We start from the raw sequence: 576716 nt of genomic DNA, 5'->3' as shown, positions 1-576716 counted from the left end.
TAAAATCCGAGCGAATATAAGTAAAGCTAACAAAATTATCCAAAGAACAAAATATAACATCGTTTAGGACTCCTAAAGGAGAACAAACGATTATAGCCCAAAATGTCTTGGAACTTGTACAAGTCTGTTCGGGCGTGACGAGAAAACTGATTTTATTGTATCCAAGTAATTACTCGGTTATTGAAAGTTTTCTAAGTCTGTATTGTTTATTGATAAAGTGTTTGGTAAAGGTCAAACAGAAACTAGATCAAGGGGTGGATTTATTTTGTTTTCATCTTCGGAAGTCGAAACAGTAGTACTGGTTCAACACCAATATGTAAGGTACATTAAGTCGATCCTTATAAGCTGATTCAAACATTGATTGTTGAATTTATAGGATCCTCTATTGTTTTTGGATCGAAATGGAAATTGTCTACGTAACTTCAGGGTAAGTCAGTAACGATATAACTTGATCCCACTCCGATCCCCAAAGACCGTCTGAGACGTTTTGTCGGTTTCATAAGAAAATCGTGTTACAAACAGTTGATGTCATAATCATAAGAATTGGTAAACAAAATATAAACCTACATAATTTACAGCGTTGTATGGCGCGAAATATATATTTTTTTTCTCTCGTAAACTTATTACGGGCAATAACTCGATTTGCACTAACATTCCGAGTGAAAAAGTAAACAAGGCTATTATATCGAGTCGCACAACATTCTATCCAAAACAAATTCGTATAAATCTGAAGCTAGCTTTGTTTTTCCGCCAGTTTTATGGATGTTCCGAAACGAAAATATGATTTATATTGCAAAGAAAAATATTCAAAATACACGAAACGTTTTAGCTTTTTGTATATCGTTGACCTAACTTTGAACATTTTTTTCGGTTAATATTTTATTGTTCACGGAATGTCTTTTGGGTGTTAGAAAAGAAAAATTATTGTCTTCTAAACATTTTCGTCATGGATAGTACGCTGAACATTTTCTTGTAACTTTTATTCATCAAGAAGCCATAAAAAACAACAAAAATGTCTGACAAAAAATCTAGACAATTTACTAGCAAAATTATTTCTCCACGTATAGCAAATATGCAAAGAATTTAAATTTCATTTCAAATCTATCAAAAAGCCATCGGCAAACAGGAAAATACTGTTCAGTAAAAACATTCACAATCAAACCAATTAGAAGAAAATAAACCGGATCCTTTGCATGTAAAATTACGGGAACTAAAGAAGAATAAAGAACGCTATTTAACTTTTAACTTGAATAGCGTTTTGTAAACAGAGTAGAAGCAAAAATCCGTAATGCATTGCAAATACTTTATTTGAATAAAAATTGTTGCAGTTAATGCAGCGCTCAAGAAACTTTATTAAGACTCCTGCTAGTCTTTTTACTTCCATTAAATATGAAAAGCAAGTCTTTGTCAAAGCTTTTGCTTATAAAAGATCGGGATTAAACGTCACTTTGACTACTTTGTGAAGCAGATATTAGATACAAAACTCTTATCTATGCACGCATATTTAAGAGTATTTATATTCACAGACACGCCAAAGAAGGTAGTATGTTAAATATTCAATAACACAATTTTTCTCGTTGTAAGCATTATACGCTAAGAGAGTACGCTGTGTTTCATGGTCTGATATTTTGTTTATGCAGGTAAAAAGTTTATTGACATTCAATATTATGCAGGCAACTAAAGATTGAGATAACGACAGCATATAACAGTGGCATTGAAGTAGTCATCCAGAAACGTTCATATTTTTTGATTTCATTTAGGCAGGGACAAAAACTTATACATACTTCATGATAAACTTCTGAACTTCTTAAACGAGAAATGGCGTATATAATATGATATCTTTAGCATCCTGACATCACAGCAATTGACTTTAGTTATATTTAAAAACCTTCTTCATTTTGAAGTCGATTGAAAATGTCTGGTAATCGTGTTTGTAATTTTCCATTTATCTCCTTGTTACTTTCAATTCTTATCTTCTATTGATCCTTTTTCCAACTAGTGTAGTTACAAAACAATTATATCACCTCCACTCTCTGATGTTTCTTATCCAACGCCTTCAGGTATACGCATCAATTCTTTTAAATCTTCATCTTCATCCATAGTCTCCGCTTCTTATTCCGTTTCATTCCCAGTTCAACGAAAAGGTTGCTTCATCTAATTAACTGTTTCTAAGTACAACGTAGATATCTCAATCAACTTCACAAACCGTAGGTACATTTAAACCGAAACTCCACGTTTTTGCCACTCAATATTCGCTTACTAATACTAAGGCAACTCAATTAACGATATTGGAGAATGGCAGAACAACTTTGTACGTTCGCAATTCGTCTGTTCGTTCACTACTAACTCTCAAACTAGTTAGCTAATAGCAGAGATAAATGGCTACTGTGGCGCGAATGTATTTGTATCCGAATGTTGTGTAAAGTTGTTTGAAATTTTGTACTCCGAAGTGGAAATTGGAATATCCGAGTGAAGTCATATTACTGAGATTTTTGATGTGTATTATTTATTAGAGTTTGAAAGGAAGTCTATGAGTCATAAACGTCTTTCATTATTTTGCTGCGTTTATGTATTTTATTATTTATTGTACATGAATGGAGTCATGTTCACAATCTGTTCATTTTAGGAAAGGTTATATTTTTTTGCCGTATGTTTCTGCAAGGCAAAGGATCCCAAACCAAACGTTTCCATGGTTTCTTATACTGGGTCACATTAAAATGTTTTTTTTTGTTAAGACAAACTTTTTTTGGATCAATCTATTTTTTTGACTTGCAACAAATTAAGGATCTAACAAATTCATGAAAAAAATTAGGTCGTCGTCGTGGTTCATCAAAAATAATGTTAAATATTTAGGTAAAAAAATTCATACAAATCCCTAGTGCCAGTTTCACATTTACCTAGCAAAGGCTTTTCAACTTTAACTTTACATATTTCGTTAAAAAATGTAAAAATCTCACAAAAACACTCTAAACTTAAATTACGAACACATGTTTCATCCTCGGAGCCGTTTACATTAATTTCGCTTATTTCTGTGACACTTCCATGTAAATTGTAGGCAAATTGTACGGAAACAAGCAGGTATTCAACTCGCGTTAGCACGTTAACTACACTTGCGAATAACCTGCTAAGAATGTTTAACTCTTAGTGCAAACGTTGCCTCGATTAGGAAAGCAAGGCGTTTTGTTTTGATGACTTTGCTCGAACATTTTCTTAAGAAACTGGTATTTTGCTTCCGGCAAATTAGCTCCGCGTTCGTCGCAAAATAAATGAAAGTTTATGTCTCGTTAATGTTTTTAGCAGAAACATAAATTGAAATGTTTTCAACTACCCAACTGACATGTTGTAAATTTCAATTTGAATTCACTGTTCCTAGAAATATTTCATTTAGTTAACTCTATCAACGTCACATTTGAGATTCCTTTGACAAATTTTAGGTGAATACGTTTTAAAAACACTTTAACTCGTCCGTACAACATGACCTTAAATTAGATTCAACTAGACATAATTTGAAGGATAATAATGATGATCTTCGAATACCTGAGAATAACCGTTCTCAAATAGAATCCTTAAAATAAAGATCCAAAAAAAGGTCTTATAATAAATACCATCCACTTTTCATTCGTACCGGCCTATCCCTAAACCCTAATAAATTGTGCAGATGAAAAAGCCAGCAAGATGATTTTGAGGCAATGAAAACACAAGGAACCCGGACCTTATATTTACATCCGTAGGCCTGTAAGTCAGCAACAAAATGAAGCAATTCAAATTTAACGACATACATTTTGAGTTTCATCCTTTAATTACGGCCAGGAATATCTTAGCTGGTGCGAATTTGTCCCGCTTCTTAGCATGAAGAGGCAGTTGTCTTAATCTTAACTCGTACAATTCGTCAACTGGAAGGGGTTAAGGGTAAGCACTCGACAGCTGTATAAGTCTAACTGGAAACGTTGAGTAATTCTCGAAACTTCGGGTTTTTGTTTTTATGACGCTCTGTGTACCGGGCATTTCAATTATATTTAAAGTTTCGCCGGAAATTTGTATTTAATGTGGTGGGTTTACTTCAGCCTTTGATGAAATTAAAACTGTTTATTTTCATGTTCTCAGTGTACCGTAACCTTATAACTTTATTTTTAATTAAAGGAAATTAAATTACGAATGAGTCCAATAACAATTCTCACACCCAAATTCAGCCAACAAAAACTTTTTACGTGAACAATGCAAAAAGAGAACTGACATAAATCCACAGACAAATACAGGTTATAATTCAAACCCCGTTGCTGCCTATTAGATAGAAGAACCACGGTGGATAGATAAGCCGTTAGAACTACGCGGACTAACTAAAACTTCCCTTAGCGCACTGGGACAACTTTGAACAATCGGGGACTGAACAATACCGCCGTCGAGTCGCACCGATGCTTCTCGATTGCACATGATTGTGAGAACAAATTGATCGTCCAGAACTTTGTTGTCTGTATTTATATCAGGATGTCTGTAATCACCTGAATTGCTCAGTTTTTGGTGCTCGGTTCCTCTATAACTATTTCTATAATTGATAGTGTTTTAGAGATTATTTTTACTGTTGGGTACTAATATAGTAAATATGTATAGTACCGCTGAGTCAACACTGTTTGTTCGTTTGTCCAATGCCCTTCCGTCACCGGACTGTATTATACGAATTTTTACAAATGATGTATGATGCCGCTACAACAAAACCAAAGATTAGGTTAAACAACGATTGTCAAGGTTATACATTCGTTGGGTAACTAACAAGTTTTTAGTTACCCTATTAACAGCCCTCATTTATTTGTCACCCAACTGATTTAATTTTTTCATCCTTTTTATACGGAACCCTCGATGTTTCGAGTCCGACTCGTACTTGACCAGGATTTTTTCTGCCATTCAAGAAATTTGCAAATCAAATGCTTACATTTCACCACGTCATTGGTATTATCGTAAGGGTATTTTATTATGCCCTTAGTATGCATTTCTATGTGGTTATTGTCCGTAACTTGGGGAATGTTAAGAAGTCCAGGAGAGGATTATAAAGTACTGAATTGATTGATTTACATAAATATATTGATAAATGCATGACCATCATGAAGCAAGGTTTTTTGTGTTTTTTTTGCCGATACTGTGATCATTGACAGTCGTTGCAAGTAGTCAGAAGCTGGAAAGTCTGACAACCAGTCTAACTAAGGGCTATCGTGTTGCCCGGGTAACTGGGTTGAGGAGGTCAGTTAGGCAGTCGCTCCTTGTAAAATACTGGTACTTAGCTAAATCCCGTTAGGCTGGAAGCCGACTCCAACATAGTTTGAAAAGGCTAAGACGATGATGACTGTGATTTCTTGTTTTTTGCCTTACTAAAATATTTTTTATAGTTTGACATAAAACGTGAGGACTTTAGAACCATCATCCATATATTTTCATCATTGCGGAATTTATCATAATAAATATTATTTCAATGTTAGAATGGGTTTTTGTGTACGCTAGCTAAATGTTAAACAATATTTTTATGACCAAACAATTCATATATTCCAGTCACACAATTTCAGTCAAATTTATTGGAATACAAGTCGTAAATCGTCATAACCAGACCTTTTAAAAAAGAATAAATAAATGACATAAATAATAAAAGCAGACAACGCTTTATAGAAGTAGAAAACAATAACCTGAGAAAAGTTGGGGCTAAAGAGATTCTGAACACCACTTGATATTATTGGACAATTGGACATTCTGCTTCTAAATTGAGTTGCAAGAATTTACCTTAATGAATTAAATTTACATAAAAGCAAAAGTTAAGTCACGTTTGATTCTCAAAATATCAGGTTGATTAGAGAAAAAAATCGCAAAAACAATCAAATCCTTAATTTTAAATCCAGCTGCCCCTTAACTAACAATCCGTCTAGAGGTTTTTAACCGTTCACGCCGAAACTGGCTAATCGGGTAAAATCGGCGAAACTTCGGCGATGTCGAGACCGTCGCTTTGTCCCGTGATTGATTGATCCCGAGATCTTGGCAACAAATTAGTTTTGTGGTTCCATTTACAGATGAGGGCGGATGAGCTGCTTTGTTTATTTTTTTTTTGGTTGAATTGAAGAGATTTAGTGGGATTAGGAAGGTCTGTTACTTGCTTAAAATGTTTGTAACTTTTATACGTTCACACGTAAAGTAGGTTTTAAATACGTGACAATAGACACATCTGTTACCATTTTTATTTAACTTGACTCAACTCCAGATTTTTTATTATCATTTTCGTATGCAGTGAGAAATAATGGTTCATCATAGATAAGAAAAAAAATCGAAATGCATTTTCCGTTTAAATAGTGTTCTTTTATCTTAATACACTTGGAGTAATCAATATAAAAGAAAGAAATTAAACGAGAGAGCGATCTTCATGAAAACCCTTAGCAACATCTTATATGCACGATTTTTTTGCCAACAGGTAGACATAAGACTATATTCCATAACATTTAAACCAAACCCCAAAAAAATACATTTCACAATACCGCTAATGTAAACAAGTTACCGAAGAAATTGAAAGTAACTTAAAACACACCAATAAAATTTCATCAGTTCCCCTTTTCCCTTTGATTTATTAGCGTTGACATTTGTGACCTTGTTTGTTCAATGTTATAAACAAAGGAGGTTATAAAACAATAATAGCTTCCGAGAGCTTCCGGGATGTTGATGAATTTCATCGTTATATTAAAACTGTTGCTATCGAGTATGTTAATATAAATCCAATTCGGGGAATATTGTAGCTGGAATGGCTGTGATATATAGGTATTAATAATATTATTATGTTTACTGAAAGCTGTTTAAGTAATTCACGGGTATGTTATTATAATTTGTTAAAATATTTTTGGATATTCTGTGTATGAATTTGTGTATACGAGGTGCAGATTCAATCCCAACGCAGGCAAGTTATATAGTAATTAATATTTCTCAAAATAGTTCTAGTTTATATCTAAAACTAACATGTTTTGTATTTAAGGACCTATTTTCGTCCGTATGATTTAAATCTCTATGTTATAAAAATATTACAAATAAATAATGTTAATATTTTAGGAATATTTTCGAATTCTGGGAATGTCTATCAATCAGACGTCTATTTTAAGATAAATACATAGAAATCGTAAAGTTTCACAATTGGAGAGCTATTATTTTATTGCTATATTCGTACGTGCCCATACGACGTATGACGGCATTTTTTTTATAGACTCCCGCAGTAAGGCATTCGATCGGGAAACACTCAAGTTACCCAGACTCAGAACAAGCATTCGTAGATCACATTAATGCTTGTTCTTCCCAGGGATGGAACCATTATAGGGCCACAGTGGGTTGGATATGTTGTACCACATTTAACGTGGTACATATGTAGTGGCGATATAAAAAAAAAGTTATCTTCTTAGGCTAATGATTGGCGACCAATTTTTATGTTCATTTGATTATCTTAAGCCTGTAATTGTGCACGGAACCCTCAAGGTATTAAGTCCAATTCGCATAAGACCAGATTTTTTATAGTTTTATGTTCCGCTTGGTTAAGATTTACCTCAGTTTGTTAGGTAATGCTTGTTGACGGCAGCTGAAATGCTGTCAGGTGCAAGTTGCTTTACTGAGCGTACATGAAGTTTCGTGAAGGATGAAATGAGAATCTTACAACATTTTATATTACCTTTGGTGAAACAATAAATAATGTGCTACGGAAAATAAATGGATATTCACTAGATGTGGTTTTGTAAACAAATTTATGTTTTTTTACTACTTTTGCACATTATTTAATCATTTTTAAATAAAACCCGTCAAATGCAAGTCAATATTTCGATACGTACAAATATGACAAAGAAAATCAAATTTTACTATTAAAGCTGTTCACCCATCAAAAGTATAACCGTAACAACCTTGACAATACAAAATACATATTTGAATTAAGACTTTACGTAATTCAAGAAGGTTTGTTTATAGTCTAAACAGTAATAAAGGACTAGACTTCGTGTGAGATTACAAACACTAATTTTAAGTGTCATTCCACTTTTTTATAATAACTATCGTGAGACTGATTCATTATTAAATGATGTAACGGTTTACTCACGCGTATTTATCGGGGTAGCCCGACTAGTTTCGGACCCAACCGGAGTCCTTAATCATGAGCAGACGCGGCGGGATCGCGAGTCGATCGCGAGTCGACTCGCGATCCCGCCGCGTCTGCTCATGATTAAGGACTCCGGTTGGGTCCGAAACTAGTCGGGCTACCCCGATAAATACGCGTGAGTAAACCGTTACATCATTTAATAAGTCATTCCACTTGTTACCAAGAGATAAATGTAAACGTATGGAAATCGTAAACGATGAAAGCCAAAGCGTCACCATGTCTGAAGGTTAATTAACACGTTCATTTTATTAATTTAAATACGCAAGTTTATTACGACGTCGTAGCCAGAAAAAAAGGCTTAGTAAAATTCACTTTATCAAATAAAACTCGAAATAAAATAAAGATTTAAGGGAACGGGATAAAAAATCTTTAATCATTGGTCTTTCCAAATGACTAGCGTACTACAATACCGTTTATTAATTTCATTTATAACTCGTAAATCAGAACAATTACCGCAATTACATCAACAAGACCATCCCTTAATTAAGACAACATTAAAATCCTTTAGTAATTGGCCTCTCTTTGTTTTACTTCAATTAGAGAATGCGAAGCTTATGTAAAGAACCAAACAACGAAAATCAAAATTGTCTGTCATTATAAAGGACGTAGGTCAATACCATATTCCCAATACTTAATACTTCAACTAACTGTTGCCCCCGACTTCGTCCGCGTCGTTAGAAGATATAAGTTGAACGGAAGCCCTCAAAGATGAATATTTTTCCCCGTGTTTGCCACATTTTCCATTGTATCTTCGCTCCTATTAGTTGCACTTAAATACCTTTATCGATGAATGGTCTATTGAAAAAAAAAATACAATTTGTTCCTGATATTAGCGCGTTCAAACAAACAAACTCTTCAGCTTTATATATTAAGTAAACAGTATAGATTTTAACATTACATCTGACTTCACGAACCAAATAGCAAAATGAGATAGAATTTAATGAAGAACTAGAAAGGGCTTGGCTATCGTTAACTAAAATTATTATAACGACGAACCCTCGAATGTTTGACTTTTGGAATATTAAGAAAGTTCCAGTCAGGCAGAATTTCATTATATTAGCATAAAAGGAAACTTAACAGTCAAATGATTGGACTTGAAAGATAGTTTGCAGGCGACAGTTTTCCGAATGAATGCCAGTATGGTTCTTTAAATGCCCATCTGATAATGCCGTTGAGATAGATGGGTGAGATAAAAGTGTAATGTCCCACAGATAGGGCGCCATTTGATAATGTCAACGATGTAATTATAGTGAGATTGAGGAATCTAGGTTAAGTGGAGATAAAAGAGAGGCCACGGATTAAAATAGGACTCCATTTGAGTATGTGGTGATTAGTTTATGAGCATAGATGAATACCTTGTTTGTTGACGATCCACAGTAACTTTGGCACTCACTTTGTTGGAGTAAAAGCCTACTTAAAACATAGATGCATACTGTACCTTACTTTGGGGTGCACTGCAACTGATGATGTTAATGTTAAATATTATTGTAACAGATATATAGAAATTTATAAATAGCGAATTTCTGAAGATATTATTATTTTCCCGAATCATTTCAAATATACTCCGAACTATCAAATTATTTAAGCCCATTGACGGAGTTTAAGAGCACATCTCTGATCCTAATACCTACAAAGCCGCCAAAACAATTGAAATATTACTGATATTATCATTACTGTATAGTTTAAAATGTATAATAATATCTACCTAAATTCTTCCCACTATTGAATGCAAGCCTTTACATAACTGCTATGTGGCGATTGCTGCTATTGTTTTCCTTTACCATTTACCATAATATCATTAGAATAATTTAGGAAGTACATAAAACTATGGACAATTTACCATGAAATCTTGTAAAAAATCGCAAGCCCCGCCACACTATGGATATATATTCTGAAAATGTTATCATCTTAACTGCAACTTTTGGTACATCATAAAGAATGATTAAAACAAGAACCAAAACATCTGTGAACAATTAAACAGCGATTTAGTGGACAATGTAAATGAATCATTAACAGGATAAACTTCTTAATAGACAGTCAAAATTAATGTTAAGTTGTCTTAAGGACATTAAAAGTTCACTAATCTTTAACGTCCAATTTGAGATTAAGTGTTTGTATAATGGTAGGATTGTTTTGGTATTTACTGTTTATTCTTTTAATTTTAAGACACAAAAAGGCTTGTTCTTAAATTAGATCTTACTGGCGACACGTCGTGCTCAGTGGGTTCGGCATGGTGACCTATACAAAAGTTTGATAATATATCGGAGCATTTTTTTTGATTTTGACTTAACACAATCCAGATGAATTACAGATATTTACCAAAGGATGATAAAATATCCTTTGTTTCAAAATACCCTTTACCCTCGTTCTGGAAACATATGTTACAAGTTATACTTACTAATGAAACAGGTCCTTTGTACAGGAAACAAACACCTGAAACAAGAAAGAGACTCATAAAAAAAAACATCCTTCTTATTATCCAACACCGCACTATTTTCATTTGTTTCAAGCATAAGTGTCTCATATGAAAAATCAATAAATCTAGCATCGAATTGTTAAAAAAGACACAAACAGAAAAAAATAAAATTCGTTGATATTGCATTTGGTCAGAAACAATATAAACACAAGCTCTTACTCGTGTCTCCCATTGACTGAAGATAGGACAGAATCTGACATTATCACAGGGAATCAGGCGGACTGCCCGCGGCCTACACGTTCTGTGACATAGCCAAGCAGTACTAGAACAAGATAACTCTGGGCCATTTCTGAGAACGTCGCTGTATGCTCCAAGTTTACCCTTTGGCTATTCTAATTTAAAGTTGTCATATTTTTTCTGAGTTCGGTCAAAGTCGTGAGATGACAAAGACTTATACTATCCAAACGGTAAATTGTACTTTTCGCTTTTTAGTCGTTTTTAATACAAGTAAAATTACCAGTTAAGTTAGTTTGAGTTCCAAATTATCCATTAAGTTTTTTCACTCATACCCATTACATAAATAGTGAATCAGAAGAACATAATAACACTAGCTGTTGCCCGCGACTTCGTCCCCGTGGGTAGAAGTTATAAGTTATGATTTGTACCTGCCCTGTCTTTTTCACATTTTCCATTGTATCTTCGCTTCTATTAGTCGCAGCGTGATGGTTTATAGCCTAAAGCCTTCCTCGATGAATGGTCTATTCAACTCAATAAGATATTTTCAATTTGAACCAGTAGTTCCTGAGATTAGCGCGTTCAAATAAACAAACAAACTCTTCAGCTTTATATATTAGTATAGATAAACGAAATGTAAAGTTTTATTTTCTACTTCACGTACTACTGATCTCTGGACGTACTACTTTATGTTTACTGACACACAATAAAGCATTGACTATTTACTTAAAACATCTACATCATCCACATAAAAAGCTTCCACAAATTAATTCATCTTCTACACGTTACAATTGTTAATAATGTTATGAATGAATCGATCATCCATCATAGCCTGGTTCTGACGTGAAGGGAGGCTTGGAAATCTCTGCATCATATTCCATTAGTTTACTATACTTTGATTTGGGATTTTTACGCGAAGTAACAATCGGATTGACCCGGATGGGCTTACTCAAAATGTCAGTATTGAGGATGGTTGGGGAAACTCAAGTAAACATACTACGGTTTGCGGAGCAAGTCTACATCCAAATTACTATCAACGGGGTAAAAGAACATCAATTAATTTAAAAGGATTAAAGTAATATGTAGTGGTAAAATTGCGTTTCTATGCATGGATTTATACGCTTGAGTTGCAGGTTTTTAGGAGCATTTCAATACATTACCTCTTACTTGCTTGCTTGTCGCCACGTGAGTTGTGGAAAGCTTGGTGTGATAATTAACTAAAATACAGTTTTATCTTTCTGTAAGGATCGCGCTCTTATCCACACTGGCCGTTCGTTGAGTTTTAAATGGCAATGTTTAAAAAGTTTTAGTGCGTCACACTAATCGCGATCTTTCTCGTTTCTATGAACAGTTTCCTCAATAGCAGACCATATTCATACAATATATCGGAAACGATAAAGTTATAAATAATCTAAAACCATTTGATCGTTATACCTACGCTCCGAAAAGTCGTTTGCTTAAGAAAAACTTAGTTATGAATCCACTTACCCCAAACAATAAGGGCTTAGCACAAAAGACGATCGCCGCTTAATATCCAATACCTTTACAAATTAAAGCATGAAAGGTCTGTTCCCAATGATTCTTGAACAAAATTCATTAATGGGCCATAAACAAAATCCTTTTGGGTCGAACGAGACCTTAAATGGGTGTTATTAAAATGAAGGGCTTCGAGAAATTCGAGATACCTTTAATATTCATTGCGCTTTCACCATCAGCGTTTTTGTATTTTATAGGGGAAATGAGGCAATGTATTGTATTCGAGAATATAAATTGTTTTGTTTCAATGAGTGTTTAGATTTCTGTATAGGCGTAATTTCGTTTTAGGTACGGTGAATGGATGTTAAGGATGTGATATTAATTTGTAGAACGCTTTCATTATCTTTTCTTTAGCAACGTTTCATGTAAATTCAATTTCTACAACAACTTTTTTGTTTATTTTTATTCACACATCCATAACGTTACTTAAATATAAAACATTACTACTGGCGATAGTTACAGTATTAACAAAGACTGAAAATTAACTCGGTGTTCTCAACGTAAAAAAAAACATTCCATACCCAATTGTAACATTGAATCATTAAATTCCAAAACTATAGAATAGACTGAAACAAAAAGTCACATTGAATGGGAAACCGGTTTTACAGCAATGAATTTTAAACAAGAACTTATAGCACATCATATAAATAATTCAGACCTATATACCAACGATGACAAACATAACGTTTGACGCCAACAATCACCGCGATACTAGTTAAATTTAGTTGTTAACTTGCAACTGACATTGACAAACTGTTAGCGAACTAATCCTAACAGATCGCCCAGACCACCCAGAAGGTAATTAATTATACATATTGAGTGTTTCACTGATGATATATTCAGTGATAACGAGAATTTCAATGATACTGAATGTTGTAAATTTGTTGATGATAAATACAATGGAATCTATAATTCCAATGGTATTGAATCGACACATAATCTAGGTGCTGAATACAGACTAGTGTTGACAGATTCCTGAAGTAATGAAAAAGAGATCTAACAAGAAGTAGCATTTGAAAAACTGTTTTTAGCAAAAACATGTAAAAAATTTAATACATTTTTTTTTAATAATTCCTATAAACATTTCATTAGGGTCATTCAATAGTAGTCGGTTTTTTTGTTAAATATCCAAAAAATGTGTCACTTGTATATCGTCCATGGATAAAAGTGACACCTTATCTATAACATAAACAAGGTCTATTAACTTAACTACTTCAATCCGGGACATCCAAATAAAATTTCCTATTAAACGAAGTCTCCGAAAGCTAATTCTCACAACCCTTTTACTGAAGTTTCCGCATCTTCAAAACACTTCGTTTCATGTTTACCACGATACACTCCCGACACAATTTATCGGGCGTTGTAAACAAACACCGCTGTCTCCATTGTTTGTTTTTTTTTGTCAACTGATGTTAGCTGACAGTTTGTTTTTCGTCTGAAGCATCATAAAGTTTCTAACTCAATACCTTGAGTTTTTAAGAAGATTTTCCTTTTATTAACTTAGGTCGGAGGGTGTTTTGAAAATTTATTAAAATTTGAAGCTAATATTATCATCAATCGAATTTGATGTAGACATTTTAGAAGATAATTAAACTAAAACATCTTAATTAAGTTGAATAAAAATTGACTTTTTCAACAACCAGACTTAGTGTTTCTTTTTTCATGTCCAAGCTAAAATAAGATTTTCTTCGAGTCTAAAATTTTAAGAAGAAAATGTTACCTCATTTGTGTATAACTGCTAACACTTGAAAAAGAAAATTTTAGATTAGAGAATAATAGACGAACTTGGAAAATATTTTACTACATCCACTTTGTCATGAAACTGCTCTTCGAACAAGACTAAAACAAATTATAAACTTTTGCTTCAAACAATGTGTGGTTTATGAAGTACCACACGAACCTACAAGGTGTCGCAACATTTAAAATAAATCTAGGTAGCTTAACGAACTTCGCCGATTCTGGTATTACTAACTCCAACCATTTTCGTAGGTTCTCCAAACTTGGTACCCGATTAATCATTCTGTGAAATTAGGACGCTTGTAGAGTCTGTAACAGATACTTAACCCTTCCAAACTCAGGCTAACAGAAATTACAAGGGTTCCTTCGCCTCAAGCATTTTGTTGGCATCTTGTGGCTGTATAAAAATGGTGTTAATTTCATCATTAATATTCAAATCCGCTTTTAATAAAATTACCATTTTTATTTATTAAAAGGCTTTTTTTGGATAAAAAATTACTACCGAAATAGAATAGCTTCCTAAATGGAAGTCGTATTTATCTGGTGGTTTATATAACATGGTAGAAAATCTTTGGACCTCGTGCCATACACATGGTGCAGATATTTTATATCCTTGTACCGGGTGCCGAGTACCGCTATTTATCACGTTCCTTAACACCTTAAAATTTCGCGGTTCTTTGCTTTACAAATGGTAAACTTCGGGAGAATCGTAATTAGAATTTCAATGTGAGGTTGAATTTAATAATCGCCTTTACTGAAATAAATGCATTGTTCCGGATTTGGTCTGAATTGCGGATCCTACAGAAAATACCTGCCCATCCAACGTTAATACAATATTCAGGTATATTAAATCAGTAATTCGAAATTCTGATTGACGTAACAGATGATCAAAAGCCTGATATCTTCCCTATTATTATATTAGTTCCGAGATACAGCATTTACAATTATTGATTCACAATGATCATAATCCAGTACCTAAAATCAGAATAAAATTAATTATCTTGAGTTGTTTTCTACGAAAAGCGCTTTAAACAAAATAATTTATTAGATTCCCTTTATAAGGATAATCGAAAATTTGACCTCTTTCCCAAAGAGTCCAGACACATTTTGAGGAGCTCGAAAAACATTCGCCTTCATAAATTCAGCGATTCCTTTGTTCGAACAAAAATCATCCTGCCGAAAATAATTATAAGACAAAAAAATCCCCATTTTTCTTGCAATTGTCTCTTGCTCTTTCATCTTTCTTGACCTTGACCTCTTATTATCGTCTCGTTATGTATAATTTGTCTCGACTTCAGACCGATGTTCAGTTCCACTGGTGTGTAACTTGATGTAATTTATTACTGTCATAACAACTAGTTGTATTACGAGAAAATATTTTGCCATGATAACGAAATTAACCTTTGTATTGTTGGGGTGTTTCCAAGTGAATAAGAATGGGAACAAATCTTTGATGGATACGATCTATCCGTTGTTTTCATGCTGTTATTTATATTGCTTTGTTTTTTTACTACGTCGTTAAAATTGGACGTAGTACCCTTCCATTCCTCCTTATTGCCATTAGAATAATTTGAAATAAAAATTTTCTTTGTCTTGGAGATCGCGGCCTAAAAACCCAATTTTGCTTACTACAAGACCCAAATCATACGAAGTCGTAAAATAAACTTGATTAAAAACCGGAAGCCTCAGACCAATAAAAGCATTTTTTGGCACCAATTCTATAATTGTCCTATAGAAACGAGAATTACAATTTCAAAAACTGCTAACCTAAGCCAAAATCTCAAGTAAACTGAATATTGCGACATGAAAACTCGTTTCGTTTTCAAAATGTATAAACGAGGCCTCAAAGGCAGGCCAAATTTCCATACTGTTTGGTTCGTTAGTCCTGACTTAGTACTGTCTGAAAACCTCGCCTCTGTTGTCCTTTGATTGGCAGAATACATTGCGTACGTGAAAACGACTGGTTTCCACTTCCTAATGTTTTGTAGGACTTTAATGTAAGCCGATTTGGCACGCTTTTATGTTTGTACATATAAATGAGGATGGTAATGTGAGCGAAATTAGAAATTAAATTGCTGACAAAATAATAATGATCAAAGAGTGTTTATTTTGGGTACTGAATTATTTCTATTTGTTGTTGGGTAAATTTTACTCCATTAAAACCATTTGGGTATTGTCAAAAGTTTTGAGTAATCATACCTTATTTTTATTTTTTCCTCTTACCTGATAGTAGTCTTCTTCGATTTCAGAATGAGTTCAAATTCCTTAGTCTTGTTTAACATTGGCTTTGATTTCAACGTACAGTAAAGCAACAGCAATAGGATCTCTGTGCTCAATAATTCTTGCGCACCACAAGCACACATACATACATAAATTAAACCACCTCAAGTACCAAGATTAGTGTAGTATTAGAGTAGTTGCTACCAAACAGATTCGAACCACATAAATGAAAAGCTTTTCCTTGGTTTACAATTTTAAGTAGGGGTTTTGAAATAAAAATGAAAAATGTAATACTAACATTTCGTGATTTTCAATTACGTGAATGTCCCTTTTCTAAGAAAGGAACATTCACGTATTTTTAATTTTGTGACAATTTTCAATTAAATAACTTGATAAAAAGAGGTTTTTTTTTAAGATAACATACATTTTTCGAAATATATATGGATTTAATAAATGTTACTTGTTTTGCCACGATACAGTAATTTTCGTAAAAAATTGAACAACCATTGGAATGATATACTAACATGTAAAGGCGGCTATAGGTTAATGTGTTCCTTTAAAATATTAATTCAGTTTAATAAATATACAAGTTGAAAACTGTTGCCAGACATCGAATCCTGAGTTTTGTCAAGTTATTAAATTTTTCATTTTTTATACAATTAACTGTAAGCAATGAGTTGACTTTAGGCCAAACCCAATATTGTTGAAAGAAAATAACGTAGAACAAACCGTCAAGTTCAATTTCTACAACAAAAATATTAATAATTTCGTGTACCAATAATTTAGGCTTATCTCAATAAGGAAAACGTATTATGGTAATTTACTTAGAAAATATTATTCGTTCCTTCCTGTAGGTTTAATAAAGTGATTATTACTTATATCAGTCGAATAAATAGCAACAAACTGTATCCATATTTATGAACCCAAAATAGTATTAACGGTGACGGATCCAAAGAGATATTGGTCCCAAGATTTTTGTTCCTGAAATCTTCGGATATATCAGAGATTTTGCTTCAATAAAGAATCTTATGTTTACGTTGCATGAGTAATATGTTCAGAGCCTTATCTCTATCACCTCTGAAACATAATTATTTCCTAAGATCGAGTCATTGGTTTGTCGTTATTCTAGTGCCGTTTCGTTACTTTTCATCCTTAATTCCATCAAATATTCCTTAAAATGATGTATTTTTAAATGATCGTTTTAAAAACAAAATTCTCTCTCGTATTGTCAAGTTGATTTTAAAATATACGCTTGGAAAAGGTCTTGAAAAAATGCAAAGGTTTTTGAATAATTCTGCATTCTATTCAGCCAGTGAGTTTAAAATACCTAAGAATCTTTTTAGTGAAATAAAATTGTTCAATGAAGTGTAATCATAGCCCTTTTCAAGCATATTTTGAAGAGAGCGCGAGATTTAAGAAGAAGATGCATTCGAGCAAGCGTCTGCACAATTTATTTTTTATTGAAATTCATGAGATACGTGTTGCAGACGCATTTGAGCTACTAAACTAACTACCCTTCTTTTTATATCAACGTTGAAGGTGGTTTGAAAATATCTTTTTAAGTTAAAGTTTATTGTTTTAAGTGAATTGGATGAATAACAATAAAAAGAGTAAAATTTGAACCTTGTAACTAAGAATCCGCTTTCTATCCGCCTTTATTCAGATTGTATCTCATGGACTGTGATAGCTTGACTTTCAATTTTCATAAATGTATTTCTATTGATTATCGTGTCCACAGGAATATGTACATATACGAAAACTTTAAGTGTCCAGCAAAAAATAATAAAAAAATACCAAGGTTAAGAAACGATTGGTTCAGTTATTTCTGCTTCTTTAGCCTTCTTCTACGGAACCCTTAGTACGGCGAGTACGACTTACAGTTGACTATTTTTTTAACGATTAAAAACTAACCCTGACAAAGCAGACAAAGAAACTAAAATTAAATGGGATGTTACTCTGTCTACCATTCAATTAACACGAGCCTATATCCCAGGCTGTAATTCAGCATCGCCCAAAACCGAAACCTCTACACAGAATTTCTTTGACTAGGCTAGGAGCTTACTCAAAATGTAGAGTCCAAATAGTACAAAAGCTATGTACCTTCCCATTTCACTGCACTAACTATTGGAGAGAGTGACGGTAATAACATTTGACAAAAAAGATCTCTTTGATACGTCACACAGATTTCCAAAAATATTGGATACCAATTTTTTTCTTTTATCTCGATTAAACAATGTAGAGGATACAGTGATTTAAAATCTCGTGTGACGTCACATACCAGTACGCTTTTTACTAGCAGGTGATGGTAATAACCCCCACTACCATACACTTCTCAATCTTAAGTGCTTGTTATCTTCCTTACCTTATAATGATATGATAAAATGTAAAATACGTATTCATTTTTTTTAATCAGTCTTTCGGGCTTATTAGATTTAGTCAAATACCCCCTTGACCGTTTAATATAGAAAATAGTATGCCTAATATATTTTGATTTGAATTCCAAACTTCCAATGAAACATGAACCCTACATAACCACAGAATGGAAGAATCGCTGCGCCATTTGTCCCTTGACAGCTCGGACGTGAATTATCGTCCCAACGCGGACCGACTATCAAAATGCAAGAAAATGATTGATGATTGACGCACGAAGGTTTTACTTGATAAGTGGATAGATAAAATATGTTGTACACCAAAAACGTGGGAGGTACTGCTAAGTTACAATATTGGAACTTACATTTAGTTTCAATATGGAGTTTCTTGTCGTTTCTTCTCCATCAGATTTCATATCTCCGTTTTAGAACGGCCTAAATAAGGTCATTAGATATGTATTTATTAAAAATTCTTAATGCAATTTTATTGTCAGACAATAGCATGTTTATTTTCAATTTTGAATATAAATCTGTAAAAGTCAGACTAAATTTTGTACAATACAACAGGACTGTGTTGTATAGCGAACATGAATAAAAAAATACGATGTGCCTTAACTAATAGCATAATAGTAAAAAAAAAATGGTATAATTATTACTGTTTTACCATGAAACTTTAAAGTCAGTACAAGAATATCACGATTCCAAAAAAGGTTTTCTAATATCTGCTTATACAAATCCATCAATTCCGTTTTCTTGTGGATATCAATGCGAACTACTAAAAGAAAATATGGTGACAAGTTAGAGTGAAACATATTAATCTCTTGAGATCAAACTGTTTTGAATCAACTTCCTTTAATGTCTTCGGAATTTCTGGAAAATTCCAAGCTCATCTCACAGTGGCAGCACAATACAGTTCATAAACTCGGTTAAAGCCGCGATATGAAGCCTCAACATGATTTATGTTAATGAGCAAAGCGCCACCTTGCGGAACAGATTGGGTATTAATAATGGATCAGTTGGCAGATTGGCTGAATATGGTAGGAGAAAGTGTGCAAAGAGAATTATTTGTCTGTTTGATTTCCATATTTGATGGCGTATTTTAATTTATTGTAATTATTGTTGGGTTTTCCATTAAAATGGGTCGCCATTAAACTAGGAGTATATTGTGATATGACAGAAAGAACTATGTGAAAAAACAATCTCTTCAAATATTTCTGTGTAGTTTTAATCGCTATTTTTTCTTAATTTTACTTTCTTTGTCATTGACTTAAAGCAATTATTTCTTAAAACAATATATTCAGTTTCTAAATGCTTACGACTAAATTTGAAATATAGACTACCCAATCTGAGATACTAATGGCTGGTAAGTAATATTCATTATCACCCACCTGCGTCCAGTCCAAAGACCAATTTATTTTGACTAACGGGAACATGAGTATCCATTGTCGGATTCCCATCAAGTATTCCATTAACTACTAACAGATAACGTTCAAATGTCATCATTATTAGTGTTCTTGGCACCAGATATCTATATGGGGACTATAGTTTATCTTCTATGAGTTGGTTGCCAAGTGAGTACTTGTAGTGGTTCGTATGTTATATTGGTATTTATGCGTAACGGGCCAGCTGGTCTTTATAGTTGTTTAAAGACAGTAACTGTTTCAGTTCAAAATTTGTGGGGTTCCTCTAGGCACATAATTGTTATAGATGCGTTTGGTCTTTTGAATTGTCGTCGATTAATGTTCTTGCTTGCTGCATCATTGAAATGTTACTGCCTGTTATTTGGCTGTTTATCTTTATTGTTCCGGTTAAGTTGAAAATATTATTTATTTATTTATTTATTAACCAACTTAAAACTATCCTTACAGGCACTACCTAATGCGACAGTTAAGCACTCACAACTTATATCTATAACACATTACAAAAAACAGTATGCTTAATTCTATTTAAATAATTATTTATACGTTAATTCTTTGTTTCTTAACTAAACTTATACCTACCCATGAACACAATATTATTTTTATTTATGTATGTATTACTTAATATGTTTTTTTTTCTTTTATACTCGTAAGACGACTCCTGCACTAAGGATTTTAATCCTTGTATCGGTGGTTTCACAAACACACAATTCACATGAACAAAGACACCCAGACTCAGAACAAGCATTGGGTCACCCAAACGCTTGTCCTAAGCGGCGAATCGAACCCGCGACACTTCGTGCACAGTGAGTTTGGCGTGATGACCTCAACCTAGTGGTTGGTTGGTGGTTGTAGATATCCTAGTGGATATCTGTGCAGTCACGTTGAAAGTATACTTCTCCAGTCAATTGTATAGGAAATCATATCAGGAAGAAGCAAAATTAGATTATTAGCTACACTCCACTTGGTATAGGTATTTAGTGATTGAAAGGGTTCTGGTAGCTAAAGGATGAAGTAAGTAATACTAATTCTTACTTTGTATAAGGAGTTCACTATTGTACCAACAAACCCGTGTAATATCAAATTAATATTATTGGACCAAATCTAATTTTCCTGATTGTATCAAATGTTCACATTTGCATTGTTGCAGGTTATTACATTAATAAATATATTGTGATCACACAATTGGCAACTGTTCCATGTGGTTCGGTAAATGTTTAATATTTATTCGTTTAATACACAAAACCAATTCCGTGTGTATCTAAAATGGAAACGATTGATGATATCAGGGATGAAAGAAATATAATATGTATGGCATTTATTGGTATTCGTTTATTTTTATAGAGGTACTGTAGGAGGGGTAGGGCAGGAAAATAATGATGTCACAATCTAATAATAGCTGAAGTATGAAAATGTGTTAACAAAACGATAGCATGTTTAACGACTCCAGAAATAGGTTGTGTATAATAATAATCCAGAACGCCATCTAGTCTCAGGTAGTAGTCTCTGAGCAGAGCTTGTATAATGACCACTAGATAACCGATAAACATACTTATATATTTCTAAATAGGTATTATAAATAAATTACACCCAGATACAGAACAAATAATTATAGTGCTCATCACATAAACCTGGGTGGGGATCGAACCCACGACCTCCGGTATAGCAGACAGGGCCACTATCCAGTAGACCAACAGCCAGTCATAAAACTTCTTTTGAACGAAATCTAAATTCAAGTTACAGAAAAGGCTCTCGAAAACCACACTATTACATTCGCCAATACATTACTCAATCGCCTTAAGCAAACTGTTCTTAATAAAACAGCATAGAAAATTCAAATAACGTTACTAACTCGGTATGATTGCTTCCAATTCGATAGAAATATTACTTTATTGGAAATTGAAAAATAATATTGCTAAAAGTTTTTGCTGAAGAAACAACGGAAAGACGTATATTACCATGGAATCACCTAACGTAATAAGAGTAATAAATGGCAAATGAAATAAATTCATAGTAAGAGGAAATAGAATTGGTTTTTGCTAAGCTAGGCTTCATTTAGAGCAGAGCGTAATGGAATGTAGTCTGATCCCACACCTATGTACGTGTTAAGCCGAAAATATTTTCGTTTACGTATTTTTATTACTTTTTTCTTTAATTTCGTCCTAACTTACACGTTGGTTACCTACAGCTATATTCTATTTGAAAAATAGGACGCTTTTTGTAAACGAAAATGATTGCGTTTAAAGGTAGGAAACTGCCTGATTATGTTTAGGAGTCAATTTTTTTTTAGAACACACTTTGACTTTTTCTAGTTATATTTTCATACATTGACTACCGAAACATTAGTCTTCTGACTTTCGAAGCATATATCGGGATAAATTGGATATTCCGAATTCCTTAATCTTGTTGTATCATTTAGGTATGACTCGTCCGAGCACGAAAGTTATTTAAATAAAATCAATTTCCTATTTATCAACATTTTGTACGGGTATTTTGCATACCCAATGAAGCATTTAACTAATAAACATTTTACGAAGAAATGCTTGTGTAAGTGGGAATCATGTTTATTATTCCTTATGAGATATCAAGATTCATTTCATTTCGCATTATTTAATTCTCGGAGAAATTAATATAAATATTATGAGAATTCAAAGTAATGGATTTAATTAATTCAATGGAAAATTAAATCAGAAGCCAATTATCAATAATTGTTCATTATTGAAGTCGACTTAAATTTGACTTAAATTAAATTCATATGACTTCTTAACATAGATTTCTTCATAATGAACATATTGAGATTCGCATTTTGTGGCGCCCTTTAGTGGAATCCTATACCCAGCATTGGACCGCAGTAGGCTGAAAATATTGATTGATTTACTGAAATATTGTTTTTGAAAAAATACACATGTCAATTAAACACGTATCTCAAAAAAAGTTTATACAGGTCAATCTAAATTGGAAACAGCAAGCAATTGTTGTCTCACTAAAAACAAATGTTTGTTTTATAAAAAAAAAAACTTTGTTCGGAACAAGGTTTCCCAGAGCGAATGATATTGCTCTGCGTGCGGTCACTGTTTGCCGATAGGTGTCCAAATATTGGTCTTGAGGGCACTTAAACTTTATATGTCATTAATAAAAAGGTTTAATAGAAAAAGATCACATAATTTAATAAAGCAAACTTTAACTCATGTTTATTTATCGGGATTGCCCGACTAGTTTCGACCCAAACGCGAGTCGGTCACAATCTTTTAAGGATACTTACTACCTTTCGTTTCGAACTACGAAGATATCAGAAACTGAAATTATTTGCCTTCTGTTCGGGAATCGTGAATTGTGAGTGTATAGCGGATATAATGTTGACGGATGGAAATTAATAATTGATTGATAAGTTATCGGGTTCCGTAACCAAATGATTGAAAAAAAACTGTTAGTGTGCCTTCTGCTTTTCTAGTCCTTCGTTCCCTAATGTTCAGACATTGGATTTCACAAACACAAGCTATACCCAAACTTGATAAATATTTTCAATCCTATGCAAAACAATCTTCGAATATACCATAGGCAAGTATATCAAAATATAATAAGAAAACCGACAGCAAATACATCTAAAAGTCACGAAGAACCTCAACATATTAAAAGTTAGGAACGAGAATGCAAAAACAGAAAATAACCAAGCATTATACAGCGTGATGTGTTTTGTGGAACTTTTGCGATATATCATTTTCCCTTACGTATACAGGGTGTGTCTTAGAGTTCGTGAGTCACAACGAGATTATGTTAATCATATTACGTTATGTTGATGTTTTTATATCAGCTTTTGAATAACACTGCGTTTTTTTGTTAGCTGGTTTTGTTATTTGTTGCAGTTTCTCTGTTTTGTATGCTGTTTGTCATGTTTTCGTTAACGAGATGAAGTTGTATGTTTGAATAAAATTTTGTCTTTTTTGAAGTCTTTGTGGTTGAAATGTAATTCATTTTTCTGTTATTTCATCAAGCCCACAATATAGCGGGAAAGCAAAACGCAATTAATTTTTGACCAGATGTGATAGTCATTCTATTGATGTCTATATCCATAAAATAATTACTAAATGCAAGATCTTTTTCAAAGATCAAATTTAACCGCATAAACAACAAAAAGTCAAAATAAATCTACACAAATAATGTTACAGTGTCACAAAGCACTAGTAAAATACTTGAACAAAATCACAAATTAAGTATATTTGGTAAATTATATCAAAAGTCATTGATAGCTTAATTGAATAATTAAATAACACTGAAATAATTGACCCGTTCAAAACTCAACACTTGTAATAAATTACGTCATTTACACCAACAAACGATTATTCACGTCTATTTCCTCAAAATACCGTCAATAAATCACTCGATAAAACAAATTGTAATCCAGATATTAAAATCATTTTATTCCATAAATGAATAAAACGAAATTTCCAATTCGCATAAAATGCACTCAATTTTAAGCAAAAATCATTTTTGATTAATAAAAAATACCGCGACTCTGGATTCAGACATCACAATTGTTCAGAACAGCGGTAATCTGTGAAACAGCACAGCTTTGGTACGGCAACTCATCTTGTGTGGTCCAAGGTAAGAAAATAGCGGGTATTGTTGCTGACGTAAGCGTTTCTCCGATAATATCAAAATTATGAATGTGTTTAGAGTTCTATAGCAAAAGGGTAAAAACCGAACTCCATTGCCTATCTTTTTATCTGTTACCTGGCTTCTTAACTATTTTTTTTACAGAGTTAATATAAAGGCTAGAAAACAATGCGGTCATTTGATGAATAACAATCAGTGTAGAGAAGCAAAATGCAGAAAATCAGTCTTTAAAATTGAATTTCACTCAAGCGTGGTTTGTGTGAAAAAGGAAAATTTGGCCTAACGGTATAAATATTCAGATCATAATTATTTAAATTGTATTAAACCTAGTCAGATTATTTGTAGTACGGAAAATGCTGTCTCGCGTCCACAAGGTCAAAAAAGTCCTTTAAGTTGACAGCTGTTAATAATTATTACAGGAAGTCTCGTCAGAAGTCTAGACAGACAAATTTTAATTTTAATTACGGAAACTGATTTTCGAATAGAACATGTTAACCATAATAGAAACATTTAAAATATTCCTACCCTAATTCATAACTCCATAAAACAAAGGCAAGAATCCAGAATTAAAAAAACACATAATACTAACATTGTAAAAAACTGAGTAAGTTTATATACCTAGTAAAAACATTGACCTAGTGAACGAATGAGAGCCAATGTCCGTATAGTGGAGGCTGCAACTTGGCAACTAAACAAAAACTGTTTTTGTTCCAAAGTTACAGCCATCCGTAGTATTGTTTTAATTGTAAAAGTGTTACGTTCAAAATTGTTTGGACAGAAGACGATATACTTCACTATATTAAAAATACAAATAAGTTTGATTTTTTGTTATGCTATGCTATTTTGCTGTATTATTTAATACAGCAAAATAATCACGCTTACAATGATTAGCAAATAATGACAAGAGTTCAAAACAGACAATATTCATAAGCAAAGTCACATAAATTGTAAAACAAAATACAGTCGATACACTGTATGTACACTGCAGTTGAATAACGACTAAACAAAGTGTTCGTTAAAAAAAACAGTACAAACAGTTCCTAGTACGAGCCACAATACACACTCAACTCAAAATAAATAAAAAAACTCCAATGGTTTCGAATATAGTAATTGGAAGCATATAAAATAACAAAACCTCCCGAAACTTGCGCCAACATGGAATTTAATCCGTAACCTCTCGCCGAAGCAAAATAGCACAAGGCATTTCATAACTACGAATCTAACGTGTACAAGCAAAGCTTTTATCTTTACAGACATAAAGGCTACATTCCTGCGGCACGGAGGCTTCTCAAGCACTCATATAGCAAGGATTACTCGGCTCAACGGTTCTGTTGGAATGATTTAACGTTTTGGTTGTTAAGCCAGTGCAATATGTAGGCATTGCTAGTAAAAAAACTGGAACTGTTTTGAGTTAATTTCTCAGTTCCAAACTTTGGTCATAGAGTTAAAAGTACGAAAATTAAAAAGAAACTGATTATTTTTCGATGATTGCTGGGAAAGTGTTTATTTTTATTAGAAAGAGAGGAGACAACGGTAAGGTGATTAAAAGTGTAGACGAAAAAAAATGAAATACCTATTGCGATAGGTGATTGGAAACGGTTTAAAGATAGTTCCATTTTCACAATTAAAACGAATCCCTGAAAATGAAAGAAGAGTGAGGTGTTGTCAAGGTCCGGAACATACAACAATTGTTGAACAAATAAATAGTTTTCATTTTCTAGAAAATGTATATAATCGACTTTTTAAATGACTAATAATCTTAGAGAAAAATCTTTTTATTTAAAAACAAACTCAAATATGCACATCGTTTCCCGTAATCTTTTAAGATATTAAATTTTGTTTACAACATAACATAACGCAAGAGCGCCGTGTCATACGTCTGAGTAAATTAGTTCAAAGCAAGTACTTACTCACAAATTAGGATGTTAAGCTCAGGCTTTCTTATGAGGCTTTCTTTGGAGACCTAGATTAAGGGATAATGGAGAACATTATTTTACGCAACATTTGAACATTCAGCTTTATGCAAAATATGTATAAATATTTTTTTTTGTTAATTTGGTTGTGGTCTTAAATAAAACTACACTTGTAGTAAAAAAAACACATGCATTATTAGTAATTTATTTTTGACACAACAAGGAAGTATGCCCAGCAAAGCATCAGTGAATTGAAGGTAGAATAAGGCAATGCTTAAAAGCACAATAAACGGACATAAATATTAATAAGGATAGTAAATATTAAGACGAACAAACGTCGTAAGGCGTTTACGTCGTAAGGAGAATAAAACAAAAATAAAAGGGAAGTGCAAACTTATATCACAGCATCACCAAATATTTTCCAGCAAAATTTATTTTTCGGTTCAAATTAAGTGTTGATTTATACATAAAAATGTTTTTAGCAGTTAATTATTATTTTATGTATTTAGTGAAAAGCAATTAAAGTTAAACTATAATAGAGTTTGTGCGTTGTAAAATTGAGGAAAACAAGCATAATTATAAATTGAACATCATTTTAAATTTTTAAACATAGTGAGAATATTTCAAACCCCTAAAATATAATTCAAAGAGTTTTAACAACTACTTGCATTATTAAAAAAGCTGGCTGCAATAGAACGTTTCTTTTTTTGAAGTCACAAGTGTTAAATTTATGTAAAACGAATACATAATTACAATGATTCATAACAGCTTTCATTTCAAGAAATCATTGAAAATAACAATCTTAAATCAAACGTAAATATAAAAGAATCAGATGCAAATTGAAAACTTCCTCAACCACATAACGACAAAATACAATTTTTACCAAGTACTTTTTAAAAGCGCACAAATGCCGACTGAAATTTTTATGAATGCTTCAAGTTTGCTCTTATTGGTTATATTTTTTTGAATTTAGCCTTAAACTGCGCCGACTAGACTGTCCCAAGGCGCGCGTTTCCTGAGAAAATAATCCGTGGGTTTCCTATTACACCGGAGTGCAAAGCAGATAAGAATATTGTCGTTATTAAAAGAAACGGTTTTATTTAGAATTGAGACTTTTCTTTTAATAAGCAGGATAAGACAATAGGCTTTATGTTCTTCAAATGTAAGAATCGTTGTTAAGTTTTTATGTTTGCAAGGTACCTGTTTTGATTAAACTTTCGTTTTTGCCAAGTAAAAACAGTACGCGTATTTTGTGTAAAGAAAACAGAAAATTACGGATTTTTATACTATCAGTTTCCATTACTTCTTCTAAGATCAAAAAGTTATTTTTTCAAAATGGTGTATTTTTGTTACTCTTGTATTGCTATTTGACAAGTGATTAAATTGAATGAGCGATACGTACTTGATTAAAGCCTTTTCCAAGTGAATGATTTTGAATAATACCGTTTCCCATTAAAATTGATTGATTCTTAAGTCGCACAAAACATTGCTCATTACTAAAATGCGATGTTACGCTACGGTGTAACAGCTAGACTCAAAGACGGTATTCAAAATGAAGGTATGCAGCATACATAATCTCTTTATGCGAAATAATTTTCATAATTCTGAGATGCCAACATAAAGGATACAAACAATATTTTCAGCGTCTTAAGGGATATCATATTTGAGTGGAAACTTGGGCTTAAATATAAGAAATTTCTTACGATATTTTAGCTAAATTTTCCGCACTCCAATAGACATTGGTCTATTATAAAAAAAAATGTTACGTTTATACGGTTTTTTTCATAATTTTCAAAATTAATTATTCAAGTAACTTAGCCGATTATTGTCTAATGCCGAAAACCTCATCGAAAGTATATCGCAACATCCCAAAATGTTCTCACTAAACCCCAAGTCTAATTGAGTCGTCATATTTTCAATTAGTACTGAAAATTCCACTCAAAGCTAGGTCACCGAAAGGTTCAAGTAACTGTAATTACCAGCTAATGTTTCTCATTCCCAAGAGTATCACAGTAACCTATTTACTTGAATCAGTTTTTACGGTCGCACTAAGATACGCTCTGTTATTGCAACAACTCGTAATGTAACTTAAAGTACTGTCCTTATTACTTTTTATTACACCACTATAAAGAACAAACAAAAAAATCCGTTTAAAATTTCTCTTGCAATATCAGTGACATAAATATTCGTTGTCTCTGTCGCACGTACTGCGGTAGACGGTGACGGCATAAGGCATCGTGGACGCAGGTGTAGTAAGTGGAAGTGTTCCGGTTTTTTGGCGAAATTCATCAACGTTGCGTAATACAGAAGCTGAATTTAACAAAAGTTTGGTGCAACGTTTAATTTTGAGTTCTGGTTTTACAAAATATGCTCTGCATTTCGCTTCGGAATGCACCTTTAACTTTTAATGATTACTGAGTATATGTGACACAGGTCACTCTTTATGAGGATGGGCGGAGATGTCAGGTATGTAGATTGCAAATTGTGTAGGTAAAACTGTTTGACATAATAAGTAAAATTATTTGTTAGAATGTGGTTGGACTTTCATAAATGTAACTTTGAAATAAATTCTATATATGTATATGTACATTATTTATATTTAACAACAGCAATTGGTAACTTTTTATCATTTATCGTTAAAACTACATATTTTCATCGCTACAAAAATAATAATCGACAGCTGATTAATTCCTAGGGGAACTCACAGCTTAGCATAACTTAAAACAAATCCATCTGTAGTTTTTCTCTAATTAACTTCCAAGGAGTTGGGAAACAATTTAGTATTCTTCAAAACACTCTAGAGCTTGCTTTGTTGGCGATTGTAGTATTTAGTTTACTGGAATCCCTTGTGGGAATACTAAGCGATCTGGTTTTAACCCATGGGATCCATTCGTTTTCCCGGATAAAATGTTGCCCGTTTTTCCGCGGTCGCAAATAACAGTGTCGTGTTTGTTAACCCGCTTTCGCTTGTATTGACTTAATTTTTTGGTGTTACTCGAAGAAGATTCGAAAAGTTTTTTTTTAATTAAGTCCCCTTTTCATTATGTTATCAAATGTACATTTCCCAAGCTATAAAAAGCATTGGTAGATTTTAAATTCCATGGATTTGAAGTTTCCGAAAATATCTTTTAACCAATAAATACTGGTAATTCATTGGTTAAAAGATGTTATTAAAAAAACTTTAAAGTGTCCGGGATCTCTTGTCTCTTTTTACTTACTCATACTATCAATATGCGATCTTCTTTATAGGTATTTTGATGGTACTTGTTTCAACATCTGTTAGAATAAACGGTAATAATTCTCCAATTCCATTATGACATTCCACCTCCTGCAGATCGCACCTTATCCTACTTTATCTCACTTTGCAGATACAAACGGTATGTAAACACATACAATAGTACACTACGCTTTAAACTAAGCACAAGAAGCTTGGGAATTAAATTTCACTACTGCCAAGCAATGTCGGCACGCTGCGCAAAATATGGGCTAGATTTCAAGAATGATCCAGAATTTACTGGATACAACCGCTTTTAACCGGTACGAAGTTTTTCGCCTGCGGGTAACAATAGATTTTTTTTCGTAGTTCTTGATAGATATTGGTGGTGAATTCTTTAAACCGTGACCTACTTGAGAATGAGGCTTGAAATTTTAAGTGGAATTTGAGTGCAAAATGCATTCCAAAGCAACTGAAATATTTGTCTGCCAAGCTATATGAAATACAATTAATGCGGTGTATTGCGGTATCCCAGTTTTTCGAGTCTAAAAGCAATGACTATAAATAATTGATAACATTTACACGTAATGTTAACATTGTTGTTTTAACACCAAAAACATACAACCGACTTTAACTAAAAATCTAATTAGCCAAAGTTGGTGATTTTTATTGGACCAAATGACAATTATTTCGCTGTAAATGATAAAAGAATCAGCAAAGTCAATTTCTGACCTCACAAACATAAAAAAGAAATACCCACAGTCGAATAGACCAAGAGAGACCTAGAGTCGGTGACTAGGAATAATCAACGAAAATGCATAGAAGTCAAACAACATTTTCAATTTAATTGTATGTAGGTACATTGTATGTACCTTTAATCTAGATAGACGACAGAAGAGCAATAATTTGAGTTTCACACAAATCTGTTTCTCTTACGTGAGATTCGAATCCGCAGCACGTCACGAATTGGTTGTTACAGTGAAATACCACTCGGCTATACATTCTACAAGCCTCAGGTTGCGGTGTAGGAGTTTGTATACCTCTGTAATATATCGTGTTTATAAACACCCACAACACAGAAGACAATTTTACTGTAGTGTGGGACGCAGAAAATGTGTATGAAAACAAAAGAAAATCACTCTCATTAAGAGTCATTCAGATTAATATTAAAAAACAACCGGTCAAGTGCGAGTCAGAGTTGCGACACTGAGGTTTGCCTATTAAATACTGTAAAAAATCATGAAAAGAAAATTGGTTAAAAATCATATAGTAGTATGGCAGTATGTATCAACCTTTGCTATCCTCGATTTTTATTGTAACAGAAGTATTTCTAGCAGCAACCATTTAACCGACAGATAGACTGACAGACTTTCAGATAGCAAAGCCTTAGTTGTTGGCCGGAACCCTCATGAAGAACGTCCAAATTACAAAGGTTCACTACCGTTTCAAGGTAAATTAAATGAAACACATTACTCAAAGCTCCACAATCAATCATGTTCTTTTCAGAAGGCCTACAATGTTTCACAAAACGGTAAAATGTTAGATAATTACGTTACAGGCTAGCACAGGTGTTTTTGAAATTGAATAGACACTTTGTTCTACTTTTGGGATAAATGTAGTTTATTAAAATTTCGTTTGACCATTTTTAGGATTCAGTATCGGACGGGTAAAAACGTCTGTCCGTCTGTCTGTCACAAAGCTTTATCTCGTGAACCGTGACAGCTAGAAATTTGAATTTTCAAAGGCAATCTTTTTTCTCTTGCTGCTAAAATAACAAAATAATGAAAATAAGCATCGTCGTGAAACAAAGCATGGTGGGGTAATATATTTGATGAAGGAAAAAAAAATGTTGCAAATATTTTCCTAACTTCTTTGTATAAAACCCCCACTTCCATTAGTCCAATCGCACTTGACTGGGTTTCCAACAAAATGTCAGACACAAAGTTTTATTAAAAATATTTGAAAACTGAATTTCACTCGTTCGTTGCCCATAATTTAATTTTGTCATCGTATTTTAGGTAACAGCTACCAACCTACGCTGTTACAATTGCGTGGAATACATCGGTATTTCAGTGTGTAAAAATAACCCGGTTCCCTGTCCATAGACCAGGATTCCTGCATATCTGTAGAAACTATTAAATGATTTGTCGCCTGCGATTTTTCCGAACCAATACGACTTTCAAATTTTCAAAAAAAACAGCATATTCTTTTTTGGAAAGGCTTGCAACGCACTCGTGTCCCCTCTGGTGGTGCTGGTGTCCATGGGCGGCGGTAATCGCTCAACATGATCCGTCTGCTCGTTTGCCCATCATCATGATCATCATCGGCTTAGCCTCTTCCCAAAAACTATCCGGATTCAGCTAAGTACCAGTGTTTCACAAGGAAGCCCGAATCTCATTAAAAATACCTGTCTTTATATCATCAATACAATAACAAAACCGATTTTCTAACTTCTTCACAACTTACTCAAAACGTCTCTATTAAATAAATTTGATATTAATCAAGTTTAAATTAATCCATTATGAATTAATTCTGTATTATCATGAAGTATATCATGAATTAATAATGTTTGAACGAAGTTGTTTAACATTGAACTCTATTGTTTCACAACAGTTGTAAATTGAAATTCTTGTTACATTTTTGCTACTCCTGTAGCCACTCGTGATAACCGTAATTTATCGATAACTTCATTACCTATAGTTAAAAGCATACTTATATCTCATGTTTCGTAAATCCACATGTAAATTATATTCACGTAATATATATATCGTGGTTCATTTTTGATTGGACTACATTTGTAGCTGAATGGTAAACGTCACGACACCAAACCCACTGACAAAACCTTGCGGGTTCAATTCCCATGTAAGACAAGCATTGGTGTGATCCACGATTGCATGTTCTGGGTGTCTTTGTGCTTGTGACTTGAACGTTAATGAAATTACATTCTCATTGCCCTTAGAGATAAATTTAATAAAGAGCTATACTATTAATTCAGAGCTGAAACAGATTATGAAATAACCTCTTAATATTTGGGTCAGCCCTCGCCCTTGGAAGAACAAAAAGCGATAAGTTCGAAGCAACATTCAGTCCTTATAATACAGCTGGGACATCCTTATTATAAAACTTTACTTTGCCAGTAAAATTAACAAAGTTCTATAACGCTTTTAGGCGTTGCCAGTTTCATATTATTATTTTCGTCATATTATAAATGTTGGGATTAAATTGTTTAAGACTTATAGTGGTTACTGGTAAAATGAGTTTATATTGAAGTGTAGTCTACATGTTGTACTACTAACAAATTAGAAAAAAAACTTTTGACATTATAAAATAGGGAAAACGGTAAATTAATTAAATATTATAAATCTCAAATATCGTTTCAACGAGATCAATTCTTTTGATTTTAAACAATCAGACGTATAAGAATTGAAGGTAAAAATAGAAAGCCACATAATTACGAAGGCGGACTTAAATAAAAGTTGAATGAATAAACCTTTAATTGCTTAAGGAAAAAGGTCCGGTTTTACCGCAAAACCGAGGAGTGTTAACGTAATGAATATAATACGAAGGTTTGAAATTTTCAAGGCTTTGTTGCAATCGATTAAATGTAAAATGACGATTTTTTAAATCGCTGATAGCTTAAGCGTATCCTTTGATTCTATCATCTTCAATTGTTCATTTGTGCATAAGTTTGATGCATATTACGAAAAGAAAATAATTCGGGACGTGGACTCTCTTTCAATTCTTCTTCCTCTGATCCCGCAAAAATATCACTTTAAGACGTAACAGTAGACCCCGTGAACAAAGAAATTGTCCATAACTTGGGCTTAAGATCCTAGTTTCCAGTTGCTTCTTTGAAAGTTTGACTCAATTAACTGCGCCAAATAAGACGTCTATACAATTCTTTCCCTTTACCAACAGACCGCAACCAGATGTATCTTAACAAAATTAAGACACAATAGCCAGTGGGATTGTAATCGATCCGTTCCTTTTGTATCGAAACCTCCATTCAGGAGTAATTGACGTTGTTCGGCTCTACAAAGGAAACAAACCTTATATCACTGGGCTAAACTGTCACACATCCGAACCAGAATAACTATTACTCAACAGCGGTAATCGCACAATTTATGCTAAACCGACTAAACCAATTCCTAACAAAATTAAAATCAACTTTAAGTAAATAAAATAGAGTTCAAATTGAAAGTACAACTACAAAGGTAAATTCCACCAAGAGAATTTGCATAGACCAATTCAAATAGGTTTTTTATCTTTTTTTTTTCAGTTGAGTCCATTGCCAACATCGTTAAAGTTTCGTTAATTATGAAGTGTGCCGTTATTCAGTTATTATTTGAACTGGCAGGCAAACACCCGACCGTATTGAATTTAGTATTTTTAACAAAAAAATGCAACTTTATTTGATTTGGTCACATTTTTGGTTGAACATGTTTAAAAGCTGAACATTTACAAATGCATAGTTTGTTTTAAGCATTCTTTTATATTTCGGTATAGAAACATTTGGTTTATTTTTATTCAGTAAATAAAGTTTGTGTAAAATAATAGGTGGGTATTTTTACGCAGCCAACAAGTCCGTACCGATTCAAAAACTATTTTATACCGAGTCCCTGGTTGGGCTCCAAATGCATTGAGATACAAATTTTGGGAAGTGCATTTGGGCACTAGAGGTTGGAATAAGCGCACCGAAATATTGGGTTACCCTTACTTTGGGATTTGGACCCACGAGAACCGATATTGTTAAGTTTCTACTGCGAATAATATGTATATCTATTATTTAAAGAGCATAGCAGTTTTAGAGAATTGAGAACCAATATGGAGATAGGTCCTGTAGATTCTACACAATACTCACAAAAGTTCTGACTTAACAGAAGTACTTAAGAACTTAAGTTCTTGTTGAAACTTATTGTTCCGAAAAAAAATGGCTAAAGATAAATACATCGGTTGGGTGACTAATACTTTTGTGGGTATCATTCTTTTCTTTTATCATCAAAAAAATTATGACGCTAACCGTGGCTTAGGATTGATTTCTATTTATTGTATTGTCTGTTGTTATGCCGGTAGCAGAAAATCATAATCTGTGAAAATTCCAACTGCTTCACTATCGCAGTAGATAAGATAAAACTGATGACGGATGGAAGGATAGTCTACCGGACAGTATGGCCTTCGTAATAGTAAAAAATATAAAATTATGGACCATTCACAACATTTGTAAGAACTTAAGGTTTTATGTCAAAGAAATATGTATTCCCAAAACGCGATTTAATTTTACAAATAAAAATAATAAACGCTCTAAAGGTAGGTTATGAATACCCGTCGAAAATATCAAAATTATGCTCAATATCGTTGGTAAAAAGATTATGATAGATAACGATCTTAATAAACAGTAAAATATTTTAAATCCAGCTGACGCAAAACTTCATAATGCAGTTAGCGATCTAGCCAGTAATATTCTGGATAATTCTGTTGATATTACTTCAGACTAAGGGCCTGCACATAAAAAGGAATTATCTCAGCATGCGGTTTCATGCCCCAGGTTCGTGCAATCCAGTCTTAAGGTATCAGCTGGTACAGTCATAAATGTCGACTCTAATGGTTATGTACTAACAGCAAATGTTCATGAAGGTGGAGATGAGAAATACAGCGCTGGATGAGATCCAAGAATAGAATACATAGCTGAAGACAGTAATACATTTAAACGATTTACCATGTATAAGCCAGTTACAACTTCCCAAGACTGAACGAACTAAATGGTAGTCCTATTGCTGGGGACTGGCCTCTTTCCATATGGATAAGGTTTGAGCATTGATCACCACGCTCGAAAATATCTTTTAGGTATCAATGTTTTACTAAAATTTCCAAAATATTGCTTTACCTTTTCTAGCTAACTTATTCGATATTAAGCCCTTAATTGATCACTTCAATAGAACAAATTTATCTCGTTGAAGAACGGAATAATAACAAGGGAACAATAAATATAAATTTTACTTTTGGACAGCCACTTTATTATCTCATTCGTTCAAGGCACAGTAATAAAGTATCATACGTATTCAGGCATTCTCATTTTAGAAACACAATTTATAGTCACGCGAAATAACATAACGTGTTACGTAAAAAATAAATAAGAAAACACTCAAGCCTCTGAAACCATATTTAATTTACTTTCAAATTCAGAATAAACCAAAGTAATTTCACTAATCAAAACAAATATATAACCTTAAACCACCGACAAGAATCTCACGAGAACTGTACGAATTAAAATTATACTCCGAGTTCCAAACTTGCGGGAAAATTTAGCCAGACCATATTTATTTAGCCAACACTTGGAAGCTGTGATTTAGTATTATTTTAGCCAAGTTTCAAATGTCAAAATAATGTCACACTGACATCTAGAACGTAGATAATTGGTAAATGTTTATTTTAGAATGAAATCCATTTCGAGAACTTCGCAGCTGAATTTTGTTTTCTATTTCAGATGTAATTTAGAAATTAGGGATTCTAAATAAGAACGAATATACAAAGTTGTTAAATTTAAATTGTATTTATCTTATGCTATGTGAGGGAAAGTCCACAGACAACTGCGGGAGAAGAAACTTGTGAGTTGCAAACAATTGAGAGAATTGTGCGCGGAATTTTAATTATAAATGGATGTGATCAACAAACTAATTTAGATGGCAGCGTTTCTTAAAAATTAATTGGTGCTTTGCATTTTAAGCAGAAGATATTTTTTTTATATATTGCTCGTTGGTTACTTCCTGTGGCAAAGGATAGAGAATCGTTGAAGGATTTGGGAGAGGCCTTTGCCCAGCAGTGGGATACAGAGGGCGTAAAATAATATTAATACAAGCAATTTCAGTGAGGTTTGATTTAAGTAAACACATACTACAAAACAATTGCGAATGAAAGATACTCTTCACGCACTTTCAAGGACAAACCACCCTTCCGATTTTCATTACGTATTGTATTGAAACTACCTCCGTTTGAGTTTCAGATAACATAAATATAGTGAGACATCAACGGGAGGAACCAAGCAAATAGTTTATTAGAAAAGTGTTTCCTTTTTCATTAGGGGATCTAAGAATCTTATGAAAAACTATTCTACAAAGCAAAATTATAATAAAAGGTATTAATAGAATTGTGCTATTAATACAAGATTTTTTTATCATTATACATCCAAGTCAGATTTATAGCAAAACGGTCAAGAGCGAGTCGGACTCACTATAGAGCAAGTTCCGTAGTATAACTGAAGAAAAAAATCGGTCGCCCATCAAATTACGAAATTGAAGTTCTTGTTGTTATAAGAGTAACAGAAATACATCATAGCTGTCAAGGTTAATGACATACAACCGGGTGACAGGCACACAGACAGCTATCCTTAGTTTTTAGTTACAGTACTCAAAAACAAGATGCACATCATAAATTACTGTAATAATTAAGATACCACACGATTATCTGCGTAACATTATTTAAATGCATAAATTATGCTGGCAAAATTCGAGGGTTCAAACTAAAATGGTTATGAATGCGTTTGAATTAATGTCAGAACGCAGAATTGCCTTGTTTAGACACGGCAACAAAATTTATGTGAACTGGTACGTCAGTTCTTGAAATTACCAAATTGCGTCGGTATATTATTGTTTAAGTGTGGGTTACGGGATATAAGTTCCTAGCGTTTTGGCTAACTGGTTATTAGTATGGTCGTAAATCAACATTTTAGTCGAATAGACTGTGTTTTGTATAATGGTTTAATTTTAGCTCTCTTTTTTTCTGTGAGACAGCTAGACATGTAATACTAGGGTTTTAATAAAGACTGTTTTTTTATTAATTGCTACCCTTTAATTTGACTATTGCAATGATATTTTTTTACCGTCATTTTGTTAGTTCACTCAAATTTACATTTAAAAAAATCAAAGATCAGAAATCATCAAAGAATGTTGGTTGAAAATGTCTTGTAATTATGTATTATATGTGACTTACGAAATGCAAAACCAAATACATGTGACCTCCAAACAATAGAAGATTTTTACACATCTAAAGCTGGATAAAGTTCGAACCAATTGAAAATCATTACACAAACTCCAAGCAAACTGAGATAATATCAATGTAAACTGAAAGAAAACTTAACCACAGTGCACTAACAAATTTGCAAACCGGAATCCACTCATGGTCTGTTAGAACACGGCTTTATACGGATTACGAAGCGACCCGGGGGCTGGAGCGAATCTAATTTAGCCATAACGCAATTTGTTGGGACTGGCGTAATGTCTTCGGTTCAAGCGAGAAGCGAAATAAGCAAAGAATCTTAAAGGCCGCAGTGCCACAGGTGAACAATTACAGACTTTAGTCTATAACACTCCTTGACAATGAAAGGGATAGTAGGGTGTAGGGTGATTCACGTAAATGGGTTGAAGAAATTGTTTCGTTTTAGGCTAAAAAACTGAAGTTGCAGAATCACGCTGCAAATTGTTTGACCCAATTGTACGACCTCGAGTTTTTGTTGATGTTATTTGAGTGGTATTGTTTTGTTTTTTTTAGTCAATCCAAAATGGAACGTGATTGTTTATTATTTAAGCACAATATCAAATGAGGACACAACACGTCAGATCTGTTTTTAATTGAACTAAAAATTTAAAATGTACATGTTATTCCATTATAATGAAATAAAAAATAAATCAATTACACCATAATACAATCGTACTCAGCGATATAATCGAGTATTCATAACTGGCATAAAAACAAAAGAATAGCATCGATTTATTCATCCTGATTGTCAAATAATTCTCGTATGTAGGCTTAACACGCATCAGACAAAAATATTATGCGGATTAGTAGGAAAGTAATTATTTATCCAACACATAACATAGATATACATTTTATGAGAAAGCGAATAACAATAATGTGTGTTTGATTACATCCAAATATGAAATCCGGGTGCGAATTGGTCTCGCAACAATGAGGGTTCGATACAAATGGGCTGAAGAAAAGTTGAGTTTTAAATGGGTAATGGTAACTCGTTGCATTTGTGACCGGAACAACGTTCGCTTAACCTCGACCTTTACTTTTACCCAAAGTTAACGGCAGCCACAACAAGTGAATTAGGAGAAATTGTCCAATATAGCGAATGGCTAAATGAAGAAGTCTTGTACATCTAATATTTGGAGGTGACCTATTTTCAGCCGTGGACCACAAAAGGCGTAAACTTCACATGATCTTAAACAAAAATAGGGATGTAAGTAGGTATCTTAAAGATAATTTGTAACAAAACATTGTTCATTAGAAAGAAAAATAAGTTACTTTATTTTGTCAATTTGTACGAGAACGCTCCTTCAACGCCTGTAAGCGCTGTTTAAGAATGAATAAAACCGAATTACAAAGGCGTTAGCAGTATAGCACGTGCTTGGTAACTGGTCATAGAAATGCTAAGAATCTAAGACGGATATTACTGCTGTGAAACGACAGAGTGTACAACACGAAGTAGCCCACTGAGTAGAGCACTGAGCCCAACGTGTCGTGGGATGGACCATCGCGCATTTTTGTGATTCACAAATGCTTGTTCTGATCCTGTGTGTTTTGAATGTTTAGGCAGAAATCGATAAAAAGAATCGGCGTCTCTTCTCCAAAACGACTAAAATCGTGATTTAGGACGATTCAGAGCATGACGTTAACCTGCTTTTATATATTAGATAAAGTAGCTAAGTATCGGATCCTCTTCAAGAATTAACGGTACAGATAATAGTGGCACCCAGATCAAATAGTACAAAGGTGGAAGAAATCTACAAATTACGAGTAAAACAGACCAAAGAAAAATTAACAACGGTACAATGACCAAAGATTAGATGAAAAAGAATCTGTCTCGCTATTTCCCAACACTCGCTATTTGTCCACAGAGCATACCTAATTGTCTAAAGGAATAGCGCCGGCAACGGATTTGTATAAGTCCTTCCGATCCTGAGAATTAAGGCTTCAATGTAATACGTTCGAGGACAATTTGATCGAGGTAGTTGGGACGAAATATGTGACTGTTTTCAGGGATTCCGTTTGACGATTTGTTGTGATTTAAATTTATTTTGTTTCAAGGATGTAAGGGTTTTTGGCTACTGTATTAAGTGTAGTTATGTTGTGAAATGATCTGTTTAGACATAAATACACAATCTATTCCTAATAGCTTGAATTAAAAGATTTGAAAATGAAAATTATATCAAATCGAAACAAAGACTAGTCCACAATTGCATCTGAGGTGTTTTTGGAGTAGTGGTTACTATAAAAAAAAACGTGCTTTTAAGCAGGACCAATTTGTATCATATCTTTATTAAACAATAGACGAGAAAAAAACTGGTCTAAATAGGAATACTTACTTAAAAGACATTCTTAAGAAACAGTGAAACTTAGTCACGTATCTCTTCAGTTCAAGGGAAGTTAAAACGGGCGTCAGATATAATTTTTCAAGTAAATTATTCACTAGAAGCTAGTCATATTAATGAGGGCAGACTGTTTAGGTCACACGTTTTAGAAATCTTAAATTACTTAAAAATACAATCCGGTACAATGACGGCAAAACGATGTGTGGATGTTTTTGGGATCATAACCTGTTCTAAGCCCTTCTTATTATTATATTTGTGGTAGGAAAATAGGATATTGAAATCCGATGGTCAAGTGAGCGTATCAATTACTACATCCCAGTCTCTGCAATTCTGCTAAAAATGTCTAAATATTTGTCATATTGTGGGTTCATCACTTTAAAAACCACAACATAAGAACTTTTAGATCAACAACTCATCATTATCATCATCATCATCATCAGCTTTTAGTAGTCCACTGCTGAACATACATAGGCTCATCTTTCTGAGCAACAAATATTCGCTGCTATGAGTAGTCAAAGTCAGCAATTACCTTGTAACACTAAAACTTCAGCGCGTAATAGAGCATTTTCCTGAAGCGTACCTGGAAAAGTACAAAATTTTATTTTTATTAAGTAAAATAAAATCATGTATAATTGTATATTGTTATAAGGCATCTTCGTATTCTTATACGAGGAAATAAAAATAACCAAAGTTTTGAAAAACGACAAAAAATAACCGTTTTTTCGTTCAAATCTTATTGAAAAACAAGTTCACAAATTATTCGCATTAAAAATTACGCAAACATTGCTTTACTTTTTATTCTTTTAAATTGTTACTACATTATCTATTAAAAATAAATACACATATAAAAAAAAAACAGTTTTTTTCATAAACTGCCAGGAATATACAGATTTTGAAGTCATTTGCATAAGAAATCAACTTTAACTGTTTGATTCATTAAACATCAATTTAATGAACATCTCTCAATAAAAAAGCTTTTAAAAATAAACTTTTCATTTACTTGCAAATTCAAATTTATTTTACTCGACTCAGATAGAAAGGAGATTGTGATGTATTTTTCGTCTTGAACAAAATTATATTAAGTAAAATCAAGATCTTAGATATTCAAATTGTTTATTAAAATAAATAAGAAACAGAAATCAAAGCGTGAAATATGTTGACGCTTTAAAACATTTTGTGAATTTATTCTGTTTACACAAAGACTCGTTTTAATTAACATTAATCAGGGGTACTTATTTCGTTTCTGTGTTTGCTTGACTTTAATAGAGCTTTAAAAATATGGCAATGTAGTGTTGTATTTAGAATTAAACCAGTCACGTGCAAGCCAAACTCGACCCTAAGGGGTCTGCATGGGTCTGTATGTTTATAGCGATCAAAGTTATGATCATTTATTTTTATTCACTTATTATTTATTTATTTAAATCATATTCTATAATCTTATTTCTTTTCTGAATTCCTATAACAAAATGAGGCTAAAAATTTCAAACTAAATTGAATGAATTCATCTCTTGTTAAAGCCGCACTAACATATCCAAAAGCATTTGGGTTTAAAGACTGCCGGCCATTAAAGACACGTCACTTACAAGCCGAAAACCCTCTTCATTCAAGCTACGACAGTATTTTCTTTCATCCTCGAATCAGCCAAAAGGCTAGTATTTTCAATGTGGACGATGTACTTAGGAATCTTATTTTACGAATCGGACATCCGTTTTAAGCTGACCTGCGAATATTTTATGTTTTCAATGTTCATGCAAATTTTCGTATTGGTTTCTTTTTTGTTCATGATTTTCGAATTTTTGGAGAGAATATTTATGATGTCCAAAATTTGTTCAAAGTAAATAACTAACTTAAAAATTCCAAGCTAATCTTCACGATACACGATAACTGTTTCACCAAAAACCGTTTCACCTACCTTATAATCTGCTGTGAAAATATGATATAATATCATGCACACTTTAAATACAAATCAAACCAAAACATGTACGGTTGGTTTCACAAATGTATTCGGGATCAGAAAATCGATTCGACCTTCAACTTCGATACGAACCGAAATTGCCCCAAAAATGTGCTAATAAATTTGATTAGAAAACTCCAAAGGATGGTCTAGGAACTTTCCCTCCGAACAAACTTTCCAAGTGTCATCGGTTTTCCCGTAACAACTGTGTTTCAGTAATATTAAATGGGAACGCACGATTGGTGTACCCATTGAGTAGTAATCCTGGAAGCTTTTTGATAAATACATTTGGTCTATTTCTAGCTAAAATTGAGTTTGGAAGGTTTTTGCTTTAGAAACTTACGTTATAAAAGAAGATAATAAACATAAATGATAATAAATACTAATTTAGATCTTTGTCTTGTAATTCAGCAATCTATCAACGAGTACTTAAAGCACGACACATAAACAATATCAAATGAATTCGCATCGACGATTCTATTCCATACAACTTATTCTCGAACAACATCTATAACATTCACAAGATCCGATTCCCGGAACAAGGAACTCGATAAGATCTAGACAGCACTTAGAATTTGATACATGAATGCCCCACAGTAAGATAACTGTCCGACGTCCAACATTCTTCCTTACCCCAAATGCCTGTATGCACCCAAATTCCCACCTTTGCAGCTTTGTGATACGGTACACCACACATTCGGGAATTTTACGTGAAAGCCAATGGTTATTTTAACCCACGGTCTTTGTCATTTCTGGCTCGCTCATGTTGGCTTTGTCTTGCATTAATTGGCGGTTCCCGACTTTAGTTTTTTTCTGTGGAGAGTTGAGTGTCTAACAGTAAATGGTTTTTAATGTGTTTCGTGATATTTTTAGTTAAGTAAAATTGAATCTTTCATCATCGTATGTTGAATACATAAGGTTTTATTTGATAGATAATTCATAGCGGTAATAAAATATATCAAGGTTTTATATAGATCTACTTGTAAGTTTTTTCGTTTCTTGGAAATTCTATCTTTGTAGATTAGAAATATATCTACTTCATCTTGTCATCAAACGAAATAAAAAGATAATCCATAAACATTACAGAACGAAAATGCTTTCAATAAAATAACCCAAAATAGAATATTTATTTATTTTTTCAGTTAAAAATAGCATATTATCAAAACACATTAATAACATTATTATTGCAAGATTCAAAAAACCTCCCTTAACCAATTCTAAGTACCCTTCAACCTCATTACGAAATATTCATTAAAGACACAAAATAATAATTCAAACAAATCTAACTTTGATTACCTTTCTTAATTCAAAACACGCTACAAACACGTCAAAGGGAATTAGATTAAAGTCAATATCCTCTTAAGTTCTGTTCATGTCAATGCACAAATAGAGCATAGGGATTAGCAGCACTATCGTATTGGTTCAATGCACATTAACGATAAACTATTGACTAAGTCAGATACCTTACGTAACCCTCATCGTAGATCAGCCTTTCAAGCCAGTTCAATCCCCTCTTGCGTGAGAAAAGAACCCATAAATATTCATTTCTTCAAAATAAACATTTTTACGTTGAAAAAGCAACCGTAAAATTGTTTGTCCTTGCATAACATAACAGTTCCGATGGTAAAACAAAACCGCCCATTCCAAATTCAAAGACAATATTTTTTCAAATAACAGACTTTATTTTACTTCTAGAACCACTCAAACTAACACCGTAAGGAAGTTGGGGATCAATTTTCAACCTTATAACTGAAGCATTTAGATGCAAATTTCGATGGCGGCAGGAGATAAGTATGTAGTAGGGACAATAGGAAAATGGCAATATCCTAGTATCAGAACAATAACAGTTGGATACGGAATTGTAAAGAAACAAGTACACCTCTGAGTGTGTAGGTGTTATAAAAATTAATGGCGGACTTGATCCGGATTCAAATTCGATTTCTCTAAGCTGAAATTATTCTCAAACATATTCGAAGAATGCGAAATCAGATCGAAGTTAAATTTTATCGTCTTTATGTTTTGCCAAATTTCTGATGACATAACGTTATCAGATTGGAATTCTATTACACTTCTATTCTCTAGTTTAGTTAGGAATACATTATTTTTATAAACGTCGATGACAATACAATTTTGTGGTGGTAATTTTTCCATTTACATACCATAAGTTTCTCTACCTCCGCCAAATAAGGTACTCGAATACTCCAAGCCTTAAACTATGCGGAAGGGCCCAAAATAACACACGTAGAACATCCATAACCATGAATGCTAATCAAGGTAAATATGTAACTTTATACAAATTTGGACAGGTTGGCTGGTCAACGCTTTTAGATATGAATAATAGTTCTATTTTATCCTTCAAAGGTAGTCAATTTCACTCAATTTGCTATTTGTACATTCCTTTATTCTAGTGTTCATTTTTTTGTATCAACATCCTTATTAGTTCGAGAATTTTCATTTTGGAAATGAATGGCTTATACCACTTCTTTACAATCTGATACATTGAATTCATTTGAACCTTTTCCACCATCATCAATATTAATAAATTCAACTCCCGTTTTTGTATCATTAAATATGAAAGCGTAATCCGCCCTTTCAAGTATGTCATTATCGCTGCTACTGGCTTTCATTGCTGTTTTCAAATTCCCGTCAAAGATTTTAATTTAAGTTAGAACATTTTAATTTTAGTTGACTTTGTGTTTCGAACTGTGGGCTTCGAGCAAGCAGAACTTGAAGCGGTGTCAACAAGAACTTTGTTGGTATATCGTAAAGCTTCGTGAGCCGTTGTATCAAGATTGCAGCAGGAAGTAGTGACAGCTTATCAGTTTGTAATCTGTCGGAAAACCGGTAATAAGTTACTTACTTTGGGAACTCTGGCTGAAAATATTCGTTGGTAAGGCTGGGATTCACGAATTTAATATTTTTAGCCTCAATTTTTTTTTCTGTTTTGTATATTTTGAATTACTGATGAAGGAAATCTTATATCAATTTGACCCTAGCATAAAAACAAAAGAAAATTGATGTTTTAAAGAAATGATTTTAGTTCGTTTTGTATCCTTATTTGAAATCTAAAGTTGCTTCTGTGCATCTATAGCAATTTTCCTAAAATTGAACACCTGCTACACTGTGTCTTGGCTCACAAATCATTAAACTAGTAAGGCACAGTAATTATTGTAATCTTAGAGCCATTAACTAACCACAAATAATATATTACCGAACAAAACATTCAAATTCTTACCTAAGCCCCGTATAAATAAGTATTGTTATTCAGTGCGCGTGTGTACAATCTACGATATGAGATATATTAAATTTTATATCAACGCCATCTGTTACTGTAACAATAAATTAAAATGAGTTACAAGGAAATTACTTCGGTATAACTTTTTCGTGAAATATCGTATAATCCTATTTGTATTAAAAAAGTTCCGTTCCCCTTGATTTCTTATGTTAGAATAATAATGTTTACGTGAAGGAATACAGCTTTTTTGTCGTTTTGTATGAAATACACGCTGATTTTATTGAAAGCTTATTTTTTTTTTAAGAGGTCTTGTTTGCTCTTTTGATCAATATTAATAAGATTGTGTTAAAAAATCTCAGTCCTCTTTTCTCGTAACTATATCGTTTTCAAATAACTTTTAATAATGTTACATTATAATTTTAATCGAAATAAAGAAACCGTTCTAGCATTAGGTTCCAGTTTAAATCTTCAGCCCATTTTGCTGCATTAGCATACTTATCATACCTAAGAATCGGAACTATAGAAGTAACAATATACATATTCACTGCTTTCTCAACAGCGCATGCAAAACGAGTAACCCACATTCTGCAAGCAAGCTAAAGGCAACAAAAATAAACGTACTTTTTTATTTAAAAACTGAGCAAATGCTCGTCGCTTCGAGTGCACATAATTACCGTATTTTTTGGTGAAACAGAAACATTTCCCGTTTATTCGAGTGCTTGCAGGTACCAAGAAACACGGTGCTATGTAATTCGTTGAAAGAATACAATTTTAATATTCAACACTTGAAATATTTTATTACGAGTTTTATTAAACTCGTTTCCCACAGAACACTACCGGGAGATATAAGTTGGCATTTCCTTGTTGCTTAAAGTAGACAATTTGAAAATATTTATGAATACTTAAAACTGAATTGAAAAAGTCTAGTCTGGAGACTGTTTTTAAAAACTCTTATAAATTATACAGTCATATTCGAATCCAAAATTATGCTCATATATACTAAGAAACACTTATAACACGAATAAAAGAATACCGTCATGTTCGGATTCCTTATGTCCATGGATACTAGGATCTACCTGCAAATAGCATTTTTTTTTAAAACATTACCATATAAATCATCATCAGTTGGTTAAAATTTCCTTTGCGGCAGGTTATTGCGTTTTTGTAAATAATTGCAAAATGTATCTGGCGTCGTGATTACTACTACTTGGCTGACCTTTCAGTGAGTCGGACTACTTCTTCATTTATACTTCTATACTAATATATAAAGCTGAAGAGTTTGTTTGTTTGTTTGAACGCCCTAATCTCATTAACTACTGGTCCAAATTGAAAAAAATATTTTTGTATTGAATAAACCATTTATCGAGGAAGGTTTTAGGCTATATACCAACACGCTGCGACTAATAGGAGCGAAGATACAATTGAAAATGTGGAAAAAACAGGGATGGTATAAATCATGACTTATATCTTCTAACCACGCGGACGAAGTCGCGGGAAACAGCTAGTAGTTAAATATGTAGCTTTCTAGTAAAACGCCTTTTATTCCTATCAGGATAACATCTGTCTCTTCAAATACATACATACAAATTTTAATTTCAAAACCGAGTTTAAATGATTGTACAACAGTAACACAATGCTCAAAATTGTACGTAACATGTAAAATAAACTTTTGCTTTTAGGAGACGAAATAACACATTGTACCAAAAACAATTCGTTGTTAAAACTTTACCCATTAAGCATTCTCAATCTGATAACTCAGAATGCACAGTAGCAACATATTTCCATGCGATTTTGCATACATGTAGCCTGAGATAAGTTTCGTTCCGTTTTGTTCCCTAGAGAGATACAAACACAAGCCTGGCGGTTAAGTCTGGACAAAAACATTCATGAGACAGGATACACGAGACAAGCTACCCAGTAAGATTACAATGACTTAAAATAGTTGGGTGAAAAAAGGTTTTATTTTGACTGTGGAAGATAAAACATGTGTATTTTTAGGCCAGGCTGGCATACGTTTGGTAATTGGCTCGTTAAGGTTCGATGCTCACATTGCTACTTAAAATTTTCATGAAAAAGAAAATTTGCTAGCTCGGTTTGGTCATACTTTTTTTTAATTTTGGTTATATTTTTAATTTACATCGATGGATTTTTTTTCTCTGGAATTGTTGAACTGAAACTGGAAACTGAATCAAAATATTCATCTCTGTCTTTATATTTTTGCACCTAATTCTTGTCATATCTGTAACTTCCTGTGGTTGTTTGGTAGAGAAGCCTCAGGCAATTATTTTGTTGTACATTGTTCATGAATAATAAATAAATATTTAATTCAAGGTAACCGCATAAAACAGCAAATTTTCCTCTTAGACATAAAGAAACCTTTAAAATTAAAGTAGAAAAAAAAACTTAACATTTCTACATACATTCTCAAGACATCTCCAAAAATCCTGAAAAGCAACGCAAACCCCGAAGCGGTTTTAAAAGAAGTTCCGTTGCTGACATAAAATATTTTAATGGTACGGGACCCTCCAATAGAGTAGTTTAATGCTGCAAAGCTTTTCATACGGCGAGCACTTTGGAAAATATAAAAACTTCACATTAAAACCATTAAATGTCAAGTTTTACGTGCACGTATTAATTTGTAGAGCCGTATTCCTACATACGTGTGTTGTGTTTGTGGTTAAGAGAAATTATGTATCTTTTAGTTCGAATGCTGTGGTGACGGTTATGGTCTGGTTTTAATAGTTTTAATGGATATTGTTTAAGGTTATTTTATTTCTCTTAATGTGGTTTATTAATAAAACAGTAAACAGCTTGTGAAAGCTGTATTCAACGAGAATTAAGTTTTGGGTAGATTGAAAACTTATGATGAATGAAATCACGATTAAGTACTTGATCAATACTTATATAAAATTAAGGAACAATTTTAAAAAATACAAGCTTTATCTATTCGATTGCATAATATGAAAGGATGAATCAGTACTAAACTGTAAATGATAGAGCCAGATAAAATAAAAGAAACGGCCACCATTCAAATGAAACCAATATAAATAGAATTAAAATATCGAACGAAAAATGTATATCGAGAACAGACCCGAGCTAACTCCAAAACTTTAATGTGAATTGACACGAACAGTTTTGCATAAACTTTAGCTGAATACAAACAAGGTTTTTTATGTTTTCTTTTATCGGTACTATGAAATACAGAAAGATCTATCTGCATCAAGAAAACACGTGTTTTATGAAGACATAAACTCTTGATGCCGACGTTTCCTGTTTTATAGCAATTTTAAACCATATACTTGTTGAAATTCTCTATAATAATATGTGCGTCACTGATTTTATAGTAGACGATGAGCATAACCATCTATAAATTCAACGTCATGAGGCTATTGTGTTTAAAAGCAAAGAGTTTGAAGTGTTTGACATGATCATATAAATTTGAGTTTTATTAAGGTATGCGTAAGCCATAAATTAGAAGATCTAAAGAATACTTGAAAACTGGACGCAGAAAAAGAATTGGTAAATGAACATCGGGGAGTGGACTGGGAAAGCTAGCGATGCACAGCTGTTCCACCGAGCTACCGATAACGAGGACTATTCCATCTGATCGCGAACCTTCACTAGATGGAAAGGCACTGCAAGGAGAATAAGAAGCAGGAATTCTAAAAATAATTCACCCAAAGCCTACCTAACATCACTCATTTTTTCTTAAGCAAAATATGTTGGGTGGTCTGATAGGCAGTTTCCGTAAGAATAATGCGTTTTGAGCTTAATCCTATAGTGCGAATATTTAGGAGTGGGATTTTGAAAAAGGTAAACAAAACATCAGTAATTCACTGTTATCAGGGTCGTTTAAGTCTCATGCCAATGCATTAGAAGTACTACATAGGAAATAGTATTGGATTAAAAGTCATAATTTTTTTATTGTCTGACATTAAAAACAAAAGAAGTCACAAGCCTGGTTCACTGCTTTGCAGGCGTAACACGACATAATTATATAAAAAGCTGCAAATTCCACTTTCAATAAAAGAAACCTTAAATCTAAAACAATTGATATTTAAGCTTCAATTAAATACCATTGAATAACTAGACACAGCTCAGACGAAGCTCCTATTAAAAAAAGAACTTCTAAGATTAAATTTACTGCAAGTTGCTGCGCTCAAGATCCCTTGGGGCACTAAGCTTCAATGCTGGCCGTAAGCAGACAAGATTGCCGTGATGTTAAAATGATACGCTAGATAGAATACTTGATTAAATTACATTTAAATATTGCCTGCTTGCTTCGTGGTAAAATACAGGCTTTTTACATTTTCGAGAATAATACTCATATTTTACACGACGCGGATCGATAAATGAAAATTGATAACGGTAACCCAAATTGGGACCACTTAATAACAACAATTTTAACTTCTAGTTATTATGTTTTTCATTCGATATGTTTTTAAAATTATTCTGTTTTCAGACATCAGGTGATTTATTAATCCAAATGCTGATATATGTCGAATCTTTATCAGTAAACTAATAACAATTCCCAAATTTAACATCTCTTTAGTATTCCCACGCAATTGAAGAATAGGTTTTTGTCCAAAAGCCCGGACCACCATTCATTACCCAAAGTACCTAAACCGATTACAGTTCAATCTTTCAAGACTTCAAAAACGTCTACCCTAATAGACTGTCACAAAGACCTAAATGTGAAACTCAGAATGGTCACAAAACAGATCTTATTTACTCATAGAATCAAAATCAAAGAATCTTAAAAGGGATTCGATTGAAATTGCAAATAGATTGGAAGGGCTCAAATACAGTTGATCCGGAATAACACGCGTATATCAAATAGTGCATGAAATTTTACCCAAAATGTAATCAAGAAGGATCCCTAATCTGTAGACATGTATAAATTGAGCCTTTATTATGTTTGAGCACGAACTAGAAAACTTGCAATTCATTTACATGAACTTTTGTGTTTTGTTCATGGATCTCTTACTGTAGTATTGAATATGCTTTGCAGTTTTTTTTCGTGTATCACATCTTGTATTACCTACCATGTTTCTATCGCAACGTCAGAAAACTTTATGAAAAATAGTTATGATGGTATTTTGTTTAAATAAGTTGCTCTATAATAAAGTTATATTGACTCTTTATAAATGTAAAAATTTCGACGGGCTCATATTCGCTCAGATATCCACATCAAATAATACTAAATTTATTAATTATATTATCATAATTTCCGTTATAAAATCCGAGCGGTTTTATAATATGGTGTTCGATTTTAACGATGGAACTTTAAACATGAAATATTTTATTCATGTCGCATAAAATCGTATGGTTTTACATACAGATATTGTCAATAGAAATTAAGTACGCATATAACTATTTACTCTGCCTTCCTGCAAAACCTATTCTTTATTTAAAATTATGTCTTTCATATGGCTGATCAAGATGGTGAGGCCATTATTTTAATAATAGGGAATGGTCTTTAAATGAAATTTATTTACACCTTTAATGTTCAAATAATAAAAACAGACGAAGTAGTTAGTAGGTGCTCACTCCAAAACTTACCCATATTTGATAAACCGGCAAACTGACTATCGCGGATTGTCGTAAGTATTGTCAATGCGGGCTAATTCAACTTCACTTTATAAGTTACTCCTTTCCCAGTTATCTTATCCTGCTATCATGGAAACGTCAAAAAATATTCGAGTTTCAGTGTTTTGGCACCCCTAAAAAATAAGGCCGTAGAGCATAGATGTCCAAAACAAAATGTTATTTAAAAGTGCTAATTAATTCATGTGGCACTTTTCCAGGGAAATAACATGTTCTTGAAGTGACCGCTATAGAATGTGGTAAACAACATGCACCTTATAATCACAATAAGCTTCAAATTGACGTCCTACGTGCCGATAATAACGTCATTACAAAAGAAGGCTTGTAATTTAAAAAATGCACGGCTTTTCATATAAAATTGATTTATGGCTGCTTTTATTAGAGTAATTTGATTTTTTGCCGTAAGTATGGGCTCGCGTGAAGCTATTTGTGAGCTCAGAATCTTGAGTTATATGGTAATTGTTTTTTATTGGCTTCGTCAAAAGCTATTCGATTTGGGAGACATTTGCGACAGTCCTTTGTTAACTTAATGGAATAATCGATTTTTATGCAAAGTAGTTTCTAATTTTAAATATACACTATTCGTGAATGATGTAACGCCTTATCAGATTTGGCGAGTGACGTTGAAAAATTGCGTAGAAAAACTCTCGTCCTTTTTCCGATCGGCCATTTGTTTTCGGGAACACCTAATAAAGCACGTTTCTGAACTAGCCATGAATTCATCGACCAGAAAACTAACCAATACCCAATCTCGTGCACAAACTTTGACACAAAAAAAAAACAATTTAAACAAGAATTATTTAATAATACAGTTTTCTCTCGGGACGAAGTTTGCAGCTAATAAAAAAAATCGTTTTCCACGTAACAGTTCAAAATTTCATCGGGAACCCTTTTAAATAAGTCACGCGACGGGACAAGCAGGGTTTTATCTCAGGATAAAAGTAAAGTTGGGTTAGTACATAATTAAGTAGGCGTAACCACTGATATGGGCCTAAAGAGGCTGGAAGAGTTCGGGCTTATTAGATCTTGATTTGTAGAGTGAAGGGGGAAAGTGACGGTTGTAAAGAGAGTTGGAATTTAAACATTGTCGGTGGATGTGAGTGAACTAAAGTGAGTGAGCTGAAATGTATGGAAGCATAATATTTTAAGGCTAAAACAAAACTCTATATTTTGTACAATTCATTTTCAATCAAGTAAGATATAGATAGAATTATTTCTTTATTCAACAATAGTGTTTCAGTGCTATTAAACTGTTTGGAAATGTGAAAATTGAAATTTGTGTCTAAATGTTTAAAAATATAACTGCCAAAAAGTTTTTAATCCAATTTAAATAATAATATCACATAAAACTCAAAGTAATCCTACAATTTTAAAAATACCCTCATAAAAAAGTGCACTAAAATATTACTATGCATCACAACGGCCTATATTGAGGCTTAAATATGTAAGCTTTGAAATCGGTTACCATTCGAACATTATTACAGTGGTCTTTAAACAATGAGCTGATTGTGTTAGCTCTCATAATGAAGCGTAACTCTCTTCAGCTATTTGTAAAGGACAAACGAAATGTAGCATTACAAATAAATATCTGTCTCTAGTATTTAGAGGTATAAATAATTAGAATTGATATTCGTACCAATAAATCAATAAAACAAAATGGGACGGATTCATGTTTATTATTTGTATTTTTTGATAAGTCATGCGTATTTAATGGGTTTAAAAAATCATCGGAATGAAATGACGTGACTAACTTTTTTTACAGTGATGTAAATGGTTTTACAAGGCAAATCCAAAAATAAATCCAAATAGAGCTAAATATCAATTTTGATGAATGATAAATAACTAAATAAATAAAAATAATAAGTTAATAATTTTAATTAAATTGGTCGAAGTGACCGTTAAAAAGTTCATAGGCACCTAGAAGCGAAAAGCACACACATTTTGATGCTGAAAATACCTTCATATTCATTACTCTAAATGTCGGACTTTAAAACCTAAAAACTCCAAAAACCAAATGAAATCTACTCTCAACTTTAAATGTGTCATGAAGAAATAAAAATTCTCTATGAAAAGGCAAAGCCGCTTTAAGTTTTTCTGGTATCCATGTCGGTCTTGACCCTTCATAACTCAGCCACTATCTAAAGTCCTGGCCACATCCAGTTGGCCTTATCTCAAGTCAGGCGGGTACTTAAACTGTCAAAGTTTGCACCATCCCTTGCCTTCTTTTCTTTTCAACACTCAGAAACTTTTTTTCTGGACGGGAACAGAGTATTTTTGATAAAGGATTGACAGTGTTTTGTTAAGCTGTTTACTGTCTTTTTATTAAAGTTAACTTGTGGATTACTAATCTAGTTTCGTTTTGTGTTTTTTATTTCGTGGTTTTGACATGGTGTTTTGTGTTTTATTAAAGGTTTCGTGGGAGTTTTGTTTGTATTTAAAAAAAAAATGAGGTAGAATAAGTTTTGCTAAAATTGATGGTAGTCGCATTTTCGATAAAACATGGGGCGTTATTGGTTTTTTAATACGTTTTTTTCATTAAATCATAAATCTTTAAGATATCTTAAACACGACTATAGTTTATTTTATTCTGAACAGATAGATATTTTTAATACTAAACTTAAAAGTCAGATGAAATCCTTTTGTTACTTTCTTCGCAAATTGCAGAAGTCCGTTGAGATATTGGTTACTGCGGAATCTTAGTACTGGCTATTCGTAAAGCTTTCTTCATGTAGGTACATTATAAGTTTTAAGCTGAAAATACTTTCGGGATACGTTCGAATACGTCTGCTGACCTAGTTAGACTGAGTCTCGGAGATAAAATCTTTATGCTAGTTTCAGGAAGTCGACTAAACAAATTCTAATACCATTTGCATTGGCACTTTTAAAGCCATTTATTTTTATGGTGGTTTTTAAAGTTAAGTAAAATAGCGTTGTAGTAATTCTCATTTGTTTTTTTTTATTAAAATATAATAAGGTTTGTAATTTGACTTTTTGTTGGTTTTTAATAAACTTTTTATGAAACTCTGATTTCTATACCCTTTCTTTTAATTGTGTTTCGACTGAAGCTTTTGAAATCTAATACTCCTCGGATAATTTTAATTAATTCAATCAATAGAAGAAGGACCATTCGACTGGTTTTGGACAAAACGTGAGTTTTTAATTATGAGGTAGCGTGGTTATGGCCCAGCGTGAAAAAATAAAAAGGTTGATTCTTTAAAAACAACTTTTAATTCTGCTCTTATCTATTTATTTGTGTTCGAAAAAAACTATTTTAGAAATATTTATCACATGCACGCAGATACCCATACATAGGACAAGCATTAGTGCAACATAAAACCTTGACCGGTTCGAACCTGCGACACGTCGTGCACGGCAAATTGGACCGGCGACCTCAGCCACTCGGTTTTCTTTGCAGTCTATCTATATACATTTAACAGACTAAGCAAAACGTCTTACAAATGGCATCAGAGGCATAATTATTCCTTGCAAGAAACACACGCAATACACTCCTTATTAACAAGCAAATTAATTATACGTGATTGATCTATTACTTAGTTGGCATTAGCGTCTGTGGTATTGAAGGATGTTGAATACCCGTTGTTGGCATTGAATGATGTTCGTATGTGGTTCAATTGACTTATACTAATACACATTCATGGTTATGCCCGATAATAACGTCTTAAGACCGTATTAGGACGTGTTAAAGCTAGTTTTGGTTTGGAAGATTTATTGTAATTGGTATAGGCTTTATTACAAGAATAATTAGGTTCAGACAGCGTTAGAATTAATATAATTATATTTTGGCATGTCGAATTCATGAAGTTGCAAGTTGGAACAGAGTTCTGGCTTTTTTTCGTTGTGACGTAATGTTTTCTGTTTAAAATTTTCTTTCAAAATAAACTTTCTAGGACATTTTTTGTGACTGGCATTGGTAAGTACCTTAAACATATGATAGCAACAAGTATACGAAAACTCTAGGTTTTAGAATTCAAGTATACGAACACTCATTGCACATGATAACACATTTAAAAAATAACCAATTTCAGAAACAAATTAGACGTTGACTGATAAACCTCAATCATTTTCAGAACTTACTCCGCTACGAAAAAACAGTACTTATGTACTTAGTACGTCAGACAACCACGCATATAATATATAGCTTGTACATACTTATACACATACTATAAGGCTATAAACATTCCAAAATCACTATATACCTATTCTTTAAGCATTGAATCGGGTAATATCCGTCTGTGTGGCCAAAGGGTCGGTGTTAATGAGGTAAATGTTCGAGATGCCCGCATTCATCGCATTCCTAGAACTCAAGGTTAGGTCTTTGTCATTACGTGATAGGAATTAGGAGGAAAGCCTTCGACGTTTGCTCAAAGGAAGCTCAAATTAGAATTTTGACTATTTGGCTATTTAAAGTTGAAGCTTTACTGAGATTCTTAGAGATTTATTGATCAAGTTTTTTGTATGTTTCTTGCTAATTCCTGATATGGTAGTAGATAGTCTTCTTGATTTGGAATAAGAGCGTTTAAAAGAAGTTCTGAGAAGACAACTAAAATGATTTTTTCCGGTAACCTTTTGCGCGCTGTATTCATAAGCTATATAGAGTTCGAGAGATTTTAAAGTAAAGTAAGTCATTTTCAAATTAAATAGCTTAGATGAATTTACTATAAAATATTGCAAAAAAAACTTTCATTAAACGGCGAACAAATAAAGAAAAAAGTTTCCCCTCAGTGACAGGAGTGAAAAGTGGAATCGCGAATGAGTTCCTAAAATATCAGAGGAACTTAACACTGAGGGACAGTGTCGAGCAAAAACTAGGTTCGGCTTCAGCAAAGTCTTGACATATTGCCACGTCCAACTTTGCTGTGTTATTTTCAGGTTATAAATAGTATTTTTTGCGATAAATAAGAGGGCATTCTGCTCACCAGCGGACAGCGGTCCACCGGACAGTGAAGATACATAACGCGAAAAAATCGTAAAACATTGAACTTTTTCAACGGTTATGTTGCAGCTATACGATTAAACACTAACATAATACTCCAATGCAAAAAGATACCATGTACAATAACATTTAAATAACCCAAATCTACATAGAAGACAGAAAAGAACAGAAGTACACATAATAATTAAAGCAAACCAGAGGGAACGTGGGAACATAGAATGCCACACGGTCAGACTGTGCCACTAAGCCGCGAATCCCCTTTGTTACCGGCGGAGCTTACGAGATTACGTTTTAAAAGCATTTTAGTGTGTAGGTTTTGGCGGATCAAGGATTTTTCTTTATTAAGAAAATTGGAAGGTGTTAGCGGGATATTGACTGTATGTTCCGGAGTTTAGTTGAAGTAGATTTATGAATATTATTTAAAAAGAGAGGTACGATTCTTCTTGATAAGTTACATATATTTCAGGAGTCGTCACTTTTTATTCCCGTCTTAGATATTGTCTATTTATTAATGCCGGTTAAGAGTTAGTTTGAGTACCAATTAAAAACAAAATCTTATTGGTTAAGCAACGACAAAATACGTGACCGTAACTACCGTTTTTCATCAATCTATTTTGAATATTTGTAAATGCGGCAACAAAGAAAAACATTATCTGTGTCAAAAAGATATAACAAAAATGCATGGAAGTGACGTAAGTGATGTCTGAACATTATAAGGAGAGAATTTATAGCATTACAAAAATTACACTAGTACCTTGCCGTAAGGTCTTGGTAGAAAACCGTAAGGTCAGTACATTAATCAATTACGCTTGGAAAAACATCATCAGTCAGTACCGTCAGTTAAGACTAAAAATCAAGGACGGAAAATAAAAATTAGTTGTACAAGTCGACCGATACATTTGCTGTTTTCCGTTCAAGTACTAAGTACCCTTTCAACAGTTGAAAATGGAATGTAGAGCTTATTGGATTCCAACCTTTGTTCAGACTTACCTTCAATTTGTGTTGTTGAACTCAAACAAATTAACGTATTCAATCTGTGTAGAAACTAGTTCAAACAATTTGGGTGGACTAGTATTCTATAAACACAAAAACAAAACAGTATCTAGTAAGAGGACCAAGATAATGTTAAATTGTATTTGAATACAAAAAATTAAAATTTTAAATAAATAAATATGGATCTTTAGAGCTGTTTATTTAGCTTTAGCACTGGAAGAAATATACTGATCCAGGATTAATTTGATGTGTTTGTTTTAAACGCTACTAAAAACCAGTTAGATACTGAGAGGCATACTACTTATCATATGACTAACAAATTGAAAAAAGCCATCACAGAATCTCGTCCAATTCATGACAGTTCCAATCGTTGCTTGATCTCGATTTTGATATATTGAATTATCGAATTATTTGTTGCTATTTAACTGTCTAGATATAAAGCTACATAGCATGCAGTCTTGTTATACATGGACAGACAAATGGATAGAGGAAAAATAATAGCTATCTTTGGCTACGGAATCCCTCACATAATTATCCATATTTAACACAGTTTTCCGTGTAATAATCGTTACGATGTCATTACAGTAGTTATTTTATTTTTCCTATTGCGTCTAGAGGCGGGCGAAGTAAGAAACCTTGGGAACGTTTCCTTGGGCGTCTGCCAGGACCTATCCCGTGATTTATTTTTACCTATATAAATATAAAACCTTTTTTGGTCTCTTGAGTTATAGGAGCATCTTAATTATGTTGGGTCTCGACGCTAGTTACTGTTGTAACTATGTTCCATGTTAGTTTGCCAATATCAATTGACAGGGTACCATTTTAACCTAAGCAACCTAATTTTCAGTTGTCAATTGCCACTTTAATATATATTATAATACTTTTTTTAATGTAATCTGGAATCGCCGATTGGCAGTTGTTTGGAATCTGGAATTGAATATTTGGAATCTACTTTTCCTTACGATATTTTTCCTTCACCATTTGTATACCACCGCAAAAATATTGTCAATGATAAAAAAACTCGATAGTAATACCTGAATAATCGAATTTTGTCAATATAAGCATAAAAATGTGATAAGTTCCTCCAATACGATATGTGGCCCATCCCGATTCGATAATGGAGCGTCGTTAAGAGTCGTATTTATACTTAACGCTCCATTGCGCTTTTTATGCCCGATTTATGTGAAGATTGCGCTGTGTAGACAGCTTTGGACATCAAAACATTGAGATATGATCGTTCTGATTTATTTTAGTGGTAGAGTGTTAATGTAACTATGTTTGTTAGCAATTAATGTTAGTATTCCCTGAAGATACAGGTATGTTCTGCTTAGTTCTCGGGCTTAATGGCATAGATTAATCAGACCACGTTTCTTAGCGATTACAAAGCTATGAATGTGCCTTAAACGAATAGTTTCAAATGAGATCTTGAAGGCGGTCTGTAGCTGTGTATGAAAGAGACGCCACTAGGTACAAGTAATGTAGAGTGCTATCTTGCTTTCGCACTGACAACAGTCTTAGCCTTACCTTTGCTGTATTAGATCTCGTACTTAATAGGTTTTTTGAATTTGGCGTTTTTTATAAAAAAAAAAACTTAAAATAATATATTTATTTATCTGAATGATTTGTCGTCATCAAAATTAAGAACCTACTTGTGATTCATATGTTTTAACATGAGTGAACCTCTCAATTAAATGGTTTTAGATATTTGCCTTTTGGGCCCGCACAAAGACCCTTTTCTGCCTTGACGAACATTTATCGGTAACTACACTGAATATAATTCTTCAATTTGAGTATATAAAAGATTTGAACATGACCAGGTTGAATTGAACCAAAAGAAAAGTAAAAAGGTAAGTTTATATTGAAAATAAATAAACAGCTACAAAAGAAATCATTAGGCTGAAAGCATATGGGAGTTTTCTATTAAAATCTATATTGCTTCTATAACTTCAAAAGAAGCTAAAAAAATGCCTTGGATGATAAATTATTTTGATTTCGTAGATGGAATTATTTTTTTCCAATTTCTGTTACTTTTTTAAAACTATGTCTACTAAAAAAGCGGTGATTCCTCCGCATAACATGTTGATAACATACCATGACAGCCGGTTGCTAACTAATGTTGAAATGTAGTAATATGGTAGTGTTGAAATACAAATAAGTATTGATATTCCAATGACAATAAACACCTAGCTTAGCACAATTATACTGAATCTTCACCTAAACAGAAATAGTTAACTTAACGGTCCATGTACTTAATTTTAATCTACACACCCGTAGTTCACTAACCACTCACATCATAATATCCTTTCCGAGCTCTCCAACTTGCCCGAGCGATCCTCAAAGCGAACTGAATCTGAAAACTATTCATATTATTACTAATTCGAGGCACACACGCGGGATGTCGTTTATTTAAATGTACTACGAGCAAGTCGGGCGTGTGACTTAATTCCGAAATTCTATATCGTACATGTAGTTACCATGAGCGTAGTCGAATCTTCAGAGAAATTACATTAAGTAGGTTCGGTACACACATTTCTAATTGTTCCGAGAACTAAGTCTCGTGGGTTCCCCAAACCCACTGCAGGGTAACTCGAAGTTAATGAGAGATTTAAATAAAATTTCGGGATTTTGTGATGATAAAGGTTCAGTCTTAAAAAGGGATTTGTGACGTAACGAACAAAGAACTCGTAAAGAAATGAGGATTTATTAAATGAGTGGATTTGGAGTGTTTTGTTTTTTTGGAATTACGCGTATTTTGACGGAATCCAAAGAGGACGAGATTCTTAATTCAGTTAGTATGTATTTTTATCTGTAAATGGAATCAAACAATGATAAGATCATACATGCGTATATATATAGTAGAGTTTTCTCAATGCTGCGTAACAGGTTTCCTGTAAAATTTACAAATTCTACTGAAATCCATACGTAACAAAGCCCAATACAGCCAAAGCTAAGCAGATTTTTCCATGAAATCTATCCTTTATCCTGCCTTATCCCGTACATCATTTAATACCCACAAACAACATAAACACACGTACACCAAAACCAACACCAAACCCACATTTCAGAAGGAAATTCTTTTGTCCATGCATTCCATATGACCTGAATTTTTCGCTCACGTCTGCTTTTTGAAACACTAGGTATGCATAGGGAACACAAAGTAAACTGCGCACAAAGCGATTGCAGTCCAGTCAGTGTTGATCTATTCATGTCAGTAGATATGTGAGGGGCTTAAAGATTGTGGTGTACGTTGTAAAGTTGGAAAATATCAACAATTTTACGTAACTACGCTTTTAGAGAAATGCTTTTACGGTCCGCGATGCATACTCTTTTCTACGTACAGGTATTTCTGTATAGTGATATTTAGGTACATTTCTTGGAAGTCGTGATTTTGTAAATATGTATAGACTTCGGTAGATAAAGAAGTAAGCAGTGGTGTGAGCAATAATTCCATCACTTTCCGCTGGAACAAATCAAGTAGGTACTGATATCTGATAAGTTCTCATATTAAATTTATCTTAGAAACTAGTTATATCTGATGTTCCTTAAGCGCCCACTTGGAAGTGACATACGCTTTCATCGGGCTCTGCCGTCTGTCACTCCGTATACCACAAAGCTGTATATCATGAATCGTTAGAGCTGTACCGTTTTTTTACAACTGATATTTTTCTGCTGTGTCAACATAAATGCAAAAAAATAAAATAAAAATCAGAGTTGGATACACTTTGCGCAGCCTCAAACTTGATGAATGACCATTTAGTCTCCGTATTTTTTTTCTGTAGCCTATTTTTTCGAAACCTACCGTACTTGACCGGTTTTCAGAAAAGATTAGAAATACCTTTTTCTTAGTAGTAACAGTACGGTAAATTAAGAGAACAGTTAATTAATTTAACTTAAATGGGATGAAGATTATTTTTACTAAAATTACATAATAACATTTTAACATTGGCTTGTAAAGTAACAAGTTTGCCATTCCTAGAGGTTTGTGTGTTCCTTTCATTCAGATAACTGAGAGGCTAGAATACCTATACATACGCTCATGTTTGCGATGCCCGCACTTCGCACAAAGCGTTATTCAGAAGACCGGAACACAGGAATGAGGCTAGGTCATCGTTCGTATGTCTGAGACCTTGTCGAAATATTTATCTCAATAACAACAAAAACATAGTAACAAATTCCACTATAAATACAGTTTCTACAAAAAGTAACTGGTCCAATAATAATCATTTAATTAATCTTTTGACCCATTGAGTGTGTGGATCAGCTTTAACAATTGTGGAAATGTTCCATGTTCGAGAGATCCAAAAAGGGGCAAGAGCCAAGTCTGGTTACAGACTAAAACAGTCGTGAAAATAGGCGGTTACTTATTTGAATATCTCGATATTCACCTAAATATTTCACATATCAAAATATTCTTTGCGTCCGTTAACTATTAGCCTGAACTTTGTTTTTAAAGTTTGTTTCTTTGTCTATTTTTAATGCTGTTCGACATGACACTCTGGAACTGCGCCCTTAGAATTACTAAATATGTAATCTAATGTTTTTTAAGCTCCCGTTCAGGCCTACTAGAAATAAGATATTTTATTTATGTCCAAATCAACGCACTGTCACCAGTTATCAAATTAGCATACAAAAGGTAGATCTCATTTGAGGGTATAAAGATCAGTCTTCATCCACTTCCAACTATTTTTTACTAGCTTTTCGCCCGCGGCTTCGCCCACGTCGAGGTCGGTTATATCGCGTTTCCAAGAGAACTTTTTAAAAGTCCGGGATAAAAACTATCCTATGTTATTTCTCAAGGTCAGCTCTAAATCTGTACCAAATTTCATTAAAATCAGTTCAGTGGTTTAGACGTGAAAGCGTAACAGACAGACAGAGTTACTTTCGCATTTATAATATTAGTAGGGATGGTATGTCTACTCTAAAACACAGTCGTGATAAACCACAGAGAGTAGGAGGTCAGTACATAGCTAGGCATGCGGAAGTTTATGTTTGCGTTGTCCGCAGCTACAAAGAGGGTGGAGGGTACATGGAACTAGGCTACGTCACCTTTGAGGTGATCGTTTTGCGGTATACGTTTTACACTTAGGTAGTGATAGAGTTATTGATACAATAGAGCGGTCTGTGGTTTGAGGTGTAAAGCCCTGATAAATGATACTTTTGCTACCTTAAATGGATATAAGGGGATATAAGGGGCTCAACTGTTCGAAAATTAAAATCTATTTCAGCTCACGTTGTGACTTGGTGGTGATTGTAAGAAATTATTTATTTGTCTAAAGAAATGAAAAGAATGGAGTTTAGTTCGGGTTTGATTGTAAAAGTATTTAAATTTATGAAGTGTCAAGTTCTCGTTTAAGTTCGCGTTTTAGTAAATTGCTCATGTTAGTGTATTGTTGTTTTTATGAGAAATAAAGATTGATTTACTTCTGTTTTATACATGCGTGTAGAGCAAGAAATCTGTGTCAACACTTTCACTTAAGTCATCGAACAGTCATTTCTAGACAAATATCTTTTAACGAACAAGAAGACAAATCAAACTCTAACCTTAATTTAATGATTAGTGACTTCACTAAACCAGCTTTACGATATTAGTAAATCTGGTTATCATCGTAAAACATGTCGTATCTCTTTTATTTGTTCAGTAAGAGCAAAGTCCCTTATAAGACGCAGTACCAGGTGCTTTCCCCAGACGCTACTTTAATTAAATAAACATTCGGCTCAAATTAATTCTGTATATTATGATATTAAAATGGCGAAGACTTGGAGATAGATTAAATTTCGATTGTAGGTAAATTGTGCTTGTTATAAATAAACTAGCTGCTGCCCGCGACTTCGTCCCCGTGGGTAGTAGATATAAGTTATGATTTATACCTGCCCTGCTTTTTTCACATTTTCCATTGTATCCTCGCTCCTATTAGTCGCAGCGTGATGGTTTATAACCTAAAGCCTTTCTCGATGAATGGTCTATTCAACACAAAAATAAATTTTCAATTTGGACCAGTAGTTCCTGAGATTAGCGCGTTCAAACAAACAAACAAACTCTTCAGCTTTATATATTAGTATAGATTTATCTTGCTAACCGATTATTGTTTTTTTTCTGTTTTACACGATGAAAACTTATAATGAAGATTGATATAGTTCTCGGACCAATCAAACCAAAAACAGGACTTTTGTTAGCCGTCGATCGAACCTGCGGCACCTTGTGCTCAGTTGGTTGGCTATCTTAATTTAAAATCCAGTGTTTTATGTCCAATATCTGATCTAATACCTGAGTAATATCTTGGATTTACCTAGGAAAATAGTTATAGCGACATATGTACTCTGAAGAATATCTCTTGTGACTTAATACAAATTTGAGAATATAAGAGAAATATTGTAGATGAAGAAAAATCCCTGAATAGGGAAAAAATACATCAGAAACCGTAGATGTTGAGGTATTAAGGTATCCACCACATATAATGTTACTATACCCAAAATTTGGTGTTTTCAGTATCCGATAACGGATTCACCTTAATCTCACCGCCCCTAGAGAAATATGTGGCCGGATCAAAATCCTACATCCGTACGCTTATTATCTTGATATAAATATTTAATAATACGTAAATGGAATTTCTCTATTAATGTCTTCGTATTAACGATTGTCATTCAATTTTTAATAGAATTTCTTTAGATTTTCATTAAGTTTGTCCAAATTAAGTATTATTAATGTTTATCTAAAACTATTAAGCTTTTCAGTCTTGTAAAGAAAGGTATCTTTTTTTACTGCTAACGAAGTACACGCTATTATTTATACTACACTTTTTTTCAACTGTTTCATACAGAAAAGTGAGTGGGTTTTGAATCTCTTAACAAAAACAAACAATAATAATATGGTAATAATATGAAAGTAAAAATAAAAACCTATCTTAATATATAACCACTCCAGTAAGGAATAAGTACGTATAAGAATCCCTTCATTTTGTAAAAGAAACTCATATTTGTACCCCGGATATCAAGAAAAAGAGATCTTTTACATTAAACATCGAATAGAATCTAAAGACGGAACGTATACCCCGAATTATGTAATAACCAAAAAGTATCCATTTAAGCGTACGAAAGATCACAAAAGTCTTTGTGCCTCTTCATAAGTGACCTATACAATTTGAAGTAAGTACATTGTGGACTAGGGTACGTCACCAACCATGAGTAATTTATTAGCTTTGTGTTGCCAAAACATGTTTACGTTTCCTATGAACTAAGTAAATAGGGAATCAGTCGGTTCACTTTTATGTTTCCATAAGATGTTTCTTATAATTGACATTATTTATCTATTTGTTTAGGTTAATGGAATTAATTCTGCGAGAACATCATGAAATATTATCATTGTTGTAATCTGTGAATATGTCATTGTCACAGATAATATATTAGCGATCAGATTGTGGTAAGCTGTTTGACAAACGATGATACATTGTCTTATAAATATGTTTCTTGCATTTTTAGGGGTTCCGTACCGCAAGGGTAAAAGTAGAGTACCCTATTATTAAAGCTGCCGTCTGTCCATCCGCATTCACCAGGTGACATCGAAGACAGTTGAAATTTTCACGTATGATGTATTAAAAAATTAATATCTAGTCAAAAAACAATTTTGGTTAAACTACGATGAGTATAGCTGAAAACATGACTAAATTTTGATTTTCTAAACCCATTTGTGTGAAACTTGCTTTTACTGGTTCGTGAAACAGAACTGTTTAAGTGCGAGTTCTAATTTTGACAATCGCTTAGTAAGACTTTATAATTTCAAATGATACATTTTGAATGATGCTTCCTCTGCCTCCTACTCATCGTAGTTCAATAAAGGGAGAAAGCAACAACATAATATAACTTTCATATTTTATATTCCACTCTTCGATAAACAAACTAGAATGTTTACCATCAATATTAAGACCTTGATCGTAGCTAGAACTCAATTTAATATAACTGTAATTAAATACGGCTGTAGTAATTTAGAGTTTGTATGAGAATCCTTTTGATCATGTAATCATGTTATTTTATTCGCAGCTATGATTACCCTTTAAATTTTCCCTACATATTATGAGCTAAAATTACTTTGGCCTCATTTGGTTTAGAAGGTTAAGAGGCTATAATTATAAAATAATGTCTAAATATACGTCACAGTGGCTTTATGGTTTGAGCCAGATAAAGGCAAAACTGACAATCTGTAACAAAAATATCGCATCAGATTGGTCATGAATAGAATACTTCAAATCAATAGAAATGATCTTTTCGGTAAGTGACTTCAGCTTGTCAATTTATCATACATTTGAGCTTTTTGATCAGACCTCTTTTTACGGATAGGAAATCAACAAATGACTCCTCTCGCGTTGGGTTGAGCGAAAGAGTGTCAGACGGTTACTGGGTTATGGTACCCGTATTTCATTATTTTCCTTCATATCGGGACTCCCGTAATCGTCCTTAACCCAACAGCAGAGAAAAGTAAAAAAATGCTTGAAGCTTTCCTTACAATAATAACAATTCTTATCCAAACTATTATTTGATTTTTAAAACAAATATGCTACCATAAATACATAGAACTAAGATCGTCCTTTACTTATTCTAGTTTGAAGTATGCCCCAAGGGAAGCATTACAGAGTAACGCAATTAAATCATCTTAATTAATTTAATTACGCCTATTCGTATGTAATTCATACCAATATCTAACGAGCTTGGTACAGAGGAGTTAAGGTAGTGATACACTTGAACACTTTCTCGAGAATACATGTTTTTGAAAAAAATAAGTACATTACAAATTGTAATACATATTCTAGCAACACCAGCGAGGGGCGACTCAAACTAAATAGGTATTGTATTATGAATACTAGGCAACTTAAAACTATGCTTATATTTATCTACGTACATACGTTATATAAATATTTTACACCCATGCTCGGAACAAAAGACCGCACTCATCGTACAAACATATGTCCTGGGTGAGAATCGATGCCAAAACCGCCGGTATAGCAGTCAATGCTACTAACCACTAGACCAACAGGCATAATATGTTTGACGCTAAGTAAGTAGGGTTTCTCACACTGAATAAGCATTTTACAAAGTATCTTCGTCCCTTGGTTCATAAAAGTGTTACTAGAGAATTTCAACAAGCTTTTGTTCTGGTACAAATAAATCGTGTTGTGTATCATCATCATTATATATCCATCGTATAAGTATGTATACATACAGCATGTACTAAGCAATTGTGTCGTGAACGATAATTAAATTCCAAGGATAATATATCAACTGTATTGTTGCGATAAGATTTGCATTAGTAATTGAACGGGAGCCTACTATTTAGGTTAATATAGGACTAAGGAACCATATTCCTGAGGGAGTAAATGAGATACGAATGGAAATCACTGTTTTTAACATAGGTATAGAGGCTGCAAATAATTTAATACCGGTGGAATGAAAGATGTTAATCTATATTACTAATATATAAAGCTGAAGAATTTGTTTGTATGTTTGAACGCGCTAATAAAAGGAACTACTGGTTCAAATTGAAATTTTTTTTTGTTCAATTAACCATTCATCGATTAAGGTTTCAAGCTATATAACATCACGCTGCAACTGATAGAAGCGAAGATATAATGGAAAATGTGGCAGGAACGGGGAAAAATATTCATCTTTGAGGGCTTCCGTTCAATAATTCCTAACTTATATCTTCTAACCACGCGGACGAAGTCGCGGGCAACAGCAACAGTTCTGGTCGAATTGGCAAAACTATAACACCCGGATCCTGTCGTGCAAGAAAATGAACTTCGGCCAATAAAACAAGATGTCAAAAGCATCCTTCTTAAGGCTTTATTTACGAACTTTGTAAAAGCATCCTATCCAATTTTGATCAGCTATAAGTGCTTTAGTTTCGTGATGTTTTTTTTTAGTATTGCTGGATTTCACAAAAGATTCGAAACAAACGTGTATTTTGTCAACTAACATCTTTTGATAAGTGTTCTCTGTGCAAAAAAAATATATAGGCAAAAAGGACTTGCGATAATTTCAAAATTAGGCCTACAAACAGACACCGAACATTTTCCCAAATATCGATGGGTATAAATAAGGTATCTAATTAAGTAAACAAACAAACAGTAGCGATACAACAGTTGATTTAAAGTGTAAACGTTCCTTCCTACGTAAAGTCGAGTTATATGATCACAGTTCCAAACACGGATATATCGTGGGAATAACCCAATTACAATTCGCTTAGTAGAATAATTAACAGAATATTAATGATACTTTGTAAGTTTGAAGCTTGCAGTTAATATAATTATAAATTTGCTATTTTATTTTATGATAATGTAAGCTAAAATTAGAAACTACATATGGAATTGTAGATGGTTTATTTTTTCACGCAAAAAAAGTTTCCATGAAATACCTCTTTATTGAATTAATATAAATAAATTCAAGTCCTAACAAACTGAAAATTAATTCACAAAACACGCATCATGCAAATATAACTATTCGCTGAATTATCACTTTCGTTCTTTGTTCTAAAACTCAATTATAAACTAACTGCTTTAAAAGTCATAAAACTCAACCATTATAGTACATGAGGTCCCATTTTACACCGATTTCCAATGAAATTCGTAACTACAAAAACTTTTGAACTGACTCTATTAATTCGAGCGGTGCATAAAACACGCGGAGAGGGAATTTCATTTCAGTTTATAATGGAAAAAATTTCAACGCTAATATATTTTTGGGAGTGTATAATAAAATCAATGAAATCGGTTATTGCGTGGTAGCCGGATGGGAGTGAATCCCTGTTGAATTATTATACCATTCGTTGTTTGAGTGTGAAGAAGACTTGCGGGTGTCTTTTGTTTTTGATGTAAGAATTAAAGTTATGAAGAAGTTGTCCCAGCAAATGTTGTTTTGGCTTATAAATTATTTCTAGGGAATAAATGGTGATAAATAATACATACGAATAAAAATAAGTCCACCCTTACAATTTAGGGAGTATAAAAGTAAAGGCGGTCGAAATGCAACAAAATTTCACGAAAAACAGTCAAGCCGTTTCGGAAGAACTGAAGTACAAACACCGCAACAAGAGACTCTGTACCTATATATTAGTCGTAAATAAACATTCTTATCTTTGTTCTATTTGGTTTCCTAATAAAATGAGTTATGAAGGTCAAAAGGCTAGTTGCTGCGCTCCGTGTAAAGTAACGTTTGCAGTGAAATCTTATAATAAATCTTGGCAAAAGATGTTAAAAACATGGCATATATGCAATGAGATCACATGCAGTCCAAAAGTAATAAATGGAAAACATAAAGATCTTGAAACTAAATCTCAAATCTAGACTAAAACGAATTTAAAAACTCTCATTCGTAAAATCACGTTAAATCCGTCGCGACTTCAACCCATATTTAAAGAATCCTTTTCAAAATAAGATTAAATCTACTGTAGATTCAACAAAGGATGAATTAAAAAAAAATGTTTTTAGCCAGCACGAATAACGACTTAACACAAACGGTCCACAGCTCAAGATATATTTTTTTCTTTTAGAGAAAATTCCTCAGGAACTCTTATTGAATGAAAATCCTCGTGAAGAATCTTCAGATGTTTTTCCTGGGATCCCGTCGTATTGTGAGCGAGACTCTTAAATCTCATGCTATATGTATTACATTAATGCTTTACGCCATCCATAATGGACGTTCAGTATTTTGAGGATCGGAATGGTCTTTTTATTTCTATGAAAATAACCAAGAGGCTTTTCAAGACTCAGCTTACCGGATGAATTTTATTTTATTGTTTGTCAGCGTTAGGAAAGATTACACCTGGTATATGTTTGCTGGTCCGTACCTATGAAAAAAAGATGAACTGAATTGTCAATGTGAACTTGCCAAAGAAGTGTTAAGCCACGTCAATGGCGTTTGGGTGGTTTAAACTCTGATATCAGATTGTACGTTAAACATACGAAAAAGAAAAATGATTGTTTACGATTTTCCTTTTACGCCTTAATTTATATTTACTGTAACCTCTTAAACTTTAATGCCTTTTCAAGATAAGACCGCGGAACAGAAGTCAGAAACGAGGAGGTCTCGTAGCTCTGGAAACATTTTTTCTACTGTTTTGATTAATGACTCTCTTTAAACGCCTTTTATACTTCGGAACTCCCCACGGTAGTATTTAAGGTCACGAGTATTTGCCTCTTGAACCTTTTCTTTGCTCCTTAATTAAGCGTTAGCTTGAAGCGTGAAACTTTTAATTGAAGGTCATTTTGCTTCCTTCTCTCAAAAATGTATGTTTGTTCTTTTATTCGAACGATTATGAGAAGCTTAGAACGGGTGATGATGGACTTATGTTGTGAGGAAATGGCTACAACTTTTTTTTTTTATTATAACAATACAATTTTAAAAGGATTTTCTGTAAATCGCTATCATCCCCAAGTGTGAAGTGTTAATTTTTTTTTTAAATTCGTATAACTTTGAATTTTTATCATAAATAGTTAGGTTGAATTGCAATATTCACTATGGAATGGGGATGTATGGGATTGTCCGCATTCCTGGCGCAGCGACGCGCCAATAAAGTAGTGAAAGGAATGAACTCGGCTGACTAATGGACGATCGTCATATAACAGAGATAATAACACATTTCGAAAGGATTAAACGTCCAATAAATGATGAAGAAGAATCATTTAATAATCAGAACAAATTTACATTTCCAGATAAACACAATCGTATAAATCGAACAGCTTTTCATAAACCAAATATTTTGATTGAAGCTCAAGTAAATACTGACGATGGAACAAAAGCAATTAAAGAATCACCTAAAATAAACACTGTCAATTCAATATCAAATCATAAAGGACTTGAAATTTATACTGTTAGTTTATTTACTAAAGTCAATGCGTTTATTGAAAACTCTGCGAGGTAAGACTTAGCCGATAATTGCTTTTCCATTCTCCATCGGCTTTTTGTTCGTCGCGACATTGCCCAGACGTCGAATCAATTCTTGCTGAGGTTAATTTATTTATTAGCATATAGAGAGAATTTTCAAACAGCTCCTGTGAAGAATCGGCCCGTTTTATAGGAAAAATGAGGCTCTTTTTTTCGTGTTTAATTTGTGACTCAATTTGTGATTTTCATAAAATATTTTCTTTACTTTTCGAGCTGATGTGGTGTAGAGGTTTTATTATATTAACGGTGTGAAAACTCAATCAATCTTGATGGCACACTCGATTTACGCTTATAATCTGGATTAATATATTAACTTACTTTTCAGAAACAACAGTTTTTATTTGTACAATAATCGTGCTTGCCCTTGCAAAATGCCCGATTTTTAAATGTCAACACACTTATTAATTGTTTCATGAAAATATCATTTTTATTTTTTTCCATTAAAAACTGCCGAAGATACGCTGGTTACATAAAAGCTTTTCACAAACATGGGTTTTTAATTTCCACCAGCGCGATTTTATTTATTACATCAAAAAGTTCAAAGATCAAAGCCGTTTTTAACTCGACAGACCCTTCAGCTTTTAAAACAATATTCTATAAAAAATATGACCTTATAAAGCGTTTTTAAATATAATGAAGCCGGCTAAAGAGAAGGTATATATGGGAATCCTTTAACATGAGCGTTCGAGCGAAATATGAAATATTCCATAATTTATTTGGATCCTGTGTTACTTTAATGGTTTAACTTTAATGAAAATGTACACCGTTTGCAATATTTGAAATTAAAAAAATAAAGCATATTTTCTTATTTAAACAACTTTTTTCATCAATCCAGACCAACAAAAACATAATCAAAAGAGAATCCAAAGCAAACACACTCAAATACGACGTCAACTTTGACGTTTGGAAAACAATACGAAACGCAACGACTAGCACAAAGATATTCCCAGCACCGTCTGCCCCACCTTCCGTTTCCCGTAGGAAATGGCCGTATTGTTACAAGCGATCCACGGAAAGGAGCCCAAAACCCTCGCCTTTTTCTGAATACAATTTATTAAGTTATAATTTTTGTTACGCCTGTTTTGGGGGAAATTAAATTTAGGGCCTGTGATATATGAAAACTGAATCGAATTTCTGTAAAGGTCTATATTTCGGGGGAAATGTCGAACATAATTTCGGGGATCTCGTGATGGAAGGTTCTTGATAAATTTCGGGTTCAAAGAGGCTTCGGTTAGGGCTCTGTTAATCCTAATAGCGTAAGTTAGTGAGGTAGGCTGACTGATGTAAACTTTAGTGCGGTCTGTGGTAGTTAAACCTTTAATTAATTGGCTAGATTACTATATTAGCATGTGATTTGTACCGTATTCTGTAATCGGGTAACTGTTGAATATCAATTACGTATTGCTTTGAGTAAATCTTCAAACTGTGCTGTATATCATTATAGAATATCTTGGAACTAAGCGCTTACTAGTGTCAAAGGTAAGGTTATGTTAATGTAAAATATCGTTATTTTTTTATTTAGTTATCAAATCCGTACTTTAGGACAGTGTGAAAATGAGAAACAGTGTCAAATATTTTCGCGAAATAATATCTCTGTTCCATTAATACATAATTAGGACTGCAGCAAAAGTATCAACTGAATTCCGTAAAAAAAACGAAGTCAAAAGAAACTCCAACAATATCACCCATAACACAATAAAAAATAACGCATAGTATCCAACTAAACTTATTTTCTTCGAAACGCCTATTACTAAACAAATATTTGTTTAAAAAGAAGAGTAAACCCGAGAACGGTGAACAAAGTTTTTTATTCAACTGAGTATGTATGCATTGGAACGTGAAACTTCTGCACTATGTTTAAAGTAAATTTAAAGTTCGGAATGCGTCTTGTATACTGTGCTGTATCGGGAAAAATACGTTGCTTATATACGAGATGTATTGGACGAAGTTTTGCGGGTGGTTTAGATATCTTAAGACTTTCTCTTAAAGTTCCAACATTAGTTTTTTAACAAGCAAGTTTGTAGTTTCTAGTTCAGTGTTTGTTGCACTGTTAAAATGCAGGACGTGGTTAACGAGACCTTGGTCGTGTTATGAATAGTGTTTATTGAAGAGTATTGTTAAAATTCACATATAGTACATAGTATTTTTTTCTTTTGAAATTTTATTTTTTTCATATTGAATGGAACTTACTCGTGACACTTCTGTGGAAATTTTGTAAAATCGTTACGACACAAGTTTTTCTCCGAAACTTTCAGGTTTAAATTTGACATTTTTATTGTTCACATAAAAAACACGTGTATATATATTTTTTCATATAGTCTGTCGAGCTCACAATTTTTTTACATTTTAAACCCACTCGTCATCCCTATTATTATCATAAGCTTATTACCACCAGTAAGTATAAAACTGTATTTTTTTGGTCACAAGACTTTATTTCCTGTAAAATTTGTTAATTCAGACAAAATCAATTTTTATGAAATAAACGGATTCTATATACGTTTCTATATGACGTGTTATGTTAAGAAGTTATATTCGGATCGTCACAGCGCTACTTGTAAATGTGATTTAGTAAGCAATTGATTGATTCCAAAATCGTGTACTATTAAATTTATCGGCTCATATGCTTCTCAAATAGCAAAATCATGAACAGTTTGAGTGTCATATCGTTCTTCATATACTCGGTATTTTATTATGATAATCTATACTAATACTAGCTGACCCGGCAATAGTTGTTTTGCCGATTTTTTTTTCTAGTTTTATGTATATTTAGTGCCACATTATAAAAAAAATAAAAACAAAGAATTCCGTCCAAAAAATAAAATATTTTTTTTTAGTGTGAGCAACCCTTATCACTTAGGGGTATGAAAAATAGATGTTGTTCTATTCTCAGACCTACAGAATACGCATATAAAATTTGGTAAAAATCGGTTAAGCCGTTTCGGAGGAGTACGGTAACTAACATCGTGACACGGGAATTTTTTATATTAGATATGAACTGAAGAGTTTGTTTGTTTGTTTGAACGCGCTTATCTCAAGAACTACTGGTTTAAATAGAAAAAAAACTTTTTGTGTTGAATAGACCATTAATCGAGGCAGGTTTTAGGCTATAGACCATCACGCTGCGTTTAATAGGAGCGAAGATATAGAGGAAAATGTGGAAAATTTTCTAACCACGCGGACTTAGTCGTGGGCAACAGCTAGTATTTTATATACAGAAAATACGTAACAATTCATAACATATAATCTTTGATTGAGACACAATTCGCCGAAATCTACATAACGATTTCATATTAACAATTTGATACTAGCAAATAAATTGCTTACAACCTTTAGGAGTATATTAAAAAACTCACCCTGTATTTACACAGTCGATAACATCTTTCGACTCATCTTTTAAATCTACAATAAAATATGTAGATGAAGCAACTCTCGTTTATTCCTTAGAATAATTCTTTGGTCGCGGAAAATCTTTTGATTCTGGTTAACAAGAGAGGGACGTCTGAATCTCGTTATCTTCATGTCCAATCAATTATGGACGGTTGCAGAAAAAGTTAATTGCGTATTTATTGATGTAGCATTCATATAACTTAAGTGTTTCGGTCGCTTCGAATAAAGAAAGAAATTTGACTGCGTTATAGGTATTTTTGTCTTTTAAACTTTTACACAGTCCTAATTTGGATTTCTTAGTACTTTTTTTATGTAGCATTTGATCAACCGTTTTTTTATGAAAATCCTTATATGGTTTCAATTATATAAAATGTATTCAACTGTTTTATTTACGAAATATTTTGGACGTTAGAAACGATGATCATTTAATTCATTCAATACTCAAACAAAACACCAATCTATACGAATAAAAAAACTGAAACAAACGTACAATTTTTGCAGGACTGAATTCCAGTCAAATCCAGCAAGGACAAGTGAGATAAGTTTAAAATTCTATAAAAATCATTTGTACGAGTGTGCACAAATCCGGATCCCGGCATCCGGAATCTAAGAATGAATGGAAATCGAGAGGAAAACAACGCGCGTTCTACCGAAAAGGATTTTTCTGAATCGTATAGAAACTTCGCGTGTTAGGTACAGGTGTACGAGCGATTTTAGAATGCCCAATTTGGTTTTATTTTTAGTTTTCAGCTAAAATAAAGTGTGTTTAAAATTTTACGCTGTTGGTTGAAAGTTAGAGAAAATCTGATGAAAATTCTGGTTTAGAAATAATACGCTAATTTTGGTAAGTACGTAAGAATTAATTTTTTTTTCCGTATACGTGATGAATTCCTCCTAAATTTTAAAGTAGTTTATTTTTGTCCAATTTATTGTTCAGATAAAGGCAAGGGCACTTTACATGTTTTTTTCTATATATCTATTTGCGTATTTACGTTCTTTAAAACTAGCGATATTGTTGGTATAAGTACTTCAAAAACAACACCCATGACGTCAGGAGTTGTCAACCCAAAACCGTCGATGACCTCATACGACTAAACCAAAGACTTTCTAGGGAAAATGTTGATTTCATTCGATTCCAACGAAACAAAATGAGTTTGGAAGCTCTTTCTTCTTGTGAAGTAATTGGATTAATTACTCGCACTTGATAATCCTGTTGGGATCGAGTTCGCCTTCTCTGTAACTTGGAGTTCGGAATTGAATCTTTCAGGAAATCGTATGTGGTGTGTGCAAGTACAACTCAAAGTATATAGTGTAGTTGTTGGATGCACTATTAAGATATCTAAAAAAGATTGTACCTTTTTAGATATCTTAATTTTTCGGCAATAATAATATAACAAAATTCCCCTTTGAAATAAGGTACTTACAAGTTTTGTGGTGAACTTAAAAAGACTCAGTAGTACTTTGATATTTTTAAAAGTAAAGAAATTAAGTCAGTACCTATTTAACGTTAAAAAAAATATCCGAAAAAAATAGATTTCTTCGGTTACGCATAAGCAAATCAAACGTGTTTGATGAGTGAACTCCTTATATACACATTACGTCACCACTTATTTTCTTATAATGAAAAAACATTTCTAAACACCAGATCGGTGTAAGTGCAAACAATATACCAACAACCAAACTTTTCAATGAAGAAAAAGGAACGGAATTGTTTCGGTAAGTTCATTGAATCCTTAAGCCTAACCACCCCACGTGTTTTCTCCCCATCTTCTCTTGTTCTGCACTCGGCAATTTAATGCATTGAAATTTTATTTTCTACTCCCGTATATTACAAGAGATATCCGAGTAGGGGAAATTGTAGGGAAAGTTTAGGAAATAAATGTAAAAGCAATCGTTTTATTTGATTTCAATTTTTATTTGTATTTTCGTGTGCATATGAAAGGACTTGGTCACTTGTTAGTGAAAGAAAGAAACTAAGTCTGTGTAATTTATTGAAAGGCCACCAATAATGAGGTACTATTTACTTTCAAAAGTAACGTGTCCTGTGCAGGTTGTTGCTACCCTTCTTACAAACTAAGAATTTTAGCTTAACACTGAGTGTGGTAAACCTTGTAAGCAAATTTTTCATCAATGTAACAAATACTCAACTAAACGAACACTAACATTTAAAACACTACAAAGGAAGTCCAATTACAATGACGAGAAAACAACATCGAAACAAATGAGTCACGAGAAAAAGGAGACGAAAAAAACAAAGCTATATCTCGAAGACCAACAAGTTGTTAATACCGAACTCTGTAAATACTAATAGTTGTAGACAAACAAACCTGCGAACATAGTTCGACACATTCTCCTACTGCTGAAAGGAAGTCGAAGACGACAATGGGACCAAGTCGCTTGGAAACTTTAATTTTGTCCTTACCGTACATTTTTACTTTTACTTTATTTTCTTCACGTTTATTCTCTTTTTTAGGGTACCGTACACTAATGGTTTATACGGTACTTACTCAGACTCTGCTGGCTGTTGTGGTGGGAATCAAACTCACATCCTCAAGCATATATCATTTTCAACGATACCTATTTATCTTAGGATATGTACATGTACAATAACACATCAACATTATCTTATTGACCTAAGTATAATATTACATGGATATCACTAATAGCTGGTTTACCGCAAGCATTCAACGGATTTCAATTAACTCGTGATCGAGATCGATACCTGACGCCCTCGCTGCTATTCCAAAGTTCTTCTTGGCGAATTCCTTTTCTATTATGAAAACCAGCTGGTATATTTACAATCAATTTAATTAAGTTTAGTTTTAATGTACCCAGGGATAATAGCTTAGGAAGTTGTTTCATAAAACCTTTATGAGTTGAATTTTCTGAGATCTTAGGTAACTTTTAAATACGTGGCATTTCTTCAAGTAATAAAAGGTCTTTAAACTGAAATTATGGTTTTATCCTAATATTATCCTTATTAAATGTTACAGAAGTTTAATAGCCTTCTTTAATTTCTATAACAAAGTACTCACTCAACTACACTTATAGCGTTTTTAAATAAATAGTACATGTTTCGACAAAAGAGCTCTTTGAAAAAATAAAGCAGTTTCTGTTAAAAGTAGCTGTTGCTACGCACAGGTATACTGGTGGCGGCAAAAGACCACGGAGCCCAAGTCAGAAAAACCGTTCATGCAGCAGAAGATAAGGACATCGTCTTTGCAATAGTGAGGCCTTGAGGTCACGATCTACGGTACTACGGTGGAGGAAACCAACCAAACTGCGCAGACAAAGCTGCTTTATTTTTCCATCTAAAAGATCAAGATGTTCAAAATCTTTAAAGCGTTTTGGAGCCATGTGTAACTTATTGGCTGATAAAGATTTTGTGACAGCTAGCTACCTCGTCGTCTGGAAGCGTACTAGCAATCCATTTACCTCACGATTCTTACAACCTGCGCGGAAAATGAACAGCCAATAAAATTGAGCGCCTTCTCTCGTTTTATTTCCTTTTGAAGTAGCCGAGTTGAATAAATTTGTCTATTTAGAGGATGTCATTATTATTTAGTCTAGTTTTTTGATGAATGTCAATTTCATAAAGAGTTTCCACAGACATTTGGAAGTAGAAAATAGTTTTACCTGATTAATGATTTTTGGCCTTTATAAAATAGTGGTTAAACTTAGCAAATAGTTATGATTGATGAAACGGATTACTGGAAGAAAAATGTTTAGGTATTAACTGGAATTATACTGAATTGTAGTTTTCTGCCTTCCGTGACAAGAAAAATAGGATAAAAGGTTTCGGCCCGTCCAAACTTTATTATTCGCGCGACACGGAAACTTCGCCACTAGCCGAGGCTTGTTAGATAATCATTTTAACATTATACGTATATATACCACAAGTATAATCTTAGTTTAAAACAGAACTGAACTTAGCGTTAAAAGTGTCAAAAACATGAATTCTTAAAACTAGATTTTCTACCCTCGATACGATTTCTCTAAGTATGCATGGAGATTGAATTGCTCAAAGGTATGGCGGTAAAAAGTCTTGGTAACGTGACCACCTTCTTCCTCTTATCATTTGTTTATGGAGTAACACGACTCTCTTTACTCGCATGCTTGATGCAGCAAAGCCAGCAGGTTCGGTATTCCCTTCTCTGGAGAGCGTGAGGATATACAGTTGTTTCGGACTTGGTCAGATCATCGTTTTGAACATCTGCCTTGCCTCTTCCTTTGTCAATGATCACAAGTGACTCAAAATTATCTGAGTTGTTGCATTTCAATTGTTTAGCTATCACAGTTTATGGGCTACAGCTGTGTGACGAGCGGACGGACGGACAGCAGAGCTCCAGTAATGGGCAACCTAAAAACCCAATTCAAAACTTCGTATCATTCCCAAAACCATTACATAAAACGTTTGCCATACTACCCTACAATCACTTACACTTCCGCAAACGATGCTTATTATTTTCTCCTAATCAACAACAGATACAGTACAATAAACTTCTGCTTCATTCCCTGACAATACAAATATGAAGTTGCCGCAATCCCCAGCGCGCACATTCGCACGCTTATTTTAGTTCCAATCAGGAGCGTATACGTAGTAAGCACGATTTCACAGCTACACTTGTCAATATATAACACAAGTTACGGCGCTTGCTAGTTTTGTTGTAGGGCCATAAAACAAACGAGTTATATGATTAATAAAGTTGCAATGCTATTTGCTATACGGTTGCCGCAAAGGCCTGTATTGCAATTGTAGAGGATATTACAAGCAATTAAGGTAGGTTTCGACTTACATGGCCGTATTTTGCAACAGCTTATGGGTTAGCGTTAGATTAGATTTTAAATAACTGATGTTAGATATGAGAAGCTTAAACTTGTTGCTTCAGTTCAGGAGAACAAAGTTTAATTTTCGAAAACACAAATAAAAATATATATGTGCTCTACACATAGATGAACATTTTCATTTAAAGATAGATTTAATCATACTTCAATTAAACTAACCAATAACCAACACGGAACGCGTAACGTTATTGTTTTATCAACATGTTGAAGAAAATTCACTATACGATTTTTAATAGTTGAATAAAGCACCTCATGAGGTCACAAATCAAGATCACTGTACAAGCACGTTTTAAGTTTGATCTCCAAGTAGGCCAAGCACGCTATGACGCTTGTTTTGAATCTGGTTGTTAGTTCATGTGACTTGAATGTTTTTGAAACCCTCCGCGACCCAAGGATTAACTTTCTTACTGCGGCAGTCGTTTTGTTAAACATAAAAACGAAAACGAATTAAAAATGCAATCTCAGTAAAACCCGAATATTTTATAGATTCATTTCGCTATTTTTTATGTCTCTAATCGCTGTTTTAGTAGCCACAACTCACCCTGTTTTATTTAATACATTGTGGAAATGTGATTTGTTAGTTTCCACACTGTTTTGGGGCGTGACGTAGTCGCTCTTGGGAGAGCTTACTTGCTTGCTTCTGTATCTCGAATTGAGATTATTGCATGTAACGTTACGACGATAGACGCATGACCAAGACCCATTGGAGCGACTGTATGCAGAAATTGTGTACTTAGTTTCCCGCTAAGGGATTCTTGGATTGAAATGGTTGAGCAATTGAGTAATGGTTGCGAATTGTTTGAAGTGTTGCTCGATTCTGGTTTAAGATACAGATCTATTTGGTATCGGTGAATTCTGAACAGTTGTGGATCACGGTATTGAAATGCTAGAACTTTTATTCCAATGGTGCGTTATTTTTATTGCTTTTATTGTGAGTAGGTAATTTTAAAGGTACAGTTTGAAACCCTATTTGATTAAGTAAAATTTTGCGTTTTATTTTTAAGTAAGACAGCTTACTTATAAAAGATTGAACAAAAAAATTGGCTAAAGAGAAACAATACTGGAGCTAAGTATTTTCATGGCCTTGCCGATGTCTGATTAGCCTCGACGATAGTTATTATTTCAGTCTTTCTTTCAGAAGTGAGATTTAATTCTTCAGTTTAAATTTTTTTAACGTATTTAAAACTAATATCAACAATGTGGTCTAACAAAGTAAGAACAAAAAGTCTTGTTAAAAGTTTCTATCTTCACCTTGATTTATAATCCTCTCCATAAATTCCCACAGAACAAGAAATAGGTTAAGAAAGGTACAATGGACGGTCGACTCGGAGATTTAACATTGCACTCAAGAAACGAATAGATGATTGCACTGCGTTTTTGTAATATTTTTTACCTCAATAAAATAAGACTGCTAGGTACAGTTTTAATGGTTTTAAATTAGCATTTTTAAGCTTGCAAATAGAAATGTAGAGTCAACTTAAAATAGGTATAAGTACAAAATAGATTTGCAAAACCAATGGACATATTAAGTTAATAGAAATGCAGTGAGACGGGCAGATGATGATGATGATGATGTACCAGAATTCACAATCATTACAATAAATATCTAAACGCCTGTCAGTTTCGTAATCAGAGATTTACAGAAAAGAGGTTTAAATAAAGAACATAAAACAATAAAAGAAAATGAAGGAAAAATAAACATCATAAAAATCGTGGAGCACTTTAAATTTTTAAGTACCGTTTTCATTTCACGACATGGACTCCGAAACTTATCAGATTTTTCCTCGGTTGACATTCCAAGCGTGTGTCCCAGTAATGAAAAATGTTTTACGTTTATACGCCAATAAAAATAATACAGAAACTCTAACGTTATATGGGATCAAGTTTATTATATCCTCTACGTGTGAGAAAATATTATATTTACGGTCGTTATTTTCGATGTTTTTAAAATACGTGGTACTGTTCGAGATTTAGACTGTCTCTGTCATATGGTAATTCAAATGTTTTGTTTGCTTTTATAGCTTGTGTAGAAGGAAAAGATTTAGGAATTGTATTGATTATAAAGGCTAAAACTTCAGAGGGCAAGATTGAACATTAAGAGCCTTTAGAACAACTCACATTGGTACTTGAATTTATCCATTGGAATGGATTCTGCATCGTCGTGTATTTATAACTGGTCGTAAAAATACAAGCTAACCACGATTTTCGTGTTTGTTATTCTGCTTTTTTTAAGTAATTTCTAGGTACCAAAAAATGCGAAAATTAGAAAAAAGTGAAGTGGGAGTTGGACTCGGAATTACAACTGTCTGACTCTTACTCTTTATGAGAGACGGACAAAACATCATCGTGATTGTAATGAGTTACAAAATTTCATTGACATTACATAGTAGCCATAAAAATCTTCTAAATACTTCTGTCTCAATCTATTCTAGTATTAAGCTTCACAGTCACTACTGACCTAGTAATGTAACCCATTAAGGTGCAATAACTTTGTAATGGACAGGTTAACAACTTCGATGTAACCAAATAATTAATGGGAAGGTTTCGTCACACAAATCGATCTGTTGGCAATACTGACCTGGCAAACCGTATTGCATTGTACTATGTTACGTAAATTGACATGTTGGCTAGACTAAATTGAGATATAACATATTATTGCGGAACTATGGACAGTAATCGAGTTTATTGACGAGTGAGGTCATAAAGAAGCAAGAATTAATTAATATGATTATGGAGCTCACTCTCGTTTAGGGAAACTCCATTCCGCTGTTTTTTATCATCGCGACCACGAATTTGTTCGACTTGCTGACGTACGTAATTGCTAAATTTATATAATATATTACAGCTTCAGATATCGCCCGTTCTCCGTCGCGTCAGCTCATGGTTAAAGACAACAGTTGAGGGCCAAAATTAGTCGTGCAGCCCCAGTAAATACTCTTAGTTATACATTATTGAATAAGTAATGGTATCTTGTTGTAAGGCAACTCGTACTGCTCCGGAACAAGTCATCATCAGTCGTGAAGGGTAGATAGAAGCTAAAAAGTCTGACAAACAGTCTTATTAAGAGCTATCGTGTTGACCAGGCAACTGGGCTAAGGAGGTTCAGCTGCATCGGGTTAGACTAGAAGCCGACTCTAACATAGCAGGAAAAAGCTTTAAGGAGATAGCGAATGAGGATTAATCAACATCATCATCACCAGCTTTAAAATAACCCACTGCTAGGTATATGCCTCCCTTTGTATACGCTAATCTGCCTCTTGCCCTTCGCTTCCATATAAATAATTATTTAGGAGTTGCAAAAATGCCGAAGCATCTAACTAAAATGCAAAGGTTATTTTGACCTTGGTTTTGTATTTTCATAAGTGACACATGTCTTAAAACAAAAAATATTTTACAATTTTTTTATAGCTATATCTACAAATATTTTGAGTTCAAATAATATGAACGTGTATCTCACATAAGGTAAGCCAAACTACTATGTATGCTAAAGGCGTGCGTCTTTTATGCTACAACATATTTGTGAGTTGTCTATCTTTTTACACAAGCCATAAACCGAAGATAGAGGTGACACGTTACTTGTCTGAGATGTTGATGTAATATTAAAATATTCTGTATAGGTAACATTCAAAATTCATATCGTGTGTGCAGTTGTAAGGAAAATGTTATGTTTACACAACACTAAGAACCATTTGTAACATGTCATGTAGTAGTAAACAATCGGGTAAGAATCTAAATAACAAAATAATAAAAAATATTTCAAAGAGAATGTTCTTTATTTTGTTTTAATAAAAAAATGATTATTCAGCGTTTTCGTTCAAAAAAATAACTAATAATATAAAATTTAAGTAGAGCCACTTCAAAACAACGTTAAATTTAAGTAAAGCTACTTTCAGTCAACATGAAACTTTAAAAGGAACCTTCGAATAAAAAACGCAATCCAATCTCGAACTCGGGCCGCCCTTAAAAATTCACCGTGTGACGAATTCCCTTCTAAATGCGACATTAAATTACTTACACGCATAAACCAAGAGTGCCATACAAAATAGGTTTTTCACGAAGATAAGCTGAAGAACCAATTTCCCCGACGAAAAAGGCAAATGTGTTTGGAGTGCGTTTAATAGAATGTCGAGACAGACTAAGGAAGATGGGACCGGATCGAATTTGTATTTGCTCTACGAATAATAATGTGAGGTGGGATTTTTGGAGTGTCGTATTAAGTGATTTATTTAGTACAGAGATTTTTAAAGGTGTATTTTGAGACGGTATTTATTTGTGATTGATTTTTTAAGGATTTTATTTTGGTTCATGTAGCTGAGACGAGGTGAGGCGATGATTAGATGAGACAGAAATAGTTGATATAAACAGATAATGTGGTATGAGTCTTAAGAGTATTATTCTACCCTTTTTCATTTAACAGTAAAAGTAATGCTCACACTTGGGAGTTTTACCCTTTTGTCGCGGGAGTTTCAGACAAATTTTATTCATAGGCAGAAGTTGCAGTCGGAAGACTCAGGACAACAAGTCGTGAATTGCAGTATTGATAAGCCTAAGTTTTTTGTCTAGTTTTTCAAGTGTTAAAAACAATTAATATTAAAAGTAAGTAGGAAAATTAATGTACTGAATTAATGAGCTTCAAATAATCACTGATATCGAGTAAATAACTTTAATTGATTTGTGTAGAAGGCACACTTCATAAATTACATTCAAATTCAATTACATTAACATTAAATTTGATAAACAAGAGTCAAATACTGATAATTAACACTGACCTGTGCAAAATAAATTAATTATATTTACAAAGTATTTCATTGACACGGCATTGAGATTGTAATCGCTAATTAATTAAACATTTTCGTTTATCAAATATTACTTTCAACTTTTCTTTTTATGACGAATTACGAATGGTTTAATTGTAAATATAAGTTACTTCACAAACTTGAGTGATATTATTCTGTTGTCTAGTTTTAGCTGCAGGGATCCCGTGTTATGTAAATTTGTTTAAAGGCAACGCTTTAAAATTTTGTCTTTGATTTAGAATTTGGAAATGCCCAATAAATAGGGGTGTTAAGTTTGGGTAAAATTATAGGTAATGTTGGCTAGTGTTTAAACGTTTGTTATTTTGGCGGACTCACTATGTACCATGTGTTGCGCGTTAGATCACAAACAGTTGTATGTTGATCCTTGACTTGAACGTACGTGCAACCCTCTTGATTCAAGGATTAAATTCTTCAGTACAAAAACCGATTATAAAGAAAAAAGGACACGACTTTCTGTTTTTATTTTACATGTCTACATCATCACCACCCTTAGTGTATAAACCAAAATTACCTACAGCAACAAGCCGTACAATTATAAGATCACTTACTGCTCAAAACCAAGCATCTCAGCCAAAGCTATTAAAGCACACCCTCTATTGTCTGCCCATTGCCTTATATCACGCCTTGAGTGTCCCGCCAAAACCACATCCGAAGCATTAAGAGCTTAGTCCAAGTCAGCATCGCTCCTTAAATTGATAATATCACGACAGCCCCAGCTAAGACAGTTTCCATTAAATTAATTAAAGACTGCTTAAATGTTGACGTTTATTTATTTGTTTATGTATAATTAAATTTCAGTTTTGAAATGACGTGTATACGACTAAATGTCACGTCTGTCAAATTTTGTGACTGATGACGTAGTTTTGCGACGACGTATGCGACTTGCATGCTGACTTTACATGAGTGAAAACGAAATACTTGCAGAGTAGAAGTAAGAATATAATTTTCAAAAAAAAAATGAAAAAATAATGCATCGAGTATTACGTAGAGCTTAGACTACGCTGCGAGTTCTTAAAGCAGGGCTGCCACTATCAAAGAAACTGTCTAGCGCACTTCATGACTTTTGTCTCCTTCTTGAATACGAAACTGTTAGTAGCAGATTTACCAAACAGTTAATTGATAATCACCTGTCAAAGTTCGTGTCAAACGTTGTGATTGGTTGTTAGATACTGTTTTGCTAATCCAATCACAAACTCGATCTGGAGCTAATACGACAACCCTTTCAGATACCGACCGTTAATTATCAGACTATTATAATTATTGATTATAAATAGATCTACAAGATAGGTATATAATATTACTAAGTTCAAGTATAGGTATTACACGTAATACAATATGCAAGCAATAATGTCTTCACTTCATCGACCATCAACCATTAACAACTCAACGAAGATTAATAATTAATTCCAATACATCAGGCAAGATAATGGCAGCTTCCACAAGTCCCATGTGGTCAGCTACTTTACCTGGGGCCATACCACTACGTCTTAAAGTAATTTGATTGTATTCGTCGAAGCGTGATAGCACTCTACATTATGTAGAGATCCGTCTCTCTTCCACACCTGAAATAAGATTAATTTAAGTCTTCGTGGTAGAACCCCTGAACCAAATAACAGGGATAGTAAATTGGAGAAGGATTCAAGGGTCCGGCCTAATGATATTGTACAGTGTGACATCTTAAGCTTGACCCACGGATGGGTCAGGGTGGGTCAACTAGAAGTACTTAAAGAGGTCGATCGGGAATTTGTTGAACTGAGTTACAGAAATAATTAGCTGGGAGATTCCGTGAAATGACTTTGATGACTTTATTGTGATTCTTAAGTAATATTTTAGAGAATATTCTAGCAATGAGAACAGTAGTTATTTGAGCTGGTGAAACTGCAAGGCAACGATTGTTAATGATGATTAAAATATGATATTATTTCGTTTTCGGCTAAACGAATTGCATGAAACGGCAGATTATTTTAATCCAGAAGTTGTTAAAAATATGTACAATAAAACTCTAACCGAATTATGAATGTTATTACAAAATTGGAACATAAATCATGTAAAAACATTTTGTCTTTCTCGAGTATCTGTGTCATCAAATTCTTATAAAGAATATCGTAAAATTTCGTAACAAAAAATTTCAATTCTTATCTTAATCTTTTTGGAGAATATCATTATCTTAAACTCTGAACATTAATATCCTTTAGTCTTTTAATATATTCACTTCCTTAAATATATTAACAGCGTAAATAAGAGTTCAGAAACAGTCATAAAGGCCGGCGGGTCTGTACCAAAGTTTTGGGTATTTAGACACTTTTTCTAACTTTGAACGTGTAATTTAGGGGTTAGATGAAACGTGAAATTTAATCATTTTCTTCTGACCTCAAAATGAAGAATTTTATTATTTCGGGAAAAAAAGTATTTAATGAGATAGAAGCCCCATTATTGCCAAATGGTTTAATTTTAAAAGGTGAACGCGGATGTTTATAATCTGTGAGGAGTTATTCTGTAAAAGTTTTAGTTATTTATAATATAAGTTGTCCATTAAGTTATAGGGATCACTGGCGTTTATTATTATTTTCTTAACAAAGTCGAGATCTTCATTATTGTGACGTCTACCCGAAAAACGGTCAAAACACTTTATTGACTAAGTTGACAAAACCGGAGCAGAAAATAATAATTGGTCATTGATTTTTGATGCGAAATTAAAGAAATATACAATTTTTTTTATTTAGTGTTTCAATTATTAAGGTATTATTTTTTATTTAAGGTCCATCAGATGTTTTTGTGTATTTGAGATTTATGCAAAAAGTGTAAATTAACAACAAGGCTACGCAATGATTCCTCCGTTTATACCAATTTTGAAACACAAAATTTGATTATGTTTTATTTGGGCTGAACTAATAGAATCACATGTCCGAGACTTGATCGGTTTTTCGGTAAATATTAGGAAACATATAAATAAAAATAACCACAAAAATGCATGACTTGGAAAAATATATTATACCTACATTTTCTTCTGAAAATCTTTTGATATATTACTGCTGTCGAACGAAATAAGTTACTTTTCCCAAAATTATTGTCTACATTCGTGATTCTTGAAACACTTTACAAAGGCCTCAAGTTTCACCCTATTAGGTTTGTACTGTTATTGAGAAAACCCTTCTAATGTTATTGAGTCGACGCTTTTAATATGAAATTTCCTTCAAAAAGAGGAAAAGGGTAGATTTTTTGCTAAGATTAAGTACTGAGAACAGTTTTGTAGTAACTTTAGAGAAAGAACTTCGTCTTAAAACTTAATCTGATTTCGTGTAAGTTCCTTTTAAGAGTACTCATCTCTCTATTATTGATTTTAAAACGGGAGTTCTCAAGAACCGTGTCAAGAAAAAGACGTTTTTCTTCAAAATTGTTTCTTTAATGTTCAATGACGAAATATTTACTTTAGTAGATTGAAGGACCAGACTAAATAAAATGTATAAAAAAATCAAAATTCCTAGAACCTTAAAAACATTACTCACGTTTAGGTCTTCAAAATGTCAATATATTTCATCTACAAATTTAGTCTCTATGACCTTTTGTGAAAGTCGAATTTATAGACAAAGAGCTCTCAAAAACATTTGGGTCTGGTAATACTCAGTATTCACGTATGCCAAAATCATACTCACAAGTCCAAGTTTATTGGGGTCTGCACTTAGAACTCCGTATAATTTTGTATTTGATAGCTGCCATTACTCACATAACCGCTATACTAGACCAAAGAAGGGTAGGTCGAAGCTAGATACTTGTTTTTTTTTCAAGCGACGAAGTATGGTTCTGGTACTACGTGAAACAAAAACCGCTGGGCAAGAATCAGAGGTCAGTAAATAAAGGATATGTTTCAGTAGTATATTTGATTTGTTAATCTTTATTGTTGTTGGATACATGTCTCAAAAACTAAGTTCTTAAATAAAAAGATTATTCACCTTTGAACCTCCATGATTATTTACCTAAAAAAATGAAGTATATATATTTTATGCACTGGAAAAAACGACTCTCCTTTTAGGGCAGTCAAAGAAAACCGGTAAAAAAAGACATTTTAAATCTATTTAAAAATATTAATATAACTATCGATGGAAAACTTTAATCGAATGAAAAATACATACAATTTTAGACTGAAAGCGAATACCTGTTAATAAAAATCCGTTAATGGCTTCTCTGAAGTATTACTGAAAATAATATTTTTTTCATGCCTGGTAATGGAAACGATTAAAAAAAAAAAGATATTGAGATGTTTTCTATTTCACACTAAATGTAAACTTCTAAAACTACTTTTTTACCCAAAATAATACTTTAATAAATATGTTAGAATTTTTATTTCTTTGATAAGGTCACATTGACCCAATACAACCCCTTTCAAATTCCTAACTTCAAAACAACATGAAATCGCTTTGCTCAAACTCCCGGACATAACTCTCAGGTATCTTTCACTAAAACTTTTTCACTTAGAACTTCAGTCTAACCGATACAACTAAGTTGAGAGGTTGGTTTAATTAAAAATCTGTTTTAATCAGAATCTAGTGTAGTGCCGGTCTCTAAGTCAACGCAGCGAACAAAAAGATAAAAACTAAGAATCTTACTCGCTGAGTTTAAAAAAAAATATAAATCTGAAGATGAAGTTAGAGGTAATTGTGTTGAAGGGTATCTTCAAGACGAAGATTAAAGGAGGTAGGTTGAGTTGAGGATCAACTTTTATGAAGGTCTTATAGGTTTACTAGTGCCATTATTATTTAAAAAATCTTTGACCCAGTTTTGTATTTTCTGTAGTAATTTGGAAATTTTATCGTTTCGATATCAGTTTATCGTTTAACTTGGTAGTTTTGAGACAAAACCAGACCAAAACTGGGACAAAACATTTACGAAAATATCGTCACTGAATACGAACAAAAACAACAAGTTCAACAAACTAGTAGAACCCTGGTTAAAAACTAAAAAAAATAAACGAACGGAAATAAATTTAAATGTATTCTTATATTTTGCTTTACCATACGGTTTTAAAAAATGACTCCAATGACTGTAACAAAAATTAATCAACAATTTACCTTAATATAAAATGTTTCATATTCATAATATTTCATATTCATATTCATATTCATATTCATAAAAGTTTATATCCATAGTTACATAAAATGTCTCATTCATTTCTCTTGCAAATAAAACGAAATGTCTCTTTACAAAATAGGTTAAAACGCTGTTGTGAACATAAACTATGTTTGTAACGAAATAGTTGTAAAACTGTACTTTACTTGGCTTTCACAATACTGCTTATTTGCATCTATATAACTCAAATCATAATATGAAAAACGGTATTTGATATTCTTATATAAAAAATAGCGAAATACGAGTTTACTATTTGTATAAATTTTCAAAAAAAAATTGGTCACCAATATTCATTATTTTTTTCACCTCACCAAGGGTTGCTTAACTTCGATTCTTCGGATTTTTATTCTTTCGATAATCCTTTTGTTCACAATTCAGTCTACAATCAAAACCATTAGCAAAATATATTCTTAAGTAGCCAAAAATCATCTTTTAGATAAATATAAAATACGAAAATCGCTTTGGTAGAAGCAACGGCACTAAATATTAATTATCTCAGTGAAAGTGTACTTAGGGAATAAAAAGACAAAAAAATGAAGCCGGTAGCGATAAATTATCGCGGTGATCCGAGAATTAAAAAGAATAGACCAAAAAACCTTCCTTCTGTTAATTTAAAACATTAACTGAGAGGCAATAAGTTGTTTTATGACTGTAATGAAGGTGACCTGAAAGCTGTTTTTCATGGGGCCCATGAAAACGCATGGTTTGTATAAATAGCAGTAGTTCCTTTTAATTTTTTCATGAAAATATGTTTATTTGTGAGTTACGAGTGATGACATACAATTGTACAAGTACGGATACAATTTTTGTTTTGGTCCTTTTGACTCATGAGCATTTAATTGTTTACTTCGCATCATTCTCTAGAAAATTGATATGCATTTTCTATTATTATTACCGTTACGTTATTCCATTGGTTAATAATATGACGAAGCATCGATACACACAAACTCCGTTACATAAAGCATGATTAACTAACTGCAGAGCATGGCTGACGACTCTACAATTTATTTTATCTCCCATCCAATCTGAACTCCGTCTACCAATAAGCTCACAACCACTCACAAATTCCAACAAGATTAATTTAATTTCAAACGAGAGTCCGAAAAAAAAGCATTTACGATGGCAAACAGCTCTTCTGTCAGCACTAAATTTAGCGATGCAATGTCACCTCAGTAAATTTAAAAACAAAGCAAACAAACAAATTTATCCGACCGTAGTAATAAATTAATTGGCCAGTTAACTGACTTTATAGTCAGGCGTTCAAACATCAATCTAAATTGAAATCATTCGAGCAGTTAAATCAATTATATTTTTTAGTAAAATGCAAACTCGACGGGCAGGAGTGTATGCAAATTGAAAATAGGTAGCTACGTATATTTTTTATCTAAATTTGAATCGTAAATAACTCGAGGATAATTGACTTGGTTTAAACGATCCATTTGGCTCGTTGCTAAGCGCGGGCTTTGACCAATTTTGAAACAAAGGGTGCTATATTTTTTTGGTAAGCGACTGTTAATATTTATGTGTGTACAGTTTGTTTAGAGTTTTTGATTTAAAATTTGACGCTTACGAATGGACAAAAAAATACTAGCTGTTGTTCGCGGCTTTGCCCTTCTGTATAACATAGCTGTTAAACGGTACCCTTCATTGAAAAAGTCAGATAAAATTAGCTTTTAGGTTACACTAATTACTGCAACCTTTACCTGGTAATTAGTATGAATATAATTTTAATTCTAGAGAATTTACAATTCTCTTTGTTTTGTTATCTTTCACGTAGCTTCAGGATACTCTAATTTTTATCAAATCACCTGAACTGGTAACAGCCACTCACACAAGCACATCTGGAGTACATATACAGGAAATACAAGACTTCAAAGTTACTAATTAAAGCACAAATCAAAGCACTCTATTCGTTAAAACAGATCAACAACAACAAACTGTCGGAGCTAAGTGCAACAAGTAAATTTGCTAGCTTTTTAGTCCAAACCAACGATATCCATACATTTTGTACTATCACACATAACTGTGAGCTACACTGAGAATTTGTACAAAGAGAAATAATTAAATAAAATACAAGGTAAAACGTTACCTGAAAACACTAAAAATAATTAACAGTCCGCGTTAAGGACGCAAATACCGCAGCTTAACCCTCTAAATACCGAAGCGTAATACAATTTTTCCAAGAATGCAACTTATCCCAATTTCGTTGGCTATTACTGTGGATTGCTGAACGACCCTATCTAAATGACCTTGGATTGCGTCGTTATCTGGCAATAAAGCTGCGGAGGTCAGTATATTTGGATTTTTTAATATCGTGGAGAGTGTGAAGCGTTGTGCTGTGGGATAATAGTATACCTTAATAATGAATAGTGTAGATAATGAGTGTAATGTACAAGCCAGTTATTTGCCAAAAATAATAAATACAATATACCCACAAACAAACCAGGAGAAATTAATTTACTGTATTTCATCATTACTGTGTCAGATATCAAAAGCAATCTAGTTTGGGATCAAACGGATACCTATCCATCAGCTCATTACGAGATGCAGCGATATTCTCAATGATGAACTATTCGGCATATCACATACCACTAAAATTGATAAACTAATTCTAAAGCTTATCTCCCGAAAATAAATCTCAAAATAGGATACACGGTAAATTCTCAGACAAAGAACTTCATGGAACAAAGACTTTCAGCGTTAGGAATAGTGTCAGTGTAATACCAGTTAATATCTAATAGCTAGCTTATTAGATCGATCGATGTGAGCGTTCCCGATCTCAATTACACCCTCATACATCGCTTATAGCGGTGATTTACGATTGAGGTCGTAAGTTTACATTTTACTACGTGATATATTGTTCAAGAATGAGAACGTACTAAGTACATGTAGTTACATAAAAACTTTGTAGTGGGTTGCAATTAGGTTTGCGTTTGGAATTACAGTTGCATGTATGTGTGATATTTTGTTAGAGGGATATATGTCTAGATGTTTGGAAATGTTCTCTCTATATTTCATTGTTTGTGACAAAGACAGGATGACACCTGAGCCAGCGAGATCTTCCGAAGAGGTTACCTCGGCTCCGGTACTCAAAAGGCAAAGGTAGGAATATGGGTGGGTTCTGGTCAGTAATTGTCTGGCATTTCCTTCCGCTCAAACCAAGGCATAGGAGTCATTTGATGATTTCCCATCCGAAAAAGCTGAGAGCGATGTTTTTCTGAGCGTTCTTCTTGCTGTTAGACTAGTTCACGACTAACGAAAAACTAGTTAGTGTCATGTGAACGAAAATCCACGTTATCTACATAGTCCAAAATCTCACTTGAGGGAATTAGTAGTCATCGAGTCTCTGGGTCCTGATACATTTAGCTTTTGTCCAGCCAACAGGTAGTCGAAAAGTCAATAACAATTAGATCGAATTACTTCCGAGGGTTAAACAAAGTAATAAGCAGCTAATGTATTCCGCCTCGGAATGGTCGCTCAAACATAATAAAGTATAAGCCTCCATCAAAATAACAGGTTATATCACACCTGATTTTGGAGGGCTCTCGCGTAGCATCTATCTTAAGACCCATAAACTTTAATGCCGACCATAATACAAAGCTGGGTCACATCTTTACACCCCAATCTTATACCTCAGCGTTTAAGATTAACATAAACGAATAAACGATGAATTAGCACTCCAAGTGGCCTAATTAAGATCAACGCGTTCCACTGCTTTGAAATGAAAAACACATTTTTTTTCTCAAGTTTGAGAATTAGGCTTTAATTTCGCGCCATTTGCCATCCCCCGTCTCAGGGCATTTGTCACTTCCTCGAATGAAGAATGGAAAAGATTTCTGTTGTTTTTTCCCCCTCGTCAGCCTGCCGTTTTTGTTCGAATGGACAAATTAGCTCTTTTGTTTTTTGGCCTGTTCGGAATTTCAAAAGAGTTCGGCGCCGAAATGTTTTTGCGGTCGCGGCCAACGGGTTAAGTTGAAAACGTATTGCGTTTTTGATTGGCCCTGTTTGTCGGATTGTTTAATTTGATTTTTTTTCCAGTGAGAATTTACCTTGTTATCCAATTCAAAGGGAAAGGTAATCAGATCTGAATGGTGGTGTCCGTAGGACTTGAGTGCCTCAATATACCGTTTCCGCAAATTGTTTTTGCTTTTTATTTTAAATGGAGTTGGAACGATGCTTGTTGTTATGGAGTAATTGGCTATGACATTCCATTTTAGGCACAAGTTTTTTATTTATCATTTAATTTTCAATACTTGATCCCAAGATAAACCTAAACAAAGGCCGAAATCCCTTTCGTAAACATTTACTGTTTTGTTGTCATATACAGACCGTTTGTCGAAAGGGAATAATTATTGACATATTCTCTGTACCTCGTGTCCAAACAACCGCAATATAATTTTGATGTCACAAAAGTATTTTAATTATCAATTGTTTAATTGTAAAGCCACAACCAAAAAACAGATTCCTCTTAAATTTAATGATATGCAGATGATATCAATGTGTCTTTCAATTGTTTTTTATAACAAGGTTTTCTTTTTCTGAACCTCTTGTCATATTTTTTTTAATTCTTGATGAATCTTTGTGAAAGAACATACACTCCTATATCATAACTCGAAATTATATTTTATTCCAAGAGAAGTAAGAGTGATTTTCATTTGTAATGCAGTTTATGTACTCAATATACAATTATGTTATTAATTTCACGGTTAGTAGTGTCACTCAACGCGATCCGTTTTTGCTTACTCATGTATCAGCGTCAAGTGAAATTAATTGCATTAATTGATTAATTAATGAGATGTAATTAAGTTGTTGGTGACAGTGTTACGGTTTTCATGCTACATTTTAAAATTGATATTTATTTTATTCACGTACTTTGAAAACAATGAACAAATCCTTTTGAATGAACGTGTTTTTGATAACAATGATTTGGTTAATAATATGTATAATGGCAATAGAGTTACGTTGTTTAATATTATTTGTGAATTTGGGTATTTATAATTTGTTGTTTTAACAGTTATTGGTTTATTTTTGGGCATTTAATTTTATTGCACAAGGGAGAAACATGTGATACTCTATCTTGTCTCACACTAATGAAAGCTTGCACTATGAGCACTCAACTTAAAAAGAACATACTTATATATTACCAAAAATACTTGTGCATAAATATGTTATTATTATGGTAAGATTACACCCAGAAACAGATCAAATGATCGTGTTCATCACTCTAAAAATGCCCTAGGGTCACTAACCACTACATCAATAGTCCAATTAGAGATTATAAAAACGTCTCTTGACTAGAGTGGCCCTGCCTTATAGACCCTGAAATCTAGGCAATATTGTGTTCTTCATCTTGTAACATTTAATTTTTATTATGATTTTGTATTCGTTAATTTTTAGCTTTCACATTCAATTTTCTTTGCTTATAATCAAATTTCACTTATCACAAGTCTAAATCCTGACATGCAAACTAAACATTTACCTCCAACCGAGACGTGACGTCACAAGATTTATCGGTTTTAATTTCATTTTTTTATCAGTAAAAACTTTTCTCGCTGAGATAAGGGTGACAGAATTAAATTTATTGCGCAAATTAGTTTTCGCGGTGAGTGTACATGTTTTTAACGAAGTAAGTATTTCGTGATGATGTTTTTAGTAACTTTTTTATCAGATCTGAAATATGGAAAATGTATTAGTATTTTGCCTGTTACGGTTATTTAAATTTGATACCGTATTTTCCATTTATGAATAAAAAAATGTGTTATGATATTCATGATGGAAGTTTACAACAACACAGTATGGACTAAATTTAAAATAACTATTTACATAATCAAATTACAAAGTAAAATATTATTAGTATAATAACAAAGGTTATGGGGTAAATAGTGAGAATTCGACACGTTAGACACTAATGACAGTTTGGCTTCAATTAACTATTTGAATTTGATTTTTTTTGTCTGTATGCACGTAACAGTACATTAAGCCTCAAAAATGAAAAAAATACGTGCAGTAAAGACTCGAACCCAAAATAGAGGGGTCACTAATAGTTATTACGTCCTTATAATCAAATCCACGACCCACACTGGAGTCCAGTTACACCCCCGCTGCGCTAAGGGTACTTAAATTAATTTAAAATCCAGTGACATTCCAGACACGTTCATGAATGTTGATGATATAAAATTTGTAACGAAACTGGACAATGTTTATTAAAATAACGCCTTCGTTCCCGAAAGAGTGGCTGAGGTTTTTGAGCTAAATTATTTGCATCTATTTTGTGAAATTTGTTAATTATAGTGTGTGTGAGAGAATAGAGGGGATAAAGTTTAGAATAAAGGGCAATTTTACGGCGCTTGCTTGAAAAGAATATAATGTAATATGCTGTTAGGAAACAACAAAACACGATTCTGTTCGAGGAAATGAATGACTATTAAGCATGTTGACCAGTGTATAAAAAAATGGTCATGTGTGTGTTTTTTACAAATAGGCTAAAAACTCATCTTTTCTTAAAATATGGACTTCCATCAAATTCATGACCGTACGAAAACTTCGTTGCGAATATCATTACTATTATTTTTGTTTTGGTTATTGAAATATATCTAGGGAGAAAATTTCAATAATTTATCTCTCATATTTTCTGGAGTATATCCTAGTGACAGTCAGACTGACAGAGAAAGGTTTAATAATTAAAATTGGCTTTAGTTGCGAACATTCAGGTAGATACGGGACCCAAATGGGCAAGGGACAACATGACAACGTTGAAAAAAGTTCATCGCTGTGAAAAAAAGCCTTGAAACTACATATAACTAGACTACACCAAAACACGTTGTTTAGTAGGCATACTAAGGGACCTTCGGCACCTACTTCATGACTTTGCATTGTATTTAATAGTTTAGGGTTCATCCTTAAGGTCCTCAATAAAACACACGGGTGTAACTGGCCAGTAAAAGTGAAAGACAAGGGCCTTTTGGTGCAATTAAAAAGGCCTGCCCTGTGTTGTTTATACTGAATTTTATTTATTGCTGTTGAAAAAGATACCATTGGATCATTAAATTGAGATAAAAACAATCATATGTGTTAATCCTGATTTCAACCTATCTGTCTAAAAAATTACATCTAAATACGTTCAATGGTTTTAGCGTGACAGCGGAACAAATATTCATACACCCATACATCATTATTTGGTTGATTATAATTATAATTATTATGATATTCCCTTAAATAAATATAGTTTATATTTTTCCGTATAGGAAGAATTAAAATATTCTACACGTTAATAATAACCTATCTAGTTTATTAAAAATTGTCTTGAGACCTGCTCTTTTCTTTCTCTATCTGGGCCATTTTTTCTTCCTTACCCCTCTTCTATCTTACCGTAATACAGTGAAAATCAAAAATATATTTCCAAAACACACATACAATAAAACGTCTACAATAACATATATTTGTTCCGATCCCATTGGCACCGTACTTTGATTAACGTATGTACGTGAACAGGAAAACAGTGAACGTAAGTGTCACGTGCATGTTACGGTAAAGGGGAAAATATTACATATTTTTTACCTTTGATGTAAAGTCTATACGGTAAAAACGTTCAAAGAAAAATTGTGGTATACGTTGTAAGCACTGCGAGAATTTTTTTTCGTATATCGTTTGGTTTTTTTTCAGTTGTTTTAACATATTGTTTTTTTTTTTGGTGTATACATATTACGAAAGCTAACATCAGGGATCTTACAGGACCTATCGCTTTAATGTTGTTTCTTTCTATAATTAAAAAAACATTATAATCATATTCTTTTTTAATTTATGATAGTGTATAAAACTTCTTATTATAGTACGGATATCGTTAAAAAGTTTTAACAAAAAATAGGTACGATTACTACAGCCGTAGATTTTACTATTGTGTTATTTTGTTGTCCCTGCAAATTTAAGAAAATATAAAATTATGGGACATAAAAAGACCTACACCCTTAAAAGGATCAACAAAGCCGTTATTATGATAAAGTTGAAGTCGCAAGGTTCAAAACAAAACGTCCAAAAAAATAATAAAATAAAACCTACGCCATTTTTTCCTTTACCAAGTTAATCAAGTGAAAGTTAGCATTTACTCTTAGCGTACTTAATAATTGAAACTACAATTTCCATTCTTTATAACCGAGTATAAAAAAGCTTTGTTTACAAAAATATGAAGTTTATCATTTAATATAATCTTTTTACCGCGGTGTGGATTAAATAAGAACATTCAGTGAATTTTAATGAAGTATGGTATTATGGTGATAAGCATTCGTTAATGATGTAATAGGTGCTTTGTTTTTGAATATTTTGGTTGGACTATTAACGGTTTATCAAGATTACAATGTCGGTGCAAATGGGCAGTAATGTTTAATTTTATATTAAAGGAAGGGTTACATCAAAGTCAATGTTATGAATGCTTTGAATTAAAATAAAGTGTTGGATACAGGAAATTCATTTTAGCTCTGGTTTTTAGTAGTAACGCTTACCTTTTTAAATTGTTTAAATCAAGATTTGAACATTATACTCTTACGGTCGTGGGTCCTTCGTAGAAAATGACAAGTATTTACCATATAGAAACGTAAAGTATATTTCATTGCTATAAACAAAGCCTTATGCAACTTATATATGTAAAAAATAAACTGGTCAGCTACTGAAGGGCCCGTATACTAAGGTAAAGATAACCAAATTTAAATTAAAAGTCATGTAACATTAATGACCACACTAACCTTTGCTTAACTTCGATTTTTATTTATATTAATAGCGAAAATAAAAGTACATCATCTCATCTTAAGTTCATCATCTCATCTAAGTTCCTGAGATAAATCCTGGTGACAGACGGACAGACCGACAGTAATCACCTTAGAAATTGGGTGATTCTTACTTTGGTTTTAGAGTTCCGTTCCGTTCTCTAAAACCAACAGAATCATAAAGCTTAAAAGGTAATCTCGTATAAAATCCGGCAGCTATCGATACACACTTTCAAATAGTATTTTTTCCAAACCCACACACAATGTGAAGAGTGTAATCGGGTATGTTTGGACACAAGGATGGACACGGTTCTGTTCATTTTGCCCACGAACGCAACGGACTGCACTTGGTCGCTTGTAATTATTACATTGAATTTTACACTTAGATGTGTTTTTGTGGAAGTTGTATTTTGAGGGGATAATTAGAAAACACAATCGCAATTTGTAAACTTGAAAAAGGGTCGCGGGTCCTATTATTATGAATTTAGACGCTGATCATAAAAATGCTAATAACTAAAAATACATTATTGTTGTTTTTCTATTATTGCGTAACGGTTTCATATCACCCTAATTGTTATGTATAAAAGTAATAAATTATTATTTTTTACCAGTCTCGAAAATGTTCAAAACAGAAATAATCAAAATTAAAAGTACTTGATATCAATTAATGTCTTAATTTTATTATCTTTACAACATCAATCAGGTGTTTTTCAGCTTTTTAGCAAAAGTTATACTTTTTAGATCAATCACGATTAAGCTTACCTGCCACGTGATCATAATTTTAAAACTTCGCCCAAACAATTTACTTGATTAATCTCTATTAATATAGACTTTAATGTTCTAAATAAGGTTATAAATAAAATGAAATTTCTTTTTTCGGAGGAAAAATTTATGACTGGGGCAAGAAGATTTTTTGTAAAATTAAATTTGAAAGTACAAACTATCAGTTTTTGTGATGTATAAGAATTTATAAATTATAATTATAAGAAGTTTAAATGAGATGAAAAAAATATTTATTTCATCTAAATTACAAAATAGTTTTAGACATAATATAAACTAAATAACTTTGGTATATAAATAACACTACCCGTGTGGTGCCGGGCTAGAATTGCACCACCCCATTTCTTCTCGTGGGTGTCGTAGGAGGCGACTAAGGGACAAAACAACACCGGGGGCGGGCAGCAGCGCCCCACGGAGAATAACTATACCACAGAACTGCGGTCACCAACCCGCATGCCAAGCGTGGTGACTACGGCAAATCCCCCCCTTATGCAGCACAATTTAAATTCACGGCCCCCAGTTCCCGGTAGCTGCACTATTCCTGGCCATGGTACCGGCCACGGTAACGGTGCAGTGGGGGGTGCTAAGAATCCCCGGGTGACGGCAGGGTACCTACGCAAATTGACTTTGGCGACGTATAACGGACGTACACTACGGCTGAACGAGCACGTTGCCGAATTGGAAGTAGAGTTAAGTCGTATTAACTGGCATATCGTAGGGTTATCAGAACTTCGAAGACAGGGGGAGGAGACGATAACTCTCGAGGCTGGTCACTTACTCTATTTCCGAGAAGGACACCAACCATCTCAAGGTGGCGTCGGTTTTATGATCCACAAGTCACTCAAGGGCAGCATTGTGGAAGTTGGCAGTGTGTCGGCAAGGGTGGCATACCTTGTTCTTAAAATAACGGAGCGTTACACTTTGAAGGTCATTCAAGTGTATGCCCCAACGTCTTCGCACCCAGACGACGAAGTCGAGGCCATGTACGAAGACATAGTGAAAGCTATGTCTCGTACCAAAACATTCTACACTGTTGTCATGGGTGACTTCAACGCCAAAGTAGGAGTACAAGAGAATGGCGAGTCGAGAGTGGGTCCCTTCGGCTTTGGGCGCAGAAATCACAGGGGGCAAATGCTGGTAAACTTCCTCGAGGCTCAGGGGCTCTTCCTGATGAACTCATTCTTTCAGAAGAAGCCCCAAAGGAAGTGGACCTGGCGGAGCCCCGATAACGTGACGAGGAACGAGATAGACTTCATTATGTCAAACAAGCGCCAGATATTCAGAGATGTCTCTGTGATTAACAGGGTCAATACCGGTAGTGATCACCGACTGGTAAGAGGCACTCTGAGTATAAATCTCAAAATCGAGCGAGCGCGATTGATGAAGTCAACTCTCAGACCAACCCTGCCCCAGGTCGAGGCTGGCTGCGAAAGCTTCCAGTTGGAGCTACGAAATCGATTCGCTATGTTGGAAACTACTCAGGATATTAACGACGCCACCGATTGTCTGGTACGGGTTGTCCGTGAGGTGGGCTATAAGTATTTTCGACCGATGAGTAATGGACGCAAGTCGGCACTCACCAGCGAGACCCTGGAATTGATGAGGAAACGGCGAGAAAACATAAACGCAACACCGTCTGAGCGTCAGGTACTTAACAGGGAGATAAAAAAGCTGATAAGACGCGATACTCGGCGTGCGAATACCCGATCCATTGAGCAAGCTATAGAGCGGAACCAAGGCTCAAAAGTATTTTCCAAGGCTCATATCTCCCGTTGTCACCTGACAAAACTCAGTACGTCACAGGGCACTACCGTTACCTCGAAGCCAGAGATACTCGCTGAAGTCGAAAAGTATTATGGGGACTTATACTCACCAAAATCGAGCCCGCCCCAAGCACACAGCGCGGATGACCCACGAGCCAGACTTACACGCCACCTACACAACAACAAAGCTCCGGGAGATGACGGAATAACCACTGAGCTGCTCAAGGCAGGTGGAACACCTGTCTTGACAGAGCTTGTTAAGCTCTTCAATTCCGTCATCCATACTGGCATAACACCGGAGGCATGGAGCAGAAGCGTGGTGGTATTATTTTTCAAAAAAGGCGATAATACGCGGCTTGAAAATTACCGCCCCATTTCACTTCTGAGCCATGTGTATAAGCTGTTCTCGAGGGTTATCTCGAATCGTCTCGCCCAAAAGTTCGATGACTTCCAGCCACCGGAGCAGGCCGGGTTTCGAAAAGGCTACAGCACCGTGGACCACATACATACGCTAAGGCAAATTATACAGAAGACAGAGGAGTATAATCAACCTCTATGCCTAGCGTATGTGGACTACGAAAAAGCCTTCGACACCGTCGAGACCTGGGCTGTGATGGAATCCATGCAGAGATGTCTCGTGGACTGCCGATATGTCGAGGTGCTGAGGTGTTTGTACAAGGCCGCGACAATGACCGTTCAAGTACAAGAACAGAGCACAAAACCAATCCAATTGCGTCGAGGAGTAAGACAGGGAGACGTAATCTCTCCGAAACTGTTTACAAACGCATTGGAGGACGTTTTTAAAACGCTTGATTGGAAAGGACGGGGATTGAACATCAACGGTCAGTACATCTCACACCTGCGATTTGCAGATGACATAGTCATCATGGCGGAATCTCTGCAGGAGTTGGAGCTGATGCTTAACGGCCTAAGCGATTCTTCGCGACGTGTGGGTCTCGGAATGAACCTAAATAAAACTAAAGTCATGTACAATGGCCTTGTTCTTCCGAGACCCGTGGTCGTAAATGGCGCTGCTCTCGAGGTTGTGCAAGAATACATATATCTTGGCCAAACCATCCAACTGGGGCGACACAACTTCGAGAAGGAAGCGAGCAGAAGAATACGTTTGGGCTGGGCAGCATTCGGGAAGCTACGTCATATCTTTGAATCGTCGATACCACAATCCCTTAAGACCAGGGTCTTTAACCAGTGCGTCCTACCCGTAATGACGTATGGAGCTGAAACGTGGACACTCACCGTGGGCCTGGTCCATAAATTCAAGGTTGCTCAGCGTGCGATGGAGAGAGCGATGCTCGGGGTATCTCTGGTGGATAAAATTCGTAACGAAGTCATCCGCCAGAGAACCAAAGTTACCGATATTGCTCGCAGAATCAGCACGCTGAAGTGGAAACGGGCCGGCCATGTCTGCAGACGGACAGACGGTCGATGGAGCAGACACGTGTTAGAGTGGAGACCACGTTTAGGCAAACGTAGTGTAGGACGTCCTGCGGCACGATGGACCGATGATTTGAAGAAGGTGGCTGGCAGCGGATGGATGCGGGCTGCCCAGGACCGGGATGGTTGGCGCTCTTTGGGGGAGGCCTACGTTCAGCAGTGGACGGCGATAGGCTGAGATGAGATGATGAAATAACTTTGGATTTCATTAAAAAGAAAATAGGATTACACTAGTCCGAAATGAGATTCTACCGACAATGGTCCTAAAAATCTAAATCAAATAAATACAGTGTCCTTAGATCCCCTTCTTCCTCGTTAATGAAATATAGAGGATTTTAGGGTAAACTTCCCTTCAAGATTCTTTTATAAGGGCAGATTAGTGCGCGTGAATTGTTGACGTCTTGTGTGAGAATGACTTATATGGGGTATTTTTTCTAAAGGTCCATTTAGACTAGGCGAATAATATTGCAACTGTTGCAATATTTCTCGTCTAGTCTAGATGGGCCTATTTGAATGGCTCTAACGCATAGATAAGTCAAATTCACGTCACTTATGGAATAGGTATCTCATTTATATAGATTTTGAGTTTAAATACCAATCTAGACCCGCTATTATCAAATCTGATGTACCATCGATCGGTTTTTGATGATACGGATGACGACACAAATTTTTTTCTGTTTTCATCTTGTACTTGAATATATAATTATTGAATATATTTTTTCATTTATTTCGCAAAATGAATTTAAATGAAATTTACGTGTACCGTAACATTGTGTTTATATAATTTACGATACCGTTACGTCACAATCTATGTCAATTTTCGTTTTTCAGAAAAATGTATAAATACGTGTCAATTATTTTTGATTTATCTAACTGAGGGACTAAATTGTTTTTTTCTTCTTGTACCCAATCGTCATGCCTAGTATAAATGAGTCACTCGAACGCTTCTAAATCAGCCTTAAGCATGGGGTGTATTTTTTCTAAAGCACGCACTCGTTGGGCGGAGCATTCCCAATTGATCTGACAAATGCAGTTTGCGATATTTAATTGACTTCGTTTCGACTTTTGTAGTGTTGGGTTTGCCTTGAAGTATATTAATATGGAAGTACAATTGACTATTTTTGGGTTCGACGCGTGTCGACAATTCGATTGAAAAGTCGATTCAATTGATATTTTATTATTTTGAAATAATAACATGTCATTATGAATATAAATAATGTTATTTAATATCCTTGGAAAAATATATTCCACATTTCTCTCATATCTTAATTAATATGTTAGTTTTCTTTTATAAATGTCCTTATTAAAAATCTAATAACTAGGTATCTTTAATAAAACGTATTCTGAAATGCGCTTGTATGTCTCCAGGCAGTGTTTCCTTTCAAAGGATAAAACTAGAAATTATTTTATTTAAGGGAAAATATTATAGTTGATATTCTTACAAAGCTTTAAGGGTATATTATTATATTCTTATCCTCTCTATGAGAGAGAAACATGTTAAATACGTTTCAAAGCTTACCGTTTGTCAATATGTTATTTTGTAAAAATGTATTTTTCCTTCAGACGTAGGTATACGTACTTAATTTTTAACTTTGTAATTTTAGATTTAGATAAGAATAAAAAACATTTAAGAAGCAAATGTGTATTCTCATATAGTTTGGTTTAGTAATTTTTATTGAAGTGGTTTGTATTTTTGTCGTTAAAAAATACCATACAGTTTGATACTTTGTAGAGATTTTAATTGAAACATATTAAGTGCTTTTAAAATAACTATCGTGAGACTGATTCATTATTAAATGATGTGACGGTAACTGACCGAGTCAGTTCGACTCGCGATCCCGCCGCGTCTGCTCATGATTAAGGACTCCGGTTGGGTCGGAAACTAGTCGGGCTACCCCGATAAATACCGGTGAGTAAACCGTTACATCATTTAATATTAAGTGCTATTATGTTTACTAACAAATATTTCTTAAAGAAAAAAATATACAGGGTGTCCTAAAACTCAACGATAATCTGAGACCGGATGAAAGGCCAAGTGATAACAGATCAGGGAAAAATATAAAAAAAAAACCATATCACTCAGTTCAGCGATAAGAGACATTTAAAAAAGTCCTGTGATCACCAATGTGTCAATTTCGCTGTGAGTATTTTAATTCCGGGATCTTCATTAACGATTCTATTATTCTAAACTATAAATTAATGCAATGAAAAACATTTTTTTTTTTTCAAAAAATAGAAACAGATTTTTTTTCCCTGATCTGTTATCACTTGGCCTTTCATCCGGTCTCAGATTATCGTTGAGTTTTGGGACACCCTGTATATCCGTGATTTACCACGTTTTGAAGATTAATGAACCTGGGTTTCCCTACGAAAACATTTAATATCAGCTATAGTATATACCTAGTATATAAGTAAATATACCTTAAATAATTATAATATGCTATAAATGACTTAATTGATTGTAATTTAGTTCTTCATAACTTAAAACATACAGTGAACAAAATTACTGCAATTTAAATACCGCTGTTGATATACAGTATCAAAGTTGGAAACATTTCATGATACATTCCATTTTATGCATATTCGATTAATACATTTTAGTTTCACAAATGGTGTACAAAATCAGAACAATGCGAACTGGAATACATTTATTTACTGAACATTCAGAATTCAACCTGTTTCAAGCAGTGTTTTGTATATTAATAGTGTCCTGACCTACCCCAAGACACAAAACAGATGCGCAGGACATAATCATATTAGACAAGTGCGTGGATGCTCCCAACACAGGTGCACTTTCTATTCCTTGAAAGAGATCAAGCTAAAGACCCATACTTTTACGTGCCTCGTGAAACACCGAAGCTATGATGTTCATTTCTTAAAACACACTCAATTCAGAGAGATTTTTTCCGCATTTGGATCAAATTAAATGTAAAAAAAAACTTAATCCACCGACAGAGACGGAAAAATCTAGAATAATCATCTCGCATATTAGTAATGTAGCCTTTATATTATTTTTATGATTGCCACTTACACACTACATCCTAATCCTTACCGTGTACAACGAAGATTATACCACCTAAAAATATGCTTACCTGACGTAAAGTTTCAAACGGGTAAAACCATGAAAAAATCCATCTAAGATGTAGCGACGATAAACTTACAAGCAATATATCGCCCCTTACCTCATTAACTTACGATCGACCTACCAATTAGCAGCTTAATTGAATGAAAATTAAAATGTCTAGAGTAAAACTTAGTCTAACGTAGCTGGCGTTACTTTAAATTAAGGTCGGGCTAAAATAACATTGACTCTACTTTGTATTGTAGCGTCTCAGTTGTTAAACATGGCCTTTCCAGGCTTACAGTGTTGCGGACCTAATTAAGGTGCATTGACACCTTTTGATGGCTTTTACGAAGATGACAAATCGTTGGGTGTAAACTCTGTGAAAGGCCAGTTCGGAAAAACAAACCTCTTTACGTTTTTCGAATAGATACTTAGAAAAGATGCTCGTATCAATGTAGTATAAGGAAAGCTGTATCAATATCAATATACAGGCATCCACAATTCGTAGGTTTTCGTACTCAAAAATAAAAACAGTGCAGGTATTATAACAATGTCTGTCCGCCCGTCTGTCACTAGGCTGTATCGCATGAATCGAGACTGACGGATGAAAAGACAGTTGAATATTTTATAAAAAATTGAAATGAAAAAAAAATTCGAAGTCAAAAATCGTTTGGTACGGTCATCAAAATAATATGATTTTTTAACTAATTACTAAAGAAACTCTCAGTGTCGCGAGTGCTTCTCGCACTTGTCTAGCTTTTTTAACGACTGCCACAATAATGTAGAGACACCTGAAACATTAAACTGCTTATCTTAAGCGCGTTCAGTGGACATTATCCTGGTATTGTACAACATTTGTTTACCCCTACAGTCAAATACGATAATATATCACAAATAATTTCACTTGTCTCGTAACGTCAATTGCTATAAATATGCTTTTCCAATATACGAGTTTAATACCGTTATCTTACGAGGATTTATAAGATCGTGAAGGGTAAAGCTAATACTGATAACACGAAGGCGTGAATACTCTGACGTCACTAACCATCACGTTGATTATATTATCATTTATTCGTGGAAAAGCTTCTGCATTAATTTTGTTGAGAGCAATTTTCTTAATTCTTTGAAATATGATTTTCATAGAATAAGAAAATTTGAACTGAAAGAATTGATGCGATTATTCAGTTATTTTGCGGGCCTTTTTAAAACATGATTGTCTGATAAGTGATTATGATTGAATTTGTAACTAATGCCCGAATTTCCAAAAAAATATTGGCTGATAAACTGATTATAATCGTATAAATATAACTCTTTGTTTTTTCCTTGCAAAGATCGGCCTTTTTTAACGTAAATGAAACCTGTTTTCGAACGTCCTTTTACATCATTTCGTTTCAACAGTCTTTGTATTCATAAACTCTTGTAAATGTTATTAACATATCATATTAAGTAAATAAGTCGGTGAATAAATGCATAGTGAACAAGCAAAACTTTCATACAAAATATGTTAATAAAGAAAATTTGCGTTCATGTTGAAATTTCCTCATCGTTAAACTGAGTTTCGTACATTTAAAATTACATCTTTATACGAATTGCAAGTCTTTATCTTAATCTCTTACATTTTCGCATCTGTTAGGAAAATGACAATTCATTTCGATTTAAATTGGTACTTTTAGTAAAAGAAATAAGCTGCTCTATATAAGCTTACGAGTCAACGTAAGTAAACTCACTAGACCTACTGAATGTTCTGTACAAAAGAATAATTGTAATTTAAGTATTTATTTTATTTTAATATAAAAAATCCATAAAACCTTTCCAATAGAAAACGTATAAAAGATGGTGAAACATATGAAAGTTGGTGCTAAGAATGTCACATGACGGTGAAAAGGTACATTCATGCGATTTTGAAATTAATGCAATTTTTTTGCTAACGCGATTATAGGAAAAAACATTTTATCTGATGTATTTTAGTCAAATACCCAATTACCTTAATTATTGTAGGTCACAAAAAAGTTTCATACTGTAGGTACTCACTCAACCGAAAGCGATAAACGTTTACATTAATACAATTTATTTATATTCCTACTTATATAATTTTCTCATCATCTTATGAAGCATATTCCACCCACAAGCGGTATACTTGTTGAAGTATCTATTAATAGTTAATTCTTTATTTATTTTACAGGCCAAAGAACAAAGTACCTGCAAAGCCATTCGAAAACAAATTTATTTAAAATAATTCATTATTTGTTCATCAGTAATTGCTAGTATTGAAATTATTATACATGAAAATAATATGCAACATTTTCTCCACCCAATAAAATGTATCAGCCAACTATCATATTAATTACCCTCAACACTCAAACTGAAGGCAAAATACCTGTTTATAAAAATAATTGGTTACAAAGGAAGGTAATTAACAATCAGAGATTCAAAATAAAATTAATTGCGCATTAATTAATATTATGAATCCGTATCTGTAATCATAATAAATGAGATACAAATAGGATTTACTTTGAGTTGAAATTAAAACATAATTCGCTTTCTGTTCATCGTCTCAGGTTGATAAAGCCCAATATAAATTAATGAATAATCCGTATTTTAGTAGAGATATTTCCTTAGAGACATCTAAAAATTAAGGGTCACTTCACTTAAGAGAATCAAAATACTTTTCAGGAAATTTTCCCCTCAATGGTTAGGTGAAATGTTTTTCTTACTATTAATAAAACTGCGTCACGAAAACATTGATTGTTTACCTTTATTTAATTGTCGACGACCGATACGCTTTGTCGTAAAACTATAAAATTTGAAGACGAAAACTTTTCAAAAAACTTCATTCCCATGATATTATATACATAGGATTAATTTTGAAATGATCTTACCTTATCAAACTTCATCCAACACTATCCATCAGCACTCACACACAAAAACATTTTCAAAAAACCGACAAAATAAACTGAACTCACGAAGATCGTATCGTTCGCAACCAACGTACGTCCACCCTCGACCGTGTCTATTGTGGAACTGGCAAGTCGTGCAAAATATGCTACATTTTTGGTATGTATCGACATCGTACAACTGTGCTGCCATCTGCCGGTACAAAACTTATGCATTAACTATGCTTTAAGAGTTAAAAAGTTTTGATAGGAAACCAGTAACGCCGTATTAAATTTTTTAATGGCTTAATTGCGGAGTTTTTGAAAGATTTTTAAGTGGTTCCCATTTCGGGGTTGTTTTATGTTTTTTTTGTTTATTTATAATGGTTCATTAGCTTTTGTTGTACATTTTTATAAGTTATGAATTGTGTAGCAAGTATAAAAGTTCTTTGTGTTTTTTAATTTACTTGTTCATTAAACTTTGCTCGAAGCTAATTTGTGGTGCTGTATTTTCACTTTGAACCTTGATAATTTTATGTAAAGACTTAAATTAAAACAGTTAATAAAACATTTTTTTTTAATTCAATAACAGATGAATTTTATATTTCAAGATATTTTTCCGTTTGTCATATTCTTTAAGAAAATTAAAAACTTTCTCTTGATTAAAAAATATATTAAATTGGATAATTTTACGAAAAGATTATACTTATAAAAACCCTTTTAGGTCGAAACTCTATCTCAGAGGCCAAAGAGTACTAAATAAATTATTATTCAGTTCCCCTAATACTAAACCTCCTGACACCTTGTCACTTTTAAAAAATAAATTAGCGTCTGATACACTTACGACTGATTTAAATCTTAAATATTTCGATGCATATTAAAATCCTTGTTGCCAATAGAAATGTACATGAAATGCGTATTTTCGATTTAAAATTAATTCCACTAGCAGAAGCAGCAAACGAATTTGTACACACGTTCATACCAGCCAAAGTGTTCATTTCAGTCTAAATGAAGAACTGTTCTGCGGTATCTATAAGTACCAGGAATTCATGAATAGCAACGATATAAATTAAATTTCGTTAGTTCAACACATGCATAGGAAAGTTTGTAACTTTGCGCTGCTCTACAAAACTATGTTAATGTTTTAGTTGAACATTTTGTAATTATATTTGACCTTCGTAGCCGTGTTGGAAAAGCATAATGAAATTATGTTCATAAAGATTTATGCAATAATACTTATAAGCTTTGTCGACTTTGAGGATAGCTTAACAAGTGATTCAGACATATTTCTCCGTTTCGTCTGTGATCGACGCAAATTCTTTGGATTTTTCTCCGTATCATCATCAGTCTAGCCTTTTCACACTCCGTATAGTGAAAAAAAAACACTTTGCAACGAAACTTTGTTCTTCTATTCAAGAATTAAAACCACACTGCCTTACCACTAATAGTATAATGGATTTTTATAGCAGCAACTTCTTTCAAATAATATTTTTAGCGTAACTCGCAGTGATATACCTAATTCTAATCCTAGAAATCGGAAATCAACATTTTACTTACAATCCTTTCTTCAGTCATTCAAAAAGAGCCGATTGAAATTCTAACAAAGTTTTCAATAACCAAAAGTGTCATAAAATTAAATTTAAAATATTATAAGAGCCACATCGATCTGGATCCATCTGAAATATTATTCTGTTACCTGACAAAGCGTTCGCAGCGCCACGAGTATAACGTAGGAAACGTAGGAATTGCACTTACAACTGTATTACACGTGGAATTTAAAGCAGTGAATAATGGAAGTTATTTTCAGTGTAGATGGCTGGTTGGTATGATTCGAGACTATCGAAAAAGTATTCGAATTGTAGAGCTGTCTTTTAAAAATGGACTCTATAATAATTGTAGAGTTTAAGTTACGAGTATTTTTCCGGTAGTTGGCGTTGTTGTTCTATGTCACTAAGTTCACTATGAACTCTTGATAGGACTATGACGGTTATGAAAGTCGGTCGCTACTAGCAGTGTAATGCGACGCTTTGTTTCGAAAATTGTGCTAAGTAGGTAAAATGATTAAAACATAATCTTAGTCAATATTAATTTCTGAGTTTGTGCGGTTTAAAGAATAACTATTAGGTTCAATTGGGAATAAGGTTAATACTTGATTGAGGGTCCCTATCAAAATTATTAACTCTAAAAAACTATTTTACGGTTAAGCCAAGTTTTTTTTTCCGTTTCTTGATAAATATCTAATGTGTATGTCATTTTCATTTCTATTGGAATAAAAGCATATTTTACTTAAAGCAAACGATAATTTCATTGAAAATAATTATGTCAAGTAATTTCAAGAAAAAATAACGACCGTGCCCTCGAAAGTAAACATAAAAATCGTTCTGCAGGTACTGAGATAGTATTGAATTTTACATCACTTTGTATTCCGCGGATAGTCTTTATTTCCATTACAAAACTGTTTCAGAAACCTTAGTACTTGTATTGCTACTGCTGTTAGGGTGTTACGACCTTTTTGTTAAAACTAGGTTAATGTTTCGGTACTTTTTCATTGAGTTTCATAATTGGATTAACACTTACGTAACGTAATTACGTTTTTTTTTTTTGTTTAAGAATATTATTTTTTGCTGGATCTTTGAAAATAATAATTAAAATTCATTTTAAGGGTGGGTCTCAACAGAATGTATAGATTTTGATAAAAAAATCACTTTCAAAAATATTTTTGATTTAAGTATGCCAATTTACAAAAGATTTGACAATAAAAGCTTTTTATTTATGTTAAGCCCACATTGTTACGTTAATATACGTAACAATTCTTATTGTTACAAGAATCGCGTCGTTCAATAGTCAATTACTTTTAAACCACTCGTAAAGAAGGTATATCTCTTTTATAGCACTCTTGGGTGGAATTTTTATACGACCAAAGGGCTAAAGGGAGGTACGTGCTCCCCTAACGACCTTTGTAGATGTCTCATTAATTAATTCCTCGGCCAATACTGATAAATATAAAGATTCTAAAAGGGATAGCTACTAAGGTAGCTAAAATCATGCTTTTGCAGAACCTCACTTTATGGAATCATCTTATGTCCCACTTTTGGGCAAAAATTTGACTTGACACCAAAGAGAAGAGACAATCCCACCGCCGCATTGTCTTCTCGGTCTGCTTGTTTTGCGAATTTAGACTTTAAGAACCAATTTAATACGATATTTTGTTTTACCTGTCTCTGTATACGGTTTTATAATGAACCTTTATCGCTAATATGACACTATTAATAGTTAAAGAATAATATTACCCTGACACTGTTCTATTGCCTGAAAAAGTCGGTTTAAAAAAAAAAGATTTTTACCCGCTCAGTGAAAAATAAACGATTCATCATTTTTGGACAGATCATTTTTATGACATTGTAATTACAAGTTACGTCCAGCAATTAATTTTTTGACAGTTGATATTTACGGTTTATTAATCGTGATTCTAGAGATAGCTGATGTAGGGCAAACGGCAGCAGAGCAAAATGCGACTGGCAAACACTGTGTAGTTGCCCTGCAGTTGGACACTAATGATTCATAATAATATTTTTATTCACGGCAACTCGATATAACTTAGGAAGGCACCAGGCCAAACCGAGCGCGATTGGTCGCTGATTCGATACCCACGTAGGACAAGCATTTATGCGATCCATGAATGCTTGTCCTAAGTCTGGATGTGCATGTGAAATATTTGTGAAATCCTCCGCGACACAAGGATAAAATTCCTAAATGCGAGTTTTTAAAAAAAGAGTAAAACCGATTCAAGTCAGATCAAAATTCATATTATAATTCTGCGAAAATACCACATTATGCCTTCGAATGTAAAATATTTCTTTGTTGTATACCAGATGTTTATCTGGTCGAAATATTTGATGAATTAGAAATGTAAGAGAATCGTCTCTGGAGATTGTGTCGGAGTAGGGAGATGAAAGAGCAATATACTTACGTGTATTTATTACGATGTTTAGTCTCTCCGACATGACACATTAAATCGTCCGAAGACGGAAAGGCCAATGAATTTATGTTGTCAAGAAAAGAGTGTATCTGTAAAAACAAAACACGACGGTTAATGCTGTGTTTCACTCTTTGTAGCTATGACAAACAAAAAAATACTTTATTTCAAAACCTCATAATTATGATTATTTAAAAAAATATCTCCCTCAATAAAGATTGTAGTCCTTATGTCGCTAGGGGTTCCACAAGCATTCGTGTGTGGTGATCTCAACCACACCTACAAATATTCACAAATTGCAATTTTTACGAATTAAGTAATAATATGTCAACAATAATGAAAAATTGTATCATGACTCTGTTGCGGTTTGTAATATGAAGATTTGTTTTGTTTCTTCAATGAACATAAGTTAAATCCTTCGTTATTGAAAATAACGTAAATCAAAAACTTACAAGAAATGTGACCTTTAAGTCTGTTTGTATAAACTTCTAATCAACGTCCTCTCTAGTGTATATTTGAAATGTAAGGGGGATAAAACCACACATATCGGACACTCAGACATTCTCAAGAGCTTGTCATTAAGCCGCACTAATGTACACCAGACATATGTAACTGTCAGTCTCAGTACTTGGTAAATATATATTTGAAGATATCAGCTAGACTATGTAAATATACTTTAAGTAAATATCAGGATTTGTTGAAGAAGTACTGGACGAAAATACGTCTAGAAACTTTTTGAAATCAAGTAATTAGATCATTTAATGAATTTTTTTTAATGAACAATTACAAATCATTATTATGTATAAAGAAAAAAAATCGGTAGAAAAATATTGATAAAAAATATAGCATTCAAATAACATGATACTAAAAAATCCTATAAACAAGATATCCCAAAGGGATGATGATACATCAATTTTCAATAGCAAAGTAATCTCAAGCTTAATTACTCAGCCTTCGTATTAAGCATTCAGAGTAAATGAAAGGCCAAAAACTTCGAAATAAAATTCAACGTAACGTACATTTCCTGTAGGCAGTCTTTCATTATCTGTCTTTAGAAGCATACCGAAGGTTCTTTATCCACGCCACATCATTTTCAGCACGAATAAATTTTATTTTATTTTCGCAGAATCAGCAATCACTAATCAAGTATTCGTTCAATCATAATCTCAGCCTCCAATACGCTTTTTTTTTAATATTCATGAAATTTTGCGTAATCTTCGTGTACAAAAAACGCGGTTTCGTAAACCTTTGGTAACTTGCTGTTTTCTGAGATTATTGTTGTGTAAATAATCGTTTTTCTATTTTATTTTTGAGTTATAAGAAAGTTTTAATATTTTTCCAGTAACAATTTCAATGTGAAGAGTACAAAACGCTTAATATGAGATCCAAGTAATTATTGTTTATAAGGAAATTAGTGTTTAGCTTCAAGTTTTCCATACGTTATTAAATAAATAAATAAGGAATTAACTAATCTGATAAAAAGAAACGACTTGTTCGTTTGATACCCAATGGCGGACAGACTTTATTCAAAAAAAATCATAAGACAGGTTATAAACACCACAGACAAAAGATAGGTACTTATTTCTTACAACAGGTGGCGCAGAATGTTTATTTGATGTTACCATTATAAAATAATACTTTCTAACACCCCAACTACAGCAAATAAACAAATATTTTAAACTTACAATTCCAAATTTTATTTTAACTTTCCATCAGACTAACCCCTAACCCTTCTATACATTTATAATGCTTCACAGGATTCAGAGCTTTAGTTAAAACATCAGCAGGCATAGCAGTTGTTGGCAAATATTCTAAACTAATAATTTTATTCCTTACAGCATCTCTAATAAAATGATAACGGATATCAATGTGTTTACTTTTTCTATGACACCCATAATTTGCCACCAACTTCTGTGCACTTTGACTATCATTACATAAACGCACAATACATAAATTACCAGTCAGTTCAAATAGCAAAGATCTTAAATAAATAGCCTCTTTACAAGCCTCAGCAATAGACATGTACTCGGCTTCCATACTTGATAGAGCTACAGTTCTCTGCTTTTTACTCTCCCAGGAAATAGCTGAGCCTGACATTACAAAACAATAACCAGTATATGATTTACGGTCTAATAGATTACTTGCCCAGTCGGCATCAACATAACCCACAAGTTCAGCTTTTTCTTTTACATATTTTAAACGAAAGTTCTTGGTTTTCTTTAAGTACCTGAGTATTCTTTTTGCATAATTCCAATGTACACTTGTGTGACATTTATTAAATTGACTGAGAAAGCTTACACAGAAAGAAATATCAGGTCTAGTTAGGACCGACAAATACATCAAACTTCCAATCAATTGTTGATATGGAATTTCCTTATCACTAGTTTCAGATTTTTCTATATCTAATTTACATTCCATTGGGGTACTTGCAATTTTACAATTTATCATATTAAATTTTTCAAGTAACTGATCCACATATTGCTCTTGATCTAGAGTTATGGCATTAGAGTTTTTATCTATTTTTACTCTCATGCCCAAACATTGTTGCACTTGTCCTAAATTTTTAATTTTAAACTTAGAACTCAATACAGAAATTAAATTCTCAGTCTCTACTTTATTGTTAGTACTAGAGAACACAAAAAAATCATCGACGTACAATGCAATCACAATCTTAACATTATCATTCATTTTTGTGAAAACACATGGCTCTAAGCGACTCTTTTTGAATTCTAATTCACTTAAACATTGCTCTACTCTTTCATACCAAGAGCGAGAAGACTGCTTCAACCCATAAATTGCCTTTTTTAATTTTACAATAATCTTTTTCTTATTAGGATCACAATGTATGTCTGGCTGAACCATATAAATGTCTTCTTTTAATAAGCCATTCAAAAAAGCTGTTTTTACATCTAAATGAGTTATATCAAAATTTAATTGAGCTGACAATGCAAATAATAACTTTAGGGTGGAATGCCTGACGACAGGCGAAAAAGTTTCATCATAGTCAATACCTGGTCTCTGCGTGAAACCTTTGGCCACTAAACGCGCTCTATATCGCACACTTTTATCACTATTGACTTTCTTTTTGAACACCCACTTGCACTGCACTAATGTTTTATCTGAGGGTAACGCATCCACCGGACTCCAAGCTTCGTTGTCTTCAAAAGCTTGCATCTCATCCTGCATGGCCTCGATCCACTTGTCTCTATCCTGACTCGCTAGAGCCTCCTGGATAGTTACAGGATCACTGCTGCTGATTTCTGAATCTGATGCGCTCGTTGTGGTACATAGGTTTGAGAACCCAAAACGCTCCGGCTGCTTCCTGACCCTCTTCTCTCGTGGTGCTGGTTCCTCTGGTGCTGGCACTGCTGGCTGCTGTAGTCCTGTCTTCTGATCCTGTACTAATTCTTCATCTTCTTGGGATTGCTGTAACATAGAATCCAAGTCAGTCAAGGCGTTAAGAAATTCAGACTCTGAAGAAGTATCGAGATCTGTAACAGGTTCCTCTTTCAACTCTTCCTTTGTACTCTCAACATCACTGCCTGACTCATCAGCTTGGATAATATCCCCAACTGAAACTGTTACATTTTTATCTTCTGAACAGTTACTATCAGTTTTCTCTTGGATAATGACATCTCTACTTGTTGTTACACATCTCTTTACAGGATCATAGACTCTATAGCCTTTCACATCCTCTGCAAAACCAACAAGAATGTGCTTCTTCGCCTTACTATCCCATTTAAGGCGTTTTTCTTTAGGGACGTGCACCATCACTTGACTGCCAAATATACGGACATGACTTAAATCTGGTTTCTTATTTGTCCATAGCTCATAAGGAGTTTTATTATTTAGTCCAGACGCGATAGACCTATTCTTAAGATAGACGGCAGTATTAGTTGCCTCCGCCCAAAACTTCTTATCTAGTCCCGCATCAAATAATAAACATCGAGCTCGCTCAACAATGGTTCGATTCATACGCTCACTCAAACCATTTTGCTCCGGAGTGTATGCATTAGTCTTCTGGTGAATAATGCCTGCTTCCTTCAAATAATTCTCAAACTCATTACTACAAAATTCTAAGCCATTATCAGTCCTGAATATTTTAATCTTTCTGCTCTGTTGGTTTTCAACTAATGATTTAAATTCCTTGAAATATTTGAATACTTCACATTTTGTCTTAAGGAAGTAGACAAACACCATACGTGTACAGTCGTCAACAAAAATAAGGAAATACCTTGCACCTCCAATTGAAGCCGTCTCCATTGGTCCACAAACATCACTGTGAATCACATCTAGAGGCTCACTGCTTCTTGCTCCTCCTTGACCAAATGGTAAACGAAACTGCTTTCCTTCACAACACACTGTGCATGTATTTTTGTTGATTACAGACTTGTCTGTGTATGATATCCCAGTGACAGCTCCATCTTTCATCTTGGTCTGGTCATTTATATTCAAGTGACCCAATCTTCTGTGCCACACTTCACTAGTAGCTGCTGAAGAAGATGGTGTAAACAAACAAGTCACTTCACTCCATACATCCAGTTTATAAACACCGTCGATCTCGTGTGCCACTGCCACTAAACAGTTATCTCTATTGTAAATATAGGCATAGTTTACACCAAACTGCACTCTATTTCCAGTCTTGTGAAGTTGACTGACCGAAATCAAGTTAGTGGTGAGGTTAGGTACACACAATGTATTCTCCAATGTAACCTCAAACTTGCATTGTGGAGTAACAGTCAGTATATCCACATCACCTGAGCACAATACCGGCATAGCACTTGAATTTGCTGCCGTTATCTCCGGAATACTCGGCGTATAGCACACGTTTTTCATCTTGTTTACGTCGGTTATCATATGACGACTCGCACCACTATCCAAGTAAAAGTCATCTTTACTATAATTTCCGTTCAGGAAAATAGCCGAAAACGCATGTGTCTTCTTTATTTGCGAATTATTCTGTTTGCATTGTGATTTGTAGTGCCCAAATAGCTTGCATCGGTAACATTTAATATTTTTCTCAGATTTGTTTACATTTGAGCCGGCCATAGACACTGGCTGAACTGACACTGCGCCGCCATGACTAAATCCGCCATGATGATTCTTCGCATGTCTGCCAACATGACCGCTGCTAGCACGACTGTGCTGCCCTCTGCTCAAAAATGCATTACCGGTTTCTGCATTGTCACCCGCCATATCGAAAAGCTTTGTCTTCACGACGTCTGCCGTAATGGCGATTCCCGAATGTTCTATGGCCATTATCATTGGGTAGTATTTTTCAGGTAGACCCGCCAACATCAAACAGCCGATCCACTCGTCATCCACTTTAAAGCCCGTTCCTGATAATTTTTGAGCGGTTTCAATTAATTGCGTGACGTAGGTAGTCATCGAATCGCACGTATCAAGTCGAATCGAGATCAAGTTACGCAATAAACTGATTCTTCTCGCAAAACCGGAATCATCGAACATAGCTTGCAATTTCTGCCACAAATCCTTTGTGCATCTAGCTTCTTTAATGTGGACATACAGCGACGGATCGATAGTTAAAATTAACTTGGCTTTGGCTTTTGCATCTTCTGTTAGCGTTGATTCTTGCTTTATATATTTCTCCATGTTTTCCAACACCAACATATTCTCCGCTGCAAACACCCATTCGTGATAGTTCTCACGACCTCTCAATTTAGGCACGTTGGTCAAAAAAGAGTTCGAAGCCATTTTTAATTTTATCACTTATAATGTTTATCTGGCGATTATCACTGCCGCACCTACTCCTATGCTAGCTAACCTAAAACAAAACTTTTTAGAATTAACCTATAGGGCGCGACTGGGCCCATAACCTAATCTGATAAAAAGAAACGACTTGTTCGTTTGATACCCAATGGCGGACAGACTTTATTCAAAAAAAATCATAAGACAGGTTATAAACACCACAGACAAAAGATAGGTACTTATTTCTTACAACAGGTGGCGCAGAATGTTTATTTGATGTTACCATTATAAAATAATACTTTCTAACATTAACAATACTTAAAATCCCCAGGTTATCACCTATACCACCATGATACTCAAATTAAAAAAAACAATTCCCAGAAATAAACAAAAATAGAATTTTAATTAAAAAAAAACTGTTTGATCTCCAAACCGTGGCTTTAGTGGTTAAACTAGGGCTCCAAAATACGGCCAATTGTAAAGTCCAATCCCCATTCAAAATTCCTTAACCAACATAAAGGGAACCAAGGGATTGCGTCTTTTAAACGAAACGCAATGATTTACGAAGCAAGGCTAACGAACGGCGATTTAAGGCAAATAAGCGGGAAAGAGAGAGCAAGAAAAACAGAATGTAGAGAAAAGAGATAGATTTAACTTAAAACTGATGAACAAAAGGAATTCAATGTGTTTTGGTATTTCATATAGTCCTATAACTTTAATTGTACGGATGGTCGAGTGGTCAGGACACCTCGAGCCTCGGGTTCCTTTCCTGGGTAGAACCAGTACACAAATGCTTATTCAAAGTTTGAGTGCTATGTGCGTGGGACTCAAAAGATTGCGAACACTCTGTGAAACAAGAATTAAAGTTGGCCGAGGCAGTCGTTTCTTTATAAAAAACACAGTCGTTAGATATGTAGAGCAGACATTTGGTAATCGATCAAAAACGATATTTGATCAATTTTGACTTTACAGTTGTTGTACTACGTAATAATATTATAATAAACCTATTTTTATTAAATAATCTATCAAAATCTATTTAAAGTGTCACAATGATGGATTGAACTTATGATTATTACTGATTCATAAAACTGACTGAACATACCTCATTTCGACCTATGTATATTGCAATAAAAAACAACGACGAGTCTGAATCGTGGCACTAAATAGAAAGAAGAAAGAATAAAATTACAAAACAACTTGCCAATAGTTTAATAACCTCAATTTTTATTTATAGTAGAGGCAATTAATACTAACACAACGGCCACATGTCTGATATAAATTATTTAAAATTTGAAAATTTTGAATTTGAAATAGAATACCTATACCATCTGTACAAATGTTGGCTGTCTCGCTTCAACATTTTCTTAAGACTGGTGACTTTCGTACGAAAGGAGAGCAAAAACTTCGGAATAGAGTAAACAATAGTAATTTTTTGCAAAAAAATACGATTGGTTTTACGAAAAAATATATTTCGTCATCCAACTGACTTCTTTGTTTACATTCACGAGGTTGGATTGAACGGTATTACGCTATTCACAAATAGTCAGTTTGAACTAAATCCGTTTTTATGATGGTATATGGCCGATTCGTATGACGTGTGTATCGTTCTAAACGTTATTCATGACGAGGTAAACAAATATTTTTGCGCTAAAAATAACAACAAAATGCAAAAGTAGTATTTCATTGCTTCAGATTTTTTCAGACACAAGTAATTTAAAATACTTATTCTTTATGTACTGAATACATACATATTAATATGCCACTTCAATTATTAGTAAATTAATAATGACAGATGTCATTTTTACTGGAAATTTGATGAACATGATGATTTGATGAAATAACAAAATGGCTTCTTTAAATCATTAACAGAACTGTCTACTAGGCTAGTGCTATCAATATATTGACACAAGCAACTCTACATACTTTACTATTTCCTATTACTATCATTATTATTTAATTATGTGTTAATCCTGGTTATCGTTCAGTAATTTTTGCATGCGAGAAGAACAAACATCCATACATCCACATATGTATACACACTTTCGCTAATATAATATTAGGATAATACCTAATCTATCAACGGCAATTAATTTACTACGGGTTTTGCTAACTCTACATCTCACTGTACAATAGCTAAATTCTTTCCTAACCTTATTCCATTGAAATGGCTCGACTATAAATAAAAACTTACAAAATACCTGATACTACCCACAAAATATCAATTATTTCTAATTTGAACTTGGCTAACCTATCAAATATTAAGAAATAACTTTTATTTCTCGTGTGAGACTGAATTCCATCATTAACTTTGACATATTTCTACGTTCGACTTATTACGAATAGACTCAAGTTACCAACAACTTTTAATAGGGATCGGCAAATGTCAGTTGGAAAAAATATAACTGTCGCCATCAGTTCAGCTGTGGACAGTTTGTGAAGATTTACTCGGTTTACAGTCTTGGGGGTTTGTTGAATTATAGCTGTTGTGTTGATGGGAAAATTTTAAGTCTCTGTTTTTTTTTAATTCAGTGGAATAAGTTTTTCCGAATTTGTTATGACATTTTCTTCAATACAACCATCTTTTTAATCGAAAAAAAATGTGTATACTTTTTTTAATCGCCCAGACGAAATCACTATGAAGCGATAAAAGATTTAATTATTGTCAATCACCTCTTTTTACTACTACGTTAGCTTTAGCTAATTTATTTTATATATTCAGTTCCAATTATATATGACTAAATAATGGAATAAAAATTGCATGATGGTTTGCATACCTAAACGCATAAAGTACACTTATCTATACATACACATGTGTAGTCTAAATATATAGATAATAAATTAATGATTCACGATTAATATTCTCATACAAAATATCAATCGTGCTATTAACAATTGAGTAATACTAATTTTTATTTGTATCTACTTGTCATTGTTAAAAAATATTTATTAATAACCACCTGTCAATGGTTCGTACGATATATCATAGTTGTGGTTTCGACACTATTATTAGTGATTCTATGTAACGTCTATCGAATGTTCAGAAATAGATGATGTTATTTTCCAATCAAGTTATAAAATTATTTCTACTGACACAACACATCTATTTCAGTTACCTTATAAGTCAATCTATTTCTTTTTCTGTTGGTTATTCCATTTGAACAGCTTTTATTAACTTTTTACAGTAATTTTCCAGAGGATAATTCATAGTTACGTGTCATAGTTGATTAGATTAAGGTTCGATTCGCATGCCCTCCACCGCATCTGCTTATGCTTAAAGACTCCGGTTGGATCCGAAACTAGTCGGACAATCCCGAGAATCACGCGTGAGTAAATCATTATGTATTATTATGGACCTGTTTTACCACCGCCGCATAAGTTCCCGTTAAATTACTTGAGAATTACTAAAGAATGACAATTCTTTGCAATTTATCAGCCAGAAAGCTGGTCAATGATTATGAAACGGAGGCTAAATATGATTAACTTTATTAACTTAAATTAAGATACATTTCATCTTACTACATACTTTTATAAGTAACTCTGACTGTCTACTGTCCAAGAAGATTCTCCTGTCTTTAAAAAAAAAGTAACATCAAACAACTTACTATTGAATTTAATACCTGGAAATACGAAGTTCAAATTTTCCAAGAACGTCTTCTTAGAAAACCAATCCCTGTACTACGAACTCTTAGACCTAAACTCTTATTACTATTGCCACTGTGGGAGTAAAATAGCGTACTATATCGAGTATAACGCCTTCTTGCTTTAATAACAAGAGTCCTACTTCAGGGTTTTTGTAGGGTTCTGTACCTAAAGGATAAAAACGGAACCCGCGTGCTGTCTCTCCGACCTAGACCGTTGAAATTTTGTTGAAACCCGACAAAGAATCGTCAAGCCGCGGTCTAAGTAGCCAGAAGTTGATGCATACGTATGCAGCTTACACCTACTGGGTGTGGAGCTTAGTGCCTTTGTTGACGCTACCATGAAACTTACAAGCTACAAGTCTCTATTGGCTGGTAAAACGAACATATGTTATTGCATACATTTTGTGAAGTAAAAAAAATATATTTGTATATTAAATTAATTGCTGAGGTAAAATGTGGTACATTAAATAATAACGATAAAACTGTTGTATCGAAAATGCCTATCAATTGTCACTGTGGTTTTCATGCTTTCAAGAACCAATCTCAATTAAAAGTTTTGCGAATTTCATATTTCAATTAAAATTTTACAAACTATAAAGCACGAAATTAAATTAAATAAACCTACCTTCAATATAGCATAATTCATGTATTGACCCCCTACAACGTCGTAGGTAACACGATGCACTTGCATTTATTCGCTGAGACCCGAGTAACAAACGTTGCACCGAAACTGAAACGTAACGGATACGCCCGACAGCTGTCTGGCTATTGTGTAGACGGAACACGGCAATTGAATGGAAACGTATTACCTTAGAACTTCTGAAATGGCTTAAATCTAAGAACGAAGACTGCTGAACTGAAATTAGGTTGAAATAACTCAGGTGTATCACCAAATTGATGTTTTTAAACTAGGAAATAACTATTCATCAGCTTTAACTACAATTTCTAGGAAGTATTCCTATTTATATGAGAAACAGGCAAAAATAAATTTTATATTTTTCTGTCTTCTTTTGTAGTGCTACGTCGTAGCAAATGCTACGGTGTAGACAATAACCGTAGCCGTCTACAAAGGCGTAGCGAGTTATTAATATACTACGCTGTAGCACAAACTACATTATAAAGTAAAATATACATTTAGAAAGTTTGAATAATAAACTGGCTAAGTGCGAGTTGCGTGAAACAAGACTTTCTTTAGACGTTAGGACTTTATGGACGCTGTAGCTGGACTGCCTGAAAGGGTAATGCTATAAAAGTTGGTAAATATTAAAAGTATTTTTTCACTTATGATAAACACGAAAAGGTGAAATGATAACACCTAATATAACTCTTTATATTGCAATCAAAATTTAATGCATTAAAACAAAGAAGTTTGTAATACATATTCTAAAATTCAAAAATCATTACAAGTGACACAAATCTTTCACTTTATTACTACCTCGTTAGTAAAATGCAATCAGAATGTTAAACAAACTGTCCGCTTGTATCGTAGAATCTGACGTGATGATAAACTGCAGTACATATGCATAGTCTGTCGGAACAAGACGACTTAGATGCTAATTAGTTCCTTACCTCGGGCTGTAAGCCTCAAACACAACTGCCAAGCTTTAAATATGAATGTGTTTATCAACATTCAAGATCCCAAGATACACTTACTATGGTTTAATTAGAACCACAGGTAGTACTTATTAGTTAATTAAAATATTAATCTTTTTAGTATAGTAGTGGCAAAAATACTCTCATAATTGCCAAACTGATAAAAATACCCGCTATCTCATGTTTCGATTTTTTTAGATCCGACAGTCAATTTCTTAGCACGCAGGTGCCAAACGTCTGACGTTCTTTTCATCTAAATGTTTAATTGTGCACAGTCAATAAGAATTCAAAATCACCTAAAAATTTAAGACGTTTTGAAACAGTTACAAATAAAAAGAAATCCAATTTTAATTAACTTACTTTACAACATTATTAAAAAATATATTTCAACGAACAGTACGAAAACAACTGGATTCTATATCACTATTCCCACGACATTTTTATGAGTAATATCTTTTTCAGGGCCTGAAGAAAAAGTCTAAATCCATGATTATATTCCATCCAAAGTATGTGGGTGAGGTCGAGAATAAAACCTTGCTCTACAAATGGCTTAAGGCCGGCCCTGAACCTGAAATAAATCTTTTTTTCTTTTCCTACTTATCTTCCAGTATGTTTTGTCTTTAGGTAGGTATAACTTAATACTAAAAAGGGCTTATTCTATTTATTTTGAATTGACTAATATCTGTAAAGGTAAACCTAACTATAATTCGAATATTTTCAAAATTATATCTTTAAAAATTTCAATAGACATCTTGAAACACCATAAGGTAAAAAAATATCAAAGTACAGGTGTAGGACATGAAATTGTAATTTTTTTTTTCAAACATAATAGTCACGTTACTCCAACATACATAAAAAACTATGTGCTCAATATCCATCGAATAGTCAGTCTTTAGCAACAACACTGCGGTTTGATCAATTAATCTTAATTTTATAACCCAAAAATAACTATCAAATATCCGTAATAAATATTCGTATCTACTCTAATCTCACAGTAAATTCCACAATAATTATAGTTAATTAGGTTGCCCTAATATTAAATTCCTATCTAATACGAAGATAATCAAATTTATTAATAAATTAAACTTCAAAAGTTTTCGATATTTAATAATACTTAAGTGAACACCAAAATGTCTTTGATAGAATCACAAATAGATTGATTTAATTCCTGATAACATTAAAAGGGGCATGAGACATTATGCCAAAGCATTTCAAGTCCAAAATTGATTCTTCAATGGGTCCTACAGTGTGTAGGCGAATACCGTATCAAACGCTCTATCCTTTTGAACAGGGATTCCCGAATATATCCTGATACCGAAAGGTTTCTAGTTTCTATTAGAATTTATTTAACATATTTGAGGAGGTATAAATATTGTATGCCTTGTAAGGGATAAGGGAAAATGTGGAAACAACGTGCTTAATGCTGTTTTAAAAGAAACAGATACAGAACTTAAAAAACTGAACGAAATAATCGGTTTAAAATTGCGTTTTTTTTCTAGTATTACAGGAAACCTATTAGAGGTTAGGATCCTTTTGTATTGAATATTTAGCCTTGTGGAAATTGTAAAAATTAATTTTTACAAAATTGATATTCTGTTACTATTTGATCGTTAAATAGTTTACTAGGTTATGAGTAACTGTCAATATCTCAATAACTGAAAACATAGAAAATAAAAGCAGCTTGAGTAGATGTCCTTGTAAATAAAGGGAATGGTTTTAAAAGTCCTCTTCATACATTACAAGCAAGGAAAGAAATACTAAAGGTTACCTACCTTTCGCTAAATATAGAGCAACTCTACAAACACCAACTGTTATACGACAGCGTCACAAAATCCGTGGCATGACAAGTTTGGACAAGACAAGCCCTCCATATTTGAATTGCAAATAACCGACGGGGCAAAGAAAACACGACAATTAATTCAGAAACACTTCAATGTTGATGTTTAATCAGTTAAGTAGAGACGTTCCGGTTGTTTTGCTATGGATTCCTAGTTTATACGAGGTGGCGTCGTTGTGGCGATAGTTGGTAGCTGTATGTGGGTTTTAATAAGGGCTTATGGGGAGTTGGTTTGGTACTAACAGATTTCATTTTTGCCAACTTTACATATAATTTGAAATGGTTATCTATTATTTTTTGTCGATTCAGTATGTAAATAACTTAAACGCACACTTTTTTTTTGTAGATATGTATCTTAATGCGATAACGAAAGTAAGATTTTAAATGCAAATAATCTAGCACACGATATTTATACGATAATAATTGAAAGTAAAACACTTTTTGATCAGGCCATTATTTTTGCTTCAAAGAAATAATAAATACAAAGCATGTTTTTTCTAAGTCTGATCTCCTCGATATCACATCAAATAACACACATGATATTATTATTATATCGACAAAAACTATCTAATAAAACCTCAAACTGTCAGTATTACAATCACAATTTTTGCTGACGTCCGCCGACTTACATAAAGGTCTAATCAAAGGCTCGGTTCAAAGGCTACCCATCTCAACCTCACAACACGAAGACAGCTCTCAGAATAAATCATCATTTACAATAGAAACAAAATTCATTGCGTATTAATATTGTAAACTCGTAAAACAATGAATAAAGATAGGAAATTCGCTGAATAGACAATGGTGGGCCCTAAATAAACCAATCTTCGAAGCAGGCTATGTAAAATAACTGATCTCAAACCTGCCGTGTGCTGGAGAGCCTTATTCTGAAACATTTTTCAGCTCGACCAAAAATTACTCCAAAAAAGGAAACTACAATAGTAAAATTTGTTTTAAGACGGCAAACAGGCCAGAAGATCAATGAAAATCTGTAAACACAGTATTTGACTTAAAAATGAGACGAATTAACACCTAATCCTAAACTACCAACTTCTACCTACGTAACTAACCACCTCATAATTGTTACTACAAAATATAATAACCTCAAAACACGTTCTCCTAGAATACATGTATCTTGTTTTCGTTTACATAGCGGGTTTCCAAGCAGCTAAGTTTGTAGACAGTGCCTTGGGCTACTTGCGGTGGCAGTATGTCGCCAGAATTTGATTAAGATGCAAGACCTTTGCTAACACCCTTTATCTCGTTGACGTTCAGACCGGTGGCGAATAATTTGACTTGATTTTAACGTGAATTGAAATGGATTTAGTGTCAGTTTCTCTTATGAAGCTTCAGTATTTTTTTTGGTGGTGATGTTTTTTTTAAATTGCAATTATTAAAAAATCCTATCTTGAAATGTCGGATTTAAAAAAAAAAGGTTCCTGTGTCCGTTAAGGATATTTAGGTGTTGGAGAACTTATTATTAAAAAAACTTTCATATACTTGATTCAAAATAAATGGTTTCATTTTACTTTTTGTAGCATCTGTCAAGCAAAGACCTTCAATCAATAAAAATAAGAATAAACGACTGCATTTAAATCTCAGAAACCCATACAACAACAACCATTGAACTAAAGTCAATCGCTTATCATTTGTATTAAACTTTTATACAACAACATTACTTACTTGTAACACAATAAAACTCATTGTTCGCGTCATTGCATACGAATATCGTACAAAATAAAGTTACGTTTAAAAATTTCGGCCATCGATAATCATAGGAAAATTAATTGTCGGGAACACAGATCGTGGAAATGCAGGGGATATGTCGAATGTGGAAAAGTATCACTTCAATAAAATGCCAAATATTTTCTGTTGCACCAAAAATGTTGGTTTTTATATAATTGTTGTTAAAATTCACAGAGAAATGAGTTAAATTTCTTCGGTCACCTAAGAAAACAGTAAATCTAATTACTCCTGGATAAATTTTCTTTGTGCGACAAAAAACATTATTCTTTGAATTTTAGGATCACACAGGAGAATATACCTATCCAAACTGCAGCTTAAGTTCGGCAGTAGGTTAAACAAGGTTGATAACGGCGATGACCAAAAAGTTTTTATTCGGTTTAAAAAGAAAACCTGAAAATATTCTACAAAAAAGTACGGTAAACGTTTCTCAGTTTGTCACATACGCGACATAAAAAAAATCATATCGCCGAAAATTGCTTCCGCGATCCAGGCGATACGATAACAAAGTTAACGTTTCACGTTTCGAATGACGACCAAACCGAATTGGTACATCATTCTCGAACATTTGCAATGCAGATATAACCATTTTCATTTCACAATCAACAGAACAAAATTAATTCAATAGCTTCCGCTGAAGAATGTACCGGGCTCTAGGAGTTTTATGGTCGGTCTCAATGAATTTTTAATTTTATTTATAGTTATTTGTCAAGTACTGTTATAATCCGTCTTTGTGGGTGTTTTAATGATGAATGAGGTTGATAGATGGATGAATTTGGAAAGTAGGTCGTCTTGAAAAAATCCTATAAAGGCTTTATGAAAAATGGTATAAGAAAAAAAAGTTACATTGTCTTGGAGATGAATGAAAATCTTCTTGGATAGCAATTAGGCGTTTAATCAGTTTTATTACACTGTTATTTTTATGTCGATTTTATGCACACCATAGTGCGCGTGTGTCGAGCGAAAAAAGGTGAATGAAGCGCGGCGCGCGGTGGCGTTTGAAAACTACGCTGGTGACGTCGTCTAGAGGTAGTGGGCTCGCAAGAGACGCAGGTACATGCTCAGCTGATGACGACGCGTTGACATGCCGCCCGCCTTGGAGTGACAACCTCCAACGTAGAAGTAGCAGTTAGGAGAAGTTAGGGTTCCTCCTCCTGTAGCAGCGGACACAATCTTGGATATGCTCTTCGTATTACTCCGTTAGCTGTTTTGATGTCAGCTACACGTGCTAGTCCATCCCTCCCAGGTGAAGTGCTTAGGACTCGTCCAAGACGCCATTTTAAGGGTGGCAGATTGTCTTCCTTTATGAGCACCAAGGTATTGGGTTCTATCGTGCTGGCGTTGGACTGCCATTTACTCCTTGTCTGCAGCTCCGAAACGTACTCCTGCGACCAGCGTTTCCAAAAGTTTTGCTTCATCTGTTCTATGCGCTCGTAGCGGACTAGGCGTGATGTGCTCGCAGTTGTGAGGTCATCATAGGCAGGTGCAACGAGCGGTCGGCCAATCAGAAAATGGGCTGGTGTAAGAGGAAGTAGGTCGTTTGGATCTGAAGACATGGGATACATAGGTCTGGAGTTAAGGAGGGCTTCAATTTGTGTCAATAATGTTGAAAATTCCTCATACGTGAGATTAACGTTTCCTACACGACGGAGATGATATTTAAAAGATTTGACCCCTGCCTCCCACAAACCCCCAAAATGTGGTGAGTACGGAGGTATAACGCTAAATTTAATATTTTCGCTTGATGCGAAATTTACAATATCATTTGCATTGCTATTTAAAAAATTTGAAAATTCCTTGAGTGCGCCTACGAACGTTTTTCCGTTATCGGAAAATATTTGAGCGGGTTTTCCACGACGAGATAGGAATCTTTTCAAAGCCAATAAGTACGCCTCTGAAGTTAAGCTTGTGACTAATTCTAAGTGTATCGCTCGAGTGGTAAAACATATGAATAGGCAGACATAACATTTTTCAAGTTTTGAACCCCTTCCCTTCCGATTCAATATGAACATAGGTCCCGCATAATCTACACCGCAGCGCAAGAAAGGATACCCCGGCTCTAGTCTCTCAGAAGGTAAGTTACCCATTTTTACTGACAGTGCCTTCCCTTTCTGGCGTGTACATGTAATGCACTTATGTACCGTCTGCTTAGCTAAATCACGACCCTTGAGTGGCCACCAACTTTCTCTGATAGTGGCCAAGAGCAGTTGTGGACCAGCATGGAGTAGACGTTTGTGTTCAAATTGAAAAAGTAATCGCGTGAAGATATGTTTTGAGCATAATAATATAGGGTGTTTTTTGGAGTATGAAAAGGCATGTGAATTTACTAATCTACCTCCCACTCTTATAATGCAATCAGAATCTAAGAAAACATCAAGACTAGAGATGTTTCTCATCGACTTAATAGGTAAGTTATTTGTTAATGCATTAAAAATGTCTGCAAATGATGTATGTTGTGCTAAGCGTACTAAAACTAAAGTTGATTTCTTTAATTCATCAGCCGTGAACGGACCAATGTTACGTTCAGTTTTAACTTTAAGTCGAGCATTATTAATGAATCGTAACACGTAAGCGGCTGCACGTCTCATGCGATTAAAATTTGAAAAACGTTCAAAAATAAAAATACTAGTAAAAGTTGATTGTGTAAATAAAGACCTTGATTTCATTTCTGGTAAATCGTTAAAATCAATAATTTCATTGGGGTTATCACGTACAAAATTGATATGTATTTCTCTTAAGAATGCTGGCCCATACCACCAGATATCTGAACTTTGAAGCGCGTCGAGCGTAAGCCCGCGAGATAGCAGATCAGCCGGGTTGTCTTTACCAGCGATATGAAACCATGGCAACTCACCAGTCAATTCATTGATTTGCACTACTCTGTTCTGTACGAATGTTTTAAGCAGGTTAGGTGACATTTTAATCCAATTTATGATAATCATGGAGTCCGACCAAAAATATATGTTATCAAATTTTAGTCTCCACGACTGAACAATTTTCTGATATAACTTGGCACCAATTAAAGCTCCGCACAGCTCAAGACGTGGTATTGTAACTGGTTTAATTGGCGCGACTTTCGTCTTAGCACAAAGTATCCTAACTGTGGCTGGTGAGGTTTTGTTGTATGTACTTATAAAGGCACATGCACCATATGCATCCTGTGACGCATCTGAAAATATGTGTAAATCTGTATAAGTTGTATTTATTTCCCTAACATGACGAGGAATTTTTATGTTTTGTAAGTGTTGAAGAGTGGCAATAAAGGTTTTCCACATTAACAGAATATCATTAGGTACTGGATCGTCCCAACTTAACTTACAAAGCCATAGTTTTTGCAAAAGTATTTTCGCAATTATAATTGAGGGCGACAACAAGCCTAATGGGTCATACACTTGTGAAACAACGGACAAGATAACGCGCTTAGTCACAAGAGTAAAACTTTGATCAAATTTTGTCGTAAAATATAAAATATCTAAATGACTTAACCAACCGAGACCGAGAGTTTTAGTTAAACAATTTTCGCCTAAAGATAATTCTTTTGGTTTATCTGTTGTAGATGGTTCCGAATTAAACAACCATTTACGTAAATGGAAGCAACCAGATTTTAAAACATTATTTACTTTGGTACAAATGTCTAATAAACATTGTTTATTATCATGACCAGTAATTAAGTCATCTACAAACAGATCTTCGTCGATAACTTGTTTAATGACGTCATCCTTACATTCCGAAGCCAGCTGTTTGATGCAACGAATGCTTAGATAAGGAGCGGACGCGGTACCGTATGTCACCGTGTTAAGCTGGTACACACCGAGTTCGTCCGACTTATTTTCTCGCCAAAGAATTAATTGAAGATTTCTTTGATCCGGTTGAATATTAATTTGTCGATACATTTTTTCGACGTCAGCGCATGCAACGAATCTAAATTGTCGAAATCTTAACAAAATTGAAAAAACGTCATTATGTAAACTAGGGCCAATATGCTGGATATCGTTAAGCGATTTGCCCGAAGTTGACTTTGCACTTCCATCAAAAACCACCCTTAGTTTAGTAGTGCTACTGTGAATTCTTAAAACACCGTGATGCGGTAGAAAATAATTTGGTGATGGATAGTGACTGACTCGACTCATGTGACCTAAATCCAAATATTCATTCATGAAATCACAATATAATTTTTTATATTCAGGTGTTGATTTATCTAATTTTCGTTCAAGTGCATGAAACCTGTTTAGCGCGAGCGTGTACGTATCTCCCAGTGTGTCACTAGACTCGGCTAATGGAATGCGCACAAAAAACCGACCCGTCTTATCATCGCGGTACGTAGTTTGCAAAAACAAGTTTTCACAGAAGGACTCGTCATTAGTTAATTTATTTTGCGGAGTTAATTCCTCTAACTCCCAGAATTGCCTAAGTTGAGCGTCTAATGATTGTGAGTAATTGCATTGAACTCGATTGTTGCGCGAAGTTTTATTATTCAACAATGAGCCAGATATCACCCATCCCAACTTAGTATTTTGGAGATATGGACCACTACTTAAGCGAATTAGTCCGTCATTCAATAGCTCCCAAAATTTATCTGCCCCAATTAATAATTCGATTCCTGATGGCGAATAAAATTCGGGATCAGCTAACTGTACATGATCAGGGATATTTATGCATGATGTTGTACCTAAAGATGGCAGCTGAGCTGTTATTTGATTTAAAACTAAACATTTCATGCGTGTATTGTATTGTGTAGTTTTAGACCTCAAATTAATTTCGCAAGATTGCGTTGAATTAGTCACCGAGTTACCTACTCCGGAGACTTGCACAGTGGACTGTACCAAATTAAGTTTGAGTCGTTTACATAACGATTCTGCTACAAAACAATGCTGACTACCGTTATCTAGTAAAGCGCGGGTAGTGTGATAATTATCGCGTTTATCTGCAACTTCAACTAAAGCTGTAGACAGCAGTACAGTATCTAATAATGAATGAGTACTTTGATGTGTCGTGTGAGATGCAGAATGTAATGTGGCAGTATTTAAAGACTTACCACTAGTTGTATCCTGTGACGATGCCTGAGAATTATGCGCAACTGTTGGCAATGTGGATACACTCGCACTTTCGTCACATTTATCATGAATTAGACTGTTGTGTTTTTTGTTGCACTGCTTACACGGACCGAGCCAACACTCTTCTACCGAGTGATTAGCGCGTAAACAATTAAAACATAATTTCTTTTCATTAATGAATTTAATTCTATCGTTAATAGTTAATTTTAAGAATGATTCGCATAAATAAAGCGGATGATTAGCTTGACACATCGCGCAAATACGAGAACGTTTCGGATTTCTATTATAATGTTGTTTATTTTGTGTTGATGTGTAACTATGTGATTTGTTTGATTGTTGTGAATGTGATGGTTTCTTTGTGTTATTGTCTGTGTAAGATTTACTATGTGCTAAGTTAATGGTTTCTAACACGTCAGCCCTATTTTTAAGAAAGGTAATTAAATCATCAACAGTTATACGTGAACTTGACTGATTATGACTATTCGAAATAGAACTTTTATGAGTCTCCCATTCTCGTTCGGTAACAGAGTCTAGTTTAGATGTAATTAAATAAATAATCAACGTGTCCCAAGACTCAGTTGGTTCGCCGAGATTTTTGAGGGAACGTAGATTTTTGAGAACGGTATCAATAAGTTTACGAATAAGACTGGATGATTCCTTATGAAGTGACGTCATAGAAAATAAAGCTTTGACGTGGTTTTGCACAAGTAAACGTTTACTATTGAATCTGTTTTCTAATAACTCCCATGCTACGCTGTAATTCTCAGAGGAGAATTCTAATGATTTTATAACCAATAATGCACTGCCAGAAAGAGAAGACCGTAAGTAATGGAATTTTTGCACATTATCAATTTCTTTAGAGTTATGGACGAGAGATAGGTAAGTATCGCGGTATTCTAGCCAATGATCATACGATCCGTCAAAGGTAGGAAGTGAAATTGTAGGTAATTTAACTTTACAAAAAACTTTGGAACTGTTCTGAACATCATCTACGTTAATAACACACTTAGCTTTAGTCACATAAGCATAATAATTGGCTTCAAAAGACTCCCTTTCAGATAATTCCTTTTCTACTTGACTATCAGGTATTTTTAAGTCTATTTCGTCCTGAATTTCTGTAAACTGCTGTAGTAATACATCTCCGTTTTGTAAACGTGTTTGTAATTCCATTTTCATGGTCTCAGTAATAGTTATTTTTTCTATCGAATCCACAAACTTCATGAATAGTCTAAATTTACCACGAACAACACCTCTTCTTTTTTTTAAATCTTTTAGTAAATCCTCACCACTGCTACGACTTTCTTTAGATGGAGTTCCAGTCATTTTGGAGTTTGTGAAAGGCAGTCCAAACAGTTATGTTAAGATATTTGCAAAATATATTTTATATTTTTAAATTGAGGGTAGCGGACAAACGAAAACTTATACGCGTTTCTAATTATTAAACGAGAATAAAGCAAGTCACACAATATCAACACAAATGAAGCACAAATAAAGAAAAGGACTAAAGATTAAGAAGGATGATAGCCTGACCGTTTTATGCTGGTGCCGTGACGTGGGTCCGTAGATGACTTCGCTGGTGGCCTCGTGCGTCCGATTTATGCTGGTCGCAACGATTTCTTCTCCCGTATCCGGCTTCGGAGGTCCAAATTATGTCTTGGAGATGAATGAAAATCTTCTTGGATAGCAATTAGGCGTTTAATCAGTTTTATTACACTGTTATTTTTATGTCGATTTTATGCACACCATAGTGCGCGTGTGTCGAGCGAAAAAAGGTGAATGAAGCGCGGCGCGCGGTGGCGTTTGAAAACTACGCTGGTGACGTCGTCTAGAGGTAGTGGGCTCGCAAGAGACGCAGGTACATGCTCAGCTGATGACGACGCGTTGACATACATAGATATTATTATTATCTTAATCCGTTGAGAGGATATTAAACGTAAGTTCTTTATAAAGTATAAATGACTGGAACACATTTTAAACATTAAAAATTCGATAATTTGTATATGTGACTTGAATGTTTATGCAAATCCCTGCGGCACAATACAATAATATTTCATCAATACAAAAAATGCATAAAACAGTATTTGTTCTTTTTTAAATTACTGTTTACATACTTTACATACAAAACCAATCCAACATGCACCGAAGCAAATTAAGAACACGATCCTTTACATTTTTTTTTTACATACAATTTAACTTTACAACAACAAATATTTTCAAAAAATCTCACAATACCCACGAAATACGATTCCACTTATAGGATAAAATCTCATAAAATCGCTATAAAACATTGTTCATTCAGACACTATTGCCCCCGGCAGTCGGCAGTCACAGCTAGGGATGCGACGCAACTACGTCATAAATCGATTAATCGCTCGATTCCAATGCATTACCGATTATTACTGGTATATGATAATTATGCGTTATTTAACGACCAGAATTAGCGCTGTTGTGCTGTTTGACTTATGTGTTTAGGTTATTTGTGTGCTAGAGAGGACGGTGTTATGCAATAAGTTCAAATAATTATGTGTCGATAAAATTTCACTTTTTTTATCTATTACTGTCTCACTGCAGGGCAAACCCTTAGGTTTATCAACTCGGTCCGGTCTATTGCTTCTTCTTTCCAAAATTTCACTTAAATCTGTTTTAAGACTTTCAAGAAGTGGAACAAAGGTCATCTAAGAAACTGGGAGTACATGATTTCTAAACGTAAAATTTTCTAAAATTTCGTGAAATATCAATTACATAAAATACGATGAATATATCCATAATATATATAATATATCCAGAGACAACTCACACACGGTTATCTGATCCCAAGCTAAGCAGAACTTGTGTTATGGTAACCAGATAACTGATAAACTTACTTATATATTTCTAAATGCATACATATTATAGATAAATTACACCCAGACACAGAACAAATGATCGTGCTCATCACACAAACATTTGTTCTGGGTGGGAATCGAACCCACGACCTCCGGTATAGCAGTCAGGGTCACTCACCACTAGACCAACAGGCCAGTCAAGATGAAGAAATCAGTCAAAGCACAATGTACAAAATGTCAAAGATTCAAAATCTATTTCGCGAACATATAACGAACAAGGTCTTGTGTGGGCTATAACTGAAGAAATTATCAAGACAATTATATAAAAAACACCATTCAATCCAACTAATAACAAAATGCTTTTATATTTTTTCTACTCCATCTTATAAATAATCAATCAATTTAAATTGTCAACGATTTCTTCCAAAAACAAAAGGCCAAATTTAAAGTATTCAATTACGATATCGATTTCAAACTTGATTATTGGCTACGTTTTAAATAATGGGGTAATTCATCAAACAAAATTGAAGTTTCGAAGTGATAATGAGAGCCGATATCAAAGTCTTTTCAACTTTTATATCATTTTCAAGAAATAACCTGAAAACAATTTTTTTTCACAGTTTTTCTAAAGATTCGAATATTGAGTGATTGAATTCGGGTTTTTAAGAAATAAAGGTGTCTTGCTGACTCAAAATTCCCTTGGCACTTTTAGTGATATTTTAGATACCTAACTTTGGTTTTCCGATGTGATTCAAATACTACGGTCGATTGCCAATAAAATAATGAAACGATTTATACTGGTACTGAGGCTTTGTTTTTATTTTAAATTAAAAGTATATATTATAATAAGTCATGTCGTATTATCGATAAAATAACTTCAGGAATTGCAACCAAAAATCGATTCTCACCCCTCACTAACTACACGCGTGTGAAACGATTCGGAAAAATAATTTCCTTTCAATGTGCGATGTGTACCTTACGTAACAAATGTCATATCCACAAAGCAATTTATACTTTATAATGAAAACAGTAGGATATATAATTAGATGCGCTGCTAGATTGGTATTACAGAATTTGGTAATGAAATAGCTTTGGAGTTTGTTAATTGTGTCAGATGATGACGTCACGTGTGGCTTGAATGTTTGTAAGACGTTTCGTGGTAGAGACGTACGTGCTTATGCACGCTTACTGTAAACTCTTAAGGAAAGACTGTCGCTATTGTGGAAGTGAGATGCCGATACTTCATATGTATAGCACCGTCCCACTTCGCGTTGCCAGCTGCCTTGCGTTTAGTGTTCATAATACAGGTTCTGGAATCGAATTTCAAGTCTTCTCTGATTAGTTCAATTACTTTTTGAAACAGGATCAAATGTGTTCTTTAATTTAAGAGTAGCGTCGGATTATTCTGGGGCCTGTACAAACGGGTGGATGATAATTTATTCATTTATAATAATAACATTTATTCAAGCTTTGTTGTGGAAAGTTTGGAATAGTAGTTGTTATGTTGAGTTTGTATATTATTACACCTAAATTCTCAGAGTAGACAGGCAAAGGTATGTAAACCCAAAACTCGGTGAGATTTAAGTAAATAACACTTTGTTTTAATTTACATTTTAAGCAAATCTGCTGAGTCCTTATGGATCAATAGTCGGGATTTGTATTGATTAGGTTGTGGGATTGAAATTGAGCTAATAAAAATAAAAACTTTTCAGACTACTTGAGGTTTTTTTCAAACCCTCAGTTATACAGTCTACTCTGCTTGCAATTAAATCGATAACATTCGAATATCCAGTTATAACACTCAAACCTTTAAATATTCACTGAAAAAAGCTATCCTTTTCACATCAAAGTAATATTCAACTAAAAAGAAATTTTATACAACTTTGTCTAATATGTGATAGAAATCAAGCCAATGCTATTTCCAATATTAGAATAGGACCTACTTAGTAAATTAGTTATTGAAATAACCGGTTAAGTGCACGCCGGATTAGCAATATTAAGGATAACACAAATGAGCGAAAGAAAAACAATTAGTTTGTGTAAAAAATCAATTTGAGGGCTTTATTTTTTAAAACATCGATCAAGGTTTTTTTCAGAAGCTTTTGAAGTTGTGTTTGTTTTTCATGTGAGAGCTCAAGTATTTCATATTACATATTAGTGAATCAATAATTTGGATCTATCAGAGTACATAAATAACTGTTGTACCTATTATTGAATGAACCCTTTCTAAAAAAGTGAAATTGTATTGTAAACATACCTCAGAAATGTATTTCGTAACTTATTCAGTGTCACAAGGAAACTTAGAACATAAAATTCAAATTGCCACCAAAATGTCACATTTTCGCTCCCCAAAAATAGTCACAGAAAATAAATTCCGAGTTTCTATTGACTTTAGTTCACAGTGGCAACTTCGATGATTTTAACGTTGAGATTACGGCTTTTTCTCCGCAAGTCGTTTTGACGACTTTAATAAAAATTGACTTTGAAGGTTCGCTCTGTCGACGCTATTTCCTTCTCGCGTCTATATTGGGTACCTTATTAAATTAATATCCTGAATTTTACTTTTATTAGTTCTGGTTTTAATATGATGGTTGCCATGGCAACTTAGTCACATTGGAGCCAGTAGGCGTTTTCATTTGTCATTTATTTTACTCGATTTGAAAAAAAGTATTTCTTTGTGTGACATGAAATTGATTCAATCGTTGATAATAACCTAGTAAATGGTTCATAGAATATAATGTTTTTTTTTGCATAGCTATGTATCACGAAATATTATTTTTTGGGAATTAAAAACCAAACTGGCATTCATTTACAAAACTATATCTGATAATTTGCTCTCACGAAATCATTGAAACGACACGAAATTAAAATGAAAACTAATTTCCGCAGACTGGAAAAGAGAAAATTTTAAAAAACTTAATGTTCTACAGAATTGAACTTAATATACCTATATATGAATTACATACACCAATCAGTTGAATCAAAAAACCTGCACCAGATGGTAGACACCAAAAAATTCTACAAAACTAATTCGAAGTAGATCAAACACGGAACGAATTTTCGATTGTATTCCGATATGAAGAGAACCCAAAAAAACTCTACCAAAACAGCGCGTACTGATTTTAGAACAATCAACGTTGAGATGGAAACATACAGCATCTTATTGCAGGCTTTTTTTTATTTAGCCATTACTGTCCCACTGCAGGGCAAAGGCATCCCTTAGGTTTTTCTACTCTGTCTATTGCATGCTTGCACGTTAGTAAATTAATTATATGTTTTGCAAAGCGTTCTTCTAATACATATAAGTAGTCTACCTAAACCGTCCTGATTGTTATATGTTTGTACACAGAGTTGAAATAAATTTAATTGATAAATAGTACCTCTTGATCTACCACGGTTTATAAATTTCGTCGTTGTGGCAGATAAACGAAGGCATGGTCAAAACGCCTTAGCTATAGAATCCCGATTTTACACTTTCGATACGAAACTTTAAACACGATGTTTTCTAAATTACGCTTTTGAATAGCAAACATTACGTTGCAAAGAACATGATTTTATCGACCATTTTACAGTTTACAGTTCTCAATAACTATCATTTTAATGTCCTCATATTCACCAAAACATATCTAGATTTACTAAAATATTTTTTCTTTAAAATCAATCTCTTAACTCTTTAGAAATGTAACCGTATCGTTTATTTACGTGTTACTCTCCCGTATATTTGAAAGGTACGAGAGCAACGCACAGTCCTCTTTCATGTGCCATCGACTGGAAAAATGAATTATTCTTCCAATTTATCGAATAGCCCCCGTCTCCGTACCTATTTAGTTTATTTCAATACGGAGACTAAATGTCTCCAAATTGCTAACGACGATCGTCCAAAGAGATCGCTCTGTATGTTTTTTCGTACGGAAAATGCGAACAAATGATCCGCATTTTAGTGTAATTTACGATTGAAGATTTAAATGAATGTTTTATAGTGAAACTAGGTAATGTTTTCAGGTAGAAGTTGAAACGTATTTTTTATTGATTTCTTTTAGTATTTAAGGTCGAAAATTTTTGAGGACACTTATTTCAAAAAAATATCATATTTTAATAATTTTAAAAATGTAGGCTTGGTGGACCAGAAAAGGCCCAACCTTTGCCTTGCAGTAGAAAACATCGATTTTGATATTTTGTATCTTATTTTATAAGTTGTACAAACAAATATGTATTGTCTCGATCTGTATCAATAGGGATGATGACTGGGTTTAAAATGAAAAAACCTCATTAGTCCCTCAGTTAAATATTTAAAAAGTAATGAGACACGTATTTTTTCCTTTTTTGGAAAAACTAGAATTGACAAAGATTACCTGCATTAAAGTTTAGGAGAGGGGGCTTGTGACGTAAATGTAATTTGGTCAATTTATGTTTGCGGGACAAATTAAAAAATACGTATCCATTATTATACAAAAAACTACAAGACGGACACTGCAAAAAAAAATTGTCATCATCCCTATTCTCATAGTTTATGTATTTTTTTCGAATAAACCTCCTAAATTCCTACATTTCCCAACAGGTATTTCAACAAAACAACTTCAGTAACTCTGTTAAAAAAATTCACAACGAAAAACTTGTAGTTCATAGTGTTGCAAGCAGAAATGTAGCTACAACCAAAACGTTAGTACATCATTAAAACTTGGATGCTCATAGGGCCGGAAAAATAAATTGGTCCACAACTTTTAATAGCGCGCTTAAGAATTTTGGGGGTAAGCACGTTATTGCACGTGCGCCTAATGTGAAAAGCGATGCGTGAAAGAAAATTGTGACTTTGATTTTTAAACTTGATTTCCCCTAATCCTTGGGGTCGGTTTGAAGAGTATTGTGACATTTATCAAAAGACATAAATTATGATGGAAATTGAAACGATATTAAATTGTTTTTTCGTTCAATTTATTGTGTATTATTGTAAATTTTTAAGGGTCCTTGTTGAAATGTGTGTAATGTATACCTATGACCAATTGGGTATAAAGGGTTTAAGGTTTCGGCTATAAATATGTACCGTAAGAAACATATTATACTTAAGTGTATGCTAAAAAATCTTAAAAATAAAAAACATGATAGCCTATTTTCATTTTAGTTACCATTAAAACCAATTTCAGCATTTAATAAGTAAATACTAATGTACAAAGAAGTATTCTCAGTCATCCCGCTAATGTCATCTTTGTATACAATCTGCCAAAATGAGGAATCCCAAACGAGTGATGAGATTAGTTCATTAACTTCTCGTATATCTTGGTATTATCTTGCTTTTAGCTCCATTGCATCGTAAGTCACAGACGTATACAAACAAATAAAGTCTAAAATAAAAGCACAATCAGCTTGTACAGGCGTCCACAAAAGTTTTAGACAGTTAGTTTAAATTTTTAATTTGGATTTGGAGTGGAAGGCTTGTGCTCTGTAGTACGACCGGCTGAATATTATATTTTTCGTTTCGTTTTTGCATTATTGTTGTTTCGATAAGTGTATACGAAATGGATTATTTGAAATTGCGTTAACAATAAGTATTTTTTTAGATTCATTCTAAAATGTGTATAAGTTAGTTTGCACAGGTACTTCAGTTGCGTACATATAATTATTGATTTGTAAATAGACACTTAAATAATCCAAACATGATTTTGATGAATAATATACGTGACATGTATATATTTATATTATTATACACGCCGTTGATATCGATTTTCAGCGTCTTCGGCGTTTGCTGCATACTAGTACATAAAAAATCTGTCTATTGAATGCATTAAACAGTGTTTTGTTTAAGACTGTACACGGCTTTATTTGCGGTTACCCACGTCCTAAACAAACTAGGGACACCAGTGTCGCCCTCTATTGGTACTGAGAAAACAACAACAAAGCTTTTTTGAATAACTTCTGACTTATGTATTTTTGGTTGTGATTTCGCTGCATTTTTTCTTCTGCTTTTAGATATTTTTAATTAATATTTTAGTTTGGGTTAATAGAATTTGCATACTAAACTTTAAAATTTACTGAAAATGACAAAAAAAATATTATTAAATTAAGAAATTGAAACTAAATGTTGATAATTGGAGTGTATAGATGGTGAGTATGATTTTTACCTACATTTTCGTATAATATAATTTCATTTATTCAATATCTCACATTTTATTTAACTATATTTCATAACCCGCAAACATAGGTACTATTTTTCATCAAACTTTAAAACCATTAACATTAACTTTCGCATAAAACACCAAAACTTCAAACTATTAATAACTCTCTACAGATATCGTACTAAAACACAATTTTCTCATTAAAATCTCGTTTCTATATTCACAAATAAGCTTTGAATAGATGCTTGGAACATAATAATATCGTTTTAACCAATCAAGGTCTATCAAAATTCAATTCAATTAACGTTACGGCCCTCATTGATTAATAAAGCATTAACAAAGTCGAGATATAATTGGGCCTCTCACCAGCTATGAATAGACCTATTATAGAGCTCTATTTTCGCACATTATTATATGCCTATCGTGGCTAATCTACAACTGCACAAATTGATCGATCAGAGGTTAAGCTACGCTTACTACGGTCGGTCCTTAGATGGGTGACCATCTTTGTCATAACGAGTTCCTCCGTGTTTTGAAAGGCACGTTGAATTGTTGGTACCGGCTTCTTTGACAGTCGCTACAGGTAGTTAGAAGCTAGAAAGTCTGACAACCAATCTGACTGGGTGGTATTGTGGTTGAGACTGGGCTGGCAACCGTAGTCGCTCCTTATAAATCATTGGTACTTAGCTGCATTCATTTTGACTGGAAGCTTATACCAACGTAGTTGGGAAAGGCTAGGCTGACGATGATGGTGATGATGATTGTATCTTTATAAACGTTATTAATTAGTAATCTTTAGTGGCCGCTGCAGACAGGTTCAATGGCGCATTAGTGCACAGTGGAGAAACTTATTGCTAGGAATTAATTGATTTATACTTTGCTTAGTTGTGATTTATGTCTTTTAAGTGACTTCATATATTACAGAGACTTTGCTGTCTATCCGTCTAAAGTAGTCTGCATCTCATGACGTGATGGCTAGAAATGATCATTAATGATGTATTGTTATTGCCGTTTTAACAGCAAATATTAAAAATAAAGATCAACTTTATTCAATGATTGTTACGGTCTTAAATTTTATAGGCTACAAATTTATTTGCCAATTTGTTTTTTTGTGCACTACATTTGAAGAGGCCCAGGCCCAACAGTGGGACTATAAACAGGCTAAATCGATTACATTCACACATAAATAAATTAACTGCATAATTCATTCTCCTACGAGAATTCAACAAAAGATCAACCATATCCATGAAATCTAGTTCATAAACCACTAACCCCTGAAAGCAAGTTTGCCACAAATATAAATAAACTTGTGGACCGTCGGTCCGTCTTTCATAACTTCCCTAACAAATAAACAATGTTGAATGTTATTATGTATACCACGTTTATTAAAACGAGAGCTGCATACAAGTTATTCCTTTGCATCAAAGGATGAAATACAAATATGACGGACGACGCCGCGGGGCAAACACTTGCGTCAATAGAATATCGCTTATTCAATGTGGGGTGACACCTACACTGTATGAGAAATCTTATGAAGGGACGGTTAAGAGAGCTTATGAGGAAATTGTTGCATGGAATTATATGAACATCGATAACATTTTATTAAATTAATTTAGTTTTAGGGTTCCGAACCAAATTGTAAGAACGGATTTTGACTGCACGGATAATAGAGTGGATTAGGTCATCAAGCCAAACTCATTGAGCACGGCTCACTGTGTGATTCACAAATGCTTGTCCTGAGTTTGGGTGTCTTTGTTGACTTGAATGTTCGTAAAAATCCGGCGACACAATTACAACAGCACAGCGCTACAGAAGTAGATAAACTTTACAGATTATGTATTTTTAGATGAGTGACTATTTGTTTTTTTTAAGCCTTTTTATAGCAACGCCTCGGTGTCACGATTCCGACTTGCCCTTGGGTAGCTATATTTTTTAATTTTATATGTCACCAACATAATTATATCAGTTCGTTTCTCGGCTCTTAATTATACCGTTCTTGTGACGTCATACCAATATCATTAAATTTAATTGTGTCAGACAGACACATTAAAATTCTAGTAAATCAATGGGAATGTCTAGCCTTTGTCGTGAAATGAGACATTGATGACTTAACAAAATTAATATACACGATAATTTAACATTATGTAATTATCATTCTTTAGTTTTCTCGGAGTGAGTAAAAAAAGGGTGGGAAAGGGGAAATACCTTTTCCTCTGTAAGAAAATACCTTTGTATTTGTTGTTCTTGCTGAAATGCTGACTAACGGTACAGGGAAACAGGATGGGACTCGGATTAATTATTCTGAAATCGTCAATCTGCAGTGAGTGCGAGGGGAATCGATGCTCGTTTGTTTTATGTATGAGAAAGCCTTTTATACCTTTGTAGGTAGGTAGCATAATATGATGAAAATCAACGTCCAAGATTTTATAATATTTAAAATGTTAGTATCAAAACGGCATTACTAACGCCCACTCGTATCGTTTTGATAAAAACAAATAAATGAGTCAAAGTATGGCAAACGGCGTGTATGATAATGTGTAGTGAACGAGTGATGAACAGCGCAAGACGGTTGGCAGGAGCTGGATGCGAGCAACCAAATCTTAATCTCGATGGTGTGCTTTTGGATAAGGCCCATGAGTAACAGTGGACGAATAGAGGCTCATAGTAATGTTGATGATGAAATAAATGAGTATTAATTTTGGATAATTACAGATTCTTCCACTTAGAAAACAACCAAACCCAACCCAAATTACACTAATTAATAGTTATGCTGAAACCTGTTTTCATTTATTTTGTTTCCTTGGTTTGCTACGAATTAAGATATACGCATTAGAAATGATTACTGAATAGGGTCTTGATCCTTCCAAATTCATCCAAATAAGCAATATTCATATAATTCTAAGAAATATCTAAATCACTTGGAACCCTTCAAGTGCTAAGGTCGCAGTCAAACTAAAGGTTAAAATGAACACAATAATTAAGAACGGTACGAATATCCCAAAACTAATAGGTTAATGACTATTAACATATAGCATCAAAGGCAAACCTAATTATATCCAAACCAATAGTTTCCGAGATCAAAATCTCCATACAAACGCACATCTTTACAAGTGATTTAATTATTAACTTTGATCTTTGCCAGGGGCAAATTACAACGCACTGGTTTAAACATGCCATTGAATTACGAGCCATATGTCTAGTGAAGTAGAGTTGGAATTAGAAGAGCTTTGGTTATATTGACTGTTCCTTTGAAAGCTGTCATTGCGCAAATGTTAAACAGAAGGGGAAACAGGATTAATTCTTGAATGATGACCCTTCGTAAGGCTATACAAGTTTCCGATACTCAATGTATTATCAAACAACAACCGTCATATCAATTCACGTCGTGAATAGGCACGGGTTGAATAGGGATGACGACAATTTTCTTTTGCAGTGTCCGTCTTGTAGTTTTTTGTATAATAATGGATACGTATTTTTTAATTTGTCCCGCAAACATAAATTGACCAAATTACAGTGAATGAAACTTACGCGTGACGTCACGATTGTGTAAATTTTACCATATCGTTACGTCATAAGCCCCCTCTCCTAAACTTTAAAGCAGTTAATCTTTGTCAATTCCAGTTTTTCTGAAAAAGGAAAAAAAACGCATCTCATACTTTTCAATTATTTAACTGAGGGACTAATGAGATTTTTTCTTTTAATACCCAGTCGTCATCCCTATACTAAAATCGACAAATACCTATTGATGAATTGTAGTAAGAACGTGAATATCGTAGTTTTCATAATGATTAATTTCTCTTCCGTAAATTCTATTCTTCCGTTTTTCGACAAAAAGTCTTTGCGATTTTCCAATTGACATGAAAAATTGCTTTCTATGATTTTTACAGATTTATGCGATTACCAAAAAAAAAACTGATAGTTAAAAATTTCGTATTTTCCAAACGTGGTCAAAATGATCAAAGCAATAAGAATTTGTCAATGTCTTAAAATATTGAGGTAAGATTATAAGAAATACTCATTTATGATTTTCATATATATAACTTAAAGATTAAATAAGAATTACTTTAATTTACAGATTTATTTCTCAATTCCTTTGTCCTTACAATTCAAATAAACTAAAATACAGAACTACTACATTTGACTACATTATACAAAACAGACGCACTCCTAAACAGCATCTATAATGAACACAAACAAGCGAAAACAATATGCGATACTCAAATAGTGGCACTCGAAACAAATATTTGTAATGAAAAACAAACGTTTGTCGACGTTTGATGTCCTAAGTAAATAGAGTGGCCAGGATTGGCCGAACATTGGACCCAATGTTGGCTGTATTTTTAGAAGGTCGTAGGTTGAATTTTAAATACTGGCCAAATTAAGCTGTTTTTTATTGAAGAAACGAGGAGTAAAAAGAAAAGATAGCCTTTTTAGTACTAATAAAACTGTGGTTTTTTTTAACGTCAATTTAAGATATTTTTGCGAAGTGCAAAAAGTCTACTGTTTTTTTTTCTAATGAGTTTCTTTTAGATTGAAAGAATATTCTTTATTGCACACCACATTATTACAGGTACAAGTAAATAGTTACATTGTGCCACAATGGGCGTTTTTATCGCTAAAAGCGAAAGTCATAAAAAGCCATATCCATACTCACATCTCAAAAAACATTTTTTGTTCATGTCAGATGCCTAACCAAACTGTTTGGCATTGTTTTTAAAAATTTGTTTATATAAGAACTGTATTAAATTTATTTGTAACCAAACCTTACAGTGTGTTCAATAACTCCTATACTAAAGTTAATCTGAACCGACTTCGATGAATTTACATGCAAATTGGGTTTCAAAACGGATCTCACTGAACGCCCATAGTTAATGCTTTGACAAACTTATTCTTCCAATCATACAACGCTACTTGACTCTTATCTCAAAGACGTAAAGTCTAAAGTTGAATGATCATTGGCGATCGAAACGGCAGAACCAAGTTTGGTCATGAATTAGTCAGACAAATTCAATAAAGCATTTGAATTTGGTATGATTTGGCCTAAACATGTTGGTAATAGAGTTTAGAATTGCTTGGCAAGTCGTTTTGAGATTGCATTATAGGCCTGGCGTCGTAAGTTTTAACTTTTGAAGCTTTAGTAAGGACTTCCAAACCACTAATATGTGAGAAAGTGGTGTGACAAAATAGTTTTTAGTTATTGTAAATAGTTTGTTTATGTAAAACAAAAGTTTAATCAGAATAGCCTAACGGCTTTGGATCCACAAAATCTAGTTACAAAAGTTTAGTGACGTAAAATGAGAGTGAGCTTTGTAAACAAATTTTATCCTATATGGAGATTACTTAATTTTTTGACAACGCTAAAAATAGTACGTTTAGTTTAAGAGCTCCCAATGTTTTTGGGAGAGGATTTTTTATGCATTAATTTTGTGAATTTTGAATCTGAAATAACATTATTCGTAGATATTTTTATGTCTGGATTACCTTTGTAATTGGTGGCTAACTCCGTTTAAACTTCATTGAGTGAAAACTTCTTTAGCGGCGTTGTATACTTTTTTTTAATGAGTAAACACTGTTAATCTCGCGTCAGGATACGTGACCTGATGGAAAAATCTGTTTTTCACCCGTACAGGTAAAATTGCATTTATGTACACAGCCAGCCAGATAGACCTTGCAACTTCCTCGTAAGTAGGAGAAATAGCACATCTCAAACCTAATCTACCTGGAATTTCCTTTTCAAATCGTTGCTAGTTCATAAACTACTACATTCGTAAACATTTCCCCGAAAGGTGTATTTACCGAAAATAGGTAAAACAAAATGATTTTTTCTGGAATTTATCATTTAACTTTTTTATTTATTCCCCTTTGAATTACATTAATAACCGGTTAAGTGCGAATCGTACTGACAACAGTGATGCTTCCGTACAAATATGACAAATAAAAATTAATCGGTAGGTTGACAAAATGTTAAGGTATATTTTGTCCCCAATCAAATTTATGAACAAAAAAAGTAGCCTAATCGTGATTTCAATTTTATGTATTTGTTGATACAGTGACAACAGAATTATATATTTTAAATAGTCTAGATATACAGTTCATGAGATACAGCCTGGTGGCAGATGAATAGACTACGGTGTCTCAGTACATGGGTTCTATGTTTACCCTTTGGGTGAAGAAACAAAATAAAAAATGGATGTTTTCATATTTAAAACTAATATTATATACTATATTTAAACCTAAACTAAAACTCTAACTCATTCCAATATTTCAGTTTTACTCAATTTTTTGACTATGCAAGTATCAAAAACAATTCCATACGGTAAAAGCAAAGGAATAAAATCATTCGTATAATACATGATTATGCTACGTCGGCTGTTATTAATAAACTGATTCATATACGACTTCCTGATAGTAATTGCAAGCAGCATACTGTCAGTACTGATTGGTTCCAAGGGAGGGAGACATAAGGGTGTTATTTTGGATGAAAATATATCCATCGAAATATATGTATAAGATACGCCATGCAAGCAGCCGAAGATAGATCTCGATGGCATGCTATTGGGGAGGCCATTGTTAAATAGTGGACGAATATGGGCTGATGGTGATGATGATGATGATGAAGACCCATATTACTGTTAGTTTTGTTTGAGACCGTTTTTACTATAGGGATCCACTTAAAAAGTGCTAGGTTTTATTCGACTTAAAAATAGCACGTTCTTATATCGAGCGGTTTGTTTTTTTAATATTATTAAAATGTTCAAAAGGACGAGGTTTCTTATTCGACAGGTGTGTAAATTTTATTTTATAAAGATGTTATGTCTTGTTAAAACTCTTAGACTCTGCTAAAGACAACAACGTAGCTAGGTTATTAAGAAAAACGAGAGGTCTCAAATATTGAGTCATTAATTAAATTGTCACACAAAAACCCTAGCTCTTCCAAACACTATTCAATACCCCACCCTTAACAATCACTAAAAACGAATAAAGATGATTGTGGAAGCGTGACAACGCAACACACGGCATAAAGCGGCATCTCTTTTCCACACTGCAATAACATTAAGAAGTAGTGGTAGGCTCCCAGGTGTCTGAAGAAATATTCAATTACACACACAATCCTATTAATCATTCTAACAAAACAAATAATGATCTTACATTGAATTGAAACATTCAATAAATATTGATAGCATAGCTTACCATTTGGAAGATAACCCTCAATCGATATAATGCGACAACGAAAATGCTCAACTTAGCAAATAAGGAGGGATGATCGTACCCCGGTCTCTTATATTGGTTTACCATGATCCAATGAGGAAAGACTTTTAAGGCATACGATACGATTGTTTTGTTGGTTTTCTTCGAGCTTGAATTTTTTGTGTGGTTATCGTAGGTCTGAATAATGCTCCGATTTCTTTTTGTGTGTAAAGCATGTAAGAGCTTCATTATAACAGTTTATTGCAAAATCAAATCTGAAAGGCTTAAGAGAACTATGGAAAAGTTTTTTTTTCATAATATTAAAATATATGATACTTAAGGAACTATTGACACAATTTTGTTATATTTGTGTACCGGTAACTGCAATTTATTTTATGAATTTTCCGATCTTACAGTAGATTTTGAAAACATTTAACATCAAAATTACTTTTATGAAGTTTATATGCAAAGTTAAAAAGTGAAAAAAAAAACGACATTGCCAATAATTCTTCTTTGTTAATGGAATGATACGAGTATATGACCTCAATTTTAGAATTTGGATGAAAACCTTTTTCGTCCATCCTTATTCACGATCGGTATATGTAAATAGTTTCTGCATCCTGGGAATCAATGCGGTTTAAATTTCGTGGCATATTATTCAGATAGACGTTTTAGAAGGCTATCAATTTCGCTGTGTCTGCATATTCACTATTGGATTTAAAGCTCTATTGCATGTTTGTGATGCAATTATAATGTGTTTTCGAAATAAATATTGTATTTCTTCTATTCGTTACTTTTTGGAAACATTTTTAAGTTTATATATAATAATGTCCTTTGAGTTATACCCGTTTTATTTAATTTAATGGGCTAGTTCTTTTTCTTGGCCTTTAAATAATAAAATAATAATTGTCCTCATTTATTTATTATTATTTAATTTAATGGGCTAGTTCTTTTTCTTGGCCTTTAAATAATATATAATAGGTAGACTTGACATCATTTCGTTATTTATGAACGATCTTTGTATTTAATTAATATTTGTAAAAAAAAACATTCCAAAATAACCCATATTAAGCACAATCAAAAAGTCAAGAAGATTTAACTTTTTAATCAACATCATTAATTACAAAACTCAATAAAATACGCTTTAGGCAGCATATTAATCACACTACAATAACTGGTCCAATGTGAATGCCTCATTTCTCTTCAATATTTATTTTATTCAAGTTAATTAAATATTTACCTACAACACACAAATGAGAAATTAATAGCCCAATTGATACTGTCCAAACAAAACAGATTCACCATCATTAATATTGTTTACTTCCATACATTTTGATAAAATCGCGCCCAAAACAGTCACTTCACAAGTCCCGAAAACTTCTGTTTCCAAACGATTACTCTACACGGCCAATACTTTGGTCCTTGTTCTTCGTATAACTTTGTCTCTCTCAAACAGATGACTTGAGTCAAAGCTTTCATTTACCTAAATCGAGTTGAGGGACCAAGGAAACAAGAAAGAGCTTCGCATTGTCGTCATCTGTCCGCAAACAGCTACTTACAACTATGAGACTTATTTATGGGAAAATACAAACAAAATTCAACCCTATAATCTTCAAAATAAAGATCAACGCGATGCTTTGTGCAGAAATTCTTAAAACCAATGGGCAGATTGTTGCGGTGACTTGAATGAATTTAAGCCGTATGTCATCCGCGTAAGGCAGGTTATTGCATAAAAAACAAAGGAAAATTGATATAGCATCATGTGCTGAAAAAAAGTTCAGACTTAAAGTAAGACAATTTTTTCTTCATGTTTCTCAACATCACTATGAATAACTGAATTCAAAGAACGTGTGACATTTTTATCAAATGCACTTGTTTTTTGTGCCATATTTCGACGATGAGTCTGTCTTTTACATCATCCTACAAATTATTTAAACCAAACTTGTCCTAATTATTATAAACATTTTTCAAAGTCTCATTTATTGAATAACGATACTCATTATTCAGTTACATCTGATCCTGATTCATTTCTCCGTCTCCGCCTAGTAACATTAGTGTTAGTATTAGTATCTGCTACTTCATAAAAACTACACTTATCATGGTTACAGCAACATCCAAGTTCTTTACCGCATCGGATTCCTCAGTGTTGTGTAGTAAATCCTTTTTATTTGTTTCTGAGATGGCTTGTACGGCTTCTCTAACTAGATTTGTAATTAAAGACATACGCGTAAGAGCTCTGGAAACTTCCCCGGGGTACTGTTTGTAGTGAGTACAAGGTTACGACAGAAAGCTCCAACATTATTTTTTCTGGTGTTAATGTTATAAAATTTTGCACTGTTCGTTTCTAAAAAAACTATTTTTGTAGTTTCACTGATATAAATTGGTATGGTATGATCATCAAGATTCTGAATTTCATTATCATAGCCGTATTTTGAATTAAGGATTAAAAGCCAGATCGGTGATAAGGAGATTTTGTCAATTAGCATCTAATAGCACAGTCATGCACTTTCAAATTACACTTCGTTATTGACATTACTTTGTGTTTAATATCATACGGATGCATACCAATATAATACATGTAGTTACTTATATTAAAAAGTATAAAATATATAAGTCCAATATCAGACCTCATAAAACCGTTTAAAAATTCACGAGACGTGTAAATTTTATCATCACACTTCTTAAAGCTAGAAATATCTACGTCAAATTTCATATGCAGTTCGTTTACAAGCTGGAGGCGATATTAAATCTAATTCGAATATCCTCGCCCAAACCTAGTACGCAAATAAAATTTAAATCCGAACTCTATAAGAATATATTGCGTTAAAGTTTTGTAAACATTGACAGGTGTTGGCCCAAGGCTAGGCGAGTAGTTTATATGAAGGGTCGAAAATTTCAAGGGGTCGGTCGGTGTAATTGTATTAAATTAGTTGACAGTGTGAAAATGACCATTTTATCCAATCTCCGGGAGTACAAAGTGCTTTTGATGTCTGTCTTTTGCTATTGTGGAAGAGAGATGGCACTACGTTCGGATAATTTTCCATCTCTCTTTAACACTAGCATCTTAGTTTTTTAAGCCCTCATAGTTAAGGCAATGGGCCATTCGAGGCTAAGTTGTAACACTTCATTCAATATTTTATGTTTACTTTTATGACGCTGCTTCGCCTCGTTGAGTTTTAATGCTTGAGCTCTTTTGGGCATAGCATAGTGTCTGAAGGGGTTCGCAAAGTTAATTTATGATAGCTAGAAGTATTTATGACGGTTAATTATTTTTATAGAGCTTTCGTAAGCATTGTTGACATTTAAATGATGCAACAGTTTACGCCACTTTATCGCCGCATCAGGTCAGGAAAAACTCCAGTTGGATCCAAAACTAGTTGAGAAATTCCAGTATGCTTGAGTAAACCTTTGCATCATTGAAGATATATTTTACTATTGAACTAATGTAATGAAAAATACTTCATTTTATAGAATAGATAATTTACATGAAGTGGTAGTCACTTCCTAATTTCCTTAAAATCGTATACGGAGATAAATTTTATACAAGCAATTTAATAAAAAAAATAAAGATTGTAGAACTGTTTAACTGAGGAACTTTAAAGACTGAATGAAGAAATTTTCTACTGAATTAGAAGCTGAGTATAAACTTTTCTTCTTATTTTTTTCCTTTTTCTCTGTATTTCCCCAGTCATGCGTGTTCCATACGTTTTAACTAGTCCCTTATTTTCTCCAACACTTTTTACCTCAAATAAAACTACTGCTACAGAATTGTAAAGAACGTAGTTTTTACTTTAGAACCTGTTTGTTCACACAGCATCAATATAACTAATTCATTTGGGAGTTAACTCTTACGTCAGACATCTTTGACGTGGGTCCAAGCTTCGTGACTGTACTCATGTATAAGTTACCACAAACATTTTTACTGGTCAGCGATATTTCGTATCATTATATTTCATCTTTATTTATTTTGTTCTAGAAAAGCTTTTTTAGTAGTGCAGTATAAAATGTTTCAATTTAGAATTCAATAAAAAGTAACGCGTAGCGCCATATTACTCTTGCTGAGGCATACTCAAAACAGCTTCAGAATTTAATAATTACTTGCCAGCGATTGTAACAGTGTTATTTAAATTCAAATTCTCTCGTTTTCCTATCAAAACATGTCATCTTTATTTCTAACGACATCGAACGACATGGAGAGATACAAACTGAGGATTAAATATTTAAATAAAAGAATTTCTTCCATAAATCTTACCTACACCACATTACACCATACACGTCTCAAATCAAATCTTCCACTACAATTAATTGACTTCTGGAAACAAAAATCAAGACAGAAATCTAGCCCTTCAGAGAAATGTAGCAATACTTCATACTCCCCTTCGCAGACACAAAACATCGTGCGATATCATAAGACGGATACCCCACATTTGTCTTGACGATTACTGAAATAGCAAAGTTAGTGGACCTATTACGTTGTATCCGTGGATAGAGCAGGCGTCGACTTTTATGTAATGTCGAATTGTTTGTTGTTATTGTATTATGCGGATCTATCATAGAATTATTTTGCTTCTGTTTTTTTACAGTAGGAAATTGGTTGTGTCTAGCCATACACAACAGGTACTTGTGGTGTTAATTTGTTTTTGATGCCGTGGTAAAGAACTTTTGACTGCAATACACGCCAAGGGCCCAATATTGGTTTTGTCGCAGCTACACGGATGGCCGAATGATTGAGATCTGGTGATCTGGTGACCAGGCTAGAAGGCGAGGTGTCGCGGATTCAATCCCCGAATCAGACAAGCAGTTGTATGACCCACGAATGCTTGTCTTGGGTGTCTTTGTGCATGTGACTTATATGCTTGTGAACCCTCCGCGACACAAAGATTATATTTCTTAATGTATGAGCATTTATCTTGCTGAAGCTGAGGCCTCGCTTTCTCCCTTGCTCTTCGGGATTCATTAGAACCTGTTTTTGATCTGAGCGAATTGAATAGAATTGCGGTAAATTAAATATACCCGTTTTAAAATTATGAATATCATTCAAAGGTTCGTTTTTAGTACCTGCAAACATTTAGTGTACTTGTTGATCACCAACAATTACTTCAATTAAAATAAATTAATTTAGTTAACATAAATCTATACTAAAATGGTCTGAATATCATCAACTGAGTAAGTACTTCACACAAAATATTTTAACAACGTTTAAAGCCAATATTAATATGCTCTATAGAAGTACCATTGACAGTACCACACAACCAAACCAGTTTAATATCGAACATCGTGAGGTTAAATTTTCAAACATAATGTACGTAATTTTAAACATTGTTTGAGGTCTTAATAAACTGGTCCTTTTTGGAAAAGTGCTAGATTAATTTTCATTGAGCAGACATATTGTTTGTTGCGTGACGCTGTTGTAGTCATAATTTTGAAACTGTTGCTATAATGAAAATTTGTTTTTGTACATGTATTTTTAGGGCTCCGTACCTAAATGGGCAGAAATGAAAGCCTATTTTTAAGGTTTCGCTGTCTCTGCGGCTGGCCATCTTTCCGCCCGTCTGTCTGCCACTAGGATGTTTCATCTTTATCTCAGCCTATAGCTGTCCGCTGCAGCTGGACATAGGCCTCTCCATTCGTTCTCCAGCGCGACCGGTTCATTGCCACCTGCATCCAACGAAACCCAGCGGCTTTCACCAAGTCATCGGTCCTTCTGGCAGATGGCTGTCATACACATTGTCACTTGGTCTTTTTTTAAAATACGATAGCAACTCATTAGTTTTGAAACTTCGAATAGTCTTGCCTTTTTAATTCAGTAAGGGAAAATGTAGCACTAATATAAGTCAAAAGTTAAAAATGTGAAAGTATAGCTGGCAGAAAAAAATAAATAAAACTAGTTTGTCTCAGGGCGTAAGTTCAGATTTAATTATATAGTGACCTTGCTCTGGTTTTCTTGTGAAAGTTTTATATCACTTTGTGAAAGACGTGACTCTTGAAGTTTTTCTGGAAAAATGAGCAACACTGTTCCTAAAAATAAAATAACAACGCTATTCAGAGAAGACAGCATTTCTTATTTTAATGGCTAGACTAAGGAATCTTACCAAATATCTAAAACTCATTCGTACGCATATAATTTCACAACATATTTTGTTCTTCTCGTACAATCGAACGACGAGTCATCGATAAAACCTATCGATTCCAGTTCCAGTTCTTAGTATCAGAATTCAAATAACTATTCGAAAATCGTATCTGTACCGTATCGTACTATAAATATCCGCTACTATAAAATATATCCAAAATTTTTCCATCGAGCCCAAATTCGAAAAATTCAATAAAAATTGTCGAGAGGTGTGGCCGCCAGTACTGGATGCAAACACGTTATTTTTTTACTTTTTTACACCAGCCTGACGTGAGTTAGGAGGGACAGAAAAAGTTAAAAAATACCGTGTCATCAGAATGTCGGAACCCATTTTTAGAAGCCGTATGTGTCGAATGTCGTCATAAAAGCTGAAGACTTCAAAAGTCTTGTTTTTTAGGCGACGTGGGTTGTCATGTTATTTGTTTAGTCAGCGTTTGTCCGCCGAATCTGTCGCCTAATGAGAGCTGACGTCATAGGACACTGTCGGAAAATATTTGGAACCTAAATGTAACAATTAGTATGGAAATTTTGGATTTACAACGCTGTTTCCCATATTGCTTGTCGAAGGCCTTCTAATATGCCAAGTCTTTTCTTAATCGACTACTAATAATTAGGTACTGTTAGAATATAACTTACTAGCATACAGTCACTATACAATTGACTAAAGTGCTTTTGTCACGAAAACTGCACATAGCATATAATGTATACGAAGTGTAGATTGACCAGTCAACTAGCACAGGATCGAGATTGACAGGCCAGTAAGCCAGACGAATAGGTTCGTCACTCAGAAAGTCGCAATGAATCTACATAGATTTAGGGCATATCTGTCTACATTCATAATTGCAAATAAAAATGTCAAATTGTTTAATAAAAAAGTCATTCTAGAGATTGATTGCGCAAAAACATTTAAAACCAGTCACCAACGAGGTGATAAAAAAATAATTCGTCCCTTAACGGACAAAGACCCTAAAGTTAATGACATAAATGAAAATGAAGCACCTACGTAACGAGAATCTGTGTTTAAAATATCACTTAAAGTCATTACCTAAAAGCTGTAATGAGTACCTCTCAATAAATTTACATTTCGACCCCAAACGGCCAAGGTTCCGTATGTTACACGAATAAAACCAGCTCTGACCGGGTCCCGCATAATTTTCGTGTATTCTTTGTGAATTTACTCTCACATTTGCAATTCTGATCGGAACATCCCGACTGTGACGTTTTAGCTCCCAAATTGGTGACATTTGCTATTCGAAGCCAAGTTTTATATGGAGGGTAGTTTTAAATATTGCTTACGCTGTCTATCGAGTACATTTGGATAACTGGGATTTCCATCGGTATTACGCTATATAGATGATTTACTATTCTGAATCGACAATTCGCTTTGACGTCTATGTGTTCGCAGTTGCTTTCAGTGGATTGACGAGTAGATTTAGAGATTGCTTTATGTAAATCGCTTTTGTCACTTTGATTTATTTCGTAAATCTGTTTTCTGTCTCTGATCTCTTTTAGGACTACATTTTATTTCTAAGAATTTAATATTAAAAGTTATAAAATAATCTCTTTGTGAAGACCTATTTACGAAATCAAAACTCCGTAAACAGCGTCCATCAGTTGGGATTAATAATTGCTTCGAACAGACCAATAGCCAGATAGCCGATCCCAAAAAAAAAATACGGAAATTACTTTTCCCGTTCTTCCCTTTTTATATTAAATCTTTACTCAATTATGAGACAGTTTCCCTTTCAGAAATCTTATCGGTTTTCAAACCATTGGGACCCGAGAACGCGTTAAAAGAAATAAAGCAATGTAATTGACTGTCCAGTGTTCAGTTAAGGAAAAATGTGGGTAAAATTAGAAGGGCGTCTCTTTGTCTCGTTGCTGGCCAATCAAACCTTTGTATTCGATAAAATCGTAATAAGGACCTGTGAAAGCCGAGGTTTAAGTGGATATACTTGCGGAAACATTTTTCTTTTCCCTTGATAAGAGTGCTACTGTAGATGATAGTATTAGCTCCCTTGATAAATTCTGTTCGAGTTAACCAACTTTTGAACTTATTGGATTTCAGATCTTTTCTTAGTCCTTTTTTTTAGATTTTTTTTATTTTCAACGCAAACTTTCATTCAAGTTGTCAATTTTGGTTAATGTTTGTCTTTTGAAATAGGACCCAAAATCGACTAATAATAAAATTACTATTAATCGCATATGACTAACACCTTTATTTGTTTTGTCTTTGTTCCTTCTTTTTAAAAAGTGTCAGTGTAACAAGAAAACAAAACATTACACCATAATCACGGAACATAACTAAGATATTGAAAATCCTACAAAAACATATTGAACCTGTACCATAGAAACCTTCTAAAGGATCAAGTATCGAAGTGAAAAATAATTTTCTATCGCTTAGCGTGACACGAAGAGCGATTATATGATCAAAGGGTCAGGTATGTAAATATATAGTTGCGGATATTAAAAGTACCCTCGTACGAGAATAGTGTGGAGGATAAAATCATGGCTGAGAAAAGTTCCATTGTAAAATGTGTTTATAATGGGATATTGTAAAGTGATACTGAAATTGAGGTGCACGGGATATTGAACCTTATGATAAAGCGGAAGAACGCGAAGATAAATATTGTCTAAGCAAGCAGGTTAAGGACAATTACTTATTGGGGTTAAACGAGGAATAGATGATCGTACCACATGGTCTCTTAAGATACCAGAAAGATGGAAAGTTCTGTTGTGTTAGATTTTTATACAACGTCTTCAAAATTGTGGCCATCCGAAAAAGTGGCTTGAAAATCTAAATAATTGTATTACTTTTTAAAACTGTGCAATGGAAAACACCCAGATTTTAACTGCTTTTAAATGGCAATGTGGCTTCAATGCAAAAATTATCCAGATAATAATTTTTATAATTACAAAATGTTGAACAAACTTACCTCACATCAAATTTAGGTATTCGCGCTCGCTAATTGGCCTATTTCATAGTGCCTATTTCCCACTAAAAGGAAATTCACGTACTTAGAATTATAAATTGGTTGAGCTTCTAATATTACCTATTAAGATTACTTTGTAACCCTTAATTACTCGTTACAGCTTTGGTTAATGTGCGGGGTGAAAAGGCTTCATAAAATACTAAATAAATGTTTTTGGGATTTTATGGTTACCAATAAAATTATTTTAATTATTATTTTAAGTTCTATAAAAAAAATACATTGGTATATTCTGATGCTGGTAATTTATAAAACAGTAGGAAAGAAGATAATCCCAAAGGGTAAGTCACAGTAAGAGGAAAAAGAAGAAAATCGCTACCCAGGGCAGCTTAAGAAGAGTTATTGTCTAATGTAGTTGTACGGAAAGATCTGGAAAAGGATCTGTTCAGGTTCACGGTATAAACTTCAAGAAAGAAGCAAAATATAATTCACACTATTTGGCTAAATAAAACTGCTAAGGATGGTACCTTCCACAGAACTGTGATGTCAAATCCCTAAATTCAGCTAAAGCAAGAATTAACCCATGTCGTAAAGTTATAACAGCGACAATTGCCTTGTGTATACACATATTAATTAGTCACTCCAATTAATATTAGCAAACATCCTGATACATCATAAATTCGCTCAAATATTTAACAATAATCTTAATATTAGTTGATTTCTAACGTACATAGTGTAATCCTTACTTATATTTTAAGCTTGTTAAGTTCCGCAGTTACACTCAAGTTTTTTATTTTCCCCGAGTCCTAGACCTCTTCGTTATCACCAAAAAATTTATCCGTTTTTCAGTTATAGATACCTACTTGTAGCAAGTTTAACAAATGTATCACCAGTAATCCTGCACCTTCACAAAATTAATATAATATAATGCTTTTCCTGAATATAGGTAGGAGGTGGCCCAAAACGCAAAAAATAACTGCCTAGCTATCACGTTTTATGAGATAGCCCAACAAACGGATGGATTGAGGGACAATCAAATGGACAGACATTGTTTCCACCCTTTGCAAGCAACCGATTTTAAAACATATCTTACCACATTAGGCAGTATGAAAAAGACTATCTGCGCGGATAAAACCGCGATTAAAATCTAGTAAATTATTTCAGACAAATGACCTAATTGGCACAATAACTTAGCTTCTTAACTGAGATTTCAGAACAAATACTAGCGTGACCTAGATACTTAATGGTCGAAACTATTGTTATATTTAGTGGTTTTTAATGGTAGCCGTGATTTATGGAAAGGAAGTATCTTTTATCTTTGCCATTCTTAAAGTTGGTTTTGAAACACGTACATGAGTGCTAATCTATACGCAGACTGGTTACAAATGGGAGAGTCTTTCTTGTTCTTTATACTGTAGAAAACTTCAAGACATTTTGTGTCTCTTCTGCTTGCCGATAAGGAACTAGAAACAGCATCGTTAAGTCGCGGGCTGTACAAAAATATTAAATCTCTATTTTTGCCGTCACTTAGAATAGAATGTTAGTTTATTCATTCTTTCTTATCACCATTAGCGATAAGTTCTTCAAGTTTTGGATGCACAAAAACATATCCTTCACTTTATTATTATGTCAAAAACCTCCTAAGATAAGGCCAAAATTAAATATAGAATCTAGAAAATCTACCAGCGAAATATTTTTTGTTATTTTACCAGCTGATCATTTAAAACCACTTTATTATATAGCATAGCCTCAATGTTTAGCATTGAGTCTATGCTTTGTAAAGCCTATTTTAGCCATACCTACTTTTCATTCTAGTTTTTTACCCCAGTGAGTAAACACAAAAAAAAACTGATTTCTAAGAAAACAATCTTTCATCGTAAAATGAACAATTTTTATTAAACCACTGAGCATATTTTTCGTAAATACATTTCCCCGTTTCCTATTACCCTTTGTCTTAGCCGGGATAATCAGAGATAAATAAAAATAACAAATTACTTCGCGTTTGTTTACCATAACGTCTACCTTTATTACTTTCGTGGATATTAACAAAGAGATATTACTATAAAGATTCACGTCATTTGAATGTAAGTTTTTGGCTACATAGGTATGTTTGAAAAATCTTACAAGAATAAGTTGCTAGTTAGATATCAGCTCACTGAAAAGTTTACAAGAACAAATCTGTCTTTACGCACATTCAATGACGTATACAAAAACTGAAAATTTGTAATACGAATACATAAGAACTTTGCATTACAAGACAATACAAGATTTGGTATTATTTTTAATACTCTGCACAATCAAACTTAGACAGTTTACGGTATTAAAAACTAAACAAAATGTCAAATAACCGACCAAGGGATACATGTTAAAACTGAAAAATAAAATGAATGTTCGGAAAAACCAACATTTTTGTGTATTCAAGTAGCATTATAAACGAATCCAATCAACAAACTACCCTTTCACGACACCATCAGAATATAACTAACAAGAATTACACTAATACTATAAATACGAAGGTATAAGAAAGCATTTGTATGCATTTGTGTATGTTTGTTACCTCTTTGATCCCAAACGGCTTGACCGATTTTTATGAAATTTGGTATGAAGGTAGCTGAAATATTGGTTTAACACGAAGGCTTTTTATCCGATTTCGTTAAAATAGAGTAATATTTTTGCAGCTACAATCAAATAGCTAGTTCTACGTAAAATAATTCATCAGTGCCCTTAATTCCCCCAACAATCACATTACGCAGTGTTGCGACAAATGTTCTGTATGCAGCTGTTGCTTGCTGCCGAGAGCTGTCGTAACTTATGAGAACTAACTTACACTCACATTAACAGCATGTGTGTTTATCAAGATTACGGAGACTCTTCCCAAGCGTGTCTTGGTAGAGCCGAATGGGATTGGAGTTGGCTGTAACGTTTTAAAGCGAAACGGAAATTAAAGTTTTCATTTAATTGGGGTTACCAGTGATAAACAAACAAATTTTTTTTGTTGGTAATTAATTCAATTTTTACCAAAACCACTTGCAACTGAAACTAAAAACAAACATTCATCACCATAAAGCGGTGATGCCAGTTGTGTGATAATTCTTCAAGGTGCCCCGTTTTTGGGATGCAAAAATACAATGGATAGGTTTCTGATGCTAAGTAATAACAAATTTTTGAGGAAAAAAGATGGTCAAATAAACTTCACAACTACCTTTGTTTAAACTAAAGAGAAAATGCTGAAAGTCTTTTCCACTCTCTCCCGCTTTCTTTTAATGTTAACGGAAAGTAGAAGAGGTCACGCAAAGCAAGTAACAAGCAAAAATATCAAACTTAACTTGTGGTGTTTTTAGCGTTGCGTTCCTAAAAACGTCAATAAGAAGCCTGTCACCAAGGCTGTCTATAGTGTCTATCCGTACCTCTGTCAACAGACTGTATTTCCTAAAGCGTGACAGTTGAATATTTCACTCATTATAATATTTATTTTGCCGTTAATAAATAACAAATAGAAAAAGCCAAGGTTAAGCGATAGTTAGTGTGGTCATTTATTTGACGAATTCCCTTTTTGTCTATCATATTTTATGAAACCCTTACTGTCATGAGTCCAACTCACAATTAACCGGTTTTTTTTATATTAATGTTTAAAGTGAGCTACATGTATTTTTTAGCTCAAAATAACGGTAAATAAATAAAACAGTTTTGTTATTTATTTAACGTTTCATTACCCGTTCCTTACGCCTCTTCGTTATAAGCTACCACGTGTTGACTTCTAAACACGTGGCATGTTAAGAGTGGAACGGAACAGACAAAGTTCTGACTAAATTTACATAAAGCTATTTTCATTCAGTCAAAATAATAGTGCCCGAAGTTTGCCTGGAATGAAATACATGGAATTTATCTCCATAAATATAATGATAATTCAGAAACATTCCAAATTCGAGTTTCATATTTGCTCCGTCTAAAACAACTACTCTAACCAAATATTTAAAAAACAATTTAATAAATGCTTCGTTTATATTCCATACGAGATTACTAATACTTGTGTTAAGAGCATTTGTGTACGCCCAAGGAAAATACAAAAGCAATTTTTGCCAATTTAATTCAGGTGGATTCCCCAACGATATCATTCTTAGGCCGAGGGCACACTTGAAATTTTGCAACTGTATTTTCATCGTTGTTAACTAAGATCATTATCATACCTTACTTCAGAACGGTTAATGTTGCCAACATAATTGTGCTTAACTAGGTACCTAACGTACCAACTCACATTACGTATTCCCTGGCGTTTTGCTAAATAACATCAAATGGGGGATTGTACAGAATTGCTTCTGTTATTGCTACCATTGTGGCTACGTCATATTAAAATTTTGAATAAATTATTTTATGCTCAACTGAACGGAATTATAATTTGAATGGAGATAATGAGAGTCCTTTTTGTTTGTTAAATGACCACTAAAATGTGAATGAGGAACCATATACTAATAAAGTAGGGGAAATCGTTCCAATTGGCATTACTGCGAAGCTTTTTGTTATTTAAATGAACTTCAATTATACGTATTTTATTTGATAGTTAAATTAATGATATAAACAAAGGAACTTTTTATCCCAGTTCGAGTAATTTGAGAATAAACATCAGGTTTAATTCAGTGGATAACTAACAGTTAGTAACTAATGGTATAAAAGAACGTTAGATCGACCTTATTCCTTGAATTCTATTTTTAAATCAAGACTTTATAAAATCAGTCAAAATAAAAAACAAACAAACGATGCTCGAATTTCGTATTAAACATAATTCCTAAAACAAAAAAAGAACACTGGAAACAATCGAAAGAGCGAACGAAATTACAAATATTTACTCGGCAAGAGATCGATTTCGTTGAAGCTTTAAAGGTTCTTAATTTGTAATAGGGCTAGGATAAATCTTCGTTTCTTTTGTCGCTTTTTTCCCCTTGAAACTCACTCGCAGCGAGTGTCACGCTAGCGTCACAATATCTGAGAATAATCAGTTGAATCCGACGTCAAATAGCTACTCGTAAAACGAAGGAAGAATACTAATCTTTTGTCTGTCAATTTTGATAGCCCATCGATGATTCGAGCACGGTTTCTGAATACGAATTCTACACGGTTTTTCGTGTACAAGTGATTTAGGAGAGCTCTTCTTTGCTGCGTTTATTTATGTCAGTCTTAATAGATGTGGGTACCTGTGGAGGTTGTATCAGCTTTAAAAGGACGGTGGTTGTTGACGAAGCAACATGTTACTAAGTTAAATGTAGAGCCGTGTTTTTCATCTACCATAGCATCAAGCCTGTCATTACCCCTTAAATTATTAAGTATAGCTGTTGCCCGCGACTTCGTCCCCGTGGGTAGAAGATATAAGTTATGATTCATGCCTGCCCTGCTTTTTTCACATTTTCCATATTATCTTCGCTCCTATTAGTCGCAGCGTGATGGTTTATAGCCTAAAGCCTTCCTCGATGAATGGTTTGTTCACCACAAAAAGAATTTTTCAATTTGGACCAGTAGTTCCTGAGATTAGCGCGTTCAAACAAACAAACAAACTTTTCAGCTTTATATATTAGTATAGATTACTTTAATTTTGTAAGACTCCGCTCTAGAGTTGCTTTCTTTGCAACTTCCTGCTTCTATAACGCCTTCTGTTTTAAGGCTAGTTAACGCATTAAGGCTCTTCGCCTTGACCTTTTTTGTTTAATTAATGACAAGTATCATTCAGTGTCTTCATCTGTTAAACAGATTTCAACTATTGAGTTTTGAAAAAATAAAGTAATTTTGAAATTAGTGTCATAATGTACAATCGACTTTATTTCCGCGCACTTAAGTTGATTTTCTTTATCCATTTTTATCTACAATACAATTAACCCGTCTGACATACCTTAAAATTATCGGCATCATAACATACATTTCATAGACGCAATGTCAAAGAGCTTTTGCCTCATAGCCTAAAAGAGTCATTAAATCTCTCGGTAGAAATATCCAGACTAAGACCAGCAAAATGCTAATTTTAATTGACGTAGATAAAATTCTGAGTCACCAATAATAACTTCTATAATTCGGTTGCCAAAACACGTCAGTTATAGTAGAATTTGTCCAAGCTTGCAATATGTTTTATTTAACAGTATTGAAAAATGTCTATTACTTTTTATGATTATTTTATTCGCATCTCTTGATCTTTGCAATATTCAGCACGTCATATATACCTACCTTCATGGTATTAAAAATCTTTTATGTTCCTTAATATGACATAATATATAAAACATTAAAAAGCCGTAAAGTTATTGAGTTTCGAAAAAAATGTCATGAACCAAGAAATATGAGATTTTATTTATAATATAGCATTATTTTTTTAGCAGGCTGAATATTTTTGGGTGGCTTCAACCCCGATGACAATGCAATTTACAACTATAAAAACTACTGGACCGATTTTGAAAAATAAATAAATTTAGTGACATGTAAAAACGCGTCTTTAGATTTTTTAATTTATTACGTTTTAAGTATTGGTAATTCACACAAAATTTTAAACTACAAACCATGTTTAATTTAGTAGTCTTTAGAGTATCAAAAAAGTAAAAGAAAAAGTATTACTAAATTAACGTTTATATTTTTAGTTACAACAATTATTGCTACCCCATTGACTTCATTAGGATATTTTCTATCCAAGGTTTCGCTTTGTTGTTAATAAATAATTATTATTTATACTGTATTCATTAAATTTGTTCATGTTGATGAAATTTCAGTAGAATATTTTGCGGCGGGGTAAAAGTTGGCTCGACTCAAGTTAAGCCATGCGTACTGAGGTCAGTCTGTACCTGGATGATCAGTTATTTACATAATAATATTTCATTTTAGTAAAATAAAATATTATATTAAAATATATTATATTTCCACAAATCGCAATAGTTTTGTGGCTACCGTGGTTTATGACAGTTCTTTTATAGAACACGGGTGGATGGGCCTTGGTAGGCCTCATCACATTTTAGATTAAAGTATTCAACAACGCCTCTGCATGTTGGGCCTGTGCCCCCACGTACGCCTTTAAAAAGGACTGGGTGTCTTCTCATGAAGTTACCCCGTGAAAATAAAGAAATAAAATACACATTAACCAACCACTTAAATATTATTATTTTATTTAATGCATTGCATGCATTCACTTATGATGTAGGCTTGTATATGTGTATAATAATATACTATGTCAGTACTGTATTTCGGATATTATTCTAACACATTGGCAAGATAAAAAAATCCTTTAACAATGTCATAAGAAAGGATGACAATAATCTAGGTTCAAGTAAGTCTTTTGTAAAGATGTAACAAAATTGTATTTGGCTGAATCCGTTGGGACTGAAATGTGACCTTAATATCGGTCCTGAAACTGGGATAAAACCTGGCCTAAACTAGAAATATTATTTATTTATTTATGTTTGTTTGCGTCGCCAAAGGACCAACTAATAAGCACAATTTCAAAGCTGTTTAGCTTGACATCAAAACACGTGATCGGTCAAGTCCCAAAAGGGCAATTTAAGGGCCTACTTACAGACATGTCACCCAAGATAAGGGTTCGCTTGCTTTGGACGGATCGATTTAACTGTGCAAACTCGATTCTAACTCGATAAGAATTTATCGCTTTATCTGATTATGATCACCTAAGGCGTTGATTAAAAATCATGATGGCGCGGGTGTAAGTACGTGCGAGTGTGATTTTTACGACTTAGACAAAAGTTTTTTTTTTATCAGTCCAGATTTCCGCTTGAACTAAAATTTTTCATGCATATTATTATGTTTGTTTTTGTTTTTGTAAATCTCCTCAGGATTGTTATTGTGACCACGCTGAAGTTCTGCGTATTCTTCTCTTCCATCATTTTATAATGCAATATTATGATGATAGATGCCATTGAAGACTCATTCAAGAGTTGCTCATCTAGATCAGTCTTTAAGGATTTATGTGTCTTTTTCTTCTTTGTTGTTTTGTTGAGTCCTGAATACACAAAAACAAGAGATACACACATAAGACTTACGGAGATTCCCGACTGATGCTTCTAAACAGCGCATGAATGACAAAGAAAAAAATCAGTCAAGAACGAATCGCAATCGCTGAGTTTTCTGTACCACTTGGCAAAAGAAAACCAAACTAACAAAAAATGGATACCCATCAAATTTTTGACCGTATCAACCGTTTCTTAATCCGAGCTTATATTTTAGTTTTTGTAGCGCAAACAAAACACAATCTGTGAAAATTTCAAACGTCACAGTTTATAAAATACAGCTTGGTGGTAGACGGACGGATAGACAGCGGATCCATAATAACAGGGTTCTGTTTGTACCTTTTGAATGCGGAACCCTAAAAAATAGCACAGATTTATTTAGCGAGGTAGCGTCACTCGAAAGGCTCTCTTACATCCTACTCACAGTTATCTGTTTCAAGTGCACAATTTATAGAAAAAGACACAAAAGTTCAGCGAACCGTGAACAAATAAGCTGATAATTAAAATTGGCTTCTTACAGTATGTAGGAAAGCATTGAAGCGGTAAAGCGGTTTAGAAAAGCGCTTTTGACCGTGATTTTTGGGTGATTAAACGGGAATATATTTTTACTTGTTCACACGTTTCTTTATTCTGTTGTGTCAAATAAATGCCGCATTCTAAATGTTTTTGGTAAGTTACTGTTACCGTAAATGCAAGGAAATACAAGTTTATGAATAGAAATATCGTTCGAGGATACTTGTCCACTATTGACTGTACATTACTACCGCTAAACTAATTCGAACGTCGGACTACGCTATATTATTGTATACGTTATATTGTTGTTACTATTGGAGAGAGACGCTGCAAAGAGTTAACGACAATAAATTTTAATATTGTTCAAATGTTTGAAAATTACCTACGTTTTGTTTTTGTAAGTCACGTGACTTCATCCTGTCATTTTCTTATATTCGAATTCGAATTTGTACAGTCGTTTAAGATTTCAAAAATGTCACTTGGGTAGAGTGGCAGGTAATGGAGATTTGCTTTGCTTCGTATAAAAAAAAACATTCTTGAATGTACTTAGCGTTAAGTTTTGTGTTGAAGTGTAAACTAAGCATTGTTTAAACTTGGTATAGTTTTACGGTAGTTTTTGCTGGCAGCGCTGTCTGCTGCTTTGTAGCTCTTGCTTCAAAGCTTTATGTTAGGAGACGACCCATTTCTTTTTGTACACACTGAATGGATTGCGAAGCGTACGACCTCGTGTAGAAACGGAAATTATAAAACTGTGAGATTATTAGCTCAGAAAATAAATTCTTTGCTACAAAAAAATAAAATCGTTTGGGTTTTAATTAATTGTAGTTAGCAACAAAAAATGCGGTAGAGCCACTATTTTATAATTATCTCAGTCGAGATGGACATGTTGCGTGCATTATTTTGTCTCTAATTTATGGTCAATAATAAATTTTAATTTCATTTCAAATAGACTTCAGACTAAAGGTTTTTCAGGCTTTAAGGCCTTCCAAATTGTTGACCTTCTTTTTCAACTACTTACTATCCCATTTTACACCTATTTACATCAATATAAAAAAAAACCATCATATTTTTCATTTCCGAAAAACATTAATACGAACTAAACCAGTACCGGTGGTAATTCACAAGTAAGTTCCGTCTGACGGAGTCGCGTCCCGATTGCCGAGTGTTGTCCGACTCTCGTGCCCGTGAACACAACTATTTGCGAGACATTCCACTGATTTACTCGAATAGAAAACCTTTTTCAGAGTTTAAGTACTAGTTATAGTTGTGTTATATAATTATGTTTGTTTATATACTTCAAAGGGATTTTCTTGTGTATGTGAGTCGATTTTAAATTGTTTGAAATAGGATTATATAGTAACGACTTTTGTGAATGCTTTTTTACTTTATTGAACTAATACCTAATAAAGCATGTAGGTTATATATTATGATGCGCGCGAGCAACCCTGTGGTTTTGTCTTTGGCAGTTGCGGGGTAGTTTTTCGGCGACGAGAGTTCCGATATATTCATGCTGAATCCTCGGCATGAGTTGAGGCCGTTGACATTTTAAACAACCAAAAAAAGGAAAACTGTAAAATATGATATTGGTCCTTTCAATAAAAGCCAGACAATACCATAGCAATATTATCGGTATAGGAGTTAGAGCCTACACAAAGGTAACTTCTCTGTCTCTGTTACAATAACAGGATGCTTGATATACATTTAATTATTTTTTTTTATTAGGTGAGTTTATTTTTTCACCAAAAAATACAAAAAGGGTCAATGGTTCAAAACGCTACAACAATAAAGCCAAATTCCTGCTCGATCGGATTTCCATCTAAAATTCTGGGGCACAAATCTTTAAATACGACCCACCATCTCAACTAACGCCATTATTCTTGAACTTCAAGCAAGTGTCAAAGAACCTAGACACAAACTAGGTCGAGACCTAGAGCCCAGAGTTAATATGTTAAAATTCTCACGTCTTGTCGCCGCTATGACAAATTGTTTGATACGCGATCCGTCACAATCCATCGTACTTCTAAGTGAAAGTAGGCATTTTGTATACAGAAAGTCTCAACGTTTTTGTAACTTGCATATTGTGATATATGGAGTACATAGGTCTGCACTCAAGGGAGCGCGAATTGTAGCCACAGACTTAGGGATTCTTATTCTTAAGTGCTTGGTGAGCGTTTTGTTAAATTATCAAGCAAATAGTGGGTATGGTTTGGTAATTAGCTATAGGTTAATAATGAGTATTTGTGTACACCTCCAAATTGATTTAACTTAACACCATTCTACATTCATGCCATTGTCTTGTTCCCTAAATTTTACACACAGAATTTTGGCTACGATATCTCCACCTTTTCTTCATGTCGAAAATATGGACTAGTTTCATGAAAAATCCGAAAAATAGCGCTCAATATTTTCAAACCCCAACATGACTTTCCGAGCTTATATAAAAACATAATCATGCCAAGCCAACTCTATTAATAACGAAGAAAAAAAATATAAAAGTAAATATTTTCCTCATACCGTATTGTCGCCATAAATTGCACAGCAGACGGGATTTTAACAAAAAAAAACTCTAATCCTCCGCCGTGCAAAACCCTTTTGTTCATAAAATAGGTAAAAAATAGGTTTTTCATAAAGGTTCCGTATTTTTTCGGCAGAATGTAAGGTAATCTCTGTAACTGTCATTGGGCGTTGTACTGTTATTAAAATGAAACGTCGGCACAGGTATTATGTCCTTTAAAAGATATAAGGCGGGTAAAAATATTTAATTTAAATCCGCGATGAAAAAGTATGAAAACGTCTATTGAAATGTCCCAGTTTGGGTTTCTTGTGTTCATTTTTTACAATACAATTGTATTTTAAAATAAGTGGTAAAGATGAATAAGAAGACAGCTGTATTGTATGACCGAAATAATCAAGGATCATGATAGACATATTTTACCACATTTTGCAGTTTTCAAGCCTAAAAACACACAAAAACCTTTTAAGAAGGTTTTTATTAAATTCCATGAAATATGTAAAAAAATAACTCCACAAGTTGTCACAGACACTAACATAAATACAACCTGCAATAAGCAGCCATCGCAAACTGTAATGAACAATTTCATACATTTACGCAAGCATTCCACATTGTCATAAAAATGCGCGTTGCATATTCAAGCGTTCTTTTAAGTTAGTTTGTTTCTTTGCGTTATTATTACGTCAAGGACCTTCCTACCAACTCCAAAAGTAAAACAATTGAAATGGAGGAAGCAAGACAGCGCTATACAAAAGATATATCGGTGTCTCTCTCGCAAGTACAAATATTGTTCTAAGGGATGTTGGTAGGTGGTCGGGACGTTTTATTGTGAAACCTACAAGACATGTAGCGTACAATGTGCGATGTTCTGAGATGCCAGAGGCACGGAAGAAACCTGCCTCGTTATAAATAGATGCTACTTCCATAGTTTTCAAGGATTGTAAATGTTTCTGTGGCTCTTTAAGCTGCGACTGTTGTTGTGGCTTTTAATTCTTGTTTTGTTCGTTAATTAGAGATTAGAGGAAAGGTGTATTTTTATAAATATTTTATGATGTTAGCGAAATACTGGTCGTCCTAAAATATATTGTTGGCTCCGTAAAAAACTACGAGAGCAAAGTTTATAAAATGTTGCCTTTGATAAACTTTATCATGTCAAAATTGATACATTCTATTTGTTAACGCTTTTTTTTTTAGAAATGTAACTGTTTGCTTTTTGACAAATACTACTGAATACTCGTATGTATGTATGTTGAATATAATAAAAACAAGCTGTTATAAAACCAACTCTCAAACAAAGAACACAACCACGATTCAATAACACGAACACATTCCCATTTCAATTCAATTACCGCGAACATAAATCAAGCAAAACAGATCCCAAGTACTATTGCAAAGAAATTAATAGTGTCTGGTACATTAGATCACGGCTCATAACTCTCATTGTAAAACTATAGTAGGGGATGCAAGGACTACGCGATGACGTCACGAGTGCGATACGGGGTCGACGTGACCGCGGACTGTCAACGAGATGTATCGATGAGCAGATTTATGTGTGTGACAGTTTTTGGTGGTTAGGATAAGGAGATGTATGGAGTGGACGGAGTATTTTTTTTATTGGTAATGATTTTAATTTTGTTGGTTGGTGGTTTTGTTAATTTATTGACAAAAATTAGAATCATATAAAATGTAGCAGCGATGTAAGCAATAATGAAGTAAAAACCAGATTATTTTTGTAGAGATATTATTTTATATTATAATGTGGATGTCAGCACTTTTCAACCCGATTATTTTATTCTAGAAAAACGACGCGCATCTGTCAAAGAAATATAATTATTGTGATAATTAGTAAGTTCGTTGTTTAAAGATAATCATTCTGCTAGTTCAGTGTTTATATCCACTACTTATTGAAATTGGAAATATGTAATAGATTATATACATATGTACAATATTACAACTCTCTATTATAAATAAATACCAACTGATTTATATTTCTAAGGCACATATCTTTAGCCTAATACTACGGCAACTTTCAGTTACAATTAGGCCAAGAAATTGTTACATTGTCGTCCTCACTTATAGCAAGGTCGATCATATATCATAGCTTTACTACACATTGCGTCTCCATACCACGAGTACTCTAACCCTCCTCACGGCACATTACACACAGCGGGTACGATTCGATAATATTCCCATTTTATTTTATTTAGCTCCCGTTCCTTTCTGATTGAAATCTTGTGTAGCATTTTTCAAAGAATTTTTAACACATAATTTGTTGATTTAATGAAGTATGGCAGCGAAAGTGGGTCACATTGTGCATTCAAAAGGATGTGGGTCATTATAGGTGACGGTACATTGAATGGAGTGTCAATATATTTGGAACAACTCATATTTTCGGGACGTCGGGATTTGTGTGACATTTTATGCTGATATTCTAAGGTGAGTGCCCTACTTTATAAGCGGAAGAAGAAAAAAGAGTCAGTATATCAATTATCTATGATATAAATAGGAATACTTAATCTATTAGGAAAACAAAACAGTGATCACGATAAAAAATAACTTAGCTATTTTTGGTATGATATTTTTTCGCTGTTTTAGGTTTAAGTATGAACTGTTAAACCTTAACATTATTCCACTGTCTACATACGAAAGAATAAAACTTGCAATTAATATTTAATAAAAAAATGTAGGTATAAACAATGACAACCACAATTTGTAAACGTAAATATAATAGCAATGCAATTAGAAAAGAATCATTCAAATAAAAAGAAAAAAAAAACAATAAATTAAAAAAAAATACATAACACATTTAAATACAATAGAGTCGATGTGACCATAATTTCTAACAAATAATTTTATTCGCACACGGCTCAGTGCTTTTCCCTAGCTTTTGTGTTGGTCACACTACATTAACCCTCGGCGGCCGATTTTAATTAATAACACAATAAAATATAGATTACGCAACACAATTATATTTGTGCGTGAATGGTAACAATTTAATTATGTGTTATTGGGTTTATTAACAATTTTGTTGTTGTTTACATCTGTGTTCTATTTACTAATTGAATTTGAGTGACGCTGTCGTGTATTTTGTATTCCATGAAATTGGTTTGTTTTTGATGCTATTATAAAATGTACTGGCCGATACGGCCAAGCTTATTCCTGGTAATTGTTTTATCTATAATGGAATTGCTGTTACAGCACAAGTGTCTAACAAATGTAAAATATTCAACCCCCCAAATTCTGCTAGGAATCGTTCAAAATTACATTATCGTAGGTTTGCCTTAAAAACCCACTGTTGGGCATCGTCTATCATTGCTTATGCCATTCTCCTCTGTATCTTGCCGTTGCATTCATTTGTTTTATTTGTTTTTCATATCTTGTTGAATCGTCCATCTCATCCTCAGTCTATCAGGATTTTGTGTGCAAATTTCTCGTTATTATTTAAACCATTATTAAAGTCAAAACTTATGTTTTTGAGTTCAATACATGTGAACATTTGTTTTCTGTTTAGCCGTTACTATCCCACTGCAGGGTAAAGGCCTCCTTCCGATTTTTCCACTCTGACCGGTCTTTTGCGTCGTCCATCTATTTTTGTAGTAAACATCCAGATAGTCGTGACTTTCTTGGTTGTTTAGAATTTGTATCAGAAAAATACCCTTTTATTCTAGCCTTAGCGAAGGTTGAACTCAACTTTGACCTTCATTTTTACCTATTACTAAACCCATAGAATTTCAAAGATACGTCGCTCGCATTTAAATTAGGGTTTTGCTCATCTCTCGAATGAAACGCAGATGTTTCCTGAGTGTACTGGCGTAATCAAAGGACCTAACAGCTACAACGAAGCACAAGTATTACTGGATCAACGAAATAATGGGTATAGTAAAGTCATAAGTAATTTGAAGGCTATTATTAACTGGGTTTTAGGTTCAATTCAGATACTCTAAAGGTAATTTTGTTGAATGAGTGAAATAAATCCTTTGAATCTCAAACATTTATTTGCTTAGTATGACAGTGAATCACACGTAATCCCAAAAACAAACAGCGTCCCTAAATTTTACTCCATTCAATATCAAACAAATAATCACAGAACAAATAACAAGGGCCCTCTAGACGTCCCATAAACTATCGTTTCTAAACCCTTTCATACTTATCAAATTTCCGTACTTAAAACCGCAACGTCGCACCCACGCCATTTCGGGAACAAAATTGTATACGAAATTAACCCAACGGAATAAATTAAGGGGTATTGTTCAAAGTACAACTACAGAATGATTTGTCCTCGATTTAAATTCGTTCGTGATGAACAAAGGAACTCTTTATCCGTAACACTGGAAACTTTGTAACGAACGGACTGATTTGGTAGATGATGCGAAAGCTACTGTTTAGTCAGGTTATATTTAGATTTAATCAGCCTTTGAGAATGGATACAAGTACTGGACAAAGCCTCTCGTTGAAATTGAAGAGGTCTTAAAGAACTAAGATCTGTATCTTGATTGTTAAAGCTTATTAGTTTCTTTTGATAGCTTGTATTGTTAAATAGTTGTATTTTAAACAAGGAAGTTGATTGTATGATAGCTTGGTAAAAGATAAAAATGAATAAAATATGAACTAACACATTATTTTTATTAATTAGTTCTGAAAAAAATTATGGTGCTGACACGTGTTGCTCATGTACCATACCGAATACAATGTCATCTCCATGCGTTTAGACATCTTCTATAATTGCTTTCTTTTGTAAAATTCACTTGTCTAAAAACTATACAAGAAAAATATAGTTATAAAAACAATTACGAGGATTTTCAGTGGCTTTCAGTGGATATTACTGGTTATTATACACTAGAAGAAGACCTACGAATAAAATGAAGAAATATGACCATTTGTAATATTCTAACCAGGAAAACCGACCGAGAAAATAAAACAAAACTGCGATTACGGTTCTGGCTACTTTAAAAAATAAGAGCTTATGAAAATTAACTATATATAGCTATCCTAATTACAAAACTACGAACCATCCTTTGTAGACATTATGCCACATAAGAATGCGATTTGGGGCTTCGCAAAAGTCACGCTTCGAGCATAATGTCCGCACGCCGCACTGAACGTGTTAATCTGACCCAAAGGGTACCATTAATATAGCTTAGGACATCTCTCACTACCCAAGGAGTTCAATTCTAAATGAAATATTTTTCTTTTTTCCTGCTCTTCACCACTAGACTTGGTTTGCCTTTTACCTACTTGTACCAAAAGCGCCAAGATTTTTTTTTTACTTCTGCGCGTTTGTTCATTCTTCTTGAGGGGGACTCCAAATCGGGAATTACAGAAAAACTATTACATTATATGAATATTTTTTGTGTCCTTTAAAAATAAAACTCATGTAATGCCTCAGCTTCCAAAGTTGGAGAATGACTTTTTTTATTTCCTTATTTTTTGCTTTAAAAGTCTTCAAATCTTTGTGAATTGTAATTTACAAATAATCTAGATCATATTACAAACTACAAAAACTTCGATACTTTAGTCGATGTCGATGTCACAAATATACGAAATGATTAACAGCTTATTTACTTTCTCGGGACGAGAATACATAATTTGGTATCATGACTTATTAAGCACACAATTTTCTAATAAAATCAGTTCCCATAAAACCTTCAAACAATGTCATAATGTTAAACGTTTTACCCTTTTAGTTAACCGGCCAGTGACCGCAGGGTTAAGGTTTATTATTTAACTGTTAAGTTGGGGTAACTTTATTGCTGCTGGGGTAACAGTTTTCGCTAAGTTTATTATCAATTCGTTTAAGGGGATACCATAATGCCTTATATTGTGTCCCCATTACTTTTCTTTTAGTAGTTGTTTCACTTTTTTTTTGTATTAATAGTTTACTTGTAAGTACAAAACTTGATTTTGATCTAAACATTTAGCTTATAATTTAATTGATTCACATATTGTAACGAATATTTAAAATTCTAAAAGCTCGTCAGTCATGGTATTTTTTTTTAATCTTCCACGTAAAATAGTCTATAAAGTATTTTCCCTCTAAAAATGACTCCATTGCCACTTAAAAAAATAAAGCTTAAAACTTCTGACAGCGCCATCTATGTATTATCTGTAGTACCAATGTTTGTAGAGCTTAGTTGTAATACAACCTCTCTAAGTGTATTAGTAATCCGAAAGATGCCGTTGTAACAACACCGCATCAAAAGACTTAACCACCACCGAACTACGAATATTATTTTCTCTATTTTTTATTTTATTTTTATTTATCTATCTAGAATTTACCTATCTAGAATAATTAATAACATTTCATCTTTCCTGACCCTATTGAGTACTTTCGTATTTCTTTTACCAGTGCAATTTAGGGTTGTTATGAAATAATACAAAAAAAAAACAAATATTGCTAAAAAGTCTTTATTTCAATATTTACACGAAAATATTTACGTATAAAAAGTGATTATAAGCGATTAAGTACATAAAATAGTATGCTATGCATATATGTATTACTTTTTGTGGACGGTTTATGTATAACATGTCTTTTATAATATTTTACATTGACAAGTAATATCTCGAATTTAATTTTCGTAACGAAATAGTTCTAACTTGAGCAAAGTACTTCAAGGACGGACTTCCGATTGAAACAAGCAAAATAAAACACGACGTATATATTTAATTTCTAATAGAATACTTATATGTTTTTATCACAATATAAATTCAGTAGGCTTCCCTCAGTAATTTGCCGAGGACAACATTCTGAAATTATAAATTTTCTCGATTATAAAATAGATATAACGTTCCCTGTACTTACATATAGTTATCTTAATACCAACTAATCTTAAACATTAAAAGAATTTGATACTGATTGAAATACAGTCATTATATAAATGCAAATCTAAATAAGTATAACTAACAATTTCTACTTGAATTGTCTTTATAAATTCTCAAGATATTTCAGTCTACATTACAAGTACGACAGCAAAATGATTAAAATAAATTGAGAAACTTAGTCACTAATATTTGAATCTAAGACCTACTAATTCAAATGTGCTGAAATACTTCGATTTTAATCAACATCAAAGATTTAAAACAGTTGCTCATATTATCGGTGAGTATTTTCATTAATGAGAATTTTTAAATCAACCCTTTTGTGGGTTCGATGCACTTGCTACTCTCTCCATAGTATCATTTCTTAACCTATTCAAAGCATCGACTGTTGTTTGCAAGATGCCTAATCCAAGCCTAAACTTAAAATCGACAAGCCTTTGTAAAAATGAGAAAAAACTTCCTTGTTGGTTGTCAGGGGGGTACGTAATAACCTCTGGTTCATCAGACGGTCTTGAAGTAGGACTTGGTTTTACCGTTGAGATGGGAACGGACGTCGGCATTATTGATGTGGTTTCAGACTTTCCTTCCGTTGTGGTCTCAGTCATCATACTTTTGAAAGTAGTTGTTGGCGAGTACAAAGGACTGTTGCGTTCAGTTACAGATCCATCGCTCGATGGAAATACTTCGTAAACTTTGAAAGTTTTCGTTGTCGTCTCTGTTTCATTTTCTCCGTCCGTACTTTTCTCATCTTTGTTGTTTATTGGTAAAGTGGACACGCTTTCAACAATTTCAATTTTGGCGGTCGTAGGTGGTTCGTTAGTTTGAGATTCTTTGTTAGGTTCAGAAATAGCGAAAACCGTGCTTACATCTTTTGGTAATACTGTTACGTCATCCGGACCATTAGGAGCCAGGTTTCTGATAGGGGTGTTCATATTATAAACATCGTCAATTTCGTTGCTGATAAATATGTCCTTATTGAATTTCTCTGCTAAAAGTTCTTCTAATGAACCAGAAATGCTGCGCTTCTTTCTTAACTTTCTTGGTCCATGTTCGGGCACAACCGCTGGCGTTGCAGAATCTGAAAGTTCCTTGGGAACATTTCCTACAACAAACTTATTGTCAGCAGAGTCGGAACCACCACTTGTTTCTTCATCGAATTTACTGTCATTTTGATTTTCAGCCTCGTCATTCGAACCTAGATACATTGAAGTCGGTGGATATGTAACGGAACTGCTGGTGGTTTCACTATAAAACTGACCTTCGAATGGGTAGACCGGCTTAAAATCTGTTTCTGAAGATGGCTTGACACCGTACACTACGGAGTTTGAATTATCATTTCCATACGATGAGATTCCAGATGGTCCAGTTTGTGGAGCAGCATATATCGGTTCAACTGCAGGGAATGATGGAGTATAGTTAGGTTGATGTGGTTGTTGTGGCTTCTCATAATTATATTTACCTTCTGTGGTGTAAACGTGTCTTGTCTCATAGTGAGGACTGTAGTTAATAGGCTTTGAATAAACAGCGGCATGAGCTATACCAGTTTTTTGTTGCGCATAATGTACCTTACCATAATTTGGGTTTGGACTGTAAGCTGTTGCGACATGTCTGTACCTGATATCTTGGTCTTTCTTAACTGGATACCTGTTTATGTGGGCAGTTTGAGCCGCGTAAGGGTTTAACTTTTGTTTGGCATGAGCAGGCATACCAGCTAGCACAGTACCCAACATTTCTTCCTCAGCTTGCCCATTGCCGTCGTTCGCATACTCTTCAGCATTATTTCTGTATAAGTCATCACTCTTGTCAACTTCAAAGGTTCTACGAACAGGAGTAGCGAACGGGTATAAAAAGTATCCAGCAATGCCCACTAAACTAGCTAACCCAATCATACCGACTCCAACGGAAGGCATTACTTCTCTTGACAAATAGTTGTAAATCTGTGTAGTTATCGCCCCCGTTTCAGCTACTGGCTTCTTAGCATTCTTGTTGGATTTAGTTTTATTTGGGGCTGCAACATCTTCAGTTAAAGCTACATCAGTGATAGGCTTAGCAGTAGAAGTCTTGCGTTTCTTTGTCTTATTCTTCTTTCTTGTTGAGTTTCTTTTGGGCTTTTTAGTAGTAGTTGCAGGTGTACTTACTTCAAGTTCAATTTCCTGTTCTTTTGCTTCTGTTGGCAGTAAAGCAGAGTCGTCAATAACGGGTGGGGCTAAAGTTGTACTAATCTTTTGTTTGTTCTTATTCTTCTTCTTTGGTTTTGACGTAACTGTGATTACTGGAACGATAGCGGGTGCTTTTGTTTCTTTCTTTGTTGTGGGTTCTTCAGTTGTGGTTGTAGTAGTTGTAGTGGTGGTAGTCGTAGAAGATGGACGAGCGGAAGTGTTTTTATTCTTCTGTACATTTGACAATACTGTGTCTTTGATTTTGTTGTAAACATTTTCATTGATAGCTGATCCACTCGCAACTAAGTCAGCTTTATTGGTACTTCCAATAATGGGACGTTTAGAGATTTTATTGTTTTGAGGTCTCTTTGGCTTGTTTTTAGAGGATGCTGGTTTAGGTTTCTTAGTAATTTCTTCTACTTTAGATGATTCTGTTGTGGAATTTTCCTTCACGTTATGACTCAGTGAAATCCAAGTAGAGATACCTTCATTTGACGTGGATGATTCGCTCGGTGTTTCATTAATTTTATTTTCTGTATCTAACTCTTCAATTGTTACTGGTACTGCTACTCCAGGATGTGCGTTTTCAAGTTCTTCGCCATTTTCATTTCGTCTGATCTTGTGTTTAAATTGAACTTTTAGTTTCGGTGGTATTCTTGTATCGGCGACCACTGGAGCTTCAGACGTAGCATTAGGTTTGTCGAGCAGTTGTATTGCCACCATTTCGATGGATTCTCGTATCGGTGCCTTTGATTTGACATCACGTGAAGAGTTATCAGATGGTAAAGTAGTAGACTGGGCTGATTGATCTGCTGCTGCTTTCTCAGCTTCCCTGTAAAGAGATAGTATAAATAATTATTTTAACTGGGCTAATTTATTACATAATATTTAATAGAAGTACATTTAATTCGATTTAGTAGACTATGGATCTGTTTTTCCAAATTGTATAGTGAAATATATTTAACATTTAAAATGACTGATGAGTTTCAAAAAATGCTAACATTGTGTGACAGAAAATAATTAATTTTACTACACAAAAAGATCGGTAATAGTCCTTAAAAAACGTTTTAAAGAATTTCCCAACATTAGATCATTACGAGAAAAGTGTATGAGTATTGAGTATTCCAGATGATGAAGTCCAAATCCGAATGGTTTTTGTAACATACGATCGTCGACAGCTCTTTTTGCTTCGCTTGGCACGATTGCGTGCCTCCATTAGACAGTATTCGGTCAATTCACTAATTAATTAGTAACAATACCTACATAACATACTGGTATTTTTACTATTAAACATCAATTTAACTTAATTTGGCAAATCACAATATTACAGTAAATTATGAATTATTATAAAAAAAAACAACCAACAAGTTATTAGCTCTGATTTATTATTAAAAATCCAAACAAGAATAAATACTGTACATAAAACATTTTTATACAGAACTTAAATTACGAATTTAATTAATATATTACACTTACGTAAAACTTAGTTTAAAAACTATTTAAATCTAAAGCATGCGCTATAAGTCTAAAAATAAATTTATTAAAATAATATTAGTATTTAAATAATATCTTAATACAATAATAAATACCTATCTAATAATACTGTTAGTTGACAAAACATGAAGATATGTTTTTCTAACTGGTGATATTTATTCGTAAATGGAAGTAATTTGGGATCGGGTGCAAAAAGACTTATTTGGTTTGTTAAGCACAAACTCATGTACAAAAAAGAAAGAAAAACGAAAGAAGAAAAACTACTACTACTTAATAACCAAACAAATAAAATATGAAGAATTCAAAAATATAAAAAGGAAATGTGAATGACATGGATGTATAAAATAAGGAAAGAAAATAAGAAGACAGCTCAGAATAAGCAAATGATAAAGATGTTTGAAAAAATCTATTGATAGTATGACAAATAGAAAGGAAGAAAATAAAATTTTGTTAAAAATAATTTAAACGGAAGACACTTAAGATTAAATATTTACAGGTACAAATAAGATTATAGCTAATAAACGGTAGGTACGATGTTACTAATAATATTTATTCAATTTTACAATTAGATCCTAAAGTCATTAGTTTAGGTATGCTTATTGCACTGATAACCGCTCTCCTCTCCTTTGAAATTTAAAAGACGACCTCATTTTTCATGAACTTTTATGAAATCTTGAATCAATTGTGCAATATTAAAAGTGTAGGTCAAGTGACTACATTCAGAACAAAAATATATCGGAGGTATCGTCTCACAACAACAAAAAACTGATTATTTAATTAAGATTTTATTACAAATAGTGTTTTTGAGCAAATATGTATGTTACATTTCGAGATATAAGAATATATTAAAGATGTTTGTAATTCAAGTTATTTTTAAACGTTTCTTCCAAACTTCTCGTCTTTTCCTTTTTAATCTACGGACGTTTGGATCTACGTACTTAATCTGCCTGTCCTTTAGCTTGTTTGTTAAAGTTATCATCCAATCCTTTAGTTTCGAAAAGAGCGTTAGTTTAACATCAGTTTCATTAATTTCCCTATTTGCTCTTCCTAAATCAGATATTATTCTCCTACTATTAGGGAATGAATTCAGTTGCCATGTTTTTAAATCTTCGTCCCATCGCCATTCAGGCCTATACACATGGATCACTTTGGGAGCTTCTCTACCGTAGGGGAAAAACCAAGGTGCAAATAATGCCGCAAAACCAGATCCTGCAAATAGAAGTCCTAAAGGAGCAAGTAATAATGGAAAGAGACCGATACTTAATGGATTGATGGTTGCCAACCAACCTAAAGCGTTTAAAGCCGGGCGGAAAAAGTCTACTAAAGACGAAAAACTAAATATGTCGTCATCAGAGCTTGCGGGACGACTTGGAGAACTAATAGCTGAAATCGGAGAAGCTGCAGCACCATACCCTCCAGCCTCAGAAGATTCAGACTGAACAACACTATTTGCTGCATGATAACTAGCTAACTCTGTTCCTTCAACTGATGCACTTTCCTCCTCCTGACCTAGAGTCTCTTCAGAATATTCTTCATCTTTTGATGTATCTGCACCGGAGTCTTCTCCTATACCTAATCCAAAACCACCGGGAAATAAACTATCACTTTCTTCTTCTGATTCTATAACGACATTTTTATTAACAACATTTGTATTGACTGCAATATTTAAATCAGGGCACGCCTCTTTTCCTTGACCTTGAAATGTGTTATTCAGAGTTAGGTATATTGTAGGACAATCTTCATCGTAAGGACTATACTCTTGTGGTCTTATAACTATTCTATCTGTATATGAATTGGTTGGTTCGAAAGTTGATACTTCGTAATTGGTCCCATCAAAATTTTGGACATTATGGTAATTGAAATTAACTGGTTTATTATTGTGTATTGGCCTTGGTGTCGTAGTTTTTCGGGTAATTTGAGTCCACGGTTTAGGATAGCCTACATTGGTAATAATTGGTGTAGGGGTTGGTATACTTGTATAAAAGTAAGGAGGTCTGGTTGGGCGTGAATGCATATCTATCAGATGGATATTAGATGAATAAACATGTGATTCCTCAGGATGTTGTGGTTCAGGATTGTAATTAACATAATGCACATTATTCTGGGGTCTTGTATGCCTTTTAGAATTAATCTCTTTTGAATTTTCTGCACTTGAATCATCACGATGACCAGTTAGTTTAGTTGTACTTTTTTCGTTTTCGCGTGACGTTGTCGATTCATACGAAAAATTTAAATCGTCTAACTTTGTCTTATCTCTCCATTTTGTTATAACTTTCCTGATTGCTGGTTTTTTGACTTCCTGAGATGTTTCTTCTTTTCTTTTGTTTTTTGTTGGTTTTGGTTTGAATTTCTTTTTTGCCACATACGCATTTGCTCTGATTAAACGACTTGTTCGACTTCTAGTAAAATTACTTACACGTTTATTACTGGTATCATTGTGGTTTTCAAAATTCACGCCTAAGTTTTTAGGCTTAATATTGTTTACATTGGTATTATTTACAATACTACTGACTTTAGGTTCTAACTTAAAACTATTAAACCTAAAATTATTAAATCTATACCTTATTGGAGCTTGCGTAGATTTCTCATTCTGTACACCTATCGTTGTAGCGACTGGAGAATTTTCTTGAGGTCGCGTATAAACGGAAGGACAAACTAAAACTACTAATAAAACTAATGTCCACTTTAAACACACACTTTTTCGCCTCGTCATGATGTTTACCGAAAACTGTACCTGTAAACAAAGAAAACTTTCGTTAGATATTGAGTCACACTTTTATTATAATTACAACTACAATTATATTGCGTTTTTGATAGTCAGTTTAAAGGCATTCAAACGAAAAGAAAAAGACATATTATAAATGAACAAAAAAGGTACAAAGAAAAATAATACGCAACCAATTGAAATGATAAACAAATACTAATCATATGACAAAAAATCCTGTGGTTTGTCAACAAACAAAAATAAATGCTCATAAAGAAAATTCCAACGCCTTGTGGTTAGCATACATTGTTAAAAATATTTTAGTGCTCACACACAGCTTTTTGTTTGATGACACACACACACTCGTTAATATTTAAGACGTAACACATGATATTCTAAGAATACTACTTTCACACGATTAGTTCTTAAGTACTGACCTCAAAAATAACAAAAACTAGTTTTCGAATGCTATAACTGACATTTAAGTGAATAATATTTTTGCTGCAACCGTACTTGAAAGTATAAGTGATGATGTTGTTGACACAAACATGACAGCGATGATAAAAGAAGTAAAATTGACAACGTTTTGAAATGGATAAATGATTTCTTCAACACATTTGTATGGAATTATGAATTTGGTATCTTCCTTGAATACAGTTATGAATTTGACTCTACTTAAGGGTAATGACATTATGGTAAAAACTTGTGTCAATATATTCAACTAATCAACACATATGTACTACCGTAAGCACGGCTAAAAACATCCTTCACAGGTTCAACGGGCTCCAAAAGAGTTTCGTTATTCGAACAAAATTGATATGGCTACTAACAATAACAATAACTTGAGTTTTTTTAGTACAATATTGATTATTTTGCTTTCTTAGAAAATTTAAAATAATGCCATGATGCTGTAATGTGGTATTAAATTTTTATTTATTTTACTTTCTAACAGTATATGGTATATAAATTTCATTTTCATTTCAAGTCTAAGTAAATAATTATAATTGTAACGAAAATTATAAATCTGATTATGAATTTCAACCCCGAAAATAATACAAAAAAAAAAAACATAATATTTTCTCTCTCTCTCTCTTTTATATAATATACCTCATCCATAACAAAGCCTATTTTTTTTCAGATCCATGGTAATACCAAAAACCTCATCATTGACATCGTTCGGTTAGAAAGAGACAACAAGAGGTCATTGCCCGCACGGCCATGACCGACAAGTTTTGACTCCATGCCCAACACATTAGTGACCCAGTTGCACACTTTAAAGGTCCCGTTTTCCCGTTACCTTTAAAATTTTTGATTATGCGACATTAATAGATTTTATATGATGTAGCGTTATTAATAGAAAAGGAAAAAATTAAAAGCCTACTAGAAATATTTAAAGTTTCACTTAAATTGTGTTGTCCGCTATGTTAGCTGTAATAAAGTGTTACTGCTTTGACTGTATCGTAAAGATTCCAGGGCAACAGAGATTTTTTCAAGGGTGCGTGAAGCTACGTCAGACGCCCACGTGATGTTTAAACTGTGACACTTTATACATTATCCAAAAGAAGAAATATGAATTATTTATCTGGAATTTACAGATCTCATTATAAATAACAATCAATTCTTATGTAAAGAGAAAAAAATCGATCACATTGTCCAAGCACTTGCATTTTAAACAGTAGATCATTTCTCATTAATCCAATAGTTAATTTTTGGGATAAAATTAATACAAGTCTTATTAACATCTTTAAAGCTTGGTGAACTTTTCAATTAACCTAGTATTAAAGGATCTTATGCGTCACTGTAATACTGACACAGTTCAAAACTCGTGCTTTAAGTATTAATAAAAACATACTCGGAACTGCGGGTTAATGACTCATCATTAATTTCCATAACTTTCTACAGACTAAATGAGAAATCTTCCTGGTATCCATATATAAGTTTGTTTACGTTTTCTCATCAAAACCCGTGTCTCCAGCCAAGTTCATGAAATCCGTTAAAGCTTTTATAAACGGACGTCTAAATAATTGTAAAATACTTAATAGTTGTGTATTGACGTAATCTGCTTATACAAAATAAATAGCCCAGGTAAAAATGGCTTTACCATTGCTTGAAAAAGATAAAGTCGAAGTATCTAGAAATATGTAAAAGAAATCTATTAAGAATAGCAATCGTCATAGGTTTTTGACATCAAGATGTTGAAAGCATAACCATCGTATGACGTTATTATTAAGCGCGCAAGTCAATCCCATCTTCCTAGTTACATAATGCTCATCATCATCAGAATCCATTAACTGATGGTATCTGACTACCCCATAAGGAAGTAAGAGCGTGAAGATGAAATTAAAATAAAGTATTTCTCCCTGTTTATATTTTGCATCCAAAGACTCCCACTTCCCGCAAGAGACCATGTTTATCGCGCTTGACCGTAACATTCAACTACTTAATTACAAGTTGTAGTACGTTGACATTAAAGAACAAGTTATAAGAATCAGCGAATTCCATTAAATCGTTTAAAAGAATTAAATCAAGCGGGAAAATGTTAACATAGGAGAAAACTCTCAAACCACTCATTTGAAAATTATGAGAATCATCATCAAGAATTTTTGCAAAACGTTCTACGGTAAGTTCAATTTTAATTCTAATAGTTTATCATACCACATCAGTTTAACTTTAAACAAGTTCCATCTTATCATTAAGATCTTGAGTATGTTCTAAGAACTTGACATGTTTAGGTACAGCTAATGCAAATCTAGATTTAGATTCTAGGTCAGGCTCAACATAAACTGTGGGGCATGCCATTCATGCTCGCTGTTTTCTGTTTGACGGGTACTAAAACTGGTAACAGCATGACCACAAGCGTAATAATGTTAAAGAAATAAACAATAATGCTAGTCTAGTGGAAGTTTGGCTAAAATCTTCGGATTATTTGAAAGATGCAGATTTTGTTATCCTTTTTTTTAACTGTATTTTATTGATAAGAATGAACTAGCTATAACTGACTATAGCGAAGTATCACAGGCAAACGATACTGACAAAGATGAATTTGATGAATGTCATGATAAAGATAAATTATCAGTAATCTAGAATGTTCTAGAAACGCCTGATCGATTTACTTAGACCACAACCGGCCGTGTTGCGCACGATTATTATGTTAATGATATAACTGACGCACTGGCACGCGTTCCCATTTCTTTTTCTACCTGTTCTTAGGAGAGATTGCAGGTTGCTTTGGAAGGGTAAAGTATACTTGACTTTGAGAGATAAATACAATTTCGTACATATTCAATTGCGGAGTGGTTTCTACTGGCAATTCTATTGAAATATATTTGGTTGTATGTATCATAGTTTGATCAGAGAATGACGATTCTATAGGATTTATCATTGAAAAACTCAAAAAAATCATCATCATACAATTTCAATAGTATGCAAAGATTTCATTTCATTAAAAATTTTGCACAATTGAGTTTACGTACAATTCTTCAAACATCACTGACCTATAGATTACTCTTCGAGAGTATTGGAGAATGTTTAGTTGCATAAGTTTAATCAACGATAATTGAATGTACCAGTTTCTTACATTCACCAACTGGACTCGAAAGAAGATGAATAATTTGATGGAACCTTTAATTTATTCCAATGGCCTGAGAATGACAATTACTCCACTTTCTTCCAAATAAATGTTCACGAAAACCTTTGTAACCAATTTTAATCAATGCAAAACTGACGTTGATGTGGAAGACAATGGTGAAATTGAATAAACATTTTTGTATGAAGGTCAGTCATTTGAGTTAAAATATGAATCTTATGCAGAATATGATAAAGAACAATTTGAGATTAGTCATGCTCTGTTTCTCATGAATGTGGAAAAAGAAATGGAAATCAAGTTAAATACCAAAATAAATAAGATAGTATAAGGCATTAATATTATGTTGTGTGTGCAATTTACAAGGTTTCAATGAATGTGAGAAATAGATGTCATTTGTAAAGAATGGCTTCCGTTACACTTTTTACTCTTAAATCGAGTTCTATAGCATGATTAGTATCATTATAATTTCTATAATTGCTTTCAGATTGCCATCTAATTAAAAAGTGTTTAAGGTCAATATCAATGCGATTCAAGATTTGAATTCGTGTTCTAGATTCTATTCGTGACTGAGCGCTATTGCAGCATTCTAGTCATTTAAAAGAAAGGAATGATCGTTGATAATATCTGTGTCTAAATTTAGTAATGTTTTACTTTCTTCCTCTTCGAACTTATGTGTGAAAATATTTACTAAATACTTGAATGGCATGCTAATTGTTAAACGTGTTTAACAAAATTATCGTGTCACATTCTGCTTCCTTAATCCATCTACGAGTATATACGTGAAAGAATCCAGCAATTAACTTGAAATTTTTAGCAATAATCATATAGTCCTAATTAGTCAGATAGCATTTATTTTTATGAATGAAGTATGGGTAAAAACTGATAATATAAGCACTTGTACAAATTACATGATGATGATGATGAGGAATTTTGAGGAAGAGACTGTAACAATCTTTTTAAGAGGATTATTAAAATTATTGTTTTCTTTTAACTTTTGTCATAAAGCCCATATAATATGAGTTCCTTTTTGTTCCTCTCAAAGAAGAACCCAGGATAAATGTTCTTAAAGCAAAAAAAAGCTAAGACAAGGCAAGTGCTACAGTGCGTTAACCTACCAGGGTAGCGTATCAACCATAATAAACAGTTTGTATCAATACACGATAATTTGTGTGCAATATGGCATGATTGGTCCATCATAGGCGGAAACACTTTCCAATTTATGTCACTTTACGCATCACAACACACGAAAAGCAAACAAACAATTTGATACTCTATTTCTTACTGATAAGGTTACTTTTTCAAAAGACATGTGAGTAGTATGGGGACAGTGTTATGTGTCGTGTGTTATTTTTGCAAATATGACGTTTTAGTTTTGTTTAATAGATTGTGACATTATTGGTTTGGGTGTTTCCTACAACGCCCTGTATTGCGATTTAGGGTAATGATATATAGATGTGAGAAATAAATTGTCCAATTTGGTTTTCTTCAATTGTTTCCATTCTGACGCAAATGATAAGGACCTCTATCATGCGATAGAACTGGCGTGGTGAAATTAGGAAATCATTGCCAAAAGCTACTTATTACTTTAGGACACATCATTTATGTTTTTTGCCTTATTAAAATGCGCTATTTGTGTACAATAACAGGTGTTGGTTCCGGCGGTAATCCTCAATTAATAATAAAAATAATTACTGAACCTGTAATAAACAAATTAAAAATTAAAATTAGCTTTCCAAACTAACTGCATACATTTTCGTCATCCTAATAACGTTAAAATTAAAATCCATTTTGCTTAATAAACAAGTGATTTCTTTAATTCATGGCCTATGTAAGCAAGCAGTTTGTAACTCTTTTAAAATGGCCTTACTACCCAATAGTGAATATATGCTAGACAGTTATGAAGCAAAACTTGTGTCAACAAAACTGAAAGGACAAAAACACTTGGAACCATTTCCCTTTCTCAAACAAAGCGATGAAAGCCATCCTTCGCTTGTTATGGTACGAAAACCATTCATTTATGGCAAAGTGTGCCAACATTGCTCACGAATACAACGGGACTTTAATGGTCACAATGACTGGCACACATTTCTTTTATGTTTTACAATTGATAAATCGAATTAGTTTGATTCTTGATTTAAATGTCTTGTTCTATGCCAATCTTGATCATGAGTTACATGAAGAGAGTATTTGGTATCAAACCTTGGGTTGTATAACATTTTTTAATCAATTTCATTCTGCATGTCAATGACGGCAAGTGGTCTTCATGACCGTTGTTTTACTACGGATTATTCAATTGTAGTATATCACAGTTTTCAGTTACATCAAAATTGTAATTCTGCTAATTACCCTTTTTAAATTCATAGAATAAATTTACCCCACAAAGTCTTAATGGGAACTAAGTGAAGCATTTGAATTTGGGTCTCTATGAAAACCCGTTACATATCATTTGACATCTCAATGGGTTAGAGAGACAAACGATGACAGACAATTAATCAAAAGTGACCTTTCCCAAGAAACTCGTGTCACTATTCTAACCTCAAAGGTGATGGGAGTGACGTAATTGTTGGGCCTTTAGTATGGTGACTGGAGATTTCAACGTCTTACCATTCAGGTCATATCGCACACATGTCATATAAATCAATTGCAGTATCCATACAGTTACATAATCATAGTAGTGTAACGTGTTTACATAGCTGTTTGTTAAAAACACGCTCTCAGGCATAATTGTTGCTCATTGAACTTTGACTTGACAAGTAATTATATTTGACTTTCAATTAATTTTAGAGATATGACAAGAAATGTAAAAACACAAGAGACAAGTGTCAAAAGACGATTATAAAACTGCAAGCAAGATATCGCAGGTTTGATACCTGCATAAGACAAACATTAGTGTAATCCACGAATGCTTGTTCTGAATCTGGGTGTTTTCATACATGGACTAAATAAAATACACTTTTTTGGAGTCAATTCACAGTGGAAACACCAGAAGAATGCAGTTAATTAAATCGACGTGGTGTTAAAAGGAATGAAGATACATTACAATAAATACTGGTCAAAGTAATACAGATATTCTCTCCCGGATCAATGGAGAAAGCGTTATGCTCGTAATGAAACAAGGATAACTTGTACCAAATGAAAGTGCCCTTAAAACGCAATAATCTTTGAGCGAAAGTAGCCTTGATTCAATATAGGGAAATACTACACCAGCTGACTTATCAATGTTAAGACCGGTGCACAATCTTAGAAATATAAATTCATGCATGGAAGCGCATCAACCAGTTTATTAGTTTAATTTCTTTTTGAGTTACACAGCGTGAAAATCTATTAACTCATGATATAAGTCACGATATTAAGAAAACTCTAGATGATCATAAGTCACGCTAATGATTATGGGATAGTAGAAATTCAAATGAAAAAGTTTAAGCTACCAATGTCAGAGACGAAGATGGTTTTATAGCTTTCATTGATAAGCATACTTTACTAACTATAGTCAATTGTATCATGATTAATCGTAAAATTTTAATTTTAAATTGTCAACCAATTTAATAAAGGCGTATGTTTTCACTTTATGTGAAATTTGTTTTTGTTTATTTGATACCTCAGAATTTCGGTCTGGATGAACCTATTTCGTTGATTCTTTTTTCATTTAACGTGAAATAACTGTCATTTTGTCCCGTAAAATTTCCTCAAGCTTGTATTGGTAGTTTTTTTTTTTCAATTGCATGTTTTTGTTGTTTAAACAAAATCTTTTGCTGACACTGTCAGTATAAAACTTTTGCACTTTAAAATAAAGATTATTTTGGATTGGCGTTTGAAAGAAGAAAAAAGGCTTGTAATATCACGAGCATGTCAAAATGTTCATCTCTTTTTGTCTTTGCATTAGAACCAATGGTGTCTGATTTATAGTTCAAATCTTTAACAACATGTTTCACAGTTTGATTTTAAATGTGGCCACACTTTCGTTCCACACTTTCACCTGAAGTTGTTTGTTTGTATTGTTAGTTAGTGGTCGAGATGTCATCACTGATGGTTTGTAAGTGGGTTGGAGAAATGGCTAATGGATGTGTTTCTATTAACACCTCAACACTATTGATTGGACATTGAACCATGTGTTTTATAGTTGTTTTTGATTTGATTGAAGATTAAGTAAGTATGAATTTTCTCCAGCAAAGACTATAGAAGCATCGTTAGATTTAAACCTCTGGATTTTGGTCATTTAACGTAAACTACAGAAATTGTACCTAATTATACCAAAGGTCAAGTTGTGTATATTATGTGTTTTTCTAGTTGTGTATTTACTAGTATTTCAATTAACATCAAAACTTAGGATCTAGTAAGTGAAGGGCTTTATTTTTAGCTGTGTGTTATGAGACTACAATTCTTATTGTTATTGACTATTAAACATCGATGGCTCTATTTTGTAACTAGTTTTCACTTAAAATTACTTAGCACCCAAATAATTTAGAGGTATTACTCAAGTGCATACGTGGGGTCCCATACAAAATTAATAAAATTCAGAAGAACCTCAGTAACTTTCTGTATTAAAGATCACGACACTAAATATATGTATTTTAAAGACAATCATATATTGTATTGAATGAAAAACATCCGAAGGTTTTTTTTTAAACAAATTTCATGAAAATCATTGTTCCAATGAAAAATGAGTTCGATATAATAAAGAGAGAAAAAATAATAAAGTGTCATAATTTGACTTTTATCTTTGTAAATAGATACGTGGTAATTATTATAATCTAATTAAATAATTACATCATCGAATATAACGTAAGTATAATGGTGTTACCGCTTATGAAGGAGGCTTAGAGCGAGGTTCGTATTGTACGTTACAGGGAGTTCACACCTATAATACCTAGTAAAAACCAAAAAACATGTTTCCCTTGAAATGAAATCAAGATTAAATGCGATAATATTTCATATTATTGATGACTGTTTGAAAGTTATGGATCACAACTGTTCTATATTCCCAAGAAAAACTAACTGAAAAATCCTTCTTGCAAAATTACTTGTGATATTTAATTTTCAACCGACGTCAAAAAGAGGATGTTGGTCTATATTGTTTTTTTTATGTTTCTTACCCCTAAACTTCGAACTGAATGAATTTTTCTTATTCTTTCTTTTATTTGAAGTCCGATGAACGGTTTTTCTTGTTAAAACAATATAATAAATACAAATATTTAATTCAAACCTTCTATTGACAAATGAGGACTAATAAATAGTATCGTATTAATTCGTATCTATAAATTGCATAATTCGATTCGTTCTCTCCAGTGCAATGTCGAGAATTCAGCAAGATCATGCACAGTGTACCAGTAAGAAAATATTAGACTATACTCACGCACGGCTAACGCATTGTTTAGCGGCTTTTGGTAGAATTAATTCCACTTCGATACTTGCAATATTAATTGTCATTTCGTCAATTACAAGTAGAATTACCGCTTCTGGTTTAGTATTTAGATCGACAAACATATTGTTATAAGGATGGTGATTTTTTGTGCTATTGAGATCAAAATCTATCTGAACTATTATTTCATTTATTATGATAGTAACAGCATGATCCAAAATATCGAAAAAGCAAGAGATGATTGCGAATGACTTTGGGCTGTTAAACATCTATACATTGATATGTTCAATGGACAGAAGGTAAAGTAATATAAGTTTCAGAAGATTTTTGAAGTGAAGTGATTTAATCTATCTAAAATTCCAAACGTTCTTCAGATGTTCTAAATTGATGACATGATCCCAATTATCACAGTGATAATATTTTTCACGCAAATCGTGTACGCATCAATATTATTTACCGCTACGTTATTTCCACCTAGAAAACGAACCTAGGGCTAGTTACATATAAAGTGTTACCATATAATAGTAAGGTAGATACCGCAGTTGGCCGCAAGAATGCACTAACGCTTAAGCGACAGGTTGCCAGCTCTTCCTTAAGAGAATCATAACAACCTATTTCCCTCATTCCATGCCTACAAAAACATGAAGACGAAAGAAAGCTAGAACCAATTTTTCTAATACCTCTTATCAGAGACTAGCTAGAATCTGCTCGGATTATTTTTATGTATTGGAGATTAGGATGATACAAAAAAATATTGATATTTCAAATACAAGAAAAATAAATCCAGAAAAATCCATGACTTCAAATCCAGATTACCATGAAACGAAACAGCTAATCGGAGAGCATCGGATCAAACCACAAAAAAAGAGTTAACTTACCGTTAATGAATACTTCAATCGAACTTAACGTTAACTCGCGATTACCCGTTGCGACACGCGCGGGTAGCACCGTGTATACCGACAGACTGGCGTCCGAAGATGCATAACGGTATGTCGTGCTACTTCCCCTACTGGGACACACAAGACACAGTGCATTCCAACAACAACCGTGCCGACACAGCCAAACTAGATTCGATTGGGCCTTCGGAAGAAATTAGAAGCCCAAAAATGCGGCCTCGACAAGGTTATGTAAATGATACTACGGTTTTCCTAAACGTAAACAATGTCGATGGATCTTTGAATTCCGAAGACGCTGGTTATGTGACACGATTTGAAAATATTGTGGGTTGTGGACAACTTCTACAATACTCAAAAATCAAAGCGATCTGATATCGAAACTTAATAAGATTATCCTTCTGTTACTGACTTAACAGTCGATAATCTCACTGCCTCATAGAAAAGAACTACACAGTTTTACTATCGATGATCGGAAACTTAGTATTTTTTTGCTTTAGCCTAATCTTTTATTACCATAACAGATCCACAAGATATTCTGTTCACATTTATCTTGTAGGTACCACCTAGAAAGGCAGACACTTAAGCAGACATCCACTTCATCATATGGATGCAGCATGGAGTCTCTTAAAGGTTCTTCTCCAAGAATGACATTTTGGAACCGTGCATATAGTCATTAGCAGTACTATATTTTTAAGGTGCCTGGAAAACGGCCTATTGGAAATAAAAACTTTCAGATTTTTATGTCATATTTTTCCTTTGCCTATTATTTATTAACTGTGCATGCAAAAGATCAGTGTGGACGTTATAATTCCAAACGTGGTGAAATGACTTCTGGAAATCAAAAGGAGAATTTTGAATAAGTACTAAGTAATTTATTCTATGGCAAGTACAAAATAATTGAAATTTTAATCATAGTAATATCTTCCTTTATAAATTACCTGAAGCCAATATTAATATACCAAAAATATTCCAAACACAAATACAAAGTAATATCATTGAACTCAAAACAGAAAACTTAAAACGAAATTTTCTGTTCTAAGTAATGGGTATTATGAAGAGACACGTCAAAATATTAATAACCCGAAAAAACTTATAGCAGAACTAAGAACTGTAAATAGAATCGTTTGAGAAAGCAAGCGAGGGTATTTACGATGCGGCCTACTTGGACTCATTACTCATTAGAACTTAGGCATCTAGGAAATTAATTAACACTCAAATAATTATAAAAACAAATTACACACGCCTATATGTTGAAATTGAGGAATGGACGGTGACTTATTTGAATTTCGGTCTTTTGTATATTTACCGACGTCCGTTATTAATATTCGAGGAGTAGGTATATTAAATTACTTAAAATAACTAATATCAGAAGTGCATCCCCAGTAGTTAAGTCAATCGATCGAAAGAATATCTAAAATAAATCAGATTTATGCATAAAACCGTAAGACTCAAAACTTAAACAGTCGAAGATAAAGTTAGAAGTGTTCAATTTGGACACAAAATTAAGACATTTACTAGTTTTATTACTAACACAGATTGTACAGTATTCAAAAATACAGTGGTAAATAATCTCGTCTATGTAGATCTTTGCCGTAATAATTTCCTTGAAATAAGCATCTTAAATTACATCATGAATTTTCACAAAAAAATGTTTCATTAAAAATGATTTATATCAAACTCTACATTAACTCACTTTTAATACTGTTAACACCATTGTGAACAAACCCTTACTGAAATGTTTAGTTTAGTGCCATCTAGCGGCGTAACATAAAACTTCGTAGTACTGTTGGCGACCTTTTGCGGTAGCGCCACCTATGTTGAATATAAAGTAAGTTCACTGATACTCGTGTTTCCGTCTCAAACTGCTAGATGGCGCTGATACTGATGTGATTAATTTCATCCACGATTTTTTAGATAACCTACCAGAATCTATATAAAAGATCAAATTGATATAATAATAAAACCAAATAGGTACTTTCCTGCCGCTAATGCCGACACTAACTGACAAAAGTCACTTTGAACACCTAAAAATACCTAACTGATTACTTATGAAACCGGTTCACATAACTATATTACTTAATTAGACAGCTGCAAACAATCAATTTTGAAGACTTCATATTGTGTAACCGTAATGATGCGCACACGTAATAGTAACCTTCACTTATAACTAATTTATTACTTGTATCAAAAGTTGAATTGAGTGAAGTTTTTCGGTTCTATTCTATGGGAATGAGAATATTCTCTATTCAGGAACCGCACACTTAGAGACACTATAATCTGCAATCTAACAATTCTAAGTACAAATAAAAGTAGTTGATGTTATTTTTAAACAATTAAAATCATTTTAAAAATCTAAAATCAACGAGTAGAGGATAGAATAATGAAATAAATGTCCGGAATCGCTAAGTAATTGCAAAATGATTTTTAAATAAACCAATATAATTGTAAGCGCAGAGGCTATAAATTATTTCAATTTAGCCACTCATAAAGCAGCCTTAGGTCATATTCAGGTTGTCTGAATCAATTAAAAAAATAAGTAGATAAATTTGTAAGTTCAATGGCTTAGGAAAGCTTACACAAAACTAAAAATAATTTTTAAGCTTTCCTCACATCACGGCGAGATAATCTCGAAATTACAGCGACAGTTAGCTGATGTGTCCGCGAATCGTGACTGATAACATCTGTTGAACCAACTCTAAACTAAAAGAGGTTGACGACCAACACTTCTCAAACATTTTGCCTTACATTAATAATAAGATTTTTTCTCAATGGAGAATCAATAAAAACAATATCGGGTCCCTACAAATTTGGCATGAAATATGCGCAAAGTGCTTTTGACACACCAGTGCCGAAAAATATGTTTTTTTTTTTGTTTTACTTTACTTTTGAGTGCAAATCTTTTTTTATGTAGAATTTAGATGTGTAGTTCAAATCTTTATACTTTTCGAGTAACATAGACTAGGAGACTAGGAAAAAAAACTTCGGCAATATTAAGGATTTGAATTAAATTTTTGTATTATATTTTTATTTTGATCTTTTTTCCTATTCTGGTGCTTACCTGATGCCTAAATTATATTGATACAGAAGGTATTATTTTTTCCATTCTAGGATTTTTGAAATGATTGAGCAACACTGGCCCAGATCGAACCGATAAATTTGTTCGAGAAACGTGAGGTAGAAAATGAATTCTCATAGGCCAAAGACGACTGAATCACGCCCTTGTGTTGCAAAAATGGTGCCATTTGAGTCACATCTAGAATGCTTAAATTTAATTTAGCTCTCATTTTTATCTTTTTGTATTAAAAAAATAAGGGATTCTATCTTTTTTCCCACCTTGTAAGTTTTATTTAAGGTGATTATTAAAATAATGAGGATTATTTTTGGTGCTATTGGAATTCTAACTACAGAATATAAGTACTAGTTTTCTTCTACATCAAACCAGAAGAAGCTTTTCTCCTTACTACTAGCATATATTAAGAAACATTACCAAACAAAACTAGGACGGCCAAATTCACATCATTTTGCCCATAATTATGTTTTACGGCAACTGATCTAAAAAATCTTTTAAGGTTACTCCAACGACCTTCACGTGTATGATCTTTGATCCTCGCGTTATATAAAGCAGTTTGTAAGCACGTGCTTCTTAGTGATGTTACACGACTTGAATATGGAGAAGTTATTGTGTGCTTTCTCTTGCAGCAACAAAGGCATACAAAGGCTAGGCGTGTTGGTATGGCTGCAGAGCTACTTGTTCAAATTGGAGTTCTTCATTGATCATTACTACGTCTTTGTTACTTATATGTGCGATTATTTTACATATTAGGGCTGTATTTGATGGTCGATGGATCATTTTAGTTGTGACGATACTGGCGTTGCTATTATTATTAACAGCTTTTTTTGGGTTAAGTACCTAAAGGGTAAAAACTGAAATACTGAGATCCATCCGTATGGCACCAAGTTAAATCTCAAGAACCATGACAACTAGTAGCTAGACAGTTGAAAGTTTCTCAAATAGTGTAATTCTATTGCCGCTAAGACAACACATAAAATAACGATAAATAACAGTTAGAACCGTATACATTTCCTTTGAAAATGTATAGGGTATCCTCGCCTTTGATTGGTTATTTTAATAACCTGCAGCACTTGCAATATTTTAACTCTCAATCGAACCGCTCCTAACTCATGTGATAAAAATATTTTTTAAGCCCTTTAAATGTATTATTTAACACTTAACTAGGTCTGTTTTCTTTGTTCCCCTTATCCACAACCTCTACCTATCATTTTTTTAGGAATGCAAGCATGGAACGTCAAAGGGTTATCATACGAACGCGCACAGAATTTATACCAGAGTCTATATAGAGGTAGACATGTGCAATTTGAATACATATGAGGAAGTTTTCGTTGAAAGTATGCAAAAGTTACATTTTTAAGAGTTGCAAGTATAAATCTTTGAGATGTTATCGCGACTAAGATGTATGAGCAAACTGCCTGAGGACGGCAACCTAAGATACGATCTAATTAAATTATTCTTAGTTTTAACAGGTAATTAAACGTTCAAGCTAAAATTTACTTCTTTAAATATACGTAGTTCCCAGCAATTTTTATGAGAAATAAAAAATCCATACCTTTTATTTAGGAATTAAAAATAAATACGTTATTTTACTATATACTACTTACAGAGATATTTTTGCTATAATATTAAAGAAACATGAGAACGTCATAATTAAATAACAATAGAACTTAATTACACAACATTTCCATTTCCGTCTCCAGCTTTTACACCGCTTAAACCAGACACCAATGAAAAGAAAGTAATTAAATTGATTATATCGTCAACTGTCAATTATGAAACTTGAGTCACAGCAGCCATGACCGAGTTCTTTATGGCAGATCAATAGATCACGATCAAGCCTTAGACTTTTTAGACATTAAACTTGCACTTTCTAACGCTGTCAACGTACTAGTTTTTGTTATTCTAAAGGTACACAGTAAAAACATGGATAACAAAAACTTATTACACGTAATCCGTAGGTTTTCTACTAAACTTGCTTTTGTTTTAGAAAAAGGTAAATCGCGATCAACTATCGCTTTTGATGGATGATATTAGAGAAATTGAGCAAAAACAGCTGGTGGAGAGAGATTATGGTGTAGATCAGATGATCTAAAGTGGTACTGTCATTAGTCCTATAATCGTATTCTGGAGTATTCATGATCTGAATACTAATAGAGGTTTATGTGCAACAGAATAATCAGATGCATAGAAAAGCATTAGAGCTATGATTAGATGCAGACATAGAAACTGACGATCTCTTTTATGAAAAAAACGGTCACATAATTTTTTGATGAAAGCTTCCAACGGGGTTTATGAATACTTTGTAATTAGATCGATCTTGACTATATGCCTAACTTAAGTTATTTTTTTTCTGTTGTAATTGTAAATACGTACTTCTTTTCACAATCAAGGCTTTTGTGTAGCCCCTATACCTAGTTTGATAATGAAAGTCAACATAGTACCTATAATTCAAAATTTTCTTCAACACGAGCCTCTCCAAAAATAGACCTTGCTCGATCTCACGGCTACGACGACAATTTAATTCCAGATATTGTCACGGTCCGGTTAGGAGCTAACCAAACCACTATCCAGTAAGGAAATGAGTAAATTGTAGCCGCAGGAATATAATAGCGACTTATTAAATTTTCTTTGAACCCAATCGAGTGAGAATTTCTACCTAAATTAGCAAAATCTCTTTGCGGTTGTCTTTAGATTTCTGCAAATAAGTAAATTTTCTATAAGGCACCGTAAGCTATTACAATCAAGGTTTTGTGAAATTTCTATGACTCATTCTTTAAATTAGATATTACTGCAAATTGTGTGCAGTTTGTAATTTAGTATCTTGCCCTATTGCTCCAAATTACATTTATTATGAGTACAAATGATTTATTAAACAACTGTTTACTCAGGCATTAATTTTGATCTAACGCGGTAAATTCTGCTCGCGACCGGGGAGCTCAGCTCATGGTTAAGGACTCTAGTGGACAAAACTAAGCGAGGTGACTAAAAATAAAGTAATAATAATAAAATGAATCATAATATTTCAAAAAGAATAAATTAAAGACTCATTATTCAAACGTTATCTCATAGCATTAATCTAAGTACTAAATATCGCGATTTCTCTCAACTGATTGCAATTGATCTCACATCCATATTAAGTGATCGTTTACCAGTTACCATAGCAACAGTAATTACTATCTAACACAACTTTACAATTTCTATACTCGTAAACTAATGACGAGATTGTTTTGTTATTGCAAATTTTCACAAAACACGTTTTCTATTACCTTGTTCATGACGAATTACAATCAAGTTATTATTTAACTTTTGAGTCCTAGTCACGTAAAAAACTAGTTTCTTTTAATAACGTTACGTCTTCCTCTTGTTTTGAAATCAACTCGGAATGATGCAATATATCTTCCTAATGAATTCCTACCCAATACTGGAGAATTTTGGCGGTCTTTGAGAGAGGCCTACGTTCAGCAGTGGACGGCGATAGGCTGTGATGATGATGATGATGACTGGAGAATTTTCGAAAATTATGACTATAGCATAACAATTTTAAAAGGAAATGAATTTAAATCTCACCTGATAAACACATCTGTCCAATGCAGTTCCTACCTGCACCCGTTCACTCCATTTCTTCAATCATCTGAAGCACTTTCCTTCTCGCCATAATATTCTTCTTTCTCGGCACCAGTAAAAGTGTATCTTCATAACGATTCATAATATCAACGGCATTTCACATAACCTTTACAGAGGTTACGCCGTGCAATATTATATTTACCGTTTCAAATCTAATTGTCTCGTCTACATCTTCTAAATTTTCACCCGAAACAAAAAGCGATCAGTGCTACTCGACCGCAGATTGTAATTTTGTCAGTAATCACAGGTTGCTTAGAATGGACCTATCAATTACTTCATAACTATCTTATTGAAATGATGATGATACTCAATTACTTAACAAGCTGGCACTTGCTATTGACGACTTAATAATCTTGAGAATATTGTTGAAATCTTCAGATGCAATTCTATAGGTAATATTTGCTTTCTCTAATAAATCTCGAAAGCTTATATTTTCATCGTGTGTTTGTGGACAATAAGTGATGACAATAACGAAGCAATTTTCCTTTCTCAGATCGATTCGATCAAATAAGCTTGGAGCGTTGCGGATTGACGGAAGTCTTCACTGCATTTAGTTTGCTTTCTGCTTTCCATGCATATTTTCAACGTCAGCGAATCGAAGAAAATCTTTTCGTTTCAAACTGATCGAGGATCACAAAATTAGGTCCATTAGTTTGGATGCTTCTTCTGTTCTATAAATATTAATATTTCCTGCATAAGCTTTTCTCAGGTGTTCCGTCCGACGCATTTTCTCATGGACATAATCTTGTTTCACATCCCTTCATACCAGTTTGTGTCAATCTTCATACAGTTTATGTGCCATCATTAGTTTCTAGTTTAATTTAGTTTTTACCTCATTAACAGCTTCTGCAATAAAATGATTTGATATTAGTTGATGTTACAAGACAGTTTTCACTTTCTTTGATTTATTTTACGTCATTTGCATAAATTGCGTCAGTCAGTCGAGATAGGATTAAGTCGGATTTAGATTTCTATAGTAAAGTGATTTTATTTAAATCCGTATATTACTTGAATGTATGGCCTCGTGTATCTTTATATGAATTCGTACGCATGAAGTGCGAGTTCAATCCAAATACAGACAAAGTACAGTTCTGACTTTTCAAGAGTGAAGACTTCGACTTTGACACCACTGACGAACGAAGAAGAAAAGACTAGCTCGAATATTGGGATATAATCGCAAAGCAAACAATATATCATTTATTACCCTTCTCATTAGCTGATGCGAACAATTCATAGCATCAGATTACATTCAATACTCTAATGTCACAGTACATTGTAATAATATGCAACTGCTTCACCCATTCCATTGCTTTCTCACTGAGAAAGTGCATAAAATAAATAGCACCATCCATTGTAAAATAGCTCTATGACTTGTGACTATGACTAATTTGTTATTTATTCTCGGTTGCACTAATGTGTTACCGTGTAACTGAGATTTTCTTGTTCATTTACTACAACTTGTTACTCATAAGTATTCAAATTAAGAGTATTTCCGATAATAGCTCTTCATACTTTACTTTATTTATCACCAATAAAAAAAGAAAGACGGGCAAATTGTTACAGCAAATTATCATAATAGACAGGACTTTGCCAAGAGATTATCAAAGAATGAAAAAGGGGCCCCATGTTGTATGGAATCTCTAAAAGAAAAATATTTATTTTTGTTATAACACTTCATACCAAAGAAGGGTACTAGATGTTTTGCTTCAAATATTTGGAAACAAAAAACAGTTGTATACAATTATGCCCATAAATTGCGTACTATAAGTAAAAATGGAATTGTAATCAAGCTTCGTCTTCTCATTCCCATTCAAAAATCAACATACAAACAATAGTTTGCATGTTTGTAGATTTAAATAAGCACTTTCCGTTACTACCTCTCGTTTATAAGACAAATGTGGGAACCATAATTACTTAGAACATTATAAAGAACTTGTTTGATATCCAACGATCTTGAGAGAGAACATAGTTTATTGCCATGCCAAATGAAAGTAACGGTTCAGCCAGATAGGGTTGAAATTTAAATGACAATTAACAGGATAACAAGAAAATGGTTTGGAGCGTGTCTTGAATTTGTACCTCATTAAGAAGTAAGTACTAAGTTGTGATGAGCTGGACTAGTAAAGAACAATGTAGAAATTCAAAGGAAACTCATTTCTGTCAATATGAGTTAGATTAACCAATCATTTGACCCACATGTCTTTTTTTTTGTCACCTACCAACAAATTTTCGACAGTAACTATGGTTCCACGGTATTACAATTCACTTGCGGATGGACAGCCAGTGGAGCCTCAGTAATGGGGTTTGGACTGTAACAACGATAAGATCTATTTTTTTTGAGACTATCATTCGGTGATGATAATGGTCCACTACTCTAAAAATAAGTTAAAACATTTACATGCTTGGGAGACTCCGAAAAAGTATCAGAAACTCGTATACCCATTCAAATCTAGTTTATTTTTCTTATGTATCCAAATTTTTGTGAAATGCACGAGTAACTAGAAATTTGGGTCAAATGTAATCATGTGCTTACTATGTTTTGTTTTAAGTCACGAATTTTGATAATCTGTAACGAGATTTTCTGTGTGACCTTATTTTGAGACAAGGCATTTAAAGGCATCTGGATATTAATTTCCGCCTCCAAAAGGTTTACTCCTAACCCCTATTTGATCAAATGTTAGTTTTTGTCGATTCTTTTGTTCATTTTTTTTGACGAATGTCATAAATAAATTTTATACATGAAACGTTCGATATTAAAGTTACACTATTCGCATCTAAAACCGTTGACGCCTTAAGCCTTATTACCTATTTTGGACTATATAATCTCAAACACATGCTCATTAATCCAAACGTTAATGGATTCTTCTATTGCATGAAATTGGTCCTCATAATTGCAAGGTTAGAATCAGTAGACGTTTAAATGATTATGATTCTTCTAGCAAACCTAACGAGGCTTGTCGCTTTATGGTGAGCAAACTCTTAAACAGCTACAATTGTCTTGGTTGAGAGATTTCGATGGAACATTATTAGCTCACTTTGATTTTTACTGACAGTTACTATTTTAAAGAAATTTGCAATGTGTTGATAACATACTTTTGAGTTTAGTCGGCAAATTTATGCTTTTTGATTTTTGGTGCCATATTTTTGTTAGACCATGGGACTGTTTCGCTTATTTGTTTTCAATGGTTTCATTGTTTTTTCTTTTGTGTGGTCGATTGTTGTCTATTACATTCTTTAGTTTCTTTTTTCATCAGTCCTTGCTATTTATTATTATGCTTCCTACCTCTGCTTGGCTCAAGTGGAACGTTTTTTTTTTCCTTACAAAATTGCACATACGGCCTTTTAGTCTAGAAATATTTTTTTACCACAATTATTTAGAGACAATGTGTTCTGTACGGAACGTTTAATCGTTTCTTAGAACATAAACACAACGAATGGTCTAAATTAATTCTGAAATGCTAATACTCGTACGGTGACTATAGTCCGATTTTTAAATCGAGGCAGTAAAATGACAATTGCAACTGTCATTTATACAAAAAAGGGTGACCCGCTACAATAGTGATGTTTGGAAATCTTACTACGACGATGACATTTAGTCATGCTTTATTTTATTATGTATCAAAAATTTACTATTTCTATTAATTGAGCTTTTATAATTGTAAGTTGATATTAAATTTGTTTTTCATCCAACCACTGCATAATGTCAGAATTCATTCAGTTTGGAGTTGGATGCGCTCGACTTTTCTTGCATGGTAAGGTGCTTCATCTTATACCAGCACCGCATTTGGCTTTAATTTTATAAATTTAAATTAATATTTTTTTTTTTACATTTATAAACAGTCACCGTGCATGTCTTTTGATTAATTGTCGTAAATATATTTTTTTTATACAGAGCTAATTTGATATCTGAATAAAAAAATGTACCTAAGCTCGACTAACTTTTGATTGTAATAAGTCGATTCTAACACATCACTATTTATTTGGAATTAAAAACCTGCCACACTGGAAATGTCATTTTACTGCCTGGAATTAAAAATCGGACTATACAATGAATGAAGGCTTATTTTCACATGACCTCAGGTGACATTTGTTTATGCAGAATTCAAGATTTGTGTCTCAGATATGAGTATTTAGGCTTTCACGAGGCAAGAGAAGTTTCTAGTTAGCAACATTGTTCCAGATTATCAATTGTAAAAGAAATAAAAAAATATAGCATTGATTGAGAATTAGTGTGTAATTTACTTTGTCATTTGATTCCATATAATATGATTCAAGTAGAAAGAATAGAACGTAGTAGTAGTAAATATGATGAGCAACATTAATACAATGTGACTTAAAATCCATTAACCATACATTTCATCTCAGTACAAAGTGCAGCTTTATGGGAAGAACCCATATTCCCAAGCAAGGTTATCGATTATATAGACTCCAAGGCCCATTGTTTCTGTGTGAAAATCTTCAGTAACAGCTTTTTGTTAAGCCTGCACTGTATGCGGATCATCGTTATTTCTTTCTATAAAGATAAAAAGATTGCCAGTAATTTGATGGGCGTATCTTTTTTATTATTTACTTTCACTTACAGAGTTTTCAATCTTTAATGATTAAGATGATTTGAGTATGCTCGCTTTGATTTCATTGTGTAATAGTTATACATTGTCTTCGGTTATCTGTGTTTCGCTTTTGTGTTCTGATTTATTAATTAGCAGTTAATTAATTTGTTATTGTTTGTGATATGTGAGTCGCGGATTAATAAATTCATTTTTAATTAAGATGTTGTTAATCCAGGTATAATAAACCCATATTGTGAATAGTGTTATGACGTATTTTCTTACTTAGAAATTTACAACCAACTCTTACGCACAAAATATTGTAATGCAAGTTAAAACAGTTCCGCGATTTTCAGTCTATAAAAGGCCTAATTTTTCGCGTGTTAAAAATACGAACTATGATTTTTTAAGCAATGAATTATGTAAGAAATGTGCTGTAGATGTTAATTTTTAATTAAAAAGAATATAAAATGTGACTTCTGTGTATTCACACTATTCACACATTGCAATATGCAAATGAATAAAAAGCTACTTATTATTCCGTTCGCACTGCAGTTGACAATATATTGTATTGGTATTGATTCAAAGAAATTGAGTCTAGATATCGATAGTTGCCGTTAAGATTGTTGATACAATAAAAACTAAGAATATTAAGTTTAAGTTATTCATAACTGGGTATACACAGTTGAGTAGTTGCAGTTTTGGTTTAGCGTCTAAAAGTTAAAAAGATAAAATTCAAAACCCCTGACAGTAAACTCTTTCACCCCAACGACTTTTTAATGGTTCAACCGATTATTATCAAGCATTTCTATGAACACTTACACATAATTCGCATTGAAATCGCTCAATTCTTTTAGGATCTATGATGATGATGATTATGATGTCCTCCTAGACGTTTCCGTCGACAGCGACACCCTGGCATATACTGGCAGCTTGGTTTCGATCATGTGCTCGTATATGACTTGGGATCTATGATGCCGTAGGCAGACGGACAGACGTCAAACTTCTAGGAAACCTCATTTTGGGTCGAGGGTTAAAAAAAAATTTCAACAGACCACAAATCTACATTAAAGAGATGGAAAGTACCTACTTTGTAAGGCCTAATTTCACCATTACTTCAAATTCGATCCAATCGTGGGTGCAAAGCCCAACCTACACTATATGTCATGAATATAATTATTACAACTATGAGTAATGATCACGAGAGTTCTCGAGGCACTAAACACCTTTACATCGAGTATAATGATAAACGTCCGAATGCCTCGGGCTCCTGGCTTGGATTCTGCTATAAACATAATTTATGCAAGTAAAGTGTACCGTCCCAGTTGCCAGCTTTCTAAGGACAATGCTGGTAATACTGTAGACAATTTAATTGTGTACTGTTTTACGATTAATTGGACTCTCACGTTCATTAATTGTCCTTTTGGTAGAATTGTGTTGAAAACTTTAGTTAATGTTAAATTTCTACGTTAATTAATGCGATTTAGTACTTGTGTACTTTATGTTCTATTAACAAATAGAAACATTGCTGATACACATACGACTGCTAATAAAAACTACTGAGCAAAACTTTTTTTTTTTGACCAAATGCTATCGATTCGTCCTGGCCGAAGTTTCGAGGAAACAAACAAAAAAAAACAAATATAGTCTAATTTACCTCGATCTCCTTGAATTAAAACGGTGCGTATTTCCATCAGGTTTATAGATTTTAATACAAAATATTTTCATTGTATTTTACTCTTTTAGTATCGCATTTATGTCATTCTGAGAATTGCTTCTATCAAGCCAGCCTTATATGTAGCAATTCGGAAGTCGAACGTTTTTCTCTTAACTAAAGCCTTCCTGCTACTCACAAGTGTTTGCTTTCGCCTGATTTAAATAAAGCCGGGACTCTCACTCACGGTTCGCGGCAGTCAGGTGCTGTGTAGTCACGTTTAAATGTTGATTTCAAAGCAAGTGTTGTAGATCTATTCGTACGAAATAACGACAGCAAAAGTTACATTATAGGAGGAAAGAAAATGTTGAAGACTTTTATAATTCAATATCGGGGATGATTTGAAATGACCTGAGTGAGCATATGCGAGCTTGCTGGTGCATGGCAGCACCAGCAAGCTCGCATATGCTCGCAGCATAACATGTGCGGGACATATTATGCACAAGCGTACGTCAACTGTACTCATATGTCATACTCATATGTCAACGTAACTCATAGCCCGGTAGGAAGGCAATCTGACATGACAGAGGGATCAGGCGCAAGTCCCACATCCTTACGTACTTTCCCAAAACACGGAAGCTTCAACATTTATATCTTGTAAAACGTGCACAACATGCAAAAAGTCGGTGCGGGCATTAAGATCGAACTCGACACCTTTGACCTGGTAGTAATACGGTCTTACCATTAAGCTATCACAACTTCAGTAAGTGATTAGAATTAACCGTTACAACAGCAAAAATAAATAATGTTAAGTGGAATTAACATTCTAAAAATTACAAGACTATAACATATTTACTTAGTGCATGTTCACAGAAATTTTGGGCTATGTAAATACATGTCGAAACTTTTAATGAATGTGTTAGAAAGTATTCAAAATCTGTCGAACTAGATTAAACACATCAACGTCATTCTAAGTAAGTTTCGTTTAACCGTCTAGTAGTTTTTTCAATGGTTTTCTAAAATCTATTGCGACCGTTGCTACTAACAAACAGTCGATTTAATTCCTTAGCAGGCTATTTATTTCATCGGTACCCACAGTCCTGTTTAATTTGTGTACTATGATCATTTACGAGAATTGTGGCCAACGTAGCCGTCTGGTGTAAGCGTGACGCTAATAGGCACCGTTAATAACACCGTCTTGCTCAAATGAGCAACCTCTTGAATTTTGAATTTAATAAACAATCCTAAATCTACAAATGCATTTTTTTTTATTCAATCTTAGTCCATTCATCGGAATGCTTATTCATCGGTAACATTTATGTTGCCCTTATTTAGTTCTTATACCTTAAAATTAAAACCAGCCTAAATACGTCGCCCTGCTGGGCATAGGCCGCTTCCCGCAAAGTTAAGGTTTTAAGTGCGAATTACCATCATCACGATGTTTTCCTTTAACGTTTTTACTGTCTCTTATTTTAGTCCAATTTAATTTTGTATTCATGAAATTTATCTGACCATTGATATAATAATTATGCTTACCACCATCATCGTCTTCATTACAACATACATAATGTATAATACATACATTAAAACAGCCTACACAATTATCTTTCTACAAATAAAATGCTCTCACTTATAATGATAGCTTTTCCAATAATTAATTCTATACGAAATCTGCATATCACTCCAACTTGCAGTCTTCCAACATCAGATATTACACATTTCTCATTAAATGCTGAGATTGGACTGAATGCACGCATTTCTTAGTTGCTAAGCCGCGATTGATTGAATTGATATTGTAATTGCTTGTGTAAGTAATTGCGTCGTTTGAAGTACGTGTGATGTTAAATATACGTAGGTATTATAATGATCTTGTTGGATGAGATAGTTTATTTTAAGGCGTTTTTCTTACACAAAAACGAAGATTTTTTGTTAGGATAAAAACTGATATTGAAATCAGTTTCCAATTTAGATAGAAGAATTAAGCGACTGATAAACATCGAAGAATGTAGTAAATTGGTTGTGTAGATGATAGTATTGCAAAAGTGGTATCTGATAATATATTTTTCAAACTCTTTGAAATTATGGGACCAAATAAAATAAAGACAAATTTCTGAGAAACTCTTCTATTTTAAGTCGGTTAAAAATACAAGAAAAAGTAAGTTGTATAGCGTATGTTAATATTATTAAGTGTAGTAGTTATAAATCAATTGTTTTAAAAGCTTATAGACAAATTGTGTTTGAAAAAATACTGTTACACGTATAAAGTAAAAATCAATCAATCTTACGCCGGAAAACATGCACGGTTGGAATTTTCATGTTGATTTAGTATGGGGAAGTGCGATAATGGACATTAAATTAGTGTTTACGGAAAGCACGCATAATGTGGTAAAAATATTATGAATTTGGGAATTAGTGCGGCTATACAGAAATTTAAAGAGGTATCCTACAAAAAATCACATGAGGTTGATCAATTTTGAAGTTTCGCGCGGGAACTTTGGATTTAAGAAGACATAAATAGAAAACAGCTCAAGAAAATTTACAAAATAATTTCGAAAAGATATTCATCTCCAAGGGCTTACATAAAAAAAACATTGTAAACAGTGACTACAAGAAAAGTATTCCTAAAATATATCACCCCCAATTTTTTTCCATAAATTTTTTTTTTTGATCATAGACTTTATTGCCAACAACAGATTCTAAACTTTCGCAACGTCTCAAAATATTAACTGTTTTAAAAGAAACTGATTATAATTGTGTTCTTGATCTGGGTAAACGTTTATTACACCTTTTTGTTCGTTTGCGAGACCTTGATTTTCATATGCAATTACAAAGTCTGTCTCCACATTTTTAATTGGTCTCCAACGAAAGTGATACACGCATTTTCCGCCAAAATCATTCGGCAGTTTTCAGTGCGGAAATTTTCGATCAAAATTCTAAGTTCAAAACAAGACCAATGTATCTAGAACTCTCTTGTTTGGTGTATTTTGATGCACATTTGAGTTTGGTCTTGTTTGTGGACGGTAGGGGGGGAAGGGGGAGATCTTTGTCTGTTGGCCGTGTTTTATTCTGTGGCGGTGACGCTTGTTTCATACGACCGCACAGCTGATCTTATCAAGTAATGACTGCAATTGAGATTGTAATTGTTGTGACAGTTTGCCGACACGGTTTACATATATTCCTGTTTTTTGTATGTTTTTCTTAATATATTTTTTACAAAAAGAGCAAAAAACTAAAAAAATATGTATAAGGCAGAAAATATTTGACAATGTTTTTGAATCCTATAAAATACAAAATCTTTCACTCTCTAGTCAATAGTCATTAAATCACAGTAGTCCTCGACGGAATTGAAAATGGTTATATTAATTTAATAGTTTTTTTTCGCTCAATCGATAATATAATTAATTAGTTCTAGGAAATGTAAAGATTTGTCACCGCCAATTGGTGGAACTTTATCCGTCTCAGCAATACTGTCGATTTAAGATAATTAATAAAATCAGACGTTACTAATCCATGACTTAAATATCGAATTTAATTATTTAGTCAAAATTTATATAAACTAATATTTTGAGCTTGAAATGCATTTTCACCTTCATAAAATACGTAATAACAATTCTGTGAAGAATTACTGAAAGCATTTAGAGAAAATGTCTATTCAGGATGTTCGATCAATCGTACAGCGGCGGCCCAAAGTTCATTCCCAAAAATCATCACATTACAAATAAAAGGTCTCAACAATGCGAGTACCTCGTCATTTTCGACTACTCGGATAGCCGAGTGGTGACACCACGCCAAATTCACTAATGACACACTGACGTGTCGTAGGTCCGATCTCCACGTAGGACAAGCATTTGTCTGATCCACGAATGCTTGTCATGCATCTATGTAGGTGTCTTTGGGCGAGTGACTTGAATGTGTGTGCAACCCTCCGCGACACAAGGACTGGATTCCTAAATGCAGGAGTCGTTTTTATAAATAAATAAAAAATGAATCTGACTTTGATTGTTACCTTGAAATTATTTGGTAACTTAATAGAAATCATAATTAGGCAGGCTTCTCCTTGTAGCAGGGTTTTTTTTTAATATTGTATATTATATTTTATATATCATATTTAAATCATAAAAATCTGACATTCAGTCGGACTTTGGTGTAAAAGGCAATAAGGATCGTGGAACTCAGACAGACAGTTAAGAACTGTTAAATACAATGTTCAGGTGAATTTAATAAAAAGCGAAATCAAAGTTCTATGTAGAATATAAGTGGTTACTAGTAATTTTGAATGTATTGAAACTTAAGAAAAAAAATATACCGAGAATTAACTAACATTAAAAAATGCATGCATTTGCAAAAAACTAACATTAGTTTAAAGATTTGATGTTTCTTTATTCAAATTTGTAAAATTGATAATTAACATATTCAATTACTTGCAAAACTCCTCAAAATACGGAATATTTTACGGCACAAGTTTCGGCGAGTCCCAATCAAATAATTCCGCGCCTCCTTTCTTGGAACCACTTTCATCGCGAAAGCAATGCCAGGAAAAAATTGTACTTGCATACCAATTTTGACCACGGTGTCAATTACTTTTAAGAATTTCCGGGGATTTAAAAACGTGGTCAATTTTGATTCGCCAAATATTGTATCTACTTAAAATTATGGTCGGGTCAAGTTATAATGTATCTAAATATGGTTTAAAATAGGATTTTAGTAATTTTAAACTTCGTAATATTACATATTTTTTTTACGTTGATGATTTTATTTTTGTATTTTTTTATTTGCTAGTTTTTTAAGTTATTGATTATTAATTATCGTTTTCAATTGTTATTATGGTTCTAAATAATTTTACTAAATATTTCAATCAAACCATTTCTTCAAAAAAAAATTCCCTTAAGTAGATACATTTCCTGCTCAAAAAACCATAATTACGAAAAATAAAATAAAATTCACTTACATTCGAAATAGGCTTCAAAATCCACAAAAAATATTTGAATAATAAAACTCCAGTTATTTAATCACACACTTGAATTTGAAATACAAAGCCCACGTCGTCACATCACTACAGGCAATAGCGCAATGATTCTTTGCACAGTCAACAAACCACATCTTGTATTTATATAAGGTTACACTCTAAATCCGACATTAGACTGTAAGAAATAAAGTTCACTTTTTAAAACTCTGTACAGGAAACTGCACCTTATGGTTCGATAAACTAGCCAAGGGAAAGAATACTTTCAAGATAAAGTAATTAAATTGATTTTTGAGTGTTATAAACAGATATTAAAGGTAAAAGTAAAAACTTTGTTTATTGTTGTTCCGTACTTATATTTTACGTTAGTTATTATTGAGTGTTACAATTTAAAAAGTAAACAATTTCTTGACAGTATTTGATTAAGAGATCGGCGTTTCTATGGTAACCAAAGCAAACAATGGTTAGTGATGAAATGTAAATATCTTGGGGAAAAGTTTTCAAGGGTCAAGTGAAGAAAATCTGTAATTGTGATGATGACAGATTGAAGTCCGTAATCGTATCGGATACGGGTTCAAGTAAATAATAGTTAAGATACTATATTTATAGTTTTGACTGCACCGATAGCCGAGTGGTAAAGGTCACGCCGAACCTCTATGCGTGTCGTGTCGCGTGTTCGATCCCCGTTACAGACAAACTATAAATTACTATTTATTTTGAAAACCTTTTAATTGAGAAGCACCTTTCGCTATATAAAACGCTGACATATAAACTATGTTATTTTTTATCTATTCTCTCTTTATTTTTAATATTATATCAAATTGCACTTTATAACTTACAAAGCGGTTTTGTTAACCTTCTTCCGATCTTATTTTATAGGAAGAAAAAGCCATAACGATAATTTTCCAAACATATATTATGCCAATATTATACACCAAATATTCAATTTCCTAAGTCATAGCCTCGTTTGGTGACACTCAGACCCTTTCTCCAGATATAACAGCATAAATGAGCAGGAATTCAGACCATTTCCTCCATACTGCATTCGACCTAGAATCTTACGCCTTTGTATGTTAAAAGCTAGACTTAAAAGGTCTGGCTTTCTATATAAGATCACTTATTAGTTATTAGATAAACTGGACACCAGACAGAAGTAATACGTAATGGTGTTTACTGAGATAATACAAATGTCAATTTGTTATCAATAGAGGATGGAAATACGAGAAATGATAGAGACATTAGTTTCCACTGTTATCAAATAAAAATAAATTAAAATCCCACAACTTTCAGACAACGCCATCTAGTCTCAAATCTCAAACCAAGTAAAGCGTGTATTATGAGTACCTAGACAACTTACTGATGAATATACTTATTATTCTATTCGCTGCCCAGCAAACGTGTTTTGCCATAAAAAAATAGTGATTAAAATAAAAACAAGACTATGAAAAATATATCTAATGTTATCTGATTCTCAGATCTACACTATATGCACACAAACATGAGAATCGGTGGAGTCGTTTCAGATGAGTTCAACTTATACGTCAAAAAGCCATTCTTAGAACGGACAAAGTACAGAAAATAAAGGTTATGAAATTGAATGACAATAATTAGGCACACCAAAATAAAGTTTGATTTCGCCATAGCTTGGAATCACACAGAGCAAACACAAGCGATTCATCGAATCTCTACAACGGTAATTGATAAAAATCCAATATATTTATTTATATTCTTAACAAGATACCTCAAAGAATATAGAATTTTCTTTAGTATGTGAAACACGTGTGCAGTTTTTACTTTCTTTTTTTACGTGATTCGAGTAAGTAGTATCCTGGTGTCAATGTTGTTGCACTCTGTAATAAAAAGCTTATTTACCGCCAATATGGTTCCGCATGAGATAACGATATTATTAATAAGTAGATAATATATCTTGCTTTGATGTATGTATAAGTGTATAAGCAAAGTGGTGCGGAAATGTTATATTTTAAACAACACCATTTTTGCACAAGGAAATGGATAACTTTCTTTGAGGAAGCCAAGAAAGTTTTCATTTGTCTTATTACTATCTGATCAAAATGATAAATATATTCAGAGATTTTTAGGGAATGTAACCTTAATACTTAACCTCCGAGGTCTGTCAGGCCGTTCGTCTGTCACCAGGTACTATTCTCATGAACCGTGATAGCTAAAAAGTTGACATTTTATCAAATGGTATAATTTCCTAGCGGCCAATTCCTTTTCTTTCTAACCTTCGTAATTAACCAGTTTTTTGCAATACGTAAGTAATTAATACAAAAATGTAACGTTCTAAATAAATCTCAAATAATTGTCAAATAAAAAAAAATATTAGGTACTTAGAAAAAACTTTTTTAAAGCCAGTCTTTCTTTAAATGTAATGTCACTAATTACTAAGTGCTTACACTACACCTATCTCTTTTTAATATCATTAAAAACGGTTTTTTAATGTAACGGCTGCAAACATTTTTTTAAAGTAGGTATCCAGTAATACCTCAGGTACATTATCAACTGCCGTTGGCAACATGCAGCTCGTGTGTGTGAGCTCTTACTTTTTAAAGTAATTAGTATTGTTGCAGTTGAGTAATATTTATGTAAACCCATAGTAAATTAAAAAAAAGTTTAATTGATGTAGTACAGACCAATAATTCGCAAGCAAGGAATTTCAATTCGAAATGTTTTGAGACCGTTCTATAATATCGTCTTCATTCCAACTATAGATTATTATATTATTTTAATATTAAGAAGAATTGGCGATATGCGCATCGATAACAGCTTAATTTAAATTTTACAAGAAGCAGCAAAAATTTTTAAAGAAACAAATAAAAGGTTTTATAAAATACTATGATACAAAATGGCGACACTGCACTGCCATCTATCGTTGGACTGTAAAACGATTTGATAGAAACTGAAACGTTGTCACAAAAGAGAAAGCTTTCTCCACTCACCGTGTTAGTTACAGTAACGTCTCCGAGATGGCGCTGTTTGAAGTTATCAGAAAAAATATAAGAGAATGTTTATTCTAATTTTCAACAGCATTTTATTTTAAAATATCGTCAATAAACCGAGGCCAAAATTTATTAAAGAGTTTCCATATGACCCTTAATACATTAACAAATAAAGTAATTGGATTTGCAACGAAATAATATTATCTAGCTGCTGCTAATGTAGCTTATGTAACTTGAACTCCCGTTTCATGAATAACCCAAAAATATTTTCCAAAGGCTTTTCCTCTTGAAAGGTCTTATAACATTGGTCTTCAAAAATGTCTGTAGGTGCCTACCTACCCGTCCTGTTTATAGCAGCCCCTTTCACATTAAGCCTAATTATAAAACTTGAGGGAATATAATTAAATTATTAGTAACATAATCATATTTTTATGCGCTAATGAACTTCAAACATTTTTGCTTTGAGTAGCTAATATTAGGGAAACATAACTTACGGTAATTATGATTAAGCCTGTTAATGAATTTAGATGTTTTTACATTTTTAATGTTAAGTAAAGTTGAGAATACCTTTTGCTACCATAAATGTTAAAATAGTTTTTGTAGACCTGATTCTATGAGTACACAATATAGAGCTGAAACATATGAGGCTCTAAAGTTGAGGCGACTAAAAGCAGAGATAAAATTAGGCAATAGGTAAAAAGCCTAAAACTCATCGCTATTGCTCATTCTCTTAGCTCAAACAACAAAGATTTGAAATATGCAGGAACTAGAACCGAAAATAAAGTTCAAAATAAGCTATTTTTTAACTGATCAAGTACAATTTGGACTCGTGAAGCTGAGAGTTCGGTACAAATAGATTGTTAAAAACGAAACTGCTAAGAAGTTGATCAGGTGCTACATTAATGACGGTAACAACCATTGTCTAAGCTTTGTTTTGTATTAGGCAATAGAAATAAATCTGACAACCTACATACTTATTACGGTTCATGAAATACAGCAGGACAGACAGCAGAACTTTAGTAATTTACTTTTTGGTTACGAAACTTTAAAAACTTTAACGACGCAAACATTTTTCCTTATTGTATTAAATTGGACTTTATAACTTACAAAGTGGTTTTGTTAACCTTCTTCCGATCTTATCTTATACGAACAAAAAGCCATAACGATAATTTTCCAAATATATATTATGCCAATATTATACACCAAATATTCAATTTCCTAAGTCATAGCCTCGTTTGGTGACACTCAGACCCTTTCTCCAGATATAACAGCATAAATGAGCAGGAATTCAGACCATTTCCTCCATACTGCATTCGACCTAGAATCTTACGCCTTTGTATGTTAAAAGCTAGACTTAAAAGGTCTGGCTTTCTATATAAGATCACTTATTAGTTATTAGATAAACTGGACACCAGACAGAAGTAATACGTAATGGTGTTTACTGAGATAATACAAATGTCAATTTGTTATCAATAGAGGATGGAAATACGAGAAATGATAGAGACATTAGTTTCCACTGTTATCAAATAAAAATAAATTAAAATCCCACAACTTTCAGACAACGCCATCTAGTCTCAAATCTCAAACCAAGTAAAGCGTGTATTATGAGTACCTAGACAACTTACTGATGAATATACTTATTATTCTATTCGCTGCCCAGCAAACGTGTTTTGCCATAAAAAAATAGTGATTAAAATAAAAACAAGACTATGAAAAATAAATCTAATGTTATCTGATTCTCAGATCTACACTATATGCACACAAACATGAGAATCGGTAGAGTCGTTTCAGATGAGTTCAACTTATACGTCAAAAAGCCATTCTTAGAACGGACAAAGTACAGAAAATAAAGGTTATGAAATTGAATGACAATAATTAGGCACACCAAAATAAAGTTTGATTTCGCCATAGCTTGGAATCACACAGAGCAAACACAAGCGATTCATCGAATCTCTACAACGGTAATTGATAAAAATCCAAAATATCCATTTATATTCTTAACAAGATACCTTGAAGAATATAGAATTTTCTTTAGTATGTGAAACACGTCTGCCGATTTTACTTTCTTTTTTTACGTGATTCGAGTAAGTAGTATCCTGGTGTCAATGTTGTTGCACTCTGTAATAAAAAGCTTATTTACCGCCAATATGGTTCCGCATGAGATAACGATGATATTATTAATAAGTAGATAATGTATCTTGCTTTGATGTATGTATAAGTGTATAAGCAAAGTGGTGCGGAAATGTTATATTTTAAACACCGCTATTTTTGCACAAGGAAATGGGCAACTTTCTTTGAGGAAGCCAAGAAAGTATTTTTTCATTTGTCTTATTACTATCTGATCAAAATGATAAATATATTCAGAGATTTTTAGGGAATGTAACCTTAATACTTAACCTCCGAGGTCTGTCAGGCCGTTCGTCTGTCACCAGGTACCAATCGCATGAACCGTGATAGCTAAAAAGTTGACATTTTATCAAATGGTATAATTTCCTAGCGGCCAATTCCTTTTCTTTCTAACCTTCGTAATTAACCAGTTTTTTGCAATACGTAAGTAATTAATACAAAAATTGTAACGCTACTAAATAAATCTAATATAATTGTCAAATAAAAAAAAATATTAGGTACTTTGAAAAAACTTTTTTAAGCCAGTCTTTCTTTAAATGTAATGTTACTAATTACTAAGTGCTTATACTACACCTATCTCTTTTTAATATCATTAAAAACGGTTTTTTAATGTAACGGCTGCAAACATTTTTTTAAAGTAGGTTTCCAGTAAAACCTCAGGTACATTATCAACTGCCGTTGGTAACATGCAGCTCGTGTGTGTGAGCTCTTACTTTTTAAAGTAATTAGTATTGTTGCAGTTGTGTAATATTCATGTAAACCCATAGCAAATTAAACAAAAAGTTTAATTTATGTACATATCCATTATTGGCAAGGAAGGAATTTCAATTCGAAATGTTTTGACACCGTTCTATAATATCGTCTTCATTCCAACTATAGATTATTATATTATTTTAATATTAAGAAGAATTGGCGATATGCGCATCGATAACAGCTTAATTTAAATTTTACAAGAAGCAGCAAAAATTTTTAAAGAAAGAAACAAATAAAAGGTTTTATAAAATACTATGATACAATATGGCGACACTGCACTGCCATCTATCGTTGGACTGTAAAACGATTTGATAGAAACTGAAACGTTGTCACAAAAGAGAAAGCTTTCTCCACTCACCGTGTTAGTTACAGTAACGTCTCCGAGATGGCGCTGTTTGAAGTTATCAGAAAAAATATAAGAGAATGTTTATTCTAATTTTCAACAGCATTTTATTTTAAAATATCGTCAATAAACCGAGGCCAAAATTTATTAAAGAGTTTCCATATGACCCTTAATACATTAACAAATAAAGTAATTGGATTTGCAACGAAATAATATTATCTAGCTGCTGCTAATGTAGCTTATGTAACTTGAACTCCCGTTTCATGAATAACCCAAAAATATTTTCCGAAGGCTTTTCTTCTTGAAGGTTCTTCTAACATTGGTCTTCAAAAATGTCTGTAGGTACCTACCTACCCGTCCTGTTTATAGCAGCCCCTTTCACATTAAGCCTAATTATAAAACTTGAGGGAATATAATTAAATTATTAGTAACATAATCATATTTTTATGCGCTAATGAACTTCAAACATTTTTGCTTTGAGTAGCTAATATTAGGGAAACTTAACTTACGGTAATTATGATTAGGCCTGTTAATGAATTTAGATGTTTTTACATTTTTAATGTTAAGTTAAGTTGAGAATACCTTTTGCTACCATTAATGTTAAAAGAGTTTTTGTAGATCAGACTCTATGAATACACAATATAGAGCTGAAACGGCTCTAAAGTCGTTATTGCTCATTCTCTTAGCTCAAACAATAAAGATTTGAAATATGCAGGAATTAAAACCGAAAAAAAAGTTCAAAATAAGCTATTTTTTAACTGATCAAGTACAATTTGGACTCGCGAAGCTGAGAGTTCGGTACAAATAGATTGTTAAAAGCGAAACTGCTAAAAAGTTGATCAGGTGCTACATTAATGACGGTAACAATCATTGTCTAAGCTTTGTTTTGTATTATTATAGAACCTTTCTATTACAAACGTCACCAAATGAAACTCGAATCAATTCATAACCGTTTTTATTAATCAGTATCTCCCATTTCAATTACTCTTATCCCTTCTCATAATTCCCTGATTGACATGAATGGCTCTCAAAGGCGGTGATACCGACGTTAAATTTAATAGTTTGCAAGTGGCAACGGCGATTTCACGCTCGACGACATTTCAATTAATAAAATTGGTATCGAACCATCAATCTACTGAATTGATTAAGTTTGCGCTCAAACAATATTTCGGACGGTGTTTATTAATTTTTCAGTTGCTATACATATATTTTCGTGCAATTCATTTAGGAGAAAAGGATTGTTCAATATAACTTTTACTGATTGTATTGGTAGTTGATTTGATTATGTTTTATAAGATAGAATCAGTTGAAAAGTAACGTTTTACGTATGGGCTGTAGAGAGAAAACTTTTTGAGAATGCATTCAAAGTATGCTTGTGAGATCTACTAGTTCTCCTCAAAGTAAAGGATTCAATATTAAACAGCTTAGAGGAAGCCTTATAAAAAAAAATACACCCGTCGGGAGCTTTCACCAATAAATTTCGCAAGTCTTCTTAAATACACAATTTTTTATAGTATTTCTAGGATCTCAATCTAGATTTTGGTATACAAGTAACTGCCGAAACGTCGGAACTCAAAACCGTTCATACAGATTCACGCAAGAGTCATTAAAGGCTGAAGATTGACGCTATATGTTTTAGGATTTGTTTGTTTATTTGAAAAAAAAACGACTCCCGCTTTAAGGCATTTAACCCTTGTATCGCAAGGGGTACAAATATTCAAGTAACATGCGCAAAAATGCCTAGACTTAGGACAAATATTTATGTATCACACAAATGCTTGTCTTCGGGGTTTGGCGTGGTGACCGCGACCAATCTGTGCAATATTGGTATTGAAGAATTCGACTGTGTGACACGGCTTGGTCTTCAAGACTTATTATCTACAGTCCAAAGGCTTGGAAAAACTACAAATTTCTGCAGGAACATAGCTAAAAACTTCTAACAACCTTTGGAACTTGGTTTTCGAACCTAAGTTACGTTGGCCATTAGTAAACGTTGACCAGGGTAAACAGCCAGTACTTCGGTACTTTATCAATAGTTCTAGTTGAGTGAACAACCAACTCTCAGTGACCGACCCGTTTCAACTTTGACGTTATCAATTCACTGCTCTTGTTTTTAAGGTGAATAAAAAAGATTCTTCATAAAGGTCTGTTCTTACGTAAAAGTATGAGATAAAAGTGTGACTATATTTCTTTTTGGAAAACACTAACTGTACTATTTTTAATTTAAATTATAAGCTCTATGGGGATAAAGCTGGTATCCACAAAAGGATCCTCATCAATTTTTTTTTTCATTAATTGCATGCACATTTTTAATACAGAATTAAGTAACTGGCACGCAAATTCAATAAATTAATTTCAATGTCATTTTACTCAACTGCCTTTATGGTTACACTGTTCTCTTTTTTAGAAACCTAAATCCTATGTCCTTCAAATCCTACGTCAATCAGATACCTATTGATTACTTAATAATAATCAAATATGCTTTTATAAATATACATAGGTACTGTAAAAGGTTAATAAGCTCTCTTTAAAAAAAATAACGTGTCGAGTCTGATGTGTTTCATTGTCTTTATAAATAAAAGCTATTTTTAACACCGGTTTTTACGAACATAAGCAATAATAAAAAAATTGTTGACTTTGACACTGTACTATAGGCAAGAGACAGATTTTTAAATAAACACTAGCTGTTGCCCGCGCCTTCGTCCGCGTGGTTAGAAGAAATTGCTATAACTTGAGATTTAAACTATCCTATCTCTCAAGTTGGATCGAATTGCACATGGTGTGCAAATTTTATTATAATCGGTTAAGTGGTTTAGGAGTCCATTGAGGACAAACATTGTGACACGAGATTTATATATATTAAGATTGATTTTCTTATTTTTTTCCTTGTAGTTTAAATATTCCTATGTTTAAATGTAATTTTCTTGAATCTACGTTTTATGATCCTAAGTTTACCGTAAATGTCTGAAGAGTGAAGTGACTTAATTGTAACTTTTGTACCATTTTTACAAAAGTCTACACAAACAAACATAAAGTCTACACAGCAAAACTCCAACAATGGCTACACCTAAAATATTAAACATGATAGCCTAAAATAACTTCAACGCTGTGGAGTATAACGTCAAAATCTAAAATTCTTTCATGTAAAAGGAAAACACATTTACAGCTTACAATTTAATTGTTTACAAATAATCATATTCAAATTTGGCCGAGGCACCTCCATTAAATTGCTAACGAAGGAACTAAAACAAAGCGAACCCCACGAACGTAATAAAACATTTCAACCCAACAATACTCATCCTCGCATTCCTATTTCAAGACTCCAAACATACGTTCATTATCATACAAAAATCTCATCCAACCTTAATTCCGGAGCAAACCATAATATTACATGGAATCGTACTTTGAAAAATTTTCATAAACGTAAATTGATTCCGTAATACGAAGCGACGTGACTTGCCATATAAAAATCGACCTTGCAACGTCAATTTTAAGTTCTAATTTGACAGATTGAAGCGTCATTATGGACACATGGATGAGCACGAGTGATTTATGATTGTTGTCGAGGGGAATTGAACCTTATATCTGTGGTGTAAGGTGTATAACATGTATTGTGATGTTTGTAAAGGAAATGCTCCCGGGTCCCGAACAAGTTCTCTGTATTCACTCTCGAATAATCGATAGCTGACGTCTGGCCTCCCCCCGCACAGGTGGTCACCCCTCTCTCATCTTTAGTTAAGGGTGCGTTTTACTGATGCGGATTTTGTTTTGAGTTGCGGTCTTGTACAGAACTAGCCAATTTATGGGTGCCACGAGTGGACACTACAGACCATTGCAATAATAATACTTATCCTAAAATAAGAGTCCAAATTTATGAAATGATAGACTGAAGAATGCTGTAAAAAAATACATCAATAAGTCAGGGAAAACATGATGAATAAAACCTAAATAAACAGACTCATGAGAGAAGAAGTAAGAACCATATTTAACTTGAAATGAACGTGGTAAAATTGCTTAACCCAAGAACCAAATCTCATGTCCAAAACGGATTAATACCTAAAACTTTATAAAATCCTTAAGTATAAAACAAAGATCAGGATATATAGATATCAGGCCGGATATCCAGTTCAGTGCATGATGTTGCACGTCGGTTCAGCTTTACTCAGTAAGAGTCTGACTCTACCAACTCCCTGCCCCGAGGAAGCATACCGATATTTTTTTTATTCCTATTATTCATCAAACTACAGGTAGCTTCGAATAGTCTTTCAAAAGACGCAAAATCGCCTCAACCAAACCATCCCTTAAGCTAGATACAGACGAGCGTCTAACAAGCTCTCACATGAATGAACTGTGCCGTTTCTGCGTACTGCGTTCAGTAATTGGGCATTGTGTCGCGTCTACATTGTTCTATGACGAAGTTTGTTCAGATGTAGTTATTGAATCGTTTCGATAGTTTGTTACTGTTTGATTACAGTTGGCTTGTTTAAACGGAGCTTGGTTAGGTGGTTGTTGGTTTAGTAGTTCGTCTTGAAATGGATTGTTCAATTAGCTCAATTATCAGAAGCATATTCGAAGTTTGACTGTCGTACAAGGGTATATGTTCGAATATTATCAAGGTTTAAAGACTCTATTACTTTTTTAAATAAGCAAGAAAAAACACAGACATCCTCAAAGTTACCATTTTAGCTTAAACCATTCACTCCGCCTCGTTCCCTTATCGGGAAATCCAATTTTGTGACTCTCACTAGGGAAAGATGTGATTCATTATTCTTTACCTTATGTGGCAAGTTACCGGCAAACTGCGATTTTGCACGTCGAACGCGGTAAAGGGAGGTCGTGCGCGGTTTTGCACTCAATCGAGACGGATATATTCGTTATACCATCTACATCAAACGGCATTTAAATCCCCATCTGACATTTCCAAACACTAAAATCATCATAAATTTTCGTAAACAATAAAAACGTACATAAAGACAAACAAAACAAATTTTCGCGCCCAATAAAGAGGTTCATAAACAAAAATATTTCATAAACACGTTATGTCCTTAATGTGACGTCACGTGCAGATGGCGTTACACCAGGTGATATAAAAATGCTGGAATAAGGATACAGGGTGGTTGTAAAACTCCTTCATTGCAAATAGGCCGTAAAGAGTACCGGATGCGACGTGCCACTGTCGATTAGTTAGGCGACACGTGCCTTTATAGATATTACTTTGTAGCCTCTGGGAGGAAATTGTCCGGTAATAATTTTACTTCAGTTTAAAATACAATACGAAGGTTATGCTTAAAAGAAGTGGAAAAAAAATAAAGTCATCGGAATACTTTATTAGCGATGCAGCATTTCAGGGATATTGCAAACCGTCGTTTAACAGGCCGCATATAAAAAAATGACGATGATTCATATTTACTTTGCAAATGCATGCAGTATCACCGACGTCGTTGGTGACAATTTCCATCCTTTAAAATCAATTTCGACGTGTTATATCTACATACTATTCTGATATTCTAAAAGACACCAACATAATTAGTCTTAAATATTTCTTTTGTCACCTGTGCCGCTCTACATAAACATCCCTTCAGAAAAAAAAAACACTTTTCATCGAACAAAAGAATCCTAAAATCATAGAGTACCTTAAATAATCTATGACAGACTTCCCCTAGGCTCTAGGCTATATCCCCAGGCAGTGCTCGAATAAGAAAGGGTAGTTTTACAACTCACGAGGGATAACTTTACGTGTAAGGGTGTAGAATTTCCACCCCTTTATTTTGGGGTTCTTTGCTATCATTGCTACTGAAAGTCTCAAGTTTTAATACGAAATATACCTTTGCCATTTCAATACGTATAAATAGGTCCGTTAAGCAGACATTTAAATTCAGGAGGTACTTTAGTTGATTTTGTAAATTGAGGGTACCTGCGTTTTATTAAAAGTAAAATGTTTACTATTTGAGGCCTTAAAATGGTTAGTGCTCATTATTATATTTAGTACTATTTCAAAGTATTTGGTAGCTATTGTACTGTTATTATACAAAGATATACTTCTGGCGAAAACCATCGCCCATATCACGGCCTGTGGACTTATCAATACATGTATCATCAGCTCCTAATAATATCTCCTAATAATGGAATAGGCATAAAAAGCCACTGAATACTTGCACCATAAATAAAAACGAAATCTTAAATATTTCAAGCGTCTTTCAATTGACATTTGAGTTCATAGAGAGCTCACTTAATTTACTTAGCGTTTCAGTTTTCAATCATCCAACAAATAGATCATAATTAGAACAAATGATGACTGGCTCACATACAGTAGAGATAGAGAATGACCCTAAAAAAGAAATGACAACACTTTATACTTAAGAAGATGAAGATAAGAAGTTCCAAGATATAAAGCAGTACAGTAGGGCTCGGTAATCGCCAGGATTGATGTCAGCAATTTAACAAGTCAGTGCTGAGATTAAATGAAGTATCTCAAGGAAAAGTGCTACATTCAGCTCCTGCCTTTTTTATACGTTTTAAAATTGTGATTCACGATGTGAAGCAGTCTGGAGTTAATCTTAGAAGATTAAGCGTAGTTTGTGTTATTTTAGGACTTGTGTCAGGATTTAGGAGTTCTTAAGTTACGTCTAGGGCTTTTAGGTATTCTTTTAGAATTTTATTTGTATCATGATCCAATTTTAATTTATCAAAAAAATCACTGAGTAAGATTCGTGAATGAAGGTAGTAGTCATCATACTAATATCTGCTTTTTTTATTCTCCTTATTTTTTTCTGGTAAATCGAGAATTTGACGAACTCTGACTTACGCCACTACTTTTAGTATTATTTATGTTTGCACGCCTGAATCCATGGATCACATTATTTATTGAATGTTAAGTAATGCAACGGTTTACTCTCGCGTATTTATCGTTTATTGAATGATTACAAAAGGCTGATGCTACAATTTCGTATAATCAATATTAATTTGCGTTGATTGTAGAATCAACTTACCTCAAACCAGCTAAACTCTCATTATAGATAACCTCAATAGTACCTATTACGTATGTACAAACACCCAAAATTCTGAAAGGGGTGTAATTTAATTTGAATCCATCGTACAAAGTTTAACAACCCACAAAATTAGATTTTAATTGCATTATAATTGAAATAACTTTGTCCCCGATTTGATTCTAGATGTTTTTTTACTGGATGGACCATGACAAGTGAACGAATACATAGATAATATGCGACCACACCGAACCCGAAGGAACTTGAAATATGTCAATTTTTAATGTATTTAAATATATGACTACAAATTATGCCAAAAGTATTGATATGAAGTAAACATTTTGTGCAAACTGTGTGATATTTATTTTAAATAATGGAACATAAATGTATTTTGAACTACGAAGAACTCTTAATAACTGGAACAAGCGAACCCACGCAAATATAAGCTTGTTTTAAAGAGTTACTTAAAATTGAACTTTAGTGTGTAAGTCACAAAATTCTATATTTACCGACATATCGGCCAATGAATGAAGGGAATTGATTGGCATTCAATGGAATACGATTGAAGTGAAGAAAACTCTTTTAAACAGTAATACTTTTATTATAAGCATCACGTCTATGTTAAGAAATGAAACATTTTCTTATTTTCAAGAATTATAATTCTGAAAAGAAAGTTTTGCCTCCACTGTCTGTATGTCTGTCTGTACCTCATTAACTGTAACATCTGTTGCCCCTGTAACAAAAATCTAAGTCGAGGTTGAGTTAACTATGGTACGGACAAAAATTTGATGGGTGACCATTTTATTTGGTAACCTTTCCTAATCTAACCGAAAGGAGTGTATTACGTCTCGAGTTTTACTCGTAATTAACCGCTTTTTTCAGTACAATTGTTCAATTGATGAATTCAGATACGTCTAATCTTTCCGAAATATCTTGTCATTTCCGTACAATCTAATATCGATGTCCCGACACAGGTAATAGTCGGGCACGGACGGGTTTACCTAAACTTGTGACCAAACTCTGATCGACGAATTAATGGCCGAGATCTATATATTTATAGATACGAATTTCGATAGATGTTACATTCTAATTGGTCTGGATTTTAGACTACGTTACGTTATGGTTTCTTCAGTTTAGATATAGAAACAAAATACAGTATAAAAGCGTGAATCGATACTTGATGTTAATTTTTGCAGTTCTATGACGAATTGATGTGGACAAGGTTAAGGTAGGTTACACTGTGACTTCTAAAATATAGATCTTTTTCATCCTTCATGTCTCCGCTGTAAAACCGTTAAGATTTTATTTCATTAAAGATTAGATTAGATATCTCGCTTTCAGTTGGGCGGAAGTGAGTAAGTATCAGTTTAATGGCAAAAACCCACCAATGTTCCTCAGCTTGACCTCTTGTGTCACTTTGGTCGGTAACCGTTTTGGACATCTCTCTGGCAGAAAAAATATGCGTGGAGTGCCTCCTCGGAACTTTGTCTCTTTACATTCCAGTCTAAAGGATCGTTGGACGTTTAACGCAATCGTGACTTGTTTTCAGTTGCATTAGAAGTTCTATTTCAACAAATATAATATCAACTCCCAATCCTTCTAGATAGGTACCGAAAGAGGCATAAAAAGAGGTTTTTACCCACTTTCAACATTACTACCATGTAATGCCTGCTCCATTCTCAATTTACCATTCACATCCCGCTACCGAGTTATTAAAAACAAATACAAACCTATTTTCGCTGTTGTTAAGTGTTATGATAGGCATCACCCATTTTGACAAGAGTGACGGTCGGCCGTTTTGCATAAAAACCTGTAGTTTTTAATGGAAAACCGGTGTTTTGTCCATTAACGTTTTTTGATGGAACCGTTTTATTATGAAGCTTTTATTTTTATGTTTATCTACTCGTAAATATTTGTATTACGTAAAAACTAGATCGTTAATGAGGGAAGTCTAGTATTATGTATTGAACCTTACGGTCAAGGAATAAAGGCTTGATGAGCTTAATGTTATTAAATTGATCTCATTTTTTAAATCCACATAAAACTAGCTAAATATTAACAAGCTAATGTAAGAAACATAATAAGCTTTAAATATTACCCATCGTTCATCGGCCTAGCCTTTTCCCAACTATGTTGGGGTCGGCTACCAGTCCAACCGGTTTCAGCTAAGTACCAGTGTTTTACAAGGAGCGACTGCCTATCTGACCTCCTCAACCCAGTTACCTGGGCAACACGATACCCCTTGGTTAGACTGGCTGTCAGACTTTTTCAAGCTTCTGACTACCTAACCTACCGGAGGAGCTCGTGGCTAACCTATAACCGCATAAGTGATTCGATCACAGGTTAAGCTATGCTTGACGCGGTTGGTCTGTAGATGGGTGACCATCTTTGTCATAACGAGTTCCTCCGTGTTTCGGAAGGCACGTAAAATTGTGGGTCCCGGCTGTTATTCCTACATCTTTGACAGTCGTTACAGGCAGTCAGAAGCTTGAAAAAGTCTGACAGCCAGTCTAACCAAGGGGTATCGTGTTGCCCAGGTAACTGGGTTGAGGAGGTCAGATAGGCAGTCGCTCCTTGTAAAACACTGGTACTTAGCTGAAACCGGTTGGACTGGTAGCCGACCCCAACATAGTTGGGAAAAGGCTAGGCCAATGATGAAAATGAATGACTACCTGTAACGACTGTCAAAGATGTAGGAATAACAGCCGGGACCCACAATTTTACGTGCCTTCCGAAACACTTAAATATTACCCATATGTGGTATAAATTAAGAAAATTTTACTAGAAAAAGAGAAAACTGTTATGGAGATATTTCCAAACATAAGAATAGAAAAAAAAATATACTCCAATATAATAACAGTAATCTGAAAAAGATTCACTACATTTAAAAGAACTCTATCCATAGGAACATAACTGTTTCCAATCCATTCATATTCAAGACGTATTAAACGATTTTAAACTTAAACGGCATATTCTTTGAGTCTATTACATAATGTAAATATATAAAAATCTTCCCGACACGTTCCTTCCCATCCCCGACAATAAAACCGGTATTTCAAACATGTCAGGTAATAAACTTGAAAGTCGCGCTCCATACTTTGCACTTTGACTTTAAAATTAATAGAGGTGCCTTTCGATTAATAATTATTTCGTTTTTTTTTAGATGGCATTTAATATTTTAACATCCGCTTGACTGCATTACTATTATTTTTTTATTTCTTAAATGTATTTATTTCAACTAACTATATTTTTATTTCATTTGATACTTAATTTTAATAAATAATGTGATTTGGATACTAAATACCGTATGACCGAAGTCAGTCGACAATAGAAAAAAAAAGACTGAGAACCTTTAAAGTAGGATTTAGATGAGAGCATTTTATTTTTAATATGGGTATATACCTAAATAGTCAATCAAAACTTCTGAAAAAGAAGCAATACTCTTAATACACACTTTAAGACCTAATGAACACCTAAGAATTATTTCATTTAGAAATCAACCCGCTTCAAATTTTTATAACGGTGACAGTAAATTAAAAAAGAAACTGAACAATTTTATTTTCTATGCTACAAAAAAATGCCAACACCATGCTTAGCCGCCTCTATCGTGACGTAATTCTGCAACCGTTCGCATAACTTCTACCAGGAATGTGGCAATATTTCTACGGCGAGCGAAATGTAATTAATCAAAAAGTTTTCAGAATCCCGCGCCGTCAGGCATGAGGTGACGCTCGCGTCGTGCCCGAATACTTTTTCGATTGTTCAAGTTATGTTTATTATAATACACTTAGTGTGTTTAGTTGAGTAGGAATTCTGAAAATTGCAGTGAAAATTTGTGATGATTTAGTTTTAGAATTACAATGGTCCTAAATAATTGAGTTTTATTAGCGGTTGTTTCTATTTTTGGGTCTTGTATTTCACACATAAGGAGATCACGTTTGTCCTTTTTTATGAAATAATATTTATATTAAGGGTTCAGTAATGTCGTTAAAAAGAATCGATCAACATTGGCACAAATATTTGACGAAAAATTATTTAAATAAACAATATCTGCCATATAACGTGAAGTTAAAATAACAAATACAAAACTCAGTATAAGCTGATTCCTCTTTTCTGATTATCCATCACCATCATAATTTCCACTATCGACCATCATCAGTTTACCTAACCCCGGTAAAGCACCTTCGAGATCTCTATCTTTCCTCACATCTGTATTAAAAGCAGTCAATCACAAATAATGACAACAACATAAAATGAAGTCCTTTGTTCAACAAACAATACTTAACACCACAACGATTGATCAATGTTGACACGAATATATTTTACCTTAAAAATAAAGACGTCAAATCCCCGAAAAACGGTCCATAGAGAAAATAACAATAATACACCAAGCGGTCAATTGTTTACCCACCCTACGGAACCCTAAATTAATATCACTTCCGTCAACACGACGTGTAGGGTAAAAACGACAATTAGGTCCGAACGGACGGGAATAGGAGCCTTTACCCTAAGCCGGGAAGAAAAATATTTTCTCGAATAACCCTTTTTGTTGTAAGGAGCATGTCGGGTTTTATAGGGAAGATATAATGCAAAAATAAATATGCTGGGGCCGAAATAAGCTGGCCATTCCTGCCTTACGGGAACGCAATAAAAGGGAGAGTTTGGACTAATTGCAATTTATTGGTTTTCATTAAAGTTTTGCAGCTGAAACCGGTAATTGGTCGAATCTTCTTATTTGTTATTTTACTCGAGATGCATTTATTTCGTAAATTTTGTTTCGCTTTAGTACTCATAGATTTTGAAATAATTTAGATACAAAATAATAACTCTACTTTAAGGGTACAAAACTTATTTTAGATATTTTTCTTTTGACTTTTAGAATCCGATGATTTCAACACAAAAAGGTCGTGTTGATAAAATTTATAATAGTGCAACTATTTTTCTCCTCATCTTATTCTCATATTCCTCCACAACTGACTTACCTAGAAACACTTACACAAAACATTTTAAAAGCTCAGTACACAAGTGAAACACACCTTCAAAATATTCAAAACAGAATACAAAATCTTTGAGATTGTGTTACAGTATCCTTCTCCAGGCATTTGTCTCTGGAGGCCTGTAGAGACTGGTGTGTGAATTCAAATGTCTTTGTTATCCCATGAGGTACCCTGATGTGTACTCTTACATTTTGAACGGTTTTTATTTATATTCTTTTGAAGATAGAGTTTCGAATATGTGTAATGTATATGACAAAGAAAAGATATCAAGGAGGCTAGTTCAGAAAGGAGGTTTATAAATAACATATTTTGAGAATATTAGACTCGACATAGTACAAAAGCAAAAAAAATGCGAAAACATGGAACAATCTTCGTAATGCAAACAGTCCGTAATTGTTTCACCTAATATTCAGGAAAAAGATGCGTAATATGGTGTACAAACTAAACACCCCGCTAGATTTCCTTTCTATAACTTGACTAAACTAGACAAAATTATACAAATTTACCTTATCAAATAATAACAAAGAAGATTCAACGAAAAAATATAACATAAAAAAATCCTATCTTTTGCTATTTTGTCGATGGGTCACGTATCCGTAATTTAGAAAGACGTAATTCCAACATGACGCAAAAATCTGCCAATTGTGCTAGACAATAACAATTCTGTTTATTCCCAATGTTATTTAGCAAGTCACTTTAGTTTTGGAAATGCAAACAATATTTAATTCGAACTTCCCCTAACAGCATCATCTAATTCACGTGGAGTTTCTAAGAATGACAGCCGGGGAAGGTGGAAGAGGGGAAGAGGTTGAGAGGGGGGAGAAATGGGGGGATTTTAAACTTGTCAAAATTACACAAGTTGGCACAGGCTGCGGCGACAAGATATTCTGGGGTGACGAGGAAATGTATTTACGAAGTCGTTTGGGTGAATAGAGAATTTTGTGAATTGTCTTAGTGTTTTGAGGTGATTCGGGTACGTGAAAGGTCAAATGTATGAAGGTTGCTTGGAGATTTGAAGTGATAGTGGTTGAGGTAAAAGAGAATCATTTTGCTATAAGACTGGCAAAGGAAAGAAGATGTTATGTTAGAAACTAAAAACAAGTATTGGGTCGTTCTACTACATCTATTGCGTAATTTTTTTGCTGCCATATCTATTTGAACTATGAGACCATTTATTGCAACAATATAGTTTTCAGAGACTTTCCAAATACTTCGAATCATTTCAATATTTCATTTTACTATGGTATTTTTTTCCAAATGCTCTGAAAATGTTACCTAATATTCTTCACCTAAATAATCTCCAGAATATGGCGAAAAGTATCGTCAACATCTAACAGGGATCACGAACTCCGAGGTAACTTTTCACACGACACCTGCGGATGAATTTTAATTTCTTCGCCATGTTTTTGGGCCCTCCTTATTCGGGGTAAACCAAAACTTTGCGTAATATTGGGTATTCAAAATAAATAATGCTTTCTTGTAATTTTCAACGATGTAAAATCGAAAGAGGTTTGAAAAAAGTGGTAGCAGTATCGTTTGTATGGAACAATAAAAAAATTAAAGTCCTTAAAGACTTGAAATCAGAATGTAGTTAGCTGATAAAGATTTTTTGTACATTATGGATTACATTAGACAATTTGATTTAGGAAATATCAATTGAACATAAGAAATTTGAAAATAGCTATTTGTCCAGAAAAACATGTACATACATCTCTAGCTTTAAGCAGCTTAGATTTGTCGAGATTACTTTTTTAGTTAACAATTTCAGTGGACGCTAATAAGCATACAGAGAATGACGCCAAGATAACATAGTTGGCTTCTTTCCAAGATACAATGCTAAGGAATGGTACCTTACTTTCATTCGGCATTTCATTTCAAGCGACTTAATAGTAGAATTTAAAGAAATTTAATAAAACTCTTATAATAACTTCATATTTGGTCAGTTTATAAATTTTGTCTTAAACTACGTTGTATTCGATCCCAAATTTATTGCGAGACCTTTCCAAACATTCTAAGTACACCATTTAGTGACTCAAAAATTCTAAATTTTGGTTTAGATCGTTATAGCCGGGCATAAAACACTTAGCTCTGACTACAAAACAGTATTTACACTATTTCATAATACAAGTTAACATTCTATATAAAATTGAGATATACTGTGTAACCCAGTATGAAATCCTGAAAAGAGATTTCGTACAATTTTGACCAAATATTCACGAAAATAGCTCTCTTACTAAACTTATATCAATACTAATATAATATATTTAACGTTACGATATTTAATATCATACTTGAGTTCAGAAAGAAAATACACAAATATTTTCTTCGAAAACAAATTCATGAGGGGATTTATATTAAGCGACGTTTAAATTAGGAGGGCAGAAAATATAGAAGTTTGTGTTAGAAATGTTATAGACGCGGCAGGCAGGACGGGTATGTTCATAAAGTAAAATCAATAATGGTTGCAAATTGTTGAGGGTTAAAGAAGAAATTATATTTTCAAGAATCTAAACACTATACTGAGCTTATTTTAAAAAAGTGAATTCAAAAGCGATTAGGTTCTGTTTTTTATACTTTTCTATTCTGTCTTTATTCATTCTATCTTTCTTATCTATTTCTTACCTCAGAACCTTCGGACAGGATGAACCGAGGATGTTCATTTAACAAGGAATACTTGTCATTTGATCCCATAAAATTTTCATGCTCAGTAGTTTTCATTTGAATGTTTTTGTTGTTAATTTTCTTTTTTTCAAATTTGTGTCGCAAAGTTCAATGAAAGCCGTATTGTACAAGATCTAGAACCGTTTAGTGTAATTGCATAATGGCACGTCTCAGAAATATAATTCCACCTGTTTACAGTTGGAAATTCACATATCAATAAAAAGCGCGCAAAAAAAATTAGACAGATCGTCATGTCCAGGTTTTCATGGAACATAATGTTCAGTATTCATTTTGCCACTTCTAAATCTTCTCAAGTCTATAGTAGGATGTAATAAATCGGTGTCTTGGTTTCGTAAATTTTTAAGGAGGCCTAATATAAATCATTCGTTTTTCATAACATTTTTTACGTCTATTTTTTGTGAGGCTTACTTAAGTTTCGTATGCTTAAAGAACTTTTTGCTAAAAAAATTCTTTTCTTACATATTTTTCCTAAAGTTCCCTTTGTTTGGGATGAGAAAGGACATATTGTGTTTCAGTCTAGATTTAATATTGTTGTATAAAGAGGTCTTTGAAATCTCGGATAAAGGATAAAGGCTTTCTGTATGAAAGAATACGATTTAAGGGTATTTGTCCTGTTTCAGGTACGAAATTTGAAATGTCTTTTACTGCCATGGGTGTTTTGTCAGATTTAGACTTGTCTAGAGTTATATTGAATTCGTTTTGAACTCAACATTTTTGTTGAGCTATTCAGATGTTAAAATAAAATTGTATCTGTATTTTGCCATTTCTTTTATTGCCAATCGAATTCATAATAATATGCTTCTGAAAAAGATAAGGATTCCCAAATAAGTACCCAAGTTAAACATAACACCCCAATTTCCCAATTGGGACTGTAAAATAAACACTATTATCACAAGGTCATGCCCTCAACCCAGTTCCCCACCAAAAATATTAGTTCTATCGCGATTGCAATAAATTAGGGCTGGATGCGTCAGATTGATGGCGTTCTGAACAATTTATGAAGATAGAGCACTTGATACCGGTGACTACGATCTATCTACCTTGAATAAATTTACTTGTAGACTGATTTATAGTATGTGCTAAGGTGTCGCCGTAGATTCTATGGGTGTATTAATAACATTCGTTGTTGTTTGTCGCAAATTGTGAACACGAGAAGATCCTAAAAATATTTCAGGAGTTTTTGGGATTAACTTGAAATGGACAATGATTTTGCCTTTTGAGATAGATAGGCGAGTTACATATGAAAAGTGAGAATGAAATACTGGTTTCTAATTTTTTAAATTAATATGATGTGATAATAAATTTAAACGAACTTATTAGTTTTATTATAGCTATAATTTCCTCATAAATCAAGAAAGAGCTGCCAAAGAAACATTAGGTTTTATACAATTACTAGCTGTTGCCCGCGACTTCGTTCACGTGGTTAGAAGATATATGATTTATACCTGCTCTGTTTTTTCCACATTTTCCATTGTATCTTCGCTCCTATTAATCGTAGCGTGATGGTATACAACCTAAAACCTTTTTCGATAAATGGTCTATTCAATAAAAAAAGTTTTTTTTTTTAATTTGAACCAGTATTTCCTGAGATTAGCTCGTTCAAACGAACAAACAAACAAACTCTTCAGCCACATATATTAGTATAGATTTTAAATTTACATCATCTTATTAAAAGTTTTGTTATGTTGTCTATTTTACAATTTTAACTTTTTATATAAAAAAAACGTTGACAAATACTATTCCTAAACTACCTGGTTTCCTGTCAATCAGATTTAATGCAACGCCAGTGCGCAGGCTTCCCCGCGGGCATTGGAGAGGTGGTGAGGCGAGACGCATGCTTGACTTGAATCCACGCCGTGAACTGCTGGAGTATGGATGAACACGTCTGCTATTGGTTTATTTAGAAGTTTAGTACATCATAATGATTGAAAAGATATATAGAAACAATTAGACATGATGCTGGATAAAAGATACCAGACATGACAAAAGACTTTCTGCTCCAGAGAGGACATTATTAGGCAGCTTAAGAAGTGTTTATCATCCTAGTTGTCCAATTTTTTTATTATAATAATTATGCAGAATATAAAGTAGCAAAACATTCCACGATAGATCAAATTAATGTCTTCAAAGAAAAGGACCAACGTATCATAAATGAAGTAGATATAAGGATAAACGATCATTTATTGTCCCAGTATCCTTACATTCCAGATTCTTCTCCAAAGCCAGATAACGCGAGTCTAGTTTTATTACAAAGTCGCGTCGTACGTACTGGCGATCCGTTATTGGATCCCCATACAATGGTAGGCTTGCTCGAGTTTTGTACTTATTTCTACTAAGAGACTTTCGTAGGAAGTCCGCTGAAGGTTATTATGACAAACGATAGACGATAAATGATACGTAACTGTATAAAATCAGACCATGAATAAATATAAAAAATGAGATGTTGCTTGAAATATAACCAAATTCTTAATTGCTTGTATTTTTAGTCTAAAAAAATATATTTTATCTCACTCTAAATTGAGACCAAAAACCAAGTCTTTTAAGGTTGCAATATAAGTCACTTTTAAAACCAGAATCGTGAAAATATCGTAATATTATCGTCAGAACCTTAACATTTGCAGCTTCTTTAATAGGATTTTGATATTGTGGCGGTGGACGGCAAGGGTCGCATTGAATTAGGTGCCGCCTTTCACAAGGGCTTTGCCAGAGGTAACTATATTTCGTGTGCATTGTCGATTGAAGATTTGAACGAGAGTTCGTCGTAGATACGAAAATGGACGGGAATCAGACGGGCTATTGTGCGGTATGCATTAGTATGGCTTTTGTGCTGTAATGCTGTACATGTGACTGGATGTGTTTAGTTAGGTGTTATTAGTGCTTTATATTGATCTAGTAGTTTTCGACGGGACGAATGTTTATTTTCGACCTTGTCTTGGTCTTGGTTTTTATAGTTTTCCGTCGTTAGATTAGTAGTTTACCTGTTTTTACTGATTTCCTAATAACAAAAAAAGAGTTTCAAAATTAAGTCAACAATAGAGTAAAAAAAAAAATTTTTTTCATTAACAGGTAATCTACTAATCTAACGACGAAAACGTACTCATCTTTTGCCTTCAGAATTTAAAAAATATGACCCTACCATATGAGCTATTTCAAAACATGATTAGATAAAAAACCAATGTTGCACCAATTTCAGTATTCCTATAGTTTAAACTTGATGCAAATAAATATGCAAACTGGTTTAGGAAGCCCTCGTAAAATATTAAACCATCTCCATTAAACAATAAAGAAACTATTTATCTTTAATACCTCAGTAGACAACGCCCTCGTAAAGTAATCCTGTCTAAAAACTTATAATCTAATTTTAATACCATATCTTTGGGTAACAAAGGGCTTCTATCAAAATTTATCTTTTAGTACAAACAATCGTGGCGTAGATCCTGTAATATATTTTGTAGGCGCTCGCCAAGTAAGGCTTAGGTGAAGCGACGAATGAGCGAGGGGAAGGATTAATTGAAACTTAGTCGCGTGTAGGGCGGCCATGATTTTAAATACATGAACGGACTATTCTTGAATGGCAATTAATTGTCGATTTGGCTCTCGGACTTTACATAAAATCTTACTGAGATTAGTCTTAACAGATTCTTTGTTTTTTTTTTCAATGGTGTCGAAATCGTATAATTTTACTAAAATATAGGAACTTGACTAGTATTTACGTCAACTAAATAACTTTGGTCTCGTCCTTACACTGTACCGGTATGTATAATTTCAAACTTTGTACATTCTAGTTCTCACTCAACAACTAAAATATAGTTCTACAGGTACCAGTAAAAAGTCTCAAATAATTACGAACTATGGTCACCCTACCGCACAGGGAGTGGTTGTGTCGACAAGTTATTTCGGGAATTAACGTACTTGTACACCCCTGTGTAACGTGCTGCTCCGGGTTTTTAAGGACCCCAAACTGAGCACTTAACTCTAATTTTGCTACTAATAACATTTTCTTAATCGATTTATGAGGACTTGAAAGCTATCCCAGTATTGTGTTGAAATGTGTTACAGGAATTACCGTTCCAAAAAAAAACCAAGTAACAACTAACTAACATACCAAAATAAAAGTAATATTTGATATTTACTTTTTTATTCATACTAAAACGCATTTAAATTTGCCCTCTAAAAAATAAAGTTAATAATATTCTCTTTCTTTTAAACTGTCATTATCCACTTCAGTTTAAGAAAACTACAAAACGTACAAAGAATACTATTATTATTTCATCTAAAAAGTTGCCTTTGTTTTTTTTACTAGCCGATCATTCATCAATTAATCATTATTTTCATCAATCGTTAAAGCTAAATAAGATCTCGAATCTACATTCCATATCAGCGTCTCTTTTTATCCTTCATAGACTAACAAACGTCAAGCTAATAAAAGGTAGGTACTCTACACAGGTAAAGCCAATTAAAGTCCCTAGCTCATAGACAGCCATCCAATAAAACCTCATACACACATATAAACAGAAAACCACATCGGCCGCCATGTTTTCCACCACCCAACCAGACGATTCGATAACTCAATATTATCCTTGTCTATCACGACCAACTCAACGCATCGATCAACCAGTTGTGCAACTAGTTGGACAACCAATCTTTGGAACACGCTTCCGAATTCAGTCAACAAATACCTATTTGCTGACGCTTTGGGAAGTTTGTCATTTTGTACATGAGGGCTGGTGTGTTCTGCTTTGCTCTTTTGTTTTGATGCAGAGTATTATTCGTAGATAAACGACGAAGCTGGGTCAGTTTTCTAAACACGGATGTTTTTTCGACCAACTTAAAAAAGTGGGAGTTTCTCAGTTCTATAGTATTTTGTTTTTTTTTTACGCTTGTTACCACAAAACTTCGGACTGGATGATCACAATCCTGGCTAAGTAGTATTTATTTAAAGTGGTAAACAATTTATTGAAATACTAAGAGAGTGAATTCAATTATTACTACAATAAATTAAACTAAACTAATATTTACATTTTGAAAACTATATCAATATAAAAAGAAAAATATACAAAGTGGTTGTATTTTTGTGTAAGTCACGTAAATAATTTTTGTTTTGCACATGCCGAGTGCCGAGCCTCTCTTACTAATTTACCACAGAGATTTTGCTTTGCATCCAAACGTTCTAAAGAAATTAATGACAATAACAAAACTGGCAAAAAAGCTTTTCCTCCAAAACCACTGTATCTAAAAAACATTTTCTTTCAGAAACCCACTTAAAACACGAGGTCCGCTTATCGCACTGTTATCAGGCAATCTAAAAAGCCAGTGACACAATAAACTATGGTAATCACCGTACATCTCTATCGGTAGGTATCCGAGCAGTTATCGGCCATCGTAATGGCATCGTTAGCACAAATCACCTAATTTTGGGCGTCAACTTATTGTTATTACTTGTGGGACCAATGACGTCAATTAGCACAGACAAAAATTGGACTTTAGGGCAATGAGGATAGAATGTAATCAAGGATTGTAAAATTAGCATAAAAATAATAGATTGTGTAGAGTGAGACTCCTATAAATTCATTAAGAAGCTGGATATTATACTCAATGTACTAGCGATTGGCCTTTTTATGAACTTTTACAATTGATCATTTTTACTTTATTTTCTGATAGATTTTTTGGTTAACTATCCGTACGGAACATAAGCTTTTTTGCGACGATTGAGTGTAGTACTTCAAGCCCAATTCCACAACACATATCAATAAAAATACAGACCAAACCCTAACTGAAAATAATATTATTGTTTTGCCCTTTGTATTCCGGGGAACGTGGTAGCCCTGGCGCATCAACTCTGGGTTGGAAATTGAATACCACGAAAATTGAACCACAGTGTATATTCAAAGTCCCAATAAGAGCCCACCAGTGGGTGTGCTCGGAGGCAAACGGGAGCATTGCGAAGGCGCGCACAAACTCACTATTAATTATATTACGCGCTGTCACAGACACGGAGTTTGTCTAACTCTAAGTACGTATGCGTCGCGACTACCGCGAGGCCAGCGTATTGGTTTAAGAACTTTAATATAACTGAGGTACTCCTCGTTTTGTGGATGGACGAAGTTCTGTTTGACTATTTCGGTTGGTGTTTTCTTCTCAAACACGACGGATTAAGAGAAGTTGAAAATAGCTTGAAATGTTTTGATAGGAACAACAATTTTAATTATTGTATTTATCGTACGTTTGTAATATTGCACTAATGTTATACATTCGAATGTATGTGAGTGTTTGTCACGTCGTCACACCTGAACAGCTTGACTGATTTTCATAAAATTCAATGTGGAGGTTGCTGATACATAGGATTTACACTTAATTTGACTTTGTTAAACGATGGAAATGTTGTTGCAGCTGTGATAGACGTCCAGACGGGCAAAGATGTGAACAGCAATTTATAGATTTAGTAAATTATGGTCTTTAGTTAGACCCTGACTTAGGATTTACGATATATGTACAGGTATTTTTTCAGATACTTTTTGTGCACATAAAGTCGTAAGTACCACTGAACACAGATCATCACATCGTTCAAATACATCCCACAGAAAAGTTTAACAATAGATTTCCGCCAAAGGGACGATTCAATAAATTATTAGCCCCATTTATTCAAACCCTTTCTATTCGAAACCAAACCCAATATTATGACGATGAAATATCCACAGCTTAAGAAACAATTTAGTCATTTTGACAATAAAAGATTAAGGGTATGTTTCATTGGCTTAAAATGGTCAGTGATATTAAGGAATTGTCTGGTAATAAGTAGTATCCCTTCTTAATAAAATATTCATAATTAGATATAACATGTCGAGGTGGCCTTGCGGTTGTATGCATGCGGTGCAGGTTCAATTCCAAAGCAGGCAAAATTAATATTTGACTTCTTAAAGTTTTATGTACTTTTTTCAGAATTCTAAGATTCAACCGATAAACGGTGAAGGAAAAAATTTCAACTCACCAACCCGCATTAAGCTGGCGTGGTAATCAATGCTCTGCCCGTCCCTATACGGGAAGAGGCCTGCCGACAGTGGGACGAATATAAACTGGTATCAATATTATAAGACACAACACAAGTATTTTATCTTTAAGCAATATAATAGAATAAATAAAGAAAAGAGAATAAAAGATTCTTTTGAAATGCTGAACGATGACACTGAACTTGACTGCCTGAAAATCATTTCTGAAAATTGACAAAATCTGAATGTTTTAATGACCAATACTGGTGAACAATAAATGAACGTCAATGTAGATTCTTGCATTAATCTTATTATAAGCATTAAAAAGGTACTATAAATTAAAAACAATACAACGGTGATACAACAAAACAAGACTTTAACCTAAATATTTCAAATCAATTTTAAAAGCGAACGGTTCAAGATACGCCAATACTTATTTAATTAAAAGCTTGTTCATTGTTTCGCCCCCTAAATTGATAGGAAACTTCTTGTTTAATTAGCAAACGTTTTAAATAACTCAAAGTCATCTAGCAGAGTTGGTAAATGTTTCAAATTGAACATTCTTAACTTTTCTTATATCTTTTTAGGTTGAAACTTTAATTTCGTGCTATTAAAGTTCATTTTCTTTGAAATAAAGGGAGGCTTGCTATATATTTATCGTATGCTTATTTATATTTACTTCAATAACAAATTATTACAGACAAATTTTAAATTATTTTACGACTAAAAAGATTTTATTTTCATTTTTTCATAACGTTTTCGTTTTTTTTTTAGATTGATCACATCAATATTTTTTATCATTGTTATTTAATGTAAATAGATCTCACATGCCGTCAGATAATCTAAATTATAATTGTTTTATAGGTACCCACCGTGACAAGCCAATAATATTTCTTTTCTTCTAATGAATCTGTAAAAATACAGAAAAAATCGCTTGTTGAGTTAATACAAAATTAAACAGTAATCACTTATCGTCAATATCTTAGACGACGCATCGCTTAACTCAAAATCCTAAGAAACAAGTAAAAAATCATAATCCTGCAACCCATTTAAAGTCGTGGCTAGGTAGGTGACAGAGGAGGGTGTATCGTGAGACACTCAAGACACAAATGTCGACCAAGTGATTTCCGATCCAACCCACAAGGAAAGACATCGATATAGAAGAAATGGAAAAGATAGATCAAAAAGACTGTATGGATAGTATCTTGTTGCTCTATGAATGTACCAGAGGAACGGTAGGTATTTGTGTGAGCCCCAAAATAAATATCCTCTGGGAGTTATGTGTATAACCAATAAACCTTAACTATTCTTAATACAGACCCCTAATCGACTAAGAAACATTACCTACAGAGTTAGGTTTTAAATTAAAAGTAAGCACCTTGGTTTATTCTATTAATTCGAAAATCAACACGAAGTACCTAGCATTTTCAAAAATTTTGCACAAACTGCAAAACAGTTTATTGACACTGAAATGTTAGTTGTAATTTCAATATTACCTTGTAAGGAGTCCAAGATTGTGTTAGCTGATTACCATAATAATATTGCGATTATTCTAATAAGTACTTTTAATTCCACGTCACTTTCTTCCATATACCTTAAAACTATGGGTTTAAGGTTACTCATTGCATCCAAGGCAATCTTCTCCTCTAAAATCCGTCTCATCCAGTATCTTTACATCTGCAGAGCACTTTTGTCTTCAGCCGTAGTTCTCCGCTCACTTCGCTCGATCGAGCGCTTATTCGCGATTACGCTCGTTTCACCGCTCAGCAGGTGATCGTTCGAAAAAATACACGTCGATAAGCCTCGTTTACAATCTCTAGTGGTGTGCTGCTGGTGAGGTTTTAGAAGTTAGAGGTGCTTTAAGGACTCATCCTGTAATATATAAGACTAAAGAAATCATTTTTACCAGAATTGACAAGGTCGTAATTATTTGAAATTTAATCTTACCAAATTCTTTCGACATTTTACTTGTCAATTAATAAATCGTTTTTCTATCGATGCAGGTAGCTTAGCCCATTTTGCTATTTCATATCAAAGATACGTATTTCCATAGTCCCAAAATAACAAACTGAAAATATTACTTTCTAAGAAAAATATTTTACGTACAGCATTACAAGATTCAGTGAATCTGAATCATGAAACTCTGAAATTCCAAAAAACCCTTTCTACTGTTGATTTTTTCTCTAAATAAGAACCTTTACTGACGTGAATTCAGATCAAACACATTTGTCCGGAATCTTCAGCTGAACATTGAAACAAAATATTAAAGGGATGGGCCGGTTAAATTAACCGTAACAGTAGGAATTTATCCGAATTAGACGCACTTCGGATACGCCAACTGGGCTCGTGCACTTGACTACTGAATACGATTTGGCTTAAGAATTTTACAGACATGTCGTGTTTTTTATTTTGCTTTCCTTTCAATTTTAAATTGGGGAGGGCCCAATGGAAAATTGAAAAAAAAAAGCCAACGGAGTTGTGGATTATTTTTTTGATGCATTGTTTTTATTCTTGTTTTTAAGTATGTGATTCTAAGTGAATACCTAATTCGTGGTGATACATTTTAATTCCCTAAAGATTGTCTCCGCTTTTAAGTAACTATACTCAAGTCAAGTCGATGTGCACATCCCTCTTGTATTGTTTGTGACTAAATATCTTAGTCAGTTCTCTTTTATAAATACTATTCAATAAGTTCATTTAAAGATGATATTTTAATGTACTTACATCAATTCATTAAAATTCAAGAAAAGTCAAAAATAATTTTTTGTTTTAATATTTTACGGGCGTAATTTACAAAAACATTTTACATGATAAAAATACAACGTTACAAAATGGACGCTGGTTTTACAGCCGACCTTAAGATAAAAAATCCGTTTTATCCGCTGGAAACCGATTCGGAAAGCGGTGCGGTTCATAAAAAGGACTATATCCAATTTGTAGGATCCGAATAAGCATGGCCGGACACTGTGGTACATTTAAATTAGGAACGGAGATTTGCTTACAAAATACTGGACATAATAAGGGTCCTTTTTTGAAATTTGGTTCGGATTAATTCAAAAAGGTTTTACTGCACATCTCTATTACGCTTCGAATATTGCGTAATTTTTTATTTTGCTTCCTCATTTGTTATTTACATGTCTCATAATTAATCTGATCAACGTTTAACATATTCAAAACTCATTTTTGAATTTGTAATCATAGTTGTCAAATGACGTTATTAATTTATGAATAGACAAACAGTTGTTGAATTTTGATTTTAATTAATCTTGCTTAAATATGGTTTAATACATGAAATGGTTTATTATTGTTGTGTATAATTAATGGTAATGTTTCCAATTTTGTTATGGATCATAATTATTGATTTGAAGTAATACGTGCTAAACAAACAATAGAGTTTTCATGATTAAATATTTGCATAAACAAATCGGTTTGGATGTAATTTTTGTAAACTTATATTAAAAGTAGAGGTATATTAGGCTAGCTTTTGTAATTAATACAAACAGTTCACTTCAAAATTTGATTAAGCAAGTAAGGACAAAATTCTCCCAAGATGCGTCCCCGAAAATCCCAAAAACTCAATCAGGGAGCAAACACCTACTTATTATCAGACAATTTTAATTAAAGGATCTGGAAAGCAAACCTAACAGTCGGTAACACTTGACCGAATTCCATTAACATGGGACCGACCCCTGATTACATTCCTTTATTAAGAAATCCCGTACGCAAATAGGTGAAAGCAGATGCAAATGACGCGACAATGCAATAATCTATCGTTACGGGTGCTCAGAAAGTTGGGGCTCGCACTTGGTTGCGTAACAGCTGGTGTTACTTGGCGTTTAACAGAATGCCATTAGAAGTTATCTGGAGCGCGAGTAGATTTGAAATGTGAGAAGATAAAGATGGATTTTGGATGGAAGTCGACCTTTTTAATTGGGGTGCTGCAAAGAGTTTGTTTATTATCAGAGCTGAGGTAACATAGCTAGGAGTTATTAAGAAAAGTGATTTGAGGTTTCTGAAGTTTTATTTAATCTGTATACTGTACACCTTTAAATTATGTGTGATGATACCGCGAAGGCAAGTTCAATCAATGGAAGAATTAGGTAAGGTGGATGTCCAGTAGTGGGTACCTTAAACCTAGTTTAGGATAAAAACTAGCGCCTAAAAAAAACAAAAAAATTTACTTCAACCGCCAAGTTCTGCCAAAAACGATACGATAACTTTACATGACGTTTACCGGTTCAGATATCTTTAACACTGATTTCTACAACTGAATTATGGAGAATATTCCTTTCCCAAAAACGTAGCGTTTTCTCAAGATATTGCGTACAAAATAAGTCATTTCTAATTGGATGGAACGCATATTTGCATATAGATTGCATCGGGTCTCAGCGGCGACACTTGAGTATTCTATTTCTTTAGAAATAAGTGCCGTGGTTAACCCATCGCATTCTTATACTTTAGCTAACAACTTTTAGTACTTCAACTGATTAGATTTGTCTTGTTAACTGTAAAAAATATGATGTATTTGAAGGTGCATAGACTGGGGCAGAATAATAGTTTTCTCTTAAGATTTTTTTTTATATAAAGCTTTGAATTTGTTTTATTTTTTCAATTTTTAATTACGAGTTGGTACTTCTTCATAAAAATACTATTTTCAGTCGTCAAATCAAGTTCTGTTATGTTTACTTTTTTTCACCCATATTAAAATAACATATTTTATTCAGATGAAAATTAAATGAGAAAACAATCTTAAAAATCTTGAAACTGAATCGAAAATAGAACAACCATAATTAATTTAGGTTGCAGCTCTGGTTTATAACTGATAGTAACGTATAATACTTTTTTATATCTATAATAAATTGTATGGCATCATTCTCGTAATATCATATTAATATAATAGCCTCATGTATTAAAGTAAACCACCTCAACATCAAAAAAAATGTTTTCCTACAAATTTTCTTTTACTCGTAACATGATGAGATCATCTCCTGAAAGCGGCATCGAATACTATCAAAAACTTTCAGCAAATTAAAAAAGTTCGACTTCCGATTAGACCTATTCATTATGAAGCGAAAACTGGCTAATGTGAAAAAAATCTCGTTACCGAGTCGATTTACCGAAACTTTCCGAAAGTTGCCGAAGTTAGCCGAAGTTCCGCCCCTTTGATAGGCCGCAACTATTGGCGGATAAGTTTTGCTGTGAAAAGGATGTTGGGTGTAAGCGAATTGGTTTTTTTAACTTATTTGAAGATTTTAATTAGGTTATTAAGATATTGGTAGAGAAAAAAATTGCAACTAAAGCCTTGAGAAATTTTGTGGTTTTGTAGCAAATTAGTATAAATGAATTGGAAGATATTTGACTAAGAAATTCTTATAAATCCGTCAAAGAGTTTGGTAAAAATATAATTTATAGCCTTTTTTATTGTATTTAGTCAATTTAAAAATACGAAATAACTCGTTAAAAAGTAATATCGTAACTTCTCGTCTTAAGTTCTGAAATAATAATTATTCATAGTATAGAGAAATAACTACAATTTGTACTGACTGAGTTAGAAATACTTTTGTTCTTACTATTTATTGCTACAATATTTGATCGTTTTTTATTAAAAAAAACTTTTTACATTGTATCCTCTTTTCCCCTACACCACACCCCACAGAAGAGATCAAAGCGAACCGTTCACGACATCATTAAACGACTACCATATAACCATCAAATTAAATTTGCTGTCAGTCACAACCTTAACTTAAGCACATATGAACTAGTTTCCCATAATTCACTACATTGTAACTTTGTCGAAGCCCATGCGTGATTTCCTATAAGCACTATGAAATGATTATACTATTGAAGTCGTTTATGGAATTATAGCCTTTATGTCAATGTGACTAAAAGGTGATATTGGCGTGGAATTGTCATTATTAATTATTGCTTTAAGCTTACCTCAGCTTTGATGTTGAACAAAGAAAGGTATTAGTGTTGAAGATTTGTAGCGAACATGTTTGTTAATCAATTAGTATTAATTATAATTAAATTATGGGGGTATTATACTTCAATACCATAGGTTCATAGTAATTATTCTATGAAAATATGCCTTGGTGATTTGGAAACAAGACTTTAAAGGTGAAAATATGTATAAAATATGAATGATGTCATGAAGTTAATTTCTGAATTAACGTTATTATAGTAGAAGTGGCATCGGGCAGGAATTTACTTGTAGCAGTATTGAAAATTCAGAACACTCTCAGTTAGATTTTTAAGGAAAAGTTATGTTTAAGTTCCTAATTGGCAGTTTTAAGTTTTGTCTCTGTACGGATAGACAACTTGCGTAGGTCACCAGACTAAACTAAACTATGCGCGACGTGTTGCAGTTTCGATCCCCGTCTGTGTGATTGACGAATGCTTGTCTTGAGTGTCTTCGCATGTGACTTGATGTTTTTGTAACCCTCGATCATTTGCTTCGTGTCTAAATATAATTTTTCATTTTAATTATTCAAAGAGCATATACGTTTTCACTTAGCTGAAGGGTGGATAGCTTTTTAATCCTTCGTTCCTCTGAAACTATTTTAGTTATAAGTACCGTTATATTGAATAACCTTGTAACGTACAATATAATATTGTTAGCAACACATGTCTAACGTCTGGACCCTACTCAGGCCTCTAACGTATTTATGTTTAAAGGTGCTGGCTAACTGGAGTGGCGATTGGACGCGATAGGCAATCGGATCGTGATTACGTTAATAGGAGAAACTAGTTTAAGATCATGCGTATTTCTTATAAATAGTAATAACCTATAACTGTCCCACTGCTTGTCACAGGCCTTTTCCCGTATAGTGAAGTTTTGAGCATTGATCACCATGTTAGCTCACTGCAGCGGTTTAGCGATTTCAGGCTTACTATGTTTTTTTTCAGCCTCTATAAATGGTAATTTAGAATAATTGATAAGGTAAAAAGCGAAAAGTCACTTAGTTTGCCTGCGTTGGTGATCGCTCGATAATCCTCAAACACTTCACATTACGTATAAGTAACTATAACCTACCCACTAATTGTACCCACAAGAAACTTGAAGATCAAAGTCATTCGTTAACAAGAAACGTTTAACTTTCCAAAAAGTTATAGACGCGAGCAAATCGCGTCACAAACGAATCGCGACATGCTTGAATGCCACAGTGTGCACACGCCCTTACAACTAATTACATGGCAACCTTGCTTCTGTAATATTTAGTTTGTAATAAGATCATTATTAATAACTGCGCATCTATGTAGACTTTGCTAATATTGTTGTTACAGTGTCTTAGTACTAGACAAAAATCAAACAAAAAAAAAATGAAAAATATACAGAACTTTGGAAGATCGCTTTGGACAATTTTCCTTTTTAGCGTTGGTAAAAAAAAAGAATATTCCGTTTACTGCATACTGGGTAAAATACTTACCAAAATTAAATTGATTATTCTGTAAGTAGGATATATCATAACTTTCAGAAGGCTTTTTGTGCTCGCTAGGGTGGAAATGTTTCTATGACTATCCTGAAAGAAGTGTTGAAACAAATCCAGCTCGGCTTAAATTTTTGGTCTTAAATCTCTTGGTACTGGTACCTTCAAATGAAAAACAAACTTGAATCGAATATGATTCCCAATCAGATACCCATCGAAGTTATATCAGCAGAACTCTTCATAACTACCCAAAGAGTTTATCAAGTTATTCCCTATAAGATCAGGCGTTAATGACGCTCAAACAAGTGCTAACAAGAGCCTTCGTATTCACGTCACGTGCCTGTCCGGCTACATAAACAGGTTCGGGCGTGTTGCAAAAATTGTTAGACAGGTGTAACGAGCAAACTTTGGGTTTGGGGATGACATGATATTTGGAAGTTTGTGCAATCCACTTAAAATGTCTTCATAAATTTGACGGAATTTTGTTGCAGCAGTTGGACTGTGAGATATATTTTTCACCTGGGCAACATGACAGTCCAAAGTCAGACCTCTTGTCAGACTTTCTAGCTTGTGACTTCCCGAAACGACTGTCAAAGATTTATAAATAACAGCCGGGACCCACAATTTAAGTTGCCTTCCCAAGCACGGAGGAACACGTGACATACATACATGGTTACCGATCCACGGACCATCACGATCGACAGTACAAATACTAGTTCAGCCAAAGGGTTCTCAAGCATTTACGCAGGTATATTTATCAATATTTATCCGTAATATCCCCGAATCTCTCAAGCCAACGTATACCAATAGTTCCAATGACGCATCACTCACTGCCAATACCAGACCAACCAAGATATCTAACCACCTACTCCACCGGAAAGCTATTACCAACTTTACAAAGCCTGTAATCTCGGCCAATACTGCCTATCCAGTGTATAGCTGTGAAGTGAAGCTTTGTGAAGACCCAATCTGATGGACCTGTCCGAAAATAGATGATGTTACGTTTAGATACTTAGTTATGTTTGACATGTTGAAATGGACGAAATTGTGTGGGAGATGTGTAAAGGTTTTGATTGGGGTTGTAGCAATTTGTACCGGTACGTTTTCGATTAAAAAAAAACGAAATTAAATAATAATGAAATTTGGAACTCGTATTTTTAGTAACATAAACATAAAGTAACTTAGCGTATAAAATTTGAATTTAGTACTTTGTTTTTTTGTAGTTTTGTGTGCCTAAGATTTAGACTGTAACATTGTAATACTTGACCGAATTGTATGAGAAAGGTAAACGTTGAGACAAATTCGTACTATTTATTTTTAATAGTAACACTAAGCTTCTGCTTTATTGTAATTTCTTTGAATAATGAAAACCAGTCATGTGCATTTCAGACTCGTGTCATTTAGAGTTCCATGCAGAGATATAGCTTGGTGACAAACGGATGGACAGACAGCGGAGCTTTAGCCCTAGGGTTGAAAACATCCTCAATAAGTGACCGCTTTCAATATCTAAAGATAAGAATATGCTCACTAAATCGTACTGCAAATACCTATAATTTAAATTAAACTATTTTAAGCATACGCAAATCTTTAGCCCAAACATGACGAACCAATTAAGTCACCACAAAGATAAACCCCAATTGTAGGGGATTGACAAACTGTACAGAATAAGTCCAACTAGGACTGTTGTTACGATCGCAATCAGTGCTATCCCAGGATCAATGATCCCGCTTGCAAGTTATGAACTAAATAGTAAAGAGAATTTAGATTATGTTATTTATAATTCAAAGTAATCTCGTTAATAGCAAGAGCGAATAGAAATAGTTTAACCTTAAACAATAATAGGGCAATATTATTGTGATAAGTTTAAATCGATGAATTAAAACAGAGTCGAACAAATGAGTATTCGATTTCGGGAGCGGTCTGTGCTCAGCAGTAGAACGTATACAAACTATATAGGCACAATTATTGTTAATAAAACAATCTTATTCTGAGACCGCAACTATCATATCACTTAAGAACAAAAAAACAGTTCGATGAATTCCGCTCTCAGAGATCCCGGTGGTTTCCCATCCCTATCTAAGCCAACCTAACGATTTGCCTGATTCTCTGTTTGTTTAGGACTTAATTTAATTGATAGGTACCCCGTGATTGGGTGATTTTGGGTTCCAAGGCTTGAGTGGACTTACCTGGCTCTGTATACGTATATCGTACCGTTTAAATTACAATGTAAACCTTTACACATAGTTATAGATCATTTTTAATTTTAGGTACTGAAATGATCAAAGAGAAATGTCATCTGAAATTTGAAGTCGTATTGTGTTCTTGTTAAATGTTTCTAAACATCATAATATACGAGTGTTATCAATTTGACCTTGTACAACAATTTTTTGCACAATTTTCATGTGTACCACCGCGTTTATGATGTAGGAGTATTTCAACATTATTGCTTGGTGTAAAAATTAAGGCACCAAACCAAATCAACGCAGTCTTTATTTTAGCACCATTATTTAAGTCACAATCAACATAAGTGTTGATTGTGACTTAAATAATGGTGCTTGCGATTCTTTTAACATATCATAAATTTCCACACAAAAACGACCGCAGCCACTTTATAATGTATTCAATAAAACGCATATACACATCAGTGACGATGCACCCTTGTTTAGGGTTCCACATAGCGCCCGTGGCTAATTGAATGTCGATGACGTGGACCGTGATGAGGCGTGACGTGCTAAAAGGGTTCCGCACTGAAATACGTCAATTTTTATTCCTTTTTTCCGTTTTTGAATAAAAGAAAAGTGAAAAAATGTGAAAAAGTGTTTTGGTTAAAACGGGGTACTTTTGAACGGAAGTGTCTTTTGCTTATGGATAGAGTACAGCTTATAGTAAGCGCTTGGAAAATATTGTGGACTAGTAAATGTTAAAACTACCTATCACGCGCGATAGTTATTCAGCCTCCAAGAAGGAAATGAAAAATGTCAAATTGCACATCAGAAAAAGAAAATATTTACAGAAACTTCGACGAGTAATGGCAAATATCGAATAATAATATTGATTCCTTAGTTGCTTTATATTTTATATTTTTAAGAACATTTGACAGTCAGCAAGAACTATCTTACTTGATCATCCGCAAAATGGAATAATCCAATTGATAGCCTGGTAAGAGAGGAGGCCAGCATAACTTGACTTCACTCTAACATTTAGAAATTCTAGCAGATTAAAAAAGAAGCTTTGTCATGTTAAAGACCTAATTATAATTATTTACTTTAGACGACAGATCACTCGAACTCCGTACGGAAAATACTAAGAATAAAAATTAAATATTCAAGAAAAACATAATAATGGCTATTGTTTCTGTAATGTGCCTTTACGATGGTATCCTCAGGGGGTCTGCAGAACCATCTTTCTAAACGCCTTAATAAAGATTGAGTGCGGTGCGGAAAGACATTTTTGCGATGTATTCAGTGTGAGTGTGTTATTTTGGTGCTTAAGAAATAAACATTTTTTGTACTTATAAAAATATGTAAAGATTTGACTGCAAGCAAGCTTTAATCATTGCATCCATACATATTTATCATATCCCTCTACAAATAAAAAGTATTTTTTCTATATCCTGGGAACAAAAGCAAACTATTTTAATTAGGTACTAGTATTGCGAAATCTACCTCATTATGATGCCTCTCAATTTAGCTTTTTTAAGTAGTTATGCCATGCCACGGTTTTGCAAAAACCTAACCCGAAAATTCTCAAATCTATCTCAATATTTTCGATTAGCCTACGGAACCACCATTAACAAGCTCCACATGGGTATAAGCCCATTCAAATCCACATTATCCATTTATTATTTTTCAACGTCGCATGGTAAACACGATTATGGCCGGCATGTCCATATGTCTCCTCTAGCCGCTGGGGGTGGTCACCCTAACCCCATCAGTGTTATCGTACTATTTCCAATGCATTGAGCAATATCAATGGCTTTTATAATAAAAAGCATGGGCTTTGAAATGTCAACCTCCTTTTTTAAAGTTTCAGTGAACTGTATTCGTTTTGTGTTTCTTTTTTTATATTTTTTTTCGGGATTGAATTTGTATTGGATTTAGGCAGGTAGGTTCACAAATGTTTTGAGGTGTTTTAGTGTATTTTGACAAAATTTTGTTTATACAAACCACTGGTCTATTTAGATTTAAAATCCTTCAAAAACAGCAGAAGAAGCAAGAGCCTTTGTACTCAAACAAAAAAAAAAAACACCAATTTAAAAAGCACGTGAAGGAAAATTCAGGTTGTAGAGGAAGACAAACAGACATTCATTTCCGGCGCCACCTAGCGGCAGGGGCGTCAACCACACAAAGTACGCTACTTCCGCTTAATCTTCTGAAAGTCTCTCTTTTAGATTTTCTTTTTTGTCAAACAACGTGTTTTTGACTTGAATTAAAGGATGTTTCTATTCATACTTGGACGATTTTTGGTTTGATCTCTTTTGACGAAAATAGTTAAAGATTTTAAGAATCAAAAGAATATTTTGATGTTTTCATATTATTATGTTAAAAACAAAAATGACGTCGCCATACAATTAAAAAATGGGCTGAAGTACGGTATGGCAACAATATAGATAATTCAATTTATCTACACAAACTTTATTAATATGTCCTTAGTGCAATTTTTTAAAACTTATACATAAAATATCAAATTTCAGGTAGGAAACATTGTTTTAATATTTTTTACTCATATTATTGGTTAACTTTTATTTAACTTAAAAAACCTTCTAAGTACTTACTACCAAGAATTTTAAAAATATTATTCATGCATAAAATTAATTTGATAACATGTCTGGCTGTCAACCGAGACAAGTACCCAGTATAAGACTTTAAGCTTGGATGGTCTCAAATATCCAAGCGTCTGGGTCTACAATAAACTAGTCTGGATTCAAGGGCCCTACACCCATATTATGTACTAAGTCAGAACATATTGGCTGTTAACTACACCTGTAGTCTTTATTGCCACTCAAGTTTTGAATAAACAGAACGGTTAGGACGAAAAATATGAAGCGTCTAGTCTGCCGAATTCATTTGGGTATATTTGAATAGATTAAAGTTTTAATAAGGGAATTTTGTTTTGTTTATTTTGGAGTTGTTTGGGTGTTTTTTTTATAGGTAGGAAATTTGTTTAAGAATAAAATAGAGAGCATATTCAAATACTTTGCGAGGTTCGTTTCAAATCGTCTGTAGTTTTTTTTAATTACTACCTTAATTATTGTTTAAATTACCCAATGTGAATGCTGACTTAAATGATTGTGAAACACAATGATTGTGTTTCACAAACATTTAAGTCAGCATTCACAAAAACACCCAGACTGAGGACAAGCATTCGTGGATCACACAAATGCTAGTCCTACGCGGGAATCGAACGAGGTTTTCGTGGGTCACCACGAAAGACTGAACCACTCGTTCGTACAGTCAAATATAAGATTTAGGTATGTGTGTAAGTACCTTGTGTAAGTACCTAACTAAAGCATATTAAATTTATAAGTAAAACCCATCAATTAACTAAGGAGAACTCTCCTAACAATAATCTTCAATTATATTCCTCAATTATGTTTAGTGGTTTTATTTATATTTTACTTACCATCACGTAATAATGTTTTCTTTAATACTCCCTTATGCAATAGTTTATACCCTTAGAGTCTGTAAAAGTAGCAGTTTGCGGGCTCTTAAAACATAAATGGTGTTTTCTTTTTATCAATACAGACCCGACAGTCGTTGCAGACAGTCTCGTAAAATGGGCGTTTGACAAAGATGTAAGAAGACGAGTGAGAATTGATATGCCTGAGAAATGGACTGGAACTTTACAAGTATTTTTGGTTATTTTTAATTACTAATGGACTAATTGGGTGTCTTAATGGTCAATAAATTATAAATGAATTTGTAGTACCTTTTAAAAAGTTAATTTTATTTTCTTTCATCGCATAGGTCCAGGTAATTTTACAGAATTTTCTTGTCAATATCTTGATATGAAGTATCAGTATCTTGATTTTAAGTCATTGGTTATGTGTACCAATGACTTACTTACTACTACTCTAATAGTTCAAAATAAAACTAATTCATAGCACAAACAATTTGCAACCGATATGTCGAAAAACTAAGAAAAAAACCGTGTTTCGACCACGCTACCACTTTCCCCATAAGACTAACAAAAAAAAACAGCATCTACTTTATTCATTTCACAATTTACTCTAGCTTCACCTACGTCTCTACATCAACGTCGCGGAACCCATATGACGACACGTGTTCAGACGAGCGACGTCTATTTTACAGGGCAACCCTAAAAATGTTATTTACGAAGGAAAGAGCGATTTCCAGCTTCCTCCTCCCTCCTTCACAACACGGGAAGTACTTTAGCATTCGATTATATTGGCGACGTTATTATTTAGATGTTTATTTTTCTCTCGTTTAAGGGAACGCTTTTAGGACTGTCTGGTAATAAAGTGATGAAAGACTTTTGATTAAAGGTGAGAGGTGAAAGGTTATGGCTGTGCGTGTGAAAAGTATAAACATATCTAAGTGACAGTAAAAGATGTATAGGTAACGTCAAATGGGATTATGTGTGATGTAGAGGAACATTATTAAAGAGTTATTTGTTGTGTGTCGTTTAGACTAATATTATTTTGCTTAAGGTCGATTATCTCGATTGATATCGAAGTATTGGTTTTTTTAATGGTAAATCTCGAGAAAGCTTGATTTTGATATTCAAGGAGTTTCAAGAGAATACTTTGATGATTTCCCATCCGACAATATTTAGTTAGTCATACAGTACCGGAAGCATAAAAGTAACTTGTTCTTACATCGATTAGTTATTTCATTTGGCGAGTAGGTAATAAAATAGAGTAAGGTCCAATTCATTCAACGTTTGTCTCATTTCGAAAGAATTCACATCAATTCTCTAAAGAGAGAAGTTCGTTGATCTGTGTTTATTTTTATTCCAAAATATAAACAAGCTTCAATATTTCTTCAAAGAACTGGATGTCTTAAGACGTTTAACGAGCTCCCACAAAGACTTTATTAAGAAAATCTTTACCTTCAAAATGTAAACAGAATTTTACTTTTTTGCTAAGAAAATTTTGAGACTAACATTAGAGCTGTCTTAATCACAAGCACAACGAAACATGCCTCTGAAATTCAACTTAATCCACTCTTGCTTGACAAGGGTGGCTGAGTAACCAGTTTCTCTTGGCCTCCCTATCCCCCAAACTTGGAAAGAATTACTAGGAAAATAAGTATCTTGGAACATTGTGAGGGTTCAACGTATTTTGGTGGAAGATAATGTAAATGGTCATGAATGATAATAGTCTTTCGCTGTTATATTTCACACCTTATAATGTTGGATGTAAGCAGTATTGTTTCGTAAAGTTATTATTGCGTGGTTTTGTTTGTCATTGTGCCTGAAAGAATTATATTTTACTTTATTTTCCTTAAAAGGGTGAAAATTATTGTTGGAATAAAATTAAGGGTTTACTCTTTCTTGTTTAATATTATTTCTGGAACGTTTCGGAAAATAAGTGAAAAAACCCTTGGTAAACATTGGGAAAATAACAGGCTTGCTTTCATGCATGTTTATTACTTGAGTAAGAATTAAACATTCTGATTGTAATTTGAGCCCTATTTCTGTGAATGGAAAAATGTCAGGAGACTTTTTTTTTATTGGCTCAGGTTTTGCAAAGGCCTCTTAACACAGACAAGCAAATTATATTATTCACCATCTTGGTTCAGCTTAGCGTTTCAAGATCCTATTTTATAGGTTTCATAATGAGCTTTATGTGTAAGGGTATAAGGTTGAAAATAAAACACTAGTAATGGAGTGCCACAAACGTGTTTACTGACAAACCGTGGACATTGTCCGTAAGTATATTATATACAGCGAGCGAAGCATTCAGCTCATTTCGTGGCAATTGTCGATAACATCGAGATCACTAACGAATGTTTATTTAGTTTTTGCTTTACGTACTGAATCATGGTAAACGAATAAAATAATGACGGTATGTTATACATCATGTATCAAAAATACCTAGTCCTACTTCATACGGATTTTGACTAAAGGAAAGATCAATTTTCTTTGTGGGAACTAGTGTCAAACCGTACAAAGAAAGAACCACCAACCAAAGAGGCACCTGTATTTTTTCAATGGTAGTGACGTGTAGTATGGATTATTGGTCACATTTTAGCAATGATAAAAGTATACAATTAATAATTGTTTCGTAATTTTAAGGTTCTATGTAAAATCAGTACGATTATCACATTCGTTTATTGCTTTCAAATATATAGACAGGGCGTGACCGCTAGTTAAAATATAGCTCGCAGCAAATGTTTGTAGTTTATTCAGAAACTAGAATTAATAAACGTTCAAATTATGTTAAGAAATAAAAGATTTAAATCCACAATCTCGATACTATAACAATAGCCACTGACAGTTAGTTTAATGACATTTATGCAAAACACATAGATAAGACCAATAGATATAGATATAATTCGGTACATTTAGATTTCATTACTCTGATTTACTTTTGACAAAAGGAAGATACGAAAATGTACACCAAAATTTCCTGTTAGAAAAACGTCGACTTTGGAAAATAGTTGGGGTTTGCTACGACTATGGAAATCAGAACCAAAGTCGACTTTTCCGACGGGAAATTATAAGTTTTTATGTAAAATTTTGCTTTTGAAAATGATCGCTGATACAATTTCGTATACGTCAAACATAAAATATCATGCCTTTACAAGCCGAAGTTAGGCAGATACATTAAAAATACCCACAGTTAAGACAGTACAGTGCCCCGTATATTGCCCGGAGACAAGTCTATCCCATCGGGCTAATAGTATACAAAACCCAGTAACACTTCCCGTTTACGAAAGATTAACACCAAAAACCAGGTGAAATCGAATTCGTAAATATTTCAAGATAACTCCATACTCTACCCTATCTCACTCATGTTATGGACTGTGGTCATTCTCACCATCTTTATCTACTATGAAAAAAAAAATGTTTTAAGTATAAACAAAACGAAAGTAAACAAAATCATTTAAAAAGAAAGCAAATCATAACACGAAAAGCATCACAAAATTTTGTTACTTGCCTATATTACTTAGCATTAAAAAAAACAAACTTAACTCATTAAAAAAAAAAGAAACAACAACATGTATCTTAAAAGTAATGACATTGACCCAAGTATCCCAAACTAACTAGAAAACACCCAATTTCGAAATCGAATTAAATCACAATTTCTAAAAAATAAAACTAAAATTAAAATTGGCAAAAGAATTTAGAATTTTTATAATTAACCTTACGTTTACTCGTTTGAATCTCGCTTTGGAAACAACAATTATACATCCCTGTTATATTCCAATTATGTGATTTCCCATGCTTATCGATAAAGCTTCGGTTTATGTGAAATTCATCGAATCATAACGACATATTGGTTTTCGAACATTCGATTTTCGTTTTCCTCAACGTATCATGTAGGTATCAATATTGATCGTGAACTTCCTCCATTAAAATTAAATAAGAGTCGATATATCTACTACTGAATTATGAAGTGTGAAAATGGTCCCGTATGTTTCATTCAATAGAGAACATTGAATATATTTCTACAGTTTTTAGTATTTCTACAAATGTGTAAAGAAAATATTTGTTATTACACTGATCCGTATCGAAAAGCATGAGAAATATAAAGACACATTAATTAAAAATTTAGTGCAGTGATGTTAATTACTTATGACATAAAAATAACCGTCAAATTATTACATGTTTCAGCTCAACCGGTATTAATAATCCGACATGTGCCAACAGTTGACGATAATCACTAATTAAACTTAAAATAAAACATATTTAAGATTTAATCGTTTTACAAAGCAATTTTCACATTATGATCGATTCAAAATCGAATAGGACTACAGATTGTAAAGTAAATTTAGAATTGTCATTAAACAGTTACAGCAAATAAAAAAGTATTATCATCGACAGTCGACTAGTTTTCAAACATCACTTCGTTAAAGAAAAGCTTTAATTTCAAGAATTAGTTACAATAATAGTTAATTAGTTCATTAAAATAATTCAAGTTCTACGGAATAATTGTCTTCTGTAGTACCGTTGTAGGGTTATAAAAGGTGCCTTTAAACTGTCCTGGTATGTACGAGATCTGCGTCTGAATACCGCATCCTAATACTGGCCTGTCTGATATCACATACCATTTTTTTAAACGACATGTACTCACACTTCTATAGATGTTTTTCATTGCATTTAGTTCAATTTCGACTGTAGTATCATACAAATCATGTCTTATTATATTTTCAGCAGAGAAAATATATGGATATACTTCTAGAAGCTTTCGCCAGCTCTTGAAGTAAGTCGTTATTGAAGCAAGATGGCGTACTATACGGTAGAGAGCGGTGTCACTTTGACAACTGCTACTAAGCTTAGCGAAGGTCGTCATTAGGGCTTAGCTCATGTCACCCCGCGCAGTTTAAAAGCACCTTGAACATCACACAGACATAATATTGATAGTTAAATGCAGTAAATACGTAACAAATTGAACATAATACTTGAAAAATGCGCTTATTTACTTCTGCTTTGGACGCGTGAGGATATGTTTAAACTGTAGTGCGCAATTATAAAAATTAAATAAGTTTTTGGTTTTTTTTTACGTGAATTTTCTTCAATTCATTTTGATTTTAATATTTTGTGACTTTATTCATTATTTATCACAAATTTAGATTATGACAATGGTCAATCGAAAGAAGAATGGATTTCAAGAAAATACGCGTAACTCCCAAAAAACCTATTTTTATTTAATAAAGTGTTTGTGTTTATCAGAAAAGATTGAATGTGCGATTTCAGTGTGTTTATTTGTAGAATATAATATTATTATGCAGTTTAGAATTATAAAACTTTGCTGATACTTCAGCATAAGGTAGCAATCACAATTATTTATTCATTCTAAGAAATAAAATCACATGTTGATATGGTCACAATACTTACTTAATTGGTTTAAAAATACTTTAAAAATTATGAAAAAAATAAAGGAATTTCACCGCTATTGCCATTGATTGAACTTATATATAATCTTGGATTTTTAAATGAAATTTGGCTCATTGAAAAGGCACAATTTTGGACTTGATAAAAGGAACTTGGTTAGATATGGTTTATTCCTGTCGATCTTAATTTCAACCATTCGAAAAATATATTATATTCGACAAAAATATAACATGCAAAATTTGTGAATAAATCCAAAAAAGTTTGACACAAAACCATTCAGTAATTTGCTCATTCTGCATAACACAATCATTGTGAATTTAAAAAACAAAGACCGATCTATTTCTAGCAGTACAATGTTGTGTGACATAAGATTATGTACATTTGTTTAATATTTTTTACAATGATAAACTACACCAATACATACCTAGGCACTTACGGCAAATATGTTTTGGCATATTCAATAATTCATATAATTTTACCACAAAACGCATACTCCCACTTACAGATTACATTTTGAATAAACCTGTACAATAGCTATTAACTAAAAGGAACGATGGCCACATTTCAGTTAGAACAAAAACGTGATTCTTACAATTATGCTATTGTTATTCAAACTACATCGACTTATTACTAATTTAGACATTGACAAGTTCTCTTATCGTAGCTCGTCGTTCGGCGTTTGAAAAATAAAATATAAATTTTTTTAAACCAAAATTTCACGTAATTATCCGAAGAGAAAAACCTCCCTGATTTCCATAGTCGTACATTAGACAGAAAGTTATCGGTAATAATTTTAGGTTTTTCCAATTCGGTTTTTTTACTTTCTCCAAACACCAAACGGGAACATCGTTCGCTATTTCAAAAATTATTTAGAATTCTCAACACGAATTGACTTGAGAATTCTTCGTATAAAATTAGATTTTTTAAATTCAAACTTTGAAGCGAGAGGATCTGATTAAGTTGAACGTGAAACGTGATAAAAGTGAGGGATAAAAACTCGTCTATTTTTCTTTTTTTATTGTCACAAGGGATTGAATTTTGGTTCATTGCGAAGCACAATACTATGCTAGATTTTTACTTACATATTGACTTGTATGTCACAGCACGCTTTGATTAACACATATACGTGTCACGTACGATCGTTGCTACGTTTAAATCAATTGCGAATTCGTTTTTCGTTTTCCAATAGATTTAAAGTACTGAGCGTACGTTTATCACTTTAAGAAAGTGCTTATTGGTCTTAATTAGATGTGCCCTGGGCACGAGACAATCGAGGCCTGACGCGGCAGGTCAAACTCGAGGTAACCTCAAACGCACGTGTTAAAACTAAAAAAAACTTAATATATTCTAAAGTACAAGTAAATTAAAATAAAAAATGTACTTCCCCTTGCGCCTTCTTACAATAAGGGCAAGTTAGATTTTGGATATTGACTGCTGATGATGAAGACCGAAAATTGATAGAAATTAAACCTTTGTAGACACGGAACACCATCAGTTCCTAAAGCAGGGTGGTTGCTTGAGGAAGTGAGACGGCGCGAGTTGTTTTGTTAAATATTACAATAGAGAGTCTAAATCTTGGTGATTCCTTTTATATAAAAAATACATTAACTGATTTATTTCAGTAGAATATTTGGTAATATTTATGGTTGTTTTTCATTTGTGTAGTCGCATATCATTTTTTTACTATTTTTTAGACAAAAAGACACACCAAGATTGTTTACTATAGCATAAGAAGTATAGTGACATCTCGTTTTAAAAACAGCAATAACCCAATAATTAAAAACTTGTCGCGATGATACAATTGTTTTACTATATTGTTTTCATTTACTTTAACTTGGTTGTTAGCGATAAGTACAATGAACTAGTTTCCTTAGAAAATTTCTTCCAAAACCTATTTACATGAATTCTGGTAACTTCACTTTTGAGTCTGCATAAGCGCCCATGTAAAAGACACTGCACTAATACATATATCTATCACAAAAACTGGTACTATCATTGACATTGTACAGCCATGTCGCTGAAACAAAGATGGCTTAAATGATCATAGGTTATAGGACACTTAGTATATCTGCTGATATTATTTTATCAAAAACTGAAAGAAATCGGCAGTCAACATCCAAAGGTATCGTTCACTGAACATCATTAGACCAGACGTGAAAAATGAACTACTAATATTAAGGTATTCCAACGTAACATAGGTAATGGCTTCAGACCTGATATCGGTAGATAAAATTAGCCTATTTCATATTATTACATAATTGTGTGTTCAGAATTCCATTCACTCTGTAAAAGTCGGACTTCATGCGTACAACCGTGTGAACCCGGGCAAAGAATTATCGAAAAACTAACTTATTTTACACTCTTCTATTGAAACCTATGATTATACAACTTAAATCTTCAGTTAAGTTGCACGCCAGTAAAACCTAGATGAGAAAGAATCTGTAAACGTTTTTACAGAATAAACAAAACGCAGCTCTATGAACTAAAATGTAAACACATATGTTGGTGTTGGTGGACACGTCTGATCGCCTGGTATTCCGTTACCACATGTAGCTGAAGATGGCTCGCCAGACAGTGTACTGTAGGTAAGTAGACGTGATGAAGAAAAGGTGGAGGATCAGGTATCTGAGGTTGTCCTGTCTCACTACTCTAGCTAGGTGGGGACCGCTGCCTTTGGTGGGGAATTTGCCTGTGCGGTAGAACTCTTCTAACAATTTGTCCTTTTCGATGAACCTGTCGTAGAGCCATTGGGTCATGCCTTCCGTGTCTGATGGGACCTGTCACAAAAAATCCCATTATTGATATTTATGAATATTCAGGAACCAGAAATCGTTACATTCAATTTGTCTGTGACCAATTTCAGTGATCATACAGTAAAGTTACATCCTATAACTGATTTCTACAATGAATTTGGTGATATGGATATAAATTTCGAGAAAAAAAAATACCTTAAATTAAATACTCCAAATGAGATCTAGTAAAAGACAAAGCCTTTGACCACATACCTCACTACTAGGATATAGCCTATAATGCAGATGGGTGGTACACGACGGCCGGATCCCGCAGACCACGTCCTGGAGGTGCAGAGGAATCCTGTCAGGGTAGGCGATGGTCACATCCAGAATCCATTCGATGCTGTCACCAACTTTAGTCTCGACGATCAATTTGGAATTGGCGTTGCTTTGGTTGAAGTTGTCGTCTGGAAATTAAAAGGTTATGAGTGAATAGAATGAGTACATACATACATAGATACTATGTAAGAATTTAATGCGAGCTATTTTTCTTGACACTTAGAAGTGGTCCAAGTATAGGTTTGTCGTAGATTATGCCATCTGATAAAGCATCTATGAGCTAATCAAAAGTTGTCAATGTTAACCAACATTGCCAAAAGAATAGAATACTGTACCGGACTGTCAATGTTTTCACTGTGACCTGACTAACTTGTCAGTTTAATAAGATTGAGCGTTTTTTTTTAATTTAGACCTTTAATTGTAAAAATTCTCCTTCCTAATTTCTCTACCAATTACCAGATATACATTAATTGTATGTCTTCAGTTTAATGTAACTTTAGTACTGACAGAGTGTTGACTAACCTTTTTTGGTAGAGTCCTCTTTCGAAGGTCCAGCATCCTGATCCCTGTGGGGGCCGACCTCCTCCATGATCACCTTCATAGCACCAGCACGAGGTAGTGATACATATTCTAATTTGGGCAGGTTATTTTTCTCTGCGAACCTGGTGATAAAGAAAGGGTATGATATAAGTCTTGCCCATTTTTTGCGTTATCGTAAAATATAGTAAAGTATGTTTGGGATTGAAAACACATCATTACAGGTTTTTTTTTTAATATAAGCAAGTTTTAGTTCCTTTCATGATTATACTACGTATGTTTTCCATTGCAAAATAAAGAAACGATAGTACCAAAATCAAGCATCCATCTTTCCTAAAGAAAAAGAAGAAAAATAGTTCTTATATACTGTTGAAGCATTTTTTTTTGTTTTCGTATCCTTTAGGATCTAGTCAGCTGCAAATGGTCTTACCTTTGACTGACTTCTCTCCTCTTGTGCAAGAAACCACCTTCGGGGAACAGGACCATGAACTGCCTCGCGAGCGGGATGTAGTACTTGTGGATGTGCTGTCTCAAGTCTTCTAGGGACTGGTCGCGTTTCGCCTTGCCCTGTGTACAAGAAAAATATTCATAAGAAACAGCAGAAACATGAGGAAGTGAAGGCACTGATGAACATACAACATTTAAAAAGTCATTAGACCTTTTCGATATATAAACGAAAATAAGGCCGAACGAAATTCTGCTAAGCCATAGTGTACTATGGCCCTGTAGGGCCTGATAATATTCATTCGTTTTAGTGTTATCACTATAACTTATATCACCCCCTAAAACGCAACCTTCAACTCTCCCTTACATTACAAGCGAGATTACGTGTCATTTTCATTGATACCCTCACAGCTCACGCCGAAATATTACTCTCATCATGGTCTATACCGTATAAAATCAGAGATAAATGATTTCCCGCATACTTTAATATAAATTCCTATTACAATGTAAAACTACTATAGATCTCGACTCAAGCCTTGTACAGTCGCCCGCACAATGCGTTTACTATTAACGTGCATTTCATACGTCATTATTGCTGGTGGGAATAGGGTTGACACTTGAAACTTATTTTATTATAATATTTTATTAATATCATGTTATTTAACTATGACAATTCGAAACTATTTAGTGTGTGTTTATTATGTATCATGTTTTGTAATTCAATTATCTGTCACATTATGAAACATATCGAGCATAAGTCTTGCATTTCTAAGGTTGTTTATAATAGCGTACGTTGTCAGACGTTCAAAAATTTATGAAAGTTGAAGTATTAAATGGTGACAAAAATAACCATAAAACGTCTCGGTAAAAAACACTATCACTTGTCTTACAGAGTTCAACAAAAATAACCTAAAATGATATAAATTTTATACAAAACTTTTGAAAACAGCTCAGTTTTAAAACATAAACACATCATAACATATGGAGTGACAGCCCTACACTTAGGGGTACGTCTAATGGATATTGTCGATATTGGCCCGTCGATGAGTGGGCAACTTTTCGACCACCCCTGATTGGACGCAAGGGTCGGCTAACGCGATGTTTTAATTAAACCTCTGTTGTGTTTGCGCCGAACATGGCCGACCCACGATTTCTGCTCGATAGAAATATATTGTTTTTTGTTAAGGCTTTTGTTGATTAATGTACCTCCTAGTTAGGATTTATTGGACGGCGGTGTTTTAATGTTTTCGTAATACATTTTAACAAGCATCAATCTATGAAATAAATACAAATTCGAAACATACTAATATGAATAAATTATGTTTTCATAGGTACAAAAAAGTTAATTTTTATAAGCCATAATTACAATTCAAATTACCGTACCTACTTACTTAGAATATCTTAATCCTGCCTATAGCTACAGAGTTCACAGCTTAGTAAACGTATTAAGTACAGATAATAATTTCGTATCCATCTAAGCGTTACGTAATCACGTGATTCGTATTATCACAGCGGTGTTGACCTAACACGGTTTGAGCTAGCGATCAATAAACAACGTTAACGGGTAGGATTACGTCAATTTAACCTATTAATACCTTCTAAGGATTCTTGGATAATGTTTACAATCCTCTATCCTTGTGAGGAACAAGTTACTTCACTTTATTAAATAAGTACCTACGTAGGTACTTATATAGAAATAAAATAATAAGTTAAAACTCCTTTAGAAGACAAATGTGGAGTGGTCATAGACGAAACTAGGTGCTAAAATGCAATTTTTTTTAGCGACTCTCTCACGAAAATTTTTAACCCTTGTGTCGCAGAAGCTTCACAAATATTCTAGCAACAAAAACACCCAGACTCAAGACAAACATTCGTGGATCACACCACCTTTTCAACGATTAGCAGACGTTTCTGCAAAAAAATTAAAAAATACTTAAATTAACCTTTAACCTAACATCAACCAAACAAGTAACTAAACGTGGAAATTTGCTAAGAGTTAGTCTTCGAACAGAGAAACACCGGATAGTTGGTTCCCGTGGGAATTTGTACAAGGCGAACGAAGTCGTTACATAATTGTGTATTAAGGATTAACAATGGCAAGGTTTATTTAATAATCAAAGAGAGTTGTGTTACATTTTCAAATTATTGAAAATTGAATTATTATTTGGTTACGTGTCAAAAATTTCTGGAAAGACATAATTGAAAGTAAGTAAAGTCAGTATTTATAAAGTCGCGAATAAATAAATATTCGTTGCAGAAAATATACAATCGAAAAGAAAAAGAGAAATTTGTAAAAAAATCGACCATTTCAATTCTCACTTCATTTGCATCAAAGTTAAGTCCTGATTTAAGTCCAACCTAAGTCCGGCGAACTTTCATATTTCAAGGAACGTGTTAGCCCGATTCCCTGGCCAACGATATCTACGGACTTAGTCCAACTATAGCAAAGTAGAAGTCCAGTAAGAACGCAAATAGCTCGCTTCCCACGGGTGCAATGAACTGTACAACCGGGAACTATCCACAAGATCCAATCGGACCATCGGCAGGACTTTTGAAAACGCTAACGACCGTCCGATTGGGTTGCGGTTGTCCACTGCTGTCGACACGAAGTGTAAGTTTAATATTTGATAAAGCCTTATTTTATTCAGCAAAATAATAGTCAAATGTTTTACCAAAAGCCAGCTACAGATTAAGTCTGTTGGAATAACAAAAGAAATATTTATGCGTTAAAGCTGTATATATCTATCAAGATTTTTAATCCTATGAAAATACGGGCATCATAATAATTTTCATTATTATTGCTTTCGATAGCGAAAACAAATTGAATGCAAATAAGGTTGTGAAAATATTTTTTCTTTATGTCGTACTTTCCAAAACACTCGATATGATAAAACAAGCTACATCGACACCAGTGGACAACGCACCCGTCGTGAGCAACAGACGGAACGTGCGTCACAGTAAGCAACGCTATCCAATACTTAACGTTTTTACTATTATTCCCATTCCACTTAGTTTTTATCGTGTCCTGTTTACAGTTTGTGTTGAGATACATTTTACAATTCATTGAGAAGGAGAACAGTTATTTCAGAGTATACGGTGGTTTATCCTTTTAACAAGACTTACTTATAGGTTAAACAAAATAAATTGAGAAAAAAATTCAAGTTTGCAAGATATAACCGAGACCGCCTTGATCCTTGATAACAAATAGTTTGCTACCGACAAAACAAGAAACACTTACTTCTCTAACGCGTTTTAAAATTAAGCAAGCAACGTCTTTTAGTAATTAGCTTATGGTGGTCCTTAGTCAATTTTGTTGATTCTAATAAGAAGACTAAACATCCATAACAGTGCATTACGAGAGACGTGGCTGTTGGTTTACACTCTTGAGAAACTTGACAAAGTAAGGACTTATAATTTCCAAATAGAAGATTCATGCTCTGAGTAAACTACAGTTGCCGATCAATTTATCAAATACGGTGATTAAACTATTATAACGGATCATTACCTACATTACTGGCAATACTATTTCTGTAGAAATCTATATAATTTATCTTAATAGTAATGGTTAAAGAAAGAATAATTTATACTCTATACTAATATATAAAGCTGAAGAGTTTGTATGTTTGAACGCGCTAATCTCAGGAACTACTGGTCCAAATTGAAAAAATCCTTTTGTGTTGAATAGAACATTCATCGAGGAAGGCTTTAGGCTATAAACCATCACGCTGCAAGTAATACGAGCGAAGATACAATGGAAAATGTGGCAAAAACGGGGAAAAATATTCATCTTCGAGGGCTTCCGTTCAAATATTCCTAACTTATATCTTCTAACCACGCGGACAAAGTCGGGGGCAACAGCTAGTGTATAAAATAAAACAAAATATACAAGTTCACATAACATAGTTACTTTGATAAGTACGTTTAATTCAGCACCACGTGTCTCTGACTTAGGGTTCGCTAATTAGTGAGCGCTACGAGATACTCCATGTGTGAGTGAGATATGTATGTATACTAAGTATGATGATTATGTGTGTCCCATGCTTGACTTCGCTAGGGCGCGTAGAGGTGTGTTATTGCATACTCATCTGACATGTACTGTTCAGTGTAATAAGAAGCGATAACATTATAATTAGTATACCTCTTGGGGATTAAGCTGATAAATTTCGGTTTGGTTAAAATAACTGTCTGTCTACATGTGTGTTGGAAGAGTGTTTTGAATGGCAGCGGACTGTAATGGGCAAGAGAATAACATAAAAAAATACAGCTTATGAAGTATAAGTTTTTGATACTACTTACGTAAAATAATTTGATATCCAATGAAAGTTTTAAAGTTCATGAAACTTTTGTATTACATATTATGTAATATTTATAAGGCTAGGTGAACCAAAAAACTATCAGATAGGTCAAGCATCTAAGAGCCTATTTCCCGGTTTCGCAGCCAAATCGTGACAGTCGTGTTTCATCAACACAGGATCCAGGTTTAAAAAACGCAGCAATCGAGAAACAAAAAACGGTCAAGAAAACGTGTTTGACTCCAAACTTAGTTTTTGTTACTTGAATATTTGTGCAACACAAGGATTAAAGACCTTTTTACGGGAGTCCTTTTCTAAAAACAGAAGAGAAAAAGATAGGATCTGGTAAAATCGCTCCTGTTTAAAACAAACTCATCACACCTATGTTTAACGGTAGTACAATTAATATCGGATAAGTTGGCGCGTCCGGTGAAGCTGAGCACCTTTTGTGTAAGTTTAAATTGAACATGACGTGATGATATGCTAATACGACGTCGTGTTTGAGGGTTGAAAACATGTTTATAAGTTTATTTTGATGAAATAACATTTTGAATGAATTGAGTTTTTTTTTGAGAGGATTTAAAAAAGAAGTAGGACTTTATTTTCATATCAGTTTAATAACAAGTTGCGCAAGGTTAAACTAAACAGGTTTTATGTTAAAATTTTACATTGAACTAATTGATTTATTTTTCATTTGATTTATAGAATAAAAAGAAGAAACGTATTAATAATATAATAACGGTTAACTCACGCGTATTTATAGGGATTGCCCGATTAGTTTTAGACCCAATTGGAGTCCTAATTCATGAGCTGACGAGTGACAAAACTATTTTTTATAATAAAAACTATTTATAACCACCACAGTAAAGTATTTTTAGAAATAAATCATATATAAACTCCAAACACCCACGAAATCATAAGCCAACATAATAATACGATTAAGCAGAAATCATATTACACACACGGCCAAAATTACTTGGACACGTTTATAGATAATCCTCTTTGAGTAAACCGTCACAAGTTGAGCTTGTTAATCGTTCAAACTATTACAAGTCGGGCCAAAAGAAAGTATACACAAAACTGCGTCCAGGGAAATTCGTTAAAAGAAAAAAGTCTCGTTACAAACGTCCACGGAGTAGTAACGAGGGTATCTAGTTGAAAACTTTCGCATCGTTACCGCTACTGGGAGATAAGAGAAAAATCTCACTGTGACGCTTACACTGACGAGCGTGCTGAGCGGCAAAAAATATTAGAATATTTCTTTCTTATTAATATTTTTTCTTTTAAGTAATAAATATACCTGTTTTTCATCGTATAGTGACAGGTATTATAAATATAGCAATATTCAAATATACATGTGTCAATTACTATGATAACCTAGTTTTGACTAGTTAAGTTACGCTGTCTGGATTTTCAAAGTTTCGACATTTCTTCACAGGGTAGTCAGCAAATATTTCTAACTTTTAGGTCGTATAATTTTTTTTCTTTTAAATATTGTTTTGGATAACAACAGCTTACTTTCCATCATCATTAAGAAACCAATAAATAAAATTCACATAAAATTTATAAAAAAACTAGCTAACTCAGCAAACGTTGTTTTGCCGTTTTTTTTTCCTGTTGCATTTATTTTTAATGCTACATTATAAAAAAAAAAACAAACAATTCCGTCCAAAAAATAAAATATATTTTTTAGTGTGAGCAACCCTTATCACTTAGGGGTATGAAAAATAGATGTTGTTCTATTCTCAGACCTACCCAATATGTATACAAAATTTCATAAAAATCGCTCGAGCGGTTTCGGAGGAGTACGGTAACTAACATCGTGACACGGAATTTTTATATATTAGATAATAACTTAACAAAACAACAAGCACCGTATAACGCACATAATTGATACTTCAACAAGCACCATAAACTCTTTAACGCAGAAAATGAATTCATTATTTTCTGCTACACTATACTCGGCCACAAGTGTACCACTAAACTTGCTACGTGTGCCGTTCTCATAGAAAAGCAAGCCTAATTACCTGCGGCCAACTTTTCTCTCTTTCTATTTTTGCTTTAATTGCGTCCATATTTTTTCTGCAAGAATACTCGACCCTGTTTTAGGCACGCGATATTGAGGTTAATATTCTAGATTATTGTTGAAATTATGTGAGTTTTATTTGTGTTTATTATACAGGATTTCGGTTTACTTAGAGTATTGTAGGTAGCAACTGCAATGGTTTTAGTTGAAAGGGTTAAATATTTTGATTCAGTATTTTATTTGAAATGGATATGAATATGCACATGTTTTTAAGATCAGTACTAGTTACAATAAGCAACGTCAAGAAAGGAGGTTAAATAATAAATTTTGTAGCCATCATTTCAAGCCCAGTGTGCACGATCCCCGCGTAACACAAGCCTTAGTGTTATCCACAGATGTCTTTTCTGAATCTGGGATTATTTGTGCATGATACTTCAATCGGATTTCAAACAAATTAAAAATTGTAGACATGTAGAGAAATCGGCATAAGTATTTAAAAGTTGCTTCAGATAAATGAATCAAACATTTTTCTTTTTTTCTAACATTGTATCCTAACAAAGAAAAGCAAACAATGATGTTATTAGTACACGTAATCAAAAGGGTGTTAACCTACACGCATTGATGTGCAAATGAAGTGGCGGTCATGGCCGATGCGCACGCGCCACCGTAATGTTAACTTTAAAACAGAAAATCAACTCTGAACAACGAACGGAATTACGGATACGGATTAGCGAACAAAAAAACAAATTAAGAGATTAGAATATTATATTCTTTATCTATTGTTATCCATAGAGTTATATATCATGACTGAAAAGTGAGATTCATTATGTTATGGAATATTTTACCATCACCATCAAAATCTTTATTTTAACCTTTACGAAGCTTTGCCTAGTAACATAATAATAGATTTTTTGAAATTAAAAACCATTAATGCTTTTAATTCTGATAAATGGTCACTGAAAAGACAATACTTTAGAAAATAATAATTTCGCTAAATAAAACGCCATTGCGTTGTACCTTCTGTAAGTATTTTTGTAGTGGCAGCAGCGCGCACGCCGCGGAAGCGCCGACATCTGAATAAGGCGCGTGCCTGAATAATTATATTAAATTTATTCATAGATACTAATTATTGTTACCAACTAATAGGGATTACAAATGAACACAGTTTTTTTTCAAAGAGATTATTTGCTGTGATGAGTATGTGAATGAGGGTTACACGTGTAGACCAAAATTGACAATGTACAAAAAAGTTGTAATGAATTAGTACATTACTTCCACTCGTATTTTTTCTCAATCTCTTTCCCAATGAAAAGGATGGTACCCAACACAACAGTACACATTGGAACGAATAAAAACTTGCATATTTTTTGCACTGGTCTCCTTGCGAGAAACCCAGCACATAATTTCGAAAAAATAAATCGATATGATATCCAACAACTACATAAAAAAGTCCCAATGACCATAACGTTAGACTTCCCTACCTGCACCCATATAACCACATATGACACGAGCCATCAAGAAGCCCACATGAATATTTCCTATATGGCAACTGTTACAGGAACTACGCATCGCTGGAGAGCACGTGCGTGCGCACGCGCCGGTGCTGCGCCCATTGTTACAGGCGTATTTCACGTTATAGAGGCTATGCGATGCGAGAAAGTGTAATAAAAAAAACTTTTTATTCTAAGGTATTATTTATCTAAAATATTTTTTGAATTATTTATGAAGATATTAATATTACTTCTAGCACTTAACACTTATTTTAAGTTATTTTGTGAATGCTGGTTAACCACTAACTAGTGACTGTGTAAGTCCTAGACATAGTTATTAATATACATAAGCATTACTGTACACAGAAGCTGTTGGTAAACCTAAAAAAATAATAAATTAAAATAAATTTAGAAATGCTTTATATTTTTTTACTTAATAAAGTTGCTAATTAAGTAAGTAGGTACAAAATAACGTAAAATGTTCATGAACTTCATTCACCTGATGTAGGAACGCTACATCAAAAAAGAATCATGGATTTTGTTTTAGCTGGGAACAAACTTAAAAGGTTCTCTTTTCATTGATGCAATGGAAACAAACCCGTATCTTGTAAAGCATAAAGTTCTTTATAAAGTGGATGTAAACCTAAGCTTGCCGATAGTTAGTCAAGCTCGTATCAAGCCACTAGCTCTAATCAAAAACAAAGGCAGCTGTATTCTCCCAGCGCGGATCTAAACCCACTAACGTAGCTTGCACCGTCGCTTGTTTTAACATAGTTTTAAGCCAGTAAGCATTTAAGGCTTGGTTGAAAGGTTGTTGCAGAACACTATGTTGAACCAAATTTAGGAGATTAGGTTTTAAATTTTGCCGTGGTAAACTGTAAGTTAAGTATTACATAGACGAGGTGTAGAAATTGAGATAGAGTGGTTTGGCTGAAAGCAACAGGAAAATATTTGTTACTTTTTATTAAGTTTTATAAATTACATGCATTCAGCCTTAAATATGTGGTACCTACTAAAATATAAACGTTTATTTCTCTACCCTAGTCTAAACTCTCACCAAAAATATGTATCACAAAATACTCTTAATATTCATACGGAATCACCAAAACATTTTGAACCCAACATTAGATTAATTCAAAACCCCTTTTACATGACTTTTAAGCGTATAAACGCTCACGAATTTCCAATAAATAATGCAGCTTGATATATTTCATCGCGTTACACTCATGTAGGACATTCGGTAAAAAAATATACGCTTCGTTGGACTGTGTTGATCGTACGAAGACATATTGCTTTCATTAATATGGTTGTTGAAAAATGTAAGTGAATTTGCGTCTTATCGTCACGCGTGGTTGGTACGGGTTAGGGTCGAGGGGGTGAGATTAATTAGGTGAAGGTTTTTAGGAGTGTGCGGGATTATTTATCATTTATTTGTTTATAGTTAAACTAATATTTACATTTTAAAACTATATCAATATAAAATAGTTTTGTTTATTAAGTTTACGAGTAGCGAAGAACTTCCGAGGCGTTCTTACATGATTGTCAATGTTTGAAGACATGTGACGATGTGACAACTTCTGCTTTTCACAAATGACGCAGGAAGTAAAAACAAATACCATATCTTATTAAAATGTTATAAATAAATTAGCTTATGGATACAATAGTAAAGGAAGCATTAGATTGCGAATTGAAATTATAATCCATATAACCCAAATTATCGTCCACAGTAGTTACAAAACTTTTGCCTTTACTTATACTCGTAAAGAAACAGACACAATTCTACAGCAGTCGAGTAATAAGGTCAATACATACATCAACCCTTATAATCCACTTAGCCCGCCCTTACATAATCAAGATATCATTGTCTCTAAGTCAAAATAACACACGGCCTACACATGGCAAAGAAATAAAGACAGGCCACGAAAATATTCCGGCCTTCGGTTAATTTCCTCCAAGGGTAGAACTTTGGACTGCCGGCAGTGAGCCTTTACTAGTGATGTGTCTACCCGGGATATTTGTGACATGAATTAATTCAGTGGTTTTTTTTTGGTTTTACAAACTTCAACAATAAGGTTTACAAGAAAACTATAGGGCTTAAAAAATAAGTTGACTGTGGTATATTTTCAGTGAAGTAAAATGTCGTCGTATTAACTTTCTCTTTTCGGGAGATCTATTGTAATATAATCTGATATTTGCAAGCGTCGTTCGAAATTGCTAAATAATAGTACAGGCATATCAAACAGATTGGCCTAGTTCATAACAATGTGACTGTTACAGCCTATTTCCTCAATTGATGAGCACGATACAATGAAACAGTCTAAAAGTGACACAGTAACGTTATTTCATATTTTGGGTTTCATTAGGTATTATTATTAGGTGTCTTTGTTGTCAAAATACATTATTGTAACACATTGCCACAAACATTTTATATTGTAAATGGATTGTCAGTCATCATCCTAGCCTTTTTACTAACTATGTTGGGGTCGGCTTTCTAACAGAAAATAAAACTCAAATATGACCAGGTAAAAAATTTGAAAGCTTGCGCACAGAATAGCTAGCATAACACATAAAACCCAACCAAAATTCCGAACATAAAAACGGGATTAAAAAAAGGGGAAAAAATTCTAAAATATATTCCCGTATTTCAAGTCGAGTATTTTACGTCACTATTCCCATCCGTACAACAAATTGGGGCAAAGTTTGCGGTCTTCATTTCCTGCCGCGACCATTGCAGTGGCGGCCAGATGAAAGGATTTTCATTAGTTTTTTCGGCCATTTTTTTGTAGACGGAATTGATAGCGGCTGCCTATCTAGTTTTCTGTTACAGCCGCTCCGTATCTACATATTTGTGGTCCGAAATTGGAGAGTTCGTTTTTACGATTTTCTGGTTGAAATGTTTTAGGAGTTATATTGGCGGAGTTACTTTTGTGGCATAACTTTTTAATTAAAAGGGAAATATGAATATTCATGCTTTTTCGTACTTTCTAGAGTAACAGATGTGGAAAAAGTAAGAGGTAAGTATAAACGTATTAATTGCTCGGATATAGTCAGTAACAACATAGGCACAAATATAAAAAAGTAAGTGTGTATAGTTTTAATTCGATAACTGAGATAAATAATACAGTTTTTTTTAATAATGTTTTAATAGTAGTAATACTTTGGTACCATAAAGTACGAAAACGAAATTGGCATTTCCCAATTCAAATCTAACGATCGCTGAATATGACAAGTAAAGAACCCTATAGAAAAATACCTGTCCAAACCTGTTCCTGTTAGAAACCACATAAAAAACCAATGCTTATACCTCAAAAGGGTAACTTTACCTACCACTTAGTCATATCTCCAGTTCACCCACTCACTCATCCCCACAATACGTCAAATAACATCACAGAATATGCAACATATTTCTGCCTACCCTCTGTAACTCTACACTGGGGTCGGAATTAACAGCATTAGCACAGAAACGCGGCAAACGGTGCGTGAACTAGATAATTGGGTACACTCATACGGCATCAGCATCGAATGTCCTGTCTGTTTGATAATGGTCACTGACATGCATGGTCCGGTTTGGATACAATGCGGTATTGCGTTTATTATGTAAATTATTTCTCAGTGCCCAAAAGGTTGGAAAGACTGCGAGTACTGCGTAAAAGAGGATTGGTCTAAGCAAGGCTTACCCAAATGTATAAGATTAGACTAGATCATTCGAGACAATATAACGCCGAAAGAAGAACCTTATTTTGTTCCAGTCGTTTTGGTACCAGTGTGGGCTATGGTTTAGTCATTATTTTTATCTGTCTATAAAGGACATAGAAAATTACCAAGCTAAAAATATTCACCCTTACTATTTTATGCATAATAGGATTTGTAACCTAATAGTCTAAGCTGAATTTTCAGCAAAATGCCTACAATTAGTGACTAAAACTAAACGTATATTAATTTAAGCGATGCACATTAGCGCTTAAAACTATGCAGTAAGCTTCGCGGTACCTGCACACACACACACATATATACACACAATTAGGGCTAAACATTAACGATGCAATCGCTATGCGACGTTATCGACAGAGTACTGTCGACAGGAAAAATGTTTGAGAGCTAGATTTACTTTTAAAATAATTTAATATCATAATCACAATTTCTTACTTATATATTATTCGAAAAAAACCCCATAAGAATTAACAATAAAAAAGCTAGTTTTGTGAAAGCAGTAATGGATAATGCAATATACATGTCCTAAATCATATATCTAATGCATGAACAGACTTCCTGCCGTATTCAAGAACGTCATTGACGTCATCTCTGTCATTATCAAGCGGAATATAGAGACAGAAAAACGTTTCACAACCTTTCTTTAAACCCCAGCTTTTTAAATGACTGTTTTATATAATTATGCCAACCATACAGTGTCTGTCCATCCGAAATCCAGCTCCGGCCGCGCACTCATATTGAAATTACCGACGTAATCCTACACGCGTTGCGGTCACATTTCACTGCTAACACTACAAGATATATGCAACGCACACTAATATGCGAAAACAGGATACATTTATAAATAGGGTAGGTATTTATTTATTTGAATAGACGGTACAACACCGGTATTAGGGTTATTTATATAATTTTTAAGTGTTAAATTACTTGACCTTTTAAATGGTAGAAATTAAGAATTAAAAGTCGTTTTTTTTTGTATTGTATGGTGTTTAAAATTCGAGGATTCATATAGCATATTCTGTATAAAAAATGTTGATAGAAAATTACTAAAACTACGTGAAAAAAATGTCCAATATATGTAAAACTTTTTAAAATAAAAGTTGTTTGTCATAATGTCATCTCAATATTTTATAGAATAATCCAAATACCACTTTTACATTACCTCTATATTAATTGTAGTAAAACAGCCATTTGTCTGAGTAAATTGCCGAGAAAACATACGAGTCACAACATTTTCTAAATCGCTTACATCCCGAGTATATTAAAAAGCACCCTTTCAAAATCGCAATTAGTTATACAAAACTGTCAGGGCCCTGCTAACGAATGTTTAGAATCAGGAATACAGAACATAAGAAAGTAGCTGGAAGTGCCACATATTCAACCCTTTTGCTGGAATTACTTTCGCCAAAATTAGAAAGAAAATGTTTTTATTTGTCACAGTGACATCAGACAGAGGTCTAAATGAATTATTAAGTCGGTTTCTAGTTCTCGGCGTTTTATAGTCTACGTGCGAAAATGGCAAAAGAAAATGCACAACGTCAAAAATGTTATATACCAAGCTTGATCGACATCTCCTAATTTTGCCATGCTCGTAGCCTGACTGGCACTTCCATCAAGTTTCCTGTTCCGTGGCCGGGAATGACCGAGCGCTGACTTGCACGTACTGCTTACTAAATGAATGTTACGCCGAGTTTAATTCCAGTAATGAATGGTACCTTTAGGTGTTTAAGTCGAATTTCAGGGATAATTGTAGGGTGTGGAAAACATTTTAAGTTATTGTAATTATGGGCGTCCACACTGTGGGATAGGCCTTGGTATGTGTGGTTAGCAAAAAGATTTATTTCCGGATTTTTTGCTTATGAAAAAAATAAAACTGTTTTGACAAAGTTAATGAAAATTTTAATTTTTAATTTGTGTCTGGTCGAAAGCAATGGTATGTTCTTAAAAATCGATCAATCCAGACTCACTATGTTATAAAAATACAAAACTAAGAACATACTAGGTCCTATGACTGCGTAACACATTGTATATACCTAGAGTACGATGGTAATTGTTTGGATAAAATCTACAAACGCTAGAACATAACTTTTTCCGGATCGTTGCGTACACGTGCCGCGGATACTAAACACAGCTGTCGTGCGAAATAAACACTAAGGTACGCTAAATGCTATTTAGAATTTTACTAGACATTATTTTTTTAGAATTTGATACTTTTAAGGGTGCTTTTGCTTTGGCAAAATAGGAATGTATTAGAAAATATGTTTGAAAAGATTCTCTATTCCGAGTATTTTAATAATTGAGTTATTGCCCGGTTATGTATTTGGCGCTCTAAATATTTTGGTGCGTTATTTATCGAAAATTCATGTTACGTTGCAACGGTAGCTACAAATAGTTTTTACCCAAAATTCACGTCAAAAACTCAAACCTAACACAATCCAATGAACCAGTCGAAATTACGCCGGCGGAATATGTTGACTCGACAAAAAAATCTCCGTAGACTAACCAGGATAAACAGACCTGCCGTCTAAAAGAAGGCTTGGGAAACGCAGGGTCAAGTCAATGTGGTCATGGGACAGGGAGGCATTTGGTAACAATATCGCAATTTATCAAACGAGGCACATTGTTGCGCCCCTCACGGAACAGCGCAACCTGTCTACCTAACAAAACAACACGTGTACACTACAGAAGGTTAACAATTTATGTTTATTGGTGTTGGCCTTTATAAAAGATAAAAAAATATTTTTTTGAATTTTTCTCTCATACTTTGGTCGTCCTGATTTAAACCGTAACTCCATACAATTTTTTACTACCTAACACACACGATTTTTTTATTATGATTTTTAATCTGACCTTAAACAATACATCGAGGCACATGAAAATATTCCTACTATGTGCAATAATGTTGTACGCTACTTCATCATACTATAATAGAGCTATAACTGTCAAAAGTTATTTAAAAACTTGTTTAGAACTTTTACCAGTATTTAAGTAATGTAATACAGTAGTCCTACTTATTTTTCTCTTGCCATGGCATACATCTACATACATGCATTTGTACAGGGTCGGGTATTTGCAAGATTTTTTTGCATGTAATATTTTTTCTTGTACAGATTTATCTGAGATGTTTTTATGCGTTATAAATTCATGGTAAAGCGGTGCAGGGTTCTGTTTAATTTTATTACTGGCTGAGATTTTCTTCAGGAAATGAAGGCAGTAAATAAGTTACGCAATAAATATTTTTTCTGTGGACCTATTTTTGATAGGTCGTTTTCTTTAAGTATTATCGACGTATAAATATGTTTTTCAACCAATCATTTAAAATAATATTAAAAATATAAATACCTTGTATCTTCATACACTCTTGTCAAGATCATTGAACTTAAATGTTTTCGCATTTTTTTTAGGAAAGATATACATCATCTTGTTAGGTAAACATTAATCCCATTTGCAGGGGGGAAATTAAACATCCCAAAATTCGTCTTTCACACTTCGCCCCATTTCGTCCCTGTGTTTACTAAATGCCGCGCAGGTGATGTTTTTATTAAAAATTTTCGTCAGCCCCGCTCGAATCGAAATTAACTTTGGCTTGTTTGTGCTGCAAACTACTTGTTTTTTTTATAAAGGATCTACTGACAGGAGTAATTTGGAGTTTAATTAAATGTTTTATAAAAGGTTTAATTAAAATACTGAGGTGCAACGGTCTGTTTCAGTCTGGGCACTTAGTTAACAGACAGACGGATTTGTTGGTGTTTGTGCTGAGACAATTGTAGATTTGAAGTTGACTGGACTTAAGACGATTCAAATAGATACTTTATTTTTTCACTCAATGTAGGAACTAAAACTGTGAAATAATGATTAAATATGAAGTATCCCACATAAACATAAAACAGCTTCCAACACATGATGAAACCCATTTCTGATTACCAATAAATAAGACTCAATATTCTGTACTCCAGAAATAACAAGTAATTTCAGTGTACATAATAGAAAATAATAATATACATTAACCAAACAATACTAAGTATTTGTCCTTTTTTCGTAACACCAAACAGCCATATACCTAAATGACATTGAACCAATTTCTGCTTCGGTCCTTTTATCCTTCAATATTAGACGCTGTTATAATAATAGTGGGTATTAAGACACGTAATATTTGTCCGTCTGGCTCGCTGCCATCGTCTAGTTTTCCCAATTTCTGTGTCACCCCTAAAATGCGTAGATACCTAAATCCTTAGGCCGTCTGAAAAAGATACGAGAAAATACAATTTTCACAATCGGAGAGAAAACATCTTATTGTGTATTTTTAGGTTTTGTAGGACATAAATAACTGAACCTATGCTGGACATTATCAATGGGCACACAACCACTAAATGGTGTATGTATATAATGGTATTGTATGGAATGTTAAAGAGACCTAAATACTTCTTTGCGGTCTCAAAGATAACAATAATATATTTTGTTTAAGAAAGCCTCAGATAATAAGAAAGGCCGGCCTTGGAACTGACTGGAACTCTGTTCACTCGACTCATCAAACTTTCCCATTACTAATACAAACTTGGAAAAAATCCCTATTCCCTTGCGGCAAGGGACGCCGCAAAGGGTTCGTAGCGACGAAGGACAGAATGTTTATTGCACGTAAATAGTGCAAGTTCAAGCTATTTTTTGTTTAGGGTATAAATTATGCAATGTATATAAAAGAAGTTGAAATTCATTTTGTATATACACACAATAAATCATTTAACACAATTTCTTAAAAGGCAAAAGAATCGTAATATCATCAAAATCGTTTAAAAACAAAATTGTTAAGTAAAACAAATCCCTGGCGTACTTATACCAAGTAAAATTTGCAAAAAAAGATCTTATGATTATAATTCCCCATCCAATTACAAGTCGATTGAACATTGATTTGGCCGCCGACTTCCAACACACTTCATTAGATACAGCACAAAAGCGATGCCGATCATAAAAAAAATAACAAACAAATTAGTACCACGGAACAAATAAGGAACGAGAGACAATATTACAAAAGAAAAGAATGGAGACGAGGTTTCAATAATAAATTATCAAAGGGAGGTGGGGGCGCCCAGGGACGACACCTCCCGGCGTCTTCCTTATTGTCTGTACTCGACTTTACGTGGGCGCACAAGGCACTTGCGGCGAGAGGGACACGCATTATGATATATCAGAAATATGGATCTGAAAAAAGTTGGTCATATCCCATTTGAAACCGTGTAACCCCAAGGCTAAACAATTTGCAAGTCACTTGATAAATGTTGCATATTAATTTGAGGCCGAAGATAGAAGATGTGAATAAAACAAATAGTTGCGGCGTTGTACAGTAATTCTCATGCTGAAACTGAAATCAGCCTAACATATATTTCAAAAGCTGATTTGCTCTCCGAACCAAGTATGATCATGAATCGCTTCTACTCCATACTTAGGCCAACCATACCTAAGTACGCGTTCACGTAGAACTTTTGTGATACAAAATTAGCGTTAGGAATAAAACAAAGAAATCGCCGAAGGGGATTCAAACAGGGTCGTTTTAATCAGCATCATGTGCGTCACTGGCTGGAAATGATTTTAAATTTTGAATACAAGAAGTCCTAACTCATATAATTCAAGAACAAATGGCAGACTTGGAAAGTAATTTCAACTTTGTGATGTTTTCGACATTTTTACCAAGGCAAAGTCGCTGAAGATTAGTCAGACCGAATAAAAGATAAGAGAAAAGCAGACCGTTTGTTGTGGTAACATTGAAAAAGGTTTAAATAAATACTGATATTAATAATATTCAATTGTGGTTTTTCTTTTTCCAAAAAATCATCACAGCATCACAATAAAACCAACTTCAAAACAAAAAGATTAATGTTAAAACAAAACAAGAATTTCCACACTTTTTATGGTAATGATCGTCTGAAACAAACGAACTAAAGTTTCCGATGTCCCTGGTATCGACAGCAACCTCGAAGTTGACACAAGTTTATGATGAATAGACTTCCATTACTTGAGTAACTGTTGCAAATAGTTGCTTTGTTCGGAATTGATTACCGTTAAATATAGTTGTGCATGAGAAGGAAACTGTTGCCAAGTTTTTGTTTGAGATCATTTCACTTTCAGGACACAAACTTTAGACATTGGTCTTATTATGAAATAGAGATAATTTGGACATACTAATGGATTAATGTTCAAGAGGTTTGATACAAAATATTGTACTTTCTTTTTCTCCAATTTTGTTGTAAATTGTTAAAATATTTTATCGAAATTCGGAGGAGGCTGAGCGAAAAATTTTTATTCGGGAAACTTACATTTTCCGCGTAGTCAAGAGTCGATGATAATAAAAATTTCTCTCTAAAACAAAAACAAATAATTTCAATATTCGCCGGGCATTCTCTATCATCGTTATTATATTTATTTGAAAATTTTCCGCGCCTGAACGTCCGGTATTTCTGTTATTTAGCGCGAGCGTCTTCGCTCCCATTCGAAGGGGAAATATTTAATAAAAACCCGATTTTCTTTGAAACGCCCCGCGATTTTAACGTTCCTCGCACAAGTTATTGTTCATAATAGATGATGGATAAATTTGAATTATTTTTAGACGCGCCTCAAATGTCTATTGTCGTCGCGAATTAGACATTTCAAGTATTCTTTAAAAATTAAGGTGTTTTATTTTTATATCAGCCTGTTAGGTATTTCATAATTACAGACAAGGAATTCAAGAGACATTCGTTGAAGCGAGTGATGAGACACTTTTACTTCAATTTGAGAGGTGTTTTAGGCCCACGATATTCTTAAAATATAATATCTTAAGTAATTTCACAGCTGCCGCATATTTCAAAGTTCAATTCCCAAAATAACCTTCACGAAAATATTTGAGTTTAATTTTGTACAAAGACAAAATGTTCCTTATTAGCACGTAAGATAATTTTCACCCCGGAAATCTAATTACTGTTTACAAGAACGGAGCCGCGGGCCCAACTATTATATATCGTTTAATTAAAGAGAACAAGAAATAAAGCCCCCTGCGAGGCTGTTAGCGACTCCTCCGCCGGATAACTAGCTAAATAACATTAATTTAATATTTTTTGGCTGCTGTACACATAATTAACAAGGAATTTCATTCGTTCATTTAACGCCTAAATTTTGGTCCCATGTTATAGATTTGGATAAAACATACCCACTATTTTCTTTACCTGAATTTTTGTACAAAACCGATTTCGACAAACTACACAGAACAAAGAAAGTACTTTATTTCTATGACTACACATAAATCCCCTGAAACAGCATGATAGTATAGGTAAGTATATGACCATTTCATCTCAATATGCCTGGATGAAATGACGCAGAACCTAAGTGGAGCCGGGGTAAAAGTGATCAATAAAATACTGTCGTTGCCTTGAAATAATGTAGCTACATGTAAGAGGTCTATCGCAGGGGTCATGGTCGGCAGACACTGGTGAACAGCGGCAGGGGGCTAAAGTACCGATGCTAGGGCTGCCAAAAACTAAAAGAACAATGGTTTTAGTTGAACTTTTTTTAGACAGCGTTGAAATTAATTAAAGGCAGTAAAAACCAAAATGCAGAGCTAACACTGACACTTTAAAAAAACCGTTCTACAATTTAACTTTTTACTTCAAACGCCACAATGGTAAATATAAAAAAAATGTGATTTTTTATGAATGTGAGAATTATATACGTTTTTTGTAAGTTGTGGAAGTCAAGGATATTTCCAATTTGAAAGTAATTCCGGGGTTACGATGTTACTGCTACTGAAATAGGAATTCTGAAGTAATTTATGAAGCAATATAGCACTATCAATGATACTCGTAATTTGCCGAGTTAAGTACAAAATTACGTAACGGGTCTCAAGGGTATAATGTAAACGGTTTTTCTTTGTTAATGGGACACTTGAGTCATATTTAGTAGCCTTAATTGTAATAGGCAGACGAGAAAACAACGATGACGCCATAGCTATGGTTAAAATTGTATCTGCGTATAAACGCACAACTGAAAACAAAGATCAGAAAAATAAAGCATTTTTCATTTAAAAGAATCAGATCTATTCCTTATTAATTTCGAACTTTAGGGTACCTACACCTACACCTCCACCCACATTTGAGTAATATTTTGCGTGGCAAAACGCACATTTCAAACTAATAACAAGACAACTTATTAAATGTCCAGGGAAAGGGAAAAAAGCAAGAAAAATAATACATATAATCCTTTTCAGCGCTCCATCCGGGTAAAAACTAATCATGAACATTAGGGTTTAACTATAACAAGGGTAGGCATATAATTGTGTGGTCAAGGCTCGCATCCTATCACTCGAGAGACCACAGACCGCAGCAAACCACTTCAACCTATATTACAGCCACCTGTCCAAACGTTCAGACACAGGTAAAACCCAAATTACTTTGACCAACCCTAAAGTCATCCGTTAAGAAAGGGACAATTGAAATCTACGGAACGCTAGTACCTTTTATCTGTAATGGGGAAGACAGGACGGTCTAATGTCTGGACATGCGAGTTTAACTTAATGATTGGTTTAGTAGCCCTCGCAATGGACATTCGATGAGGGTGCTTCGATATTTTCCCTTGTTTTTACTTTCCTTTGGGCAGGAGTCCATATTATTTTAAGCTAGCATTTTGTTATCACTTAATTATTTTGTACTTATTATTTGGTTATTTTTTAACGTTTTAAGAACATTATTAGAACATCTATATATATGTATTCCGAATTTTCTTTTCGATTGTATTATTACTATATCTTAAGGAAAAAATGAAAACATAAAATGTTAACACGGAATGTCTCCAATGATGTCACTTTCCACAGAATCACTTTCGTTATCTCTAAAATCTGCATTACTCGTATATTCATTCTATTTATTTTAAAAGAAATTACAAAACTAAGAATCATGTATAATCGTCTCGTTTTAAGATTTTACAGACAAGGCAACGATACAAGACGTAATGATCAAAATTATATTTAAGATAATTAGTTCGGGAATAGGGTCACTGATAATAAACAGCCTTAATATTCTGAGCAGTACATCTCTAACAAAGTTTGACTTCCCTTCCTGTTTAATTATTAAAACAATCCTTTTAGGCTTAAAATCTTCATTACAACTGGACCGAAGTATGAAGTAGAAGAACAATGTTTTAAAACATTTAAACATAATGCTGCATTTAAATGTTAACAGGAGATTTTGAGGCTTGTCTATATTAACCAGATTTTCGTCTTCAACAGGTTTATAAATATCGTTTTTGTGATAGAACATCTAATCTCTGGTAGCTGGATAGAAGATCAAATTTTAGTATTGGTTCTAAATTGTATTGCTAATCTAACCGAATAGGGCTTAGATAATCCTACTACTATTATAAAGGCGAAAGTTTGTAAGTATGGATGTATGGATGTTTGTTACTCTTTCACGTAAAAACTACTGAATGGATTTGAATGAAACTTTACCACAATATAGCTTATACATCAGAATAACACATAGGCTACAATTTTTGAGGTTTTAAATGTGTCCTGAAGTCCACGCGAACGAAGTCGCGGGCAAAAGCTAGTCATTCATATTAGTTGCCTTAATGTTAGGAATTCTGGACTGACAGCAGTGAGGGTTAGGATTTTACCTTAAATAGAGGCAAGTATTTTTTTTTTGCAAATAGGCTTTTATACAGACTGCTAGAACTTTATTGTACAATGTTGACATTCAAAGAGAGGCATATGTATGCGACGATATTGGCGGTTCGACTAGTTTTGGAATCAAATGCATCTATCCTACTTAGGATATATACACCGCATATGGGTACTAAAACAAAACAATACTATGTAAGACCATTTTAAGGCGCGTTAAAAGCTTCGCTAGTCAGTTGCAGTGGCGACAAGAAAACTATTTTGTATCACAAAATAAATTCTTATCTACAGGATTACTATGTAAGTGCAGTTTCCTCTTATCGGGACCATTGTTATGTAAGTACGGCGCAGTTATGGTCAGAACTACATTGTCATAACTGTTACGACTTACTGCAAAGATGGCGATCTATTTTGAACGGGAAAGGATTTTTCGTCCAATAATAAACACTACAGTTCTTTCGTCAATGCAACGTCTTTAGTATTTTTTATAACTATTGTGTTATAAAGTTAGCTATATGTAACTCCCACGTACAGTCACTACAAAGAAAGATAGAGTTCATATCAAATTGTGAGTATCAAGTTTAAAAAAAAAAAAGTTTGGCCATTTCAAATATTCCTCGATCCCAATAGCTGGTGTGAGTGGGCGCTTAAACCGGAATTCATTACACAAACGGAATTGACCCCTGACAGGTAAATTACAATCTTAATCGACTTAATAAAACAATCCAATTTGACCCTAATATCTAAAGCCGTAAAGACTATAAGGATGATAAAACAAAACGTTGTTTAGACGTAAATAGGGTACGGAATAAATAATCTTAAACTCATCTTGTAAGTCGGCGAATTTAATTTCGGCGCTTTTAATAGATCGTCTTTGAATTCGGGGAAATCAGCTTTTGAAAAATTTAGCGAATTTAGTTAGAATTGTTGTTTCATCCAGTTCGTTAATACAATTTTTTTTAGTAGGTTCCTACGTTACATTCTTGTTTCGGCGTTCAGAAAATGTTTCTCCTTCAAAACATTTTTATTAAATACTTGACATTTTCAGCAAAGTTAACGCGTTTTTTGTGCTCATCAAATTTCGAACAATATTTTGTTGAAAATGAATATAAAAATCAGTGTAAATAAGCGAGGCACAAAAGAAAACATGTTTTTATAGCTTTTAAATTATTCAAACATTTTGACTCTTCTTCCTGTATCTATGGCAAACTATAAGAGAAACAATGTTAAAGCCATTAACGAAAATTTACTGACACCCGAGTAGGTACTAGTTGTTACCCCTGAATTCACTAAATCACCAGTTTTCATTACTCTCCCCTACGATTTGGGGACTTAAACGATTTATATATTTTCATAATATTCCATGTATTGTTGGAATAAATGATACCCTCAGGAGAAAAAAGTGATAAAAACCCTCATGTCATGAATTTCATATTATTTTAATTTTTGGCCTCAAAAAATAAGATCTTACTTAACATGAAGAAACTATAAAATAATTATACCTAAACGATCCACTTATTTCATAGCAAAGACTTAATAATTGGTTCTGAAAATAAAATGCCCGTTGGCATTTTCAGCAAGCCCTCAACTACAGTACCCAGATGAAAAAACGGTACATTAGACCAAAAGCTCCTAAATCCAACATCCAATGTTTAGCAACAGTAAAGTAATAATAAGGATTTAACATTTTAATGAGAAAACGAAAGGTGTTTAAAAATACAGACACTTCTAAAAACCCCAAACTTTCCAAGTGACCTCAAAACAACAGCTTTATAAAATCAGAACACTTGAGGACGGTGCCTCTTGTGCCGCAGACACGGTCCCTTCATTCAAATGGTAGAGCTAGATAAAAGGTGTCCTTATATTAAGACACTGGTCACGTAAAACTCGTTGCGAGTGGCTCGCTCCGCACGATATTAGGGAAAGGGGCGCTTTTTTAACTTATATTACCCCCAAAAACCCATTTTGTCTTCACCAGTAATAAAATAAAGCCCCTTTATGGACAAATTATGTGACGTTTATTAGACCGTTTGAGTTTAGTTAAAGACTTGCATCCGATTATTGTAATAAAGTGGACTTTGTTGCTACACTAATAAGAAATCCCGACCCCTAACATTGTTATTAATATAAAGATCTTAACTGTAACAAAAAATAATACCAGCAAACAAGAATAAACGAATAGCAAATTTAATTATTTTTGCTTGAAAACCAAACCTAAACTATTTTATGAGTAAAATAACATTTTCAATTTGTATAGACTAGAACAAATTTTAGGATGAACGTTCAATGGTGTTCAGAAATGCTGTGTTAATATTTGTTGGTAAAATGGTAATAAAATTTTGAAACGTGAGTTTGTCCTGCATATAGTTGTGAGGCAGGCACCCACTCAATCGAGTCAGACTTCGTTCAGGTACTAAGTTCCATTGCGAGGACATTTGTAAAGGAGAGATGGCAACTTGACAAGATAATAGATGTAGAATGAAATCAATATGTGACACAAAAGATAACAATATGAAGTTATTTGCTACAACTTGTACGCTACAGAAAATGTAGTTTTCGTAGCTAATCTCACGGCCTACAAAATTTCGTATTATTTACAAAACGCATTTATAGAACCTTGTATGTTTACCAACGGAAAACCGTTCGTTAATAAACAAGGAAGAGAAAATTCTTCCGTCTCTACATCTAAGCTTCATTTACAATAATTTTGCGCTAACATACTTCGAACATTCGAGACACAAAATGCGCCATCAAAAAACATCGCAGGGTAGGTGCGTGGATCTCGTTACCTCCCCGGAAATTAATGTTTCCTACCGATAGCTCCGCGAAATATTCACATAAATTATCTTCTCAGGTAGTAGAAGTACTGCACGGAGAATGATAAATGATTAGAACCAGTTTTTGTCTCTCACATTTCATACATGGAATGGACTGTTTGGTGCTAAGTTTGAGAGAGCAGCAATTGTAATATTCGTTAAGGTTTTTATTATAACAGTTTGATATTAAGCACGAATATTTATATTTTAGAGTTTTTATCAAATAATTTTTTGTACTTTAAATGAAAGTAAAAAAAAAATGAAAATAAACAAATGATTTTAAAGTGAATGCGAGTTGGTGCCAAAATCTGCTCTATTATTATCTAAGCATCAAAAGCTACACCTGAACAAATAAATCGTCTTATAGAACCATCAACCATAATCCGCTTTCAAAGAAAACCTTTTAGTCTTTATCGTTCCAAATTTACATGTCAATGTAGCTACACGTCATTGCAGCGGGAACCGAATCTCAGTCACTAAAGTAGTCGTCCAATGATAAAATTTAACATTTCGCCTCTACTTTATGACACGAGCGTTGGAAAACTCATTTTGTCATAATAAAGTCAAGTATTCGAATTCCCGTCGGAATTTGTGTATTTATTTTATTGCTATGAAACAATTCGTAATTTCAGTTCTGGTGATACGATATGATCTTAATGTAACAAAGGCCTTTTTATATTATTTTTTCCTTTTGATAGCTAGGTTGGAATAATTTAGTAATCATTTTCTACTTTTCGACATCTGTATTTTACAAGACAATATTTGTAAATAAGCCTTGGATTCTTAACAAGACTTGCCTATCCACCCGTTTTACCCAATTTACCGTTTTAGAGTACAAACCATTCCATTTAGTTTCCTTACATTCTGCACATTGTCAACAATGTAATTAGACTATTCGGTTTGATACAGCTCTAACCACGCGAAACCTCGCTGAAAGCTCTAATACCCAGCCATATAACGACAAAGACCTCCAACAATTCTAAGCGCAGGCAATATAAGCGGAACTAAACCCGTACTCTGGAAATTAGACAATCAGCGGGAAACACAAAGGCTTCACAGAAAATAATACAATTTTCTTCTCCAGAACGAATTGATTTATTGATACATAAAATACAAAGAAAGAATGACAGCAGTCGGAATAAGAAATAATCATTGGAAAGCGAAGTTGTGAGGTCTCCGATGAAATAAGGCTCTTTACAGATATTACCGAACGAAAAGCGAAGAAAAAAATATCGCATCGACAAATAAGCGAGACGGTATAAAATGAATAATCGGGCATTACGAGAGCTTTCGTACATTTATTCGTCTGTTTATTCAGTTTGGCGCTGGGGCTGCCAAGTTGCCAATAAAAACATTTTCATAGCTCGCATTAAAACACTGGCGAAAGTGAACGCCCTCAAATAATCAATACAGAAACCCTCCATGGCGGGAGTCGCCGGGCGCAGGTACGCGCCGCACCCCGCGCCGCGGACGCCGCCGCCCCGCCAGCACCCCGCCGCCGCCCCGCCGCCGCCCGCCGGTTCCGCGGTCATAGAATAGACAGACAGACGACTGTGCACTAGTTCGGACGTCAATATTTTATGGCGGGCGATGGCGTGGGCATTACCGCACAGGTGCTAAAACGGCAACTTCGTTAATATGTTCCTACTAGAATTGAGAATGACGGCGGCCCGCAACTGACTGTAAGTTACTCCTGGTGTTACGTTCAGTATTCAGTTTTATATCCTGTAGCATGCGCTAAGATATACAACTAATAACTGGGGTTAGAGACTCCCTGAGGACTGACGTAGAACGTACCATGTTTTTGGATGAAACTAGTTAGTATGTAGATGTTTTAGAACTCTGCATAATGTATGGAAGCATCTTAGATCTTATCGGAATAGATTCTAGACTTGTTCGTGGTTTGAGAAAAACACCTGAATCATTCGCTTGCCTTCTGAGCGCAGCCTTTCATTTTCCTCAATGGATGCAACAGTTGTTAGTATACTACCCGACAAGTGTACTGACGATGTTAACGCTTATAACTACTATCAAAAAATATATTTGAATACATTCCTTCACGATCTTCACAAGGATGGGACGACAATAAAACGAATAAAATATCAGGAAACATTCCACGTTTGACCTTACCATGGCAATTTGGGAGTATGCATGATTTGGTAGAAATATAAGGGTAGTTTGAACTTTATGTATAACTAGCCAAGTAGGATAGTCCAATTGAATAAGTTTCGACGTAAATAATGTGAAAAAATGGAATTTCGCTATTTCCGATCAAAAGTTACGTCATAATTAAGTTTAACATCTGCCGAAACATTTTATATTCTATGAGCAGCATCCAGCCGCCATGCTGTCTAAACCGATTGATGCGCCTGAATTTTGTCCGTGAAACAAATTTCGTTTCGTTTCCAATGCGCTTAAGAGCTTTGCCGAGGTGGATGACCTTTTTATTTACTTAAAAAAGTACTTCCAGGTGGAAAGCCCCTTTTTCAGTTAAGTCTCATGGGGACTTAAAATTTTCAGACTGAATTTTTTTTTGCTGAAATAAAGTAAACCATGTTTAATTTAATATCTGAATTTAAATCTCACTAGCTTGAAACCGGTATTTTTGTTGTTTATTTTTTTACTCGCTTCTCCTACAGTTCAAGAATTTCATTAACATAGGACTCTACAAAATGCATAAAATTACAATATCAATTACAACAAGTACAGTGATCACGTAGATAACACATAAATCAAAACAGGTATTCCATACCTTAATTTCAGCGTCCGTAAATAAATCTCGTCAATAATATTTAACTAGGGCGGCTATTCGGTAACATCAGTGTCGGCCGTGCGCTTGAAGTGTATGGTTGTGTCAGAAAGTGCATTGAGGGAGAGTGCAACGTGTCATCTGCGAGATCACTACGTATGTATTTTTAACCAATCAATTATGTATTTATGCAAATTTAGTGTTGATTTATTTTTTGGTAATTTTTTAGCTATTTTTATGGCGGTTATTGAACGTGATAGGTGATCGAGACGGCGTGGTCCGACGCTTGGGGTTGTTGCGCATCCCCACCACGAGGTAGTAACAGGTCGTTTCGAGGCAGTTGTGATCGTGTTTTCGCGCACTCGAGAAGCTTCCAAGCATTTGTTTTGTTTTCTTTTGTTTCTCTTTTGTGCTAGCGGGTGACACTGGAAGATAAAATCTAGGTAATATTATAATTTTAGGAGATTTATGCACTCACATTATATACCCTAGTCAGCGTGTTTAGGAAGGCTTCGTTTCGGCGTTCGGGTACAATTTGGGTTTCCTCGCCATCTTTGTTTGTGCGAACGTAAATTGGATCCGTCCTGATTTATTTCACGTAATCGAGATTGTCAACTTTTAATAAAAGTGATTTCGATTTGTGTGGCTTACGTTTCGACAGCGGGGTTTCAAGATTACAAATTTGAAGTTTTCTTTTGAGATACTTGAATTTCCCTGATTTTGTTTTTCATTTTATTGACAAAGAATGGATGTTGGGAAGTTTGTCATCTCGTGTTTTTGGTACAGTTTTGTGGCAAGCTCCGCGGTTGCCATGCGCTCTCCATAGATGCTGTTATTGAGAGTTCGCGTTATACGCCCTTATGCGTTAGGGTCGCGAGACAACGGACTCGGCTCCGCCACGGGTACACATAGACTTATTGATTGCGATTGATTGTACTTGCATTGCGTTATGAAATTTTAATGACTATTGGACGTCCAGTACTAGTTTCGTAGTTCTAGTTGTTTTTATGTGAGGTTTCGGTCATGAAATAGTTTTGATTTGACTAACCGTAGGCTTGTAAATATATTATGGTTAATGAAGGTTATGATTAAATAAAGTTGTTGACTTTTATAATACAAAAATGATATGGAACAGTTTCTCAGTCAAGTTACGTCGTGATTATATTAGTGAACATTGTTTTTTGTATAAGAAGTTTGAAAAAGACAAAAAGGTAATAAAGAAAATAATTTTGTTAAAGGTACAAGATGGCACAAAGGTCAGACGTCCACATTGCGCGTTGGCTTGAGGAGGATCGTGAGGAAGACTTTATCGACGGACCAGCCGGTTCTGATGATGGTACGGACTATGTTGAAGAGGTTCTAGACAGTTCTGGAAGTGAATACAGCAGCGCATCAGAAGAACCTGCTGACGTCGATGATCTTGACTGGGAGACAATCTTCAATGTAATAGAAGGACCCAGCTCTCAATACTATCTAGGTCTTGAAGGCACAAAATGGATGAAAGAGCCGATAGAAGCAAGGCTAATCCTTCAAAGTGACTATAACGTATTCATTCAAGCTGGACCCCGAGACTACGCTAGGACCAGGAGAACTCCCTCAGAATGCTTCGATCTATTCTTCGATGAAGACGTTATCTACATGATTACCAAATTCACCAATGAACGTATCATTAAAGAACAAAAGAAGTTCGCCAGGGAGAGAGATGCGAAGCTCACCGATGAGGTGGAAATATATGCACTTTTAGGAATTTTGTACTTAAGTGGAAGTACAAAATCAGGGCGAGAAAATTTCTTGCAATTATTCGATTCCAAGAGAGGAACTGGAATGGAAGCAATATATCTTACAATGAGTGCTCAAAGATACAGGTTTCTAATGAAGAATCTTCGTTTTAGCGATTGCTCAAATGAGCGTACTTCGGACGATAAGTTGTCACCAATCAGGATTTTGCTGCAAGTATTGATAAACAATTTTCAAAAACATTATACTCCAGGTCATGAAATGGCGTTGAGCCACACAATGATACCTTTCAAAGGAAGATGTGGATTCCGTCACCACGTGCCGAAGAAACCATTTAAGTATGCACTAAAAATGTTTAATTTAGTGGATTGCTATTATCCGTATACTTACAATTTGGAACTTTATTTGGGTGAAAATCCAGGGCCTTATGACATAGGTTATAGCAAATTAGACACTATGGTTCGAATAACTGATCCTATTCAAGGAGAATATCGGAATTTGACTTTAACTAACTATTTCACATCACTGGAGTCTGTTGAAATGCTGTTTGATAAAAAAATTACAGCGGTGGGCTCAATCAAACCAACTAAAAAAGAAGTTCCTAGAATATTTAGAACGGTTAACGACAAGATGTTGTACAACTCGCTTTTTGGTTTCGGCCATGCCGCTACCTTGGTTCAATACATTTGCAAGCCCGATAAGGCCGTTCTCTTGCTGTCATCTAAGCACAGTGATTGCTCCATTGATATGAATTCTGGCCTTACTTTTAGGCCTGATATAATGACTTATTACAAACGCACTAAAAGTTCTGTGGAGGTTTTGGAGAAGCTTTGTGCTAGAGGCGATGTCACAAGGAATTCCCGTAGATGGGCACTGACAGTGTTTTTCCGCCTGATGAATATAGCTGCTGTAAATGCGCTATGCGTATATACTATCAATAAGAGGCAGGAGCGAGTTGTGCGCCGTGAGTTCCAGATAGAGATGGCTCTCAGTATGATTAGGCCGATGATACAGAGGAGGATGCACTCTGATAACATACCGAAGATTGTGAAGCAGAAAATGTGTGAGTTTCTAAATGTTCCGATACCGATAGATGTTGAGCTGCAAATTGATCTAACTGATCACGCGACCTGCACCAGAACTGGGCCAAGAGGAAGATGCCATGTTTGCCGACGCGCACGTAGCAACAAAACAACTCGTGAAGTTTGCGCCTCTTGCAATAGATTCACTTGCTTCGCACATAGCAAATATGTCTGCAATAATTGCTATGGCAAGTAAATCTTTTTTATTTATGTCCAGCCTCGGTCAGATCCGACCGCTGGGCAAAACCCTCCCCATAATAATATCGAACTTAATACTTTTAATTATTAACTTTATCAATTAACATGATATACTACGAATTGATGTAATTGTGATTTAACGGGCCAACGTGATTTAAGGCTTTGGCCTAAACTTTAATATTAGAAATATGATAATCGTATAAAATACTAGTTAACCACTACAGCGTTGTGCGCGTTTTAAGACTTTATGATACTCATATAATCTAGTTTAGATTTTCCGGAAAGTAGTGACTTCCCTTCAGTGAAGTTTATTAAATAACTCACTGTTTTTAGCGATATCTTGAGTAAACTCACATTTTGACTTATTATATTAGAGTAGATTAGCGTGTATGTTAACGTGATTTACTAATAAATACAGTTCGAAACTATTTGTTATTTCAATAACCCTAACCACCCTAACGACTAACCTGTTCTCTGGCAGAATTTGGATCACTACATAATAACTAAACCATACAAAAACCAGATCAATACCATACAGAATGAAAAAGCATAATTTCAAAGATACGACAGCAAAGAAACACCTGCAAAATTACCCTATGCAACAAGTAAACGAAAAATACACAATAATATGAGAAAATACGAGGCATCGTTTTCCCAACACATAATAAAGACACTTAGTTCAAAATTAGGTTCATGCAAAAACACAGCTTACGCTAAAGGAATAAAGTTGAATATAGCGCTAACTAAAACTGTTAGAGTTCGAACTTGTTTAATTAATCATCTACGTTAGCGGAAAATCGAGCCGTTTGCAAACAAAATCGTCAAAAAAGTTTGATGGCTGACAGAAATTTTGACAGCGGCTGTCTATCTGCGTTATTCGCTATTATTACCTCATTATACTGAATGTCAACATTGTTCTCGAAGCTTACGTGCAAAATGGTAGCTTTATCTAGGAATTTAGTACCTTAAACGCAAATCAGCTTTGTGATTTGTGAGCCTTAAACTTATAGGTAAACTATTGTAAGATTTAGCTTCTACATATACCATATGAGGATTGAAGATCGCAGTCATCGATTGTTTAAGAGAATTTCTTAGATGACTTTTCGGAACCATAATCTTAAAACTAGTAGTATATAACCAATGTTAAAGTTTTACATTTTCATATAGCCTAAACCTAGAATTACTTAGAGTTCTCTATCTTTAGTGATATCTGGCCATGTGTCCGTGTCTGATTAGATCATCATACCAACTGGAGTGCGTACGATCACGGAGGAAACACCGTCGTAGAACTTTAATAAAATTATTAAAGCCTGCAAATACTACATAGATAAAATTACATCAACTAGTAAAAAAAACTGTATTAAAAAATAAGACTGCGTAAAAAACGACAATCAAAAACTAAAACGCAAATTATTCAGCCAATTAAGTTGAAGCTAAAGTATTAAAGTAAAGTTAGCGAAACCAATTTAAACGGTTCCAAACTGAAATTTCTTCGACTTAAAGTAAATAGTAGGCCATCGTTGCGATAAATTTCATCAAATTACCCAATTTAATTAATAGGAGAAACCGCGAATACCTTTGTTCAGTAATTTACGCCGAACCAATAAATTCATCAGATAACTATAAGTTTAAACCACATTGTTTCTCGAACAATCGAGAACTGATCAAGTTTGGTAAAAGATAAACTTAAGATATCGGTAACATCTGTTTACTGATTAGCAATACTGTCAAACATGTCTAACTGTTGTTAGATTAACTAACTACAATAGAAAATCTATGTTTAATTCTTAAAAACGTAGTTTGTTGTGTAATGTCTCGCTTTTTTAAATTGAAAAATAAAACATATACGTTCTTGATAATGATGTAGATTTGTTAACACGAAAGAGTTTTTAATCAAGGCAACAAATTAAGTACTAACTAACATGTATTTTTGCCATTAACATTATAGTCATAAGCAATCAAGACTGACAAACATCAAAATAAAGCTATGAATGTAAAAAAAATAGGCAGCTTTATATGACCATTTTACTATGTAAACACTAAAATGGTCCAGTAAAATAAATAATCAGTACGATCCAATGATTAATATCTGCAATATCTAGTTTGGGCATGAAGCTTGCTATAATTAATGAGTTTCGGATGATAATATCTGCATTTCATCAATTGACAATCACAACAATTTTATGGTTATAGATTTTCAATATTTGCTACCTACATTTGTCTCTATTCAAATTTATAACTACAAGGTAGATTTTTTTTGTATGAATGACCTTTCAATGGCGTTCTCAAATAGCAACCCAAAAATCGCCAATAATCTGACTGGATACGGAAACTTATTTAAGCACACTTTAAAATAGTGCATGAGCGTACTGAAACATACAAAAAATATGTATAAAAAACATAAGTTGAAGAACAGCCTCGTTGACCAAGCAAACAAAGACAATTCGTATTTATCTCTTCATCTCGCTACGCAGTCACCTTCTTATTCAGACACACCATTATATCCTCGCTATCAGCACTAACTAACGTTTATGCGAGGCCCAAACTGCCTTACTCTAATTAAGATTAAAACACACTAAATTACCGGGTCATTTTTAAGCCTATGCTATAAATTAATAAAAGCCGGGTCCATAAAGTGGCCCACGTGCGAAGGCTTTAGCTTCGGTCATTCATTAAAACTTACAACAATAGACTCAGATAGGATATAATTCAATAAGCATCTCGAACCGGCCTGCAACTTGCGCTATATTTTACATCAATGAATAGAGATGTGTTGGCCCCTACCACGAGTGATGGGGGCTTAGGGTATTACGAATATACTTGTCTTTTAGTACTTTACGAGATGCACTTACAGGAAAACTTTGTATTTGAAGACATGGTAAGAGGTATCTATTTTTCCTTTATGAGATGTACAACAATATGTGCTGGGGACAGGTTTCTTCCTATGTAGGGAAGGTTTAAAAAGCGATCACCACGCTAGCTCAACGCGGGTTGGCGATTACATGCCGAACTTAATGGAAAGGTGCCTTAGAGCTTCATCACTAAAAGTACCAAAATGTAAGACACTAAAGTAACATAGACCAGCACTTGAGTGTAAAACACGTTGCTACCAAAGATTTGGTTTAGGCAGACAAGGTTTACCACATGTTACCACGTTCACGAATGTTTTAGTCATGGGCTACATTGTGGAACAGATATCTGAATCTACTGGAAAAGCGGTCGTAGATCTAAATTTTATTCATGTAACTCAAAACTGAAAGAAATAAAAATGGTTCTATTTTAAAGAATAAAATAGTTTTCGCTTAAACAATGGTACTGGCGAACATGTTACACGTTATTACTATGTTAGGTATGATCCCGTTTGTGCGCTAAAAGTTCAGAAACTGCTACAGCATACGGCTCGCCAATTTAGTGAATTTCATTTCAGCGCGTTAGAACTTAGCTTTTGTTCGTGTACGCGATGTAAAACGCATTATTCAGGTGGTCTCCCTAATCAAATTTAAAGTTGGCATTGTGGGAGCAGTTCCTGGACAGCCATGTTGAACTGCCTTCATATGCTTTGTTTTACGTAATATTTGAAGCCTGTGAGTCGTTTACAGTCATAACTTTGATGATAAAACATTTAACAGTGAGCCGCCGATTCAACCATCACATACTGAACTATTTCATTGCAATGTTTACGTTACTTATGTTACTGACATTTACTGTAACTACCTTTCAGCTCCTTTTGTACTTGCTTAACCCACATTATCTATAGTGACCCCTAAAGTAGACCGTCCATGAACATTTGGACAAGTAAAGGCATTTTAAACCAAATAGATTTGGCAACATAAACACATATTCTGCTAACAAGGTCTGCGGTAACCTCACGTACTTGCTTAATCCCGCACGCCGGCATTATAAATACTATTAGGTACCCCACCTCAAAATCCCCAGGGATCCGTACCCCGCTTGCAATTTCCCCCGAAACTATCCCGCATTAATCCCCAACTCCGTAAAGGTTTTTATTATGAGGCTATGACGAAACAATTGGAATGAAAGGATCCCTTTTGGCCTTTATATGTGATGGTTACGGGACCTAAAAAATAATAATAGGAAATATGAAGTTGCAATGAAATTTTGTGACGCCGTGTGTTAGTGTCAAACAGTTTATTTTTATGACAACGAACGCAGGCGCGTCACGTGCCGGGCTTACTAAATGATTGTTAGAACATGTGTTGTAAACGAGAAAATTCGTTGGTAAATTTCAGAGGACTATTTTCCAACAATTTCGGGCCTGATTTTTGTATAATGAGATAAGGCTGACATTTTTAATTTCATTGATATCGAGTAAAAAGGTATAATTCTTTTTTAAATCTGAAAAAAGCTCTCAATCTTACGGTGCTAAAAATTTCATACACGAATTTGAAGCTTTCAAGCTAGTGTGTAGTTTCTAGTCATCATAATATTTTTGCCTATATTTACAGTATAATTGCTTTCAGAAACGATCGGCAACAATAATGTGTAAGATTTTATTATTCCTTTTCCGGCTCATTGCTAAGGCCCGGATTAAACGAACCGATGGTATATGGACTATCAAACGCACAACATGTTCCGTTACCCATGACAAAGTTACTACGATTTTTACTAGCCATCTCTATACACAGTAATCTCTGTAACGTTCGAAACAAAGGCAGGGTCGGAATAATATTTTTATTGATATCAAGAGCACCGTTAAGCCATTTTAAATAATGTATGATCTTTTTAGTATTCCCCCAATGGGGAGTTTTTTTCTGTATTATTTCCGTTGGTTAATCCTAAGAGATATATGGGATTCTTACCCAACTTATGGGGGATATCAATGTTATACAAAAATTGCTTCTTCGAGTTTTAAAATAACCTGTTTTTTATTTATTTACCGTCAAGGTAAATAAAGGAGGTTTGCATCTCAATACAATTTTCTCTGAATAAAAACAAAGGGGAACGTCTTTCACTTTTCATTATATCGTCCAACAAAAGCGTCGATCTAGATCAAAAAAAGGAGCAAATTAAGTGTAAACAAAGATGATCACGGTTCATTTCGGTGAGTGCTTTACAAATAAAACATTCATGCAGTACAGTTAACTGGATCAGCCGGCTCCTTCACTTAAACACCGTATTATTTGGCTCACGTTCCTATTTTACTCAACTGACTACAGGTGGAGCCACGGCACACCTCGGCAATATTTTTCCGTCAACTCCGCATTTATATGATAATGCGTACCTTAGCACGAGGTTCGGTACTGATCCGGCAAGTTCCGAAAATTCCCGAACTCGTAAATCTAATTTCAGTGCCCACCTAAGTTGGAGCTCATATTTGCCGGCAATTCAGAGTCGCCTTTTGTTTGAGATTCGACCTTAACTTCAAGTTATGAGTAGTGATGTTGTGTTTGTTGATGTGTAATTCGATAAATTCACGATAATAGTTCGACTATCGATATTTATCGACGTCGATAGCGGGCCAATAAAATTTTATTGTAGCGATAGTGGCGCAGACGATAGCGAAAGGAAATTGACAGTTTCAAAGTCCCAATACAGTGAAACTGTGTTAATAACTTTGCTCGGTTGGAATGTTCCATCTAGTTTTATACGCTTTTATTTTAGAAATGCGCTGAATGTTTGGACACAAACAATTCAAATTTATATAATAATGCCCATTTGGATCCATTATCACAGGCTCAGTGACCAACGTGATAACGATGCCGTTTATTATGTCAGTAAAACTATTAAACCTAAATATCTTTTGTGCAATGTTTGTATTGTTATAATTTAGTTGAGCAGATTCTAAGTAAAGCGAATTTCAACCACAAATATAACCCGATGAAGATTAAAATTAAGCCCCACCAAAGATCAGCATAATAAAATTAAATAATATAGGCGTATTTTTTTTACATCTCTGTAAAATAAATTATATAACCTATCTATTCCTTCTAAGTATGTCGATCTAAAGACGTGCAACACTGACGTTTTTGATTGCGCGATATTCTGGTTTAAATGTGTATACTTTGTGCATTCAGAATGCATTCCTTACGGAGATTTTTCGATACACAATGTCTCTATAAGTTATAACAGAGTAAGACAAAAAACAACTGATTAGGTATTTTCAAATACTTGAAAAACATAACACTAAAATTGTTAAGACATTTCTTTTAACTTTTTCAAATGTTATTCAAAAAGATGGAACACACTTTTTTATGAGTTATTTTAAAATATTATTTTAAAACCACAAGGTGAAAACAAAAATATTTATACATTTTCTTTTAAAACCTAAAGGAAGGTAGACACTGGTTGATACTAAGCAGCCTGCACTTCCCTTCACTAAAAAGAAACATAAAGCAAAAAATCTAGTCGTGAATACTCTCAAAGAGATGTTGTCAGTTCAGCGAGCCGTTTACGAAGCACGTATAACAGATAAAGCATTATAAAACTAAGGAGAAGCGAATAAAGAAGTTTTCTTATTAGTTAGCTGACTGAGTAAGCACCTGCCTACCGTTGAGCCGGTTTATTGAAACCTTTTAGTAACGCTCAACACTTGTATCAAAATATTGGTCTTAAATAGATCAATAGGAAATAAATTTATAGTTTTATGTACTTGTTTCTTTTATAATTTTACTATAAAATTTTGTGTTGTTACTCATGCTCGATTATCATACATCAGTAGAGATACATCTGATTTATTAAAGTTAATTAAAAAGTTCCGTGTTAAATATTAACAAAGAATAACAAAGTATTCAATTATAGTATTTACAAAGGACTTATCAAGTCGCATCATGGGGGGGGAACTAAAAACAACTGAACAAACACATTCACATCTTAATTTGAGAGGGTCGTGCACACCCACACATGCAAATATTATGTCAAGACATTCATCATCGTAATTAAAACAGAAACAGATGCACGAGATGCAATTAAAGCAATCATCAACGCAGCGCTCCCTCTCAAAACGAACCTGATTTGTTTGCTCGAAGTAAACAGCGAAAACGTCAATATTACACACTTTTAGAGGTCCTTAAAAAGGGTTCTTTAAAAAAGAACTCCCTTCCACGCAAAATAGGAGTCTATAAGGGTTCGCGATAAATTACATTAAAGGCTAAATTAATTAAATACGGGAGAGACGCTACTGAACACTTGACAGAAGAAAAATCTAATCAAAATTCATAACTTAATAGAAGTGGGTCTAATTAGGGTGCGTTACTTAATGAGATAATGTTACTTTTTGCTTCCGACTCTCCTCTTCAAAGTGTGCAGTCTTTGTTAATTTTAGTAATTTATTTTTGAATTACTTATGCGGATGTACTTATGTTGCTTTTTGTCTGCTTTGCCTTCGGGCAGTTGTTTGCGGAGTGTGTTTTATGGATTGTAGAATCCATCAAGTACCTTTTGATGTTATGTAAGCTTACAGAAGATTTTTTCTGCTTGTTTTTTTCTTATGATATCGTCGAGGTTCTGTAAGTGATACGAATTGGCAATAACAACGTTGTTTCTATTTAAAGAATTATTTTGCAAAATGCGACACGAAAAAACCTTATTGTGATGATTTGTTGGAGGAAGTTCTTAGTGCAGATACTAAAAGATAAATGATCGTTATATAAACTTTACATCTTAAACTACACCTGGACACAGTAGAACAATGATTAAGTGCCAAAAACTGGTGTATTACAAAAATAATAAATGACAGACACAAAATACATTTCTCTTCGTCAGTTCAGTTAATCTAAGGGCCATTATTTCAAAGGTTCGATGTTTTTGACAGGCCCTTTGTGAACATTTTGGCCTATAGTTATTCCTCTCCCCCCGGAGTGATAAGATTTTTTTTCATTTACGTGTTACTGTGTTTATATTGAGTGACATTCAAAGGATTGTCAGAGACAGGTCTGCTTGATTTTCTGTTTGATAGATATGTCATTACATTTCATATATGCTGTCAAAGTGTAAGATTTGCTGAGATTATTTTGAAAACACATCATCATGGTTGTACAGTTTTGCTTGCATTTATATTAATCAAATGTGGTTTTACTAGTTTGTTGTTCCTGAACGTCATAGAGAGATAAGATTCAAAATTTATAACAGAAAATCTCGAATGAAATCATAGTCCCATCGTATTTGTACCTTTCCACGTTAAAACGGGTTTTACAGAGTTGTAATTGCAGCTTCAGTTTCAGTTTAGGAACAAAAAGTTCGTAGATTTTTTTCGGAACGACATGTCGGAATTTTCGCAGCAATTTTAATTTTCGGTTCACGAAATTAACGAAATCCCTAGTTTAGTCGGGACGTGTCCTCGGATTTTTCTACAGCATTTTTGGATGTCATCACTGTGCGGAGTTTTGTTAACTACGTGCTATGTTTCACAGTTTTATTTCCGTTCTGATTTTGGGTGAATTGAAATGAAGCAAGGTGTGACTGGGATGTGGAATTCAAATTAAATTTGTGGTCTCTACCCACGACAAATTCAAATTAACTCTTCCTTATTTGTTGATGCCGTATTTCAAATAACACAATATGAATTTAACTAGAATTTACTGCTCAACTGCTGGCATACACATAACATCATAAATCCACTTATGATACGAGTTTATCGCGGACCTCTGCTCTACCATACACTAAACCATCGGAAGCAATTACCATCAGGTGGGCCATAAACGAAACTGACTTGATCCTTCCAGAAAAATCCATAAAATCGGGCCTAACGACCGGTTATATCAATCACCAAACGACTTCAGCATCGAGTAATCTTGGGCTCATCAATAATGTGGAATCAGGGCCACCGGGCCAATGTTCTGAGCCTCAATCTATATTTTTGATATGTACTTTAAATGTTAAGATGTTGGAAATATCATTACTGTAGAAGAAGATGTAAGATGGGGGTATAGCTGAAATCAAAAGTCGAACTAACAGGCATTTTATATTTATTCTTCGCAATTTGTGCATATGATGTATCAATGTTTTTGGAACTTATTTTCTTTCTTAAGATGAAAAGTGCACATACTACAAGTACTAGCCTATACTGTAGTTACAGAGCGTTTCTAAGCGAATCTAGGTCCTGCGTGGAATGATACATTACCGGCTAAGGCGGGTCAACCATAAAATTTGACAAATGAGACATTTATAGCCAGCGCCCGAGCCGCCTGCTAATCGAATTCCGATCAGCTCTGTTTATATCTAAAAGACTTTTCATTTTACTTTGATTAACAAGGAAATATTGGTAGCAAGTAGTTTGTGAGACAATCAGTTATATCTTTTAGAATAATTGTAGTTATTAGTAGACATTAAATTTTGAAACAACATTTAACTTTTTTTTTTTGAAGATCAGGTTTTCTGTTAAATTTGTGCAAAAATGTTTGCAAAAGAATTATGTCCGTTTTGCAACTGCTGCTACGAAAACAAACTAGTATTTTATTAATAAATAGCCGTTCTCAATAGCGTACACCGTATATCAATGAAACAAGTATTCATATTGAAATATAAAGCAGTTAAAAATAATGCTCTTATGGAAAATAATTCAACGTAGCAACTGACGCTGGCGTAGCATCGAGCTACGAAGCTACGGCATAGCAGACAAAGCGGCTTAACAGAAACTCATATTACTTACATCGTATGAGACAAAACGATTACAGCCAGACTACGGTTGTTTTTATCATAAACACAAACATCGTCAACTAAAGATTTAAATCGATTTGCAGTTCAACGACGACAAGCGTATACAATACGTAAAAAAGAACAAAAACATATATATGTTTTTGTAAAATAATTCAAATTTTAATTGTTATTAACCAATTTAAATATTATTAAACATCAAGTCATGAACTCCTCTTAAATAAAATCGACTTAAGACTCTAATTTTATTTTTACAGTTAATGAAATCGTTCTAATTTGTTCAGTTTACTGGAAGTACTTGATTAAAAATAAATCTTGTTAGGCTCAAGTTATGAAAGATGATAAAAATGTTGGTTAAAGAGTACTTTTTCTAATAAATTAAGTAGGTAGTAAAAAAAATTTAGACTTAAAAACTTTAAGTTATAAAAATGTGCTAAGTAGCTAGTTAGTATATTATAGTATACTAGTGTACTAGTATATTTTTGTACCTACATACATACGTCTACATACATCAAGTTCTACGCAATAATAAAGATGGTATCTACGCGCGTAGCAGATCTACGATGTTCGTAGCTTGCGTGCTACGGCGTGCATGTGCTACTGAAAGCGGATGCAAAGTTAAATAAAGGAATATATGAAACAAGAACAACGTATATGTTAATAAGTTATTTGCTTTGCTTGTAATTGTTTTTAATTAACTGGGAACGGAATGAAATATTATTGAAAATCTATTAGTTTTAAAAATAGTAAATTTTTCATTGCAATAATAATTATTTTAAAGAGTACCTATTTAAAATAAACTCCCTAAGTAAAAGATTCTTTAAAAAAGTATCCTACATAATAATATAATTTGCTAAAGCCTTTTAATTATTAAAATATGTTGTGTAGCTATAAGAACATTCTACACAAAAACATTTTTTTATATGAATTATAAATAATATATAAAAAAGTCTTTACTATCTGCTGAATTAAATTGCCAAAGCAACATTAAGGTGCATACTTCAAAATAACCTGACAAAAAATGTAAAGCGATGTATTGAAATATTCACGTACAACGGCTCTACAAAGCTCTACTTTTCAGAAGCTTTGACAAACATTCCACATGAAATTTAAAATGAGTCACAGTATAAACGTTCAGCAAACTATATTGAATCTGTGTATAACATATATGTATGTCCGAGCAAATAGCTACAGAACCTTTGACCGTACTGTGACCTGACAACGTTGATTGCGTCAACAAACCTTTCCTATCTAGTCATTTTACGAACAAATATTATAAACCTTACTACAGTGAAAATAGAGCTCAATTTTGATTGACATCACCACAATGTCCAAGTAGCTTTTTCTTAAAATTTGTTTCGAAATTTGAATCCTATGTCATAGGCTTAAGGTTGTTTATTGAGTGCCATGTAAATGTATCTGTTGAATACGTAACTGCCCCGAAGGCAATGGATATTGCCATGGCCGTTTTTTATACGATTCTAGTATTGGAAACTGTGAATGATGAATTTCTATTGGTATATGTTTTTTTTTCGCAAAGTTTTGATCGAAAATATATTGGTTCATACATATAGATTAGAGGGGTCGTGGAGTTGATGCTCTATTAAAGTGAAAAAGAGTATTATGAACGGGTTTATTACTCGCAAAAATATTTTTACAAACTATTAATACATCGATAAATAACACAGAAGCTTATTTTGTTACTCAGTTTCAAACAAAGGAGGTAGAAATTTGAAAAAGATGACATAGATTAAAATGTCGTAGTAACTTATAATATATTTTAATTTTTTCAATTGTTCGACCCATTTCTCGATATAAAAATCGTTAAGAGACGACTAACCTCTTTAAACTGGTCTTTGTAAGGCTTTGTGAAAAGCTTATCATAAAACACCTTTCGAACAACACGCTAGCCTAAACATAACACGTTAAGAACATTAAGAAAACATGTCTGAATATAGTTCATTTATAAACCTAAAAATATCAAAAGGCTGTAGGTAAAACGTAACAAAAATAAACCAATGCTCAGGCAGTGTAACAGGAAGCGTTTTCAGTAACAACTTCCGGTTCAGCTATTTTAGGCGGGCGCCACCACTATGAAAGAAAGCCAAAAGGTTAAAATTAAAGTAAGGCTAGTAAGTCGAACTAAATATCAAACTGTTTTTATTGTTAAATTCTTGTCAAATCGTGGTTTAAACTGCGTCAGCAAATGTTTGTACGAAAAATTTGAATATTAATTGAATAATCAATATAAAACCACGCTGTTTAACTACACGCTGTTTAAAAAACAATCTTCGAGCATAAGAGTGATATATTTGCAGTACCAATACAAAACATAAAGCGACGTTACTTATATTAAGTCGATAGAGTACTTCGATAGAAAATCCCGAAACAAAATGTTTATGCTTCTGTCATCTCTCTTTGTAGAGTCCCGTAAAAAGCGGCTGTGAAGCACAGAGCGATAACGCTCAAAGGCATATTAATTTTAACGGTCGCTCCTAGACGCGGAGCCGACACTCATAAATATAAAAACATCATCGTTTCTGACAAATGTCCTTTTGTTGGTTTGTTTGTCAATGTTTTGGTGTCATTCGGTATCACGATATATTGATGTCCGGCTTTGTTGATCGTCAGAGAGTTATTCATGAAAATTGAAGGAAAAACAAAAGTAGAACGATGATACTTCATGAACCACTTGGAAAATGCACCATTTGGTAGTTAAAGTTATACTTATGGTTTCATTAGTAAACATTTAACTTAATTAAGAACATAACCAAATATTTTTTTAATTGAAATTAATGGCAACAATCGAGAAATTTCAAAGGTAATACTTTCATATTGTAAATATCTACAACAATTTTAAATTGTAACGAAAAGTAAAATCATTTTCCTTGAATACCATAACACAAAACCGATATAGGTAAAAATCCATACAGAAGCTCACTAGCACTCCACTGCCGGTACTAAACACTCACGCCGATTGGGTTTTCCAAGCAATTAATACAGTGGACGCACACCCGCTATTCCTTTTATTAAAATTAACTGACTTTCACAACGATTACCATCGAAGATGTTTAACAGTAAAAAATGTAGGGTAGGTCCGAAATAACATGTTCCAATAGAGGGGCACATCGATTTTGATCTTGTTTGATTATAACGTGCCAGTTAGTAATTGTAGTCGTTATGGTAAAAATCACCAATGCAGTTGTTAGAAATATTTTATTGGAACACATTTACGAGACGTTGACATTGATGTTTAATAATTGGTCATCGTAAAATCGTACTCATATTCTATGATAGAAATTTTCTGAGTTATGTACCTACTAATCGTAAAATTATCCCAAAAATATAACCGAATAAAATACAGGATTTTTCCTAGTAAAACAAAATCCAATCATCCTTTGCAAAAATAAAAGGAGTTGATTCATATTTTTCCATCCACAGATCAGCGCAAAACCTTACAAATTCGTGATAAATAAAATAAAGGAAACCCATGTCAATCTCTAAATATATTTTTGGGTTGACAACTGAACGAAACCAAATAGGACCAAACAGAGTAATATTTTTACACGAAACTATGGAACGAGTGAGGCTTCGTCTTTTGTTTTATTTTTTGAACGAAAACGAAAACATGCTTGTTTTTTTTTTCATTAAATCCTCTTTTTTTATTTCTAACGTGAATTCACTTTTTTCATTGGTTTGGTAAATCTTGCGAATAATAGCTAGGTTAAATTCGAGAACTAATTATCTTCCAGAATGTAAATCAATTTCAGAATCTAGATCAACAAGTTCAGTTCGATCAATTCACGTTTGAAATTCAATGAGAGAGGCTTGAATGCTCAATTCCACATAAATTAAGCCAACAGAGTTCCATCGCGCAAATCGAAACTGGGGCCAAGTAAATTTCATGTCAAAAGGGACGTAATAACATTTAAAGATTATTAAAATGTATGATACCTTGTCTCTAAAATTAAGAACTTAAGGTATTTCTAATCTTTTTTGAAAGGATCGCTAAAAATTACAGAATGTCATAAAATATTACCATATTACTAGCTGAACCAGCAAACGTCTTTTTGCCTAGTAAATTATTGCTAGTTTTATGTATTTTTAATGCCACAATTAAAAAAAAAAGGTATGAAAAATAGATGTTAATCGATTCTCAGACCTACTGAATACGCATATAAAATTTGGTAAAAATCGGTAAAGCCGTTTCGGAGGAGTACGGTAACTAACATCGTGACACGGGAATTTTATATATTAGAAGAGAAGATTTAATTGGTTTAAAGAAATTGGGGTATTTTTTATAATATTTAAACAAAAAAGATACAACGTAAATAGAAGGTTCATTGTTAGTATAGATAAGTACGTAATCATGTAATTACTTGTTCTCATAATTAATTCTTGTAGAAAATTGGGTGCCATTATAAAATATAAAACGAAAAATATTTTCAGACGTTTTACAAAAGGAAATTACAAAGCGAATGGGGTCAATAGAGGCAAATAGCTAACTATATGAAGTAATAAAGGCGGTAGGCAATATGTTTTGTAGTGAATGGAGTCGGAATCAATTAGCGGAACGCGCGGTCAAAGCGGATATTGCACTTGGCGCCCAACTAGAGACCATCGCGATACAGAGTACGAACAGTAAAGCAATAATTACAAACGAAAATACAAACATACATACGTTCTTATTGGTCTGTAGCGTTTGGGTATCCTTTACAGATGACACAACTTGTTTTATTAATATATTATGTGTCAGTAATATCTTCATGATCAACCCTGATCGAAGGTCTAGAGGAAGCCCCAAAACGAGATGAAAGGATGTAGTATTGAAGGACATGAAAGAGTGCCAGTTGTCCAAGAACGACGTCAATGATAGAGCGAAGTGGAGAAGAAAAAATAGGAAAGCTTGCCCCACCACCATGTGGGATACATAGCCGGAAAGAGAGAGAGGGAATATCTTTATGACCATAATAATTGCGTTAATAAATGGAGCATATATTTTCATCCTTTTATAGAGTGCGAATGGGTATAAAATGAATTACAAAAATTCTTGGGACTTTTCCAATTTAGAATATGGCTTATTATAAAGAAAACCACGACAGTTGCTCGAATTACTCACATAGGTACTAGAGGCTCATGTTATCACACAGTTACCTAGTACATATACATTATTAAATAAAAATGCAATGCCCCTACTGTTCCCAACACCCTGTGTCATTACCGGCGAGCGCCTGACGACTGGTCGCCGCCGATAACGCGCGCACACACATTTGTTAATGGAACGCATCGCAATATTGACTTTTCAGAATAGCGCATTTGAATGCAACATAGCGTCACGATATATTTATTTTGATTGCTTTTCTATTGAGAACAAATTGCGTGTGTTTTGGTGTGTAATAAAGGTTATTTCTTTTATATATAAATTTTGGAGAATTTTCGGTAATTGTGGATATTTTTAGGCATATCGTTTGATAAAATTGTTGAATTGTTTTAGACCAATTATTTACTTTACATTCCTTTGCAGCTTTGTTGCGTTTAAAGAAACGTATTCATAAAAAGCAATTATGTTTACAGTGTTTTTCGTCCAGAAAGACACCAATATTATACAATAGCCGTAGTCGTGATAATGAATGTACTCACAGTGCAAAGAATAGGGTACGATTTAATTCCAAATATGTGTATGTGTATTTTTGCATAATCTGAACCTAAGCCCAGGTTAAAACCCAGGAAATAAGACTGTCAAATGCACTCGATTGAAATCCAATTACGAGTTCCTAAACATTTCAGCTTTACAAGAGAAAACAACAATGACGTCACAACACACGGCAATAATAAAAGCAAGAAGCGAAACACTCACAAAAGGCCGCGGTAACCCTGCTGCAGCCGACGTGAAAAAACGAAGATAGCCCTCACAAAACGTACAGCCGAAGTGGAAATCGCCCGTTAATACCAAACAATTCAATACCACGAACACAAACAACCAAACGAAACGAATAAACGCAGTTCATTGGTCCGCAAACAGCACATTCTAATAGCTTCCTCCCAACGGGTTGGGGTAGCTTCCTAAATAATTACCCGGGCACAGTTTGCGTAATAAATAATACTTATACAGCGATTTTGCTCATATTACTTCGGAAGCATTAAAGTCCCGCTTCGCTTAGTGACTCCTATTCTGGTAAGTTAAGAATATAATTTTCTTTAAGTGCCTACTGTACACCTTGCGTAGTATCCTGTTCGTGATGGTGTAAGTAACTCGCTGTGATTTAATTATAACGACTTTCCTTTGACATTATTGTACATACTTTCGGGTATATTTGTAATAACATTACCATTGATTGTCACGCTTTTATAATAATTTATTAAATAGATGACATAATAAGCTAATATCGAAATGTGACTCATTATAAATAAAAGTACGACTTGTAATTATGGTCCAGTGACTTTTTTAGTATATTTTTTCTCATACTTAAAACGTACGTGAAGAGAATAGTATAATACTGATAAACCACAAATTATTGTATTTCTTTCGCCGCATTTGCAACAAAGATTGTATACTCTATACTCTATTGAGTATATTTTATTTTTAATCCGTTCTTCAAATGAAGTTCTCAGCTGAAAAGGAGAAGAGAAAGGTTCTGTATGTTTAATAAGGACTTGTAACTGTGAAGTCTCCGAACCTCGGGAACTATCGGGAACGGGAATAAAGCAAAAGACGTTGTGGATATTACGACATTTATTGAGAGACAAGACAACCGCGGTTGCTCCGCAACCTGTAAACACGGACGACTTGTCTACAGATAATTATAATCTATCCACTTACATCACACCTCCACGCTAAAACTATAAGTATACACATTGATAACATAACATAACAAAAAGTAAAACTGCTTCCTTCTAATCAAACTCGAACCCATATCTGATTGGTTTCCTGCGAACGCGGGTGGGACGACTCACGGAGCTCGCAACATTGCTATCAGTTGCCAGCGGCGGCGTATCACGGCCCGGCGAGGTCTTACTAGCTGTTTCCTCCGGTACGTCACTCACTACTAAGTCCTCGCTTCCTGCTTCACCACTCCCCGCCCCCTCGCCAACCTTTGCGTTCGATATCCTCGGGGATAGCTGTTGCTGCTGCTGCTCAACGACACCCCCACCTACCCGTTCTTCGGATATTAATTCTGGGTACACTAAACTTGAACGTCGAGTTCTGAGCCTGATTTGATCACTATGCCGTGTAAGAAGTCGACCATCATCACCCTTTACCACATACCTCCGCGAACCCTGTTGGTTGACTAACGTTCCTTTCATCCATTTGTCTGAGCTACCGTAGTTCCTAGCCCATATGGTCTCACCAGCAGCGTACTGTTGCGTGGGTTCAGCACCTGAACTCAACATCTGCTGGCGCTGCACCCTATCAACCCGCTCCTGGCGTGCACGGTCTGCGCGCAAAAGATCCAACCGAGAACGCAACGGTCTACGCTGCAATAACATGGCGGGGCTTTCCCCTGTAGTGCTTTGAATACTATTCCTATAAGCTAATAGGTAAGTTTGTAAAGCTGTGTCGATGTCTACTGAATCTCGGATTGCTTTTTTTATGGTTCGCTTACATAGCTTCACAGCATTTTCTGCTGCCCCATTCGATGCTGGATGATATACTGGCGAAAATGACTGCTTGATGCCGTTCAATCTTAAGAACTCCCCTAACTCTTCACTAGTAAATGGCGGCCCTTGGTCTGAAACTATTTCCAACGGCAAACCGAATCGAGCAAATAACGACCTCATAACCTTAACGACCGCCGTGGCGTTTGTTTTATTCATCTCAAAAACTTCAATCCACTTTGTGCTGGAATCGATGATTACGAAAAATGTTTTTCCCCGATATGGTCCTAGGAAATCTATATGTAATCTACTCCACGGCTGGGTTATATATGGCCAACTACGTGGAGCAGCCTGCGGCGGCGCAGTTGCTTCCATCGCACATGTTTCGCATGAGCGGCACGTTGATTCGATGTCTGTGTCTATATTGGGCCACCATACAAAACTTCGAGCCATCGACTTGGTCTTAACTATGCCCATATGACTAACATGAAGCTCCTTCAGAATTGTGTTCCTAAGAGTGGGCGGAATTACCACTCTGTAACCCCACATAATACAACCGCGTTCAACATATAATTCGTGTCGCCTATTAAAGTACGGTTTAATATGCAAACTGGAAAAATGTTTTTTATACAGTTGGTAATTAATGCAAGAGATTGCACTACCGGTATCACACTCCATTTTCAATTTTAAACCGTGTACATTTAACAACATTAATATAGGTGTACATTGCTGAAGTGATAAACGATGGATGGGTACTATTACCTCGTCACTTTCGCTATCCGAAGACTTGTAGACACCGCCCTCTCTCCAATTGTACACGAAATTATTCTTGCCCAGCTTTGGGCACATCCTCCTTAAATGCCCCTCCTGCATGCAAACTCGACACACATATTTTTTGAATTTACATGTGTCCGCGTCGTGCTTGCCTCCGCAAACATTGCATGCCTCCTTTTGTGTGCCCGCTTGAGGCAAGTTGTAATCAGCTCCGCTTGCAATAGTTGGACCGCCGCTGCCTGATCGCCGAGAGTTATGCGCCGAGCGAGTGTTCCACCCTGCGGCCGGCCGATAGCCGCCACCGCCACCTCTAAACGCTCCGCGCTTTCCGTTACCGCCGTCCTGCCCGACTTTATGCACGGTTACAGATGCCGTCTCCGCTGCACTGCCGCCGATCCCTCTTCTCGTACCGTCTTCCACTAACGCCGCGTTCGTCTCCGCCGCCTCCATAGCTAAGGCCAACCTGTACGCTTTGTCGATACTGATGCCATCTTCTTCGGTGAACAACTTTTGCCGGATGTCGTCGTTTACTAATCCACACACAAACTGGTCCCTCATATTTTCCTTCAAACTTTCCGCCGTAAAAGAACAATCTTTGCTTAATCTCTTGAGTTCCGAGAAGTAAGTTGCTACATTTTCACCTGGTTTCTGAATCCGTTGACGAAATTTGAATCTTTCAGCGAGCATGCTCGGCTTAGGATTTAAGTGTCCTTTCATCACCGCTACCAGTTCGTCATAGGTTTTTGTGGCTGGTTTCACTGGTGTGCATAAATTCACCATTAACTCATATGCACTATTGCCGACAACCGTAATTAATGTCGCAATTTTTAACTCACTTTTCACATTATTGGCAATAAAGTACTGATCCAGACGATCCACGTACGTGTCCCAATTGTCTTTCGACACATCAAATGGGCCGATTTTACCGACCGCCATTTCCAACGGACGCCACACACAGACCAGTTCGGCAAGATTCAAATTGACCACTGCGCTTTTGTAGCATTCCCCTCAAGACTAAAATATATATATACGCGTGAAGTCGCTTTTTTTCTCGTCGCCACTGTGAAGTCTCCGAACCTCGGGAACTATCGGGAACGGGAATAAAGCAAAAGACGTTGTGGATATTACGACATTTATTGAGAGACAAGACAACCGCGGTTGCTCCGCAACCTGTAAACACGGACGACTTGTCTACAGATAATTATAATCTATCCACTTACATCACAGTAACTATGTAGGAAGTAATGAATAATTCCTTTTTTTAATGATGGTATTAATATGATCATATCAGTACCGATTATGTCTATTCAAAGGCAGTTTTCTTCACCAAAACACCTTGGTTGGCACAACATACGAATGTCTGACTACATGTCAATAGCACAATATCAATAAATTACCAAAAAAAACTTCAACTTGAAGTATCATTGCAACTATATTTCCAACATACTAAAACTAAAATCTCGAGACAACGATTTCTTGAACACGCCAAGTACTCCTAAAACGACGGCAACGTAATCAGGAGAACAACAACTCTTATACACAAAGCCGATTGTACACAGTCTGCAGCCGCGTCTCTTTTAAAATGATATGCTCGCGTTCGCCGGCACATCATTATTTACGGATTACACTTGTCTGTTCTCCTCTTTATGAGTGACGTCATGTTGGGATTACATCAATGGGAATAACTTTAAAGTTGTGGCGTGTATTATATTTTTCTATGGACTTGAAGTTAGTGTTGCATACAAAATTACGAAGGTTGCGTATGGGTGGGGTTAACGTAATCGTAATCAGTGTAGCATATTCATCGCAGCACTATTTTAAATTAAAGAAAAATTAATTTTACGATGCTAATAAAACTTCGGAACAAAAGTAAAATGTTATAAACTAGCAGTTGCATGCGACTTCGTCCACGTGGTTTAAGTTAGGTTTTTTTTAAAAGGATACGTGTTTTAGAGTCCACGCAAGTTCTGCCCTTATTTGTAAGGTATTTCATTACTGCTCTGCTCCTATGCTCCTCTGGTTATGGTAGATCTTTATCCTATACCGATTCACAATAAATGTACTTTCTAACGCTGAAATACTTTTTTAAGCTAACCAGTAATATAAAAAACATAATCTACTTGCAAAAGACATTCGATTCTTCTGATACTAATATTTATAATCTTATAGGAAAAGGCAAGTAAAGTTTAATGAGATAGAATTTAATACCGATATCAAACATTTTTCCATTTCAAACACATACTCATCCAAACATACTAATCACGCAACATATGTAGCAACTCGTAAACACGTGAAATAAATACAATTTTGTGTTCATTTGCTCGTATTTATGATCATAGAAACAAGTGAACCGGCGTTAACGGTTCGTTACGTATCTAAATAAAATTATTCGCCCAACGGTTATTAATAAATGCTTACTGAATATTTATATTCATTGTGGACCGGAATACCGCGATACCTGCCTTGATTTCTCAAGTATTTGTTCCGTGGTATTTAGTCTATGAGATGATTGCTTTTGTGCAGTATTTAACAATGTTGACTTAGTTTAAATGAAACGAAAATCAAATCAATTCAATATTTTTAGAGCCTTAACAGAAAAGGTATTATTATAAGTAAAAAGTAAGTATAAGCAAACCCACCCAGATGTTATTCAACTACATATAATTTCGTCAGCAAGTTCAAGGACAAAAATACCATGAAAAGATTTAGAAAGTACACGATGAAAAGCTTGTTAGAATCAGGCTACCGAAAAAAGTAAAAAGTTCAAATTCATCCAAGAAAGTACAATTCAAAAATCAAAACGGCTTGAAATGGAGCTGACACTTGAAATCCATTTTCGACGAAGGAGGTTAGCAACTTCATAAATATCCACATCAATACACGATTATGCCGCGGCAAGATGACGTCACTCGGCTAGGGTTGGCGACAAGCACTCGCGCATGTTTCGCCTCACTTGTCGCAAGGAACAAGGGCTGGATTTTCATATTATTAGCATAATCCGCGGCCTCAAAATTTACAATCCCCTCCTTTAATCATAACGTTGGGACGATGTTTTATTGTTTTACTGGAGTTTTACGCGTATATGAACAATGGGAGCATGTTAATTGTGACGTCAGAGGATAATGTATGCGGGGATAGGTGTTGTGGATATTATGCGGTTCGAATATGTTGGAGTAAGTGGTGGAGGCGCAGTTTACCGACGTTGTTTACGATTTGATTATGTGATATAAACTCGCTTAGTTAACTAGAAATGACTTAAGTTCCTCATATTCCTTTGATAGCCAAGTTTAAGTGGTTTTTTAACGAAACACATGGATAGAAGTTTTAATCATTTATGCAAATTAGGTAGGGCGAAAAATAATCTGGTATTAAGAAACACGTTTACTGGAATCAGTATTACTCAAACAATACACACACGTCCACAAAAATCAGGACCACATAATTGACAGAACGGATACCCTTCTATATTATTTAAATAAAAATGCCCCAACAAACACAGCAGAAAAATAAAAAAAGGAATCGCCAGTAAAAAGCACGCAGCTTTCTAAATTACAATTTGACTCAATTTATACAAATTACAAAGTATGAGAATTTTACACCCTTAACCCTTTCGATGATAAAGGCTTAAAATTATCGTGGGCCCGTTATAACCGTGCAACCCTTGTCAGGGCCACTTTGACAAATTAAAAAGCACGCTACGCAAATAAAATTGCCGGCGTGCCAATTTGTAATTTGCGAAGTGTGACAGCCCTAGTGATCTTATCGTGTATCGTACTAATAATATGGTTGTAATAAAGTGAGGTAGACAAACGTTGAAGAGTGCATTTATTATGTTTACTTTAAGAGATGTTATTACTTTGAGCGTAGTTTCATTTTTGTATCAGCTGTTACAGTTTCTATACATGAATATGTAGAAAATTTGATTCTTGTATATTGTTGAATGAACTCAGTAAGTTTTTACTGACGACGTAACTAAGCTTAATTAGTTAAAAATGGAAGAAATAAGGGAAAATTTATACTATGTGGTGGATCATCATGTACTAAGCCTATCGCTAACTGGACGTAATCTCAAGTACATCTTTAGTCATCCACCATTAGATGATAACGGGAAAGTTATATTGTTCTAGAAATCCAACAGCTTATTATATTTCAAAAATACATTTTTTTAAGTGATAGATAGCCAATATCGGGCCCTCGTAGAACATTACGATGATGACAAAACTTGGTTCATTATTTTAAAAGTTCTATATAAAATAACACGTCCGAATAGGGACATCTACAACATAAAGATTGGTATAACAATTAATTTTGAAATAGTCATATTATGATACTAAATTGACCCAAAACATTCCATTTAAATGTCCCATCATTATAACACTCTCACTAAGCCACACTACATCAAAGGCAGACTATAACTGCAGTTCCCAGTTATATAATATTACTAATTGTTTAGAGTATTCACATAAATACGGCTTATGAGACTCCCTTGTAATACAACCTTAATTTACTGCGGTTATCATGCGTCTTAGAATGTAGGTGGCAAATTTATGCTCAGGACTAATGATGTATGAAGTGAATGAGTGGAATTCTTGGGGTAATTTTAGGGAATGTGTGTGAGCTATAGTAGGAAAACCTGTTAAAAGAGTAGAATAGAAAATAAAAAAAGCAAGTGGAAATGCGAAGAGATATTTCAACATGGGTTAGGTTCCACGGCTAAGTTATTGTACATTCAGTACTCTGTAGTATAACCTCATTGATGTCTACATAAAAGATAAATAAAATCTCTCTGTAAGTGTCATGCGGCTTAGCAGCGTGTGTGTACAAAGGCAGTGGATGGAACATTCTAGTAGAGATCTACTAAATACTTATTTTTAAAGCAGACCTCTGTGTCATTGTTCACAACGAAGTATATATTTATAAATTACCAAAGATCAATAATAATCATACGTTTATATATGAATTATAGTATATACTACGACAGATACATAAAACCTTTGAAACATCCCTTCACATAACATATACCACAGCTTTAAGCCTGGCACACTATTCAGAGCTCCGATCTCATTAACACGACGCATTCATATCTGAAAACAACTTGATGCTCATGTTATAAACATTTAACTACGTGCAGTTATATGGTGATAATTAAAATTTAAAAGCAAATTAAAATTATGTTTTTCTTTACGTAATTTGTGTGTGTGAGATTGTTACACCTAACACAAATAGTTATGTAAGACTAAAGACGATTGTTTAGTGGCTGTATGGATTTAAAAGGATAGATTGTACCTACTTGTCTAGAAATTTCTAAATTGCTCTTTGAGGAATGAACAAAATCCCTTAGTTGTCCGGATGATCGCCAAAAAGGTGGTTTAAGTATGGTAAGAATATCACACATCTTTACAATAAAAAATTCTTGAAGTTCTGCAACCCACAAAAAAATAGCTTTTTCCTAGAAAATGCCCTTAAGACTAAGCTAAGAATACCTACTAAAACCTTTAATTTTGCACCTACATATATATGCCATGACGCATAACACCTACAAAATGTAAATGAGGTTGTGTCTTTGTTGTTTAGCGTCAGGTATTTAATTTTATGTCGAACAAATACCTAATAAAACTGCCTGCTTCGGTCTCATCTTCCGCAACGAACGTAGGAGTACTGTAAAACGCTACCCACATGTTCACACATAAGCCACGATATAAATGCATACACGAAAACTATTCTAAAGAGTTGTAGATCAAGTTTGTAGCGAGTGCCTTCCCACGTACCCAACACATCCAATTACTTCAACTAGGTTGTAAATCCTTACGCAGCTCAAAGGGAATGGAACCGTGTCTAAGTAAACTAGCACAGTCATTTCCTTGTGAGGAAAACTTCACAACTAAATGTGTTAAGGCTAGGTTATACGAGCTTTTGTTTCGAGGCTTAGGAGAAGCTTAGTACCTCAACATAATATTACTTAGATTTTCATCTCGCTCCTTGTAACACAAGTGTTTTCATTCCATTGTTTATTTTATGGCTGGACGAAATTTACAGCAAGGTGGGTAGATGTTTCAATCACTTTTATTAATTTGTCGTATTTAAGCTGTGATTACAGGCGAGTGACAGTATAATCTGGTCCCACAAGATAATTACAAAAAGTGACCAAACCACAAAATACAAAGCAAAAAAAATACTTAATAACTCAATCTATCTCGCTCATTCTTCTCAATTGTAATCACATTTGGAACATGCAAGTGTTGGCACGTATGAAAACGTGTAACTACATATAGTAAAAACTTTGGCTATGACTTATGAAAGGAACTACTAACTGCACCACAGTTTTTCTTTTGTAATTCAGACTCCTTTAGACTTTTTCTACTTAAACAACTATATTTTGCTATAAATTTATTAAACCTCTATCGATTAAAAAGGGAAAAAATGGTATGCATTTCGCATCATCGTCATCGTCACGATATCATTACCTTACGTCATATACGATAATTTCATGCAAATTCGTTTAGTAATTTTTGCTAAAAGAGTTACAAACTAACATACATTAATTCTAACATATGTAACTATAAATATGCATCTTTACATGAGAGTTGAGACCACAGCCTTATGTTATCCGCGTACTGAATACGAATTAGTGTCACAAAGTGTAGCCAAGCAGATTAAGTGCCGAAGTGACACCGTGTTAACGAATCATATTAACACTAACCAACTTGCGGCGGTATTTTCTTGAGATACGACTTTTGCCTTGATTGGAACGTTTATAGTTGGTATTCCAAGATATATATATTTTCAATTTAACCACACGTAAAAATACTATTTTTTTTTGTAGATTTTTGGTGGTGTCCCAAGTTAAGTATGAGTATTTGGCCTGAAGGTTATTGAATTTATCATCACAATTTCAATTCCACAAATTACCTTAATAGACAAATTTCAAGTACTATTCACTGAAGGGAAAACAATGAAAATAACAGAAAGGGTCTCTTAATAAAACATTCATATATTCAAACCCCAAGTCTAAATTAACTTTTGAATTCGTCAAATGCATAGGGTTGGTCCTCATTAGCACATAAAACAAACCAGTAGCGACAATCACGCGAGACAATATTAGTGCCCCCCAATAATCGGAAGGAACACAGCCCTGACGGCAAACATTTGTCTGGAGTGCCTCAGGGCTGTCACAGTACAAAATTACATCCATTTGTATGCAGATGTTGGAGGAATTAAGTTGGCACGCGTTTGACTCGATGCAAATAACTCTTGGAAATTAAGCCATCGATAACCAACCCTATCCTGGTCTAATGTTAATAGGCGCAATCAGAAATAATTTTTCAAGTGGCGAAATTTAATTCGGAGTTCTTGATGGGTGACATTAGGGGAACGAGGAGTGGTCTACGAGTGATTGTGATGCTGCTATCTGATGGAAAATGTTTAGACGTTCTACCCTAGGGAAATAGAACGGGGGCAAATAATTTTCAATTAATAGTTATGTAAAAAAATGTTTTTTTAATTGTTTTAAGGCAATTTTTATAAATCCTAAGGTCGTCGGAGCAATAGTTAGACTTCATGGACGAGACCAGTATAAATAATAGTGTAACTATGTATGAGAAGGCTTATGTTACATAGTATTTATTATACGTAGATATGAGTACACTGGCCGCTACGGACACGAATGACAAATGATCGTGAGGCCTCCTTGAAGGATAGTTTTGGTTTGTTAATAACGTTGTTTTACTGAAACGGTTTCCTTTTAGCAAAATGTTATTTAGGCTACGAAATGCTACTTGGTTTTGGTAAACATTTATGGGAAAAAGAACAAAATCGCCTAGATATCCTAAATTATAATATAACTTCTAAACTCAGATATGGTATAAAAGAAAAGGCTGATCTAATAAAGTTATTTTTCTTTTGACATTCCAACTGTTGTGTGATACAACACATTAATATTTTCGCTATCAATTTCACCATCCCCGTTCTTCAAACACTCGGTATACTTGTGCCTATCTCAGCTATGACAAATGGCCAGTCCAGTATACAGGGTGTGTTAATTACGTCACTGTATTAAGGGCAGGCCAGAAATGTCCCGCGTACCTTCACGCCTCCAGGAATCCTACCCGGAATGATTAATGCGGGAGATGACATTTTTGAGACCGAAATGGAAGCTTCAATGAGAATTAAATGGCGTTGAATAAAAGTTTTGTTTGGAGTCAGATGTTTGAGTGAGTTTTAAGATATAATTAATGGGAGTGGTTTTGCGAACACAATGTCATGGGTATTTTTGTAACAAACATAAAAGGGTATTTTAAATGACTTTCGTACCGTTAAATTAGCCGCTGTGTTAAGTTTTACAAACATTAAAATTTTAGTACCCAAAAAACATTAAATGTAGAGATATTAGTACAATCAATCGTGGATCGCCCAAAATCTAATGCTTTGAGTGAGAGATAAGCCGTAGGTCATCTATTAAATGATAATTGCTATCGACTTTCCATACACAGAAGTTTGATTCTTGAAAAAAATTCTAAACACAGCACAGCAAATTACACATTCCAATTTATTTTTTCAAACTAAACTTCAAAAGAAGCATCCGAATGAAACCGTCAAATCCAAAAAGGTATAAAACTCTCATTTAACATTTCTAAGCAGAAATCTCAGCAGACTCGTCAAATTATATTCATTTTAGCGCACATTTATGGGATGTTCTCGTGTCTCGTGTCAACCAATAGCATCAAAGGAGAGTCTACACTAGACGCGACTCATATGTTACGCACGTTTGAACACGGGCAAATATTACGTCGGCCGCTTCTACTGGACTTAATTAAAATATAACATGCAAAGATTATGTGGGCTTATGAGGTTTTTGCCTACTGGATGATATTGCTATAAGCAGCAAAAAAATCAACATTAAAGAAATATAATGTTATGCTTGTAAGTGTAGTTTCTAGGTGTCCGAGAATCTTTCTTTTTTTTTAAACTTTTCCGCTTAGGAATTAATTACTTGTGTCAAGGTTTTCACAAACATTTAAGTCACATGCACGAAGCCTTATGCACTTAAACAAACAGTCGATTAAAATTGAGAATATGTATATTTATTCAGTTTTATGTAAATACATACACATACTAATTTAAATCCATAGATAGCCGTCATAATCGATGCCAAATACCACTTAAGTAAGTAACATTAATTAAATTTTGTATTCACGTGTTTGGAAAACCAGAATCTCAAAATAAATATAAACGAAAATAAATGACGACTACACATTTAGTTTCAAATGTGAAATTTATGTATTTTTTTAAGCATTTCTCTCAATTTTCTTGTTAGAAATGAATAAAATCAAAAAGTTTTTATTTCAAGGGTATAAATTTCATTCTGTCTGCTCTGTACCTAAATAATCTTCATACAAAATGATTACGTACACAGCGTACGTTTAATAAGTGCCCGCCTAAGCAGGCAGAGCCGCAGGCGATCGGTGTCCGCTAACAAAATTGTGTCTTTTGCACATACGAGTAAACAGCCAGACAGGGACTATAGCTATAGGGTAATAGAGCGTTTTATTATAATATGTGTAGTAAACGTATATACTAAATGTTATCTAGACGGATGTGGACGTGGTTGCCAAATAGATAATTTCTGTCGAATCTATTGAGTAGATTTAATTTGTGGTAGGTAAAGTTATTATCGTGGTAAATAAAATAATAATAATAATATTTTGGTTAAAATAACGCATTCTTTTAGTATAGTAACTTTCATAATTGAGTGATGTAACTGTCCAAGAACGTTTTACAGCGCATTTGTCGGGATCGCCCGACTAGTTTCGGCGTGGACTGCGTGGTTGTGAGTTAAACCACGACTTCCCATCAACTCATGACTAAGAACTCTGGTTGGATCCGAAACAAGACGACCAAATCCGATAAAAACGCGTGAGAAAACCGTTCTCATACAATTTTGATATATACCCTTCATTGTAAAACAAAACCAAATCAGTAAAGTCAAAATAGAATCCCCAAAAATCATCACTCCATATCAAAGCAAAGACAAAACAAACACACCCATTTATACCCGAGTAATAAACACAATACGTCGTGTGTGACAAATGAATATATTCCCAGATTACTTGACCGGCTCATCTACTCAGATTTATTACACAACGAACGGAGATCGACGTATCGAGAGAATATTCATCGAGCTACCGTCTTACGTAAGACTTATTGAATACGAATTGTTTTCGAAAGAACTCTTCCTGTTTGATTGAGTAGAAAAAAGACGGGATCTATGTGTAATGTAAGTATTGTAAATGTGAGGAATAGAAAGTATGAATAGAGAATTTAATCAACTGATTGATTGGTGAATTGTGATAACACTGGAATTGTATTCAATGAATGCAGTACAAAAGAAAATCATCGTATTTCATGACAAGCAAATAAATTTACTTTTTGTTTCTATTATTCAAGGGCTAAGGGCATTTTCAAATATTGTTTCGTTTTTACGGGTTTGTTTAGGTCAAGTTTATGCCTCTATATAATTTTCACAAAAGTAACTTTGTCAGTCCGTATAATTACGCTATCGCAGCTTAACGAGCAAATAAAACAACTGAGAGTGTATTCACACGACCTACACACTGAAGATTAAAATAAAATAAAACAAAAATATAATAAATAAAATTCGACGCCTCAAAATACCGTATTGAAGGACCAGACATCAGCCAAAAACAGATCAAATATTGAGCCGCGTCCCCGGTACATAGCCGTGCCCAGGGGAGGCCGCGTGACTTCGGAATGCATTCATTAAGGCGCATTGTGTCCGCGTGCCCTGTGCCCTGGCAGCCGCGAAAAATGCACACGTGTCCGACGCAAAATTAAAGCAAGGATGCCCTTTGAGCTGGGATTCGTTTTGGAATAATCGCCCTTTGTACATACCTGTCTTTTTTTGTGCGTTGCTAATGCGCTTTTTGATAATCGATTAGGTCACTTGGGAGGACGATCAAAATGTACAAAGTTTTCCTTTAACGTAACGCTGACCTTGTTTTGTACGAAAAGCTTTAAAAATACTTTTAAGTTTTCTATTTAATCTGTTAAACATATTTCAAAGTTTAGAAACAACAGTTTTGTTATTAACATTAGAATAAAATTATTCGTCTATTAATTAATATAGGCTGAAGCCAAAACAAAACAGCGAGGCAAATAATTGCATAACAGTAGTATCAAAATTCCCAATTTACGAGTATAATACTACAAAATGTTAACAAGTAAGTAATAATATTTGTTTTTAACAATGTTAGTCACAATTAAATACAGGGCATAGCACAGGACGCCATATTTCTCCTACCGCAATCGATGGAGTATTTAAACATGTTTGGTGGAAATTGAAAACCAAATAATATTATGAGTAATTATTATAATGATGAGAATACAATGCTCAACGAGACTAATGGGATTGTACAAATTGAACATTGGTTTAGATTAAATTTGCAATTAATGATTTATTATAACCGCTATGTAGTTTTTAGTTTAGAACAACATCAAATTTTACGCGTCCTAAATTCGTTATTCTATTGTTCTGCAAATTTCGATTAGAATCTTTTAGTAAAAGAGTGCCGATTTAGGTATTGGGGTCTTATTATAATTAAGTAATTAGTACAAAGAAAATCAAATTAAAGTCCCTTTCACAAATTATAATCAATTAATCATCTTTCATAATTAAGAACTGACTTATTTACAAACAACTATTCGTTAAAACATTTTTTATATCACTTTTCGTTATGTACTTCACATTATTCGTTATATCACTTTAATTTCAAAGTTTTATCAAATAATTTATGTAACACAATCATTTACAATTCAAACATCGTGTATTCTAGAGTCCAAAATACTTTGACACCCACTTAATCAATACAAACTTGATTCTGCAGGTCCTTCTTTCTGGATAACAGTATATTCAGCTGGCACTTACAACTTACGAGGACCTCCACAACCGACGTAGGTTGTAAGAGCCGACTGACTATACTGCACTAGTCTGGAGTGGTAGAGTATTTTCTTATTCTCCTTTTTCTTCAAGTTAGAAATCGTCTCTTCGCTTCTGCGCTCCGTAACTGTAGGTTTGGGGTAAGAATACCTCGTTTAACTTTCTTACGTACCTTCCGAAATACGGAAAATGCGATGTTTAAAAATGCACAGATCACTCGACGACCTGCGTGGTCGAGTGGCGTGTGCACCGGTTTTAAGGTGTCGCTAGCTCTGAGGTCACGGGTTCGATCCCCGGTCGGGTCTGGGTGTTTGTGGTACCTTCGTTGTATCTGAATTTTATAACACAAGTGTTTAGCAACTTACTTTGGGTTCAGAACAATGTATCTGATGTTGTCCGCATTTATTCGAAATGTTGGTGCGTGAGATGAGATCGAACTCGAGATCTAAGACATGGCAGTAGTGCTGTCTTACCCCTATGCTATTTGTAACTTTATATAAAGTTGTTCGGTTTGCAGTATACCATTGCGGGCGCTACTTGAGTTTCCCTAGAAATCTTTAAATTATCTTTAAACTTACTGGAACACTTAAGCAGATAACGCATCACATTAAAAAATGGACCATAACATAATGCCTGCTACATAGACAAAGCTTCAGATTCTATATAAAACAAGTAAAACACACGAACCAATACAATTCAGTATGTTAATATCTTTTATTTCCAATTCATCTAACAATCCTCAATCGAGAGTCTCAAATGTTGGAATTATTATGAGTAATAATTTCCCTCGGGACATGAATTTGGAATTGCATCTTATTTTACTTGTTCACGCGTTATATCGAAGGGTAAAGATTCCTTGCCGATCGAAATCAGGCTCGAGTGAGGTATTACGCAATCTTTTTTTATCCGACTTAAATTGGAAATTAACTTTATTGGATTTATACGTATTGGGTAAGTAATAAAAGGGTTTGGTCTTAAATATGACTATCTATAGTCTTTAGTACTAAGAGTTACCTTCAATGTTTATTCTCTTTAGCAATTATCATTAGCAATCAAAACTGAACTGCATACGTTTTGAAAATGAGATAATGCTCATGTGATTCAGTGCGCCATCTAGCTGTAACAACATCAATTACTTTAAAATCTCAAAGTAGACGTTGATATTAGGTGCAAATAATATTATAATACCAGCCTATTTCGGAATATCAAAGAACTCTTTTGGATTTGGAGCTTTTCTGACGATGTTTTTCTCCGTTTGTCAGTATTGTCTTAGATTAATTTAAAAAATACAGTTATCTTATAAAAAGTCACTTCGATACTTTGCCTGTGTTGGGCTCAAACCTTCACTTTGAGGCATAGCGAACTAAGTCCAAATCCATTGTTCATAGTAGATTTACACGATAATTATAGGATATCATCAAAACCGGTCTAAACTACAAACGCGGTATCAAATAATAATTATAACCATTCCTTTCTCACATACATGCGCCACACCGAACCTACCATAAAAGCGATGAAATCACTATAAAACATTAACAGCGTTTTAAAACGTGCGTTATTATAAATCCGAGCACTTAAGCCTCTCAATCATGTGAGCTTACATAGCTTCATATAAAATGGTAACAAACTCAATACGCGGAGTGCACACGTCTGCGGCTCCGGTAATGAAAATCAAATTTACACAAAACTGAACGAACATAGCCTTAAGGATGTGGCTGCAGTGATTATAGCTTGCGTATCGCTTTAGTAATTACTTGATAATTATGACTCTGTATTACGAATTAGAATTATAATAATGGACGTGACTCTGTCTGAACAAAGGCTAATAAATAGGTATTAATATTTTTCGAATAAGTTTTTTAATAACTTTTAACTAATAATATAATATAACAATATAATTTTCAAATTAAAATGATAGGCTCATTGGAAATGTATTTAGATTTATTTTTTTACACAGCCTTTGATTATACCTTTTCATTTATAGTATTTTACCCATAAAACCGAAAAATATTAGAACACTTTTTTAATCCCCACTATCACACAAACCCTGGAACCCAGTCCTAAAACTCTCATTGTTATCAATAAAATCCGCGCGACGAGGCCTTAGTTTTGAGCGTTTTGAAAGCTTAGCTTCGTATCGCACATCGAGCAATGTGAGCTAGTCCAAAAACTGTGTAGAGAGAAACTATTTCAAAAAATCCTCGACTGTACTCCTGTACAGCACTGTTTTATGCGTTTTCACTGAGCTTTAAATGTTGACAAAGGCAGTTCTACTCGACAGTCTTTTCCGTACGGATTTGCCGTTCCACTGCAGATAAATGTGAATTATGCGTTCGTATTTTTTACGAAGAAAAATCTCTCTTTATTTAAGCTTACTTTTAATTTGCCGAGTGTTGAAGAACGGCTTGTAATGGAGTTGCAGTTTGTAATTGTTGGGTTAATTACGGTCCTCGAGATGTGTAGTCCTTGTTTCATTTTACCGCATGGTTTTAATACTTTTAATGATGTAGAGTACTTTGAAGTACTCGTAGTACACAAGCCGTTTCTATGAAAATCATCGCTCCCAATTTATTATGATTAAATTAAAAGTAAAACTCCACTTATGATTCGTAAAAATGTTTTCGTACATAATATTAAAAGTTGTGTTAACATGACAGTTCACCGTAATGTAATAAACGTGAAAGTTTGCACATAAAGTAGTTAATTTTAATTAACGCTGGGATGGTTCCACGGAACTTTTAATATTTTTTGATCCCGGAAAACTACAACTTTTCATCCGACCGCGTGAAATTGTATCATAAAAAATTACCGACTTGCCTTGCTTCCGCGTTCATCTGAACTCAACATTCTAAATACAAAACGTTTATCAAATTCTTAGGCAGAAGTATCTCCGGCAAAGTTTAATCTAAGAACTCGCAATTTGAATAAATCACTTGGTTGATTCGGGATTGCGTTCTATCGTTGCACCCATCCCGTCACTAGGGATTTTGCACCCCAAATTCTCGTTGCGGCAATTTTTTCCTGTCTGTCAAGCGCCAAAGGGATGGGTACGCGTTAGCCTGTTGTAATTGGATAAACTGACAGATGTTACTTTTATATATCGTCATTTGTCTATTAGATGTTGGCAACCATAGGAAAGAGGAGATATCAAAGGACTTTTACATCATATCATGTCAATAGTTCACTTGTCATGATTAACTCTGTAAACGGGGAGAATGAGATAAAACCATCAGGATGTAGTTCAAATTCATTTAACGAAAGGGAATCTTACAAAATGCTATAACGTCAAACAATTTTATTCTGAAATACCTTCACAATCAGTGTCTGTTTTGAAAGAACGTGATAACGTTCAGTATTTGATACATTAAGAATATTTGACACCACGGACAGTCGAGTGTTCAAGGGCACTATACCATACCCAAAGAGCGCAACCTCTCGCGCGTTTCATCCCCGGATTTGTGAGATCCACGAATTCATGTTCTGTGTCTAGACTTATGTCTTTGTGCATTCAACATTTAAGTCTCTTACTTGAATGTTTTGTGAAACCTACTTAGAGCAGGAATCAAGAAATCTATGAAACAAAGATTTCGGTATCAGTAACATAACATATCAAGAGGACAACGCCTTTTATAAAACTTAAGTCCAAGGTTGGCAACATAAATCTTTTAAATAAACTAACCTTACCTACAGACTTCTTTATTAGTCATTTTATTCAGTCATTTAGCGAAAAAAGAAAAGACGCAATAATCCAGGGAAAATAAAAAGTTGCTGGGTTATCTCAAGTAAGCAGGATTGCAAGTCTAGCAAAAAATCGTAGGATAAAGTTATTTTTTCTTTGTTAGCAGCTGAGCGAATTCATAACTAATATTAGTAGCTATTTACGTTAAAGTGAAGTCGGAAACCCCGTGAGGATTTACTATCAGAATAAAGAAACTAATTTCTTATTCATTGACATCTCTTTACAAGTTACGTAGTAGATTTTTTTTATAATTTATCTTTCATAATTTAGTCAAAAGTATTAGTATGTACAGAACAAGCATTGTTAAGAAAAAAAGGAAAGGGAACTAATAGCTAATAATCATTTGTATTTTTTTTACTCTTTCACGCAAATACCACAGAAATGATTTTTATGATATTTAGCACAGATATAGATTATAGCTTGAAACAACACGTAGGGTATTTGTTATTTGAGTTTTAAAACAGAATTATGCACAGCGATAACCGACAACCACGGACTACAGCTAGTAAAACAATATTTGGTATTGCATCAACGTCCAATTCGAAAACCAGTATCCAGTGCACACCATCAAAGAACGCTTTACCCAATACGTCGCCACATAAATCCACGGTAATGAGCAGAAACAGCTAAATCAAGGCACATCAAAGCGTCAATGTCGCAACATGGCTATTGTTCGTTGCATCATTATCATTACTGATACGCCCACTGGCACCCACGCCGACTGGTTTGTAACACTAGATAATGCACGGTTAAGAGAAAGTTTTGTTATTAAGAAGCGTTAGGTTATTGTTTTTTGTCGATTGATTTATTTTGGTTTTGTTATTGTTTTGATTGACTGTGTTTAATGTGTTTTTATGCATCCCACTGATAGACAAAGATGGATTCTAGATTTGGCTACAGATTTTTTTGTCTAGCGACCCTTCAAATAATTAACTTCTTATACTATGTCCGGTTATTAAATATGCCGTTTAGTGACATCTGTGTTAGTTGAAAACGAATAGTAAAAATGTCATCAAAGATATCAATCATAATTTGTTTAATTATTGACAAGCATACCAGATACGAACTGTTATTAGAATATTTGTCATTTTGCATCGTAGCTTAGCTAGAGCATGGCATCTCTAAAACATAATTAAGTTATTTTAAAATTATTATCTGTCTAGCCATCGTACTAGTTGGGATTAACTCTAATCTAACCAGATGCGACGAGATTAAAGTTTTTAAGCAAAAAGTGACAAACTACCACTGCGATAAAAATAAATTTAAAATTTCAAAGATTTTAAATGAAAATAGCAGAAATTATTTTCCTTAATACAATAAGTTTTTTTTTGTTTTAAAGTATCCTTTATTTTTATTTAATTTTACCAGCGTATCGTTGTGCACCGCTGAACACGAAATAATAACAAAGCAAAAAGATCTCAATTTTAATTCTATAAAAATATTCATCATTAATTTCCATTGATATAAGTATTCGTTTTAAATATTTCATAGTCCCGTTAATCCCGCGGACGCGGATTGCCGGACAAAAGAGAAACCGCATGGATACTCATTTAAAATAAATCAGACAATTTTGATGATTCCTGTTCAAATATTATTTTAAGAACAATGTTAATGCGAACTACAAATGAGAATTCACGTCCAATTGAAATCAATGCGGTCCTTCGGTACAAAATGATATTCAATGATTATTTCATTTGTTAATCACAAACTTAACGAAAGTAAACGACATTTATGATTCCATAATAAAAGCATATTCATTTCATATTTGTCAAAGAAAATAAAACACGGGCCCTTAAAAGAAATAAAACATTTTGTTCCAAATTACATCTGCGGCTAATGCATTATTTTACAAAGCCGAAGTAAGGGGAAAACTCATTTGGAATTTGACTCGTACAAAAGGACCAAAAGACTCTCGTTTGTTTAAAGAGAAATCTTGACGGCACTTGGACGAATTAAAAAGTTTTCCACAAAAAAAAATTGGTAACAACAAAAACTTTTATTTTGAAAGAAGAAAAAGTCAAACGATGTACTAAAGCTTTTGAGGACCTTAAACTGTCGAGTGTTAGGGATTTAAGGAGATTTTGGAAAGGAAATTCATAGGAAAAAGATACTCGACTTATATTAATATTTAAGAACGTGAAACGGCTAACAATCATTGCATGTAATGGTTATTATACTATCAATTGTGAAAAGTTTTAACTGTATAATTACTCACATAATAATCATAGTTCCTAATTACGTTTAACAAATAAGGCTACAAACAATACTAAAAAGCGAATACCAGTTTTCTATAGAATTATAATTCCGTATTGAATTTACAATTCAATATTTCACATTTATGTTAAAAAATCAAAGCAACACAAAATTAAATTAATACATAATTACCAAGCATTCTGCAATACGCTTGTCTTTATGAGTACTAATTAACAAATAGTGAAGCGACTCAATGATTTCCCCTTGTAGTTGCTAGGCAACATCTTTTGTAGTGTAGCTCAATACAATGTCATATTGCTCACTAAGGAACCCCATTTAATGATTAAAAGTGAAATGTAAATTGTGTATGAGTAAGTAACAGTAGAGCCAGACTTGATAAAATACTTTTTGAATAATATCAATATAATATTTTTGAATAAATATTAAAAAATATTACTCCTTGCTATAAGTTAAATCGTTCTAAGCACAAGTAAAACAGTAAGGGTAAATCTAAAAGCACTTTGTTCACATATTTCAAGCTAAGAAAAATACTCAGTAGAATAAACCAGCGTCGTACTATTAAACACACTTTATTTTATTATCAAAGTACATTCGCCCTGACTGTACGTACGGGAAAGTTCTAAGTACAGGAGGGGTAAGTACGGGTGGCGCGGGGGGTAAGCGGGAGGAAACTGGGGTCATATCGACATACGTTTACTGGCAATATCCGAGTCGCTTTCTTCAAGACGCCCATTACTAGAAGGTTTCAAAGATTAAGTAGCGTGTGCGGAACATTCCTTTAAAAATAAAACAAAAATACGAAATGCAATAAGGCAGCGGTGCGGAATGTGGGGGAAATAGGGATGCAATTATTTATTTTTCCGGGGAAATATAATTACGGTTTTAATGGCGATTTATTAATTTTCTACGTGTTCCGTGTGAGGTGTGGAATGAGTTTTCTGAGGGAAAGGTTGTTATTACAAATCAGGTGTTAGAGAAATATAATTTAAAACAAAAATGCTCCACATTTAAGATTATAACGTATTGTATTTTGTATTCTTTGCACAAAAAGACCATCTCAAGAACGATTATTTATATGTAGTTTAAGTTAACAGAATAACTGGTATATTTAATGTCTATTTACCCCCTAAATTTATTAATTCTTCAAAATAGTTAGTGTTATAAAAATTGTACATAGTAATCATTTCATTGATTTTCAAAATTGAATACGATGCCTCTCAGCGATTATTCGGAATAGGCAGAAAAGTTTCGTAGACAAATAATTCACCTGTATATATAACTCTAGGGTTTTATGTAGGGGAAGTACGCGGGCAGAGCGTGGTTCACGGCAACCATCTAGTTAAATCAACCCTCGGTAGTGCGCCGATAACCGACGTGAATGGGCGCCTTTATTTTGTTTCCATTGCCTGACTCACTGCGTTGTGTGAATAGTCTTAGATGTTTCGTGTCTACCTTTTTCTGCATAAATAGGACCGTATTGAATCAAATATATTTTCGCCTATTTTTGACTTTTTTCGTTTTGAGGTTAAATTTGATGGGTAAGATAATAACACTATTGAAAACATTTTGTGATAATAATCGTCGTCTGGATCATGATTTAATTTAAATGAATGTACGAATAAGTTAAAAGGATTTCTTATTAGACAGAATAGTTGTGAATGCTAAGAAGTTGATTAACGCGAGAGAAACTAGTTAATAGATATTTTTTAGGGTTCCGTACAAAAACGGAAATATCGAAACCCTATCCCTTTTTGTCTCTGTCTCCACCAATGATGTCTGATTAACAAATAAATTGGGCAGCGCTTCCTTCAAATTTATTTGTCATCCAGCAAATGACTTGTTTTTTTTAGAAAAATATTACTGAACCCTCAGTGTCTCGAGTCTGGCTCACACATGACCAGTTTTTTACTATCGTAATAAATCTTTTCAGCCACGCTCTTTTCAACCGTAAAGCACTCAATATTTGTGTTTATTTGACGAAAATTATTAGTTACTTCATTTAAAAGAAGAATCAACAGAAACTTTTATATTTTTATTTTATGAATACTTGGCAGTTTAATCTTTGTAACTCCAATTTTTCATTTCATATTTCTTTTATCTTTTAGCTCTACCGACACAAGATCCGGTACACGCTAATCTTTTTTCAATTCCAAATTGAAAAAACTAAAAATCGAGTATAGAGAAGCGAACATTCGAAATTAGAAAACTCGAGGCGGGCAATCGACGCGAACGCGCGGGTTAGGTGCGGCGCACACTTGCGCCCACTTTGTGCAAGTGCAGCCCTCGGGTCGAACGTCGGTCGCCCGGGAGACGAGCTCGGCCCGGGCCGCCGTCTGCCTCGCCGGGGTGCAAACGAACCCCTCATAACACCCCCCCAGCACACACAAACACACAAAAACCAACCCTAAAACTGAACGCATAGAATCGAAATCACCTTCATGAAAACAGACTAAAGTTGAATTAGCGATTTGTATGCTATGCAACACGGAATAGGGTCTGCTTTTCGAACGCTAATTCGGTTATCGCTAAGTACAGTTAGGTCCATACAAATTTATACTTAGCTCCTTTGGTTTAAAGTTGAAAGTTGTGTAGTAATGTGCGATGCGTGCGGTACGGTTTGAAGGGGTGTGCTAGGGGTGTCCCCTCATTCATAATCACAGGGATGTCGAACGCTCAGGTGGTTTAGGTAGCAGATTTATCGTTTCTAGGTGAGATGGCCCGCCGCCGAATAATCTGTATTGTTTATAAAGCTAGCGTATTGTTTTATTGCGGCGATTAATATGTCTGAAGTTTATGGTAGACATATCATTATAACGCCTTTTTGTGGAGAGTCATGAGGCTTCATAGAGATACAATGCTATTACATTGACTATGAATTCTACTTTTGTAATTTATATTTATGACAGCTAGAAAATATAATGAAATTTTGTTTTCATTTCTTGTGCTGTATTGCCCGGTAGATATAGTTTTTAGAATTCATAAAACATGAAAAAAAATATTCTCAAGTAATAATAAAAAATCGCATAAATTTTAAAATCACTGCAATATAGAAAAAACCCAGTAACTACAATAAATCGAAGGTAATTTTTTTCTCAGCTCCTGCGAACTTACCTCCAGCTCTCTACACCCAAGTGTATTGCCTCACTGCAATCTTTGAAGGACTTACCTGAAACAAAAGAAAGCGTAATGTTAATGAACGCTCATTACCACCCGATCTTGATAAACTGTTATTTCCCCTCTCCCTTTCGCTATACTATTTCTCTGTATTGAGTGAGACCTATTGTTAATAATGGCTATAGGAAAGTAGCATCGATGAAACAAAATGGAATCGTTTATTTTGAAAGCAGGATACTTAAAATAAAAAATAAACACGAGTCTCCTGAAAATTTTAGGTATCTACCCTATTTTTCTTTTTTCCCCTCAGTCTTTGGTAGTCTAGCAAGCGGTCTTTCGTGGGAAAAGAATAGCTAAGATCAGTCGCAATATACTAAACTTAGGATTTTAACTTTAGATACTTCACAAGTTCACTGTAAATATTTTTTCTTAATAAATACTCCAGAAGAAATTAAACTTTTGACCTATGATTCAAATGTATGTACGGTGATAACGGTTTTTATTTCAATTTTAATACGCTGAAAATGCTGTGGAGTGAATAATATTTGTAGTTTGTTTTAACTGAACTGTAAGTTTTAATTGAACTAGCTAGCTAGATATTCATCATTCACATAAATATTTCACTAAAAAGAAATGTGTTAAATTCATAAGGAAAACACAATTTCCCAGTAAGCGTAAACGACGTAAGACAGTGGACATCAAACAGAAGTAGCTTAGAACTGCCAATTGAAGCCTACACGCAAGGAGTTTTTACGACGCCCAGTTACGATCTGAGTAGCGTGGAAACTCGCAGACTGCCTATTAAAGTCTATCCTAGAATCTCATAAAGTCATACTAACACCCCATTTTCAGTTCACATAACCCTTATAGTTTTAACGCTAAAGGTCATTTTCGGGTAACAAAAGCGAAGAGAAACTTTCCACCAGTTTTCTCCAGCATTCGCCATTTTGTTCGTCGTAAAAAGTTAATGGCATTTCTGTAATTTCGCGGCCAGCAACAAGTAAAATTAAACGTATAATTACTTGAAAACGATTTCTTGCTTTATAGTGTTACATCAAATATGTGAGGTTGGCACTGAAACCAGAAGTTTCTATAGGGTTTCGTCACACTAAATTAATAGACAAGTTTATGTTGTAATGTAGATGATTGCATCTCAAAGTTAATATCAACCTCCGTAACAAAAACGAACGCTACTCTAACAAAATACGAGTAACATAATAGTAAGCAACGAAGCAATGCAATTACGACAGTTATTTAAGGTACTTTTTTCTTGTATATTTTTTCCAAAATCAAATATAAAAATAATCTGCCATCTTCCCACACATGTCAAGAGATATATCTCAACATATCCACAATCGATTTACCCAAGGAAATCACAACTGGCCATCGATCAGGGTGCTCCAAAAGTAATCCGGCGACGTTACGAGCCCGCCGTACGAAACACAGCGCGACTGCGACGGGCGACGGGCGACCGGCTGACCAATTACAGCCATTTGTTACAATGTCCGAGTGAGCTGTATCGCTGCAGCACACTTCAAATGGCTGCGGTGTAGATTGTTGGTTTTATGGCGGGTGAGCTTAAATAAAATCGGTACTTTTTTGTTTTTCTTAGTTTGCGGAGAAATTAAGCTCGAAATACATCTATAGGTTAAAACTAGTTGTCTCAGGAAACGTTTTTTTGCCATAAAATTGAGACATAGGGCAAAAAGAAATGGGTTATGAAAAATACTTGTCCGATTCTCAGATCTCCCAATAAGCACACAAACTTTATGAGAATCAGTGGAGCCGTTTCGGAGGAGTCCAATTGCGTACACCGTGGCACGATAATTTTATCTATTAGATGTGTCATACATAGGTATTTTAACAGATGATACTAAAAGCTTGTTTTTTTTGCATTCTGAAAGGATTGCTTGCCTGCGTTATAACAACAATGACTATACCATTCCAGTTGATATCATAAGTAGGTATACATGGTACATTTACACGGCTATTTCCTTCCTCTAAATATCTACACAAAATATTTTTCAACTTTAAACTACCTTTGACCAACTTACAAAGGCTCAAAACAGAACCACCGAGCGATCTCTCCCCTTTCTGTTCACGTCTTTTCACTAATTTTTCAGACAGCGATAAGCGAAGGAACTTTTATGAGGTCATAAGCGTTAACATTCCTCGTCGAAAGTGGAAAATCCCAGTTGAAAACATTTAACAACTGCATATAATGAATTACCGTGCAAGAGAGAAAAAGTTAAATAATATTATTTTCATAAAAAGTTATCCTTTTTATAAAAATGAAATATTTTATTCTTGAATTACCGTACCTAAAATCTGAGAGAAACGAAAATGCAGATGTTCTTAAAATTAATGACTGAAATTTTGAAATAGATCTTAGAGATTGTATAGATCAGGAATAAAATATTCGTATGTTAAAAAATATGCTTGGATGTGTTTTTCTACGTGTAAATAAACATAGCAGTGTCAGGAATTTGATTAAAAACTTTTTGATTTCGATAATAATTATCGCCACTTTATTCAAATTCTTCTACAATCCTAACTCTAAAGAAAAAGAAAATGTGAAATAATAATTTAAGCCGACTAAAGTATTTTAGTCGTTTTGTGCGTAGTTAACGTAAATGGGTGTTTTATTTTAAGCATTTTTGTTTAGATGGCCTAAATTATTCAGAGCCTAAAAATATTAGCGCTGAGAAACAAATGACAAACAATATCAGATTGTCTGCCAAATGTATTGTTATGAAAAGCAAATTGGAGTTGTGACATTAGAATAAAGTTGACGGTAATCTTACAACAGGGATTTAGCTTACATACATTTTAAAAGATACTTTTTAAACGTTCTTGATAAAATGTTAAGTCTATTCTTAGGGTTGTCTCTATCCTTACTAATATTATAAATGCGAAAGTAACTCTGTCTGTCTGTCTGTTATGCTTTCACGTCTAATTCACTGAACCGATTTTAATGAAATTTAGTATAGAGATCTTGAGAAAGAACATAGGATAGTTTTTATTAAGGACTTTTGTAAGGATCTCTTGGAAACGCGATATAACCGACCTCGACGCGTGCGAAGCCGCGGGCGAAAAGCTGGTTTCGAATATATTGTTCTAGTCGCCTTCGTTGGAAGCAGCAGTTCGGAAGAAAACTACGCACTATTTTATGCCCTAAAATTTTATGTGTCAGAATTTACGCAATTCATTCCTTCCTGAGCTTATAAAACTAGAGACATATGAGTACGTTTACACAAAAATACTACAGTTAGAGTCGAGTTTCAAAACCGGACTTGGCCTGCGAAATAATGTTTATAGTTTAAGTTAATGTTGAAAGTATACCATTTACCAGGGCTGTCCAAAAATATTTAGAAAAAAAATCTACGATATTATTAAATATTTTAGTACAGTTTCAAAGTGTAAGTAATTTTAAACTGTGTTGAAAAACAATTACTCCCGATTTTGATATGAGCGTCAAACTAGAACACCAAAAAACCCGTTATGAAATTTAGAGTTCTTAAAAAAAAATTGTAACGAAGGATATAAAGTATACTCATACCTAAAGAAATATAATGTTCAATAGACAAAAATTGACCAAGAAAAAGAACATCCCTCAGAATTGAATGAGAGTGACAGCTGACTTGAAAACGTCTTCTCTGAAGACTACAATTAACACACTTTCAATCAGCGCCTGATTAACCTACAGCTTACTATAATAGACTGAGGATATAGAAAATTCTCTTCTTCCTTAACATTAAATCTTCCTCTGCGTACCATCCCTAGGTAACGCAAGCTCATCATTGCTCAAAGTTCATGCGTCGGCCGTTTGACTTCTATATTAGGTCACTAATGTCGCCGTCGCCATTCCGCTCACGTGTGCCGCCTTATGCTCGTCGAGGGAATCCCGCTTATTATGCGAACCTACCACCTAGGCACATCACTTTGTATTTAGATAATTTACGCGTAAAAATGTTATGAGATGTTTTGAATGTGGAACGGTTGGTAGGTATTGTGAAGTTTTTTGTTTTTATTGTGTGCTAGCTTTTTGGTTTACACCTTCAAATGGTGTAGAATTGCAGGATTTTTTTTAAGGTTCAGAGTTTGTTTCGTTTTGAATTACAGAACAAACTAGACAATTCAAATCTTTGAAAGTCTACGGTTATGTCAATATTTTCCTAACAAGTTTATTTGCTGTTCAGTGCCTAAGCTCAAAAAAAACATTTTCTAATAGAGGAGTAATTTTTAAAAATCAGCCCACGCACAATAAAAACATAATTTCACCCATCATAGAAACTAACGACCTTAAGCGTCAATTAACTACTGACGCAAACGTCTGAACAATCAAAGCCTACGCACCTTCGAAAGGACACAACAATCACAGCTACACAAACAATAATTAATTAAACACAAACAAATACATGTGTAACACATCTACAACGTGAACAGGCAACATGGCCGCCGCGGTGTGAATTCCGAATATTTCATGCGAGAAAAATGCGAAATAAAGGGTAAAGTTTGACGCCACGGGTTCCGCCGTTAATCTTTTTTGATGATGTAATGTGTCTTCATGGTTGTCTGACTTTATAGGATAAGCATAATCATGGTGGTGAATAATATGAAAGAGTTGATACATACCTCTATATTGTATGGAAATATATTTTCGATGTGGGTTTTTTGACCTATATACATTTATTCTGGAGAAAGATGAATGGAGGAGAATGGCCTTTTCCCTGATCGTACAATATTTCAAAAAGGTACATTTTGTCTTTTTGCCTTGCATGAATATTTTAACTGTCAAGCTTGTTCTAAAAGTAAAACTTATCATATTGAAATTGCTACATTTCAATTGGAGTGTATTAAAAGCACTTAAAAAAATAAGTTATCGAACATTCAAACCTAATCATCATTCTTTGATTTAAACTCTTGGGGACACTCAAAACTGATTTGAAATTTAAAACATTTAAACAACAAATAAAGTTTCACTATTTATCATGGACAGAAAAAGGGTTGAACATAATTAAATCTCTGTCTATCCTACCGGGAGTACAGATGCAACGAGACATGTAATACTATTGCACGCTATTTATCATACAAACCATCACTCACTGCCACTAGGCCAACATACTTACATTTATTTTACCTTTACACTGTCCCTGAGGTAATGTTTGAAATAGATGTAATTCAAATCGAATGAAGGACGGTTGGAAAAATTGGAGTCAAAAATTTGGGCACTAACCTTGTAACACACTAGTGACATATCTATACTAATATATCTATAAACTAATATATGAAACTGAAAAGTTTGTTTGTTTGTTTGAACGCGCTAATCTCAGGAACTACTGATTCGAATTGAAAAAATATTTTTAAATTGCATAGACCATTTAAGGCTACATAACATCACGCTGCTACTAAAAGGAGCGAAGATACCATGGAAAATGTGGAAATAACGGGGAAAATTATTCATCTTTGAGGGCTTCCGTTGCGAGCGCTGCGAAAGCGGTTCAAGATCTTCTAACCAGGTGGACGAAGTCGCAGGCAACAGCTAGTAAATTATATATTATGTTAAATAAAGGAAAACCTGAATTCCGAATACTGGAATCTCGATAAGCCAACCCTAAAGGGCTAGCTTGCTGATCAAAGGTCTAACGCCTAAAGTAAAAAGTTATGGGACTTTATAGGCTAATATTTGTGTATAATCAGTCAAACAATATGAAAATACTTAACCAAACATTTTAATTACCACCCAGTTGAAATAATGAAAGCTTTTAATTACCAAAACCGGGCTAGTCCGAAAGCAATTTTCGTTTTAATGTAGGTACCGAATAATAAATGACACTAATTACTATTTAAAACAATTCATATTGTCAGTTTGATGTCCATGAGATTTATTTTGACTATAAAAGTCACAAGTCTGGATCGATACGTGCAATTACTTGACAGGCAGACGCGTGTAAAACTCAAATTAAAGCAAATTAACTGACGCTACTTTGTGCGTCATTTAAGTAGGTGGACTAAGTTTAGTGCTAGACTTGTGACACTGTGACAGGTAATAATGAAAGTGTTTCTGAGAATCTGCTTTACGACAGAATCACGAGAAACATTAAAGTAAATTAAAGTAAGTTCAGTACATAAATAATTCACACGTATACCTACCAATATTTTTGAGTGTCAGTCCAAAATTTCGAGATGTAAAGTATTCGGAACTATTTTCAATTTCCAATAGACATGTATTAACGCCGCCTGCAGCAGACAGTCGGACTAACACAGGTGGGTTCAAAAAGGGTCCCAAACCGCGAACAGAACCCTGAATATGGGCACAAAAGGGGGTCCCAAAGTGGCGCGCGACGTGTTTTGTCACGCCATAATCAAACGTCACGTGACAAGGGGATGTACCTCCACTCCCCTCTTCGTCTCCACAAACGTTGGTGTTGCCACCTTGGATTAAGAATTGTTTGAACAATATCCAATAGATGAAATACTTTCTTTCCGTTTTCTCTTCCACAAGATTTGAGATGGAGTAATTTATGTTTTAATCTTAATTAATAAGCTTTGTCCTTGCAATGTATGGGCGGTAACAGGTTTTACCTTGCAATAGTAACTAACGAAGTTTACTGTCTTTTAGCAAAGGACTGAGTTGTTAAGTATCACATTAACCTGTAGCTATTTTGAACGACATGGCATTTCCGCCATCTAAGAGACTAAAATTTTGAATATCGGATTTCAATTTAGTACCTTCATCATGAGACGAAAACATCAATTATTCGACTGTAGAATATTTCAAAGTATTTTGTTCCCAAGATCTTAAGAGCTGCAGGTTAAGAAACATTTACTTTCATATAAAAGATCCAAGGCCCACATTTTAAAACCACATAAAATCCTTTTAAATTCTTCTTCCCCATGCGCGTTCGTCTATCACCTCTGAATAGGTAACCCGAGTCCTTCGACTAGATGTTTGTATTGCATTAAACATTCTTTGTCGGAAATAATAAATGAGGAAGGCAAACTTGGGCCGCCGAGCGAATATTAACCAATGTTGATCTTGCTTCTTTGCTCTTTTTTGGGGTTCCACGCTTTTAGGGAGCATAGAAAAAATAAAAATATCGTACGCCAGCGATCCATGAAGTGTACTTTGAGGTTCGTAACCTCTTTTCACTAATTAGCTTCCGATCTCATCATTTGTTTAGACAGTATCAATTATTGGGAAATTTTCACAAGAATGGGGGCTACCACGTACGTTGAATAAACTGGAATTATTTTCAAATTATTGGTTTTGACAAATGAACCTGCGACTAAGTATGCCTAATGATTTTAATGTAACTGCTAAATAAAAGGCTACATTCAAGTTTAGGATTCCTAATATTTCGAAATACAATTAGCCTTGAAATATGAGTTACTACCATATTCTATCTTTCTTTTTCTTTAAATAAACATCTAAGTTATATTAATTGCCGTGAAAATCCTTTTAGTAAAAAACATGTTCAGTTCAGTAGCGTTTTGAAAATTTCGCACAAGCAGAAGTTATTAACTCTCCACGGTTTTACCCGCACTTGCTGGCTGTCAGCCAAAGTATCAAATCTTTCTCAATGGCAGTAAAAAAGTAAGCTCAATTTGATAGCATTTAAATAAATAAAGAAGGTTTTGTTCTGTTTTTTAAATCGGCTTAGGTGATGCTAACTCATTTGGGAGCCTGTTCATCAATTAATGAATACCTCACATTAATTTGATTTCCATTATCTGTTACATAATAGCAAGGGTCCAATTTAAGGGACAAGCTTGTTTTAGAAGATTCTTATCATGACTTAGTGGGTCCGTAGATCGTTCAGTAAAGGGATTAGTTGCGTAAACAGCTTTGCCAATTTGGATTATACTTTCGTTCACTGAATGGTTATTTATTTTGGCTTCGTGCGTTTTATTATTGGGAGGTGGAAGGAGATTATGTTTTATTTTTCTTTGAGTTTGTTCAGCTTGATCAGATAAAAAGCTTTCGTGATTACATTTAATTTTGTAACAACATTTACGGATTCTTTAGTCTAAGCTTGTTTTAAATATTTCTTTTCTTTTGTTTAGCCTTTTCGTGAAACTTTCGCCTTAATAGATTCAACTATAAATATATATCTGATGATACCCTCACCTTTACACAAAAGCCGCGTTTTCTTTGCAAAAAAAAAAAATACGGAACCTCATAACATTAACAGGTTTCGTGTATTTTACGAAGAGATCATACTTTTGTTTTATACACATCGCGTAACAGAGTTCGTCCCAAAGCAATCCAAGTAAAAGTTACTTAAGGGTTTTTTCGGTTTTACATTTATTTACATAAGCTTAGCTTTGAAGTGAGATTGAGTGTTGAGATCAAAACATTATTTGTTTTTATACTGTAATGTATCTTTTATTAATCTTAAGGAAACTTTCTTTGTATTAATATCTGTTTCGGGGATACCTAGTCATATTTGAAATACACTTCAATATGTGGGAATGAACAACTTTCTGCAATAGTCTTATTTCGTTGCGAGAATTGTATTCGAAAAAAACATCTAAAATAATACCAAAGATATAGGTTCAAAAATCAGAATTAAATAATCGAAGAGCAAGTGTAACAATGATCATTATTACGACAAAAAAATCAGTTTATTAAAATTGTTCTTAAATAAAAAAAATCTTGAAATTCCGAGTTTACTTTCCGCGGTTACATCACAACACGTTAAGCGTGTTACGAACTAATTTTCTGCGAAGATGATCACTTAACGCACGTGTAGATAATAATCCTTATCCTTACATATTATAAAACAAAGTCCCCCGCCGCGTCTGTCTGTTCGCGATAAACTAGAAAAGTACTGAACGGATTTTTATGCGGTTTTCAACGATAGATAGAGCAATTCTTGAGGAAGGTTTTAGTGTATAATAAGTTTAGGTTTTGTGTAAACTGACGATATTACAGCGATATTAGTTAAACATGTCGGAAAAAATTAAACCATTCGAGAGCTTTCATCGAGAACGCTGCCAAAACCTTTTGAGTTACAACAAAACAATGTATGGCGAGTTTGTACCTCTTTAATAGATCTACAAAAAAGTCCGCGGTGGTATATGTCTATCTTCCAAGGATAACCCACAATAACCATTTTTATGTGTTTTCTTAATACAGTAAAATTATTGGTTACTTACGAACCTCTTTTTAACAATACAGTATTAATCCTTATCCAAATAAATAAGTTAGATATATTATGCATGTAATATAGAACAGAATTGCCTTTTACACTACGCCAAAAATGTTAATAGGTAATGAGTTATCGTAATATTAAAATCTCCGCGCGAGAAATTAAAAATCGATGAAACGTAGCGAAGATATCGTTGGCATCTATATACTAATTGTACTATATATATACTAATTACTATGTATATACTATGTATGTACTATGTATATACTAATTGTTTGTTTGAACGCGCTAATCTCAGAAACTACTGGTTCAAATTGATAAAATATTTTTGTGTTGAATATACCATTAATCGAGTGAGGTTTTAGGCTATATGTATATCATCACGCTGCGACCAATAGGAGCGAAGAAAAAGTCATAACTTATATCTTCTAACCACGCAGACGAAGTCGCGGGCAACAGCTAGTTATAATCATATTATAATGTGAACGTGCGCAAAAATGTCTGTCGGAAACGAGAGAACCGATTGGAAAATATCATTTAAAAATATATTTATGTACGAAAGAAATACTACCAATAAAATATAAGGTTTAGTTTGTTTGCTTAAAGGAACTATATTTTATAATTTAATAACAATTGAACTAACCAGCATAGCTATTTTACTATAAAACTTCAACAAAGATCTTCAGTCAAGGAATCTAATACATTACTCTTTCGTTTATATCTCACACACAGATCTCGCACCTTACAAAATACTCTGATCAAAAATCGACAATTACTTCCCAGACTCTCTTTTTAAAACATACAAGCTTACTAATAGCATCCTAGCATGTGTGCGTTCTTTCAGCAACGAGATCTATACGACTCGACGAATATTAAAGCTATGGCTGTTTTTGAACTAACTCAGACCGCAGACATAGCTTAAGGGCGCGTATATTATGATCCTTCGTTTTAATTAAGAATTATTTACATTCCTACCTTATTTGCTGTAGGAAGCGAAAACATGGGCAAGTTTAATGAAATTTATTACTTAGTTGATTGTGAGTGTTTGTCTTGGTGTTATAATTAGGTTTAATCTGGCATTCTATTTCGCGATCGTTTTTGCGGTATTTGTGAATGTTAAGTTATTTCCGATTAAAGCAAATTTATACGCTTATAATATAAACAATCAATAGTATAAACTGTTTTTCGACTCTTTATGAATCAAGATTTTTACATCATCATCTTACCCAAATATTACTTAAGCTGACAATATATTTAAATAAAAAAATCGTATGACCAACATAAATTAACACAGAAAGCCTTAATTTCAACACAAAACAATCCCAGGCAAAAGAAAATATTATGAGTGACAACCACTGAATTGAACCAAAGCACCGAAAATAATACTTCATACATGACCACCGTTCAATTACACAAACAAACATATGGTAATCATCCCAATTCCGTATCGGAATAAAAGAATAACAATGACACGGAATAAGGGGATAGACGTTGAGGGGGATGCCGATTGGTTTTGGATGTTTCGCGTGTAAAATAAAAATATAAGCTCCGAGAGGGCGACCAGAGCTAAACGTAAGTGTTTTTATGTTTGCCTATACGATTGGTACATTTGGTACTCATGGAGCGAATGATAATTTATGGGAATACAGTGGTTTTCGGCAACTTTCGGTTTACGGCTTAATGGTGTGGTATTAAAGAGTCAGCGCGTCGTTAAAGTTGCACATTTTGATCGAGGTCAGTGTTTTTAAATCTTGAATATTTCAAAAACCTTACATTTCAGGATACAAAAGCATTGGATTTAAATCACTTATTCAAATATTTGTATTACGAAGCCATCAAATAGGAATACGAACAGAAGAAACATGCGACCAAAACATTTAAATTTACAGAAAGTAAAAAGCGGTAAAACGCTCCGACACGAACTCTTTCAATCCGCGTTTCAAAAAACAAATTCAATATTCCATTATAAACGTTTTTCACGAAATTTCCTAATTTTCTCAGCCGTTTAAAACTGAAACTACATTTCTTTTATGCACTTGACATGAACGGAAAAATTCTCACCAGAAATAAAGGTATTCAGGCGAATTGCGAGTGTTCAGTCGCCTTAAATAGTCGCAGCTCCGCGCCGGGGACCAAAAAATAATAGAAATAGCTGACTCGTTTGGGAGAAATAACGAAATTGCGGAGGTATGAATGGTTAATACCAAAAGAGGGGAAGGCAGGGGATTAATTTGCCGCGGTAACGCCATAGGTACATTTTCCCATTGGTTTTGGCGTATTACGTTCTTTCAGACAATAATGCTACGGAGATATGTGTGAATTTTATGTGTGTAAATGTCTTTTTTGTGTTATATATAACGCCTTGTCATGTAGAAGGTTGGGTTGGAAATAATCATACCGAATGAATGTAAAAGCGAGTGGAGATAAACAGGTTTCATGCGATTCCATCGATGAGGAAATGTCACTTCTAGTATTTGTTTAAATACTATATCTCCATTATGAATTACTGTATTCACTAATTAAATGGTAAAAATTATTGATTTCAAGTCAGAGTTCAGACCACGTAACTAATCCTAAAGACTTAACGACTGTATTCAAGACTCACGAGCGAAATTCAGAAATTTATGTTTTTGTCTACATACGACTTGAAACAGATTGAGAAGCTAAGCTACGCTTGATACAGTCCGTATATGAGTGACCATCTGTCATAACGAGTTTAACCTTTAGCTGTGGTTTCATGGGTCATTCTTAAATGAACAAAGTTAAATAAATTAAAGTGGAGAAAACTTTCCTATTCCCAAATACCAACATGTAAGCCAAGGCTGCTTACGTGAATTAAAATACTAAAAACATTCAAGTACATTTCCTCTCTCCCCGTTCATGGATCAGACGAAGTACTCGTATAATACAATAATGGTTCTCCAGATAATGATCGCGGCCATTCGTGACAACTGACAATTCGTGTAGTCTAAGTACTGCTGAACAACTCGTTTCCTCATTTAGTTCATACAACTAGCACGCAATGAACAAACACGGTATCTGTCCTTTATTATGTTATGATAACGTTGTATACACGTTGTGACTGATATGGTATGTTTGGAACGTTGAGTGAGGGAGTATTTAGTTTTTGTAAAAGGTAGAGATAAAAACAAGAGCCAGAGAAACAATTACCCAAAAAAGTGTTTAAAATAAGTTTTTTTATATAAAACTAGATGTTGCCCGCGACTTCGTACGCGTGGTTAGAATTTTCCCCGTTTTTTCCACATTTTCCATTGTATTTCCGCTCCTATTAGTCGCAGCTTGATGTTATATAGCCTATATATAGCCTTCCACGATAAATGGTCTATTCAACACAAAAATAATTTTTAAATTCGAACCAGTAGTTCCTGAGATTAGCGCGTTCAAACAAACAAACAAACTCTTCAGCTTTATATATTAGTAAGTATATATATATAGATAAGTGCTAAAGGACGAATTTTAAATAGTATACATTCATAAATAGATACAGCATATTTCTTCCACTGAACGGTATACGGATTATACCTAAAATAACGTTTCTATATTTATTGGTTCCTATTCAAACAATATTTGACCCTTTAAATAATTAAAACCTAAAACTTTCTCAAAGCTGAACAAAGCCTTTAGAAAGCAGGTACGAGCATTGATTGCTAAGGCTGAACAATATTCTTAGACTTAGAATAAACGGAAAATTTACTAACTTCAAATAATTAAATATACTTTCCAACATCCTGTCCTTAATTTATTATTCGTTTTAACGGAACAAAGTCTCTAATTACGACATCAGATTCTCGGAATCAAGGATTAAATTACTGAAAAGTAAACAACGGAGGCTAGTTTAAAACTAGAATAATTAGGACAAATAATAAACAACATTGTTTACTCGCAATTAGTCCCTTAGTACTTAAGGCTCTGTTTGTATTGGGCAATGTATTTCGATCCAGGAAAAAACGAAGAAAGGAAGTATAAAGGATGTTTTATAGAAGCACTCAATCAATACGTTCTGAATATCTGAACATAATAAGAATTGTCCCGAACATTTTAATGTTGAAAAATCATTCTCAACATTTCTCATTTCACTAACGTTCGGCTAGGCTGTTACGGCCTACCATTTTTTTATACACCTGCCAACAAAGACCCACTTTTCTTAGGTATATTTACAAAATTATACTAACAGTCCCCAAAAAGGATTTTAACCTCTATTTAAAAGTCATAAGGTTGAATTTTCTTTTCGGAGTTCTAAAGTTAATGTTGTGCTTTTTGATGTATTGGGGAGGCACCAAGATTGAAGATCGATTTGATGTTGTGCACCTTCTGTACCTAAAGTACGGGGGATTTTTATTTTAAAATAAGCTTAAATTTATTCGAAGCATTATAATTAAATGAAGGAAAATGGTTGGTTTCATAGCCGTATTTAAATGTTGGATGACGGGGATGGATTACAGACGCGTTTAGTTACGAAATTGATCTACAAAGAGATTTGATTAATGTAATGTTTTAATCATGGTTTTGCTACTGAGGAACGTGTATAATATGAGGCTCGCCAGAGATTCAACAAAATACCTTAAAATAATTTAACATGCCTAAACTTACCAACATATATTTAGAATTTGGTTTGAGAGAATTTAGATAAACCGTATTTAGCTACCTAATGTTTTAGCTGAATTATTTGGAATTCTAAATTCTGACATCGTAAGAAAATTAACCTATTTGCAAAAAGATTTCCCGAAATAAATACATAGCAGCGAATAATAATATCAGCCATTTACCATCCTCAGATATAAGTAAAAAAGTAACGAACGAGCAAGGAAATAAATCAAAGATAAATAAATAATTACCTAACAAAACTGACTGACACATCCGTCCATTCGTAAACGCGGGAAACAGGGAATCCTGTCAAAAATTACCTCCGCCCAATCAGAGAGGAGGAGTACAGTCCAATTCACTCAGTTAAATCAGTCCGGTTTTAAAAAGTATTTCCCTATTTCAAATGATTGTGAATTACTTTCATCCCAGTTTGGGCATAGCGCACAATAGGGGATGATTCTGTTGCCGGAGGGGGCACAAAGCGGACCTTTTTAAATCGCCGATAAGAGTTAATGAGGTTGAAAATCTAAAATTTATATTCAGAAATGAATTCTTTGATGAAAGAATACGATAGCGCGGTGGGAATGATTTAATGTATTTATGTAAATGTAGGCTTTAAACCAAATGCCTGTGCGTGAATTTCGAAGGTAGTTACGCGTTTTATTCGGATCGCGCCGGGGTCGGAGATAGCTATTTAAGGTACGCACATAATGTATAGGTGATTCGGTAATACGTAATTGTGAGTTAAATGGCTTCGGAGATAGGACAATCTAAATGCTAAACGACAACTTGATTGGCGTACTGGCTAGGCTTGGCGTTTATCGTTAAGAGGTGGGATACGAAAAAAATTATTAAATTTAGAAAACTGTTGTTTTATATAGATGGTTCTGGTTTTACTTTCCATAAATTTAATTGTATACAAATTTAGAGAAACAAAAAAGATCAAATTAGAATAATTGTGGCTTCACCTCGTGTGAGTATTAAAATGTAGTGTTTTGTTGGTATCATGCCATGTTACTCCCTTGAAATAATATCCTACATGATCACGCTTATAACACCTGCAAAGGAAAATAGTCGCGATCATTACTTTTAATACACGACGAAAATACACCTTTTTCCGCATTATATTTACATATTTTTTTTATAGATCTCAATTCGGAGAAGAGATATGGCGGCTCTCGTTACATTAATTGATTGATGCTGGATATCTGCGGAGTTTATCAGGAAAGGTATGCTTTATCAATTTTGTTCTGCAGTTGGTATAAACAGGAAAAGTAGATTGACATCGCATGAGCGATGAGGTTCTGTGTGATATTTTAAATTAATTTAATGTCACATACATTTATTGTTAAGTTCAAATTAAAGAAGAGAAAAAGAATCATTCGGCAAGGACTTATAAAGTACTCATTATTTCATCATTACTCATTATTAGTATTAGTAATCATTATTTCTAGATATATTTTTGTTGAAAATGAAGAGAACATGTTAAGCTCTAAAGTAGTGTCTGTATCATGAAAATATTTTACGATATTCAAATGTAAGGTTGAAAAAAACGACATCGCGTTACAAAGAGCTTCAATACATTTTATTAAATAAGCTCAGTCTGCAATTTACATATTATGTAGTTTCTATAAAAATACACAAAATATTGTTAAATGCAAAACAAAAAGAACGCGATTTAAAAACTTTTTAAAAACAAAACATCCGTCACCAAAATACCTTTCTTGTCAACTTTCAAAATCGGAAAGCCAACCCTATTTCACTCTCGAAGCCAGATGACTTTAAATTTTTCAGAAAACGACTACGGTTAAAAGTTCGACGGTGTCTTTTTTAAATTTAAAATATTCCGCCTCATTTTTATTTTTGTCAGACAGATTCCGTAAGGTAAATAGTTGAGACGTCTCCCTGGGTGTATTTTCAGCACAAAATTTATGCATGTTAGGCTTTGGTGATACAGTAGGCGACTTGTTTCGACTATGCAAATGGCTTTTTAAAAAGGAATACTTATTTAGTAAAAGAAAGTTTTTTTTATATTTTACTTAGTTCGGTGAAATTGTGACCTCACAAGATAAATTGAAAAAAACTGACAGTAAAACTTACACCCCGCACAGCCCGTAAACGGCTTGGCCGATTTTTAAGAACACTTCCACATAATCAACCATCGATACAAAACAAACTAAATTGAAATAGCTCCATGCATCAATGATGCTATCATACCTAAAAACAAAGAGCGATAACAGCGGCAAACAGATAGAGATAAAGACCCGGCAAACTTATATATAACACCTCTCTTTTTGCATCGAGGGTTATAAACGAAGCATTCGGCGATACTTTTTAGGAAATAAATTTTAATACTCAGGAATCTACAAAACATCATCTTACTCTATTCCATCATAGGTATCTGCTTTTGCTACCACTGTTTTACTTCTGCTTCCCTTATACAATTACAAATCATTTACGTATATGTCACAAAATTGTATATATCCTTTGATCCCTTTGATCAACATTATCACAAACATTAAAAAAACGCATCGCACCATTCTGAACCCGCTTATCGCTCGCTCTCTGAACACAGCCTTAGTTGCATTTCACAAAGTATCTTTCATAGTCCTAAATTTATGAAAAGAACAGACCAGTCCTTTTTTTACCTAAAGGACATTGCTTTGCTTCGGCTCTTTAAATTTTCCGCGCAATGTACTATCAAACCGTCCTTGCTTACTTATTCCCCATTCTTCTTTACTCATTTTTCTCTGGTTATTACTGAAGTACATTTAAAGTATTTTTAGTGAATAGTTTTAAGCCCACTGTTTTTGATGTGCTTTTTGGGTTCCGCGCGAAAAGGGTAAAAATGAAACAATATTACTGTCTTTTTTTAATGAATATCTTAGTAATATTTTTAATGCCTGTGTCGCAAGGGGTTTTTTGAAACATTCACAGACAAAACAAACACTCCAGATTTAGAACAAAATTTCATGGATCACAAAAAAATTAATCCTCCGCGGGGATACAACCCACGACACATCTAACATAGTGGGTTTGGCGTGGTTAAATTAACAACTGGGTCATCAGTGTTTTTTTTAAATTAGTCTTTAGATTGAGGTTAAGCAAGGGTTGTTACAGAGATACATTTGTTGGTGAGCGACATATAAAGTTATTTTTATAATAACTATCGTGAGACTGATTCATTATTAAATGATGTAACGGTTTACTCACGCGTATTTATCGGGGTAGCCCGACTGAGTTCGACTCGCGCTCCCGCCGCGTCTGCTCATGATTAAGGACTCCGGTTGGGTCCGAAACTAGTCGGGCGACCCCGATAAATACGCGTGAGTAAACCGTTACGTCATTTAATGACATATAAAGTTGATTATACGTAATCCTCAGCCTTTTTTAGTTAACGTTTTCCAGATTATAAAACGAACGAACTGCTACCACCTGAACTCTATTGTCTTGGCGTAAACATAGTAAAGTAACGCATGTATGCACGAAGAAACTGTCTTTAAAAACTACCTATCGCTGCAAGCTTATAGATAGTTTACCGATTCCACCGTCGAAGGCACTCGTAAGTCAACTATCCAAAGTTATTTTTAATAAGGAGTTCAGTAAGAATACCTGTCGCAGTATTAGTAGTTGTGTTCCTTGTAGTGAACACTCTCATCACAGCGGAGGCGGGCGACCCGCAAATTTCACGCATTCCACTATTTATATTACGTCAATATTGATGCTTCGAGGATCAGGTTGAGATTGGATGGATAAAGAAATCGAGTTATTCAAAGTATCGAAAAATATTTTAATTTCCTATTTTTACTTTTCTGGTTGATTATTGCCTAAACATTTATTATTAATTAAAACTTCACATGATCAATACATTGCAATCCGAATAAAAATACATTTTTATTATTGAATGTATCCAGAAAATATAACCAGCACACATAAAACCACATAAAAAACCACACCATACAATACTTTAACACAAATAAACTAACAAAGAATACAGAAGCTTAATTAATCATCATTGAAAACCAACAAATTACATTCCACTTACAAAACACTAGGACACTTGAAACTCCTATCCATCATTCGTTTAATCTAAGCAAATCCTCAACTACAAAGGGCGGGGGACTCAAAGGCAGCCGATAGGAAAAATCCCGAGTTATAAAGATTTACTATTACCACAGGGATGGATAATAATGGAATTTCAATCAGTTGTGGGGGAGCGGGGAGAGGGGGGGCAAGTTATTGCTGATTGGGCGGCTAAAATGTAGCTTTGACTGTTCGAGCTGAAAGTTGGACTTTGATTAGTAATATCGGATTGAAAAACAATAGTCACGAAAGATTTGCTGGATTGGGATTGTGATTAGTTTATTGGTGATGTCGGGTTTTATAAAGATTAAGATATTTGAAAAATAAGTTTACCTAATGTGTGACTAAGATGAGGTTGATATAAAAGGACTACATACAGGAACATTCGGAGTCTTGCCTCTTTAAACGAAGTTCTAAAATAAGTACCACATTCAACATAAACCAACCGTCTCCACAAATTGAAATATCTTTTTATTTAACTTATTTCCACATTATAGCCACATTTTCCTCCCCTACATTATGTACTCAAGTTCGTAATTAACCACAGATTTTGTGCTTCAACCAAAACCATAAAGACGTAATGTAAATCAGAGGCTTGATGACTCCCCCCCCCCTCTACTCGAACACAGGAATGCTATTTAAACTTTTTTATATCTCACTTCGTATAGAAAAGGTGGCCACAAACTTTCTTATTAAAGTATTACGGTTTGACGTCAGGTAGCAACGAGAGTAGGGTCGCCACGCTGATATTTTGAATTTGACAGCCTTTTAAATATTTCGCCACCGTTCCTCTCCTTTTAAACCTTTCTTCTAAGTGTATATCAAAATAACATCACCTTAAAAATTTAAAACGTTTTTGCTGCTATTCTTGAACAAGCCAGAAAAGCCTCTAACACACCATTATTACCAAACGATAATACTAAATATTTATTTCAAATTCGTTGTTCTGAAACAATGGTATACCGAGCTAAACTATTTTTACAATTCAGAGCACGTTCCAGGTGTGTTTGCATTAATTTTTATTGACGCGAAACTGCTACCTCAAACTGTCGTTTGTATAAAGGTCCACAAACATAAAACCTCTTTTACGTGCTACGCGCATAAGGCTCGTAGACGCGACTACGACCGTAGACGAGTTTTTTTACTTTGCGAGCGGCGAGGCGCGTTCCACAAAATTTATTATCACGCTCTACAACTGCTACGAATAAGTAAAGTATGTGTGGCTTACTGGGGATAAAATTGAAGCAGGAATCAACAGCACGAGTGTGGCTATCTTTAGATAAAGTGCTTCTGTTTTATTTAAGAGTAGAAACTGTGCGATAAAATTGTGTAAACCGTATTCTCATACATAACAAGTAGTGAGTTTAACAATCATCTAAGCCATGTAGACCAAAATCAAATGGTATTCCTTTAACGAATTAAAATATCGAGCAATAATTTCTTTTAAAATACATAGCACCTTATTCTTACATTCATCCCTGTCACAAGAGATATAACAATAAATTCATTTGTATGTCCGTTCGGGAGATTAATCAAAAAGTTGTCACAAACATTTTACGGTAGAAAAAGGGACATTCTTTTATCCATTGTCTTCGTAATTTTGGTGATGGCAACCCTGCAACTTGAATATTCCATTAGGGATGCGACACTGAGGATAAATTATTCGTTCTCGGCGAGAATTAGGTGAACGCCATTCAATGGTGATTAAACTTACTTTTTTTAATCGGATTCTTATATGGTGTGACTGAGGCTTACTTAAGGCTTTTACATTTGTTCTGGCTGCAAAAAAAAACAAAACGACTTCCAAATAACAATAGATTACTAATTAATCTTACAGTAGTCAGTGATGACTAATCGAATCGCAAACTCTATTATTCTATTACAATTGTAGACCAACTCAACAAGCAATTTCTCTAAACCCAAGGTAATCTTACGTGGCTTGTAATAAACAGAACCTCAGTTCTTAAAAGCACTAAAATACATTCAAACTTAAATAGCATTGGTAAAATGCTTGCCAAACGCAAAATAGTACGTTGGAAACCCATTAAGGGGTAACCTCAAGCACCTCACGTATGCACTGAGGGGGATCACAGAGTAATGTCATTTCGACGCGGTCTCTATACCTGCTAAGATTAGACGTGAACCGTCAAACATGTTTGACTCAAATACTTCTTAGTTTGGCTCAAACTTCTTCTTATTCTTAAGAGGATATTCATACTTAAGTGACAAAACGGTTTACTCACATATATTTAGACAAAATGATTAAGTCTCTGGTTGGGTTTGAAACTAGTCGGGCGATCCTCATAAATCCACATGAGAAAACCGTGGTATCATTTAAATCTATTTTAGGTTTGACTCAAATTCTTTTTGGTTCTGGTTTAAATGGTTTGTCAATTATTCTCTTGTTTCAACGTAAACGTCAGCTCATTTTGATAACATTTTGTAAATTGTTAGGTATTTTTGTAAGTTATGTATGATCATATGGATCATTATGCTCTAGTTTGACTCTTTTAAAGGACTTTCAAACGAGCTTAAACAAGCACCCACCTTAGGTTTGAGACAAACATGTTTGATATCTCGGGGGCCTTTAAAGGTTTTCGTTTGCCGCCCGTTATTTTGTGAATACACGACATAATGTCACGTGAAATGATTGTGACATTTAAAAGGAAGGGCGCTATTCGGTTTTCATGTTTACGTGTGGTTATAGAATAATTTTGATAATAGGAGTCTTTGTTGGTGCTTGACGGATGTCGGAGAGTTGGGAAGCCTTTATAATGTACTCGTATGTTTTGGTACAAATAAAACAATTAATTAAAGTTAATAATGAAAGGGATTTATCAAATTGTATGAAAGATGGTGATAAAGATTTATATTCGTCATTTATAAGCTAAAATCATGATACAACAATGTTATTCAGCATCATGAACATTTTACATTATTTTCATCCAGTTTATTGTGTCTAGTTCATAAATATACATTTCTAGGAAGAGGCCTGCAAGAAATCTTTATAAGATTCTCTATCTTGCGCCTTTTGAAAGCAGCCCACGCAAAATACATTCAGGTACTTTGTAAAAATCATATGACAAAGAACATTAATTTATTCACGTATTTTGTATTTCTATTTATATAATCGCTTAAAACCTTTCCATGTTGTTAGCACCAAAATACTCCGGTTTTGTTCGAATCCCCGTATCGAGTACGACCAAAATACGGAACCACTTACATATGCAAGGGGGCGGCACTAAGAAACTTCGTTGCTATTTGTAAGGCGCGTTTTATCGCCATATATTATTCAGTCTGTACATTTGTTTGCTGCGTATTTTGAACCGTCAAACTTTGACGAACAAGTTCAAGATTTTAATTGAAATTTCGGGATCGAAAACGTTTTCAAAGGGTTAGGGGGTAGATCCATTTTGATATTAGAGTTGTACGTATTTAATTTACTTTAAGTAACTAGAAGGCTTTATAAGTCATCGTTTCTTTTCTTATTTAAGTAATAAAAAACAGGTTTAGGAATATGACTACAGATGTTTGAAATCTAATGCTAGATGTTAGATGAACGAAAATTTGTAACAGAGATAATCATCATAGCCTTTGACTCGGACAATCATTTCACACAAAAAAAAACACATACAAAAAGAACTTCAATCATAAAAACCCTTAGGTCAAACTAGCCCGTCCAGCTTCTATCAAAAACCGCCTTGAATTCATAAACATGTCTTTAGAAAGCGAACAAAAAACTGTATATACATACATACACATAATAAATAGGTGTAAAGCCGCTCCACCTGGCTCTCAGCCAACTGAGACTCCTGAAAATTTCAGCGCACAGCCGAAGGAACCTTAAACTTTTATAGTGACCTAGAACAAGTTCCAGTTTGTCTTTGAATTTTTGGCCTGGATATGTATGGATGAATAATTTAAAACAAACGACGTTCAAGTTTATGTGGAAAGCAATAAAAACTTCGGTACTTTGAGAGACTGGCTAGCAAACTAATGTCGTTTGTTAAATATTTAGGATCTTCTACTGTTAGTTCTTGCTTATCAAGTTTTGATAGGACAGCAACAGTTCCCAGTTTCGTTTACATTCAAAAGCAACCAAACTTGATTGCAATAGCCCATGATAGTTGTGGTTTGGTGATGAGCCCAATATTTGGCAACAACCTATCATGTCCAGTATCATTCCCACCCAAAATTTGATATAGGTACCAAAACAAAACATAGCATGGAACTGGAATAATTTTAATTGAACTTCTAAAAGCATGTAAGCTTCAAAACCCATTGTATCACCGTTCAAAGCAAACGTCGAAAGCAGTTTCAGTTCTTGACAAGCCAATACTATTTTAAATAGCGGATTTTATTCTGAAAGTCGATAAAGCTGAAACCATTGCTACATAGGTCCGAACTAGCTTTGTAAGAGAGTATGCATTTCTGGAAATCTGCCAACATTACGAAAAGCTTTAAACAACTCGAAGTTAAGTTGCCGAGATATAAGTTGTCAATTCGCACTGTATTTATTTTGTTTCTGGATTTCTGTAATGGTTTGAATGTTGGAGCAAACTACCAAACTGTTTCGTATTGAATTTAGTTTTCGTTGAATAACGATTGTGAAGGGGAATGGCTTTGACGTTTTAGATTTTGTGACGGTCTGACAAAGGCAAAAGGTTTTGTTCATTAACTTATGTTTAATTTTAAGACATGCTTCTTTAGATTGTTAATCATTTGAAAGACCGGTTGCGCAGAAAAGAGGTTCAACTAATCGAAAACACGAGTGTTACTTGTCCTGCAAATAGGCTGTAATTGCACACAATAGGAATAAGTGAGAGGACAAAAGGACCTTCTTCAAGCAGTAAGAAGGTGGTTAAAAAAACAATGACGGCCATTTCTGCATGCTGCAGCATCATGTATATTAGACTACATTTTGCATAACTATTGTATAAACATACCATATTACTCACTGACTTCAACCGGTCTATATCTCTCGACAACCCTCAGTACTAGTCATACCGTATACGTTAGTTTAAGTTACTATACATAGCTTTCCTTTTTTATACGTTTTACTAATAAACGTATTATTTGACAATGTCTATCACTAGACAAAGCAAAACAAGCAGTACATGAACAATGGATCTTAAACTCGTATTTCACATACATATATACTTGTCGTTCATCTGCAGTCACAGTTCACCCTCAAGTAAATAAATGAAGCCATTAATCCTTACGTAATACCAAAACAATAGCAGTAATCTTAGCCATGTAACATCGTCTGGCCCATATATCTTTGGCACAATGGACGGGTGTCGCTGGAATCGAACCTTGTTCGACACGATGCCTGGCGAACAGCCAACACGAGTCGTCGCCTCATCAATGATTTTACTAATTGGATTGTTATTACTTTGATTTTAGTATAGGATTATAGTGATGATATACCTAATGAAAAAGAAAGAACTTTATGAAGGTAAGTCGACATTTCCTAGCTGAATACCCTAAGAAGAAAGGCATGCCTGAGAGTCGTAATAATTGTTAAAATAAGGCACATAATATATGTCTACAATTTGCAAAAAAAACGGAGTATTTCATGGAATGGGTTTTTGTAATTATTCTACTGATTGATTTCAATTTCTCAATTTCAATGCCAAATTGTTGGCATCATAATTTAATATACGTTTGAGTTTTTAGTTTATCTGAAACTTCCTTCTGAAATGGCCTATGGCTTTGAAATATTTTGCATTTAAAAATGTAATATGAACAGCGTTTTATGTGTATTTTGTTTTTAAAGAGGGATAAAAGGGTCAGGGGTTCATTTTATCCCAGCATTCCCATGTAAACGGGAATCATCGCGCACTGTATATCAAGTCCACGTGGACAGAGTCGCGGACAACATCTAGTATTAAAAACAGGTCACATCTCAAGATGTCCTGTGTACACATAACAGACCGCACGCGACCGCAACACACCGCAGCCATATTGGCACGCCCGCCTGTTGTGCTAAATTAATATTGTGAAGCTGACAGAATAATATGTTCTTCTACTAATTATTGTGTTTTATGTGTACGTGTAGGCGTAAATTTTATATTAGAACTTTAGAGTTTCAAGGATAATTTATTATCATTTTAATTAAAAGTATGTGATATATTTGTTAGATACTTTAATCTAAGCACTGTATCAACTACGATTCGTACTGAATGGCTGAAGTCACCACGCTAAACCTACTGTGCGCGACGTTTCGCGGTTTCGGTCCCCGGGCGTACAATCGTTTTTGTGTCATTGTGCATGTGACTTAAATTTTTGTGAAACGCCCTGTGTACCAACTAAGTCCCTTATTTCGGAATCTTTTTTTTCCTACACATAACAAAGAAAAGAAAGAACTTTGCATTATCATGTAATTACACAGCATCTCAATTAAATGTTCTGTAGTAACAAGTACTTGCATAAAACGATCTCATCAAACACTTATTACATACAAAGCGCCGTCCAATCACCTCAAAACAAGTAAAACATCTAAAATCCAATTAACCGACACAATAGGAATTAAAACAAAGTGGGGCACAAAGCGAGGCTCCTTCCTTAATCCCTAAGTTCCATTTCAATCAGATTCTCGTAATAAGCAGTTTGAATATCCAAAGTTCTTGAAACACAAGTAACAAATAGGTTGGCTCCTCAAAATCCCATCTTTAATTACACGGGAATCAGGTGGCAGGTAAATTAACCGCCCCCACCTGGGGCCCGCTGATAACACTTCGATATTTTATGCGTTTACTGATCTACGGGCAATGGAAGAGACGGGTTTTGTTTCACATTTTTACCCGACTGCCAAAGAAGGAGGGTGAATGTTTTTAGTACGTGGTTTTTCATTATCTTTATGTACAAAGAGAAGAAAGGAAGAGGTTGAATCTAGGTCCTATTAAGTCAATGTTCGATATTAAAACTTTTTGCTTCTGCTTGCCTCAAGTTAAGTCGATTTCAGTAACACACACATTACCTTACAATATTTACAAATTACACAATACGACGGGTTGGGGTAAACGAGTTCTAGAGTGGAGACCACGCCTCGGCAAACGTAGTGTAGGACGTCCTCAGGCACGGTGGAGTGATGACTTGCGCAAGACGGCTAGCAGGAGCTGGATGCGAGAAGCCGAAAATCGATCTCAGTGGCGTGCTCTTGGAGAGGCCTATGTCCAGCAGTGGACTGCGATAGGCTGATGATGATGATGAACACAATACGAGCTATACCTTAGGAACCAACGAAAAACATTCGAGTAAGTAGGAACTGTTTTATTAGGCATCATTATTTAAAAAAGGATAAGAGCCCATCTAGGATTTCTATATCCATTTATTCAGCGGTTACCCAATTGGTAAGAATTGTTAATTTTAAATTCGTTCGGAAGCTCGTTCTCGAGAAAACTCAATTACAGCTGAGCCTACGAAAATAAATACCGATCCTGATATTTATAATGAGTAATGCACATCTTTAGTTAAAAGGTGAAATAATATTATTCGATACAGGAAGATCAATACAAACATAAAAATTATGCCATATCATACTTTGGCGTAATAAAATAAAAATAATATTTTTTTAACAATTTTATGATGATTGCTGCATTTTATGGGGCTTTCGTATTTTTATTATTTGGCAATAAACTCATGGGCGAATGAACTGAATGGAAGACCGTACTTACGCGAAGAGGGGGGGAACTTGTGTATTATATCATAATATTGCTATGAATTAAAAAGAAAGGAAAATGCTAAATCGGAGACACGAAACTAAGTACCTATTCCTGCATATCTAGAATATATTTTCAGTCTTACTCCGCCAGCCTTTCTCAAGTCACTTAATTGTCGGTTTAGCGACTAAGAATAAACATTTTCTAAATTAAAATTTAAGCTCATTGTCCATAACATCAATTAGCTAAGTCATAGGTTTCCGTATTCTTTGTGTATAGAGTACTATAGAGCCCTGAAAACTACTAAAATATACTCTACCCCCGGATCCGACCTACTGACACAGCCGAACTACATCCATCTAATAAATCCATCTGTAATGGAATCCCGGGCTCTCCGTGATTGTTTCCTATAATAACTTCTTGGCTTCACCGATAAAGGTAGCTATTGTAATTATAACACTGAGCTCCGGATTTCCTGCTGAGATGGATAATGAATATTACGTTTACATCTTTAGGTATAGTGCAATAACGGCAAGTTTCTAAGTCTGTAGTTATGTTATAGTTAAACTGTTACAATTAATACGACAATGAAGGACTGACAAATAACCATATTAAATAACTAGTTAATTTTTCTGTTACCAGGTCGGTCTCTCTAACATATTAATTTTAAAATCCATTTTATTTAATTTATCAACATAACTTATATCTTCTATCCACGGGGACGATGTCGCGGGCAACAGCTAGTTTTCAATAAAATCATAACTACTTATCTCCATCCACTTAAAAACCAACACGAATACCACATAAATAAGAATTTCCATATTTATTAGCTAAGAATAAATAATAAATAAATTGTTCAGCAGCCTCGCCTGAATTGTTGACTGAAATAACGCTGGTGGCCAGTGATAAAGGTGCCTTTATAATTGGGAACCGCCTCAGGTTGCGACCGAGAGAATTCAAAGAGGTTTTTATAATAGCTTATTACTGTGAGCGCTTAGTAGTTACACCCTTATAATCGAAATGTTAAATAGACGAGGATTTGTTGAGAAATGAAATATTTTATTCTGTTTCAATTTTGACGGTTTTATTTAAAGGTTTGAATTTATTTTTAGATGAATAAATATGGCTTAAAACTTGTAAATATTTTTAAGAGTATTTTTAAATAATCGTTTATACGTTTACATTAATATGTTTTAATGAACAATGAATAATGAACTGAGCTAGGTTTAGAACTTGTTTGTATTTTTTCTTTAGCGTTGTATTTCCAAACATGATTTAATTTTAAGGTATTTTAAAGTTGAGTAGCTAGTTTTTTAGTATTCAATTAACGGTCAACCCATACAGAAATAGAAAAAGATGAGTTTATAGTATTCAATCAATAACTAACACATTTAAAACATCCGAAAATCTATTTTTCATAACGAGCGTTTTTTAGTCAATGACGTAGCCGGTAGTCAAAAGTCCACCATTCCATTTATTTTATCATACAATCTCAATTCATCTACGTTTCAGATTCTACAGCCATCTGAATGATGAATATCCGATACGGTTGTGTCCTCCCATCCAATTAATTGGTAAAGTTTGACAGCTTGATAAATAACCCTACGCTAGGTAACGATCATTCAAAATAAATAATGTCCAAATTATATATTTTGTGGTGTTTTAGAAGGCAAGTGCAGTCATCAATTTGTGTCGCGGTTTTCTTCTTGTTTTGAAATATCAAAAAACATAAACACTATAAATACCTACATTATAGGGAAATTAAAAACCTATATACTGTCTTTTTTTATCAATTTCACCAATTATTTCCACAAAATAAATTCGATCATTTGTAAACAATATAAAAGTTTCAATTACAATCACGTTAAATTCCGAATGTTCTTTCCCACGTGAAGTCCGTGATTTTTATTTCGAATTGTATATTTTTAAACAATAACAATAATATCACCGTGCTACCATTATACTGCAGAACGTCGATCCCTTTACAAACGAAAATAAAATCGAACGAGCATTGAATACAAATTCAATTAACAATTCAGATCTGTAAACAATGCAACTTCAATATAAGATAACAATTATCCTGTAAACGAGTTGAAACAAAGAAAAAAACACTCTAATCTTATTATTATAAGGTTTAAAAAAAACGAATGCACGGATAATTTACGTAATAATTACAGGAACAACACGAGTCACATACATCACAGGAAACCGCTACACAAGCATGAAATCATTAAAATCCTATACTGGTCACTCATTACAGTACACCGAGGCATATTCCACCATAGAATAAGTATTTTGCAGAAGTTAACGCTCATAAAGGTCTGTCTATTCAAGGATTTTTTTTTTGTTAAGTCTTGTAATTGTCACGTTAAAGCAAGCGCTCATTGAGGACAATGTCTAACTTAACTCGTCGTCAGATAGTTCTTTTTAAGTTTGTGAGTCTTCATAAATTTGGAAAAACAACATTATAAAGCATCGGAGACCAAAATTTAAAGGATTTAAAGCCAATTAAAAATGAAAAAAGGTATACAAAAATAAATTAGCCCGTTTATTACTGTGATGCAAGCCTTCTAGGAAAGTAAGCTTTGGTATATAGTCCTAAACTATGAATAAATCGAATCAGTCGGTGAGATTTCTATTTCATTTCGCCACTACTTGTTCGCGCAGCATATGAAATGCTTCTGTGAGGTATCTACTCTGTGATCGTATACTCAAACTGCATAAAGTAATAAGTATGGATGTTACACATGCACTTACGTCGTTCTAGTATTGAGTGCTACCGGTAGCAAGGCGATTCAAGTTTATTAGTTGTGTCTATAAAAGGGGCAGGGGTCGTAAACTCGCAGGAGGGGTACACAACATTGTTTTTAATACTTTCCAATGCGGTGGAAGTTAGCGACAATGGCGGGGATGTCTGCAGGGCAAGTATTTTTTTTAATTCTTTTTACATCTTGGTATACAATCGAATACTCTTTGCTTGAATTATATCCACATAAGTGACCTGACTGCACGGATAGCCGAGTGGTTGAGGTCATGCCAAACCTGCAGAGCGCGACGTGCCACGGGTTCCATCCTTGCGTAGGGCAAGCGTTTGTGTGATTCACGAATGCTTGTTCTAATTCTGGGTGTCTTTGTGCATGTTAATTATATGTTTGGGAAACTCCCCGCGACACAAGGATTAAATTATTTAATGCGGGGGTCTGAATGACTTGAATTTCTTTTCTACTGCAAAACACAGTACTCCTCTTTTTTTACTTTTTTTTTTACAATAGCTGAATTATACCAAAACACTGATCCGCTTGTACGCTACATACCATAGCTCACACCATACCAATCCCAGTTCCCATAACAACATCTGGCGAGTACTGAGCAATTAATTTTAGACTTTGTTGCATCGCAATAAAATCCATACCGACTGCAACAATTACTTTGTAAAGATTAACGTGTCACATCCGCTGCTACGTTTATTGTATGTTTTTTTTAAATAAAACATTGATTTTCCGTGTAATTTGTAATGTTTGTTGAATCTGTTCTGTTCGAAATATAGTTAAAGTTCGTGGAAAAACTAATTTGTGAAATAAAATGGCTGGCACGGTTTGCAAAATAAAATTTAGATTTCCTGGAGAGCTTATGAAGTGGATTAAAAGAAACTAGCTTGCTTGGTCGATTTTAGAAGCCGGCTTTTATAAAATCCATTTATTAGTCTAACGGTTTGTGTAAACATCAACATGACATAGTTTTGTAAATGTCGACAATTCATTAAGAGTTTTTTTTTTATTCAAATCTAAGTACACACAACTACTTACAATACAAGTTCTGTTTTAAATTACACACGAGTAACATTGACAACACCCAGGAGAAAAAACAAAACACAACCAGCAGACATCTAAAATTGATATCAAAGAAAGCCAATTCACTCGCTCCAAAAGCACACATAAAACAATATCACACGGATTCGCTTACTTAAAACATTCACGTGCGTACGAACTCAAGCAGAATGTTTGTCACCAAGGGCTGGTGTAATCTCAGCCAGGACCCCTACCACGATCTTTGAAAAATAAGACATAACCAGTTGTTGAAGCGAGACGCCTTTCTACACCTTGTAGAGCGCTATCTCTTTCCCACAGTTGCGACAGTCGTACTTTAAACGGCGGTAGGCCCCTGGATTAAAGAGGGTAACTGCAACGGGCCACGTTTTAAACCCTCCTTGAATAATTAACTGTGAAAATGTAAATCTTAATGTCTGAGGTTCGCGTACGTTTTTGAGAGAAATGCCATTTGCGAGGTTGATTTTATGTGAATTTCGAATGTAATACTCTTAGGGATTGTTTAATGCTTTTGAATATTACGTATCGTGTATCGAACGTCGCTCGTGGTTGTGTTTTGGGTTATAGATTTCGTATCAAAGTGTTCGTTGGAGAGATTTTATTTACAGAATAACTTTTGTAAGGTGGATTCATAATTAAACGTATTTATCAGGATAGCCCGATTAGTTTCTCACCGATCTGGAAACCAGCCGGTGTTGAATCATATGTTTAAAAAAAATCAGATGTCTGATGTTTCAACCTTTAATTTGGCACAGAAATAGAAAAACTAAATAACAATTTAGATTACGAAGATGAATGAATGTAAAAGCCTTTGTTTTGGTTCTTCGTAAGTCTAATTCGACCCTTTTACCTGTCATCATTTATTCAATGACATTTTAATTATTCCTAAATTACATGAATTTAACTTGTATATAACAAGATACATTATTGTTTTAAAGTGAAAACAAAAATAATCCTCATAAAATATATTGTTTTAAAGAAAAAAAGCAAATACAGTCATTTAAAATGGCGTCACTTAAAACATGACAGCCTAAGAAATATAGACTGTTACTAGCACTCAAATATTTGCCTAAGCAACTTCCATTATCAGAATGAATACAAAAAATCTAGACTAAACTTTTGATTGACACCTGCCAGGTGTTTCATTTCGTGAAAAGATTTGTTTGCTTACGGTAATGTTTTAAACAGCCTTCGATAGACCATACCTATATATTTAAGTTAAATTAGTAGTATGAATAACAGTCAGAGTTCATACCGTGTATAGCTAACTAAACCTTTTGTTTTGAGATTATATGAAATTTTTAATTTGGGTTTTGGTTTCTTTACAAGCAATATACAATATTATCTTTCGCTTTCTCATTGCTTTTCTTATATCAACCTCGGATTTGTGACAATTCTTAATTATAATTTTAATAAAGTAATGAAACTTACTTTTGCAAAAAACGAAAGCACTTTTAATTTCTATAGAATCTAAATCCCTCTTAAGATCTCGAGTACAACACAGACAAAAGAATGTGTAGCTTATCCCGAACACATTTGCATTAAAATAATGGCTGCTGAAAAACAGCTCTAAAGCCACATTCCCTTTGTAAGGCGCGACATTATTCAGTCAAAATTTACTCTCAGGAATATAACGAAATTATTTCGAGAACATTTCTTTGTGAAACAAAAGTAGCACAAAATATGTAAATATATCATGAGGTACATATGATCATGACGTGCATGTTAGTTAAAAGCATTAAAACATTTACAGACTAATGTAACAACGAGACAACAAAGACAGCTTCAAGACAATGAATGATAGCGGTGTTCGTTTACACGGGGCGGGTTTTGTCGTGACGGTGTCGTGTCGTTTGACTTGTGGCAAACGACTTAACACAACTATGTTTTTAATTTTAGGAGACCATAATTAAATAAACCTTTCAATGTTGTATTCATAAAATATCACTATTTTCTGCAATCGGATTTACCTGTGTAACGGGTTTTTAAAGGCCAGGTCATATTTTTAATACCTCTTCGATACACGTTTTTCATAATTAACAGTTTTGTTTTGGGAGTAATCATCAAAAAACGTAAGTTCGTACATCAAAATTAAATACCAATTCCAGTTTCATTCTTACTCTTTCGTGCTGAAACTATTTTTATAAAAAATCTTGGCGTAATTAACACTTCAGTTTGCATTCTTTAATTATTTTCAGCTCACTTGCGATTAAATCCCTACCTACCTTAAACATACACAAAACAGTGCACAGCCCTCCAAATGGCTGGCCATCGCATCGCAGTCGTGGCGTGTACTGTAACCGCAGTATATCCGCACTTGGCGTTAGTTAGTGAATCACGTCACTGCAACGGCCAATTGTGGGCAAATTGTGTCCGACTCATAAATAAGCGCTGACTAAACTGTCCGGGTAATACAAACGTTGTAAATATAGCGCTCTTTATCCGCACTTAATCATGTGTTTGTGACGCGTGCCGTGTGTGACGAATGGATCGAATGTTTTGCTGGTGTTGGTGAAAGAATTTGTTTAGTTAGGTCGACTTAATTAAGAGGTTTGTTACTTGATTGAAGATGAAACTTGGGTTTGGGAGAAGTAGCTATGATGGAGGGATCCAATGTTTGTTAATAAGAAAGATATGTTGCATCACCAAGCCTGAATTAGGCTGCATTTCCTCGACACTAATAATTCTTAGTACTATAGGAAAGTAATTCTTGATATGCATACACATGGCAACTAAGTACTCGCCATAAGTTATCAAAAAACTTCATAAAACACGTGATAACCCACATAGCATGAACATAGTGGAACCGGGAAGGTAAACCACTCAAACATTCAATTAACCAAAACGTGACAAGATCAACCGTTACTGTAATCAGTTCACGTAATCTGTACCTCTTAAGCACAGAGCAGATAAAAATATAGACACGGCACTGTCCGCACAGAGGAAACCAGAAACAACGAACACATATTTATAGCATACAGCGAAAGCATGGGACATGATAGCAAATAAATTTTTAAAACTGTCAAGTCTACGTCACATCATGAATCGGAACGTCACTACGATGTAGTCTGTGTTGTCTAGGTTTTTAGTCTAAATGACACCAAGAGGAAAAATAATGTTTCCATTTTTGTTCCTTTTTTCGTTTTCATTGTTGGTATAAGTTGCATTATAAACATCAGACATGTCATGTGGACCAAATTAAGCATTTTTTTCGTTTCTCCTATCTACCTTTATGAAGTGGTCTGTGGCGTAATTGTAGAGCCAGTCATTATTAATGCAACACCCATCAAAGCCGCTTTGTGTGATGTTAATCAATCAAAATCATGAACTTTCAATCAACAGCTACTCCGGCACCGACGACGGTCTGTACAACTCATTTCGAGAAAGCAAGAGCCCGAATATCAGTTTCCGATTCAAACAAGATGATAAGATTCTTTAAAAAAAATTCCTGTTGCTGGAAGTGTTGCTCTAAAATCTCCAATTATTAATTTAAAGGGGATTTCAAGGTAGCCACGATTTGAAACCACTTCGCTTCTAACTATTATATTAATTGACTTGACGTATAATAGATCTTGGACAACCAACTTGGTCCATCAATCAAAATTGGTCGATTGTCAATTAACATTGTTAAAATGAAGAAAATTAATAAATAACAAAAGTAAATGTATACTAAAACTTCGTACATTATAAATATTAAAATCTAATAAAAATTAAAAACAAAAAATTAAGACAAAACAGGAAGACTATATTTTTTACGTAAAAAAGGAACCGCCTTCAAAAAACAAACTGAAAGGAATAAAAGAAAGTAACTTATATACTTTTTGAATTGCTTCAACCAGCCATACATACATACAATCGAACAGAGAACCTCCTTTTTTTGAAGTCGCTAAAAAATACGCTTTAAATTAAACGAGTTTGCTATGCAAATTTCTAAAGCACCTTAACACTACTGTATCGACACGGCAATTTCAATCAACGCTAATGTTTTGAGCTCTTAATATTATTAAATCCAATACAATCTAATGAAAGCATCGTGGATCTATTTGATAGTGCAAAGCTCTAATTATAAAAGTGCTTTATTTTAACTGTTCATCTTAAATATTCTCTAAAGGCTCATTTAGACGAGGCGAGACAATACGGTACCTATTATAAGTTATAGTATAGTCTTGTGCCCATAATATCATACTTGCATTTTAATAGGCATATCGACAGCTTTTTCAATTTCTTTCAGATGTTTAATGATTAATATTGTATACGTAATTGTTCTTTTATCTTACAATTTGTGACGTCATTTTTTACATTACGTCACAAGCCCCCTCAACTAACTTTAAAGCAAAACATCTTTTTAAATCTGTATATTGTGATTAAAAAGATTCCTTGTTTATATACTCAGTCGATAGCCCTAGTGTACATTTCCGATTTGGAATAAAGGCCAATACCTAATATCGTACGCATTGCAATATTACAAAGCTTCGCAGGCTTTTGGTATCAAGTGACATATTCTTTCCTACAATGCACCGCAACTTGCATGATACTCACACCGTCTAAATCGACTTTAACAGTACATCTTTAATATTGCCTAATGGGTGCGCGAGACGAAATGGAATGTGTGCCTTTAATATGATAACGATCGGTGAGCGGGCTTTCAACTAATTCTAAACAATTGCATGTAAGTGCCCGTTGTGTACACCTAGTAATTTATCATATTGAATACTGCTATTAATATTTATGTTCGCAATGATAACGGTCTGTTTTTTTCTGTGGTCAGTTGTCTGTAAATTATATTAAAGTGTATGTTTATTAAGCTTTTGCTTGATTGTTTCTAAGTACGTCTGTTTTATATTAAGTGATTTAATTAGATGTTCGCTCGCGAAATCGCAAGCTTTAAAAATGTTGACACAGCATTTTTTTCTTAACACTAAAAAACGAAAACATAGGCTTATTTAGTAGTATAAAATTCACGGAGTAGGTATATTATAAACAACCCAAAGGAAATCAAATTCTATACATAGCACGCTTCAACATACACGAAGCTTAGAATTTAAGCTGCAAAACTTACAAGTCATCAACTTTTGAAAATTATTAGCGTGGAAAACATTTGGCTTTTGACGGAGAAGTCAAAGGGGCGTATCATGGGCACCTTAAAACGCTCAAATCCGGGACATATGGCCATGGGATGGTGTTTGTATAGACGTGGGAACTTCATCCCGGATGAGCCAATTATCGGTGGGTTATTAGCGTCCCCTAATTGATGGTAGATGAATTTGGAAGTACACACTAATGTTATGTTCCGAGAGTTGGTATAGCTGGATGTGAGGTGGTTGTGTAAGTCAATATTGTACTAATTCTGTTTTGTGTACGCGTAACTAAAGAATCAATCATAGAGTAGTGTTGAACTGAGTTCCATAAAAAACATATTGTTTTTGTTTCTATTTCGATAGTTCAATACTAATATATTATAAAAATAAAATTCCTTTAAATGTAATTTCAAAAAAATGGCACCATTAAAAAATATTTTTGTCGATTCTCTTACACTCACATAAATAAAACATTTCTAAATAACTTTAAATTCACCTAATTATGGTTCAAAAATGCTTAAATAGTGTAGCCTATTATAGGAATTACCAAATATTGACGAACCCCTAAAATTTTTAAACGGGAACTCGAGGATCAACGACATAAATTTAAAAAACGAAGCACCAATCCGATGAGCAAGATTTATAGTGGCCAGTAATTTATAGAGCTGGGTAATTAAAGCCTTATTGGTATTTGACAGCTCGACCTGGTTCACCAAATAGGTCAAATGATCGATCAGATTTTACGATTAGGGGTTTTACGGTAACGTATTATATGACACCTGGGTTGTAACGGTATATTTAACAATGGCTTAAGACGGATTTTGTGGGGTTTTGTTAACGATACTTTAAGATCGCTTGATAGTAAATGACAACGGGCAGATTTTTTTTCGAAATAAATTATGATTATACTGGGAGCACGAGAATCTTAACTAGTAGAACTTACTTTATATGTTGAAAACTAGGTTTATTCATAAGTAAGTTGCTCAATTTACCGCTATGTTTTGTGTTAACTAACGTGAACCGATTTTATTAATTATACAATAGACAGTTCTTAAGTACTTCTTTTTAAGTTACTAAAATACACAAACAAATAGATCAAAATGTTTGCAAAACTTAATTTTCTATCTACCACTCACCGCTTGTATAAAGAAGTCTTCATGCAGCACGCTGACAATCCCGAAGTTGGTGAACTTGAAGACTCTGTCCATGATCCACATGAGGTTGGGCAGCACTCCGGGGCGCGGGTTCCAGGCAGCCATCAGCATCGGCACGTCGGCAGTGCTCTGGTGGTTGGCGAGCACGAGCGTGCGGCGACCGTTGCAGGCGGCGGGCTCGTCTCCAGTTTCTATGACTGAAGGGAGAAGAAATTGGTTAGTGGATAATGCTCTTGAGTATTGAAAAAAAAGAGGGCATTTAAAATTTAGGAGGATTATCTTCATGCACACAATATAAGTACAGGATTGGATACAAACAAATAGTTTCATGATGCCAGAATGGGTGGTCCTATCGCTAAAAACAATCTAGCGTCGCAATCAAATAAGTCAATATTAAAAACCGTTCTGATACGAAATGAGTAAAAAATAAAAAAATAATATAGAAGGTAGGAAGTACTTATAAACAATATGTCAGCAAAATACACAATACTCGTTTCTTAGACTTATAAAGTCGAATTGCGATACTAACATTAAAACGATTTACGAGTAGATCCACTTAAAACTGTGCCGATAAAATGCACAGCTCGAGAAGTAAACTATAAAACAATAAGAACCCTCGCAACACGGATGCATTTTTCAGACTCCCAACCAATCAATACATTTAAAGAACATTTAAAATTCTCCGTCAGATACCCACTCACCGTGGTAGAGTATTCTGAGGGCTGTTTGTTTGAGAGCCCCGTAAATACAAACTACATTGAAATATTTATTTGCCCCGAGACCGTTTAGATGGTGGCTCGTGTTTGCCGAACGTGACACATAAGAAGATGGATATTGATTCTGGGCTACGTATGGTTTGTCTAAGAATTCGGTGGTACAGTTTATGCGAAAGAAAATGCGATGGCATTTCTCTGGATATGGTCGACGTGTTTGTGTAGCGTGTTGGAACTATAAAGTAGGCGTGGGATGATGGACCGTATTTATTATGAACCGTGTATCACTTATGTACGGTGGCGCACGGAGATATGAGTTATGGTATGTCGATATTTTTTTCCGACGTCAAACTCATACGTTTACGAAAATAGAATTCATACACAAGACGTGACAAAACTGTAGTTATTATATTATGGTAAACAGCAAAAAGAAAGCTGAAAAGAATGTTTTTTACGGGTCACGTGCCACTATCTTGCTCATGCTAATTTAACACTCCATAGTGATTAGGGTGACGAAAAAGGAGCTCCAAGAAATACAATGGCAGATAATACGATCGTATCCAACAAGACACCCGCGATCACACAAACACGGATTTCAATAACCTTTGTCCTTCCTTCCTCCGAAGCTGAAGAACCCTCGAAACTCCTAGCACTTAATATCAAACGTTCAATTGCCTCACGGTACCTCAAAATCCGGCACAAAAAGAATCACGCATTTCTTTCCCTACTTAAAATAAATAATGGTTTTCGTATTAAGATTCAAATTACAGTATATCTACTTAAGCACCCCCCGGAACCTCCCTAATAAAACCCACCCTTCTATCAGTTTCGAGAAAAATCCTACCTCAGTAAAAATTATTAACATTTTCATGAATTTGTAATTCTGTTTGCTCGAGACGCAGTGATCTACGAGCCGCGTTTCTTGAGGTTAGAATTAAAAATGTATGAGTGTTGACCTTTTAGTAAGAAATTTTAATTTCCTTGTTATTTTTACGTTGACTTTGTCTGTGCTGGGGAAGTGGATGGGTACTGGGTAGTATAAGAATGATAATGGAGCAATACGATTTGATTCTTGATAAATTACGAGAAGATTTTTTCCTAATTTGTTTTCATATATGTTGATACAATTTTTGTCGTAAAGCAACAAACCTGAGGTATCATACCTTTTCAAAAATTAAATCAATGGCCGATTTAAATATAAATACCAACTGAAATGTAACTGAAAGTAAAATTACCATTTCCACTATTGTAAAAGATTTATTGTCCGCAACGAAAGCCGCCTTTATCTGATGCTCTTAATTAATATTCAATCATCTCAACGTTATTTCTTTAAAGAAATACTTAAACAAACGCAATATTAATTCTTCAAAGTGAGCTAGCACCGGTAGTCCCTTGGGCGTTGCACCTCGAACGCAAAGTAAAGACGGGGGCTAAAAGAAAACCCTTCATTAGTCGCCTTTATTAACTTGTGATATTCTCACTAGGAAAGAAAAATAGCATTGGATGTGATAGTTTATATTAGAATGGTCAACAAGTTTTGGAAGCAAACAGCATTTGACGGTGAGCATTTTAAACATCATCAGATACCTAATATATTTCGTTACAGATATATATAGGCCCAAGACTACCAAGTCGCTGACTTTAAATTAGCAGTTGAGTTTAACATGCCATAGTCTATCTCTCTTCGATTCTTTATTCTCTATTTTTTAATCTGTCTGTTCCTATCTCAGTTATGTTCAGAAATGAAGTACCTACTGATATCGATCTCAGTGGCGTGCACTTAGAGAGGCCTATGTCCAGCAGTGGACTGCGATAGGCTGATGATGATGATGATGATATGATGACTGATAACTTTTAAGAACGTCTCCAACCATAAGCCATAAGATGTCACACGATACAATGGACAAATATGAACTCTCGGTCAGTGACCTTTGTAGCTTAGCTGGTAAAACGACTGCTGCCAGAGCTAGGAGTAACAGGTTTCAATATGTGTAAGGTTTAAATATTTCCACTGTTTTATTTGTATTTAAATGCAACATCCCAAACTTTTAAGCTAATATTTTGGCGTTAAACAGAGAGTTTCGTCCGAAAGTTGATGGCTTGGCTTTAATAACAACATTCGAGATGTCGACGGAACTTGTAATGCAATTACAGTGGTCAATAAATATCCTCGCCCGCGGCCACAATTTGGGGACCCTTCTATTATGACAGGTATATTTACTATTGTCTATTTCATCAAAGAAATACACACCAGCATAACATAAACGCAAGAAGAATCATTAAAACCTATATTAATATTTCAAAATCTGCAAAATTTTAACATTATGCTATTTTATACATATCGGCCTATTCTATTTTCTTACGTATTAAACACTACAGCTGATAATTTTCACATTCCTACATAATAAATTAAGTCTGCTTCAATCTCTGACTGTACGATAAACTCGACTCTTTTATACATACTTATCGCACTACTTTAAATAAAACGACTACTTCATCTATGGCAGCCTCAGACGTACTAAAATATATAACAGACATAAGTTAATCTCAATGCCGCATCCATTCCTATCGTAGCTAGAGGACAGGCATCCCTCGGGCGAGTTGCCGAGTAATTACCAAAGAAGATACAGCCTGCTGACGCGGCTCTGCCCACAAAGAAATATCTCCGTGTTCCCTACTCTCTCTAGTTATGTACTCCTTTTGATTTAAATGAGCTTATCACTTTTTGCAGTACCGTTGTTCGCATTCGAATTGAAGAATTATTTCATACTTTAAGGTCAGGTTGAAGTTTCGTTATTGAGATTTTTTTATTGAGTTATTTGTTATGTTTTTATGAGTTATTTATTGAGATTGTTTTGTAATTAGTTGGATGTGGAATTTTATTGGGACTTGAATAAAACATGTTAAACATAGTTTTGTGTTATATACGTGTTTTGTTGCTGAAATATCTCATACTAGCTGTTGCCCGCGACTTTATCTGCGTGGTTAGAAGATATAAGTTAGGAATTTTTGAACGGAAGCCCTCGTTTTTTCCACATTTTCCATTGTACCTTCGCTCCTATTAGTCGCAGCGTGATAGTTCATAGCCTAAAACTTTCCTCGATGAATGGTCTATTCAACACAAAAATAATTTTCCAATTTGAACCAGTAGTTCCTGAAATAAGCGCGTTCAAACAAACAAACAAAAAACTCTTCAGCTTTATATATTAGTATAGATTACCTAAAAACAAATTATAAAGATGAAAACCTTAATGAAAAAAGAAACGAAATTAACCTACGTCAAAAATCACAAATAGTTATTATGGGTAGAATATTCGCGTAGTGCAGTAATAAGCCAAATTAATTAAAAACGAATTGAATTGCTTTTTGATATTGCTTTTTGCATATAATTATTAATTATCATAATGAATAAGCAACGCGTAACAGGTTATGAATAATTTCGAATTTCTATGCATATTTATTTCACATTAATGGGGTGTGTTAACAATAAATATTTGTCACACCATTTATTTCAGTTTAATATGTTTTGCTCCAGAAAAGGTAGACATTAATGAAATCATAAAAGAATCTCTTTGACTTTTAAAACAGCAGTATTTGTTATAGTTCCATTCATTTTTAATTTATCATAAGTATATTTTCTTATGTATTAATATTGGAATTTATGTGTTTTGATAACATTTAAATCACATGCAGACACAAACCTCACGATATAAATTCGTGGATGACACAAACGTTTTTCTTAAGCGCAGATCGAACCTGCGACATGTCGTGTACATTAGATTTGGTGTGCGACCTGAACCACTCGGCTATCCGTACGGTCAAATATTAGTGCCTTTTTGTCGTAACCTTTATCCCCTAAAATGCATAATTTATATGTTTACGACACATTAAATAAAATTTACAACAGGTACATACCAAATCAAAAAAACTAATAATAAATATTCACTGCGGGAAAAGCATCCACTTCAAAAATCTGCGACGTTTTATCGTTCAAAAAGATCATTTAAAGAGGCAAGCGATAATCCCGGTCACTTTGAACACTAAGCCCCGCTATTTAATATTCTCTGCCGTAAATGCAGAGTTAAATTTAAATAAGAAAGGATACTGTAATTAAGCATCTCAAGGCGTTTGCTTAAGTAATTGAAGGTTGCAATACTCGGATTTACGAGAAAGCCGCGGCAGCTTCCTTTACCTATAGTAATATTAAGAGAAAGGGGAGAATAAATTTAACGCACTCGGCTGGAGGATCAAGACATTAGACATATATCAAATAAATGGGGAATTATTGATTGACTCATTTGAGTTTTACAGAAATTACACCAAACAACTTAAACGAGTACTACTACAGTAAATTTAATCATTGCTAAAGTTCTGTAGCTTAGATTGATTTGAAAAAAATATGTGTCCTTTCCATTAGTATTTTGGCGAACTAAGTTGGCTAATGTAGCCTATATTCGCAGAGAATATCCGAGCACATTGAGGACACGTAAGTATGCCGAACATTATTTAAAAAAAAAGTATACTTAACTGTAGACATATAAGCAATAGGAAAATTCACACCTATGGGAATAGATATTTTTAAACACGTATCTTAGTTCAATTGTTAGGTAGTTTTTTTTAAGAAATTCGTGACAAAGTCGTCGAGGTAATCAGAGACATGTAACTTGTCTACAGGCCGTCTGCTAGTTTCATAGCCAATTCTATCATCGTTCTTTTATGATATAGTCAACTTTGTTTGTCTGTAAGTGATACGGCTACGTCTTGCTTCAGTTGCAGTATCGAGTTACTTGTAAATAAGCTTCTGTTGATGAAAGAGCTTGTTAAACGAAGAAAAGTTTGAAGTTACAAAACAATCTTATTTCGTAGTCCAGTCGTAAAGAAAATGGATTTGAAGTAAAATAACAATTGAGAAACTCAGAAGGTATATTCATAGTTGTTTGAATGGACGATTATCAGCATGGTTTTCATTGTTACGACAACATTGTATGATTACTGACCTCTGGTTCAAAACTATTACTTCAAGCAGTTATGTAGACATACAAAGTAAACCTCACGAGCTTATAAGTAAAAACTAATAAGCAACCTTTGAACTTGTAACAGCTAATTTATATCTTCAATACAAGTCTAATAAAATCATCGATCCCAATTATTATTATTCCTTAAATATATCTCCAAATCTCAAAAGATAGAGTGGTCTGGTAGAGAGAGAGGTAATCTTTTACTTAGCATTGGCATCTAAAAGAGACTATAAAATTAAAAATACAAATATAAAACCCTTTTAAGTGTTCCGTCATGTCAGATTAGTTTTTCATTTTAATATAGCGAGTAGAACATTCTGGAATCACACGGAAAGGGGTGTGAGCACAGTTTTAAATATTCATACTCATGTGGGAACTTTACACGTTTAGTACATCGTAAAACATGCGGTGGATGTGGAAAGATACGTAATGTATGGAGTGTAAGGAATAATAATATGGAATAGTAGCTATAGGTGAAAATCTGGTAAACTTGCTCGAGGGTTTGCAGGCGTGGATGTTGGTTAAAACTACAAATATATTAATATATTAACTAATTAACGAAGTTGGATAAAAGTTGGTAGCTTGTGTGTTAATCCAAGGTGTCAGTCATCTCCATATCAAATTTCATCGAAATCGGACCAGTCATTTGGGCGTGTAGGTGATACTGCATATAAAAATGGTTGACATACAAGTGTGTGTTATTGTGAACACGATGTTTTCCATCACAGTTTTCAGCAAGAGGTAATTAAACAAATTTAATATTATCTATCATAATTAATATGATCAGGGAATTGTCTATCATGCGTGTAACAAACGTCACAGTATTTTCTACAAACCAAAAATAATTCGTCTTCTTTTTTATCCTATCTAGTCGATGGCAAATTTACAGTTTCTCGCAGCAAAAATACAAGAAAAATCAGCAAAAACTACCCAAAAACCAATTCCCAAGAAGATATCGACAAAAAGATACCAATCTGCTATCAAACGGGTCCATTCCCATTTTTACAATGGCAAATATCTTTCATCTCCAAAACTCGTTAAGCAAACGAGTCTTAGAGGAATTCACATGACAATGGCTTGAAGGAAACAAAGAACAGGAACGGGGTCAAGGCTGGTCGCTGGCCAGCGGGGGAGGGGGCAGGGGCGAGGTCACTTGTTCTGTGATGTCAGGTTGTTAGGAAATTGATAGGTAGTAAATTTTATTAAAAAGTAGTTTAATATTTTGGTGAAGGAAGTCCCGAGGTTAAGGAATTTCCTGCAAGTCATTCTTAAAGAAAAGACTGAAGTTATAAGCCTAGGCAAATAAAGGTTTTTTTTAATCAACAATTATCTCCAATTCTTAAATTCTCCATTTATTTTATTGCATATTGTATTGGTTCATGTACTGTCTTGACCTTACCTATATCGATCGGAATAAGGATATATAAAACTACGCCAAAAACTAAAAAAGGGGTAAAGATTTATGACTAGTAAGCTCAACAATGCCAACCACGATCGACTAAATGTACTCACACGACTTAAACAACAACAACATATCACCAAGAACTAAAAATACACAAACCTATAATAACATAGCGAGTTGTGAACATGAAAACATGATTGAATAGAACACTTGACCGAATAAGTTCGTCGTAATTGGAGTGTCGACTGTATTGGGAGCCGCTTTGAACGCTCAGCCAATATCCAGGGAAATAGGATCGGAATCAACGAGGCCTGCTTTTTTAATCGACGATTTCATTATTATATCAGTACTAGTATTTAAAGAAAACGTCTCCTATAGCTGTAAATAAATATAGGATGTAAAATTTATTTAAAACATTCAGTTGGTCTTGATTTGTTTTTTCTAGCCGTGTTGTTGCGATGGCAGGGATGATGCTTATAGCTTTAAAAACGTTGTAGCCATGTGATACTTCAGAGTGCAGATCACACCCCTATAACATAAAATAAAGCTATTCATAATTTTAGCGCGAATTAAAACTTTTTCCTTAACGTCATGCATTTTTAAATAGATATCCATTAGAACGGTAGTCCTCGTATGACTACACACGAACGTTCCAGGTGAACCGAACAATCTTCAAGGTTACATCAGTGGTGGCAACGTGGCACGCATACCTGCAGTACTATCCAATGCATGCCACGACCTTGTGACGATAGGAAGTAAAACTACAGAAGTACAACTCAAATGGTTTTAGGGTGTCATTATTAAAATTGACGCAGATCATTCGTGGGAGTAGCTATGTTTATGATCATGATAATCAATCCTTCAATTTGTTGAATTGAAATTATGATCGCTGCTGATGTGTATTATGTGTAGGTTTGGTATTTAGTTCCTTCCGAAAATTAAATATCAAGGAAAGACGTATATAGGCACGTGTAATCTGTGATTAAGATAAGACTGTTTAATTTTAAGAGTTTTAGATTCAATCCCGCGCATGCTACAAGCGTTTGAGTGACCAACGGCTGCCTGTTCTGAGTGGAGACTGAGTGCCTCTGTGCAAGTGAATGTTTTTGAATCCACGTGATACAAGGGATCCTTTAGTCCGTTTTTATTAAAATAACAACATGTTTCATTCACTCATATTGGCTCCTTATCTAAAAAGTGGGTATTCTTTGTATGTCTTATTAGTGACAGTAGCAAAGCGAATTGCACCACAGTATTGCATGAATACGCTATGCATTGTACGAATACCAGACATCAGGGACGGCATTGTGATTCAGCTGACGACTTGGATAGGGTTGAAATCTAACCTTTTATTTGTTTGGCTGTTTACCCACTCCTAGATAAGCATTACAATCTACTACAACGTTGCTTTGTTAACTTGTGCTAACTTGCTTTTTTTAAGGGAAGATGAACCTTAATTTCGTGCTACATAGCATAGGCTGAAGATAGATCTTGATGGCCTGCATTGGGAGGCCTATGTCCAGCAGTGGACGAAAATGGGCTATAATAAGATAGGTATAAAGTCATGTAAAACATGCGGTTTCATTAACAAATCGGAAAACAATAAATACGTAGATTACTATGCATTAATCTATGTAGTTATTATTTTCCGACTGGTTGGCCGTGACGTATCATTTTAGAGTGAAAACACATGAGTCAAGTCGTCGAGAGTCAATATACACATAAGCTCTAAAGATAAATTTATCTTTAATTTAGCTTATATGTTGGTACCGATATGTTGATATTGACTTACAAAAGAAGCAGTTTTGCTATACTACAGTAATTAAATACGAATTTTTAATCTCGAAATAATTTATCCTCGCACATGACCCAAATATACGACTTTAAGCTAAACACACCAGTCTCTTTACCAACTAAGTTATTGAAGTCACTGATCAAGAGTTTCAATTTGTCCATTATATCGTGTCACGTCTTATGTCTGACTCCAATACCTTTTATAACTGGTCGTCAACAACGTATCTACAGATTTAAATTCCTTAAATAATATACTGGATCGTGGAACAATTAGGCGTACAAAGTAACCCGCTTACATATAACCTCAACTAAACACACATTAATTAGTATAATGACCAAAACACTCATGCATTAACCCAACACTTCCTTAATCACGATTATGACTCAATAAGACGCGACAATTAAAAACGTATTTGTATAAATTAGTTGACAATTTGTGATTAACGATTTCCATTGCGGTATAAGTACGTGGTACAATGGAAGCAATGCATGCAGGAGGCGTAATCAATGCGATCTTTGGCACGATTTGCAACAATGATTTTGGTCATGGCATAATGTATGGGTGCAAGCGTGTAAATGTTTCGTTTACAGCAGTTCTTCGTTATGGGAAGTTCAAGATTTAACCTCATTTCATACAAAAGCAGGTTAATTATTTTATGAAGCAAATATTAAAAGAATTAAGTTTTTAATGGTCCAGGAAAGAGTCTTCAGGTAGCGATGGATTATAGAACAGTATACAAACATAATCATTATACAATAACAGTATACGACATTTAGTAACTTTATCGTTACATATAGTAACGTTTTCTATACTATCAATCAAAAGTATAACATCTGTTAGTTTATTGGGTACTTAGACTGATCTCGTGAAAGCAATATTTTGGAAGTAGGATATATACATATGATCACATTTACATATTATGTTTATTTTTGAGCTCGCTGGAGTCAAAATGTCGTATCTAAAAGACCTCAGAAGAACAGTCTAATCAAATTGAATGGAATTTTAAGTAAATTAGTTTCAGATATTCCATTAATTAATTTTAGACAACGTGTAAAATTAAACATATGCTACGATTACTTTAAATGAACCGCTACCGCTTGTGCTCTACACAGGAGCCATTCAACGAAAGTGAACTCAACATTAGCCATTCAAATGCGGATCTTCCATAATTCATACGACACGTTCGATGCGCAGGCGCAGTGAGTGAGGCGACGCGTGACGTAACACGATTCATGATGTGATACAGTTTAGAATTGAATCAGTTCATTGTTCGCCTGTAGTTCACTTGTCCGTGTGTCAGATTATGAAGACAAAAGAATAATCTGATTTATTGTGTTAGCTTGTTGTTTACGTTAACGAAATGTCTGACATAATTTGAGATTTCTGACATGTTTTTTCTTTTGAATATTTTTTATAGTATAATAAATTACAGAAAACAACAAAAAACTACTACAAAAAAACAATACCGGACAAATATTTTTGTACATAGAGAATTATTAGAGAATCATCATATTATTGTATGCCAGATGTGTTTAACGTAATTATTAAACTTTTAATTCACTTTCGGGACATTTTTTGTTCATCTAACCAATTTCTACCTTTAAGTCATTTTATTTATTTGTTTATTTATATTTACTTGACAAATGACGTCGCTTACAAATAACATCCACTTTGGGCTCTTACTAAAACAAAAAGGTTGTTGTAACAATTCCCAAAAGCAGAACAAGAAAAACATATATTTTGAAACAGAACACGACATGTCATCCTATAATTTTGCAACCCTAACATACCCTCTATTTCGAACAAACTTGGACCCACTGAGATAACCCAAGGACCAACACAACTTGACCCTCAAGGATATAACAATAGAACAATTTTGCCTTTAACTTTAGTCTCCCAATCACATTGGTGAAGGTTTTTGACGGATCAATTTGAGATAGTCAACAGATGTAAGGAAACATACAATTCCACTATTGCCTGATATGGGAGATCCTGAAATCGGCAAAAATACTCTTTTGGGAGCATTCGTGCGATACGGTGTTAATAAGGAAGATAATGGTTCGACTTATTTAGAACTCCTTTAATCTTGAAGTGTTCTTGTTGAACAGAAATGTGTGAAAACGATTTTTGCGAAGTAAGAAGTTTGGTTTAAGGTCGTGGGAATCGGTGAAGTTCGGTGAATTATCTTTGAAGAAATGAAGATAGTTTTAAACGATTTCGCAACAATGGCTAAAAGTCTTCGTTTTATTGTAGAATTACGCAGCTACCGTCTCAAATGAAGGACTTTTTAGTGGGACCTATACTATCTAGACAATATCGTAAAGTACTATTAGTTTACATACGCATATTACTCTAGCCACTAAGTTTCTAATACTATTTGTAATGTAGAAAAATTCTCCAAATCTATTCATAATTATTTCTATTTAGATCAACATTGTTTTATCTACTAGCCCAACAACTCACCTAATTTAAAGTAACACGTAACATGTAGGTACTACTAGGGTAAAATCAGTATTCAATAATTAACACAAAATCGGTAACTAATTAGTCCAACTAATTGAGATTAAATGTATTCTACGAGGTTAATGTACCGGAACATTGACCTGTCTCGTTAATGTGTTGATTATAGTTTAAACAAAACTTTATAATTACGTTAATTATGACTTATTTATAAATCACAATGGTTCAGAGTAGTTTAGACGTTTAATTCTTGTTTGTTCACATAATTATTTGTTTTACGACCTAATTAGGGAGTGTCCGACGCTTGTTCCGCGACAGGGATTGTGGATTTAGTACTCGCACGGGGTAAATGTTTGTATGACCTGTTAGACTGGTGTTTGCTTTGTGTCTGGGTTTACTGTATATTGTTTATCAATGCATTTACAATGTGAGTGCAATTATACATATAAGAATCGATGTGTTGATATAATAGTACAGAGTATTTAGACATTCGTCGTTACCAAAATGTCGAAAAAGACAGGATTTCAACACCCTTCTCTAGTTTAATACGTTAGAATAACAAACAATAAAAAGTTAGATAAGGTCTTGCTATTCTTTGCACTTTTTAGTCAACTTTAATGAAACCAACAAAAAGCAATAAGGAATTAAATAAACATTGTTTCGTAATTCAGCATGTTAAAGAACCACATTTACGACTATAGAATACAAGCCCAAAACGCAGTTGTATCACAAGTTGCGAACTAAGTTCCCTGCTTCGCACCCTTGGGATATAGCGTGATGATTTCACTTATACGACTATACCCTTTGGGTTCTTAAAGTTTATTGCAGTAATCTTCGTCCAAGCGAGTAATATGAGAGAGTGTATAAAATTCTTGAGGTCTCGACTCCCTTGGTAAGACAATTTAGTGTACTCTTGGGTAGACCACGATGTGTGGTTTTGTTTTCGAGTTTTAGGTGCGTGACTTATTATAATGTTTAATGTAGGTAACAGAGGATGTTGTGACACTCAAGAGCAAGTTGTAAATGCTGAACGTTTACGCAGGAGATTGATGTTTTATGATTTTTGTCTTATGAAACGTAATAATAATGATAACCTTGACTGTCGGTATGTCTACTGATGCTAGAACAAATTTCTCTTGCAAGTACTAAGTATTTTTTTTATTTTTTTTAACGACTTTTGCGCTAGTCAATTTATTCCTCGTGTCGCAGGTTGATTTACAAACTTTCAATTCACACGCACAAAGACATCCACACCAGGCCTAGCATTTATGGATCACATATACGTGAACGGCTCAGCTATCCGTGCAGTCCAATTAATCTTATTGCTGAAAAAAACCTAAGCAAAGTTCAATAGCGTTCAATAGAATAAAAGATAGCCATTAGTTTGTAGAGCAACTGTACTGCTAATCGGAATTAATGTATCAAAAAATAGGGAAAAATACTTTGACATAAATCATATCAATAAATCTGTAAGCCAAACGAAATTGAACCTTATCACACCCATTAAATATTAACAGACTTTCTATAAAAAAGTTCACTATCCTATTACTGACCATCATTCAAACGGTCAAAAAGCTTTGATAAAAGTGTATTCTAATGACCAACAAAACCATTAATTTCCTCATAGTTTTTCCACATAAACAAAGGGAAAACATTACAATGGACGTAAAGTAATTGTCCATAGAATCAGTTCCGGAGTTTCCTATACGAGACCCCTATTGGTTATTATAAATCGATTAGGTGTTTGTTTTGGACGGTTCCCAATGTGTCTGGTAATGTATAACGAGTTTGGTTGTTGTTATTTGTGTATACAGATTTGCTTAGTAGACTTATAACTTATATGGTAAATATAGATGTTTATTTATTTTAGGATTAAATCCACATTTTCTTTGATTTTTTTACGTCCTACATAGATTTTCCATTGACATCATGGGCATCATTTAATGCACCGTTCAAAATCAAAATATACTTTTTGTCGACACACCAAATTTACATTAAAATGTTGTGTCTTCTTCCTCGGAAGAAGGGTCATTTTAACAGCAAAAAAAGACATCACAACATTCTATGTTTTTAAACCTTACCCCATACCACAACATACATCCATCAACATTTATTAATGTTCTTGTAAGTTGTTACACAACCCCCAACCCAATATAACTTTTTAGGTACCGATCGCAAGCAGCGCTGTAGTGATAATTGCTGGCCCACTGACTCGATCAATCAAATTAATTAGTAGGCCGTACTTATGACTGGGGAGTTACGTACTAGATCAAATTAGACGGTATTCAACTGAAAATCAAATTACATCGGCTGTAATTACAGCTAGGTGTATCAATAATGGTTCATAGAATATTATCATAACGTTTGAACCGCGATTAGGAATATTATTGGTTGATAATTAAATTATTACTGCGGTTCGGCTGATTGAATTTGTTATCAGGTTGGGATGATGATTTTAATATTAATGTTGAAATTATTTTATGTGAATTCCTATTATGTTGAATTTAATTTTGGTCTACATTAAATAGTCATTGTTGAGCTCATAAATTTTATTATGCTGTAACTTGTATTTTATGATACATAAATAATATTTTTCCCTAATTTTCCATCATCAACACTCATAAGTCTCTTAACAATGATATGAAACTTACAATACTTTATGTCGTCAAAATTAAAAAAGAAAAACAATTAATTAAATTTCTTTCGTTCCATCTTAATCTGTTAACACTTACGACACACATTCCGCTCACACTCGAAACATCTCATCTCTGAACCAATATATTACAACAAGATCCCACTAAGTCCAAGGCAAATAGTGTCGGATCCAGTACGAAAATATCGGCAGTTAGGGGTGACAAGGGCCGACTGATTTAGTTTGCTCAAGCCGAGACATTATTGATCCGACAATGAGAGACCTCCGCAGCTCCGTGTTACGAATGGAAACACGGAACAGAGAAAAATACGACGGAAATGGTACCGCCATAGTACAGGAAACCACTACCTGCTTAAGTTAATTTTTTTTTCTATGCCGTATATGAAAAAATGATGCTAAGTTATTTGGTTTTCATATGCAAGTACGACTGCAGAAAGAAATGTGTGAAATAGGTTTAATTCAATTAGACTAACTTCAATCTGCAATTTGTTAACGCGTGTTTATCGGGATCGCCTGGCAAAATTAAAAATGTAACTCTTTTCAGTTGCCAATATTGTAATTGTCAATTATAAGCTGGTTACAACTTTCACAGATGATGTATATTTGATGCCGCTATAACAACAAATATTAATCAACGCTTGGTACGGTCATAAATATGAGGCATGACCATTTTTTTGAATTCGATTTTCTTGCACTTCAATGCAAAATCCAACTAGCACTTGACCGACTTTGTTTTAATTATTAAGATCATCTGTTAAAAGTGATGAACTAGCCTAACTGCCACTTCCTTTAACTTTTGCCTTCTAGGACTCTCCTAAATATTTTCGATTGGGCGAAGGATTTATGGCTCTTGTGATATTTACGTTTTAAAGTTAGCTTTGTTTGTAAGTATTCATAACTCAGGATTACAATTAGTTTTTTTTGCACCATGACATTTTTGGTGATTTATAATATCAAAATAGCTTTAAATGTATGAAATAGGCAGTGTTCTGGTAGTACGCAACATTTTGTATTCCTAATACTTAAAATTATATTGCCATTGTAATTTAAGATACGTTAAAGAATACCCGCCCACCTTAATTTATTTGGAATCAAAATAAGCTCATACAGTACAGTTCACATCCTTATAAGCGTGTTCTGTAGGTGGTCCGTAGCCATAATGAACGTATCCTGTTTAAACAATTGATTAATTGTGCCGTCTCTGGGAAACTGGCCTATTTTATTTGACGGATGGTTTGCGCGAAAGTGGTAGTTAGCTGTTTATGTGTCTGATGTATTGTGATGAGAATCTTTTGACCTACTGGCACGATAAGTATAACATGTGGGATTTATTGTTGATAGTGTTACATAGTCAAACAAAATACAAGATAAGTTATTAAGTTTTTTATTAAGATTGATTCATTTTTGATTTTACATAAAAGTGCTATTAGATAGGCACAGCTGCGTTAGGAGTTGCGCAGTTTTGCACCAATCCTTCACTTATACATGTTTGTGATGCTTCATCAAAAGCTAATCCTGCATCACAGCTTAATAGCCGAGGACGTCCTTTCTGGCAGGCTACGAAGGACCGGCATTGTGAACCATAGCGGTAATTGTAGACGATTTCTGAAAGCTCGCCGTTCCTTTCCACGGGAGGTGCCGGGCAGTTGAAGTCCTTGAGTACGTTAGGAGTACATTGTGGTACATTTGCGGGCCAGTCGCAGCTCTGTACCTGATCGTTGAACACTAAGCCCATTGGGCAGTTCATAATTGTTGCTAAGCCTTCTTGGCAACTGATGTATCTGCTGCAATCGCCGTCATTGATGCCAAACAATCCGGAAGCCGCAGGACATTGGCCGGTTTGTTGTGGTAGCGATGGTCTCGGTGTCACGATGCCTGCCGTGCAGTGAACTTCCGAAGGGTAAGCGCATGGAGTATAGTCCTCGGAATATCTGGCTGCAGGGTTAAAGTACAGTCCATTGGGGCAAAAACGTCTTTCGGCTACAAATCCTTTGCACTCATAGTAAGCTTCGCATGAGTTTGCAACCGAGTAAAAGCCGCTGCTTTCGGGACATTGGAAGTCCATTTTAAAAGGTCCAGTTGGTCTTTGTGTGGGAGGAAATCTTGGAGGAAATACGGGAGTCCCTGTTGTGGGTACAACGGGCGGTAAATAAATAGGCTGACGTGTAGGTTGGGGAAGGGGCGGAAGTGGGCGGACCGTCATAGGCTGAGGTGTAGTCATAGGTGGAAGAGTTACTGGCGGCAGAGTCTGGACGGGCTTAGGTGGAAGGGTAACCGGAGGTTGAACGACCTTAGGCGGGGCTGTCACCGCTGGCTGCTTAGCATTTGGTTCCACAAGTTTGGGGACAAACACGAGTTTGGGCTCGTAAACTACTCCTGGTTCTAAAATTTGACCGGGAACAACGGCAAATGAAGTATTTAGGGGATGTTGATCAGCCCACACTCGGTAGGGGACCGAAAACGGAGCAGGTAAGTTGGGTTGAGAAGTCGGACGATCGTAGGTATTCTGAGCAATCACTGGAAATGAAAAAAAAAAATAACGTTAAAAAGTTGTGTTTGTTTTTAAACATCAAATCACAAAAATAGGTAATCGGTTAAGTCATGAGGTTATAGAAAGTCTATGAATGCATGAATTTTTTTTTAAAGTGAAGAATAATATGACTTACCTGCTACTGCCAAAGGCAGTAAGAAAAGAAGCTTTTGCAACATGATTCAATTGGAAGGTGTTCCTGTTGTGCCAGCACTGACTGAACTGTGTCTGATTATTTTTTTACACGGTATATAAACAAATTAGTTCAATGAAGAATTCCTATAGAATTTGTTTTAAACGTACTTGGTGATTAAATAATGGACTTTTAATTATTCTATTAAAAAATTGTGGTAAATGTTTTTCGATTGTATGTTGTAATTGTAACATCGACTAATCACTTCTAATGATAAAAAAGAAATGTAAACTAGAGTAAAAATTATTGGTTGATACTTAAATTATTACTGCGGTTCGGCTGATTGAATTTGTTATCAGGTTGGGATGGTGATTTTAATATTAATGTTGAAATTATTTTATGTGCATTCCTATTATGTTGAATTTAATTTTGGTCTACATTAAATAGTCATTGTTGAGATTTCTTGGATATCTCCGGTGCCTTCGACAACGCATGGTGGCCAATGATACTACTTAAATAATAATCACGCGGTTGCTGCAGTAACATCTATCGACTCATTTATTCCTATTTTTAACATGTATCAGCCAAATTTAAACTTGGTCTTCATTCTGTGTCGAAGGCATTGACCTTGGGATGTCCTCAAGGATCGGTGTTAGGCCCTTACCTATGGAATTTAGGGTTCGATGACTTTCTCGCGATTTCTTTACCTCACGGCTGCTCACTTACGGGTTACGCGGATGACGGCCTTCTGCTCATTAAATCGAATACTCGAGCCGGGCTCGAAAATTTAGCTGATGCAAGTTTGTGTCTAATATCTAATTGGGGTAAACGAAACCGCCTGACTTTTGCAAATGCAAAAAATAACTTTTATGCCTTGACAAGGATTTCCACGTCAACTTGGCGACTTTCATTTTACACCTTGAAGATCATCTACGCAGCAACATTCCTGGGATGTATTTGTTACGGGTCGCCGGTTTGGGCCGATAGGGCCACAATAGGCGCTGCAAGACGTAAACTGCTTCAAAGCCAACGATTGGCGTTGATATTCTTGTGTAAGGCCTATCGGACTGTAAGTACTGAAGCCCTGCCCGTCCTAGCAGGCGTTTTACCGGTTGATCTCGAAATACAACGACGAGCGGCTATGTATTATTCCACTAGAGAATTTTTGAAACACGAATTCTTGCTGTATCGTGAGCGTAGAAAGATCGATAGATTATTTAAACCGCTAACTGACGTCTCCGAGGAACAGATTATAGGACCCATTAAATGTAATTTATATCCGTGGTGCCTGATATCTGAGCCTAACTCAGTTGTCAATCTCTTTTCTTTGCTAAAACTAGCTATTTCTTCCTTTGTCTCCCGTTTGCTATGGAGGGAAGTGGAACATTTTTTCTTACTCCTCTTTTTTACTATTTCTGATTATTTTCGTTGCGGGTTCCAAGGCAGTTAATTGTTCCCCCTGGGACATTTGGGTGGTTTTTCTTTGGTTTCATTGTAGATCCTGGCTTACGGGAGTTGCAATGACGGGCATGAGTGGCGGGCTAGTCCCATAAAAAAAAAGTAATTGTTGAGCTAATAAATTTTATTATGCTGTAACTTGTATTTTATGATACATAAATAATATTTTTCCCTAATTTTCCATCATCAACACTCATAAGTCTCTTAACAATGATATGAAACTTACAATACTTTATGTCGTCAAAATTAAAAAAGAAAAACAATTAATTAAATTTCTTTCGTTCCATCTTAATCTGTTAACACTTACGACACACATTCCGCTCACACTCGAAACATCTCATCTCTGAACCAATATATTACAACAAGATCCCACTAAGTCCAAGGCAAATAGTGTCGGATCCAGTACGAAAATATCGGCAGTTAGGGGTGACAAGGGCCGACTGATTTAGTTTGCTCAAGCCGAGACATTATTGATCCGACAATGAGAGACCTCCGCAGCTCCGTGTTACGAATGGAAACACGGAACAGAGAAAAATACGACGGAAATGGTACCGCCATAGTACAGGAAACCACTACCTGCTAAAGTAATTTTTTTTTCTATGCCTTATATGAAAAAGTGATGCTAAGTTATTTGGTTTTCATATGCAAGTACGACTGCAGAAAGAAATGTGTGAAATAGGTTTTATTCAATTAGGCTAATTTCAATTTGCAATTTGTTAACGCGTGTTTATCGGGATCGCCTGGCAAAATTAAAAATGTAACTCTTTTCAGTTGCCAATATTGTAATTGTCAATAGGCATGATGACAAATTTTCAGAAACTGTTTTATAATATTTGGAAATATATATGAATTATAATAAACATAATATTTCTGCGGAAAATTTAGATTTAGTACTTGAAAAATAATGTTTGATTCATAAATTTAAAATTTGCACCAAAGCGCGTCAAAGTGTCATAGCGTCGCTTGCTTACGTCACTTTAGAGTACAAGGAACATTCGGTATATGTAAACATTATCTAATTCATATTTAATTTGGACATTTTATTAGTTTTTACATTAAAAACTCCTGAGAAGTTACTTATTTTCGTTCCTTTCGATAAGAAATTAAGAAAAAAGTGGTTTGAACTTGCAAGACGTGATTCGGAAGGAATATTACCCACTACACAGCGTTATTTTTGTGAAAATCACTTTGACGTAAGTATTTCCTTTTTTATTTTGTAGAATTTTGTTGCTAAATTCATTATCAGCTAATTTTATGGGAAGAAGTAAACATTGATATACCAACTTTTTGGAGGTAATATTGAATGTTATACTGAAATAGGTACAATAGCTATGCTTTCAACGAATTATTTGGATGGTTTAAATAATTAATTAACTGTTTAATACACAATACTTACATGGAAGAAGTATTAGTCTGATGCCAGAAACGTTCCTAGCATTATCAAGTCGATTCTAGGTAAATTTACGCTGGAAGCCTTTGTAAATCCTTGTTCCATGACTCAATTTAGCGTAATCAATTTACACAAAAGAAATTGAAGTTAATAACAAAACAATAACGGCGTATTTTATTAAAAAAGCGAGCGAATGTGTATTATCTTAGGTAATTCAAATGTAAACAAAGAGAAAGAACTCTAACGTGACGTCATGCGCTCTGATTGGCGTTCAACATTTCATGGCGGATTGCTGTATTTACCGATTTTATTTTATCGATTATTATATTCATCTTGCTTTTAATTATGAAAAGCATCAGAGTTTTAGAATTAGGAATTTTGTAATAATATACACACAAATTATATCAATGAAATTTACTTATGAAGGTTACAACTTTCACAGATGATGTATATTTGATGCCGCTATAACAACAAATAAACCAAGATTAATCAACGCTTGGTACGGTTATAAATATGAGGCATGATCATTTTTTTTAATTCGATTTTCTGCGGTCACTTCAATGCAAAATCCAACTAGCACTTGACCGACTTTGTTTTAGTTATTAAGATCATCTGTTAAAAGTGATGAACTAGCCTAACTGCCACTCCTTTAACTTTAGCCTTCTAGGACTCTGCTAAATATTTTCGATTGGGCGAAGGATTGATGGCTTTTGTGATATTTACGTTTTAAAGTTAGCTTAGTTTGTAAGTATTCATAACTCAGGATTACAATTAGATTTTTTTTTGCACCATGACATTTTTGGTGCTTTATAATTTAGACCCCATGATATGAAAATAGTTTTAAATGTATGAAATAGTTCTGGTAGTACGCAACATTTTGTATTCCTAATACTTAAAATTATATTGCCATTGTAATTTGAGATAGGTTAAAGAATACCCGCCCACCTTAATTTATTTGGAATCAAAATAAGCTCATACAGTACAGTTCACATCCTTATAAGCGTGTTCTGTAGCTGGTCCGTAGCCATAATGAACGTATCTTGCTTAAACAATTGATTAATTGTGCCGTCTCTGGGAAACCGGTCTATTTTATTAGACGGATGGTTTGCGCGAAAGTGGTAGTTAGCTGTTTATGTGTCTGATGTATTGTGATGAGAATCTTTTGACCTACTGGCACAATAAGTATTTATTGTTGATAGTGTTACATAGTAAAACAAAATACAAGATAAGTTGTTAAGTTTTTATTAAGATTGATTCATTTTTTATTTTACATAAAAATGCTATTAGATAGGCACAGCTGCGTAAGGAGTTGCGCAGTTTTGCACCAATCCTTCACTTATACATGTTTGCGATGCTTCATCAAAAGCTAATCCTGCATCACAGCTTAATAGCCGAGGACGTCCTTTCTGGCAGGCTACGAAGGACCGGCATTGTGAACCATAGCGGTAATTGTAGACGATTTCTGAAAGCTCGCCGTTCCTTTCCACGGGAGGTGCCGGGCAGTTGAAGTCCTTGAGCACGTTAGGAGTACATTGTGGTACATTTGCGGGCCAGTCGCAGCTCTGGACCTGATCGTTGAACACTAAGCCCATTGGGCAGTTCATAATTGTTGCTAAGCCTTCTTGGCAACTGATGTATCTGCTGCAATCGCCGTCATTGATGCCAAACAATCCGGAAGCCGCAGGACATTGGCCAGTTTGTTGTGGTGGCGATGGTCTCGGTGTCACGATGCCTGCCGTGCAGTGAACTTCCGAAGGGTAAGCGCATGGAGTATAGTCCTCGGAATATCTGGCTGCAGGGTTAAAGTACAGTCCATTGGGGCAAAAACGTCTTTCGGCTACAAATCCTTTGCACTCATAGTAAGCTTCGCATGAGTTTGCAACCGAGTAAAAGCCGCTGCTTTCGGGACATTGGAAGTCCATTTTAAAAGGTCCAGTTGGACTTTGTGTGGGAGGAAATCTTGGAGGAAATACAGGAGTCCCTCTTGTGGGTACTACAGGCGGTAAATAAATAGGCTGACGTGTAGGTTGGGGAAGGGGCGGAAGTGGGCGGACCGTCATAGGCTGAGGTGTAGTCATAGGTGGAAGAGTTACTGGCGGCAGAGTCTGGACGGGCTTAGGTGGAAGGGTAACCGGAGGTTGAACGACCTTAGGCGGGGCTGTCACCGCTGGCTGCTCTGTTGCATTTGGTTCCACACGTTTGGGGACAAACACAAGTTTGGGCTCGTAAACTACTCCTGGTTCTAAAATTTGACCGGGAACAACGGCATATGAAGTATTTAGGGGATGTTGATCAGCCCACACTCGGTAGGGGACCGAAAACGGAGCAGGTAAGTTGGGTTGAGAAGTCGGACGATCGTAGGTGTGCTGAGCAATCACTGGAAATGAAAAAAAAAATAACGTTTAAAAGTTGTATTTGTTTTTAAACATCAAATCACAAAAATAGGTAATCGGTTAAGTCATGAGGTTATAGAAAGTCTATGAATGCATGAATTTTTTTTTAAAGTGAAGAATAATATGACTTACCTGCTACTGCCAAAGGCAGTAAGAAAAGAAGCTTTTGCAACATGATTCAATTGGAAGGTGTTCCTGTTGTGCCAGCACTGACTGAACTGTGTCTGATTATTTTTTTACACGGTATATAAACAAATTAGTTCAATGAAGAATTCCTATAGAATTTGTTTTAAACGTACTTGGTGATTAAATAATGGACTTTTAATTATTAAATTCAAAAATGGTGGTAAATGTTTTTTGATTGTATTTTGTAATTGTAACATCGACTAATCACTTCTAATGATAAAAAAGAAATGTAAACTAGAGTAAAGATTAAACCTGTTTCTGTAATTAAGGTGCCGGAAGCAGGTTTATTTAAAAATACATTACGTTTTGATAGCGTTTAATGTTGCTATGCTACTGATAAAGATAATTGGAATGATAGAGTCCCAAATGAAATTTGGAGCGACTAGAACTGTATCTGTTTCTCTTATAGGACATACACTATAGGTACACTACTCAGTGAAAAAAAATGTTTACATCGACAGAGTTTTCCTTGTTTCGCTAATATACTTCTTCAAGATTATTGTGTTTTTACTTTCCACTGTGTTGTTTGAAACCACTATTTTAAAGTTTTATAATGCATTCTGAAGCTTAATAAAATCAAGCCGACAAAAATTCTGGCTTCACATTTATTCATGTCAGCAATATATCTAACGTATAGGTACTGCGTGTACCTAGAATTTGCTACAAATATTGTAATACCAAAATCGACGAGGGACAACCCTGTTCATAACCATACCAAATAATATACCAGAGTAAGATCCATGATACATTCAACTTTAGATCTTACTGCAATTACTATAAGTTATCTAATACGAATAGTAAAAGTGAGAAGGCGCAATACATGGTGTAGAATAGCGTCCCTGTTCCACAAGTACAATAATATGACTTTAAGAGGTTGGTGGTGGACCCTCAGAGGCGTGCCCACTAAGCATGTTAATGAGTCACTACAATCAACTGTCTTAGGGGATATGACCATAATTATTAGCAATTGGATGTTCGATTAATGGTCGCGTGTCATGCCTGATTGTCGGTCAGTGAACAGGGGATACCAGGATAGTGGTTAGGAGTGAGTGATGAGGTATCTGTGTTGTTTGACAGCGCTAAATCGTGCTTAGTCTATTTTATTTTAATTAGATCAAGGATCTTTTTATTTGCATGTAGATACAATGCCGACCCGATTTTTTTTTTACAACAATCTGGAATTTTACTACAAGTAATTTCATTACAATTAAAATACAGACGATATAAAAAATAGTTTTCAGACGGAGTTACTGAAATCTCCCAGAAAAAAAATCGTTATCGTTATCAAAATGCACCTTACGTAGGTATCAAAGCGCTCAAATCCGATCAACAAATATACGAAACTTACAACAGCGTTCTAATGAAACCTCTTATTACAACAATATAGTTCAATGTACGTCCGAGGGTCCGTTAATCAGATTAGACCATACGGGCAGCGGTCATGACCTATAGCTTCGACAATACTGAAGATTTTGTACGGTACAGAGCTTGATTCGTTCAATAGATATATGTTAAGGTTATTGAATACCGTATTGAATTACGATGTCTAACTATAGCCCGTTATGGTTTGTCGGTCGATGTTTTTTTTTTTATTGAAAAGTAGTCTTGTTTAGTTTTTGTCTCCGTTATTTTTTACTGGATGCTAGATTTTTTTTTTTGAAAGATTGTTGGAACAGTCGGGCCGTGGAAGGGTAACCATCTATTTGTATTCTCTGTTTGAGAAGGCAAGTTAAAGTGTGGGTCACGGCTTTTATTTATACACCTAAGATACCTATGTAGTAGTAGTAGGTATGGAGTTGCCCAGGTTACTAAGTTGCGGAGGTCTGAATGGCGGTCAATCCTCATAAAACACTAGTACTTAGCTGAATCTGGTTAGACTGGAAGCCGACCTCAACATAGTTGGGAAAAGGATGGTTAAAATATGAATGATAGATAATAATATGATTCTATAATACGAGTTTTTCTCGTTGAATGAGTTTCCATGTTATGCTCGATGTAAATATCTTCTATAACTTTTACCTTACCTCAAGAACTCGAACCATATCTAGTTTACTACTACTATTAGTACCTACAATTAAATCTCCTCCAATTAGCCAAGTAAATTCAGCTATCTCTTCTAATATATAAAATTCCCGTGTCACGATGTTGGTTACGGTACTCCTCCGCAACGGTTTGACCGATTTTTATGAAATTTTGTATACATATTCGGTAGGTCTGAGAATAGAACAACATCTATTTTTCATACCCCAAAGTGATAAGGGTTGCTCAAATTAAAAAAAAAATTGGACGAAATTGTTTGTTTTTATTCTTTTATAATGTGGCATTAAAAATACAAACAACTAGAAAAAAAAATATTCGGCAAAACAACGTTTGCTGGGTCAGCTAGTAAGACTATAATTTCGACGTAAGTGACATTAATGTGGGAGCGATACTTGATCGTCAAAGCACTCCAGCCCTGAGTTTGAGTAGCAAACATCAACAGCGCAGACACTGTCCGAGACACGAGTGATAAAGGGCAGGACACACTGATTGATGTGGGTATGCAGATAACAATGGATATATGTATCGTGTATACATAATATTACTGTGAAGTCTTGTGGGCAGTGAGATGATGTCTGATTAAGAACTTTTGGAATGTTTGTTCGTATGGAATTGACTTATGACGAATTTACTGCACTTGTATAACTTTAATTTAAAATAATGCAGTCCAAATATTGAAGTTTGAAAAAAGTCACCGCTTTGCTCGAGCCATGGATTATTCTAAAGACGAGACGGCATAATGTGAGAATTGTTTGTGAAAAACTATTTTAATTAGAAATTATGTAGCATTGACTGCGTCATTGCAAATCAATAATCACTTAACTTTTAATTATTTTAAAACGAAGAAATCCAAACTATTCAACAAACAGACTTTGTTCTCTTTTTATTATTCAATATACAGAAACCGTCACAAAACGGATAATGTGTTTAACTTTGTGTGTAATTTGGTAATAAATAAACAAACATTCCTCATCATAACCAAACACCCTTCCAGTCATCCTCCTTAGCACGCCTCTTAGGCTACCAGCTCCCGAATTAGCAGTAACCGTCAGACGTCCAACCAAGCCTACCGTCAGTCAACAATACGTCGCCGCTGGCTAGCCTTACACAAGACATTGACATAGGAAATTACTATGCCATTCCCATGTACTCCCCAGACGGTTTAATTGGCAACGCATGGCACAAAGGAGGTCTGCTATACGAACTGTTTACGGCCCAACCTATTTTGTGGAAGCAACAATGGGGCAGAAGTTATTGGAAATAATGTTGAATTTCCTACCTTGTATAAGGACAGATTTTCAAACTCAAAATATTTCTTTGCATGTTAAGGTTGTCCAGTTTTTAAATGCATGTAATTAAAGTTCAGCTTAACGACCATTTTTCAAGCGTTGCAAAAATATGAGTGCTTATACTCTACTTACTACAAAATTGCTGTTTATTACTTATATTTTTTTGACCGAAATCTAAAAAGAAGGTCACTCTATTCGACGATAAAATCAAAACGTTCTCAAAAAAGTAAACCAAAGAGTGACAGATACAGTATGAAAATAAACCACCATTGAAAATTAAGGATTCCAATAAAAATCGGTAACTGACAAATGAATGTAAAAAATAACAACAAAATTTACAAACATGTTTTGTTAGCAATAACAATTCTAGTGCCACTGACTAAAAACCAGTATAGCAAAAACATCTGTACACAAATAAAAGTTGTCGCTAAAACAAAATGTATCCAAACTCGATATTAGATTACATTGAATTCTGGTTTCGATACCATTCGATACATACAATGGTAGATGCATAACGTTGCCATAGCAACGGATATAACATCAACTTTTAGTGGGAATATAGATCAAATCCAAATAGCCCCAGCGCAGCACTTTGGAGATATGCGTTGAATCTGCTTTTACAACGGAATATTAAGATATACTTTGTGTTTATAAACAGGCTAAAGCACATCGTGGTCTAATAAGAAAGTTTTTTAATAATGACAATTAGTTTAATTGCAGTCGTTTTTTGAAATCATGCCTTACGAAAGAGACTATTTGTAATTGACATTCTGCTTAACAGTGACAAGGACTCAGGACTCAAGCGGATTTTAAACATATGAATGATCGTTGCAGTTTCTATTAATTACCGACACAAACATCAAAAAGAGTAAAAAAGATTCAACTAGCTATTGGTCGTGGCTTCGTCCACCTAGCTGTCGTTTGTATCCGCAAAAACCGTCGGATAAAAATAGCCTATGAATTAATCCAAGGTGTCGGTGACGTCCCTGCCAAATTTTATCCCAATCGCTCCTGCTGGTTAAGCGTGAAAAAGTAACAAACATACGCACCCTCATATCTACTTCCACATTTTTAACATTTTCATACACTCAATAGGTACACAATCTACATAAAAAACGATGAACAAATCACATATAACAGAAGCGTATACTACATAAGTCAGTGCTACGAGTAGATGTAAGACCATATAACGAATATAGACATCTATATGAAGGTTTGTGTTGGCGCCTTTCGGAGCGGATATCACACCACTGCTGACCGCAAGACATATATCAGTACGCCCACCGCCGGCTAGATTGTGCATCGTAAAACTGCTACCATGAACCAACGAAATTGTATTGTTTTGGATCAAGTACATCGCTGGTTTAGTGGAGGTAAAGGTTTAATGAAAAGAGGGGAAAAAAGGGGTATTTAATATACAGCTGCGACGTTTATTAATTATTATCAACAAATAAATGAACTACTGAATTTAAACGTTTATAAATAGGACCAGGTCTTCTATGCAAATGAGTTAACTATGTTTATGCAAAAACTACTCGATCCACTACTAAATTGAACTACGAAATTAAAAGCAGCAGACGATATTTGTAAGAGAACAAATACTTTTTCAGTATAGTCTAAAACTTTTGAAAGGCGGTTTATTTCCGTACCTATAAGTGGTAAGTTTCCAAAAGGTCTGAGATCTAAACACGTTGCATAAACAACATATCATTAAAGACAAATCCCAGCGAATTGAACGTCCCATGCGAGTGTGATGTCACCATCTATTCACGTATTCTCGGATAGGGCTATTGACTGGCTCAAGTTTCACTCCCGGCCCGTGACCATAACACACCAGTCATGCATCAAAACGCCTGGATAGCGCCGACATCGCATTTCGAAAATGCATCGATCGTACCACGGTTTTCGATAGAATTGTTCGGTATGATTTACATTGCTGGTTTTGTTCCATATTGGTATCTGATATTAGAAACTAGAGAGTGATGTTTCGGTAAAATGCTGAGTTCTGCTGCTAGACAGCTTTTATAAAATGACAAAGTAATTAGGTAAGTGAATTAGGTTTAATTTATTCCCAGAATTTTAAAACTTGTCTGTTGGAAATCTACAGCAGTTGTATTCACAAATTAACAAAATAATTAGGTCTATACTGTTGCACAATTTTCGAAGCATTCCAAAACTAGTATTTTTGAAAACGACAAATTAATAACTTAAAAATTACTAGTTGATAGCAGCGATAAGCAAAGGAAGTAAACCAGTTATCCGTATAAACCAGCAATGTACTTCGATCAAAAATAGCTTTCCCTTCCGTGTTGTTCCCGTTTGATGTCCTGGCGTGTACAAATACCTCGAGTCGGAGGTATTGTTGACAAATACCCTGCGTCGTACATTTGATGAATTAACGCTCGGCTCCCATAACCAAAGAACGATTCGTTTTGCTTACAAACTGGAGTTCGCAATCAACTACGAACTGAGTTAAAACAACTCTCTAGTGTAGTGTGGGAAATAAATGTTAGTTGTGATTTCAAAATAATTTTCTGTTTAGAGATGAAGGGACTTAAGTTGCATAGAGTTACGTTAAGGTATATTTGGGTTTAAGGTATAAGTGGTGCTCATAATAAACATTTTAGTTCTAATGGCACACCAGATAAAAAAAAATAGCATACAAGAAAATACCAAATTTTTTTTTCGGAAATTACATTACTTGTAAAATTAACATTGTTAGATTTTAAGCTATGAAGCAAAAGAACACACTAAATACTTTCCTTTTTTTACCTTAGCCGATAATTAATTACCAGGTCATTACATAACGATATTATAATTATTGTGTAATACAATGCTAGTCGAGTATAAAAAGCGGTTCATATAACGACAGCGCGCAGTAATGCAGCGTACATTTCACAAATAGGTCGTGTCGAGTGACATGACAAATGCCTTGCTGTTGATGAATTAAGTCTTCGAATTGACTTAACGAGCGAATGTACGATCCGTTTGTGTTTATGCTGCTGTGGGAGTTTTGCAAGTGAAGGGTCAAAATAAACCCATTATTGTCAAAGGACTTGACGTCGATATAAGTGTATTTCTAGTAGTCTTATAGAAATTTAAAATATATATATTTGAGCTAGCGTCCGTAACTAAGTTTATTTTTTTATATTGGTTCCTTAGAAATACAATTAGTGATTTTGTTCATTAATAGTTACCTACAAGCACAGCCACACGCAGTCTATAAGAAAAGACAATGTGGTAACGTTCCTTTTATTTTGCACCAAATGAAATAAATAGCTCGAAAGGCATACCAAAAAGTGTTGACCGAAGAATAATGTATGTATAAAAAAATCAACCAAACTAATTGGCAGGGATTAAACTAAAGCATCTTTAGAGAAAGATGTATGTTTAAACATTTAAGCATATAAACGATCCTTCACACAAGAACACAATCTAACACAAATACCCTATAGAAAACGTAGGCAGTACCGTAGTAATCACTCCTCATTATTCCCCGAGATATTCCGTCCTATTTATCTGTTATTGATCACACAACACCAGTGTAGGCTTGAGCTATTTTTCTCAACCTACGCCAATCCCACGGCGTTATATTAATATAGGAAATAGGTTATCATGCTGGTAAGCGATTGTTTCGCTACCGGTCCACTTTAATTCACTGTGGCAATATTTGTTGTGGAAGAGACGATTGAGACGTAAGAAGTATTTTATCCAATAACGTTAGATGGTTAGAGGTCTTGTTTTAGAAGATTGCTATGAATATTGCATCTATATAGACATTTAAATATGCAAAAAATATTTTCGATTAGCGATTACAAGCTTTTTAATTATTGCTTCAACATAGTGAAAAAATATAACAAAAAAAAGGTTTTCAGATTCAATAACCTTTCGCTGTCGATATTTTGTTCAATGTTGAGTGGCACAGTATAAGATTGAGTTGAGGCGTTTGTACCGCTTACCAATAGGTAGATATAACGCGAAGGAGCCTGTCTTTGTTCCACACAAAAAACCCTAACCCCAACATAAGTTACATGTGCAAATAACTTCCTAGCTCGTACGTAATCCCAACAATATTTTAACTCCGCCTTGCGTTTATTTAAAGGCTTCATCTAAACTGTCACATATAAATTTGTCACACCGACAACCCGAAAGGCTCACTAAAGGTCGTAACTCATGTGTAACTCGAGCTTCGTAAATAATAGGCACTTCGCGATTCGGTGACAAATTACTAAGAACAATTTAGACTTCATCTCGAAGATATAAGGTTGATTTTTGCTTGTGTGTGGGTATATTAGTGGTCAAAGGAGGAGCACTATAGAAATTAATTACGCATACAAAAGGGATGTGTAATGGTGTCGCCGAAATGTCACCGTGGCGTTATGTTGTGATGTAATAATGTGAGTATCGTTTACCTAAATTGTTTCGGATGGGGTGTTGCTTGTAATGACGATGAGAAGGGACAGAAACAATACCGAAGAACAACTACAGCGATCAATGGCTTAATCAGTTCGGACTGATGTACTGTCCTTTTGCGTTGTTCTAGAGGTTGTAATGGCACTGTCTTCAATACTTTTAACATCCTTCTATCCTTCTATCTAATCTATTTACTAGTCAATTCATTAAACCATTAAATAATTGAAAACATTAGAAATATGTCAAAAACAGTGTTCGCACATGTCGAAAGACTCATAAAAAACTGAAGATCAATTGGTGACCTATCCCCAAGCAAACATCTAAAAGCGCGGCTTTCATACAGAACATTACTATGGTTTAGCCGCCGTTGACAATGCAGTGTGGTATCATACCAAATATTATCAAAATTGCTCCAGACGTCTAAGTGTGAAGAAGTAACAAACACACAAACTTTCGCCTTTATATAATTGGACTGATAGTCGCATCCTGCAAGATTGTTGCGACGGCACTTTGTAACAAAACACATCGACCATCCAATATACTACAGGCTTAGGTCCTTAGTTGGTAAAGCCAAGTAAAGCCGCTGTTACTTCAAGAACAAAACTTTACTACAGCTTTGTATTATTGTCTTTATTAGGTTCAACAATAACAATAACTTAATATAAGAGAAGAAAACTTAATATTTAACATTAGTATTTTAAATAACAAATATTTTGTAATTATAATTTCTTTATCAATATTTCAAAACTTTAAATCACGGATAAAATCGTCTGCCGTTCTCGTAAACAATGCAACGAGAGCGCGTGTTTCAGAAGAGCCGTTAGGAAAACTTTAATAAATGTTCATGTTTTGACGAGTTTTTATTACTCAGACTTAGTTTATTCAGACTGATTTTTCCAATAAAAATCAGATTTGCTGGTATTTTTTTGTATTTTTGTAAAAATACATCATAGCATTGGTCGAAAACAAATGAAGCAACACATTCTCTCAACAAAACATCTACAAATATAACTAGGTACTTGACATTCCGAAGCCACGTTTTGTATATCAATAACCATTGTTAACACTTATTACCTTTGCGTATCAGTTCAGGATCAGCACGAACTTATAATAAACAATCATATTTGGCTATCTAGATCTGCAATTATTAGCCACATTACTTGATCAGCATTTACGATTGGAGAAAGGTCAATTTAATGTTACATGAACTTGTATTATTATTTATTTCGTGAATTTCTTGTGGGTCAAATAATTAGTATAAAAATAATTAGATCGAAATAAGACTAAACTTCAAAATAAAAGCATTCATCTTTCAAAATGTTTCGTACTGTAATACTTAAATGCCCAAAAAACAAATAGAGTTCGTCAATCTTACAGCTATGGTGACAGAAATCAGTCAAATGGACACGAATATAAAAATGTCATAAAACGCTTTCACGACAACTCTTTTCTGATCGTTTCGACATCAGACAAACAGATTTGTATTCTAAAACACAAATTAAATCAAAACAAAACAAACATAATAGCAATAGTAAAGCTAGTTGCACACGCGCGCCAATCCGAATGAATCCGAATAGTTTCCGAGCGGACGTGAAAATTCGATTGCGCGCCCTGATGCAGCATTCAGGAGGACTTACTAGGTCTTTTTAGAGTAGGATTTTTGCAACTGTCGAAGCGAGATAGTGCTCTACATGGTGTAGAGCAGTGTCCCTGTTCCTCAGTAGCAGTATGACTCGAAGATGTGTTGGTAGGCGGCCAGTTGTATTGGTTCTAGTAAACGTGCTCACCGCAAATGCACTTTTGCTGTTGTTTACCGTCACATCTGCGAATGTCGGCTCAGCGTATTTCGCAGGCAGTAAGATGATGTGTTTATGGTTTTATGTGCTATTGATCGATGAAATTGTGGTTCGTATGGTGCTGTGGTTTCGAATCGAATTTTCGCTTGAGAGGTTTGTTGTTAGACTAAAGTTGAAATTTGATGTTTTCTTGCAGTGGATTTAATAATTTTGCTTCGGATAGCACGATAACTTCTTTGTTTCAAAAGTCGCACAAAACAATTAAGTCCAACTAAAGATATTTATACGATTGAAACATAAATCATCTTTCATTACGATAAAATCCTATAAATATAGTATATGGTGTATTAAAAAAAATAATATAATATGGTGTAAAAATGCAGAAGGTATCTTCTGGTCATATTCCATGAAAGAAAAACCAAATCAGATTCAGATTTCAAAATAAATCGTGTAACTATTTAAGCAAGGCCATTCTAAACTAAAACCTATTTCAGCTGACATCCAACTTTATCCAATAAGTAGTTAATCCTATCTGACCGTACCTGTGAGACCAAGTCGAGACCTATGTTTAAACAGAAATCTATTTGTATTTCATATTGAATCTCTAGTGAATGGAGTAACAGATAGTTATTAATAAACTTTGTGATCAAATTCTTTGATGGTTTGTGGAATTGTAGTTGAAGTTTAAAGGTTAAAGTCGTAGCCGATAGCTTTTGTTTTCTTACTCCTTTCTGTGCTTTAAACACACCTTCAAACCATAGTAGTATATAGCATCAACAAAAAACACTTTCAAATCACACATTTATTATTATAATCTCTATTGAACGACACATTTTTTTCTGAACAATTGAAACTTAGCCTAGCCTATGCAAACAGTCGGGTAAAAAAAGCAAAGTCCTCATGTGACATTGTAATATCGATCTCACATTCCCCAGACGCCTTAAGCTACAATACGGCCATTTAATCCGTATTGAAAGGTACTTAAACAATAATCCATCAACAAAACAACAACAAAGGCGTCGGTCCCACTGTCAGCGAGTACAACTTTAATGTCGTTAGCCTTTAGACTGGACAAGTGTCGTTAGATTTCTAATAAGAACTTGTAGCACATTGGAGTTCTGTCTAACTAGTAGTTCTAATACCAAGTTAAGAGGCATTTAGGGTTATTTAAAGCGACTTTTGCGGTAAGGAATTAAATCCTTGTGCGTCGCGGGATTTCATAGGCATTTAAGTCATATGCACAAAGTCATCCAGCCTCTGAAGAAGCACTCATGTGACATAACCCGCGACACGCGCACCTGGTGGGTTTGGCGTGGTGGGCTCTACCACTCGGTTATTCGAGTAGTCATAAGTTACTTTCATTTAATGAAACCCAATAACAATATATGTAGCTTTGGTTAATTCACTAAAATAAAACAGTGAGCCCTAGCCCTTCAAAACATCAGTGTTCACGATATTAAATTAAATTTACTACGAGTAGCTCGTATTAGAAACTGGCTGAAATTAAAGTTTCTTTTACAATCTTGGACTTATGACCGCTCCGACCTTTTGACCTGGTATGTCACATTCAACTGTTAGGGTTGGCAAACATTTGTATTTAATGTGTTTGTTTTTAAACATTAATTAAATCTAGACGATTTATTTCGTAGAATTTGGGAGTTCTATTACTACTACATCAAGATATATTTACGCCTTGATGTATATCAAAAAGCATTTATTAAGAGAATAGAGATGTGTTCTGTTATTTTCGAGTGCGTGTGGTATAGCATTGTGTCTTAAATTTATAATTACCCATTATATTAAGAAAAATAAATTACAATGGAATCTTTGTACGCGTGTTTTAATTAGAACTTTTTGTTAATTAAAGTGAAATCTTAAATACCATTTAAAAAGAAAAGAAAGCTTTACTGTTTATCTAACAATATAAAGTCGTTCATAAACTGGATACAAAGAGCAAACACAAATTAGATGGTTATCTTAAAGCACGAGTTGTGAGAATTTACAAAGAAAAGTAAACTATACGGTTTGTAGACAGCATTATGTACAACAAAGGAGTTTTCATTTGGGCGAATTTAAATATAGACAGGTTTTCTAGTTCATAGAACTCAATTATAATATGTTTTTCTCATCTAAATAAAATCAAAATAAATGGAAATGACTCTGCTTGTAAAATAGCTCTTGTTTTAATTTTGTTTAGAAATATATGATTTGTTTTAGAGAAATAGTGAAGAAAAATGAGGGCAATAAGATGCTAATAGAAATAAAAGTCTGCGTAGTAAAGACTGCTTTAGGGTACACATTATCGATCAAAATCATAACATAAACTTAATTACCAATTTAGAACTTAAGAATGTTTTCCATACAAACAACGATACTTTGACGCAAATTCTCAAATTTCAATAACACAATTTTAATTACCATTGCGAGACTAAAATTGTAAGTCACAACCCTGTCATTCCCTGTCTCTCGCGACCTTGGACAGTAAACGTAGTCCCTACACCCTTCGGTTTGTCTGTAGTTCTTTGAAATGTTAATTTATAATTACTAGCTGGTACCAGTGGACCTCTGTCTCCGTCTGACTCAAACCTCGACCTCCAACCGTCAACGAAACAGGGATTCGTTACCATAATATTAACTTTCAGCTTTCCGAACTTGTCTCCGTAATGTATGCGGAATTGGGTTTTATATTCTCTTGACTATTAATATAGGTCTCATTTTATGCAGGCTGTTCTATTTCTACTTAAATCATATTCACTCTTTAAGGTTATACTTCATTAACATATTAACTTACTGCATTTGTCACTAAGTTTTTCAGTTCAGGTCACTAAACGTTATTCAGGTGAAGGTTTATTGTGGACGAACACGAACAAACCTGCGGCATTATTATGGAACCGGCGAAATGAGATTGGGACTACAGCTACTCGAATCGACACTAGTAAAACAATTCGACATAAAGTGCTAAAAGTAACTGTGAAGGGACAAAAGACAGATGGAGAGTGATAAAAAGGACGGATACGTTCAAATAGGCTGAAAAAACAAAATTATGAATAAAGAGATTGTCACCCATCTAATTTATGGCGTTGCGTTACTTTGATTTTGTTTTTTTTTTTGTACGTAATTTATTTGTAATAGAGACGGCCAAAACACATGACCTGTCTAACTATCACGGTATTATGCAGAAAGGTTGCAGAGGAATGGATAGGTGGACAGACAGCAAAGCCTATGTTATATATGTTCCTTTCTTCCTTTTGCCCTTTGGGTACGGGACCCGGAAACAAGGGTAATGTAGACACTTGAGGCACTACCACTGCCTTAAAAAGCTAGACCGTTAAAATTTTGGAAGTATGGCGGCGCTTTAAATGTCGTATAGCGACGCGTCCGGTGACATCATAGGTAAGCATCGGAAAAAAACGTACCAAAATATCAAGGAAAACGTCTTCCAATACATTATCAGTACCAGAGGATGTACCACATAACAACATAGAGGCACCACGACAACTAAGCATTTCCCTTTAGTATATTCCAAACACGTCTCGTCAGCCAACACAATAGTAATTACATCAATTAGGCCGCATTATGAATAGCCCGGATTCCGTGGCCGTCATTACCCATCCCAAACAGTTAACCACGAGATGCCTGCATTGCTGAATAGAGCATTGCGATCGTGGATCTAATTACATACATTTTAGAATTGATTGGGAATCCTACGCGTGATGGGTCAGAACAATAGGTAATAACACCTATTTGGGAGTATTTGAATGTAATGTTACTGGATATTAATTGATGATTTTATTTTGGATATTTTGTTGAACCAAATTGTATTTTGTCGCCACTTAATATAGGAAACTGATTTTCTTATTTTCACTATTAGTAGTTGTATTGCAGTAAAAAACAATAAATTATTTCCGATTCCTGAAGTTTAAACTGATCTATATTATAAGTTCCATCTGAAAACAGCAACATGAAGTTTAAATTGAACACGACGTTACATTAAACACAGCATTGTAATAAAACCAAGGCCAATGCGGAACCCATTTCCAGCGACTTTCATAAAGAACTAGCAAATAAATCAACATAAACTTTATTAGGTCGGAAGGCGCTCAGTGCATGCTAATTAAAGACGAATGTTATGAATAATTTACTAAGACCTGTGCCTCTACTACGAACTGTAAAAAACAACTTCAATTCATCGTGTGAGCGAAATGGTGCTCTACATTACGCATATCGCTGTCTCGCTTCCACAAGGGTAATCGTTCTACTTGAACAGTTAGTAGTAAAAGTTCTGAAACCACTCCGTAAGAAGGAACAAAAGGTTAGAATCTACTACTTTAGTTCCAAAGAGTAAAAGCCAGTTTCATCAATCTAGTGAATAAGAAAATCAATTTACTAAAAACAATAGTTGACAGAACATTATAAGGATAAAATGATTAATTGGGTTTTAGATTACGAAACAAAGATTTGTAAGGCGTATTTTACGATCAACCTACGAAAAGTTTAGACTTTATTCTAAAATGCACCTTAACGCCTATCAGACTGTTTAAAATCAATCATGTAGAGATGATGAAATTTGTCGACAACTTGAAATTAAAGTAGGTATATTCTAAATATTCTTACCTGCTCCTTAAAATGGGGTTGAAGCTGCTGTTTCAAAATAAGAGAAAACCCAGTTGTTAAACAGTGAGTACTTTATAGAATACAAATAAGAAGTTGACCTTTTAAAGTGTAGTTTACATTGGCATGTAACTGAACCACCTCGTCGTGACGTAATCAGTGTCGAGTTTGGAACAAGTCCAAAAAGGGAACTTTTCAACTACCCTCTATGAATTATGAATAATTTTATGTTATATAGTAGCGAAATGGAAATCGGTTGGTCTTAATCTGGTTTAGGTCAGAGCCCAAATATCTAGACTTATTTAAAACTGATATTAGATTTGGTTGATCTAAAAGCATAATTTTGTTTTAAAAATGACTTCTATAGCAACTTGTTTGTGTACATTGTAATAAAGAAGAACTGAAAAAGAAAAACTGGTCAAGTGGGAGTCGAATTCGCGACACAAATTATAGAAAAATATGTTGGTTTAAAAATAAATTAGTATCTATAGTTATTGCTCGAGCACAATAACATTATGGGTGGTAAATTCGACAGCCTAGCGACACGCTTTATGAGATACAACGTGGTTTCAGTGGAGCCTCAGTATTAAGGTTATTTTTTATGTTTTAGGTTACATTTTGGCAACGGAACCCTAATAATCTGTAAGGTCTCAGTATTAAAAAAAACATTTTAATAAACAATTCTGACTATACAAAGCTTCACATCCTTGTTTCGTAGTAAGCTCCAACTATACACGTTATTTTTCATCTGCTACGCCGTAGCACCTACTTACGCAAATATGTAAGTCCTACCAACCACCTACGGTAACGCACTCATACTTACACAAACCCAAAAAAAAACACACAGTTACAAATAAACCAAAAACTACATTAGAAAAGTTACACAAAACTCAGTGAAACACAAAATCACATTTGTTCAATACTAACGATCGCCCTCAACAAAACACACAAACAAACATACAATCAGCTCCTTTATACATTAAAACTTTGAGTATCCGACATAACTTTATGAAACTAATGCTACGTTATGAATTGGTAATGCTTCAGCCAAATTTGTAAGTTCGATCAGTTTGACCTGGAACCTGGCTCCCACTCGGAATATATAAGTATTTGTTTGAATAACGATTGGTGGGCTTCGTGTTTGATAACAAGTCTATATATTGACTTTCTAGGTAACGTCTTGTATATTTTTTTAAGGCAATTTAAATTTTGTAGGAGTTTACTCTATTTGGTATGCAATTTATTGCTTTGCTGCAAAAGTTAGTAATCAAACTTATAAAAGTGGAACACGATACATAAAGCTTTATTTTGTATTCCTTAATTTCAGATAGTTCAGCATACATGCCAAAACACTCAAATTCTAAAACGATCGATATTAATTTTACAAGCTCACTCAGCCATAACGAAATTGCTAACCATTTTTTCACCACGATATTAGCCAAAAACCGATGACGTCAAAACGTGATCAAAATCTAAATTGAATTGCCAACGAATAACAGAGCAATAACAAGAAATATCTAAACAAATAAAACAAAACAAAATGGATACCGTTGTAGTTTTTCGGGTATAATTGGGTGAACGTGAACATTCGTAGTGGTTGTCTGCACCGAAATGGCAATTAACCCGTGACCTAGATCAGGCCATGCCGTGTACACACGATGGACACAGCGATCATCCTGTAACTAACGTGCTGGATCTGGTTCACGAATTAGTTCCAACACGTGTTGTGTATCTAAGTATACAGTTTTTGATTGCATTTTTAAGATTTCGAACCGAGACTTAAATTTAGAAGACATGTTTCGACATGGTTGTCTTAAAATTGTAAGTTGGCAAAAATGTTTTAGCTCTATCCAGAAATGTTGAATGTCGCAAGACCATGGCCTGATAATTGACGGGCTCGGGCCAGGTGGAATTTACTCTTTCTTAATGGCATAACGGTGTCACTGTCAACCAATCGAACCTAACCTAGACAGCCTTTGTTATTTTGGGAAAAATACAATTCTTTAAATAGGGCTGATTGTAACTCCAACCTATCGTAAAGTTTTCATAACTAGTTTTATAGAAGTAGCAACCAATTCAGGCTTTTAGTTTTCATTTTATATAAATAATATAAAACGGCCGAATTCAGGAAGCTTCTGAAAAAAAGCGATCCTAAACATGCTGACTTACTTTCGGGATCCCGGAACTCAATTCCAACAATTCCTTTAGACATATTTAGAGCCTAAATAATTTAGCTGACTCCAACAGACTTCTCTTTTCAAATTCATCGTTTCTATAGCCTAACCAGTGAACCAGTTACTAAGCTTATTCGGACCACTGCTTTACCGAGTACTATATTTTAATGGGCCTTCATAACAAGAAATTTATGAATTTTCTCGTTATATTTGCATAATTATTCAGGTGAGCCGTGTAGGAAGCTTCCGAGAAGTTATTTAGCCAATATTATGAGAGCTTTGGGTGTATTTAAATACTGTTAGAATTGACTTTACTAAACCTCTTGTTACGTAAATATCTCAGTGTTATTAAGAAACAGTTGTTTTTCAGACATTTTTAATACACTGTCTAGACAGTTTTTTGAGAAAATGCCTACTTTCTATCTGAAAACGAAAATGACTGTTTTTGTCATTTTATAAGTTCATGATTAAGGAGTTTTGATGGCAAAAAAATAGGTTCGTAGTTATTACTGTTGGACAAGCTCTACATCTTTGTGTAAGTTACAAAAAACTTAAATAAATTTTTAGCCCACATCGCCTGAAAGACGTTTTGGCAATAAACAGGAGGCTATGAAAGACACGCGTATCGGCATCATTCACACACCATTACGTCCCACTGACATTAAGTTTCATATGAGCTGCTAAACTACGATTTAGTCGCCAAGCACCAGTTATTTACATTGTAATGCACGTGTGATAAAATGCTGCGTAATGTGTTTTAGTTTAATTACCGATGAGAATACGTTAAGAGTACATTAAAACAAAAATGAGTTTAGAATGATTTTATGTTTTCATCAAATCTAGAGGCAATCGCAATTAAAATGTTACTACATTTATTAGGAATAAAGTCGATCAAGAAGCAAGCAGTTAACTTAAAATATACTAGTAACATAAAACCTGCATTTACAACATTACACGTTCCATCACAAAATCATTTGTTAACAGAAAACATGAGCAGTACAAGGCGATCAAACCCAAACGTCATTCGCACACCATTACACCTAACGCACATTAAATCTAACGTTATCGCCCGACGTCGGCCATTTCCCGACGTCAAGCAACAATCTAGAATAGTCCCGTGAATAAATCAGCTGAGGTACCTCTGATCCCTTAAATAAGTGGGCTCTCGTGTGTGAAATATCGAGTACGGGTGGGTTTGTGATGTGTGCCTTAAGATGGAAGAGACCTGGTTGTGTAATATTATAATGTACGAACTGATTAATGTTGGTTTATGTATGTTTGTTTATTAATGGCGTACTTTTGGATTGAATAAATATTATAAGCATACTAAAATGAGAGTCTAGCACAAAATTTACAGTTACAATTTGAAACAAAAATGAGTTCAATATGAGTGAGTATTGGTATTGAAAACCATCGACTCTCTGTGAAAATTTTATCTGAACAATAACGAGGTGAGCCTTATCCTGCAAAAAAGACGGTGTAGGCCGATATTATGTAACTCATTTGACTAAAACAAAAGGTTTCCTCACCTTTTGTTTTACTTAAATTAGGTAGTAATTCAAATGTAGGCTATAAGGAAGGGTGGCCTTTTCAAACAATTAGTTCAAAACACCTACATGAAAAAAGGACTCAATTAAAAATGATGGTGGGAATACAAACGAAGCAGATGAAAATTATAATAGACGTATAATATAAAAATATTATCTGTTATCTTTGATAACAAAGAAATGGAAACAATTAGAAATGAATGAGTTATAATATCGTGTTCACAATAGAGTCGTAGATTCGTGGGAAAACTTGATTATTACAGACGTTATGACTGATCATTTGAAGTTTTTGTTAAGTTCAGCTTTTTTCAAAATGAAAATGCTGTAATTTTGGTTATTCTACAAGCTCGAATTAAAAATACTGATATTAATCTAAAGCGGAAAAAGGACAAAATAGAAGAAGGATTTCTGCTATCGTAGTTAATAAAAGTAAGCTCTTAAGGTTAACGCCCTAAAATAAATATGCTATTGTCATTAAAAAAAAAGATATAATCCTAAACACAAGAGGAAGAACATGAGAAAGTCAAAACAGAAAAGCAAGATCACAAACCTATTTTCACCTTTAATAACATATGATTACATTACATTATTACAGATACGTGTTCAAAATGGTGCAATTTAAATTATAAGCTGACATTTATCAAGACATGTACACCATGCATATAAATTGAGAAGGAGCGGCTGCATTATCCCAGCTATTGAAATATTTCATGCATAATTTTAGCGTGTTGGCTTAGTAAGTAACGCAAGCGTCCATAACATTAAATTTGGTTAAACAATTGGTAATATAATTTACTTAAAGTTGTTAAACTGTATTCGTGTTTCACCGGTGTTTATCATGTTTCAATAGAACGTTAGAAATATAGCGAAAAATTGAGGTGGAAAATGAAATCTAACTTTAACCATTCATAAGCAGTTTAAGACAGACTATCTTGTATGCCAAAAGGGTACACTATCTAATAAGATTATATTCTAACTTGAAAATTCAGTCGCAACAGTGAGAAAAAATCCTTTATCTATACTAATACTAATATACAAAGCTGAAGAGTTTGTTTGTTTGTTTGAACGCGCTAATCTCAGGAACTACTGGTTCGAATTGAAAAAATATTTTTGTGTTGAATAGACCATTTATCAAGGAAGGCTATAGGCTATATAACATCACGCTGTGACTAATAGGAGCGAAGATAAAATGGAAAATGTGGAAAAAACGGGGAAAATTCTAACCACGTGGAAGAAGTCGCGGGCAACAGCTAGTCTCATATAAAATTGCACTATTTCTCACAAAAATTGAACACAGCAACCAGAATCAATCATACTAAACTTCAATAATATTTTAAATTTAAAGTAAAAATAGTAAAAATCCAGCGTGCGCTAGTCTTTGTTCCCTCGTAGAACGTCATTAGGATTCTGAACGCGCACACAATGAAGGGGCACGTACGACTGCCATCCTTCAAGGAGGACGAATATTGTGACACGACGCGACTATCCTATACGATGTATTGTTATGTAAAGTATTAGCAGGTAGTTACGTAAGCACTTTATTCAAGTAGTTGTAATGTTATAAGATACTAGCTGACCCAGCAAACGTTGTTTTGCCGATTTTTTTTTTCTAGTTGTATGTAGTTTTAATGCCACATTATAAAAAAAATAAAAACAAATAATTTCGTCCAAAAAATAAAATATTTTTTTTTAGTGTGAGCAACCCTTAACACTAAGGGGTATGAAAAATAGATGTTGTTCTATTCTCAGACCTACCCAATATGTATACAAAATTTCATAAAAATCGCTCGAGCCGTTTCGGAGGAGTACGGTAACTAACATCGTGACACGGGAATTTTATATATTAGATTATGTTTAGTTAAGTCTGTGTTAGATTGTATTTGGGAATTTTTGAGCAAGAGTTATTATTTTCTTTGATGAGTTTTCTGAAAGTGTAGCTTTATCTGTCTTTGTGTGACTTGCTTAATACGATTTTATGAAGATTTTTTTTTTATCAAATTGTTGAAATGTTGATATAGCCACACATGCTTGATTAAATATCATTTTAGAAATATTTGTGTAGCATTATAATTTTTAGTTTACTTCAGAGCAATTTTCTCAGCCATGTAATTTATATGTTTGTTTTCTATAAGTCCTCAACATACTTCACAACTTGTTTACAAGTACTGCTCCTACTTACATAAGTAAGCCAGATATTATTCTCTACAGAGATATTTAAAGCACGAATTGTTTACTCGATCCTCACTGTAATCAATATCGTGATGTCGTCATCCACCTGTATTCTATTTATAACCTATTTGGAGAATAGTTAGTGTTTGTTAAAGTATGCCCACGCTTCACGGAATATAGGCGTTATGTAAAAGCTAAATTACATAAACATTTACAATCGACCGATGACTTCTAGTTTAATTAAAGCTTAAGACCAGCCACCACGTCACAAAATATAAAGCTTTTAAACAGCGCCCGCACAGCAGTTTTTCCAGAAACATTCAAGTCACTTGCAAAAAGATACCCAAACTCGGGATAAGAATTCGTGGATCACACTAAATGACTGTCCTACGCGGGGTACTTACCAGCTCGTAGTAAGGTTATTATATAATTACATAACATTAATTAGCTAATGTTCACCTTAGGTACTTTAAATAAAGCACTTAAGGTTAATTTTAAAGGTTAACGGTTATAATATAAATCCTAAGCGGTTTAATTTGGATATTAATGGACACTTACAACTTTAAAATATGTGTGAAGGTTGACCTTTATAATACCTGAAGATTAATATAGGACTTTAACAAGAAAAAATGTAAAAAAAGAAGACAGAATATAGAACATTATTGGGTACAATTCTTGCACTAAGTATACAAAACTGTCTGGATAGGACACTCGTATCTATCTTTAAAACTGAGAAGAATTCATGTCGTCTAATATTTTGCCATTATATTTTGCAAATCCTGTTTTTACATATTTACTTGTTTTATAGTCTCGTTTCTGTTACACTGTAAACTTGAGTATAGCAATAATATTTTGATCACACTACAAATGTTTAATTAATTTTCCTGTTTTCGCATGACCCAAAAGGTCCAGAAAATGTCATGTTGACAACTAAGTTTGTATTAGAGTTAAAGGTTAGGAACGTGATTACATTGACCAAAATAGGAGCAATTTGGGTTACGTAGAACCACTGAAGAAAAAGGCAGAAGTGACAACATATGCATAAAGAAGTAACTGAATCTAATCAAATCTAACTGAAATAACATCGTCGAGATAATGGGAAAAGCTACAAGAAAAAGTACCTGGAACTTAAATTTAATGATGAGGAATTACGTCATTAAAACATCTATTAACTTGTTTTACATAAAACTGATTTGTCCGCCTAAGAAAGTATATTGATGATATACATATGTATGTACCTCTCAATAATGAATGTCAGCTTCTAACTAAAATAACAAAAGGCGATAATTTAAGTGTAATAACTACATAAGACGTCTTTAATGCTTCTAAATCTTTTTTTATAAGGTTTTATGACATTATTCCGTACCATCAATCAATTTTATCGACACCTCTATTAATCAAACAGCAAAGTACCTACTTAAAGTACGGGTTAAACATGTAATAAAAGTTCGCGTTACGATAGATTTAAGGACCCAGATTTTGCACGACTTCAAATTAAAGTCTGAAATTATCAGTCTTCGTAAAAAAACCAACGTGTTCGCATATTGGCGGTAAAATCGTTTATCACCAATATGCGAACAAAAATTAAAAAGATTTAAAAAGTCATGACAAAATATGTTTCATACTTGAAACCTAATAACAACATGGGATATAATACGAAAAATAAATAATCTCACCCTCATACGATGGTTTTAAAACGACTAAAACACGCTTTTTGACCTTTTTGATCAAGATGAAGTTAAAAACTTAGCCATACGTGACATCTGTCGAACAGCTCTCTGACAATGCAAGCTATCCTGGCAAAACGTTTACGTGAGAGTGGATATAGTAGGAGTGTAGTAACGAAACGTTGCTGAATTTAAAAAAATGACAAGATAGACAGCCCTCTCTTTTTCACCAACCGTCATAAAAGCCGCATGTAATATTGATACTAAGATATGAAGCTTGTATCAAATATGAATAATATTAAACAGCCGAAAATCACAAAAAAGTGTTTCAGCGTCAAACGATCGCCCACACAAAATCTCAATACTCAATCACAATTCTTAGAATAAAGACTTGAAATGAACGATTATGATGACTAATTCACTATAACGGTGAACGTTTAAGGACCAGGAAACCATAAAGGCAGGTTAACAAACCCGTAAACAAGATCAGCCGAAAGTCAACGTGTTCGGATTATTCAATCACTTCCCTCAAGTAATTGCTTTTGTTTCCTTCAGTACCTTATAAGGGACAGTTACGTCAAAGGAAAATAACTGTCGATAAAGGAATGCCTCATCGGTCTAATGGGTGTGCGAGCGATCCAATAATGGTGGATTTCATTCTTCAATTTACGTCAGGATTAGGTTTTGAATGGAATTTTAATATTTGATTCACTTTTGTGTTGATTGCTACTGCTGTTAGGCTTTGGGGATTTATTACGTTTGATGCTTTCGTAGTTCCAGTGTTGAAATTAAGCTTCATAATAGAGATTATCATCTAGTTACTTCAGGGTATGTATAGCTCATGGTCAACTGTAAAATATTTAATTTATTGTTTATCCAAAACAAGTAAGATATCAATAGCCAAATATTACGTGAATATAATTAAATCTCAGCCATTTTGTAAATACAAAAACTGTATTAACCTGTGCAACCACAATTAGCTATTACAACGCCCATATCATGCGTGCCGTATAAGCCTAGAAAAGGTATGCTCAATTACAACTAAATAGATTCGCGGAACTATACAAAAAAAACAAAATGGCCGCCATCAACGGATGTCAAAATGTAATGGCGGTAGCAGGTAGCAATCATATTCTCATTTAAGATGGCATTGTCAGTGAAGTTGATTGCTTGGTATTATTAGGTGATAGTATCGAATCTGCTAAACTTATGTAAGTGATGCAAAAAGTGTGAATTGTTGGGGAAGTACCGTGGGAATGGTGTTCGTTAATTAGCACGTTTTTTGTACTTTATGGGCTGTTTATCAATTGTTTTGAGGTCATGGCCATCGAATGGTTTGTTTAAATGTGAAGGAGATAGTGAAAAGTTATGGCGATAATAGTCAATGAAAAAACAGTCTCTTTGTAAAGGTGATAGTAAATATTTGAATAATATTTATAGTAGCATAACATAATTTATTTTAACAAACACTTATTGAAATCGGATAATCGTATGACAGTTAATTGACAAAAAGATTAACCTTAAAATACAAAATCGCCAACACACTAGTCCAACAGACTCCCAGAACACTTTCACTAAACGAAATAATACAAAATCCGAAAATAAATTCCAAACGGCTCGTAAATCAAAATAAATTGTCACCAAAAATAATAGAGAGATTATGCAATACAGGGAAACGTTAGGATGAAAATGAAGATTCATAATACATTCACATTTCGAATGCATGCATGATAAAGTTTGGAACGACGGAAGCCGGTACAAATTGTATTTCGTAACTATAATTCCCAGTGGCGATCGTAAAACAGAGAATAATCAACCTGCAACTTCAACGGGCGACGGTGTACGGTGATGCTAGTTTTCAGCCGGTTGAGACTTCTTGACACTTGATAGGGTTTTACGAGAATATCTGTTAAATTAAATCTCTCAATAACCTTATATTCCAGTAGTCGAAAGTTATTTTACATAATGATTGAAATTACTGTTGGTGACATAGCTTATGATATTGGCATCGTATACCAAGGTAACAGAATTAATGATGTAAAAATGACCATCATATTTAATTTCTTGAAATCAATAAGATAGACGAGAATCAGTTAAAGGTTAGTACCTTTAACTGATTCTCGTCTATCCCGTATCATCTACCGTTTAAGGTATGGTTTTATAGATATAGCTAAGCGTACAGTAAATTCACGATTCATTTTTTAACGTAAAATAATAGAAAATCCGGTAAGATGGGCGTCGGATTCGATTTTATTTCATTAATTGTTCTGATTGCGGCAACCCGAAATGTTATCAGTGACAATTACTTATTACTGGTTATTACGGTTTATGAGATAAAGACAGAAAGCGGAACCTTAGTGTTAGGGTTCAGTTCCTACCCTTTGGACACGGTACCCTAAAAAGTCCATCCTTAGACACAATTACATCAAGTGTCAAGACTATCCATCCGCGCGTGGTCACTGAATATGCAACGCAAAGACACACGAGTCCAAGTTACCGCAGACAGATAACAAAGTAAAACTGAAAGGACATACACATAAACTTTACCTTGGACGGTTAGGAATTCTATTTACCTTAGCATCATATGTATACAGGATAAATAGAGGCAGACAGATTTAAGGCTGCGTATCGTTGGCATTTGAATTTTGCATGGGTATCGGGCAAATGGGAACTGTAACTTGAGCTAACGCACAAGGCTATCCTGATCTATAGCAGATTTAATAATCTTATATCGGAAGCTGAAATCGTATATTAGTTAGTAAATATAATTATGCGTAATGTACTTTCTAATAGTGAAAGATACAAACAAAATATCAAATATACACAGAATTGGAATTAAGAAGCTTTGAAAAGAAAAAATATAATTAACGTTAAAATTGTTTTCTTAACATAACATCAAAACAAAAACATTAAATTTTCAATTAACAAAGTTATCTCTCAAAAAGCTCGAGTTCAAAGAGCACAAACAGTCTAGGACTTCCGTAGAAATTTAATAGAGCAGCGAACTAGCTTCGCATAAATTTACTAGACACCTATCCAGTGCTGCAGACAGTGCTAAGTAAGGCCCTAAGGCGTTTGTTTCTGCTGAGAAATAAACGCAAAACTCTCGACTTGAATTACTCCTTGGATGTTAATCAGAAAGCAGCACTATTTATTTTGACTTTCGATAAAAGGTACAATGTTACCATTCGTCACTTTTATTAGGCTATTGATACCTTTAAAAAAATAACGTTTATTGTTCAGGTATTCTAAATCTTTAGTTTTATCTTCCACGGCTTAGAAAGTTTCATTATAAATCAAGATAAAACTGGATTCTGTATTTCTAATAAATCGTTGACCACTTAACCGTTTACTAATTTCTTGGGCACCATTTCAAATCCCATAATGGTCCCTTTTTTGCTTTCGACGCCTCACAATGGGCTCTATTGTTAGTGGGCCTGCGCGACCTTTTTACAATATCTGTCTATTGTAACCGAGTATTTATAGGGTTTTTTTTTTGTGACACTTGTTCCAACTTGTCGATATGTTCCTACAAGTCCCGACACGATTTTAAGACGACCAGAAATAACAGTTCCTATTACAAAACTGACTCTTTTGGACATCGAAGTTGTCATTTGAAACGCTTTTTAAGGCGAAGGCGTTTAATTTACTGTGGTGTTTATGAGAAAATAATACATAGTTATAGGTTTTATTTCGATTATATTGTTTATATATTTAAGATCTTTTAAGAACAAAAAGGAAGGCGGTTACAAATTGCGTTTCAAAATTTACCTTATCTGACCTTTACTTACAATTTTCAATTAATATATTGTGTTGATAAATTAGCAAAAGAAGCTTAAACCTACTTAGAATTCATTTACGAGTCATTAAAGCTCAACAATTTCATATCGATATATTATACAAGTCTCAGAAATTAGGTATAAAACCCGGTTTTATGCGTCATAAAATGTATGGAGATGAAATTACTTGTTCGATACAATGTATTACTTATGTAAATGTATGTATAATAACATTATGTAGGTATGTAGGTAACGCTAATGCCAAACAGTTCCACATTTGGTTTAGAGGGCTATAAAAATGATTATTTCGAATTACCTTGAATGCTTTGGAAATCCGACGGATGTATTTGTAAAGTGGTGAGGAACGTGGGAATTTCCATTTATGAATCGAATTAGGGGCAACGGTAATGTGATTGTCAGTTGCTTTTTTTTTCGCTACGAAATTTGTTGGTTACTGTTGTCTAATGGTCAGTGAAGACTTTCATTTTATTTAGCTCCAGTGTTTATAAATCTTAATACAATTGATATTATTATTATAAAATCATCTTTGTTTCTAGAATACGATAGCAATGTTAATTGTCTATATATTTTTCAAAAATGAGTGCCATTAGACTCTAGTGAAAACATTAACAAAAACTTACAAACAACAGTGATTAAGCGTTAATTAATTACTCAATCCAAATAACACAAAACTAATCCTCATTCGCCACTATAAACGCTATGAACACAACTAATTTCAATAACCAAAAACGGCGGAACAAATTACAATACAGTTAGATTGAAAACTCAGCGTCGATTTAACACGGCACTTTCTTAAATGACCGTCAGATGGCGAGTATCGACCGCAAATTGCATAATTTCGACGCCCGACACCGCCCGTCATAATAACAACACGACATAGTAATACTTCGAGTGTGGTGCGGGTTTAGAGATGAAAGAGATATTGCGTATAAGTTGTATGAAATGATACACTATATCTTTTCATACAATTTATACGCAATATCTCTTACTCTCATTTTGGGTTCAGTTAAGTAATGTGTAAAATAGGAACCTGATTACCAAGGGTGTGCTGTCTGTATGTGTTTCACCAGGTTTCATACACCTCATGAAATGTAATAGCAAGGCAAATTAAATTAAATTGTTGCTGTCGCTACGACAACATATAAAATCTACGGTAAGCAACTTTCTGGACTATTTTTCTTTCTTTCCAAAATTATTTAAGGCTTATTAATAGGTGCAATCAGTTGTGTTGCGAGTCCGACTTACATTCGACTGTTTTAATAAGAGATTGGAGTAATGTCAGATACTTTTGCAGTCGTTTGCTAGTTTGATGATAAAAACAGACTTGACCGTTCAGCACACAGAGGTATCTAACACCTACCCCATATGTATAATCACCGTTACAGAAGATAGATGTCGCTCTAAGCCATAAAGTATGACGTCACTCTGCACATTCACAGTTTTATAAAAGCACACAACAAATAATTTCAAAAGCCTAGCCGTATACTTAGTTAAACCAAAAACATAATCTAAATATGAAATAGAGGTGTAATGGAGTCAGTGGAGACAAGTCTCGTTCTAATTTAGGTTACAGCTTTAAATTTCCTCTAAAAATCCAATACTTTGGTAAAATCTTTTATTTTTTCGCAGTAACGATTTCACCCAGTTCCAAAGCCTTTAAATAAAGAAGAGATCCCGAGATAAAGCTTTTCTTTCTGTCTTTGTATCAGTTCTGGTGGCGTCTGTGTAATAGTTTTTCCGCTCTGCTTAGTAGTGCAGTAAATACGAAGCGAAACGAATGCCGTCGGTAATGCACGATTGCGTGTATTGTTTTATAATGTACTGACTGTTTACAGATGATTATTGCATTTTAATTTATTAGGTCACAAGTTTGAAGAGTAAAATAGGCTTGTAATATGAGCATGATCATTGGGTAGTACAAGAGATTACGATTTAGGAAGAAATCTAATTCATTTGTAGAGGCTTCCTTTTGAATTAAATGGAAATATAATGATTTATTTTTCTTCGTAGCCGGGTAGGTAGTCTTACGTAACAAAACCTATACTATTTAAAAGTCTCACTTTGTATCTTGACCAGACCACGTGATGATTACATAATACACGTCACAACTCACCTCTTCCACATTTGTCATGCGGTCAAATTTCTGATCTGATCACCAATCAATGGACACAGGTTGAACCCGCTCACCGCTCATGACTTAACCCCAACAAAATACTCGGACAGCCGATACGATCTTCGATACGACGCCAACAAAAAGAACCGCCGTTATTTCCCACGGGGTGCGGAATTCTTGTGCCATTTCGGACAAGCCTTTTGTGATCCCTGTCCGGCTGTCCGCTAGATTATTCGTTTAATATTGAAACTGTTTACACTGAGAATGGGTTCTATGTTAGATAAGTAAGGCATTATATTTGTGGACTTTGTTCTAGGGTTTTAGATAGAGAAGCTTTAGCTTAAGTTTGGTCACTAGAAAAGGTTTTTGGATTATCGAAACTGTTGTCTTTTTTTCTTTCTTGTGTTGATTGTTAGAAGCAAACAGTTTTAGCATTTTGAAAAGGGATACAAATAACTGAAGCGTCTTTTATTTAAGGAGTCACTTCCTCGTTTTTGTCCTCCGTGTTAAAGATAACGACTCTTGCTTGCTCTAGCTTCTCAGTGAGAGAGTCTTGCGTATCACCCTTGCGTCAACAAACGCCTCCTGTTCCTGAAGAACGCCGAATGAAGTGCATCATGGACGGTTGTGTCTAGAGTATGGATCTGGACATCACTAGCATTTAACAGCGGCCTTTGAGAAAAAAACTTACAATTCGGTCGAGATAATGAGACCCAAAAATCAGCACATGCATGTAAGGTCTTTGATAACCAGTTCTTACTGGTTACAGGTTGGTATGATTTATTATTGATTTCGAATTTTAATGGCTTAAGGCTTTATCAATTGCCAACTTCAAACTAGTTTTCCGGCATTCAGGTAAAATGCATATTAATTATCTAGATCAGCCTTCGAAATATTGGCGACGTCAAGTTAAATTAGCTTTATTCGATATTTAAATCATAGCTTAGTATTTTATTAGGAAGCATAAGTGCAGTACTCTGTATCTTTTCAATGCGTAATTCAAACGAGAAATTGTCTAAAATAAAACGAAAAGTCGAAAAATAAATGTTCCTATCTAAAAATATTGAATCCTATATCAAATCGAGATCTATTTTCATCCGGTTATTCCACACCTAGAATAAATATATTATTTTGAGATAAAATATTCCTTTATCCACAGAGAGAAGAAAAATAAAACAACAATATCGTTTCATCCCTCCATAAATCTAAAAATAAAAGGATGAAAATCCAGACCGATAGGTTCCGAACAAATTTAGGTGCTATCGTTATCAAAACTCGATTTGTCGATATGAATAGGTCGTTACCGACGTCTTCGCCTTAAATGCGTTATCCTTAAGGGTAATACATGCAAGTACGGTTTGAATAAGCAAATAAAACTGAGTGCTTCAGACATTGTAGTTCAGTGAAATTGTGTGAGATCGCTCGTGGATCGCTCACATGAAGTTCTGCTGATACTAAAGTTTGTGGCTTTGAAATGAGCGGTTTAGCATAAATGGATCGACTTCGAGATTATACTTTACTGATCATACACTTTTTTACTCAAAAGAAGAAAATTATATTCGGCTGTCCTTCATCTTCATTCTGTATTAAGTTTCGTAACTCTTACCTATAACCATTACACGTGCCGATAGAAATAGAACTTACCTGAAACAAAACACAAACAGATTAAATACTTGAACATTTATAAACAAAGTATCAAATAAAAACATTGTTACATTTCAGTTGATAGCAAGGGCTTTTAAAGTCTAGAGTTACATTAAAGCGAAAATCGTCGGACATTTTAAAGAACAACCAATTTCAAAAATGTCAAACAAAGCGGAGTTTAAAAATTCCGTTCGTCTTTATTGGTATTGGACAAATATTTTGCTCGTTTTGTAGCCACAATCAGATACTCAAGTTGATTGGCTCCACACATGCAGAAACGCAAACCTTTTTACTAGTTCCGGAGCGGATGAGTCTATACGTTAGCGAGATGCATCCACTAAACGGGGAGTATTCACTAGTAATGTTGGCAATACTGATGCATTTTAGAGTTCCTTGGATTAAAGAGTTTGTTGTATTGAAGTACGAAGGCAATTTGTTATTTGATTCAGAATGATGAATAGTGTTGCATTTAGACTGAATACAAATACGCTTGGATTCCGATCGACCGATTTAATATTCTGAATAAAATATAGGTCAATGTAGAGTTACAATTTGACTACATTTTATACATTCATTGTATCTATTTGAATGCAGATTGTAATAAACTAATTAATATAATGATTGTAATAAATAAACTAGTTATGGCAATGCTTTCGTAACGATATTTGTATAAAACTGAAAGCTATAACAGACATAATAGAACTAACAATACTTGATTAATTTAATAACTAAAGTTTCTTTGTAATTGAGTTATTAATATTATCCCATTGACATTTAGTCCCTTTGAATAGCCAAAGCCTCTGAAAGCTAAGTGGGGTAGATATCTACAAATATATCTCATACTGCGCGAATTAAATTCTAATATGCCTGTAGAGCACAACGTAGAGTCTTGCTGTTTGAGGCAATAAAGAATAAGACGCAACGCTACAATTGAGACGTGTATCAGGCTACCAAGTAAGACTGTTGTATTGGTGAGAGAGAGAGATGGCACTATTCAATGTAGAGAGGCATCTTGTTTTAACGACTGCAAAGTTATTTCTAAAAGGTGCTGTGAGGCATGGTAGGACCCTGGATACCAACATTTTATGTTTTACTGCGCTCTTTGATACAATGCTAACGTGTTTTATAGTCTATTATGTTTCATTGTAAAGTATCCTGTATTATGTATTGTCAACTTTTAAAGTCTATAATAAATTTAAAATTGACCTTAGCAGTGGGTCGGATTACTAACCATGTATTGACGAAAAATAATGCTTGATTAATTTGTGGTTCACGATTGTAAGAATGGAATTATTTACTTAAATGGATAAATATGACTAATTAATAGTCTTTCAAAATTGTTTATTTGTAAATCAGAGCAATGAAAACAAACAAGACAATATTTTATTCGTGGAAAACCCACAGGACACTTAATGATTTCATGTAACCAAAATCACAAGTAATTACGGAGAATTCCTGACAAACCATTATTGTACTAGCTTTTCCTGCGTCATCGCTCGCGAAAAGTTTGGTTATCGCAAAACAATCTGACTGGCCTGTTGGTCTTGTGGTTAGTGACCCTGACTGCTATACCGGAGGTCGTGGGTTCGATTCCCGCCCAGGACAAATGTTGTGTGATGAGCACGATCATTTGTTCTATGTCTGGGTGTAATTTATCTATTATATGTATGTATTTAGAAATATATAAGTAAGTTTATCAGTTGTCTGGTTACCATAACACAAGCTCTGCTTAGCTTGGGATTAGATAACCGTGTGTGAGTTGTTCCAGGATATATATACTAGATTTGTCTTAAAAAATATAAAGCGTACGGTTCAGTCGTAGAAGAATGACCAACGAACTTATATTAACATTTAATAAAATACCTATAGATACTGTAATTAATTGAACATGACATTAACGCTGATTTAAACAGAAGTACAAATTTAATTGATGACTAAGTAGTAAAAAGCTCAGTACAGATTACGTGAATAAATGATTTAGTCACATCAGTCGTCAGCAAATAAAACCGTTTTGTACGCTATAAAAGTGAGAACAACATTAGCTATCTTATAAACAATCAATAACGAACTATATCACGTTGACGTAAAGTTTAAAATGACTTAAAGATAATTGTTAAAAAGATAGATAAGCAGTTTTTTAAAAACAGCTTTGAAATCAAGCAATTAAGTATCAAATTAGCTTGTAATTAAAATTATTAGTAAGTACTAAAGTCACGTGTGGTCGTTTGTTGTATTTAACTTTATTACAATCGTAAAGCAGTGTAGTTAGTGCGCTTACGCATCGCACTCGCCATTTAATATCACAATAATTTCCACTAATTTAATGGATTTCAACAGTAATTATTATATGTTACTTTATGGATTTGGAATGTATTATGTAATTGGTATTCATAATTGTCTAATGAGACGTTTTATAGGATAGTTTTTCACTAGGATTTGTAAATGGACGGGGAATATATGGGGTTGTAATTGTGGATAGTTTATTTTAATGTTGTTTCTGCAACAGATGCTGCATGCTGCGTTATTGCAGCTTTTAATTACGCTAGCTGTTGGAACATGTTTGTAAAAAATGTTAACGATACTGGTTGCTAACGCTTTATATTATGCAGGCGGAGATTAGTGTTTTCATAGCTAGATTGGAATAACTGTTAAACGTTCGTATGTAAAATAAACGGCACAGTGTGTGATTTATAAATTAAATGTTAATATGAAAATATTTAAAACGAACCTTTGAAAGGGGATTCACAACCATTGCCCATAGATGTAGACTAAGTGAGTGTACACGCCTAGGTCATAGTTTACAACGTTTGCATAAAAATATAACTTAAGTTACAACTATTTCGCTTGGCCCAGGACGGGGACACTGTGAGCTTGATCAAAAGAAATTATATCATTTTCTCATGTGTTTACGTTGGCCCCGAACTAAGCTAAGCTTGTATTTTGGAAAACTGAGGATATCATTTAGACAGGGATTCCTTCACCAGGCTAACTAAGACATAGATCTCTTATATCATCTACTCCGGTCACAACATCATATGAACTGCTTGTATACACCATTAATCTGAGCCCAACAAGGTCCAAGATGTAACACACGGTGACCTGTTGTAACGCCATTGCAGTTGTATAAGGCTGCAATTCCACCAGAGATGCGCGAGGATGCGTAGCGAGGGATGTGTTTGTAAAGAACCAATAGAATCGTTTCATTTATCTCGCCTCAGTCAGCACAGCTCTGGTGGAAATGACTCAGCGGACATTCTCGCACGACACATTTCCATCGCTCATCTCTAGTGGAAACGCAGCCTTAGAGAGATGAAGCTATACAGCACGTAATACGCTGTCCCACTCTCACAAATACAATAATATTACTTTAAGGTGCATTGGTAGGTCTTGTCGTAACGTTAGTGCTTTGTGAACACCTTCCGACGCCTTCATCTCGATACCCGATACTTTACGATACATGTACCCTTTATTTGACATCCAACTTGTTTAGGGATGACAGTTTTAGTTTCCGTTACACTGTTACACTTGTATAGGCGTTTACAATTGTGGTTTAGTGGTGTTGGACTTATCTTAGTCTACAATTCATTGACATTCGTTGTTTCTGTTTTCAATAAAATGGAGACGGCATATACCGTAACATGAGTGTCAAAATTACCTACAATAAAAACAAATCGATTTTTTATTCATTTACAAAGAAGCGGAGAATTTTAAGCCCCTGTCAGAAAGTATCTTCCATATTAAACCCAAATATTCGTAGCTGTATCCAGTCTCGAAAGTTACAAGCTACCCTCAACACTGTTCTAAAATTCGCTACTAATTACCAAACCAACCACTTCGCCTGCAGTTTGGAGAGCCATTATTAAATTTAGTGCGTGACTCACCAATGAGATACTCTCTTAGTAACCAACTAAGAATGAAGATGAAGTATAGTATGCCAGTGTAGAACCAACAAGAGCCATAACTGGTAAACTTTATACTGCGAGCGGAACTCGGCGAAACTTGGGGAAGCTAGGAGCTCGTAATATCATAACATTTATCAGTACATAATTTCTTTGTTTAATGTAGGGAATTCTATTTAAAGGCTTTGCAGTTGGGTAAGGAATGGCGTTACATAAGTAATAAAATATAAAGCTCCGATATTAGGTTTAACGACATCGGAATCGTGATCGAATCGAAAGCATCTTCTAGAACCACATAAAATGTTTTTAAGCTTAATAGGAGACAAAATACAAAGAATTTCAAATTAGTAGAAAGCAAAGTATAAGTGCCGTAGTATACGCTGTTTCCATGAAAATAACGTTTATTGTTAAGATTTTAGTGCCGACGACAAACGACCAACGATACGACCTGTTTGCAAGTATGTGGTACTTAGAAAGGCGTCGAAACGTTAACCTAAATATGGGAAACTAAAATCTAAGCAATAAACTAAGCTTTAAACTTCAAATGTACAATTCGGGGACTTATAAGGTCACATTGAAATAAAAACATAGAATAACTGACTTTTCGACTAAGATGACTTTTCGACAAGTGACGTCATTACTGTATAAAAACACAGTTGATGAAAATAACCCTACGACTATACATTTAATTTCGGCGAAAAAGAGCAAAAGTGTAGCAGCAAACTATTATCTGAACAGAGTAACAAATAAATTAGGAGGAATATGTTCGCAACACGTAGAGCAGCCGGCGCCCAGTGTCTGACACACGTGTCGACACTACGATACACTTCGTACACTCGGATTTATTTGGAAAGCGTTCCAACACAAATGTTACATTTGTTTGGACCTTCGTTCTTTAGCTTCTTTTGAAAATATCGAACAATAACTTACGTTAAGGATTTCATTGGTATCATGTTAAAGTTGCCATTATGACCACCTTAAAACTGAAATTTTGATGATTTGATAATAAATTTTATAATTTTGAGACATATTTCAAAAGTGGTTTTAAGCAATTTTTCCTTAGTAAAAATGAAGTAAACCTAACGTACAATATATGTATATTATCAGACATGGTTTTTTGGTTGACCCAAGAAGACAGCCCTGTACTACACCTGACATTAATTCCTTTACGACTTGAGCTCTTTCCTCTGCTTCCTAACTACAAAACTATAATCTCACAATTAACTAACCGTGCAGAAGAAGAAACATTGAATCCCGAACTGGGACAATCTATTCGCAAATAAAAAGCGGTTAGTGACGTATTGTCAAGTTTTATATCTCGCGTCTTTCGCATCTCGTATGCATTCGTGGCGCCGGCGTGACTGGCGCCGACTGCTGTGGACTTTAAGACTGGGTTAATTTTATCGTTCGGAATATTATGAAGCTTCGGTGTACCGTGTTTAGTTACGCGTAGTACGTCATTTGTTTTATTGTTTAATGGTATTTCTGTCTTTGAATATTTGGTTGTGGTCATCAAAATAACGCCCTGGAAAATGTTGAAGATGTTGTGGAGAAATTCCAAGAGCAAAATGTATTATCTTTACGCCATCGCATAAGGATTGCAAGCGGTTTTTTTATATTAAAGCATCATTCAGACCATTTTTTTTTTTCAAGTCAATTGTCACTTGCAGGCTTAAAATGATGAAGTAATTGACATTTACAAATAATTTAACGCGGTCATTTTATTACATAGGAGTGAAAATTCTCTTAACAACATTATGTGCGATAGGACCGTTCGGGTTTGCTCGAGATTTTTTACTAACATCTTGAAATAGACCGTCATCAATTTTACTCAGACTCGGTTCACTTAACACGTGACGGGATGGAAGGCCTATGTTCTCGAGAAAATAGAGAATAAAAACGATAAAAGACTAGAAAATTGGATTGGAATAGCAGCTTAATATACTGGAGACCATTGCGGAATAAAAGAAAAATAATAATTAGGTAGTGACAAAATTCTATACATTTTATAATGTAAAGTAGGTTACCATTTTATACACAATAATCAAGGCGTCGATAGTGTTTTTAACCAGCAGTTGATGCGCAGATGACGCGTTCAAATAACGTCGCGTGCTTATGCCTTAACAATTTAGAAATAACATTAATGTTTTCAGGACTTTTTTATGATCCTAAAGCAGATATAAATTCTAAGAGCGAAAAAGTTACATAAATTTTCTTTCTCCTTTTATACTAATAGAGTATAGTAGTAGGTTGTAAGTCCGTAAACAACATGTTCAACACCTCATCTACAATTTTAAGCACCTCTACCTGAACACACAATTGAACATTTTTCAGATCTTCGACAAACCTACAAAAAAATGTTCCACATAAGTCTGCCTTGAATAAAACTCTACATTACACATCCCCCACAATATTACCGTGATTACATTTATAGAACAATGGTACAATTGCTAACAGATCGCGCGTCAGGCGGTCTGTCAGGCGCATGCATCAGGATTTCCTGGTGGTTTGACCTGCGCCTGATAGCATATCACAAGTTATAACGCGTTATCACGTATGGTACAGTTGCGCCAGCATTGTGAGAACTTTGTTGGTAAATAGAGGAAGTAACGGCTGTTCATGTTGACATGTGATATGACGCGCTTGTGATTATTTGTTTAGTTTGTTGATGTAGACATCACTGAGTGTCGCGTCATTCTGCGAAGTGTTTTGAGAAACGCGGCTGTGCTGATTGGTAATTGAAAAGACTACGGATTGTACGGATATGGACACCTGAGTGGTTTCTTCAGTGATGACTGTTAGCGTTATGTTACTGTTTTGACTTCTACATGGGATAAGGATTAGTGTGATTTGAACGTTTGTGAATCCGTCCAAAGTTTGATTAGTTAGCGGAAATAGTTTTTGTCATCAAATATGTCAATGAGCTCAGCCTATTGAAGACAAATGCTGGGCAAAGATAAAGACTTACTAAAGACATAGACAAACTGTAACACAACTCGCTTCTAACGTCTTCCAAATCCAAGACAGGGAGTAAGCGTGCTATCGTGTGAAATTAAAACTTATGATGCAGAAAAGGTAGTAAAAATTTATTTAAATACTACATAAAAAACGATGCCTTGAACCAATTATTTCGTGGCGTGTGCCTCCATAATGAGTTCTAATGAACCCGCGATCATTCCCGTTTCTATTCGCAGGCAATTTGTGCTTTTTATTATACTGTTTCCAAGTAATAACATTCTTTGCTCTGGTTAGTCGTGTCGGCTTGCCTGTGACGTTCCGATTGCCCAGTACTTTGTAGGATTTAGCTCTTTGAATTTATGTTTTTATTTGAAGGCAAAGGAATGTAGCGTACAGTCGGATAATGAAATTGTGAGGTCGTATTTTCAAAGAGATTTCTGGTTTACAATATTTTTATGATATTAAGAGTTCTGCGAATTGATTAAATTCCAATTAGAGAACAAAGGGGAAGTTATCACAATAATTGGTTTCCATGATTAATTTATTTTACTTTTTTAGGAAAATCGTTGTCAAATACAATTAGGTAAGCAGCTTTTACGGGTGACTTTAGTAAGCATTCAAAATTGAACAAATGCTATGCAGAGTTCGTTCACAAGTCAGGTTTTTTGAGCAATGTTACATTTTCACTTTAAAGTCAATTAACATACATTCTGAAAACAATTGAACGATTTTTAACGAACGATAAAAACTTAATCGTACGAATAATTTAAAGTGAACACAACTGTTAGCCCCCTTTAACTACATTGAAATTATTCTTTAAAATAAAACAACACCAAGTATACGTGTATATTACCATGATGTAACTGGGTATATCTCAGCATGAATCTCTTAAGCTTTTATCAATTTTATCCAGTATTGCTAAACCCCGCCATAATATTCTGTCGTTTTATAGATTTATATTATGTTTTCCCATAATAGGACAGCTTCTGTACCGTGGGTGCAGTATACGTTAATGGTAGCGACACACTTACGCGACTGTGGACGCAGATATTATACAAAATGTTATTTAAAACATGTTTGTCGCTACAAAATAAATGTGAACTTTGAATATTTTGTTGTGTTCGGGATTCAGCAACCAGAAGAAAAAATTGGTATCTACGGCTTCAAGATCTCTCTATCCGTCCGTCTATGTGTCACTAGGCAGTATCTCTGGAATTGTATTAGCTCGACAGTGGAATTTTTGATATTTTGAAAATAAATCAATACCACCCAATATAGCAGGTCTTCAAGTTTTAAGAGGGTACAACGGGTATCCGATTGTAACATTCAAATAATTTTAATAGTAGAATTGATATAAGCAGTCACTCTGACATAAGAACTCTCTAACTGCTCAGCCGAATTCTCAAGGAGCTAGATTCACAAAACATTGTACAAGAAACAATATGTCTGGATTTCAGATGATTCTGTGATTCTTAAAAAATGCAGATACGATGAGCGTAAAATCGAATGTTAACAGATTAATTGGGGAAAAATTAAAGAGCAAAATAAATAAGTACAAATTTTATACTTAGGGACAAGAGACTCGTTTATTAAAATTCTTATAAAAAAAAAACAAGCACTTTATGGTGATCATCAGTCACGGGTAATAATCTCGCAGTGTTTACATTTTCACGGTCTTATTCATTTGTGGGGTAGGCAGGCCTTTCAACCGTGACACGTTTATACGTAAACCATAAAATAAGGCTGTAAGAAATCTGTCTAATCAACATCGTGTTATGAACATAAAACACTGATTTTAAATGCAACTTTATAGTATGTTTATGTTGTTGTTGAATTTATTAACAACGATGTCTTGCAAAAGACAGGAGAGACGTAGGAAATTCTATCAGAGACTGTACCGTGAAATTGTGAAAACGGGATGGCACTCGAAACTGCGAGTAGCGTCGTCTCTTTTACACACTGGTAATAATTGTCCATAACAATAGTCCTGCCCTGTCCCGTTAGAGTCAACAACAGTCCTTCAATAGCTTAACACAAGCATTGTTAATTGGTTTACGCAAGGCTGAAGATTTTGACACTTTTCTGATTAAATGTCAAATAATTTAAGCAAAGGTAACTCTTGAATCCATCTAACTTTGGACACAATTGAAAATGTGATTGATTCAATTATTCTAATGCAATTGGTTCAATAACACAAATTCAATTATCCTGTTCGGTAGCAATCCGGTCTTGCTGACAGCTTGACAGATAGAAATTATGTTAATGATGATAATTAATGGAAACAAGGCACAGTAGATGTATTGGATATAGCCGATCAGCTGTTCATTGTATTTCCTGTAATCCTGTCACTAGGTGTTAATTGTATAGGTAGATGCAACAGCTAATTAACAATTTGAATTATTGTATTTGTATTATACATTTGACATCATCAATTAACTAAATAATTTTAAATCAGTTGAGGCAAGTATAAACCATAACTTAGAAAAAACCGAGGTGCATGTAATGTAATTCTACTAAAAGTTTACACAAATACAAAAATACCAATTACTAAGTTACATATAAGTAGAACTAATTCAATCAAGATATTTAGTAAATGAATAGACGAATTAAGAATGATTTTGATATACACAAACGTTGACCCAAAAAAAAACTACCGCCTTCCACGACAATAAGGTCAACAAAACCTCCAACGTCATCAATTTACTCAAGTTAATTATAATTACTCAAAAACGATCGAAACACTATCGCTTCTAGAGCTAACCCAAACGTTGATAACATCGAAATTAATCTCCTTAAAACCATTAATCTTGTATAGCCGACACCGAAAGGTTTTATTTGTCAAACACCACATTTCCACAGTAATATTTGAAAAGGAATTCATTCGCCAAGCTAAGTCGCCCATAAGTTATTCCGTCGTGGTTTCTACAAATATTACCCTAAGGGTTTAGACCGACTATTTTTGCTCGAATTGACAGTTTATCACGATTTTCAGTGTGGAGAAGGAATTTTGAATTTAGTGAGATCTTGGGCATAATACCGTTGTGTAGCTCTAAGCAGCACTAACGTTTCCATAAAATAAATAACTTGTCATTTGGTTTCAAAATATATATTTACCTACTGTCATCTTCAAGCAGCCAATCAAATCTCTTGATATGAAATTTAACAGGTGATAATCTTATTCTACTGTTCTGATATTTAGAAATCTTATCGAGTAATCTAATAGCCCAGTACAATAAAACCACGTCATAAAAGCATGGTATCGATTCTTGGCTGACATTGAGCTATCATTGCAGTAACTTGTATTTTTGCAATCAATATTCTGTTACTTATTACCCTAGACAGCCGGACACATCAATTCTTAGAAAATTAAAATTGTACAATCGATGGCAAAATTGATATTAATTTGAAGGTTATGAAAGCTTTCGACCCTGTGGTCTCATGAATTCATAGTTAAACAATTATGTGAAGGAGAAACCCAAAGGAGTCTCTAACAAAAAATATCCATTATGTCTTAGCCCTTATTGCTACCCTTTGTAAAAAGGGTCTGGGCTGACGTGACACGGGGCCATTAGTAACAACTAATATGTCTGAATACGTCACACGTATTGATGTATTGACGGTTTTTTTTCAGTGAGTAGTGAGAATTACTGTGAACTTGGGTATATTCCATGTCACTCCCGGTCTAAGAGACTTAAAAAAAGAAAACTGAAAAATAAAATTGCCATTAAATAACTTAAAGCTTGCCAAGTGCGATTCGTACTCGGTATACTAAGAACGGAACTCTAACATTACGAGTTAACTAAACCACTAACAATATGACAGTAACAACCGTTGCTCAACAACAAACTTTATTTTTAGCAATTATTATAAAAGCGGCAAAAGAAGTACATGAACATTAAAAAGGACAAGCTGCTGCGATTCATAATATAGATACAGCCCGGTGACGGACGGACAGTGTCTTTGGGTACGTATTCCTTCTAAAATGATAAAAAGTTATTAACTTTCAAATCTTGCCACGTTGCCACTACACTGACAGAATAAAAAACATTTTAACACCCGTTTGACGACTCCATTTTTTCTTCCTTCCTATTTGGCGCTAAAATTAACTACCTGAACCCTATTCTTTGAAATCGCTCGTCGTCCGTCAAGCGGACGTTTGGAATATGCATATGCATGTAATACAAAACTGTCTAAATTTAAATATACTAACACGTAATTAATATTCGTCGCAGCCAAAGGTAATGTTATCAAAAGTAATGAGTGCTTTGTTACAAATGTAGATATTGATATCGTTGATAAACCACAGAACTAATTTCCAAAGTTCTCCTCTCTATTCCAAAGACCTAATCGGTTTTGTTCCATTTAGTCCATTAATCAGAGAGATCATTTGAATTGAAACCCTTATATCTAATAATGGTACTGCAGTAACAATCACTGTAGGTAGTAAAACACCAGAGACAAATAATGAAAGCGAATAATAATGAAGTGTTCTTACAGTATTCATGAGTACTGAAATAAACTTATCTCCGGTCCAAAGTTGAACGTACTGGTTGTAACCGGGACAAGAGGAAAACCACAAATATTTACTAGTCTTTTGTGTCGCACACAATGTTCGTTCAATTATTCATAAGCGTACATCATTTCCTTTGGTCCATACATTAAATTTAGCGATACATGCGCTGATTTGTGGAAGCTTGTCATAGAATTTATGCACGCTTCTAATTTAATGTGACATGGTTGTATGTATGAACGAATCAGTATAATTTGCATGAAGACTGATTTCGTGAAATTTCGGTTTCTATTAGGGTTTATGTATTTTTGATACTGCAATGGCAAAACGCTAAAATTTCTAGGTTCTTGTTTGGAAATAGTATGTACGTCTGATCAGCTGCAATTCAGGTATTTAATGGATTTACGTAATATCATTCGCCCCCCCCCCCCTGTGCCTTTATCCCATTTTTTTATTTGGGTTCAGCGAAGCATGTCCTCTTCTTTACCTGTAGCTTTCTATCAGACGTCATCTCACAAGAAACACTCATTGCAGCCATATCGTTGTTCACACCATCCATCCATCGTATCATTGGCCGTCCTTTTCCCCAATATCTATGCTCAATGGTTTTACGTAATACTAATAATAATTCATTCCGAACTAGTACATATGTCTCGTCAGTTCGTTATCATACCCAACATCAGCATCTTTAAAAGGAAGTGCAATAACACAGAACGCTATAAGCTTGAATGTATTAAAATAATTCAATTTCTCAGTTACAAATCTGAAATTACAATCACGAAACTGTTAGCTAACAGACCAGTGGTCCCCAAACTTATTTCATTTGACTTCTTAAACTTTTTCCAGATCTCTTTGTCAAAACTTTATTCATTGAACCCACTTTAATTTTTTACAAAGGATATTCAATGAAAGTTGTAATTGATTTGATTTTTATCACCAAGTTTAATATTAACTTATTTTTTGAAGGAGGCAAGATACTTTGTTTATTTTTTAGGTAAGCTAAAAGATATGTCTGACTTTTTGCTGCGAAGTGGTGAGTGTTACGCATTTATCGAATATTATGATCATGTGTCTTCTATTAAAAAAGATTTTTATCGTAAAAATTTAAGAACCTTTAAATTTAACTCAAATGATTGGAAGCCACTGGAAAATAAGACCTAAAACTCTAAACTTTTACTACCTCACTGACCCGATATCGGGATACATAACTAACAAACAAATTGCAACACCAAAACAGGATCGTACTATAACAGCCATTGTACTGACCTTTTCATGTTTATCTTACGAAAGGTCAACGCAGGGCTTATGCAAACCTGACCCGTAGGCCTTCGAGATCGCCAAGAGAATTCCAAAACCGTTAACGGTAACATTTGGACTGACCATGTTAACAAGACCTCTTGTATTCCATTATTCTTCTTTCTCAATTCAACAATTTGGATTACCTTATGAGGTGCCTACGTATCTTTGTAATCTGGACAGGCTGGAAGCCTCCGGAGCGGTTATCTCATAATGATAGGGCTGACCAGAATGAATCAGTAATAATTATCCATTGTCCGTTCCTTAAACCAATCTCAGTGGTACGTTGATCCTTGATAGCTAATAAAAGTAGGTGGAATGTCGGAAGAAGTAATTACTTACTAATTTAGAGCAACATAGTTAAGCAACTATAACTTTCACACAATGACTGATGACACTTAAACAATGGTTTATTTATGACTAGGGGGAGTAATAAAGAGAAACAAAAATTTCGACAAAAAATACAGTTCGCAAAAAGCGATCTAACTTCCAGGAACAAAACTTCTAAGGACCAGTAAGAAACTGAGCGCGGACCAATAACAGTCGCACGCTTCAAAAACAGTGTTCCAACAAAATCGGTCAGAATAACGGCACATTTGCTCTCCTGTGGCGTTGCACAATGCTCATCCAGCGATACCTTCACCCCGAGGGTATACCCACGACTTCTACCAACACCTGACAAGCAAAAGTCAACCGTATATCAAAGTGACTAAGTTAGAATTCCCATGAATTTTATGATCGTGTATCTCGTTTCAACACAACAAATCCAAACTTGAGATCTCATAGTGTACTTCATATAAGGAGTTTACCTGACGCTGTCTGCATTTATTGAATTTAATGTCCTGACAAAAACATTTGGCACATTTGTCAGGAACGCTTACCTACATAAAATCATCTACATGCACATCCCAATTCAAAACAACGTATTACATCTATTATTCAAAGTTCCGAAAAAACAACGATTAGGGCAGAAACAAATTAAAAAGAAAACATTCACAAATGTAAAACTTGTGGATAGAAACAATAATATGCAGAAATATCAGATCAATAATTTGTTCGATACAATCAAATATGCAAACGGAAAGAAATTTTATGTAGCTGAAGATACTGTTGAAGTATAAGCAGTGCAGTCACGACAGACATAAATAAAGTCAGAATCTTTACCAGATTGATATAATACATAGTGATTCTTATTACTTAAACATTAAAGTTCACTATTGGATCAGAAAAGTTTAAAGATCAGCCAGATGCGCGTGAGTTTAGTTATGCGCCGGCGACTCCATATTGAAGGAACGAAAGGGACGTACGTATTTCAAGTAACAGCTAATAGATGTCGCTAGTTACCAGCGCGTTTCGGTTCACGCTGTGATTTTAAATGAATGGACTTCACGCAATACACGATCATCGTGATGCCAGAGCGAGAAAGCTATAGCCTCTTCCTCATTACGATAAAAAGTATACCGAGCGATCTTTTGATTTGTGAATAACGTATCTATTGAGTGGATTATACCACGGCGTGACAGTACAATAATAGTCTGTAATCACTCACTTTTTTGTACACTCTAAGAATTAGCTTTTGATGTTGCTAGGAAAATTAATGTGTAATCTTTCTTGGGATGTCTGACGATTTCTTATCTAAATTGTTCTTCGTACATCGATTTGTTCGCGTCTGTTTCGGCATGGATCTTTCATTAGATATCTAATAAGCAATTTAGAATTTTAATTTATTCGCGTCTTGTCTTGACCTAGTATAATGGCATTATAACATGTATTTCACAAGATGAAGATAACGTTGGATCAACGACAGAAGCAATTAAAGGTAAATAATGAACCACGTATTTGTTGCGAAGTAAATGTTATTTCTCAATCTTAGTTACAGCTAACAGGGAATTAAATAGAGATGCTTCTAAACAACGACCTGGTTTCCTCTTAAAAATGAAAGTCTTAATTTCAAACAATATATATTATTAAGTTATTCGTTTTAAAAGCAAGTTACTTTAGTTTTAAAACCACACGACACTTGCGTTGTTACAGGACGCAACTACAGTCACTTGATATGTAATTCAACCTCTCTACAGCTCCTATTTTCAGCTAACTGGAAATAATGTATTTTGATAAGATATATCAAAAAATCAAACAAAAAAAAGCATAAATTAAATAGGAAGAAACACAAAATCCTTACACAACTCGACACTAACACAAAAAAGTTAAAAGAATGGACAAAAAGCATATATTATTTTATAGAACACGATATAGGAATAATTCACTTTGGAAGCCAAACAATGAAGGTATTAGGGGGACGGACAGGAACAAAGAAATTACTCGCCATATACATGGACAATTTATGAGTTAGACGGCGGGTGAAATTCTTCCTGCCCATAAAGATACACAGAATGTGGATAATATGATTATAAAGATAAATATTGTAGCTCAATTCCGTTTATCATATAATTTGCAGGAGGAATGTATGAGAAACAGTGTTGTTTACTATTTTTTGCAATGCAATCAACTTCTGTGCTTTATAAAGCTCGGCTTGCGCCCAAAGCTTCGCATTTTCACTGAAACAACATTTAATTTGATAACACACATTACACAAACATAAATTAAGTATTTCTACATTAACGAGAACTTATATAATAGTAGGTACATATTTTAAAATAATAATTAACAAATATTTCACTTAACACCAAAGTTCTCAACTAAAAGAACAGTATTTTAAAAGATAGATATCTTATCTCAACAGACCCATTCTTCAAAGTCATGTTTATTAACAAACAACACGTCAAACAACCAAAAATAGGATCTTTTTATAAAATTAAATATGAAAAAACCTACCCTTTATTTAAATCTTCAAAGCCGCATGTTGAGGTTTGGCAGCAGTGACAGCGATTTTAGAGGGAGATTAGAGATTGTAGCTACAAAATACGTGTCGTGCATGTGTGAAACACAATAAAGTAGTAAAGAAAAGACCAAACCCCGAAACTTATAACTAAAGAGAACAGGCCTTGGGCAGTTAGTGCGTTTAGAGTTAGGAAACTTGGTTCTACATGAGAAATTGTTTTTTTTTTTGTCAGTAACAGCCTTAAGTTTCATTCATGGCAACATTTTACATTAAAACTATTTTGTCGGATACGTTTCTCTCTTCCTAACTCAAGCATCTATATTCGATTTATATAATCAGCAAAAATTTCGGACCTCTTAATAGCAGTAGGTACCTTCTTCTGAACCTTGATCTGTGTGTCAGTACACCACAAGAGTAAGGTGTTCTCGCTCCAACTGTGACCACAACCCAACATCGCGTGTTACCGTGTGAACGCTACCCCGATTACAACGTTGGAGCAGAATCAAAGGCGCCGCTGGGGTGCTTAATCGTTGCTCCTATTTGAACTGCACCCCTATGGTACACATGCACCCTTAGATTTGAATGCAGTTTACAGTTTAATATCTTATAACTATTGGGAATACTCGCGGACCTTGCTACAGAATGGGGCCCGGTTAATAAAATGTCATTTTCTTGCATGAAAGGACGAGTATGTGCAATGAATACGTAATAATATTATTATTAGGTTAGCCCGGTTAGGAGCAAGATATAAAGTTATTCAAGCCAGCGACAAATGAAGCTTCCTTACCTCAACATAAATAATAAACATTAAAAACGTTTAGTCATCATTATCATAGTTCTTTCCTGGGCCAATCTAACCGAATCCAGCTAGTAACAGTGTTTTAAAGGAGCACCTACCTACCTGACCTCTTCATCCGCGTTACCTGGGCAAGACGATAACCTAACGCAGACTGACTGACAGACTTCCCAACTTTTGACTTACCGTAACGTCTGATAAGTTAAGAATATTATAAGGTTGTGTGCCTCAAACATAATTACAGAGCATTTAACACGACAGATGCGTCAATAACAATTAATCGCATGATGCATCAAAGAATTACTTAAATACCTTTTAAATGTCCCCTAATTTGTGTACGCACGTGTGCCCGTATTTAGGGCACTTTAGGCTTTAATACGCTATTGATTACATCTGTATCGAGACCAGTTGAGCGAAATAATTTATTGTAAAGTCTGAGAATGGACGGATGTGTCAATTCACACCATCGATTTTGGCGATCATGCGCTTGAAATTCTTTGTGAATAAACTGCTGTACGCCAAGATGGTATACAAGTAGCTTAAGATGATATGCAACGTGTGAATAATATAGATTTTGTATTATCTTATTAATTTAAGTTGTTTTCCTGTTTACCACTTAGTTGAAGCTTATAGTATCAGCTTACTATGTAAACAGTTAAAGTAACAAAAACAATTTTGCAACTTAATGAATAACAAAAAACAAAAGTGGTTTCAGAAACAGGGGCTTGGGCTACTTTTAAAATGTGTTAACATGTTATCAAATCTAGACAAAAGTGTAACTTATACATTATTTTTAAAACAAAACAATGCCTTTGAATAAACTCGGACTTCACTGGTCTTAAATTCCAATTACAAACACAGAATAGAATACCTATAATCATGACCTTGACAAAACATAAACACATCCTTTAATTCGTTCCAAATCGTTCAATCGAACGTTGCAATTTATACCTTTATTCTTTCACTACATCCTTTAAACCGAAGAATTACGATCACAGCGCAAGCCTTGTGTTCTATGGTTACTCATGTTATCATGAGGCGAGCTCAGGCGATGACGTCACGTAAACATTGACTCACACCAAGTTATCGGAAAGTACCGCCAGACGCGTCTGTACTTGTGCTGTAGGTATTTGTTGGCAAGTGTTTTCTAGTACATTGGGATTTGTGAAATATTATTGTACTGCGTCTCTGATTACTATTAAGTATGTATGATCGTTATTATGTTAGAGTAGAGGTTGGATAAGTAAGAAGTCTTTATCTGAAGAAAATAGTTTTAATTTTCAATTGAATAATTAGATTTGACGTGACGAATTTGGTGATTGTTGGATAATATTCGAAACTATAACAATTTATAAGCAATAAAAATCAAAAGAAATAGAAAATTAAACTGACTGATTTTCATATAATGGACACATAGTAATAAACAAATATTTCTATAATTTTTTATTTTCACTTATTTAGACACTTACCATTTGTAACAAATTAAAAGTATTTCGCAAACAAATCAAAAACCAGTTTATAACAAGCGTGCTAACATTAATTACTAACTCATTTCAAACGAATGAAATCAAAACAAAGCATTTGTCTAAAACTTGAATACAGAGTTAACTCCCGAAATATCCCAGACGTGGCAACAGTCAGGTTGTATTGTGTAACAAAATACAGGCAGTGAGATCCTGTAATCCCGTGTTCTACCTAAACATGGAGGTGTTAATACAAATCCTAGTAGCTCGCTAGGTCGCCGCCTAGGGGTGTCATCGCTTTTAATTATACACCGTAAGCCTAAGCTGAGTGTTACGGCGAACTTGGCATACGGATTTAATTTGCACAGCCCTGAGTCTGGATGCCACTGCTCGTATAAAAAGTGCGGCTAACTTTGTGGTTGGATTAAAAATACTTTGCGGGCGCCGCGGACTGTTTTGTTTAAAATGATTAAACTGTGTTTTTAGTTTGTATCGCTACTGTGGTTAAGATGGCAATCTAACAAGTAGAAAATCTCGTTATTTGTTTGGTTTACCTGATCATTATTCTCGAACAATCGGACCTTATTGAGAAATATCGTACAAAGTGTATCCTGTGATTCTACTAATAAATTGAGGTTCATCTCATATCCAAGAAAAATATATGATTCAGACTGCATTATGAGTAACCACATTTCAATTCTAACGAGCACGATCATTAAAAATATAAAGCTTGCAACTATCCTACTGCGAGGCGAAACCTTTTCATACAAAGCCAGAAGCTCAAAAATTACTTCCTACGTAGCAAGCCACGGTATAATCTACATAACTTGAAATTACACCCACGGAACAGCATCTGCTTATTCCACGAAGTGATAAAGTAAACAGTAACACGAGCAACGCCGAAGGGCGGCAACTTACTTAATTATACAAACTGTACGGAGTGTACAGCTCTAAGCCGGTTGTCGAACGACTGAAGCGAGGAGACGTTAGCACATGGATTTAACTCCAGTACTTGGAAGACAATCAGGACATGGCAGGCTAAAGCCACTTGACTCAGGTTTATGTTAAAACTTAATTAAAAGTACAACGTACAGGTGGTTTTACCTTGCTCCCAGAATTGGCAATCTTATCTAGCCGACTATACGTACGTGAAAGCGAAATAAAATATTTATGCTTTTGGCTAATTCGAGAAGTCTTTAATTTTTAGGACAAGTCAACAATAAAGACGTAAAGACACAAAGAAGAAGTCGAATGCAAATACATTGCTTTATTTCTTTAAAGAACACCGGATGAATACATAATTAAATATGTACTATTCTACAAGAATACCTAAATTCAATGCAAAACGCAAGACATAGAAGTCACATAAGTCATAAACGTAATGAAAATAGAACCGAATTAAATAACCCTGGAGGGTCGTAATTCATCATAAGACTGACATAAATTTCGAGAGCACGGTACATCATAGGCCTTTCCCAAGTTATCTCATCTCATTAATATTATAAATGCAAAACTTTTGGTTCACAACTCAATCACGCCGCAATGGGTGCGCGGTTTCTGTACAAAGGTGGATGGAAGCCGAAATATGGGTTTGGAAAACTGGGATGCTTTGGCTGAATGAAGCTGTGGTTCTACTTTGTTTAAGAAACTAGGTAATGCTATGGACGGATTACTTATTATCATGAATAGTTGTTAACACGTTCATGCATTTGTTTCATCACCAAAGAGAGGAGGCAAGAAATCTAACAATGCCTCATATAGTGCTAGCTTTAAAGCAATCTAAAATACCCGTCTCGTAGTGCGTATGTGACGTTCACCGAGAGTTTGTCTGTCGCCGATGTGGCTTACCCAACGCCGCCGTTGACGCCAGCCACCAAATCCGTCGAAGCTATGCCCCGACTAATTAAATTCGGTTACATGCGACGTAAAATGTGAACTGACTTAATTACCTACCTAAATTGGCTATGTTATCATTTGCATACAAAAGCATTACCTACGAAATTGAAATCAATTTAAGGAATTCAGGTACGAGAACGCTAAAATATTTAATATCAATTTCCTAACGGCGTCAAACGAAACTCGTTCAAAAGAAAATCGTAAATTAAGTTCGCGTTTCGCGTAGACAATGCGAACTGGCAACGCGGCAAGGGAACGCTCTCAAAACTGAATGAAGTGAGTTAAGTGGCGAGCAAAAAGGATTCTGCGTCTAGCAAAGTGCAGATTACGTTGCAAAGGAGTTATGTTTCTAAGAAAATCATTTATTTTTCTTTTACTCACATTTTCTTTTGAGTTCCATCAGCTCAGTAACATGAACATTTATCATGATCAAAATCTATGAAAAATACAGTGCAGCGTGGTACTCTTCAAATACAACTTAGAGCAGGAAAAAAACTATAAGAAATATTTGACTTGTAATAACAGTGTAAAAAATAATAATCCATACTTTGCAGTTAGGGCATAAATAAATAAAAAAACCCGCCAAACCTGAAAGTTAAAAATCCAGTAAAATCTAACGTCTCTACAAAACCAGAACATTAAATTCTCAACAGAAGTCAATAAACAGCAGAAGCAAGCACAGTCAAGGTTGTGGTCGATGTCGCAACGAACGATTCTCAGAACACTTGACATTCCGGCGCCGGCGCGATGACTTAGTGACACTGACGTTGACGTATTGATTAACATTCAACTCGAGTATTCAAATGATAGTGATATTGATTTTACGAAGCCTCGAATGACAACCGATTTGATGAACCCCAAGCGTATACCAAAGGGGAACGCGTAGAGTTTTGTATTAACTGTTTACCCCTGCGAGGTGTACCGGTTATTAATAATTAAAACGATCAGTTCTATTTGTCTGTGTTACTAATGACGTCACGTGTACCAGCACCCTTATGGAAAATTATTTACAATATAACTTGTGTTTGTATGTTTTGAAACACGATTTAAGCTTTATACCAGCCACCAAAAATTTAAAGCGATGATCACAGTCTTCGATAGTATAAAGTTTCACAGAGTAAATTCTTAGCTTTGGATTCCGATGCTACATTCATATCCAAAAACAGAAATCAGACATTGAACGACTCGGAAAACGTACCAAGCGCTCACAGCTTGCTGCTTCTCTGCACTTCATGCACTAAATCTCAGATGTCCTGTCTCAACCAACTGTCACATTCATAACACATAAATATCCTAGAAACCAAAGGTAAAATAACAAGAGTATGGTAACATTATTATTCCGTCGTAAAACTATTTGCTAACTATATTCCAGTTTGGTTTATGGAGAATTTGCCCGTAATATTGTCGTGTTCAAACTTGGGAAGTTCTAAGTATACTTAGACTGTTCGTCTCAACTGTATAGACTTAACGTTTACTCCGAATATGTTCTGAAGATATATCATTCGGTTACAAGTTTAGTTTACGACTTTTATTGCTATAACACTTAACGAATGCTTATCGAAGTTGTTTACTGACTTACTGGATGTTTCATGGGTGATTATGTAACTGTTGTATATATTTATCTGATCTTACAGTATCACATGGCTCGTGAAAGTATATGAAACCCTCTACCCATCGCCTAGACATTTCAGACTCAGCTACTGGACAATAGACATGTTTACATGAAATTGGACAGTTTTTCGAATGGCAGTTACCCATAAACTTTATAAGGAGCAGAGCAGCGTGATACACACATACGTAATCATAACGAGTACCTAAAGGTACCAAAACTTTTTTGGTCACTTCAAATCCGCGCCGTATCGCGAAACTTCATAAGCCCAGTTTTTGTTTCCCGGTAGCAGCCCCAAAAATCGATAGTACTTTCTTCTATACCTACTATCTTCAAAACCAAAGTTTTTGTAACAACTACTAAATCACTTGTCGCGATGCGTGGGGTCCCACACGTGGGACAATGGCGCCCCTTCAACGACCCTTGTAAGTTACAACCATTGTTACTTGATCTACCCCTCCGCCCCTTTCTCTTAACACATTAGACGTAGGAGGAAACTATCGACAGGAGTGAGGGGTCAACTGTGAATGGATGATCGCAACAGCTGTGAGGAGTGCGTAAGTCTTTTGAAGTACTTTACTTGTCTACCAAATATGTGATGTTTTTGTGTTGGTATATCGTTGATATCAAAGTTTTAAAACGTCTCAAACTATTATTTATTTGTGGGATGGAAGTTTTGTGAGAGATGACAGCGAAGATTGACATCAAAGGAGAACCCTCGCCACGTTTACTGAGAAAAGTAAAAGTGATAATGAGAGCATGAAATTAATTTACTTTATTATGCGAAAGGCCTTAAAATCAGGGCAATTAGTGTCAGTAGTTCAACTATCAAGCTTTGCTAATTATTTGGGAATGGGTCTATTGGGTCTTAATTTAGGTAGAAACTTTATATACAATTTCGGTTTATTATATTAATGGTACTAACATACTATTAATAATATATGCAAAACCTATCCTGCACAATCTATTCAATAGCTACATTCAGTTATAGTTCACTACTATTTGAATATTTTACAGCGTACCTAACAGTGCAATAATATATTTATCGTGCAAATATACGTATACAGAGATAAAGCTAGCATGCAAATACAATTCAGTCCAAAAATACCTCGATATGTGAACGTATTGAATAATGCATAGAAAGCAGCAGTATCCTAACGATTCGATCAGGCGAATAAGCATGGTTTGACGACAGGATTGGCGCGAGGGGCTCGGCTTGCTTCAAAACACACTTGAATTTTAGATACGATAGAACGTAGCGCCGAGATTTATTGTTAAGGCTAGGTTCCTGTTTGTTAACAAAACTTGTATTTGGATGAGAAATTTGGCGTGGATCGTCACGAGCAAAATACTTATCCAATTAGTATGTGATACCTAAATACATACGTCCCAGTGTTGAGCACAGACCTATTCCTATAGACGAAAGGTTTGAGCATTGATTCTGGTTGATGATTTCGGATTAAAGTGTTTGCACGATGCTTTTTCTATAACGTTTGTGTTGTTTCTAAAGCGTTTTTGTTTTGTAATATTTAAAAACATACTCATAAATTTAAAAGCCTCACATTAGAACTGCGATCAAACCTGCTCTACATGCTTACAAATCCATACATAGATACAGCAACTCATCTAAAATGAATGTCGCATAGTAGGCAATTCTAATTAAACGTAAAGAACCCATCTAGAGACGACAACGAATCACAACTGAACATCGCAAGAACAAAACTACCTCAATTCACTCAACAGCCTTACATAAGTAAGAGCTCGCATGCATAAAATATCACTTAACACAATCAAATATAGAGAGCCTGTCAAACAGCACTCCCAAACCCAAAAATCCCGAAGCTTTTAAACCCCACTTATACACACATTGCTAAGCATCCTCGAACATACAAATCTCGGAGCATTGGAATATATTATCAACGTCGTATGTTTAAAATTCCTGCACACCACGCAAGGACCACTTGATTCAGCATTACGGCCATTCAGTATCGCTTCGTCCAATAAACTGTGGACCGCCTCATCCCTCTGATTCAGTACCCGCAAGGAGTGAGGAGGTAATTTTTTAAGCAAACTTGGGGGTCTTCGCTGAGTGGTCAATGAACAATGGAGGTGTGAAAGGGGTTTAAGTAAACACCCTTTTGTGAGAGCTCATGGTATTGTACGGTCGACGCTTTGTGCAAATAGATTACCGCGTATTGTTGCGGTTACGCTGACGCCTGTGGTGACAGTACGGCGGCCTGTCTACACGAATATTTCGTGTTAAATTACACTGAATTCAAGTAAACGTGTTTATTTGTATCTAGGTGAGACGTTTACTCTACTTTATAGTGCAGACCTATAAATTAAGGAAATTGCACTGCATTACTTTGTCGCATACAAGCTATAAGCCGCAAAAGAGTGCTATGCATATTGCATACACGTACTTTTGTAAACGACAGACAAATATCTGTTTGCCAGTTTACTCTAGCAAGTGTCTGAATAATTTGGTTATACCAGACCGGCGGCTATAGAGATTACCGACACCCTCATAATTAAACAAACCTGGGGACTCATGTGCGAGGCGAAATCACAACGATAAACAAAAAATGCTTCAAACACTGGACATTCCAGATCTCCGACAAGACATAAGCGATTTTATACTCTACCACGTTGAATTAAGGGTGATTCAATTTACTCTACATATTAGCAAAGTAAAGTCACTATTAATTAGTGAACAAAACAAAACAGTCAAACTTAATATTTGAACATATTAAGGCTCAATTTCGTCTTCTCTACAAGGAAAAAGAACTTTTTTTATAATGAAACGAACTCGGTATTATAAACCGGGATTAGTCTGCAGTGTAAATGGGTATAATTCCGCCCCCTATCCGCCGCAGCTCGCACAATAGGACTTAATACTGACATTGGGGTGTGCAACCCTGTCCATACTGACTGTGTGTAATTATTTTACTCGTACACGTCCGCAGCAGAACTTTGCTCCGACATGAGACTGAAACGTTCTTGTGGGAATATTACCTTATATACTACAACATGTTTGATCGAAAATACTAATACCGTTAATGATACGATACGGGTATATATTTTAAAGATGTTATATGCATTACTGTGTTTCTTGTTTAAAAAGGCCAATTAATCTTTAGCAAGTTTGCAGACAAAGCTGACTGTCGGATAGGTTTGTAGTATAGACCACCACACTAAACCCACTGTACGTGACTTATCACTGTTCGGTCAGTTCGGTCAACCATTTTTGTGATCCAGGATTGCTAGTTCTAAGTCTGGGTGTCCTTGACTGACTTAAATGACCTGACTTGTGCGTTAAAAAACCTTATTTTGCACTGCAATCTATTCATATAATTATGCGCAAAATAGCTCACGTATTTTCCTTATTTTGTCATCGATATGACAATTGGTGATCTATGTCAGTCGAAACCAATAATTGTTACAAATAATGAAGTGCCATTCTATTACAAATTGATACACGTAACACTGACTTTCACAGAGGGCTTGCCGTGACCATTTCAAGTCATATTACTCCTGTTGTGGAAGAGAGATGGTACTCTACACCATGTAGTGCTCTATCTCACTTCCACACAATCGTATGACTTTAAGTATTGGTAGAATATTTCACCGCTGTATTTCACCACGTTAAGTATACCCTGTATTAAGAGCCCATGACTCAGTAGTTGCGAATACCGAGTTCCCACAATTGCAATCGTATCGATGCAAAAGTATCCGCTTTCCATCTCAACTATGTTATTATTTAAATTGTTTAGACTCTAACTATGTAATTTGCTTTGTCTATGTAAATAAACAGTACACTTTGGATGTGTGCTTTCGAAACGGACGCAAATGAGGTAATATGCCACGGTGATGGGGGTCTTGGGAACTGCACTTGTTGCCTATTATTAGTACATTTATCGATATTGACAGCGACTCTACACATTTTTTCTGAGCGTGAGAATGAGATTTAGTTACATAAAACTTGACTTTAGATTTATAATATGGTGATGTTAAAAAGTTCACATAAATATACGTACTCTAAATATAGATCATCTATTACGTCATCCTATCTTTTATGAGGAAGACCAAATTGTTTACTATCCCCATGTTTAACGAAAAAGTATAAAACCTCTTTGTTAAAACAACGTAGCTAGACCAATGAGTATTAAGAATGCTTACTTAAATCAGCAACATTGTAATGCTTTTCTCACCGAGTGAGGCGGGGACCAGAAACACAATTCCATTCTCCAAATATGGTGGATACTACTTCATATTCTGAGGGCATCAGGGTCGGCGACGCATCGTGGTTGGAGATCTTTTTTTAAAACGTTTCTCTGAGCTAAGGATAGTCGTGGGATTATTTAACGGGCCTTCATAGTTGTACTTAAAATTGAGAGAGACATATCTGCAATTTTTTTCGAAATGTAATCTTGTTTGTAACATGTAAGGTTTAAACTTTTAGACCTACTCAAGTACGTATTTAGCTTTGTAAAAACAGTATTTTTAATTAAGACATTTTTACACAATGAAAAATAAAATCTTTTGTAAGTATGCGGTATGTTTCGTATTAAAATATTCCTTTGCAATAATTAGTCCGGATATAAATGAAAATAGTTGTAAAAGATTCCACCTCCTGTTTATAACGATTGTTAACAATAGAAATGGACTTTCTGTAACCCTTTGTGTCTTAGCAAATAATACGGCGTATGAAGCAAGTATGAGAACAAGGTACTAACATATTACTCTTGGTTTTTTCCCCTTTTACAATATGTCTTACGTTACGTTGGTCATACGAGAAACAATCTCTGTAAACAAAGAAGCTTTGATATAAAATAAAATTCTCAACATGACAATAACGTCAACAAAAAAAAACATTTTAATAGAAAAACGTTTTTTTTAAACAGTTGAAAGCATTGTCTTTCATATAGAATTTCGAAGTACATTCCCTAGTATTTAGAGATAACTTTATCGTATTCTAAAGGTATAACACAAATATGTAGTATTTAAAAAAATAACCTCTCATTTGAGCAACCCGCGACAGTCAATCATAACTAAACAGAAATTACAGATTTGCGAACAAAATTCGCACTTTTAAATGTAAAAGAGAAAGTGTGACGAAAATGCACTATTACGAAAACGATTTAACATAACTTACATTCGCATACAATATTCATTTCAATACACAATGTTCAAGCAAAACTAATCAGCCCGTTGAATCCCTAGTTTCTCATATATCATCTTGAGTACGGATACGGACAGATTTAGAAAAAAATACGACACCGTCTTCTCTCGTTCATACAGAAAACACCCCATTAAGTAATTTTTTCTGCCTAAATCTAATTTTGAGGGTGGGCATCCCATATGTGCCTATGGGACTATGATTGCCTTTATGTGAAATTGGGCTCTATTCACTTCGTGTTGAGGTTGAAATTCTGTTGATGCGGAAATAAATGTTTACCCCACACTGGACTCAGAAGCAGCTGCCAGCAAATGCACTATGCGATCTCAACCCTCGAAATGCAATGTTGTGTAATAATAATAAATTTACAAAGACAAGGTAATATTGCATTTTGTAGGGACGGTCGTAAGGGTTGTTAGTCGTCACGAGACTGAACATTCGTTTGTTATATTTTAATGTATTTTTGAGACGTGAAAATCCAGCGCTGATTCCGCGCTCCCTTCGCAAACACTCTGCATCGCCTTGATGAGATATGAAACGAATTTAGTTTTAACAAAGGGATGCAATTTGCACTATTAGATGGTGATTGGTTTTGAAATGACTAATATGTATTAGAATTGCAAATGGCCCTCATTTGTTGCTCATTCACGCGTGTTCATTTTAGTGACTCACAATATTATCACCACTGGTGGCACAACTGTTTCATTAAGTTCACAAACGGTATCATTTTATGAAAACTACTAAACGGTACGTACGGTTGCTGCGGCATTTATTATTTCCTTCATAAAAAGCTAGGTAAAACTTTAACAAAACACAACATTGATAAATACAAGTATAGAACACAAAACATTTGTTAGAAATGTTCAGTAGCAATAAGAGAACGTGTACCGGGTACAAAGTGCAGGCTACACATATGTACTTACAACTTTAATCCCGACAGAACTCACGTCTCCACTATGATCCTTAAAGCGATATTTACAAAACAAGTCGTCTAGAACGACCTAGGTGTACACTGACAATAGGGCTCCGCCCCTGCTTCTCCATTGTCACTAATACCTCTTTGAAAATCCCGGAGAAAGGAAGGAAAGGATATGCATTTTGAACAGTATCTACATTGAAAAACGAGCAAAACATTCACTCTTCAAAATTGCTTGTTATTCGAAAATTATGGCAAATATCGTAAATGTTTTATGGCAATAATTTATTCGTGTTTTATGGCGCCAATGCCTACAATGTTTTCAATTTGCAACAGTTTTAGAACATTTAAATAAAAGGCAGCTCCGATTTGATGAGAAATTTTAAAAGAATTAGTAAATATTTACCAGAATTAGCTTTATTTCTAAACGTCATGGTGATTAAAATCTCTTAATAAAAATTGCCAAACAGAATCAAACTAAGTAATCGAGTACAAAAACTTGAACATATTAAATACGGGTGAAGTTTGCCAAACATAACCAGACGTAAGTTCAGACTACGATTCCACATTTAGTTTTCATTCCGCCACCTCCACAACAATCCAGTTGCTTCTTAGTTCCCAGAACGAACCCTTGTGTTTTGTACGAGTCATTTAGAGGGGATATCGCAGATAAGTGAGGTTAATCGTGTTGCCTTGTACTATACTGCTTAAGATGAGCTCCTTTTTTCATTCAAAGGGTTCTAAAGCAAGATTCTATATCGATAAGGATGATTAAATTTACTGCAGATTAAAAAGGGTGGAAATCATTACCTATATTGGCAAGTATGTTACAGTTATTAGATGATAAATGTCAATTGTATTCTGCGACCTTGTCAGCCATCTTATCCCTATATAATATGTGTCTAATATAAGTAATAAAATTTTCCATAATTCAGAAACCCACGCAACGCTGTAGGTCGTACAAGAACATGTCATCATAGACAAGGTATTTGTTTAATGTCACCTCATATAACCTATTTCTTATGAATGTAACAAAAACCAAACATTCCATGAATACAAGTTGTGACATGACATCGACAGATACCTAGCTTCAACCAGCCAACACCCACGGCATTCCGCCTATATCTAAAGATCAAAACATGCAACTCAAGTTACAGCTGGTAAATCAAAAACAATATAAACGAAAAAACATTGCTCTCTAGAAAAGCGATTTCATTGTTTACAATTGTCAAACATTTCAATGGTGATGAAAACAAGACGAACAGTCGTACGAACAACTAAAGACTTGTAAAGAATGCAACGTTGGAAAGAGAGAAAAAGCTTGACAATAGTAGTGGGTTGAAGAGGGACGGAAGACGTCTCATGTCAACAATGAAAGATAGGCTTCGTGCAGTAATGTGAGCACTCAATGGACATGAATACCAAGATTTGATTACATCTGATTAACTTAATGTAATTCAAATTTGGGCTCTGCGTTGAGTTGATAAGGTTCATAATTATGATTGGTGAGCGCAAATAAAGGCAATAAATCGTGAACGCATATAATGTCATTGACTTAGTTTATGATAAAGTCGTACGACCTAGCAGCTATGCAGAGCTTTACGATTGCTAATAACATGATTGAATATCTACGTTTATTGCTTCTGAGTACTTAAAGTACTGTTACAAGTACGACTTGTGTTATTATGTAGAGATCGGTATGGTCCAATCGATGAGCAATAATTACTTGATATTAACGACTTGCGTGCCTGTTGAGAAAGTCTAATGAGTCTAACTAACCCAAAAGTAGTTTATAATGGCAAACTTCACATTTAAGAGTGAACATTTGTTTTTCTGAAGTGTGGTAGTTTAATAACGCGTTGTAGAGCAATGTCTCAGTGTGAAACAAGTCATTTTCGTTACAAGTAGATTAAGGAAATGACTTGTCGAACACGAAGAAAATACTCTATTACTCGAACAATCGCTTAAAACAACATATTATGTAAGTTCACGTGTACATGTCTATTCGTTAAGCGTTCACCTATCTTTCGCAACTACACTTATTGACACATATTGTCTTAAACACAAAAGCGTAACAACTCCTTACCAACGTGCGCACCCGGGAGCCTACCAAAGCCTTTTACAGCCGTGTACAAAACGATGCACAGCAGACGCATAAGAAAATGTCGGCCTCAGCTGTTTTGCAGTCTTTGTAGTCTTCAGGCGCAATGTAGAGTCAAATAGACATTTAAGATCGTCACTTACCTAAGTATCGTTCTTACCTACGGCTACTACAGTAATGGGAGCAAGACGGCATACTACAAGGCGTATAGCTGCGTCCTTTTTGCACAACTTCAACAGCTTTACTTCAAGAGGTTGCAGCAAGCCCACTGACCTTTGAAGATCATCTACAAACCGTCCACTAAGTCCTCGAAATCCACGTTTATAAATACGTTTTGTAAATCTTATATAATTTATTCTGGAGAATATGGGTGCGGCTGTAACGACGCAAAGTTCACGCAAATGAGAGACTAACAAATAGATCTTAATATTTCATGACATTTTAATGATAATCTTTATTTCTTTGGATAAATCTTGTAATAAGAGTTTTATATAAAATATTTTGGAGAAAAGTTGCAGTACAAAGAAGCATCCATTTAGAAAGATGTTTTAAAATAAACTTAATGCTCTTTTTTCTCCTTAATGAGTGACAGTCTAACAAATCTGAATCTTTTAAAGCTTTATCTATTTCTTGTATTTCGAGGTCATATTACCTATTTGCATCTCTCTGTTCTAATAACATCGCAACACAATACAAGCCCATCGCTTATCACTCCATTTCTCACCGCCATATTTATTGACCCATAAATGTACAGTGCTCTGAAGGCAGGCCTCCCCTAAGTACTGTATAACACAATGAACAATCGTAAGGCGTGTTGCCTTAATCACCGCTTTCAGCAGATTAGTGCCTTTAGCTGTTGCATCAGCTGTTACCCACATCCCTAAGTAATCCTATAGCTAATGGGAAATGAAAGTCATTGATGTGGCTTTTGTTAGAGAGGTAGGTATTAAAAAGAGAGGAAATTAACCCCTATACTATTATATAGATCAGTTTTCCTAGTATTGTTTGACGTGATTGGTTTTTTGCATGTTTAGGTTTTAATTCCACTTTAAAAGATATATAGACGCAAGAAAAATAGACAGATCAATATACTAGCAAAAATGTTCTAACATTGTCAAAAGTAAAAATTATCAAACACAGTAGTACAAATACAGTGTTTCAGACTACGGAAGAGTAGCCGTCAGACCTTAAAAACATTAAATTAATGATTATATTGAAATCAAACTACTTAATGATTATAGCTCAAAAGAACAAACGCTCAACCACGTTTCATTCATAAATTCATAATCAAGCAAAAATCCAACAGATCATAGGTCAATAGGCACGAATGACATCGCGTGGGAAAATCTAAGCATTAGAGATTATAATTATGATCATTAAGTTGGAAACAGCTGTTGCTACGGTGATATAGGATTGCCTATTGTATTAAGGTTTAATTAAACGTTCATGTTATGATGAGCGTGTTATAGCTCTCAGTGTAAATTAATAATTACATTGGCACACCTACAAAATATCATTGTCTCATTTTGTCACATCGATCACGTGTATTTTCATCTCACAAACGCTTATCAAACGCTTCTATTTAGCCCTTAATTGAATACTTAATTGACTACTACCTAACTAATATAATACTTAAACATGACGTTGATTGTTTAACATTGAATATAAGAGTAAGTAATATAACGAATTATATTTAGTGCCTAATTGCGAAAAACTCAACATCAGATCTTTATTTACGAAACGTGGGCATTATATGCGAACATTTACTTGGAAGTGGAGATAAACAACAAAACACACCGCTGCTAGACGAAACTATAAAAACCCACGCAGACATACATGTGTCATGAGTACTGCAAACCATGAACAGAATGCAGAGGTGTACGAACTGCGACCTAGATTTCAACAGACCGCGCTAGGATCCTGCAAAGGGCGAGCCTTTAGATATCCATTGACTAACCTCGTTAATAAGGTACATAACTAAATATCATTAGAATAACACCAAACCGAGATCACTAAATAATTTATGCGACATTATACAGTATCTTTGAAAAAGCAACCTATAGCATTTCAAACATACTGTGACTATAGGTAACTTGCAGGAGGTGCAAAAAATATTGTAAAAATAACATTAGAAATATTCCTTTGGCATAACATTAACGACAAAAATGAATCCATTATTTTTGGGAAATTTCCTTAAACTAACAAAATTCAATTAAAGGATACCAAGTTGTTATGATTTATTAGTTTTCATTGATGCTATAATCTATGCGATATTATTTTAAATTTACTAAATTGATCGGCAAAATTCTTTTGTTCTTTTTCAATAAACAATCACAATTACTTAATCATTTTACGCTACAATACAACACCTTAGTTGATCGGACTGGTTTTTTAAAACATACTGTATAGCCGTTCTGATCTGTAACATTAATTCTTCAAGAGAGAGCGGTGCAATTGTGGGAACAAGACAGAACGTTACCCAGCACGTAGCCATGTCTCGCTTTCACTACTAAACAAGAACTACAGAGATCTGGTCACACTGCCCAAAGAGGGCTCTAAAGGTTCTCTAAAGGTCTTTATACGCGCGCAGTTATTAATAGCATCGAACTCTACACTATCATCGACAATTAATCTTGTGAAAATATCAAATGTCTATACATTACCATGACATTCGAATGAAAAATTATAATGTTCGCTGGTTAAGAAAATATGTCAATTGAAAATACATGTGAGGTACCTAGTTTTATCTGATTTATTAAACGTGCCTTTGTTTATAATAAATCAACGGTACGTTATATAAATAAAATCTTTTTCCTACCAAATTAAATAGACGTATTATTTTAAGACAATCCTTGGGAGCGTTCACTTAAATCAACTAAAGTAAGCAACAAAAACTGTTCTTTATATCTATTTTTAAACAGTATTCACAAAGGCATACGGTTTATTTAATAGAAAATTAGGCTTCGAGGCGTATAAGAAAGATACCATGTTTCTCAAGTGTTTCATATTTTGTATAATTTTTCTTTACACGAGAGAGCAGATATCGCAGTATCAATACAAAAAAATCATAAACAGACAGATACAAGACACGACGACAAAAAAATACAACTCGACCTAATTTCTATGTCCAAAAATACCTGCAGTATTTCGGTACCTCTTGAATAAAACAATAAAATAAAAAGGAAACGAAATCGAGAAACGTCCACGTATCATTAATAAATAAGCAACTAAGATTCCTACAGGGCTTTTACGGAACCGAGAGGCCGGACCCGGCGGACGGGCCGACGGCCCTCGTTAAATATTCAGCTATTTCCCACATATATCTGTCCTTAAGTGACTACCGATGTACGAATTATTTCATGTTGATTTTTTTTATATAGCAATTTTTGAAGTAACACTTAAGAAATGTAGGAGTGTTGTTTATCGAAGTGATCTGCAAATAAATGCACTGGTCAAGTGTTGTTTAGGTTTCTAGTATTCCAGGGGTAAAAGTAAAATTCTTAATAAGGCGCCCCTGTCAGTTTGTCAGTCATCAAGTCATGAAGATAAACCATAAAAGCTAGACAGTCGAAATTACTTAGTTGATATGTTCCTGTAGCCGCTATAGCAACAAACGATACTCACATAAATTTGATTAAAGGTCAATTTTCTTTTCAAAATTATTTTCTTTAGCCTGTTTGAAAGGTACCCTTATCTTTGTAGTTAGATGACTAGTGTAGTGTGAACTACAAAAATGTTAAAACACCTGCGAGCTCTTAAAATAAGACTATTGCCGTAATAGAAACGAGATGCTAAGTCTTATAATAATCACCTTCTTTCATACCTTGACCAAAATAGTAACAAACAATGGAACTCCGAAATGAATTCCAACCTTTTACCTCAAAACAAATAAAGAAGAACTTCTCCACCCACGCTAGCCATATAGGATTTGATACATAGATATGAATATCTTACGTAGCTGATAATGATATAGGGCATAGTCACATTACTGTCTGAAGCGTATTAACGGAGATTTATCTACCAGCTATGAAAATACCTAACGTTATACTATCTTATGAAAGAAAGATAAGAATAGGAATAATTTACAGCCTTTCTTTTATATACGTAGTAACGACCACATTATATTAAAAATTTCCAAGCAATTCATTCAATCAACTTGAATTTGGAATGGAAATTTAATTAGTGTTCGTAAAGCTGCATTTTAGAGGGTTGAATGTCCACCAGTGATGCTGCGATTGGTGTAGCAAATTCATCTGATGGTATCGAATTGAAGAAAGGAAGGTACCTTACATCAAAAATTATATTATCGGTGGTATTCCTTAAACTAAGTCGAAGCTAGTATGTTGGGGGTGCCAAAATTCAATCCACCACTTTGGATGCATAAATAGAGCAGAAGGAATGAATTGGAAGAAAAGTAGAATAAACCAATACTAATGTGTGCGCGAAACATCGCACAGCTACGTCTATCAGTTACTCCTACCACTTTGACTAACCGAACACGAAGAGGCAACAAACATACAGACAAGCACTCCTGAATCTATATTAACTATCGATGCGATATATGAATCCTTTGATGTTCTGCAGAATGTAATCAAGTATATCTGAAGTGATCAAAGTAAGATCCTTTGGATCGTATTCGACGTCAATCATGGATGTTCAATGGGAGAGACACACTGGGAAATTTGATATTGGATTTACAAGACATAATTGTACGTGAACTGTAGGAGTAATTATACTTCCCAGGCTGTCGTAGGTATTTGTGTTTCGTTTCCATTTTTTTTAACGTCTCCCGCAGTAAGGACATATGCACAAAGACACCCAGACTCAGAACAAGCATTCGTGGATAGCACAAATACTTGTCCTACGAGGGGATCGAACCCACGACACGTCGCCTCCAGCGGGTTTAGTGTGGTGATCTCTACCACTAGGCTATCCCTGCAGACTATACTTGTTTCAAGGATTGAAGATAATGGCTTCCATTATCGAAGTTGATCAAACACAAGTTTCTCAAACTTTTAAGTGCATATTTGGAATTTCATTAGCTACACAAATTAAACCCCTTTCCAAAGATAAGCAATTTATGTTCCTGATACATCTGAACCAGTTTAGAATCACTTCAATCCATGATTATGCGTCAATTAATTAAAATACCGAGTTAAGAGCATTTCCTTTACAAAAATGTATGCGCATTAGGTTAAGTACTAGGTTTCTTGCAGGATATTGGGCCAATCGCTTAAAATATGCGCTCTTTATGTGAACACACTAATTAAGGGAAAGTCATTAAATTGGATTTCTCATAAAAGTTCTTAATTGATACTTGGTTTCATCAGTAAGTTGAAATTATGGAGTAAAACAAAGAAATCTTTTAGACTGATGACCTTTTTTGTCTCTTTCTCAGATAATATTATATATTATCATATTGATATTGAATCCGGCTTTTGCTTGTTAAGGCATAGGAATATTTTTATACAAATATTATATATTACATAATTTTGGTATGAAAATTATAATACATTTACATATTCACTACAGCATTTAGTCATTAAATATAATTTATGGTAATAAAAACAAAGAAAAAGGTTATTGTCACACTAATTAGCTGTTGTATACATTATATTTTGATTGATGATTGCTTATTACCATTTCCATCACAATTTAAGTCTGATCGTACCTAATTCTGTAGGTTTGTAACCTCTGTTGGTTTATTCCCGATACTGGTTTGTTTTGAGTCATTTCGGTCCTGAAATGGTGCTATTGAAACAAAACATGATCAAGATGATCCATGCGTCGTTAGCCGTCGAGCATAGTTCCGAATCACACCACAAGCATTTGGGCTAATTTTGGGTTCCATGGTAGCACTTTTATTTTATATGGAATTGCTGTCTTCCCTGCAATCCAATTTAGGAAAAAATGTTTAATTAAATTGGAAGTAGTAAATCAGCAATCAGTTATGTACCTACGTTTTTTAGAGATGCTTAGCAGCTTCTTACACTTTGTTTTTTTTTCCAGCAATTTACGGACGCATCGAAGCACTTGAGCACAGTAAAATGTACACAACAACAGATAAATGCTGCAAGTCGTTTAAAAGAAAGTTTTTAAAAAAATACCGTTTGACCCACTAAGATATCCATTGTAGATAGGACAAGAAAAGTCACGCTCATCTTAAGAATAGGCTTATCAAACGGCCATCAAGCCTTGACTTTTATACCAATTTATATTCAACTTAAAACTACGCATAACTCCTACTTTTTTTCTTTATAAGCTACATGATTAATTCAATGACAACTGTCAAATAAATATTTGTACGTGTTTAAAAAACGTAAATGAAGTTTTTGTACCCATTGTGTATTGTGAGGCACGTTTCCACATTTCAAAGATATATTTGACATATCAATTGTTTTTATCCATGTAAACTGCACGATTGCTCGGATAGCAGGGTAGTTGAGATCCCTCTACAAATCCCACTGAGCGCGACGTTTCGTTGATTCGATCCCCGCCTAGGTCAAGCTTTTGTTAAGAAGCATCCACGAATGTTTGTCCTGAGTCTGGGTATCTTTGAGCGTGTGATTTGAAACCCCCGCAACAAATTCTATAAAAAAAGTATACCTAAGTAATACTTTTACAAACAGGGAGCAGTATAAATTTATCGCACAAACAAAATCCGGTAGCCGTAAGCCAATAAACACATAAATCAAATTAATTAAACGTTACAAGAAACTCAAATAAATAAATCCACGGCATAGCAACGCCACCGTTGCATCAAATATTTCAGATAAAAACGTTCGATAAGAAATCGAACAGACTTATTAATCTAATAGGTATATACACGAATAGTTTTGATACTTGCGTCGTTAAATAACCAACAGTCGCTTTATCTCGGTCATAAATATGTCAGATAAATTCTGAGGAAGAGCCGAACCACGGAGCGAATTTATAGACTCATTTCTGATTCGGCTATCGGACTTATCTGTAAATAATTGTTTTATTTAATGATTTGGTTTTGATTCGAGTGTTACGGTCTTGTGAGTGATAAGGTTTACCTAATTATGTAATTAAATGAATCAGTAGTGTAGTGGCTTGTTCCTTACGGCGTGATTGTTTCTTAATAATTTTCAATTCTGTACAATTTATTTTGATTTGGTGTCATCGTCTATCGAATACAACGGGGCCCCGATTCTGTTATTTTTCAATGGCTGTTGAATTAATATAAATAGGATTAAAATGACATTATTCATATTCTGGTTAAAAAATTTCCAACTCAATAATTGGAAATTCAGTACGGGGCGGAACACTCACGGTTAATACAATGGATTTCCAATTATCGTATTGGCAAAATGCTTAAGAGAATGAGAATAATTTCAAATTTAATCCAATTGCCATTCGTTCAGCGGCCATAGTAGAATCGCAAAATTGGGGCCCAATTCTCAAAAAAAAAGTACGGTGCTAACATATATATACAAAAACTCACCTAACCTTTTTGGAACCACAACTTAAGCTTAAACTTAAGTAAATAAAAATATATGATAATGTCACTTTTAAATTCGCACAGTCTTGAATAATGCACGCAATGACATAACCATTCAAAGTTCAAACATTTCAATTATTCTAAATTTTATTCTCAAAGTTTATATTTGAGAACCCGTTTCATTAATAGGCGCATTAAATCCTCGCTGTTAATAACCTGAGAAAATAATAAAAAGTAAAAAACACCTATTTACCGTTTTAAATAGCACATAAAGAGTTTTGTTTTTCAGAAATAAAAATAAAAGAAAGCTTAGATTTAATTGCTTTGTTCTTTATCCATTGCTGAGTAACAAAATAATTTTCATATTTGTTGTAAAGAAAGAGCGCAATGTAAGACATGAGTAAGGTGTTTCCCAAATGTTATATAAATGTCATTCATAGATTCGGTAGCAATGTCAGATATTTATACCGGAGTAGCAATGACATGGAGCTGTAAAAAGATTTAGAAAACATTCGGTCGACGGTTGACGACCGACGTTACTCACGCTGTTACAAGGTCATATCTCGATACGTTTTAAAGAACGTACACATTGTGGTTCTGACCGATTACAATTCGTTTACTACTGTTCCGCGTTTTGTTGTTTTTTTGGTCTTTCGCTTGTTTTTGTTTATTGACCATTGAATTAGGTACCTCGGTGTAGGCGAAATTTTTTCAAGAATCAGATGGACATAAGAAATGTGTAGTTTTTTAATGACTAAAGAGTCAACCAAGTACGATGTACCGCAACTATATCTTTTCCATTGCATCAGAGGACTGCTGAGATTAATTACTAAAACAATTCAATTTTAAAACGTATTCCATTGCTATTTTTAAGTGCTTTTAAGTCGGATTCTGTACGGGTATGAAAAAAAACAGTATTCTGTGGCGTGTTATTAATTACCACCAATAGCAAGCCTTGCTTTAATGCGTGTGTAATAGGCGCCAGTTTAGGCAAATACTTGTACTAAGACTCGTATTTTTGTATCGAACAAAAAAGATTGAAAAAAAAATGTACTTGAATATGTTGCTGTATAAGTAAAACAATATTAAAATCTGTTTAACATGGTCAAATGTTCGTCATCTTTTGGTAATATTCCAATGATGAGAAAAAAATCAAAATGCTAATCATTGTTTTTTTGTTAATGACCCATTACGTGTCTCTTTTACATATCATATTGGAGCGGTTCTGTGTTATCTTTTAAAGTATGCCTTACTTATTAACATAATCTTTAAAGTTCAAAGGATTAGCTGCCAAAGATGGTTTTATCGATTTAAATACGAATGCGGACAAAGACACAGTTTTAATAAACCTTTTTTTGGTGAATTTTATTGATCTCTTGAATATTGAAAACGAAAATATTGGTGATAAAGATCTTAGGATAATTTGGCTATTTAAATGTAGGTATCAGATAAGATGAAGTTATGAACTTAGATCCGGTAGTGCTTTTATAGGCTTTTTATTTAGACTGGACATTCTATTTTGCTGCCATTTAAATCAAGATGAGTCAATTTATCTTTATAAAGTTCAGAGTTAAACGGTTATGTGAACACTTAACGTAAAAGTCTATAGAAATAATTCACAATTTGCTCTAGCATCCCTGGTTACTCCAATACGGAGAGCTCTATCTCATAAAATAAAGATATCACGTTCAAACGGACTATCAGTATCAAAACGATTGTTCTCGATATAATAATTAAAGTAAATAACACATCTAAAACCTTGTAGATAGCGTTGAAACAAGCGTCAGATGTTTTGGAACATAGCCAGAGGGATGGGTTAGTTGTGGGCAAGCGGGCAACTATATCGCAACGGAAGAAAACCGAAAAGTTGCCGATGTAAGTAACAGATTAGGTACCGTCTCGTTTTAGCATTTGATATTTGGCTTAGTGCGATGAGGATAGAGATGTTTTAGGTTTGAAATGGAAAGACGTTTGTCGATATGACATTTATTTAAACATTTTCTTTTTGTTAGAAATTATGAAATCTAATCATCAACCATTACTTTGAAATCAATTAGTAATCATTCAAAATATTGATTTGATTAAAACGTAACCATAATTATGTGGTTTGCCGCATCATTCATTTTGCCTAATAGTTTTATAATAGTTATGGATTAGATTTTAACACGTTATTAAATACAAGTATTTACAACTTTCCTAAGTTCATCGTACAATAATTAGTAAGTAGTTTGTTAGTCGATTGTCATATTATTACTACCTTCGTCGTCATTGCCAAATAAGTGAAACGCAAACTGTTTAATTACATCCGCTTTGGGTATTAGCGACAAAAAGGAAACAAGCTTAACATGTTCTCGAAAGTGATTCGAACCACAAACATGCTCTCACTCAATCCTTACATTATAATTACTTGTGATTTTGATTGTCACATGATAGACACTTGAGCCGTTATGATGTTTCACTAACGTAACTTACGGTATAATTCATATGACTCATAAGTTAATAATAACAATAAGGCATGGCGTATTGTACTTAATTTCCTTATACGTTAAAACTGTAGGTTACATCTAGAACCAAGTATACCATAATGCAGTTTAACAAAGCCAGGCTTGGCTGAGAAGTCAAAGCAATTCTTCAACAGGAGGCCTTTAGAAAAATACTACGCACGTAGCTCTGTACATTTTAGTCGCTTGCATTAGTCTGAATGTGTACAGTGGCTCGTTTGCACAGACCCGGCAAGTTCGTCGCCGCGACAAGCCGAGAGGGTTTAATTAGTGCGAGGACAAAGCGCTTCCCTTCCCGCCTCAAAAGACCAACGATATTACGAGCTTGGACAATGAAGGTGCTCCTTCAATCCTTGTTTATACGTTTTTTGAAGCCGGCTGATCTCGGGGCTTTTGTGCGGAAGCGGGCAGTGGAAACGGATGTCGTCTGCTTTAGAATGTATTTTGGAGACCTGCAAATTGTGACTTGGAAACAAATTAGTTACGAGAAATAATACCTCGTTTCTTTAATCGCTAAGGATTAGTCATAACGGAAACATAATTTCTTGTTCATAAAGTATGACAGAGTTCAACACCTCACTGCAGATCATGAGTATTTAGTTAACACTAAACAAGTAACGTGTCATTGTGTAACCTGTTCTTGGACCATTGTGCTCATAGCCATAGCCCTGACTGAAAATAATGTTTTCATTACAAAACCAAAACAAAATACTTAAAATGCTTCGAGAATCCTTGGTTAAAATAAATTTTCCTGATATTTAAAAAGCGGTGGAAAGAATAACCAGAATAAGAGACTTATAAACAATACCAACCAGAAGGTTTTTAAATAAATTATTACGAAATGATACAAGAATTAACATTACAAAAACATGTAACCGACATGAAATAAAACGTTACAATGTTATGAATAAGTTATGACAAGACAACCGCCAGTTGGTATAAAAACGTTTCGAAATTCTATTAACTAGAGCAGAAATGTAGACAAACGTTCATCGAAAATTGAATTCAAATCAGTACAACAATACATCCCATTTAACGTCTACAACCTCTAATATGAGAGTAATTGAATTTGTAGAATAAGCTCATTCATCTGTCAAGCCAATTTTGGTCACTAATATACTATCATTAGTAGAACAAAAACATGCCTATTACTTTTGCTATAATACGGAAATCATTACCGTTAATTTCATTGAGATGGCAGAAAACTTTTTTCTCATTGCTTGCAGTAAATATCTAAGCCTACTTACAAATGATGACGAAATAATATTTTTTTACTCAAGTTAGTCAGTTAGTTGTATTCATTTTCGTCTAGTTTTTTTTTTTTATATATACTATATTAATACAACATTCTGAAACATACATGCTTTACAACAGTAAAAACTGCTTGTTTATTGAAGGCGTCCCTCAAGGCAATATCTTTGGACCAAAACATCGGATGCCCTAAATCGTTACGACCCTGCAGAACAATTACAGCATAACACTTACTACTTAATTACAACTCAATGCGGGGTATACTATAAAGAAATATCCAATTAAGCAATTAGTCAACCGACCATTGAATTATTTGCGTAATACTCAGTAATGGTTTGCACGCTACAGCGACTATAACTTCAACGTTTTATAAAATTAAAAAAAATATTTGGTGAAATTACTAAAATTCTATCTAATTAGGTAATTAAGAGTAAAGACTACGAAAATGCGTAAATAGGTACAGACTAAGCGTCCAAAATAAAATTAGGTACTGAAGGCACTACCGCTGATTTACATATTTACGCCAGAATTAACATACATTATTCACTTATGAATTGGATTTTCGTGGTAGTGGACTTACGAAGTTTGTGCTTATATAGAGAAGATTTATGACATTTGAAAATAGTTAGTAGTTAGTGACAACGAAAATTCTAACATAGTTTATTGGTGAGTTACTAGAACATTAAAATTGAATCTTAAAATGGTAAACTTCAAAGCTTTGAAGAAATCAATGAAACAGAATTCAAAAGTAAAGAACTCAACCGCCTTTCCCTTGTTATATCTTAATAGCATATTAACAAAATAATATAATCAACCAATCATGACTCATCTCATAGCGCTGTCAATCTGTCACGTCCATCCAATGGCTCTGTTGTGAGTCGGACAGTTTTAATTGCCCACCACGAAGGTCACATTCATTGTTCGAAACTCCATTGACGTACGTTCCCATGTTATGTTGGAATGACATAATCGGAAGGCCAGAGCGATGACTTTGAAATTGAAATGTGGATATGTAAATAAATGAAATAAAATAATTTGAGGCGCCATGAATAAATTTTGGATCGTACCACGGGGTTTTGAAAATTGGTTTCGATCTCTGTGGTTGTGATCTCCAAACATAGCAATTAGAAAAGCATAAATATAGAAAATCTAAGCATTTACTTTTTTAACGATTGTCGGTTAGCATATTTAAGGTATAGGTACATTAACAAAAATACGGTTTCTGTTTCAGGTTTTTATTGAAGAGAATCGCTTATACGAGGCCTTCAAGATATTGGAAACTTATATAAGTTCAGCAAATACATTTGAGGGAGCCGATTTGTTAACTCAAAGTAAAACAAACATCTTAGCTATAGTGTTTAAACAAATAATTTTCCGCTACGCAACACCTCTGTATCAGTACGACATACCTACATTCAAATTGTTGCATTCGGTAGGTACATGGTCGATATTGTATTACAAGTAAAGGAAAATCCCGTGGGCGGTCGCATCTAAAAATAGATCTATTATCACAAAATAAACATTGAATAAATTGTGTGAGAAGTAATAATTTAATGTATATTTTATGTTGAAGGTTCCCGGGCGTAGGGCGTATCAGTCAAGCAATGACCACCCCATCCCAAGGGTGTCGTAAGAAGCAACTAAGGAATAATACGTGCGAGGGGAGGACCCACCTGAGGTCTACTAGCAATAGAGGTGGATACTGCAATTAGGGCGGCCAGAAATGTCGTTAATAGAGAAACAAAAAACACTTCAACAAAAAAGCCATCTATACGCCTACAAAAGTTTCAATTCTTGGGACCAAAACAGTTTTTCACAAACATTTAACTCACAAAGCAAGCTCCATAGCATGCACAAAGACACCCGGACTCAGAAACGCGGGGATCAACACGCGACACGTCGCCTAGTGGGTTTGACGTGGTAGCCGTAATCACTTATCTAATCGATTAATAATTATTTGCATTTCTTTCGGAAGCAGGTAAACATAACCACAAACTTGAGATTTAATACCAGTAACGTAAAATCGTTGCTAACATTACCCAGAGTCAGGTTATAAGTGAAAACAAACCACTACACATTCATAGCATATCAGTATCACAAATTTTACAACAACAATAAAGATCGAACGTTAATACACCATTCATAAAATAAAATCTTGTTTTAATACATACGACGTAAGTTACGGAACATTAGAAATATTGTTATAAACAGCGTAGGTATGTTAATTTTACGACCTGAATGAAATGGCCTCGGTAAAGCCGAATAAAGGATGATTCTTTTAAACATGAATGTATATTTATATTAAGTCAGGGGATTACTTTAACCAGAGCTTCGGAGTAGGTTATAAGATATTTATATTTTGGAATAATTTTATTACAATTATCCAAAATAAATATTGTTATTTTTTGTCTTCTTTTTGTCTCATCGAATAATACTAATTTACGAGATCCTTTTTAGGTCTGACTACACATTAGCAGTAATTACCAAATTGGACGAGACACACTCGCAATTTGGAAGAGTTTATCGCCTTGATGCTGCAACGAATAAAGCAAATAACCGTTTCAGTTTCAAAAGAATTTGAAGAAAAAAGTATTTACGGCACGAAAAGAAGCAGAACTTGTCAAGAAGACGTAGATATCTCCAGCGTGGCGATGACCAGAGTCTAAATTTAATAACAATATTAAAAATCTAGAACAGATCATCATCAAACACATGTTGGCATGATGCGTCATGAATCCAAATGCGATTCTTAACGGATCTAATAAAAGTTTCTAGATCTAATGTGTCATAGATTTAGAAAATATATAAGATCCTATTTATTTTTATCGAATGGATTTTTTTGAAGTTAAATAATTCTTAAATTAGAAAAAAAGAAGTGAGAATTAAATTAAGTAACGAAAACATGTAGTGTAACTGTAACTGTCCCTTGCCTCGAAGTACAAATACCATACCTAATCATTAAACCACAAAAACCTATAAAACAAAATGAGAGCTGTTAAAAAAATGTTAAGTAGAGCAACTTTTCCATCGTTAAGGAACACCATTAATTTTACTATCCGTCGAACAAATCTCACACATCGATACAATATTAAAATATTCATCAGATGGAACAAGTAGGCTCGACTAAACAATACCACATAAAAGTGCTTGTAATAACACGGATTGCAGTGAACACGTAAACCAAGTTTATTGCCCCTAGGGAAAACCTGCTTTCAACACGACAATATTGATTTATTCATTGAAATTATCCTATTTGACAGTGTGGGTAGGCATTTGTAATGACAGGTCTCGAAATGACAAGGTTCGAGGCCAAAATGGATGTAATGAACTTTATTTTTCCAATTGAATTCTTTATTTATGTACTTTTTGTATTGTTAGACATGAGTCATTTGTGTGGTTAATATTTAAAAGATATCATCACTAATTATAGGTATTGGGTCAAGTACGGTGAGACAGTAGCGGTATAAGATTTAGGGGAAGGAACGGCGTGATTTATAAGTCAAGTATTCTCGTAAGATACAAAAGTTTATTAATTGAGCTAGTCGTTATTACACTATGTTAACTACATAGGCAAGCTTCTAAGCTGCTCTAACCGTAAACCATATAAAAGTAAGCTATGTACCATGTTGGTTGGTTGGTATGGTATATCAACCATGTACCATGTACTATAGGACAAAAAAGAAAAAAAGCTTAAACAAATGAAGTTTTCAACTATCATTCTGAAAGAAGTCAATACTTAAAACAGGAAAGGAACGATCAATTGATCACAACACAAAACAACAGATAAATCTCACTTTATTGAGTCACGGAACAAAAAAGCGTTACCTTATCGAGAGCCTCCCCAGCGTATGCCAACAATCAACAAACTGAAATGGATTGCTTCATAGTTCTATTGCATTACTGCGATTTGCACCACCTGCTCCAAGTTACGGACAAGTTTGCACCTGCATTATCATGATAAACAACCTTCAAGTTTGATAATAATAACACGCTAACTTTACCCGTTCGTGATGTTTATTTTAATTTTAGTAACTTTCATGTGGAGTGGAATCCTTGATACTTGGGTGGTTCGTGTTCGTTGGGCTTCAAGCTTTACTTTTTGTAGTATGTAAGTAATTGTAGAAAGTGATCTTATCACTTATAGCAAATCCTTACCGACTACTTCAATAAATAACAAGGAGATCAAATCAAATATAACTTTTAAAAGCCAAGGAAAGAATGGAATTATACGAAGAGTCTAGAATGTACACATCAGAATTAAAATTACCACCCAAATAGTTTAGAACCCATTCATTAAAACTGGGAGAGTCTGATTAAAAACACACGTAGGCGTTGCAAACACCCTAAAAGCTAATTAAATTGACACATGCAAGCTCTCATACAACAAATTAGTCGTTTGTATCGTGTGTGAAAGCATTCTATGGTGCCATTATCGTCACGAACAGCCTGTCTGCGGTTTTATTTTATTAAAACCGCAGTATAAACAGTATTATCGTAGGACAATGCACCGTCCATATATTAGTGCCTATCACTCGTTATTGGATGACTGAATTGTTTGCTTTTCACTAATTAATTAACTATCGGTGAATCGGAAAATTGGGGACTGTGTTGTGTTGCTATGATTTCCTGTGTTTACCTACTTGAAATTATTGTGATACGTTAATTAGATTATAAGTACAACTACCCTTATTTACTGTGCCCTTCAGAATCTACAATGTTTCTAGTATAAGTTTTTTACCACCTAGAGCACACTATAGAATGCAATAAAATATTGAGCGTTGAATACAAAGTGAAAGAACTTTAACTAAAATACAGTCTACTACTCTACATTCAACTACATATAATTACACAGAAGACGAAATTCCAAAAAGTTTTGATCTAATTTTCATTAAAAAAAAACACAATACAAAGAGGAATAATAACTACGATACATAACTAATAATTCCAACAGACAGGATAAACAAAAGAAGGCGCATATAAAACTCTATTTATAAACCAAAGCACATCATTGGAGCGAGCACAGCGAGCTCTGATCGGCGATGTTATTAACTTATAATACCTACATAATACGTACATAATAAGTTCCCGGTATTGTGCACTCAACAATGACATCGTAAGTAATAGCATGTTACATGCACGACGGTACTATGTATGTACAATGTGTAGACAAATTACTATTGGAACTATACCCTTCAAGAGTTCAGACTGATATGATAAGACGATTATAGTTCATTTTATATCGGACTATATTGCCTTGAGTTTTCCTTGTTTGCCCTTATTTATAGAAAAAATATAGTTTTATTTTCGTCGTTTTTTAAAGGCCTGGTATAAGGATAAATTGTTGCTAAGTAGTCTTAATAAGACTACTACATAACTCTACTGACTTCAAAAAAGGAGGAAGTCCAGAGCGTTGTTCAAATATGTATAATACAATAATATCAAAATTATTTCCTCTTTGAACAAGGAAATTGTTCACTTGTATATATATGGTTCGTCGCAATTGTTATCACCACAAATTAATTAAGTTAAAAGGACATTGATCTAGAGGCACAGCATAGTACTTTGTAAATATCATCAAAACAGCGCGCGGCTTTCAATTGCACGGTTCAGATGATGGCGACCACACTACGTCAATTAACAATATTAATTGAAAATAATTACAAAACGGCTCGATATAGACCAGTTAATTCATCAGCGTGGCCTGTTCAGTCATAGGATCGGTAGCAAACCGCAAGAGTTACTATTTCTCTGAAGTACCTTTCAGGCTTGATCCTTTCGATAAGATTGTTGTATTCTACCACATCTTAAGACGAACGCCCATTTCAGACAAGGCAGAATTATCACTGTCTATTGCTTAAAGAGGGTTTTATTATTTAATTAAAGTCTCAGAAATTCTATACTTCTGTTTCGGGAATTTTCAAACATTCAAGAAATACAGAGACACCCATACTCGAAACGAATGACTATGAAACACACAAATGCTGGTCCAACGTCAAACCGTCGGGGGATCGAAACCGCGTCATGCCTCGCACTCTGGATTTCGCGTGATGACCTATACCACTCTTCTAATCGTGCAATGAAAGACAAGTACATTAGAAAAAAAACACCTGTCATAGACAATACACTCTTATACGTAGGAGCACTGACATAGACAAAACAGTTTAGTCTTACATAAACAAAATGAACGCTTGTTCTAAGTCTGATTTACTAAAATAAATTTACTTAAGGTAATGCAGTTTTCTATATCTGCAGCTTTAGGTACAAAACACATTTAGTTATTATTTCAAATAGTTCCATAGAAATCTAATAAAAGAAGCATTTATGTTAACCATATGTGCAGGATAGTTTTATTATAGTACCGACAATTATTATAATGGCCTTTTATTATAAAGTTGTTTAATTTAGCTCAATATGTCTTGTAAATAATAGTTAATGCAGATGAATGTTTTTGTTAACATCTTGGGTGGTCGGAGGCGCGTTTTTTTAAGGATCTCATATTTTTTTCTGCCTTCTATGCACTATCTGTAAGATAAATATCATAATTGATAATTATTTATTCGTCTACAATTACAAGTGAAAGACGTTACTAAAAAATAAGAAAAAAAATATACTTCGTAATAAATCGAACTTGCCTTTTTGAGAACCTCTTCGTAGAATATAACATAAGTAAAATTTAATAACTTTGTAACAAAACTAGACTTAAATGAGTAAAGGGCATTAAACCCAAGAAACTTCGACCTCACGCAAGGCTATTACGAAACACGATTTTACGGTCATTTAGACCATAAATTCCCGGTTAACGCTAAAATGTCTTAAATCATTAAAAATCTCCGAAAGAAATATATTTTTAAAACAAATTTAAATTTCAGAAAATGTGATCAAATGGAACATGTTCACCCAGATTGGTATCTGACTTATCTCCCTAATAAAACTCATAATTATAATCAGTGGGACATAGATCAAGTGAGAATTCCACAGTACATTTTTAATTAGATGCTAGGCCCCATAAATGTCAACGGCATTGAATTATTACACAGGATATAGTCTAGTGTACGCTTGTTATGTCTCATATGAGTATGCAAGACGTGTATGTCGACAGTTGTAAGAATTACTTTGCTTTACCAATAACAGTCATTGAATGAAGTTGTACGTTACAATGTAGAAATAATAATATATGTACGCTTATAATTCCACTTCCTTGCAAAGTGATGATACTTTGTTATAGTTTTTAAAAATACCCATGCATTCTCGGTCCTTTTACTAAATGAAGTATTTTGGAAAGATATCCGAAAATAGAAATGTAGTGAAAGGAATGTGCAAACTATTTCTTCGGCAGTTATTCCATCATTAAATGACACGACTCTTTTGGGATCGCAGGGAGTATCAACCCTACAATGCCGACAAAGGCGTCAATTACCGCCAATTTCGTATCGGTAACGCTTCGCCATTCTGACGGCAGCCATCTTTGATGCCGACAAAAGGTATACCTTGTTTATGGTCTTGTAACGACTGTTTCTTCGTCTGGTGCCGTCAAACTCTTGAAGCTTGATTTATTTATACCATTCCGTCTTAAATAGGAACTGGAATTACAGCAGCATGTATTGCTTCGAGGATTACGTCAGAATTTAATGCCATTGACACAGACGGTAAAGCCGATACAAAAAGCAGACAATACTAACTGAATATTAAAAGAATACCGGAGCAAGAGGTGATTAATATGGTTTTATTGTTAATTACTTATTTCCAAGCGCCTCACAAAGAATAAAAGCTTGATCCGTTGCTCGATTTGTCACGACGCTCATAGTACCGATTGTTAAGACGAAAGCTCGTAGGGACCAATTAGTGAGATCGTTAGCATTGCTCCATAATTGGTATCTTAACTAAAGGCAAGACGACTCCACCACAGCACGATTTGTGATGGAACCCACAACAAATGCATTTGACGCAGCACCAACTGGAAAATTAATTGCCGAAAAGTTATGCATTCCAGAAATACTTTGTTTCGAAAGAAAGCTTAATAGAATGTGTTATGGGATAGTCAATTATGAACACCTTATCTTAAAGGGGACTGTGAGGTTCAAGCTTGAATAAGACATAAGCAATCTCTATCATCTAAAACTAAAACAGACATTCTACGAACCTGTCCGATGCGTGTCTGAGATGTTGTGGTTCTTCGATAGAATGTTGTCAAAGGTAATCTAAAAACCGGTTGTATGGTAATAGTTTTGCTATCGCTGGTAATATCGGCATATTGATATGTATACTACACATTCTTCAGGCCATACACTGTAGTCATCTTTGCGACACCTACGATGGATAATAACCGATATCTCGTTTCTATCCTGAGGATATTTACCTGTGGCTATTTCAAAATATATGAAGCTGATATTATCTCACATTCCAAAACTATTTTCGGCCGGCGATGAAAGCCAATAGAAACGCCTTTGTCTCTAACGAGGTGACCAGTGTCCGAAAGCATTTAGTACTAATTGAAACCTATTTTAGTAATAACATGTCAACGTAAATAAGGGCCGTTCGTACCACCTCGATAATGTTGAATGCCCAAAGCGATTCAGCGGTAATAAATCGTGGTAACTGGAGTTATAGAAACTCTGGGAACCATTATCGTACAATTTATAGTCACCAAAATTATGGTAATTGCATCTTGTAGACGACAAACTATATAAGTGAAAGAAGCTAGACTGCGATCACGGAGATTGTAATAACACTAATAACAGTTAAAACCAAACAAGATCGGAGCGAAGTTTTGAACAGACGGTACTTGGATTTTATACCCTTTAATTTATTTCAGTTGAAGTCGCATTTCATCATGATCTAACTTTACTAACAAGTAACAAAGCTATTAACGATGATAGCGATCTAGATAACGAACTGGAACGTGTAGATATTACTATTTTATTATATCTAAAAAGGCCCCGGTTCTCACGACATGTTATGTAAACAAAACAAATTAAAATAGCAATATCATAACGCGTGAAGCCTATAAAAATGCTTTTACCGTACTGATGTAATCAAACAATTTCTAATTTTTCACACTACATCAAAATACACTAACTTCCTTATTAGCAAAAGGTAAAAACGTTATGACACAGAAGGAGACAGGAATTCAGCTAATTAAAATATTTTCTTAAGAATGGGTTACGTAAGTAATTACCAAACTGAACGATACTAACGTATCCGCGTCCCACAACTATATTGTAAATGGTTAATATTTATAACAGCACGGCCATTAAGACTATAAGGTCGTTCGGTACGAAACGGACCGTGGAGAGGACGTTTCGCGAATTGTTAAAGAACTACACGATTTTATGCAACGCAATCGCGTCCTGTTTCAATTACTTTGCGAGTATTTGAATTAATTGAATGTCAACTAGACTTATTAACCTGTTGGAATTCGTTCGAGTTACTTAATGGATTGGTTGAAAGGATGTGTTTCGGATTAGCACATCGGTTTCTAATAGCAAGATTTGCTTGCTCAACTTTTTTCATTAATAAGTCTAGTATTTCTGGACGTGGTATTACGATGTGTTTCGTTGATTTTAATTTGTATGCAGTAATGTGTGTCAACGTCCTATGAATCATAAGCTTTCTAGGAAAATCTGGTTGGCTTCTCAGTTCAACTCAAATTCATTAATTCAGGTATTTTGAATTACATTCTTACTTTGCTTCAAATTTTACAGAGGCATCATTGCCAATTTATAAAATATTCCATATTGTTATACGATTTGACTATATCGTACTTGCGTAGTAGTAGACTATTAAGTGCCTAGTAATTATCGTGTTTATTAGTCGTATTAGTAACTGCATTACTAATCATGACTTGGGAAATGAAGCAACTTCGATAACAATTACTCCTTATTCCTTTGTGACTAATTCTACAGAAATAATATAATTCAATGAACCTCGAGACTTCCAAAACTCGTCCTTGACGAGTCTACAATCATAAATATAGATGTCGTTATCGAAATTGTGATAAGAATAAAAAAACAAATCATGATTATAAACGGATTATTGGTATGAAAGGAAACCAGTTTGAATGCCAATTTTATTTATGTACATATTCGGCGAAAGAATTTCGGCTGAGATACTGGTAAGGATTCCGAGTTGACTGAACTCTGGGTTAATAGCTTTTGTCTATTTTTTCTGGCTTATTTTATCACGAGTCTGATCTTATAAGGTTCCTAAGATGGTCGGGTTTTTCTGTGAGGATATTTTAGACGGTACCCAAGAACTCAAAATTGTCCGCGATAAGACGAACAAGCCTTGCTCTTATTCATTTTTCTTTACATTTCTACCCCCGTACATTTATTCCTTATACTTGGCCAGGGAACATCATGACACTACATAAAACAGGATCTGTATTAACTGACATTCCGACCCTAATTAATCTCATCACATAATTAATGGCTTATTCAATGGTGATCGACAGTCTTTTGTCTATAATACCAAGAGCTACAGACATTGTCTCGTTGATCCCGTATCAAGTTGTTTCACATGTCATGTTCCAACATGTCCATATTAGCGGATGGGACCGTTTATGTTTAAATATAGCGGGGCAGGTGCCAAGCCAGTTGTTCTACATTTCTGCGAGTGCGGCCAAAGGATCTGATAGGTTGAAAAAAAGTAGAGTTGCCTACAAAATGAGTCACTTATTTTTTAAGGATATTGTTCGGTACAAAGAGTTATATAAAATTGCAAAAAGAGAATGCAAATATAAGACAAAATAGGCAACAGTTTCCTTAATTATATCTAAGTTACCGGCACAGTAGATGTAAAAGTCCTGAATATGGTAAAACCTTCAGTGTAAGGTTTACCGATGAACCATAACACACCACAATCCATAATTTTCAGACACACAAATCCGAATACAAAAATAGAAGGACGAGGTCACAATCGAGTCTGGCCAAACATTCAAATCCATCTAAAACCCAAATTGTGTCAAGCTCAAACAAAAACCACTTTACGATATTATTATGATAAAAACAAATCGACCGTATTGCTGGTCACCTTGAACGTGTGGGTGTCAAACAAACATAAATATCTAGAACATTTGTGGTATGTTTTCTATGTTAAACTTGCCTTATAATGTAGTCCTTTGTTGTAGACATGATTTTGTTGCTGGTCTTTAGGTTTCCCTAACCATAGGGTTATACAGAACCTACTAAAGCTCCGCTATCTATCTGTCTGTCTAGCTGTTTGTCATCTTCAAGCTGTATCTCATACACCGTGATGTTTGAAATGTTTGTTGCAGCTATAAGTATTTTAAACACCCGTATGACATCATGAGTATGGAGCCCATCATTCGCGAGTGCGAGTCGCACTTTGCCGGTTGTGAAGGTCACGGCGACCCTGCGCATTTTGGAAGAAATCTTCATCAAACATTAATCCTTGGACAGGATTTCTTAGGGGAATAATTATAACATAGGTAAGAAGATTGTTTCTGTACCACAGATGTAAAGTTGTTTTTGGAACTACTAGAAAAATGGTATTTCTATTTAGTGTAAGATGAAACAAAAATTTTTAAAACAGAAAATAAGTATACTACGGTAAAACTTGACTTAGTTTTATTTCAGCATACAGCTGTCATCCTTATCGAGACAGCTCATTGTTGATCCAAATCCTTAAGCCTCTCAAACAGCTAAGCATATGCAGCTGTACAATTAAACACATTTCTATTTACCTAACTCTCAAAAAAATCCCAAATATTTCTGTAATAATTGATTGCAAAGCCACAGTTGCAAATAAAATTCCTCAACACTAGAGCGTGGTGTAATCGATCTATTTGCATGTGCTACACGCATCCGCGCAAACCCAATGGTCTCGTGATGTATTGGCGGATTCAATTTATGTTTTATTTTTCTGGTTTGAAAATTTTGTTGCTTCATTTTCGGTTAGGTCGGTTGTGAAGAACGTGTGTGACACTAGGATCGGCGGGTCTGGTTATATTGCAGTGTTGACGAAACTTTGATGGCTATGGTTGAGTAGAGATAATTAAATTTCTATATAACTAGTACGCTAATTGTTCTACGATATTTAGGTTCCTTATTGGTATGTAAACTGTACTAAATAAAATTTTATGGAGGACAAGGCAGTCTACATAAAAATTAACTATAGGTAAGCAAAATCAAAACAAAACAAAGCAGCTATTCATTAAGGTCTTATAGTAAAGTAATAGTAATAGATTTATACTATAGACGAATCACTATTCCATTCGCAGTGAGTACGACCGACCTCTCATTACTTCGCTAACCTTTGATCTCGATAACCCACCGCCATACCTCCAGTGCAATGTACTGATTGTAGGAGCAACTAACATGTCGATACTATAATAGCTACATTGAAACCTGTGTAAGGATTATTCCTAGATTCCTAGATTTACTGCCGTGTTTTACTGATTATCGTAAGCTGAACACTGAACAGCTGCTGCGAGGTATTTAATGTTGATATATCAAAGATTAAATTAACATAAAGCACAAAATTTAAATTAAAATCATTATGAAGCTTAACATGAGGTTTCTCAAATGCTTCCTATAAGTCCATAATTTGCCAAGGCACTACAAAAAACATGTTATCAAGACTGGTAGCAATCATGGAAACATAGTACCGTTAGCAAGCATCAAAACTAAAGTAGCAGTATAGCAAGGTCATGCCCCTGACCTAGCAACTGGTTCAAGGAAAGATTGTCATAACTTTCTATTTAATGTCCATAAATTCGACTGTTCCTCCGATTAAATAGAATCGACAGCAAATTTTCAGTTGATTTGTTTATAAAATGTTGGTGTTTGGGATAAGGAAAAGGATAGTGAGATGGGTCCATCCAAATTAACGGCATTAAAAGAGGAAGAAATATCATAGTATCAAAAGACAAAAAGGTTGGTAATGTTGCTTATAAGCTTAAAAATGATGATCACAAGGAAGTCACCAGTGACGCAGTATTTGTTGCAGTCAACAACAACGTTCATCAGACATTCAATTAAATTAGTCAAATGTGTTTGCTAACGAATGTATTTACTACATACATATGTGAAGCTGAACAGCCGTATTTATTTACTAGATTCGAACTCACGATATTTAGAGAGAGGAGCGCTATTTGTTTAATGTAACGAGGTCGCAACAACAGAGTTGGATCACAAATAAATGCAGTAAATATCCCTTCAAGAATAAATAAACGCTGAAAAGAAGCCAAGTATCTGGTGTATTTGGAAAGGAACGGTTTAAGTCCACATACTAAATTTAAGATTTTCTTTAAATTTCTACTAAAAGAAACTGCTTGTAACAATTATACTTTACAAAAACTAAAGTTAGACCAATGCAATGATGAGAAGAATCTTTGAAGGCTCTCGCATCTCATCATCTGTGTCGCAGGTACCTCGAGAGAAGCCTGTCTGGCAGTGATCTGCAACGGGCTGATGATCAAGATAAAGAAATCAATACTTAGCTGGAATGGTCATTTTTATGAATTAAATTAATTGCCAGCCAAGGTCTAGCTGTAAAGTTGTAATCCAAAATAACTTGTCATTGGTATTCGTACGCAAGTTTGTGTAAGACAGAAAATTATGTAACTCCAAATATATTAGCATTGTTTGCTGAAATAATTGCATGTATCTCGGGAGAACGAGGCTATAATGGTTTGGCAGCAGCACCCCATGTTATTACATCATAATAGAGTTATAAACTGCCAAGCGTGGCGATTATATACACAAGATATTCCGTGGTGGCGAAGGCTTGATATCGTTTACGGGATAATGCTATAACATCAAAAAGATGAACAGCTTAAAAACGTCCCTAAAGGGTTTTAGACGTATTTTTTCTTCAAAGGAAATTCTGCAAACGATTGCGATTCAATTCCCTTAGGGCTAATTGCAGCACTTTACCATTAACTACCTATTACCACAGAAAGTAAAGAGGTCTTTATACCCACTTAAACCGTTCTAACCGAATGTGCTCAAAATTCCGAATACGTCGAATTCATGTATGTACCTGACCTCGTACAATTTGTGGAGCACTTCCTCATTTTCGTTCAACTGCATGAAACAGTTTACCGGTTCGTTCGTGCAACAGTTACGAGGATTATTTCCTAGTGTTACCTCATTTTTAATTCGTATGCATATTTCGACGGAAATATAAACTAGCCGTTCTGGCTGCATGCATAAAAACTTATGCAGATAACGTTCTACGTCCGTGCCAGATTCCATACGTATCTATATTCAAACTTGTTACTATGAAACGGTATTTTTTGAAAAGCAAAAAACTATCACGCATGCGTACCTAAATACCATGAAGAAATATTGACTGGATTGGTGCAACGTCTAGCTAGGCGTTTAACCACCTGCATAAAAACATGTAACTAAATACCAATTGTTTCAGACACACTTGATACTAAAAATGCAAAGACATAAAATGTAGAAATTAAAAACATTTCCAAATAAAACGAAACGATATTCTCCCTAAATAAAACCGGCCCAGACGATACTATTTCGATACCGCATTAATTATACAAAAAGTATACAAACGCCCACGTAAAAATATGTAAACGACAAACGACGATCACACGTGGACATTTCAAATGATATTTTTATCTTTTTTAATCGTCGCTGGCTGGTCAAGTCACTGGGATGACTCATGCAGTCACTCCGTAGTAAGATTACGTCATTTTAACGTGGCCGTTGGTTGAATAAAAACATAGATTTTGTTGTCTATACTATGAGGAAATTATGTTTTATTTAGAGTGAGGAAAGGGATATTTGGGATGAAGTGTGATGTGCCGTGTGCTCGCTTTGTTATTGTGTCGTGTTTTGTTTTGATAACCTTTGTTTTTGTTTACATCGTACTATAACATATTATTGTACACATTGTCTCTTATATTATACTAAACACGTTGAGCCCTAATCTTTTATGGAACTATTTGACGTTGCGCCTGCTGACTTAATTTTGAGAAATGATTACGTACATAAGAGGAGCTTAAATCATGCATTACTATAATATTAATTCCTTTATATCATTTTTATCGTAGGCATTACTAACAGTTTTTCACAGGTGTGATTATCGCAGAATTAGCATATGCTAAATGTAATTAGTTTTTATATCACTTACTACTAAGGTTAAAAGCTAGCAAAATCATACAGTTCGTCATAAATCCTGTAATAATAGTTTAACCTATATTACTAATAGAAAGAAAGAAATAAGTGGAAGAAAAGGGGAATGCCCATTCTAGGTAGATTAGTGATTTCAGATTGACGTGATGAACGATGAATAGCAGAACTAAACAAACAAAACGCCCAACTTTTTCAGCTTGACTCACAAAATTCTTTAAACGAAAACGCATTATATTGACACATAAAACAAAGGAAAACTCCAGTACTGGGCAGCCTTCATCACAACATAACAAACGCAATACATTCCGAGTTAGAATATTCCCATCCGGAGCTGCACAGTGAGTAAAATGTAACACAATAACGAGTAAATCAAAGCGAAACAAATGATAAGTTGAGGTCATCGTTCGTGCCGGACACCGGACGGGTGGTATCTGTCCGGCGATAACCTACCGACCGTCTGTACTAGCCTTTATCTCTATGTGCCACGGTTACACTGTCAGCGGTTTTGTGGGAAAGGAATGGTGGGAAGAATTCGCTTCGTACCTATATATGTTAAAATTATAAACATACTTACAAGCATTGCCAGAATAGGACAATTTTAAGCATGGCTTTCGGCGCGATTGAAATTATTATTCTTCCCAAAGGCTACAATGAGACCTTAGCCTGGTTTACATTCATTTATTCGAAACATTTAACATGAACTCTCCACTGTACTTCAATAAGGATATAATATCAAATCTTTGTTCAATTTTCATCAACATGATAATTTAGTAGGAACTGAATTTATTGGAATCAATCTCAAACTTAAATAACTTTACTAAAAACTACACTTGCATTCACAAAATCGCTGACAATGACAACCCACGTATTACAGTAAAACAACCAAATTAATGGGACTAAAAATTCTTAGCAACACAAAAGCATGCGAGGTCAGGCTACGCTGGTTGTTATGGTAATAATTCTGTTCGGCCACTTGGCAGATAGCAGGCATTTATGCTCATTAAACGCGATGTGCAGGGTTAATGAAAGGTGCTCTGATAGTGTTGGCTTACAGTTTTTTGGTTAATTACGTACTTTAGTGTGTTCAACGCGGTTAGCGATAATAATTTACGGTTGCAATGTGAACTTGTTACAGCAACGAATTCTGATGCGGTTTTATGATGACCATTTTGAATTTTGAACAGAGTTCAGTGAATAGTAATGCGCTAAAATATAAAGTTGTTTATGTTCAAAATCCTCCCTTCCTATATCTATCTGCGCGTTACTTTTAGCAGTTCCTCACTAGCAGTTAATTCTACCAAACAAAACATGTTTCTTAACAGTTCCATGCGTATGCATTGCGTGGCAGCTGACAAAGGAAACGTAAACAATCTTAACATTGAGTCGAATTTTGCATATTTTGTGTTGAACAAGATAGTATCAGGTCAAATGTCATTGTCTGCGTCAAATTCTCGTCAAAACAAGGACAGATATAACTTTTATTTTCAAACCATTCCCCGAACTCTTGTCCGATCATCAATCGACCTTTTTCGTTTCACGTAAGCGAATTGAAATCAATTGCACACAAAATGGCGATGGCGTGAGAAAACCGCACGTTTGATAATAAATTCAGATTCGCATTGAAAGCAGAGAATATATTGCTTACTGGGTTTTAGCTGCAATACGGTCTCGTGGACGAAATCGACGACCAGATACATATTGCACGATGCTAAAGTTCAAAATAGAATGGTGCTTTATTGTTATGCGGCCAAAGATTTACTGAATTCAGTTCGGTTTTAAAAGATATGTCGGGTAGTTCTGTGGCTTATACGTAAGATCCGTGTTGGCAAGAAACCTATCATGCTTTTATTAATTTTATATTTAAGCGTAGACATTTCTTAGAGGGCACTAAGTAACATATCAGCTATATTGGGCGGTGTAACTTTAGACAAAGGCAAGTAAGAAGAAGAAAAATAAACGTCAAAAACAAAAGCTTACTTTCAGCGAGTAACAACATTTTCAGACGGTCTCTACGACCTCTAAGAAATGCGGTAACAAGTTTCAGGGTCAAGGCTCTTCTATAAAGACTGGACATTTTCATAATACTCGATTATGTGAAAACGACGGAGTTTTATCTTCGTAAACTCTTGACCTCCAAGCTCCAGACAGTAAACAATATTATTTGAAAGTCACATAGTCCGGATGTTGTTCCTATGAAGAGAGGTCGAAACAATTGAACGGAAAAATACGAACTTATCATAATTTGATTTCAAGGTTGATCAGATTAAACATTTGATAAAAATGGCTGATTTATTCCATAATATCATACGTATTAAGTCCGAACTCTGTTTATATTATTTAAGGTAGCAACCTAGCATCAAACACAATCAATAGGACTTATTGATCGTTGATTTAAAATTACGATGAAAATAAATCTACAGCACAATTACTAGTATTGTGATCAGCTGACCTCCGATTTAATTGAAACAAATGAGTTGGGTATTGACCAATTTGGATACCTACTTCGTTAGAGCTGGCATTGGGCTGACTTAACTACCTGCATGACTAGGCTGCTAATTGAATAAGGATTTGGACAATAGCGATTACTGTTGGAAAAACGGCAATAGATACCATTTGATTTTAAGGTGTTTTCAATACATTTATAGATATCGCCAATGGTATAGGAATTTATAGGAACGTAGGCAAATCGTTTGCATGTAACGAATATGGTTTATATAAGACACAAAATCTAAAGAATCCTCAAAATATTTAACTAAACCTCTCATAAAAGCGAAACAATTTCCAAAATCTCATTTCCATACTTCATAAAAAAGTAAGAACGCATAACATGTCGAAAGCATTTACAAACTTTCTGTGGAACGTCAACACGCCACCCCTAAACATTCCCGTAGCAACCTTCTACAACAATATTCTTAATGATGGTTTTTTTTTTCAAATATTTACACATTCATACCACATCCTCCCTCTTCCATGTCGGAACATGTCTAGAGGTAGGGTTGCCGCAGCCTCTTACGTATTTATAAGCAAGCTGCAACATACAACATGTAAAAGAGGAGAATAATGAGATAGGTAGGCTGAATAAAAATATCGTTGTGATGAACATTGCGCAGAGATTTACCTGAATGTAAGCCTTCATTTACAGCAAAGGAAACAAAAACTCGAATAGGAAATATAAAACTGTCTAGTAATAAAAGGGCCTTTCATCTCCTGCAGAAGAATGATGGTAAATAGTAATATTTACTGCGCGTGCAAGACTGGATAATTAATTCCTAAGTCAAGGAACTTTTACATATTATAAATGCATACCAAAGTTTACGACTGGGACATGTAAATTGTAAATAAAATATATTATGCAGATGTGTTTAACATATCCAATAGAACAGCTATAACCGGCGCTTTTAACATTATCGTAAAATAATTGAGTGGATGTCAGACGCCCACGCGCTAGCCCTATCCTTCTGTCAAAAGGAATGCGGCGTCAAGCAAAGGGCAAACAAATTCCTGTGCAGGCGCAGGCTGACAACTGACGATCCACAGCCGCGGGAGGGGTGGGGTGGTTACGTAGTACAGATAAGAGCAGAAGGTTAAACAGACGCAGTAGATAGCGAGTAGTAGATTACATTATTCGGAACGAATCATAATTTAATTGGGAGTAAATATAAAGATAAGTGAAATAAAGATGTTTTGATAAATAAATACTAAAAGTCCAAACAAGTCTGGTGATCGCTAATCATACTGGCCCTATTGGCCATCAATATATTTTAAAATAGTGGTAAATATTATAAAGTGAAGGATATTAGTTTTTATCCATTTACGGCGTGACATTGAAAAAATGATGCAATCTATAAAACCAAAAAATAAACAATATCATGTTTAAATTCAAAATCTCAGAATTCTTAGAGCATTATATCAGATTTTGCGTTTTTTTGCATTAGGTTGTAGATATTATAACTTAAATATGTTAGCGACGAAATTATTACTAGCCGACTATTAAAATTTAAGGCTTATCCAGTATCGTGAGTTTTGATTTAATTTACGTATACATATATGTATGTAACTAGACCCTTTATATCTGTGCCTTGAGTCAGCCTCGTATCGCTATTTTTGTTATGCCATGGCAATTTAAATGAATAGATTTATCCTTATACCTTTGTAATTCAAACGAGGGCAATTCAGCATATCCTTCAATGTAGTTTCATTGTTTTAAATACAATCAAAACCAGAGTGAGAGTGCAACTGATTTGATCTGCCCATACTTTTTAGCAATAGACAAGTGCAATTTCGGAATTATCGGAATAAGCTAGTGATGTAAAGTGAACCTTCTGCATAAAACAGTCGAGTGACAACAGGATGGAACAAGTTCCGTCGTTTCGCCGTTTTTGGAACTCGTTGCGTAAGCTGCATCGTTAAACTTTAATTGGCTTTAAGATCTGCTTTAACGGTAAGGTGGCGATCTGGTGGCTTCAACTTCGCGTTATTGAATTACGAGTATTACGACCTTAATAAGCTGCGTGCGAAGATATGAATCACTGAGTTTATCTTTACGGTCAGTATGCAAAATATTGGCATACATGAGTAATGATGAAATCATATTTAAATACGTCGTTAGTGTTTGTATTCAGTGTCGTAATGTGGGAATGGAGACGGCTAATGTTAGTATCATGTTTATTGTGAAGAGCTAATTATAACGTTGAAAGTAAAACTGTATAATTAAACATTCTTTACAATAAAAACTCAACGTACAATGGAATCTCTTTATTGCATTGTGGCTATCGCATAACATAAAGACTGTACTACGCAGAATGTTACTGATGTGCTTACAGAGTACCACAATTATTTTGACATAAACATCCTTTTATGACTAAACCTTATCATGAACCTTGCAGACGCTGTCTTATAGAAATCACCTAACAAACCATTCTTGCACTACCATCATGAGCTGTCATAACGCACACGAAAACATCACTTATTTAAGAACAATACTTTGTAGTCAACAATTTGTAGTCCAGCTTACTCTATCAGTTCAAAAAGTATACTTGAGACAGGTTGTATTTAAAAATAAAACTTAAATTTCAAAGTCCAATCGAGGACTGGTTTTCACCGCCTAAGCTACAATTGCAATAGAGTAATAAAACATAAGTAGTGTATAATTCTGAATACATTCCTTAATAATTTCGTTTGCTTTCAGGTCAACTGATAGCATTCGATAACAAAATATGTGTCAAGCGATATATGATATATGTTGGTACCAAGAACATGCAGTTTAGCGAAACATTATCTTATCGCATCGGATGCGATACCGGCCAAAATGTTATATCAACACTTGATTTGATGTATGCTTAAACATTTTTTATTTATACCGTTTACTTTTTGATATGTTATAAATTTCATATTTGGGTTTGCTAATGAGAGTACGTTATCACTGAAGAATGCTTAGAGGCAATAAAAATGTTAAAATATAATCTTAGTTTACTTAAAACCTGCTTATATTAGGCGCAATAAATATTAGCAACAACACAAAAACTTTAATTAATAATGAAATCTGAAATTGTTTACTTTGTAAATGACTAGTCAATTCTCAGAATTCTGATAAAGAGGTAGTTAGTTGTGTATGTCGCTGATTAATAATTATAATTGTTTTAGTAATTTGTTCTTATTTTGTTGGTGTTTACACAAAAATATTTGTTTTGGTACATGTCATTACTTTAGTAGATAAGTATTAGTAGGCGGGTTTCTAATCACATATTTCGTATCTACAGAACGACTAGTCACGTTTGTAGACAAGTTTTATTACTCCAAACCTTAAAACTAACGAAACACTTCAATTTACTAAGCTGACAAAACAAAATCGATCATTCCCACAGCTTTCAATTTTTGAAGTTGTTTTTTCTAAAGCGATGTTACATCTCTATGCATACATCCACACCATAATAACTGCGTAACGCGGTATCCCTTGCTAAGATTGTCTAACCCTTTCCACCGTGTATTGGTACAAAATAGACATGATGAATTGGAAAACAACTGAATATCGACACCGTCGACACGCGAGTTATGGCCGGCGGCAGTTTTTTATTATGTTCACGCAAGTGTGACGCAAATATGACGAAACAGAAGGATTAACTACCTACTGCTATGACATTTTAGAACCTGTCTGGGATTAGCATATAACTTAGTTTCTGTTACCTTAAATTATTACACTGTATTAGTCTGTGTTGCGACTGCCCAATATTATACTTACCCGTAACTAATTTGATACTGCAAGGGCTTGATTTTCCAAAATGTGACAGGTTAAAACTAAAGCAGACATATTTTGGGAAAAAACATATGATGTTATCAAGACTGAAGAGTTGGTTTCGACATCTACGAAATGTGGAAGCATGTCATTAGCAATTTTCCTTATTAATACAAGATATTTGTGATTGTTATGAGTATGTAAGCTTTCCTTAAAAATAAATAAACATAGGACAGATTAATACGACCTCCGTTTAACTAATAAACACGTTGTAATAAAGTGACACAAACTGAAATATCCTGTCAGGATCTTCTTGAATTCTTAGACTATCTAAAGTACTTCGTCTTAGCTCTAATGGATATTAACTCTGGAATGTGACACCAGGGTAACAGCAGAGAACTACGTAATAAACCGTGATTACAACTCTATTCAGTAGTAGGTCAAAATTGAAATGAATCAAATTAATTATAATCATCGAGGATGAGATAGGCAGACATTAAAAAGATACAAATAACAGGATGGATCTAGAATGGCCTTTTTTAATATATTTCGGTGGAGATAGAATTATTACATATTTTTTACGAAAATTACACACATCTGATACTTATTTCCAATAACAAATCCATTGGTAGATACATAATTAAACCCGTTAACGCATCTAAAGTTGTACCATTTACAACTAGCAACTAGAATTCATTCTCGAGTATTAATATCACATTGCCATTGATAAACGATTTCAGTAAGATTTCCACAAGGCCGGCACTAATGTTCCGGAACATTACAAAGAAACAAATACGGCGATACATTCGCGTCATTCTAATCTGGATATTGAACAGAAAACTATGGGTTAACATAAATGTAACCTCGGAACAATCATGTTCGTGTTAGGTTTCCGATAAGCATCGATGGAACACTGACGCGTCCTCTGATTTTATCAGAAAGACCTACTTTTGTTCATTTTGTACTCTAGGTCTGTCTTTAAGTTGGCTATTCAAATGTACTAATAATTACAGGTGTAAAATTTACACACACGTAGGTGTGGTAAATGTAGACATTTAAGAATTGAAATTGGTGTTACTACAAAATTATATTATTCACTTTACTAAAATTGCGTATCTTATCTAAGCTCTGCTGCAAACATAAATGATTCCAAAAAGAACTACGGTAGCAATCGTCCTTTTACAAAGTACACTCAGCAGTATAAATCATTGACTGAGACTTAGGTAGATGATGCAATAATTCAATAATGGTTCTTAATGTTTGCGTCCATAGAACTTGTTGTTCTATACTACTGATGTTCCATTGCCTGTACACACCTTAACTTGCTAGGTATAACATGATAAAACTTCATCACCTGTCAAAGATTATTAATCGACAGAAAGCCTTAATCTATCATGTCCTTTTACCGCATGATTAATTGACATCCCTACTAACGCCGGCCAATATACAATATGTACGTTGTTCTGTTTGTATTCTATTTAGTGCTTCAATGGGAAAGTGAAAACATTATCTTTATATCGATGGAATTTGTAAGAAAGAAAAAGCTTCAAAATTAGCTGAAAAAATTAGCAGTAAAGGTTGAGAAAAAAATGATTTCTTTTTTGAGAATTTCCAGCTCATCGTAACTTATAAAACGGTGTAGAACAGCGTCTTTTTTCCAAACCTAATTTGCCTCAAAGAATAATACTTCGAACTCCACTACTGCAAAGATCTATCTTGAAGAGAAGATGGTAGATCCAAATAACCAGTTCAAAAACATTTTTCAATTAGATTCTTGTTCACTATGGGACCCAGCGGATGAACGGCGTCGCCGTGGGCGACCTAGGAAGCGGTGGCGAGACGACTAATGACGACTGGTTCCATGCGGCCCAGAATAGAGAATCGTGGAAGCATTTGTAGTAGGTCTTTGCCCAGCAGAAGGACACAGTGGGCTAGGGAAAAAAATTGGATTCTTGTATCCTTACATACTACGTACGACAAGCAGAGTCTGAAAATCAACAAATTAACGGCAACACATTGGTGGAATAATTATAAACTTTCTTCAAAAGGCTAGACGACCTTCGTTAGAAGCCATTAAGATCCCTACAAGACCACGTTTACCACGTCTTATTGTGGAAGCGAAACAGCGCCATAGACGGCGTAGAGCGGCATCTCTTTCTCACACCCAAAAATATTACTTTAAGACGTGACGGTAGGCACCCTAGCCCTCTTATACAAAGTTCGATGTTAAATAGTTCCAGCATTGTTTTGGTTGAAAGCACGCACGGCTCTGTAACTGCCTTCTGTTACAAATTACAAGACGCCGAGGCAATTAACCTTCAGAGATAACGGCCAAGGAGATAAGGATAGCAATTAAGTTGCTCTATGAAAGGTCAAAGTCTCTTATCTGAGGGTAGCTCGGTATTAGTGTATAACAAAAATATGTTGTGGTAGGTATGGATGCAAACTTAATTTATAATTAATTTAATAGGAATAATAGACGAAATTCCAATCTAAATTAATAAGTTTAATTAAGTAAGAAAAATAGACAAAACCCCAATAATATTTTAATCCAATAGGAAAATCAATTTGTTTATTCATTATTTTCTGTAACTGTTTTTTACTATTGACTAGTTAACTAATTAAATAAGGAAAATTGATTGCGATATTTTTTATCAAGTTTTAAACATTAAATTAATTGGTTAAATATAGTATCGGTATTTTATATATTGATTGTAATTTTTCCAATATTTTATATTAGAAACAATAAAAAAGCTGATCATGCTAGAAGTTAGTAAAATGTACTTTTAATGAGACGTGTAAACCCTAAGTCTACGTTTTTTCTTATTTTGTTACTGCAATTACTAATTGGTAGGTAAATGTCAGAAACAAATATGATTCTACGTATTTTATAACATCTCTTTTATAGGTACCAACCAACTAACGAAAATTAATCGCCGTATTCACTAAGTACCGTAACAATACATTTATAAATAAAGTTAATCTAAAAGTACAACTTGCCACCATAACAGTATACCACTCGAAACTTTAAATTCTTAAAAACGTGGTGCACACGTTTCCAAAATCCTTAACCTTATGAGAGCCCACCAACTGTTATATTAGGTCTGATGCAGTTGTTAAAGCGAGATAGAGCGATAAACTCCACAGAGTGGCATCTCTCTCCACTTTTAAGAAGTGATGGCAGGACCCCCGGACCGCTATCGAATGCCTTGTAAAGTCCACCACACGTCTATGATCAATACTGAACTACAAAAATGAGTCTTACATCTTTATAATAAAGGCGAAAAAATATATATTGGTACAAATGTGAGGTCTACTGTATGTTCATTCAAGGTTCGTGGGACTCAAAACCGGTTGCTTCGGGAATTCGATCCTCGAAAGCTTTTGTTTTTTTTTTTCAACATATGACGATGAACATTCAGCCTTGCGTTGCAGACGGTAATGATTGATCGATTTTAGACTTTTTGGTGGCCTTAATCATGCCAGTATGATTGTTTTAATGTGACTGTTTTGGGCAAAGATATTAACAGGTCGAACAATTATTACATTTATTAATTTGTGGTTTTGTTAACAATAGTTGTTTCTACCCTTTACCTAAAAGTTGTTATGACTAAACAAGCTCGTTAGCGTTAAATATTATCCTCCTATTGTGTTCGCTTAATAGTGTTTAATTAGTTAGCCGAATTACACACTAATTAACGCTGTAATAATCACAAACATAAACAGTAATTATTTTTACTTTAAACTGATAACTAATTACCAGTAATGCGACAATTAGAAACAACTTTTCACAAAGCATTCAAATAAACAATTTCACAATATGCAGTAATCCGTATCGAAAGATAGCTTAGACTTAGAAGAAAGCGTTCATAATCTCAATTATCTAAAAACTAGAAAAAGCGTCAAACACTTAAATTAAAGAAACTATTTACAATACTAAGAGGTATCTTGAATCTTACAAACCTGTTTCAGTAATAGTTCCCTACTTTAGTATTCCATATTTATTTAGGGATGAACAAAAAAAGGGCTATCCACGCGACATGACAAGCCGATACAATCAACGGCTTTTAGTCCCAACGGACGTTCGAAAAGAACAAAAAAGAAGTACAAGTGGATTGCAGACTTTAAGCTTATTCACAATGTGACAAAGCAAACATTTAAAGAATTGAACTATGTATTAACTGGTTCATAGTGATATAATCTGTTTTAGGATCTAATGTTACCAATTATGAAAGTTTCCATATGTCCGAGTAATTTTAATTTTAAAGAAATTGTTTCTATGATCATTATTGTATTTTTTTAAGAGATTTGTCTTACAGCAAATAAGGTCGAGACGTAGACTTTTGCTTTGGAAAACATGGCTAGAATTGTGTCTCATTTTTATTCATTTCATGAAAAGAGAAAAAAACCAGTTGCCTAAAATATTGCCTTGGTATTTATGAGTTAGATGTGTTATTCATGAACAGAGCCTGTATTATGAGCCCTTAAAACAGAACTCATTCTATTATAGAAGCGAGACGGCGCAATAAACTGCGTATGGCGGCGTCTTACTTTCACAGCGGCAACAGTCCGGCTATCAGAGCTCATAGTACGAGGGCAGGACGTCAAAAACAAGGATTTAAGACTGCTATTTATAGAAAAGTTATCTCCATAACGTTGCCAGTGACATGGCACAGATCTTCTCGTTGCTGAAGTAAACAAACAGACAGTAATGGTAAATAACGTATGGACTGCAGCCCAATGTTGAGAGACATAATGTTTGGGATTCAAATGTTTGCATCTACAGTTTGATAAATTTACAAGCGATATAAGATCTCTTACAGATCTTCGGGCATTGTTAAAACGACGAAATTTCATTGTCAGTGTTAATGGTGATCTTGAAACTTGAACTTGCATTGTATTGTTTTAGTTTTAGCGATAGAAAAAAGAATGTTTCGTTTTTTCTTCACTTGTGAGGACACTGAGGACCACCTGAAGATAATACTGAACTAAATCTTTAAATTAACCAAATGTCCCTCATTTTATATATTCCTAAGGTTCAACCAAATAGCAACAGTTTTAACAATAAAACCTCCATGAGAAACAAGTTCCACGAAATTATTTATTACAAAGTTATTGGTAAAATCGAATTAGCCCGAAAGGGTTATGTTTATTCGTCATTTGTAAGTAACATTTCCGAGAATTTCTGTGACTAAAAATCCTTACAAAGAAACAAATGAAGTCGGTCTAGAAATATTCAAATTCAGTTCATTATTCAAATATGTTAATACTAATGACATACGAATTTTCCAATGAGTATTGAAATTTGTGTCGACCGTCGACGTATTATGCAGTATTACGTATTACGGCCATTGTCCTAAATTAGATTAAGAAATAAGTAGGACGGCTAAGTGAATCGGTAACAGGAATTAAACTGTCACCTAGTATGTATTTGGTCCGCTAAACGCAATTTATAAGTAAACGCTAAACGCACTTTAGGCCAGTGCCTGGGGGCCCACTATGACCAGGGGCCCACCACCAAAGAAGGCATCTAAAAAAAGCTTGATAAATTTTTCATTGAATGAAAATAACTTGAACCCAGGGTTCCCACTCCTTTGTTGCCTAGGGGCCCCTGGGCCCCTAGACCCGGCCCTGAGTATATGCTATCTCTTTCAATATAAGGAGGAATGTAGCGAGACATAATCATGTTAGTTTGTAAAGATTTAAGTTCAGTATATAAATTTAAAGCTGATTGTAAATACACCAAACAATTTTAAAAGGTTTTTAATTGGTGCTAAATCAATCGCAACATGTTGAATTATTCTCGTGATTCATGTTTTACGCATGGAAAGACAGTATTCGCAGCATTACCATAATTCATAACAGACTTGTAAAAATAAACACGAGTGAAGGAATTGCAATCACAAGCATGTCATGGATCATTTCACATTTAATTTTTTAGCGATAGTGTAAGCGCTTTTGATTTTTTTAGTAGTTGCGATCACACATCACAGCTATGCAAAAGATTTAATCAATTAGTACCTATTACAAAATGGTGAGATTTCGATGAATTCATAAATGAAATTATATTCTTTGGGGTTTTGTACCGAATGACTAAAAACCTCTATTAATTAAGTATCTCATGAAAACAAATAGGTAGGTATTCAGTTGGCAATTTTACAGATGATAAATTTTGGTGCTATTACCACAAATAATAAATTTGGTAGATCTATTTTTTGCAGATATGTTTTTGTGTAGCCTATTTGTACGGATGCCTCATGGTCAGGAATATGAAATGCATTAGCCCGGATTTTTCTTTAATAATTTCTTCACCTAATTATGGGTTATAAGTTTATCTGATCCAGATAAGTCTATAATTTATGCGGAAAAGTTGGTGAGGCTATAATTTAAACGACGTCAGCAGTTTGCTGGATGGATTTAAGAGCACTTAGCTGAAGCAAGAATACTATTATGGTCCAGTTTTATGTGACAAACAAAATAAAATATTAAGGTAGGTATGGGAAACTGAAGTAGTTATCAAAATACGGAAGTTGCTTGCATAGGAACTTCAATACATGACAAGAGACATGCAATAACAAAAACGCAACAAATAATAAAAGTAGGTTTGCTTTATTTAAGCAACCTGCAGTCTCAAATAGAATGTACATATATATACCTGCATAATATCTCAATGAAAAAGAACCTACACAATGCTTAATGCTATATTCCGTGACTCACACAATCACAGTATATTTGTTTAAGCAAACACAAACAGAACACACAAAACAAACTTCCATGTTTCTGGAATTCTTTCAACAATTCTCATAATTACATTAGTAACTTCGAACCAATATTATACTTATTTGTCCGTTGAACATATACTTGTAGCGACGTTCAAAGTATTACTCAAAAGATAAGTAAAGAAACGCTTTCACAAGTTAACAATCCACTGACAAATATTTTCAAGTTCAAGACTGCTAGTGGCTTTGAAGAAAGCGATTAAAATCGGGCATCTGTTTTATTTTATCTCACAGTTGCAACTGTTCGGTTGGTTTGTTTTGTTTACTTTTTTTATACTTATTTGTGCTGATTGTTTAAACAGAAGGCTTGTGACTTTACTTGTGTTATTCTTGGTCGACTCTCAGTTGGTACTGATTTTAAGTGACACGATATTGTATGAAAAGAGGCAGCAAATCTCCGACTAAGGATACAGATCTGCGATAGGACGGATGCGAAAGACAAGAGACAAAAGAGAATCGCACTAAAAGTGCTATAGGATGATGATGTGATCAGTTGGTAGCTAACTTACCAGCAGCTTAGGATGATAATTATCTCGTTTTTCTATAGGTATTATTTTGATGATAAATTAAAAAAGAACGTCTTAAAATATATTTGAATGCATAATCTGAGTCATTTTTTGTATCATTATCACTAGGGGAATTTCAATAGAAGTAACATAGCTGTGAGCCACCACATTATTTGAAACGTGTGATAAGAAAATTGTGACTAACCATTTTAACAATGACCTAAGTTCGTCAATAATGAGTCATTAAACATTTAGGTCAACCAACGGGACACAGAGTTAAAAGTAATGCCCGCCATAAGTATTGGAATCCCGTCCAGGAATGTACTAGGTTAAAAAATCGCTGCTTTAATAGCCTGAATCTGAAACGTGCCAGCACAATGTATTAACGTATCAAAATAAGCCATTCCTGACGCACGTTATTGTACTGCAAACATGCTTTATTTATATTCTATGGAATGTGACGTAAAATGCTACCATAGATTATTACTTTCTGCATAATTAACGTCAAACTTAATCACGATAGTAAATGAACAAAGGAGAGTACTTTAGCTGGCATTTACCTAAAACGAAACACTGTAGATAATGAATGTATAGTATAAGCACCTAATTTATATACTTTCGCAGTTCTTTTAAACTGCTTTGCTTGAAGTTTGGAGGGTTGTTATACTTCAAATGTTTTGATACATTTTATTATTCTATATTACATAACATATTTAAAATTACAATTTTTCTTGTCCACGTACCTTTAGATGTTTTCTGAAGCCGCTTTGACCTTGATGTCGTTAGTTGCAGAGAAGCTATTTTTACTTACTTTTGCAGACCTATTCCTTTGCATAAACAGAAAATTACGATATCTGACACGAAAAAAAAATGATTTAATAATTTTGTTACAGAACTATGCAGAGCTTGCTGCTTCACCGGACACCGGACTATAATTTCTATGGCTATCTATATCTAACGTATCAACTGGGCTAAACAAGCTTCTGGAAGAAGAAAATTTATGCAAAATATTTAATTCACTGTCAGTATTAGCCAGGACTATTTAAACCAATCTGTACTCGTATTTTTTTTATCTTGTCACCTGTTAAGCTCCCAGGTCGTCAAATCACGACGATTGCACGATATACATTGTAGATGCCAATGCAATCTTATAACCTACAATGATTGTTTCCATTCTATTTAAACCCCCATAATATGTTACTTATTAAATGATTATACTGCAAATAAAAAACTATAAAAAAATTGTAACAATCTAAAATAGATACAGTACACAGCTCTACGTTAGGCATTGAATATATTTCCATACCAGATTTATAACAATGGGCAATTGGATTTTACTTAGAAAAAGCCAAGGTAAACACTGGCATGGACAATTTACATAGAGTACCAAATATAGAAATAGAATTTACATAAGTACTTATATTCTATCTATACTTATGTTGTAATTTCGTAACAATTTATGGACTCAGTAAGCAATAACCGACACATAGTATGGAGATAAGACTAAGAAAAATGTTTTATTGTGTTTGTACTGCTTTTAATATACCTTTTTATTCAGCTCTAGGATTATCATCCAGGCAGCATACCTACACAGAAAGTACTTGAAATTATTTTTACCCAAAGTTTTCAATTCTTCACTGAAGCTAGTTTTCTAATTATGTTTTTTTTCCAACTTTCAATTAACGGATTGATCTTCAACTCAAAGTCAGTTTATGTAAACTAATTTGTAAAACGTTGGCAGACCAATAAATAATATTCCCCTATACAGATAACACAAGTCTATAATTAGTTCTATCATTGCTACAAACCTAAAGTAATCAAGAAACACTAATTACAAATCTAGATTATCTGCACGTACGGTAAAATACAAATCCAAGGCCCGAGATCAATCTGCAAACACATTCATCATTCGTAACCGTCGTATTCAGATCAAAGGAGGCAAATCCAATCGCAATTTCCACGTTGTTTCCTTATATCAAAGTAAAGTAAACATAAGTTAAGCACGTGGTAACGGTGGTAACGACTAAGTTATTAATCTGCTAGGGCTGTCAAAACGAACTGGTTGTCTTTTATATGAAAAATAAGTGGATACAATTATATTCGTCTATACACCATTAGTGTAAGTACTTAAAAAAATGTGAACAGCTCGGTGTCTTTGCCTTAAAACTTAGTTTGAAAATAATACGTAACTAAGAACTAACGTCGAATAAAAGTCGCTTATTAATTAAAAATGTGTTTGTCTAAAAACTTCTAAAAAGGTACACCGTGATTGTTTACCTTTTTTAAGTACCTAAACGTGTGGTTAGCTAAAGTCTTCGTGTATAACATAAATATATTTATTTAAGTGTAGAAAACCTGCCACGATGAGATCACTAATACAGTCAACCCTTCAAACTAGTCCCCGTCCTTATTGCTCTGTACTAAGTAGCAATCTTAATAGCCAGTGAGCAGAACCCAGACCTTAAGTACCCGCTCATCTAAAGCTAGTCACTTTATTTGAATTCTCATCATAACCCTATCGCTTACCAAAGATATTTGATGTAAAGTGAGTCAGCCTTCACCAATTAATTACATGCCCTTTCGTCACTTCTAAGTAATACGAACACAAACAATTATAACGAAAGGGTATTAGGATAAGACCCGTATTTATGAACCTGATTTTAGTTTGAATGTTTAATTCTTGAAATTTCAGTTAATTTAGAGCAAGCTTGGGCTTTGGATAAATTATAACGGTAATACTTCAAAGAGTTTGGTTTGGAAATGGGAGTTTGGATGCAATTCTAGTAAAAGCATTCGGAATATTTAAGTTAATTTAGGAATAATAAGTGCTCTTAAATTCATAACAAACAGTAAGTAGGTAAGTAAATTTAGATGGAATATTTAGTAGCCTTAAAATATATCCAGGACCATTCATAACACAACTCAAACCAGAACTCAACACGGATACAATAATACAAGACCTAGTGCAGTGGATACCAAACAATTTATCATATCATTTGAGCAACTCAATTGTAAAACTAGTAACCTATACCGAAGACAAAAGGCCCGAGGTATAACAATTCTTACCAAAACGCATACCGGTTTCGGAACTCCACACCCACCAAGGGAACTGTCCATATTTGACACACACATATAAATCTGCCAACTCCATCCGCCGCGGCCCTTACACAGCTTCCACTTTCGCTTTTCAATTTCAAAAAAGTCGCAGCTCATCGTTCTACGCTCAAAAAATATGATCTGACATACCATACGGATACTACACCGGCACCGACATCGAACAATGGTCCTAATACATACACAGCGCACACACACCAGAGTTTACAGTCTCTTATTGGTTGGAAAGTCGGACAGACCACAACACACAGCCAATGTGGTTTTATTGCAAGAACTCGCTCTGCTCTAGTGCTTTTGTGGTGTACTAATGTACGCACATGTCTCAAGTTAATGTTTGATGTCGACTTTTATATTGAAACTGATGTTGAATGCAAGCTCTTTATCGCATTTTATTACAGCTACCTCTACAGTACCCCAGCCATCAAGTCATTTCAAGTACTAACACGTGTTTATTTTGGAAGAAGGAAGTTGCACGCATATGTGAAAACATAATAAAGACACTTTATATTTAATATGCAACAAGTTTGAAACAACATTGGCTAATTGTGAAATAGACAGGCACCATTTGCAAGATACACAACAGAAGGACTCGTGATTGTTCTCGCAGTTAGTCATACAAAGGCGCAAGTCACAGATATGACACACATAAAACATGTGTTTATTTTGAGGCACTTGCAATTCGTTACTGTATGGTAGTTTTAAGCAGCGGCACCTAAAACATTACTTCTACTTACAGGATCTTCGGCGTTCAAAGTCAAAGACGAAGTGATCATTAAAAGCCGAACGAGCGTCTCTAAAATTAGTTGTTCTCCAACCTTACTGAAGGATGGTTCATAAAACCGCGGCGCAAACCAGTTCTTTGTTACCTCTGCAGTTAGCTACGTACCCGCGTACCAAGCGATCGGATCTAAAACTGGTTTGCTGTACATGTATTCTCAGATATGAAAGAGTGTCGTTTGCGCGGCAACACAGCGAACGAAACACATGTTTCAATTGAGAAAAGTCGGCATTACGAATTGTCACGATCCCGCAGTATCGCTGAGTACTCAGCGTACGTCCTTGACGCACAGAAATGACTGTTTTAGAACGAGGACGCACGTAACGTAGTCTGTACTCGCTAGCTGAGTTTTATCAACATTTCTGAACGGAAACTGATCTGGATTGCATCTCCGTTGTAAATGTAATTGCAGGAAATAAAACAGTTTCTCATCTCTGTTGATGTACGGAGGGAAACTAGAAATTATCTTGATGCAGCGGTAGTTCATAATAAATTCATGAATAGTGTTCCGTTCCGAAATGAAAATACGTTGCTTCTACGTCCACACAGGCAAGATTGTTTTATTTATGAAATGTGAACGTGTCGTTGTTTCTCTTTTAAAATTCTCGACAATTTGTCTGTATTGTTGAAACAAATTTGTAATAACATTCAACATGCCCAAGACCTTTTGAAAATTTTCTTAAAACATGAACTTTTTTGAAACTATGAATATAATCGGATCTCTCTTGAATTCTCAAAAAAATCTTTTTTTTGTTGCCGATAATTTGTCTCTGATAATTGGAAGAAATTCCTTTGATTATAGGTTAGACTTTCTTTTTTCTTTGACCTTGATGTGAAATGATACGCAAAATGAAATAAGTCGCAATACCTACTACCGTAACATACATAGAGTCATGGGGCAAGTTTTTTCCCAATTTAATTAGTGGGACTACTACTGCTTCAGTTAATTAATCGTGTTAAGTCAGCGAGATGAAAAGACGATTACTTTTAAAATAAGTATTAACATTAGTCTGCTACTTTAACTTGCACATCATCAACAGTTTACCTGCGGACATCAGAGATGAACAAAATAAAAATAAATTTAAGTCTAAATTAAAAAAATATTTAATAAATACTCTGCCATAATAACACTCCTTTATAAAATTAATATTAAGTAACACCTTGTTAAGTTTATATAATAATATGTATAATTTAAGTTTATTTATAAGTTTATATACTTTTGATCTCGCAGACAAACAGTGTGTACTGTTTTGTGAGACACTGTACTATGTCATAAGAATAACGTGTACCTATAATAACTGAACAAATAAATAAAATAAATAATACTATCTACCCAAAACCATTTATGTAACTATCCATCTAAGGTGTAAGCAGTTCTCCCAACGAAGGATCAATACCATCTAAAAAACGTATAATTGCAAAGAAACACTGCATATAACATTATATACAAACCAGTCAGGTAACGTAACGGGTTCCAACTATTAACTATCTGCAAAAATGGATAGGAAACCAACCAGTTTGAAATAAACGAATAAAAAACATGGCGCCTGTCGACCGGAAGATGATTCAGTTATAAAAATATTAATGTACTTTACTGACGGTATCAATGGTGCAATTCATATACGGGATACATGAGTCATTATGTAAAATAATGCATCTAAAATTAGATGTTTTACATTCTGGTTCAGTTGTCGATAACAGCTGTTGTAGACTTACATTTATAAATGATATGCTTATTTACCAAAGCTTTTATTTTGATCACAAAGAAAGAAAACAATTCCTAGTGAAATAGGAAACTTAGTAGAGAAGCCTTTTTAAAATGATCATATTATAACTTGGACATGTTTGGAAAATATTTAAGGATATCATTAAGGTATTTCTTGGAAGCACATTGGAATAATGCGGGGTAAGGCAGTGGGATCGGTTCCTATTACGAATGACTTATATGGTGGTGGAAGATGTTAAAACGGTGAACATCGGCGCTTCGCTGTTCATAAAATAGTAGAATCTGTTTTTTTTTTTTTATTAAGATGTCACATAAATCCATAAAAAATCTTAAGCGCAACCTAATTAATGAAGAAAAAAGTTTACAGGAAAAGAAAATGGTGATGGCGCGAGTTTATCTGAGATATATTTGGTAAGTCTAAGAAGAGTAACTTTTAGCATATTAATTGGAAACTAAATATGCCGATGGCAACAAACCATAAAATTTACTATTTATATGTATAGGTTTATCAGATTATGTACGCATACACATACCATGAAAGTATGTTCGTGTATACAACACATGTTCAAGATGTTCAAAATACAATCCTGCATACAATATTTGCGGATAAACTTCCTACCTTATAATGAAGTCATACATATTTCGACATACAAGCACGGTAAATTTAACACGGGGTTAACGAAGCCACACGCTGCTTTAGAATATAATACATAATCAATACGAGGACTAAATAACTGTATACAGTAAGCTGGTTTTAATTCAACATTCACTAGTTCCTGTTGCCGTATGGCTAGCAACAAATTAATTTACCACTTAATGTAACATTACTATAAGAGTAACATTACTATACGTTAAGGGGTATTTAACACTGCTGCACAATTAAAAACTAGCCTTTTAGAAGACAGTGCGATACATACCCGGATATTAATATGTAGTCACTTACATTTTTATCGGGGCCGTGAAAGTTATCAAGAAATATAGAGATTTTTCTAGTGTAGCAAGCGATCTAAATTTTATCTTATATTTTTATAAGGTGTCTGACGATATCGGGACAATCAAAATTAGCACAAAAAATAGGGTGGCTAGATTCAAATGACCGGAAATATTTTACCACTCTGACTTAACTTTGAAATAACAATCGTAATGAATGACACAAGGTTCAATGATGCGTAAGAATGAAAGTGTGAACAAAAAGTCCCTTTAGTTACGTAAATCAACTTCAATAAGTACCTACAGCTAGTCGCATAATCTATTTCAAAATAGACGATATCACGACCGATTTTAATCCAAATGAATAAAGTTCATTTTACTCAAATCATCATTGCATTCAAGGTAATCTTTCGAACCTAGATACGGTATTCGGAAACGTTTCGAGAAGAAACATATTTTAGAACAGAAGTGTTACGAGGAAATGACGTCACTTGTCATATTCTATTGTTATACCGTGAGACTAAACCAATGTCATGCCGGTTTTATTCTTCATAATAGCCAGTAGTATAAAACATTTTTTTTATAAACATTAGCGCCATGAGAGTTAGAAGTCAAGAATAAAATAACTGACTTATACATACTACATACAGCATAAACATCTTTTGGTTAGTAGAAACTAATATTGACTAAATAAAATATTTCTTGTCGCCTTCGCATACATACAAGAAAGGAATAATGAAACAAAATTTTAGAATTGAACATATTTAAAAACATCTGTGAAATCAGTAAACAACTAATTGAGAACCTAAATATTTAAAAGTCATCGAAATTTCAATCTTAATTTAGAGTGACCATGTAATCAAAAATATTATATTTATAAGAAAATATTTTTTACTATAACACAATTGGACTTTTAAGTGTTGCCGGTAACATTTTCGTTCACAGTCCATTGGGTCTCTCCACTTCTATCAACTTGAATGAAGTGGAATGTCAAGTACCAGTAGTCGGTACACTAACTGGAATTACATAACACTTCACCTACAGCTAAACTATTCGAAACGTAGATTCTTTAATATCGAAACATCCTGTACAAAACGGTTTTAGATATATGTTACGAGGTATATTCTAGTACAACATGAAGTTAATTACTAGATCAGTATATTAAATATTATGCTACAGCCATAAATACATACAGGTACGCAGATGCGTGTAATAGTGAAACGAATCCAGTTCTCGTGCAACATCTGGCGTACGGCCTCAATAAGCGTCATTTTCGCCATGTTGGGCAAAACGACCATTTCCCATCAAGATCTTTGTCGCACACGCCCGTCGTCCGATTTATAATACAGGAAGGTCTCAATTTGAGACTCGAGCCGCCACAATCGAAGGATGTACCGAAAGGAATTTATAACTCCGAGAATATAACTACGCAATACCACCACCAATAATGATTGTAGGTGGACACCGCCTGAATATCATTTGTTTGTGTTAAGTCTTTCAATGTTAATTTATCTCCGGAGGTCTGGTGTGAACGGAATTTGAATGGGCCGGCGATGTGTCAGGACAAGTTTTGGAAGCTTGAATAAATGAGGATCAAACATTTCTGATTTTGCTAGACAATATTAATTACAAAATGCGATTAGGTAGGTATATTTTATTCATAAGCAGTATGTATACTCGATTATTGTTTGAACAAAAATTATTGCTGCAGCTGGTTTACATTGAAATGTTTGAATAACCCAGAAACGAGATCGCGCTCAATACGATTTTATTTGATACTAAACCATCAATCTAAATAACTGACTCGAGAGATCATCCGAATCGCTTTACCGCTTTGTAAAACGATCCACAATAGTACTTTCACGTGCTTTCACCACGTGCAAAATCTCAAAAATACTAAATGTCGATCGTGAGCGCGCTGACTCGACAACAACATGCAAATTCGCCACTCGAAATGCAACGTGACATGACGTGGGGGGAGGTGGCATTCCTAGCGCGGGGGCTGCGCGCGGGCGGCGACGGTCATCGACCGTCCTCAGGCGGCCGCGCATAAACTACGCAGCCGCATAAGGTCAATACAGCGCGCGCCATCCACGACCGGTCCGCGACCACTCGCAACCAGAACGTTTCGAAACTCCCTATTGTTCATTCGAAAATCAATTACATAGCCGACCACATACCTACTTAATTTAATTTATGCAGTTGACTAACATATTACATAGGCGTATTATCTAAAAATGATTAGTGCGTAATCCATTTAGTTGTCGCCAGACGCGTCCGGCTAGTAGGAGCCTGCTTTTACAACGTGATTAAAATGAGGGTCGCTTGAATGAAACTATTCAGCACACAACAGACTTGCAATTTTACGAACAACGTATTTTTGAAGTAGTTACGTCACTTAACAACATGTGTCTGACGTGTCACCTGATCCAATGATTCATGAGCAAACTACAGATATCAGTCATGGACTCATGGCGGCCATACATTTATGAGTTATGTTATCGCAATGTGTTTGCGCAACTAAATTGAGAGACAGTTCGGCAGTAGGCACAGGAGCTATCTCGATTTTTTGTTATCATTACCTATGCAGATAAGAAAGGTGCGGTTTAAAATTCATAGAATTAGTTTATATTTCGTCTAATTATAAATTCTTGAGAGTTTCTAAAATTATTAAGGACACGGGAACGATTTCTGCATAATATGAAATTAATAATCACTGAATCAAATGAATAATCACCAATTTTCAGATAAACATAGCAACAATCTGGCAAGTGGTTGTCTAATAGGATTATTTTGCTCACGCATAGTTCAATCGTATATGTAATAATGTATAGAAACACAATTAGTTCACAAAAAAGTAGCTTATTATCATACTTACCTTTAACCGAAGGTCGGCGACAACAAATCTTGAAAATTTAAAATACACGTAGTCTCTACCTTATTTTGATGGTATTTATTGTCTGTTTATCATGTCCACTGTTGGAACATCCGGTTATGTGCATACATAGTTATACCTTCGCCGAGTTATCGTTGATTTAATAAGTTCCTTGAAAGTAGAATCGTGGATTCGTGACGCAAGCCGGAATTTACCAATGCGTAATTATATTCCGTGTTTTATTAACCATTGTAACATCCAGGTGATTATCATAGTCTGTGTGAGTACAGAAATTTGCAGAACTCATTTGAATTATGTGAGAGGCGCGCCATGTGACAAAATTCTTGTGCATTACCTCCTCTTTCCACAACAATACGGCCCATAAAGAACAATGGTAAAAGTTTCAAAGCATCTGTACGTTTTCGCTTATCTTAAACGCAATCTGAATATTACAACACAGATGCTAATTATGCTATTCAGAACTACACATAAACCTCTGTTGATACTTATAGAACAAATCGTTTTAGCGAAATGTAAGGCGCGCCATCCCCGAACAACAAAACTGACTTACTTTCATATCCAGCTGTCCAGGACCACATGGAGACCATCGCCAGCAGCCAGTGATACATGAGTCCTTCGATCTTCCAATAGAGGGGGGCGAACAAGGGTCTGACGATGCGCAGCGCCATCATCCACACCACGTAAGCGGGGATGCAGTAAATGTTGTTGACGACCGCGAATGTCGTTCTTGCCACGATCCGCACGTACCGGCTGAAACAGCAGGGCCGCGTAGGTTCATCCATGACCGTCTCGCCACGCGGCGCGCGTAGCAACCCTCGTGGGCCGGGCAACGTGCCTCAACGCAACGACATACACATGATTGGTGATATGAGATGTGACGTGCTGGACACCACAGTTGAGTGACGCGACCGACAAGGGTTCCGTGAGCGAGCCAGACGAGGCGGCATGGCCGTACCGCGCTCACCCTGCCGACAGCTGCCGAGACGCGGGGGCTTTCGTCGTGCGCGACAATGGCGCTGCTCACTACCGCCAACAAATCAAACAAAATGTTTATATTCGACGATATTTATTTATTGGAATCGTTCAGGGCATCACTGTCGGATATTTCTTTAAGTAGTGAGTACAAATTTTAAAATCGCCCGTCGGCGAGCGACGGCCTCGCTCGCCGGCGAGCTCACATGCGATTTCGTTTGCGACACACATTTTACACCGATCGACGTAACATTAACTCGTACGACGCGAGCACACATAGACAGACATACACAATTTTTATTACGATGCTTACTGTGGCACGACCGCGGCCGGCCGAGCTCGTCGTGTAAAATTAATACAAATTTCATTATATAAAATTAAAAAACGACATCGGACCGCAGAAATGATACAAAAATTACAATATTAATGACTGTACACTATCTAATATATACAATATTTGCCAGCATAGATATGTGCGGGGGCTTTATATACAGGGCGGTGGGGTTGGTGTCACGGGCTCCCACACGGGCAATCACACGTTATAGTCGTGTGCGATCAACCCGTGCACCTGTTCGAGGCGGTACGCGAGCCGCTGCTTTTGCGAGAACTCGTCCTCCTCAAGGGTCACCGTTAGCTGTTCGTTGTACCTCTCTGCATACGTATACAGCTCGTTCAGCGCACAGTTCGTATTGAACTCTTTAGTGTGAAGACGTGACTCCTCCGCGAGCATAGCATTCATATCCTGATCGGATATTGCTGGCATTAACTTAATATCCGCATAATAACGCTCCACCCACTCCTTGTATACCGGTATGTCTTTCGCGTAAAGAAGCTTGGACGACGGCGAATCTTTACCTAGGATATGGTCGGAAGTGGAGCAAGAGTCCATAAACGTTTGCGCGATAACAGACAAGCAAGAGTCTACAGTATTGGACTTGTGAACATCAAATACGAAGTTAGGATTCTTTATCAAATTGACCCAGAAACGTAGAGGAAGGGAATTACTTTTCCAGGTGTGAACAACTTCCGGATCGGAGATAGCGTGCTGCAACGCCTGATCGTCGAGGAAGTCGAACATATACTTTATAGCGAGAGGAAGCGCCGAGCCGCGGTGGGCTGTGCTAAAAATAGTCTCGAATAAATCATCGACAAACTTTTGCAAAGTGCCCTTGGTGGCGAGAAGACGAGTAAGATATATTTCCGAAACCATTTTATTGCCGCGTTCTCCCTCTTTACGTGCGTCATCGTCATGATGGCGAACCAAATGCCAGTATTTAAAACCACCGCCATGTTCGTATTTGAGGGGGCTAGCTGGTGGACTTGCCGAACCGTATTTACCGCGATTAAGTGTTTCATAAGTATGCGACTTATCATTTTTCTCCATATTTGATAAATTATATACCGAGCTTTGTTTCGCGACAAGACTAAGACACGCAGCGTCCGGCACGCGGTAATGATTAAGAGTATTGAGCTTGCGCCATTCGCCTTCGCATTTAGTAGTGCTGTCCTCATCGTATAAGATCAGCCGTCCGCATGCGCCTGTGCGCCATTCCAAGTCGAGGTCGTCACGACTTGGTCTTTGGGAATAAGGAGTTGCACGATAAATTGCATCTAAACATTTTTCTTTTACTTGACTTATCGTATCACAGTCGAGAACTTTAACGTGTACGTTTTCGGTTGTAGCCTCTAAGCCGCTAACGAATAATGTCTGTTGCGATATTGACACGCTTACCGTCATAGGTTTAAAATCAATCGACTGCCTAATGAGCTTCTCTTCGCTAAGAGAATATCGTGCCTCCGAAGTAATCGCGTCCACAGGTCCTTTGTCGACTTGACCTTTCATCGACCTAAACAACAAATACAGCGGTTCGCCAGCGCATTCACGAAGGAATTTATACAACAGGAAAGTGAACCATGCGCTCAACATTTTCTCAGCGACGCTTTCGGTCCGTCTCAACAACAACTTGGGATGATTCTTTCCTTCCATACACTTTTCTATTAACTCCGCTAACAATGTCTTCAAAACATCAGTACAATACTCCATCTTACTTTGAAGAGTAACCATAATTAGAGAAGCTACATTAACACGATCGCGCATTGAAAAATACCTATTGCTTTCTAAAGTACGAATAAATAATAGAAGGAATGTTTTGTTCATAATTAACTGCCCAAACATTCTAAGACCTTTCTCTTTCCTAATAAGCTCTGGGCGCTCCCATTGCAGGACGGCATGGTCGTCGATGTTAGGGAACAATATTTTCATAGCATACGTACGGTAATCTAAGAAAGGTATGCCGCCCGTCACATCTCCAGTCAGATCGGTCATTTCCGTTTGCAATTCAGCAAACGCTTCCTTACATTCAGCAGCTACTCTTAATTCTAGAATATCCATTTGCTCTTGCATATTTTTTAATACCCTAATATTTTCAGTTGACTTTCTCCTATACATAACTAAAAATCCGAAGAATATCAAAAGGAGTATACCGGCACTGACGCCGATGCCTATTAAAGCTGGCTTGCCTATGGCGGCTTGAAGGCCAGCCTGCGATGAATAAGATAATTTGCCAATCTTGTACGTGAGGGCACGTCCGACTTTGACTTCAACTTCGGGTGTATCAACGCCGTCGGGAAGTTCATCGCGAGATGGAGGACGGCAGGTCAATTGATGTCTTGACAGCGATGTCACGTTACACAAACTATCTCCAATATGAACCTCTACATCACTCTCAGTGCAAGCTCTATCTAAGTTTTGACCATTGATAGTTAAATACTCAGACTTATAATACTTAACGTCCTCGTCAAATTTCTCATAAATGGGATCTGGATACAGCAGAAATGCTTCACCTGTTTTACTAGTCAGATTTTGTACGCTTTGAACATCGTCCATGTTAAAACCGTATTCTAATTCTAAAGGTCTATCGGGATCTAGATTGAGACCAGCACTTTCTATTCCGGGAGATTCACAAATGAGATGAGACTGATAATCAACCCTATTGCAAGGAGCGATGTAAGGTCTATTATCGTGATATACGTATATCTGTGGAAATTGAATTGTATGGAAATTCTGTCCAGTCACTTTGATGTTTATCCCGCCGGACGGTATACCCTTAGGTTGTTTTCTTTGGGTCGTTAGCGGCGGGCCGGACTCTACGGACGCAACAATAGGGTCCTCCATATATTCAAACTTTTCTCGTTCTAAAGTTCGCATACCGTTATCGAATCGCATTCGCAATGTTCCCATTTTAATTTGATATGAATGGCTAGTTCTACAAACTGCTTCCTCGTGCGATACAGACAGTATGGCGCACGGCAAATCGTCTATAAATGCTTGAATATTACTCCCTGCGTTGAGGTACTCGCCTGTTATACGTAATTTCGTGCCTCCGGACTGCGGTCCATATTTGGGTTGAATAGAATTAATTTTCGGATTAACAAATGCGTAATGATGTTTCGATTCCCCGCGATAATCCGCAACGCGAACTACTACAGGTCCGTCTCGAGGGACTTCTTCTCCCGGTCCGTCTACGGTACACACGATTTGCTTAGTTTTTACGTAAAGTTCTATTATTGGCTGACATTTAATACCAGCTATGGTAACACCGTTATAGATATCAGATATATTACGACCTAAATTAATACCTTCTATGGTAATATTAGTACCTCCGTCCCATGGACCCAATTGAGGGCGAAAGGAATGAATCTCTGGATTAGGGCAAGTCTGCGTACGATTTAACCAAACGCTAGGTACACCGCATTGTTCCTGGACTTCACATCTATCTGATCCTTGGCACCAGCCACACCCAAATTTTTCTGGAAGTGCTAGACACATGCCGCAATTATCTGCCATATCATTACAACGATAAATAAGTATATGAGTATTATCCGGATTATCTAGAGGCTTCGATCCTCCCCATATAACAGCGAATGAAGCAGTAATATTTGGAGCACGTGATGTATACGTAAATTCAACGGCTTCACAGTAAATAGTGTCGGCAAGTAGTTGCGCGTTGACATGAGTCACACGCCCCTCTATATTGAATTGACAAACGAACCTTGTCTGGACGATAAATTGACCTATTATGTGGACTTTAACTTTTATCGCTTTCTTTACGCCGGATGGAACTAGAATCTCGTTTGTGCCGTCGGACGTTGAATTTATAGTGGGACAGAAACCGGGTCCTGATCGATAACTGGGACCAACTCTACTGACACCAGTAACTAATATGTCGTTTCTACAATTTTCTGCTGTATCGTGAGTACAACGATGTCCGTCGACACACCAGTCACAAGGAAAGGAGGAGCTAACGCATTGAGTGCACGAGCTGTAGGTATTGCAGTCAAAGAATGTAAAATTAGTGGCGACAAAATCAGGCCCTTGGGTGGTACGCACCGAGAGTTTTGCCGTAAAATGATGCTGACCGGTGGGGATAGAAGGGAGCGTATCGGTGCGCGGAGTGGTACAATTAACGCCATACGGTTTCCTAGTAGCATTGGTTATCAAAGTACGGTCTAAAGCTGTAAATGCACACAAAAATTGACCATTGAGCGTGGGCAAGTTTTCGATAAGTAAATCTAACGTTCTAGCAGTCGTTCGTTGCAGTTGATTTGGAGTTACTTGAGTTATAGTCGTGCAACGACCGCTGCGATACGAGATCCAATATAGCGGATCTTTAGCTGCGTCTTGACAGTCCGATCGCAAGCTGCACTTATTTTCTAAAGAACACCATCCACAATAAGGGTCTTTGGCTCCGAGACATGTTAAGCATGATTTATATACGCTACACTCTTGAACTTTCACTTTAGACACTTTACGTTCAGTCATTACATATAAATGCATAAATTGAGTATCGAAATACAAGTCTTTGTTCACAGCGGAACCCTCGTCGACGACGATGTCTCCATACTCGAAAGCAGAAGTGGCACTTTCGACAACAATTTTCTTAAGGTGTCCCTGAGCGGTGCCGGCAAACACGACGGTATAATCGCCGGTGGCCGTTGCCGCAACCGCTGTTAGCCTTTTAGAAAATATAGCAACAGGAACCGCTTCAACTGGTTGTTCACCTCCCAAAGGAGTATTTACATCTAGCCCACAGAAATCTTCGCTGATTGATTGCAGCTTTGTTCCAATGCATGCATGTGAAGGTGATATAAAGTCAAGTCCTCGAGAACCATTTCCACTAAAGCATGTCTTAATATTCTGCATAAATTTACGGCGAATAGCTTTTAGGGAATATACACACAGCGCCGATAAATCGGAAGGAGTGTTTGTATTGATGGATTCACTCTGACTGAAAGCAGCGAACAGAACGTCATGTTGGGCAGTGATTCCTAGCTCTCCAGCTAACACAGATCCAGCTTTTCCAACAAATGCTGCTTGTACTAAATTGTACCCATAGTTTCCACCTCCTTCCCCCGTACATGACATAGGGATTTCAGTGTAGGAGTAATAGTTCTCATCATCATGGCAGACCCGAACTAATTTGCTATAGTATGTGTCTGATCCTACAGCTCTCAACTGGGTTGTCAAAAAGTAACTGAATCCTTCCGAATTGAAGCCGTACACATAATTGATGGGATAGCGTTCACGAGATAATGAATTGACAAACATTCTCGTACCAGTAGTAACGGCCGTTCTAGCTATCATGAATAGACGATCGTCTTCGAGAGAGCGGCTGCTCACTGTAGGAACTTCTGAGCGGTAGGGCGAGTTACCCGTGAAAGTGACTCCTACATACATAACTTGGGTCATGGGAGGATTTGGCGGTCCTGGAGCAATGAATGCCACGGTGGAGGCGGTCGCGTTGTTTGCCACAACCGGCTCACGCACTTCGCGCACATCGTGAGATATATTATTCAAATTTCGAACAGAACACAGCCCTTGTAAAACCGAACCACATGTTATAAGGCGGCTAGTTGCGTAGTCAATCACTAGAGCTTTATTCACATTGTCCGTAGGTTTCTTCACATAATTAGAGGGGCAGTCGAAGGTGCAGAGGGCGGAGTCGTTGACGGGGCCCGTTATAATCGACTGTGCGACGTCCAAGTCGGGGGAGAGTTGGTAGATTCTGTTGACGGCACCGACATACACCCGGCCGGTGTTGCGATCGACGGCCAGATGATTGAAGAACGAGTATGGCGCCGTCACGGGGTCGGTGAAGGAGAGGACCACGTCTTGCGAGGCGCGCGCGGCGGCGCACGCGGCCCCCAGGGCCAGCAGCACGCGCCACATGGCGCGGGCGCATGTGGCCGGCACTCTACCGCGCGCGCCGCCGCCCACTCGTCGCACTGCTGCTGCCCGCCCGCCCCATACATCTGCAACGCGAGACACCCACTCAGGCACACTGCCCGCGGCCGCACTTCGGCCCAGCCACTGTCGCCGCTTCGTTCCCATCGCACCGCACCGCTCCACCGCCTGCTACTCGCCTAAGTGCTACTACTATACAATGGTCCAGTGAAGCCTGTTAACGATTCGACGATGAGGACCTATCGCGTATTTTATGATTTTATGTAACCGCGGTGCGCACGAGTACACGTATTGGCTCGGAGAGGTCCAGTGCGGTCGGAGCGAGTTCGCGAGCTGTTGTGGGTACACCTCACGGTAGTCACCCTCATCCCAGTTAAACGATATCGGTACCAACCTATTTCTACTGCCCATATACTGCACATTACCCAGTGTTGTAAATAACGACACCTGCGAGATAACTAATAACTACACCCGCATTTCCATATAAGTGCATTTTAAAAGACTTCTTGATTGCATTTTGTATTATACATACATTTTGTAGTTACATTTTGAAGAACGGCGTCCGTATTTTTAATATTTAAAAACAGCAGAGTAGTTACTGATAACGAAGCTCTGTGTAGTTTAATCACTCGAGCTAAGTTAGTCATAAACCAGTGACTAATCAATGAACCGGTTAAAAATAGGTTAGTACCAGGATAGCGCGGGCGACCCCGAAGCGGTCAGTGCACCTATACAAGTCACACGCCGACGAAAGCCTCAGCATCATCATAAAGGGGATTAACTAAAATAATAATTTGGCATGCTGTTCGCAACGAGGGAGTGAACGTGGTAGCGTAACGATAAAATAATGAAAAAGAAAAAATCGGATCAACTAAAAACATCGAGAATTCGAAACATCAAGTTATGTATACTCACAGAAATGCCATTTTGATGTACTATGCGGGCTTCAAACGTGTATTTTGTTCAATATTGAGATCATAAGCATGTAGAGCGCACTCTCATAGTGCGTTAACAGCGCTGCGAGCTCGTGGACGAGACCTGAAACAACAAATGTCATGTTTAAAGCCCCTATGGGCTGTTTGAGCGCTGTTTTATGGTCCCTTATAAAACTTTAACGCAGTTTCGCCATTTTTACGGCTACAACTCAATGTATATTACTTCTATCAAATTTTTAACTTGGGAAAATATATTTATACTTGTTCTGATAATGACATGTCTTAGTAAACAAAATCTAACGTGATTACGGCTAACACGAACTTTCAGAGTAGCAGAGTAAATAAGAGCAGGTAAAATCAAAATGCAAGAGTTACAGGTTTTCTTTTTTTTTAATAAAACGACATAATGTGGACTAATACTATCACTCCTAATAAAATTGTGGTCAGCTGGAAAGAACAATACACGTGCAGGCATAAATAACTTTATGTACATTTTTTCAAGTTTCAATTTCCGGATTGGCGTTGTCTTGTGCCACCAAAACCCTAAAAATAAGAGCTGTTTGTATTCCCAAAAACGTAAGCCTTACTACCCTCAATGTCTTTTTTTAATGTTCATAAGATAACTTCGCCGTCCACGTCTGTCAGTCGGTTCCTTATTAGGTTCATCATTTATTGCAGTTGCAGTACCAATTGGGTTTCGATGTCGTCGACCCATCTGAGATGACCTACTCCACTTCACATTCTTGGCCACCATACAGGGATTTGTATGGCATTAAATGGTAACCTATTTTCATCGCAACGAACTGTTGTTGCTTACGATATAATTGTGATACACTTGTAGATATTTGTTTGTTAAACTCTGTCAGTAGTGAATATGGTCAAGGCTGTTCCGAAATATTACTGGATGTACCTATTGAAAGGTAATCAATCATTCTAGACTGACCAAGCGGGTTTTTTTTTACTGAAAATAAATGAGAATATGCCTTAATTTTACACGATTTACTTGAATCAAGAGTTTTTCGATTTACTTTTAAATGACCGAGAAAAATATCACGGGTACCTTTAGGCATTTAAATATTTTTTAAATGCACAATTACGAAGAACCTTATCAATTCTCAAATATGATACGTTATCGTAATGGTAGGTGTTTGATGAACATTAGCGTTATCACATATAGGCGGAAATAATTCTTAGAATGTATTCTGTGAGGCACAGACATGACAAATATCCATTTTATCATCGAATTTACGATAATTTTTTCTCCTCTTGTTGCAAAATTATTTTCTGATATAAAGACGAAATTATTGCTCATGCAACTGGAATTTAAGACTTAAGAAAGAATTAAAACGAACAGAAATGTTGTAATATGCCTATTTTACTGTACTAGATACCGAAGTGATATTTTCCAGTCCCTTTTTGTCGTCCGAAATATAATTGTCATAATAATTTACGAATATAAAATTAAATGTATTTTGGTAACTAGGCATAACCAAGGTAGGTACCCAATACGGAAGGTTTAATAAATAGAAATAAGACTGCGGGTATTCGTATAAATTTACGATATCATTTTCGATTTCAGAATCCAAGAAAAGTCCTAAAATATAAAACCGAGTAGAAAACATAATCCTGTTACATGAAGTACACGCTCAGTTTAAAATAAACTCATTTATTAATTCATAAAACAAATTTTACACATGGCTTAGGTAATCGACGTACATATAAAATCTACTTTTTTAACTTAAAATAGACATGAGTCATAAATTATCGTTTACAGATCGGGTTCAAAGTTCGAAAACATTAGATATCCAAGTACTTATTACTCAACACTATCCGGCGTTCTGTTTATTGTTTTACGAGTAAATATACACAAAGCTAGTATCTATCGGAATTTATAATAATAGTAAGGCGTCCGTAGTTAGTAATGAGTAAAAGTAAATTATTTGCATTGAAAGAACACTAAATAAAATTGATTGTTTAAGAAATCGTCGCTTGAATTCAATTCAAATAACAGTCTCATTGAATTCAGTATAACGTTATAATCAAATCAAAATCCTTAACGTCGAAGTTCAAAAGGAACTCGCCTTATCGAAAAGACACTGCGGATACGGAGCACGACCGACGACCGCGCGACCGGTCTACCAGGCCTACCGTGCCGCAACATTATGATTACATTCCCTGCCTCCACCCACACAGTGTAATCTACCACCTACACGCACATTTGACACGAAAAAAATCATCACGCCGACACCATTAGGCCCTGTACAGCACGAATACGTATTTTCATTACTATCTGTCTACAAAATCCCTTCTGAGAGAAAAGAAAGTCAGCCATTACCGCGCACGCGAGTCGATAAACGGAAGCCATTCCAATAAACGCCACGCGTTCCTTCTTTAGGAATCATCCGCTGCACTACAAGATATTAAATCTTACCTTATTACAAATTATCTCTTCACTGGTTAAAAACAATCCTTAGGAATCCAGGATAAGTTAACTGCCTTGAACACTATTGCACCACACACAATATTCTTTGTATAATTTTTCACTTAAACGTAATGGAACACTTAACACCACAAGCGACGGTTTAAATCACAACATTATTTTATAAAAATATCTCTGTCGGATATCAAAGCCCGTTACAATGAGTAAAATAGCACGTTTGCACAGGGAGTCCACGACAAGAGCATCAGTCTTCGTACATCGCCGTGGAATGATTATGGTTTCGCTTTTCGAACGAGTCTAGGCGTGACTGACCCGAGAAAAGCCGAACATTGCCGATTCAGAGATTTACCGCGTTTGGCCGCCAGGGGCGCTGGGATCGCTAGCTGCGTTCATGTTTTGCAAGTTTAAGACCGCATCCAAACAAAGTGTACGGGCGTATTCAAATATTTAATCAATGCTTAGTAATTTGATAAGCACAAAAGATTACTAAAAGTAGTAATTGAAAAACTAATCAATTTCTAATGAAATGCTTCAAAATAATACTTGACCATAGACAAATCTTGAGTCTTGTGACAGAAGTAAAATAAGGCTATAAACGGCTATAAATGTCTTTATCCTTAAATAATACAAAGATGTAACAAAAGTTTAGCCATGTGTATGTTGTTATTTAACTATTATCATATTTATAACAAATACGCTCTCAAAATGGCTCAGCAAACCTACTGGAAAATATACTATATTTTTATTTCGGACAGTTTTCTATAACGGAGTTCCGGTTTAATTATCAATTAAAACCCCATGTACATACTAAATTGAATTCAGATTTAGATAGTATTTCACCATTATGAATCACAATTACACAATCTTCAAAATTAACATGAAAGTGAACTAGTTTATTAGTTATTCGCTGTAACATGAGAAAAATTGCTTGGTATATTATGCTCAGACCTAGATGCTAAAATTGAACCAATTGTGTTATACTAAGATATACTGAGCTCGTAATTGTCTTCTATTTACCGAGCTTATTTATTTGCCTATGCACATAAGCATACTTTTTTGTCTCTTCAGAGTTTTCTCCTCTATGCATGTCAATAGTTCGAGTGGCGTCCTCTATTTTATGAATGCGATAAACTTTCTTTATCAAATAAAAAGGAATCTTTTAACATATGATGTATATTTTTATTTATTCTAATGCAAAAATAAGTATTGGTGAATTTTGAACATTAAATTATTGTCAAAGAATTAACCATTTTCACTTTTAAATATTTGCCATAGAAAATAAGTAAAATTTTATAATAAAGAATATTCTGGAAAATGCAGTGGAAAAAAGCATAAGTGTTTGTATAGAAATAAAAACTCTTTCAGAAGTATAAATCTGTGTGCTGGCCATTTTTGATCATAGACTAATTTTGTTCAAGTTTCTTCTTTTTTTAGTCTGCGACATTTCCGAAGAAGGGAAGGGGAATTTTATTTGAAATTTTTGAATTTTATAGAGTAAAAACCTAACTTATTTTGTAAATCATGGCTCCATCCATGTTCAAATTATCTGCTGCATTATTGAACCCATCAAAAAATCTTCGGTGCGTTGTTCGTGCAGTGCAAAAATGCAACATTTCGACCACAAATGTTGCTGCGGTAAGTTGCATAATCCTTGGTACTATCCATTTGTAGAAGGAAAGAATCGTACTTGAACTCGTTAATTTCCTTAGTAAAGCTGGTTAACTAATGAAATGTGCTTAAAAAAGTAGATTAAATGTGAACTTCTATTGTATTACAAATATTTTATGTGATCTTTCTGGTAGCGGCAAAATAACACGTCAGAATTATTTACCTGACGTCCAGTTCAGCATTTTGCCGACACCAGCCTTATGATTATTAACAATTCTATGTGTTAAAATAACTAGTTAGGTTTTATCAAATACCTGGAGATAGCCCTGTTGCCGATTTTACATAACACTTCTATTCTCATGTTACCAGTGCACTTTTATTTAACCACTTAGTATTTTGATATTGATAAGTAACTAGTTTGCTTAGAAGATAATTGGGTCAAGGGTTGGTCCTAGTGGCATAGTGATAATGATATAAGTTGCTGTTAGGCTAAAGTACACTCATCTTGTTGTTTATTAATAACCCCCTTTGTCTTGTTTATAACCTATAACAAATAACATACCAAAAAGTTCCATAAACACTGTCTCATTATGTATCTCATTTTATTCCTTACATGTAATAGGTAGTATTCAATTACAGTGTTGGTACATTTTATTTTTTACCTTTGTTTATTTAGTTTTTTTGGCAAATAATAACATTCATTTGAGTCTGTTATTATGTGACACTGCATGAAATTTTAGATGACTTACCTGTTCTGCTAATTTAGACCACAATTCCCGCTCAAGTTCCATATTTTTAATTCTTTTCTGTAGCTCTGGACTTTTTGAGTAACTAGTTTTATTTGTTATAGTACTTGAATGGCAAGCAATCTTGCTGTCAAATTAAATTACATATAATATGGATATTTTGTTTGTTTATTTAATGTGTCTGTATGCCTTTTCTAATTTTATTAGTTACCTAAAAATGAACACAGTACAATGTTATGGACCTTATTTTATTTTCAACCTACAGTTACAATATTCTTCCAAATAAATAAATATTTATTTAGTTCTTTTAATCATGGAGAATATTGTAGGGATGCAGTCCATGAGTATGTAAAATAATATATATAGATAATCAAAAGCTATCTTTATTTCCCAGCTGTATAACAAATTTTCATTTTTTATAATGAAAATATTAATTTCTTTTGACTCACACACTACCATTTAAACCTGTGTCGCGGAACTTTCACCAACATTCAATTCACTTGTACCAAGACACTCCAGCTCGGAACAATTGTTCATAGATCACAAAATTGCTTGCCTCCTACAAGGGTTTGACCTTGTGACCGATACCACTCTGCTATCCATGCAGTGGGATGTATTTGTAGTTAATAATTAATAATATTAATATTTTTCTAAAATTCAGACAAGACCATGTTTTTGTGCTGTGCTTTTCCAGGCTTACTAAAATGTTGGACTACTTTACAATGGAAGTGTAATATTTTTTAAAATTAAATTTTGGAAAATCATTATCATTATTTGAACTTTGATATAAATCTTTATGCTGTTTTGTCTAAAATTACCGAAGTTGTAATAAAATTGCAATATATTCAAATATTTGTTAACTTTGGAAAAGTGTGAAAAAAATGTGTTTAACGCATAATATATTGAAAGTGAAACTTATCTTGGTTATATTTTGAAAATACTTATTTTATGCTATCATTATGTAGTGCTAGTGTGTTGAGTTGAAAATAACACCCATGTAATCATAATAATTCCTCTGACTTGTGCCATAGTGCGCTCTACTAATAACAACAAAAAATGATTTTGTTCTCTTGTAAATTTATATATAACTTTATAACTTTGTTTGAAAGATGTTGAATGTATTAACACTCTTTTAATAGAGTAACTTGTCTATAAAAGTTGTTGTTTTTGTAGTACTTGCTGATAATCCCAATAACATAAAAAAATACTTTCAAATATACTGTAAACCCACAAGTACTGAGAACCTGAAGGGTATGTAGGAATCCACTACAACTTATACATTTCAAGATCCTACCGCTTTAATGCTTGGAAGGTGTGCACTTGCACACTTACTATAAGCATTTAGCCTCTGTCCAATAATTTAAACATTTTATTGTACCCAATTGAGAACATCAATTGTCAAGTAAATTCTATAATAAGAACCCACCATTACCAGTATTTATGGGAAAAGTGATAGTATATTAAAGTTAAATATGCAAGTCAGACTTGCTGTACCCATCAAATTCATGCCATCAAACTTTTTTATTTTGTATTTTTATTTGTAAGTAATAGAAATATAACATCTGCAAAAATACAACTGTCTCGCTATAACAGTTCATGAGATGCTGTCTTGTCAGAGACAGATGGACCTTTGAGTTTGGAACTCTTAAAAAATGCGACACAATAACAATGTATAAAATACCCTTCTAAATTTTTAGGCACGGTAGATCCCTAACTCCAATTGAAAGACGTAAGGTGTGTCCTTGAAGTCACTTTTTGGTCTCAATTCTGGAGACGTTATCCGATTACGAAAGGGTGATGTAGAAAAAAAAATGTAGTTAACTGTTTACCAATAAAGTATTTTTAATTATCGCGTTCAGTACAAACCTGCACTGTTCTATATTTATTCGGCCAGCTTAGTAATGGTAAATTGGGTTGGTTTCTATGGTCTCTTTCCGCTACGTGGCGATTGAAACTTGTTTTGCTCCTAAATGCAGTTCTAAAACGGCACTTCACTTTAATTCTCCAGTTGCTTTTATTGTCAGTGAGTGGGCAGCTTTACGCCCGACGCCATTAACGGATTACCATTAAAAAGTAAAATTTTCCTGGCTGGCTGGTTGCCTTCTTATTTTAAAAAGATGCCGTTAAAAAAATATACTGTCATTTTCGCGGGTTCTGTCACATTGACTTAACAAAATTTTAGTTTGTCTCCACACGTAATTCAGTGTTTTTATTTGGTTATTAAAATTATTTGTGATTGTTTAGAGGAATATTTATATTTTTCAAAATGTCTTCGACGTGCCCTGTTTGCATGGCTGCTCAAGGCAGATCAGTTGGAACGGTGAGTATGGCGACTGGTGATTGATGACCGCGACTTGAATTTGAATACGTAAACTATTTGCATTATCTATTTTCGACAAACCAATTGCTATTGTCTGCTCTAAAGGAAAACTTATTTAAAAAAAATCATATCACGGGCCTTTTCACGGTCTGATTTCCTTACCAAAGGTAACCTAAAAAGGAAATCAAGGTCCCGCTGGCTGGCCGCCTGCCCGTGCTTCTGACATCAGGCTCTATCACTTGAACCATGATAGGTAGACAGTTGTTTTTTTTTAGATGATGTAATTCCGTTACCGCTATAACATATAGCTAACATGTAGCTTTAGCATCTTCAGTAGGGTCATAAAATAGAGTAGTGATCATTTTAAAAACAAAAAATCCTTTTATACGAAACCCTTAACCCCTTTGGGACTTCGAGTCGCGCTTGACCTTTCATTTTTATGATAAATGAAACTGGTAGAGAAGAGACGCACTATGCTTTTCTCTGGTGGTGTAAACAACCTCTGTAGTGGAGTTTCTGGATGCATTCGCCTTACTAAATATTTAACATTAATTAGAGCGCAAATACAACCGTTTGAAAAATACTATTCAGCGTTTACATTTACCAACTTTTTAAGAATTTTAATAAGGCTTTTTTATGCTGCTTAAACGAATCGAGCCCGTAACTAAATGGTAAATAAAAAGGGAGCTTTTCTTTTTCTTTAAAGAATTTACGCCTGCCCATCACTGCCCGTCTAAATTATTTATTTAGACTGTCCTGTCTATTTAAGCTTTATTTTATTCGAATTTAAAAATAGCTTTTATTTTGTGATTTATAGAATTATCTTTTTAATTCTTAACCAATTCTAGTTAGATTTCTGTAAGTACCTTATAAACAAGTACTTCTTTGATTGGTTAACCATAGTAATACTTAATCGAAGTTTATTATTCAATAAACATTAATGATAAAACATCTAACTATGACGCATCTTCTCTTACGTAACATCACAAACGAACGTTAACAAATTATGCAAATTATAACAAAAGTTAAATCAAACATGTAAATTGATAACTCGTATCACATGTGGTTATAAACCACTCGCAATCAGTGTTCCCACAGCTTTCCATGCGGGCGGTTTGATTACAAGTTGATCGAGAACGTATAAATTCCGCGGTGCCACTACGGACTTGCAACTCAGTGGTGGGGCTCCACCAGACCGGTTGTCTGTACTCTGCACCTCTATTTCGCGACGTGGCCATTAAAATCACTCGCAAAAAGTTTTAGACGGGCTACGTTCAAAGCATCGCATCGAAAAAACTGCTACACGCAGTTATAACGCAAAAAGTATTTATTAAATAAAGTGTACATATAATAGTGCTTAAAATGTCTCAGTGCTGTACTTGTGAGGGCATAAAAAAAGATGTCAAAATGGTGAGTTCTGTATAAATGTGCCTTTGCTTTTACGTAATCAGCCGGTCATGTTATTATGAATTATCACGTCGGGTAACCGTTAAGTTTTTGTTATTCCAACAGTACAATGGCCATAATAGCGTTTTTAGAGCGTTGATAATGAATACCTATATGGTACATGGTGATAACCGCCAGATATTTCGTGTCAAGAAGTTATGAAACTCGGGAATTCGGGCCATTTTATGTAAATTAGTTTTGTATTATAATACCGGCTTTTCTAGGTCAAGATAGTTGACAATGTCAGGCAAGTAGGTGAATTAAAAATCAATGAACTTGTTTTGATTTTAATTATCTGCTGTTACGACTATAATATAATACATTATTCATTATTAACTCTTACATAATGTAGGTATAATTGTTGAATTACTGTTTAGTTTTTATTTTTTTAATAATATTAAATAATATTGTTATTTTTTTTCTCGGGTGGAATAAAATCAAATAGAATTAATAAAGTTAGTAGTTTTATCATAGCTAAAATTTCTTTAAAGTTTATTACTTACGTATTAAAATACATCATGCTTTGTAGAAATCCTTGACATTGTTAAGGAGTACACTTGTTTTATCGACCTTACAGTCAGTAGACCAAAGGGCTCGATTTTATTATGCCTCGATTCCCAGTTTCGAGAGGTACTAAATCTAAAAAAAAATTGCTGCGTGTAAAACAAAACACAGCCTTTATCCATTATAAACTTTTTTGTTTGAACCGATCTGCTTTCGTTTTAAAAAAAGAAGACGAGTTCTGTAATTTAAAAAAGTGACGTTTGAAATTTTGACACTTGTACTGTCACTTCGTAAATAAGATTCAATGATCAATGTTTAATATTTTTATTGTATAATATTTTAACAATTTGTGTTGTTTTTGTGTATTGGTTTATATTTTATAAATCTTGGATACGTAATAATTTAATACAGAATGGCGTGTACACTTTGTATGAACCCTGAAGGGAAACCAGCTAAAATGGTGAGAGGTGTTTCGTATACCGTGGGTGATACAGTGATAAAGTCAAAAACAATAATAGCATAGAAGTCTCTAACGAAGTTTAAAAATAGATAGTTAAAGTTATCTTGAGTTAGGTTTATCGATGTTTTTTTTTCTACTGTGGGAACAAAATTTAATTGTGATCAATGAAATGTTTCATCAGTTAGCCTCAAGTTATCGGAGTTTAATTTATACAAGCCGTATTTAACTTTTATCATCAGTAAGCCATCTAAATTAATCTTCCTTCTTTTACAGAGGAAGGAACGCGACACGATGGGCGAGTTGGAGGTGCCGGACGACAGGCTGTACGGTGCCCAGACCGTCAGGTCCGTCATGAACTTCCCTATTGGAGGTATTGAGGAGCGCATGCCGGTGAGTTTGTTACTATTGAATTACATCACAAAATATTGTAGGTGCTATAGGTAATGGGTAATTAAAAAGGAAGAAACTTTTCTTCTTTGATTTTCTAGCCTGGACAGTTTATAGTTTTCTGGTTTTTATTTCCCAAGATCCAACAGATGCACAGTATTTTTATGTAATATTTGATGGTTTCAATATTTACTATGTGTCATTTTTATTTTTTAATTTAAGCAAAAACAAAATGGTAATATCAAAATTTTCGTTTTATGATAAACATTAGTAGTCATAAAAAAACTTTGCTTTTTCGGATAAGATATTGATTTCAATAGCCCGATTCTGTGTCGCCAGTTGTAAATTAAAATCATGCAATAACTTTTTATGCGCGCAATCATAGTTGAGCATTTAAAACCGGTTTGTATACCTATGGCTTCATTAAACAATAAAATATTTGCCATTGAGTAAGATTTGTTACACAAGTTTCTGCTTGCAACACTCTTAAGTACTGAATGTACTGATATTGCCTGCCTTATCAGTACAATTACTTGTTTAATGTATGGAAATAGCAACGGCGTGACTATTATTTGATAATTCTTTTAAAATACGTCAACCGTATCACTAGGTATTGTAGATTTTCAACGAGCTTCTACTTACCTTATATCATATCGTTTTCCTGTCATATGCGTGGTCCGTAAAGACGCCTTAACCCATTTTAGCCCAAAAAAAATCAAAAATTGCATTAACCTATTCCGAAAAAGAATATAAAGATACTACTTTGCTAAAATTACCTAATATAGAATTCCATTTATAAATAAATTGTAAAATTATTAATGTTTTCTGTTTCAATCAAATGATTTATTTACGCAGCCTTTTCCCCAGGTGTTTGAATCGTAATTGACGAGGACTATGGCTCAATAGCAGTAACGACACCGCAATGCCTTTTTGTTCTCGTTGTTTACATGACATATGAGTGACCTACGATACCCCTTTATAAGTAAAAATGTTACGAACACATGAAATAATGATTCCATTCAAACATTCCACTACCATCGCCAATTAAAACTGGCAGTTCAATGACTTTTTTTGTAATATCTCTATCTAAGTACGGTATGTATGTAATCTTGCAGTATAATGCTAAATATAGTTTATCGGTAAAACTCGATGGTCCGCATGACTTTTCTACGTGACATAGTCCACATAATTTTCACATTGTGAAATCTATTATCTTTACCGGCAAGCTAATAATATTAAGCTTGATTTTTATCTTTACGTCAGTTCTTCGCTAATTACATGTGAAGAATTATATCGGAAATAATTATGTAATAATAAAATTTACAACAAGATAGAAGAATAAAAACATTTATTTCATCACAATATCTTGGAAAATATCATTGAATATGCACCTTTGTTCATAGTACCCTGTCATCATCGCCTTCGGTATCTTGAAAAAAGCCGCCGCAAAAGTCAATATCGAATTCGGTCTTGACAAAAAAATTGGTAAGAATGGATAAATATTATAACTGTAGCTCCCACGTTCCCACTCCAGAGGAACCAGCGCACCAGTGGTATGTTCCTGAGTTTATACATGCGTATGTGATACTCATTACCTAAATTGTCCTTAAGACCTATGTTGTCATACATATTTCCCTACTAAAACTCTAGTCTTTAAATGAAATAAAATCTTAGTAACACATCATTATTTATAATTTTAACCCATTTCAGTTTTTACCTACGTATAAAGGCGCTCAAGTAAATTGCTTACGATGTGTTACAGCGGACGCTATTATGCAGGCGTGCGATGACGTTATATCCGGCAAGCTGTACCGCGAGGGGCACTTCCCCCTTGTCATCTGGCAGACTGGATCCGGCACTCAGTCCAACATGAACACCAATGAGGTAAATCTTTTACCTAAAACTAGAATACATATTTGTATTTCTTGACTGGTAAAACTTCTTTAATCGCTAGCCAGATGGCTTTAGGTTCCGATCTGGAATAAATTGATTTTTGCGTACTCAAAGTTTCAAAGTTGACAAGATAAGAAAACCCCCGCCTGTAAAAGCAAAACATTTAAACGGCTCGAACGTCCTTTAATGCAAGACACTAACTTGAAATCGCTCTATCAGTTCGGGAGCCTGATGCCACAGATTCTTTGCTTCAGAGTCCAAAGTCTTTAAAAGTTAATTATACTTTATCAATGCTTCTCTACATCTAAAGAAGTCAATGCACAGCACTTGGATATTATATTTATTAGATACACGTATGCCAATTGTTACGTCACAGTTGCACAGCATCAGCCGTTAGCTACTTAAAATAGTGCCCTGTAAATAACCTCATCTGAACAAATAAAACAAGTCCAAAAATACAAACTTTATGGGTACTTGGCAGGTAAGTTATAAACAAAGTAGCGCAGACAAAGGATAAGTTTGTATAATAATTAACTCGTGAGAGGCAGAAAGCAATGTTTAATTTGCTAAGAATGACTCAATGATGGTATCTCACTAATAAGCCGAGACTTATCAGACAGTTTATCTGTTTATCATCGTTATCGTTGTGTATTCTTTCGTGTTCATTTATCTTCTACTGTTTCATATTTACGTAAACAATTGAAAAATAAAGATAAAAGAAACCTATTTGTCATGACTAGGGATAGCTTAGTAGATATCCTTCTCCCCGCAGAAAGTAGGACTAGTTAACCCTTACCTACTTGATGAACTCATCGTCCCTTTTATACTTAATCTATATCTATACTAATATATAAAACTGAAGTTTGTTTGTTTGTTTGTACGCGCTAAATTGTAAATATAATTGTAATATGCTAAATTATGATAATTATGAATAGACCATTCATCGAGGAAGGTTTTAGGCTATAAACCATCACGCTGCGACTAATAGGTGCGATGATACAATGGAAAATGTGGAAAAAAACAGTTTAGAAATAAATCATATCTTATATCTTCTAACCATGCGGACGAAGTCGCAGGCAACAGCTAGTTTTAAATAACCTGCATTAATGCATATTTAATTTGAAATCAATTTAAAATCCTTTCTAGGTGATTGCCAACCGGGCGATTCAGATCCTCGGCGGCAAACTCGGCAGCAAGACACCCGTGCACCCTAACGACCACGTGAACAAGTCGCAGAGTTCCAACGACACGTACCCCACAGCTATGCACGTGTCCGTCGCCATGGAACTGCGGGACAGACTCATGCCTGGTCTGGTTGGTCTCAGGGATACCCTGGAGGCTAAGTCTAAGGAGTTCGACAAGATCATCAAAATCGGAAGGTTAGTTCATTATTTTCTACACATACTATCCCTTAGGTTCATTTTTAAAGGCATTTACTTTTATTTCTAAAAATCACAATAACAAACGTGTACCCACGACGGCGGAGTTCTCAGAATGTCGTTGTCATTTTTCTAAACTGCATTTTTAGCACGAATGCGAAGGCTCCATTTTCCTTATTTAAATAAATCAGCAGCAACTGCGACACAAAAGTGAGTGTCTTTACTTAAAATTAATTTTATTTTCTGATCAAATCGAGCGCATCTTAGTACTTATGCTATGGTTTAGAAGTGGTCTCACACCACTGTGACAGCGTAGACCCAAAGCATGTTGTCAACACGGACTATCGTAGGGAACCAAAGTCAACGGGTCACGTAGAGGTTGTCGGACACTTCACATGTGGTATTGAGGTAATGGTTTAATCTTGATTGTTTATCTTGTAAGTAAGACAGGTCCTAACTGACCGCGTGGGTGTTCCCCAGGACGCACTTGATGGACGCGGTGCCGCTGACGCTGGGGCAGGAGTTCAGCGGCTACGCGGCGCAGCTGACGTTCGGCATCGAGCGCGTGTGCTCGACGCTGCCGCGCCTGCACTACCTGGCGCTGGGCGGCACGGCCGTGGGCACCGGCCTCAACACGCGCATCGGCTTCGCGGAGAAGTGCGCCGCCGAGATCGCATCCATCACCGGTACTTACGACTGTTGATCATTCTTTCGACTCCTCAAACGCATGGCTCATGCCTAAGCTTAAACATAGCACTATGAATAACAACTTAAAAAAAATTTTTGCGTCACTCCAATTTCTTGCTGACGAAATAATGTGAAATGTATCTGCATCTCTTCAGTTCAAATTCAATGATTCAAAAAATCTTTGTATTTGTAATAACACAACAAATTTAAGAACTCTTCCTAACAAGTTTTGTGCTATAATTTCTAGGCATCCCATTCGAGACCGCCCCCAACAAGTTCGAGGCGCTGGCCTGCCACGATGCCATGGTGGAAGTATCGGGAGCGCTCAACACGATCGCGGTGTCTCTCATGAAGGTCGTCAACGACATTCGTTTGCTGGCGTCCGGACCCAGGTGCGGTCTTGGCGAGCTTATGCTGCCTGAAAACGAGCCTGGATCATCCATCATGCCTGGTGAGCTATTTACAGTAGTAGTCTTTTACTTTTTACGAGCTCCATATAAGTGATCTGAATTCTATTGTGGTTATTATTGCAATTTTAGTTACATTTGTGTTTGTATTCCAGGCAAGGTGAACCCCACACAGTGCGAGGCCCTGACGATGATCGCGGCGCAGGTGATGGGCAACCATGTGGCCTGCACCATCGGCGCCAGCAACGGACACTTCGAGCTCAACGTATTCAAGACCATGATCGTCGCCAACGTGCTGCGCTCTATCAGGCTTCTTGGTATGTTAGATAATAAAAAGCTCTTAGTACCGGATATGATAAGCATTTCGCGCTAATGGCATCGTTCAAATGTATCGCAACTTGCATATCAAACTCGATTCAATCGTTGAAAGAAAATTCCCATATATATGATTTTTTCTTTTCCTGACTAAGCTATTACAATGTGTCATTATCTTATTAGTATTAGAATCAAGATGTGTAACATAAACTTGTGCAGGTGATGGTTGCGACGCATTCAACAAGCACTGTGCCGAAGGCATCAAGGCCAACACCGCCACCATCTCCAAGATTATGCGCGAGTCGCTCATGTTGGTCACCGCGCTCAACCCGCACATTGGTTACGACAAGGTATGACGATATTATTATTATTTTTTCAAAAAGTTTTTACTGAGCACCCTGACGTTTACATTCTTACCAGACTCATCTGTTATTGTATTTCAATGTAATGAAATATTTTACTACAAGTAAACTAAGTTATTAAGTTGGCTTAACAATTTAATTGACTGGACATTTATATGTTTTCTTTGTCTTTCTAGGCCGCCCAAATTGCCAAGACAGCTCACAAAGAAGGAGGTACCCTGAAAGATACTGCTGTGAAGCTAGGCATCCTGACAGCCGAACAGTTCGACCAATGGGTAAAGCCAGAGAACATGCTGGGACCCAAGTAAATGAACATACCCAACAACCAGGAACTTATGAAGAACATCTTTATGTTGTAATTGGTATCATTATATTGTATTTGCTAACAAAATTCCGTGACAAACTTAGTTTGTTAAATATCTTGAATGTAGCAAATATCAGATATTTATTCTAATTACAACATAGAGTCATTAAATTAATTAAATAGTGACTCGCATTTATGTTACCCGCTCTTGTTATAGTTCGATGTACTGTTTTGTCTGTTTTAGTAAAAATGTATTATTTATACGTCGTTTACCGCATGGACTGTTATTACAGTTACTCCACTTGTTACGAACACATTTATATAACATCAGGACCTGATTTTTAAAATTGGTTTTTGAAGTACTTATTTTTTTTTTCGCAATATAAATGAAGTTCGAATAATCTTTTCTTTTATTTATACCACCGAAATCATACCTAATCGAATCATTCACATGAAACACTCACATGTAAAGAGCTACAAGTAAAGAATCATCTTGTTCATGTCCAACTTTGTTCCACTAAAAACAGTTTGTGATTAAGCTTGAAATGATGAGCTGCCTCAGCGAAACAAACCAAGCAAAAATTTTATTCCACGATGCCTATCTCAAGTGCGCAGTGGTAAACAAATTAAGAAAACAAATCAAACCATGCAATCCAGAGTCACATTTTGGGGACTTAGAACTGATAGACCTCTCCCCAGCACATCGTCTGTAGTTTTCGGTGGAAGCCTGCCGAAACAGCTTACAGAGTACCACTTAATTCCACGCCCGCTAGGTTTTCTAGCAGGGTAGTTTGCGTTAGGCGCAACGGAACGTGTGATTCGACAGAGGTCGCAGGTGCGACGCGAGTCTGGATCATTCCAATATAGACCGGTTGGGTATAGTTTGTATGGTCAATAGCATTTTCAAAGCCTAACTTTGCCCAATAAACCAAGTCTATAAAAAGGAAATAAAAGACAAAATTAATGCTTCAACTACATAATTAGATTTAATGATAACAGCATTATAATACACACAATTAATACTACATTATCTTTGGTTTTGTCCATAAAATTATCAATATTAATTTATCTCAACAGATTCAATCATGCGAGATCTTTTTGGAATGTATTTTGATCTTGCAACAAAAATTGTATAAGTTACTTCAACTTAAGTTTTTGTTGCAGTTTACAGGTGATAGACGACAATGCACTTTTCAGATATTATGAGGTACATCAGGTTATCGAATCCAAGAGTGCTTGAAAAATATTTTCTTTTAATAGAAATTCAGACCACATTTCAACCTAGGGATTTTTGACCTACACATTAGACCCTGTCATACAGCTTGAATCTTTGTCACAATAACAGGCCAAGAGCAATCATATAGTTTTTTACATTACTTTCAAACAATATTCATAATGCAACTTAGATTAAAATCCAACAGTATTAAATGTTGCCTTTTCAAATATTTAGCTAACATTACACTAAGAATGAATATACAATTAAAATTTACTTCAATAGGTGGAATAAGACTAATTCAGATTATAATTGGACTAGATTTAGACTATAATAAATGCATAGAGCATGATTTGATATTATGGAAGGCATCATAAGCCTGCTTTCTGGAATGAGGCAAGATGCTATGGTATTTGTCAGCAATTTACACTGGGGACAGTTAGTTATTTTATATAAATATTTTTAAATAATGGAAGGTTTTGGTAACATTTACAGACTAGTTGTTATTGCAGTAATTTACAGTGCATAATCTATAGAATAGACATTGAACAAGTTATGTAACAGGGATATATTTTCTCTTGTTTTATTTATACTCAAGATCACCATTGCCTCTTACCACATTCAAAAACAGTGTACATACATTATGTATAAAATTGTACTCTTAAAAAAATACTTAATCTACATAAATACATCTTTGATATTTTGGAATTGTTTCACAGCAAGGTCTACAGGTAATTCAAAATTGTATGGAGTTAAACGGTCCAGACTTTGCAGAGCATCTTGAAAACCTGTGTTTACAACATAACTTGTTGAAGAGTAATAGGCATCTATTAAGGACCTGCTTTTGAGAATTATATTTAACCAAATCACAAGTTTATGTGAGTTCAAAGCTGCACAAACAAAGGCTTTGAAATGAGCATCATAGCTCCTTTTATAAGGTGTATGAGATGCCACAATACTGCCAATAGCACTTAACAAACTTTGCTTATTAGTAATAGCTGTTCCACCAACAATATCTAAGTTAAAACTTTGACTTAATTTTCTTGCCGGAGTTGAGTTAAACCGGTCCCCATCATTAAGCTCATAGTAACGGAGGATTAACTCCCAGATATGTGTAGCTCGGGAAGTGGATGATCTTCTTACAGGGAAACACCCTATAATAGGGACAAGAGAACTTGATTCAGGTCCTGTTAGCCCGTGCTGCAGCAGGTCTCTCAGATTAACAGCCAAGTGTCTGCGCACAGCTGTTGTGAGCGGAGCATCATTGATGATGATTGCACCTTCTTCTGATTCACTGTCATAGTTGTCTATCATAGTGTGGGAAGGTCTCTCTCTGGACACTAAATGTAATACACCATCCACGGACATCTCAAGCCTTGCTCTCAAGTTTCCCCAATGTGTAACAATTGTTGATGATTTGCCTTCATACTTCCTATTTGAATTTGGAGAACAACCAAATTGTGACACAGTGAAGATCTGTATCAAAGTTGACGCTTTCCTCATTAAGTTTATAGTTTCAGCCCTCAAATCATCATTACTTTTACTCCGGTTGAAGGTCTTCTCAAACTTTTCAGATTTACCAATGTTCTTGGCTTCAGGTATGAGCTTTTTGTTTTTCAGTTCTTCAGTTTTCATAAGTTTGATAAACTTTTGCATGTCCTCTATATGTGCCTGCAGTTTACTTATAATTTCATCTTTGGATAATTGCCTGTCAGCATATTGACGGACAGCACAGTTTATCTGATGCCTCAGCTCTTCTGCAGTTAATGGTTGATGGCATCCTTCCTCTAAATTCTGGTCTATTTCACTTTTTAAATGATCAATCAATGTCCGGTGTTTACTATCAGTAGCAGTCGAAGTAGGGTTAGCAGCGAATCGTTCTAGCTCCTTCAACTGAGTTTTAAGCCTTTCTATAAAGTGCGCTTGTTTCGTGCGCTGCTTTTTAATTTTGCGTTCTAACTCTAAACATTCACTGCACGATGCGTCACCAGAACTACCTTGAGGTGCAGTCCTTGTATCAGGAACACCACGAGAAGTGAACTCTTCGAGAGCTTTTAACATAACATCTTTCTCCTCCGGCGGGGCTTTTAAAATTTGTCGTAAACGAAACTCAACTTGTGCAAGATGTGATGTCAAAGAAAACACCGACGATGATAGAATTTCTTGCTCTTCTTCCAATGCATGTAGTCTGTCTCCTTGAGCTTGTTCCTGGGAGTTTTCGTCACAAAGAATTTCCTTGGGCGCTCCCAAGGGCTCGCATCGTGGTTCTTGCCAAATAGGGTACTCATTTTCTTCGTATTCACTAGCTCCATCCATTATTAGGTTTTGTTGTACAATTTATCGCTCAGAAAACACAGAACTATTCATGTTTCATCGATTTTTCATAAAACTTACTGAAAAAGCCTGAAAATTAGGGAGACGTCACGAAGAAAATGACATTTTCATTGACGTCATTACAACTCGTAAGCTTAATGTTGCTATTCAAATAAATAATACTAAAATAAAGTTGAAGTTGCTAACTTGAATTAATTAAACGGTCGTATTAAATCGACCTTTGCAATAAAATGTATCTAATATTTAATCATTCGGCACACTGACTAGACTCAAAAACAAGTAGGGGAGTGATTTAAAGCACAGTACAAACCAAAAGAGACCTCTGCCTAAGTCGATGGAACTATGTGGCCACGCGCTTGCTATCAACACCTACGATATTCAGTTGTGCCAAGTTGGTTGCGACCGAGTAACATTTAAAGTTATTGTGCTTAGCCCGAAAGATGGCAGGACCTGTGCAACTCGATTCGATATTGATATATCATACAGAGTTTTATTTTATATTTATAATGCTCATCTTAAAATTACCTTGCATGTCAGCGTAAACTTTTTGTAGCTTAACATAAGTCGGTACCTACTCATTTAAATTTATTATTGTTCAACTAAAACGTTAAGTGAGTTACTCCCATTTTTTTTCCTTAACTTTATATTTTCGAATAACTCAAGTGTTTGTAGAACAAATTTCAACATATATCGCATAAATATATTACGACTATCCGCATCGTAAGTCGATAAATATAATCTAGTGAAATCTTTCCACAACACACTGTCCACGTATCATCGAAACTAGGCGATTAATTAATTGACCTCGTAACGAAAATAGGTCATTAGGAAAATGTTTCCCTAGTAATAGCCGTAGCTAATATTGGATGGGTAATTGAGTTCGTCTTTTAATTTTTTTTATCATTTTCAGCAGGAAAATGTGTTAACAATATAATTTCTTAAAGTTAAACTTCTGACTATCGTATAGAAAAGAAAGCTATTAAGGCACCTTCTTACTTATGTATTTTGATAAATAAATAAAAATCAGTTTTGTCATTAATATTTATTTCAAGCAATATTTAATAACATTATGAAATAGTGCGGTCAACGACTAATTTGACTGTAGTACCACAGAATGAAATACAGTATCTAAATCAATGGAAATTTATATTCAACCGATATGTTAATTACATTGAATTATCGTTTCCATAAATTCATAAATTTGAGCCGCCAACAGATGGATAATAAATTAACCATTCAAATATGGTTGACAGGGTGTAATACCTACTCTGATGCGGCATAATGATGATCATAGTGCGTTTGTATTATGTAAGTAGATAGGTACACCAATAATGTAGGTATATTGTGGTTATTTGAATCTAAAGTAGGATATGTAAACGTTAGACTTTTGAGATGGCGGCCTGAAAAAGTTTCTAATGAGGAGGTACTGCGTTGCTATAACGAAACAAAGTAAATACTTAATAATGGGGAAAGATCCAAGGAAACATTATTAATATCTTTATTATTAATACGTCATTCGTCATTAGCGTAGCTCCTATGGCCATCTTAAAGTTTCAGCATTAGATCAGCTCTACATCAGCCATAATGTTATTTTGTCACGCAATACTTAAACATATGCTGTCAAAATTTCAGCTCAATCAGAAACCGGGAAGTTGATCAAATTCACATCAAGCTTTGATTATAAGTATGCCGACATGTAACGAGAAATCGAAAACGTTAGTTTTTTACTGTCCAGCTATGAAATTTGCACATGGGACATTAATTAGTGCAGATTTCAATTAAATTAAACGCTGGCTTGGGGTGGTAATGGTTACTTTTAGAGGTAGGTACAATGTATTTTGGCTCTTCAATCAATGAAGTATTTGATAACTTAAATACTTCAATGACAGATTTCCTTTCGATTGCAGTTTCTAATCCTCTATTAAGTTTCCCGATAACCACTAGCAAACAAGTTGGTCTAATCTAAGTGGGTCCATTAGGATGAACACAAACCCTTCTCGCTGGTGACCATTTGTGTATCGCGAGCGACAGGTGTCGTAGCCCACAGGCACGGAACCCGTTTCAATCATGATTATCAAAACAGGAGCGAATAAAACACTTTGCACTTGTGTTTTGGGTTATTTTGTCTGTGTGTGAGACTTAGTAACAATTAACCTAGTAAGGAAAGATGGTAGGTGACGTATTTAAATATTAGCGCCTAAATGAAGATGTGTTTTCACTGATGAGACCATAATTTGGCTAATCTTTAAACTTGAAATAGTTTTACAGTGCATTTTGGGACATTATTTGGCCAAGCCGTGGCCCTCTCCGTTCCGGTATAAGCATCCGTGTTCCGTGTTACTGGAATCAAATTTAGAAGTAATGGAGTGAAACCTATGGACCGAAGTAAAGCCTGCAATTAGATACATAACCGTCATAAGGGTTACTTAGTGATTATAATTCGATGTATAATTGTAGTTGTATGAGGTTAGTAGATACCCATATAATAATGTAAAAATTGAAATAATATAGTGTTTTTTCAAAACATTAATTGTGGTTGGAAAAATCCTCATATTGGTATCATAATATTATTGTAGACTTCAAAACATAAAACATATTCGATTTTATACGATCAAATAAGCAACTTTGCTTATTATACGAAAGAAAATAAGGGCAAAGTGTACACGATAACAAAATTGTGAACGTCAAGCGGCTGTCAACTTTCTCAATTAAAAGTTGTGCATAAATCGATAATTTGTTGGCGCGTTAGACGATTGGTTGGGTCTGGGCGGACACACAAGTTTCTATGCACGTGTAAACATAATGATTTGTTTGATCTTTGTTCGAGACATTGGATTATGAATACTCTACGTAATTACATTTTGACGGAAAGGAGCAATTGGTTTCGATGCAGAGTTACTCTTAAGTGAATTTATTATTATGTATGTAGTTACAGTTGGTGCAAGAACTTCTAAAAAATACTAAACATATAATAAAATTTAGATTTGAATCAACTCATGAGCTAGACCACCTTTTTGCAGATTACATAATAAAAAATCTTGAATCCAGACTACCTTCCTTATCTAAGTTTAATATATCTATTGATATTCTATCAAAGTATCACACACAGACGCAACTTGTAACGTGACGTCATCGGATATTGGCCAGCTGATTCGCATATCAACGCTAGCTGCCGATGTAATATTCATGTGTATGTAAATTCTGCGTAATATACATCGAATTGAATAAAGTTATAAAATTATTGTAATGTTTCTTACATAATGTATTGTAGTACATTTTGTTCTTCATATCACTATCGTACTTTTGTATTACCCGCTGCGTCATGTCATGATGAAGGACTCCGGTTGGGTTCGAAACTAGTCGGGCACTCCCGATAAATACGCGTGAGTAAATCGTTGCATCATTTAATAATGAATCAATCTCACGATAGTTACTATAAAATTGTTGTATTCGCTCTCTAATATTTTTATTCCTAGTTCTTAATTGATTATTTACATTAACAAGACAAGGAATTTTAGGCTTCTGAATAAAAATGCGTTATAAGCTTGTTAGTAAAATATATACTGTTGTAAATAAACAAAGTAAGGTTCTCGAGCAACACTACAAATCAAGTTTAGTTAAATCAGTGTTGGAGCGGTCTCGGTACGAAGCGCAATCGGATATCTTTTGATAGAGGTCGCCATTCGCCGGCGTATCGGACGCGTGTTCGACGCTTGGTCCCCGTGCGACTACCCAGGGTTGATACTATCGTACTCTGAGGTACTTATATAAGGATTTTTTATAAAAAAAAAAACAAGTCAGTAAGGAATTCTTGTGTGGGGCAAACATGCAAGTTAAATGTAAACAGATACCCAGACACAGGATAACTGGACAAGTTTGAGGATCGAGAATGTCAGAGTATTTATGTTCTATACTGAGTAAAAGAAACTAGTTTTAAAAAGTCTGAATTCTGTTTTCTTATATTCTAATTCAGAGAAGAAGAGCCTGAAGCAGTTTCGTAACATCTGCTTATGAGCTACGTAGGGGAGAAAATCCTTACTTATCCATTTTTTTGTAACACATTTTAATACCTATTTAGCAAGTCGCAATTATTGATGTAACACGAATAATCTATTTTTTATATAGCCCACAGGGTCCCACTGCTGGGAGAAGGCCTCCCCCAAATCTTTCTACGATTCTCTGTCCTGGACCACATGAAACCAGCCCACACAGTAAGCATTTAGATCATCCCGCCACTTGACAATAAACTTGCTTAATAAATATTAGGTGACAACCCTGCCGCCATCTTGTTCTAATCCCAAATGGATAAACTTATTTCGTAGTGTACCGCTGTCAAAGGATGCTCGGAGAGACCTCTACAAGTTCACAGTACAGTGGTATTCAGCTACAGTCTCTATACAATAGTTGTTCTACCCTTAAAGGTAGGTATCATTCTAAAGAACCTGGTCACATTGCAAATAGTAGATGCAATTTTGACGAGTATTTAGCCATTTACCTCTTGAAGTCTGCCGCTTCTGAACTATAAACATAATCGATCATTTACTTGAGGTCCGCCCCCTGAGTTTTGAAATATAATCGATCATGTCATGCCTCTATTGCCTATAACTTACTTACATACTTATGCTTATAACTATGAGATAATCAGAATACTTTCAAATTATACACGATTTATAGAAGAACATAGGCACCTACTGTTAGAAAAGACGCAATTTTTTAACTTAACGTATAAAGTTTTGCTAGAACCTCCTTTTACCAAAAACCCAGATAAAAAGATTTATTCACGTCATAATCAAATCATATGATACTTTAATTTCGTACGGTGCGTGCTACATGGATAAAAGGTGCGACGTTTTATACAAAACAACGCAATTAGCTGTGAAACGAATATTTCATCAGTTTAAGTGAGCCAGCTTTTTTTGGACACTCTGTTTGATAAAATTTGTAATGACAAACAATAAAAAGGAAAATTTAGGCTAACATTTACGGAGACGTAAGAGAGTGATCTACTCGTAATACCAATCACGATAATGTTTTCATGTAAAAGTATAATAAAAATGTATACTTAACGTAATATTGATATTAACTGTAACGCATTGTAATGGCTTCTTTTAATTATTATGAAAATTCGAGTATTCATCACCAAGCTATATTTTATTAGATGCTTTCTTTTTAGGATTTTTTTTGGAAATTAGGCATAAAGTAAATTCTCTTACGTTTCCACTTTTTTCTGAGGAGCCAGAAAGAAAGTCTCGTTCATCTGGGAAGAGATGGATTACTTATTGATTAGCGTATTTAAAGACTTTTGCTGTCACAGAAGATCGCCTAGGAAAAGGCAGAAGATGATCTGAAGCACAACATATAAGAATGAGCCATAGCTTAAGGGACACAAAATTTCACTTGTTGTCCTCCTATAACCCTTACTTCAAGCACACAACACGAGAACTTCACCTAAACTCACCTTCAGCGACCTTGACAGCACTCCAACTTAGTTTAAATAATGGAAATCGTATTACCTACATCGCGTTTAATACTTGAAGTGAGAAACTGTCTGCCGCCATTTTATTTTCATATAGTTGATGTACACCGTTATTAGATTTGGCCCGAGACTGCCTGGCTGGTATTCCGCACAATTCTCTATGGAATTTTGTTGGATTTTTAAACGTGTTCGGGATTCGGGCAATTTTTTTAGACCTGTCTTCGACATTGAAACATTGGGTGAATTGTAATAGCTATTTATTTGTGTTGGATATAAGCTTCTTTGTTGCTCTATTCTTAAAAACCTTTTCAGAATATTTAAACCTTAAGTGACATGTTCTTGAAATTAAATAGTCAACGTCATTTGCCCAATACTTGTCTTGGCTTTGCTGGGTGCAGCTTTCAGTTAGACAATTATTAATGAACTAGCTGTTGCCCGCGACTTTGTTCGCGTGGTTAAAAGATAAAAGTTAGGAATTTTTGAACGGAAGCCATCGAATAATTTTGGCTGTTTTTTTCACATTTTCCATTGTATCTTCGCTTCTATTAGTCGCAGCGTGATGGTATATAGCCTAAAAGAGTTTTTCAATTTGAACCAGTAGTGCCTGAGATTAGCGCGTTCAAACAAACAAACAAACTCTTCAGCTTTATATATTAGTATAGATTAATTTTGCCACCTAGAGAAATCTATCAAGGCGATGCCTCAGAGATTTCCTCGAAATTCCCGTCCTGCCTCCTGTTCCAACCATATAGATTATTTTTCTATCTTTACAGAACGGAACATCAAAGACAGGGGCAAAACTAAAAATAACACCCAAGAGCAATAACAGAGCCGGTTATTCGCTCTGACATGTCACGTTGTATGATACCCACGACATCGCTATAACGTCTAATAAAACGCTTATGTCTTGCCAGTGGGTACAGGCGTTCACCTAGCAAACACGACACGTGACAATTTTACAAACGTCTGTACATTGGACGAGTTTACGATGGCTATGATGTATTACTAGAATACATCTGTGACTTTTATATAGGCAATATCCACTGTTCATCCCTTTAGTACGTACGTATTATTCTATATACTGTGTTTTTTGCCTATTGCTCATCATTGGCTTATTGGTATTTTTATGTTTCAACAGACTCAATATTCCAACCATGCAAGGATTTTACCAAATCTTTCCTTTTAGTTTTTAGTTCTTGTAGATAGTCAATTAAGACGAAGGTATGATACATACAATTTAACAAAGAATTTTCTCAATAGTGGAAAGTTTGTTTACTCGGAATTTCAATGAATTTGAATTGTTGGATAGTCCAATTATTGAGACAAAATGTTTGTGGAAGATTATTCTACCACCAAAATGCTACTAAGATGGGGAGGAAAGTGGATGGAATCACAGAGCTCACGTCCTGATGATAACAAGAGTGTCATTTTTTTATGTTCCTATTTGAATATGTGGTTACTTTTTGTCTTCCACCTTAATACAGCAAAAATTTAATGGAAGTGATGTCATAAAGGTCTCTTTATTATCATGTATTAAACTGGGGGAAATGTGGAATATTTTTCACCTGAAATACGTGTTTGTGTTTCGTTTAGTGCCAGTTCGTTTTTGTTAAGGAAAATAATCCTCTACCATAGTAGGAAAAAGGGGATTTTTTCCTGTTAACAATCAATTTCTGTACAAAGCTTATATTACAAAACGATTGCTTGTTCTAAGAACTCTTACTACACTAAAAATAAACATTCTACTGTATATTAAGCCACGTAAAACCAAAGAAAATGAAACAGAGACACTTACGAATAGCAATATCATTTGTCTGAGAATCTCAAAACTTGTCCCGTCGTGTAAGGATCGGCTTCTTACGGCTATAAGCTGAGGCAACAGGCTGCTATTGTATTCAACTTGCTTGTATTGTTTCCCGAAGAAACAACAGGTTTGTGGTTCTTGCATTTTCAGATTCAGCGTTTCAATATTTTTGGACAATATATAGCTCTGTTACATCATTGTTGTAATCTGTTGTTATAAAAGCTGTTGCTTAAGTAAATTATTTTTTTGCGTTAACTGAATAACCGGGTAGTTAAAGGACATGACGCTTTACGCACTATGCGTGATGTGCCCTGGTTTTGATTCCCGCGTATTGTTAGCATTTGTGTTATCCAGGAATACTTGTCCAGAGGGTTGTCTAGACTTGAATGCCTGCGATACAAAGTGAAAAAGAAAAGGATAATTCAAATTGATCTTTAAAAATAACTAGGTATGGGAATTGCAGAATTTCAGGTTAAAATTAACCCTAAACTATATTTCATATTGACCGATTCCCAAAACCCTTATGATTATAGGCTGCTAAATAATTAAAAAAATCCGATCCTCTCCTTGATAAGGCAAAAATTGTAATCCGGGCAAAATTCCTTTAAAAAATATATAATTACGCACAAGAGAGCCCGGAGCGTTCCCTTTAATGTAAGATGTTACTTTGTTTCCTCATTGTTAAATACTTGAAGACCTTTCATGTTTGCCATACACGTCCTCATTAAAATATATAAACATGCCTTTCGAGGATTTTCATAAGATTACTCGGCGGACAAACTCGGTTAGTATTATTCGGTATCAAAGTTGGCTCATTCTTTTTACAACCTCTGCATAACACACAATTTATACTACATGGGGATCGAAACCGTGACACGTCGTACACAGTTGGTTTTGCATCGTGACCTCTATCACTCGGCTATCCGAGCTGTGTGATTGACATATTAACTGTCAGAATCAAGAAAAGTCATAGTATCGCTGCATCAGTATTAAAACTTTATATCAGCTCAGTGCCTCGTGCAATGCACATCAATGCACGAAAGTACTTTTCGATCTCTTCATAAAATGAAACTGTTATCACTATCTGTACATTGCTCTCATTTTATATTCGTACATAGTCAACACTGCCGTGATTAATGAGCAAGTATGGATCCATGTTTCGATATGAAACCATGGAACAGATCTGAATAATATTTCGCACACAATACTCCTATTTTTTTAACCCTTTGATCCGTTAAAACAGTTTTCTTAAGTTGATGTACCAAAGAACGTTTTCCTCAAATATATTTCACTAACATGAATAATGTTTGTATGAATGTTACTCTACTAATACATGCAGATGGGCCCTTAGCGCAAAAGCCAGCGCCAGTCAGTCTATCTGTAATTTAAAGTTAACATTGGAACTGGAACTGTGTTCGAACTGTAGCTTTTATGGCAAGACTAATACCGAGAGGAAGCGAGACAACGATAGACACGGTGTAATGCGCTCTCTCGTTTCCGCATAATCAGATTTTCTTCTTGACTGTTTCGTAGTAGAGGCACTGGTCTAGACACACAACTACATTTATTAATTTGATCACGATCTCCGGAACGGAATGCCGAATTAGATTCAACGTGAACTCTACATTCCAATTATGTTGACTTACTTTACTGGTCTCTGCTGTTGAAATAGGGTTGGCAATTATGTAAAATCTAAACTCGTGTTTTGAAGATTGCATTTGTAATTGTGTTTTCGCTGTTTCTGCAAATCTATAAAGAGAGGTATCAATTAGATACACATTTTTGTTAAATAAATTAAAACCTAAAAAATATTGCCTTTGTAATTGACGCAATAATGGCATTATTGCCTACACTGTATTTAACCATATGTAATTAAAAAAAACTACTTTTCTGCTATGATTTTTCTTACTCAAATCATATAATAGATCACTAAAACTCAATTTCAACAGTCCTAGTGCTTAGCAATCTCATTTACAGGACAAGCATGTTCATGAATATTCCGCCCCACATGTACATTACGTCATATAATATCGTCTCATCTATATTGTTCCTGTTCGCTATATCGTACAAGCTTTTAATAGCCACTTGGGAACAAAGACTACGTTGGTAGACGTTATCTAATGCATTTTTAAGCGCAGAACACCTGTGTACCTCTCGTGAGCCTGAAGATAAGTTTTTGCCTGAACGATAACGATCGATTGCTGTTCTATCTATTTTTAGGGTAAGGCAACCAAAGAGTAGAAGCTTAAAGCTTTAGTTCATTCGTTAATCACCATGCTGTATTTAATGAACAATTTTAGTTAGACGGACGGACGGACGGTAACATATAAAATATTTTTGTTGCTACTGCAACGAAAAATAATAATAATCAATAGTTAAGCAACTATTGGCAACGGCATTTTCATGGGTGTAGCTATATTTGGTTTACTTCGAAATTGTATGTAAACCTCATAGTCTTGTGTCCCACTAGCGATGGATAATGCTGTTGTGTTTGGCATGTGAGTATAAATATTGGCTGCAAGACTGTTTAATTACATTAGTCTTAGATCAACTTAAAACGTTAACGTTTTAATTAAAACGTTAAATACTCTTTTCTTTTGACTCCCAGAAGTAAATAGCCAAATGTTCACTTGCGACTTCGCAGAATCCTGAAAAAAAGTTAAAAGATTTAAACTTGTCTCGAAAAATTAACTTTAAATCCATGTTTGTCTGAAACACATAGGTTTGTATTTACACACTGTTTTCACACACAATAATCTTCGGCAGCCCTACTACATGAGGCTCAATTAAATTGCCGTGTTTCCAAAAACCAATATTTATAGTTGACGCCACGTGATCTCAAGAGTTCAATAATATCTCGTGACGTCGATATTGAACAGATCAATCTAGCTAAAGATAATCTCATGAGATACCATTTAATTTGATAGTGTACATGTAATGTTTGGCTATATCACGTATCAAGGAATTTAACACAATGGGAAATCCAAGATTTGAATATTAGAAATCTCAAGGTAAGTGGATGTTAATATTGCATTAGAAAAGAAACTTGATTTAATTTTGGTTCGCTTTTGAATTTCACCTACCCCTCTGGGAAACAGGTGTAAATTTATGTCTACCTTTTCGAGTTCCAGACTATTATGTAACGATTTAGGTCTAAAACAATTTACCAAAAGAAACGATTTGTTTATCCAGACAGTGAACTTAATTGCCTTTCCCCCGAGTCCAGCTCAGGTAATAAAGGAAAAATAACAGAGTAAGTTTGCGCTTCTTAAATAATACCCCTATTATTCTGGATTCATTAAATTTTAACGTTTCCAAAATTGACGTAATAAATTGTAATGAACTGTAGAATAAAAATAAAGTGCTCAGTTTAGTAAAGTAAAAGGTATTTGGGAGCTAAAATGAAGGGAAAGTTTATAAGTTATTTTAAACCCTTTTCGCCATGGTTACTGGTACCAATCTCACCGGGGTCTAGATAACACTGTATACACAAGTGCATAAGTGTTGGCAAACAATGGGAACCTCTGTTTCCACACTCTCGTAGTCCGACGGGACGTCAAACTCACGACGTCACAGGTCAGAGGGAAATCATTTGCAGGAGCTGTGATTTGACCTATTCCCAGAATTCGCTTTAATAAACGAATACACAGAACTGTTCTGAATGAGAAATTCGTGTCAGTTTGATTTACAGAGGAGATGATTGGCAGGCTCCTGGGGTTCCCATTATTCCGCTTCAAATTTCTGTAATGTGAGGACAATTACTATTTTATTTTACAAGGAGCATCATCGAAATATTTTTAACGTCGTCCTTTGGCCTTCGGACGCAAGTGTCCTCAAAAGCCATAAAATAAGGAAATAAAAAGAATAATTGTCATTGCAGGGCAAACAGCCATAGCTTACAGAATATAACTCATAACGCTTTATATTAATTAAGTAACATCACGCTGTATTAAGACAAATTAAGCATATTTGTATTCGTAATTGAGAAAGTGCTGTTTCTACTTTTGGACTCGGAGAGTAATTGTTTTGTTGGAGGTAAAGTGTAACGACTTTAAGTAAGAGGACAAAAATAATTTTGTGTTTTTGAAATAGTTGTCTCATTTTAAAGGTATATTTAAAATAGGTATAAAAACAGAATGAAGTGGAAAAGGTTTGTATGATACCAAAAGGAAAGCAGTATTTGCTTTCATGAGCTCACACTCTTAATCACGTCCAAACGTCACTGATATTTGACAGCAATGCAGAAGAAATCACACTTCCCGAATTTTTTTACCCATCTTTTTACAATGAATGTTGATCAGTAGCAAATATGTACTATAGACATTGTGCTTTCATCCAAAAGAGAAACTTATGTGTCTGGTATTGACCTGTTTTATCCTAAGCTAACATATTTGTATTCTGCTAGATTGGACAATGGTTCGATTTGTTTGTTGCTGAACCTGACCTGGTAGAGATGGATCCTTTTTTGTTATTGGTACAATCCTGGAAGATGGAGGATACAACTTGTTTATGTTTATTTGGTGAGCTTTTAGTCCAAACTTTCGCGTTATAGCGCAAAGGCTTGTTTACCTTTTTCCTATGTTTTTTTACTTCATGGCATGATTAAAGACATATTTTTTTTCGTTCATTTTTCCAGTTTTGCAATTTCACTCCCGAATGCAGGAGAACCGGCTAAGACCATATACCTAGGCAGAATTAAATTCGCGGTTATCTTGTTGCTTTATAAGTTTAGCGTAGCCTTTGTCTTTTAACCCGGCTATAGCGAGGAAGTCACAAAAGTTTAATGCCAAGCCTTTACTAAACTATTTTGGGATCAGATTCCCGAGACTACCGAGTTCAGTTGACAATAAAAATACCCGGTCCTATAAGTTGAGGGTTAAATATGTGTGAGTTCAGTCAGCGTTCACAGTTGTGCATTAAAGGAAACATATTTATACGACGTTACAGTTCTTTTCCGGGCAATCACATTTCTATAAACGGCTTTTCTCTTTGAGAAGGCGCTTTGAACATCGTTGAGAGATTTTAAAGCAGACTGCTCTGTGTTTACGTCACCATATTTATTTAAAAAATCAAGTTATCTGTATGTATACTATGTATGTTATCAATTGGACGATTCTATAACACTAGTCCATATGATATAAGTTACATTTATGCAATTGTTAAGTCTGTAGAAAACGAGGATGACAGATAAGAGTCACGTGACTTACCAAAACGAAATGCCATTTCCGAGAGTTATTTATCGACGTTCACGAATAAAGATCTGTCTCTGTATAGAAGGGTTCGAGCTAAATGCTTCTGGTGATATGGAATCACAACTCCAATTCAAGACTCCGCAAATATTTTACGTTTATGAACTTAAACTATCAACAAATCGTAGTTATTTATAAGGCACGGTTTTCTCTGGTGAACTTATCGGGATCGCTCTTGTAGTTCTAGATTGACATGGTAGAGGGATCTAGAGCGTCAGTTCGATTCGCGAGTAAACCGTTGACAAAAAAATATGAATATGCTTCATTAAAGTTCTTATAGTAACAAATTGTAGGTTCTTGACCGAACGAGTTTAGTAGTTTTAGAAAAAAATCTGCTTGAGATATATTTGTTGTAGCTAGTCTGCAAGCACGATGGTTTTATGAAAAAGATATTGTACTCAATAAAGTCTTCAAGTTGAACTCGGTTTCAAAACAAGTAATTTCACTCACATGGGAGGAGGCTTAATGGTTTACTCTGTTTGATGTGGGCAACCATCACATTGCTAAGTCAAATGTGTTTTCAAGCCATATAAACATAACTATACAAGAAACAAGAAAGAATATGTTATGTAAAAATCATAACATGACATTTATGATAATCTCAGTCTATCATGTCATAATTTTAAACTAACTGTTTAAAATTATTTTGTCGTGTCAAGTTGTTGGTAAATTATTAAAATGAGTATATGTAAATAGTAAATGGTTAAAAATAACTAAAGACATAGGCTCGCTTTTGATTGTTAACCTTTTGTTACTTTCGTTCTAAAATAAAATCTTACGACTGAAATAAAAATTGGAATCGATGATGTCTACTTTGATTCGGAAAGTTCTTTTTCGAACATTCACCTATTACATAGGTACTTTTTAGTCCCCATTGGTACACAAATCTTTTTTTAGCATGACCAGTATATTTGCTAAGCTGGATTGCTTCAGCGTTCGATATTCAAATAAATTCCCAACTTTGGTAGCTTGTGCATACGAAATATCAGTCGTAACCTAGAGTGTCTATGGTATGGTTGTGTAAGTTGCTTGTTTATGAATATGGAAGTTAGAGCTGCGATGATAAATTATCATTATACTCGGTTTAATATAATTTTTAAATAAAATCTTCAAGATTAAGTTTTTTTGGACATTCATAATAATTTTATGATTGATAGCTAAATTGATCAGTTATATTTAATCACGTAGGAAGGTACAAGATGCCACAATCCATTCATTGATTTTTGAGTTACTAAACACAAAACGTCTACTTCAAGAACACCATTCGAACAAATTAACTACAAAAATTTAATTGCCAGCACTTCAATTTCAAGAAAAACGGCTACGAATCGCAAACAGCAAAAACAAAACGCCATTATGAAGTCGTGAGTGAAATAAAAGAAAACCCAACAAGCTTTTTGTTGAGCACAAAAGAGAATTCCCGATTTTTGTATTTGTGCTCGCATCGCAAAAAAATGGGGTTTAATGAGAATTTCAGAATCGAGTCTTATTCAAAGGAATATGAAGCGAGCGGTGTTCGCGTGTCTACAGCCGCGGGCTATTATATTACATTACTCCAGAATTCGGTTCAGCTTATGAGTTTTATTTAAGACAAAGAATCAGTATTTATCTTTCTTTGTTTCATTTATAACAATGTAACGTGTATTTTGATTTATTGTGGTTGTTGCGTTGACTTGTTAAAATGTGCTTGTGATCGGATGTGATATTGAAAAAAAAAGGGATAAAGCATCCTATTCACATAAAAATGCTCTTTTGCCGTAAAGATTTGCCGATGAGTCAAAAACCTCTGGAGTCCTAGTAATTTAGTAACTCCTTTTTAAAACTTGGATTAGGCGAGAGTGCATTTGTAAAAAGTTCACGTTTTATGAGGAGAAACAAAAAAAAAACAGCTGAAAACAGCAACAGTGAGCCGTTCAAAACAAAGGTAAACCTGCAAAGAATGATTAAAATTTTAAAAAGAGAACAATTTTTTGGGCAGCCATGTTCGAGATATGTCACATCTGGCTTCAGCAAATATTTGTTTATTTAGGAAGCGGGAAAAAGTACGACGCAGCAACAATGCTATTCATCCGTTTGTATTATATCAACAGATCAAGTATATCAGTGAAAAAAAGGAGTGGAAAATATGATATCTTAAGTAAAGTGATGTGAAAATGCGGAGCAAAAGCAACTGAACCCCGTAAAATATCGACACATTGTAAAGGTAAGAAAAAGTTCAACAAAAAATTGAATAGCATAACCTGGGCAGACTGATGGAAGAAAAGTGAAAATGTTTGTGGAATGGATACAATTTTGGCCAACTAGAGTAAAACGCCTCAAAATCAAAATGGTTTTTATTTGAAGCAGGCCTTTATCAGGTACTTTAAAAATGTGAGAAACAAAATAACACTTAACGACTGGATGAGCATGACTATCAATATTTCCATAGCATATTCAAGGAAAACTTGCATAGGCATGTGGGGCCTAGATAGGCCATCGCTCGTAAAATAGGTAAAACATTGTTATGGACTACGATAAGCTGAAAAACGAATGGACGACATCTGATGTTATGGTTTTCTCCATAACTATTAGTCAAGACAGAGAGTAACAGCATGTGACCATAAACTGTCTTGGCGAAATTCCAAGGCGTTTAGGCACGGTGGTTAAGACATAGAATTTACTAGCTATAGAATACACAATATATCTATCACTACCACAGTAAACTCATATTACTTTTTCGTACTATGTAACTGAAAGCAGATTTTCCGGGAGAAAATATTACGCAAATGGTTTTAACAAATCAAGTAACGCGATTTGATGAAATTGGGCATCAAAGCGTGTGCCAAGGGGGATAATATAAATAGGCAAGAGGGAGATAACAGCACCCTACCTGCTCATATTTAACCTCATTTTTTATTACGCGATAAACAGAAATTCTTGGAAAAATAAGACTTAAGATGTAGATGCTTAAGAATGGAATTAAATAAATGGGACAGAATGTTGCGCACTTAACGTCGTGGTGATGAATACTGGGCTCTTAGTAAGCTACTTTACTGCTCGTATATTAATGAATTCCAAGTTTTCCATTACCTAATGTGTACCAAAATATCTAAACATGTAATGCCATCTAAGTTGAGACAAATATCTACTGTTACTCCCACGGCTGTTAATGCTGAAAACAAAATATCTATTTAAAGAGGTTTCATTTGGCACTTGCCTCCGGCCATACCTATACAAAATTAAAGATAAGCAACAAGTTATTGGGAAAAGGTTATAATAATACCCAGAGGCGATCCCTGCGAGGCAAACCCTGACAATTTTAGGACAAACAATTAATTCAGGATCAAAATCGAGATGGCTTTCTTTAGGGTAGCAACATACCGACGAAACTAAATGTAGTCGGCGATAGTAAATGTTTTAAAAGAATGAGTATTTTTAATCCTTGTGACTGAAAATTGAAGTCACGAGAATAAAGACACTCAAAATGGAGTGGGTTTGGCGTGGTGGCCTGGTAACGATGGGCTATCTAGAACCAGTAAAAAGAAGATGCCAATTTTCGATGGTATTTACAAATTAAATTATAGGGTCGACATATTTATCTCTACATCTATCAACTTGAAGATTAAATCTGTCGTGTTTTTTTCTAAGATTGTAATGACTCATTATTTATAAACGCCTTTATGTCCCTCCCCTTGAACGAGAACAAAGCCCTCTAGATAAAGACTAAGCTTTACATTTAGCGGTATTTTCAAACTGTCAAACAAGATGGCGGACGGAATATCATACTATTTAGGTTTTCGAGAAATGAGAGATTACAAAACTGTATTGAAGCAACTGTTTTCAGAGTTCCTTGGTACATTTTTATACTTGGCCATAGTTTTATCAGCTGGGATAGCTCGTGGCTCGAATAATGTAACTGTTGTCATCGCTCTATCAAACGGTTTCGTGGTATCGAGTATAATATATGTGTTCGGGCATGTGTCTGGGAGTCATATTAATCCGGCTGTTACAGTGGGGGCTTTGGTGTGCGAACATATTAAGCCTTTGAAAGCCGTGTTCTACGTTACTATGCATGCCGCTGGCAGCGTCGCAGGTGAGCTGTGTTCTGGTAACTTGTGGCTTGTAGCCGTTTGTTTACTTAGGTGATGGAGAAATGTTCCTACAGAAATTGGTGACATTCCTCCTATTATTCTATCTTATGAACACAGTTGATTAATTGTTACGATATCTTAACGAAATTCTGTTGACTGCCCACGCAGAAAGTTCAATCTAAAATAAACTTCAATTATCGTTCTAATTTTATTTAGAATTCTGTTTGCCGCATAGGTTAATAACCAACGAACTTGGTGAACAAATATTTTGTAATTAAACAAGATACATAATTAAGTTCTCTTTATATAATCTCAAACTCAATTGGACGATCGCAAGACACCAGGCCCTTTAGAACACATAATTTTAATGAACTTCACTAATTCAATGTTAATTATCTTTTGTAATAATGTAATATCATATCTCGTAGATTGGGGTTGTGAAGGTCGGACGAGAGCTCTGAAAGTACTAGAATTAATCCTACAAAATGAGCTAAGATCAACCTCATTATTTGTTTTGTGTCATAATTATACTTTGAGATTTTCTTTTTCATTATCTTTCAAGTACATTTAATACTTCATTATATTTTAATTGAGAGCGAAAAAAGTACTTGTGGAGGTCGAATTCAATTAATTTGGAGACCTTATAAATAACAAAAATAAACAAATTGGTATCGAATTTTATCCTTTAGATAATAGGTATATATATAAGATTTCTAATCAGAATATATAAACTCTGTAACATAAATATAGGTAAATAGTCAAGTCTTGCCTCATTAAATAATTGTTAAATGCCGATTATAAAAGTCCACCAGTGCTCTTACAATAGATAAGAAATGGAATAGAAAACTTCAAAATTATGCGACTGACAATAATTTCAGACAAGTGTCTTACATTTGCCAGTCTATTTCAGGCATTTTTTCTCTTCTTGTTTTAAGGTGCTGCAGTTGCCTACGTGATCTCCGCCGACTCAATCCGAGGGGAACTCGGAGCTACCACTCCCTACGACAATTCCAGTGTTCACCAAATTTTTCTACTTGAATTTCTTATGACCTTCCTTTTAGTCGCCGTGGTTTTAAGCGTAATAGACCCTCACCGAGGAGCAAAAGGACTTGGATCCACTCCTCTGGCTATAGGAGTATGTGTTGCTGGTTGTCTTTGCTCCGGTATTCCTTATACTGGGTCCTTGAACCCAGTCAGGACGTTAGGACCAGCAGTTATGATGGGGATCTGGAAGTTCCACTGGGTGTACTGGGCTGCCACCATGCTAGGTGGCTTCGTAGCAGGATTAGTGTATAGATTTATTCTGAAGGTTAAGTATCGCGGGTATAATTTGGATGAGCAATAAATTAGCTTAATAAGTTAGAAGTGGTTTTTATTTGAAGTATAATAGTAAGTGAAACTTAAATTAATTGCTAGTGCTGAAGATAATGCATAAGCACACTTTGGAAATATGTAGAATTAAATTTTTATCTGCATTCCATTTCAGTTTATCCTAAAAAGGTAGTGAAAAAGGACGCACAAATACGTTGAAAACAATTCGTTATACAGACACAGCCCATATTTCAATGAGTAAACTATTTGAACAGTTCACCGTGTTCCCTAAGTAACGTGTTACGTTAACAAGTGATATAAATCCTCATTTGGTACGTTTGTTCAGCACATTATTTTTACACGAACACTTTATCTTGCTTTGTTTATCTCACAGTTTAGTGCGCGTCAGACAAGCAGTACTGAGGAACCCGTACAAGCAAAGAAAAAAAAATGTAATAAAAATTTGTTTTTGGTCATTCGTCATAATAATGATCGTTTTTATGATACCTATCGTGAGAGTGATTCATTATTAAATGATGTAACGGTTTGATCACGCGTATTTAGCGCGGCCGCTGACGTCAGTTCGACTCGCGATCCCGCCGCGTCTGCTCATGATTAAGGACTCCGGTTGGGTCCGAAACTAGTCGGGCACCCCCGATAAATACGCGTGAATACATCATTTAATAATAATGATTGTACCAAACGTTGTTAAACTTCGATTTTTATTTGATTTTTTGGTTCATTAGATAGGTACAGTCTAGTGCCAGTAGGGCAGACAGCCAGGCGGACAGACAGTGGAGCCCAAGTAATAGGGTCCGTTTTCACCCTTTTGGTACGGACCCCTAAAAACGTTTTACCTTTTATTTGCCTGCTTAGAATAGAGATCTTGTTTACAAAAGCCTCTGAATGGGGTGATCACGACGTCATTTGTTACTGACTACCTCATAGTACTCGTATTTACATTATGCCTCATTATATTTGTTGTGTATTGTTATACTTTCGGGAGAAATCAGGTTTCCACTTACATATATTTGGTTATATTTACCTTATTATAAATATTATGTTTAGTAAATAGTGCGGTACTACAAGGGGGACTACTTGGGCCAATACTTATTCTTGTAGCACAATACATGTTCTGAAAGAAGTTGTGGTTTGGTTTTCGTTTCCGGTTTTTGATTTTTTTTTATTCGTATCATATTCTGAAAATATACTGTGTAACTGTGTGTACTTTTCCACCACATATGTTCCTTATTGATAACTCTATATACTACTTGCTCTGCTTCGTAAAGTTATGATGCTCTTCTTCACAAATTAGATGCCAAATAAATTAATCCTGATAAGTGAGAGTGCGAGAGAGAAAATATATTTCCTTAGAAAAGGGCTTAAATGAAACAATTTCATAAAAGAAAACGGTCACCCATCAAAATTATCACTGTTACCAAACGCTGCTTAACCTCAATTTTGTTTTAAATATTTTTTTGTTACATAATTAAAGCGGCAACAGAAATGCATAATCTATGACATTTTCAATTTGGGCATAACAGTTCATGCAATACATTCCGGTGACAGGCAGCGAAGCCTTCATAATCGGGTTACGATTTGACCCTTTAGGTATGGTAGCCGAAAACCTTTCTATTCCATACATACCTTTGTATTTTCTGTAAAACAAGTGTCTTACAAATAAAGGTCCAGCAAAATGATAAAACAAATACATCCTATCTCAACGCCGGCAGCCATCTTGCTTTACGAAGGCTAATCCACATGACATTTAATTTAAAGCTAAATATTTACACAACCGACCTCCGCAGAAGTTTATGAACTTAATTAAATTCTGAATTATGTTCGCGAGTGTAAAATTAAAGTATTAAACGTATTAAATATGTAAGCTTAATTATTTTCTTTATACGTTCTACAGCTTTGTGATATGGTTTACTGTGTTGCCAGCTCTAAAATTAAATTACAAGACGTTAATTAATGTTGGGAACTGTTTTTCACAGTCGTTTAATTTTCAAGAAAGCGTTTTATGGAAATGTGATTGATGATAATGATAAGTATGAGAGATGGAAATGTAGAAATGATATTAATTCGGTCAGGTTTTAATGTACCTGCTAAATTTACTTGAATCATTTACCTGATATAAATAACCTTGTGATACATTCTAGAATGTGAATTAAATTAAGAAAACTCTTTGCCTTTATTCTTAGAGCTCACTCTTTGATACTTATACGTATTCAGCCAGCTGTTTCTTTTATTATTTCAACAACCTTATTTTGTCTGTGAGTTATTTCTCTATGATGTTTGTAGTCTTAGTAAGTTAACTTGTATAACTTTTGATCACTCATTCTTAGATAGTATGATTAAAAAGTGTATCTTAATCTTATTTTTTTTCCAAATGGTTGCCAAAACTAACAATTGTACCGAAAAGCATGCAAAACGAACCCTGTGTCGGTATTCTGATAATGACAAATAATAAATTCGTTCATTCCTCGTTCGCGATTTAATTACCACAATTAATTATACAGATATCTGTGTTTCGAGATTCCACAAATTGTTGTACGATGCAAATCGTTTTGGTGCTCTATATCTATACAGATGCATAACTTCGTTTTTCTGGCTGTAATTTTACATTTTCATGGAATTTACAGATACAACTTACCTAAGTTCTTTAAGCACATCATACTTTTGTAACCCATATGTCATGTTTTATGCAGACCAAATTCTTTTATATACATACTAGCTGAGCCAGCAAACGTTGTTTTGCCTAATAAATTATTTCTATAGTTCGTGCGTTCTAAGATGAAATGGGTGACGGCCGTGACAGGTAATAGTTGACAATCATAGTGAAGTTGCCTAGCGAAAATGAATCGATTCTTCTAAAATATCGGATAAGTTCGTAAAGGAAATGAAATCGAATTTATCGATTTTAGATTTGTTTAATTCAATTGCCAAGAAAAGATTAATTTGTAAATACATAATGATAAAGTCTTTTTTGTGGTTTTTGGACATTGTAAGATGCGAAGAAAAACAATAACTACAAAAACGAAAAACTTAACAACACAATAACAAAATTTACAATCAACAAAAACTGAAAAACTAAAACCTGCAATAATACTTCTTAAATTTTATTATTACTTGACCATTACGCATTAAAGTACTTTCAAAGCATTAAAGTTCAAAAAGTCTGTTTGATTCGTCCATACTAACAGACAAAAGTATTGTTTGTACACAATTATCATAATGAACTCCGAAATGTTTGCTGTTATCATTTGGTTAGACAACATAACTGAGACTTCTCATTAATATACAAAGCTTACAAATTATGAAATTATGGTGTAATACATTTACATAAATAGTTATTAAGGTGGGAATTCATTGTAAGCATTTTCTCTGTATATATTTGATGGCTGGTTTGTTGGGCTAATGGTTAGTGGTCCTAGCTACTGTACCAGAGGACATGGGTTCGGTTCCCACCAAGGAAATATGTTTTTGTGATGAGCACGATCATTTGTTCTGAGTCTGGGTGTAATTTATCGATAAGTGAAGTATTCTCGAAAGTATATTTTAGTGCTTAAAACACAAACTTGAGTGCTTAATTTGAGGCTAGATAAGTTTGGGTTAAAGTTTTTAAATATTCTGTTATATTAATGCAATAGGGATTTTACATTTTCTTCATTCTTCTTTCACACATTTTATAGAGCAGCAGCACATGACATAGATTAAGATACTGTCAAATTAACTATTCTTATTTGTCAAACAAATAAAAAGATTATCGAAGAAGAATCCAGAGTAGATAGATCCCCCAGTAATCAAATCCCAATGTCACGATAAACTTAGTTTATTTTGTCTTAAGAGATTATCTTAATATTCTCTTTTATTATCTTTCCAATACATAGATAGTCTTACTAACTTTTTATCGAAAGCAATTCACAACTTCGGCCTTTCACCTCGAGCCAAATAGGCCTTTGTTTATACATCTCACAGTGACCCCTGTCAATCGTAATATTAAAATGGATTTATTTATAATACAAAGCCTTTTTATGATGCCTATTGTTTCTTGCCAAATTATCTCGGTTGGCTGTCTGCCTACACCACAACTCTTCGAAGTCGTTAGGCCTAGATATGCCTTTTGGCAAAGGATTTACAAGTATTACTGACATTTTTTGTAGATAATTGTCTTCGGCATTTTCTCCGAGAGAATAAATATAATATTAAACTTACTAAATATTTATAAGACTTGGAAGAAGTTTTTATTTCACTAGCGGAAGAATAAGACCCACAAAGTTATGTATATTATACCAGTCTATGAATATCCCACCTTTGGACACAGACCCATATGCGTTAGGTTTGAGCATTGATCACCACGCTAGCTCCCTGCGGAATGGCGTTTCAGATTAAAATACTATTAAAACAAGATTTTCGTGACTAATATTATCAGACACAAATATTCATTCTACCATTGTTATTGTTTTTAGAATCTTTTTTTTAATTAGAAACCTGGCCGGTTGCTGTGGCCCTTAATATTATTGGGGTCGGAGATGGATCCAACAATTCACTATTGTAACAAAAGGCAGGATTACTTAATTTAATGCTTAAGTATTCTTCAAATTTCTAACTTTCCGCGCAATTCTTCTCAAGAACCTTCTCTTGACAATAACAAATACAACATTGAAGTGCAGTACTGGGTAACTATTATCGAAAACCGTAGTAATGCATCATAATTGTTACTCCACACTCCATCAGTTTGTAGTATGAATGAAATGGAACAGAACTAAGTTTGAAGCATTGTATTATTCAGTGTTCAAGTTTCAAACAATGTATGGCGATGTGAACTAATTGAATAGTTCAATAGTTGTTTGTGAATGTTTCCAACTTGATTGTTCCTTACACGTTTAATTTGCTCTTAATTATGTGTGGGTGTTTACTCGATTTGCTCAAAGATATACCTACAGTAAAGTACCAATACCAGCCTAAACCTGTCCCACACCTGGGCCCAGGAGTCTTCCCATACCGGGAAGGTTTTAATAAAACATGAAATAATCGATTAAATATATTGTTCTTACTTAGGCTTCACTGTCTATCCTCCTAGTGTTAAATGCATGGGCAAGACCCAACCATACGTATATTTGGCGAAATAGACCAATGTGTACTTGTCCTGTCAAGTTAAAAGGTGATCACAATATCTTAAATATATTTGTATTAATACATATTATTACTTTAATATAATGTGATAATCCATACAATAATTATAATGACCAGAAAGTTCATCATTTAGATCCTAGAATAATACAATACTCAGTTATTTTTTGTAATTGTAACGTTTTAAAATAAATTAAGCATATATTAATAAATTCACAAAATACTGTTCTCCAATTTACATTTTAAAAATATTACATCTGCAAGTAGTTTATGTAACTTATGTATAAGTTTGGTGTAATTAAGAAATCACTCGTACGAATACATCTGAAAAAATACATTTCTTTTAAATATGCACTTTCAAACTTCTACCAAGAAAAAATATTTTTTATTCGCTTATTTTACAACCTTTTTAAGATAGTAACTGTCGTGAGAATGATTCATTATTAAATGATGTAACGGTTTACTCACGCGTATTTATCGGGTTCGACTCGCGATCCCGCCGCGTCTGCTCATGATTAAGGACTCCGGTTGGGTCCGAAACTAGTCGGGCATCCCCGATAAATACGCGTGAGTAAACCGTTATATCATTTAATAACCTTTTTAAGATCCTAAAACGTTAATCCTAAAACAACGACATACGTTCTTTTTACGTACTTTTCTTTTAGCATTCAGGTGCAAATACCTTTTAAAAGCAACCTGTATAAAAGCATTTAAAAATACTTGCTTGTAATGAAAGGAAAGTAAGTTAAGTTAAAGTTAACTACGTCAGTTAGAAACCTTAGAACTGAGAGCTGGCAAGCGTGCCAAGTTTAGTGAATCAAATTATTTTTGCATTAACTGAAATATAAGTTCCGCTAAGAACTAAGAAAGTACTAACTTTCAGAATTTATCTGTAAATAGGTCTTACTAAATCTAGACTTGTGTTCTGTATTTAGTGCATTTGGACTTCGATTAAACTTCTGTAGAAATTCAATCCGCTCTCTTGTTATTTCGATGTATTTGGATTTAAAATATAATAGATAGATAGATGATAACAAACAATTATTAGGTTTGGTAGGGTTATGAGGTACTGGCCTTGCAGACAAAATATATTTCTCCGGTTGGTAACGCTAACGAATCGCTCAAAGATGACTGACAAGTCAACATCACGTCACTTGTCAGACAGACAGATTGACAGATCACCATCGTCGCATTTAAGGATAAATTCATTCTACTACTTTATCCTAAAAAATATCTTTAGAACTAGAATAGGTAACACTAATAAAATAGTTTTCTTTACCCGACATTCTTAACGATACTTAACTGTATTAAATATTTATAAAAAGCTAGGCGCTGGGCGATAACTCTTGAATCAAGCCTGCTGTAGTTGTGGAGCGAGATGATTGTGTAGGCAACCCTAATAGGCGTGTTATAAGAAAGGGTAGTAGGCGGGTGCCTACTAGGAAGGAAGGTAATTAACCAAGAAAGAACTGTGTGGCACTTATACAACGTCTTCCTAGATAAACGTGATAAAGTTCCAGATTAGAATATTTCTAAGTTAGTTTTAAGCAGGAAAGTATGTACAAGACCTTAATGACAGTACTTGAGATTTTTTTTACAAATATAATTAATTATTTTATAGTTGTAAAGTATGGTTAATGATATACCAGCTAAACTTAAAATATGAACTACTTAAAGAAGTTTTGATATTATCAAATTATTAATTCTAAAATAAGCTAAACAGGGAGTATCTGAAATGCGTGGTAATATTTAAAAAATAGCCAAGTGCTAAATGAAATAAGTAACAAGTTTCCTTTTAGAATTATGATCCGTCATTCTTGCAGGACATTTTTTTTAAAACTTGGCTATACAGTAAGACTTGATCTATTTATATTACCACACATTTAAAATTACATATTGGATCTATACAATTACAATAAAAGGGTAACTTCAGTTTGATGGTACATTTTTGTCTTTGGTTATTCAATCCTGTCAAGTTTCTCCCTTCCCGTTTTCGACTCCGGACTCCTCGTAACCCTTGACCAAGTTCTCTAGAATAAATTTAATAGTTATTTTGTAAATGTTTTCTATGTTTGGAGTGTATCGATCGCCGAGCGTCGTCTTGGCCGCTTGGAGGAATGGCTGCTCGATTTTCTGAAAAGAGGAAATTAGATACATGTTATTTTTTGGTATTTAGTTTGAAACAAGTAAACAGGTAAAGTTAAGAATCTCAAAAACGTAGGTAACGTACGTAGTACTGCTAGAGATTTTGTTGAGGGATTTTTTTTTCTACGAATCAGGAAGAATCAAGTTTTAATTTAAATAGGCCTTAAAATATGACATTTTTCAGGCACTTTTAAAAGTTTACAATCTATGGTTAAAACAATGACATTCTTACGGAGAAGAACCGCAGTGGTTGTAGTTTTATGTCTGGTGACCTTCAAAAAGCGCCATTATTTGGCTTTTCTAAATTTAATTATTTTGATAGGTTAGGAGAGTTTAGTTTGCAAGATCTGCGTGCTATTGATAACCTTTTCTTAGAGTATGTATTCACATACCTAAACATTTGTATCAACAATTAAAGTTGTCAAAAAAGAGCCCTATATTTTAATTCTGCCTCAATATCAAATACAAACGCATAACGTGTAACATTTAGTACTTGTAGAGTAACACATGGCAGGGTTGTCTATCGCGACAATTACAGCAATTAGTTAACCTGCATCAGTGTTCAACGATGCTAATGTACCTCGCGACGATGAAGTTTCGAGTTCTCTCACTTACGGAGCAGCCCTACTCATGTGGTTAGGGTTGGCACTATTAGCAAAAAAGTTTGTTTTCGCTTTGACGCTGTAGGTTTTTCTCTTAGTATAAATAATTTTCACAGCTTAGTTTCTCCTTTTTAAACGGGGCTGTCATGCCACGGTATTTTATTCTGACATATTTTAATATTCGAAAGATTCTTGAAGAATACACAAGAATCCCATCATCATCTAATAATGATACATCATTTGATAGTTGTATGAATAGGAGAAATAATGACGAAACATATTATCCTGATACAGATGAATATGACGATGACGATTATGATAGTAACGTTCGAAGTAATATGACATTGAGGTCACATCAGAGACAAAACGTGCAAGTTAATAATAGCATGTGTATTACAGAGGTGCCAGATCCACTGACTGCTAAAGAAGCTCTATCAGGTCCAAATGTTATACAATGGAAACAGGCAATGGATGAGGAGTACAAATCTTTGTTTAATTTGATGCTTTAATTTAATATTTTTTTGTTTTTTAACTTGTAAACATTTAACTCAGTAAATAAAAAAAAAATCTACCTAACCTAGCATGGTGTAATTTCCGTATTGGTGGCAGCCCTACACATTTGCCTCATGCGAGGTAAGACAACATGGTAATATTATGATATCTCGTGAAGCGTTTGTCGGGTCACATGCTTCATGATCGAACAGTATAATTAGTGGGAGATACTAATATATAACAGCAGCCTCTATTCAGTGACATTATGAATAGGCATGAAATTATGGGCCCTAGCACCGATGCAGTCTGAAGATAGTAGAAATATCTGATGAAGTTCGTAGTGTTAACGTTACAATCAGTGTACATATTGAATTCAAAGATCTTTTAAGGTATTTAATAATGTCGTTTGGTAAAGGTCGACAACACAAAAAGTGTTAATAAAAGTTTTAATAACTCAAGATACTTTTACTATTGAATTTTATAATCACAAATAATGTTATTCCATTGAGTCTTTTTAGGTAAAACTGTAGATAATTTCTTCTTTTTAGACTCCTACTATTTCATCCAAATCTTCATTATTATAAGTTCATGATTAACTCTCCAATAATTTTACGTATGAATTCTCCAGTATTTTTCTCTGAGAGTACGTAAATTTGTTCAGGGGAAAATATATTCCGATGGCGTGCTCAAGTGGGCGTCAGACTTAAGTGCATCGAGAAAGGGAGGTATTACAGAAATATCCCTCTGCTACGTTCATTCCTTTCCAATTATATTTAAGTAAATCGTTTGAAGTATTATTTTTATCAAAGTACTTATTAATTGCATGAACTGGTTTGAAATGTGGTGGAGTGAAAATAACAGGTGAATTATGCTATCGTTTTAAGTAAGTTCGTTGCAGTTTTGGAAAAGAGGAGTTGTTCTATGTAGTATAAGGTCTAAAAAAGTGGTGGAAGCAACCTGAAGGACTATTGTCTGTTTACCTGAGGTATAGAATCATATTAATAGATTTTGAATGCTACAGTATTTTATCTGAATTGAACATAATTAACGGATCGGTGGATCAAACTCAAAGAGATCATTTTTAAGAAATGTTTTGTATTGCTTTCTAAAGTTCTCTGTAATATATGTTTTTATGTTAAAGTCACAAACAAACCACAATCTGCACTAGATTCTTAAAAATTTACTCATGATATTAAAGAAAAACTTTGCCCCCAATAATGTCTACTTCACTCGCAAACGTCTCCTCCGAGGAAGAGCGTATGAAGATATTGCATTTTTTATTAAAGATGCTGCATGCAGTACTCTTATTTTATGAACACTACGAGTCTACCACTAACTCTAAAAGGCACTTGTGGGAGGAAGACAGCGTATTGCGTGTCCAATAGCTCCATCTCACTTGCACAGCTGTTACTGTGTTACTTGTATAGTTGGTGGTAGGTCCCCAGGTATTCGTTCTATAGCCGCATTATGAGTCGCTTAACGTTCATCCTTGTTTATATAATGTGGTTGGCAGAACTCCAGGTTATGTATGCACGCATTGTTTGCAGCAACGTAATATTTCATTTTTATTGTTGGCGAAAAAGTAAGTAATATTATCGTTTATTAACTGATCCGTTTATAATTTAAACAATGTATTTTTTACATTTTTATTTATTTTATAAGTGGTATTAAAAATCCGTGGAGAGTCTTGTTTATTTTTGGTTTGTTAGGTATTCGAAAATAACAAGTACTTTAATAGTTTAAAAAATCGACTTCAGAACGAGTTGATTTATTAGAATTTCGAATGCGTATTTGCAAGTTCGGTTTAATTTAATTTACTTCCAGAACTTATTTTAAGTAAACTAAATTGTTAGCTGTTATTCTGGTAGCTGTGGCTGAATTTAAGTTACATAGGGAAAAATGGTAAAGTTTCCAAAAATAATCTTATGGTAAAATATACACTTAAAGTAACCATTACTTTGTCTATAATGTTAGTAGTAGATGTCTCAGTTCATGGTAAATTTCCACTTACCCAAAAGTTCTCCGCCTTAAACCCAGGCACCTGATGATGAGTGGCCCCAACATGCCTCACGTAGGCAAAGAACGCATCGATGTCTCCCAAACCCTTGATCCCCTCATCAAGAGTGTGCATCACCTTCGTCGCGTGTTCTGCTAACTCCTCAGAACTGGCTCGAGCTTCAGGAGTCTTCAGCTCTCGTAGTTTGTCAAATAGATGGAGGAGATCCTCATTTTCCTCGAATAATCTGGAAATTATAGTTTTTGGTTTTAGTAGTTTCGATGTGAAAGGTTTGAGGGAGAAAGATATCTTGGTTCAAGAATATTTGGGCATGGGCTGTAGCAGCCAATGAAAACCTCTTTATCAGAGCTAATATAATGCTATTCTATTATTAATATTATATTCTTATTCTATTCTAATAACTAGTTACTGGTTGTTGAAAAGAGTATGATTCAAATGGACACAACAGTCATCAGTTAGTGTTAAATACTATTTTTTTAAATGAAGAAATTGAAACTCAAATCACTCAATTGATACATGTATTTACAAATATAACCTAGAATTGAAAAATACAGACACCCTTGCCCCTACAATTACAAAATCCAATGTAAAACGGAGCAACGTTCATCCATCTATCAAACTAATTAAAAATGGCGGCTAGCACTGAACAATATCCGCATTATTTTCGTTCTGCCGCCGCGTATTGTTCGAGAATAAAGGTTTTATTCATTCCCTCATTAAGTGAACGTTTTGACAATTGTATAATGTGCGCATCGCGGAACCAAGTACGTGATATCAACGGTTTGTATTGTGGTTAGTGGAATGGTAGATTAAGTCGGCTTTTTAATAAGGTTCTTTAAATAAATCGAATAACAGTGAGCTGAAATTTAAGTTTTTAGACGAAAAGCAAAAATCTTAATCCGAAACCAGAAGTCATTTGATTTCAAACGCAGCGGCAGATTAGGAACATTATGACAATGATATAGTGTGTATAACTTCTCTGCAAATAATTCATCTTGTTGATCTGCACTGGAACAAGTAAAACCTTCCAGATAAGAAGCGTTAATCATGATCGGTTTGCTTAAATGTACGCAATGTACAAGTCTAAGGCACGTGATTTTTCGACGATTTACCTTTGTGAGGTTTTAAAATTAGTAAATAGAATTGACTCTACTACTATTGACTGCCTCAAGGCAGTCGGACATTTCCCAAAGCCCTTAGAATTGGGACATCACCGGGTTGTTACAATTTGTCAACAGATTGCCAAGTTCGGGTTTGTTGTAAGTTCGGTCTTAATTACGACAGAACTAATTTAACTTTGTACTTCCCTATTTCTGTACCTTGCATCTGCCCTTTGTACACGCCAGTTGAAAAACAGAAGATATACTACATTTTGCTTCATCATCATCAGCTCAGCCTAAGGCTGTTCACTGTTCTCCAACGCGACCTGTTCATTCCGTACATTCACCTTATTTATTACTTTTTATTATAATTCTTCTACTAAACCCACTCTACGCGAAGTGTCACGGTACCCACGTTTGTGTGATCCACGGATGCTTGTTCTGAATCAGGTTGGCTTTGAACGTGTCTTGAAAGACCTTGAAATATTACTACAAAGATCCTAAATTTTGGAGCCTTACCATAATACTCTCGTCTATCATAAATATAAACTTGTGTGTACCTATATCACATATCCTCACGCATCTATAACCCTATACACACAAAACTGACCCATCCAATATGAGTATCTATCCGGCCTCCATCAAATCTGTGCTATCGGTTTGAAATGCAATAGGTTTTAATCTGGCGTACGGTTCCACGCAAAATGTAGTAGGATTATGTTGCGTAGGCCCCTCATATCCGCGCCAATCGGATTATAGCTGAACATCCACCCACATGTTTCACGATTCCTTACTTAGGAATTATTTTATACGAAATGTGAACCGAAATATGTGAAGACTTCTTTAGAAGTTTCAATATATACTGTAATCAAACAGACTATAGACAATCAAGTTTGAATCAGATTAACTTCGAAATCGATTAAATTCGAGACAAATATACATTGTAATTGACAACTGCACATATAGCTTGGTGGTAAAAGTCATGCTTGGTTAGGCCTATCAGTTCTGTTTGTTCTGTGGCTTTATCGTGTGTAAAACCCCCTGCTAAACAAGGATCCTTACGACGTCGTTTTTAAAATCAAAACATTTTGCATTTCATTGCTACATCACAATACCAAAAGCATAACATCCTTTATCACAATAAGACCAAATTACATCACTCTATAACAGAATTCTCCACACGTTTGTTTTTAAGTACACATTAAAGTAATGAAAACATTGTGAACATGCCATAAACTGAGAAACAAATGAAAGCTCTATTCAACCTTTGTTCCAACTTAATGTTCTGTAAATTATCTTTTATGTTGCGAATGACGTCACGGGCTCGTCTTTCCTCTTCGGGCGAACAAAAATTGTTATTCGTTAATTAGTGAGTATTTGAAGTTTAATTAATCTAAAGGTACTCAGGTATCTTCTTGTATTTTGTAAGTTCAAAGTGTGTCAGGTTGTATTTTTGTCGGTTTCTCATTAAATGATTTTCTGACATTTTTGGTGTATAATAATTTAATTTAATGCCTATTTTTAATGTAATTAAAAACTTAAGTTCAAATAAGACACACTCAACAAATATTGCGATATACCTACCGTTGATTCGGGTCTGATTTGACGCGTCAAAAAAATCCGGAATTAATTTGTATTTTCCGAATTTTACATGCTGTTTATAAGGTCGGCCATGTTTTCTTAATTATAAGGTCATCTGATAAACTCGATAACATTCAACACGCTATCAACTACAGTCTTCCATAAACCAAGGTTCACACTAGATTCTTGCTTCCAGATCTCGTTGTAGAATTAAACCCGTTCTAACACAAAAACGTTCGGATTCTGTTTAATCTAAGAGGCTCTAGAGGCTGTAGCATGCAGCTTCTAGTACGCCGTTATTGGGTACGTGACTAGAAAGGCTACTTCCTTACTAGACTTAACTTATTACGTGATGGAGACCTGCACTGTGGGAGGATACTGATTTGGAATTCCGTTGTACTCGTTCATCGACTCTAGAATTAAGATTGATTATGTATATATATTTTGATGGATGGAAACTAAGTTTAATATAATGTGTGAAGTTTTTTTTTTTACAAAATTTGTATTTCTTTGCCTTTTCTGGTATTACTGGACAAACTACAAAATGTTTTTTCTCTGCAAATACTTCTTATAATCACATTGGTGGAATGATTCGCTAAGGTGTTCATTACCAGCCAGAGTTGGTCAAAACGCTAAAGTACTGATTGTTTTGATGCAACGCAACACTAAATACTTAAAACACAGTTTTCATATAAATATTTAGTGAAACAAAATCTTTTATACAGGTTTTTTTTTTAAATCTTGAACAATAATGATCTCTATAGAGGTATTATTCATCTCACAGTTTTGTGGTCAAGGAAATAAGGTTGTAAACTTACAAGAAGTTTATTCAGACGCTGTATTATCCAAAAATAGAATATTATCTACCATCAGATAGAGTATGGACTGTAGTATTCATAGCCGTGCGTCTAGCACTCAGCTTTATTAAGTTGTTACCTCAATTTATGCCCAAAGTGTGTGTAATGGAGTCATCACTTAGTTCACTAAGTAATGCCACTGGTGAACCTATTTCTGACGATACAGTCCCGTTTTTATTAAAGCTGACGTTTTACTACGCTCTACGTAAATATTAAAAATGTTCCATTAAATGAGCTGGAAACTCTCAAAGTATTTCGGCAACAGAACTCGGCGAGTAAGAATAAGTATCAATGACACTTTTCTTATTTGAAGTGCCTACCAGTTTGCCAGATAGCACTAGATGACGTAAAGTTTCATTGATCCTCTCACCACAATTTTTTGTATTAGCAGATGCTCAATTTAATGCGTGACGTGCAAAATAATTATTTAGAATAAATAAATGCTACAATCCCCAATAAACATGACCTATATCACTACATGAACCTTCAGTTTAAACAAAATATCATCGATATAAGCCTGTACCAATTAAACACGAGATGGGCCAATTAATCATGAATGCCGTACATCAACATGTTCTAAAAGCAGTAAGACCTACACTAATTGTAGGCATGCCATTGGAACGACAAGACAGATCGGAGTACAAGTGCACTAACATTGAGTGGAGACGAGGAATGTTTGCTGCCTCAATCTCAAGCACTTTGAGTTCCTTGGAGCCTACCTCTGCCTGTTATAGTAAGTTTGGAGTTGTGGAAGAGGGATGGCGCAGTACACCGCGTAGAGCGGCATCTCGTTTTAACAAATGCATCCAAGTTCGTAGAGCTGACAAGGATGCAGTTTAAACGACTTGTCTATATTATCATATTCCTGGGGGTTATTTTCTCGTACAGTCAACAGTAATAGAACAATAAAAATAACTACAGAAATAAATATAATGCTAATGCTAAACTGTGCGGCGTCAAAGTGATTCAGAAGAATGTTAACTGAAGAACTAGCCAGCCCAGGTCTTGAGTGTGGAATTTCTGATCAAATCATCTAATTTTGATGTTGACCTAAGCCAGTTTCTGTTTTTTCTTCTTTATATTTTCTACAAGGTATTATTCTCAATTAATTATCATAAAACACTAGAAATTATTAAGCCACTAAATATAAAAAAACGATGTTTTATGGTCTATATATCTTTTGAAACTTTGTGTTTACAAACATTTTCGATACCTTCAATCAATCGACGTGACTCAACCACCTAATTCTATGAACACACAGTCGTATTAAGCAACTATTATAATATTAGTTGCATGCGGTCACTGGATACATGACAATCGGACAGACACACAATACCGACATTAGCAACAATTCTCTGGCCATTGTTGACTGATTAATTAATTCTGGGCACCTTTGTGTGGCAGTTGATCATGACGAGACTTGGCATATGATTGCCAGCTTACTGATTGCCACATGTGCCCGTATTGGTAAAGAAATCTATTCAACATTCATTTGTCTATTATTTAGAGCGTCTGTGGGTATTGGAATGGGATGACTTCCAGTCTTTCTATTTGTGATATACTGAGATTTTAAATGTGATGTACCCGAAGGGGAATAATTGACTCTATTACTGGGGGTCGCGGCGTTGACTCTCATTCTGTCTGACTACGGGATGTACCTCATGAACAGTGATAGTTAGACAGCTTTAATTTTCACTTATGATGTATTTCTGTAGCTGCTACAACAACAAATACGGTTTTTACAGTCACCATTTTGTTGGAGGGTGACTAAATAAATTGAGGATGGTTACTCAACAAATAACCAAATTTTTGGTTATTCTTCTTTCTTCTCAGTCTTTTACTCTATTTGAACGGGATCCTTTATTTGTGTGCATCGTTCTCTAAATGCTAAAATTCACATACTTCACATAATCGCTATAGTTTTCTGGAGTTTTCACATCAAGCAGGAATATAAAAAAAATTATCTCATAACACATTTCATCAAAACGATGAACAAAAACAATATTTTATTTGCATAAAGTTTATTAAAAATCATAATATCGTCACAATCAAGACGATTATTTCTGGCCCGATTTCTGGGATTTCCAATCGAATTTTCATGGAAAAGATTTCGGAGCTTACCAGTGACGTTACTCAGACGAGCTTACTCAGTTTAGTTTAATTATCTTCATGTAATCAGTTGTCTGGATAGTCTTGCGGTTTTATGCATGGATTTGTATGTAACAGGTGCAAGTTCGACTCCAACGCGGACAAAGTACTCATGTGACTTATTCACAGGTGCATGAGTACTTACATTCTTGATTAATCTGAGACACCACTTACAAACGATTATTGAAAAAAAAAACATCGTGATTAAACCTCGACTTCCATTTCCACATACATACAATGTCCACATAAATATTTCTAATTTATTTTGTAAAGCATAACGACCTTATAAATTACATTAGTATTAGGAGTATTGCATATTCATAAACCTTATTCAGGTCCACATATAGAGTTAAAAGTTGGAACGCCATACTGAATTCTGAAGGTTAATTATGTATGCTAAAGCAGTTCCGAACGATGCAGACAAACTGGAGGGAACTACTGCAGGCATAGGGCGGTTGGGATGCGTGATTTATTTATTGGATATCCGAATAATTAATTCAATCGGATATGAGAATATTTAATTTATTTTATAAGGTCATCTCGAAGGTAGGTAAGGAGATCAGAGAGATATAATATATAAATATGATGTACTTGTTAAAACTGAACTTATTACCGTTTTTTACGTTTAAATAACTTAAAAGAACTTGTCCAAGTTACTGGCAATTCGGAAAACCCCAAAACAACAATTATGATATAAAAGTTTATTTCATTACTTTTGCGTAACATCTGATGCTAGTAAATATATTCCATTAATCTTTGGGAGAAATAAAATTTTCCGAAATTGTATCCGTCAAAAGTTGCGGATAACTTCGAAACTCATGGGTTTTTTCTTAGCTTTGCGTTCCATCCGTCGTTCGCTGCCGTTCATCGTGCAATAATATTGTAGGTCTGTGTTCAAAATTCTCAATAACTTGAAACCTATTTCATTTGGAATATTGCGTAACCGTATCCGAATCGTGTAACATAGATATCTATATCCGATATTCCGTATATGCTACATCCCTAGCACATCAGAGATCTAAGCAGATACGAGTATGTCTGCAAATCTGTGCATATTACGTACGTGTGTAGTAACTATGTACATGTTAGGGAATGTGTATGTTTTACAAGTTTCAGTCTATTCGTGTGCTAAATGGTTTATTTGCCAAAGCTAGAATTGCTGAAACATGCAAATTGTGGTTAGAATGCCAAACGACCGCCGCTGGGACTTGTAAATAAGGTCGGGAATAAAACATTTTTAAATACGTTGTAAGTTTTTTTAAAAATTCATAATTTTACTTCTTTTTATAAAAAAATATAATTAGAGGTCTGTGTATCATAAAAGTGTTTCCATAAGCCAATGGGGCTGACGTTTTTCATAAAAATTGGAAATTATTGGCAACTTGCTGAAAAGCACTTTGGGCTGTTGGGACTTCAATACAGTTGAATCAACCGCACGAAAAGAAAAAATGCAGGTCAACTATGAGAATCTCGTACTTACATAAATTACGTAAACGAATAACTAATCGTCCCGTTAACCAAACCATAACTGACGTTAATGAAACCAGAACATGTGATAATTAATTCACCGCATGCACAAACTCAGATTAACCGCCACGTAATTGATTCAAACCATAAACCAAAGCTCCACAAATCAACAGCAAATCATATCATACAGCTTGTAGTTGTAATTCATAATTTATGTAATTTATAACCACATGTCATAATGTATGAATACGATTCTGTAGAACATGGTAAGGTAAAGAAGACAAAGATAATGGTCGGAAAAAAATAAAACTAAGTGGATATAACAACAACAGGTATCTCATGCTCGGGTAAGCACTGACTGTGCTGACTCTTAGTGGGGTCTTTGAAAGACTGGAGAAGTTACACTCTGCCGCCCTATGCTGTGTAGTGCACCGTCATGCTTTTACAATCGCAACAATCTTCTCTTGTATGGAAGACTTGAAATGTAACTTGAATTGTTTTAATGCATTGCAGAAAAATGAATTTCGAGTAAAGAAATCTCGACCTTAGTACTAAGAGTATAAAAGTATTTTCTTCCACGTTCGTTTAAGATTTGTAAAAGGCAAATAGAAAAAAGCTTAACGATTGAAAGCCTTTTCATTTGATACCGAACGATTGCATCACTGATTTTAATGAAATTTTGGACGATGTTGAGATGAATTTGGTAGAGAACCTGAATTTAATTTGGACGTAAAACTGAACAATGTTGTTTTAACAATTAAGAGTCAAATAATAAACATTATCTTCATTCATTTTTCAAGTAATAGTAACAGTTTTTTATCGTTACTATAGTAATTATAGTTTATTGTACAAAACAGTACAATATACATGTAGCTTAGGGTGTTTGTCCATCAGTTCTGTTTAGTAAGCTTTCAAGATGTTATTTATGCATGCCACACGCCACTCGCCTCTCCCGAGCTACACAAAGAGACATCAGACCGGGATTTTAAACGTTTAGTAACCTTCGATTATTTTGCTACTGAATATGCAAATAAAAACTTGTTTTTTTTATATTAAAACCTTTTTTATGATACGGACCATTATTCATATCAATTATTATTTTGGTCGGCTGAGTAAGAGGCGGCGGGATGAGATTGACTTTTACAAGAAAAGCTGAATCAGAAAATTCTGGAGTGATGCAGAAATTGATGCCAGGAAAATTAAAAAGGTTTTGCCTAGCGGAGGGACAGAAACCGCTAGGAAAAAGTCGAACTCCAATAAATATGTGTAAAATCAACATAACAATAGTTAGAAAAATACTACATAATTCGAGATCAGTTTATTTTTTCGAATAAATATAATCAGTAACAAAACACTAGTAATTTACGAGATATGAGCATTCAGAAAACTCTCAAGCTTTGTTCCTATTATTAAAATACATAAATTGATAACGTAAACATTTTTGACTTAACATTTTGTTCATATTTATGGTATTTGAAACGTCATAAATGAATTGATTATTTAACGTGTTATTAATATTTACCTTAACAACAGTTATTCTATATTGCTGTTAAATGCTGTTTACTAACCGTTAGAAATAACGGGTCCAATTATTTTCGAGAATGCGCCAATAAAATAAACCGATTGTGCAAACATCGATAGCAAACACTGGCCAGCGCGGGGACGTGGGCTTCTAATCCGGGAAGTGTAAACACGCGTTAATTTGTACGTTTTACTTTTTGTTTTGTAAGGTGAATTATGTTTATTGTTCTAAGTTAAAAATTGTTTTTTGTGTGAGGGAAAACTTGTATAGGACGATATTTTTTGTAAATAATTGTAAAACTTTTTTTTCTCCGGTTACATATTTAGTTAGTATCATAGGTCACGTAGGTCAATTATCGACAGCAAAACTGAATCAATCTTAGATAGTTTTAGAGGCACATTTTTTTAAAGACTCTTACAGATTTTATTTAACCCTTGTGTTGTGGGGGAAAACAAAAGAACTAGACTAAACGTCTTGTCCATTAAATTGCATTCAATAGATACTACATACTACGTACCAAGTATTTCATACATTTTGAGCACTAACACAAATACACATGCATTATTAAATGAAAAGCACATGTTGATGCGGATGACGAGTTAACAACCTGCCACTCTTAAACTACTCCAGCGCCAGAGGTGGGTGACAACCGGGGGTAATACCCCTCCTCCCCCTAATCGTTCGATGTCATTCAATCGAGGGTGGCATACGAATTTCACCATTTTCGGCAGTGAAATAATGGATCTAGTCGTTCGGAATAAGTATCAAATTTAATTTCAATTGTTCGGTTTGATTGTTGGGTGGTCGGCGTAATTATTCATGGCATTGTCATTTTCAGTGAGGTTGGGTTCGGTTTTTGTTTTTCAAACTTTCAATGCTAGGTGCTGGGCTGTTTTCATATAAGGCAGGTCAAATGTTTGGTTGATGAATGAAAGTTTAAGGTTGGCATTGATTACACTAGAGTTCAGATTTCGTCACAATTAAATGTAACTTTAAAAAGTCTCAATGGTTAGACCTTGGGATCGAGCCTAGTTTATACGAATCCATACAATACATAGAACTGCAAGGCTACACGAAAGTTTTTATGTTAGAATTAGATAGAAAGCAACATATTACATTTGTCCTTAGTTTGAATTTATGCAGACGACATTCTAAAGGTATCTATGTCTATACGCCAAAGCAGACAGGTCCAATAAACGGAACTTATCTTAGGCAATATAAGCCTTCCTTGCTCTGAGGGTTATTCCGGAAGGCAGTGAAGTGAAGACACCTTACCATTTAATTACACTTGCATGGTCCAAATGACGGCATCGAATTGAAATAAAAAATCTGTAATCTGACAACAAAATATTTAAGTAAATATTAATGAGTAAAAAATAACGTACGTAATGTTTTTTTTTTATAAACCGTAATAGATATTTCTTTGAATTGTGAGCTTAGCTCTCAAAGTAAAAGCGAGGGATGTTGGGAATTCCGATCTGGTTTTATTATGGACGCTATAAAAAGGTTTTTCTACCATACATGTAATAAAATAAACACCCGTATAAGTCTGAATCGTGCCTTTCTATGTGAAGGAAAGATTAAAGGGTACAGTCGGCGAGTAAAGTCGAAGATTTCGCTTAATCCCTTAAGAGTCAGATTGTGGAACGACGGCCGTTGTTGATTGTGCCTCTCACGTTACCATTATTTTTATTTATGGTTAAGTATCAAAGTAGCAGTTCGAGAAGATTCTACAGGAAATTTTAAAGCCTATAAACCCAGGTGCACAAGCTCCTTAAACCAACCTTGAACCTGTGAAATATAAGAACGATACGAGATTGGGAAAGATCTGTGTCTAAACGATGGTAAGTCTACGGCTAATATGTAATGGTCTTTCATTCGAATGTTGATATCGTAAGCCATGTTTGCAGAGGTTCATGGGTCCATATTGAGTTAGGCCTTTAAGGTTTTCTTTATCAAATTATCGATAGTCTAGTTAACTAAAATTAATTAACTAAGTTTAAAATATCTCAAAAAGTATAAAATTGAAGTACATTTAAGTATAAAGACATTCTATAATAAATTGTACCGTTAAATATCTTGATTAAATTCGCCAGTTTAACTCTCTACAGTTTTTAACTCGTTGTAAGCTTTTAACCAGACAGTTTGGAGAGTTCAGATAAAAAATGCATGTTAACTGTTTAAAATTCACCGCTTTGTGTTTTGGACAGGTTTCAAAAGGGTTATTTTTATTATGGCTCTTTTAACTGATTCAAAGTTTGTATCGTTTTAAGTGTGTTTATGAAAGATCACATTTAAATAAAAACAAATAACTACAAATGTTTTAGATCGTTACAAAATCATATTTAGTATTCAGAAAATTCTTATTTATCCAAATGGCAAGGCAAGGTGGGACCTGGTTAATTATAATGTTGTGTCTGGCCCACAGCTGGGCATTGACCGTACAGAGAAGGACAGTCATCAAGTTTAAAGCTTCAATTAATACATTTTTTTTATTTTAATTTCGTGTTTTTATTACTATCAAATAGCTTTTAACTAAAACCTCGTACAAAACTGCACTATATTCCCACCATTGCAATGGATACATGTTTAAAGTAACCACATTTATCGATCAACGCACCGGTCTGCCTCGTGACGTCACACATCCGAATTCACCGACCACTGACCATTATGGAAGCGTTGCTGTATTGTTCAATGAATTGGCTCCGAGCTACAAACACAAATGCAAATTACAATCGGATGCTTTGATTGGGACATTTTTATGATTTAATTAAGTTTAATATTCGGTTCAACAGTAATTGTGTTTTGGGTTTGTTGATAAGTAATTTAATTGCTTGAAAATACATGTGATTGTAAATCTTTGGAAAAAGAAAATTTTTGGTTTTTTGTAGCCCACAGATAGACAAAGATCTATAACAGTAGCAGGAAAATTAAATAACTTGAGAAACAACAATGAAAACCATTCCACTCCAAACAAAGAAGATCAACAGAACAATAATTAAAGCAAATTCAGCCCTTTAATATAATTAGTCATATCTCAAAAGGGCCAATGATTAATAATTTTAGGATTCTACCCCTCACAGTAACTTGAAGGGGGGATGTCTTAATTTTGGCCGAAGTTATTGCTGAAGCCGCCATAGATCGGCAACGGCGTCAAGCACACAAGAGGACAATTTTGTTGTCGTGTAAGTAGCAAAGAAAAGAAACTAGTCGGGCAATCCCAAGCACGTGAGTAAACCGTTATTTAATAAATAATTACAAAGCCAATGCCCGTTGTTCCTTTGTTTAGATAATATTTTTTGGCTAAAAACTCAGTTTATTTATTTTTTATTTTTTTAAATAAACTTTTATTTTATTTCTTTTTATATAACTAATTTCTTTAGACAGTATTTTCAAGCGAGCTTCAAAGCTACAAGAACGATCAAATATATTTTAGTCAAACCAAAAATTGCTATCCCTTTATCCATACAAATACCTATACTGTTAAGTTTTAACATATCTTGAAAACCGCTACAAGTTGCAAACAGTGCTTATTGTTCCACGGCTTTAGGGTGAATGTACCAATTCCCGATGTTATTGCTAAAGTAATGTTATAAACAAATGAACAATGGAACACAAGGATTTCGGCGTCTGCAAATAAACAGAGTTTAATTTTAGGTGAGATCAACCAGATACTAATACTTTACTGTTAACTGCACTTTATTATGTTTGAAGTTATTTATTCAAGAATTTGTTGTTAAATTAATATTTAGAGTAAAGTAGAGTCTGTTGAATATCTGAAAATATATTATAATCTATAAATGAGATGGTCAGATGGTGTGTTGTTTAATGAAAGTAAATTCAAAACGGAGCTTTGTCTTACTAGATTTAGCCAATTATTGACTGCTATGATTTTAATAATGTTTCATAACTGTGTTAGTCCCGAATAGCATTATCGAATTCCCTTATAATAATATCCTCCGACGCGTGGAGGTTGCAGTCGATATGACGTTTATTAAATTGTTCGGTGTCAAATAAAGTGAGCATAGCCTGTCTGTAATAGATCCCAGGACAGTAGAGATCGATACAGAAACAAAATATTTTTTATTTTTAATTGTAAGGAAATTTTTTACTTCGATTAATATTAATTTAAAAAAAGTCATTCATTGGCCTAGAGTTTTCCCAACTATGTTCGGGTCGGCTACCAGTCCAACCGGTTACAAGGAGTGACTGCCTATCTGACCTCCTTAACCCAGTTACCTGGGCAACACGATACTCCTTGGTTAGACTGGCTTTCAGACTTTATCAAGCTTCTGACTACCTGTAACGACTGTCAAAGATGTAGGAATAACAGCCGGGACCCACAATTTAACGTGCCTTCCGAAACACGGAGGAACTCGTTATGACAAAGATGGTCACCCATCTACGGACCAACCGCGTCAAGCATAGCTTAACCTGTGATCGAATCACTTATGCGGTTATAGTTTAGCCAGCTTAATAAACCGTAACTTATAAAATACATAGTATCGTATCTAGAAATAAAAAATGTTTCATTGTTTCTATTTCCATCAATTAATAAATATTCCAACCAAAGTGCAGGTACAAACAAAACAATTCAAAAACCCTTGTTAGCGCGTTCATTATTTTCTAAAAAAATATTCTGTTTTTATTGAACCGAAAAACAGGCCAATATTTTAGTCGGTTAAATAAAATGTACAAAGTTTTGTCATATTTATGTCGTTTTGACATTTACGGGATTTTTCCCGGACACGGCCCAATTTGGAACTGTGCCGACTGACTATAACGAGTGGGTTACAACACTATTTGAATTAGAGTTTATTAGTAGCCATTGCGTATTTTGCACTCCATTTTAACTGTAATATTATAATGTTAATTTTCCTACTGTTTCGCATTTTTGACTTCCCATATTAAGAATCCTGTAAGTCAAAATCTTAATTTCTTTTTATTTAGAGTTCTAACGAAAGATCGGGCAACTGATATTCTTTTTTAGTCAATTTTAGTTTATGACATCAAAATATAGAGTCGCACAAAATTACGAAAGTATTAAATACTTGAGCGGTAAGTTCGTTCTAATTTTAATTTTTCAACGTTCTTCTCGCTTCGACTTTTTAATATAATTTTAACACATCTTTTGTGGATTTTTTAAGTTTTTTTCACAGTATACTATCTTTCGGAACATGTTACTTTTATTCTGCAGGCATATTTTTTACGCTGCACGCTGCTTCATTATTTTGCAAATAATATTTTGCGATTTAAATGATACGGCATCAATACATTTGTCTGAAGTTGTATCAGATAGATTCTCAGAGTATAAACTGATATCTTCTAAAAAAATACTTCATACTTTTTCATCCAGTAACCACAAATAATTCAAAAGCTCTCTATTTATTAATCATCAACGCGTCAACATAAACAGTGAAGTCGTTCATCAAACCCCAATGTAAGTATATAATATATAGTATGTAGGGCGGTGCACCCCGCCTTGTCGGATGTCGGAACAAAGGTGTTTTGTTTGCCGCAGAGAGACAATAGGCCCGCAGTAATGATGCCAACTTACACTTACCTACATCTATGCACATCACTAGATGATAACAGTTGGCATCTATGTAACAGTGGAGAGACACATACGAATAAATTAGGCGTCTAACTCTCATTTTTAGAAGTCGGCTAGACATTGTTCATAAAACACAGAAAAACAATTTTTTTAAAGTCGTCCATCCAATTTGGTTACTCACCAGATAGACGACGGTACTAATAGTTGCTTTCCTCAGTTTTATTTTTAGTATTTCTTGTCATTCGGCATCAGGAAGAATTAAACCAAAAATTTGAATCTGTCGAACTGGTTTGACGGACAGAAGGACAGCGAGCGGAGCTTTAGTAATAGCCATTGGCTCCATTTTTACCATTTTAGTAGGGAAGTTTGCCCCTCTAGAATTTTGTCCCGACATTTTACAAACGTATGTTCTCCAATAATCATTAAAATGTATACAAACAGAGCTCATTAAAGCGCCTGTATTGTCAATTGTGGAATGTATTGCTATTTTACTTGGTTTACCAAAATATATAAATAAAACCACCCTTTTACACCTTTTAGCGATTAGCTACCACCATCGTTAACGCTTTTTAAGGTGTCATAGAGAAGGAAACAAATAAACATTCCAATTTATCAAAAACCATTTTCGAAAATGAAATGTAAAGTATAGCCACCAGATTGGCTGAGTGATTGCTTTCCTGCGCGAAAGGTTTTAATCAATTTTGTAATTAAAATGGCTACAGTCAATTACATTAATTAAAACAATACCAATCGATTACTTTAGAGATATTATCAGAATCGACTCTACTCGGTATTGATTAAATTAGTCATGGAAACTTTTTGCCAATTCTATTAGATTACCGTTCAGTGACAGAAGTTTTGTCTGTATTTAAAAGTAAAACATAAAAAAAAATCAGAAAAAAAAATTGAGGCTGCGATGAAGGCTATTTGATAGTGATAACGTTTTGGATCGAGTACTTTTTAGAACTTGAAATGAATTGCATTGACGGAGAACGTCAATATGATTAATGATATAATTTTTACATTTCACGTTCATTTTAAGCTCGCTAGAGTTGACATTTCCTAATTGGCTTAGCTGAGAAGAAAATTCAGACAAACTTATTGACTATCGCCTCTTTTGAACCCCGATAAAAGCAGAATATTGACAACGTAGTAAAATTAAGGAAAAAAAAAACAAAATTACTCGAAAGCTTCTCCAATTTACAAACGGATCGTAAAGAAATTCATTCCATATCAAAAAACTATGTGGTGTCCAAACAGAAGTAGCTCCCTACATATACTTTCAATACATACTTTTCTAGGGACTACATCCCAATACCCGTAATTGGAAAGTGGTCCCTCGAAAAGTTTATGAAGAAGGATGATAGCTATGTGACCGAGATATTGAAAATGACGGTGCATTCACATGAAAAGGGTAAGATGGATATACAAGTGATGACTGGTTTAGGAGATGAGATAAAACATGCATTGTGATTCCAAATAACGGTGAACGTGACAGACGACAGGTTTAGATGCCTATTGTTTTATTGAGTAATGGTTTGTTAGGCTCCTTGCATATAGGGTAAAAATGAAACCTAATTTTAAAGATCCGCTGTCTCTCATCGGTTTTCAGTGTTAGTTGCCGATTAAGGACTTGTATAAGAAAATAAACTAGTCAGCAAAGTAAATCTAATTCCTTGGCTAAATTTTGCAAAATCTGTTACATTTCGATCTCTTTAAAAGTATGCATTGTCACATAGTGTTGGTAGTATTTAGCTCTTCTACAAAAACCTAGAATAGCGGTAAATAACACCATGTGATAGAAATCCTCTCCAGTAATAAAAATAATGTAAAACTATTAAAAAATGCGCACTTCCGATTGCAAAACATTAGCAAGATGAAATCTATTCAATTCGCGCTCGTTTTTAAAGAGCACACTTCAATGGCTTTGTATTGTGAAGTATAGTTCTTTTTTTAGTTCACTCAACTGTTCTGTGTTTTAGCACAAAGAGTTTTCTATAAAAGCTTTATTCGCGTAGTATTTTAGGTATTCTTTTCATACTTTGTTTATTAATTTAGTGTCTATCGAATATATTTGGTGTGATGAACTCGTAAATCGTCGATGATTTGAATTCGATACGCGCAATCGGTAATCCGATTAGTTCATGAGCGCTTCACTAGTCAGCGTTCGAAATCCAAGTTTTCGTGTTTTGGAAATTAAATTACAATTTCGCAATAATTCACATTCATTTAAATATTTTATTTATAATTCGGAAATCAAATGGTAGATAGTTTAAATTGAGTTATTAGCTCGTTAGTGAGATTCAATGAATTATTTGAATGAGTGCCAGTAATAGCATAATGCCGGTACTATGAAACCATAATGGAGGATCATTACCATCTTGGAAGCAAGATAGCTTTATGTGTAATATATGCACATTCGCACTTAAAAACGGTAAAATTTCTGTTGTAAGTGAACATGGTAAGCTGGGTTTCGTCTATCATCAGTGAGATTAAATTAATAAAGATAGAAATAGAATAGAAAAGGTCAGTAGAACAGAATTAGAAGAGTTTTTGTTCTATGAATTAGTTCCTCCTAGTTATTTTAAAAGTATTACAAGAATCTAAAAAAATAATAATCTCTAAAGTAATCTACTCCACTTATAAGTATAAAATACAATTACCATCGTAATACACTTCTTTGCGATCATTGAAGTCGTGTTGCTTAGGCTGATACTAATAGAGTAAAGGAATATTTTCTTCAGTATTGACATCAATACCATAACATTGTTTATGATACTTGCTACCGTTACCCCTGGCAACTAAGCTCTCAATAATTATGTTATCAATATGATCATTGTAGTGGAAGACGGCGCCATTCAAACAACTCCATTATCTCCACAATAGATCCCCAGAAAATGATTTCTTGCTAAATTGCGCTCTTGTGTTCATTTGGCAATAAAAGGAGATAAAACGTACCGAAGCGATAATTATTCGAAATAGTCTTTAAGTTGGATTCTAAAAATAATGTGGAAATGTGGAAGTGGAGTCTAGGCAAATATAATAAGGTTTTTAAATATAAAAATCACCACTAAATCAAAATCAAAAGTCTTTATTTCTAATAGGCCGTTTTCCAGTCACTTTTAAAACGTTACATTAGTGACTCTAGTTTCACGATTCCAAATTGTCATTCTTTTGCAGAAGAACCGGCAAGAAACTCCGTAATAGATACTATAGTTTAGCAATAGCAATGTTTATAAATGACTCACGACATTTCAGTGTTGTTCTAGTTGTTTTTTTAAGGTATTAACACTTTAATCGCATTCTCAAGGCCTTATCGAAAAGCATATTTATACAAGTTTTAAACGCTGTTTAATCTCTCTACCGGCAGAGATTTCTATAAGCAGCACTTCTGCATTTTGTTTTGTATATAAACAAATGAAATACAATACATATTTCGGTGTTTGACGTCAGCAAAAGTTAAAAAAGAGGTTATAACGAAAATAGTTTTATATCGACAAGAAGGTTCATAAATATACAAACATTTCTTGTTGACCGTACGAAATCCATGCCAGTACTTTTCAATTTGAACTGTAATTTCCTAACTCTCAACCATCGACAATCGCTGATATCAGACAGATGACGTATCCAGGTCAAACCTGATGTTTCAGCGGCCAGCGTAATGGCTCTGATTGGCCACATATCCACCAACATTGGTGTCAATATTGGCAGTAGGAAAAGTACTGTTTTGTGTTTGGGCCAATATTGGTTCTCAGATATGTATAAATGTATGTGAATGGAACATTGGCTTAATATATTTCATCTATTAGATAATGAATATTCTGAACTAGTACTTTTATCTTAATGTTCCACATTATTTTAAAATTATGACTTTCTAGTACGTAATTTAGTCGATAAACATATTTTTAAGTCTATTTTAGTCATAGGTCAACATAATAATATGTGTAAATAAATAAAGATTTTGAAGTGAATCAATATACGATGAATATTAAATATATTTTTTTCAGTTAACCTTGACATACGCTATGATTTAAAGTTTCAAACCAGGGCCCCGATTCTTCTATTTTGCAATGGCCGATGAAAGAATGGCTTTTGGATTTAATTTGAAATTATACCTATTATCTTAAGCATTTGCAATTTGCATTGAGTGTACCGTCCCGCAATAAATTTCCAATTATTGTGTAAAACAACTCTTAAAAAAATACGGAAATTGTAATTTTAAGCCAAATTCCATTAATTCTTCGGCCATTGTAAATAGCAGAATTGGGGCCCAGATCTAATTAATGAAGCAAATCGTGAATGTCATTATATCTGCTCCGGATAGACCATTCAAATATTTTGAGAGTATTCAGAATAAGGAGGTCTTATTCCATGGTACCACTACACAATGTTATAGTGTGTATTCAGTGGTACCGTGGACTGAGTTCAAATTAGACTTGCATAGAGTTTGGAGCTAGCAATCAAAGTGAAACAAGACAGGAACCGAAGTTTGAGATATCGAAACTCCGATTTCAAGTTTGTCCTTAGAGAACCTCAAATTAGTCGTATTCAATTTTATAGTTTTAATTAGATAAAGTAAAGATAAAGTAAGATAAAGCCTTTTTCTTACGCTATATCGAGATCGGTTGAATTTTTTAAAGAACGCAGTCAAAAACTACAGTATATCATCCAAAACCTATTTTAATTGGTAACACTCCAAGGGAATATTCCAGTAGGATTTAATTCTAAAGAGAGTTAATTTAGTTGTCAGAATTAGCAGACTAAACGACAGTCAAAGATCAAAGTATGACAATCGGGAAAGAGGTTCTAGACTATATTAAATTGGGTCAGCGTAGTCTCAATTAGAAAACTTCAAATGTATGAGATTGACGTTACTTTTTGTTTAGTGACTTTGAGTTGTCAGTTCGATACATTTAAGTGTTTCATTTAGTATTTCAAAGTCATGTCATTTTAGACATCATCTAGTTTCACCCACCCTTCACCGTCACTGTTCTGTGAGAGAAAAAACGGCGAGCAAACTACCCAGAAGCACGCTGTCATTCCGTTCACAATATAGATTGCAATGTAAAATAATAGTGTGAAGTTGCGGTGCCAGACAAACAAATACTTAGAGTCGATGTAAGTCAATATGAAATCAAATTATCAAATACTAAGACCAGGGTTTGCAGATTGTCAGCCAGTTTTTCAATTTGGTTTTTGGAGTTATTCCAGATTTATTAAATGATGTAACGGTTTACTCACGCGTATTTATCGGGTTACGCGGCGGGATCGAGAGTTCGACTCGCGATCCCGCCGCGTCTGCTCATGATTAAGGACTCCGGTTGGGTCCGAAACTAGTCGGGCTACCCCGATAAATACGCGTGAGTAAACCGTTACATCATTTAATAATGAATCATTCTCACGATAGTTATTATAAAAATATTTCAGATTTCATACAAGTTAAATAAATCCAATAAAGTTTCCTGGTTCTTAGCACTAAGAGTATAAATAATTAAGTATCCTCAAAGGATTTTCGCCGACACACTTTCTGAAAGCGAACTCAGCTCTTCTTTTACCTCAGGGATTATGAGTTTTTTTTGTTAATTCTAAATAGATGCTCAAAATAAATTACTTTAATACAATACGCAAGCTCATATTGTAATCTTAAATTATGTTTTATTTATTTCTTTTTTAACATTCTCATTCTTATGGTATGCAATATTTTATTTAATATTATTTTGTAGGTGCATAGTTTTCTCTGACAACAAAAGCTACTTCTTCAAACAATTCATTATTAAAATTTTCAATTACTGTAAACTGAAAACATTCGTTTATAGATTCATTCCAACATAGTCTAACTGAATACAACTATGAGCTAAAGCGCCCCTTGCCCTATATACGCTTTACCTGACTCAATTATAATGGAATATACTTCTCTCCATTCCTAACGAGGAAACTGTCAATATTCAGTAACTACCGATCGATCTTGCGAGTGCCATCTTAAATAACACCAAACGCTAAACAGCTGATTGATGAGATGTTAATGACTGCTATCGTAAATTTATCGATAACTACTTCCCTAATGTAGGCACGATACATTATAATATCAGAAGTAGCAGTATAAAACTTTCAACAAGTGTCGAATTCGTTACTTGTTTTTTTTCTTAAATTCTGATTTTGGTTGTACGTAAATTAAAAAAAAATCGTAGCTGGACCAGGTCCCGCACCAGGATCCAGATCTTCGTGATGTGTCATGTGAACCTTGTATTTGGAATAAAATTTGGGAGCGGCATGTCTACGAATGTCAAGTATGCTACGGACTTCAAGTGTTTTGCTAATTTGTCTAGTCTCCCTGGATAAGAAAATCAAGTATGCTACGAATGTCAAATCGTAGTTTCCACGAATCTCAAGTGTCCTACAAATATCTTCTTACTAGCTACGAATATCAAATCTTACTTTAAATGAATGTCAACTATGCTACGAATGTTGAGTGTGCTACGAATGTATGTATTACGAATATCAAGTCTTATTTGTTAATGTAATGTGTGTATCGCATTGTATGTACTTAATGTATTATACAAATAAAATTGTGTACGCGTGCAACTTGTAATGTATATATGAAGCACACAATACATTGTTTATTATGAATGTTTAGGAAAATAACAAAAGATGACCCCCAGAAGTCTGGAAAAACATAAAATAGTATTAAATATGAAACTGACGTTGAAACAGCCGTATCAAGAAATCACATTGAACAGCTTAAGAAACAATACTGAACAGAAAAGTTTATGCAATAAACTAATCTATTTATCTCTGGCCAATATACGTCAAAAAAATATGCGATGACGTAGATGAGAGAAGCGTTGGCGTTGGCGTTGCGGCTAACAATGTTAGCCACAGAATATAGAACAGTTGGGTGAATTGGCATCACGAAACAGGCGTGAGTCCCTATAAAACTAGTGATTTTTTAATAAAACAAAGACGGATTAAATCACCGCAAGATATTATCGTTGCCTATTCTGACGTTGTTTTTGAATGTTTTAATAAAATAACTAGGCTTTATAAGTTGCTACGAATGTAACATATAACAAAGAGCTACGGGATTTAAAATGCGAATAGGTAAGTTTAGGCACGCTGGTCTGGAATACCAAACTTAAGCTGAAGTAATTTCAGTGTTGGTGATTTTAGTATTGGTAATATCAAAAAACGAATGCAACCAAATTAACACACAAATGAACGCTCTGGTCGTAAGTGACATTTTACAATCGTAAACAGCTGTAAATAACGCTCAAATGTGTGAAAAGAACAACTCGTTTTGATACGTGATATTGACATGATATCTGCATACATTCAAGTGTTTTCTATTGACATCAGAGATTGTAGATATCAGTGAACATTTTGATCATTAAGTTCAGAATATTGTCCCCAGTCCCAGTGTAATGGCACTTCTCTCTACTTTTCTGTACCATGAAGTTAGCCCACAAAACGTGCGTCTGCCCACGCGATCTGAGATATTAACTATCTTCATATTTGCCCTATCACGTGGGATTAAACGCCAAGATTATCGAATGTCGTCTTTTATGATAAATGATTAACTGTTATTACTGAACGACGTTTGTGTTCTTTTTTGCTTTTATGAGTTATAGTTTTCTTGTTTCTATTGAAGTCTTCAATAGTTTATTAACAAGGGCGCGTTGTACTGTGACGTAGTATAATAGAGCAGAGTTTCAATATTTAACAATATTTTGACAAATTTTTAGGACTATGAAATTACTTATAGTATATTATATGAGTGGTTGCATTGTTTATTGTACTTAAATTTGGCTCTAATTGTGAAGTCTTGACGACTGATAACCAATTTCTCAAAAAATTTCCTCGATCCTTATCATGTCATTGACAGCTAATATTACTCTATTTACTAAAAAAATAGTCGCACTCCCCTGTTCCCAATAAAAGCATACACAAGTACATTGAAAGTGTAGGAAATAAAATTATTTCCATAAAATTCGAGCGCAGTACATGTCAAAAGTCATTATGAACGTTGAAGAGTGTGACGTAGAGCAACATTGAATGCCTTTTAAAAGGCTTTGTGCTACCTCGACCACTTAGCGATACCTCGCTGAAAGTATGCTAACTTATTTAATAAAATGAAATATGAAATTGTATTGCTATTGTTGTACAATTTGAAAGAGATGGCTCTATCTCGTTTTGTAGAGTCATTTCTGTCTGTCACGGTTTGGTATTAAGATGTCAAAGTATTTTAAGTCTTGGCTAGGGCAGCTGTTCTTCAAATTATTATCTAAATCAATTAATAGCAAGGTGTGCCATTCCAAATCAAATAAGGGCGAATAAACTTTAATCTAATTGAGCCAGGTGCGGCATTGATCTTGATATCTCATGGCCAGTAAACAAGTACTTAGGAAATTTAGCGAAAAATTAGCATTTTCTTTAGGAAACGTATTTCATTAGTCGTTTCAACTTGAATATTTTTTTACTTGAGAGTAGAAAAAAAACAGTGATAATAGAAATTTCGTTTAAAAAATATTGGTTAATTGTCAATTCAAATTTGAAAACAGAATAACCAAAACCAAAATGCGTTCGGCAAGAGTGGCCAGCTTTGCGGTAATTAACGGCCAGTGTCGAACATGGACAAAGACTAGAACCAGAGAGAATTCGGCGGGAAATGCACGCCAATTACGTGCGATTCTGGACTACACCGAGGATAGACGGAGAGCGTTGGAGCAATGGCCTCTACTAAAGTACTCTAGACTGGCCATTTCGTACAAAATCGCAGCAGTTTTTTTTTGCGATTTTTCTTGTGCCCAGTGTCAAACGAATCTTATAGGTAATTTTATTAAGAGTGGTCGGCATGTTAATTTTTTTCATTTGTTTTAGAGGAGATTTAGAAAACGTACCTTGACTTAAAAGTAACAATAATCTGCCAGGTAGATTTAAACAAAAATATTGGTTACACATATTTTATTTAAGAAATCCATAAAAAAATACAAAACGCATCAAAGTACTGATAAGTGACTTATTTTTTTGTTTACGCAATAAAAGAATAACTGCGTAACCGATATTTTTATGGGCATCTATATTATTAATGTACTGGAAGTGGTGTCTTTTTTGAGTGGTTTCCATATCAATATGCCTATTTTCAAACAGCATCGAAAAATTGGCAGCAATCTACTCCAGCATATTCTAATAGAAGCCAATAGTTGGCTCCCTCAGCGTGTCAATGAGAACAATGTTGGAGTTTAGCTGTTAAGTGGCCATAAAACGGGACTCGGATTCATGAAATTTTATAACTATATGCAACTGGAAGCCGAGATATAACAGTAACATTTTATATGAAGCTAGATAGGTGTCTGTTTGAATAGGCTGACTATTTTTTTTATTTTAATGCAGCTGTGTGCAGCGTACCCATATATCAATTAACTATGATTACAACTAAAATAAGGTAATTAATATCTCTCCGGAGGTTTTGTGTATGAACACAAAATATAATTTGTTCCGTTTCGGGAGGACACATCTGAAAAATATCTACTGATGAAGCCTAATAAATAAATACAATTTTAGGTATGATCATAAATGTGATGGATGAATATTTTTTGCCGATTTTGTTGTTCTGTGTGGCTACTCGGACTCGCCTTTGACCGGCATTTTTGCTAGATCTTTTTTGTTTATTTCCATCCCCAGAAGCGATGTTAAAAATTTGACTGGTGTTGTTTAAAACAGACATGTTTAACGTTCAAACAGATTTTATTTTCCAAAACTTTTGGCTTTATAATTCTAGAGGAGTGAAGTTAATTGGTATTTTTTCAGCTATCTTTACGTCTTAAAGTGTTTCAAGAGGAATTAAGTCGATGAAACTTTATTTTTTTTCAGCTAAAATGCGAGTGGCGTAAACGTCGAACTGCAAAATAATTGCATACACAAAGTATTTTAGATGTATTCGTTTGGAATTCCACTGCGGGATCCTGTTCACATCGTGATAGGTATATGTAGTTTTTATATTTCCATAATGTTATTAAAAGTGGATTGCGTCAAGGTTTCGTGCGAACAATTAACAGCAAATGTCAAAAAAATAAATAAATAAAGTTATTCATTTAATTCATCAATAATTGGGAATTAGGAGTGGAAAACTACTGAATACTTTTTGAACATCAAAACTGTAGATCTCGCTGAACATTAGCGACAGTTTGTCATTCTGACTTTATTCTTACAACTTTCGTCCCTGTCAATACCTGAACGTAATTTAAGTAATAAATGATAATAAAATTAAATTTGAAACTCAGAAGAACGTGAATTTTTTAAAGTGGCTGTTTTGCCAAAAATATTTTCAGAAGATGTCTTTGTGGGACAATCCGCTTTTTATGTCTTTATATTACTTTCAAAAGTACTTTTCGTCCGTTTACTTCTTAAATACAGTTTTATACGATACGAATGCGAAGGGAATGGAAGGTAAAACTCGATTTCCGATGACACGAGAGGGACGCGTAAAATGAGCCCGTTTGAATCAATGAGACATCGTAGCTGTGATCAGAATACTGATATACTCGTATGAGAGGAACTTTTTAAAGTGTCTCAAACAGAGAACATTGTAATAGTTTCATTAACTTCAGAATAACTGAAAGTACTGGAAATATACCAAACGATCGTGACTTTATGATTAATCGTTTTTTAATTTATTTGCCATAAGTGTTAACCATAATATTTCTAGCAGTTCAATTTTAAAATATCACGCAGATAGTCTGAAACTTACAAGGTATTTACTTATTTTAATTCAAGTTATATGATAAAATTATGGTTTAAAGCTATTTGAATAATACTAATTGAAATAAATAAAAAATGTAGTAAGGTGCGGACTAAAACAGTTGGGAATTATCTTAATATTTTAACCTCATAAAAAATATGGAAAGATTTTCCTGGTTACTATTCAACTCAAAGGGACCTAGTTTAATAAAATATTTATTCATCTGTTTGGATAAAATTGAATTAACATTAATTTAAGCATACACTTACTTGATAAACAGCAAAATCCCAGTGTTCTCGATTTGTCTGAAGATTCCTTTCCAGGAGGCCAGCATGCAGTACTGCTGCTTGGTGGTGAGAGGCGACCGAGGGTCCGCAGGTGGCGCTGGCTTGTCAATAGGATCATGTTTCAACTCTGAAGTCGCCAACTTGGTCAACTCACAACCCATAGTTCACTAATCACAAAACTAGAAAGAGAAATTGTGAATGTCCAAAGCCTTGAAGCTCAAAAAAAGAAAGCACTGTTCTCAATTCGTATTTTTTTCGGTTTCTGATTAAAATATCCAAGTATGAATTTCGAATTGTTTTTGACAACTACACATTTAACGGTCCATTTTTAATTTAGAATCGTTTTTTTTTTCGTGGACACTGTATTTGGATACTAAGTAAAGTTATAATTTTTGACACACGCTTTTTTATATGAACTCTTGCAGACGTCTTGCCTGTTGGAACTTAGACAATAAGTAAATGAAGCGTTTATATTTTAACGAGCGTCAGTTAAGACTAGCGGATACCGACACCGGTGCGGGTATCGGAAAGCGCTGATGTGAAATCAAATGCAATAAATTGTTTGTCTGTTCTAAAATTAGAAAAAAATATCGTTCCTCGCCTCTCAGCGTACTCAATACCGCGGATTATGTTTGCGGATATTATTCTGTAGCTTTGATTAATATGGAGAACTAGTAAGTATGAGATGAAATTATGATTTGATTTTTTGGCGGCTGCGAAGGATTTATTTTTTGTATAACATATGATTTTATTAGGTGAATTAGTAGAGAATAGTCACATAGAAATTAAAATCTAATATGAAAAAATATTTGTCATGATAATTAACCTTATTTTACCTTGGAATATTTTTGTAACTTTAATTATATTTCTTAACTAGTTTATCTCGTTTATATACTCGTAAAGCATCAAACGGTCGCGCACTATTAAAAATCAATTATGGAACCCACTAAAACACATTATATTAATTATAATGTCGCTTAGTTATTTTCCAAAAACAATAAACTAAAAATAAAATAAATTATAAATTTATTTGTCTAGTTTCAAGTCGACTACTCTTACAACTGAGGTAAAGGAACTGTGTTCTAGTGATGGGACACAGTTTTTGAGAAAAGCTGTATCGTAGTAAATTTTTAAATGACTTTTGACTTTTTTAATAGAAATTATTATAATTATTCATTAGAAAATTGTGTCGTTTTTGATTGTCAGATAAATAATTTAATTTTAAGATACTTTTGGAAAAATCAAAGTATTTTCATCGATATTTTCTTAATTTTTATTTCTTAGTTTGCAATAGAGGGTATAGTTTTTTTCATTTTTAAGTTTATTTATTTTCAGTATCAAAACTCAAATCAAATCAAGAGCCAAGCAACGCAAACCGTTCAAGAACTTTAACATATTGAATACCATTACCGACTGATATTGGAGTGGATCAAAGTGGCCTGCGCAGCTGCAGTACCACGTCCCCTGCACTCTAAGCAATCAGTAAGTCCTTCAGAACTGATTGGCTAATCCTGTCACGCTGACTTGTCAAAGTTCTAACTGGAAACTTGTCTTAGTATATACATTATGTACGATATATTGGAGGTCGTAGTGAATATGTTAGGTTGCTTAATACGAAGCGGAGTTCCTGATATGATCGGAACTACGGATCGGGATATGGTTTTTTTTTAATCTTAACTGCATTTTGTGGATGTTCCTTCTCTTCTCTTACACATCTATTGAATGATTGCTGATAAATTAATAATTGATCTATATAACTTTACTACTTTCCAAACTCTTTTGACGTGTAAACCTTAATATTTCTAACTAGCTGTTGCCCACGACTTCGTCCACGTGGTTATAATTTTCCCCGTTTTTTCCACATTTTCCATTGTATCTTCGCTCCTATTAGTCGCAGCGTGATGTTATATATGTTATATAGCCTTCCTTGATAAATGGTCTATTCAACACAAAAATAATTTTTCAATTCGGACCAGTAGTTCCTGAGATTAGCGCGTTCAAAGAAACAAACAAACAATCAAACAAACTAACTCTTCAGCTTTATATATTAGTATAGATTTCTTTTAGCACCATGCATGTATGTAACTAAAAACTTCCACATAAAGCGAGTAGTTATTCTATATAAAAAATATAACTGGTACTACATCTATTTTAACTTCCGCAATACATTTGGGAGGTTTTTATTGTAGGGTTTACGACGGCTGTAAAAACATTGACGTGTGATGAATGAAATGGACTGAAAATATTATACATTATGGGAGTGGACATCTGTCGAATACGAGTGGAGAATATCTATAAGATGATATATCCTAGTAGCTTTAGGTCATGTTGAATGGTATGAAGATCCCATCTGTTTTGCCCAAAAGTTTATGCTGATCAATTTCCCGAGGATTTTTTCTCTGATGTACGATGCAACAACATCCCTAAGGATTGTTATTTTATCTTACAATATATTCTCTTAACTGAAGATATAAACCTTTTTTGCATATACCTAACATTGTATTTACTACCTACCTACGACATTTTACAAACTGATCCATCAATATTCCCGATTCAAATTTACATCCATCGAAATAATTACGTAGATACAAAAGGAACAACTTAAGATAGGACTACAAACAGAGAATATTTACAAAATACTAAAGTATAACTATAGCCTTCGGCAGAACAAAAGGCTTCAGGGTTTAAGGTACTCGTTTTACCTTCCCCTTCAGGTGAATGGGTAGCAAAGGTTAATAGCTGTCTCTTTGTATAGAATTCAGCTATCTCCACTTAGCTATAGCCCTAAGGGTCAGGTAAAGGTAGTTGTCTTTTGTTTTTGTTACCTATTGAGATTGTGATGTTAGGTGGGAGTAATGTTGAAGTTTGTATTCTTAATTTTGGGAACGGGTAAAAAAGGAGCTCGCTTTAAACACACTTGAATTGATCAGAAAATAATTTCCGTCATGGTAATGTTTTAGTAACGATGTTTTTCTAATAAGATATCAATCATCCCAAAACCCATTCAGAGCAATTCATTTTTGATCAACCTCCTTTACATCTTCTAAATAAACCATTCAGACAGACAAGCAAGCATAAGAAGTCACTAATATTGAAATATGAACTTTATGTAACAAAAAAGGTCGTCTAACACAGTTACCATCATTCGACGGGCGCGGACATGGCCGGCCGCCCTACAAATCCAATTTGTAGATGAAAGTATCAGGAGCGACACGGGCCCGACAGTAACGATTCGGGTGGATTGCCTCATGTAATATTACCTAAGTGTGATCTTCATGTGGTCGCCATTCGGTTTTCGTGACAGCTTTTCTTTGTAATGTCTACTGGACAGTTTCACAATTTTGGGTCAATTCAACAGTAAAAATATTTGTTTCAGAATTTAGCTTGGGAATAAAATGATCCAATTTAGGTGTAAAAAAAACAGTGGAAACATCGTTACAGTCAATACCGATTCCAATCTTAAGAAGATTCTTATTTCCTTAATGACCTTGAGGAACAAAATTGTTTGTTTCTTGTAATCGCCATTGTAACGAACATATGTAAAACTGTAATAAAACTTCTAACTTCAATTGGTCAGCAGTCGACAGCTATACAAAACATTTCCAGGCGTCCATTTAAAACAGTTAGCTTTGTACAACGGCCAGTCGATTGAACCAAACTGTAGTAGGCATCGAAATTCCAATTTCAAACAAACTGGAATAGTGTACACCGAAATTTGAATACGGAATATCCGGTACCAATAACAAAAATTAAAATAGCAATAAAGTCATAAAAATAACAGTTAATATCGATTATCGCAAAAATAATTTCACATCACTATTCATGCGAGCTTCATATACGATTCCGTGTCTGCAATTGTATGATAATGTCACATCCTTAAACGCAATTATGGCATCTGAACGTCACAGTACTGGTTACGAATTCTGCTATTGGAGTTTGAACCTTGTTGGTTTGACTTAAAGGTCACGTAAACATTACGTTATCGTTATTATGAATGATCTTTTAAAGGTATGGTGACGATATTTTTGTAGTGTAGGTGAAGTAACCCTTTTTGTAATGTGATCA

General features: G+C 34.4%; 9 protein-coding genes across 14 annotated transcripts; 3 read left to right on the top strand and 6 right to left on the bottom strand.

Moving 5' to 3' along the window:
- Positions 1–172862: 172862 nt before the first annotated feature.
- Positions 172863–197199, bottom strand: LOC113495960. 3 transcript variants are annotated; one of them, XM_026874967.1, is made up of 3 exons: positions 196128–197199; positions 179504–179676; positions 172863–176280 (listed from the first exon to the last, which is right to left on the bottom strand). In XM_026874967.1, exons 2-3 carry the CDS (start codon positions 179653–179655, stop codon positions 173601–173603), a joined length of 2832 nt encoding a protein of 943 aa, XP_026730768.1. In that variant the 5' UTR covers positions 179656–179676; positions 196128–197199; the 3' UTR covers positions 172863–173600. The 3 variants fall into 3 exon arrangements, with proteins under 3 accessions (XP_026730768.1, XP_026730767.1, XP_026730769.1); XM_026874966.1 differs by lacking the exon at positions 196128–197199 and adding an exon at positions 189470–189667; XM_026874968.1 differs by lacking the exon at positions 196128–197199 and adding an exon at positions 180160–180509.
- Positions 197200–256171: 58972 nt separating this feature from the next.
- On the bottom strand, positions 256172–487723 carry LOC113496159 (acyl-CoA:lysophosphatidylglycerol acyltransferase 1-like). Its single transcript, XM_026875297.1, has 6 exons — positions 485765–487723; positions 361972–362186; positions 257670–257806; positions 257225–257364; positions 256637–256830; positions 256172–256408 (listed from the first exon to the last, which is right to left on the bottom strand). The coding sequence occupies exons 1-6, from the start codon at positions 485847–485849 to the stop codon at positions 256172–256174; spliced, it is 1008 nt and encodes a 335-aa protein (XP_026731098.1). The 5' UTR covers positions 485850–487723.
- On the top strand, positions 284346–287866 carry LOC113496158. The gene is made up of 2 exons (XM_026875296.1): positions 284346–284560; positions 285643–287866. The coding sequence occupies exon 2, from the start codon at positions 285650–285652 to the stop codon at positions 287417–287419; it is 1770 nt and encodes a 589-aa protein (XP_026731097.1). The 5' UTR covers positions 284346–284560; positions 285643–285649; the 3' UTR covers positions 287420–287866.
- LOC113496160 (protein obstructor-E-like) lies at positions 375986–379993 on the bottom strand. The gene has a single exon (XM_026875298.1). The coding sequence runs from the start codon at positions 378249–378251 to the stop codon at positions 377457–377459; it is 795 nt and encodes a 264-aa protein (XP_026731099.1). The 5' UTR covers positions 378252–379993; the 3' UTR covers positions 375986–377456.
- Positions 487724–493191: 5468 nt separating the features above from the next.
- On the bottom strand, positions 493192–503048 carry LOC113496157 (plexin A3). The gene is made up of 3 exons (XM_026875295.1): positions 502725–503048; positions 500274–500396; positions 493192–499426 (listed from the first exon to the last, which is right to left on the bottom strand). The coding sequence occupies exon 3, from the start codon at positions 499341–499343 to the stop codon at positions 493647–493649; it is 5697 nt and encodes a 1898-aa protein (XP_026731096.1). The 5' UTR covers positions 499344–499426; positions 500274–500396; positions 502725–503048; the 3' UTR covers positions 493192–493646.
- Positions 503049–504007: 959 nt separating this feature from the next.
- On the top strand, positions 504008–515841 carry LOC113495603 (fumarate hydratase, mitochondrial-like). Of its 4 annotated transcripts, none has more exons than XM_026874408.1 (10): positions 504008–504368; positions 510091–510207; positions 511608–511689; positions 511967–512088; positions 513244–513476; positions 513957–514162; positions 514411–514614; positions 514726–514887; positions 515105–515235; positions 515424–515841. In XM_026874408.1, exons 1-10 carry the CDS (start codon positions 504255–504257, stop codon positions 515553–515555), a joined length of 1503 nt encoding a protein of 500 aa, XP_026730209.1. In that variant the 5' UTR covers positions 504008–504254; the 3' UTR covers positions 515556–515841. The 4 variants fall into 4 exon arrangements, with proteins under 4 accessions (XP_026730209.1, XP_026730210.1, XP_026730211.1 ...); XM_026874409.1 differs by lacking the exon at positions 504008–504368 and adding an exon at positions 507339–507407; XM_026874410.1 differs by lacking the exon at positions 504008–504368 and adding an exon at positions 508516–508817.
- LOC113495602 (RUN domain-containing protein 1) lies at positions 515815–519855 on the bottom strand. Its single transcript, XM_026874407.1, has one exon. The coding sequence runs from the start codon at positions 519078–519080 to the stop codon at positions 517443–517445; it is 1638 nt and encodes a 545-aa protein (XP_026730208.1). The 5' UTR covers positions 519081–519855; the 3' UTR covers positions 515815–517442.
- A 15495-nt stretch (positions 519856–535350) lies between these two features.
- Positions 535351–537541, top strand: LOC113495958 (aquaporin-like). The gene is made up of 2 exons (XM_026874965.1): positions 535351–535699; positions 536633–537541. Exons 1-2 carry the CDS (start codon positions 535372–535374, stop codon positions 537040–537042), a joined length of 738 nt encoding a protein of 245 aa, XP_026730766.1. The 5' UTR covers positions 535351–535371; the 3' UTR covers positions 537043–537541.
- A 5771-nt stretch (positions 537542–543312) lies between these two features.
- Positions 543313–573467, bottom strand: LOC113495870 (neuroglobin-like). The gene is made up of 3 exons (XM_026874865.1): positions 572634–573467; positions 547395–547626; positions 543313–544277 (listed from the first exon to the last, which is right to left on the bottom strand). Exons 1-3 carry the CDS (start codon positions 572810–572812, stop codon positions 544116–544118), a joined length of 573 nt encoding a protein of 190 aa, XP_026730666.1. The 5' UTR covers positions 572813–573467; the 3' UTR covers positions 543313–544115.
- Between the last annotated feature and the right edge of the window lie 3249 nt (positions 573468–576716).

Source organism: Trichoplusia ni, chromosome 7 (genome assembly GCF_003590095.1).
Source record: "Trichoplusia ni isolate ovarian cell line Hi5 chromosome 7, tn1, whole genome shotgun sequence".
In the NCBI taxonomy this organism is placed as follows: Eukaryota; Metazoa; Arthropoda; class Insecta; order Lepidoptera; family Noctuidae; genus Trichoplusia; species Trichoplusia ni.
The sequence above is the reverse complement of the archived record's forward strand: the minus strand, read 5'-3'. Positions and strand labels throughout refer to the sequence as shown.

Excerpts from the sequence above, each read along its gene's own strand:
- LOC113496160 (XM_026875298.1), bottom strand. The coding sequence starts at position 378,251 with ATGACTACACCTCAGCCTATGACGGTCCGCCCACTTCCGCCCCTTCCC.
- LOC113496159 (XM_026875297.1), bottom strand. The coding sequence starts at position 485,849 with ATGGAGTTGGCAGATTTATATGTGTGTGTCAAATATGGACAGTTCCCT. Across the intron at positions 256,831-257,224 it reads AGAGGACTCTACCAAAAAAG|ACGACAACTTCAACCAAAGC; the intron begins GTTAGTCAACAC and ends TTTAATTTCCAG. Across the intron at positions 256,409-256,636 it reads GGCTATATCCTAGTAGTGAG|GTCCCATCAGACACGGAAGG; the intron begins GTATGTGGTCAA and ends TTTTTGTGACAG.
- LOC113496158 (XM_026875296.1), top strand. The coding sequence starts at position 285,650 with ATGGCACAAAGGTCAGACGTCCACATTGCGCGTTGGCTTGAGGAGGAT.
- LOC113495602 (XM_026874407.1), bottom strand. The coding sequence starts at position 519,080 with ATGGATGGAGCTAGTGAATACGAAGAAAATGAGTACCCTATTTGGCAA.
- LOC113496157 (XM_026875295.1), bottom strand. The coding sequence starts at position 499,343 with ATGTGGCGCGTGCTGCTGGCCCTGGGGGCCGCGTGCGCCGCCGCGCGC.
- LOC113495958 (XM_026874965.1), top strand. The coding sequence starts at position 535,372 with ATGGCGGACGGAATATCATACTATTTAGGTTTTCGAGAAATGAGAGAT. Across the intron at positions 535,700-536,632 it reads TGCCGCTGGCAGCGTCGCAG|GTGCTGCAGTTGCCTACGTG; the intron begins GTGAGCTGTGTT and ends TCTTGTTTTAAG.
- LOC113495603 (XM_026874408.1), top strand. The coding sequence starts at position 504,255 with ATGGCTCCATCCATGTTCAAATTATCTGCTGCATTATTGAACCCATCA. Across the intron at positions 514,615-514,725 it reads TGGATCATCCATCATGCCTG|GCAAGGTGAACCCCACACAG; the intron begins GTGAGCTATTTA and ends TTTGTATTCCAG. Across the intron at positions 515,236-515,423 it reads CGCACATTGGTTACGACAAG|GCCGCCCAAATTGCCAAGAC; the intron begins GTATGACGATAT and ends TTGTCTTTCTAG.
- LOC113495870 (XM_026874865.1), bottom strand. The coding sequence starts at position 572,812 with ATGGGTTGTGAGTTGACCAAGTTGGCGACTTCAGAGTTGAAACATGAT. Across the intron at positions 547,627-572,633 it reads GGGATTTTGCTGTTTATCAA|ATTATTCGAGGAAAATGAGG; the intron begins GTAAGTGTATGC and ends TATAATTTCCAG. Across the intron at positions 544,278-547,394 it reads TTAAGGCGGAGAACTTTTGG|AAAATCGAGCAGCCATTCCT; the intron begins GTAAGTGGAAAT and ends TCCTCTTTTCAG.
- LOC113495960 (XM_026874967.1), bottom strand. The coding sequence starts at position 179,655 with ATGACGAGGCGAAAAAGTGTGTGTTTAAAGTGGACATTAGTTTTATTA. Across the intron at positions 176,281-179,503 it reads TCTACGCAAGCTCCAATAAG|GGAAGCTGAGAAAGCAGCAG; the intron begins GTATAGATTTAA and ends ATCTCTTTACAG.